The 444,993-nt window shown below is 41.2% G+C and overlaps 1 protein-coding gene and 2 non-coding genes across 3 annotated transcripts; 1 reads left to right on the top strand and 2 right to left on the bottom strand.

The window, feature by feature from the left end:
• Window positions 1–74,128: 74,128 nt before the first annotated feature.
• On the bottom strand, window positions 74,129–74,203 carry Trnas-cga. The gene has a single exon. It is a non-coding gene; the product is annotated as a tRNA-Ser (tRNA).
• A 177-nt stretch (window positions 74,204–74,380) lies between these two features.
• On the top strand, window positions 74,381–74,455 carry Trnas-cga. The gene has a single exon. It is a non-coding gene; the product is annotated as a tRNA-Ser (tRNA).
• A 57,143-nt stretch (window positions 74,456–131,598) lies between these two features.
• Window positions 131,599–444,757, bottom strand: LOC124776581 (E3 SUMO-protein ligase RanBP2). The gene is made up of 33 exons (XM_047251632.1): window positions 444,584–444,757; window positions 399,063–399,288; window positions 371,466–371,639; window positions 370,637–370,806; window positions 352,156–352,304; window positions 350,485–350,623; window positions 339,844–340,012; window positions 331,644–331,741; window positions 295,451–295,574; window positions 295,063–295,275; window positions 294,232–294,352; window positions 265,297–265,456; window positions 253,541–253,698; window positions 252,916–253,310; window positions 252,593–252,813; window positions 252,215–252,445; window positions 250,085–250,162; window positions 248,567–249,657; window positions 241,318–243,953; window positions 241,020–241,201; window positions 240,771–240,937; window positions 240,485–240,692; window positions 225,469–225,574; window positions 222,293–222,412; window positions 191,081–191,137; window positions 177,534–177,682; window positions 176,085–176,994; window positions 169,605–169,856; window positions 158,066–158,199; window positions 157,757–157,976; window positions 156,223–156,653; window positions 156,014–156,139; window positions 131,599–136,354 (listed from the first exon to the last, which is right to left on the bottom strand). The coding sequence occupies exons 1-33, from the start codon at window positions 444,653–444,655 to the stop codon at window positions 136,322–136,324; spliced, it is 9,720 nt and encodes a 3,239-aa protein (XP_047107588.1). The 5' UTR covers window positions 444,656–444,757; the 3' UTR covers window positions 131,599–136,321.
• Window positions 444,758–444,993: the final 236 nt, after the last annotated feature.

Here is a 444,993-nt window from a genome sequence, read left to right as displayed (position 1 = left end):
GAAACAGCACCATTTTCACACCTCTGCCTTAATGTGTTTCTCGGCATGATTTTTCCTTTCCCACCCAATTCAATGATTGGAAAATCTGCAGAATATTTGTTTCAACCTTTCGTGGACATTCATAGCCATGCGACCCATTACGGGAAGAGTTTTGGCATGATCAGAATATGATAAGTTCCCCCCTTCCCAGTCTCAGTGCAGGAACTAAAAACTAGCAGTTGGCCATGACTGTAAACAAACTAGAATTATGTCAGAGGGGAGAGGAGCAATCGTAGGCCAGCCAGCCTACAACTTGTGTTCTGTGTTTCTATGACAACAGATACCCAATCCTTTCTGGTATTTTGATTGTTGTACTCAGTCTCTACGATGGGTTATGGTTAGTTTCTTCATTCATTTCGAAATGAAAGTACAAACAGTGAGGCAGGCACGAAGCAAAGTATTTGATAACAGCTACCTGCAATTGCTTGCTGATGTTAGCCGTGTCATAAACGAGGTACTTCAGGCCCAATCTCTACCTCTATTTGATGCAACCACAGTTCAAAACACCTGCCACCTAAAACTGCCATATTAAAGCATCCACAATATACAAACTTTTGAACTTCAGCTAGCAGACAAACATACTCATAGCTTTGTTCTAAGATGCTAGGCCCCACAGTTGAGTCCTACATTGCATTACAAGACATGTTTTTTATACAGACCACACAGTTGACCTAACAACAGAGCATTGAGCAAACTGATACTTGTGTTCTTGCATTTTTTATTTTGCAAACACATTATTAAGCACAATATCTTTAGAAATTTGGCATCAATAGATGATTTGCAATACCAATAACTGAAAACTGAGTACATTTTTGGTATTTACATGCAGAAAATGAAGTTTTAGCAAACTATCTGTGATGAAATAGTTCATCCGGAAACAATTCTCTATGAAGCGGCATTGTTATTGCACTTTGAGATGGAACTCACATCTATATTTGCATTTATTGCAAATTGTAAATTTTTCAGGTCCCTCTCTATCCTGCGCAAGCTTCTTCATCTCCAAGTAACTATTGCAACCTACATCCTTCTGAATCTGCTTAGTGTATTCATCTTTTGGTCTCCCTCTACAATTTTTACCCTCCACGCTGCCCTCGACTACTAAATTGGTGACCGCTTGATGCCTCAGAACATGTCCTACCAACTCATCTCTTCTTCTAGTCAAGTGGTGCCACAAATTCCTCTCCTCCCCAATTCTATTCAGTACCTCCTCATTAGTTATATGATCTACCCATCTAATCTTCAGCCTTCTTCTGTATCTCATCATACATTTCTTCAATCTCTTCGTCGTCTGCGTAGCTAGTTGGCATATAAACTACTGCAGTAGACGTGGGCTTCGTGTTTATCTTGGCTACAATAATGCGTTCACTATGTTGTTTGTAGTAGCTTACCGGCGCTCCTGTTTTTTTATTCATTACTAAACCTACTCCTGCATTACCCCTATTTGATTTTGTATTTGTAACATCCCCCCCCCCCCATGAACCATGGACCTTGCCGTTGGTGGGGAGGCTTCCGTGCCTCAGCGATACAGATGGCCGTACCGTAGGTGCAACCATAACGGAGGGGTATCTGTTGAGAGGCCAGACAAACGTGTGGTTCCTGAAGAGGGGCAGCAGCCTTTTCAGTAGTTGCAGGGGCAACAGTCTGGATGATTGACTGATCTGGCCTTGTAACATTAACCAAAACGGCCTTGCTGTTCTGGTACTGCGAACGGCTGAAAGCAAGGGTAAACTACAGCCGTAATTTTTCCCGAGGACATGCAGCTTTACTGTATGATTAAATGATGATGGCGTCCTCTGGGTAAAATATTCTGGAGGTAAAATAGTCCCCCATTCGGATCTCCGGGCGGGGACTACTCAAGAGGACGTCGTTATCAGGAGAAAGAAAACTGGCATTCTACGGATCGGAGCGTGGAATGTCAGATCCCTTAATCGGGCAGGTAGATTAGAAAATTTAAAAAGTGAAATGGATAGGTTAAAGTTAGATATATTGGGAATTAGTGAAGTTCGGTGACAGGAGGAACAAGACTTTTGGTCAGGTGATTACAGGGTTATAAATACAAAATCAAATACGGGTAATGCAGGAGTAGGTTTAATAATGAATAAAAAAATAGGATGCGGGTTAGCTACTACAAACAGCATAGTGAATGCATTATTGTGGCCAAGATAGACACAAAGCCCATGCCTACTACAGTAGTACAAGTTTCTATGCCAACTAGCCCCGCAGATGATGAAGAAATTGATGAAATATATGACGAGATAAAAGAAATTATTCAGGTAGTGAAGGGAGACGAAAATTTAATAGTCATGGGTGACTGGAATTCGTCAGTAGGAAAAGGGAGAGAAGGAAACGTAGTAGGTGAATATGGATTGGGGGGAAGAAATGAAAGAGGAAGCCGCCTTGTAGAATTTTGCACAGAGCATAACTTAATCATAGCTAACACTTGGTTCAAGAATCATAAAAGAAGGTTGTATACCTGGAAGAATCCTGGAGATACTAAAAGGTATCAGATAGATTATATAATGGTAAGACAGAGATTTAGGAACCAGGTTTTAAATTGTAAGACATTTCCAGGGGCAGATATGGATTCTGACCACAATCTATTGGTTATGAACTGCAGATTGAAACTGAAGAAACTGCAAAAAGGTGGGAATTTAAGGAGATGGGACCTGGATAAACTGAAAGAACCGGAGGTTGTAGAGAGTTTGAGGGAGAGCATAAGGGAACAATTGACAGGAATGGGAGAAAGAAATACAGTAGAAGAAGAATGGGTAGCTCTGAGGGATGAAGTAGTGAAGGCAGCAGATGATCAAGTAGGTAAAAAGACGAGGGCTAATAGAAATCCTTGGGTAACAGAAGAAATATTGAATTTAATTAATGAAAGGAGAAAATATAAAAATGCAGTAAGTGAAGCAGGCAAAAAGGAATACAAATGTCTCAAAAATGAGATCGACAGGAAGTGCAAAATGGCTAAGCAGGGATGGCTAGAGGACAAATGTAAGGATGTAGAGGCTTATCTCACTAGGGGTAAGATAGATACTGCCTACAGGAAAATTAAAGAGACCTTTGGAGAGAAGAGAATCACTTGTACGAATATGAAGAGCTCAGATGGCAACCCAGTTGTAAGCAAAGAAGGGAAGGCAGAAAGGTGGAAGGAGTATATAGAGGGTTTATACAAGGGCGATGTACTTGAGGACAATATTATGGAAATGGAAGAGGAAGTAGATGAAGACGAAATGGGAGATAAGATACTGCGTGAAGAGTTTGACAGAGCACTGAAAGACCTGAGTCGAAACAAGGCCCCGGGAGTAGACAACATTCCATTAGAACTACTGATGGCCTTGGGAGAGCCAGTCATGACAAAACTCTACCATCTGGTGAGCAAGATGTATGAGACAGGTGAAATACCCTCAGACTTCAAGAAGAATATAATAATTCCAATCCCAAAGAAAGCAGGTGTTGACAGATGTGAAAATTACCGAACTATCAGTTTAATAAGTCACAGCTGCAAAATACTAACGCGAATTCTTCACAGACGAATGGAAAAACTGGTAGAAGTGGACCTTGGGGAAGATCAGTTTGGATTCCGTAGAAATGTTGGGACACGTGAGGCAATACTAACCTTACGACTTATCTTAGAAGAAAGATTAAGAAAAGGCAAACCTACGTTTCTAGCATTTGTAGACTTAGAGAAAGCTTTTGACAATGTTGACTGGAATACTCTCTTTCAAATTCTGAAGGTGGCAGGGGTAAAATACAGGGAGCGAAAGGCTATTTACAATTTGTACAGAAACCAGAGGGCAGTTATAAGAGTCGAGGGGCATGAAAGGGAAGCAGTGGTTGGGAAAGGAGTGAGACAGAGTTGTAGCCTCTCCCCGATGTTATTCAATCTGTATATTGAGCAAGCAGTAAAGGAAACAAAAGGAAAATTCAGAGTAGGTATTAAAATTCATGGAGAAGAAGTAAAAACTTTGAGGTTCGCCGATGACATTGTAATTCTGTCAGGGACAGCAAAGGACTTGGAAGAGCAATTGAACGGAATGAACAGTGTCTTGAAAGGAGGATATAAGATGAACACCAACAAAAGCAAAACAAGGATAATGGAAAGTAGTCAAATTGAATCGGGTGATGCTGAGGGAATTAGATTGGGAAATGAGACACTTAAAGTAGTAAAGGAGTTTTGCTATTTAGGGAGCAAAATAACTGATGATGGTCGAAGTAGAGAGGATATAAAATGTAGACTGGCAATGGCAAGGAAATCGTTTCTGAAGAAGAGAAATTTGTTAACATCGAGTATAGATTTAAGTGTCAGGAAGTCTTTTCTGAAAGTATTTATATGGAGTGTAGCCATGTATGGAAGTGAAACATGGACGATAACTAGTTTGGACAAGAAGAGAATAGAAGCTTTCGAAATGTGGTGCTACAGAAGAATGCTGAAGATGAGGTGGGTAGATCACGTAACTAATGAGGATTGGTGAGGAGAGAAGTTTGTGGCACAACTTGACTAGAAGAAGGGATCGGTTGGTAGGACTTGTTTTGAGGCATCAAGGGATCACAAATTTAGCATTGGAGGGCAGCGTGGAGTTTAAAAATCGTAGAGGGAGACCAGGAGACGAATACACTAAGCAGATTCAGAAGGATGTAGGTTGCAGTAGGTACTGGGAGATGAAGAAGCTTGCACAGGATAGAGTAGCATGGAGAGCTGCATCAAACCAATCTCAGGACTGAAGACCACAACAACAACAGGTTCAGATCATGAACATTATGGGCAGTACATCTGTCCATTGTAAGAAGAACATGTCTATTTTGAGCAACCATTCGACCGTTGAAATGAAGAAGCCACTTGCGAAATGATGTGCCATCGATCCAAGCTTTCTTGTGGTGAGAGTAGATGCAAGGTAAAGTGTCCATATTTATGTTTTCAAAACAGTGTGGTTTCTCGAATTTACCGATAAGCCAGGGACAAAACATCTCACTGCCATCTCCACTGTGACACACATCACCTTTTATCCCCAGGGTGTGATTTGGAAAAAGATTGTAGAAAAATCAAGTTTCATCCATGTTGAACACATCACATGAGGCGTGCTTTTCCCTCACTCAGTTGAATTCATGTAACCAGCTGTTCTTCATCAACTTTATTTGCTTCACCACAAGTTTGTGCAGATGAAATTGAATGTCTCTTTTGTAACCAATACAACCAACCAGCAGAACAACAGAATTCTTTGATGCCCATATCTTTAGCAATATCATTAGCTTTTGACTGAATCACAGGGCCAGTTAAAGGTATGTTAGATGCACGCATATGATTGAACCATTCTAGCAGCAGTAACGTCTAGATGTCTTCATACTTGGTGGTACGAAGTCATTTAGATTTGTTTCCAGAACCTGATGCCACAGCATTAATAATTTTTTCTCTATTTCGACGATTATTAAATCGTAGATAAAATAGATTTAGGTATTCCAAACTGCTCTGAAATTGCTTTTTTGTTGGTACCACGGTCCACTTCATCTCGAACTTAAGCTTTACAGCTGTCTGTTTCCTCTTTGCCATTTTCGCGTGCTACAGTACCGGTTGTAACTGTAGTTTTTATTCAGTATTCCAACTCAGTATGGCTACGACTAAGAGAAAACCTGTCAAATCTGGCACTGAGTACATTCCTAAATGCTGCTGCACACATTATTGAATGTCTTACAATGTACAGCATACGCTGATTGTTGAGGTGATAATCGCGGCTACCGACCTACAATACGTTAAAAAGAGTCAACAATAAGTATAATTAGCTTTGTAGCTACATTTCCTACATTCATTTCAGAAAAAAAATTACACTTTAGAATACTCTAAGGTCGGAAGTTTGTTACATTGAAATTTAATTATGGTAGGAACTGAAACAGAGTTCGTAATTCGCCTTAACCGATAAAACATACCATAAGAACTAATGTATTTCTGGCGGGACCAATATTTTTTTCTTAACCACAAGTTCATGCTAATGAGATTATACTGTATAAAAATTTTGCTAAGTACTATACATAAAACAGTGATGAAGATTTCCTAGCTTTGCAGGAATATTGAAATTTAACAAAAAATTGTATTTAAAAAACCCTTTTTTTTTAAAAATCATTGATGCATAACATTGCCCTCTATGCAGGTTAAATGCTGATGTAATTAATATATAAAACATTTCAAGGTATTATATACAAACATAAATATTTCATAGCTTTACAACCACATTTATAATATAAGGAAAACTTAAATAACTGTTGTGAAACATTAAAAATATGTCTTCTCTTCTTTCTATTGGGAGATCATGGAGGGAGCTACACAAGTGCTAGGCCAATAGCAAAACCATGTTAAAGTTTCCATCATCTTGTTAAATATGCCACAGTCAGTGTGTTAGGGGCCAATACTGCTGAGGTTTGGTAGAGCATCTTATCCCATATTAACCATAGGAAGGCTAAAACATGACAAGTATAGGAATTATTATGACATTTTAAAAGATACATTGTCACACACACCACTTACAAAACTATATTTTTCCAAATTAATGGTTGGTTACTTAATGTCTCCTCCAATGATGACAATATGGTTCAAGTGGCTCTGAGCACTATGGGACTTAACTTCTGAGGTCAACAGTCCCCTAGAACTAAGAACTAATTAAACCTAACCAACCTAAGGACATCACACACATCCATGCCCGAGGCAGGATTCGAATCTGCGACCGTAGCAGTTGCACGGTTCCAGACTGAAGCGCCAAGAACCGCTCGGCCACTCTGGCCGTCGATGACAGTGTGATTGGGGAACTTATATACTAGTGGACATAGATTGTCTGTAAAGTTTTTGGTTACATCTGAAGGTGAGCCTAACGGTCGATAGAAGGATCTGACCATAAGTTTATGCACACTCTTAATACTGAGTCTTTCACAGACAGTCTTGCATATGGTTTAAATTTCTGTCTCAATGGATTTGAGTTTCTTGTCTCCTGTGACAAATAAATCACCTCCATTTAACATTAGCCTTTGCCTTTTGGGTACATGCTTCAAATTATCACCCAATTATCTTACTGTCATCAATTTCAGGTTTAAACCTGTGTAATATCTAAACAACTAGCTCCCAATATCATAGCTTTTTATTTTTTTATCTTTTCTCTCATTATTAATTTATATGAATGTTTTCTTTTCCTTATTAGAAATAAGAAATTTGTAGGTTGCCACAGAAGGTGGCAAAGATAGGCTTTAAAAATTATCCTTGTAACAGAAGAGCAATGTCTGGAGAATATTTTGTTTCATTTTTGCTTGATATCACACAAAAAGGATGTGTAATTTTTACTCGTGCGTCAACAATGTCTGTAGTAGATGCTATGTCGTATAAAAATGCAAGAAAGTATATATATTAAGAGTTATCACAGCAGCATGATTATTTTTATTTATTACCAATATTTGTTCACAAGCATGACTTTTGCTTGCAATCATAAGAAAAGGCAGTAATTTCTTCCATCCTGCAAGACATCTTAAAATATCTATGTGCTAATCATCAAGATTTAGTGGATGGGCTGTATGATTGGCAACCACAGAAAATTAGAGGTAAAATAATGATGTCAGCATAACTAGAGGGAAACATTCCACGTGGGAAAAATATATCTAAAAACAAAGATGATGTGACTTACCAAACGAAAGTGCTGCCAGGTCGATAGACACACAAACAAACACATACATACACACAAAATTCAAGCTTTTGCAACAAACGGTTGCTTCATCAGGAAAGAGGGAAGGAGAGGGAAAGACGAAAGGATGTGGGTTTTAAGGGAGAGGGTAAGGAGTCATTCCAATCCCGGGAGCGGAAAGACTTACCTTAGGGGGAAAAAAGGACGGGTATACACTCGCACACACACACATATCCATCCACACATATACAGACACAAGTAGACATATGGAATGACTCCTTACCCTCTCCCTTAAAACCCACATCCTTTCGTCTTTCCCTCTCCTTCCCTCTTTCCTGATGAAGCAACCATTTGTTGCGAAAGCTTGAATTTTGTGTGTATGTTTGTGTTTGTTTGTGTGTCTATCGACCTGCCAGCACTTTCGTTTGGTAAGTCACGTTATATATATATATATATATATATATATATATATATATATATATATATATATATATATATATATATATAATGGAAGGAAACATTCCACGTAGGATCACCCTGTGGCTAAACATGCCTTGGTGCACGGCCAGCACATCTTGGCACAGTGTTACACCGTCCGGGTTATCTGGATACTTCCCACCAACACCAACCTATCCGAACTCCGGAGATGGGAACTTGCCCTTCAGTATATCCTCTCTTCTCGTCATCCGCCAGGCCTCAATCTCCGCTAATTTCAAGTTGCCGCCACTCATACCTCACCTGTCTTTCAACAACTTCTTTGCCTCTACACTTCTGCCTCGACTGACATCTCTGCCCAAACTCTTTGTCTTTAAATATGTCTGCTTGTGTCTGTATGTGTGGATGGATATGTGCGTGTGTGCGAGTGTATACCTGTCCTTTTTTCCCCCTAAGGTAAGTCTTTCCGCTCCCGGGATTGGAATGACTCCTTACCCTCTCCTTTAAAACCCACTTCCTTTCGTCTTCCCCTCTCCTTCCCTCTTTCCTGATGAGGCAACAATTTGTTGCGAAAGCTTGAATTTTGTGTGTATGTTTGTGTTTGTTTGTGTGTCTATCGACCTGCCAGCGTTTTTGTTCGGTAAGTCACCTCATCTTTGTATTATATATATATATATATATATATATATATATATGTGTGTGTGTGTCTGCTTGTGTCTGTATGTGTGGATGGATATGTGCATGTGTGCGAGTGTATACCTGTCCTTTTTTCCCCCTAAGGTAAGTCTTTCCGCTCCCGGGATTGGAATGACTCCTTACCCTCTCCCTTAAAACCCACTTCCTTTCGTCTTCCCCTCTCCTTCCCTCTTTCCTGATGAGGCAACAGTTTGTTGCGAAAGCTTGAATTTTGTGTGTATGTTTGTGTTTGTTTGTGTGTCTATCGACCTGCCAGCGCTTTTGTTCGGTAAGTCACCTCATCTTTGTTTATATATATATATATATATATATATATATATATATATATATACGAAAGCGCTGGCAGGTCGATAGACACACAAACATACACACATTGTTGTATAGCATTCCGAAAACACAGCATTCTTTAGGCACCCTATACGAGACGAGTGGGCAGGACCCCACAGACTCGAAGATCATACCAAACTTTGACTCATCAGTATAGTGTAAATTATTACGAAAATTTCAATCATTTATGTCAGAATACTTTTCGGCAAACTCGCAGGAATTTATCGAAACGCAATTTCACAGGAAACTGCAAGTTTCAGGTGCAAGATTTGTTTACATAAAATTTTTTCTACTGATTTTTATTAATTTTTTGGCAATAGCTAGAATGATCAAGATGGCTGACCAAAAATTACCCATTGTTGATCGTAATACATAAGGTACAATTAGCCAAGATGGCAGAGATACGTATGAAGAGAAAAATGAAAACGAAGTGCCAACCACGCAGGTAGCAGAAAGCCAACATAAATGAGAGATAGGTATCACAGATGTAACAAATGACACCACAGATACACAGACAAACTATGACGATACCATGATGACTATCGATGAGACTGTTTCACACATCTCCCAAAGCGATATATCGCATCTGAATGAAAGAGAGGAACAGTAACGTGAAACGGCAATGTATTTTGACAACATAGGACATACACCAATTATTGGTAATCTGAATATTGACATAAGAAGTACAGCTGACAGCAACAGTAACAGTACCACAAATATGCTGTTACAGCGATTACTGACAACTGTGAATTCTAAATTCCATGATATGAACATGAAATTCAATACAGTTACACAAAAGCTTAGTAACTTGAACACAAAGTGTAAAGATTTGTGAAAAGGTTTTAGATTTCAAAACAAAACAAAAACAGGTGTTGGAAGATTTCCAAAACAGTGTCACGCAAAAATTCAGTGATCTGACAAAAAAGCTACACACAGAGAGAGATATATATATAAAAAAACAAAAAAGAGAGAGAGAGAGAGAGAGTTAAAACAAGAGGTTATTTCTAACGTAAAGAAATTATTCGATGTTTTGAACGAAAAAGTACGTTCATTTATTGACAATCAAGAACATGTAGAAAGTGGATTAAAGAAAATCACGGACACAAGTGATAGTATAAGAGCAAATCAAAACCAAATGTGTAATACTATAAAGTGACCACTACTGTCAACAACCGACACAAGGACTATGTAGGTTTACCATTGGCAGTATAGGAGCTAACTTTGAGTAGAAAGCTTCGAATTAGGGTTGAAATGTGCAAAAAGGAAAGAACTCAGATAAGCAGATCAGAGTAGTACATTACCTCAGAAGGTAGTATCGAAATGCAAAGTATATGTAGACGTGGTAGAAGGGGCCATGAAGGAAAGGGAAACTGAATCATCAAATGAAGTAGATCAGGTTGCTAATATTCAACTACCTTTGCTTGTAATAGTTACCCAGATCTTGTCACAAGCCCAATAGCAAGCGTTAATGAAGATTGCAAAATTTGTAATTTACCCACAGCAGTACCTACAATGCATGCACAGTTGCCACACAGTGCTGTGCACACTTGCAACAACACACTGATGTCGGATAATGCTGCATGTTTAACATCCATCTTCGCTGATGAAGTGTTGCTTAGACATAAGTAGTTTCCCACATATTAGACAGATGGAAAACGGATGGACCTGGTAGTTCTTATCAGTGCTTTCTGCAATGTACTTCCATGTAAATGGACAGAGGCTCAGAAGATAAGATTTGTTGTTGGTTACACCCAAGGCGGCATCCTTTTGTGGGCCACTGAAATAGCAGAATGTTGTCACAGTTACGAGCAATTTGAATGTGCTTTCTTAGACAAGTACTGGTTGGAAGCAGTTCAGTAGAGATTTACATGAAGTCTTTAACTGGGCTCTATTTATTAGCAAGCATGGAAGCTTGTGGGGTTATTCCAAAAAGTATTTAAATAAGAGTAGATATTGGACCAATCCCATATCACAGGTATTAAAGATCCGACCTCTGCCACACTTAAGGGAAAAATTAGTAACCACACCAGAACATGACACTGAGTACTGTTCGTCAGTTTTGGGTTCCACTGACCTGATTTATGAAGCGGTACTGTGACAACATAAAGCAGCCTATAAACAAACACCTCAACCTGTCATTGGAAACCAACCTGTAAATAATAATTTTATTACACAACAAGCATGGCAACCATACGACACAGTAAATACAAAAAGGGAATGGATATGGTAATGGAAAGAGGAAAAACAAAAAATGTAAATGAGGTTATCAGAACAACAGGAACAATTATAACAGAAAAGTGAACTATAGTTTGCCAGCACAAGGCTATCCGCTACCTGTAAGTGGTAACAGCCAGCCGATGCAGTGGCAAGCGGTCAACAACAATCAGATGCCGCAGCCAACCTTTGGAAAACATAATAGCGCCAACTATAATTTCGTAACTGCCAACACAAATTCATGCGACAATGGGTCATGCGTAACCAATGACACGAATTGGCATAACACAAAACACACTGTACAGCTCATTGAAATTACTCTGGTCACAGAGGTCAATGCTTCTGCACCGCCGGAAAACTCCAACTAGTCACAGTGAGGCTCCACACTGCTGACCAGGTAGGGAGTGGGGGCAATACACTTATAAACACATGTTTTGTGAGATACGACGAAGAAGAAGACGTGAAAGATGATTTATACTGACATGAGGATGAAGTTTAGGAAATCTTGTATGGAGAGCAGGTTCAGGCAGTTATAAAGACAATGATATTTGACATGGAAGTACACTTAGTTCTAGACATAGGTCAACTGAATTTTTCCTACAGTTAAAGAAAAAAGGTATAATTCCCATGTTCCCAGTGCAGAATTGTAGAATACAGATGGCAACTGGAAACAAATCAAAAGTAGTGAAGTTACCAGCACTTACTCCATTGAAAATAGGACATTTTACTGTCAAATGTAATTTCGTCATCATTGACAAAGTGCTGGTAATAGTTTGATTGGGATGGACATGTTTACAGCTTACAAGATGCAGATTAACATAGAAAGTGGCAAATGCTACTTCAGTGTAAGCGAACAGGTATTATCTGTTGATTTAATAAAAATGTCAGACAAGAAGAACAAACAGAAAGAGTAGTATTTCCTACTGTATTATTTGTAAACACTCACTATAATAAACACGTGTCAGAATGAGGTATATACTATGAAATGGTAGAGCAAAAGGTGAGTGAGTCCAGCACCTTAAATGAACAGGTGCAACAGGAACTTACAGACCTGTTATTTAAGTATGCACATGTATCTGGAAAACAACCTGGAGTTATCAAGGATTACCAGTTCAAAACAGATGTTTACCCATATGAAACTGTTTGTGTACCATATGCCATTCCTTGGATGAAAAGAGAGGCAGTATGAGAAGAAATCAATCGAATGATTAAATGCGGGATCATTCAACCTTCCTTTTCACCTTGTTGTAGCCCCATGTTTCCTGGAAGTAAACAAGATGGGTCGGTAAGATTGGCTCTGGATGCTCAAGGTATCAATGAGATCCTAGTACCAGTTCGAAAGAGGCCAACCTGGATGAACAACTGTTGAAGTCCCATAGTAGCCGGTATTTTACCATATTGGACCTCCGAGGATCCTACTGCCAAATCAAACTCCATACAGAAAGTAGAAAGTACACAGCGTTTGTTGTGGTGGTAGAAGCTTTGAATTCTGCATCCTGCCATTTGGCCTGAATATAAGTGCAGGTGTGTTCATCGCAATGTTAGATAAAGTATTGTGACCAGTGCTACTTAGCAAGGTTACGGTCTATGTTGACAACTTGTTAATCGCCACCCCCACTTGGTCAGAACACACTCAGCTGATTAAGAAAGTTTTACAACGTTTTTCAGAACACAGGGTAACAACCAATGTAAAAAAGTCTGACTTTGGCAGGGAGAATGTAATATTTCTTGGTCACATTATCCCCAAACAAGGTATCCTCCCTAATCCTAAGAAACTCGATGTCATATGCAATTGTCCTGTACCTAGGAACAAGAAACAACTTAAAGCTTGTTTAGGACTAGCGTCATTCTTCTGTAAGTTCATACCCAAACAACTGATGAACATTGACGCCCTGCTTAATTTATTATGCAAAAACAAACCATGGCTGTGGGATGACAAGTGCCAAGAAGATTTCAATAATATTAAAGAGGCATTAGTGAATGCAAATATACTTAGTAACCCCGATATAGAGAAGAATTTCTCTATGTGCACAGATGCCTCCTTACAGGGTGTCGGGGTGTGTGTGTTCCAGATGAGAGAAGAAGAAGACAGTAAGATATTGCCAAAGGTAATAAGCTTTGCTAGCCGCACATTTACCGAGGCAGAAAGATCATACTCCATATCAGAAGTAGAAAGTTTGGCAGTAGTCTGGCCATTCAAAAAATTTGTATGCTTTTTATGGGGTAAGGGTATAAAAGTATATTGTGATCACCAACACCCTTTTCTTTTTTTTTTACATGAAGATTACGACACAGGAGACTGGCAAGGTAGTGTCTTTATCTGCAAAATTATTTATATCAAGGGCAGTCAGAACATCATTGCCGATGCTCTGCCAAGGTTACCTCAAGGTCTATATGAATTTAGTGGATTTTTGAAACAGTATTCTAAGATAAGAACTTAGCTTATGCGAAGAAAAATACACCAATCTGACTACAGTAAGTTTTGTAAACAAATGAAAACCATGCAACAATATGACCTAAGATGAGCAAGGTCAAACGAAAACTATCACAGGAAGTCAACAAACAGGTAAACATGTGATACAGGGAATGTAAAGGTATTTTGTTCCATTGCAAACATGCTGACTAAGAACAGTGGTGCATTTGTCTTCCTGAGAAGTACATTGAGGAATTCATAGAGTACACCCATGATGTGTGGGGACACTAGGAGGTAAGTAAATGTACCGAGAAGATAGGTAAACATTGCACCTTTCCAACTTTAAGATGACAAATTCTTCAAGTACTACAAAAATGTATAGTGTGTCAGAAGGCAAAACATCCTAACTCTTCTAAACATATCGAGTGTCACCTGATTTTAACTAAGAATCCTCTAGATTTAGTGTCTCTGGATGTAGCTGGCCCCTATCCAAGAGGTAAGGTTGGAGTAAGATATGTAGTAGCACTATATGGTGTTTTTACAAAGCATATTAACATGTACACTGTACATACATCAGGAAAGGAATTGAAGAAGATTACTTGAGGAGGGTAGGAAAGCCACAAGTAATACTTACTGGAAATACCTCACATTTTATAGGACAGAAATCAAAGCAATTTGACATCACAGGGTATGAAACACATCTTAGTATCAAGATTCCTCCCTGAAGCATTGCCCATAGAAAGAGTATTCAAGGAATTTAATTGATTCGTAAGAACGAAAACACACACACACAAAATGAATAGAATGTCACACATTTCATGCAGGACATTAACAATCTTACAAATTCTTCCACTGGTTTCACACCAACTGAATTAATGTTTTACACCAGACAAAGGACGAATGGGAGTCACACCTACCAAAAATACCATCAGTGGAAATGACATTAGGGGAGAAAATTAAACAAGCAGTAATCACACTGGAAAACAGTGCTGAATACTGGAAGAAAATCTACAATCTGAAACTGAAGTGTTTTACACAGTTTAGTGAAGGCCAACGAGTTCTGTTATGAACCCATCCTAAGTCAACAAAAATAGGGAAGTTAAACAAGAAGTGGCAATTACTTTATACAGAACCGTATATAATTTCCAAAATCCCATATCATGGAGCTTACAGATTGATTTACGAGAGGACTGGTTGAGATAAATGTCTCTACCCCCACAAGAACTTAAAGCAATTAGTGGAATACACATTTTTGACACAAGTATTTTTACTGAAAATGGCTGTACATATTGTACATAATAGTAATTTAATTTGTTTTTGTTTGAATACTAGTGTTAAGGAAACATGTTTAGTTATAAGTGATTTTACTTGTATTATGATATATAAAGTGACAGGTAAGTGAAATTGAGAGACATTAAATGATACAGCGCTTTGCTTGCTGCAAAGTCCAGCAAAGCAGAGCAGAACTTGCGACAAACACTGGTGTAGTCGCAACGATGAGCTACATCAGCAGACAAGGTGAAAGCAACGACCTGCGCGGATGCGCATGAAAACACGACTTCAGGAGGCGCATCTCGCCCCCACACATATTTATAAGAGTGATTTACAAATAGGAAGAAAGAAGGAATAATTATAAGTATAAACTTAAGGTGGAATATATACGCAATGTTGAACTAATGAAATGTACAAGAGACTACGACTAATATCTATCTACATAAAATAATACTCTTAACCTACTATATAAAAAATATGTACAGATGTTTACAGAAAGTGAACTACAGGACATGTAAGATATGTTTAAGGCTATGAACAATGACAGCTAAGATGAAAGCAGGGTACAGAGATGAGGAACATAGGTATCTCACATTTCATAGAATGTTGTAGATACTTCTCTTTACAGGGTAAAGGTAAGTGAGGCTGGTGATGTTCTGGGCAGAACAGGCAAATAAAATGGATGCATACTGACATAAAAGAATGTCAATCACTGGCCACTGAGCTACTACACATTTAGTTTTAAGTTTTTTTTTCTTTTCAGCATCAACAAGGCGTGAAAGAAGACATGATAAGCTACGAGAGTGGCGTGGTTCCACACTCCCTGCGGCTGACGCTTATAAGCGTCACAAGAAGCCACGAGCCAGTGCGGCTGACGCTTATAAGCGTCCAAGAGATTGTCATTTAGAGGCTGCATAAGAATTGCAGAGTGATGATAGCGTGGAAGCACAACTTTCGAATCTGTTTCGTGACAGTTCTGAATATGCCGATACGGATCATGAAGATTGCGTGAAAATCGACGACGAATAGGAGCCCGACCTTTCACACAGAGAGAATCCAGGTGAGTCCTGGCATAAAGAACCACATAATTTGCAGTATCACCCATTTATGAAGGAAGAAGTTTTGCAAATTCATCCTGCTGGCAATTCTCTTATGGATTTCTTCAGATTATTGGTAACAGACGAATTGTTGCAACTTGTAGTTGACGAAACGAATGAAAACGCATCAACATATTGCTGAGCGAAAATTCAAAAGAGGGATCTAGGATCTGTAAATGGAAGCCTAGTATAGGGGAATTACCAGCTTTCCTGGGTGTTTCGTTACATATGGGTAACGTTAAATATCCGCGATTACAAGACTACTGGAAGAAAGAACCGCTGTTTGGGAATAGAGGAAATGAGTATAAGCAGACACCGGTATTTGATCATATTACACTCTCCGCATTTTGCAAAAAATCCACTTCCAGGAAACCTGAAACCAGACTTTCGTTTATATAAGATACGACCTGTATTGGATTATTTTAACACGAGAATGTCTCAAGTGTATTACCCCGGATTTATCAGTAGACGAATGAATGAGTCTTTGGAGAAGATTGTCACTTAGACAATACGTAAAAAGCAAAAGTACCGTAATAAATATGGCATTAAGATGTACGTGCTCAATAATCCAGACGGTTTCATAAATAAGTGCGCTGTGTACACGAGAAGTAGCGGAGATATGGGGGGGAAGGTCACGCTGAAAACGTCGTTTTGCATTTGATGGCGGAAAAGCTTCATGTTGGTCATCACATTTACTTGGACAATTATTATAACAGTTTTCATTTACCTACAATTCTCTTGAACCTAAAAACACTTTCCATACGTACTCTGAAATTAAATAGTAAATATACCCCCGAAGACATTGTATCGGCGAAATTTGGGCGAGGAGAGACAATTGAGCAGTATTCTAGTGGAGTTATGATTGTAAAATGGAAGGATCGACGAGAGGCTTCCTTCATTTCCACAGAACATCTAAATGTTATGGAGCAAGTGACGAATGCGCGCCAGAAAATAGTCACGAAACCTTTGCCTATTGTTAGGTACAATGCGTGTATGCCTGGGACTGATAAACAAGATCAGATGTTTTCGTATTATTTATGTGAACGAAAGACTATCCGCTGGCCGAAAACACTTTTCTTTCATGTCACTGACATGCTAGTTTTCAATTCTCTATATCTGTACAACAAATACTCAGGAAATAAAATGACGTTGTACGATTACAGAATGAACATTATAAAGGGCTTCCTTCCACCAATGGACGTTCCACGAAATGAGAGCAAGAAACATCACAAACACACACACATTGTGCAAAAACGGGAAGCTACTGCAGTTAGGAAGAAAGTTATGAGGAATCGGTGTAAGAAGTGCGCGGAACAAGGCAAGCGCACTGATACACCATACGAGTGTACAACCCGCCCATACAAACCTGGATAAGGTGTGCAAACTTTTAGATGGCAGACCTCTCCAGTGTTGCCAACTCTAAAAACCCCGAGTCGCCAGATTCAATATCAAAAGTCGTTAGAAAGTCGCTAAAACTGATTTTACTAGGAGTGTTCTGAAAATTTCGTGCTGTGAATGGAGCAAGAAGCCAGTGGGTGGGGGGAATAAAATATTAATAAAAACTGTCTCATACGTAATTGCTATATTGTCTTAATTAAATGACGCATCGCTTGCAACAACAGACATATAAAATACGCTAACGTTTAATTAAACATGTTATCATAATTGACGCAACACCTAAATTGTTGGTTCAATCACAGTAGTCAAATATACTAGAAATATACAACTATATTTGTAACAAAAGAAAGCAAGAACTCAAATTAGGTTACGAAACATATACGTACCGGTATGTGAGTTATTCGTCGTCGTCACTCAGAACATCGAACAACTCTTCTGTTTCATGCTCTGATAGAACTGTAGTTGATGTAGAGGGTTGAACGTCGCTCAAAAGATGATGTTGCAGCTCGACTGGTTTTGTCGCAAAAGAATAACTTTTGTTCGTTCCAATAAGCTCCAATACGTCTGATGGCATTGTTTCTTCAGCTGGTCTCTCAGTATGATCAAAGCATTAATTGTCTTTAACGATAATCTGTTACGTTGTTTAGTTTTTATAATGTTCATAGAACTGAATATTCTTTCCACTTCTGCATTTGAATGCGGTAGGCATAGAACAGTCATTGCTAGCTTTGAAATCAAAGAAAAAGGATTCTCCCCTGTGGCATTTTTATACTGCAAAACCTCACTCCAAAATCGAACAGTGTTAGTACTGTTATTCCACCTAATGAAGTTTATATTACGCGATTCTTGCAGCATACCGTCTATGAAATCGCCGCTAAAACCCAATTCTTTGGCTACATCTGCTACAGCATTATTTTTATTAACTTATAGTGTTTCTTCAACATTCAGCATTGACATTTTTTTCAGGATCGTAACGTTACTTGGCAGTCTTTGTTGACTTTCTTTTATGAGTTTCAGACTAAACTGAATGCATCTCTTCTTCAAATAAACTTTATTTTCTTCAGACAAACTTGACTCAGACAATTTCTGTTCAAACATAAAGCCAAGGTACGGATTTGCGTACATACATTCGCTAGGAACTGGTGTTGTCAACAAATCAACAGTTGGAAACACTATGTTTTGTTGAGTGACTGCATGAGAAATAAAAGTGTATCTAGTAATTTAGTGGGGTCATTGTCTTCTCCTTCAAATGCTTTTATTGCTATTTGTACGTCTTTTAAAGCATGTTTCAGGTAAAACATGTAAATATGATTTGAGTCGTCACAATACATCTTGTACAAAAGATCGGCAGTGTAACAATTGTCTTGAACCATGGCAAGTGAAAAATGTAGCTTTAGTTCTTCCCACTGCTCCAGAATTCCTCGTATTGCTGATTCAATTCAAAGCCAACGTGTTGCACAGACCTTCAAAAATTTTAGTGGCTGTTTTCCACAATTTATTGTCTCATAAACCTTTTTATATTCCTCTTGTCTTTTGGGTGAAATGGAGAACCAATTGTAGGTTTCCCGTACAAGAAACACTATGTTTCTAGCTATGGTACTCACTGAGGCGTGCGAAATTGCAAGCTGAATAGAGTGACAAATGTTTCAAAACAAATTCTCTCTTGAGTTGTTCGAAAAGCCCATTGTTTATTCCAACCATTGCATAAGCATTATCTTTGCCAATTCCTACCATATTAGCTATTGGAAGTTTGAAATTTTTCAAAGAATTCACAAGAACAGCAGCCAGATTTCTTGCATCTGCATTTTCAACTACAGCGAGTTTGAGAAATACTGATTTAATGGTTTGGTTGTTTGCACTATAGTACCGTATAACGATACCCAGCTTTTTAGATATTGATACATCTGTGGATTCATCTATTAGTACACTGTATTTTTGGTTACTTACATCTTCAACCAATGATCGTGTAAAATATGGAGCCAAAACTTCAGTTATAATGTTAGTGCACTTTGTACGATGTAATTGCATGTTTTAGCGCCCTCATCACTGGAAAACACCATTCCGCAATAAATAAAGAAAGGGCGCCTTCCGCTCTGCTTGCTGTTCTAACTGTAGTTTTCAGAACAATTTTCACAGGTAAGGTGGTTTGTGTTTTTTTTTTTTTAAATCAATTTTTTGTTTATGCTTAATAGTTTTCGAATGCTTTCTAATATCACACATTCAGCATAAAACTCTGTTGCACGTACTTGACATCTTGCCTTGGATAAGTCTCCAACGACTGGTTTCGGACACCCATTGAACTCAGGTTCTGCTTCCCACGCATCCCGATATTTTTGAGCGTACTGCTTCTTCTTCTGGGGAAATCCATTATGTAAGCCACCAAAAGATAAGTTTCACCAGTTTATAATCACTGAAAATACATTAAAACTCAGTTGAACTAGGGGTCGTGAAACAATCTACTCACTCGGTAACTCGATATCAGTCCTATTGTTCATTGTTTAAAACGTAATAATGTCTTAGATAGCCCCACAGAATTGTTCTTGCGTAACCACTGTGCATGAGGTAATAATTTGACTGCGAGTTAACATTTCGAAAAATTAGAGGTTGCTGGACAGAAGTGTATTTTATTATACTTAATATTACATATGGTTTTCGTCAATTCGAAAAATAAAGAGAGTTCAAAAGTTGAAGAATTATAGATCGATATGCTATCGACGATAACAGGCTAGTGGGTAATGAATAATGAATTGTTGCATAGTCGATGTTTTCTTACTCTGTAGGCAATTCCCACATTCAGGTTTACTAAATGCTGAACAATGCTACATGATCTGCTAAGAACTTAATTTAACTTAGTAAATCTAGAATAAAGTCAGTTAAAATCTTAGTTTTGTTATTGAAAATACTGGCCCAAAATAGTTTTGATTTGCACTTCAAAAGTCGTCAGTACTACAAAAGTCGCCAGATAAGTCGCTAAATAATTTTTGTCGCTAAAACGTTTTTATTGTCGCTAAGACGAAGGCAGAAGTCGCCATTTCTAGCGACAAAGTCGCGAAATTGGCAACACTGGACCTCTCCCTAGTCCTGAATCGGTAGAAGTCGGTAAACGTCGGGAGGCTTCGGTAGGTACGCAGTATCGACTGCTGCCAACATTACGTAGCTGACTGTGTTGTACAAGGTAATCATTGTTGTCTGCTTCGTTATTGTTTTGCGCTGTACTCTTCTGCATGTTTTTATTGTACAGTGTGCTAAACATTATCAAAATGAGTGAAGAGGCAGTTGCTGGCCTATCTCGGGAGTCACCAACAACCCCTACCGGTAGGCCTACGGTTAGAAGGAAATTAGTATTACGTAGCGATGCTCGCAAAATTATATTGCGTGTGATTGAATGCTGCAAATGGGAATATTTTAATGTACATGACGATTTCAGTTTCGTTTACGAACAACATTTAAAGCGAGTTTTACTTCCAAGCCTTTTGTCTGCTTTCGTGTAAGCATGACGCGCAATTTGTAGTGCCGGCACTGCAACTGGTAGGCATGCCTTGTCTCCCCCCACCCCCAACGACTCCTCGTCTCTCGCCAGCCTCCTCTCCCCGCACTCCCCTCACAACTCTGCCGTCTTACAGTTGACACACTGTACTGCTTGAACTGCTGTATAATTTCCCATAAGTAGTAAAAACGCGATAATATCGGGGAAATTCCGATTATCAAAGACAACTTCTTTTATTTCTTTTGACACTGCATGGTTTCTTTTTATGACGTGAAAAATTACAACTATTTTCACGTGAAAGGTTAGAACTATTTTCGCGAGTACTCAGAAAATGTGGTTTTCTGTTAAGTCGACTTATTTCTTATTGCGTTGTAAAGCGATCACTTCAGTTTTTTGCAAAAGAATTTGTTGTGCTAAATTTGTTTTAATAGCACCGAAACTGAAGTGATGGGGGACGAGCAAACATGCTACTAAATTGACGAACTCTATCAGAGTCAATCTTAAAAATGCGCATTTAAAGTAAATATAATTCCAAATGAATCCAGTTTCCTTTTTTTCGTTCATAAGTATTTGGTTTTGGAATCCAAATTTTTCCTGAATGCAGTGGATTTGTTGCTTGTTTGAAATGTATTTTTTGTTACATTATCAACAAATCACGAACATTTGAATAACGCCTGTAACCCCTATAGGTGTCAGACAGCAAACGGACTTTAAAACATGACCACAACACAGTCGAAGCTTATTTGATGTAATGCATTTAAGGTGTCATTAAGTCAGTATAGAACATATTCCTACAGATCTTTCAAGGTCTTGACATGAGCCTGTAGCTCAGGTGTGCTTAGGAGCATCTGCTCTGAGCCATTTCAGAGTGTTAACGGACCGCACCTCAAGCGAATAAAATTTAGTTGTAAGAAATATTATATATACAAGTGATACGAATGAACAAGTCCAAGTATATGCGGTAGCAGTCTGGTAAGTGATGTCGTAATGACATATGTTCGATGCTACCGAACAAGTACGGGGCAAACCTGCAGACAGGGTAGTCACTGCTTCACAAACTCCCATGGCCCATTTTTTCTCTTTAAAATATGTATACAAAAATATTTATGGCAATTAAACACATCAAGGGTACTTAAGTTACACATCATCTGAAGTAAACAATGTCTATTTGATGTAGTAGCAACATGAACCATGGACCTTGGCGTTGGTAGGGAGGCTTGCGTGCCTCAGCGATACAGATAGCCATACTGTAGGTGCAATCACAACAGAGGGGTATCTATTGAGAGGCCTGACAAACGTGTGGTTCCTGAAGAGGGGCAGCAGCCTTTTCAGTAGTTGCAGGGGGCAACAATCTGGATGATTGACTGATCTGGCCTTGTAACATTAACCAAAATGGCCTTGCTGTGCTGCTACTGCGAACGGCTGAAAGTAAGGGGAAACTACAGCCGCAATTTTTCCCAGGGGCGTGCAGCTTTTCTGTGCAGTTAAATGATGATTGTGTCCTCGTAGGTAAAATATTCCAGAGGTAAAATAGTCCCCCATTCGGATCTCCAAGCAGCGACTACTCAGGAGGATGCTGTTATCAGGAGAAACAAAATGTATTCTACAGATTGGAGCGTGGAATTTCATTGCCATAAGGTTTGAGTTCCTCTACAACTTTATATCCCTTAGAATCACCATCTCCTAGATAGTGTATCGTACATTACATCACTCCTGTGATCTGGAAAAAATTGCTTCACAACTTTCACTATGTTCGTCCTTGGTATTGCCCTTACATCTTCAATGTTTGGAGAGAATATCAACATCAATTACTTTGCAACTGTCTCCACTGGTAGCTGTCACAACTCCATTTAGAGATTCACGACCTCTACATTGCCATGATCCATCTAAAGCAACAGTTAAATCTCTATAATTCCCATTATCTGTCACAGTTTCTTCAACTACTTTCTTCATTTTTGCTTGAGCAATATCTTCAGCAGAATATCCCACCAATTCATTATAAAAATCCAAACTTGGTTGGTGTTTTGGCAAGTTCATAATTCCACATAACATTGTCCCTGCAGCACTGCCCTTGCCAGTGCAACGCAAACCCATACACTAGTCTAACATTCATATCATACATCTTTTTTCCACTATTACCATATCGAGGAATACTGTGAGAATTAGAAAACAAAACTTCTGCAGCACATTTGTTACACTTCAACAACATTTTACATGGCAAACCAATGTGTGAAGTTATTTTCAATTCCAGTCCTCTTTCTTTGCAAACTTGGCATAATACGTTATGTTTCAAAATATTAGAGGGCAAGGAAATGTTAATTATTTCATTCACATCATTACTGTCACTTTCATAGTTTTCAAATTTTTCTTTGCTGTCACAAAGTTTCTTGCTGGAAGAAGTTCTACCACATTCATTTGGAGTAGTCGGTGAAGCAGTCTGAGCAGCATCTCCCTTCGAAACAACAAAAGATTTCTCCTTCCATTCGTTGTGCCTTTTCTTAAACACTCGATTGCTGAAATGGGGCATACTGAGATCCACAAACCAAATATGTAAAACAAGTATGAGCAAAATTCGTCAAATACGCAAAATTGAACAGCTGAACAACACAAAGCAAACTCCACAAGTCAACACATACGGTACAGCGTTTATGTTTACCGATATGAACAGTCACTTCACACTTGTCACAGAGATAGAAGCCATACAACGTTGGAAAACAAAACACTGTCTAATTCCGCAAAGATACCCTCAGGGGGGTGTAACTCATTAGTCAAAACATTAGGAAAGCGTTACTGTTGTTTGTGTTGGAAGTGTGTCAGCTGTTGTGATATTACTGCAATATTTAACTTTTCTAGTTGACTTTTTTGTTACAAAATATAAAGTCAACATGCCTGCAGCGTGTTCAGCGTTCAACTGCACAAATCGCAGCGATAAAACAACAAATATTTCATGTTATAAGTAAGTATATTAGTACCGAAATACGACACACGTTTTTTAATGTTTAGTAAAGAGTCATTTGCATTGGAACTGTAATTATGCTTAAGACAAATGCAGGAAGTAATTTATTTACCGTTGATTGCAGATTTCCTTTAACAGATAAAGAAATTACAAAAAGATGGGTTATAAATATGAAGCAAGGAAACTGGTTTCCTACTACAGCCAGTTACCTCTGTTCAGCTCATTTTGAAGAGAAATATATGTACCACACAAATGTCCAGAGGCGCCTTTTGTCAAAACCAGTACTTTCCACCACATTTACAAAAGCAAGATAAAGTATTACGACCACAACCCAGAAAGCGATCTTTCGACAATTTGCAAGATAGTGCTATTACAGTGACATCATTAGCACAAAGTAAGTCAATAATTTAATTTTACTCCGTGTTCTCATTACTTTGAATTACATACTTTCTATTATAATCTTATGGTGTAGCTCAGTTATAAACTTATGATGTAACTACATTCTTTCAGTGCCTGTCGGACCCACATCTGTTTCTGCTGACCACAATTACTGTCTACCAAGCCCTAAGAAGTAGTTCAGTTTCTGATACGTTAAACAGCGAACATGTAGTTGGTTTGTTGGAGGAGCTATTGGAACTTCAGTGCAGTGCTAAAGTATGCCATTATTCTCAGCAAATAAGCAAATTTGCCCTGACCCTACACTTTTATTCTGCCAAGGCATATAGCTACTTACGAAAATTTGTGAAATTACCCCACCCAAGAACGCTTCGACTTTGTTATTGAATTACTATGCTTGTGTTAACTACTTGTAACACATATTTCAAATAAATTCTCGTTCACAGTGTACTGGTTTTTGAGGCTTTGACTGTTTACTTTGTAATAGCGACAAAAATATCGCATTTCTGCGCCCGTTAGTGTTTCTAATAGTTAACCACAGCATGTTTAGAAGTTTCGCCGTAATATTCTGGTGGTACCTGCTCTAATTGCATTAATTTATGGGTAACAAGTAACGTTATAGTGGATGGACAGACTTATTTGAGTTGTCTTGTAGTGTTATCTACACCGAAAAGTTTAGCCATATTTCGACAAAAACATCCCTTTTTGCTGTCAGTGTACACTGAAATCACTGCTGTCTATTGCTTGTTTTAGAAAAAATAAAGCTAGTATGGGCTATTTCAAGTAAGTCAAACGCAGTTACAAGGGGGCGGGACACAGCAGACGAATGCCTTGACTAAAGAAAACATGGCGGCCAGAACTTCAATTTGCTTCAAACATGGCGGACCTATAACCACTCTATGAAATTTTAACTCGTTGGGATTTCCCAACGAGTTAAAATTTCATAGAGTGGCTGAGATACTAGTTACAGCGCTCCTAGCGGCAACCAACGCTACCTCGGCCGCCATGTTCTCCTTAGTAGAGGTGGGCAACACGATTCTTTTTCCCGATTCGATTCCTACGATTCAATCTCACATTGCGAATCGATTCCTACGATTCGTTCACGATTCTTTCACGATTCATTCTAGTCTGCGATGGCACGATTCTTACGGAATGCAAAAAGTTCTAGATCTTACTCACAGATGGCAGGACAGGTCTAAAATTGTCAATGGGGCTAGAATCGAACTGATAAGATAGTTTATTTATGAGTAAACATGCATATGACGTTACAAGTGTGATTCTCGATTTATACGTGTAATGCCTTAATTGTTGAAAGGTCACGTTTGATTTGATTGCATCTATTGTTTTATTTCAGTACACCTAACTACAGACGTCTGTTTTATAATAACAAAATCTAGCAGTGAGGCAGGCGTGGTTTGGCTCATATCATTCTAAGTTTTTCTGTGCTAAGATGTCTTTCCAAGTCCACATCACCCTTGTAAATCATAACGCAGCTGAAAGCCCTCCCACACAGCAAATTTAGCTTAACTTTCATTTCTTCTAAATACAAAGCATAGGTATTTGGCTTTTAATTTGTCTGAGAACTTGCCGCTGTGACTACTATTTACGTGAGAAGACGACATACTTCTAAACAATAGGATTCAGTCGTATACGTCGACATTACTTCACTTAAATTTAATATGAATCTGAACAGGATAACATTCGAAAACTCGAACTGGAAATTATTAATTAAAAAGCTTTTGTTTAAAGACGGTATTAAACAGCGATCCGCCTAGAAAGGTATTGGCTAAAGTGCCTACATTCTCTCTATATAGGCTCTGTAATATTGGTCTAGTGCGACAGCCATTTAGTGGCGGGACTGGTGGAACTAACAGAATTAGCAAATTAGCAGTGTAGTAATGTCGCTGTATACGATTGTATCCTACACTTTAGAAGTATATCGTCTTCTCACATAAATAGTAGTGGCAGAAACAAGTTCTCAGACAAATTAAAAGCAAAATACCTATGCTTTGTATTTCGACGAAACAAAAGTTAAGCTAAATTTGCAGTGTGTGAGGGCTGACAGTTGCTTTAAAGTGAAATATAAGGCGCTGTGGAATTGGAAAGAGCACAGAAAAACGTAGGATGATACGAATCCGCGCATGTGCACTATATAGGGATAGTAAATGGGAAATGCCTTTACGCTCGTTCCCGTCAGCCACCGCCAAGTGTCAGCTTGGTTTTCACGAGTAATATTACGACCCACGAACTTCGTTTGTTCGTTCCGAGCTTCCTTTGTTCACACGCATCCTCCACTTGACTGCCATCTGGCGGTCGTAATCATTCGGCACGACTCGGCAAGATTCGGGAAGTTGCCTTCGAAGCATAGCGTACTAAGAATCGATGAATCGTTGGAACTTGGAATCGTCACGACTCGTAAACACACAATCGTTCTTACGATTCTTTTGAACGACAATTCGTCCGTATCACGATTCGATTCTTACGATTCTTTATTTAGAGTCGTTCAAATGAACGACTCATTCACGAATCGCCACAACTCTACTCCTTAGTCAAAACATTAGGAAAGCGTTACTGTTGTTTATGTTGGAAGTGTGTCAGCTGTTGTGATATTACTGCAATATTTAACTTTTCTAGTTGACTTTTTTGTTACAAAATATAAAGTCAACATGCCTGCAGTGTGTTCAGCGTTCAACTGCACAAATCGCAGCGATAAAACAACAAATATTTCGTATTATAAGTAAGTATATTAGTACCGAAATACGACACACGTTTTTTAATGTTTATTAAAGAGTCATTTGCATTGGAACTGTAATTATGCTTAAGACAAATGCAGGAAATAATTTATTTATCGTTGATTACAGATTTCCTTTAAAAGATAAGGAAATTACAAAAAGATGGGTTATAAATATGAAGCGAGAAAACTGGTTTCCTACTACAGCCAGTTACCTCTGCTCACCTCATTTTGAAGAGAAATATATGTACCACACAAATGTCCAGAGGCGCCTTTTGTCAAAACCAGTACCTGCTATCTTTAACTTTCCACCACATTTACAAAAGCAAGATAAAGTATTACGACCACAAACCAGAAAGCGATCTTTCGACAATTTGCAAGATAGTGCTATTACAGTGACATCATTAGCACAAAGTAAGTCAATAATTTAATTTTACTCCGTGTTCTTATTACTTTGAATTACATACTTTCTATTATAATCTTATGGTGTAGCTCAGTTATAAACTTATGATGTAACTACATTCTTTCAGTGCCTGTCGGACCCACATCTGTTTCTGCTGACCACAACTACTGTCTACCCAGCCCTAAGAAGTTGAAAACACAATATAACAGAGTACAAGCAGAGAATATGCGACTAAAGAAGCGGATAAAGCAAATGAAGCAACTTAGTGTACGACACAAAAGAAGAATAGTGCAGTTACAGACTTTAGTTGCTGGTTTGAAAAGAAGGCTATGTAGTTCAGTTTCTGATATGTTAAACAGTGAACATGTAGTTGGTTTGTTGAAGGAGCTATTGGAACTTCAGTGCAGTGCTAAAGTATGCCATTATTCTCAGCAAATAAGCAAATTTGCCCTGACCCTACACTTTTATTCTGCCAAGGCATACAGCTACTTACGAAAATTTGTGAAATTACCCCACCCAAGAACGCTTCGACTTTGTTATTGAATTACTATGCTTGTGTTAACTACTTGTAACACATATTTCAAATAAATTCTCGTTCACAGTGTATTGGTTTTTGAGGCTTTGACTGTTTACTTTGAAATAGCGACAAAAATATCGCATTTCTGCGCCCGTTAGTGTTTCTAATAGTTAACCACAGCATGTTTAGAAGTTTCACCGTAATATTCTGGTGGTACCCGCTCTAATTGCATTAATTTATGGGCAACAAGTAACGTTATAGTGGATGGACAGACTTATTTGAGTTGTCTTGTAGTGTTATCTACATCGAAAAGTTTAGCCATATTTCGACAAAAACATCCCTTTTTGCTGTCAGTGTACACTGAAATCACTGCTGTCTATTGCTTGTTTTAGAAAAAATAAAGCTAGTATGGGCTATTTCAAGTAAGTCAAACGCAGTTACAAGGGGGCGGGACACAGCAGACGAATGCCTTGACTAAAGAAAACATGGCGGCCAGAACTTCAATTTGCTTCAAACATGGCGGACCTATAGCCACTCTATCTTCGACCATAGATACTAATAGACTGGGTAAGCAGTGCAGCGGCTATACATCTGGCGTGGCTGCAACATAGAATCACGTGACTGTTGGCAGAACGTCGGCGGGAGTTCAAGGCAGCATTCTGATTCCTGATTTCACTTCCAGTATTTCTCAGTGGATTTCCTGCTAACTTCACCACATTAAATGTGGCTTATGTAAACACAGCTAGAAGTGATAAATTATTGCGTAACCACTGTACAAATTTAGTTTTACAGCCATTACTTCACAATGAACTTTGTGAACTGCTGAAACACTTTCGATGTTCGGCAATATATTCGCCGCGAATATTTCAGTGTTACCAATTATGAGATGCATTCTCTACTAACAATACGCGTTATGCACTGCATAAAATGTAAATATTGCGTGTGTGTGTTTTAGTGCCTTGCTTGAAGAAAGTGTTATAGACTTCATAAATCGGCATAAACAACGAAACCTGTAACGTAAACATACGTGTTCACATCGAATGTAACGAACTCAATTGTGTCGTTCACCCACAAAACGTAAAGCTCATTTGAAAGCTCTTTTTTTGGTTTAAACAGTTTGTTTCGTAGATGTATCAAATAAGATATCTACAAAATCAGTACCTACTTACATGAATACTTGTTCCACAGATCATGAATACGATACTTCACAATGATGTGTCAGTTTAATGAAAGGTAGACCTATCACTACATGACAATTCTTCCAATCACTTATTTATACCTAAAAAATCGTCTACTGAGTAGGAGCTGTCATTCATAGATTCTTTTAGTTTGATTTTAAATGCTGGTTGGCTATCTGTCAGGCTTTTAATGCTTTTTGGTAAATGACCAAAGATTTTTGTAGCAGCATATTATTTATCCCATACATTACAGCTCATTATCTGGAAACTAACATAGGCCATATAACTACCTTTTTGCAAATGGTATTCAGTATTTGTTTCTGATATTCGTATGTTTTGTAACTGGGAAGTATAAAATAAAACTAAACCCTGATGAGAAATCAAACCCCTAACTTGTTTTTGCAAATTGTTCTTTAAAATAATACCAGCATAATTCACCCCTTTTTGTACCAAAGTCAGATTTAATCCAGGATAGTAAAAATCATCCTTTCTTCTTGTGTAGTAGCAATGCACATTGCCATTGCTTTTGGAGTGGGAAGGGTTATTGGTAATAAATATCTCTCTCTCTCTCTCTCACACAAAATATATATATATATATATATATATATATATATATATATATATACATATATATATACATATATAGGTGTGTATGTGCGGATGGATGTGTGTGTGTGTGTGTGTGTGTGTGTGTGTGTGTGTGTGTGTATACCTGTCCTTTTTTCCCCCCTAAGGTAAGTCTTTCCGCTCCCGGGATTGGAATGACTCCTTACCCTCTCCCTTAAAACCCACATCCTTTCGTCTTTTCCTCTCTTTCCCTCTTTCGTGACGAAGCAACCGTTGGTTGCGAAAGCTTGAATTTTGTGTGTATGTTTGTGTTTGTTTGTGTGTCTATCGACATGCCAGCGCTTTCTTTTGGTAAGTCACATCATCTTTCTTTATATATATATATATATATATATATATATATATATATATATATATATATATATATATATATTCTTCAAAGTGCTTCGAACAGATGCGTGTGTGCGCAGTAGGCTTGAAATCTTTTCGTTTCACTGCCTGTATCCACATCTGCCTGCGCCCTTCATCCTTTGGAAACCTATACGAAAGGGAAAAAGCAGCTTTGTAGCTTACCATTTCAAGAAATATATACGATTGCAATGTGCGCCTGGAAACACACACAACACTTCAAACCGCCAATTTACGTAACTGTGGCGTTCTGGGTAAGGATATGATACACACAATAGTTTATCAGTATTCAAGAAATGCCGCTAAATTATACTAATAACACTTACACGTGAAATTTAATGTTACTTCCCTTCACAAAACGCTCGGTACAACCATAAGCACAACAGGATACCACCATTGTTTTGCCAATAGTCACGTGGTATAGCAGTAGAGATGTTGGTGCCACGAAATATACGTCATGACCAGTCTACCAATATCTATGGTCGAAGCACTCTATGAAATTTTAACTCGTTGGGATTTCCGGTAACACGACGTTGGTTTGGTCCCAGGCCACTTGGAGCGCTGCAAGTTTATTGGAGCGCTGCAAGTTTAGCAATTTATAGTCTCGTGTTCCTATTGGATACGTAGTCTTCCATAATTGTTTTAGTATCGTAGCAACGTGATCGTGATTTTTCGTTTAAATTGCAGTGTAAGTATGTTGCTATTATTCTGCTTAATTTTTGGATGCATTCGTAATATTTGATCTTGCGATGATTCAGTATTTACTTTTTTACTTTTGTTTCATATAAAACACGAGGTTGTATCATCACACTACGTTCTGTGGACTCTTGCATATTTGTTCCTGCAAAGAAATACAATTTCCGTTGCTCAGTTTACTTAAAGGGTAAGTATATTTCTTATTTCTGTTCATATTTCCTTGTATTTCATAGAGAATTCCATGCTAGCAGCTTTTGAAATAGTTTGTATTCAACTTTCCGAATCCTGTAATGGAATATAATTCTGGCTTTGATTCATCTTCCTTTTTGCCACGAAGTACTCTTAGTGACATAATAAGTATCATTTATTGTGCCGTTTACTACATACCAAATATTGGACGTGTTACAATTGATTCGTAATGCTTTGAGTGTGTTCTATTTCCCGTTTTCGAAAGTAAATATTCTGTACAGTACATAATACTCTATCCAGGTAAACAGTGTTTCTTGCTGTTGTATCGACAAAGGTTGTGTTCTCACATAATAAGACATTTGTTTCGAAGTCACACAAAGCAGGTCCTTCAAGCAGTTGAACATTTACACGTATTATTGTGGCAATATCCAATGCAGTAGAAATCTTCTCGCACTTTAATGCTCAACACAATGTAATACAGACTTACAGCTGTAACTGTTACTGATAATGTACAGCTGAATTTGGTATCTACCATGGTATCTAGATGCTGAAATATACTGAAATGGTACAATAAGCAGTGTTTCTACCGCCTGATAGCACTGTTTAACGAAATAGTGTTGAATATAGAATATAGTGCAACTGCGTTCACGCAGTTATATATAGAGTGATGTGCATATTCGTAGTAGAAATGACAATTTTAGTTTTTTCACTATTTTGTAGCAATAACACATCAGATTACAAGCCATGATAGCAGTTATCAATACTTCAGTACAGGATAGCTGCATTTAGACATAAGCTGATATGATTTTTGATAGTGAAATTAATTTCACATTGAGTTTTCTTTGACATTAATCAATGTAAACCATACCTGATCTTTTTTCTCGTTCCTAATTTTTGGTTTGAATAACATTTCAGACACATGAGGATGGATCACACAGGAAGAGAAGAATCCAGTTTGAGATTCAAATTCAAATACTTGGCAAGTTTCCTGGATGCAGGAGTAGTTATTATGTAAAAATAAATTCCAAGCACAAGAATAAACATTTCTATAAATTTCCAGCTGCATCAAAAAGTGAGACTTTAAAGAAGTGGAAATTGATCTGTAATATAGATGAAGGTGTCAACTGTAGTTATTATTATGTGTGTGAGGATCATTTTTATGAAGCAGATTTTGTGAACTTTACTAGACACAGGCTAAATCCTGGTGTTATACCAAAGCACATGGAATTGGTGTTGTATTATTCTCCCCCCACGCATCTGTGTTACACTGATGGTGGTGGTGGCGGTTTCACCACATCGGGTGCAAATATACGTGTGCGCGAGACAGGTCACAGTGCAAAATCTACAGTAATACAACGAAGCAGTCCCCCTTTACAGAGCACAGATGATGGTGAGTACAGCTTTTTATCCTCACCTGTTTATGATATTGAAAGTAGTCCAGGTGTAATGGGATCTGGCGTTTCTAAACGTGATTTAACTCCAAGAAAACACAAAATGTATAAATTGCATAGAATTACAGTTTCCAGAGTGTGTAAATTGAAAAAACAGCTACAGAATGAGAGGAATAATTTGAAAATTCTAAAAGAGTTGTATGATGACAGGAAATTTCAGTTAATTGAAGAAGAGTTGAATGATGTGACTAAAACTTTTATTAATAGTCAGTTAAGAAATGCCAATATGCAGCCCACAGCAGTACGGTGGTCTATACAAGATAAGGCATTTGCTTTATCTATTTATAAGCGTAGTCCCCGGTTGTACAGATATTTGGCCACATACTTCTCCCTTCCATTTGTCAGGCTGCTCAAGGGAGTGCTTTCCCACATACCATTTGACACATGACTTAATCCAGCTTCATTAAACTTTTTAGCAAGGGAAGTAAGTAATATGCATGAAACTGACAAGTATTGTGCACTACTTTTTGATGAAATTTCTCTGGATGATGGTATGTACTATGATGCACACAAACAGCTAATCTATGGGTTTCAGGACTTGGGTCATTTAGGACGTTCACCTGTAGCTGCTAGTCAAGCATTGGCTTTTATGCTGAAAGGCAGTCACAGAACTTGGAAACAAGTTCTAGCATATTACTTTACCGCAACCACTTTCCACTACACCCATTTGAAATTACTCATTGTTCACATCATAAGTGAACTACAGAATATTGGGTTCAAAGTGGTTTGTACTGTATGTGACCAGACTGCAACAAACCAAAAGGCCCTTAAGCAACTGTGTGAAGCAAATTTGTTGAAGCCCAGTATATTTCATTTTGTCGTCAATAATCAGCCAATTGTTACCATTTATGATGTACCACATCTGCTCAGAAACACTAGAAATGCTTTGATAGATAGTAAAATTCAATTTGAACCTCACAAAGCAGCAAAGTTTGAGTACATCAGTACAGTGTTGTTTTTGGATTAAAAAAAAAAGGTTCAAAACTCTACCCAAATTAAAAGCACAACACTTTAACTTTCCTGATTCCCATGTCAAAATGAAGGTAAAAGTTGCTGCTGCACAAATGAGCCATACTGTTGCAGCTGCAATTGAAACATACGTTTCTAGTCACACATTACCATCTGAAGCTATACACACAGCTGAGTTTGTGGAAAAGGTAGATAATCTTTTTGATTCACTCAACAGTAATGAGCAATATCCCCGGGATGGAAAACGATTTAGGTGTGCTTTTATCAGAAAATTCGCCACATTTAGAAATGTGGTATAGCATATTGAGGGAAATAGGCAGCTGGCAAATAATAGATTTAAATACGGGAAGAGACAAGACTAATATATTTAGCTTCATAAAAGGTTGGCAGATTACATTACAGTCTATTATTTTCTTGTGGAAGACCTTGAAAGTGGTTGGCTTTAAGTACTTAAATTTAAAGGCATTAAATCAGGATGCTTTAGAAAATTTCTTTTTTTGTATTAGACAACATGGTATTGCTAATACAAACCCAACTTGTTTTCAGTTTGTACAAGCTCTGAAGACTTGTGTTGTCAATCATATGACTTTGCCTTTCAAAGCCATGAGTGTAAGTAACTGTGAAAATGATGATTACACTCCCTTGAGCAGTTTGTGTCACTTTGTGGCAGCTAGTGGGAGGAGTGAACATTTAAGTGAATGTGAGATGAATGACACTGATACACCTGAACAAATTTATTCTTACTCAGATGGTATCATCGAGTCTGTAGAAGATCAACAATCCTTAGCCTATGTAGCAGGCTATGTACTAAAAGCCATAGATGTACCAGATGATTGTGAAACATGTAATACCAGTCTTTACTCCTCTGTTGTGACTGAAAATCATTTGTCTACCTCATTTAAAGAGAATAGTGAGGAGCATTCTCATTTGAAATATGCAAGTGAAAGAGTCATGATTTTCCTAAGGGCACTCCATGATCACCGTATGAGTATCTAAATAGTCATGGTCACACAATAAGACTACATGAAAATTTAAAAACAAAAAAAAAATTTGTCTGTCTCATACAACAATTTGTAATAAACATGACATTGAAGAGAGGCTTCTGAAGACAAGTATTGCATTTATAATATACAAATATGTGAAAGAAAAGAAATTTACAAACAAGACGAAATTGTGTGCGCAACAACGTAAAAAGAAGTTCAAATCATATTAAAAGACTTTGTATTTTGTTTATTATGTGTACAATGAGAGTAAGCTCCCTATACATATACAAATGTTGTGTTAAAAGCAGAGAATTACATGTTCTTGTATCAAAATCATGCCTTTGATTTGTTATGACAAAATCTGGTAATTCAGCAGGAATATAACTTAACACTTTCTAGATGTGATGATTGGATTCTAGAAGTATAATGAATAAAGTGCTGTCAAGGGGAATTTGTGTTAATTTTCAGTAGTGTACCAAACAAAGTTTTCAAAGAGGAAGTAAATAAATAAAAATGTTAAAAATAAATGTTGTACCAACGTCTTCTTTCATTATTTAAACATAATGGGTGTTGCCAAAATAACAGCGAAGTTGGGGAAAAAGAAAAAAAAATATTATGTGTTGCAGTTCATTTTCTTTGTATGTCTCATTGGCAAAAACATTTTGGCTACATTCATGGAGTGTCTACGGTACCTGCTCTGCTCTCAATTTGTTTTTCAGTTGATGTAAAGTAGTATTTTGTGTGTTTCATAAATTTATTTGAACTGTGCAGAAGTTCAATTTGAGATGACTGAATATCCATAAATAACAATCAACAGAAAAAATAATAAATCGGGTTTTGTTGACTTTACAGTACATCCTTGGTTTGTAGCACAGATTTTTTTGTAAATGACCTCTTGGTTATCCATTAGCTGTGTAGTTATTTATTTGTGTAACCTACTATTCCACTTTCAATCATGCGAGTGGACATAATGTGCTTTAGGATATGTGGAAACGTAAAAAATCATTTATATATGCATACAATGTCAGATGATTTTTTGGTCTGACATGTGCTAAAGCTCGTTTATTTTCACATGATAATGGCCACACGGCCAAAATCGCAATATTGAGTTTTACAAAATAATTTCACAGTCAAAAGGTGACGACGTAATTTACGAAAATTTTCACAATGTAAACTGCAGCTACGAGTAGTTAATGTTTGTTTTTGATTGAGATTTCTTTTATATATTACTTTGCAAGATCTCAAAAACCATTATTACTGCACTATGCGGCCCACATTCAAAGATTAAATGAAAAATATTGTCATCTAATTCGCGTATTTAGAAATAAACATAAGAGATTTTCGCGCCATATTTTTTCGTATTGAAGTTCACAGCCAGGCCACAAGTAGCGCCGGTGTCGTTCTGTGTTTCCGTATAATAACGTGGTCTTTGCACTTCTACTATATTGGTGTTCTGTGATTTTTCTGCCAAACTGCGGGCGAGACTTTTGAATGGCCAGTAGTGGAGTACACACTCACCGAATCAAAAGCACAAGACAATATACCGAAATCATTCGTTAAGTACCTTTGTTTATAAGAATAATGTGTTATAATAATTTTCACACAGCCAATTTACAGGTCTTATTTCAAATTTAACTGTGTATATTGCAAGTTGTTTCATATGTAGTAAAAAGCAAAAACCACTTACTTTGCATAGAGTACTTGGTTGGTTTCCACAAGGCTCCTGCTTGATTTATGTCACCCCTGTTGACTGTGACTGCCCACTGCTTTCGTCTTTCTTCATTGCGTGGAAATGCTAACATGCGAAATCCACCTTCGCCTCTAATGGAACAACCAAATGCAGCACAACCTGGCATCGTTTACGAACGTCTGCAGAACGAATTACAGATGTCAAAAACAATACTGTGCGATTACTGACGTGTTTACTTCAAACATGTAGGCCTACCGACTTCATCACAAAACGCTTCATTATTTCAACTCGTATTTAAGATCGCAAACGCTAATTACGTACTAAAAACGATATACAACTAAATCGAACATGCATGCACAACGCCTAACAAGTCTCTCTATAATTCAAATACCTTTTCATCGCTTCCAAAAGTCCTCTGAACTTCAATTCAACTCAAACGCACGGCGAACATAGGAAGTGCGAGAGACGTTTGGCGCCATTTTTCTGCCAAAGCTAATCAACCAATCACGGGCAACTTCATCTATGGCCACTCTCTCTGTATACAGGCTCTCTACTTGCAGCCAACGAGCAGCGCTGTCAGAGGTGACACACCAAGTCGCTACAACCGTTTACGCGGTGCGTCAATTTTGCAGCGATAAAAAACACACTTAGAAGGGTGAAACTTGATTTGTTTTATTCAGAACACTCCAAATAATTTTATAACGAAAAAAAACAAAAAATGTTAATTTTGTCATTTTCATCGTTCAGACTCCCCTTAAAACCATTTATGTAAATTGCTGATTTGATCTATGTATCTTTTTGTTATCATGAAATGAAACTTTCTGACAGATTAAAACTGTGTGCTGGACCGAGACTTGAACTGTGCCCACGAAAGGCAAGTGAGCAATATCTTCAGCAGAAGATCCCACCAATTCATTATAAAATCCAAACTTGGTTGGTGGTTTTGACAAGTTCATAATTCCATATAACATTGTCCCTGCAGCTTCAGTTCCACCAGTACCTCGTCTCCTACCTTCCAATCCTTCACAGAAGCTCACCCCCAGACCTTGCAGGACTAACACTGCCACCGAGTAAGGTGGCGCAGTGGTTAGCATACTGGGCTCGCATTCAGGAGGACGATGGTTCAGTCCTGCGTCCAGCTGCCTTGATTTAGGTTTTCCGTGATTTCCCAAAATTGCTTCAGACAAATTCCAGGATTGTACCTTTGAAAGGGCATGGCCAACTTCCTGCCCTAATCCAATGAGACTGATGACCTCGCTGTTTGGTCTCTTCCCAAAACAACCCAACCCAACTAGCACTCCTGGAAGAAAGGATATTGTGGAGACATGGCTTAGCCACAGCCTGGGGGATGTTTCCAGAATAAAATTTTCACTATGCAGCGGAGTGTGTGCCGATATAAAACTTTTTGGCAGATCAAAACTGTGCGCCAGACTGAGATTCAAACTCGAGAACTTTGGATTTTGTTGGCATGTGCTCTACAAACTGAGTTACCTGAGTTAGGTTCGTGACCCATCCTCACAGTTTCAGTTCCGCCAGTACATCTCCCACTACCTTCCAAACTTCACAGAAGCTCTCCTGCAGACCGTGCAGAACTAACACTCCTGGAAGAAATGATATTGTAGAAACATGACTTAGCCACAGCCTGGGGGATGTTTCCAGATTGAAATTTTCACTCTGCAGTGGAGTGTGCACCGCTATGAAACTTCCTGGCAGATTAAACCTGTGTGCCGGACCAAGACCAACTTGGGACCTTTGCCTTTTACAGTCAACTGCTCTACCAAGTGAACTACCCGAGCACAACTCGTGACCCTTCCTCACAGCTTCAATTCTGCCAGTACCACGTCTCCTACCTTCTAAACTCCACAGAAGCTCTCACGCAGAACTAACACCCTTGGAAGAAATGATACTGTGGAGACATGGCTCAGCCACAGCCTGGGGGATGTTTCCAGAATGAAATTTTCATTCTGCAGGGGAGTGTGCTCTGATGTGAAACTTCTTGGCCAATTGAGGTTTGTGCCAGACTGTGACATGAAATTAGGACCTTCACTTTCACGAGAATGTACTCTACCAACTGAGCTACCCAAGCGCAACCCATCCTCACAGTTTTAATTCTACCAGTACCTCTTCTCCTTCCTTCCAACATCACAGAAGCTTTCCCGTAGACCTTTCAGAACTAGCACTCCTGCAAGAAAGGATACTGCAGAGACATGGCTTAGCACAGCCTGGGGGATGTTCCCGAATGAAATTTTCACTCTGCATCAGAGTGGGTGCTGATATGCAACTTCCTGGCAGATTGAAACTGTATGCTGGACTGAGACTCCAACTCAGGAACTTTGCTTTTTGCAGGCAAGTGCTCTACAATCTGACCCACCTAGGCATGACTCACAATCCATCCTCACAGCTTCAATTCCTCCAGCAGGTTGCCTCCTACCTCCTGAACTTCACAGTAGCTCTCATGCAGACCTTGCAGAGCTAAATCTCCTGGAAGAAAGGGTACTGCAATGACACGGCTTGGCCACAGCCTGGGAGATGATTCCAGAATGAAGAATTCACTCTACAGTGGAGTGTGCACTGATGTGAAACTTCCTGGCAGATTAAAACTGTGTGCCGTACCAAGTTCGAACTCAGGAACTTTGCCATTCACTGTCCTGTACACTACCAACTGAGTCATTGAAGCGCAACTTGTGACCCATCCGCACAGCTCCAATTCCGCCAGTACCTTGTCACCTACCTTCCAAACTTCACAGAAACTCTCCTGCCAAACTTGCAGAACTAGCACTCGTGGAAAAATAGATATTGCGGAGACATGGTTTACTGACAACTTGGGGAATGTTTTCAGGATGAAGTATTTCACTCTGCAGTGTAGTGGGTGCAGCTATGAAACTCCGTGGCAGAATAAAACTGTATCCCAGACTGAGACTCAAACCTCTGACCTATGCCTTCGTGCCCACCAACTGAGCTACCCAAGTGTTACTCGTGACCTATCCTCACAGCTTCAGTTCCACCAGTGCTTCGTCACCTACCTTCAAAACTTCACAGAAGCTCTCACGCTGATTTTGCAGAACTAGCACTCCTGGAAGAAATGATATTGTGGAGACATGGCTTCGCCACAGCCTGGGGGATATTTCCAGAATGAAATTTTCACTCTGCAGTTGAGTATGTGCTTATATGAAATGTCCTGGCAGATTAAAACTGTCTGCCATATGGGGCTCAAACTTGAGACCTTTGCCATTCATGGACAAGTGCTCTACCAAATGACCTACTGAAGCACACCGCGCCCTCCCCCCCCCCCCCCCCCCCCCCCCCCCCCCCCCCCCCCCAGGGGGCTCGGGTTCGTGTTTGGCTACCGAGGGCCTTTCTTTGACCATCATTTCCCTTTCATGCTATTCTCTTTCCCTTCCCTTGGGGAACTTGTCTCTGGTATTATTGGGAGAGTTGTGCATTCTGTCGCTGACGTGCAAACAGTCTCACCTTTGTTTTTCTTTCTTTCTTTCTTTGCCTTCTCCTCTCATTCCTCCACTTTGGCATTTGAGGTTCCTCTGTTTTCTTCTTCCTCTCTGTGCACTTCTGTAGGCTGGCCCATGCGTCTGACACGCAACAAGTGACTGGGTAACGTGTAATTCCCAGCCCCAGGTCAACAGGTAGGGTTCTCATGTACCCCTGGTGCAGGCCAGGCCCAAGGAGAGGTGATTGCCTGACCTGTAAGCTTCCCAAATTGTCAGGTGTTTGGAAAGTGTGACCTGAGGTGTGAATAATCACCTAAGGCGGGTTGCCTCCTTGTGAAGGGAACCCCCAGTTGGAAGGAGCGTGCCATCAGAGGCACTGGCAATCATGGGGTATTTCCTCAAGATGAGTCAGTCATCTTCCCACTCCAGGTCTACAAAACGTAAATGTGCTAATGATTCAAAGACCTGTCCTGCTTCACCACAATTCCTTGTGGTCTCACATACTGAAGATGGTCAATCCTTCGCCATGATAAATCCGTTTATTATTCAGAAAGGTGTAGATGCAATTGATGCAATTGCTGGCCCTGTGAAATCCTGCTGTCATTTATAGAATGGCACTTTGCTTTTGGAGACCACTTCTGATTCTCAAGAGCAACTGCTTGCTGCCTCACTTCTCCACGGTTACCCTGTTCGTGTCAAAGCCCATAGAACTTTGAATTTTTCCCTTAGTGTAATTTACACCAGGCTACTCGACAGTCTAATCGAGGCCGAAATACAATTTTACCTCTTTGATCAGGGTATCACTGCCATCCTTCGTGTAACAAAAAAGATGCATTCCTCTTTAGTGCCCACCCGCAATCTCTTTCTCACCTTTGGTAGAGTGGTGCTTCTGTCCAAGCTCAAGGCAGGCTATGAAATTATCACCGTCTAGCCATATATTCCTAACCCAGTGTGCTGCTACCAGTGTCATCATTTCAACCACACTTGAACGTCTTGTCTACACCCTGCTACCTGTGGTACAGATGCGCACGAGGGCGATTATCCACCTCCTTCTCCCCTGTGTATCAACTGCAATGGCGGCCATGCCGCCGCCTCTCGGGAGTGTCCAATGTATCTTGATGAGTGGGCTGTTCAAGAGATCCAGGTAAAGGAAAAGGTGCCTTATCCAACCACTCGCAAGTTACTGGCTAGTTGCAAACCCTGCTTTCTCCTGTCTGGTAGCTATAGTTCTGTTCTTGTTACCCCTCGCTGCATGAAGGACGTGGCCATGCTGACATGCAACCTCCAATTCAGCTCTGAGGTTGTGAAATCGCCCAGAATCAAGGTAACATCACCATCCTCCCGTCCAGCTGTGCAACAAGCCATCAAACTCTCGCCTCAAGAGGCGAAACCACCAGCTACACAGCTGGTAGGCTGGAAAGGACAGCAGGAGTACTCCTGTGAAGACTTCCTCCATCCCTTCAGCCAAACAACACCCGAGACTTCATCTAACCATAAAGGCTCAAAGAAGTCCACCAAAGGCAAATGGTCTTCTCCTTCACCACCTCGAACATCCTCTTCAGTTGTGTCAGCACATGATACCTTAGCCTGGCCAGTATTTGTGTCGTCAGTGCACAGCAACAACCATTTTTCAGTGTTGGATTCCACAGACTGACTGCACAAGCAAGCTGATGCTTCTGTGGACCCCAAGGAGTAGGATCCTCCTGCTTCTGTGCCCTGTAGTAGCGCTTCTTCCCCAGCTGTCACTCGACAGCCACCGAGGTGACACCCCTACATCTCTTCCTCATTGTGACTCTCCTACAATGGAACGTTCGCGACCTTCAGTCCCACAAAGAGGACTTACGGCTGCTTTTAGCGTCAATGCGTCCTCTTGTACTCTGCCTTCGGGAAACAACATTGTGCCCTCACAACCGCTTTAAGCTTTCACGTTACTTACCATTTCGTTTTGTCCTTCCCACTGTGGTTGGCACTCCCTCTCTTGGGGGCTTCATGCTGCTCATACAGGATGACATTCATAGTCAACCAGTCTCCCTGACTACCAATCTTCAAGCTGTTGCAGCTCACCTTGTCCTTCCCCACCTGACTTTTTCCTTCTGTACCGTATATGTCCCTCCGTCATTTGCTGTCACCAGGGCAGACTTCCATCAACTTATTGGACAGCTACCTTCTCCATTATTGCTACTCGGTGACTTTAATGCACATCATCCCCTTTGGGAATCTCCCATGACCTGTCAGAGAGGTGCCCTTCTGCCTAACCTTCTTAACCAACTTAATCTCCTCTGCCTTAACACTGGAGCACCCACTTTCCTTTCTGATTCCTCGCACGCCTATTCCCATTTGGACCTATCCTTCTGCACTGCCCAGCTTGCCCATCATCTTGAGTGGTCCATTCTTTCTGACACCTACACAAGCGACCATTTCATGTGTGCTATCCGTTTGCTGACTCCTACCCCATCCGCCTGCATGCCTAAATGCCAGCTTTCTAAGGCTGACTGGCAGATTTACTCCTCCCTGGCGATCTTCGAAGAACAATATTTCCTCAGTTGTGATGACCAGTTCAAATATCTCACAAATGCTATCCTTACTGCTGCAGAATGTTCCATCCCCCGCATTTCCTCTCTACCATGTCGTGTCTTAGTCCCTTGGTGGACTGAGGCATGCTGTGACGCAGTTCGCATATGTCGACATGCTCTCCGTGTTTTTAAACACCACCCTTCACTGGAAAACTGCATTCATTAGAAACAGGTGCATGCGAAGTGTCCATCATGTTCTTCGGAATAGCAAAAGAACTAGCTGGATTTCATTCAATAGTTCTTTTAACAGTTTCATACCTTCCTGTGTCGTGTGGGCAAACCTCCGACGGCTCTCTGGAACCAAGATCCATTCCCCAACTTCCAGGCTGACAGTCCCTGACGATGTCATCATGGACCCTATTCTTATCTCCAACACGTTGGGCCGTCATTTTGCGGAAGTTTCGAGCTCTTCCCACTATCACCCTGCCTTCCTCCATCAGAAACGAGAGGAAGAGGCTCAAGCGATACCCTTCTCTTCTCCGAATCGTGAGTGCTACAATGCCGCCTTCACTATGAGGGAGCTAGATCATGCTCTCAGTTCATTCTGATCCTCTGCACCAGGGCCAGACGCCATGTTGATGTACCTTTCTCTTGCGCGCAAGCACTTTCTGCTTAACATGTACAACAATCTGGATGGAGAGCACATTTCCTGGAGGCTGGCGTGAAGCCACCGTCATACCCATACCTAAGCCCGGTAAGGACAAAAACCTTCCATCTAGTTACTGCCCCAGTTCTCTTATCAGCTGCGTTTGCAAAGTGATGGAACATATAATTCATGCACAGGGTAGATTTCGAGCGTGGCATTCTGCAGTTGACCATCTCGTTACTTTGCCCACCCAAGTCATGAATGGCTTTCTGCGGAAATCCCTGACTGTGGCCATGTTTTTCGATTTGGAGAAGGACTATGACACCTGCTGGAGTACTGATATCCTCCGCACTCTTTACACACGGAGTTTTCTTCGAGCATTTTTGTAAGACCAATTTTTCAAGGTGCATGTGGGTTCTGTCTTGTTGGACACCTTTATCCAGGAAAATGGTGTGCCTCAGGGTTTCGTCCTGAGCGTTGTCCTCTTTGCCATTGCCATTAAGCATATAATGGTCTGTCTCTGGCCGGGCATCTCCAGCTCTCTTTTTGTTGACGATTTTGCCATCTATTACAGTTCTCCACGGACCTGTCTCACTGAGCAGCGTCTTCAATGCTGTCTTGATAGTCTTCACTCCTGGAGCATCAACGGTGGCTTCCGCTTTTCCACTAACAAAACTGTTTGTATGAATTTCTGGTGGCGCCAATGGTTTCTCCCACATTTCTACATCTTGGGCCTGTTGCCCTTCCGTTTGTTGAAACTATGAAATTTCTGGGGCTCATTCTGGAGAGGAAACTCTCTTGGTCCTCCCATGTGTCTTATCTGGCAGCCCACTGTATGTGGTCCCTCACTCTCCTACGTGTCCTCAATGTTACTTCCTGGGGTGCCAATCGAACCACCCTCCTCCGTTTGTACTGGTCCCTTGTCCGTTTGAAACTCGACTATGAGTGCTTTGTTTTTGTGTCTGCACATCCATCCCTCTTATGCCGTCTCAACACTATCATTCATCATGGCATCCATTTGGCCATAGGCACCTTTTACACCAGCGCGGTTGAGAGTCTGTATGCTGAAGCTGCTAAAGTACCCCTGTCCTACCGCCGTGACTTTCTCCTCACCAGGTATGCATGTCGTTTGTATGCATTTCGAGGCCACCCATCCTATACCTCCTTCTTTGATGATTCCTTTGATCGTCAGTATGGGGCTCGTCCTTCTTCTCTGTTCGCTTTTGGCACTTGCTACAGCGGCTTAACTTCACACTCTCTGCGCCTTTCCTGGTGGGGGTGAACCCTTCACCACCTTGGCTTCATGAAGTGGCCAATGTTGACCTTGGCCTTCATTTGCTTCCTAAGGACATTACTCCAGCCTCGGTCTATTGCCTTCAGTTTCACAACCTTTGCATGGAGCTCCACAATAGTACATTTGCATACACTGATGGCTCTCGGACTGACCGTGGGGTCGGGTGTGCCTTTGTCATTGGCACCTGCATCTTTCGATATTGGCTGTGGCACACTCCTCAGTATTTACAGCCAAGCTTTTAGCCTTGTATCTGGCCATGAAATACATCCGGTGACACAGTCTTTTCATTTGTGCCCTCTGCTCAGACTCACTCAGTGCCCTCCAAAGTCTATGTGCACTGTACACCACCCATCCCTTAGTGCAGCGGGTCCAGGAGAACTGTCAACTACTCACTCTTGGTGGAGCCAGTGTGATGTTTCTGTGAGTACCTGGTCATGTTGCTTTGCCAGGAAATGAGGCTGCTGCTGATGCTGCCAAAGCTATAGTACTCATACCTCAGCCCGCAAGTACCTATATCCCCTCCGATTGATCTCTGTGTTGCTGTCTATCAGGAAGTGGTGCCCCTTTGGCATTGCCAATGGTCCTCCTACTTTCCAAACTTTGCAGAAGCTCTCCTGGAAGATGGGAGATAGCAGAGAAATCATTGCAAACAGAGAGAGAGCGAACAGAAAAATTCCATGTACCGGTATGGGACCAGTCTCAGCAAAAGAAAAAGAAGCATCCTCAAAAGCAGCAGAATCGTCAGTGGCGGAACCAACAGCTAAAACAACATATTAAGCGGTAACTATTGCCCATCCTACACGCAACAGAAAACAAACTCAGCGTTTTTTATGGTGAGTAACACGAGAGATGAGGATTCAAAGTTGCGTGAAGCATCTCTCTCGTGTGTTCAATATGAGTTTTCCACACCCCAAGCAATACTATCAACTGATGTACTGAAAAAAGCCACTCCTAGCAAACATCACGCAAATGCAGAGGTGAGAAAAAATCAAATTTTGTCTTTATTCCACCAAAATATATGTAGCCTCAAGAATAAAATAGACCTGTTGCTAATAAATTTAAAAGACGAGTGTGAAAGTGAGCCTGATATACTGTGTTTCTCAGAACATCACGTTATGAATGGGATCCACATGATACAGATTGAGAACTTTAGTTTAGCTACTCATTACTGTAGATCTGTTATGGAAAAAGGTGGTGTTGCAATATTTGTAAAAAATAATATAGTGTATAAATCCCTAGATTTAAGCAAATACTGTGATGAACAACATTTTGAGGTGTGTGGCATAGAGTTAACAGCAGATAGTGCAACTGTTATTGTTCTGGCTGTTTACAGGGCACCTGCTGGAAATCTAAATGTATTTCTAAGACAAACTGAATCACTTCTGGCCCACCTATGTAGGAAAACTAAATCTATCATTGTTATGGGTGACTTCAATGTGGACCTGTTAACAGAAAATAGAAACAAGACAGATTTTGAACATTTAATGTACTGTTACAATTTAGTACCAGTGGTGGACACTCCAACTAGAGTAACTGCCAGCTCTAGCACTTTAATAGATAATGTATTTGTAGATAAGGATATGTGCAATAATTTAACCATGAAAAATATTATAAATGGGCTCTCTGATCATGGTGGGCAATTCCTCACTCTAAACCAAATGAATGTACAAAGAAAAGAAAATTTCATTTGGAAAACATTTAGGATTATAAACAGACACACCATTGAAACCTTTAATCAGCAATTACGGCTTGTGGACTGGTCTCCTGTATATGCTACAGTTGATGTTAATTCAAAATTTAATATATTTATCAATGAAGTTACAAGCCTTCCTAAAAAATCAGTGAGAGAAAACCTGTTCAAATCTGGAAACAAGCCTTGGATTACTAAAGGCATCAAAATCTCTTGTAAAACAAGAAGAGAACTATATGCTGCAGCCAGGAGTTCAAATGATAACAGTAGGATTACACACTATAAAATCTACAATAAAGTTCTGAATAAGACAATTCAGGCAGCAAAGAACATGTGCCTGAAGGCAGAAATTGACAACTCGAGCAATAAAGTAAAAACTATCTGGAAATTTGTAAAGAAGGAAATGGGGAAAAATGCAGTTTGTAGTGAAAATATCCAAATCAAAAGTGAGGGTAATCTTGTTAGCGATCCAAAAACAGTTGCAGACACATTCAACTATAATTTTTAACAGTAACAGAAAAAATAGGTTTACAAGGGTCCGTGAAGCAAGCCATAAATCTTTTGAAAGCTAGAGTACCTGGTTTAGTGCAACACATGAAGGTAAAAACAGTCACTGTCCAAGAAATTGAAAGAGCTATTAAATCCCTGAAAAGTAAAAACTCTGCTGGAATTGACAACATTTCTAACAAATTATTAAAATACTGCTCCAGCCATGTAAGTAAAGTCCTTTGCCACATTTTTGATGCGTCACTTAAGCAAGGAATAGTTCCTGAGAGGCTTAAGTATGCAGTTGTAAAACCGCTGTATAAGAAGGGGGATCAGACGGATACTGCTAACTATAGGCCAATATCACTACTGACAAGCTTTTCAAAAGTTTTAGAGAAACTAATGCATGCCAGGATAGTTAAGCATCTCAGTGAACACAATAGCTTCAGCAAAAGTCAGTTTGGATTTCAGAAAGGTTTGTCAACAGAAGATGCAATATTTGCATTTACTGGCAAACTCTTGGAATCTATCAACAAAATACTGATAGTGATCGGCATATTTTGTGACCTAACAAAAGCATTTGACTGTGTAAATCACCAAATTCTTTTACAAAAAGCTGCACATCTCGGTATAAGTGGTGCCGCAGGGAAATGGCTCGACTCATATCTGTCAAACAGAAAACAAAAAGTTGTAGTAGATAGTCAAGATGGTGTCCCAATATCATCAGAATGGGGTACCATTACATGTGGAGTGCCGCAGGGCTCAGTTCTGGGCCCCCTACTTTTTATTATATTTATAAATGATCTTCCTCTCTCTACGGAATATTGTAGATTCACCATTTTTGCGGATGACACTACACTACTTATTTATAACTCGGAAGATAAGCTTGAGGTAACGGCAAATAAGGTTTTAAATGAAATGGTGAACTGGTTCAACATTAATGGTCTTATTTTAAATTATTGTAAAACAAACTACATTCAGTTCCACAAAACATCCAAAGATGAGGAAATATTTGTAAAGGTAGGTGAGCAGACAATAACCAGGGTAGATTCCTCAAAATACCTAGGCTTGCATATTGATAGCAAACTGAATTGGTCCAACCACATCGTGGATCTGTGCAAAAGACTAAGTTCAGCAACATATGCATTGCGCATTGTTTCTTCTTATAGAAATATGGAAACCATGAAGTCAGCGTATTATGGTTACTTTCATGCAATTATGGCATTTGGAATTATATTTTGGGGAAATCGGCCACTGGCTAAAAAAGTACTGTGTGTACAAAAAAGAGCCATAAGGATCATGTGTGGAGTCCATCCTAGAGCCACTTGCAGGAATCTTTTTAAGAAGCTTGAAATACTTACATCCACTGCACAATATATATTCTCATTGATGTGCTTCATAAGGAAAGAAAAATCCATCTTTAAGCTGAATAGCGCATATCAGTCACAATACTAGAAGGAAACATGATATCCACCATGAACAGCCAAATCTAAGTATGGTGCAGAAAGGAGTCCATTTCAGTGGCTGTAAGATTTTTAATGCCCTCCCTTCAAGAATTAAGTGTTTGGTAGATGATAATCTCCTGTTTAAAAAAAAACCTTAAGGCAGTTCCTATTGCAAGGATCATTTTATACATTAGAAGAGTTCCTGAACTACAGTGTTTAACATCTCTTGTATTGTAAATTGCAAATGTATGCCCAAATTTGTATTTGTAATACCGAATATTTTTATTGTAAACATATATTTTGCAATATTTATTTCTCTGTAACACTTATTATTTTGTAATCTTTATCACTCTCTAAAATGTATTTTTGTAGTGGGACCTAAGTTACTGTTTACTGTTTTTTGTTTTGTAATCTCTATCTATTTCTAAAATGTATTTTTTTGTAGTGGGACCTAAGTTACTGTTTACTGTTTTTGTTTTGTTTCATGTATTACCATAAATTCTGGTCAAAAGCTTGTAAAATTGACACGTTCCATATCCTGTGATACTGTCACAACATGGATCACCGGAACAAGAGATAAATAAATAAATAAATAAAAAATAAATAAAAAGCATTTGCACAGTATTCACCCATAGAATAATGTGTAAGTGCAGCTCATACAATGGTCTGAAGCTGTACAGTGACAGTTAGTCATACTGTTGAAGTGTTCTCCTAATATAAGTATAATAATGTATAATTATAAGTATAATAGACTAACCTTGCCACTTGTATTCACATTTCCTCACATGTTGACTTGCCACAAATCTGAGATTTGAAGCTGCAAAGAGGGTTCTAGTTTAAAATGTCAGCATGTAGCTCCTTATGGTAAAGGTGAAATTAATCTTGTTCTTCTTCTTCTGTCCCTCAATAAATTTGAGAAACCTTGCTCTTGTGGGTAATGATATAAAGGCACAAAAAGGAGTGTTGCATCTGAGTAACCAGGATATAGTCTGGATTGGGTGGACCTTCTCTGTCTCTCTCTCTCTCTCTTCTTCACTACAAAAAGCTAACTAATGTAAAAGGAGGCAAAAACATCTAAAAGAGAGAAATTATTCGCTAGAATATAGGATGTGATTAACAAAGAAATGGCGGTGGAACATGCTGGAGTATTTCCAACAAAGCATATTAGTTATGACTTGATCCTTTGTCAGATCAAATTGGATTAACCGATGGGGGTTCAGTTTCAAAAATAAAAAATGAACTTTGCTTTAAATGACTTTAAGCATTGTGAAAATAGAAACAAAAAACTATGATTATTTAAAGAATATTTTATTGTTATATTGTATTGTAATTAGTTAAGTATGTTCAGTTGCAACTCATCTTTTGTCTAAGTGGGAGGATCTGTAGTGCAACGTGGGATTTTTGGGAGTAACATATTTCACTCCTATCCTCTTAGGCCAACAAAAGATATTCATTAGAGCTGAAAACATAGTTTCATTAGTTGTTAAGCGTAAAATGTCCCATTCTGTGTGCTCTCATTGTATGACTTTGCAAATAAAGTGCAAGGCACATGAGCTTTGGACATTAGCAAGCTATGACAGCAAATAAAACCTCTCTACCTACTGTGAATGTCCCATTCTGTGTGCTCTCATTTTATGTCTTTGTAAATAAAGTGAAAGACACATGAGCTTTGGACATCAGCAAGCCACGACAGCAAATAAACCTCTCCACCTACTGTGACAGAGTGCTTCTTCTTTGGACATAGTGGCTTGGCAGATCCTTGGACATCAAAAAACAAGGAGACATGCTCAATAATGTAAAAATGTGCAGTAACAAATGAATTATCTTTTTAAGAACAGTCACTTACTTTCCACCACTAATGTCATAGTGAGACACATGTCTGTTTTAAATATTCTGTCATGAGTTATGGGATCTGTTCAGCCATCATTGTAATTGAAGCTGTGTATCAAGACCAGTATGTATAAAATACAGAAGAATTACCACTAAGCTGTTTGCATCATTTAGTAGCTTGGACAGATTACAGCACTCTTCCAGCACCAATACATCTTCATGAAGTCAGAGGTGTGGCACTTCATAGTAGGACCAAGCAGCTAGTTAACTTCCAGAATGGTGACTGAAATTACTTAAGAGGTATATTGATAAGCGTGTATTCTCATAAGTTTGTGTGTGTGCATTTTAATCATTCTCGTCATCTTTTTAATTTGTCTGCCTTGAATATGGGGGACACCATCCTACATTTTAGAGACACAGTGTGGTTTCTGGGCCTCATTTTTGACTCCCAATTTTGTCATTACCACACCTGTGAGACCTGAAAGCCAGAATCCTGAAGGCACTGAACATCATCAAATGTCTTAGCCACAGGTCTCACCGCAGTGGACAGGTCATGTCTCCTTCAGTTTTATCGGGATTTTGTGCTTTCACGGCTGGACAATGGTTGCTCGGTGTATGGGTCAGCGAGGCCCTCTTACTCACAGATCATTGACGCTGTCCATCATGAGAGGATTTGGCTGGTCATGGATGCTTATTGGATCACTCCCATACCTATAATCTGTGCTGAGGTGGGGGAACCACCACTTACCGTCTGCTGGCAGCTCCTCATGGTGCGTGAGGCGTGTAAGTTCCTTGCAGCTCCAACTTCATCCGCACAACATACTGTTGCTCGTCCACCTCTGGAACCCCTTTTTTCCAACTGTCCACAGGCCATGATGCCATTTGGGATCTGCATGCAGAGTGTGCTGGAGTCACTTGGTGTGGAGCCAGTACAACCCTAAATCCAGTGTTTTAACTGTCTGCCACCCTGGTTACTGGAGAGACCCAGAGTGATTTTAGATTTGGTGTGGTACAGGAGAGATAGCACTCCTGCTTCCTTTTTTAATGCAATATTCTCTGATATTTTATCTGAGTACCACGACCACATAGTTGTTTTTATGGATGGATCTAAATGGGGGGACTCTGTTGGTTGCTCTGACATTTTCCTGGATGATGTCCTCAAGGTCAGACTGCCTCCAGAATTTACCGTCTTCAACACAGACCTACATGCAATCTTGCAAGCACTGGAGCAGATGAGATGTTCTCCCAGTGTTAGATTTCTCTTCTGCACAGATTCTCTGAGTGCCCTTTAATCTCTCCAATGTTTTTACCCAGCAGGTGTAGTAATTCATAATATCCAGGATGCCCTCCTATAACTACAACAAATGGGGCAGGAGGTGTCTTTCTGCTGGGTAACTGAGCACATTGGAATTTCGGGGAATGAAAGGGCAGATTGAGCAGCCAGGGAGGCGCATTGTGATCCTCTGGTGTTTTGGTGTGCTATCCCCTTGCATGCTATCACCTCACTGTTGAGATACAAAGTCTTGTTTCGATGGGAAGATCAGTGGCTGACAGTGATCGATAACAAGCTCCGTGTCATCGAGCCCACAACTCAGCTGTGGAGCACTTCCTTCCAGCGATGTCGGCAGGACGAGGTCCTTCTTACTTGTCTTTGCATACACCGGAGCCCTATGACACACGGATTCTTACTCTGGCAAGAGGACCCTCCAACGTGTGGTGCTTGTGGCATGCAGATCATGGTGCACCACATTTTACTGAACTGCAGTTTATTTGCCGACCTGCGGAGTGCGATGGATTTGCTAGTAGATCTGCTGTCTACTTTATGCAATGGTCAAACGAATGCAGTTAGGGTTTTCAAGTTTTGTGAATTGTCCAATGTTTTTAAGAATATTTTAGGTGAGGTGTTCTTAATGTGTCAAAGGGTGGCTGGCTCACTCTAGCTTTTTGTAAGTGGTCAGCCAGTCACATTTCCCTTTGCTTTTCTTTTAGTTCTTCTGTGTTTTGTTTTCTCTGCATTTTAATTTATGATTAGCTCCCTTTCCTCCGTATTGGTTTTAGTGCATATGAGAATGCATGTGATACAGAGTGACTGTGTGGTGATTTCGAGTGCATGCATGTACAACACGCATAAATGTAAGTGCACTGATGACCTCGCTGTTGGGCGCCCATCAGATCCAAACATATGCAACGTAATTCAAACAAACGTGGTATACATGTACTTCACTGTCAGGTGGCAATCGTTGTGGGATTAAGTAATGTCTATTTGTCAAAGGGTATAACAATTCCTTACTTTAAACTACGTACAATGAGAATTTAACATTAATTATTTTGATTGCATAGGTAAGACCATTATAAGCTGAATAATTTGTAGGAGGCCAAATAAATGTTTGATTTCATTTTAGATGAGTGCCAGGCTCCCTACAAGTTTACAATTCCATGAAATAAAGTCCAGGTCAGAATATACATATCTGCCCCAAATGGTATTGCTGAAAATATCTGACCTCTCGCAAATTTAAATTACTGAAATACCCAGACTCAAATTAAATAAGGATTTGAAATGATTTCATAGCCTCTGCTATGAATGAAAATTGAAAAATAACTTAATATTTAATTCTGCCACATAATGACGGCCAATTGTTGCCAGCCAGCGATAACAGCTTTTGGGCGTCTTAGCAGCTGAAAAATACTAATTAATCTCTCTCTTCAAGTGAAACATTAAGATGAGGTGCTTGCATTGTCTTGAAATAATAACATGAGCTATAAGTGAAACATTAAGATGAGGTGCTTGCATTATCTTGAAATAATAACATGAGATATTTTTATACATGTATTTTAAGCAATAATTCACATACATGCCTTAACATCATCTAGAAGAGAAAACAATAATAACATCTGCAAGTGTTAAGCGCTACACACAATCTCCGTGTAACAAAGGAAGCAGAAGAAGATCAATTTGTTTTCTCTATCTTATATATAGTTACACAAAGATATAAATATTTTATTTAAATACATTTTTTACTGAGATATTAATTATCATCAATAAGGATCTTTTTCTCATCAGAATATTTACATTACAGTTCTTTGTAAATATTAATTGCACTGTTCTTCACAAATGCCTTCAAGGTTTTGTTTGTTTTATTTTATTCATGTTCTTTTTATCTGCTTTGCACATGCACTGTCTGTAAAAATTGCCTAAGGGACACTACACTGCCCCCTGGGCTACGAGGAACATACTTTTCAAATGTTTGAGCCTTGTAAACCACAAATGTCACTTTAAGAAAGTTCGATTAGAACTCCTATTCATTTGATTTACAGTTTATGTATTTATTTCAGAGAGGTTGGTATAGTGAGTTTCTAACAGCTGGGGACTAAAACTGATATTAAGCTCCTCCATTCAGACGCGGGCCACAGGGAAACCCCAGAAAACCTCGCTGGAGCTAACAAATTATACCATATACATTAATTGATACAGATTGATTATACCCACGATATTATGACATAGACATAGATAAAAGACAAATAATATTTCACTGAAACAGATATCACATAATAGCGTCAATTTCCTTTATTGTGTTGTGTTAGTTCGTGACCCTGTCACGATATTAAATTAATCTTGTTGATGACCAATTCTTCGTTGCGCTGCTGTGTCGATGGTTTCATCTTGCGCCATCTCAACATCTCATGGCCACAGCAGTGGAGCATCGGCTGGAAACCAATGTCTTCCTTGTTGAATGCCCAGCTGGAACCTGGAGTCAGCAATCGAAGTCGAGACTGTCATAGTTCTGCTAGCCTGGTGCGTCAGCATTGTTGTGGAGACACACACCGTCTGCTCACGTTCTCAGCATGGCACAGAATGTAGTCTCAAATAGTTCATGCAATAAATGTACATAGGTTATAGTTGAGTATTTGCTATCAGACGTTAAAGCTGTGGGTAGGAGCCGATTAGTACATAATATTGCTTTGTCAAGGCACAGGTTGTGTCACTTGTCATTTTCTTCTTACCTGCATGAAACTTGGTGCTGAAAGTTGCAGTAGATTGAAGGTTTGATCCTGAAATCACATATCTGATTAAATCAGTTCACAGCAAATACCAATGTTTTATATTTGATTTAGGTGACGCAGTCCCACCATAGGTATTGTTATTTGAACATCGCACTACGCTGTTCGTAGCATCGGATTGTTGGCATGACGAAAGTAGCGTCCAAACCAAAAATATCTTGTTTACACATTCAAACACACACTTATTACAGGTTTTGTGTTTCACCGCATTGCGTGTACAAACATTTTGCCATTGTTTGTACATTGTATGGCTAACGCTGCACTACACATGAAGGTTCACTATCCAAATTCCTCACAAATACAGTTTACACAAATTCACACATCACTTGCTAATACCAAAACACTTTTCACAGTTCTTGTCTGTTTAGCTTGTAGTATGACTTTGATAACAGTTCACATAGCAACACAATTGTCCGTGCACATATATAAACATAATACAATGAAGTTAATGTGTATTATGCACCTCCTGCCGAGGCTTTTCCAAACATTGGATACACCTGACTTGGAACTGACTCTGGCCTGACTTTGCAATATTCTCATATTTATAGCCAATGAATTCTTTCACAATACTCATTTATACTTTGATCAGGATCACTACGCATGTTCTTGCTCCACAAACCAGTAGTGAAACTCATAGATGCCATATGGTGTTTGCTTATAAGAAGACAAAACACACATCCTTGTAATTTCATATATTCTCACTTGACACACTGAAATACGTAGAATAATCATCAATTAAATATGTACAATAAATCCCACAAAATCTTACACATACTAAATCTATACTCAACTGGAATAACTAAGGTAATCAAAGATCATGATCAAATTAAAAATTTATAAGTGGACTTAAGGTATGTTATCCTTTTAACATTATCTTAATACTGACTTTTTCAAATGTCCAAGACCTTTAAGTATTCACTTCAAAATGAATAAACACATTATTTAATCACCAAAAAAAGTTAAACAATTACTCTTAACTACAATAAAATACCTTTTAAAATCTCATATTAACTTATATACTAGATATGTGACACATGAAATTCGTTATTCTACAATACAATGTTTCTTTCATTGAATAAATCTCTTTAAATCTTAGTAGGGACATAGTCCTTTTATTTTTCCTGTTTTTATGTCTGCTACAAGGTAGCTGCAATTGTGCGGTATCTGCATAATTTTGTATGTTGTTGTTGTTGTTGTGGTCTTCAGTCCTGAGACTGGTTTGATGCAGCTCTCCATGCTACTCTATCCTGTGCAAGCTTTTTCATCTCCCAGTACCTACTGCAACCTACATCCTTCTGAATCTGCTTAGTGTATTCATCTCTTGGTCTCCCTCTACGATTTTTACCCTCCACGCTGCCCTCCAATACTAAATTGGTGATCCCTTGATGCCTCAGAACATGTCCTACCAACCGATCCCTTCTTCTGGTCAAGTTGTGCCACAAACTTCTCTTCTCCCCAATCCTATTCAATACTTCCTCATTAGTTATGTGATCTACCCATCTAATCTTCAGCATTCTTCTGTAGCACTACATTTCGAAAGCTTCTATTCTCTTCTTGTCCAAACTATTTATCGTCCATGTTTCACTTCCATACATGGCTACACTCCATACGAATACTTTCAGAAATGACTTCCTGACACTTAAATCAATACTGGATGTTAACAAATTTCTCTTCTTCAGAAACGCTTTCCTTGCCATTGCCAGCCTACATTTTATATCCTCTCTACTTCGACCATCATCAGTTATTTTGCTCCCCAAATAGCAAAACTCCTTTACTACTTTAAGTGCCTCATTTCCTAATCTAATTCCCTCAGCATCACCCGACTTAATTAGACTACATTCCATTATCCTTGTTTTGCTTTTGTTGATGTTCATCTTATATCCTCCTTTCAAGACACTGTCCATTCCATTCAACTGCTCTTCCAAGTCCTTTGCTGTCTCTGACAGAATTACAATGTCATCGGCGAACCTCAAAGTTTTTATTTCTTCTCCATGAATTTTAATACCTACTCCGAATATTTCTTTTGTTTCCTTTACTGCTTGCTCAATATACAGATTGAACAACATCGGGGAGAGGCTACAACCCTGTCTCACTCCCTTCCCAACCACTGCTTCCCTTTCATGTCCCTCGACTCTTATAACTGCCATCTGGTTTCTGTACAAATTGTAAATAGCTTTTCGCTCCCTGTATTTTACCCCTGCCACCTTTAGAATTTGAAAGAGAGTATTCCAGTCAACATTGTCAAAAGCTTTCTCTAAGTCTACAAATGCTAGAAACGTAGGTTTGCCTTTCCTTAATCTTTCTTCTAAGATAAGTCGTAAGGTCAGTATTGCCTCACGTGTTCCAGTGTTTCTACGGAATCCAAACTGATCTTCCCCGAGGTTGGCTTCTACTAGTTTTTCCATTCGTCTGTAAAGAATTCGTGTTAGTATTTTGCAGCTGTGACTTATCAAGCTGATAGTTTGGTAATTTTCACATCTGTCAACACCTGCTTTCTTTGGGATTGGAATTATTATATTCTTCTTGAAGTCTGAGGGTATTTCGCCTGTTTCATACATCTTGCTCACCAGATGGTAGAGTTTTGTCAGGACTGGCTCTCCCACGGCCGTCAGTAGTTCCAATGGAATATTGTCTACTCCGGGGGCCTTGTTTCGACTCAGGTCTTTCAGTGCTCTGTCAAACTCTTCACGCAGTATCATATCTCCCATTTCATCTTCATCTACATCCTCTTCCATTTCCATAATATTGTCCTGAAGTACATCGCCCTTGTATAGACCCTCTATATACTCCTTCCACCTTTCTGCTTTCCCTTCTTTGCTTAGAACTGGGTTTCCATCTGAGCTCTTGATATTCATACAAGTCGTTCTCTTATCTCCAAAGGTCTCTTTAATTTTCCTGTAGGCGGTATCTATCTTACCCCTAGTGAGATAGGCCTCTACATCCTTACATTTGTCCTCTAGCCATCCCTGCTTAGCCATTTTGCACTTCCTGACGATCTCATTTTTGAGACGTTTGTATTCCTTTTTGCCTGTTTCACTTACTGCATGTTTATATTTTCTCCTTTCATCAATTAAATTCAATATTTCTTCTGTTGCCCAAGGATTTCTACTAGCCCTCGTCTTTTTACCTACTTGATCCTCTGCTGCCTTCACTACTTCATCCCTCAAAGCTACCCATTCTTCTTCTACTGTATTTATTTCCCCCATTCCTGTCAATTGCTCCCTTATGCTCTCCCTGAATCTCTGTACAACCTCTGGTTCTTTTAGTTTATCCAGGTCCCATCTCCTTAAATTCCCACCTTTTTGCAGTTTCTTCAGTTTTAATCTACAGGTCATGACCAATAGATTGTGGTCAGAGTCCACATCTGCCCCTGGAAATGTCTTACAATTTAAAACCTGGTTCCTAAATCTCTGTCTTACCATTATATAATCTATCTGATACCTTTTAGTATCTCCAGGGTTCTTCCATGTATACAACCTTCTTTCATGATTCTTAAACCAAGTGTTAGTTATGATTATGTTGTGCTCTGTGCAAAATTCGACCAGGCGGCTTCCTCTTTCATTTCTGTCCCCCAATCCATATTCACCTACTATGTTTCCTTCTCTCCCTTTTCCTACACTCGAATTCCAGTCACCCATGACTATTAAATTTTCGTCTCCCTTCACAATCTGAATAATTTCTTTTATTTCATCATACATTTCTTCAATTTCTTCGTCATCTGCAGAGCTAGTTGGCATATAAACTTGTACTACTGTAGTAGGCGTGGGCTTCGTATCTATCTTGGCCACAATAATGCGTTCACTATGCTGTTTGTAGTAGCTTACCCGCATTCCTATTTTCCTATTCATTATTAAACCTACTCCTGCATTACCCCTATTTGATTTTGTGTTTATAACCCTGTAGTCACCTGACCAGAAGTCTTGTTCCTCCTGCCACCGAACTTCACTAATTCCCACTATATCTAACTTCAACCTATCCATTTCCCTTTTTAAATTTTCTAGCCTACCTGCCCGATTAAGGGATCTGACATTCCACGCTCCGATCCGTAGAATGCCAGTTTTCTTTCTCCTGATAACGACATCCTCTTGAGTAGTCCCCGCCCGGAGATCCGAATGGGGGACTATTTTACCTCCGGAATATTTTACCCAAGAGGACGCCATCATCATGTAATCATACAGTAAAGCTTTACTGAATTTTGTATGGGCCTGTATATAACATTTGCCACTTTTTATTTTTCTTAGCAATAAGCAAAGATGTTGGGTGGCTCCTTACTAAGACTAATTCATCTACTTGATATTCGATGGTTTTCTGTATATCCTTATCATACTGTAATTTTCTCTGGTGAGCATGCTTTGTTATGTTACTTGCTGCTTCCTTTATTTTCTCTTCCTGAGTTTTATCTGGACGTGGCTGTTTTGTCAACAGTTCGATTATTCCCCATTGCAAAATCTTCTGCATTTCTTTATTTACTGCTTCTTTCTTGATTCACGTGACAGAGTATGATGCATGACAGTAAGTTTTGTGGGAGGCCACCTCTATGTTGTACACATAGCATCTCATAATTCCCGGTTTTCTGAGAATACTTCTCGGTAATGGGTTAACAGCTGAGTGAGGTGATGTTGCCGAGATATTTTTAGATAATCTGATTCTCACACTTTGCTGTCAATAATTTTTGTCCAGCTCTGTGTCTCATCTTGAACCGTCTGAGTAATATTCCTCTTGTCCCTTTCTGTGTATTTGTAATATCTGTAGCTCCCCCCCCCCCCCTCCCCGCATTTAATTTGTATACTTCGGCAATATTTACCGTGTATCTTTTCTGTGCGTACTAAATCCAGTACAACCCTTCTATTTTCATTCAACATGCTAACCTTTCTGCTTGAGATGTCAATTTGCGCCTTTCTCTCGCTAAGAAAGTCGCACCCCAGGATGCAAGCCACACTTAATCCTTTTACCACTAGAAAAGCACACTTTAAGGTTTCTTTCCCAAGGCATAATTCCACCCACACCTGGTATTGAATGTTCTGTGTCTTTGTACTAATGGCTCTAGTAAGATGACAGTTTTGCACTGGGTAAGTAGGCAATTTGCAGATATGACTTAAAGTTTTGAAAAGATCATAGCTCAGTACATTAGTTGTAGCTCCTGTGTCTACATATACTTCTATTGGGATGTTATTTATTCGTGCCTTTAACATGGTTTGCACTATTTTGATCTCCTTGTTATCGCATTTATTTGGTTCCGTTAATAAATCCTGTTGCATGGTGTTGCCTTCTTGGTATCTCAGCATGCGGATATTGTTTAGGAAATTGTCCTGAGATGTGCCCCCACTCCTTCTGTCGACCAACAAGGGGGAGCTTATTGCGGTTGATTCTCATTTGACAGTCGCGAAATGTTATTGCTTCCTTCACCTGTCATTTCAATGCTCCTCACACTGCTATTACTATTCATCCAAGACTGTGGTATCACATTTGTGTTTGGCATCATATTCCAGTTGTCACCTTGATAATTATTACTGCTTACTGTAGGTGGTGGCTGCATTGAACTGTGCATTCACTGCACCAGATAGTTGTGATTATTCAGACTGCTATTTTAATTAGGCCATTGCCCTTCATTCGTCCTACGTTTTTGATTCTGATTCCTGTTATTGTTGTTCTTATGTCCTGGGTGGTATCGTTCTTCACATCTATGTTTATTGCTATACGGCGTCTGACCATTTCCATTTCTCCTATTATGTTTGTTATGATATTCTCCTTTGGTGTTGTTGTTGTTTCCGAAGTTTGGATTTGAATTTTGATTTTCATGTTTCCTCGGGGAAAAGTCCCCGTTTTCTTGGTCACGGTTCATTGATTAATTTATCACAAATGTGACCTGGTAAGTGAAGTTTAAAAAAATGTATCATATCTTGTGCAGATATGGGCTCATCCCACTATCTCATCTTCTTAATATACTTTTCAAAATATTTCCGCAGGGTACCTTGTTTTGTATTATACATCTGAGGGCTATAGACTTCCATCCTAAGGCATTCTTGTAATGCCTTTGACCAATATCAGTCTAAGAATGCCTTTTCAAATTGTGCAATGCTCTGACAATTACCAATAATTCCATTCGCCCACAGAGCAGCGTCACCTTGGATATGCGCTATTATAAACTGAATCTTTTGTTGATCGTTCTGCACACTGGGTAAAATATTCTTTTCTGCATTGTAAACTTGAAACTGACTGTGTTTTATTAGACTCTCGTCAATAGGGGTAGTTACTGTAGAAGAAGTTGCCCCCATGTGATTATGCTTGGCATACTCCTCTGTACATTTACATCTAATCTATCAGAATTCAATACAGGCTGATATGACCCATATGTGCAGTTTGCGTTGCCATAAGTATTTCGGCTTAGTGTATCTCTTTTATCATATTTCTGCGCCTGTGAATGCGCACGTTATAGTTTGGATATACAATGTGTGATCTCTTGTTGCCACAGTGGCATTGGAGATTTGTAGCTCGCTTCAGTTTTTTCGCCTGTGAGTTGATGCGCTTCGGTTGCACTCTGTTTACAAACAGCTCATGTTGAAACTGTAAAATCTTCTATCAAAAGCAGGAAAGGCATTGTAAGCAATCTTAACAGTGAAAACTCATGAAGTGACGATACTCATTTTTCTGAACCTTTAATATCCACTGTTTGTGAAGAAGTGCAAAGTGAAAACATATATTCAAGAAACAAATATCACTGGAACAACGTCACATACAGAAAAAAACCAATTAGTCGTCACAGTATGGAAAAGGAAAATCAAGAAGACTTTCTCATTATAGGTGACTCACTACTAAAAAATGTTGATTGCCAAAAACGAGACTCGACATTCACCCGGGTATCAGGACCCATCAATTAAATAATCACTTAATCAATATTTGAAATTCAAATCAGGGATCTTCAGGTGAAGCCACAAGAATCTCCAAAGGTGTTTACATTCATGTAGGAACAAATTCACTAAGCAGCACCACCGAGGAAGAAATTGTCAGTAAAACTAGAAACTTAATCCAATCAGCAAGAAACTTATACAGGTCTTCAAGAATTGTAATCAGCAGAATAATCTACAGAAGGTCTGTGAGTGATACTTATATAGAGAGGATAAATTGTAATATTCATGAGATCTGTAATAATCTAGGAGCAATATTTATCGATCGAAATAAGTTTTTAAGCAACAAATGTCTGGGGAAAGAGGGTACTCACGTAAACAGGTTAGGCTCCAAGACCTTCACTAAGATTATTACAGATATTTGCAACATTATAAATAATAAGGAAAACTAAAAAGCAGAAGAGGGGATGATCATGCACAAAATGTGCCTGAAGACAGCAATATTTCTTTCCTTCATTATAATGTAGAGGGATTAGGTAATAAGATTGATGTTTTTGACCACTATCTTTCAGATATTACTCCCCACATACTAGTTGTCAGTTAACGCCACAAATCTGTAGATAACATACACCTGTTTAAAATCCAAAATTATTCATTGACTGATTTTTACTGTCATTCTAACCATAAAGGCGGAGGAGTGGCTATCTACCTGAGAACAAATAGCTTAGTAGAATATTATGAAAATATTGCTTGGGTAAAAGAGTATTCCACTGATTTGCACTGTGAAATTGTAGCAATTAAGTTAAAATTCTTGTCTGTTATATACTTTATCTTAGCATTGTATAGATCACCAAATGGAAATTTTGAATTATTTCTTAATTCCCATGATGCAGTATTATGTAAATAATGTCCAAGCAAGAGCATATAAATGTTATATTATTAGGGGATATTAATGTCAACACATTACAAGATTCCCAAGGAAGCAAACGCTTCAAAGACTGTATCTATTCTTATGGCGCAAAAGATCTGTTGGGAGACATACCCACTAGAATCACTCCAACTAGAATAAGCTCTATAGACCATGATATTACTAATTGTGAAAATATTGCCAGAGCTGCTGTTGTAAATAGTCACATCTCTGACCATCTAGGCCAACTATTAGTGCTAAATGGAGATCCTTCCATAAAATCAAAGAAAAATTATGAATACAAAAGAAATCTCTCTGTTATCGACATTGCCAAACTGAGAGAGAGCCTTGGTCATGAATCTTGGCATCTAGCATTTCAAGCCTAAGGAGTGAATAATAAATGGGATGCCTTTCTAGATACATTATCTTATCATCTAAATAATACTATTCCCATCAGAAAGATAAATATTAATAAGAATAAGGCATGACAGTCAAGGCCCATGGAATTTGATAGTTCACCATAGAACTGAATGAAAAAGTGGAAGAAATGTATATGATACAAAGAGAGACCAAAAACAATGAGCACAGGGATAAACACAAACAATACCAGTTTTGCAAGCAAGTCAAAAGATTGAAGGCTGAAAAGATTAACTCGAAAATACAAAATTCAGATTGTATCTCCAAGACCTGTTGGTCAATAGCAAATGAAATATGAGACAGTAAAACAAAACTAAAAGGTAATATCAGCATACAGATATCTAATAACAATATTGATGTCACCAATCCTCAAGAGATCAGCAGCATTTTTAATGACTATTTCATAGATATTATAGAATCTGACTTTTGTACCACAGTTAAAGTACCTGTTAGAAGTCTTGCTGAGGACAATTCTGAAGCTAATCAACTCCATGAACTTGAAATCAAGGATATTTTGCAGCTCATCAGAGAATGTAAAAACAAAAAAATCCGCTGGCTGGAATGAAATTTCTCCAATTTTACTTAAACAGTGCAAAAGCAAACTACTGTATCCTTTGGTGCATTTAATAAATAGCGTCTTAAAAGAAGGAGTGTTCCCTGACATACTAAAATTAGCCATTGTTAAACCTCTCTATAAAAAGGTTATAAACAACTAGTAGAAAATTACAGATCACTCACTTTAACTTCCGTTTTTAGCAAGTTAATTGAAAAAATAATTCTGAAGTATATGTTAGAGCATTATAATAAGCATAACATCCTGGTAGATTTTCAGCACGGTTTTCAGAAGTGGTTGTAGCACCATGACTGCAACACTTCAATTTATGCTGAAAGCTCTTGACAAAATTGATGAAGGCATGCAAGTAGCTGGAGTTTTCCTACACCTATCAAAGGCTTTTGATAGGGTTGATGATAAGGTACTTCTGTCAAAACTGGCCAGAGATGGCATAAGTGGAAAACTATTGCACCTCATCACATCATATTTAAAAAACAGAAGACAGTCTACCTCAATCTCTCACAATAATGAAGAAACATTAAAAAGTTATACATCAAGAGTCAGGAATATTAAATTTGGCATGCCTCACGGATCCCTTCCTTTTTATATGTTATGTCAATGACTTCCCAAAGATATTAAAAAATGATACCTTCATTGCAATGTATGCAGATGACACTTCAGGCCTTTGTTGGGGAAATGATATTCTTACTCTCGGCATAGAGGTAAAAAAATTTATAGATATTGCAAAGGAAAAGTTTGAAAATGACAATCTAAAAGTCAGCATACAAAAAACAAATATAATCCCCTTCAATGTTGGTGATTTGCAAACTTGTATTGATTCTCAAGATAGTAATATTGTAGGGAAAATCTGCAGTGAATGTAAATTCCACGGTATATGCATAGATAGCAAACTACTATGGACACAACAACTTGACAACGTATGTGCAAGGCTTCATCTAGCCTATATGTTTTAAGAAGAATAGCTTCATATGTCAATACCCAAACAATGAGGATGATGTATTTTGGTTTAATAGATACATTTCTAGCATATGGTCTTGCATTGTGGGGCGGGGCTTCCAAAACTCTTGTAGACTGAGTATTTAAACTCCAGAAAAGAGCCTTGAGAATATTAGGCAAAAAAGATGTTGGAACATCATTTAAGGGATTGTTTATAGAATTTAAAATTCTGAATATCTATTCAATGTATATGTTTGAAACAATAGTATTAACTGTAGAAGATAAGAAATATACCTGTCGTAATGCAGCAATTCATGTTCATAATACTAGACAAGTACAAAATTACCATATGATACCCAGAAGACTGAAAAAAACTGCAGACAGTCCATATATTATTGGAGCAAAATACTTCAATGCACTGCCAAATGAACTGAAGGTAATAACTGGAGAGACATTGAAAAAACATCTAAAATCGTGGCTCATTGGGCAATGCTTCTATAGCCTACTGTAGAAACTAAATTCTCAAGTATTATTATGTCACATAATTTGGACTACATTCTGAAGTTCCTATTATATAGTAAAATTAGATTGTATACTGTTGTATTGTACTACCAATTGCTATGCATGTAATTACATGTTTCATGCAAATAAATTACAAAAAAAATTACATATTAGCTATGGTGTTGGTTACTTGCTGCATAGCAGCCTTTACTTTATTCTCTATTTGTTCCGAGGTCTGACTGTCGTCCTCAATTGGCCAATCTTGGAATTCCTGTTCTACTTTCTTAGCTTGTTCGGCTAAATGTTGGTCTATAGTTTCCTTTCTCGTCTTTTATAATGGTATGTGCCGTTTGCAATGTTTGCACATCTTGTGCCATGTTGCTGACTATGTTCAGCAGTTTGATGTATGCCTTCTTCATTTCATTTATCTCTGACTGTACTTTTTCGAACTGTTCATTCATGTGCTCTATTAATGCTTTGTCTCTTTCTCTGACTTGTTACCTGATATGTTTAACTAGCCAGTTATTTTGTTCCCCCATGATCTTCTCTCTTTCTTTCGTTTCTTCTTCCCATAACCTGTCCCTTTCTTCTAACTTCCTGAGGAATTCCACGAACGGGTCGGGTATCGGTGAACATACAGGATTCATCGTTAATCTATTCATTGTGATACTGCTACTTGCCCTAGTAGTGGCTATCTGTTCTGGTACTTCTATGTACTGACTAGATCTTGGCGATTCACCCGATAATAGCTTATCACCTTTATTATTCCTATGGTTACTAGTAATGTCTACCATCTCTGTATCAAAATCAATATCACTTAACAACAGAACATTATCCTGCATATTTGTATCCTGATTCTGTTGTGGCTCCATAACTCGGCCAACTTTACCCTAACAAAAAATTCACACAAATTGCTTCACGCACTTTAACAGTATACACTTTCATTGGCTACTGCCTTACAGTATACCTACTTACTACAAATACTGGTACTGATCTAAAGTAGCATATTATGCTTTCTAAAAAATGGTTAATATCTCCAAACTTGCAGTGCTATCACTTGCTTAACTATTGTTTTCACAAATACAAACTATTCCCTATTCCACTACACACCATGTACCATCTACTCTCCTGTACTTTGATGATACCAAGCCTATGCTGCAAGAATTGATGCCTAGTGGGCCTTACCTTTTCACTTTTCTGTTTGGATATGTTTCTCCATCCTCTCAGGGTCTGTCAAGGTTCTTCACTGGTACACACATTCATAACATTTATACATGAAATAAAAATTTATCTTCTATTAGTATACATGCACAATTAAGTAATATACATATGTATACATCACTACTATTATTTTCTCATACCCCAACGTTAGTGGGAGACATTTATAACAATTCCTTAGCTTAAACTACGTACAATGAGAATTTAACATTAATTATTTTCATTGTGTAGGTAAGACCATTAAAAGCTGAATACTTTGTAGGAGGCCAAATAAATGTTTGATTTCATTTTAGATGAGCACCAGGATCCATAAAAATCACCTAAGGGCCACTACAAGGGGTGGAAATGAAAGTGAGAGCTTGAATTCCCAGACTTTATTCATCCAGTATTTGAGAATGAGACTTGCAACAAAACTTTACACATAATTTCAAATCTTCATGAATTTTTTTCCTTGCTGACAATCCCTACCAAATGATGAACGGAAAAATGTTTATCTCTTACTTCTTTTCTGCTGTTCATGCAGTAAAAGTACCAGATAAGGCTTGACATTATAATTTATTACTTCTTTACTACTAACTGTATTTGTGACACATTTTGCAGAGAGTATACAGATAGACCACTGAATATAACTTCAAAATTATATCATTGAATGACATACAGTTCTGTAGATTTGATGTTATAAACAATGAGATGCATGAAAAACTGCAGCACCATGCATGACATTTAATTTTTTTACTTCTTTGCTACAAACTCTATTTGCAATAAATTTCACAGATTCTATCCACATATGGTACAGAAAGTGACTGCAATATTATATCATTGTACAATACATAGTCCAGGATGGAGCCAATGAGTTATATGGGTCCTGCTTCATTGGTCACAGCACGTAACACTACAGGCCATACAAATGCCATCTTCAGCAAGGAGCGCATTACTATTTCAGATGAGTTTGATGATTCTTAACTCCTCATTTAAATGCACATAAGCTCTCAATAACACAACTGATTTTAGATCTTCAGTGGGTACCTTTTCATGGGCATGTTGATTTCCCGTGAGACCTGTATGGAACTGGGTGTTCACAATGTATATCTGACTAGTGTGACAGAAGTTTGTTGTGTGGGCTGTGTATTTCTCATGGGCCTTGGTTCAGGACATACAACATCATAAACAGTGAAATTCATGAAAAATTGCATTTAAATTTATTACTTGACTGATGCAACTCCATTTGCAACATATTTTGCAGACAGTATCCACATATGTAGCTGAATGCACCTACAAAATTATATCACTGTATAACACACAGTTCAGGAGACACCCCAACAACATCGAGTACAAGGCCAGACATTGCATGGTACAAATGTGGACACACAGCCATAAAGAAATACCTGGGTAATGTTGGGTTACTCTGCTAGTTAATCTATAAATTAATGACTGTCCCAGTTACAAATTATAATTAGTATCATTTCATTAAACTGTAGTGGTTGTAATCAATTTCAGGTATTTATCCAAATTCTATGGCTCCTAGAATATCTATTTACATATAATATGTTGTATCATTTAGTTTCACAGTCACTGAGTATTTAACAAATATTTCATCAATTAATGTGTGTAACTGTGCCTTTTTTAATCTGTTGAGTATGTGGTAGCTGTAAGGATGTTTCGTTTCCTCATGAACACAGCTGGTTGGGTGCGGTAGTTGTCAGACTGGCGTGTGTCAGCTGCAAGTTGGTTCCGCACTGTAAACTACATTACTGACTCATAACACTGGTGGCAGCTGGACATCTCCTGTGCTCGCCCAATCACATTTGAATCACCACTTGTACAAAGAAATTTCCCTTTCCACTCCCAAGGGGCTCTTCTTCTATTACTTTGCCTTCATGTTTAACTTGATCTTCTCCTTGCTTGCCTCTTGATTCTTCCAGTCACATCTTCTCCCTTCCAGAACTGTCTTCTTGTTCCAAATAATTTTTTTATTGTTTCATAATTTGTATCCACAATTAAAACTCTTTTAAATGGTCACAACACTGCAGTGGTGGTGATGTGTTTTTACATTTGGAGCCACGTTGCAGTGAGGAGACCTCCTCCAACGTGAACAAAATAGTGTAATCAGTATGCATCGTGTATGTGTTCTATGTGTAGCTGTTTCTCAATAGGTCTTGTTACTCATCTGAAGATTACACTTCACTGTTATCCAAAGAATTGTAATACAGAAACAACAGATTTGTGTCACTTTTGCAGTGATTGTGAGCACTAAATCTTTTCTTTACACGTTAAATGAGTATCAAGTGATCAATTTCAAATTGCAGCATATCTGAAGTGTAGTTGATTTTTTTACTATGTTAACCAGCAGTAGTAGGTAACTGCAGAATCAGCAAGTGTCATAATCTCTTACTCACAAAATAAGTAATTTCAACTGAATGCAAATAGTTTCTTCAAATCTGTGCTCACTAATGACTTTCTGAATGAGACATTTAAATCACTTTTACGTTCATGCCATAGACACATTTTATGCTTGTTTCATCATAAAACCTAAAAGTGCAAGGTAAATTCAGAAAAAATTATTAGATAATGGACAAACAAAACACATGTCTTCCTCCATGAACCAAGTAAACTTATGTTTACTACTGTAATACTCTCTACAGTTTGTAAAAGTCAGCTGCTGAAGTATTCAAGAACAAATTACATACCATCTCATGGCAATAGTGAGAAATACATCAACTGGGGTGTGTGGAACCCCAACACTGTAGCAAGGAGTTAATGAAATAATGATGAAAAAAATAATACTTAACGACATCTAGGATCTCATTTGGACAGCACTGACGAAAAATTCAAGTGAAACTCCTGAAGAGAAACTTACTGGCCTTGAAATGCAATGTGCTTTAAAAAGCAAATGCAAATTGTGAATGTTGGCAATGTTAGTAAAATTTTCTCAGGCTTCCAGCCGTGTCAGGTGGTTAAAATCCCACAAGCTTTCGATCGAGCTCTCCCCGGTCATTGTGAAGTGGTAAGACTGACTGCTGTGTCACCGTGGCTGCGACGTTATATAGCCACACTGCTGGCTGTGACGTCACTGCTCTCTTCCTCGCCATATACGATAATGTTTTCATCCTGCGTCCATCATGCCCGTTTTAACATTGTGATAGCCGGGTCCCAGGCTGTACTAAGTTGCAAACCATCGTCCTTGTTGATGGTGGTTTCAGAGGTTTTTATTTCAATAGCTTCTTTTATGATGCCATCCCAAAATCCCTTTGTCTTCATAACGACAGATGTTTCATTGAATAGAATTCGGTGTCTATTTTCTAAGGCGTGTTCTGCCACAGCTGATTTTTCTGGATAGTGTAGGCATAAACACCTCTCGTGTTAAAACGGGCATGATGGATGCGGGATGAAAACATTACCGTACATGGCAAGGAAGAGAGCACCAGTGATGTCACAGCCAGCAGTGTGGCTATATAATGACGCGGCCACGGTGACACAGCAGTCTTACCACTTGATAATGACTGGGGAGAGCTCGGTCGAAAGCTTGTGGGATTTTAACCACCTGACGTGGCTGGAAGCCTGAGGCAAAATTTTATTAATTCGTATTGTCACGAAACAATGCATTCATAGATGGCAGTGTTATTTAATACCTGAAATGGTATAGTCTCTGAAAAAATATATGAAATGAACAAGCTAAAGATGTTTCTTTTGGAAATGGTATACAAGCATGGAATTTTTCCTGCTGATATGTTGAGGCAAATGTACCATAAGAATAACAGTGCAGCCTTTGGAAAAATTCATAAATGGTACTACAGGTTGTTGTAAGCTCTTACAGACTTTACAAAACCAGTTTTCAGAGATCTGTCTGACAGACTTTTTAGACAGGTGCCTCTACTGCTGTACACAGAATCAAATATGTAATACACCATTAAAATAAAGCTAAAAATAATGAATAAAGTGTAAATGTTTTAGGCAATAATTTTATTTTAATTTTTGCTCATCATCTTGTATTGTATAAGCCACTGTAAAGTGAGAGACAGGAAACATTGCAATTGGAAATTGATCATTTATTTATCAGTCTGCTCCAATAACATAACAATAAATGTCTGAGATAGTGTTTCATTGCTACACGTGTGATACTAAGGTAAATACAAAAAAACAGTTTCACGTATTAAGTTCTGTTAATGGTAAGCAGAAAAATTAATTGGAAAGAGTTCACAGTTTTTACTGGCTATTCTTTGAAAATTGTATTCCCATTAATTTTTTAACAATACTTACTCAAACTATGTTGACACCAACCCAAACATCACTTTTCAGTATTGTGTGAGATGAATGTCCGCTGGAGCAAATCTCATCAAATAAAATGATGTCAGTTTCTTTGATAGCAACATGGGATATTTCACATACAGTAGCACATTGATTGTTGCAGGGAAGAAAATCTCATTCATGATCTGTAAGTAATTTACTTATAACAACATAAGTATGAAATAGTGTCTGATGGATATCTGAATGCTCCATGGTCAAGTCACTGTATTAAACTAAAATGTTCATTTACAGGAAACACTTCATCAATAACAATCTCACTAAGGCAAATCCCACATTTCAACTTTTTTATTACTGTGAGAGAGCAATAGCCTACAATGAAAGTTAAAGAAGGCATAATGTCTGTCAATGATAAAATGTCTTCCACATTTGACTTCTATGTCTACGGAGTCTGACTCCTCATCTTCTGAAAACACAAAATTTTTGATGGCCCCTACTTTGGCATTAAAAGCAGAGGCATTACACTTTGGATGTGAAGCTTCTTTTCTGCTTCATAAACCTGTGTCAGTGAAACATTATATTGTGATCCTGCCAGCTGTCTGTATTTTCCAAAACGCCACCCAAGCATATCTATTATAAACTTTGCTATTGATAAATACTTAATACCTAGATCTTCAGTGCAGTAATGATGAATTTCTATTATGGCATATGTTGTGTGTCAAAGGGCAAAAAATATCTCTCTTGGAAGAAATTTTCTTGACGGATCATTAGCTTTCCACACATAAAGCCAGTCTACAAGATCTTGAAAAAAAAAAAAATCATTGAAACACTGTTAGATGTCAGAGGAGCCATATATGGATTCTGCATGTGTTTCTCTTTAAACACTGGTTTGACATTTATTACCTCAAACCATTTTGTTATTATTCTAATGTACTCAGCTGTTGATGACCCATGTTGCAAATTGAATTTACAGCTAGCTACCTTAAGGCCCTCAGAAATCTGTTGATTAAATATTTGCTACACTAGCTTCATACTCTGTTTCTCTAATGATGTATGGTGAAGTGATTTCAGAGTGAGTGTATGGTCATATTTAGCAACACAACTAGAACCTGTGTCCTAAAGCTTATTCTGTATTTTAAAAGAAGGTGCAGAAAACTTATTTTGTCCCAGTTCCTCTCGGACTGGAAACTGATGATACACAATATCTCTGTCTTCATCTTTCTGACTCAACCACACATTTCTTATAGATTTCAAGACGTCAGTTACAAAGGAAAGTGGACGATCGAGGTCACATGTATGTTTAAAAACAATATTAACATCCTCGTCTGCAGAAAACATTGGTATTGTCTTGCTACTAATCTTGGTGTTGTCAGTTGCAACACAAAAGCCAATAAATTCAATGCCACTTATTATGGCTAATAACACATCCTGTAACAACTGAGCAAAAAATGGTTTGTACTGGTAGGATGTGAATATCATCTCTGTGATCAGTCTTTACACTCTGCAGCATAAACACAAATGCTGAATTTGCAGCATGTTCTAAATTAGATGACATGCCCAATATGCTGCCTCCTTTGTAATTCAGTCTGCCCCGATAGCTGAGTGGTCAGCACAGCTGTCTGTCACACCAAGGGGCTCAGGTTCGATTCCCGGCTGGGTTGGAGATTTTCTCCGCTCAGGGACTGGGTGTTTTGTTGTCCTCATTATTTCATCATCATCAGTGGACGGCAATGGGAAACCACCACTGGAATCACTTCCCTAAACGCTCATGCAGTGAACCTCTCTGACAAACCTTCTCCCATGAGAAGACCTGCTGTAAGGCAGAACACAACGTAAGTAAGTTTTGTAATTCATATAAGAGTTTGGATGAATTCCATCAATGTTCAAAACAACATTAACATAATTGATATGATTTACATTAAACTGCTGTAGATTCTATGTAGAGTACTTGGATGTGGCATTTTAATTAATGAACTGCTTAATATAAACTTATAGGTGTGAGAAGGAATAGAAAATAGTAAACAACAAAATATCATGGATGTGGAGCTAAAACTATGATTAAATTTTTTGACATTTATAAGCCTAATTTGTTCAGATACAAATTCCAACATCCACTTTTCACACTCCTATACTTTATTTTCCAACACTCCTAAACCTTCTGTCACTTCCTCTATCATATTATCTATACAGTTTTCTGAGAACCCAGAACCTATGTCTGAAAACTCTTGCAACAGACACAATTTTTTGTATATTATTTACTGCCTGAGAACAAGACCTATTTCCTAAAACCCTAAGTTGAAATATATTATATATCTGTATCTACAACAACAGGACAAGTAATCAGTGATGCTAGGTTTCTTTTAATCATCAAAAAATACACCAACTCACGATGTAATTCCACTTCCTTGGCATGTAACAGTAACTCTTCTAAAGAACTGAAGCAGAAAAATTAATCTTAGTCTCTTTTAGTACACAGACTACATTGTAGTGCTGCTGCGAGTTGTTTTGTAGCCTCAGCTTTTTCTCATCTGGCCCTTCACAGCTGCTGTCTTCTTTTGATAAGTAGTGAGGACAGTCTGGGAATATCAATGCAACTGCACATGGCTTCCAATGTGGCCTCTGGAGAGGAACCACATAATAACTGTCCTGTGCTTTCATCCCAAATTTGTGTTTCCCACAGAACATTGCCTTTCTAAAAGTGTTAATGGCGCACCTGTAACAAAAAATGGATAAATTACGGGAATTTCACAACTAGGTATTTATATTTCTCAACAGACTTATCAAAACTGCTTTATCTATATAAAGTTACTGTCCTGCTGTAAAAACACAACAATCCTCTCATCTCAAAGACAGAGACATACTCACGAACGTGTGGAACACCTACTCCACACACCAATGTAACACGGCAATAAATTCAACAGGATAACTAAAAACAGTTGGAAGAGGAAAGAAGTTAACTTGTTCCATAACATATTAAAGGTATTTGGTCTTGTAAAAAAACATAATATTATAAATTAATGATGGCAATAATAGAAACATTTATCGTTTTATAATGTGAATCTCAGTAGTCTGGTGGGGTTTACATCTTCATGAATTCACCAGGAAGATAAAAATACACACACACACACACACACACACACACACACACACACACACACTCACACACACAGAGAGAGAGAGAGAGAGAGAGAGAGAGAGAGAGTGAGGGAGGGGAGCGGGGGATGCTAGTCACTAGTCTCTATAGAACCAATCATGTAAGAAAGTGGCATAATTACTAAAAGTTATGGATTTATGTAACTACCAAAACCTTTGTGTAACCTGTGTGACTATGTACTGTTTTAGAGGGCAGTGCTTTTGTGGAATATCTGTGAGGCTCATTTGTAACTACTAATGCACAGTCAATAGATAATTCGTACAGAAAAACTGACAGTGTTAAGAAAGCTATAATATTGTCACTTACGTGCTGCATCTTAGCAGAAACATACACACACAATTACTTTCAGACAATTTAATTGCATACTTAATGATGGAAGTGTAGGGCATTTATGCGTGTCTATAATTCAGGCCCAGAAATTAAGACAATTCACAGAAAGAACTAATACACTTGTAACTTTTTTTTAAACATTATGTACTCAAACTTTTTTGCATTTGTATCTGCTGAGACTATAGATCCTTGAAAATAAAAATAGTTCCTATCTTTCCATTTGCTATAATCTACACATTCATTTTTCCCTTTTGTGGCATTCGTATCTACATTTCTAAAGAAAAATAGTTATATGTGCATTGTAAGATCAGTAGCATTTTTCACTCAGCGTTGTGCCCAAAATTACTGACAGGGATTTTGGCTGTCAAACTACTAGAGATGTGCTACTATGATAGTAGGTACTATGAACTCAGTTTTGATTTACTGAGTTGACCCATATGAAATTTCTGGTTTTCAACAGGCAGCTTACTGAAAGTTTTTATAGCAGGAAACAGAACTGAATACTACTGTCAGCCCATCTAGAAGTTATGGTACCTATATTCTGTATATATCACACTTCATGACAAACCAATTTGTTTTACTAGCAACATTTACTAAAGAGTAAATGTAGTGTCTTGCAAATGCAGTATAAGAAATCTTATGTTCCTGAAGAAGCCTCTATTACCAGATTTATAACAATTGCTACTGCTTGCACTTACAGAATAAAGTATTTACGTAATGTAAAGAAAGTAATATTGAGTGGGGCTATCAGTTCAAGAAAATGAATCGTGATAAACTGTACTCTTCTTCATTAAAATTAAACTATTTTAAAAACTTAAACAAAACAAATACTTAATCTTGAACTTGTAGAAGGAGTAAAGCTATTCCCATGAAATCTTGATAACCATTTCTTCCTCATTGTGTCATCCTCCAGGAATTTAAATAACAGAAACTTTTTGGTGTCCATCGTGGTTGCCTCTACAATTCAGCACACAACAACAAAACAACATTATATCAACAGTAACAGCAGTAGGCAACCATCAACAAAATTATCATATAACAATAGAGCTATGATGAGTGGACTTGGGCAAGGTTAACTGTGAAAATGATTGCAAAAGGACTGCATGTTAATCATGAAACTCTTTGCCTGAGTTTATCATAAATTAACACTATTTTCGAATTTGATAGCAACTATAACCTCAAAAGAAGTTTTAGGAAATTACAACTTTCATCCCAGATTTTTTTTCTGTTGCCTTAATAGAAATTGTGTTTTGCATATTAATTGTACCAGTTCTTAAAGAAATATAGTAATAATTTTAGCTTAACTGATATAGAAATTGAAAAGAGAATTGGCATCCTTATTTTAAAACTATTTGTTTACTGTTCTGTAACACATAGCACTTTATCAAACACAGTAGGAGTTGAAACTTCCTGGCAGATTAAAACTGTGTGCCCGACCGAGACTCGAACTCGGGACCTTTGCCTTTCGCGGGCAAGTGCTCTACCAACTGAGCCACCGAAGCACGACTCACGCCCGGTACTCACAGCTTTAGTTCTGCCAGTACCTCGTCTCCTACCTTCCAAACTTTACAGAAGCTCTCCTGCGAGAGGAGAGCAGGAGCAGGAGAGCTTCTGTAAAGTTTGGAAGGTAGGAGACGAGGTACTGGCACAACTAAAGCTGTGAGTACCGGGCGTGAGTCGTGCTTCGGTGGCTCAGTTGGTAGAGCACTTGCCCGCGAAAGGCAAAGGTCCCGAGTTCGAGTCTCGGTCGGGCACACAGTTTTAATCTGCCAGGAAGTTTCATATCAGCGCACACTCCGCTGCAGAGTGAAAATCTCATTCTGGAAACAGTAGGAGTTGGTTGACATTCATAAGCAGCCAGATATTGTTCGGATTACTGTCAGACAATTGGAAGCTGCAGAGAATGGCATCCTGTCTCCTCTACAGGGAATACGGCATCTAGCACTACTCATCCACTCATCTGTGAGTGATGTGTCAGTGGTACACTTAGGTGCCCTGTACCAGTGCCTCCTGAAGAAAAAACGCCTGCGTATGTTATGTGTAACATCACGAGATGGTGACATTCATAGTCTGTGGAAGCTTTTTATATGCTGCGCTGTGTATTATTGTATCATAATTTAGCTTATTTGTTAAACTACTGTATGAAAATGGTCTTACACAAACGTTTTAACAAAATTTATGATACAGGTCACTAACTTGCCCAATTGCTATTATCAGCTTTCATCCCATTACCAAAAAAGAATGTGTGAAGACATTAAGATCATAACTTATCAGTCTTATGAGCCATTTCCTGAAAATATAAGTCAGAGTTATCCATAAAAAATTATAGAAAAATATGAGATATTCATTAGCGAGGCACAGTTTGGGTTAAGGAAAGGTTTCAGTACAAGAGAAGCAACAGCTGCACTATAAGTTCTAGTGCGAATATCCTATGATCATGATAAAAATGAAGACCTTATTTTACTGATTAAGAAAAAGCCTTTAACAGATTAAACAATAATAAACTTATTGATATTCTCAAAGAATGGATATAGATCAGAAAGATATCTGCTGTAGAGAGGCTTTATATTTTACCATCCGACAGCACAGCTTAAGTTTGATAATTAGGTCCCAGACTTTGTTAATACCTGTAGAGGACACTGGTAAGGATGCATTCTGTGACCTCTGTTATTAAATTCATATTAGGAAGTTATTTTTCAGGAAGCACCTGGTGACACAGAAAGAGGCACAAAGGTTAATGGTGTCTCCATCATCAACATTAGCTATGCCGGTAATACAGTATTGATTGCTGATAATTTAGATGATGTTCAACAGCTTGCCAACATAGGAAATTACAACAGTAATCTAGGTCTGAATATCAACACCAAAGAGATACATTTTATGACAGTCCTTTACAAATGCAAATCTGCAATTCAGTGACTCCTTAATACAAAGGGTAGACACATTTAAGTATCTCGGAACATGGCCCTGTGAAGACTGCAGATCAGACACGAAGATAAAATGTCACACAGAGAAAACTCTTAGCGCTTTCATAAAATTCTCAAAGGTTCAGACCTAGCCCTAAATCTTAAGAGTTCGATTGGTAAGATGCTACATCCATTCTTTACTTCTATATGGTTCTGAAGGATGGATACTAAATATAACAATAACAAATAAGATAAAGGACTTTGAAATGTGGATTTACTGCAGAATGTGTGAAGTGCTGTGGACAGCAAGACTAACAAACACTGAAGTGATAGAAGCTGAAGAAATGAATTAAAATTTGTGCCACACCTGGGACCTGATTACCCGGTCCACTGCCCTCCCTAACACAAACTTCAATTCATGCGCTCAGCCCATTTCCACTTCTTAACTCATCAGTATTGCCGATGCTCTGTGGTATTGAAGTAGCACCCCAGGTTTATGTGTAGTGGGAAAATCCTGTCTATACATCAGGCATAGATGAGCTTTTTATCTGATGGAATTACATTTTCGTTGAGACATATGAGTCTCAACTTTATCTTTGATTGTGATAGAAGCAATACTGATGATTTAAGAAGTGGAAAATGGGCTGGAGGCATGAATTGCAGTTTGTCTTAGAGAAGGCATTGGACTATGGAAATTTGTGCAGCGATGGTAGCCACACTGCTACGCTGGTGTAGTGGTCAGCATATCTGCCGAGTAAGCAGGAGACCTGGGTTCTAGGCCTTGCTATGGTAAAAACTCTGATTCACTTCTCCAGCTTCTATCATTACCAAAGATAAAGTTGAGACTCATATGTCTCAAGGAAAATGTAATTCCATCAGATCACTAAAACCGAACTATTGTGATGGATACACAAACAGTGAGAAATATTAAGAAAATTTGTAAGAAGAAAAACTGAATATCTAGGACACGTCGTATGGAACACGAAATATATACTACTACTATTGATACTGGAAGGGAAGATCAAGGATGAAAGAAGAACATGGTGAGGAAGCATATCTTGGTTAGATAACTTAAAGCAATGGACAGGATTACCAAGCACAGATAAACCACTACATACTGTGGGTAATAGAATAAAGGTGTATTGTGTGGTTGCCACATGCATTAATGAATAGGCAAAAGAAGACCTAAATCTCAAATGCCAATTTACTATAAAGGAGGTTATGCACAACACATACAGCTTCTGAAAATGGACAAAAAGGAATTTATGATATTAGTTGTGGGCTTTAAATGTGTCAACTGTTGTAGTCAGCACAGTTGCAAAACTCATCATTTAAATCCACAGTTTGACTATGGGCTACTGCATCTCTGTAAAATGATGACTATGTACATTTTGTTATCTCTGGTACTTGTAGACATTTTCTGACTAATTTGTTAGCAGACTAACTACTGAATTACTAAATCCACGTGGCAAGTTTTGTTTTAACCATTTATTACATTAGAACATATACAGATTCTGTTCCAGCATTGACAACAACTGAACTAAGACTGTGTAGAGACTAAGCAACAACAGAGCTAAGACTGGCTCATGCGGCTTCAACCACAATGATGAAACACGTAAAAATACATTGTTAATTTTCTATATTTTCAGTTTTACAATTAATGTTCTACATTTCTAGATAAATAGAACATAGATTAAATTTGGACTGTAGACAGATGTGAACGTTCAGTAATTAATGATGACAATTTAGAAAAGGAACTGTAGTAAGTACTTGATTTGAGTTGGGTTAACAATATATAATGATAACATTTCTTTAATAACTTTTGAATTAAGTAGTATATTTCTAACATGTTCTCTATATTATTAACTCATGTGCTTTAAATACAGTTACTGTGGGTCCATCTAAATGATGTGCAAGTTCAAATAGTTGCATTTGTTTGTATTCTGAATTTGGTTACATGAAAAACAAGTAATTGTATTTCAAAGAGGTCGTCAGCTGTCAAAATCATACACCAACCTTTATTTAAAGAATTAGAGGCAGCACCACCACCAAGTGTATTCACAACTGAGTCCATAGCCCAACTGACTTAGTTCATATCGATGCCACTAGAGGACACTGTAGTGATGTCAGGTGACAACACAAGTACTGTATACTAAGGTGGCGCCACCTAGTGGATTCGCCACGTGCTCCAGACCCCAACTGGCTTAGTACATTTCGTCACCACCAGAGGACACCACTGTGACACCAACTAGTGACGCAAGTACAGTTATCCATGATGGTGGCAAACAGTATGTCCTCCACGAGGTCTAGTACTCAGTACCACCAGCAGAGGATGCAGTCGTCCATTTCCTGACGTAAACCAAGATGGTTAGGGAAAATGGTGGCAAAACGACTCAGCCTGCTCTGGGCTGCTGGGCAGAGTAAGGATTGACATCACACTATTTATTTTGAAACAACTTATTTAACAATAGAGTATATTTATCACACAGATACAAAACACCCACCCAGATGTGCCTGAGACCATATTGCACAGTCCACAGACATGCGACCAACTCGTAATTTCAGTACTCAGCAATGCAGTACACATATCTGCAAACACGGTCAGTACTCGTAAACTGTCCCAAAATAATGCAACAGACTTGCGCAAGCACCCTCCACCACACCATGTCCCCATGTAGTAACATGCCCGTCAGCTGTCCCTGCTCGGCTTCCGCAAACATGAGGTGGCGACAGCCGCATTCATACTCCACACCTGTGAAATTCCTATCCAAAGATGGAAGGAGAGGGAAAGACGAAAGGATGTGGGTTTTAAGGGAGAGGGTAAGGAGTCATTCCAATCCCAGGAGTGGAAAGACTTACCTTGGGGGGTAAAAGGGACAGGTATACACTCGCACACACACACATATCCATCCGCATATAACAGACACAAGCAGACATATGTAAAGGCAAAGAGTTTGGGTAGAGATGTCAGTCAGGCGGAAGTACAGAGGCGAAGATGTTATTGAATGACAGGTGAGGTATGAGTGGCGGCAACTTGAAATTAGGGGAGGTTGAGGCCTGGTGGGTAACGGGAAGAGAGGATATATTGAAGGGCAAGTTCCCATCTCCGGAGTTCTGATAGGTTGGTGTCAGTGGGAAGTATCCAGATAACCCGGACGGTGTAACACTGTGCCAAGATGTGCTGGCCGTGCACCAAGGCATGTTTAGCCACAGGGTGATCCTCATTACCAACAAACACTGTCTGCCTGTGTCTGTTCATCCGAATGGACAGTTTGTTGCTGGTCATTCCCACATAGAAAGCTTCACAGTGTTGGCAGGTCAGTTGGTAAATCACATGGGTGCTGTCACACGTGGCTCTGTCTTCGATAGTGTACACCTTCCGGGTTACAGGACTGGAGTAGGTGGTGGTGGGAGGGTGCATGGGACAGGTTTTACACCGGGGGCAGTTACAAGGGTAGGAGCCAGAGGGTAGGGAAGGTGGTTTGGGGATTTCATAGGGATGAACCAAGATGTTACAAAGGTTAGGTGGGCAGCGGAAAGCCACTCTTGGTGGAGTGAGGAGGATTTTGTGAAGGATGGATCTCATTTCAGGGCAGGATTTGAGGAAGTCGTATCCCTGCTGGAGAGCCACATTCAGAGTCTGATCCAGTCCCGGAAAGAATCCTGTCACAAGTGGGGCACTTTTGGGGTTCTTCTATGGGAGGTTCTGGGTTTGAGGGGGATGAGGAAATGGCTCTGGTTATTTGCTTCTGTACCAGGTCGGGAGGGTAGTTGCGGGATGCGAAAGCTGTTTTCAGGTTGTTGGTATAATGGTTCAGGGATTCAGGACTGGAGCAGATTCGTTTGTCACTCAGTAACAGTGCTGCAGGGCGGGTGGTCAATGACATTGCGAGTGGGGGGAGGAGAGGGGGGTCTTTCAGTGTCTAATTTTACCCTAAGACTGTGAGAATGCTCTGTGACTACCATCAGCATAGAGATAGTTCATAAATGAAGTACTATGCTCGAGGTGTTACAAATATGTGGAGCGTTGTCTGATGTACTTTGATCATGTATGTGTTCAAGAATTAACAATGAATGGGCATACTGCACAGTAATCTATCCACATTCGCAATCATACTTGCAAAGTGATGTAAAAGGGGTGGTTTAGCTGAGATACTGAAATTGGGGGCCATGCTGTCACATCATTGGTCGGTGTTGAAATTAGTGTAAAAGTTTTGTAGTCCTGTCTTCCTCAGTTGCGTGTAATATTACGGTATATTGATAATTTTTACTTATGGACCGTCTGACAGCAACTGAATAAAACACAATTTTAGTGCCATACGCGTTTCGCCTTTATTTTCTGCAAGGCATCATCAGTGGCAGGTTGTGTAGACAATTTCTTACATATTACGCTCCTGTTGCATTTTTGGTGTTGTTCTTCTTCTTATGAACGCCAATTTGCGGTTTTTTCCACATTCCACAGCACTATGCACTGAACGCTTGTTTTAATGCAATGTAGTAAAGGAGTTTTGCTATTTGGGGAGCAAAATAACTGATGATGGTCGAAGTAGAGAAGATATAAAATGTAGACTGGCAATGGCAAGGAAAGCGTTTCTGAATATGAAAAATTTGTTAACATCAGTATAGATTTAAATGTCAGCAAGTCGTTTCTGAAAGTATTTGAATGGAGTAACATTGCATTAAAACAAGCGTTCAGTGCATAGTGCTGTGGAATGTGGAAAAAACCGCAAATTGGCGTTCATAAGAAGAAGAACAACACCACAAATGCAACAGGAGCGTAATATGTAAGAAATTGTCCACGCAACCTGCCACTGATGATGCCTTGCAGAAAATAAAGGCGAAACGCGTATGGCACTAAAATTGTGTTTTATTCAGTTGCTGTCAGACGATCCATAAGTAAAATTTATCAATATACCGTAATAGTGTAAAAGTGTTAAAACTGTTCACACTATCAACTATGATGCTTATTATTAGACTATATCAGTGCTGTCTTTTCCATCCCAACCGTCCGCTGACACGCTGTTGGTTACGAAATAATAATTGAGTTACAATGGTTGTTTGAGTTGTAGGGAGAGTTTTGGCGGCTGGGCTATACCTTCTAGGATGGATACCATTGAAATAGTGATCACATTTATGAATGCAGTGTGATGAATGAGTCGAAACGGAACGTAGAGTTATCAGCTATTGCGTCAGTGCGAGAGATGAATCTAAATGTAGAGCTCGTGAATCATCTTCGGACTGTAATTTGGAGACTCTACACAACGCGAGCAAACTCTTCTGCTTTCCTTATGTTGTAGCTGTCTTTTATTTAAAATGATCTGATGTGTGGCATATTATGGTATGAACCCTAAGAACATGATTTACACCGTGCAACGTCTAGTTTCCTGCGAAAGCCCATGGATCAGAACTTCTTAGTGTCAGTTTAGAACCTGGCACAGGCCTCGAAGTCATGGCAAGAAAACGAAATGTTTGGCAGTGTACAAAGCGCGTCAGAAAACAGTGTTTCAAACAACTAAACGAGGCCACAGGGGACGTTTCTTGCGACTTACAGTATAGTACGTGCGATACGATCATTCTCCTAGAGTAGAGGTGATGAAACTTTAAACTTCCCTCTGTAGTGTATCAGTGTGTGTGTATTTAATAGGTTCGTTCCACACAGGGAGCAGTAGCAGCAGCAGTTTGACAGGTAAATTCAGTGAGGGACGAAGTATGCCGTTAGGGATGAGGGACGAAGTATGCCGTTAGGGATGCCTCAAGGGCTGCACGCTGTGCAATTCTGGGAAGCATTGCAAAATCTCTCTCTCTCTCTCGCTGCGTGCTGAACCCCCCAAAACAGCTTTGCATCATCGCGCGAGAAATGGCGTCTATGTGAGCTCTATATCGGATGAAGTTATTCGAGCTTCTATAGTTGTTAATTTTTCTCTGCTGAGGGGGGGGGGGTAGAGAATAACGATGATAGCATGTTGGGCTGATAGATTTGAATGGAAGTGGATCTGTGGTACTTATATGTAGTTTGGGAACGCACGACAATGCGTACATTTCCGCTGAATGGTCAAAACACTAACTCAATGCGCTCTGTTTCTAGACAGGTTGCAGAAGGGGGTGGATATGGCTTTGTCTGAGTTCTGCTGAGTTCCGACTTAAAATGGCATGATCACATGCGCAAAGCTGTAGAAATGGAAGCAGTTGCAAGATGTGTAAGGACTGACTAAGACCATGTTGGATTTTTCCTGTAGCAGATAGGTTCGAGAAAGGTGACTCATTTCGAGATATGAGAGCGCCAGAAATATGAGCCACTTGTGGCTGTGATCCAGCGCAGGTATGTGGCTGAATGGGAGGATCTGATTCCAAATCGTGGACATCATTTCTAGTGGGTAGCATAACACTAGAGGTGTAAAAGGTAGTGTACATTTCTTACGTCCTCAACAAGCATACGACTTACTAGTGTTTGTGATCCTTGTCGTTCAGTCATCGGCTTTAACTCAGTGGATATATAATGGAACCTCTGACATGGTATTGAGACAGAATACGTTTACACATACTGGATAAATATCTAGCAGCATGAGGGAGTTGCAAATACCGGTCACATACCGTGTTCCTTAGCCAAATGACTTTCAAAATTCACCGATTTTATCACGAGGTTGCATCATCTGTTTGTTTCTAGTTATTGAGCTGTCTAGAGCAGGCTCCACTTAGCTAAAGTTTCGGGTTTGTAAAGAAATAATTCCCAGTCTATATGTTTGGAATAATGTTGCGTGAGTGATCGTTAGGATGCTGCCTGGTGCTTGATATCGAGAAGTACAACTAAAATGGTATAATATTATAGAGAATATATGGGTGCTCTTGTAATCAACGAGTCTGGAGATGTCTGTAGAAATGCGAGCAAGAAAGCGGAAGCAGTAACGTGTCTCCCCTTGCACATCAGTTCTGAGAGTGACTTCGGTTCGCTGATGTAAAAGGAGGGATATGAATTGCACGTTTAGTAGATTGAGATGGTACTCGGTGATATATTCCCTGGTTGGAGATCAGTTGGACGCTCCAGTATTCCTGTGAGTTGCGAGTCTTGTATGTATTTGATGACCTGTAGACAACATTGCGAAGTTTAGTTGTCGGTGCAAAATGGTGATCAGTGTAAAATAGTTAATTACCATTGAGTGCAGCGTCTGTAGAAAGAAAGAACAGGATGACATTGCTTCCCTAGAACTGGGGGAGCATCGTGACTTATAGGCAGTGTGAGTGTGGGCATACCATAATTTTTTCGGGTGCTGTACAGATATAAAAGATGACTGCGCTGTTTGTGTAAAATGTGCATATATTGTATTTTAAAGTTAGTGTGGCTTACACTGTGTAAACATTGCATTGTAAAGTTACTGTTGTTTATGTTATGGGATGACTAGAGAGGATGACTGTGTGTCCTATCACGAGGGACATATAGATTCAGTACATGGATAACGGTGAGCGATTTTTTACGTGGAAAATTATATGCATTATAGATACTGAGGTGCAGTCATCAAGAGGGGACGTTAACTGTACATCGTCTGGCGTCAGAATGTAGCAGCAATGGTAATACTTAATTTTAGTTACACTGGTAAATATCTTCCTCTCTTCCAACATTCTTGTGAATCCCGTATGTATTTGATAATGTGTAGCCAACTTTGTGTGTTTAACTGTCAGTGCAATTTAGCAATCTGTGCAAAATAACCACAGAAACTTCTCATTTGATCATTGAATATTGAAACTGTAAATTCAGTTATTGAATACGATTAAAATTGAATTGTAATTAAGTTGTTAGGTAATTAATAGGTTAGATGCATGATGCAGGTATTACTTTAGTTAGCATACTTACAGAAAACTATGTCCGGCGTGTGTATGGAGGTGGCGAGGGTGTGTGATGTAAGCGGTCGGACGCTCGCGGGCTGGTGGTACGGCATGTGTCCGGTTTTAATGCATGCGTGTAAGAGGCAGCAGGCGATCTTGCATCATCACCCGACTTCACGATAGTGCCCTTTGGTGGGTATAATATGAACTAAGTCAGTTGCAGTCCAGACTCAGTGGCAGACACATCTGCTTGAAATTGGTTAAATGATAAAGACAAACCTTTTTTCCCGCCATTTTCTTTGCTTAGTAGAGATAACTGGAGTGTGACGCATTTATCATGTTGGAATTTGAACTTCGCGCCATTTTTCGGGGGAGGGGGCGTGGCACTTTCCCACCAAAATCTGCAATCTTGAATAGCGTCATCGCCGCCATCTTGGATAATGGACTTTGGGCCACAAACGGTGATGTTCCAATACTATGGTTAATGTATTCTTGCGATTGTGTGTACCAGCTTTGCTGTGTGTTTATGTCTGGCTTTTTGTATTGACCATTCAAGTTATGTTGTTGTGGTGTTTATCTGTCACCCTATTTGTTACTTCATATGTTAAGTCGATTGAATCTAAAATGGATAGAAAATATTCTGTGTCGTGCTCAGGTGTAGTAATTAATTTTTCATGAATGTGTGATGGCAAACGACTTTTTAAAATTTTTAAAACATCAACATGAAAAATAGGGTTAGTCCACTAACGTGTTTTATTGAGATACTTCCCAAAATAACCTCGCAAGCTACCGTATTTGCTATTAAAAGGGGCGGGGTTAAAAACCTCTCGCCTAAGTATCTCCTGTACGGCTTCTGATCAGTATTTGTCATGAAATGCCCATTCAGATTGTAAATACATGGCACGACGCTCAGCTACCTCGGTCGTACGCAAAAGGTCATCGCCTTGTGTGTACCCAACAACAAACCTGATCTTATGTGCTTGTGTTCAGTTTCTAGGAAACACATATCAAAAAGCACTAATAAATACAACGGGATTCATCTTCTTACCTTCGTTCGTAAATGTTGGAAATTGACAGTGTCTTAATAGACCTTCGTCAGCAGATATAGTGGACAAGCTGTTTGCACTTTGTGCTGTGTTTACATAGTTGTCATAATTGTTTACATTTCTCATAGTTACTGGTTCTGGCGTCATGCCACGTAAACTTTCACTTTGTGGTCTGTCATAACTATTGGCATTGTTTGTAGGGTTTGCAATGATCAGTGTGCATACTTTACTTTGGTTTGCTGTGGCTGGCATTTCATTTATGTATGCAACTTGTGTCTCTGTATCAGTTTCACCTAAGCAGTTGCGTATCCTGTGCTCTGTAGCCTGCAAATTGGTGTTCACTTTGTCGTTAATGTCATTTTCCTTTCGTCGAATAACCCTTTTGACTACATCATCATTGATTAACTTACATTCCTTCACTACCTCTTCCACTGCGGCACTGGTTTTGTCTAAAGTACCTGCTTCAGCTTGTGAAATTACGTCAGATAAATTTTCATTAATTTTGTCTCTTTCCTTTTTGGCACAGACTGATTCGATTTCAAGTGATGCTACTTTTAAAGTGCGTTCATCTATTGCTGCTGGCATATTTTCGTAATCCTTGTGCCGTTTGTTTACTACAGTAGAGATGTTCTTTACGGTGGAAGTTAATTGTGTTTGTGTAGTTTCCAGGTTTGTGTGTGTGTGTCTTACATCGCTTTTATTTGCTGCTCTACTGTATCGTTGTGTTCGTTAGGAGTGTGTAATTTCTGTTTCATTTCCATAATGTCATTGTTTACTTCGCAAAGTACATCTTGTCTTAGCTGTTTTTCCATGTCTTTAAAATTTACGTTCATTTCCTCATGAAAATTCTTTGCCAAATCACTGATCTGATGTGTGACTGTATCCAGAAAATCTTTTAAAACTTGTTTCTGCACTTTCTTGATTTTGTTTATGTCTTGTGTTGCTAAGGTAAGGTTTTGCGACAAACTGTCAAATTTTGTATTTATGTATTAGTGTTTACACTTTTTATTTCTGCACGCAAACTGGTGATTGTATTTTGTATTTCTGCACGCAAAATGGTGTAATTGGTGTTCATACTATCCAGTTTTTGAAGTATTACGGCAAGTGCGTCAGTTTTGTTGCTATTTAATGTACTTTGGTTGTTGACAACTGTACTCTGCAAATCAATATTTGAACTTAATGTGATGGGTGACGCTAAAATGTCGTCAAAAACTCATGTTATCTGCGCTTTCTATGTTTTCCTGTGCTCGCGGAGATACGTGATGTAGTCTCATCTATTGTTATCAACGTGTCCTCAAATTTAGAACTCTATGAAAGCTCACTAGCACTTGTCATTTCGGCCATGTTCATCTCTGAACTATTTAATACGCCTAATTGTGGAAGACATGGCGCTGATACTCCACATATTCTTTCCTCCAATTGTACGCCATCTTGGCTCATTGCGATTTCGTCATCGTTAACAATAACGGAAACTGATTTTTCCACCTTATTTGATTGAATATTAAAATTAAAATTTTTGGAAAGCTGAAAATTGAAATATATTATTTTGTGAATTTAAATATACGATTTATGTGTCGTCAAGCGTTATTTATCTATTTTTATGGCGCACAAAATGTTGTAACACAAAAAACTTCAAACTTTTCTCTCGTTACTCATTACGAAAAATTTCTGAAAAAATTCACTACAATACATTTAGGAAAGGAAATTAAGAAAAGGTCCAACTAATTATTGCGCAGGAGACGCTACCAAGCATAGCTAAGCAAGCGGTTGCGTAAAGGTCCTACCTTTACTGCGATGAAATGAACAGCATATTTTTCGTAAATTCCATAAGATAGTATTGAAGGATTTCACCATACAGTTAAATTTTGAAGCCACTGAAGGTGTTACTTACAGTCAGTCGTCTGGTAATCTCCTAGCTCTTTCCTTTTCCGAATCCGAGAAATATATTTCAGTTCTGGAAGTGTCACCTGTTACGTTGATAACGAGCCTATCAACAACAGAATCCACGAAACCAACCAGGAGCAGCATTTTCTCTTCTTCTTTTATGACGAGCCGTTCTATATCCCGCCAGCGTTCGGAAGTGACTTGTGAAAAAGCTGCGTGCGTTGGTTCCAGTTCGTCTGGCAGCTTAACAGTCTTGTTACTTCTCAGGCCAAATCCTGCAGCTTGGCTCCGGATCAGTTCTGTTCGGTTCATGTTGTAATGTTACAGCAGCAAATGTAAAAAACGCGGCATTTGTATGATGTGCTAGATGCTGTGAAAATGATTGTTTTTCATGTTTCTACGACACTTATCTACCTCTGTGATATAAAACGATGGACATCTTCCAAATAAAGAAGATTTGGGTTTTCAGTTTTGCCATAAAAAATTAAATTGTTATGTTTTCCTAATTTAAACAACTTTTATGAACAATGCTTCATAAAACATCTATAATTAAGAATTTGCATTTGAAATGGAAACAGGAACTTTGCATCCAATATGTAATTAGAAACACTGAGACGTGCACTATTCATAAAAAATGATGATGAGTTTTTTAATTACGAGATGCAGGTATTTCAAATTGAACAAGAAAAAAAATGAAACTGGAGAGAACTGAACCAACACACGAATAACCGTAGGTTCCCATTCCATTACGCCACCGACTTTTTTTTCTCTATATTATTCGTTGAATTTGTTCGTGGTGGACGTCCAATGACACCCGTTCAGGTTGTTAGTTCACCCATTCACTCAGTTCTTTTATTACAGAGGGCAGCTAAACCCTCTGACTGAACATGCTGACCTACCGTGCCTGCATGACTAAGCCACACGTTCAACGTTGTATGTGTTATCAATGCATAATATTCAAGGCTGGAAAACCTTCAAAGCCGATTATCTCCGTAAATTTATGAAAAACATTAAGAACAGCCTGTTTCTCGCCACTTCTTGACCGTGTTCCACGCGCGTATTGCACTACGGAACAGAAAGCAGCCTCAGCCATTTTCATACTGCACATTAACAGCACGACAATCAGAGCACAACGCTACAGAGGTTGTGACTGTACACGATTCTTGAAATAAAAACTACATAGCTAAAGCGTGATTAAGAAAAACATTGATGGCTGTTAATACACTTGAATATCTTACAGTTTCATTTAATGTAACTTAGTAATAAGATATCTAATGCATAAGTAGGACCTACATCCAAGAGCGTAACAACACCAGTGTAGTGTGCTACGGCTTTTGACCAATCATCGCGTTTGTGTTTGTTTACATCAGCTTTATTCTTATGATGAACGGATTATAGCACTGGCAGTATATGACTGTCATCTGTTCTGCATTTTCCTCCCTCCCTCTCTCTCTATCTCTCTCTATTCTTTTTTTGGGGGGGGGGGAGGGGGGGTTAGAGAAGGGACGACAACGGTGAAGTCGTGGGGGAAAGGAAACAGAATTTACATCTTTGGGAAGTAACAAGAAACGTGACATTTTATACAATTCATTGCTGTTGTTCTGAAGATTCAGCTTCCAAGTAGTCATGTGAAGCTATGACAATGCTTTCAGCGGACGTCTCTTGGATGCCTACGTTCAGAAAGTAGCTTTCTTGTAGATTTTCAACGTGGCATACACACTTAATCCAGCCTTCCACTGTGAAACTAATAATTACTTCATCAACTGTGTACACATTTCATTTCGAAAATGCAATATCGGGACGCCAATTTTCCTTTCACCAAGGCCCACACATTTCCTATCAGGTAGTAACAGGACTGCTAAGCAGACAACCTCACAACCTCATGGCCCATTTCTGTGGCTAAGCTGTGACGTTCAAATTGAGAGTAAAGCTGATTGTGGTGCCTGACTTCCTTCAAGATCTGTTTTCATATAGCAGCACGAAATTGAAATAGTTTTCTCTTCTAGCCACTGTGCAATTTCGTCCTCCTTTGTATTTGAATTAGAAATTTTCTCCTTTCTTGAATGATAATTAGCCTTTTACATGTCGATCTTGTTGAACGGCGACCGGAACAGTCGTGGGGTTCAAGTGACGGAAACGCGGCGGGACCCGCGGAGCGGCCCGTGAACAACAACACAACACGAGAGGACGGACACGACCAATGAAGGACCTAATGACAACAACGAGAACAGTGAACCGAGTCAAGAAAACCAAAAGGACAACAACGTCTACACGTAAAGAAAATACGAAAGTAAATACGCTGTCAACTGCAAGGCAATATGTCCTGAGACGTACCCAAGACTAGACTGGCAGGCTGAGTAATAATAATAAGGATGGGGCCCCTCCACGCCCACACCAACGTGGTGACCGAACCAAAAGTTCTACTGTCACCTCCGTATAACACGTTAGTTTTTGAATCAGGAGTCACAGGATGCGGGCTGTGATGTTATCCATGCGTCTGGGTAAGATTACTCATTAACATGGTCCATCAGGAGATATAAAGTGGACGAAAGCGATCGAAGGGTAGCAGTTGTAAGGGCAGAGGAAAAAAAGTGCCAAGTCAAGCGCCAAGGGAAAAAAAACCTCTGAGACAGTAGGACGGGTAGTAAGGGCAGTAGCGGCTTGCTATCTGCGACAGTGCATGCAAGGTGTGGTTATGTTAGTGCGAGGTATCGTGCATCGTCACCTTTGTCGTTGCGGAAGCTCGTTGCGAGGCTTGCCGCAGTTGCTGCGTCCCTGCAACAGTTCAAGGTCGTTATACATTAGTGGGCGATAGGTCATAGATCGGCTCACAGACAGTGTAGGGGGTGTGTGTGGCTGGTTTGCGTGCTGTGTACAGTACGGTTTCCCTGTGGTTGCCTGTTTTTCGGCGGGTCGAGCATCTGGGGTTACCAGTAGCAGCTGTGTTGCAGGGGCTCGCCAGTACTGTCGTGTTAGCGTGCTATGGACCATAGATGTTTAGTTCCTTGCCAATAGTGTCTTTGGTCTGTTATGCTTCCATCTATGGTTGTGGTCGTAGTTACCCAGAGAAAGGATAAACTGGTTGCGCGAGTGACTCGTGTTATTGTACAGTCGTGTGGAGAGTTTTTGGAATACCTGCAAGATGGTATCTAGCCGATATTCCCGGTGAAGGTCCACGATGCGTGTGTAGCGAGGAGTGTTGCTTATGATTTTGAGTACTTTGTTCTGCATCAGCTGCAGACGGCGCAGGCGTGTGGGCGCATGGTATCCCCAGACAGGGGCTGCATACGTCATCAGGGGTCGAATAAGTGTCACGTATATGGACCTAGACACCCTCCTATTCAGTGTGCTACGCCTGTTAAGCAAAGGGTAGAGTTGTTTGAGCCTCGCGTTTCCTTTATTGGTCACGTGCTGAATGTGGTCCCCCCAGAGTAGTTTCCAGTCCAGCCAGACACCGAGGTATTTGACCTTCTCGTGGAAACGTATTGGGCGTGCATGTAGTGTTATTGGGTTGCAGTGCTGATGTTTGAGCAGTAGCTTCGGTCTTCTAGTGAACAGAACGGCTTCACACTTGTCGATGTTTACTCTAACACGCCATTTCACCAGCCAAGGTTCAAATGGCTCTGAGCACTATGGGACTCAACTGCTGAGGTCATTAGTCCCCTAGAACTTAGAACTAGTTAAACCTAACTAACCTAAGGACATCACAAACATCCATGCCCGAGGTAGGATTCGAACCTGCGACCGTAGCGGTCTTGCGGTTCCAGACTGCAGCGCCTTTAACCGTCACCAGCCAAGGCTCTGCCGTTCTGAGTGCAGTCTGTAGTTGTGAGTTAATGTTAGACGGCTTCCCATCTTGCACAAGGATGGCAGTATCATCTGCGTAGATTGCCACCGTCTTGTTGTGTGTAGCTGGGAGGTCGTTAATGTTGAGGTTAAACAGTAAGGCTCAAAAATGGTTCAAATGGCTCTGAGCACTATGGGACTAAACATCTGTGGTCACCAGTCCCCTAGAACTTAGAACTAATTAAACCTAACTAACCTAAGAACATCACACACATCCATGCCCGAGGCAGGATTCGAACCAGCGACCGTAGCAGTCGCGCGGTAAACAGTAAGGGCCCTAGGATGCTTGCTTTGGTACTCCTAGCTGGATACCATGTCGTGTCGATTGTTTGCCCTGCACGTCGGTGTTGAAACTCCTGTCCATGAGATATGAGTGTATGAGACGTATGAGCCCGTCGGGGAACCCTGCGTCGCTGAGTTTGCGTATTAGGCCATTGTGCCACAGACAATCGAAAGCCTTTTCGATGTCGAGGAACACCGCTCCAGTTGCTTTGTTTGTGTTGTAGTCGTGTGTTATGTGTTCAATGACATGGAGGAATTGTTGTGTTGTTGAGTGGTGATTCCTGAAACCGAACTGCTCCAGTCTCAGGGTGTCGTTTGTGATACAGTGCCTGGTGAGTCGTTTTAGTATTACCTTCTCAACGATCTTGCTGAGCGCGCTCAGCAGACTGATGGGTCAATATTTTTGTGGGAGGGAGTGGTCTTCCCCCGGCTTCCTGAACATCAGGACCTTGCCCGTCTTCCAAAAGGTGGGGAAGTGTTGGTGTTTGAGTATGGCATTCGTGATGTGTGTTAGGGTGTTAGGTAGTCTACTGCTTTGTCTGTGAACTTCTGGAGGACATGGTTTTGAATGCCATCGTGACCAGGGGCCTTCCTAGTGGTGGTACGCATGATGGCCCATTTGACTTCAGCTGTACTAGCTTGTCGGATGATGTTGCACGCTGGTTGCGCCAGGATGCGTGTGACCTCCTTGTCGGTAGCAAGTGTGAACGCTAGGTCTGGGGGATCCAGGTTCGGTTTGAATGACGCTGCGATTGTGAGGGCCATCAGTTCCGCTTTTTCTTCTGCAGAATATGCTGGTCCTTTGGGCCCTTGTTGCGTGGGGGTGCACAGTTTCTCCTTGGAGAAGTGTCGGGCCATCTGCCACACGCCAGCTCGCGTGGTGTCCAGCCCTTCGAGTTTCTGGTCCCACTGTTGTGTCTTAAATGTTTGTATTTTGTCCTGGATTAATCCCTGGAGCCTGTTCATCTGCTGTTTGAAGTGCTGGCGCCTGGTACGCTGCCAATGTCTCCTGAGGTGGTTCCTCATTGAAATAAGGCCCTGGATCTCATGAGGGATGCTATTGGCCGCTGCAACCACGTGTTCCACTGTGGCGCCATCACTCTCAATGCGGGCCAGGAGGCGCGCGCCGCCACAGCTTACGGCGTGATGGTGCAGAACCTCTATGGGTCTTCGACGTCCATGACGTCTGGCGGGGATTCGAATTCCGCTGCGCGCGGTACCAGAGATCTCTCAACCCTCTTCTAAATCTAAAAACCACTGTTTAAATGCGTCACTTTTTATCTCTTTGTTGTAATCACTTGATGTGCAGGATAAATATAAGATTTGCAAATTTGGTAAAGCCATATTCAGATGATCCTGCATGACATAAAATAAGTCTGTTTTCTTTACCGGCCGATACTTTAAACCTATTGCCTTTCGAGTCCCACCAGATGAGCTTTCTGGCATGATTTTGATTGAGCCACCTCGCATCAGGATAAATAACGGGGCGACGATATTTTTCGGACCTGAAGTGCATTTTTCTCAAAAAAAATTATTATACACACACACACACACACACACACACACACACATATATATATATATATATATATATATATATATATATATATATATATATACAGGGTGTTACAAAAAGGTACGGCCATACTTTCAGGAAACATTTCTCACACACAAAGAAAGAAAATATGTTATGTGGACATGTGTCCGAAAGCGCTTAATTCCCATGTTAGAGCTCATTTTATTACTTCTCTTCAAATCACATTAATCATGGAATGGAAACACACAGCAACAGAACTTACCAGCGTGACTTCAAGCACTTTGTTACAGGAAATGCTCAAAATGTCCTCTGTTAGCGAGGATATATGCATCCACCCTCCATCGCATGGAATCCCTGATGCGGTGATGCAGCCCTGGAGAATGGCGTATTGTATCACAGCTGTACACAATACGAGCACGAAGAGTCTCTACATTTGGTACCGGGATTGCGTAGACAAGAGCTTTCAAATGCCCCCATAAATGAAAGTCAAGAGGGTTGAGGTCAGGAGAGCGTAGATGCCATGGAATTGGTCCGCCTCTACCAATCCATGGGTCACCGAATCTGTTGTTGAGAAGCGTACGAACACTTCGACTGAAATGTGCAGGAGCTCCATCGTGCATGAACCACATGTTGAGTCGTACTTGTAAAGGCACATGTTCTAGCAGCACAGGTAGAGTATCCCGTATAAAATCATGATAACGTGCTCCATTGAGCGTAGGTGGAAGAACATGGGCCCCAATCAAGACATCACTAACAATGCCTGCCCAAACGTTCACAAAAAATCTGTGTTGATGACGTGATTGCACAATTGCGTGCGGATTCTCGTCGGCCCACACATGTTGATAGTGAAAATTTACAATTTAATCACGTTGGAATGAAGCCTCATCCGTAAAGAGAACATTTGCACTGAAATGAGGATTGACACATTGTTGGATGAACCATTCGCAGAAGTGTACCCGTGGAGGCCAATCAGCTGCTGATAGTGCCTGCACGCGCTGTACATGGTACGGAAACAACTGGTTCTCCCGTAGCACTCTCCATACAGTCACGTGGTCAACGTTACCTTGTACAGCAGCAACTTCTCTGACGTTGACATTAGGGTTATCGTCAACTGCACTAAGAATTGCCTCGTCCATTGCAGGTGTCCTCGTCGTTCTAGGTCTTCCTCAGTCGCGAGTCATAGGCTGGAATGTTCCGTGCTCCCTAAGACACCGATCAATTGCTTCGAACGTCTTCCTGCGGGACACCTTCGTTGTGGAAATCTGTCTCGATACAAACGTACCACGCCACGGCTATTGCCCCGTGCTAATCCATACATCAAATGGGCATCTGCCAACTCCGCATTTGTAAACATTGCACTGACGGCAAAACCACGTTCGTGATGAACACTAACCTGTTGATGCTATGTACTGCTGCACATGATGCTAGTACTGTAGAGCAATGAGTCACATGTCAACACAAGCACCGAAGTCAACATTACCTTCCTTCAATTGGGCCAACTGGCGGTGAATCGAGGAAGTACAGTACATACTGACGAAACTAAAATGAGCTCTAACATGGAAATTAAGCGTTTCCGGACACATGTCCACATAACATATTTTCTTTATTTGTGTGTGAGGAATGTTTCCTGAAAATTTGGCCGTACCCTGTATACTATCGCGTCTCGCCATCAGACTTCGTCTTCCGTTTTCTGTACTGGAATCTCGAAGATTTTAGAATTCTTAAACACTAAAGGCGGCCTCCTGTGGAAGCAACTTTCTCATGTAAAAGATCTACCATTGTACATTGCTGGATACTCGTCGGGGTCACAAAATTCCAATACACGATGAACAATGCCTTTCTGAAAATCACCCAAATCAGTGGCAACTTTTTTCCACTAATATTTCTCTGAGACTCATTTTCTTATCACAAGTTTTGACTGCACATTCTTCTGCAAATAATCTCTGCATATATTCTTACAGTGAAACACCACATGTCTTTACTGGGACGGTATAATGTACTGACAATATTTCGCATACGACTCCCATTGTATGAATCTAAACCAAGGTTGCCAACCATAGAACGTTCTTCCTCCTACATAAACAACTAAAAATCTCGTACTTTGGCTTTCACACCTCGTGCATTTATCAAGCATTTAAAATGTTATAAAACCAAAATTAAGACATATTAAATGAGTGAGAATTGTCCAAATTCTGGACACTACAACACTCGTCACGGCTGTTTGTACAGGGAGAGGTGGGGGGTGGGAGAGGCAGTGAGATGAGACGCACTGGAATGGGTGAATGCTTTTTATCGATTAACAACTATGATATAATTTAATTTTATTCCACTCTCGTAAGTAAGAACGATTAATAAAAGTGCATTATACATTGAGGTTAAATGAGAATGCACATTAATAAATAATTTCACCATGAGGAATAAAAATTGGGTGATAATTCATTAGTTTATGAAATTACATAGATACATGATATACTATTATTATTTGGACGATATTTAAGGCACTTCAGTTAACTGTGTTGTTAGCTGACTGGAATATATTCCGCTCTCAATGGCGGGAAAAGCCTCTTCGTTACTTTGGCAAATGTTTGGTGACGTTGAAGCGTTTCTCGTTCCTGGTCAGCCATTAGAGGTGCGATTCAGGCCACGACACCGCCACAGATCATTCAACTGTGGTGCCATTTAACCTACATTTGCGTATAACTATGACATTTTTTTTGTATTTTCTAGCCTTAGTTTGTCTCCAGAGATAGTACCAGGTACATCCTCAGCCTCATTGACATAGTTCTTATTTATGGTGCTGTATAATTTCACCCTAGCCAGGATATACATGTCTTGTCGGTTCAAAATTGACGAAATTTCAGTACGTGTTGTTCCTTTTACGCTCTCTGCAGCAAGAAGTGTCCCATTTACACTTTTCACGGTTAGCCAGTTTCTTATGTTTGTTTTTATCAAATTAACTTTGCTGAAAACTCACTCGCACTCAGAATTTGTATGAGGTAGGGACAGTGCAGTTAGAGCAAAAAGAGTCAAATCAGCAAAATCTTCAGTTTTAAGCAAAAGATCACAAAACCAATCTGGCTCACTAATTTCTTTCAATCCTTCAGGATACCAAGGTTGCACGTTTGGCAGCCGTCTCCATTAATCGTCTATTATTATTATTATTATTGTTTCTTTTCTCAGACGTTATGTCTGGTCAAAAATAGAAAGTGACGCGGACCTTGATCAAGTGTGACTTCCTTTTAACTGTATGGTATATGTTACATTGCATTTAGGAACTTTCGGAATAATTACAGATTTCTGTAGTTGCATATATATGTTTGGATGTAGCTCTATTGCGTTGATGTACTGGTGGATATTGTGTGGTATGACTCCTGTAGTTGATAGTATAATTGGTATAATGTCAACTTTATCCTGATGCCACATGTCCTTGACTTCCTCAGCCAGTTGGATGTATTTTTCAATTTTTTCTCCTGTTTTCTTTTGTATATTTGTTGTATTGGGTATGGATATTTCGATTAGTTGTGTTAATATCTTCTTTTTATTGGTGAGTATGATGTCAGGTTTGTTATGTGGTGTTATTTTATCTGTTATAATGGTTCTGTTCCAGTATAATTTGTATTCACCATTCTCCAGTACATTTTGTGGTGCATACTTGTATGTGGGAATGTGTTGTTTTATAAGTTTATGTTGTAAGGCAAGCTGTTGATGTATTATTTTTGCTACATTGTCATGTCTTCTGGGGTATTCTGTATTTGCTAGTATTGTACATCCGCTTGTGATGTGATCTACTGTTTCTATTGGTTGTTTGCAAAGTCTGCATTTATCTGTTGTGGTATTGGGATCTTTAATAATGTGCTTGCTGTAATATCTGGTGTTTATTGTTTGATCCTGTATTGCAACCATGAATCCTTCCGTCTCACTGTATATATTGCCTTTCTTAGCCATGTGTTGGATGCGTCTTGATCGATGTGTGGCTGTGTTAGATGATACGGGTGCTTGCCATGTAGTGTTTTCTTTTTCCAATTTACTTTCTTCGTATCTGTTGATGTTATGTGATCTAAAGGGTTGTAGAAGTGGTTATGAAATTGCAGTGATGTAGCCGATGTATTTATATGAGTGACTGCTTTGTGTATTCTGCTAGTTTCTGCTCGTTCTAGAAAGAATTTTCTTAAATTGTCTACCTGTCCATAATGTAGGTTTTTTATATCGATAAATCCCCTTCCTCCTTCCTTTCAGCTTAATGTGAATCTTTCTGTTGCTGAATGTATGTGATGTATTCTATATTTGTGGCATTGTGATCGTGTAGGTGTATTGAGTGCTTCTAGGTCTGTGTTACTCCATTTCACTACTCCGAATGAGTAGGTCAATATTGGTATAGCATAAGTATTTATAGCTTTTGTCTTGTTTCTTGCTGTCAATTCTGTTTTCAGTATTTTTGTTGGTCTTTGTCTATATTTTTCTTTTAGTTCTTCTTTAATATTTGTATTATCTATTCCTGTTTTTTGTCTGTATCCTAGATATTTATAGGTATCTGTTTTCTCCATCGCTTCTATGCAGTCGCTGTGGTTATCCAGTATGTAATCTTCTTGTTTAGTGTGTTTTCCATTGATTATGCTATTTTTCTTACATTTGTCTGTTCCAAAAGCCATATTTATATCATTGCTGAATACTTCTGTTATCTTTAGTAATTGGTTGAGTTGTTGATTTGTTGCTGCCAGTAGTTCTAGATCATCCATGTATAGCAAATGTGTGATTTTGTGTGGGTATGTTGCAGCAATATTATATCCATAATTTGTATTATTTAGCATGTTGGATAGTGGGTTCAGAGCAAGGCAGAACCAGAAAGGACTTAATGAGTCTCCTTGGTATATTCCACACTTAATCTGTATTGGCTGTGATGTGATATTATTTGAATTTGTTTGGATATTAAGTGTGGTTTTCCAATTTTTCATTACTATGTTTAGGAGCTGTATCAATTTAGGATCTACTTTGTATATTTCCAATATTTGTAGTAACCATGAGTGGGGTGCAATATCAAAAGCTTTTTGGTAATCAATGTATGCATAGTGTAGCGACCTTTGTTTAGTTTTAGCTTGATATGTCACCTCTGCATCTATTATCAGTTGCTCTTTACATCCTCGTGCTCCTTTGCAGCAGTCTTTTTGTTCTTCATTTATAATTTTGTTCTGTGTTGTATGTGTCATTAACTTCTGAGTAATGACTGAAGTTAATATATTGTATATTGTAGGTAGGCATGTTATGGGGCGATGTTTAGCTGGGTTTGCTGTGTCTGCTTGATCTTTAGGTTTCAGATAAGTGATTCCATGTGTAAGCTTATCAGGGAATGTGCATGGGTCTGCAATGTAACTGTTAAATAATTTAGTTGGATGTTAATGTGTTGAGGTGAACTTCTTTAGCCAGAAATTTGCTATTTTATCTTTTCCAGGGGCTTTCCAATTGTGAGTAGAATTAATTGCTTGGGTGACTTCATGTTGCAAAATTATCACTTCAGGCATTTGTGGCATCACCTTGTATGTGTCTGTTTCTGCTTGTATCCACCGTGCATGCCTGTTATGTTGTACCGGGTTTGACCATATGTTGCTCCAGAAGTGTTCCATGTCTGTTATGTTTGGTGGATTGTCTATTTTAATGTGTGTGTTATCTATTGTCTGGTAAAATTTCTTTTGGTTTGTGTTGAATGTTTGGTTTTGTTTCCTTCTATTTTCACTTTTTTGTATCTTCTACGTTGTTTGGCCAATGCTTGTAATTTCTGCTTCTTTTCATCTAATTGCTCTATCGCTTCTTGTTGTGAGATTTTACCTAACCTTTTTCGTTTTTTTCTGACATTTCATTTCTTATAAATTGTGTCAGCTGTCCGATGTCTTTTCTCAGTTTTTCTATTCTGATCTGTAGCCTGTGTTGCCATGCTGATTTTGTGGGTTTCTTCTGTGTGTTGGTTGGTTCTGATCTCTGCCTAGTGTGTATATTTAGTGTAGTGAGTGCTCCTATATAAACCAGTAGTTGTAACTCTTCCATAGTTGTGTTTTCATTTATTTTATTGTGTATGATTGTGTTGATAGTTTTTATTGTTGTTTCGACTTGTGGGTTATTTGGCGGTCTATGCAAGAATGGTCTAATGTCTGTATTTGTGTCTTTGTATTCTATATATGTCAGCTGAAATTTTTCTTCTATATCTAACATGTGTGTCACTTCGTGTTCTATTTGTGCTTGTTCTGGTGGCTGTCTTAAGATTTCGTTTTCCTCTGATTGTTTAATTGATGCATGTTGTCCTTTGTTTGTCTGCTCTGGGATGTTTGAGTCCATTACTGTATTTTCTTCTTCTTCTGATTGCACATTATTTTGTTCCAGTATTTATTGTACTTGTTGTTTGATGTTTTCTAATTCTGACTGGGGTATCCTGTTATTTTTTATTATTACGCGGATCTGATCAGCTAGTCGTTGTTCTGTTAAAAATTTTACTTCTGGGTATCTGGTAATAAATGTTGTGTATACTTGTGATCTGTATCCAGTTGTGTTGGTTCCTAGGTTTGTTGGTTGGTAATAACAGAACATGAGGTGTCGATTAACGTCATCTGACCATCTCATCCTCTGTCTTTGTTTTCCTTCTAGGGTGGTTGCAGGAAGCATATCCTGCAAAACACCTCTATTTGGATTTAAATCATTTTCCAGTTGGCTAGCAGTGTCGTTACCATTGTGGGCGGGCATAGGGTTCAAGCGTCGTCCCCGACCATGACGGCGCTTGTCCAAGGCTTCATTAGTTCTGTCCTGAACCAACTAATCACACTAAAAGGGGGGTTAGCCCTATTAGTGGTTTGTTCTTTTCGTCGCCTTTTACGACTGGCAGAACATACCAGAGGGCTATTCTTTTCCCAGGCCTCCACGGGATTTATTATTATTATTATTATCATTATTATTATTATTATTATTATTATTAGTTGAAACAACAATAAAAACTATCAACACAATCATCTGATGCAATTATGAGTGGAACTTCTTCAATAATAGGCATTAGTGTTGGGAAACGGCTCCTGAAATTGTGAGAAAGTGGTGATTCTGGTTTGAAAACTTGCTAACTTTCACAAGACAGGGTCCTCCATATTGAATCGTTTTTTTATTTCTGTGGCAGCAACTTTGTAGAAATTATTGCAACATGAGAAGAATTGTTCAATATCTGCAGGCTGTGTGACCACATCTGGATGTTTTAAGAGCTCGTACAATGTGCCACCAAGGTACAGTTCAGTGTTATGGAGTTGATGTCGCTGACTTTCAGGGTCTGTTTCACCCGTTTGGCCTCGTAACATATTCACGTTGTAAATAACGCAATAGAAGTTCCTGGTAGAGTTCACGTATTTTCTCATGTAGGTTGTGAATACTACTTTCGCGCTTTGAAATTACAGATTGAATTTATTACCAGGAGTGTCCGTAAAATAAGGTTCCCAATTTTTTTTTTCACTGTGTAAGATACGTTTAGTTCATGAATGCGTACATTTTTGGAAAGTTCAGGCTTTAACCTATTTTTCTACATAGTCGCCACTGAGGTCAATACATTTTTGCATGCAGTGTACGAGCTTTTGAATGCCTGAGTCAAAAAGATGTGCCACCAGGCCGCGCAGATACCTGACAACTGCTTCTTCCAGCTCCTCCCTATCGCCGAAATGCGTTCCACCCACATGTTCCTTCATGTAGGGGAAGAGATGGTAGTGACTTGGGGCTAAGTCCAGGCTGTAGGGTGGGTGTTTGAAAATACCCCATCCAAATTTTGCAATGAGTTCATTGGTAGCTTTAGCCATGTGAGGTCGAGCGTTAACCTGATGCAAACGCACCTCCTTGGACAGCATACCCCTCCTCTTGTTTTGAATTGCATGGCGCAATGTTTGCAGTGTCTCGCAGTACCCGACAGCGTTGATTGATGTACCGGTGGGCAAGAACTCGCACAACAATACCCCCTTCCTGTCCCAAAACACTGTTACCATCACTTTGCCAACACTTTGCGTTTGTCTGAATTTTCGCGATCTCAGCGACTCTGGGTGCCTCCATTCTTTGGACTGTTCTTTGGTTTTGGGTGCTCGGTAGTACACCCAAGTCTCGGCTCCAGTGGCGGGAGTCGAGGTATTCCTTGGCATGAGTTCCGTGATCTTGAAGAAGTTCTTGGGCCACTTCAATGCGTTGACGTTTGTGGTCTTCGGTCAACATTCTTGGCACCCACCTCGCGCAAACCTTAGCATACCCTAGATGCTCCATCAAAATCTTCTCAATAGAGGTTTTGCTGACATCAGGTATCATTTTGGAGAGCTCACGAACTATCACTCTTCGATTTTGGAGCACCGCTGCCTCCACTTTTGTGATTGTTTTGTCAGAAACAGAACGCTCCTCATCATGGACGTCAGTACGCCCGTTCTTGAACTCTCTGCACCATTTGCGCACGTGTTGTACACTCATACACTTCTCTCCATAGATTTCGCATAGCTGGGAATGGATTTCTGCCTGCGCAATGCTTTTTGCAGACAGGGAACAGATCACCGAGCGCAGCTCACACCTGGCGGGCGAAGCGAGGTGGAGATCCATCACTAGGGCTGCCAAGCCAAGACTCAGCTCCACAGGCAGCTCGACAGGAAGGGGATTTGGAATGGGGGAACCAAGGTACACTACAGAATCGCGGGATCCACCGTAACAGCGCTTTTCAGGACTGTAGTGCCATGGGAACCTTACTTTACGGACAACCCTCGTAAATAAAGGGAGCGACCATACAAGGAAACAAAAATAATGTTTATAGAATGGGTTGCTGAGTTTTTCAGAAATGGATTAAGAATTTTGTGGGGCTCCACTTCAACAAATGACAGGAAGTTAGGAAAATCAAACTGTGTCTAAGAAAGTTATAGACATTATGAGCTAGTTGATCTACACTTTCAGGTAACTTTACATGCTTCACTGGCACACAAATGGGCAAACACATTTCACTATTGTGATTTCTTTAAAATCACGTAGTAATCTAGTCTTTACAGAGTCGTTTTCACCCATCATGACATTACACCCATCTGAGCCAAAGCCTATAACATTTTTCATTGGGACATTATAGCTGGTGAATTAATCCAAAAGAGATCTGTATAAAATCTCGGTACTGGCTGTGGGAATATCATCGGCATCGGTTCTTCCCTTAAAAACATTTGTGCAACTCCCAAAATGTGCTATATATTTTTTGAGCTTCTTGATCAAAATAGCGCAAGCAGTTTTGACCGTTGAAATGTCGGTTGTCTCGTCTGTCATGACCGAAAATCTATTTTTTTTTTTTTAGTTTTTGGGCCAATTCTGCTTCATGACTTTCTCCTAACGTTCTTTACCACTGCTGTTGCTTTGTTTGAGCTCTATTTCCTTAATTTAGAATCCGTCACAACTTCTTATAATAAAGGTATCAAATAGTCAGCAACTGATAATGCAGTTATGCTCTGCAAAAACAGCAGCAAGTATAATTTCTGCACGTGCTTTTTCTTTACTTTGTTGAGTTACTTTTATGGAATCCAAGCGGTGTTAATGTTTGTGTTTTTACGCTAGAACCAGGTTCGTTATTTATGTTTTTTGGTAGTGGCATGAGTTTTTAGATATTTCAGCTGTTCACGGGCAAAATGCACACTTTGCTTATTTAGTTGAATCATTGGTGTCTGCCAAAAGCCAGTCCTTAAAAGTCGGATCCTTTAAACACTGTCTAAAATTTTGTGAGCGATGTGTTACCCTCCTTTTTTCTTGTACAGCCGCCTTTTTTTGGTGTGTTTCTTGGTGAAGTAAGAGTACTCGAACGGTCACTGTCTTCCTCACGATCACTCATAATTGTAGTTAAATAGGTAGCACAAGCAACTGCACAAAACACAATGCTATACGTATGGAACAGAGAAAAGTAGATACTACATACGGCGAGGCGGGCTATTGTCACTTTCGGAAACACACCTGCATTGAACTATTGATGCGCTGTGAGCTTAGAGCCCCGTAACGATCGCCTGATTTCGTTAAAGAGCGTTGCATACACTACGTGATCAAAAGTATCCGGACACCTGGCTGAAAATGACTTACAAGTTCGTGGCGCCTTATATCAGTAATACTGGAATTCAATATGGTGTTGGCCCACCCTTATCCTTGATGACAGCTTCCATTTTCGCAGGCATACGTTCAAACAGGTGCTGGAAGGTTTCTTGGGGAATGGCAGCCAATTCCTTACAGAGTGCTGCACTGAGGAGAGGTATCTATGTTGGTCTACATCATCTACATCTACATCTACGTGATTACTTTGTTATCCCTCAGATTTGTGTGACTAATCGCGTAATCGAAATTTATCTGATTTCTTTTGGTACTCATGGGGATAACTTCGCACTTTTCTTTATTCGGGGTCAATTGCCACTTTTCGCACCATACTGATATCTTATCTAAATCGTTTTGCAAGTCGTTTTGATCATCTGATGACTTTACAAGACGGTAAATGACAGCATCATCTGCTAACAATCTAAGACGGCTACTCAGATTGTCTCCTATGTCGTTAATATAGATCAGGAACAATAGACGGCTTACAACCTTTCCTTTGGGAACGCCGGATATTACTTCAGTTTTACTCGATGACTTTCCACTACTAATTGTGACGTTTCTGACAGGAAATCACGAATCCATCGCACGACTGAGGCGATACTCCGTAGACATGCAGTTTGGTTAGAAGACGCTTGTGAGGAACGGTGTTGAAAGCCTTCTGGAAATCTAAAAATATGGAATGAATTTGACATCCCCTGTCGACAGCACTTATTACTTCATGAGTATAAAGAACTAGTTGTGTTTCACAAGAACGATATTTTCTGAATCCGTGCTGACTGTATGTCTATAAATCGTTTGCTTCGAGGTACTTCATAATCTTCGAATACAGTATATGTTCTAAAACCCTACTGCAAATCGACGCTAGTGATATAGGCCTGTAATTCAGCCCATTACTCCAACTTCCCTTTTTGGGTATAGGTGTGACTTGAGCAATTTTCCAGTCTTTAGGTACGTATCTTTCTGTGAGCGAGTGGTAGTATATAATTGCCAAATATGGAGCTATTTTATCAGCATACTCTTGAGAGGAACCTGACTGGTATACAATCTGGACCGGAGGCCTTGCCTTTATTAAGTAATTTAAGCTGCTTTGTTACACCGTGGATATCTACTTCTATGTTTCTCATGTTGGCAGTTGCTCTTCATTGGAATTCAGGAATATTTACTTCGTCTTCTTTGGTGAAGGAGTTTCGGAAAACCGTGTTTAATAACACTGCTTTAGTGACACTGTCATCAGTGACTTCACCGTTGTAATAGCGCAGTGAAGGTATTGATTGTGTCTTGCCACTGGTGTGCTTTATGTATGACCAGAATCTCTTTGGGTTTTCTGCCAGATTTCGAGACAGAATTTCGTTATGGAAATTATTAAAAGCATCTCGCGTTGAAGTACGCGCCATATTTCGAACTTCTGTAAAACTTCGCCAATCCTTGGGATTTTGCGTTCTTTTAAATTTGGCATGCTTTTTTCGTTTCTTCTGCAACAACGATCTGACCCGTTTTGTGTACCATGGGGGATCAGTACCTTCACTTATTAGTTTATGTGGTACATATCTCTCAATTGCTGTTGATACTATCTCTTTGAAAACATTCCACAACTTTTCTACACTTACATGACCAGATCGGAAGGAGTGAAGACTGTCTCTTAAAAAGGCGTTAAGCGCATTTTTATCAGCTTTTTTAAATAGATATACTTTGCGTTTCTTTTTGATGGTTGTAGGTGTTACGGTATTCAGCCTAGGAGTAACTTCCTTGTGGCCGCTAATCCCTCTATTCGTCACAACACTCACTATTAGTCCATGATTATTTGTTGCTAAAAGGTCAAGTACGCTTTCGCAACCATTTACGCATCGAGTGGGCTCATGAACTAATTGTTCAAAATAATGTTCTGAGAAAGCATTCAGAACAATTTCGGATGATGTTTTATGCCTGCCACCGGTTTTAAACGTATAATTTTTCCAGCATATCGAGGGTACATTGAAGTCACCACCGATTATAATTGTATGAGCGGGGTACTTATTTGAAATGAGATTCATTTTTTCTTTGAACTGTTCTGCAACTACATTCCTGGAAATTGAAATAAGAACACCGTGAATTCATTGTCCCAGGAAGGGGAAACTTTATTGACACATTCCTGGGGTCAGATACATCACATGATCACACTGACAGAACCACAGGCACATAGACACAGGCAACAGAGCATGCACAATGTCGGCACTAGTACAGTGTATATCCACCTTTCGCAGCAATGCATGCTGCTATTCTCCCATGGAGACGATCGTAGAGATGCTGGACGTAGTCCTGTGGAACGGCTTGCCATGCCATTTCCATCTGGCGCCTCAGTTGGACCAGCGTTCGTGCTGGACGTGCAGACCGCGTGAGACGACGCTTCATCCAGTCCCAAACATGCTCAATGGGGGACAGATCCGAAGATCTTGCTGGCCAGGGTAGTTGACTTACACCTTCTAGAGCACGTTGGGTGGCACGGGATACATGCGGACGTGCATTGTCCTGTTGGAACAGCAAGTTCCCTTGCCGGTCTAGGAATGGTAGAACGATGGGTTCGATGACGGTTTGGATGTACCGTGCACTATTCAGTGTCCCCTCAACGATCACCAGTGGTGTACGGCCAGTGTAGGAGATCGCTCCCCACACCATGATGCCGGGTGTTGGCCCTGTGTGCCTCGGTCGTATGCAGTCCTGATTGTGGCGCTCACCTGCACGGCGCCAAACACGAATACGACCATCATTGGCACCAAGGCAGAAGCGACTCTCATCGCTGAAGACGACACGTCTCCATTCGTCCCTCCATTCACGCCTGTCGCGACACCACTGGAGGCGGGCTGCACGATGTTGGGGCGTGAGCGGAAGATGGCCTAACGGTGTGCGGGACCGTAGCCCAGCTTCATGGAGACGGTTGCGAATGGTCCTCGCCGATACCCCAGGAGCTACAGTGTCCCTAATTTGCTGGGAAATAGCGGTGCGGTCCCCTACGGCACTGCGTAGGATCCTACAGTCTTGGCGTGCATCCGTGCGTCGCTGCGGTCCGGTCCCAGGTCGACGGGCACGTGCACCTTCCGCCGACCACTGGCGACAACTTCGATGTACTGTGGAGACCTCACGCCCCACGTGTTGAGCAATTCGGCGGTACGTCCACCCGGCCTCCCGCATGCCCACTATACGCCCTCGCTCAAAGTCCGTCAACTGCACATACGGTTCACGTCCACGCTGTCGCGGCATGCTACCAGTGTTAAAGACTGCGATGGAGCTCCGTATGCCACGGCAAACTGGCTGACACTGACGGTGGCGGTGCACAAATGCTGCGCAGCTAGCGCCATTCGACGGCCAACACCGCGGTTCCTGGTGTGTCCGCTGTGCCGTGCGTGTGATCATTGCTTGTACAACCCTCTCGCAGTGTCCGGAGCAAGTATGGTGGGTCTGACACACCGGTGTCAATGTGTTCTTTTTTCCATTTCCAGGAGTGTATTTCTGGGAGGATATCCGTCCATCTGTATGAGATGGGACGGTTAAAACACATCCACATTCGACCTTTTAGTGTTCTGTTCAGACGCACCACGATACTTGCCTTCAGGTCAGTGCATGTTGAGTAGTGATGTTATCCGTACCACTGCATCATGAAATACCTATTGTAGAACTCTCCACTGTGGTCAGATTGGAGGTTGTCTGGGCATTGATTCATCCCTGTGTGCAGCAAACGCTCAAAAACATCTGCGACATTTCTATCAGTTTTCGTTTTGACAGGCAGATTTGGAGTATGTACCAATAACAATTAAAATATATTTGAATCCATTATTGTGACGTGAATATTCCCTCCTACCAGCTTGCCACAAGTCATCCAAACCTTTAAGCATAACATGCCTATGAGTATATGTTTTGCAATCTGGTTTGTGCAATTCTCGAACTACTGTCTCCATACTTATTTGATGATACCTCTCTATCCAAGCTCAGAGATTATTGAAACAACCTCATTCCACTGAGCTGTATTACCTGCAGCAGCTGATGCCATGAGCAGCCGTAGTTCATCTATTGTTCGCTGGGATCGTCATAATATATACAGACTGAGGGATTCGATTGTTCACTGCTTTATGCTCAATGTCAATACCATCACTGCTGTTGTTTTCACCTTCAAGTATTGGTTTAATAATGGTTTTATATTTCTTGTTGCTCAGGTTCTTCGTGATCTTACATACACCAGTCATGAGCAGTATTTCTCAGTACATCTCCCAATCATTAACTCCAATAATTTAATTTTTTTGATAGGCCTTGCGGAAATAAGATACATTAAGCCAAGTGTTCTCTGAAACCACCTATCACCAATGTGAATTGTGTCCTCAATTACAGTTATAGGATGCATACCCAACATGTACGGTCTTCCCTAATGAATTCATCAATGGCAACAGACTCGTTATTGTGTGTTTTGTATTTTCTGAGAGCTGTCGGAGATTCAGTAACCAGCTTAAAAGGTCTCTCTTAGTGTTTGCCGTCGATCCATATGCCCTAACCTCAGCAACTGTAATTTCTCACGAACTGCTTTCTTTGCTTTAATCACTTCCTGCTTCATCGACAACTCGGTGTATACTAATCGAACATCACCGCAGTGTGAGGTTTTATATATCCGGTTTTTTTCCTTCTTCCTCGTACTATGTACCTGCTCCCCCTTCTCAACAAGGAACTCTTATATCTATTTTCCCCCCAATAGTCTCAACCTTTTCAATTAAGTCTGCTACTTTCTTACCAACTTCATTAACTAGCTCATTTAACGCATTTACCATTCTCAAAAGAGTCTGGTAATGCATCTCTAGTTCCCTGTGTATACCTCCAACTTCATGCACAATAGCCTGAATTTTCGCATCCATGCACAGGCGAATGTTCTGTCTGGGTACACCCATTCTCTCAGGCTGAGAGCTAGACATACAAGCGAATTTGACCATGGTGCAGCGTATACTGATGTACTAACCTTTCTTACCATGCTAGATGTGTGCAGAAATCTAGAAAGTTTCGCATGTACCTACAATGACTCAGTTTTCTACCCATACTGTGCATGATCCCAGCGATCAGCACCTATTTTTAACATCATCGAATATGAAGACAGTGTTTGGCTTTGCTTTTTCAGGTGGAGGGATAACACCGCTTTCACTGAATGTCGTCTATGTAACACCATCTACACCACGCAATATCTCTTGCAATAGCTGATACTTGGGTTGAAACAGTGTTTTTGAGAATACACAATCATGTTCAAATCGGACTCCATCTACATGTCTTCCCACAATTGGATGGACCTACAATAATTGCTTGTGTGTTATCAGGAAGGAGAATTCCGTTTTTGTCAGCTCTTCTTTTACATCTTCACAGGACCAGTCACCGACGACAAAGTCCTTGTGATGAGGGTGTTTCACCCACCGTCATAATACTAACTACGCCAGGTACCAACAAGTAGTTGGAAAGGATAATAATAGTATGTGCAGCCACTATAGTTCCATCACTTAACCAAGTGAGCTATATTGACTACACAAAGGAAATATCTATATATTTTACCCATGAAGAGTAACTTGATCAATCATCTCAGTAACTTTTATAGCATTGAAATAAAACTAATACTTGTAATACTTTGACTATAATGAGAGATATGAAATAAAACACAAACACTGTTTGAGATTATATATACATGAATTACTTATTTATTTAAATATCATACATGGGGTGTAGTATTTCAGGAATATCATTACAATCTATATGTATCTTCTTCTTTGCACCTGTACAGTATTTACCAAATAAAGCTTTTTGACATGCAATAAATTCAATGCGTATCTCCCTCCAGCCAACAGATGCCTCACAGTACTCAGGTTTTCCACACACACATTTAACCTGTTTCTCTTTAATTTCAGCATTCATGCGCGAACAAAGGTGCTGCTTACGATCATCAACATGTGCCCTATGCACACATAGGGAGTTTACATCATCGTTGTATGCAGTCTATGCCAGGCAACCATCGGTTCACTCTGTCCAATGCAAGACATATGGCACTGTCCAGATCATGTAACTTCATAACTGAGGCTGGTCTTAGATAAACATAGTTGTCACCCGATTTCACACATAATGCCCAGTAATCATACACTGTTGTAATAGAAAGTGTCACACCAGTAAGACTAATGTCTGTGGGAGAATGAGTCGGATAATATTCTGTAGTCATCTGCTGATTGATGTAGTTCTATGTACCACATATTTCATCCCAGTTGAACTCGGAAATTGCAACTAACACATTTGGATCCATTTTCAATCTCCATTCTAGCAAGCAATCCCCAGACATGATGCACCTCTATAGCAATGTTCACACGCTTCGATCCAGTGGGAGTTAAACTGTATGTGGAGGTGAAAAGCATAGGTGCACTCGATGCCTTCTCATCCACAGTGTCTGCATTCTGTGGTTGCACTACCACAGGGATGTTCTGCTGGGATGGGTCATATGTTGGTGACCAGTACTGACCTCCATCTTTTTGTCTAACACCACCAGTGACAGCATTTGATATGTTGGGGCAGATCGCGTGTCATCACACAAATTGATGCGTGTGACGGACAATAGCAACTCCTTGTCCTGCTCCATCAAGTGGGCTATGTGCACTACCGTATTCCACAAGGCCGCTACTGGTTCACACACACTGGAGGCTGTTGCTGCAGGTCTCAACAAGATGGCATCCGAGGTTGCTACAGGTCACAGGTCTGGAGGTAACAGCAGAGCTTGGCATGTTGGAACTCGACCCTGTTGAACAAAGATGAGGAAGCATTAGACATGGACCAAGATGTGAAAACATTGAATAATAATAGTAATAATAATACTAAGGCTAACCAGGGAGAAAGATGTGATATGGGATACTTACTTTTCCATTTAATCCTGTTCTGCATCACTGTGTTGGAGTGCAACTGCTGTTGACAATTCATGCTTCTTCTTCTTCTGCTGCCTAGCTGGACAAGACTGAGGTCCCATAGTTGCTGAGCCTCACCTATAATGTCACCGGATACCACCATCCTACTGGCTGAAGTTGAGCACATGACTTGATTAAGGGTTCCTGCCATTTCCTCCACTCCAGAATGTCATCTTGGATTATGTCACAGAACCGACAACAGTGTGCTCTTGTGGTGGTACTTTGTACTAGACCCGGACCTTGTGGTGAACACACTGTTTGCCACTGTCTTGGATAATGGTACTTGCGTCATCAGCTGACTTCATGGCCGCCATCTTGGATTACATCATGGAACGGACGACAGTGCCCTCTGGTGGCGGTACTGTGTACTAGGTCAGTTGGGCTCTGGACCTCATGGCAAATACACTGGATAGTGGCAGTGGCTCAAATAGTTTAAATGAAAACTGGTGTATGATTTTTGACAGTTGACGATTAGAAAGCATGTTTGCAGAGTCTTTTAGTTGTTTGCATGTCTGTAGGATGTGTGGCGTGACCGCCAAGCATGTGTTTTGTATCAGTGTAATAAATATACTCCATCCCTAAATAAATTGTTCCAAACTAAATGAAGTACACTCCTTCGTCTCTTCAGGAGCCCAGCACAGACTGAGTCCATTTCCCGGCAATTCCTAGGAAGAGGTGGTGGTCGGATGGCTTAGGTTAGTGGAGGTAGCCAAAGAGACTTTTTCCTGCCATTTTGTTGCATTAGTAGAGGTGTGTTGCATTGTCATGTTGAAATTTTGAAATTCCCGTCATTTTCTGGGGAAGGAGGTAGCCTAATTGACCTCCTTCCCACTAAAACCCACCATCTTAAATGACGTCATGGCCGCTATCCTGGATAGATCTGGCAACAATGGAATGTGGGGTGGCACGGCCTAGCCCCACTACTGAGAGAATGCAGCGCCTGGGTGGCTTCACGGATTGTTTTACTGCTTGACTCTTAATCAACATAGCAGATGACAGTTACAGTACTGAAATGTATTTCTCGGATTCGGGTCAGCAAGGAGCTGAGATTACCAGATGACTGACTGTAAAATGAACATACCAGTTTTAAGGCATTGTAGCATTTACTGTGTTCAACTTACAATTGTAAATAATACATCAAATGAAAGAACAACTCAGTTTTGTTTGTATACCTGTGCGCAATGGGAAGAGTATAAAGTGAGACTGAAAAACCTGTTGGACGAATGTGAGTCTTTCACACTTAGCCCCAAGAAATATCCCCGCGGAAAGTTTATGGGCCTTTCTTTTTTCGGTGAATCAACTGTAACTGATGTTTCTTATCTTGATGTGTTACGGCTACGGCTGGTGCCACAAAGGCAAGTAGCAACAACAACACATCTTTATTTGGGAGCAAAATGGTGCACCGACTTACTGGCATAAATTGGTACACGACTGGTTACACGACATTGTATCCGACCGGTGGATTGGGCGCAAGGGACTGGTTGACATGGGATTTTATGCATGAGCTACACATTCACACGCAATCATGTGTATGTGCCTCCAATATCAGCTGAGCAATCCAACTTTAGAAACAGTGTTATTGCAACCGTTACTCCTGACACATTGATCAAGGTTTCGGAACTTGCCTATTTAGTCTGTGTGTGTTCACACTGAATAATTGTAATAAAAACTTTGTGAAGTTCAGTTTATACTACAATATTCTAAAAAAAAGGGTGGGGGGGGGGGAGTTTTCAGTGCTGATCTTAAGATCAAGTAATGTTTTAAGTCTGTGTGATTGATGAGTCTTATCATGTATACTATGTGATCAAAAGTATCCAGACACCTGGCTGAGAATAACTTAAGAGTTCGTGGTGCCCTCCATCGGTAATCTTGAATTCAATAATAACCTTGATAATAGCTTCCACTCTCGCAGGCATACATTCAGTCAGGTTCTGGAAGGTTTCTTGGGAAATGACAGCCCATTCTTCATGGAATGCTGCACTGAGGAGAGGTATCGATATCGCACGAAGTTGGCATTCCAAAACATCCGAAAGATGTTCTATAGGATTCCGGTCAGGACTCCATGCAGGCCAGTCCATTACAGGGATGTTATTGTTGTGTAACCACTCTGCCACATGTCGTTCATTATGAACAGGTGCTCGATCGTGTTGATAGATGCAATTGCCATCCCCAAATTGCAGTGGGAAGCAAGAAGGGGGTTAAAACATCAATGTAGGCCAGTACTGCCATAGTCCCACGCAAAACAACAACGGGCGCAAGCCCCCTTCATGAAAAACACGACCATGCCTTCGAATTTTGTTGTTGGTACTACAAACGTCATACCCACACCCTTCCATTGGATCACCACATTATGCTCCGTGATTCGTCACTCCACACAACGTTTTTCCACTGTTCAATGTTTACGCTCGTTACCCCAAGCGAGGTGTCGTTTGGCATTTACCAGCGTGATGCGTGGCTTCGGAGCTGCCGCTTGACCTTGAAATCCAAGTTTTCTCACCTCCTGCCTGTCACAGCACTTACAGTGGAACCAGATGAAGTTTGGAATTTTTGTGAGATTGTCTGGATATATGTCTGCCTATTACACATTACGACTGTCTTCAACTGTGACACCCAATCACCTGACCACATTCAAAGTCCGTGAGATCAGCAGAGCACCCATTTCTCCTCTCTCATGATGTCTATTGACTACTGAGGTCGCCGATAATGAGTACCTGGCAGTAGGTGGCAGCACAATGCACCTAATATGAAAAAAATATGTTTTGGGGGTGTCCAGATACTTTTGATCACATAGTGTAGCTGTTCCTAAATTATGTACATTTGTCCTAGAGAAACTGAAGACAAAGCTATGGTGGTTGACGAGGTTAATTGTATCTGTAATTGCCCTACACAAGGGATGAGAGCTTTTATTAAAAAAGAATGGTCATATGTCACATTTCTTTGGGATTTATGAATAAAGGGTTCTCTTAATATCCATGAACCTATGTATCATTTTTAAACCATCATTAATGGATGAAGAGGTACTTTTATCAAATGATTAAATTGTAAACAATTTTGCTCAATGTTACGTAGCTTCACTTGAATGCTGCATGTTTCACACAAAGGAGTAGCAGACCCATGGGTGAAGCTTTATAGCCATATTCAATTAGAGGTAGGTCAACTATGCACATAACACAGCACAGTTAAGTTAGTATGCTGCTTTCTTAGTGAATTTTGGCATGTTGCCTACATACTGAGTATAGCACAATTATTATCTTACTAAGGGCACTTATCTGAAATAAAATGCCTGCTGGCACTGTCACAGAAAAGAACCCTAAAAGTTTTCACCAAGAATTTAATATTTATTTGCTTTTACACTGACTAACAAGAGGGAATATTTACTTTGGTCACCAAAATTATATAAGGATTACTTCTAATGAATTCTGTGGGCAAAGGCTCGATTAATTTTAACTTCATTGTTGGTTTTAAACTTTATGGTCTACTCCTCTTACATATGTGGTATGATCCTCCTTTTTTGCATAACCCACAGCAATAAGAAACTTAATTTTAAAATTACTTGTACTTGTTTAACTTGTGGCACTCACAATCTGGCCTTCTAAAATAATCCTTTTTATCCATGAATACATCTCCATGACCCCCCCCCCTCCCACACCAGTGCTCACTGGATGGTGTTACAGTTTCGGAAGACAACCACCTCACTACTGCATTCACTGTGCTGCTTTACTACCTGTTTCCGAGGCCCGACATTTACTGGCAAAAGCGAATGTAACAAACACCCATTATCTCACTCTGCACACAAAATTATTAAATCTTAATAGTGTGCGTCGGTGCACTTGAAACACTGTATCTCCACTCCTACAGAAGGGGGAAGGACTGTGCAGGTGGCCTTTGTAATGGTACTTTGACTACCGCGCCTCCGCCAATACAAAGATATAATTTACGATCATGCAGGCAGAAGAGCGCTGCGCCAGCGACCGATTTTATAAATAATTTTGTTCGGTTTGCTTTTGCGTAGGTTTTTGTTTTTAACAACTAATTGATGACACTCTCGCTCTTGTCTTCATACGAAAGACGTGTATTTTTTGGCGATGTGTTGAATGTGCCTTTGGGTGGAAATTAAAATTACATTACAAAGTGAGGTTGTTTCAATAGTGATTCGAGGTGGTTATCATCAAATTTGTAAATTGATCATGACAGTGACAACTTGAAGAAGTCTTCAACAGACGGAGAAAAGTGAAAGACGGGTCGTCCTACAAGAGAAATTAAGAGGACAGCCATGAAGACTACATTGTAAGTAATACTGCATATCTAACAAGATTATAAGGTAAATTTCAATTAGTTTCTGATGCTATTTCCGTACAATCGCTTTTTGTAGTGTTGCCGACCCGGTCTGCCATGCACGGTCAAATTACAGCACGATCTCAATCAATAATACGAAGTCCGCCTTATCCGTAACTGAAACCACCAAAATTCCAAACCCAATCAGATTTTCTATTTTATATTTTTCACGGCAGAACCCCGAGGAGAAGGGTACACTACAATTGGCGTCCTGGTGACAGGACTTGCAATCTTCGGATTTGATACAAGTGCAGTTATTATAAATTTTGGACATTTTATCTAATTTTAACCACTTAATAGCATCAGAAAATGAATTTGGACTAAGTCTCATTCATTTCAATTGTAATGTTACGTGCATGAAATTTACAACAATATTGTTTTCCCTGTTATTAATTCTTGTTGATTTTCATTTTCATGCTGAGGAAATTAATTTGGTAAAAAAAAAGGGAAAAGAATAACGTTCCATAAAATAATTTGCACGGATGAGAAAGAAAAATTTTGGATTGAAAACTGTACATTTGCAACGTAAGACTGGAAAAAAAAAAAAAAAAAAATTTGGTGAGCACAGAAATTTACATTTTTTCCAGTTTCAAGCAGCCATCTGCACTTCCTTTATTCCGATCAATTTATTTCGAAATTATTTTTTCAAATTGTAGTTAAAATTGATTTACTACTATTATTGCAAATGATAAGTGAAGAGCATATTCACAGTCATTTATTTGTGAGAGGGAAATTTCAGTACCAGTTTAATAATTCAATTTCTAATTAGAAATCATATAGAAATATCCATTTCCATAAGAGAAATTTCAGATTTCAACATATCATATTTTAAATTTTTTTTTTTGCCGTTGGAAAATTTTATTTGCAATTAATTACAAAAACCGCAAGATGGACGCTAGATGCATAGAAATTGTTTCCGCGGACGAGCTTAGTGAAAGTGACACATTGCAGAACATGTCCGACAGTCAAATGAATATTGAACTTAATTGTGAGGATGTTCAAGACATAATTTTACCGGATCGATTAAGACAACAACCCCTATATTTAAACAGATATACAGGCGAATGGAGAGTGAGTACTACGCGACAAAATGCGACATTGACAACGTAAACTTCAGAACCAGACATCAATCAGACACGAAAAAATGACGAAACTAAGACACAGGACTCTAACGTGCTCAACCAGATTCTGAAGTTACTTGGTGACCAAAACAGAAAATTTGACACTTTAGACAAAAGATTTGACGCTTTACACGACAATTTAAAACGTGACATTGGGAAATATGACACTAAATTCGATGAACTGACACGGGACATAAAACAAAATTTTGAAAAACAATCGAGACAAATTGCCGACTTGACAGAAACCACCAGTAGTCTTGGAAGGAAATTTACTGACTTATCAGACAAGGTTATGAGACAAGAAAAGGTATTTGTGGAATTCAGTGACGAGACAAAAACTGACTTACAACGATGAAATGAGAAATTGTTAACAGTAGTTTTTGAACAACAGAAAACCAGTACCCAAGTTGACGAATTACGACAGTCACACAATTCCGTAAAAACAGACCAAGAACACTTAGACCTGACGATTACAGACCTTTCAGACAGATTAAATGATGTAACATTGGAGCAGAAATCCTTACAGGGAAAGATAGAAAGGCTTGAAGACAGAGCAGATGTAGCATCATTAAAGAATGACACAACTCTAGCAGAGAAACTTGTACATGAATGCAAATTATGTGGTGATTATTTAGATGAGAAGTTTGAGACAATGACACAGATCATTTTAGATAAGACAAAGGAACAAGTAAAGGGAGAAACAGATAATATTCAGAAAGAGGTACGTAAACTTAAAGAAAATGTAATACCAAGTTCGTCAGTGATACCAAAACCCATAACAGGCAACCAAAACATAAATGAGAATCATAATAATGCTAGACCCAGCACACAGCCGAAAATAGAATTACCAATGAGTGATACAAATCCTAATGAACCATTTTCAATGCTACCACAAGATCAAAATTACTATCAGACATCACCACATACTATGCACAGTTTGACACAAAATGCAGGATCCATAATACCATCGGGAGTAGCTGATGAAACATTAGTACGACATGGATACTTTCAGACATTTTCATGTGATGAGAAAGACAAAGTGCATCCGATTGTTTTCATCCGCTTTTTTGATGGTATTTTCCAGAGACATTGGTTAGAAGCCGATAAAATTCGATATGTTACAAATTTGTTACGCGGAAGAGCAGCTAAGTGGGGAGCAGCAATGAAAAGACGATGTTTAACATTTGAACAGTTTGAACAAGCATTTCTTGAGGAATTCTGGTCGATCACAGAACAGCAAAGTTTAAAACGAGAAGTATACAATCCAGAAATTTACAACCCGAAGAAAGAGACTTTACGTCAATACTTTGAACGCTACCTAGACAAAACATTATATTGGACAAAACCAGCAGATTTACCATACGTAATTAGAACACTTAAAAGCCACTTACCATTTCCTTACCGTGATAAATTAGTAGGAGTGTCCTAGGACAACATAAAGAATTTTTTTAGTTATGTTGATGAGATAGATGATGTTTACAGAGATGAGATCAGGAATTTCAATCAATTGTATCCAATCCATCCAAGCAATTCGCGAACGCACAACAGAAATGACAGAGGCTATTGGAATCCGCCTCCGACACCACAACAAAACACTCAAAGAAACAATTCGCACTACACTGGGGCAAATCCAATCAATATTAGGAGAAACAACTCGCAGCATTGGCAAGGAAACAGTAATTACTACGATAATGGTTATCCGAACAGTAATTACAATCAGAACAATAACAGTTATATTTAAAATAACAACAACAGAAGAAGAGAGGATAACAGGTACCATCCAGGATATTTTCAGAGAAACAACATCCAACAACATCCAAACATGTATTGCAGGAATAACAGTAATGACAATACCAGTTACAGTCATGGGCGAAATAATGTATGGGGAAATCACAATGGACCACCGCCACGACACATGCAATACAGCAACCCTCAATTCCTACCTAACGGAACTCCCAATGCGACGCGAGGTAATGTCAACAACCAAACAGCTGATACTTGGGTGATGCGTGACAGAAATGTAAATATTATTGAGTTGGGCAATGAACCCAACCCGCAGCAACAACCGAATTTGCCGGAAAACGAACGACGACCGAGCTAAGCGCTCGAGTTACGGTCGATAGGGAGCAGAGCGCAACGGAACCGACGATTTGTTTTCTCCGATATGATGACAGTAAGAAAATAGAAAAAGAATTATATCAGGATGTAGATTTCAATAGTACCAGTAAAACAAAGAAGATTATTCAGACTATAACACGAGTTATGATTGGTAGTTATGAAGTGGAAGTAATGTTAGATACAGGAGCAGCAGCAAGTGTCATTTCAAAGTCCTTATATAATGAACTCAAACAAATAATGAACATACAAACATTGCCAGTACAGAATTGTCACATTATAAGTGCCACCGGTAACAAATCAAAGAATGTGAAATTTCAAGTGCTAATTAACTTCACATTTTCAAATATACCACTCAATTACAGTTTTCTGGTAGTAGACAAATTAGTTATGCATTGCAATCTAGGAATTGATTTTTTGAATGAATATCAAGCAATCAAAGATTTAGGAAAAGGGAAATGTCATTTAACCATAAACCAACAACAACTGACAATAGAGTTAACACAGGGTAAAAACTTAAACAGTAAACAAGGTAAACTTGAACAGTTACATTTTGTGTATCCACCAGCAGCAAACATATGTGATTTAACTTTTAATGAAGCTGTATCTCAGGGAATTAAACCTAATGATTTATATGAGAAATGCACAGAATCTGAATATCTGACAAAGGAACAACAACTTGAATTACTTGAAGTTTTGCAGCAATTTGCTGAGGTATTTGTGGAGAAACCTGGAATTATTAGAGGCTATACTTATGAGATGGATGTTAAACCACACAAAACATACTGTAGAACATATTATAATATTCCTTGGTCAAAGAAACCAGCAGTTTTGAAAGAGATTGAAAAAATGCAAGCTTGGGGTATCATTGAAAGGTCACATTCACCATATTGCAGTCCGATCCTAGCAGTTAATAAAGACGATGGTAGTGTAAGGTTTGTGCTGGACGCACGAGAAATTAACAAAGTTATAATCCCAATCAACACACGACTATAAATTTAGAAGAACAACTTTTAAAATTTCATAATGTACAGTATTTAACCAATATCGACCTCCGCTCATCATTTTGGCAGGTGAACCTCCATAAAAACAGTCGTAAATACACTGCATTTCTATGTGAGGGACGTAGTTATCAATTTTGTGTTCTACCCTTTGGTCTACGAGTGAGTGCTGGAGTATTTACTGAAGCCTTAGATGCTGTTCTTGGCCCACAATTGTTATCGCAAATCACAGTTTATGTTGACAACATTGTCATTGCCACCACTACTTGGGAAGAACATGTAAATCTTTTGAAGCAACTTCTGACTAAGTTTTCTGACGCAGGTGTCACTATCAATTTATCAAAGACGAAATTAGGGAGGAGAGAAATCAAATTCCTTGGTCACATCATATCAACTGAAGGCATTTATCCAGACTCAAGAAAAATTGATGCAATAAAGAATTTTCCATCCCCACAGAATCGTAAACAACTCGAAGCCTTTCTTGGTCTATCTTCATTCTTCAGGAAATTTGTACCCTACCACCTTCTTAACAGTCCACATCTTCTATCTTTACTCAAAAGAAATAATATTTGGAAATGGACAGAGTTCTGTCAAACAGATTTTGAAGCGATTAAGAATGCTTTAGTTAATGCACCGTTGTTACGTCATCCTGACATGACGTCAGACTTTTGCCTAGTAACAGATGCAAGTTCCTATGGGCTCGGAGCATTTTTATTCCAAATTCATGTAGAAGATGAACAAACAACCATCGAACCTATAAGTTTTGCTAGCCGCACGCTCACAGAATGGGAAAAGTCATATTCAGTGACCGAGCGCGAAACACTTGCCATAGTATGGGCATTTCGCAAGTTTCGCTACTTTCTATGAGGAAAACGTACTAAGCTTTATACTGATCATCAAGCTCTTTCTTTCCTGCTATCATGCAAGTTATTACATTCACGTCTTGCACGCTGGTGTGCATCACTACAAGAATATGATTTTGATATTATATATATAAAAGGAGAATCCAACATCATAGCCGATGCTCTATCTCATTTGCCACAAGGCCTACAAGAATTTTCAGATGTGACAGAACAAACATCAGATTTCAAAATTTTACTCATGTATGACGGTACATTTGCACCTTACTACAAAAACATGTGCAGGAAGTTAGCCATATTGCAGGACAATGATCCCAGGTGGATCCAGATAAAGAATAAATTACGTGCAGGAACAGACCCACATCTTGAAAAATATTACAGATTACACAAAGAAGTATTATTTCACCGATGAAACCCTGAATCACAGCATTGGTGTGTTTGCTTATCTGAAGCTCATGTCGATGATTTTATTTTATTTACACACAGAACTTGGGGACACTATTGTGTAACCAAATGTAGAGATAAGATTATACAATATTGCTATTTTCCAAATTTAAGGCGAAGAGTATTGAGTAATATTAGGAAATGCATCATATGTCAGAAAGCCAAATATTCTAATCGCACAAGCATGAATGAATTGCACCCAATCATACCTAAAAGGCCATTACAGCTAATTTCTTTAGATATTGCAGGACCCTATCCACAAGCACGTGGAGGAATGAAATACATCCTTGCTGTGTTAGATGTTTTCACAAAGTATTTAAAATTATATGCTTTACGTTCAGTTTCTACCACTGCTATTACCAGACGTCTATTAACAGATTATTTTGTAAGAATAGGAAAACCTGAAGTTATGATCACGGATAATGCAGCATATTTTACCAGTTTAAAATGGAAGACTTTTATTGAAGAACAGAATGTTAAACATATTTTAATTTCAAGATTTCACGCAGCAGGAAACCCAGTAGAAAGAACATTTCGAGAATTTGGACAGTTTATGAGAACACACACACCAGAGAAGCACACAAAATGGGTAGAATACCTAGCACCATTTGAACAAATAGTGAACAATTTAACTCACATTTCTAATGGATACACACCAACTGAATTAATTATGGATAAAACAGAAAGAAATGAATGGACAGACCCTCTACCTAAATTTACAGCAACAACAAATCATGTTAGTTTAGAAGAAAAGGTAAGACAAGCTTACACAACATTATGGGACAAAGCTAAGGAAAGAAAGCAGAAATATGACAGAGGTGTCAGGAAAGAAAGCAGAAATATGACAGAGGTGTCAGGAAAGCACAAACATTTCAAGTTGATGAGTTAGTTTTACTAATTACACATCCTAAACTCACAAAACTGAAACATTTAAACAGGAAATGGCAGATCTTATACTCTGGACCATACCGAATTGCAAATATTCCACACCCTGGCTGTTATTCATTAGAATATCCATTAACACATAAACCCAGAGGTCTACATCCAACAGACATTTGAAAAAATACATACAGTAAAATGTTAGCTAATGAGGAGAAGATAATTAATATGATATACAGTTATGATGAGCCTACATTTAAGTTATACAGATACTTACAATCTAATGAATGCAGGTAAGTCTAGAAAGCAATGTGAACCATCCAATAGCTAATAAGATATTTGGTTATAAGAGGAGTTGCTATTGAGGCATATACACATTAGAGGAGGAATATACACATTAGAGGAGGCAGAGAACTGAACAGAATTATTTTAGGAGGCATGTAATAATAGTAATGTTGATATGAGTGATGTGAGTGACTGAATGAGATGAGTGAATGTAATTTTAGTTTAATAAGAGGACAAATAGTAATACGGAGAGAGGTAAGTGGAATATAAGATGAGAAAAGGGTATTATTATTATTATTATTATTATTGTTATTGTTGTTGTTGTTGAAGTAAAAGGTAAATGGTGATGAATAAGAGGAAAATATATATATATGATGCTGAGGAATAAGTATATGTTATTTTGTGAAGAATGAATAATGGATAGGTGAGAATGTTATGAGTAATTTAGAATATGTTGAGAGGGGAGAAACTAGATTTGAACGCTGTATCACATGTCCTCATGGAATACAGAATGAAAGTAGTGGAAAGAATATTATTTACTGAAAGATTGGTATGCCTGAGATAATAACTTATGTGATCTCTCATATATTCTTATAACTAAAAGTGAAAGTATAGATTTACATGGAAAGAATTATTTACAGCAGCTACTGTTGGAAATGTGCCAGAAGATTTAAATCTATAACACTTTAACACTAATCTAATGGGAACTTGTAATGAAATTTTTGGAGTTATGTAGGCTTGACACTTCAGATTGGAAGAGTTATTTAAGAGAACATATTTAGCAGTCATCTAATGACATAATTAAAGCTCATCTACTGAACTGAACTGATGCACCATTAAATAGAAAGGAGAAAACAAAACGTCAGTCCTCTGTTGCGGCTCATACTCTCATCCCTCCCTTAGAAAAATTTATACATGTTGATGAAATATTTGACATTATATAATTCATGATTATCTGACAGTATGGAGAGACATACACACATATTTATTTATGAATAGAATTTTACAGGTACCACAAGGTAAATACAGAATGGATATACAGCATGGAACGCAGCAGCAATTATCTAAGATGATTTATTTATTAAGTAAAACATTTATTTATATTGCTCGATAATCATGAAAGGAAGGAGATGAACTACACAAACTCTATAGGAACTTGATTGACTTGATAATATATATATATATATACACACACACACACACACACACACACACACACACACACACACACTCAGAATCCGATACTACGTTTAAAGACATTGGAGCAATATAATGGAAACATTTATTGTTCGAATTAATTCCATTGTAAACACGAATCATGTGAAGGTGAACTGAATTCAAACCAACGAGTTGATTCAAACGCTGTGCTAAGCAACGATAATACGCTGCAATTCAAAGACATTAATGTTACGACTCCTAAAGAAGATACACACCAAAAAGACTTTATACGAAGACTGATATGCAAAGAGCGTTGTGCTCAGAAATATTTTTTGTAATATATATATATATATATATATATATATATATATATAATAGAGGGAAACATTCCACGTGGGAAAAATATATCTAAAAAGAAAGATGATGAAACTTACCAAACAAAAGCGCTGGCAGGTCGATAGACACACAAACAAACACAAACATACACACAAAATTCTAGCTTTCGCAACCAATGGTTGCCTCGTCAGGAAAGAGGGAAGGAGAAGGAAAGACAAAAGGATATGGGTTTTAAGGGAGAGGGTAAGGAGTCATTCCAATCCCGGGAGCGGAAAGACTTACCTTAGGGGGAAAAAAGGACAGGTATACACTCGCACACACACACATATCCATCCACACATACACAGACACAAGCAGACATTTGTAAAGGCCTTTACAAATGTCTGCTTGTGTCTGTGTATGTGTGGATGGATATGTGTGTGTGTGCGAGTGTATACCTGTCCTTTTTTCCCCCTAAGGTAAGTCTTTCCGCTCCCGGGATTGGAATGACTCCTTACCCTCTCCCTTAAAACCCATATCCTTTTGTCTTTCCTTCTCCTTCCCTCTTTCCTGACGAGGCAACCATTGGTTGCGAAAGCTAGAATTTTGTGTGTATGTTTGTGTTTGTTTGTGTGTCTATCGACCTGCCAGCGCTTTTGTTTGGTAAGTTTCATATATATATATATATATATATATATATATATATATATATATATATATATATATATATATATTTTTTTTTTTTCTATACTGCCACGCTCGCTTGCGGAGCGTGTCAGTAGAGGAGGCATTGTAATGGTACTTTGACTACTGCGCCTCCGCCAATACAAAGATATAATTTACGATCACGCACGCAGAAGAGCGCTGCGCCAGCGACCGATTTTATAAATAATTTTGTTCGTTTTGCTTTTGCCTAGGTTTTTGTTTTTAACAACTAATTGATGACACTCTCACTCGTCTTCTTACGAAAGACGTGTATTTTTCAACGATGTGTTGAATGTGCTTTTGGGTGGAAATTAAAATTACATTACAAAGCGAGGTTGCTTCAATAGTGATTCGAGGTGGTTATCATCAAATTTGTGAATTGATCATGACAGTGACAACTTGAAGTTTTCAACAGACGGAGAAAAGTGAAAGATGGGTCGTCCTACAAGAGAAATTAAGAGGACAGCCATGAAGACTACATTGTAATTAATACTGCGTATCTAACAAGATTATAAGGTAAATTTCAATTAGTTTCTGATGCTATTTCCGTACAGTCGCTTTTATAGTGTTGCCGACCCGGTCTGCCATGCACTGTCAAATTACAGCACGATCTCAATCAATAATACGAAGTCCGCCTTATCCGTAACTGAAACCACCAAAATTCCAAACCCAATCAGATTTTCTATTTTATATTTTTCACGGCAGAACCCCGAGGAGAAGGGTACACTACACCTTCTGCTTTAAGAGGTCCGGGAATATTTTATTGTGAACTTTGGGATGGTCATTTTTCTCAGCTGCCGTCTTAGCCGAGGGACTTCTCTGACAACTTATGTTCCATAACTGACATTTACAGTTTTTTAATGACTACCTCCACTCAAGAATACCTATGTGGCACAGGAAGAGTTGTTACACACGAAGCTCTCTATTCTATATTTGAAAACATTTCTACTATCCGTCAGATTGTCAAAGAGTTTGTACCTGTCAATACAATTAAAAAATTTTGCTCTCATATAAAATACAACCTTCCACACTCAGAAAATGATTATTGGCAGAGGTTTCATCGAACTACTTTCACAATTCCACATTATTCCAACCCTGTATAGCATGCGGAAAAAATGAACACCTATTATACCTTTCCGTACAAGCTCTGATTTCCCTTATTTTATCATGTTGATCGTTCTCCCTATGTAGGCTGACAACAAAATATTTTGGCATTTGGAGGAGAAAGTTGGTGATTGGAATTTCGAGAGAAGATCCCTCTGCAATGAGAAACACCATTGTTTTAATGATGTCCAGCCCAAATCCTGTATCATTTCTGTGACACACACTCCCCTATTTTGTGATAATACAAAATGAGATGCCATTCTTTGAACTTTTTCGATGAACACTGTCAATCCTGTCTGGTAAGGATTCCACACCACACAGCAGTATTCTAAAACAGGATGGACAATTGTAGTGTAGGCAATCTTCTTAGTAGATCTATTACATTTTCTAAGTGTCCTGCCAATAATATGCAGGCTTCGGTTGGCCTTCAGAGCAACATTTTTTGTGTGTTCCTTCCAATTTATGCTGTTCGTAATTGTAATTCCTAGATGTTTAGTTGAATATACGGTCTTTAGATCTGACTGATTTATTGTGTAACCGAAGTTTCACGGATTCCTTTTAGCACTCACGTGGATAACATCACACTTTTTGTTACTTAAGGTCAATTGCCACTTTTCACAGCATACAGATATCTTTTCTAAATCGTTTCGCAATTTGTTTTGTTCTTCTGATGACTTTACTAGTTGATAAACTACAGTGTCACCTGCAAACAATCTAAGACAGCTGTTCAGATTGTCTCTCAAATCGTTTATATACATAAGGACAAGCAAAGGGCCTGTGACACTACTTTGGGAACGTCAGAAATCAATTCTGTTTTACTCAATGACTTTCCGTCAGTTGCCATGAACTGTGACCTCTCTGACAGAAAATCACGAATCCTGTTACATAGCTGCATTGATGCTCCATAAGCATGCAATTTCACTACAAGCCGCTTGTGTGGTATAGTGTCAAAAGCCTTCCGGAAATACAGAAATACGGAATCAATCTGAAATCCCTTGTCAATACCACTCAACATTTCATGCAAGTAAAGAGCTAGTTGTGTTTCACAAGAACAATGTTTTCGAGATCCATGTTGACTGTGTGTCCGTAGACTTTTCTTTGAGGCAATTCATAATGTTCGAACACAATGTGAGTTCCAAACTCCTGCTGCATATTGCCGTCAATGGTATGGGCATGTAATTTAGTGGATTCCTCCTAGTACCTTTCTTGAATATTGGTGTGAGCTGTACAACTTTTCAGTCTTTGGGTATATCTTTCATTGAGCGAACAGCTGTAAAAGATTGTTAAATATGGAGCTATTCCATTAGCATACTCTGAAAGGAACCTAACTGGTATACAGTCTGAACCGGAAGACTTGTTTCTATCAAGTGATTAAGTTCACTACTCCAAGCATATTTTACTTCTACGTTACTCATGTTGGCAGCTGTTCTCGATTCAAATTCTGGATAATTTACATCGTTGTCTTTTGTGACGGCATTTTGGAAGGCTGTGTTTAGTAACTCTGCTTGGCAGCACTGTCTTCGATAACACCTCCATTGCAATCGTGCAGAGAACGCATTGATTGTGTCTTGCCACTAGCATACTTCACACAAAACCAGAACCTCTTTGGATTCTCTGCCAGGTTTCGAGACAGAGTTTTGTTGTGGAAACTATTATAAGCATCTTGCATTTAACTGCATGCTAAATTTCGAGCTCCTGTAAATGAACGCCAATCTTTTGAGATCTTGCGTCTGTAAAATAATTTGGAGGTAAAGCCGAATTTAAACAAAGAGGTCCATCCCATGAAGAAGAAAAACTTAGAAGAATATGGAATCAAGGGTAACAAGAAGAAAACAAAAAGCATGGTAATTGGGGGGAAGGGGAGAACACACCGTATGAAAATATGGTGAGGGGAAATAGAGCAAGTGAATAACTTGCGTTACTTGGGATGTGTGATAATGTATGATATGCGTCGCTAAACAGAAATTAGGGAAAGAATTGCAATGGCAAAAGGATTCAAAAGGAATCAAATTACTTTGCAGACCACTAAACAAAGATCTGAGGAAAAGACTTGCCAAGTGTTACGTCTGGAGTGTTGCAGTGTATGGTGCGGAGACCTGGACGCTGAGGAAGGAAGATGAAAGAATATTGGAGGCACTGGAAATTTGGATATGAGAAGAATGGAAAAAGTGAAATGGGAAGACCAAGTAAGAAACGAAGAAGTATTAAGAAGAATTGGAGAAGAAAGAAACATGCTGAAATCATTAGAAAGTGAAAACATAACTGGATTGGACATTGTTTGAGGAGGGACTGTTTATTGAAGGAAGGAATGGTGGAGAGAAAAAGGGGAAGAGGAAAAAGAAGATATCAAATGCTGGACAATATACAAAGAGACAAATAGTCAGAAATGAAAAGACTGGCTATGGGCAGACAAAAGTGGAAGAGGCTTAACCCATGACAAGACCTGCCTTTAGGCAAAATAGCTATTACCACCACCACCAAATTTGTAAATTTTCTTTTGTTGTTCCCGCAACAGTGATCTGACCCATTTTGTGTACCAAAGAGGCTCACCTCCATCGTTCGTTAATTTATTTGGTATAAATCTCTCAATTGCCACTGATACTATTTCTTTGAATTCAACCCAAATCTTATATTGTTAATTTGGAAGAAGTGGAGATTGCCTCTCAGGAAGGTGTTAAGTGAATTTTTATCTGGTTTTCTGAATAGGTATATTTTTCACTTATTTTTGTAGGATTCGGGGGTTGCGATATTCAATCTCACTATAAGACAACCCTGTGTTAACTAATCCCTGGCTCCATTTAGATGCTTGTTATTAACTCAGGATTACTTCTTGCTAAGAAGTCAACCGTGTTTTCACAACCGTTTACTATTCTCCTTGGCTCATGAACTAACTGCGCGAAATAATTTTCAGCGAATGCATTTAGCACAATGTTGGGTGATGTTTTATGCGTACCTCCAGAATTAAACACATATTTTTGCCAACGTATCAAGAGTAAATTAAAGGCACCACCAAATGTGACTGCACGAGTCAGGTACGTGTTTGAAATCAAACTCAAGTTTCCTTTGAACCTTTCAGCAATTATATCATCTGAAATGGGTGGTCGGTAAAAGGATCCAATTATTATTTTATTCCAGCTGCCAACAATGACCTCTGCCAATATTAACTCACAAGGACTATCTACTTCAATTTCACGACAAGATGAACTACTACTACTAACAACAAACAAGTCACCCTCAACTTTGTCAGCCTATTGTTTCGGAACAAAAATTGCAAAAATTCTGGCTGAGCTTATCTCCGGCTTTAGCCAGCTTTCAGTGCCTTTAAAGATTTGGGCATCAGTGTTTCCTATTAGCACTTGCAGCTCTGGTACTTTCTCAACACAGTTGCGACAATTTATAAGTGTTATACTGATGGTTCCTGTAACGTTCTTACTTTGTTTCTGCACCCTTGTGACTGAAGCCCTTTTTGTATTTTCCCCAAGACTCTCTAACCCAAAAAACCATCCAGTCCATGCTACACAGCCGCTGCTACCAGCGTAGCAGCCTCCTGATCTATTCAGTGGAATCTGAAACCCAACCACCCTATTTCGCAAGTCGAGGAATCTGCAGCCTACATGGTCGAACTGTCTGACCCTCTGATTCAGACCCTCCACTCGGCTCTGTACCAGAGGTCCACAATCAGTCCTGTTGACTATGCTGCAAATGGTCAACTCTGATTTCATCTCGCAAGCATAACTGGCAACCTTTACCAGTTCTGTTAGCTGCTTGAAACCTAAGATAATCTCTTCCATTGCAAAGTGACACACATCATTGGTACCAACGTGAGCCACCACCTGCACTTGGCTGCACCCTGTGCTCATTGTGGCATCCAGAAAAACCCGTTCCATTTCTGGAATGACTCTACCTGTATTTCTTTCCCTTCGTGGCAGCCATGTCGCTAAGGGGCCCCATAACATGCCAAACGTTGGAGCTCCCAAGTATCAAGAATACCACCCTCTGTGATTGCCCAAATCTTGCTGGCTGAGAGGTTTCCTCTGAAACAGGACAGGTGACAGCACTGGCTGAGTGACAGTGTCAGCCGCAAACAACACCTGGAACCTGTTTGTCAGACTAATTGGGGCGGTCTTACATGCAGCCCCCTGGGAAGTCTCAACAGCAGGTGAGTGGTCAACCTCAGTGCGAGCAGTAAATGGCTGGCCACCGGTAAGGACCAACTGGAGGACTCTGATGTGCTGGATGTCTGTTGGATCCCCACAGCCGGCCCACAACAGTGGCACGCATCCACTGCAGCTTGAAGCTGTGTAACCAAAGCCATCACAGCCTGGAGCTGAGAGTGAAATGTCACCAACTCAGCTCGCATCCACACACAACAATCACAGTCCCTATCCATACTAAAGACTGTGGAAAACCGTACTTCCCAGATAAATGGACTATTGACTCGCGCTGCCAGACTCTACTGTAGATGCTGATGAAAATGCAGAAAATGTGTCTAATAATTTACATTAATATTCAGAGATTGAAAAACTTAACTACCGAAGCACTCGGGTGAAACTAAATAATTCACCCGATTAGGAATTGGTAATACGTAATATTTCAAGATACTTCAAAATGACTGATCATGCCCATTGCATATTGGTTTTGGGTCAATACTCCAAGGCAAATATGAGGTTGTACTTTATTTTTTGGACATCCAATATCCCCCACCAGACGATTTCCTCTTCACTATGAGGAATGATAATTAAGCATAAACTCTCTTCTCATTACACCAATCAAATAGTCCTAGTGAGTTTGGTGTTGCAAATTACTATAATGCATGAATGCTATTCACAAAGATGCCACAGCCCGTTTATGCCTCAGTCTATTGGCCCATTAAGCAAGAGTGAGTCTGTTGCCCTCTGAATACAACCAACTGTGACATCAGAATTGCGTTCACATTCGTGAGTGTAACAAGGCATGCTTTATGACATTTACTGATAAGTTGCTGAGAATCTCGAGATTTGTACTCTCATTACCTCCTAGCAGCCTAGTCAGTATGTTGTAAATACTGTGATCCATCTCACACAGCAAGTATGTTTCCTAAAGGTAGTGGCAGTAATTTCTATAGCTAATAAATGAAATTTGTCAGAAGACTGACAATTTTGAAAGTTCTGAAACATGATGTCCGACTCGTGCAACACTATATTACAAGAATCTGAAGTGGCAACAGTTACACACAACCTCTTTTGTAACAGAAACTTGCATAATTTAGCCAGACAGCAGTGTCTATGCCCTAAGTGTGTGTGATGTAGTCACAGTTCCACAGATCAACTGGATTTAAACACAGGGAGTGATGAGCCAGGACAAAATTACAGCTTAACAACACATTTATTCATATGAGTGACGTGTTTATTGTGTGCACTATGCTGTTGCGTCTTTTGCAGGGTACATATGACACCTACTCTTGGCATCTTTCCTTCCTTCGTAATTTACATATCAACTTTCAAGGGTTTGCTTGCACATTTGCCATCTTTTTCAACAGCACTAATTCCTTTTCCTTTCTCACTGTTAGCGGTGTTTAACAGCAAGCCATTGCAGCTTATCCACAACGGCATTTGGTGCAATCACTTTCCACACTTGCACTGCCAGGTAAAAAGTGCACTGCTTTCAACTGGAACATAGCTGTACTTGCTCACATGACCAAGTTAGTTCTATCTATAATGTGCTTTGTGAAGTTATACACTAATGAGCCAAAACATTATGAACACTGCTCACCATGGTGTTATGGGCACACAATGCATTACGCAATGCACAGATGAATGGGAAATCACTCTAGTGACAGCACAAGCTGAAAATGGGGAACCTAGTGACATACGCAACTTTGTCAGAAAATTGTTATGGCCCAGCAACTGAAATGGAAATGATGAAGCTGTGCATGTGCCGCTGTCTTTAGTATCTATGGAAAGTAGTTTAAGGATGGTGAAACCACAAATAGCCAAGATGTTTAACATCCACACTTTCACAGAACATGGAGCTTTAGGGCTTGCCAACTATGTGAAAAGGGGCAGGTGGCGATTTGTGGCAGATCTGATGACAGAATATAATGATAGAGCATGCGCAAGTGTTTCAGAGCACACCATTCAGCTAACATTGTTGAACATGGGGCTCCACAGCAGATATGTAAATGTTCAAATGTTTATCAGATATGTAAATGCTCAAATGTTGACAAAGTGACATCAATTACAAATGCAGTGGACGTGCGATCACTGAGATTGGTCTGCAGATCAATCTAAACGTGTTGCCCTGATAGATGAATCACGTTTTATATAGTCATTTATGGAAGTGCCTTACTCCCAATTTTGACAAATGAGTTCAGAACTGTACCAGATTCTATACACATAGGTAGATCTTTTTACATGAAAACGGCTTTATTCCAGTCATTCTAAATGTATTTTTGAGACTTCATTATAGCAATGTCATTTCTGAAAGAACTAATGCCCTTTCAATGGTGATCAACTGGGTGTGCCTTCAGCCAATTTCTCAACATGTGTTGGAAGATGTAAAATGACATCAAGCACTGAGTTGGAATGTAAAGAAAGTGTGAAGAACAGAAAAAAGAAGAAGAAGAAGAAGAAGAAGAAGAAGAAGAAGAAGAAGAAGAAGAAAAAAAAGAACAGAATGCTACAAAAACAGCAAGAGGGCAATGCCATGAGCATACTGCCTGGTTCAACCACATCCGTTTACGCATTTTGAACACATTAAGTTACAGTCAGGTGTTGCGACTTCTAAACACATTGGAGGATTAGAACACACATTTGAAGTTTAATTTCTGTAAGTGTGTGTTTTTTTTAATTTTGAAAATACACTGGACTAGCAGCTATTAACAGAGAGGGAAAATGCAAGACATTCAACATTTACTTGATTATATATTCGGCATGACAATAAGTATTGTACAATAATTTTATGAAATGGCTTGTATGTAACACTGCCACTGCTGCTGCTGATCATAATGATCAACGAAATCATCTTATGTACTTTGATTAGAGTTATTATACTGTGAAAGAATATGAGTAAAAAAAAAAAAAAAAAAAAAAAAAAAAAAAAAAAAAAAAAAAAAAAAAAAAGAGAGAGAGAGAAAGACAGCAAAAAGGACTTAAAACACTATCAAAACATAACTGTACCGTGCATATGAATTACTTCCTCAAGAAAAGGACCATATTTCACGGTTTGTGGACTACTTATTTTTTTCAAAGAGATTTCAAAGCATAGCAACTTCAGTAAACTCAAACTATTTGTCTCATTCTGTTCTTAACACAATGGAAAGCCAGTCCTGTTACATTCCACACACTCACTAGAAGAATGTTTTCTTTTGTTCCTGAAACTTAAGATTTTGGAGTATGGGCAAAATGACTATCATTTTTTCATACACCAGGCTAAATCAGTTTGTGTAGCATGATGATAAACTCTTGTTAATGTCTTGGTCACGAAATTCCCATTATTTGAACCCAATCGAACATTTCTGAAATGCTACTGGGTGCCAGTCCCATGCCCATAAACAACTGGTCCTTAATTTGTGGGAACTACATGACCTGTGCATGGACACCTGGTGCCACATCCCTTCAGAAACCTACTAAGGACTTGTTGAATCTGCACAACTCAGCATTGTTACTTTATTGCATTCAAAAGGTAGGCCAACATGCTATTAAGCTGGTTGTCATGTTGTGGCTCGCCAGAGTACATTAATTTACATTATGTCCTTTCTTCCTCCTAAGGTAAGTCTTTCCGCTCCCGGGATTGGAATAACTCCTTACCCTCTCCCTTAAAACCCACATCCTATCGTCTTTCCCTCTCCTTCCCTCTTTCCTGATGAGGCAACAGTTTGTTGCGAAAGCTTGAATTTTGTGTGTATATTTGTGTTTGTGTGTCTATCGACCTGCCAGCGCTTTCATTTGGTAAGTCACATCATCTGTGTTTTTAGATATATTTTTCCCATGTGGAATGTTTCCCTCTATTATATTATTATGTAATGGTTTAGACAGTGGGGGGACTTATTAAATGCTTGCCATAAATATCTAATATTTTATGAATTAAGTTTTTGCATTCAGAATGTCCCATCTCCTCAGAAGAAAACATTTCACATTTTTTTCTCAAAATTGTAAATCAGTGTCAAATAAAAGGTTAATGATAATTATTGACAACTGAACTTTGCCATTGTTTTTGTGAGAGTATCTGGGGACTAAATAAATAGTTTTATATCTATAGGCCTACCAGCATATCTCTTTTTTATTTTTCTGCTAAACTTAACACAAACATTATCAGTGAACATACAGAAATATGTACAAATACAATGACACACATCAACACACAGATATTTAATAAAAACATGCTTAAGTAGCAAATTGTAGATAATAACATCAAATAGCACGAGCATATGACAAAGACACCTTTAGTATCACACAATAATGAACTTCAACGTGAGGTGTGCTTCAGTATTTAAATGGAATAGCAGAAAGGAAATCCACTGACCTCTGATGACTTCAGTTACTTGGTGGCAAGTATAGCAGGAAAACTTAACATACAGCACCCTGGTATCTAATGTATACTAAGTTATTCAAATGAAAATGCATTGTAATACAAATGTTAAGTAACATACACAAGAAACAGGATTTCAATTTCATACAGTAATTTTGAAGTGAGTGATTTTGTACATGGAGAGGTGAACACATTTTTGTCATGAAACTTTGAAAACTAGAGTCCCTTTAGAAGCTTTGCCACAATCACAGAATAGTGCATCAATTTGTAAAGGTTCAGGAGTGACCATCACTTTTTACTTTTATCACCCAACTATGGTAACGTACATACACTGCACATGAAGTATGACAACATTTCTAAAATATCAATAGTGTTGCCAAATTGATTCAGTCTCACACGAAGAAAAATAACAGCTACATTTGTATTCATCAACTTATGCACAAAGTACTCCTAACTGAAATATTGAATGTGCTAAAATTGGGAACTCCCACTGAGAGCCACGGTGGTGTTTTGAAATGTAAGAGAAACAGTGACAGCTTGACTGCTTTGAATTTACCTATATTACATGACAGGGTATTCTGAATGAAGGTGGACTGTCTTAAAAAAGACAGGAACCCACATCCGATTGCAAACCTGGCATGAAAATATTACTTGACAAAGTGAACCATAGACTCGACCTCAGTAGGAACAAACTTGTTCATGTGACTGGGTACAGTTGCATTAAAGTTCAAAGTACCTCATAGTTCAAGCATGGAGAGTGATAACGGAAAATGTCATATCAATGGTCTGCTGTCAATGTCAGTAATTTTACTAACAATAAGTAAGAGAAAGGTGCAGTAGTGATGACACATGCGTGCAATGTTCGACATGTAATGGTTATATAAGTCAATTGTGCACAAATAGCAGATGGAGGCACACAATGCCAAGTGGAACTAGACACAGGTATCTGTCCCAAAGCAGAAGCAGCAAAATCCACGAAATAAATATTTCACCGATATAGATAAATGAGTTACTAGCCAGCAGTTGCTATGATATTATTAACACAGGGAAAAAAAACAACATTTGCAAAAATATCACAGCTTTAATCGCATGGAACTAGATGCCAGGCAACAAGAAATTGTGAGAAAAACTAATCTGTCACATATTTGGTTTCAAGAGGTGTCGGAATAAAAGAGTTGTGTGTGAAAGAGGACGCACTTGCGAAAATGGCATACAACATTAGGTTCAAACAAAAAATGAAGCTACAGTTTTACAGCAGTCAGTGGTTTATTTACACAAAATATAGATTCATACGCATTACACTGTGAATAAAAGTTGGCAAACAGACTGTGTGTCTGATAGCACACTGCATCTGTGAAGTGAACTAGCATGAGCAGCATTTGTTCCCCATCAATTGCTTTGCATGCGGTACAGAAGCATGTGTCCGACAGTTTCCTCACTCGTCAACACGCAGGAGCACACATGCAAAGTGTGGGGGCAACACTCAAAGTGACACTGCCAGGCACAAAAGAAAATGTGGAGTATATACAGCTACATCATGACATAGTGGCGCAAATGGTCCTGGTGTGTGTTGAAATGGATTTAGAATTAATAATTTTTATGTTTTCTAGGGAGAATGTGTATGCTGTATATCTGATATTCACAAGTTACTACCACAGTGACTTGATTACAATTATGCATAATGTAAACTGAAGAGATACTCTAATATTAAATGTTATTGATTTAGCCATGGAACTGCAAATTTGCACGAGCGAACAGCTGATGAAATAACATTCGCGTTCAGTCTGCAGGTAAATATCACATTGGATGAGGAATGTGATACTTGATAATAATTGTCAACTTTGTTTATAATTTAAGTTTTTTTGTTAATCTAGCTACAAGGAAGGCTCTTGTGCATAAAGTGAGCAAATTAACTATTAGGATGTTTTACAGTTGATAATGTTAATTGTACTGATTGAACTGAGGCAGCAAAGCAAGGTTAGCGGCAAGGAAAGTTCATTGTGCATGCACACACTGCAAATTCACAGCTTATACGCAAGTGAGTGCCAGCATATGACATCTGTGTAACTGTGGACATTGGGTGAGGCAACACTAATCACTTTCAGCAACTTCCAACATGGTACAAGAAGTGCATTCGCGCTCTCTCACACTGCAGTTATATTCAGACCACTCAGAAGGACCACATACCTGTAGGGCTCCAATGTGGAAGGAGTATTGTCATATGTAAATGGAAGTCAATGTTTCACTGTTGTGCATGCAGGCAAATGATTCAAGTCTTGTTCTGTCTTTATTTACCAACATAACTAATAGCAAAGATTCAGATTGTATTATGGAAATTGAAAGAATTAATAATAAAAAAGTAAAGACTACACAAGCCTAACTTTTTGGCATTAAGAAGTGCCACTTCTGTTTATTATATTGACAAACTATTGTAAGAAAGTGGTTCCCCCTTTAGTGCTGTCACACCATCTGTCCTAAATCCTATAGAACAGGTCTGGAATTTTGAAAGATGAAGATTCATAATCATAATTGTTAAGCACAACAACAACAACAACAACAACAATAACAATAATACTGATGAAGATGATTGTGGTGTTGATAAATAAATGTACTGTCACCCAGCCTGGTGCTAGCCACTTAATGCTATGCAATGAACCTGGGACCTCCACATCACTAGCCAAACATTGCTAACCACTAGACCTCGCGATCAGGCTGCATTTGCTTCTGTGACATTAGCTTTTCTCGACATTAGAAGACTAGAAAAGCCTACTTGAGGAGAGAGACTTATCAGTCAGTCAACATTACAGTCAGCAACTGATACAGCAGACAGCATATCAACAGACACAGCTGAGAAAAGCAATCATGTCACTGGGGAAGGTAGTTTTACACATAAGGCCAGTAAAGAGCTGCTTGCAACAAAATGTAATATATATCATACATCATGTTCATGTTCATGTTCTTGTTCTGAATCTGCTTGTGATTTAGTGATGCATATAGAGATGTAGTATGACAGCACTCAATTAGTAAGAGTACCAAAGTGTACACTATTGTTGCCTTCCCTCCCTGTCTTGTATGATAACATAAACGTCCTGCCAAGCTGGTAAGGCCTTCCGTTTTCTTTGCCACATAATATGTATTTCTATCTGCTAGCAAATATTCTAACTAGGCTAACAATCTCACTGACATACATTTAACATGTTAAAACATTTCCAACTGGAATGTCAGGATAACAATATGCCTCTCAATAGTTTTCCAACTTATAACTCAGACACAGTTCCTAAAAATTTGCGTAGTCTAATGTATTTTTTAATGCAAACATGTCTAAACAGATAGACATAACTTTTTATTTATAGTAGTAGGCAGCAGCTCACTGACAAGTTATGTAAATTAATTTAACCGTGAATTGACAAATAAATATCTGATGCAGTTGAATAAATTACATCCTGGTTTTCAATCTCATTTACAGTGAAATTATACTCCAAGACATTTTTTACTAGAATCTCACAACTATTTCCACGGAACTCCAGAGAAACTGAAATTTATTTTTTGTGGCTGACAAGCAGCAACTTACTGTCTATCACTCACAGTGTCACTTCAGCAATTTTTTAATATCGACTGAAAGTGTTAAGGCAAAAATTGCACAAATATTTTAAATAGAACCACCACCACCACCACCACCACCACCACGTCACTTTTACTTGAATAAAATGAGACTGAAAACAACTACACTGGAAAACTACACAAATTTACACAAGTAGGTTTTGAAGTATAAATTATAATTACAAATATAAACTGTACTGTACACATTTTAATTTTTTTTTTTTTTTTTTTTTACAGCAATGGTGACAATAATGGAACAATTTTTTTTCCAAGTCTTACCTAAACCTTGTATTTCCTTTCCACACAAGGCAATATACTGCAACGCAGTTTATTGCAATGTTGTTTCCAGTGAATATTAAGTTGTTATGTAATATAAAGCATTGAAAATGCAATAAATAAATATAAATGCGTTATAGTCTTAGTGATTACAATTGTTATGCTTTATACACAAATTAACAGCTGTCACAAACACGGTGTGGAAGCTTAGTTCATTTTCACTGTATATATGAGCACATTTGGTATTTATGATTCACACCAATTCAAGAAACTTGAGTTTGAAGTGGTCATGTACATAAGTAAAATCAAGTTCTTTTCTACCTTCAACATACCCCTGCATCGTTTACATTTCCCCTTATCATGGCATTTTCACATAATTATAGCTATAAACACTTTTCAAAACATTCCTATACAAAGTAACATACAACTATAATACACATGATGGCACTTCCTTTGTTTGGAAGCCTCTGTCTTTCAATAATAGTGTTACATAATTTCCAGTCTTCTTTCATATGACAGTGCAAAAAAAAAAAAAGAAATCAGTCTTCAAGTCTTTCGGGAACAGCAGTGTCTCATTCATGTTCAGACTTCTCCACTTCTCTATACTGAAAATATAAACAGAATCTCTACTGTAAACAAAACATCTACATTTCAACTGATACAGTAAACAGAACAGCCAAGTGAGCAGTGGAAATTAATTACAACTATTGTCTATTAGCAACAGAAATCAAGGAGTTCACTTATATCTACTGACTACAAAGTTAATTTTTTATTTTGCATTACACAAGGGGTTTATAAATGTGTCCCATAATCCTAAAGGAGATAGTACTGGTCAAAAATAGTAAAAAAATTAAAATTGTTTGAACATACATCCAGAACAAATACTTTGAGAGATATGGACCATTTTACTTGTATTGACAACGATCAGCAATCAGTTGTGTAGGCTGCCTTTCTGTTGATGTGCATTGCTCATTTCTTATTAGTTGTGTTATGCCTTCACACTTACAAGGGGAGGCCGCCAATTGCGAAAATCAGATTCGATTCATACTGCGCATAATAAAAGCTCATGGCCAGAGGTGTAATGTGGCAAACCACCAAGATGCACTTCTCAGCCGTTGTCGAGAAAATCGACAGTTAAAAGAAACCGTTGTAGTGAAATACTTTCTACGATTAATAATTCTCTACAGCGTCGTGGCCCAGCGGTAAGCGCTCTGGTTTGTTATGTTTTCCGCAAACAAAGTTGTGTTTCACAAATGTTATTGTCTTCACAATGTTAACCACGCATAGTTAACGGAAGACGTAGAAACAATATTCCGAAACGAATACGTATAGCGTAAGTCAAACGTTCGAATTAGAATAGAGACCCCACGAACACAAATTTGCTGTGGCAGGTATGAAATATAAACTCTGTTACTCGCTCGTTACACTTGAATGACAGATGTTGAATGGGCTGAAACGAGTAGCCGCATAACAGCGTAGTTGCCTGCTAACTTCGAAAGAAGGTAGATGTGGTCCCTAGCGCAACTTATAACATTGTCGAAAATCAGTGCGGACGGGAGATCTTTGGTACACCCTGTTTTAAAAAAAAAAAAAAAAAAAAAAAAAAAAAAAAAAAAAAAAAAAAAAAAAAAAAAAAAATGGAGGCGGTACAATTGGAGAGCGATCCGCCTTCACCAACATGCATAAGCAATTCATTAATACTTTATATATATATATATATATTTGAATTACAAAAAACTAATAATAAAAAAAAATTGCATGGTGTGAGATTCGATCCGGCGACCTTCGGTTTACGAACCCGAGCGCTTACCGCTGCGCCACGACGCTGTAGAAAATTACTAATCGCCGAGAGTATTTCACCGGAACGGTTTCTTTTAACTGTCGATTTTCTCGACAACGGCTGAGAAGTGCATCTTGGTGCTTTGCCACATTACACCTCTGGCCATGAGCTTTTATTATGCGCAGTATGGATCGAATCTGAATTTCACAATTGGCGGCCTCCCCTTGTTAGTCCTCCAGACTACACTGTTGTCAGACATAGGACTCGCAACTGCCCCTTACATCACCCGTCTCACATGTATCGTTTTGAGGTTCCTGACAGTACAAAAATAGTTAGTCCATTGAGAGCAGTCAACATAAACAATGAACTGAGTCCTATTACCAGAGAATGTTCATCTTGCAGAAAGGCAAGGATACGGTTTACTCACGAGAGGGTACAACACATCTCTACATGTCTTAAAATAGTAACCAATACAAAGGTGTCATGAATTAGGGCTTGGTCAATGTGATCTAGTAGCACGTTTTCCGTGTTACTTGACCTTAATCTCTTACATTTTTGGATATGGTGATATTTAAATACATTGGTATATTCCATAAACACTAACAGTGTGCACATGTCAGGTCATGTGTCTCATGCATTTTACCTAACATGAGGGCAGCCAGGTTTGCTTGCGTGACTTTGTGATTCATTGAGGCAGGAGCTGAATAACATGCAAGAATGAGTGGCAACCACATTGAGAATCTCTTGTAGCGTGAACAGACAAGATATCTATCTAAGGAAAGCCTGGATCTTATTTCAATAAGTATTTGTTTCGAGCTAATTGGTTATAGGATAGTTTTTCCTAGTTTCTTCTCCTGCAAGAAACGTTTTGTACATGTACTCTTAGGCAAGACATTTACAGCAAACTCTTGATGTACCACAGATGTAATACAAACCATTTGGCTCTGATTGAACATTACTACTTGCATTAAAAACATTTTTTGAATCAAACAATCAACACATTTGTAACATTGAAGAAACAGTAAGCTAGCTGAAGCAGTATTTTTAGAACAACAAACCTGACAAATGTATGAACCAAGTCAGAAATTTAAGTCTAAGCTTCTGCAGACAGAAACTGTTTCTGTGAAATTGTTTCGGCATGTGACTTGTCACAACATAATGGGAAAGCACTATTTGGCTACTGCTGGAGGCAGTTTACATCAGGCCAGTTCTGTTACATATATACTAAAAATGATCAACATTTCCAATTATTAAACGGCAGTTTAATAGAAGATTTGCGGAGACTGGGCGACAGGACAGGGGAATATGCAACTTAGATTATACCTAGAAATATCTGGTTTTTTAGAGCATGTCTTATATAGCTCAACTACAAAACAAAATACAACTGTGGCTGAATACTAAGACAGTATGGCAGAGCCAATAAATTTGGAAATGAAAACTGCTCACTATGAAAAGGTAGATTTATGATGTGAACAACAAGACCTGTCGATGATACCTAGCCAAGGGGCAGATAACAGTCCCAGAGCTGCTGTGGGAAAATATTTTCCAGAAATAATAGGAAGCATTGTCGGCTTAGAAACTGCAAAGAAATTTCTATTTCATACAACCTTATGGAAACAGCATCCATATGATGGGCTTTTGTGGCGCAGAAAATAAGTTTAAAGTAATTTTATGGGAGTGTGTGAAATTTTTTTATCTTCAACATCCCAGATTAAAATGGACAATTTTATGACGTGCATCCAATCTGTGAAATGGAGCAATAGTGATCTGTTAGAACATACTATCTCTGCACACAGTTTCTTTGCTCCTGGCTCACCAGGGGCAGAAGTTAAGGATCAGGGTTAAATAGTGTATCTGTAAGAACTGCAAGCCTCTGTGATGAAACAGCACTTGTGTACCACAGCAGCTACAGGATGATTCTGTAACTTCCCCCTTTTTAATGCCTTCTTAGTGGCAGAAATAGAACTTATGATAGGGAAAAAAAGCAAATTTGCAACAGCTATGTTAAGCACACTGCTGGCCATTAAAACTGCAAAGCCAGTTTACTTATCGTGCATACACAGTATAGCAGGAAGAATAAAATATTAAATTTGTAGGTGTATACAGGGTGCAAAATATAATACACACAACTGCCACCTCTGTTGGCAACAACAGCTCTAACTTGGTTGGGAATTGTGTTGAACTAAGCTTGGATGGCAGATAAATATGTTCAATTCATGCTGCTTCACCTCTATGTCAGATAAAAATCATAATGGCTAGCAGGATGCTAGTATCTTGGCAACCCTTGCCCACATGCTTTCAATGTGGGTGAGAGATCTGGAGAATGTGGTTACCCGGGCAACAGTCCGATACCCTCCATATCGAGGTAGGTCAGGACAGCATGAACAAGTGCAGTCCTGCATTACCTTGTTGAAACATAACATCAGGGAGAGTTTGAAAATATGGCAACGCCCCAGGCCTGAACACATCAATACCTGCTACCTAAATTACTGGCTACACAAACCACAGTTTACCGTGTTGGATATCCACTGGCATCCCATATGATCATGCCATGTGTTGGGCCTGTATGACAATGAATATTCCATCAGGATATGATCTTTCCCCTCACAGCTTCCACAAACAGATACATCCATCTTTAAGCTCTACACACAGTGTTAATATCAAACGATGATGTGGTGTCATTCTTTTTATAAAATGTTGTCACTGGATCCACCACAGTCACTGTGCCCCCCCCCCCCCCCCCCCTCTCTCTCTCTCTCTCTCTCTCTCTCTCTCTCTCTCTCTCTCTCTCTCTCTCTCTCACGCTATGCCAAGGGTAGTTGAAATAACAATGGTCACCACAAATTTGCACACTGTGTGTGTGTTTTTTTCTTTCTTTCTTATAACAACCCTGCCCGCCCCCCCCTCGAAATAATATCTAAATGTGTAGGTACTAGCCAGCTGCAATGGTATATTGCAAACCACTCTACACACAAAAGAACAACCGTATTTTACGGATTACACGATGCTATGCACTACAAGATGCACCTTAATTTTTAAAAATAACATTTTTACCATTTTATTATATTTATTATTAGGTTGCAAAAAAAATTCTCAGTTTATAAAATCGAACTGACCATTAAAATCCCTGAAAATCGTTATCTGTACTTCCTTCTTATTCTTCTTCTCCATCCTCCTGTCATCACCCACCTTCGTCCTCTTCACATACAAGATGGCCTTCACTGCCATTGACAGTTTGTTTTGGTTTTAGGGCGCAAAACTGCTATGGTCATTAGCGCCCGGTCCGTGACTTAGGAAACAGTAAAAAACCGAAAATGGAAACCAGCAGCAATGGGAACGAAACTCAAAAAATTGGAGAAACTAAAAGCAGAAGGAAGGCTTAAAAATCCACTACAGAAAGGGGTTGGTTGTCCCCAAAAAAAGCTTCAAATGACTGATGTCATTTCACTGGCACTAATAAACTCGAGAACGCGATCGGCCGAGCGCGTGTCATCTGCTAAAATGGAAGAAATATCAGGCGACAGCTGTAGATGGGCGCGTAACGGAGTAAAATAGGGGCACTCAATTAAAAAGTGTCTTACCGTCCACAGCTGAGAGCAGTGAGAACAGAGTGGGGGAGGAGCACCGCTTAAAAGATGTCAATGGCTAAAAAGACAGTGCCCTATCAGGAGTTTCGTTAAAATTACCTCCTCCCGACGACGCGTTCGGGAGGAAGAGGTCCAAGCACAAGGAAGAGCTTTCACGTCCCGCAATTTATTATGGGGAAGTGTCGACCAATGTGCGTGCCATAAAAGAACAACACAACGACATAAAACGCTCTGTAGATCGGCGAAGGGAATCGATTGAATAGCTGGCCTAAGAAGAGAGGCTGCAGCCTTGGCCGCTATATCGGCCGCCTCATTTCCACAGATACCAACGTGTCCCGGGAGCCAGAGGAATGCCACCGAGACGCCCCCCAGGTGGAGCAAGCGCAGACAGTCCTGAATCCGGTGGACCAGAGGGTGGACATGGTAAAGAGCTTGGAGACTGAGGAGAGAGCTGAGAGAATCTGAACAGATAACATACTGTATCCGCTGATGGCGGCGGATGTAGTAGACAGCCTGGAGAACAGCGTAAAGCTCCGCAGTATAAACCAAACACTGGTGGGGAAGCCGAAATTGATTTGGGGTGTCGCCAACAACAATATAGGCACTCCCTACAGCAAACGATGTTTTTGAGCCATCAGTGTAAATAAATGTGGCTTCCTTCATTTGTGCACATAGAGCAGAAAATGTCCGACGATAAACAAGTGAAGAGGTACCATCCTTGGGAAACTGACAAAGGTCACGGAGCAGGCAGATCCGGGGACGGAGCCAAGGCGGTGATGTATCCCAAGTTGTCGAGAAGGTTTTAGGGAAGCGGAAGGAAAGAGAATGGAGCAGTTTATGGAAGCGGACTCCCGGTGGTGGTAGTAGGGAGGAGGGGCGGCCTGCATACCCTACATCAAAGGAGCCGTCGAAAAAAATGTCATGGGCTGGATTAGCAGGCACCGGAATGCAGATGGCTAGCATAACGGCTCAGAAGGACTGCTCGCCGATTGGACAGTGGAGGTTCAGCAGTCTCAGCATAAAGGCTTTCCACAGGGCTGGTGTAAAAGGCTCCAGACTCTAAACGTAATCCACGGTGGTGGATAGAGTCGAGACGACGAAGAATAGACGGCCGAGCAGAGGAGTAAACTATGCTTCCATAGTCCAATTTCGAGCGCACTAAGGCGCGATAGAGGCGGAGAAGGACCACTCCGTCCGCTACCCAGGAGGTACCGTTCAGGACACGGAGGGTGTTGAGCAATCGCGGACAGTGAGCCGAAAGATAGGAAACATGGGAGGACCAGCACAGTTTTCTGTCAAACATAAGACCCAAGAATTTAGCGACGTCCGAAAATGGATGGTTGACAGGTCCTACATGTAAGGAGGGCGGAAGAAACTCCTTACGTCACCAAAAGTTAACACAAAGGGTCTTACTGGGAGAAAAACGGAAGCCGGTTTCGGTGCTCCAAGAGTAGAGGCGATCGAGACATCCTTGAAGACGTCGTTCAAGAAGGCTGGTTCGTTGAGAGCTGTAGTAGATCGCAAAATCGTCCACAAAGAGGGAGCCCGAGACATCAGGAAGGAGACAATTCATAATTGGATTTGTGGCAATAGCAAACAGTACAACACTTAGCACGGAGCCCTGGGGTACCCCGTTTTCTTGGGAGGAAGTACGGGAGAGTGTAGTGTTCACCCGCACTCTAAATGTGCGCTCTGCCATAAATTCGCAAAGAAAAAGGGGCAGCCGACCTCGAAAGCCCCAAGAGAACAGTGTGCGGAGGATGCCTGTCCTCCAGCAGGTATCGTATGCTCTCTCCAGATCAAAAAATATTGCTACTGTTTGGCGTTTCCGGAGAAAATTGTTCATGATATAAGTGGAGAGAGCAACAAGATGGTCAAATGCAGAACGATGCTTTCGGAAACCGCATTGGGCAGGTGTTAAAAGACTGCGGGACTCCAGCCACCAAGCTAAACGGCAATTCACGATACGCTCCAAAACCTTACAGACACTACTCGTGAGAGAAATGGGGCGATAGCTAGAGGGGAGATGTTTGTCCTTTCCAGGTTTCGGAACAGGAATGACGATAGCTTCCCGCCATCGTCTGGGAAAAGTACTGTCGGTCCAAATTCGATTATAAATGCGAAGGAGGTAATGCAGACTATGGGTTGATAAATGCAGCAACATTTGGATGTGGATACCATCCGGTCCTGGGGCGGAGGAGCGAGAAGAATAGAGTGCATGTTGGAGTTCCCGCATGGAGAAAACAGTATTATAGCTTTCGCGATTTTGAGAGAAGAAAGCAAGAGGTTGCACTTCCACTGCACGTTTCTTCGGGAGAAACGCTGGCGGGTAATTTGAAGAGCTCGAAATCTCAGCAAAGTGTTTACCCAAGGAGTTAGAAATTGCAACGGGGTCCACTAACGTATCACGCGGGACAGTGAGCCCAGAGACCGGGGAGAAACTAGGCGCGCCTGATAACTGTCGAAGCCGACTCCAAACTTCCGAGGAGGGAGTGAAGGTGTTAAATGAGCTAATAAAGAATTTCCAGCTTGCCTTCTTGCTATCACAGACAGCATCGCGCATGGAACTGCTTATAGCGGATACAGTTGGCCGAACTAGGATGGTGGCGGAAAACGCGAAGAGCACGTCGCCGCTCACGTATTGCGTCACAGCATGCCTCGTTCCACCAAGGAACTGGAGGGGGGGGGGGGCAATTCGGAGGTGCGTGGTATTGAACGTTCCGCAGCTGTAAGAATAACGTCGGTAATATGTGTGACCACATCGTCAACACTAGGAAAGTGACGGTCATTGAATGTCGCTAGAGACGAAAAAAGTGTCCAATCGGCTTGGGCAAACTTCCGGCGTCGCGGGCGCATATAGGGCAGTTGAGGCTGTAGTCTAAGGACACATGGAAAGTGGTCACTCGATTGTGTATCATCAAGGGCGAACCATTCGAAGCGCCGAGCTAGCGGAACAGTACCGACCAAAAGGTCCAAATGAGAGAAATTTGTTGTGGAGGCAGACAAAAATGTAGGGACCCCAGTGTTGAGGCAAATTAGATCCGCTTGGTGGAAGACGTCTAGCAATAGTGAGCCACGTGGACAAGGATGTGGAGATCCCCAAAGCGGGTGGTGGGCATTGAAGTCCCCAACCAGCAAATAGGAGGGTGGAAGCTGACCAAGAAGATGAAGGAGATCAGTTCGTGCCATTGGTGTGGACGATGGAATGTATACAGTACAAAGAGAAAAGGTATATCCAGAAAGGGAAAGAAGGACAGCGACAGTTTGGAAGGAAGTGTTTAAGGGGATTGGGTGATAATGGAGAGGATCATGGAGAAGAATCATGAGTCCTCCATGGGCTGGAGTGCCTTCAACAGAGGGGAGATCAAATCGGATGGACTGAAAATGGGGGAGAACAAAGCGGTCATGGGGACGCAGCTTTGTTTCCTGAAGACAGAAGATGACCGGCGAGTAGGATCGTAAGAAGATCGACAATTCATCCCGATTGGCTCGAATGCCGCGGATATTCCAGTGGATAATGGACATAGGGTGAACAGAAAATGGAGGAATGTGACCAAGGTTGCCGTCAACGACTGCTCAGAGCTTGCGACCGACAGCATGGAATGGCATTCAGCAGAAGGCAGAAGATCCTGATCCTTAGGTTGTTCGGGGGCAGCTCCTGCCACCAGCGATCGGCCGGTTGATCGGGCGCCAGCAGTGCGCCTCGGCGACACAGAAGACGGCCGAGGGCGATTTCCGCCAGGTGGTGCTGTAGATGAGACACGCCTTAGCAGAGAAGGAGATGAACTGGGTTTCTTATTAGCCTTCATGGAAATATGATGTTTAGATGAAGGAGGAACCAGTGGTTGTGAAGGTGGGGTACGTAAAATATCTTTAATAGTATGCTCTTTTTTCGAAGTCTTGGTGTCTGACTTTTGAGCTCGAGATTTAGCAGAACCCGATGAAGGGTGAGCCGTAGAGTGGGCAGGCGAAAGTGGTGAGGTTGAACGGGCGATCTTTGCGCTGGCCGATCTGACGACCGTGGCACTAAAGGTGAGGTCGCAAGTCTGCGTGGCCGCCTACTTTGTTGGCCGAGGAGAAGCAAGGACAGTGCTGTATTTTCCTGTCTGAGACACGGTGGGCTGTCGACTGGCAAATAATTTTCGAGCAGCAAAGGTCGACACCTTATCCTTTACTCTGATTTCCTGGATGAGCTTTTAGTCTTTAAAAATGGGGCAATCTCGAGAGGAAGCAGCGTGGCCACCCATACAGTTGATGCAGCGAGGGGATGGAGGTGGACAAGCACCCTCATGGGCATCCTTGCCACACGTAACACATTTGGCCGGATTGGAACAGGACTGGCTGGTGTGATTGAACCGCTGACACCGATAGCAACGCGTAGGGTTTGAGACGTAAGGGCAAACGGAAATTATCTCATTGCCTGCTTTGATTTTCGATGGGAGTTGAACTTTGTCAAATGTCAAGAAGACAGTGCGGGTTGGAATGATGTTCGTGTCAACCCTTTTCATAACTCTATGAACAGCCGTTACGCCCTGGTCAGACAGGTAGTGCTGAATTTCGTCGTCAGACAATCCATCGAGGGAGTGTGTATAAACGACTCCACGCAAGGAATTTAAAGTGCGGTGCGGTTCCACCCGGACAGGGAAGGTGTGGAGAAGTGAAGAACGCAGCAATTTTTGTGCCTGGAGGGCACCGACTGTTTCTAACAACAAGGTGCCATTCCGTAATCTGGAACAAGACTTTACAGGACCTGCAATTGCGTCGAAACCTTTCTGAATAATGACAGGTTTGACCGTGGAGAAGTCGTGACCTTCATCAGACCGAGAAACAACAAGGAACTGTGGCAACGATGGAAGAACTGTCTGTGGCTGAGACTCAGTGAACTTACGCTTGTGAGCAGACATAGTGGAAGGTGAGGAAACCATTGCGGAAGAATCCCCCACGATTACCGGCGTCTCCGATGGCGCGATCCTCCCTTGTGGGGCCCATCTCTGAGGGCACTCCCGCCTTAGGTGATCGTTCACACCTCAGGTCACACCTCCCGACAAACGGACGGAGGGACCAATTGTCACTTTCGGAAGGTATCAGCTCGGGTAATCACCCCTCCCTGGGCCTGGCCGTTACCAGGGGGTACGTACGTGTCCTACCTGTCTGTCTACCTGGGGCGGGGAATTACGCGTTACCCCGTCACCGGCTATGCACGAAAATGCGTGGGTCGGCCTTCAGACACGCACAGGTAGGAAGAAAGAGAAAGGGAAAAACAAAGAAAGGGAAAGGAAAGAAGAGAGGTCTCAAACGCCACAGCGGAGAAAAGGGTAAAGAGAAGAGGTAAGGAAAAGAGAAGAGGTAAGGAAAAGAGAAGACAAAGGAAGGATGAAGACATACAAGCAGAGAAGGCGAAGAATGCGTTACATTTAAGAGCGTCCGTCTCCGGACGTAGGCACAAACCATACTCCCAGAAGGGGAGAAAGGGAAGGAAAGAGCCAGAGGTGAGGGGAGGGAGGGGGGGGGGGCGAAGATGGGGGATAGGGAAGGATGCGGAAATGGAAGGTATGCAGCCCGGAAAGGAAGGAGGGCCACATTAGCTCGGGGTCCCGTGCTCGCTACGCACATATCCACAAAAGAGTTGTGGACCCCCTGGGGGAGCCATCGACAGTGTTACTTATGCTGTATTTCTCAAAAGAACCAACAATAATGCTTTGCTCACTCTAGACTGTGATTGTTTTATCCACTGATACACTTGTTTGATTGTAGGTAGTTTTAAAGCTCCCTTTGACATGAATTCATGTTGGGTTTCACCCAACATTCATTTGTTTCACTCTCTCATATACACTTTAGATGGTTTGTTTATCATGACATCAAGATTTTGCAATTGTGAAGCAAGTCCTCCCAGAACAACAGTAAGCTCTGTATTTTCCTGTCTCAATTACTCTTTCACAGAATTTTTCAAATGACTACAAAAACCGAACTAGCACAAGAAGGGAACTCTTCTTCAATAAGCACCTTTCCTTCTCTCCCACACTCTCTTAATATATTTCATACCAGCCTCGTCCATGCAACCTTTGTCATGTACGTGAACAACACCTGGCGGTATCTCAGAAGGTTTTGGCACTGTTTTGTGCTTGAAAATGGTCACTGGATTACATTTAGTACTATCAGCACAACATAACAGGACAACAGTGTAGTGCATTTTTTCCATGTTCATTTGTTTTTATAGTTACAGTTTTAGCACCTTTCATGGCAACAGTTCTGTTACTCGGAACATCAAATGTCACGAGTTTCACTCACATTCGCTATCTGACTTAGTTACACACTGGTTTTCTTTCAATGTTGAATAATAAAGCAATGGAAAGGTAATATTCTCTCTTCATACACTTGTGGCGTTTTCTGAGATATTTTGGTTTAGGTTCACATGACACTTCATAAACTTGTAGCATCAACCAACTCCACCTTTAAATTCTGTTATATTCCATAGTAGTGCTCGCTTATGACTGTGCATTTGAGTAATTTTTGTATTAACTCCGATGCTTTTTCGATGGTGTACTCGAGTCCATTTCAATACGCTATCATCTAGTGTTGACCATTTTGCATTCAGCTCTCTATTTGCACATTTAGTCTTCCTCTTTTTTTTAGTTCTTCTTTACTAGCCTGCCAATGGTGAATCATTTATTATTATTTTTTGTTGGTGGATACCTGAAATGCTGCTCTATTTCCACGATGTTCTGCACATGCTTTTACTTTCAAGTTATAGCCTGCATCATATGAATACCTTTTACTTTATTTCCATATTGAAACTAATACAGATCAGTTTCAATTCAAGTTCACTGGCACTGTAGACTGCATAGGCTAGACAGTGTTTTTTTGAGTGGAGGGGGGGGGGGGGGCAGGAGGGAGAGAGTGTGAGCAAGTTTGTTAATCCCCCAAATCGTGTTCACTTCATCAGTCCATTGCTGCTGCCAGTTGAATCCAGTGTTGCGAGATAGAGAAAGGCTTCCCGCGACATCAAATATATGGCCATTTTTAACTAGGGTGAGAATTTTAGATCAAGCACTGGGCATTTTTATATTATTTTTAAGATGCACCTGAATTTTGGAGGCAATTTTCCAAAAAAAAATAAAAATTTGCGGCTCGTAGTCCATAAAATATGGTCCAGTGATGACACAGTACATGATGATTAGGAAAAAATTTCAGCAAATGAACAGAATATTGAGTTTTAATGCAACAAGCACGTGTACTTTTGAGTTAGTCTCACAAGGGAACCTCCCCATCGCACCCCCCTCACATTTAGTTATAAGATGGCACAGTGGATAGGCCTTGAAAAACTGAACACAGATCAATCGAGAAAACAGGAAGAAGTTGTGTGGAACTACACTCCTGGAAATTGAAATAAGAACACCGTGAATTCATTGTCCCAGGAAGGGGAAACTTCATTGACACATTCCTGGGGTCAGATACATCACATGATCACACTGACAGAACCACAGGCACATAGACACAGGCAACAGAGCATGCACAATGTCGGCACTAGTACAGTGTATATCCACCTTTCGCAGCAATGCAGGCTGCTATTCTCCCGTGGAGACGATCGTAGAGATGCTGGATGTAGTCCTGTGGAACGGCTTGCCATGCCATTTCCACCTGGCGCCTCAGTTGGACCAGCGTTCGTGCTGGACGTGCAGACCGCGTGAGACGACGCTTCATCCAGTCCCAAACATGCTCAATGGGGGACAGATCCGGAGATCTTGCTGGCCAGGGTAGTTGACTTACACCTTCTAGAGTACGTTGGGTGGCACGGGATACATGCGGACGTGCATTGTCCTGTTGGAACAGCAAGTTCCCTTGCCGGTCTAGGAATGGTAGAGCGATGGGTTCGATGACGGTTTGGATGTACCGTGCACTATTCAGTGTCCCCTCGACGATCACCAGTGGTGTACGGCCAGTGTAGGAGATCGCTCCCCACGCCATGATGCCGGGTGTTGGCCCTGTGTGCCTCGGTCGTATGCAGTCCTGATTGTGGCGCTCACCTGCACGGCGCCAAACACGAATACGACCATCATTGGCACCAAGGCAGAAGCGACTCTCATCGCTGAAGACGACACGTCTCCATTCGTCCCTCCATTCACACCTGTCGCGACACCACTGGAGGCAGGCTGCACGATGTTGGGGCGTGAGCGGAAGACGGCCTAACGGTGTGCGGGACCGTAGCCCAGCTTCATGGAGACGGTTGCGAATGGTCCTCGCCGATACCCCAGGAGCAACAGTGTCCCTAATTTGCTGGGAAGTGGCGGTGCAGTCCCCTACGGCACTGCGTAGGATCCTACGGTCTTGGCGTGCATCCGTGCGTCGCTGCGGTCCGGCCCCAGGTCGACGGGCACGTGCACCTTCCGCCGACCACTGGCGACAACATCGATGTACTGTGGAGACCTCACGCCCCACGTGTTGAGCAATTCGGCGGTACATCCACCCGGCCTCCCGCACGCGCACTATACGCCCTCGCTCAAAGTCCGTCAACTGCACATACGGTTCACGTCCATGCTGTCGCGGCATGCTACCAGTGTTAAAGACTGCGATGGAGCTCCGTATGCCACGGCAAACTGGCTGACACTGACGGCGGCGGTGCACAAATGCTGCGCAGCCAGCGCCATTCGACGGCCAACACCGCGGTTCCTGGTGTGTCCGCTGTGCCGTGCATGTGATCATTGCTTGTACAGCCCTCTCGCAGTGTCCGGAGCAAGTATGGTGGGTCTGACACACCGGTGTCAATGTGTTCTTTTTTCCATTTCCAGGAGTGTATGAAAAAATAAGCAAAATATACAAACTGAATAGCCCATGTGCAAGATAGGCAACATCAAGGATAGAGTGAACTCAGGAGCGCCGTGGTCCCGTGAGCAGCTGCGAAACGAAAGGTCCTGGGTTCAAGTCTCCTCTCGAGTGAAAATTTTACTTTCTTTATTTTCGCAAAGTTATGATCTGTCCGTTCGTTCATTGACGTCTCTGTTCACTGTAATAAGTTTAGTGTCTGTGTTTTGCGACCGCACCGCAGTACTGTGCGATTAGTAGACGAAAGGACGTGCCTCTCCAATGGGAACCGAAAACATTTGATCACAAGGTCATAGGTCAACCGATTCCTCCACAGGAAAACACGTCTGATATATTCTATACGACACTGGTGACGGCATGTGCATCACATGACAGGAATATGTTGTAGACCCACCTAACTTTACACTTCGAGATTCTTCTACCTTGCCCGATTTAGGTTTTCTTGTGGGTGTGATAGTCACTCCCAAAAAAGTGATGAAAACATAAGAGTGTCATGTAAACCGAAAATAAAAAATTAAAATTTTCACTCGAGAGAAGACTTGAACCAAGGACCTTTCGTTCCGCAGCTGCTCACGCAAACCATGGGACCACGGCGCTCCTCTGTTCACATTTGCCTAAATATTGCTTATCTTGCGCATGGACTACTCGGTTTGTATATTTTGCTTATTTTTTCATAGTTCCATACAACTTCTTCCTGTTTTCTCGATCGATCTGTGTTCAGTTTTTCAAGGCCTATCCACTGTGCCAACTTATAACTAAATCTGAGGGGGGTGCGATGGGGAGGTTCCCTTGTCAGTAACAATCAGCCTGAGTGCAAATACAATGCTTATCATTCAACATTTCATGGTATTTACTAAGACAGATAATTACACAAGCACCATGAGAATGAATAGTCACTTTTGATTATGTCCATCATTCAGCTGTTTGGTGGGTTTTAATACCATTTCATTAAAATGTTTGTTAGAAGATGAGATTTTGTATCTACTTTGTTATAAGACTGCAGAAATATCTTTTATGAAGGAAAAATTTCCACAACATTAAGTGTCTATGAATGAAGGAAAGTTATTAATTTTAATTTAGCACACTTCAGTGATTCTCTGAAAAGGGTAACAGAAATAGACTAAGCTAGAGCTACTCAAACAACCAATGAAAGTGAAACAGAAGTTAGAGATTACAATTGAAGAGGAGAATGTGGAAACAAAAACAGAGTAGCAACAAAGTAATGAAATCTTGAAGAAGCCTACCAAACAGAAACCACATTATTTTCACACTTTTTTACTTGCAAGAAGACATATAAGCAAGTGTTTATGATGTGTGTTAAACTGTGTTTGGAGTATTGTCTTTCTTCTTTTCTCCAAAGGTCAAAGATCCAAACATTTATAGTGGCACGACACACACACTAACAAAAAACTCTTGAAAACAACACTATTTTACTGAGGTCAAGCAGTACACGTTTTGTAGAATTGTGAGTGCTACACAGGATGTCCAGCTGTCAAGGACGACAAACATGTTTTACTGTATCTACATCCTTGCACCCCTCAGGTGAAGTGCCTGCTCTTGACAACAAAAAGTGGGTGGGCAGGTTAACTACTCTATTTACTGTCAGCAGGTGTTTGATCCATTAGTTCTATGGCTTTCAACAGGGAGGTTATTAGTGCACTAATGAATACATACACACGAGTGAATGTCGTGATTGTGCCTGTCTGCAACTTGACTGGAAGTAACTTACAATGCAAACATTAATACTATTAAATATAACTCAATTTGCACTTTCTTTCAATGTAACTCACAACGAAAAACATAAGTAACAATGAATTCCTGAAATGGTACTTGCTTTAAAATTAACTGCTACAATACAAATATAAAATAACTGGAAAACAGTTGGTCTTATCTCTTAATGATGGAAAAACTAAGCCAGCCATCCCAGGAACATATCAAAATCTATATTAGGTGTCAAGTTATACAGTGCACTGATGTATACAAAGTACAGGGTGTTTATAAAAAATGTCGGGGTTTTAATGCTTTATAATATTTATTACATTAAACTTACAGTTATAAATGATATGTCAAATGAAAGAGCAACTCAAACAGTTTGTTTTACCAAGAACCTTACAAATGTTCAATGTGAGCACCATTTGTCACACAGCACACATCAAGTCTACAGCCCAGTTCTTCCCAAACGTTGATAAGTGTGTCTTCAGTGATTGTAGCAACAGCTGCTTCAATCTAGTTTCTTAATTCAGGGAGGTCTGCTAGAAGCAGAGACATGTACACACCATCCTTGATGAAGCCCAGAAGGAAAAAAAATCACATGGCGTTAGGTCGGGTGAACGTGGAGGCCACGCAAAGCAAGCCCTGTTATTGCGCTTTGGAAGAAGTAGCCTATAGATTTGATGTATGCTATGTGACAAATGGTGCTCACGTTGAACATTTATAAGGTTCTTGGTAAAACTGTGAGTTGCTCTTTCATTTGACATATCATTTAAAACTGTAAGTTTACTATAATAAATATTACAAAGTGTTAAAACCCCGATATTCATTTATAAACAACCTTTACACAAAAATCTGTATGTTATGAACAGGTGGGTTCTGAAGTCAGAGGAGAAAGCTATAGGTAATAAGAGTGTGCATTATTCAAAGACATGTCAGTATGATTAGACCCCACCGTAAGTGGCTAGAAAGACGTGTGCCAGTCTCTCATAGCTGGTTTTACTGTACACAAATTCTTTTCCCTCACTAACTGCTAATGTTTGACAGATTTCCCCAATAAGCACCTTACAGCAATTTGAGAAGAATATGTTGGGTATTTTGGACTTTTTTCTTTGTATAAAAATAGGGGAAAGAATGTAGAGCAGTCATAGGATCTGAAACGCTGACCAACTCCAACCCCTAATCACATTCCTCAGAATCTCATGGAAGTTAGCCTCAGATACACCAGACTCTTAGGCCGTGTAGTACGTGAGCGACAGAAGCTAGCGACAGCTTCAGGCGACAGAGCACAACCGCAGGGCAGTTACGGAAGTGTCCTATGTGAGCGACATCTGTGTCGCTGCCTGTCTCCCTCTGCACCTGGCGACGTTTGAATTCAAATGTGTTTGAATCTTGTAACTGCAGCGCGTGTGACACAGAGCGATAGCCACGTGTTTTCTTGGCAAAGCAGTGGGGTGGACACAATGGCAGGTATGAATTATTTAACATCCGATTTTAAGAAAACTATTCGGTAAAAAAATTTGATTCTTCCGCAACATATAACTTGACATCCTTAAATGATAAAGGTCAGAATTTATTTTTGTTATTCATCATAGTTACTGTGCTATACAAAATTGAATACATGGCTGCATGAAATTTTTAAGAATTTGCAGAGGTAAAATCACACTGTGTAGACTTCCCGTATAGTTCATTTAAGGCCATACATTGTTGCTTATGAAATGTAACCAATATATCTAAATTCTATTTAAAGTTGAGACCGGAATGATATCTCTTTTCATTCTTGAGATATCGGTTGTTATATCCGCGATCGGGTTGCTCGCAGTACGTCCGAACCTTTCCTGCACTTCAGGAATCAAGTGGTCATAAAAATAGTCATCTCTCATAACAATTTCAATATATCGAAATGACGAATTTTGGAAATGACAGCATACAGAAAGGACTATTTTATCATATGATTAACACTCGATACATTTTTGTAAATGTGTGAGCAGAGCAAAAACAAGACTTACATCATGAGGTTTTGTCCAAATTTTTAAAGCCAAACAAAGGGAGAGAAACAGGTAAAAGGGGTATCAAAATGACCAGTATGAGGTCTAGTTTGGCATGAAAATATTTAACTGTTTGAAAGTAATCAGGATAAGGAACAAAAATTTAATTAACAAACTGAGGAAAAACTGAAAAATTTCACGAAAAGCTGCTGTAAGTGAAGTGTCAAAAATGTCATTTGTTCAAGACCTAGCTATTTTGCACATAAAAAGATTCATTGGTGAGGTATTTATATGTCAAAAAGGATTCCTTAGAATCAAGTATGTTAGGAAGGCAAACGAGGAGTCAGTAAGATCACGCTTTCTGAGTAAAACTTGAAATTCAAAAACAGAAGAAATCAGTCAAAATATTTTACGAAATGACTTGTGTAAAAGAAATAAGTAGATCAGATAAACATTCTACGTGCCTTTGAATGCTGCCCGAATTCGTGAACAGAAACTGAGGTGCGCCAAACGTTTCCCTAATATTATTTATTTCATACTTTTAGACAAATCATTACACAAAACATCTGACTTGAGGAATTGAAACGCTTGACTTAACACTGACTGTTCGCAACATCAAATATCTGTAAAATTTCATGGTTCATTGAAATTTATTAGGAATTAAATGTTGTGACATACTGGGGTAGGTGTGAAGATCGAGTTCTTTGGAACGACCTTAAAAATATACTTGGCAATGCAGTGTAAACAGTATACATAAAACTTGGTATACAGAATCATAACTGAGTCAGTAAAAATGTAAGAACGGCCCAGAACAAACCCAGTTTCTTTCCCTGAAACGTAATTGCAAATGGAATACGCTACCCCTACACCACAGATCACTGTGACTCAATAGCATCAATGTGTGTACTTATGTTTGTATATAGCGTAGTCAGTCATTTAATAGTCATACTTCCGCATTTATTGGCTGTTAAAAGTTCTTGATCATGTATAAAAACATTCGTATTTAATTTATTGATGGGATAGTTGAATGCTCCTCTGCTCATTCAAGTGTATTCGAAGAATTTGGCTTGTGAGCTTCTTAGTTGGCGAAACTTATTAAATTCTCCATGGAGATTCCTCCCTTTGCGAATTTCATGCACAGCATTCCTTTTCGCTTTATTTTCTAAAGTAAACCTAACTCTGTAGCCTTACTCTCCAGCTACAGTATTCTACAGGTTAAGGACACTGTTTTATAGAAACAGCCGGTTGGCTCTAAGCAGCCATCTTTTAGCACGACATGGTCGCTCGCATGCAGAACACAAGTTCCCGCCCAATGTTGATGCTTGTCGCTGGAGTGTTGCATATACAGAAGTTGCTCGCTATCGCTCGCTTCTGTCGCTCACGTAGGACAAGGCCTTAGAGGAAGATGCCGTGGAGAAAATGATGGAATGGACAATATTGTTTTGTGTTGAACATCATACATGCCACATTTTTGTTAAGTTAACCATGTAGAAGTAGTGATTGAAAGAAATTTAAATGCCAGTTAGTTCATGAGTAGTGCAATTCAGTTATGCTAGCTAACAAATAATACATCCTCTGAAAATAATTGGAATCGCACTCTAGTGTCAGTAGAAACAAACTAGAACTTCTGCTACAATAGATTATTACACAAAAGGTTTTAAGATAAGAGAGAAAATTAAAGCACACTTCTCCACTGTTCTGGCACATTATGTACTTTGATGATAAAGCTTTCCTCAGAAAAGATGGATCACATGACATCATTACAAGGAATATTTTTTGTTTCCAAATCCAATACCACACATATACAGGGAGAAGTTTGGTGGGTGAAATTTCAGACACCCAGTATGAATTCAGTCAATGTCTTGTGCTGAGCATACATCAGCACAATTTCAACACAGTCACTTTTTCTCATTACTGATAGGTTTTTCCTAAAGTAACAGCATAGACTGAGGAATCACCAGTCTCGTAATATGAGCTGCTACCTTCCATTCTGTGACCATGTCTGCACCTGCATTACTAAGAAATTCCTACTGAATTATCCACTGCCTTCTATTGGCCTCTCTCCATTCAAATAGTATGGAGAAATTTTGTCCCAACCACCCAATGTATCCCTCCCATGAAACTACATTCCTTCACCTTTCAGTTTTCTTTTCTTCCACTGTGACAATGTCCTAAATGCTAGAGTATAATTTCATCTTTATTTATTAACATGATCTCTGCTGTAGAAACCTGATCCAGAAGTACCAGTCGTTTGGTTTTAGTCATTATTGAATGTTCCAATTAGATGATTATCGTGTTCAGTTTCAACTATCTTAATGTAAGACCTAACACAAAAGGAGGCTGCAGTCACAAACAGACAGTAACCCACATTTTAATTACCTGGGAAACTTTGTTTGCAAATTCATGGGCTGCAGTATCTGAACTGAACTTAGCACACAATGTTTTACATATGCCAGGTTCTATACAACTGTCGATGCCAGTCCATTCACAATCCCTTTTCTTCACCTGAAATTCACATAAAAAATTTAATATTTTCAACATCTGTAAAATACTGAAGAATGTTATGTGAAATAACAAATAGTGATTACCTCTACATTAATTTGTTTGCTAATTATCATGTTACACAATGTTTCAGTACTTCCATCTTTTAACATAATAATCTGTGCAATCTGCTTTGCTTTATTGTACTGTATCTTCAGATCACCAAGGCCTAAAGTTTTCCACTGATTACCATCCTTTATTGTAAGTGTTGCTCTCTTGTCAAATACAGTACTTTCTTCTGCATTAGCATCCTTAATACTGTAATTATGGACACTGTCATCATCATCATCATCTGCATCATCCTCTCCCTCATCATCATCATCATCATCATCATCATCACCGTCATCACCATCGTCGTCACCATCATCATCATCATCATCATCATCATCCTCCTCATCATCATCATCATCATCGTCATCGTCTATAGATTCTTCACTATCCTCATACTGTCTATCTGTTGTGGAGCTGCTGGTAATTTCTGATTGTAATGGATGAATATGAAACACTGATTAGAACAGAGTAACTTTTTTTTTTTAACTGAAGAAGAGGAGGAAAAGGAAAAAGAAACAGCAGCATAGTTCATTACCAACTGTAATTAACAGCATGCAAAATCTACTTTAATAGTTTATCATACTTACACATTAATATAGTCTTAATAAAAATTTCTTGTTAAACATGGGAGTTTACATTAGACACTGATCAATCATTTACAAATTTTGTAAGTCTACTATAGCTCTGAATACTGAAGTAAATGTAATACTAGAGGAAGAAGACATACAACACAAGGAAATGGATTAACGTGTAGAAAATTGTGAACACCATTCTTTACAATGCATAATGAAGAGCATAACTGTTACAGTAATAAGCTTTGAAATATTTTTTTATAAATTTCTTCCATGGGACTTTTTGGGCCTAAGTCCCTCTACAACATTATTTTATATATTAACAGCTCCACTGTTAGAAGATAATGATTTATCTCTTATTTCTCAACAAAATTATTTCCTAATTATTGATCAGTTCATTTCCACCCAATATTAACACTTTCCTCCTGTCTCAAATTTAGATTGAATAACAGTCTTTTCTCAATTCAACATCTGAGTCATAACAGGTGAAATAGAGACAATTTTCTTGTCTGAGTGATTTCTAGATAGTAACAGACGTTACTACCTAATATTACCCCAGAGCTTGATCAGGTGACTGGGAAACGTTAATAACAGCTACAGCACCTTTAATATGAATTTCTGGAAGTAGGATTGTGCGCTCACTGCTCTCATATACAAAAGTTTATCCATCAACCAAGATGACTTTTTAAATATTGCATCACATCAAACTAATGAACTGAAGAGAAGGTTTTGTGTGTGTGTGTGCGTGTGTGTGTGTGTGTGTGTGTGTGTGTGTGTGTGTGTGTGTGTAGTACTCTGAATCAAAAGTACTTAACTTGAAGAAAGAATAAATATATAATATAAATACATACCCAACTGCACATCTGGTGAATTTATAAATATTTATACAGACTAAAAAAAACATTCGAGTACAGTTTTTAGACTATGAAATAAGTTCACAAACATTAGGAAATTATACCTCTTCTGATAAATGTTTTTACATCCTCTACACATTCAGTGACTTTGTCATAGAATTCTTTGGCAGTTTCCTCTTTCTTGAAAGACACAGCAAGTTTTTCCAGTTCTCCTTCATTATCTGCAAAATTGTGGGCAGCCCATAACCATGCTCTCTCAGACTTTGAGAAAGGCTTCAATGAAAAATCTGCTGTTATTAGATGATTGCACACAACTTTGTGGATCTAAGGAGTGGCAAAAAGTCACAAATTAACATGTTTACTACTGATGAAGGAATGAAACCATTATTTACTTCATGATATCCAAAATTTACCTTTTCTCTTCTTAAAAGTAGTCTGTATGTATGGTTAATGGGATGATACAGTATTTTCATATCACCAACTCCACGTTCCTTCCACTGTTTAAGTGCTTCATCAAATCTAAACAATGTTGCCCGAGATGCAAACTCTAGATGAGAAAAATATTTAATTACACATCTTCACATACTCATTTTGAATGAAACTACATCAACAAATAGAATAAAAACAAAACAAGAATGAAATTTTAAGTTACCATAACGTACAGTAACAATTTAGAAGAACAAGATAACTGTTCAAAACAAATTGATCAAAAATTTAACACAATAGTTGCTGCCTCAGCTTTGTCAGGCAAACAGCTGTTTAACGCAGTAAATTGGGGAGTTGGTAGTTACTACATGAATACAATAAAGAGTGTCATGGTGAATGAACTACAGAATGCATAAATACAGGTTGTGTATGGTTTTCAAGGGAATCTTATACCATTCTTCCTACAAAATACTGGCAAGTTTACGTAACAATGATGGAGATGGATGGTGATGACATGCCTTTCTCTCCAAAGTGGGCAACAAAGTCTCAATAATACTGAGATTAGCTGAAGAGATGCCACAATTCAACTCTGTACTCGCACAACCAGACCTGCACTATGTAAGCTATGTGAACAGAGATCCTGTCACCTTGGAACACAGCATCACACCACTGGGAACAAACACTGTACCATAGTATGGACCTGATTAGCCAAAACCATCACATAAGCCTTGGCAGTAATGTGACTTCGCAGAGAAATCATGGCTTCATGGGATACTACGATACGGCTGCCCAAATCACCACCAAAACCCTGCCAAGTCATTTGATTTCCAGCTGCTTCCATTAGCCACATCACAAAGAGCCTGCTTGGACTGAGTGTATAATATACACTACCAGGTAAGCAAGAACTATCATTATGGACCGTACAGCTTTTGCACAAACCATGCTTATTATCGTCTGATGATAATTTATGTGCTCATTTACAGTCTACAGGGTATGTATGGGGAGGCTGGCTAATTCTTCCCATGTCTTTAGATGTTATTTAGGTACCATGTGCACCACAAATGGAGGTCCAAAAGGGGGAGAGACTGAAGTATGTATAACACTGATCAGGAAAAAAGAAAGAAAAATAAAATAAAAAAGTATTTCCAGTTACAAGAATAGTATGTTTCTGGAAGGTAATTTGCCCCTGAATCCAGACATAATTTCAGAATTTCTGTACTGGCTTCAGTCTTCATGTAATAATGGTTTTTATAAATGTATCCCTAGCAGTATATGTATCTAGAAGAATGACGAACTGTTGCAACAGGACTTTCATACTAAAAATATTTCTGTACCAATATCCTGAGATATTTTGCCTCAGAAAAGCCACTTCATAAAGACCAGCAGTATTCAGCAACATTGCACTACTCCACTGGTCACGATAACTTATTTCCATTTGAGAAATGTCCTGGTGGAAACATGCAACAGCATCAATAACAGTGACAAGGTAATTCGGGAAGAGATCAAAATGATCATTCAGAAATGTAGTTTAACTGTCATGTTACCTCCAATAAGGTAATATGATGTCAGCCACTTATGTGCAATATTGCAATAGTTCTCTGACTTATAGTTGCCAAAAATTTCTTGCAGACATTTGTGAAAATAGCCAAGTCATTTTTCAAACATAACCCAACAAATCAGGGAAATGTCCATCAGAAATTGATCCCCTAATTTGCGATCACACAAATATGCTTTTCTTTATTTTCGCTTTAATGATTCTTAGAAACCTTGCTTGCAAGTACATGATCTATGTAAAGTTTTGTCCATTGCTTTGAATCAACAAAAGGAATGTTCTCCACATACATCTGACCAAGCAGAAGTTCATTCCAAAAATGCCATTTTTTTCTCTTAACAGTGCCCTTCCCCCTTTTTCTAATGTCCATTCACATAAAAAGCTGCAACACTTTGTACCCCAGGAACATGCTGAGAAGAATTGCAATTACCTTGTGATATCCATGTATATACCATTTGTATCTCCATACTGGTTAAATGTGAGTAGTAGTTTGAAGTTCGCATGTGTCTCTTAAATTAAGTGCATGAGCAATCTGAACAAACAAGGAACTTTATTTTTTTTTCTTTTTTCGTGGAAATCAAGGCTAAGATTCTCCAAACAGATTCAATATCATTTATATAACAACAACAACAACAACAACAATAAACAAGTGCAGGTGGGACTCAAGTTTTGTACAAACTTAATCATGTATATAGATAGTTCATCAACAGGTTCTGATGAGTGAGTCTATGAGTATCAAAATACGTATCATGAATGGCTTTATCTTTTGACTGCGATGACTTAAAACCTTAAGTTTTTTACATCACCAAAGGATCATCAACCTCAGTAATTGCTTTTAATTTCAACTTTGTAACTTTACTTGTTCTTGAGAAGAAGGGGTCTTAAGAGAAGGACCAAACCTATAAAGGTTCCATTTTTACTGATACTGCTACAGAGCCCTAAAAACTATGTTATCTTTATTTGAGAAACGTTCAGCGAAAGCAGCATAGTGTTCATGATAAACATTCAGTTTTGAATTCCCAAGAACAAGATTCTGTTCTTTTAATCGTAAAGCTAGAAGTGCAGCCTGTTGCTTCTACAATCTGAAATTGTGAACATGACCACTGAGATCACCTTGAGAGAGGAAAAAAAAAACCATGTGACTAATTTGATTCACAGTGAGCTTGAAATGCTGGGTTGGCATGCATATCTCCTTTGCTATCTTGTGTTTGTCACTTAATTTGTCTTCACTCCCTGTCATGTTCTCAGGAGGCACTGGTATTGGCAATTCTTCACTACACCACACAGCCCTTATAGCAGACAGTAAATTAAGTTACTGCACAGCTTTCCTTGTCAAGGTGATTATATTGATTTTTGTACGCATAAGTGTTGTGCCACATTGTGGTCTGCTGATTCCTTCCACACTGTCAAAACAGCTAAGGATATATACCATTATCCTTTCAACCAGGTGTGTAGTGCATATTTAAGAGCACACATATGTGGTGGTGGTGGTGGTGAGAGAGTGTGTGTGTGTGTGTGTGTGTGTGTGTGTGTGTGTGTGTGTGTGTGTGTGTGTGTGTGTGTGTGTGTGTGGGTGGAGGGGGGGGGCAGGGGGGGGGGGGAATTCTTGTCCCAGTTGCCAAACTTACACCTTAAAAAGAACACGCCCACAAAAGAACAGACCAATACCCTTAACATCACTTTGCTGCAGAATTCTTGAGTATATTTTAATTTTAAATACAATAAATTACCTTCAGACATTAAGAACATCTGTCCACAAATCAGCACACATTTAGTAAACATCACTCATGCACAGATTCCCCTTCACTCACACGATATACTGCAAATCATTGATGAAGGGTAACTAGCAGATTCTTTTTATTTCTGGATGACTGGAATGTGTCTGAAACAATGCTCACTGCAGACATAACGAAGGTCAGAATATACAGAAAAGGTTCTTATGTATGTGAGTAGCTCAAAGATTTTTTTTATGTATTAAACACAAAACAATGTCCTAGATGGCAAGTGGTCATTGAGAAAGTTATCACCAGAAGTGCTCCATGGAAGTGCAATAGGATTGATCTTGCTCTCTATGTACATAAATGGTATGAGGGATCGGGTGAGCAGCCACCTGATATCGTCTGATGATGACGCTGTAGTGCACAGGAAAGCTTCCCCACTGAGAGAATGTAGGACGATATAGGATGACTAAAGTAATTTCTATTTCGAGTGATGAACAACAGCTTGCTCTAAATATGGAATAATGTAAGTTAATGCAGAAGAGTAGACTACAATATTAATGGTAAGCTGTTTGACACAGTCATTATGATTAAATACATAGGTATAATGTTGTAAAGCGATAAGAAATGGAACAAGAATGCAAGACTGGTTCTACGGAAAGCAAACAGTCAATTTCAGTTTACTGGGAAAATTTTAGGGAAGTGTAGCTCATCTGTATAGGAGACTGTGTACACAACATGTGTGCAATCCATTCCCGAGTCCTGCTCGAGTGTTTGGGATCCATATCACGTCAGTTTAAATGAAGGCATCTATGTAATTAAGAGGTGGGCTCCTAGATTTGTTACCAGCAGGTTTGATCCACATGCGAGTACCACAGAAATGTTCTCTGAACGCAAATGGGAATCCATGGAGGGAAGATCATCTATTTGCAAAAAACAATTTATAAAGTTTAGATAACCAGCACTTGTGTGACACACTGGAGAACAATTCTACTGCCAGCAACATACATCTCAGCACATGACAGTAAACAAACTATAAGAGAAAGCAGGGCTCATATGGAAGCATATATGGTAGTTCCTATATTGTTCCATTTACAAGTGCAATATGGTAGCTCCTACTTTGTTCCATTTACAAGTGGATTACGAAACATGTGACTAGCTGTTGTAGAAGGTCCCTCTATGGTGCATTATATTGTGGCTTAAGGTGCATGCATAGGGGTTGGAAAAAATATGAAAATACCATGAGAAATGCATGTTTGAATATACAGGCAGATGCTAGCCAAGCCTGCAGATTGTGCCGTTGAATTTAACCACAAGCAATTGCTTGTGCAACATACTTAATACATTGCAAGTGTCAGTTGTGGCCAGAACAGTGTTTTGCATAGTTGTGGATGCATTATGTTGGAGCTAAGTGAATTTGAATGTGGGCAAATTGTTGATGCTCGTATGGTGGGTGCTTCCGTAACCAAGGTAGCCAAACTGTTTGGCACATCAAGTGGCACCATTCGAATATTTATACCACACACTACTAAAGCAGGAAACATCGTCTACTATGTACCATGTGAACAAAAATAAGTGCTGAAAGATGGCTGCTAAAGAAAGTTGTGATGAAAAATGAAAAGATGACAGCTGCAAAAGTCACTGCAGGCCTGAACATCGAACTTGTGAATCCTGTCAGCACCAAAACAACATCTGCCCATAGCAAGAAAACATGGTGCTGAAGCCATAAAACCCGGACATTGGAGCAATGAAAGGAAGTCATTTGGTTGGATATCATCTTGCTGCACACTGTTTCCCACTTCTGGTCAAGTTTACATCCCAAAGGTGAAAAATGGGGGTGTTTGGCAATGACCTGTGATCATTTTGGCTGATCAGGTCCATTTCATGGTACAATGTTCCAAACAGTTATATTGTGTTTCAATACAAGTAGGTACCTGTTTACACAGCTCGCATCATCCCGGACTAGTTTTGTGAGCACAAGGGTGAATTGTCTTATTTCCTTTTGCCCCCTAATCTCAATGTTATTGAGTGTTTGTGGTCTATTTTGAAGAGAAGGGTGCGTCATCGGTATCTACCTTCATCATTACTGAAGTGCCATTATTTTGCAGGAAGAATGGTGTAAGATTTCCTTAAAAACTCACACAGGACCTGTATTGCCAGGTGACTGGGACCTATTTTAAATGCGAACAATTTTCCTACATTGTATTAGGCTTGGTAACATGTTGTGTTTTTAAGGTTTCCCCATTTTTGTCCATTCTCCTGTGAAGATAGCAATAAAGTTTGTACCACTCTTTTACAAAGGAATTCAGCTTCCATTTTTACAAATTTGTCTCTCCACATATAAAACAAAAAGAGTTTGCACTATTTACACATTGCGTGAGACATTTCTTTTCTGAATTAACACTAAACAAACCTTTAAATGCTTAGATTCAAGTGACAACAAACAATGTGATTCATCATGTTCACAGACAACTGACTGCTAGTGCTGAAAATCACCTTTATTTTCTGGAGGTATATTTCTGAACTGAGGATCAAGGGTGGCAATTCTTTGCACGTCTAATTTACTTTTCTACAATTAAGTCTGCCGAATAACTCTTGAAATTTTAAAAATAAAGGTCACTCTTGATGCACGACACTCCTCTTTCAGTCCTTGACATGTTGATCTGACGGGCATTTTCACAACGCTGCAGCAACTACTAAACAACTATATGATGAATAAGGCCACTCTAATACGAATATAAAAATGCAGTAAATGAAGCAGGCAAAAAGGAATACAAACGTCTCAAAAATGAGATCGACAGGAAGTGCAAAATGGCTAAGCAGGCATGGCTAGAGGACAAATGTAAGGACGTAGAGGCTTATCTCACTAGGGGTAAGATAGATACTGCCTACAGGAAAATTAAAGAGACCTTTGGAGAAAAGAGAACCACTTGTACCAATATCAAGAGCTCAGATGGAAACCCAGTTCTAAGCAAAGAAGAGAAAGCAGAAAGGTGGAAGGAGTATATGGAGGGCAATGTGTTTGAGGACAATATTATGGAAATGAAAAAGAATGTAGATGGAGATGAAATGGGAGATATGATACTGCGTGAAGAGTTTGACAGAGCACTGAAAGACCTGAGTTGACACAAAGCCCCGAGAGTAGACAACATTCCATTAGAACTACTGATAGCCTTGGGAGAGCCAGTCCTGACAAAACTCTACCATCTGGTGAGTAAGATGTACGAGACAGGTGAAATACCCTCAGACTTTAAGAAGAATATAATAATTCCAATCGCCAAGAAAGCAGGTGTTGACAGATGTGAAAATTACCGAACTATCAGATTAATAAGTCACACCTGCAAAATACTAACACAAATTCTTTACAGACGAATGGAAAAGCTGGTAGAAGCCGACCTCGGGGAAGATCAGTTTGGGTTCCGTAGAAATATTTGAACACGTGAGGCAATACTGACCTTAGGACTTATCTTAGAAGAAAGATTAAGGAAAGGCAAACCTACGTTTTTAGCATTTGTAGACTTAGAGAAAGCTTCTGACAATGTTGACTGGAATACTCTCTTTCAAATTCTAAAGGTGGCAGGGATAAAATACAGGGAGCGAAAGGCTATTTACAATTTGTACAGAAAGCAGATGGCAGTTATAAGAGTCGAGGAGCATGAAAGGGAAGCAATGGTTTGGAAGGGAGTGAGAGGGGGTTGTAGCCTCTCCTCCGAAGCTATTCAATCTGTATATTGAGCAAGCAGTAAAGGAAACTAAAGAAAAATTCGGAGTAGGTATTAAAATCCGTGGAGAAGCAATAAAATCTTTAAAGTTTGCCAATGACATTGTAAATCTGTCAGAGACAGTGGAGGACTTGGAAGATCAGTTGAACGGGATGGACAGTGTCTGTAACTACCTTCTTTGGAGTTGGCATTAAGTCTTTCTTTCTGAAGTCCGAGTATTTCAACTTTTCACATAACTCACACAACAGGTGGGAAAGTTTCATCACGACTGGCTCTCCCAAGGACATTAACACTTCAGAGGAATGTCATCTACTCCAGGGAACTTTGGTCAGCTTAGTTCTTTCAGAGGTTAGTCAAACTCTTCTCAGAGTATCTCCCACATAATCTTTCCCCATTTCGCTTTGTATAATATTTTCTTTAAGTATGTTCCTCTTATACAAATCCTATACATATTCCTTTCAACTTTCCCTTCTTTGCTTAGCAATGGCTTGCCACCTGAGCCCTTTATATTCTTACAGGGCTTGAAATCCTGTTTTTGTTAACTAATTAGCAGTTCTGCTTCTGGCTTCCAAACTTCAGCTTCAAAAATTTGTTTGCTGTTCTGGAAAATTAATTTGGTTGGGTTGTCAGACTGCTAAATGCTATGCAAAATGTTTGTTAATGAGGATGAAGTAATTTTGTGTGTAGTGACTGAAAAGAAATTAACTGGATTAATCAGTATGTTTTAACTTCCTTTAATGAATTGGTAAGCATCATTTTTTTTTCTTTAAGAGAAAGAGTGTGTTAGCCCAATATGAGTGCTTATATGTTTAAGCACTCAATAAAATCCAACTGCTTGGCAACAATGCTATATCCTGTTCACATGATATCTTGCGAACCATGGATGAAGGGTATCAGACGGATGCCATATTCCCTGACTTCCGGAAAGCGTTTGACTCGGTGCCCCACTGCAGACTCCTAACTAAGGTATGAGCATATGGGATTGGTTCCCAAATATGTGAGTGGCTCGAAGACTTCTTAAGTAATAGAAACCAGTACGTTGTCCTCGATGGTGAGTGTTCATTGGAGGTGAGGGTATCATCTGAAGTGCACCAGGGAAGTGTGGTAGGTCTGCTGTTGTTTTCTATCTACATAAATGATCTTTTGAATAGGGTGGATAGCAATGTGTGGCTGTTTGCTGATGATGCTGTGGTGTACGGGAAGGTGTCATCGTTGAGTGACTGTAGGAGGATACAAGATGATTTGGACAGGATTTGTGATTGGTGTAAAGAATGGCAGCTAACTCTAAATATAGATAAATATAAATTAATGCAGATGAATAGGAAAAAGAATCCCGTAATGTTTGAATACTCCATTAGTAGTGTAGAGCTTGACACAGTCATGTTGATTAAATATCTGGGCTTAACATTGCAGAGCGATATGAACTGGGACAAGCATGTAATGGCAGTTGTGGAGAAGGCAGATAGTCGTCTTCGGTTCATTAGTAGAATTTTGGGAAGATGTGGTTCATCTGTAAAGGAGATCGCTTATAAAACACTAATATGACCTATTCTTGAGTACTGCTCGAGCGTTTGGGATCCCTATCAGGTCGGATTGAGGGAGGACACAGAAGCAATTGAGAGGCGGGCTGCTAGATTTGTTACTGGTAGGTTTGATCATCACGCAAGTGTTACGGAAATGCTTCAGGAACTCGGGTGGGAGTCTCTGGAGGAAAGGAGGCGTTCTTTTTGTGAATCGCTACTGAGGAAATTTACAGAACCACCATCTGAGGCTAACTGCAGTACAATTTTACTGCCATCAACTTATATTTCACGGAAAGACCACAAAGATAAGAGAGATTAGGGCTCGTACAGAGGCATATAAGCAGTCATTTTTTCCTCGTTCTGTTTGGGAGTGGAACAGGGAGAAAAGGTGCTAGTTGTGGTACGAGGTACCCTCCGCCATGCACTTTATGGTGGATTGCGGAGTATGTATGTAGATGTAGATGTATATCAGACTAATTTGAAAATTGTTATGCTTACCCACTTTCAGTGGTAAGGGCTTCGCTAATTAAACCTGGTGAACTTTTTTTTGTCATTTTTATGTTGAGTATTAAGAATGTGTCTTTACTCATTAGCAAGTATTCTAGCTATAAAGTCCCCAAAACATTAGCGAAATAACATTTAACTAGTTATTGCTCTGAACATTTTCCACAATGAGCATGACTTAGGTGGGTGTAACAACACAGTTTCACGTACATAGTAATTGGTGTGCGTTAAGATTTTTTAACTTCGTTTCTTGGACAATCTTTCCCTTCTCCTCTTAACATTTACTGATGTCAAAAAAAAAAAAAAAAAAAAAAAAAAAAAAAAAAAAAAAAAAAAAAAAAAAAAAAAAAAAAAAGAATCATACTCTCATTTTAATAAAAATATTTTGAGGATACTGTTAACTTTACTTCATTGTGCTCACAAAATCTAAACAGCTCATTTAGAGGAACAATTAATGTAGACTGCAGAACAATTGATGGTGTGGCAACTGATACTTTTCCGGACTATCAAAATCAGTTCTGGCCTTACAAACAAACAGTAAAACTTCTTTTTCATGTTTCTCAAGTTGTGTTCCTTGTAAATTTTGTGAATGTAGAAATGGAAAACAGCCCTAGCAGCGCAAGAATGCTAGTGTGGTAACAGACTAACAGTTACGCAGTGCCTTAGTGTTGTAATGAGCGCTGAACACTAAAATACTCAATGCACCACTTTGTCTTCCCCGATACAATGACTTCACAACCTATTTTTCTCCAAAGCAGAATCTCTGATATAGTTTTTTAAAAAATATTCAACACGTGTTTCAGGCAATGAACAGTTGACATTTAAATCTAGGCTTTCATAATTTCCTGCCTTTTTCTAAGTAGACTCAATTTCCCACATGAATTTCAGATGTTGCATAGAAACCAACATTCTGTCTACCTTAATGTCACTATTTTTTGTCTGTAAAATGAGAGATATCTTCTTGTTTTTATTATGCCAGTGTGAGCTTGGTGATACTTTACAACGTTTTTCCGTTTCTTTCTGGTGAACCTAAAAACTGAATGCATCTTCATTTTTCTGAGGATGTATCTGAACATTTATGAAAAGAGAGAGAAATACCTTATTTAGTGCCAGAGATAAGTAGAGTTTGTTAACTTTTATTTGCTTAACTACATAGGTAATTATTAATCATATGCACTGGCTACACTCCACAGTTCTGAACAGCTGTTTCTATCTAGGCTAAACATTGCTCTTAGGTGTGTATTTCCTCTTAATTTCAATTATTAAAATAAAGTGTAGTTGTTTCTATTTAAATCTGTCATAATATCCCCTACGTTTCTAGCAATTGTACACAGAGAAAGCTTTTGACAATGTTGACTGGAATACTCTTTCAAATTCTGAAGGTGGCAGGGGTAAAATACAGGGAGCGAAAGGCTGTTCTCAATTTGTACAGAAACCAGATGGCAGTTATAAGAGTCGAGGGACATGAAAGGGAAGCAGTGGTTGGGAAGGGAGTGAGACAGGGTTGTAGCCTATCCCCGATGTCATTCAATCTGTATATTGAGCAAAGGAAACAAAAGAAAAATTTGGAGTGGGTATTCAAATCCATGGAGAAGAAATAAAAACTTTGAGGTTCACCGATGACACTGTAATTCTGTCAGAGACAGCAAAGGACCTGGAAGAGCAGTTGAATGGAATGGACAGTGTCTTGAAAGGAGGATATAAGATGAACATCAACAAAAGCAAAATGAGGATAATGAAATGTAGTCGAATTAAATCAGATGATGCTGAGGGAATTAGATTAGGAAATGAGACACTTAAAGTAGTAAAGGAGTTCTGCTATATGGGGAGCAAAATAACTGATGATGGTCAAAGTAGAGAGGATATAAAATGTAGACTGGCAATGGCAAAGAAAGAGTTTCTGAAGAAGAGAAATTTGTTAACATCGAGTATAGATTGAAGTGTCAGGAAGTCTTTTCTGAAAATATTTTAATGGAGTGTAGCCATGTATGGAAGTGAAACATGGACGATAAATAGTTTAGTCAAGAAGAGAATAGAAGCTTTTGAAATGTGGTGCTACAGAAGAATGCTGAAGATAGATGGGGAGATCACATAACTAATGAGGAGATTCTGAATAGAATTGGGGAGAAGAGAAATCTGTGGCACAACTTGACTAGACGAAGGAATCGGTTGGTAGGGCATATTCTGAGGCATCAAGGGGTCACCAATTTAGTATTGGAGGGCAGCGTGGAGGGTAAAAATCGTAGAGGGAGACCAAGAGATGAATACACTAAACAGTTTCAGAAGGATGTAGGTTGCAGTAGGCACTGGGAGATGATGTTTGCACAGGATAGAGTAGCATGGAGAGCTACATCAAACCAGTTTCTGGACTGAAGACCACAACAACAACATCCCGCACCATCATGACATGCTGGTGGCAATTTTAATTTCAAGAACTTACCAATCTAGATGCCAAAAACACTCTCACCAATACATAACCACAATTTTTCTTAGTTTACAATACTCACTGACAACTTCTTCTTCTTCGCCTGTATGTACTATTATAGCATCAGGCAAGGGGATAACTGGTTCAAAGTGAGGATCATGGACACTACTACTAGCTGCTGCTGTTTCCTCATCACTCGCTTCTTCCTCCGCAGCGGAATCAGGTGAGACCGATTTCTGTTGATATGAAGCTTCCAACCTCTGAGGTGTCTGTTTCTTCAAGCCACCAAAAACAGTAGAACCAGCACCCTCCCATCTGAAAGTTGACTCAGTACCTAGAAGATGGATAGATATTTATTACTTAACATGCACAGGTAATGACTGAGTTGTTAAAGCAACCCCACGAGTGATAGGTATTCTACAAAACTACTGATTTAGAACAAAATACTCCCTACATAATAACTAATCAAATTAAAAAACCACACACTATTGAATAAAACAATTTTAAAATGTCGTGAAGCTGTCATTTTCACTATCAAGAGTTTAAACTTAACTCCCAGTGTTTTGAAGATTAATAAAGTAAGATATAACTAAACAATGGAAATTCCAGGTCAGAATAGCAACAATATTATGAGAAGGACAGATTGCTACTCATGACAGAGACGGCATGTTGAGTTGCAGACAGGTACAAGAAAGATTCTTACATAGTGAGCTTCCAGCCAAAGCCTTCCTCTGAAAGGAAACACATCCACAAAAGTCAGCACACCTTACACATGCATGACCACTATCCCCCCCCCCCTCCCACACACACACACACACACACACACACACACACACACACACACACGTGTGTCTCCTTCTGAAGAAAGGAAAAGTAATATAAATTATTTTATACTTAACAAAACCAAACATTAGGGCCCCTGTTTCAGTTTAAAATTGGAAGGCCACCCAACTGGTGATCATTATTGATGCCTCATGTAGGACTGCCTGCAGAAGTTTATGACTTTGAGGCTCATTCTGAGAGGAATGCAAAAAATTTATTTAATCGCTTCCTTTTTTTGATCAGTGGTTTCTGGGAAATGTGGGTACACATTTTCAGAGAGGGCGACGGAGGGAGGGGGCGACGGAGGGAGGGGGCGACGGAGGGAGGGGGCGACGGAGGGAGGGGGCGACGGAGGGAGGGGGCGACGGAGGGAGGGGGCGACGGAGGGAGGGGGCGACGGAGGGAGGGGGTCGTCTCAGCTATTTGAGATGATCTGTAAATGTTATGTCACTGTGGACTGTCCTGCTACAGCCATACACATTGATTCTATTTAACTTCAATAAATAAATAAAAATAAAATATTAAATTCCATATAATGTGTGTCCAATTTTTATTAGTCACACAGATGCAAAGGGTTGCAGAGAAGTTTTCATTTTGCATGTCGGTACTCCATCTGCTATGGGTTTATTTACCAACTGTCATTTTTGTTTTGAAGTTAAAGTTGTGAAGTTTTGCCACGTTTATGAAACTGAATTTTTCCAAGTGCAATTGATTGTTAGCCCATTCTACCATATCATTTCAGCATGTCTCTTACTTTTGAACACAGAAAATGCTGATATGTTGTTTGTGTATGGGTTTTGTAATAGAAACGCAGCTGCTACTTTTAGAAAACACGGTAGACAATTTCCTAATGCCCACTACCACAAACAGGAATGTTTACTCACATTCTTGCTAAACTGCATGACACTGTTGAAGTGCTCAGCAGTCATATTTCTTCTGCAAATCAATGGAGTGTGGATGAAGAAGAAGAAGAAGAAGAAGAAGAAGAAGACATTGTTCAGTTGACAGAATGTAGTCCCTAAAACAAACACAAGCAGAATTTCTAAATGTAACCATGATCCACAAACAAGAACATGGTTTACATGCATGATCCCCGTCATCATCATTTGAAACGGATTCATCATCTTCAAGGAGGAGATGAAGGTATAGCATTGGGATTTTGTTGTTGGCCAATTGCAAATCACTGAGTACTCCTATTAATATTGTTTGCTGATGAAACCACTTTCACTTCTGACAATACCAGTAACACACTTAACTCACATTGGTGGCCCCACAAAACCCAATACGCATTTATCGAGACATTTTCAAGAATGTGTGTCTGTAAATATGCTGTGTAGACGACTGATATGAAAACGAACTTCCAGAATTACTTGAGTTCCTTAGGCTAAAGGCAGGGTTATGTTTTAGCAGCATGATGGAGCCCTTGTACATTCTAGTCGTCAGGTGACATAATCTGGATCTAACATTCTCTGGAAGATGGCTTAGCAGAAATGGTCACTTCCTGGCCAACAATGCCTTCAGACTGAAGTTTAACGTATCACTTTGGTGAAGTGATGTGTTGCACGAGCATTCTTCAAACTGATGAATGATGATCACCATTAAAAATATATATATATTTATAACATACTGGACATTCTATTGTATGGATGTATGTTTTGTTTATGCAAATGTATCATGAGATGAATGGACACAGCGTACTTGCAAGCCAGGATGATAAACATTGTACCCCATTTGCGGTACCTGCTGGCCGAGAATGTTATTCCATATCTTAGGTTTCTGCCTTGGAGATACAGCTTAATTTTTGGACTTTGTCCTCATCAATGTTTCTGTGATGCTCTGAATAATGTACTAACTTTGAAACATAGTTATTGTGAACAAGAGTACAATATAGAAATGATGTAAATGAGAAGCATTGCATTTATTTCAAGAGTTCGATGTTGGAATTTTAACTTCCAGCAGTAACTGCAGCACTTTGAGGAAAGAAGTTTAATCGTAAGAGGTTGATGAGTGTGCTGAAATAATATGATGAGCAAAATTACCATTTTGGAGACTGGCCAAAAGGAAGTATATTGGGTCTAGGAAACTGGCCACTTATCTCTTTATTTAAAGCATTACTGGAACATGTGTAATTGATGTACCATCTAGATTAATATACACTAAAAAAGGGCCATGCTTCAAGGTTTATTTTTCATAATTAGTAAGTTCTTTGACAGATAACAAACTTTAAAAAAAATTGACAAGAAATCTAGCTAGCCTCCCAAGAGTGAGGTGAGTACTGAGCAATTTCTTGCTCTTGGGCTTCGAAAATTTCTTGCCCCACTCAACAAATTAGACATATTTGTAGCAGAATTACAGCAAACTGCAAAATCTAACGAGTACAAGCATTAAGTTATGTCAATATGACCTTATTGTTTCAGCCATTCACAATAGCAGCTGTTATGTCTGCTAATGTTTCTTTCGAAATAATTCTAGAAATTGACAACAGGAAACACCACCAGTCAAGGGGCAGGTTGCCCCTTGACTGGTTCTCGTACTACCAGAGTCCAGTTTTTGAGTGATAGTTGGCTTGCATGTCGAGAAAATCACGACACTAACTATAACCAGGTGCAGTCTTTTCCAAAAAGTTATGGTATGACGTATGTTTGAGCTGGGTCTCTAAAGTGTTAATAACAGAATGCCTTAGCTCCCAATAAGACTTTACTTCGCTACACAGTATCATGGTACAGAACCAGTGGAACATGCCCTGGTTTCTGCCTGTCAGGGGTGGTTGAAAGGTGAAGTCAACAATGAGAAAGTAAACACACTACATGTACTGGTGTTCTGGATTATGAATAGAAAAGTTTTCCTAAGAGAATGTCAAGACAAACTTAGAACAGCTATACGTGGTGTTGTTGAAAGAATTTTAAAGTGTGCTGAAGTCCAAGGTGAAATGTATGATACTAAACTTAGCTTACTTGCCTTTGCTTAAACACCTTCAGCGAATATTTGGGCTACATTGTAAGAGATGTATCTCTGTAACTAATAAAAGCTGGACACACATTATAAGGAATGTTTTAACTGAATATATCTATACTAACCCCTCCTAAAACATTTAATGTTTCACTGAAACACCTTGTATATGCTGCTTCAGCCTGACAACATCTTCAAGCCACGAGGCAGCTTATGACCACAACACAGCCTTATATGGGACACTGTGCAGCTGTTGGCAGTCATATTCTACACACACTTCAGCTAGGTGTAGACACACACACACACACACACACACACACACACACACACACACACTTCATCCTCTACTACAATAAATATAAACTGTAATTGTGGATAATATGTGGTTATAAATATCACAAATTTATTTATTTATCCCTCACAAGAAACTGGGATTTTATTTTTTGAGATATCAAAACGGACTTTTTCTAATAATGAATAAAAAGTTAGGAATGTGTAACTTACTATGAACAGCATAGTGAAAAATAGTAGGAGAACACGGACTTGGGCAAAGGAGTGAAAGAGGAAGCTACCTAGTAGAGTTTTACAAAGGGCATTATTTAATCATCACTAAAATATGTTTTAAGAAGCATGAAAGAAGGCTGTATATGTGGAACAGACCTGGGGACACTAGAAGGTTTCAGATTGATTATATAATGGTACAACATATTTCAAAATCAGATTTCAAACTTTAAGACATTTCTAGTGGCAGAAGTGGCCTAAACATAATTTATTGCTTATAAATTATAGATCAGATCTGAAGCATTTGCAAAAAGGTAGGAAATGAAGGAGATGCGACCTGGATAAGTTGAAAGAACTAGAGGCTGCTGAGAGTTTCAGGACTAACATTAGGCAACAATTAACTGAAAAAGAGGAAATGAATAGAACGGAAGATAAATGGATAGCTTTGAGATATGAAATTGTGAAGACAGCAGACGATCAAATAAGTAAAAAGACAAGACCTGATAGATATCCTGAGATAACATGAGATATTGAATTTTGACAAGAGAAGATAATAATAAATGCAACAAACTAAGCAGACAAAGAGGCATACATCTAGAAGCAAGACTTGACAGAAAATGCAAAACAGCCATACAGGAATGGCTAGAGGGCGAAAATAGGGCTGCAGAAATAACATGCACGATTAGGGGAAAGATGGCTGCTGCCTACAGGAAAATTAGAGAGACCTTTGGAGAAAATAGAAGCAGCTGTATGAATATCAAGCTCTCAGATGCGAATCGAATATTGAGCAAAGAAGGGAATGCTGGCAGACAAAAGAAGTATACCTGAGAGCTATGCAGGGAAACACACTTTAAGGCAATATTATAGAAATACAAGAGGACATAAATGAGGAGAGGAGAGGAGATATGATACTGCTACAAGAATTTAACAGACCACTAAAAGACATAAGTCAAAACAAGTGCCCCAAAGATGATGGACATTCCCTAAGAACAACTGATATTCTTAGGAGTGCCAGCCGCCACAACAAAACTATTACACCTCATATTCAAGAAGTATGACACAGATGAAACACTCTCAGAATTCAAGAACACTTTAATAATTCCAATTCCAAAGAAAGCAGGTAGTGATAGGTGTGGATATTACCTAACTATTAGTTTAATAAACAACAATTGCAAAATATTTCTATAAAGTATTTACAGAAGAATGGAAAAACTTTTACAAGCTGACCTCAGGGGAGATCAGTTGGGTTCAAGAGAAATTTAGGAATACGTGGGGGAATAACGATTTTTAGGAATACGTGGGGGAATAACGATTCTACGTGTTGACTGAGTAGGTAAGTTGAAGAACGGCAAACCTACGTTTATAGCATTTGTAAATTGAGAAGCTTTCAAGAATGTTGACTAGACTACAATCTGTAAGTCTGAAGTTAGCAGTGACAAAATCCAGGGAGCAGAAGGTAATTTATAATTTGTACAAAAACCATACTGCAGTTCCACAAGTCTAAGGACACGAAAAAAGAAGCAGTAATTGAGAAGGTTGCAAGACAGGGTAGTAACCTACCCCCATGTTATTCAATCTGCACATTGAGTTAACAGAAGAGGAAACCAAGGAAAGAATTGGAAAGGGCATTTAAGTTCATGCAGCAGAAGTAAAAACTTAGAGGTTTACTGTTGACAATGTAATTCTGTCAGAAATGGGAGGGGATTTGGAAGAGCAGTCGAATGGAATGGATATTGTAAGATGAACAACAATAAAAGTAAAACAAGCATTATTGAATGTCATCTAAGTAAGGCACTGCTGAGGGTATTAGATCAGGAAGGGAGACACAAAATGTGGTAGGCGAGTTTTGCTATTAGGGTTAGCAAAGGTAACTGTCAATGGCTGAAGTAGAAAGGATATAAAATGCAGTCTGGCAATAGCAAGCAATGTGTTTTTGGCAAACAGAAACTTCCCAACACTGTGTTTAAATTTAAATGTTAGGTGTATTTTCTGGAGGTAAAGGAAGGATCAATTGGTAGGACACATACCAAGACATCAGAGAATAATCAGTCTGGTAACAGAAGGAAGTAGGAGGGATAAAAATTGTTAAGTAAGACCTAGGAATGAATGTAATAAGCAGGATCAAATGGATATAGGTTGTGGTTATTATAAAGAGATGAAGGTTGCACAGGATATGCAAAAGTGGAGAGTTTCAGCAAATTAGTCTTCAGACTGAAGACGAAAACACCACCAACCACCACCACCACCTCCCCCAATTAATACATGCAACTCAAATAAGAATATTTATTACCTGGTTGCTGTTCCTGTGGCTTTATTTTTGAAGCAAGGTCTGCAAACGTGATGGTCAACTGCACTGAAGAGAATAGACCTTCAGGCTTCAAATTCTCCTCCAATTGCTTTCCTACTGTTCTGTGTTTTTCATCTGGTTGAAGAATACTGTGTGAAGGTTCCATCATGGTTTTCAAATCTGTGCTTTCAGTGGCTGATGATCTCAATATACTTTCAGTTTGAAAGGGTGCAGTAAATCCAAATCCTGGTGTCTTTGAAACTTTGGGCTCACAACCAAATTTACTTGTTGGGCCAAAATTGAACATAAGGGGCTGGTCCTGCACAGATTTTGCCTGACTAGATGGAGGAAAAAGAGTAAAGAGTGGGGCATTGGAACAACTTTCTACCTTTTGCCCCTGTGAACCAAACAGTGAAGTTCCAGTAGCTAAATTACTGATCTGTTTTTCACTTTCAGATGAACGTCCTGGAGTTTTTCCAAACTCTGGTGTGGATATAGCAGCTTTCTCTGCAACAGTGTTTGTTGCAACAAGTGACGCCACCCCAAATTTGTTCTCGGCATCCAATGAACCTGTCTGATCAATTGTTATATTTTTTGCATCACCTGCAGCCATTGCAGGACTTGTGAAAACTGCTGCTGTGTTCCGGGAGAACCATGATGGATTGGTTGTTGTAGTAGACTGACCGAAAGTAGGATTGAAAGAAAATGTCGGAGGCTGCAAAATACCACTGCCCATCTTGGGTTTGATCGGTGTGGCATTAGAAGTAATTTGCTTATTCTTATCCTCTGTATTATCGTCAACTGTACCAGCTGTTTTCTGTCCAAGGGCAGCCAATGAAAAGTCACCTGAACAATTAGGTTTATGCGCAGACGTGTCCACATTTGATGATTCTGCCCCTCTTTCTCCATCTGACTGTAAAAGAAAACAGATGTCAGAAATAGCAAATACAAGAAAACTAATTAACATTAATCGTTTCAAAATGACGTTAGTCGTCGTGCCATTTGCCTACTTGTCATTTACAATGAATAATATTAGACTAACAGATAAGTAACAAGGAACCTTGAGAAACTTTAGACAGGAGATAAATGAAATAGAGCAACACAACAATTTCCTACTTTTATAATGCTGTCTATTGAAACGTGAAGTTCAAAAATGCACACAGTTTTTGGTAGTCAAATGTAGCCTTGTATACCAAGTATAGATAATTTTATTTATCTGACACGATGAAAATACATAATGTTCAGAGATTTAAACATTTGCTTCACACACAAAAGGCAGCATTAATGTTTGGTTTCTAGTTATTAGTCTACCACTACTTTCCGATCATTTATCAACTAAGCAGATATTTTATGAGAAACTACTGAATTTTACTAACATCAAAGAGTCAGTATGATATTTGCAAGAAGTGTAAGCCTTGCTTGTGTCGTATTTTGATTAAATTATTCACATACCTCTGAAGCTTCATCATCTTTACAGCCTGGACATCCTGGACAGCCTGGTTTTCTTCGATATGCATAAAAATTTGAAGGCAACATCAACCTTTCTGCCTCTGCTTTCTCTTGCTCAGTAACTGCTAATTCGTATATCACCTCTGGTGAATCTGAAATGGAAGTATATTATCTCTGTAACATTATACTTCTCACTTGTATCCAAGCAGTGAATGGATTCTTTGCACAAACAATGAAAGAATTATGGGATTTCTAGAAAAGGATGCTTACACATTAACTTACACCTGATATGCTCCATAAAACCAATCACATTCTTATAATATCTTTAATATTACATAACAATGTATTTATATCAAACCAATGGATACTCTAACAACATTCCAAGAAGCAGGAAACATATCTGTACTAATAGTAATGTAGTGATGGTAATAGCCGTCAATAATACTAAGATTCCATTGTAAACAAAGTTTAGATGGATGTACACTGAAAAGCCAAAGAAACCAGTAGACCTGCCTAATATTGTGTAGGGCCAAGCAAGCACGCAGAAGTATCGTAACATGACGTGGCATGCACTCGATTAACATGTGAAATAGTGGTCCAGCATTGAAATCTACAGCAATTTGCAGAAGCGTTGCACTTCTGTCACATTGAACTATTGGTCTCATTCTTGCAGGACCTTTTCCCGGCCGGCAGCGACGTCAGATTTGATGTTTTCTTGATATTCACAGTACATTCATGAAATGGTTGTATGGGAAAAATCCCCACTTCATTGCTACCTTGGAGATGCTGTGTCCCACCGCTCGTGTGCCGATTACAACACTACGTTCAAACTCACTTAAATCTTCATAACATGTCACTGTAGCAGCAATAACCGATGTAACAACTGTGCCAAACACTTGGGGTCTTATATAGGTGTTGCTGACCTCAGCACCATATTCTGCCTGTTTACATCTCTCTGCATTTGAATACGTATGCGTACATCACTTTCCCAGTGTAGGTAGTCAAAATAGTGGACAGAGTATCTTTAGTCAAATGCCTAGCTCTGTCTAACACTACTCATTTCTTACACTCCTGACCACCTACATACCAAGCCGTAACGGGAGGTCTGAGTGAGTAAAAGAAATGCTGTCTTCATTCCCAAGTCTTATTTGTATCCGCAAATATTAAAGTCTTGTAAACCACTGTCGTCCTTTCAGTATACCGAAGCGCTGATGGATGGATTGCACTTGTACTGTATTTTTATCTGTTATAATTTATGTTCCACTAACTACAAATGTAGAACCTAGTCATTAACACATTTAAATAAAACAAATTTTGCATGTTACTGACCCATTCTGTAAGTTACAGATTTTTGACACGCACTGCGTAACATTGGGAAGTCAAATGAAGTTGTCACAAGTCGCCACATACTGCATACTGTGAAATTTTTCTGACAGTTATGTTTATTTAATACACATTAACTCAAAACAACAACAATACTAAATTACTGTAACACGCTACATTTCTCAATGTAATGTATGTTGCATTGTGTATTTGTTAATACATTTGAGAAATGTTTGGGATTAGCTAAGCAGTTCCAAACTTTTGAGAGACCATTACCGATGAATAAGAACACACAGAAACCAATACCTTTAACAAGGTTTAGCATCTAACTAAAGTTTAGATTAGAATTATTTTTAACTTTTCTATTTTTAAAATTACAGAAAAATATATAATATTTCAATAACATTCAACATATAAAATTCACCATTTTTGTAAGGGATATCAAAACAAAACACAATGAAAGTTAATGAGAGGGTTGTTATTGCTTATTTTCACCAATCTATTTTATGAAACTTTCTGGCAGATTAAAACTGTGTGCCCGACCAAGACTAACAATGGGAGGCCGCCAATTGTGAAATTCAGATTCGATTCATACTGCGCATAATAAAAGCTCATGGCCAAAGGTGTAATGTGGCAAAGCACCAAGATGCACTTCTTAGCCGTTGTCGAGAAAATCGACAGTTAAAAGAAACTGTTGCCGTGAAATACTCTCTACGATTAGTAATTTTCTACAGCGTCGCAGTGGTACGCGCTCGGGTTCGTAATCCGAAGGTCACCGGATCGAATCTCGCGCCATGCAACATTTTTTATTATTAGTTTATTGTAATTCAAATTTATATATATATATATATATATATATAGTTATAATAGAGGGAAACATTCCACGTAGAAAATATATATCTAAAAACAAAGCTGATGTGACTTACCAAATGAAAGTGCTGGCAGGTCGACAGACACACAAACAAACACAAACATACACACAAAATTCAAGCTTTCGCAACAAACTGTTGCCTCATCAGGAAAGAGGGAAGGAGAGGGAAAAGACGAAAGGATGTGGGTTTTAAGGGAGAGGGTAAGGAGTCATTCCAATCCCGGGAGCGGAAAGACTTACCTTAGGGGGAAAAAAGGATGGGTATACACTCGCGCACACACAACACACAACACACAACACACAACACACAACACACAACACACAACACACACACACACACACACACACACACACACACACATATCCATCCACACATATACAGACACAAGCAGACATATTTAAAGACAAAGAGTTTGGGCAGAGATATCAGTCGAGGCAGAAGTGCAGAGGCAAAGATGTTGTTGAATGACAGGTGAGGTATGAGTGGCGGCAACTTGAAATTAGCGGAGATTGAGGCCTGGTGGATAACGGGAAGAGAGGATATATTGAAGAGCAAGTTCCCATCTCCGGAGTTCGGATAGGCTGGTGTTAGTGGGAAGTATCCAGATAACCCGGACGGTGTAACACTGTGCCAAGATGTGCTGGCCGTGCACCAAGGCATGTTTAGCCACAGGGTGATCCTCATTACCAACAAACACTGTCTGCCTGTGTCCATTCATGCGAATGGACAGTTTGTTGCTGGTCATTCCCACATAGAATGCGTCACAGTGTAGGCAGGTCAGTTGGTAGATCACGTGGGTGCTTTCACACGTGGCTCTGTCTTTGATCGTGTACTCTTTCCGGGTTACAGGACTGGAGTAGGTGGTGGTGGGAGGGTGCATGGGACAGGTTTTACAACGGGGGCGGTTACAAGGGTAGGAGCCAGAGGGTAGGGAAGGTGGTTTGGGGATTTCATAGGGATGAACTAACAGGTTACGAAGGTTAGGTGGACGGCGGAAAGACACTCTTGGTGGAGTGGGGAGGATTTCATGAAGGATGTATCTCATTTCAGGGCAGGATTTGAGGAAGTCGTATCCCTGCTGGAGAGCCACATTCAGAATCTGATCCAGTCCCGGAAAGTATCCTGTCACAAGTGGGGCACTTTTGTGGTTCTTCTGTGGGAGGTTCTGGGTTTGAGAGGATGAGGAAGTGGCTCTGGTTATTTGCTTCTGTACCAGGTTGGGAGGGTAGTTGCGGGATGCGAAAGCTGTTGTCAGGTTGTTGGTGTAATGCTTCAGGGATTCTGGACTGGAGCAGATTCGTTTGCCACGAAGACCTAGGCTGTAGGGAAGGGACCGTTTGATGTGGAATGGGTGGCAGCTGTCGTAATGGAGGTACTGTTGCTTGTTGGTGGGTTTGATGTGGACGGACGTGTGAAGCTGGCCATTGGACAGGTGGAGGTCAACATCAAGGAAAGTGGCATGGGATTTGGAGTAGGACCAGGTGAATCTGATGGAACCAAAGGAGTTGAGGTTGGAGAGGAAATTCTGGAGTTGTTCTTCACTGTGAGTCCAGATCATGAAGATGTCATCAATAAATCTGTACCAAACTTTGGGTTGGCAGGTCTGGGTAACCAAGAAGGCTTCCTCTAAGCGACCCATGAATAGGTTGGCGTACGAAGGGGTCATCCTGCTACCCATGGCTGTTCCCTTTAATCGTGTGTGTGTGTGTGTGTGTGTATAAACTATTAATGAATTGCTTATGCATGTTGGTGAAGACGGATTGCTCTCCAATTGTACCGCCTCCATTTTTTCGTTTGCTTAACAGGGTGTACCAAAGCTCTCTCACGTCCGCACTGATTTTCGAAGATGTTATAAGTTGCGCTAGGGACCGCACCTACAAGTTAGCAGGCAACTACGCTGTTATGCGGCGGCTCGTTTCGGTCCATTCAACATCTGTCCTTCAAGTGTAACGAGCGAGTAACGGAGTTTATATTTCATACCTGCCACAGCAAATTTGTGTTCATGGGGTTTCTATTCTAATTCGAAGGTTTGACTTACGCTATACGTATTCGTTTCGGAATATCGTTTCTACTTCTTCCGTTAACTATACGTGGTTAACGTTATAAAGCCAATTAACAACATTTGTGAAATCCAACTTTGTGTGCAGAAAACATAATGATGTTCGAAGTCGCCAGTTTTTCCAAGACAAACAACTTTCAACAAGTTATTATATGCATAATTGTTGCAACGGATCTTCATTATATATAATAGAGGGAAACATTTCACGTGGGAAAAATTATATATAAAAACAAAAATGAGGTGCCTTACCGAACGAAAGCGTTGGCAGGTCGATAGACACACAAACAAACACAAACATACACACAAAATTCAAGCTTTCGCAACAAACTGTTGCCTCATCAGGAAAGAGGGAAGGAGAGGGAAAGACTGAAGGAAGTGGGTTTTAAGGGTGAGGGTAAGGAGTCATTCCAATCCCGGGAGCGGAAAGACTTACCTTAGGGGGAAAAAAGGACAGGTACACACACACACACACACACACACACACACACACACACACACACACACACATCCATCCACACATACAGACACAAGCAGACATATTTAAAGACAAAGAGTTTGGGTAGAGATGTCAGTCGAGGCAGAAGTGTAGAGGCAAAGAAGTTGTTGAAAGACAGGCGAGGTATGAGTGGCGGCAACTTCTCGTTATCCTCCAGGCCTCAATCTCCGCTAATTTCAAGTTGCCGCCACTTGTGTGTGTGTGTGTGTGTGTGTGTGTGTGTGTGTGTGTGTGTGTGTACACACATTTGGAAAAAAAAAGGGTTGCATGGCGCGAGATACGATCTGGCGACCTTCGGATTACGAACCCGAGCCCTTGCCGCTGCGCCACGACGCTATAGAAAATTATTAATCGTAGAGGGTATTTCACAGCAACAGTTTATTTTAACTGTCGATTTTCTCGACAACAGCTGAGAAGTGCATCATGGTGCTTTGCCACATTACACCTTTGGCCATGAGCTTTTATTATGCGCAGTATGAATCGAATCTGAATTTCACAATTGGCGGCCTCCCCTTGTAAAACTCGGGACCTTTGCCCTTTGTAGGCAAGTGCTAGACCGACAGAGCTACCCAAGCACGACACACAACCTATCCTCACAGCTTTACTTCCGCCAGTACCTCGTCTCCTACTTTTCGAACTCCACATTCTGAAGTATTTCTTATGTTTCATCTCAGCCAATGCACATTATAAACTGTGTTCAAGTTAAACTGGTTCTTTGCATTTGTTTTTGTCGTCACCATAGCAGTAAATTCACTTTCCCTATAAGAAGAGTCAAACTGATGAACTTTTTCTTTGATGGATATTTATCACAAATCTTCCTAAAAATTGTTCCTAGTTCTGTTTTAGAGGAATCTACTTTCAGTGTGTATCTTCATTTACTCCACGAAATTCTGGTCCGACTTTAATGTCACATGTGAAAATATTCAGATTTCATTCATAGAAAATTGTTTTAAAATCCAGTTACTTGGCAAGTCTCCAGTTCAGGAAAATAACTGACGGAATTTACTAGCAATCGTAAGTGCTGACTTATTTAACGTGTGATGAACAATTTTCACTATTTGTGTTAAGTACCACTGTCAGTTCTGGGAATTTCAGCTGTGTGCTGGGAAAGCTCCTATCTGTGAAGAGAATGAACTTTATTACTATCTTCGTTACCTGAGTGAGCACATTCAGAAAATCAAGTGGAAGTGTTTCTGCTGCTAAAGTGAAAAGAAGCATAAACCAATGGCTGAATGTTGCATTTGGAGCAACTTCTTTCATGAATGTGTGGAATGCAGAGTGAACACCCAACATGGAAGGTGTTATCTGTATGTATACCTACCAACTTCAACAAGTGCATCTCACATTCCTCAACAAAATTTTTCAGTAATCGGAAAACTCCTATTCTTCTTTAACACTTGTTATCTTTTACATACTGAACATAAGAAAACAGAAGGGAACAAGATACAACAACCGTTGCAGTGCACAGAAATGAATTCTTACTTCATTGGGTGCCATGGCCAAAATACAAAAAGTAATGTCCCCAATAAGACTTCTGATTGTGTTGTTTGAAAGAGAGATCTTGTTTATCTTTTTCTTCTGTCACTGTCTAGAAACAGCATCACTGCATCTAGTAAGCAAGGCTTGATGGCAGCCTTCCTATTGTAGGATGTTCCTGGTTTTCAACAATTTGAAGAGTGATTTGGTACGGAGTTCAAATTATATCTTCAGTTGACTTCTTTTTGAAAAAGAAGTACTGTGAAAATTTAAGGCCATTAGTCAAGAATGTAACAACTGAATTAATAGCATTTACATTTTGTTACCTATGTTGTTTATGAATTTACTATGAAGCACCTTCATTAGCCTGAAGTCTCTTCATGTTTACTTGCTGCTTGTGCCATTTATTTAGCTACACATTGAAATAATCTCATGATGATCAATATAGTATTGCCATACTTTGTCCACTGCATTTTACCTCATAAACCTGAGGTATGTATTACCTGAGGAAGGAAAGATATGAACTGGTCAGGGTAGTAGCACCATATTTACATCCGAAAAAGACAGGCAGATATTATAAAAGCATATGATGCAGTGTTTTGAAGACTAGAGTGCACTGTGACACACAGCTGTGAATCACTGTCATACAGCTGCATCTGCATTACCACTTAAAGTCAACAACACTGACTCGAGTCTGTGATATTGCATCTTCAATCTGGTGCTTGCGGCACAGTATTTTACAGCTGTTTTAAATCCTACCCAAAATTGGTTTTCAAACTCAGTGTTGTGGGACATTGCAAGTGCGGATGCGTGTCACTGGCGAACGAATATCGCACTACACTGCCACGCAGAATACAGTGTACCACATAACTACATCCCAAATCTGTCAAATGACGACCCAGTGAATGCCAGTATTCACAGTGCAGCAGTCGATTCTCGTTAAGTATGATGTGAACCACACACAAACTGAACAACTCCAGATATTTAGAGAGAAAAATGGGAAGTATGGGACCCTATGAACAAAAATCATCACATAAAATAAAGGATGCTTGGCATTGGATCACAAATGGTGTCAGATACGAACTGCTGAAGTAAGAAACAATATGCAAACTTCAATAACAATCACTGAAATTCTGAATATCTCGAATAGATACAACAACTCACAAAGATATTTCCAGTGGCCAAAAAGCACAAAATTATGCCGCATTCTCTTCATGAGATACTGCAGATGTACAATTTGTGTCCATTACTGGTGGTTCAGAGACAACAGATAACCTGTCTTCGAATGACATTCGCCAAAAATTTACAAACTGTCCATTCTTGCAATCTAGCAGTTCACTGCCAAGATTATTTCTGCTGTACATTTCCCAATTTAACATTTGCATTTCTTGATTTGCTCCAGCTGCAACCCTGCAAGAACTCCGACTGGAACCAATATGCGTTAAGTGCAAAAATCTGTCAGGTGCGGAGCAGTCCTCACCATAAGTGAGAGCGCGTATGTTCTCCGTTTCCTCTGAAGTACCAAGAACTGGCAGATAGGTGCAAAGCGCTCAGTGTGACCATGCCTTAATGTGTTCAGATATTACCTGTGTAACTTAAAAGTGCACCAACAAAAAGCAGCAGCATTGTTCATAAGCACTAAGGAATTCATGAGCTGCTTAAAGAATGAAACAGACATGGACAAGACCTGTTAACATGAAACTGAAGGATGGAATGGAATCCATAAATTCTTTGCCAATGAGTACAGAATCTATTTTGGATGACTTCAACAATTGGTTTGGGGGGGGGGGGGGGGGGGGGGGGGGAGGAAGGGGGGGGGGGCTTTGGAAAAAATGACAATGATTCCAGAGTGACAATTTCTGCTTACTTCAGATTAGCAGTGCCATTTTTCATCTTCAATCAACAGGCAGTGTGGTACCTAATTTCATGGTAATGTAATAAATATGACCAATAACAAGACAACAGCAACTTCTTTATCAAGCTGTGATATCAGTGCGTAACATGCAAAAGAATCAAATACCTTTACTGAATAGTTTCCCAGCAATCGTTTGAGAATGACTGCATAGTGCAAAAAGATGTGAACCAAACTCTGGGGTTGTTAATTTTTCATGCAAAAACTGAAACTTTTTAAAAAACAAATTCAGCAAGGGCTGCAGCTTTGCTTCATTCACATTAAGATTTTTTTCAGGAACATAGCAGACCTTTGTATTTTCAGATTTGTGCTTTCCCTGAATCCAACACAGATGCAAGAGCAATTCTTTGTGTGGTAAAAGAAAAATTTGGCAAGTCTGTGACAAAGAATTGCAGGAATGAGTCCGAAAATAATCGGCGCATATCAAAGCCACCATCAACATTGAGCAAGTCAAGTTATTAACATCATAGCGCAGTACAATTTTTCTGAAAGTGTAAAACAGTATCAAGCAAATCAGGCATTCTGAAATGGTATTTGAACACAGACTAATGTGACAGAAGAACACAACCTACATCACAGGGAGTTCATCCCTCTGTTTTCACTACCAAACTAGATTTTAATTGAGGCCCATATATGGTGTGTTTTATATTATAACCTACTTCCTATGTATATATGTCACTTCAATGTATTTCAAAGCTCATTGTAGATCTCTCAAAAATGCATTGTTATTGGTACGATTTGTTATAAAATAATGGGAAACATTACATTGGTAGTTTGCTATATAATTTGTGTGTCACCAAAGTATTTCATTTCAAGGCAACGGAACATTGAAAATTCATCAGAAATGATGTGTTGTTGGTATAACTGTTGTAATTAAGTATCTGTTAATAACCTATCACTGATTAAAGTCTTCGGAAGATGGTAAAATACAAAACATGGTCTTACGTCATGGGAAGTTCAGGGCATCATAGTGGGTTGAGGCATCGAAATGAAGAATTACAAATTGATGTATCACCAATTCCAAATATTTTTTATGCACCTTCACATTTTCCAAAAGATTGTGCAACTTATATATTTATTTAATAGAAGTATGTTCTGTAATATTCAATGTTATGTAAAAGTAAGTGTGGTCTCTCTGAAGAAAGAGTCTGATTGGTTTTATCTGCAAGAGAGCTTGCAGTATTTGCAAGGAGTCTGCTCCTCAATAGAAACAGTGATCAAGAAAGAATGACTCCATGGCTTTACTGAAAGTAAGAATGATGAAACACTGTGAAAGACTATTGTAAATTTGTATGGCACTATTTGTAATGGAGCTTTCCTAAATTGGTGCCCTTATTGACTGGAAACAGAACATCTCTTTTGCATTATGTTCGGGGATATTGAGGTTTTTATTTGCAATAATAGGAAAAGTAGATCTTCTGATCACTATACACAGAAGAGGTGCTGAGTTGCAGACAGGCACAATGAAAATATTGCTAAATGTGAAGGCCTTCTTTGGAAATAGAAAACACACACACACACACACACACACACACACACACACACACACACACGGCCATTATTTGCGGATGCTGTGGCCCGAGACAGTGGCATATGAAGCGTTCATGTGCAGAGTGGGAGGAACAGAGACAGGCAGGAGAGAGAGAGTGTGTGTGTGTGTGTGTGTGTGTGTGTGTGTGTGTGTGTGTGTGTGTGTGTGTGTGTGTGTCTCATATGCTGAAGCTCACACTGCAGGAAGATGACAAGGAGCTTGGGTGCACCCTTGTGAAAAGAATTTGCTGGCCTTTGTCTCCAGATAGCTGTATTAAGGATTATAACCACTGTCTTCCCAAATGTGAGTCCAATATGTTAATCACTGCTCTACTTTGGTTGATGATTGTGTTTGAATCACCTGACATTTCAGAAATAAAGGCATGGTGATCTAGCAGCTGCCATGCACATTTAGCCTTCACAAGTATAATAACTTCATCAACTGACATTTAACCTTATTAGAACACAAAATTAACACTGTGGAAGTAACACTAAGTGGTAAAATGTTTGTAGAGGTTTTTAATGTAGTTTTAAGTCTTGCACTAGACAGGATAGCTGAGCAGTAGGCATAGCTGTAGCACTCTGAACTGTTGTCAAGGAAAGAATCTCACAGAGAAATAGTTGTGGTGCCACTTCAGTTAGCTATCTCACCATCTTTGCGTTATCACTTTCAACCATTTTGAAATTTTTATATTCTTTACTATTGTTTATAAAACTGACAACAAATGCTTGCAGTAAGTATAAAGGGTTTCCTGTTTACTATCTTAGTGCTTGAAACTCAACATCGATGGTTTCTGGCAAGACTTCAGTGTTACAATTCTTGTGTCTTGTGTTTGACATCAATAGCTTCTTCACACACTTCTGTTTGTTGTTAGGTGCTGAAAGAATGCAATTATCTGTCTTCCAAGCCACTTGTGGACACACTCTTACAAAAGACCAAGTCTCAATATACAATGTCACATGCAATGTAGGCTGACAGATCTTTTAAAAAAATGATGTTGCTTGGACTAGATCAAGACAAGAAGTACTCTCTACACAGATCAGTTTGGCAGTCACTTTTTACAGTGTCCACTGTAGCTAATACTTTTTTTTTTTTGCTTTCTCTCCTCGTCTTCTATACACCTTCAAACTATATGCCAAGGAACAAGTGGTCCCAAGCACATGGATACACTTACTTGCTGTCTCACCTTGTAGATGTGACGAGTTCAAGATGCAGGTCTCCGTGCTGCTCTACCCTATACAAGCCTCTTCACCTCCGAGTAACTACTGCAACCTACACCCTTCTGAATTTGCTTACTGTATTCATCTCTTGGTCTCCCTCTGTGATTCCTCCCCCCCCCCCCCCCCCCCCCCCCCCCCACCACCACCAAATGCTTCTCTCCAGTATTAAATTAGTGACCCCTTTATGTTTCAAAATTGTCCTATCAATCGATCCCCTCTTCTAGTCAGATTGTGTCACAAATTTCTTTTCTCCCCAGTTCAACTCAGTACCTCCTCACTAATTACGTGAACTATCCATCTAATCTTCAGCATTCTTCTGTAGCCCTACAATTCAAAAGCTTTTATTCTCTTTAGACTAAACTGTTTATTGCCCATATTCCACATCCACACATGGCTACACTTTGTAAAAGTACTTTGAGAAAAGACTTGCAGACACTTACATCTATAAATCTATACTCTTTTTCAGAAACACTTTTCTTGCCATCGTCAGTCTCTATTTCAGCCATGATTAGTTATTTTTCTGCCCAAACAGCAAAACTCATCTACTACTTTCAGTGTCGCATTTCCTAATCTAATTCCCTCAGCAGCACCTGACTTAATTTGACTACATTCCATTATTCTCATTTTGCATTCGTTGATGTTCATCTTATATCATCCTTTCAAGACACTGTCCATTTTGTTCAACTGCTCTTCCAAGCCCTTTGCTGTATTTGACACAATTACAATGTCATTGGCAAACCTCAAAGTTTTTATTTCTTCTCCCTGGACTTCAATTCCTACTCCAAATTTTTCTTTTCTTTTTGCTCAATATACAGATTGAATAACATTGGAGACAGCCTACAACCCTGTCTTGCTCCCTTCTCAATCGCAGCTTGCCTTTCATGCCTCTCTCTTCTTACAACTGCCATCTGGTTTCTGTACAAATTGTAAATAGTCTTTTGCTACCCGTATTTTACCACTGCCACTTTATGAATTTGAAAGAGAGAATTGTAGTCAACACTGTCAAAAGTTTTCTCCAAGTCTACAAATGGTATAAATATAGGTTTGCCTTTTCTTAACCTATCTTCTATGAGAAGTCATGTGGACAGTATTGCCTTGCATTTTCCTACATTTCTCCGAAATCAAAAATGGTCTCTCCAATTCGGCTTCCACCAGCTTTTCCATTCTTCTGCGAAGAATGCGTGTTAGTATTTTGCAACTGTCACTTATTAAACTGACAGTTCGGTAATTTTAACACCTGTCAGCCATTTCTTTGGAATTGGAATTACTACATTATTCTTGGAGTCAGAGTATTTCACCTGTCTCAGACATGTTTCACAACAGATGGAAGAGTTATCATGGCTGGCTCTCCCAAGGCTGTCAGTAGTTCTGATGAAATGTCATCTGCTCCCGGGACTTTGTTTCGACTTAGGTCTTACAGCGTTCTGTCAAATTCTACTTGTTGTATTGTATCTCCCATCTCACCTTCATCTATGTCCACTTCCATTTCTACAATATTGCCCGCAAGCACATCTCCTTTGTATAGATCCTCCATATACTGCTGCTTCTTTTCAGGTTTCCCTTTTTTGCTTAGGACTGATTTTCCATCTGAGCTCTTTGTATTCATACAGCTGCTTCTCTTTTCTCCAAAGGCCTCTTTAATTTCCCTGTACGCAGTCTACCTTTTTTCTGGCGACACACGCTTCTAAATCCTTACATTTGTCCTCTAGCTATTCCTGCTTAGCCATTTTGCATTTCCCGTCAATCTCATTTTTTAAATATTTGTATTTCCTTTCGACTGCTCCATTCATAGCATTTTTATATTTTCTACTGTCATCAATTAAACGCAATATCTTGTGTGTTAACCAAGGGTTCCTATTAGCCCTTGTCTTTTTACGTATTTGATCTGCTGGTGCCTTCAAAGCTACCCATTTGTCTTCTACTGCATTCCTTTCTTCTGTTCTTGCCAATCGTTTCCTAATGCTCCCTCTGAAACTCTCAATAACCTCTGTTTCTCCAGGTCCCATCTCCAGAATTTCCTAGCTTTTTGCAATTTCTTCAGTTTTAATCTACAGTTCATAACCAATAAATTGTGGTTAGAGTCCAACCTGCCCCTCGATATGTCTTACAATGTAAAATCTAGTTCCGTAATCTCTTATCGTTACATAATCAATCTGAAACCTTTTGGTGTCTCCACACTTCTCCCACATTATAGTCTTCTTTCATGATTCTTAAAGCAAGTGCTAGCTATGATTAAATTATGTTCTGTGCAAAATTCTACCAGCTGGCTTCCTCTCTCACTCCCCTAGCCTATTTGTAACACTAATGTATGGAACACGATACCTACTATCTCCAACAAATAGCCTCTTGATCCTCTGCTATCTATTTAGTGCCTATTGTGTTAAATCACCATGAGCAACACTGAATTTTATGAAGCCTGTACACTATATTTTATATAATACATTTAGATTTTTCATAGTATGCCATTTGCATTAAAGGCAGTCAATTTAATGGTTTAGTACATTACTTTTAGCAGATAAATTAATACTGGGTGTACTGTAAGTTTATCATGCATTGATCAGTAACAGATCATCATTAAAATTATTTGAATAAAGTTTTTCACTGAAGCTGTAAGATTATGTGAAAAAACTAAAAATCTAAAAAATAATTCTCTTCACTTACCATCAACTTTTTCATGTGATGCTTTTGACACTCCACCAAAAAGTGGTTGAACAGCACCTGCAAAAAGTATTTCTAATAGCTCAAAATAGGCTTCTCTCTTAATAGAAATAGGAGGGCTTTTATGAACTGCACCGAGACAGAAACAGCCTGACTTACAAAATACAACAAATCAGTAAATTCTGGAAACTTGTGATGTCAAAAATATTTGCTGGGAGCTACTGCAACTTCCATTCAAAATCTCATTCTTAATACTCAGTGTATGGACTATCATTTAATCTGTAAATTTTAATACATTTATCACCTAAACTTCTAAGGACGAATAACTAGATACTGCACCATAAAGAAGAAATAAAGTAAGTTATTAGTACCAGATAATGGTACTTACGGAAGATACAGACATCCAGTTGTGTGTAGAATTGTAGAGGATCGCTAGCACATTCAACACATCACTGTGACTTCCAACAACTTTCAAAAATTTAGTAACTAATGCAAAATTCAAGGAAGCATCTGACTTAACCGAGTGATGTTCTCATGTTTGGGTTTTTTCCTATTCATTTAGAGAGAAGAAGATTCCATGATCAGAGCTAAGCACAACCAGACTGTGGGTGAGGAGAGGAATGGAATGCAATGGAGTGCTTTTGGAATCACGGTTTAAATCTGTCACATAACAGGCAATAAGATGCAGCCTTGCTGTTTTGTGTCTAGAAGAAAACCAGCTATTCATGAATAGCTAAACTTTTTTGTGACACAGGAGTTGGAGGGTTCCTTTAATTGGGAATTTATTGCTCAACACACTTGACCACAAGAAATCACTGCATGCATCCACCTGTGAAGTGGACGTGGAAGTGGACATATGCTCTCAGTGCAGTTCACTAGAGCACATTGTATTTCTAATGGGACAATACAGCTTGTGTCACATAAATCTTACAGTACACTTTAAACACCCATTTCAAACCAAGGCCATGAGTGAGCTTTCAGTTTAAAGGCAGGAAGGATTATCAGTACGGGAATTTTCCACTTAATTGGGACATCCAATAGCAATTGCTATCTTGAGACCTATCACTGATGATCGACTTTGGTTAAGAACATCAGCTCATGGCCACTGCCAATGAACAGTAGCTCCTACAAACAATAATTTATACAATGTAACTGTGCACTGCCTTTTTTTTTAAAGACAACTAAGAGGGTTTTGTTGACTCAGATATGCACAACTATTGCAATATGATCAATTTTCCCACTGTTTCCATTACAAGCAACAGGAAAAACCTGGCACCATGATGTGGAAGGAGGCAAGAAAGGAACACCTGAAGTGGAATGGTATCGCATTACGTTCTCTTCACTGCGTATGCAGAATTTGTCCAATTTCTGATGATGGATTGTATAGGAGGCAGAAGCCCAGGTGCTGAACAATATTGCAGGCACACAGTATCACAGGTTCCGCAAGAAGGTGGGTAAAGTTTGGCCAGTACCACGTAGAGGTAATGGATACCTCACATTTTTAGCCAAGGTTATTTGAGGGCTGCGCATTATCAGGACAGGATTCTTTATTTTATTAGCTTCACATGACTTATTCTTTCATTTCTTGCTCACCTTGAATCTAAGCCTATAGACAGTTTCAGGTTACCAATTAGTGTAGATGTTTTTTGAACTGTGTACATTTGAATTCCATTTCTAGTACATCCACGGAGGTGAATCATATGTTCTTGCTATTTGTTCATGCTGCTTGTTGTATCAATGAAACCAACATAATGAAGTGAACAAAAATTCTGAGTACTGCTAGTTATTACACTACCAAAAAGGATGACACTGAAGAATTAAGTACAACAAATGACCAATCCACATACTAGATAAACAATGAAGAAAGTTGCCTATCTGCCAGACAGAAAAAAGCTAAATCCAGCTTTTAAGTGTTGTTGATATTTATGTTATAATTAACTTATTTGAAAAATGTAGTACAATTACAACTACTATATTGAAATGACTTTTCAATTTTAAACTGTGGTCACAAATTTTGGCAACAATATTATGTTAAGAACATGAAGTAAAACACACACAGGCCTTTTCACCCAGGTTTCAATATGTGCCATTTACATGTACAGAGCCTCTCCATAATATAGGGTGTATCAAAAAGTATCATCCGATTTGTCACATCTATATTACTGAAACTAATAAACATATACACTGAATATTTTTTTTTCAATGAACAGGAAACTCAAAAGGTTTTTTTTATTTTTTTGTTATACCTTTTCATAGGTGTTCAATATGGACCTATCCTACAATATTTCTGATGTGTGGGTACTCATACCGAATAGAAGTAAATGGGGAAATTTAACTTATGCAAATAAGGACAGCATAAATTATCATAGATTTGTCTGACCCACAAGAATGTCGTGGAGATGGTTAAAGAACCAAACTGACTAATGCTTTAAGACAGATGTGAACTGTTCCTTGATTTGGTTGATTGGGGGTAAGGGACAAATCAGCAAGATCATCAGTCCCTCGATCAAGGGTTCTTTCGTATGGAGGTATTAACGTCTACCAGGAATGTGCTTGGATGAGGAAAGTACATAGAAGTTTTAAAAGTGAGGCACTAAAGACAGTACTGATGCCAGAGCTGCAAAAAAAACTATTTACGGGCCTGTTTGGTACACAGGTTGGAGTAGATAGGTGTTCTCCCAGGACTCAGCAATGGTGAGAACACCCCCCTCCCCCTGGGGTTCTGCATGCACATGCAAAGGTGGCAGGCTCTCACACAACTCTCTCACCCAAAACCCACAGACAAAGTGTTAAAAGAGGAAGATCGGACCCACTTAACAGAGTGCTACTCCTAAAACAGAAAATGGAGCAGCAGGAAAAGAGAAAAATCTCTTAAAAACAGAGGAAATTAGCGGGAACAATTTCAAAGCTGAAGACGCTATTGAGGCACAATCCCGGCAACCATAGATCAAGTGGGACATATGAAAAAGAAAATCGCAGTCGGCACTTGATGAGCTGTGGCCAAGGAAGCAAAGCGAGTTAAGATTCTGAATGCAGCTAGTCTTTCAATGACGAATATGGGGCAGCCGAGTTGGCATCTTGTCACAGATGTGTCCCAAAAATCGAGACTGTGCAACAATGTACCAGCTCTGTTTACCCAAGTAGAGGGCTGAATCAGAACGTACCGTGGTACAACGATAAAAATGTACGGCCCATGTTTTTGCAGAAGAAAACTGGAAATCATGGGTAAGGTTAAAAGTAGAGGCTCATCGAATGATGTCTTGAAGCTGGCATTCAGTGAAAGCTATAGTGGAAGCTGTACCAAACGCAAAAGTTGTCGATATACAGAATGGTAGTAAGAAGTGGCTTGACAGAGGTGGGAGAGGGATACCCACCACAGAGCCCTGTGGGACACCACTCTTGGACCTGTGGACTCAGATGAATAAAAATTGGTAGGGAGCATCGGAAGACCCAGCCATGGAGAGTAAGGAAATGTGATGAAGCCAAGCAGTGTAAGATGTATGCAGGTCAAAAAAGGTTGCAATCATAAAGTGTTGGCACTGAGAAAAATCATGTCAGACTGCTGTTTTCAACCTAAACAGATGGTCAGTTGCAGAACGTCCCTCCTGAAAACCACATTGATATGGGGAGATAAGGCTGGTCAGTTGCAGAACATGGTTGAAGACCCTGAGGAGATGGAGCCATGGACTAACAGTCAGGCGATTTATTTTCTGAGTGTGAATGCTATCAGGACCTGAGTCTATACCGTGAGATGATGCAAGCACCTGAAGTAATTCCCAGTCAGTGGATGGTTCATTATATAATTTGCAATGCCAAGGGGCTAAGGAGAGGGGGATGTCTTCAGCTTGTGCTAACGCAATTGGAAGGTAGTTGCACAAGAATAGGGTGTCGATGCTGTCATAAAGTCCGTTGCAAGGTGTTCAGCACAGTTGTCGATCTTTGGTGGCCCAGAAAACTATGGCGCTTGCCCCACACCTGGTATGAAGAGGCATACTTTCCCAGAAAGGAAAGCACTTCAGCATTCCTTCTTATTGTGTCCAATTAGACAGGGACCCTTAGCATGAAGTCACTTAAAAGTTGTATGGTTGGTCTGTGAAGGTTGTCACTTGAAATGTTGTAAGGCTCTTCAGCAACCCTGAACAGCTGTTGCAATGTCTTTTGTCCACCATGGCACCGACCAGCGATGTCGAGGACTTGTAGAATATGGAAAGCAGTTCCAGTGGCAAGAAGGTATACAATTGTCAGTTGGTTCTTTGAAGTACCCAATGTGATAACTGATCTGTCTGGCTGTGGCAAGGAAGTGACAGGATCACCGGAAAGTGGTCACTATCGCAAAGATCGTAATATAGTAACCAATGTAATCAAACAATGAGACTGGGTGAAGAGAGTGTCATGTTGAAAAGGTGCCGTTTGGCAATGAAATGGGTAGGAGCACCATCAGTGAGGATATACACATCACCGGCAGTAAGAAGCTGGTCAATTAGAAGGCCTCTACCAGATGAAGTGGTACTCCTCCACAGGGCCTAGTGCGCACTGATCTCCCAAAGCGGAAAAACAGGGGTGCAGAGAATAGGGATAAACAGCAAAGGTACTATGGACAGTCTGCATCCAAATTCACATAAAATGTGAAGTCTATAGCCATCCGGATATTCTAATTTCCATTCTGCGCTCTTTTTCCTTCATAAATTCGACAATAGTGGGCTTTACATTGAAAACTCATCCCAGGCATGCCTCCATTGACTAATTCCATCAACAACTGTTGGTGGTATACAGCAGAATTAATGCGTTTGATTTCAAAAATTCAATTCAGTTTCTTCATGCCCTCCACACTTGCAAATTTACCATAAAATGCTTCTTGATATTCAGAATAATGAAACCCATCTGACGATCACTGATTTTTTTCTCTTTCACTGTCAAATAAGTTTTAACTCTTTCTGCATGGTGTTGTAATGAGATTTCGTAGCAAATTTGCGTTAAATGTTGATCAAGCTATTGCAGAACAGATACTGAGAATTCTCTACACTCCCCCTGTCATTCACATTAATCTTTAAGGATTTATGATGATAGATCACTGCACTACCTCTTTTTGTGCCAACAGCCACCTGACCTGTCAACATCTGTCATTACAAGAACGTACGGTGAAAGGTAAACAGCACTGACATCACAATTTTGCCCAACTGAAGAGTGATGCCAGTCAAAAAATGCCACACCATAATGCTACATGAAATGTTGTGCTGTACCAAGTACTTCTGGAGAGAAATGAGTAAAGCTGAGATATACCGAGCCTTGGCCTGCACACCAAGCCTGCGTGCCATATGGCACCCAATGGCTGGCCCTGTTGTAGAGGGATGCAAACTGCAGATGAGGAGGAAATAAGGTGTTGCAGTAGTGGCAGGTGACAATAATATCCATAATAATTCCAACAAACAATCAACCACATTAGGAGTGTCCACATTATGCGTGAAGGTGACAATCTCTCTCTCTCTCTCTCTCTCTCTCTCTCTCTCTCTCTCCCTCTCTCTCCACCCCCCCTTCCTCATCCTCCTCCACAGACCATGCTCCCTTCAGCCACTGTCTGGAATCAGTTTCAAGGAAGAGGGGTCCCAAGAGGGAGCTCTGTCAACCAGCAGATGTAGCTGTTCAAGGAGGACACTGGGTGTAGGAACTTATTCCCTACGATGGAGCCACAAGAACCATAAGGGAGAAGAGTGTTGGGAGAAATGATTTCAAAGTTGAGGTTGTGGGAGTGATGGCTGTGACTTTTGCATAACTGGTCATCACAGCAACAGGATGTAGGCATTCATAGTTTTTTATGCCTCAGAATACAACAGGCAGTCAAAGAGATTTACATGCCTGTATTTTCTTTTTTCTTTAAGACTGGGGAAACCAGTGAATATGGAAGATGGAGTTCTGTGCAACTGTCACACAAAGGTGGTTGTGCACTAGGACTACTTTCATGCAGTGAAAATCTGCCATATTTGCCATATTTTGGATCTACCAGGCAGCAGGTTGACATATGACCAAAGAGTGAGCATCAGAAGACATCATTGGTGGCGAGATGTCACAGGTACTCCTCATACCTATACACCATATGACCAAAGAGTGAGCTTCAGAAGACATCATTGGTGGTGGGATGTCACAGTTACTCTTCATAACTATACACGACACTTTTTCTGGCATTACATACTCTTCAAGGGCTAACAAAAAGGCACCTGTATCTGTTCAGTTATCCTTGGGATTTTTTTCCTGACAAAAATTACACTTCGCTGCTCATGATCAGCCTGTAGTTCCTCGTTTGGAGAATTAAGGTATCTGAATTTAGTCCAAGGAATCATCTTCCAAAATCTTGCATGGGGCAATGGTCACCAGTAAGTCTTCCAGATGATCACTTGCCCCACTTGCCCAAATAGCAGTAGACTGTCCACCAGAGCAATTCATTGCATGTGTTTCACAATGACTCAACTTCTCCAAATTTATTTTCAATCTGTTACAAATTAGAGAGAGAGAGAGAGAGAGAGAGAGAGAGAGAGAGAGAGAGAGAAGGTGTTGTCATAGTTAAATTACCCCTTTCAGTTCAAGTACATACCAAGTACTGAATAAATTGTTTACTTCCCAGACATCTGGCTTGTCCCTCTTCCTGTGAGGCAGCCATGGTAGGGAAAGCAGCAGCACTGTAAGTGTCTACATTGAGATGTCTAGACCTGTCTAGTGAGACAGCCACATTGGAACAATTGTATGAAATGTCCACCCTAAATGACACTACTCTGATAAAGGCTCTCACAACAGGTGCCACCCACCCACAGCAAAGATAATCTGGCAAAACTGCGACTGCCGTGAGTCCTGATACCATGGAAAAATGGGCATCTACTCCTTGGCACGCATGGTAGTGCTAGCATCTTTAGTATCTGCTGCGTGATCCCCCTGTTATCAGGGAGCTCAATCAAAAGGGTACACAGTGAACCCACAATGTCCGATCGGCTACCGTGTTGGCTTTCAAGCGTAAATAAGAGGCTACACAGGTACTGTGTGCACGGGACCTTGAGCACTGCATGCCTTAGGCCCTATTTATGAAGTGTTCTTCCCCAGTCGGTCACACACACACACACACACACACACACACACACACACACACACACACACACACACACACACATTCTACGTGGGAAAAATATATCTAAAAACAAAGATGATGTGACTTACCAAACGAAAGTGCTGGCAGGTCGATACACACACAAACAAACAAACACAAACATACACACAAAATTAAAGCTTTCGCAACAAACGGTTGCTTCATCAGGAAAGAGGGATGGAGAGGGAAAGACGAAAGGATGTGGGTTTTAAGGGTGAGGGTAATGAGTCATTCAAATCCCGCGAGCGGAAAGCACGTCCAGGGCCTCGCTGCGATGGAGCACTTCCTTTCACGCCGATCACCTACCACCCTACCTAAAACCTCTTTCCTCATTACCTTAGCCAGCTTCATCCTGACCCACAACTACTTCACTTTCGAAGGCCAGACATACCAACAATTAAAGGGAACAGCCTTGGGTACCAGGATGGCCCACTCGTACGCCAACCTATTCATGGGTCGCTTAGAGGAAGCCTTCTTGGTTACCCAGGCCTGCCAACCCAAAGTTTGTTACAGATTTATTGATGACATTTTCATGATCTGGACTCACAGTGAAGAAGAACTCCAGAATTTCCTCTCCAACCTCAACTCCTTTGGTTCCATCAGTTCACCTGGTCCTACTCCAAATCCCATGCCACTTTCCTTGACACTGACCTCCACCTGTCCAATGGCCAGCTTCACACATCCGTCCACATCAAACCCACCAACAAGCAACAGTACCTCCATTATGACAGCTGCCACTCATTCCACATCAAACGGTCCCTTCCTTACAGCCTAGGTCTTCATGGCAAACGAATCTGCTCCAGTCCGGAATCCCTGAACCATTACACCAACAACCTGACAACAGCTTTCGCATCCCGCAACTACCCTCTTGGCCTGGTACAGAAGCAAATAACCAGAGCCACTTCCTCATCTCCTCAAACCCAGAACCTCCCACAGAAGAACCCCAAAAGTGCCCCACTTGTGGCAGGATACTTTGCGGGACTGTATCAGACTCAATGTGGCTCTCCAGCAGGAATATGACTTCCTCAAATCCTGCCCTGAAATGAGATCCATCCTTCATGAAATCCTCCCCACTCCACCAAGAGTGTCTTTCCGCCATCCACCTAACCTTCGTAACCTCTTAGTTCATTCCTATGAAATCCCCAAACCACGTTCCCTACCCGTTGGCTCCTACCCTTGTAACTGCCCCCAGTGTAAAACCTGTCCCATGCACCTTCCCACCACCACCTACTCCAGTCCTGCAACCCAGGAGGTGTACACGATCAACGACAGAGCCACGTGTGAAAGCAGCCACGTGATTTACCAACTGACCTGCCTACACTGTGAAGCCTTCTATGTGGGAATGACCAGCAACAAACTGTCCATTCGCATGAATGGACATAGGTAGACAGTGTTTGTTGGTAACGAGGATCACCCTGTGGCTAAACATGCCTTGGTGCATGGCCAGCACATCTTGGCACAGTGTTACACCGTCCGGGTTATCTGGATATTTCCCACTAACACCAACCTGTCAGAACTCCGGAGATGGGAACTTGCCCTTCAGTATATCCTCTCTTCTCGTTACCCGCCAGGCCTCTTTCAACAACATCTTTGCCTCTGTACTTCCGCCTCGACTGACATCTCTGCCCAAACTCTTTGCCTTTACAAATGTCTGCTTGTGTCTGTGTATGTGTATGTGCAGGTGCAGGTGTGTGTGTGTGTGTGTGTGTGTGTGTGTGTGTGTGTGTGTGTGTGTGTCTCCTATCTTTCCTGATGAAGCAACCGTTTGTTGCGAAAGCTTGAATTTTGTGTGTATGTTTGTTTGTGTGTGTGTCTATCGACCTGCCAGCGCTTTCGTTTGGTAAGTCACATCATCTTTGTTTATATGTGTGCAAGGAAATAATAATAATAATAATAATAATAATTGGAAAATGAAGGTCCAACCCAGAAGTGTACTAAATATTACTTCAGCCAAAAGGTGATGTCTACTAATGGAAATGAGTAAGAAAACTACTGTTAGAAATGAGAGCTTGCAGCACAGCTTCATTGTGCACATACCAATGAAAGAGTCTTGAGCCCCCTGATGGGACTATCCCTTTAATGCCTTCTAACGAAGTTTCGTAAACCAGATTAAGTGATGAATCTAGGAGTATTTATTTATTTATTGTTCCGTGGGACCAAATTAAGGAGAAGTCTCCATGGTCATAGAACGAGTCAATACATGAAATTATAACACGATATTAGAAGCAGATAAAATGAAATATAAAAAACATATTCAGGTGACAAGTCGTAAGTTTAAATAAAGAAAATCAACAATGTAACACTGGAATTTGCTTAATTTTTTAGCTCTTCCAGGAGTTCTCGACAGAATAGAAGGAGTGAGCCATGAGGAAACTCTTCTTTTCAGACTTAAAAGCGTTTGGGCTACTGCTAAGATTTTTGAGTTCTTGTGGTAGCTTATTGAAAATGGATGCACAGAATACTGCACTCCTTTCTGCACAAGAGTCAAGGAAGTGCATTCCACAAGCAGATTGGATTTCTGCCTAGTATTAACTGAGTGAAAGCTGCTAACTCTTGGGAATAGGCTAATATTGCTAACAACAAGCGACATTGAAGAAAATATATACTGTGAGGGCAATGTCAGAATTCCCAGACTATTGAATAGGGGTCGACAAGAGGTTCTCGAACTTACACCACATATAGCTTGAACAGCCCGTTTTTGAGCCAAAAATACCCTTTTTGAATCAGAAGAATTACCCCAAAAAATAATACCATACGACATAAGCGTATGAAAATATGCGAAGTAGACTACTTTTCGTGTTGAAGTGTCACTTATTTCAGATACTGTTCTAATGGTAAATAAAGCAGCATTTAGCTTCTGAACAAGATCCTGGACATGGGCTTTCCACAACAGCTTACTATCTATCCAAACGCCTAGGAACTTGAACTGTTTCATCTCTCTTATAATATGCCTATTCTGTCTGATCAAAATGTCGGTTCTTGTTGAATTGCGAGTTAGAAACTGTAAAAACTGAGTCTTACTGTGATTTAGCATCAAATTATTTTCCACAAGCCACGAACTTATTTCATGAACTACATTATTTGTTACTGTTTCAATATTACACACAAGATCCTTCACTATCAAGTTGGTGTCATCAGCAAACAGAAATATTTTTGAATCACCTGTAATACTAGAAGGCACATCATTTATATAAATAAGAAACAGCAGTGGCCCCAGCACCAACTCTTGGGGAACGCCCCAGTTAACAGTGCCCCATTGAGACTGAACATCACTACCACTCTCAATATTACGGAGAATTACCCTCTGCTTTCTGTTCTTAAAGTAAGAGGCGAACCAATTGTAAGCTACTCCCCTTACTCCATAATGGTCCAACTTCTGCAGTAATATTTTGTGGTCAACACAGTCAAAAGCCTTCGTTAAATCAAAGAAAACACCTAGCGTTACAGATATGGCTAAGTATTGGGCTAACATACATAGAACAATATTTCAGTATTCCGGTAGATACCCCGTCATATCCATGAGAGTTCTTGGTCTTTAGTGATTTAATTATTAACTCAATCTCCCTCTTGTTAGTATCATGGAGAAGCATTTCAGGTAAGTCTCGGAACACTTTTTTCTAAGAGCGCTGTATGATTCCTTGTTGGGACTAGGTTTCTATTTAGTTCACCTGCTATATTCAGAAAGTGATTATTTAATACTGTACATATATGTGACTTATCAGTAACACGGACATTCCCACTACGCACTGATTCTATATCCTCGATCTGTCTCTGCAGACCAGCCACTACTATGATCCTCCACACAAAACTACCTTAGGGACCCTTTAATACAAGATAAAATGAATTACAGTGCACACAGGAGGGTTCAAACAATTGTTCTTCACACACTCCATCCATCCATGAATGGAAGGGGGAAAAGCCCTAGTAAGAAGTGCAACAGCAATGCACCTCAACTGTTTAAGAGCGCAGATATAGATAAACTGCTATAGTTAACTGGACTGAACATCAGTCTTCAGTCATCTAATAGAGCAACACATTACAAAATTAAAAGGAGACAGAATGGCTGGTCAACACTACTTTCAGAAGACGAAATCCTACTAAGGAGACATAATGACTGGTCAACATTTAACTTTCAGAAGGCGAAATCCTAGAATTGCCAATCAGCACTTTGAACATTTAGTTCCTTCTTCAGACAGGAACGAGATAAGTGGGGAAATATTAGGAAGGATGGGAGTGTCACCCAGACCCCAGAATGAGAGGAACCGATCTCTTATGTGTAATAGGTTGAATTTACTTAGGCTTTCTGTCAACTGATCGTCCCTGTACTAAATGACATTTCTCTGCATATTTTATTTCATTCTGCTATGGTCTACTGGTGTTACATTGTTACTATAGATAACACTATCCAGTAGATCATTGTTAATGTAGCTTCAAGATGACACCAAGTGAGTGTTGCAGTCCCACTACTGTTTACAGCTGTCAATTTTGTTCTGAGACTATGATTTAAGAAACTTGGAGAAATGAATTCCGTGTATTGGTCCCCTCGGATACCAATACGATCCAGATCCCTGCAATGTAAATACTTCTTTGCTACCAATCCCCCAACCAAAGCCCACCTAATCCCAACACTGAACCTTCACTATCCCAGTTCACACCACCAGCCAACTGTGATCCTCTAGAACCTCCCACTTAGCCATCCTGTGATCAAACGGCAACACTTGGCAAATGTATTCAATGATGGTGGATTGTGTTAAGACGGTGTAAGATGGACGGGCATGAAGAGGAACAAATGAAACACTCAGTCTAATTTCGAACGAACAAGGGATCGGTACAAATGGAAGAGGTTGGTCCAATCAAACACGAGCCCTGGAAACTTTGCAGTCTCAGCGAACGGAAGAGCAACAAGCCCAAGATATAAAGATGGTGCAAGAAACGCATTACGCAGCCAGAAATTCACACAGTTTTGTCAGTGGAAATGTGAAAGCCATTGTCAGTGCTCCACGAGTAAAGATGATTGAGACATCACTGATGATGCCACCAAGCAGACAAGTCCGTGAAGAACTGCAGTAGATCATAAAATCGTCAACGAAAAGGGTGGCTGAGATGCCCAGTGGGAGACAGACCATAATAGGGTTAATTAATATAGAACATTGAAGCACTCCACTCTGCTGGATAAAGGTATCCAACTAGGTCAAACCCACATGTTCCTTGAAAACTCAGTCTTTTTAAAATTCCTTAAGGAAACAGTGCAGGCAGCCTTGGAAGCCCCATGTATAGAGTACGCAGAATACCGGTCCTCCACCAGGTGTCTTTAGTTTTCTCCAAATGAAGAAAGACTGCCACAGTCTGGTATTTCCACAGGAAACCATTCATGATGTGGATTGACACTGTGACAAGATGGTCAACTGCAGAATGGCTTGTACGAAATCCACACTGTGCAGTGGTTGGTAGAATGCAAGACTTGAGCCACCATAATACCAGCCAGGCAAGAATCATTCATTCCATCATCTTGCGAACACTGCTGGTGAGAGAAATGGAACAGTAGCAAGAATAAAGGTGTTTGTCTTTACCGAGCTTAGGTATGGGTATAACAGTGCCTTCACGCCAACGTCTGGGAACGTGCCATCTGCCCAAGTGTCATAGTACGTATGAAGGAGAAACTGCTTGCATGTAAGAGAAAGGTGCTGCAACATCTGAATGTGAACATGTCCAGCCCTGGGGCGGAAGATCAGGATGAGGTAAGAGCATGGTCAAGCTCCCTCACAATGCCACCTGGCATTGTAGCATTTGTGATTCTGAGAGGAGAAGAATATCACCCAAGCCTCCTCCACTTGTTTCTGAGGGAGGAAGCCGAGGTGGTAGTGGGTGGAGCTCAAAATCTCCGCGAAATAGTGGCCCAAGGTGTTGAAGGCAGCAACAGATGCCACAATATCATCATCTGCTATGCTCAGGCTCGAAACGGGGGAATGAATCCTAAGCCAAGAGAGTCAATGGAGGTTGACCTCACATGACGAAAGAGGAAGTGAAACTGTTACAAGAACAAGTAAATGAAATCCAGTTCGTGTTTTTGCTATTCTGAAGAATGAGGCAACACCGCACATGCAATTGATTATAACAAATACAGTTTGGCGTTGTAGGATGACAGTTAAAAATTCGGAGAGCATGTATTCGTGTGTGAATTGCATCGCAGCAGGCCTCAGTCCACCAGGGGACCAGAGCATAGCATACAGAAGAAGTACGAGATATAGAACATTCAGCAATGGTAAGGATAACATTCGTAAGGTACTTTACTTGGTCATCACAACTCGGGAAATGTGCGTTGAAGGTAACCCGGGACAAGTGAAGCCTCCAGTAAACCTTGGAAAGCTGCCAATTGGGTTCACACATGGGTGCTGTGGGAGTCAGCACTTTAGTATTTGTCAGAGAGAACAGGCCACTAGAGATGACGGGCAAGGTGGACAGTGCAGAATGAGAGGTCCAAATGGACCACTCTTGGGATGAGGCTGCACTGCCATTGCAACTGATACAGCAGTGAGGAGGTGGGCAACCACCCTCATGAGCACCTCTACCACAAGATAGCGCATGGGAAACTGTCACTTTAGTATTTGTCAGAGAGAACAGGCCACTAGAGATGACGGGCAAGGTGGACAGTGCAGAATGAGAGGTCCAAATGGACCACTCTTGGGATGAGGCTGCACTGCCATTGCAACTGATACAGCAGTGAGGAGGTGGGCAACCACCCTCATGAGCACCTCTACCACAAGTAACACATTTCACTGTGTTTTGCATGTGAGTATGGTTACAACACTGCCACTGCTAACAATGCATTGGGTTTTGAATGTACGGTCGGATCTTGATGACTTCACAGCCTGCCTTAATCTTCAATGGAAGCACTACTTGATCAAATGTGAGAAAATGAGTGCGTGCAGGCACTAAGTTTGCATCAACCTTTGTTATCACCTGATGGACCGCAGTGTCCCACTGAACATAGATACATTGGGATTTCTCCCTCGGTCGGATCATCATGCAGCTAAGTGTAAATAACACCACGCAAAGAATTCAGCATATGATGGGCCTCGGCACAAACAGGATACCTGTACAGGAGTGAATCTGGAAGCAGTTGTTTGGCATGATAATCACAACTGGTCTCCAGAAGCAATGTCCCATTACATAAGCAAGGGCACATCATCACACGGCCTGCAATTGCATCGACACCTTTCTGAATAACAAATGGATTAAGTGTAGGAAAAGACTGACCTCTTTCGGTTCGTGACACCATGAGGAACACAGGTGTAGCTGGGAGAGTTGTTGAATCTTTAGTATCAAGTCATTTACGTTTATGAGAAAGACTGAGAGAAAGATGACTGGCTCACTGCAAAAATATCATTGCCAGGATCTCCGATGATGCACTCCTTCTGACTAGGGGCCACTCAAAGAGACGGGCTCACCCTAAGGTCACACCTACCAAATGCCAAAGAGAGGGACCAATTGGCAATTGAGAAGGTAACAGCTCTGGCAATCATCCCTCCCTGGGCCTAGCCTGTACCAAGGGGAACATGTGAACCCTAGCAGTTGACCCGGGGCTGGTAATTACGTATTACCCAGTCATCTGTTACACGACAAACGTATGGGCCAGCCTACAAGAGCACACAGGGAGGAAGAAGAGAGACCTCAAATGTCAAAGTGCAGAAGGGAAAGTAGATGGAGAACAAAGAAAGAAGGAAAATCAGATGAGAGACTGTTCAGATGCACGGCTACTGAAACTGCAGATTGTATTCCCGAAAATACCTAAGACATGTGCCACAAGCGAGGGGGAAAAACAATAGCAGGAGGATCGACATGCAGCACGGAAAGGAAGGAGGTGCTGCACAGGCTGGGGGACCGTGGCAGCCAAACACAAACCCACAGAAGAGTGAAGAGCCCCCTGGGGGAATTGTTGAGACTGACGAAAGTGGTAGGAAAAGGAGTGAAGGAGACAGTTCCACTGGGAACGGAATAAAGAGAAGAAGAAAATGAAAGAGGATGAGAACCAATAACGATCAGTGAAGGGGTCTATAACAATGACATAGATCTGTGTGTGTGTGTGTGTGTGTGTGTGTGTGTGTGTGTGTGTGTGTGTGTGTGTAAGGAACATATGTGACAGTAACAGTACGAGATAGCAAGATGGAGTCAGTGACAGTGGTTGTGAGATAGGAGATAGTGACATTTAGAGAGACTCAAAAAAGAGTTAATGACAACGAGTTGTGCAGAATCAGTGAGAGAGAATGGGCAAGTGTAATGGATGGGCATGAATGACTTACAGCAATGGGCTAGTAGGTGCACGTGAGTTACTGATACGAGAGATGTGAAATGCTTATTAAAAAGAGGATGAATATATTCGCATGCCAAATTTTTGGTAATATTTTTATAATGGTGCTGAAGAAGGTACAATGAGGCAATCATTACCCCACTTTTCAGTCATAGTCTTAAAAAAGGAGAATATTAGGCATACTTGCACTCCAATAGGAGCATTTTTCAGCTGGTTCCAACGAATACTGTCCATCACATCTCAGCAAAATTTTGTTTACAAATTGCTTGCCAGGAAATTTAAGGCACCAACTGACAATTTTTTAGATTTGGTCAATTATAATTATTTTCACACACACACACATGAGAGCGAGGTATGGGGGGAGAGAGAGGGGGGAGAAGGGAGGGTGGTAGGGAGGAGGGTGGTAGGAGGGGTGGAGCGGGGGAGGGAGAGGGGGAGGGGGAGGGCGAGCGGGGGAGGGGGAGGGCGAGCGGGGGAGGGCGAGCGGGGGAGGGCGAGGGAGAGGGGGATGGGGAGGGAGAGGGGGAGGGAGAGGGGGATGGGGAGGGAGAGGGGGAGGGGGAGGGAGAGGGGGAGGGAGAGGGGGAGGGAGAGGGGGAGGGAGAGGGGGAGGGAGAGGGGGAGGGAGAGGGGGAGGGAGAGGGGGAGGGAGAGGGGGAGGGAGAGGGGGAGGGGGAGGGAGAGGGGGAGGGAGAGGGGGAGGGAGAGGGGGAGGGAGAGGGGGAGGGGGAGGGAGAGGGGGAGGGAGAGGGGGAGGGAGAGGGAGAGGGGGAGGGGGAGGGGGAGGGGGAGGGGGAGGGGGAGGGAGAGGGGGAGGGGGAGGGAGAGGGGGAGGGGGAGGGGGAGGGGGAGGGGGAGGGAGAGGGGGAGGGGGAGGGGGAGGGGGAGGGGGAGGGGGAGGGGGAGGGGGAGGGGGAGGGAGAGGGGGAGGGAGAGGGGGAGGGAGAGGGGGAGGGAGAGGGGGAGGGAGAGGGGGAGGGAGAGGGGGAGGGAGAGGGGGAGGGGGAGGGAGAGGGGGAGGGAGAGGGGGAGGGAGAGGGGGAGGGAGAGGGGGAGGGAGAGGGGGAGGGAGAGGGGGAGGGAGAGGGGGAGGGAGAGGGGGAGGGAGAGGGGGAGGGAGAGGGGGAGGGAGAGGGGGAGGGAGAGGGGGAGGGAGAGGGGGAGGGAGAGGGGGAGGGAGAGGGAGAGGGGGAGGGAGAGGGGGAGGGAGAGGGGGAGGGAGAGGGGGAGGGAGAGGGGGAGGGAGAGGGGGAGGGAGAGGGGGAGGGAGAGGGGGAGGGAGAGGGGGAGGGAGAGGGGGAGGGAGAGGGGGAGGGAGAGGGGGAGGGAGAGGGGGAGGGAGAAACTGGCTATTTGTTGCTCCAGTTGTCTACCAGCTTGTCCAGCACATTCAGCAGCAGCAAACCGCATCTGTGATACCATTTCTGCGTGTAAATGCCGTGAGAGTGGAACAGCATTCACGAAGCTTCTCTACTGTTTGACTGACCACCAGATCAGGGTCACCTTTCTTTTCCCCCTCACACGTTTCTCTGTGACACAAATGTGGCCTCTTCCACTATGTCAGCACTGAGAAGCTGGTTATCCCCTCGGATATCCCCAACTGATGTACTTGTAGTGACAGCTGTATTTACCAAGCCAGACACAATGTGGGCTAGGTATTAATGTGAGAGTTCTCCAACACACCAGCAACTGCAACAGTAGAGCATGCTGAGCATAAGAGGCCACACCGAGGGACGGTGCACTGGAAGATGCCACGAAAACATTCACTTTGCTCGCCAATGATGCCAGCAGCATCAAAGTCTAACAAATGTAAACCAATGGCAATAAAGATGTTCTTTTACATACGAAACTATCTTCTGCTCCACTTGCATCCACCTATGGGCACCACCCACTCCCGCCTACCCCAGTGGATTGCATCCAGTTACATTGTTGTGCAGCAGGGGCATCCTAACCAACAATATGAGCGAGTGCTGATTTTAGGTTCTTTTTGAAGCTGTATGTTTGTTTCCCTGTCCTTTCTTCTTTGTTTTTATTTTATTTCGAGTACATTGATAATTGTAATGGCAGTAATTGTAGTGCATTTAAAATTAGTTGTGACATTTGACTGACCTGAGGGGGACTTGACGCCGTTGCCCAGGTAACACCAAGGGTGAGCCGGCTTTCCCTACTACGCCACCAGTGGTTCGGGTGCTAAAGCATCCCTGTTGCCACACCACGAGTAAACAGTACCTAGTAGTGTCACACATTAGATGCATCAACGTTCTTCAGCTCTTGTAAAATTGTATTTCCTGGCATTGAAGTGTTCTGTAGTCATCAAGTATTGTGAGCAAGTGTTTTTCTTAGCACTGCAGTAACAACAACAACAGTGCAGTGCATCTGAATACAAGATCTGCAATAAAAGTGTCACCCAAGAACATTTTCACCAGCTGGGAAGATAAAATTCTGCTGCGAAATATTCATCAGAATTAGACAATAGTAACGGACAAAACGCTACACCAATCTGTTGTTACGCTAAAGCTCTAACAATGCAGTGGAGGCAAGTGGATATTTTGTTCTGGGTACAAAGAAATGTTCCATGAAATGAACATTAATCTAGCATGTATAAGGTGAAGTTAATGGGACTTTTAGTGCTGCACAAACCAAAACTTCACACTACCAGGTCGACGAACTGGCTAATGGTGAAAGGCATAGTTTCATCAGGTTGCCTTCGTATCATGCTCATTTAAATCTGACAGAGTAATGTGGCAAATATACAGCAAGAATTTTACATTCAGTAATTCTGAAATGCTGACAAAAGAAGCCACTGCAAATGTTACACGGCAGAACTAGTCTCAAGTTGTCAGTCATAGCAAGAGGATAGTTGAGGAGCCATTGATTCATGAAGAACTGTGACAAGTTTTAAGGAATACGTAAATTCTCTTGCTGCCATGTTAAAATCTGTTTCTTTTGTCAAAACACAGCTGAGTTTAAAAACATTCATCTCACTAATTTTCTAATTCAGTTGAAATTGCAATAGAATCCTGAAATGCAGTATTATTAAAGTACCAACTGAGTGCATGTCGGGTCAGTAGTTCACGAAACAGTCCATTCTCAGGATAAAAATAAACATGTAGCTTCTTCTCTTATATTGTTACAGAGCCCAAAAGGAATTCTCGTTTCACCAGCTATCAATGGTCCTGAATAATTACACTATTTCACAGTAAAAATCTATAGTAACTTGAATATCATGGTAGATATGGAAGTTTGGCATATTAATCACACAGCAAAATACCAGGTGTACCGGTATGAAAGAGTGTTAAGATACAAATGTGTCGATAGGAAACATTTGTTGTGAACAAGCCTTAATTTTTGTTTGTTTGTTTGTTTGTTTGGTATGACATCTGTCAAAGATATTTAGCATACATCAAGTCATGTAACAAACAACATCACATGTTTACCATCGTGTTAACAATGTCGAATTTTGTACCAGAAAGTGATGATTTGCGGAAAGCATTAATTTTTTGTTTTCATTTGAAAATAAGTTCTGTAGAGTCGCATCGAATGCTTGTCGAGGCATATGGTGATCATGCTCTATCAGAAGCAACATGCAAAAGATGGTTTCAATGGTTCAGAAATAATAATTTTGATGTAAGAAATGAAGAATGTGGAAGACCACCAAAAAAGTTCGAAGATGCCGAAGTGCAAGCAATATTGGATGAAGATGATACTTTTGAGTCAGAAGCAAATGGCAGCAATGCTAAATGTTGCACAAAAAACAATTTCTGACCGTTTGAAAGCTATGGGAAAGATCCAAAAGTGTCAAAAACGGGTGCCACATGAACTGAATGAAAGACAGATGTAAAACCGAAAAACCATTTGTCAAATTTTGCTTCAAAGATATGAAAGAAAATCAATTTTGCGTCGAAATGTTACTGGCGATGAAAAATGGATTTATTTTAAGAATCCTAAACGGGAAAAATCATGGGTTAATCCGGAACAACCATCAACATTGACTGCAAAACCAGATCGATTCGGCAAGAAGACAATGCTCTGTGTTTGGTGGGATCAGAAAGGTGTGGTGTATCATGAGCTTCTAAAACCCGGTGAAACTGTGAATACTAATCACTACAGACAACGAATGATCAATTTGAACAATGCACTGGTCGGAAAAAAGACAAGAATGGGCCAGAAGACATGCCAAAATAATTTTTTTTACATGACAATGCACCTGCACGCATAGCAAAACTGGTTCAGGATACAATGAAAACACTTGGCTCGGAGCTGCTACCCCACCCGCCGTACTCATCTGACTTGGCCCCTTCCGACTACCATTTGTTTTCATCAATGGGACACGCATTGGCTGAGGAACACTTCGATTCCTAAGAAGAAGTCGAAAATTGGGTGTGATTGGTTTGCTTCAAAAGACGAACATTTTGATTGGCGTGCTGTCCACAAATTGCCAGAAAGGTGGTCAAAATATATAGAAAGCAATGGTCAGTGCTTTGAATAAAATGTTTTTACTTTTCAATTCAAAATTAGTGTTTCATTTTCACAAAAAAACGCTCATTTCATACTGGTAACCTAGTACTCTCGTCTTTGCGCACTATCATTTGCCAAAATCTTGTTTCAATATCGCAAACCAATTGTGACATACGAGAAATTTAGGAATATTTCTTTCTAGTTTTTTCACTGATGCAAGAGTTTGTGACTGAGCGCTTTACATACAATCTATACGCAGCAACATGTAACCTAACACACATCAAGCACAATTTTTTTCCTGCATTTCTTGCAATAGTATACCTACTATTGAAATGACCGTTAACGAAATAATAGGTGGTTCATCAGGATGCTAACGAATTGTACGGAATTCCCAAAGAGCCTCAAATCAAGGAGTAGAAACTGTGACAAGACTAGCTGATATTTATGAGGTCACCAAATAAAGGAAAAAGAAGGTAATATTTAAAACAGATATAAAATGCTATAGATGTGGTTGTACAGGTCACATGCACTTCAATTGCACGGAGTAACAGTGTCAGCCCTGTTAATGTTTTGCATGTTCTGAACAGAATTTTACATACAGATGTTTGCAAAGGCAGAGAAGATGGTCACAGGATGGAACTCATACCCGGTCTTTAAATTGCGGATTCCATGAGGGGGGGCAGTGTGTCCACTAAACAATGCTTCCAGCTAGGGTAAGCACAGGTCACCTCTGCAGTGGACATTTCTTTGCCCAGTTATGTGAAAGGGTAGTTGTGTAAATTCTTATTAGATACTGGATCTCTAGTATATGTGGCAAATAGGAATATACTGGATAAAATCAAACAATGGGAGATTCAGGATGGAATAACAACAATATTATGAAAAGGAAAGATTGCTAGTTATCATACAATAGAAGAGGCACAGTCAAAGACAGGCACAACAAAAGGAGTGCTATATATTTAAGCTTTCAGCCAAAAGAGCTCCTTCCAAAGCAGGAAACACACACACACACACACACACACACACACACCAGGCAAACTGCCTGGTCATCGAGTGAGTTGTGCTTGTGTGAATGCATGTGTTTTCTACTTTAGAAGAAGTCTTTTTGTTGTGCCTCTCTGTAACAACTCAATGTCTCCTTGATATGGTTAGTAACAATATACTGGCACAGTACACCTGAACCTGCCAAGATTATGTGGCACAGGTGGAGGTTATGCTGATTCACTCAGTTCAACAGTGGTAACTTACGAAGTGGGGGAAGTAACTTCTGGGTTAGTGTGGAAGTTCTCGCTATGGTTGATAGTGGCTACAAAGTCTTATTCAGTTTAGATTTCTTGGCTGTGTAACATGCTAAAAGTTGACTAAGAATGGCACATAACAGAACTGAACGGAACACCAATTCTTATCAGTTTTGTAGCCAGGAAACCAGTACTGACACAACGATCACCTCTACACCAGGGGTTGCTACCTAAACTACACACAAGGTCACTTAAACTCAACTCGTGGTTATTATACCAAAAGGTATTGGAAATTTTATCTGATCTGCCAATTAACTCTTTCTGGATACTTTAACATTTGACTGAGAATGAAGAATTAAGTAATGCACAATGTTTTACAAGACAGTCTGTCCTATGTGTAAGAAATTTATGGACGTACAATAGTGCCCTTCAGAACTGATAACTTTGGTCGCAAAGAAGTAAAGCTATTATGTGATACTGTCACGTAGAAGAAGGTGTAATCAGATGAATGACTAACACTAACTTCACTGGACGTTTTTATTCAGTTCTTGCACATACAAGAGCACAGAGCAAACTGCCTCCAGCCAGAACACATAAGGTACATATACAGTTACAGAACATCCCAGTACAATGATTCTGACATTTGTGGTAGTTCTACAATGTACTTGAACTAAATATAGAAATTAAAATTTTGCAGTTCAGGTGAGTTTTGATCTCATGACCCTCTACGCAACAGTGCAGTATCATAATCACTACACCACAGTTTCTTCTGTGACATTGCTCCCTCCTTAAGAGAACACCACCTCAGTGTTACATCCTCCTAGTCCAGGAATGAGTCATCGGTCCTGCATACTCCCGATATTCACCCTGGCGGTGATCTTCTTAGAACTTCCTTTACCACTACACTCTTCGTCACCTTTCCGCTTGTTGCCTGTCTCTGGAGCTTCAAATTTACCCTGGGTTTCCGGATCCTTATACGGCTTCATTCGAAGGGCATGGACTGTGCCTCTGATCTTTCGTTGTCTTGTGTCAGGGTCAAAATCTTCAACCTCATAAGTAACATCAGACAACTGTCTTACAACCTTATAAGGACCAAAGTAGGGCCTGAGGAGCTTCTCAGAGAGACCAACCTTCTGAACAGGAGTGAAGATCCAGACGAGGTCATCAGGCTGGTAGACAACAGGGCAGTGGCTCCTGTCATACCTTCGGCAATTGTTTACTTGAGCCTGCAGAGTGCAGAGTCGAGCTAACTGCCGAGCTTCCTCAGGTCTGGTTAACATCTGGCCGATGTAGTCATCGTTCATGTCATCACGATGTAAGGCGTTACCTCATGCCCATGCACCAGGAAAAATGGCGTAAATCCTGTGCCGTCTTGCTTGGTGGTGTTGTAGGCAAATGTCACGAAAGGTAGCACCTCATCCCAGTTGCTCTACTCAACACTCACGAACATTGACAGCATGTGGGCCAAGGTCTTAGTAAGAAGTTCAGTAAGCCCTTTAGTTTGCAGATGGCAGGCAGTCGTCCTATGATGAGTAATGTTGCACCAACAGTTTCTCTGCGTCACAAGATTCGACTGAAAAACTTTCCCTCGATCCATAATTAACGACCTTGGGGCACCGTGTTTTAATACAAGGTCTTCCACAGCGAATTTGGCAACCTTGAATGCTTCGGCTGTTTTCACGGCTTTTGTAATTGCGTAACGTGTCAGATAATCAGCACAAACAATAATCCATCAAGCGCCACTAGCAGACGTTGGAAATCATCCGACGAGGTCAATCCCAACATGCTGGAAAGGCATTTCAGCTGGTGGAATTGGTACGAGTCGGCCAGGTGGTTTCTGAGGAACCGCCTTTCTCCTCTGGCACTCTCGACAGTGCGACACATAGTGACAGACTCTCCTAAATAAACCTGGCCACAAAAATCTCTTGAGGATTTTAATGTATGTCTTAATAAATCCTAAATGTCCGGCTTCAGGTGTGTCATGGAATTGCTGTAGTACATCTAAGTGCACGTGGTTAGGAATCACTGGTAGCCACCTATTTCCAAACGGATCAAAGTTTTTCTTGCAAAGTAATCCATTAACTATCTTAAATTGTCCTTTCACATCCTCTGACCGATTTAAGGCAAGCATAATTTGAGATATCTTGGTGTCATCCTGCTCAGCAGAGAGATCCTGGAGTGCAGCAAGACAGTGACTATCTACATTAAAGTCTTGATGGTCTTGCACAGGGTTTCTTGAGAGACGGTCGGCATCTTGGTGTTTTCTTCCACTTTTGTACACTATGGTAATGTCAGACTCTTGAAGGAGTAGTGCACATCTGGTGAGTCATCCAGTTGGATCCTTAAGACCAGTCAAGCAACAAAGTGAATGATGGTCTGTGACAACAGTGAATGGCCTTCCATAGAGATAGTCAAAATTTGCACATGGCCCAGATCACGGCAAAACATTCTCTTTCTGTAGTCGAGTTGTTTCTCTTGGTTTCAGCAAGTTCCTATAAGCATATGCTGCAACCTTCTCTTTTCCATCCGAAATTTGCACCAGAACAGCACCGATCCCATACCCACTGTCATCTGTGTGTAGTTCTGTACGTGCTCTATCACCATACAGGCAAAGTACAGGGTCAGTCATCAAGAGCTTTACGCAGCACACCGAAAGAATCTAGTTGAGCACCACACCAGATGAATTTAGCATTGGCTTTAACAACTCTTGGAGTGGCCTGGCTTTGGTAAAATGATAGTAATAAGAACATACTCTCAGGAAGCTTCTCAAATCTGTAATACTTTTAGGACTAGTAAATTCCGTTATAGATCTCACCTTTCCTGGGTCTTGCCGAACACCTTCGTTTGACACAAGGTGTCAAAGTATTTTGATTTCTTTTGCTCCAAAGAGACACTTTCTTGGATTGAGTTTCAGTCAGCCTTGTTGGAGACACTTAAGAACGGCTCTCAGCCTTTTTGTGTGTTCATCGAATATCTCTGAGAACCCTATAATGTCATCTAAATAACAACGATACATCGTCCACTTCAGGTGACTTAAGATTATCAGTCGTCCGTTCAACGGTTGCTGGTGCATTACACAAACCAAACGGCATCACTTTAAACTCATACAGGCCATCAGGGGTAATGAATGCAGTTTTCTCAGCATCAGCCTCACCTATTTCGATTTGCAAGTATCCCGAGTACATGCCCATGGATGAGAAAAACTTAGCCCCCTTTAGACAATCTAGGGTATCATTAATTCATGGAAGAGGGTAAACGTCCATTTTAGTTATCTTATTCAGCTTCTTTATAATCAACACAAAAGCGCCAACTGCCATCCTTCTTCCTGATAAGAACCACTGGTGACAACCATGGGCTCTGCAAAGGCTGAATGATATCATTCTTCATCTTTTCTCTACCTTGTCACGAATTATTCGATGTTCTGTTGCTGACACTCTGACTTATTGGTTGATGGTCTCCAGTGCTTCACCGTTGATTTTTTCTAATTTGCTCTCTACCTGTGGATTGAAGCATTCAGAGAACTCTGCTTCATGAGTACGGCTTGATACCTGTCCTCAGCAACACCCTTCATGAGATGTACAACCTTATCTTCCTCCTTCATTCTAGAATCCACTATTTTACACAGCTCCAAGATGTCTTGAATGTAGGATGCTGTGCTGTGCACTGCACTTTAATTTATCTTCAGCCTTGCACTTCTGTCATTGTGTCGCCGAAATACTTGCGCAGTTCCACCTGGAATACTTCCCAGCTTGCGAACTTCTCCTCGTTGTTCTCATACCATTGCTTGGCAGTGCCTTCCAAGTAGAAAAATACATTAAACAAACACACGGTCTCATCCCATTTGTTAAATTTGGCAATACACTCATACACCTTCAGCCACTTGTTTGGATACTGGCCATCATTACCAGAGAAACTGGAAGGATGACTCTTGTGGTTGCACTCAGTTGCTGTCATTGTAACGTCGTCTTCTCTGTTGAATATGGCTCGAACTTGGGTTTCTCGCCATGTAAACGGCAGCTCTGATGTGGCCTAATGTGAGCCACTATGTCGTCAATAATGTACGCTATCACAAGTTCCAATACCCATCGTCTCCACCAGAATCATGTCATGTAGAAGAAGGTGTAATTAGATGAATGGCGAACACTAACTTCACTGAACGAAGGCTTATTCAGCACTTGCACATCAAGAGCACAGAGCGAACTGCCTCGGGCCAGAACACATACGGTATATATACAGTAACAGAACATTCCAGTATAATGATTCTTGACATTTGTGGATACTTCTAGAATGTACTTGAACCGAATATAGAAATTAAAATTTTACAGTTCAGGTGGGTATTGAACTCGCGACCATCCATGCTCAACCACTACACCACGGCTTTTTCTGTGACAACATTCTAATAGTCACACTGGCAGTACTGGATGAAGATGAGTCAGAAAGGAATTCCACATCCAAGTTATCCAGCTCTGGGACAGTCATCAGTTTAATTGCACTAAGAAAGAAAGTAGCACATCTGGAGCACAGAACAAAGACAGGGAGATATTGTCGAAGAATATGGTAAGTTATTTGGTCCTCCTGGATCATTGCCTGCCACACACTAACTCAATATTATATTCCCATTGTGAATGAGTCACTTGTGTATAAGCAACCGTATTTGGTCCCAAAACAATTGCAAACTGTCATTGAGGAGTTTATAGCTCCACAACTTCAGTATGGGATAGCAGAAGAGTAATGGCCCCTGGTCAACACCTGTTGTCACTGTCTCAAAGAACTGATCAGATGGCAGCAGAGCATATACTTTTTGTTAGGACCACCACCATTTAAATTAGAAAATAGTTACAGATGCCTACCCTTTGCCCAATATAACAGACTCCAAACATAATCTAAGCCAGTGTCATTACATTACAACCTTGGATCTAAGAAATGGGTAGCATCAATTAAAGATAATGCCTGAAAATCTTCTGAAAATGGTGTTCTCAACTCTGGTTTGTCATTATCAATATTATCACAATTTGGACTGTAAATGCACCAGCAACTTACTAATGCTTGGCGAATGGTGTATTTTGAGGAGTAATACTAAAGCAATCCAAGGTCTATTTCGATGATATCATAGAATGTGTCAATGCAAAGTCTTTGAAAATTAACAATCAGCATGGCTAACAGTTGGGACAAGAAATTCCAGTTCGTACAAGAAGTCTGTTACTTGGTCTCATTATCTGCCACAACAGTGGAAGTGCCAAAACGCAACTTGATGCAATCAAAAATTTCCGGACACCCACTATAGGCAAAGAATAGCAGTCATATATCTGCCCAGGTGATTTTTATAGAAAATTTACTCTAAAAATGCAAGACCACTTACACAACATTTGAAGAAAGGAGTGAAGTTTCAGTGGTCTCCAAACAGTGAAACAGTTTTGTAAAACTGTAATATATAGTGACCTCCTGCCTAGTGCATGCTTTTCCAGATTACTTAAAGCAATTTATACTGTTGTGTGACAGCATCTATTTTGCCTTAGGTTGCGTTTTAGGCAAGGAGGTAAACAGACACAAATGTCCAATAGCATACGCATTGAGCTAACTTTAAATAAAAAGGGGGGGGGGGGGGAGAGAGAGAGAGAGAGAGAGAGAGAGAGAGAGAGAGAGAGAGAGAGAGAGAGGGGGGGGGGGGGGAATAATAATAATAATAATAATCTGCAATTCAAAAAGAAATGAAAGCACTAATACATTGAATAACTTTTTTAATGTGTTATTTGTACAGACAATGCTTTGATCAACTTTGAAGAAGCAGAATGGGTCGTTCAGAAAGTAATGCAACACATTTCTCTGAAAGCAGGTTCATTTTATGCAGGATTCCAATACACCATATTAGTCTCAATTCTTCTGGCTACAAACCATATTTTTCAACATAATCTAAATTCAATTCCAGAGCCTAATGTCAACTTAACGGGAGGGCCTGGTACCACTATATTTGTCTAAGCCTGAGTCAGTGTCTTGCTGCATCAATAACCTCTTCTTCATACACACACTGCTCCCTGCAGAATGCCACTGCAAGGAAAGTGTAGATAGTGTAATGGACCAAATGTCAGTGTTAGTCAAGCGGAGGAAACAAATTGTAAATTAATCGTTTTCCATGTTAGAGTCAATTTTTAACAGAAATCCCAAAAGGTCAGATTTTTCTTAAGAGGAGGAATTTTAACAGAAAAAACTACAGCACTGATTAGAGCTGAAGACAGGGCACCAGAACCCAGGCATTGGCGGCACCGGTCATCAACCTGCTTATCAGCATCCACAGCAGTGCCACGCTGCATCCATGACAGCATTTTGGCATGTCAATGCCCTGGGAGTGGACTAGCCTTTAGGAAGCTTCTATGGTTTGAATAACTATCATGTGACAACAGCCAGACCTTGGTGATCGGCCTTTATTCCAGACATTTTCGCATCACACAAAAACACAGCCTATTTTGCAAAGTAAACCCTGAGCAGCTGCATGTAACCTCCCAACACCAGGACATCATTGTTGAAGAGCTGGACAGTAGTATGATGTCCAGTCTGTCCTAGCCAATGCTGTACCAATGGCGCTGCTGCCACTACTGTCGCCAGTTCTCTAACCTGTTTCTGCCACCTAAGCATCCAGGTATTCAGGTCACACAGCACTGCCAGGCGGGAATCCAGCCATTGCTGCCTCCACAGAGGTATGAATGGAGGACTATTTCATCTGTACCACTGGGGGAAAAGTTGCAACCTCATGTATTCACAGCTATAAATGTATTTGCTGTGCTGATCACACTGCATGCTGATTGGTAAAATATTACCTCTCCGACACAGCAATAGCCACAATGGTAGCACACATTCAGCACTATCACATATGAGTCTGAGCCAGAGATGCTGCACTGGGAGATACTGTGACACCTTATTTACCTCACTTGCTACTCACACCCAGCCGTCCCAGATACATTGCTATAAAGGATTTACACAAATTATTACAACTGGGCCCATTACCTGTTTTGAAATCTCTAGCGATTCATAATCAGATGGTACATATTTATTGCATGTTTTCAGCAATATGAGATTTGTGTAGAATTCACTTGCAAAATTCGGAAAAGCTTGTGCTGGTAGGAAGGATCCAAATGGAGACGTCTGTGATGGAGTCATTGAAGTGAAGCACATTGTGTTCGGCAGCATGTTCAGCAGTTGGGTGTTTCATAACCAGTTTGTCAGTGGCCACCCATGAAGATATGCAGCATCTTTTTTGTTATGCTCACGTAGAAGGCAGCACAGTAGTTGCAGCTTAGTTCGTGGATCACACGACTTCTTTCGCAGGTAGCCCAGCCTTTGGTGGGAAATGTGATGCCTGTGACCGGATTGGAGTAGGTAGTAGTGGGAGAATGTATTGGACAGTTCCTGTATCTAGGATTATTGCAGGGATGCGAGCCATGAAGCAAACAGTTGGGAGCAGAGGTGGAATTAGGATGAACAAGGGTATTGCACAGGTTCAGTGGGCAGCAGAATATTGGTGTGGGAGGGGTGGAAAGGTTATTGGAAAGTATATTCCTTACTTCAGGGCATGACGATTAGTAGTTAAAATCCCGGCAGAAAATGTGATATAGTAGCTCCAGTGGTACTGAATCATGAAGGGAGTGTTCCTTTGTGGGCAGACAGTGGGAATGTGGGAGGTTGTAAGTGACTGGAGAGAGAAAGCAAGTGAGATCGGTTTCTGTACAAGATTGAGGGGGCAATTACGGCCTGTCAAGGCATCAGTGAGGCACTTGATATATTTTGAGATGGACTGCTTGTCACTAAATATGCGATAGCCATGTTTGGCTAGGTTGTATGGAAGGTACTTCTTGGTATGGAATGGAGGTGTTGCTGGTGGTTGGTAAGTTTGATATGGACGGAGGGACTGATGTAGCCACCTTTGAGGTGGAAGTCAACATTGAGGAAGGTGGCTTGTTGGGTTGAGGAGAACCAGGTGAAGCAAATGGGGGAGAAGGTGTTTACGCTCTGGAAGAATGTGGATAGGGTGTCCTCACCATCAGTCCAGATCATCAAAATGTCACTGATGAATCTAAACCACGTGGGGAGTTTTGGATTTTCGGTGGTTAAGGAAGGATTCCTGTACATGGCCCAAGAATAGGTTGGCACAGGTTAGTGCCATGCAGGTGCCCATTGTTCCATCATGTATTAGTTTGTAGGTGATGCTTTTGAAGGATAAGCAATTAAGGGAGGGAAATTAGACTTTAGTGTCCCACTGACAGCGAGGTCATAAGAAACGGAGCAGAGGCTTGGATTTCCAAAGGGACCATTCCAGCATTTACCTGTAGTGATTTAGGGAAATCATGGAATCTTAAATTTGGTTAACTGGATGGCGATTTCAACTGTTTTTCTACTGAATGCGAATCCAATGTGCTAACCACTGCACCACTTTGCTTGATGAAAAATTATTGTGGGTGGTGATATAGTTGGTCATGGTGACCAAGGAGGAGGTTGCAGGTTTGGAGTTGGTCACAGGTTGGGAAAGGTAGTGTTCAATAGTGTTAAGGACATGGATATTAAGGATGTTAGTGTAGGGGGAGGTGGCATCAATAGTGATGAGCAGGGTGCTGTGTGGTACAGGAACAGCAACTGTAGAGAGTTCGTAGAGGAAGAAGTTGGTCTTCCTTATATAGGAGGGTAGATTACAGTTAATAGGCTGAAGGTGCTGGTCCAGGGCTGCAGATTCTCTCAATGGGGGCAACATAAATGGCCAGAATCGGGCATGCAGGTTGGTTGGAAGCATGTTGAAGATAGGAGTGTGTGGAGTGGTAGGGGTGAGGAGAGAGGGACTCAGGGGAGAGGTTGTGGGCAAGACAAACGAATTTGAGGTGATGATCATGACGCATTTCTGGGATGGGTACACTGTGGCACGGTTTGTATGTGGACGAATCTGACAGTTGGTGGAATCTCTCTGCCAGGTAATCCTTGTGGTTCAAAATCACAGTGGTGGAGCGTAAGTCGGTAAGCAGGATTATAAGGTCAGGACCAGTTTCTAGGTGATGGACTGCTGCTCTTTCTCTGGGGGAACCCCTGGGGGATGACGATGAGGCAAGGTTTGTGGTTACGAAATTCCAGAATGTAAACAGTGTGTGATTTGGGAGCAATGTGAGTGGACCATGGTTAGATGGAGAAGTAAACTGAGTCAGACAGGGTTCAACATTGACTTTGGGTTGAGTCTAATTAGTTGGGTTGGTAGCCAGAAAGTGTTTAAGCTGTTACTTTTTCTGAAATCAAAATGACCTCTGTCCAATATTTTGTAAAGGTTTCTTTTGATTCTTCTGTACTTTAGTTTGGTCATCAATTTACAAACATGATTTGTCAAATTCATCATTCAATAGTTTCCATACTTTTCCACTCTTGCCCTCTTTGGTAATATGACAATGCTTTTCTGTAAAACTGACAGTCACTGTTTAATAGACTTTTTGGCACACTCTCCCACATGTAACCCCAATTTCAGTAACTCCAAAGCTATGTCATCCACTTCCACTGACTTCTGCAAGTTCAGATCATTCGCTATTCTCTCAAACTATGACTGCATTACTGAACTGTGTATCTCACCCTTATGAACTACCACCTCTTATTAGGCTTCTGGGCAGTTGCTCTCAATTTTACAGGCCTCTGATGTATTCCTAGCTTTTTGTCTGCTGCTTGAGCTAGTTTCTAAACTGTACCTTTCAGCTTTCACATTAACACTTCCTGGATCTTACTAATCTGTGGGACAGACTAAGATTAAATATAACTTCAACAATTTTGGCTATAATCACCACTTTCTCTAAATCTTCTACAGGTATGTGTTTTATTCCAAGTTTTCAGTATTTACTTTACTATGTACACTTTTTTTTACTATCTTGTTTTAGGCTCCCATAACTAGTATATTATGATCTGAATTTATGTTTAATCTAGGCATTATCACCTGATGTTGCTAACTTAAAGAAATGAGTATCTTCACAGTGTGTACATTTCACTTAAATTATGTACTGATTATAATTACTTAACTTTTATATAAAATCTAATTGTTTAAAAGTTTTAAGTGTCCACTATTATCTCACCTTTCATTTCTGGCAATCCAAAGCGACTTGACAAGGAGAACTTTGGTGTTCCACTAGATTCTGGCTTATTATCTGTGACAGCAAATGAGAAGGTCTTAAAAGCAGGAGAAGTAGCATCACCTACACAAAAATAAATAAGCTCCTTCAGATTCATTGTATTAACATAAATCTATGCATGTGCAAAAGCAGACAGTGTGTGGAACTATATTCATTTAGTTACAATCAGTAAGTCACACGTTAATAATTAGATAGATTATTTGGTAAAAATACCATTGCTCACTTTTTGAAGAAGGGTAGGGGAGGGGGGAGATAAACAGGGTGCATAAACTGAGGTGACAGTAGTGTTGCGATAAAGATATGTACATATACAGATGGTGGTAGTGCAGTGTACATACCGTATAAAATGGAAGTACTTAGGCAGAGATGTCATTTGTACTCAGGTGATTCATGTGAAAAGGTTCCTGACGTGATTATGGCTGCGTGATTCCCTTTCGGAAATCATTAGGGAATTCAATATTCTGAGATCCACAGTGTCAAGTATGTGCTAAGAATACCAAATTTCAGGCATTTTCTTTCACCACATACAATGCAGTGACTGACGGCCTTCACTTAATCCCCAAGAGTGGGAGCATTTGCTTAGAGTTGTCTGTGCTAACAACATGCAACACTGCTTGAAATAACTGCAGAAATCAATGTGGGACTTACAACACTGCAGTGAAATATGGCATTAATGGTCTATAGCAGCTGATGACTGACATGAGTGCATTTGCTAACAGCTTGACGTTGCTTGCAGCCCCTCTCCTGGTTTTGTGATCACGTAAGTTGGACCCTTGATCACTGGAAAACTATGGCCTTTATGGATGAGTCCCAATTTCATTTGATAAGAGCTGATGAGACGGTTTGACTGTGGCATAGGCTCTATGAAACCAGGGACCCAAGGTGTCAACAATGAACTGTGCAAGCTGGTTGTGGCTACATAATTGTGTGGAATTTGTTTAGGTGAAATGGACTGGGACCTCTACTCCAACTGAACCAATCATTGACTGGAAATGGTTATGCCCGGCTACTTGGGGGCCATTTGCAGCCGTTCATGGACTTAATCTGTATGGATGACACTGCACAATGTCACAAGATTCCTTTGAAGAAAATTCTGAGTGAATGATTCGCCCCCCCGCCCCCCTCCAAACTTTTAAGCACAGCAATAGCGTGTTGTAGTTGGTAGTTCATAGTTTCTCGCATTTTCCCTGCACTAATACCACACAAATAAAATTTTACGGACTGTTCGAGCAACGTCAATACTCTATCAAGTGTTTCGGCGTATTGGCAAATCTTGAGCCTGTTGAACACCAGTATCATTTGCGCAACCCTGCCCTACCAGATCCTTCAAAATAAATCTCCAAGTAACTTCAAAAGCCACAGCTTCATATGTGAATGTAAGGCGACCCCTACATACTCTACCAAACATTACAAAAATGTTAAACTCAGCAGCAATAGTTCAATCTGCATATATAAGACAATCTTGCATTTTCTCGAATGGCGAATTTGGGAAAATACCTCTTTTATAATTGGGTAAATACAGTACATTGCCTAAATACAGGCACATCTCATAAAATATTTTACTATGATTACCCACCTCAGAAATTTGACTAGTTAAAAAAAAGTGTGTGGATTTCAAACTGTTGCACTACTATTCACGAAATACATGGGGTCTTATTTCTGTTCCTATTCCACGTTACCCGAATATTTTACTCATCTTCATCACTAAAATTATTTCATATTTATTCTCGACATGGTTCGCTATATAGCTCCTTCATCTCTGTGATACAAGAATTGACTTAAGAATGGACAGAAACAGACTTTTACAGTAACAAGATATAGCACAAGTCTTAGAGGTGTATTACGTTTAATTACGTAGCTTAATGGAGATACAGTATCTAGCCAACATGAACTTCCTTACTTAAGATCAGTGGCCTAACTGGCTCACGCAGCAGTGTGTTAGAAAGTAAACACATTAATCCACAAGGTGGGGTTACAGACAAATGTCGTCTCAAATTATATCTCATGCATACCTTTAATTATGAACAATTTATGAAGCTTCCTTACACACATTGCAATTTATAAAACTTCCTTACACACATTGCAATTTATAAAACTTCTTAAAAAATTATATTAAAAATCTAAATCATAATAACATAGAAAGAAAAAAGGGAAAGGGGAGGGGGCAGCTTCCATGGCCGGCCTGCAATACCCCGGGCAGGCAGTCATTAGATAAATGGAACACCCTGTACTTCAAAGACACGCAACCTGGAAACATGTTGCCGATACAATTGATCTCCGAGCCTGTGCAGAATTTTGTCATCTTTATTTTAACAAGAGGTAGCTTTGATGCCGTATTATTTTATGGAAACAGTGTTCATTTTTCACCGTAAGAAAATGCAGGTAGCCTAAAAAGGAGAAACAGAAGAACATTTTCTTTACTAAAACACGACTTTTGGGATTAATATTGTAACTTTGGCTGTCAATGTATTAGCTTTCTCAAAAGCAGCAACTCTCATGTGATACACTATTTCTTAACATGTCATTAGGTTACACTGATGTAACATACTTAATGGCTGGTGTGTTATGGAGTGACATTTCAACTGTAAATAATAGGCATAGTGGAGTGTCATTTTCAAACAATGGAAAATCCAGGCTGGAACATAACAATACGAGAGAAGGAAAGTTGCTACTTACCATATAGCGGAGATGCTAAGTCGCGATAGGCACAATAAAAGATTCACACAATCATAGCTTTCGGCCATTAAGGCCTTTGTCAGCAGCGCGCGCGCGCACACACACACACACACACACACACACACACACACACACACACACACAAGCGCATGTGTCAATTTCAACAGTTATAAAAGTTCCATTAAAGAAGTTTAGCATACATTACATGGTTGCTACTCAATACGACAAAGATGTGAGCTAGTCTCCTCACAGCAATGTCAACAAACATATCTAAAAACACTTTCTGCATATTTAGAGAAATTTCCACTAAGAGGTGAGGGGGTGGGAAGTGGATTGCAGATTTACCTTTGGCAACTAAAAGCATTAGGCCTATTACCCCTTTATTAAATGGGGCTGTTGTTAATAGTATCTTCATAAGCAGCATAAGGCACACATGGAATTACCTGATCCATCACCTTTCGTCTCAAGAGACAATTGTTTGTCTGCCATTCCTGGACTCCTATTGCTTCCCTTTTCAGACGAAAATATTTTACCCTCAGCCACACCAGCCTGAAGAATAAAAAGATGTAATTGCATTTATCAACATAATGGCAACACTAAACGAAATGTGTTATGAGGGAAGACAAAGCTCTTGCTAAGAATATTGATATATTAAAAGCAAATATCGTGGCTTGTTCAAGTTAACATGTTGGGTTAGTTACAACCCAGATTAAAATATTGCAAAAAAGGCAAAATTTTTTGTACAGTTGTTGGCAGTGTTATATTCCAATACGTTGTTGAAAATAATAACAATAACAATAATAATACACAGAACAGCCCTAAGGAAATTTCTTATTTTAATATTCACATAAGGTAAATGTGACATGACAGACTGTTTTCAATAAGAAAAACTTTTCTGAAAGCATTATGTTAGTTTTCTTATTTCTTGTTGCTTTACTGATTACAGTTTGGACACACAGTTACATAAATATCAACAAAATCATAAATGTGAAACAACAGTTGTCTAGATTGGCAATTGTTTTTTAAAACATTAATATTTTCCAGCTTTTGTTCTTATTTAATGCAATTTGGACACAAGTAGGGGAAGTTTTTTACATTACCCACACAATTTTATGTTCGTTTTATAGCCATTGCTATCTAAACAAAACTCGCAATGTGCAGGTTTTCTCCTTGTTGCTGATTCTGACAGGCTTGGCACACATTCGGGGTTTTCAATGCTTCTGATTATTTACAGAGAATCTTTTGTTCTTAGGAAATTTATCCTCAATGGAATGTGTCTCGCTACCAGCAACTTTACAAGTTCCTCCAAGAATATTCTCCTCCTAGTCAATTTTCTTGCATTCCAATTAGGGTCAAAAATCTCCACAAATTTTAGGAAGTCAGCGAAAAGAGTAAAATAGCTACTTCCAGACAGTCCAGCTAAGAAATGTGCTGTAGTGAAGAAATAATTATAGTGGCAGGGTCTCCTGAAAGAAATTTAATCCCAAAGGCCTGTGATGAACAGCAAACAGTTGAAACTTTTACGAACAGAAACAACACAAGCTGTCAAACTCCTGCTAGAAGGGATACAAAATCAGTTAAAAGATCCCAACTCTAAGAAGTGTACAATTTTGCAGATACATTACATAGTTATCTCCATGAAGAATGCTTAACAGTAGTTTAGAGTGAACAATAAGTGGACACCACAAAAAAAAAGGGCTACTCGTTATGTGCTGCAACTAAAACAAATTGTTCGTTTCTGACATACTGCAGGACACATGTATGTTGATATTATATTAGCTCTGATTATGTGGTGAATGCACTGAAAAATGACACTTAAAAAGAAATTGGAGAATATGTAGTCTGTAATGTGAAGAGCAAATCCTGCATGTTGAATTCATGTACAAAACTGAAAAACGGTAGACCTAGACTTCAATCCAGGTTGCATGATGAAGTTTACTATGATTCAGAAGTTAAATGGAAACAATGGAATGAAGTTGATAAACAACCAGAACTTGACATTAATTGTGCTGTTGCTGATTCAGTGACAGGAACTGAAGAGGAAATTATTAGATACAAATTTCATTGTTTTATTAAAGACAACACCATCTGCTGAGTGAGATGACAAAGCAAAATGGATCAAGAAACTGGTTGCTATAGATTGACTTTGCAGAAAATTCCACTTACTATGCAAGATGAAATTCAGAGTGCTCATTGGCTGCATGAGCAAGTAATAGTTTGTGTTGCAAGATAACTCAATTTTCTATTAAAAAATGTAAAACAACAAAAATTTTTAAAACCAAGGAACTGAGCATTCAAATTGCTTAATTTGTGTATAGATTCAGTTTTGTAGAGTACCGAACTTTGCTTTAAAGACAACAGAATTTGCACGAGTCCTGTGTGGAATGAAGAGTGCCACATTCGGAAATATCAGTGTTTTTAATTCTTGTCTAGACAAGATTTCACATTTTAGGTTCAATTGTTGCAGGTCTCAATGACTTCACTCTTCATGTATTTGTATTTAAAAATGCAGATTTGTAGTGTAAATACATTCATAGAATTTCTGGAATCTGTACATTCAGATCTGGCAGGAGGTACTTTTCATGCCCCCGTATGAAACCGTCAATTTTCTGATTTAGATACAATTTTATAAAAGAAAATCTTTTATGAGTTACATTTAATTCTACAGAAGTAACTGTCTGAATGCATTATTTATCATTTAGAAGAAGAAATATTAAGTGTACTGAGTAATGAATCCCATAATAAAGAAGGTTAATTGTCTTGTATGGCATTCTGAATGGATCACTGGTAATACTGCAATAAGTTAATGTCAACTAAATGGTGTGAGGGGAAGATGTATTTTCACATAATTAGATTGTTCCTAAACTACAGAGCTGAAAGCCATTCACCTTGTAATGTGTGTTTGAAATATTTTTCTGGACACATTCACAGTAATCATTTGTAGGGAAAAGCCACTAGTTTCTAGCCAAAAAGGAACACTGGAGACAAATGACTTACCTTTATTACTTTGTCATATTTTCAGCAAGACTTACACTGCACCTGAACACAAGCTTGTACACTCGACAACAAAAAAAGTGGGTCATGCCTGAATTCCAACGTGTAGGCTGCACCTGAATGTATGCAACCAACATAGCATATCTAGGTTGCACATCGTCGTAACACTCCACAGTACAGTCGTAATATACACAATGGGTACCGCTAGAGACTACTGTAGAACACCGGTCTTTATGACACCCCGTCCAGATGTAATGTAACACCACGATAGTATAGAAGAGATCAGACAGTCCTTAACGTTTGTAAACTAAACTTAATTACAATAAGTGACATTTCAAACATTATGGGACAACTAATTTTGTCACATAAATTGTTCAGTAATCCTTAGGCACAATTAAATATTTGAGACAGTATATGGATTTATAAAGTTGTATGGAAATTGGAAACAAGTTCTTTGCCTTCTAAAAGGTTTACCCAACAAATGCTGAACGTTGTTCAACGTTGAGTGGTTTTGCATCAACTTTATGTAATACTAAGCAGTTAAAAGAAAACGTGATTAACGGCGGTAAACACTCTACGGAAATCCCAACATTAACAGCGAACCACAAGTAATACCATTGTTTACATGACCCATCAACAGATACTTGTACACAAAGTTGTACTTTAAATGACATGACCAACGTCTTCGTTCTGGATACAAATGCAAACCCAGAACGTAAAGCCAGTGTTAACCAAGCGAAGCTTTATGCCTTATTGAGACTCGATCCCTAGGCAGGAAGAGACGTCAAATATTGACGTTTGCACCAGTATCAGTTATCAATTCTCAACTGGAACGTAAATGACAATGTTTGTACGAAACCAGGAACCCTAACATTACAATTACCTTCTTGGTAATTAACCTTGAAAGATGTTGTATATTGTTGCATTGTCAAGGAACAAAGGATGCACATGTTTAAAACTGAAATGCCATCATGTAATGCTGGTGACAAGGATGCGAACCCAGCACCTAATTGGATTGTTGAATAAGTAAGTTTGTCACCAGTAGTGAGGTTGGAACCTTAAATGATGACTAAAGTTGTATTGCCTGACCGGGATTCGAACCCGGTGCCTACTGCCATCGTCGTCGTCTAAAGAGGAACAGACGAGAAATGTCCAATGTTGGTCCTCCATTAGCCAGATATGTGCATGTTTAACTAGAAATAAGGCGACGAAAATGTTTATGCTGACAGAGTCAAACGCCGCACACATGGTTATGAAGACACGTTAATAATCAAATTCTCATTCAGTACTAGCTAGGAGTAGCATGTTTAGTTGTAAACCTTAAGGTACTTCTCATCCCTAGTAATGTGTTGCCTAATATCTGCGATATCATGGTGTTAATTTACAAGTGGACTGACTGCCGTAAAGAGCAATGTTCTCTAGTAGTCATGTATCATTGAGATGTAAATGAAGTGCCTCAGCAGAAAGTAATTTCTGTCATGCAGTACGTATTGTTTCAGAGACACTGAGTACATGTTATAAGTGCACAAAACGTGTAGTATATACTACGCATATACTATTATTTGGAGAAGCTGCCACCGAACCTGTTTACTTTTACATTCCGCTTAGTTGTCGTGGTTGAATACATGTTTTCTTAAGGTTACATCTAATGTAGAGCACTTACAAGAAAGAACAGTGTCCTGTGTTATGCTATTGCTAGCTAGGTGAAATATTTTGTGGTAGCTATGTTTAAAATGAATGTATTTCTGAATGTATTGTTCGTCAAATATTTGAATGAATCGTCAACCGTAGGTGTGCCTACACATGTTATAGCATAATAGCTGTAGCTGCGTTAGTTTATACTACAGACTTGGGTAGGTTAGGTGTAACTTTTGATCCTTCAAGGTGTGATCGTGGCCTTGCGGCCCGGGTCTCTACTAGCCGCGGCTCGCAAGCTACGGGCCAGCCAGGCTGGCCAAGGCGAGACGGAAGTGAGCGAGCTGGCGGTGGCGTTGGTGGGCCAACAGCCCTCGACAAGCCAGCACGGCTGAGCCGCATGCCTCTGCCACTCCGTTTGATGTAAATATGTTTACCTCCTATCCTGGCATCAGTATAAGAGCGGCAAGTAGAAATACACAACAGGCTATCTGCCGTAATGGCTCACTGGGAGAGGTCTATTCGAGAGAGTCGTCGCTCTCATTGAAGGAGGAGGATGTTCCATCAGAGAAGCTGGCAGACGGTATGGCGTACCACATACCACTGCAATGAGATGGTGGAGGATCTGCCTTGAAAGAGGCACCACCAACAAGGCTCCTGGCTCAGGCAGGAAGAGAGTGAGCTCACAGTACGAAGACAGGGACCTAGTGTCTAGGAGCAGAGAAAATCCCTTTCTGAATGCGAAGCAGTTGCGGCGGGAGACCAACTTCCCAGGCTCCAGTGACACAATTCGCCGAAGGCTGAGGGACGCTGGTCTGCATACACGACGATCCACCGCAAAACAAGAGCTCAACGAAGACAACGTTTTATACCAGCTAGCATTTGCAGAGCTCCATCTGAGGGCGTTGTGGAACAACGTCATTTTCACTGATGAGAACGGTGTTTTCCACCAGTAATGATGGTCCACGAATCATTTACAGGCTGCAAGGGACTCGCCATCAACGCGAATATGTAACCACGATGAGAAGAAGTGGCCGGATATCTGTTACCTGCTGGGGTTGGATTTCTGTGAGAGGGGCGCAAATTCTTCACAGGATAGAAGGAACTCTGGACAGCATGCAGTATGTTCACATATTGGAAAATGTGATGCTTCCGTCAGTGCGAATGCTGTACGCAGAAGGGCACGTCACCTTGCAAGAGGACCATTCTCCCATTCATAATTCTGCATTTGTTCAGCAGCGGCTCTCCACGATTGGTGTCAACGTCATGGACTGGCCGCCACGGGCGGCTGATATGAACCCCATGGAAAACATGTGGGCTGAGGTCACAAGAACATTAACAGAGAACTGGCCACGAAACCAACCAACTACTGTGGACGCTCTTTGGTACTGCGTCCTGGAAGCCTGGGAGAAAGTTGCTTCTTCAGGCTGTTACGTCCGACAGCTTATACATTCTATGCCAAGACGCATGATAGAAGTACAAAATAATGAAGGATTCTGGATAAAATATTAGAGTCCTTAAAATGTTTTGTTATGTCTTCTTTATCGTCATTTTTCCTCATTGGGCGCTAGTGGAAGATCACGTGGCAACAGAAAAGATACAATATGGGTTAGTTTTCCTTCGAGTTGCCTTTTTAATTCAAGTGGGTTTCTTATGAATATACAGTTTGTTAAATATTCTATTTTGATTTCATTTATACCCTGTCTAGATACTTACAAACTAATCAGCGTAGACGGATTCTGCCACAGTAGTTTTTGTTATTTCGGATACATCTCTCTCTTCCCCTCCATCCATGAATACACCCTCCGTCCTCCACACAATACATAAACAATTTCATATTGTGTTTATTCATTGTTAATATCCTCTCTCTCTCTCTCTCTCTCTCTCTCTCTCTCTCTCTCTCTCTCTCTCTCTCTCTCTCTCTCTGACATTATCGCCGCAAGTGCCCTTCTATTCCATTCCCCCAGAACAAACAACAAATCTAGCGGTTTTCATTGTCGCTGCATTTTCTCTTTTAATTGCTGCTGTCTTTACTCTCTATCATTCCTCTCAACACCTATGAAACCGTATTCTTTGATCTTCCCTTCCCAATAACCAATTCTTCATTCTGAAAACAGTCCTTCCTCATCTCTCGGTCCTAAGATAAAACGAACTGTGGCACACACCTAAGTAAGCAATACTTTGCACGCATTTCACGCTTATATTTTGCACTTTTGCACTTCTATCCATTCCCAGATCCCGCCCTCCTTCCTGTTACCTGTCCCTTGACATCTGCATCTACATCTAAATGAATACTCTGCAATTCATAATTATAGATCTCATGTCAGGCGTAGAATTATAACACACACAAGTAACTCTTCTGCAGCCCTAGTAATGCCAAGTGCAGAACACCATTAAGCTCCGTAGTTCAATATCCGGAGTAAAGATAACATCCCTTCGCTGCCGACTGGGGTAGAGCGGCATTCATTTGAGCTGTGACAGATGGAGAAATCCTGGAAGGCAGAGACTCTGTCACCAGCATGCTGTCGTAAACTAGAAAACGTATTTCATTTAATGAACCAATGGCCATGTAAGTTCACAAGGCACTTACTTTATTTGGAACTGAGATGTTGAAAATTGTGGTGCTGGACTGGGATCCGAATTCGATTTCACTGTGTTCCCAAGACTGCAAACTCTTCTAGGCCTCCTCGAAAGGCACCTATCTGGTTTCGACTCCTGATCAGCACAAAATATTCATTATTTCATTTCAGGCCCTAGCATGAGCGCTCCGAACTGCTAGTGAAAAATAGTTGCATTTGCAACGTCTCTTCTTGCGTTGTCAGCTGTAAAGTGTTCGTTTCAACTCAGCCACATGATGAGCTTTTTATCACACCATTATAAGATCAAACGTTTCCTTACATCTTTTCAAGTTCAAACATTCCTCTCCATCCTACTGGCGAAAACGGATTTGGGTTTAACGTTGTGATCACCAACGACGGTATGTTGTGTATTCAACTTCTAGCCAGCAGAGTATTTTCCATCACATCATTGAAAGAACAAACATGCCACTCCTAGCTAGAACTTGATAGATAAAGTGTCTTCATGACCACGTGTGCGGGGTTTGAATTCCATTCAGCACAGAACTTTTCATCACCTGATGTCTAGCTAAACATGCGCACATCTCGCTACTGGTGAACCAACAATAGCTATTTATCGTCTCTTCCTGGCTAGGAAACGACAGCACTAGATTCTGGGTTCGAATCCCAGTCAGGCAAAAACCATTCTATCATCATTTAAGGTTCCAACATCTTGCTATTGGTGAAAACATTTGATATTTAACTTCTGTTTTTACGTACTTTGTTAACAATCTGATTAGGTGCTGGGTTCACATCCCTGTCACAAGCTTTACATGATGGCATTTCAATTTTAAACATGAGCATACCTTGTTCCTTGTGAATGACACCATATTAAACGTCGTTGGGGTTAGTTCCCAGGAAGGTAGCTGTTATGACAGGATTCCCAGTTCAGTACAAACATTTTCGTCATTTATTCTCAGGATCTGAATTGATAACTGATACTGGTGCAAACGTCTATACTTCAAGACTTTATGCCTAGTGATCGGGTCTCAATAAGGCACAAACAAAGCTTAGCTTAGTTAGCAATGGCTATAGGTGCTGGGTTTGAATCCAGGTCCAGAACGACGATGTTGGTCATGTCATTCAAAGTTCAAATTTGTGTACAGGTAGCTGTCGATGTGTTACGAGAACAATGATATTACTGGTGATTCGCTGTTAATGTTGAGATTTCCGTAGAGTGCTTGTAGCCGTTAATCGCGTTTTTTTTACTGGTTCGTCCAATATCCAGTTTCCAGAGCCACTCGTCGTTGAGTGACTTTCAGCACATGGATGGAAAACCTTTTCGAGAGCAAAAAATTTTTTTCCAGTTGCCGTACAGCTTTGTAACTCCATATATTGTCTCATGTATTTAATTTTGACTAAGGATTACTGTACAATATATGTAAAATAATCCGTTTTCTCAGAACATTTTTGAATGTCACTTGTTGTAATTAAGGTTAGGTTATGAGTGCTATGGGGTGTCTCATCGTGAAGAACGTGTTTTCTAATACGTTTTGTATGATGGTATTAGTTGACGCTTAGACTGACTGCCATAAAGACCTTTAGTCTCTAGTAGTCTCTTGCAGTACCCATTGTGTGTAGTCAATCGACTGTACCCCACAGGGTTTTGGTGTTTAGAGGACCTGCAACACAACTACGTTATGTTGGTTGTATTCGGCAGTGACCCACTTTCTTTGCTGTCAAGTTTACATAAATTCTCATTTTCATCCACTCTGAACAAATTTCAAACTACTCATGAAAAATGAATCCCAGATATTTCAAATAAATGACCAGAAATTTAATTTTCAATTTTGATACAGTATTCACTGCCATTCAATAAAACACACTCCTATCAATATTTTTACATGTCTTTTTCTTGCACAGCAACAGTTATTGGGCAGCATCTACTCCCACCTCGGACATACAGTATTTCTACTCTGGGAAGCATACATGACTTTAGATTCATATAACATGTACACATTCCTTTAATCATGCAGTCATTGAATACTTTTATTGTGCAATATGGCAACTAAACTATCATCCTGAGTGTCCTTATTAAACCACTCTTCTCCCCTTTATGAAGCTAAGTGTACCCTTAATGTAAACCAACATTAATCTGCAGTTGTCTGTGGTTCTTGTCACTACCACCTCCCTACCAAATCCTTGCACACATCTTGCCAGAATACAACAGCTATAAAAATTTGCGGGTTGTAAAATAAAGCATTGGTTGTGCAAGTTTTTCATTCAGACATCTTTACAACAACAGTGGAAGATATGCTTCCTACTTCTATCCCAATTAGTTTGAAACCAGCAACAGTTAACTGTCAGCAAAAGCTGAGGCACCAGTGAAGCAGCCATGTCACATACCAACTCTGCAGCAAACACTGCACAGCTTTTTGTCAGTGTGGCTATCAACCAGCTGTACATCAGTATGAATGGCCACCGCCAAACTGTTACCAAGATCAAAGCTGATCACCTGGTGGCACAACATGCAGTTGAGCATATTTTCCCACACAGATAAGAGTTCCCCTTGCAACACATACATCAATGATGTAACCATCCTGGTTTCAATCTGCAGTAACCCACTATCTCCATACTGTCCACCCCATGGTTTCCCCCGTACTAATTCATGACCCCACATCACCATCACTGTCCAGCTCTGACAATCATGCGTCACATGCCTAGTCCATGTACCTGCCCACCCTCCCTGCCACATTCCAAACTGGCTGCCTCCCTCCAAGTAGGAAATCAACCAACCCAAATCCCTCACCCTGCCTGCCACCTCTTCCCCCCCCCCCCCCCAACTCTACCCACCCCCCCTCCAACACAATCCTCACCACACCCAATCCACCTGTCGAAACTTAATACAGGCACTATCTATCCATACAGCACTATTCAGAGGCACAAGAGTGTGTGTGCACTTGTGTCACTGTAGCTCAAAAAAGTATTACTCCAAAAGCTATCAGTTTTCTTTCTTTTTGTGTGTGCCAATCAAAGACTCAATGCACATGCTTTCCAGTGGCTTGTCTCCTTTAGTCCAGAAGTGTTTTCTAACAGCTTCTGTAATTCAGTGCAACACAGTGTAACAATCAAAGACTGCATCATGCTCTAATCTTACAGTGTTCAGTAAGACCTCACCCACTACAGACAGTAGATGGCAAAGTGTCACTACCTTCAGCAGCAGAGCTTTCAGCAACATGTTTCTTGCGGCACCACAATTTAAGTCCTGCACACGCTAATGTACTCTTGTACAGCAATGAAAAGATACATCACAGCAACCGTTTCATATACAGGTTGCCACCTGCTATGAAACTACATCTACAGCTACTTGGATACAATGCAAATCACATTTAAGTGCCTGGCAGAGTGTTCATCGAACCACCTTCACAATTCTCTATTATTCCAATCTCATACAGCACGCGGAAGGAATGAAGACCTATATCTTTCCGTACGAGCTCCGATTTCCCTCATTTTATCGTGGTGAGGATTCATCCCTATGTAGGTCAGTGACAACAAAATTTTTTTGCAATCTGAGGAGAAAGTTGGCGATTGGAATTTCGCCAAAGGATTCTGTCGCAACAAAAAATGCCTTTCTTTTAATGATTCCCAGAACAAATCCTTTATCATTTCTGTGACACTCTCTCCCATATTTCGCGATAATACAAAACATGTTGCCTTTCTTTGAACTTTTTTGATGCACTCCATCAGTCCTATCTGGTAAGGATCCCACTCCGCGCAGCAGTATTCTAAAAGAGGACGGACAAGCGTAGTGTAGGTAGTCTCCTTAGTAGGTCTATTACATTTTCTAAATGTCCTGCCAATAAAACGCAATCTTTGATTAGCCTTCACCACAACATTTTCTATGTGCTCCTTCCAATTTAAGTTGCGCGTAATCATAATACCTAGGTATTTAGTTGAATTTACAGCTTTTAGATTAGGCCGATTTATCATGTAACCGAAGTTTAAAAAGTTCCTTTTAGCACCCATGTGGTTGACTTTACACTTTTCGTTATTTAGGGTCAACTGCCACTTTTCACACCATTACGATATTTCTTCTAAATCGTTTTGCAGTTTGTTTTGACCTTCTGATGAGTTTATTAGTTGATAAACAACAGCGTCATCTGAAACAACCGAAGACAGCTGCTCAGATTGTCTCCCAAATCGTTTATATAGATAAGGAACAGCAAAGGGCCTATAACACTACCTTGGGGAACACAAGAAATCACTTATGTTTTACACGATGACTTTCCATCAATTATAACAAACTGTGACCTCTCTGACAGCAAATCACAAATCCAGCCACATAACTGAGACGATATTCCATAAGCACGCAATTTCACTACGAGCCACTTGTGTGGTACAGTGTCAAAAGCCTTGCGGAAATCCAGAAATACGGAATCGATCCGAAATCCCTTGTCAATAGCACTCAACACTTCATGTGAATAAAGAGCTAGTTGTGTTTCACAGGAACGATGTTTTCTAAACCCATGTTGATTGTGTGTCAATAGACCGTTTTCTTCGAGTAAATTCATAATGTTCGAACACAATATATGTCCTAAAAGCCTGCTGCATATCGACGTTAACGATATGGGATTACTCCTACTATCTTTCTTGAATAATGGTGTGACCTGTGCAACTTTTCAGTCTTCGGGTACGGATCTTCCGTCGAGCGAACGGTTCTATATGATTGTTAAATATGGAGCTAATGGATCAGCATACTCTGAAAGCAACGTAATTGGTAAACAGTCTGGATCAGAAGACTTGCTTTTATTAAGTGATTTAAGTTGCTTCACTATTCCAAGGATATTTACTTCTACGTTATTCATGTTGGCAGCTAATCATCCCATTTACTAATCATTTACCTCCTATGGGAGGTAACAGAGATTAAGAAAATTTCTAGGCAACTGGAAAATTGCAGTTGAACTCCCAACTGGAACTCTTCTATTTCACTACATTATGATTCATACAGCACATGTGAAGCATTTCAAGATGCTCGAGTATCAACTACCACTTGAGAATAAGTCAGATGCTTATTATTTGAGAATTATGCCAGCAGATGCATTCCAGATTGTTATTCAAGTAACATGCTTTCAAGCAGTTAAGAGAGAAATGTAGGTATTCTGCAATAGCCTGTAAGGGTAAATGGATTGCAGTACCACTTCAAGAAAGCAATGGACATGTAAGCAGACAATTCATCACAAAGCATCAAATTAATTATGAAATTAAGGCAGTTCATATTCATGCCTGGGACTGCAGACAGATACATTCACTCATTCACGTAGGGCATGGCGAAAGCTCAACATTCAAAGAAATGTCGCAGTAAAATGCAATCACATCAAACATGAATCATTAAGTTGCAAGCAACATTCCATGAAAACGAGCTGTCAAATGAGTTAGTGATAAGGCTGTGTGTCTTGTGAATTCTGTTAACTGCAGCCTGCATCCAGATATGGAAATCCACAAGCAGGAACCCAGATGGATACTAGTATAAAGTGGGAGACAAACTAGTTCGTGCTGCAAAAGGTCTACGAGAGAGACAAGATGATCACAGGAATGAAGTTATTAGGGTACAAGGCAATTTGGAACCAAGTTAAATAACTACTACTGGAAGCATTTACATTCATTGAGTATCTGGTAATATGCTTACTGAACAATTTAAAGTGGAACCATAACATCAAACTCATACCAGGTAATATAAATGTCATTCGGATTAATTAGATGAGGCCTCGGGAAGTGTACTCCATCCAACAAAGAAAGCGAGCTAACAAAATCCTTGTTTGGCCAATATCTGAATATTGCTTATCAGTCTGGAATCCATACCAGATAGGATTGTAGAGGAAATAGAGAAGATCCAATGAAGAGCAGCAGTTTCGGGTTCGCTTAGTAAGCACGAATGGGTCTTGGAGATGATCACCCAATACAGTGGTAGATACTACAATAGAGGCACTCTGCGTTACTGTGTAGTTTACTGTTAAAATTCTGAGAGTACATTCTTATAAGCACCAACCAATAAATTAGTCCATCCTACATGTCTCTCACACAAAAACCGTGAAAGTAAGAGAGATTTGAGCTCACATGCAGGCTTACCAATGATCTTCCTTCCCACTGACCTTTCGTAACTAAGGCCGTGTCCTACGTGAGTGACAGAAGCAAGCGACAGCTTCAAGCGATAAAACACAACCTCTGGTGTAGTTACTGAAGCGTACTATGTGAGCGACACCTGTGTCGCTCCTGTCTCCCACTGCAACTGGCGATGTTTGAATTCAAACGAGTTTGAATCTTGTCGCTGCAGCACGTGTGACACAGACCGACAGCTATGAATTTCTTAACATCGGATTTTTAAGAAAACTATTCGGTGAAAAAATTTTATTCTTCCGCAACCTATAGCTTGATATCCTTAAATGATAAATGTCAGAATTTATTTTCGTTATTCATCACAGTTACTGTGCTGCATGAAATTGAGTACACGGCTACACAAAATTTTTAAGAATTTGCAGAGGTAAAAATCACATTGTGTAGACTTTCCATATAGTTCATTTAAGGCCATACACGACTGCGTATGAAATGTAACCAATATATCTAAATTATATTTAAAGTTGAGACCGGAATGGTATCTCTCTTCATTCTTGAGATATTGGTTGTTACACCCGTGGACAGGTCGCTCGCGGCGCGTCCGAACCTTTCCTGCGCTTGGGGAATCAAGTGGTTGTAAAAATCGTCATATCACGTAAAAGGTTCAAGATATCGAAACAACGCAGAAAGGACTATTTCATCATATGATTAACACTCAATACGTTCTTGTAAACGTGTGAGCAGAGCAAAAACAGGACTACCTATAACTTACACTGTGAAGTTTTGTCCCAATTTTCATATCCAAACAAAGGGAGAAAAACAGGTAAACGAGGTATCAAAGTGACCAGCATGAGGTCTAGTTTGGCATGAAAATATTTAACTGCTTGAAAGTAAACCGGGTAATGAACGAAAACTATAATAAGCTGAGGAAAAACTGAAATATTTCACGAAAAGCTGCTGTAAATGAAGTGTCACCTAGACCTAGCTATTTTGCCCATAAAAAGATACATTGGCATGGTATTCAAATGTCAAAAAGGCTTCCTTCGAATCAAGTATGTTAGGAAGGCAAACAAGGAGTCAATAAGATCATGCTTTGTGAATAAAACTTGAAATTCAAAAATGGAAGACTAAAATATCTTATGAAATGATTTGTGTAAAAGAAATAAGTAGATCAGAGAAACGTTCGACGTGCCTTTGAATGATGCTCGAAATCGTGAACAGAAAATGAGGTGCACCAAACGTTTCCCTGATATTTTTTATTTCATACTTTTAGACAAATCATTACACACAACATTTGACTTTCTTCTCAAGAATTTTGTAAGCTTTACTTTTACAGACTATTTAAAGTAATTGAAACACTTGGCCTTAACACTGCCTGCTGAGGTATTACATTCGCAACATCAAATATCTGTAAAATTTCATGGTTCATTGTAATTTATAAGGAATTAAATGTGTGTGATATACTGGGATAGGTATGAAGATCAAGTTCTTTGGCAAGACCTTATATTTTTAAGGTTTTGCCAAAGAACTTAGTGATGCAGTGTAGACAGTATACATAAAACTTAGTATACAAAATTGTAACTGAGTCAGTAAAAATAAAAGAATAGGCTTGTTCAGAGAAGCTGTAGAAATACAAAAACACGGGAACAGTTTCAACAAGAAAGAGGAAAGCCTTAAGATAAACGGATCCTGGCTTCCCGTACTGCAGCGAACGACCGTCGCAAGTAGCAAGAGGAGAACCGCACCGGAAATGACCGCCCTCGGACGTTGGCGCGCCAGGTACATATAGTCTGCGGCCACGAGCTCGCCTCCAGTTCACCACCGGCAATGGAGGGTGAAGCTTTGACAATGCCAGCCACTCGTGCTGGCGAAACGTCAGAAAAATCATTAGATGAACGTCGGCCGAAGAACCCGAGACAGAACCCAATAGGCAGTTTGTCAACAAGTGGCCACGAAAGCCTTAACAATTTTGTTTAACATGAAAGTTGTTATATTACTTTAACTCCTTCTTTCACATGATAGTTCATTGCTTATGCTGTAAAACAATTATATGTCCCAACAAAAACAATGCTACTTAAAATATTTACCTTCCTGATTATACTGAGGTAGTGATGACTGTTATTACACCTATCATACTAACTTGTGTGACAGCATGGATATTTACCTGGGACTGGTCTATTGCTTTTTTGAATTCTGCTGCTATATCTGGTGTTTTAAAACGAATTGCAAACCGTTCATTCTCTATGTGACCATCTGAAAAATCTGGTGCACTCCACAACCAACTTTTTGCATCCTTTTCAATGAAGGTTATCTCAGGGGTCAGAAAATGATTCAAACAAACTTTCAGCACTTGATCACGACGCATCAGCAACCTGAAAAATATGTTTTTATGAACAATTTTTTACTCTTATCACACTTCACATGATGAACAAGAACAAAAATATCTTTACCTTATCTTTTTTGTGACTCTGTGTCTCAGAATTTTAATGTCACCCAGACCTCGCTCTTTCCACTCACCAGAAACAAATCTATACAACTTTGCATGCTGGCTATATAGGAGGTCTTCCTCCTCTTCCCCTGTATGCACTGGTACTTTGTCTGGAAGTGGTATCACAGGCTGCAAATATTGAACACACAATGGAAATGTTATAAATGAAGTTACAGATTGGGTGAGGGAAAAAACAGAGAGAATGAAAAACCTGAAAGTAAATGTTATCTCCCTCATATTCTTCTTCTTCTTCTTCACTTCCACTTTCTTCTTCTCCAACAGAAACAGAGTGTTTCGTGCCTGGTGATTTGGGCGATTTTATGGGAGATTTTGGTCTGACACCACTGAATGAAAATTCAAATTTTCCTGGGCTGCCAAATGTGAAGCTATGTTCTAAAAATCACAAAAACAGTCCACATTAATGCAAATCTATTATGCGGTACATTAAAGATATCATAATATACACTTTGAAAATTAAAATGCAATAATATATATGATGCATTTATTACCTGAACGAACTTGCACCAGATTATTTTCTTTTATGGGTGTCTTGTCTGCTCCAAATGTCACAGCAGCTCCTGTAGGTTTAGTAGCAGGCAATGAGTTTCCAAATATAAAGGTTGGTGTGTTCTTAGTTTCAGGCAACTGCTTGACCTGTGGTGTGTCAACAGAGCTTGTTGGGACTTGGAAGCCAAATGAGAGACTTTGTTTTGGTAGTGTGTCACGTTCCACAGCCAAGTCGTATTTCAATGATGTTCCAACAGGATCTAATGTGTTCTGTGACTCGGTTGAACTCCCAAAAGAGAATGATGCTGCACCATCTTTGTTTTGTGTGTTAAGCTTGGGAAATCCAAATGAGAAAACACAGGATGATGCATTAGTAGTTGTACTCATACCAGTAGTAGTTGTAGTTGTGACAGATGTCATAACATCACACGTAGGCAAAAAGCGAGACAAATTGAAACCTGATGAACTTTCAGTGTTTGAACTTTGAATTCCAAATTTAAATGCAGTCTTATCTTCTGCTGTGCTTTCATTAATGGGTTTTCCATCACTTCCAAGCCTAAGTTTATCACAAGCAACACATCTGTTGTTTCTCTCTTCATTGGTAAGATAACAGTCACTGCATGTCCAAGAACCAGGCTTTGGTTTGAAAGCTTCTGAAAGAGGAACGATATTTTGTGAAATTAGTTTAGAGACCTGGTCAGAAGTGGTGCTGCTTGTAGACACTGTAGTAGTAGGTATCCTCACTGCTTCACAGGCAACACAAGTGCGGCATGTTCCCTCATTTCTTGTATAACAAGATTTGCACTCCCATGAACCTGCTTTTGGTTTGAATTCAGATAATGACTTCGGAGATGAATCCTCAGCAGATGTTTTTTGTATTTTGTTGCTGTTGCATGAATGACAAGATGATGAATCTGATGGGTTGTTCTTGTGACAAGAAGGGCACTCCCAAAGATTTGATGCAGTATTAGTGCCCTCTCCTGTTCTTAATTTTTCTTTCAACTGTTTCTCATCATTACCCTCTGCAGATAGTTCCTCTTTATTGCTACCATCTAAAGGTATTCTGTCGTTTATCATCTTTGCTTGAGTATCTTCCACTGCCTTCTTAAACTTTTCTGCTAAATCTGTTGTCTTAAATTTTATTGCTAACAATTCTCGGCGCATTTCTCCTTCAGAATAATCTTGAGCTGCCCAGTACCACGCTCTGTCTGAAGTCGACAGTGGCTTAAACTTTATAGCTGTAGTAATGGCATGATTACAGCAGACTTTCAAAACTTGCTCACGCCGCATCAGCAAGCGTACCCTGCCCGATTTTGGATCGTGCAACAGCTTCATTTTCCCTATGCCTCTTTCTTTCCACTCCTTATTTTCTCCATCAAATCTTAAAAGCTTGCATCTTTCCTCAAAGATAATTTCCTCATCTTCTTCTCCTGTTCTCACTTCAACTAATTCTGGCAAAGGGATCACAGGTTTGAACTCAGCAGTTGGAACAAAATCTTCAGGTGGCCGCTCTGACAGACTGTCTGGTGAACTTTGAGTAATTTGAGGTTTGGACTTCTGAGATACCTGAGTACTTCCAAACACAACACTACCTGCACCTTCAAATCCTTTGAAATTTGAATCTGCTGCAAATGCAGGTTTTCCTGCAGGTGATTTAGCTGCAAGATCTGCAAATGTTAATGAATTAGATGAAAACATCAGTGGTTCATTTCCAGCTTTTTCAGTTTCCACTGCAGTCATATTTCTCTGAGAACCAAACTGTGTGACTTCTTGTGATGTTCCTATTTGGTGAGACTGTGTTGGATAATTAGAAACTTCAGGTTTTGAAACAGCTATTCTTGAACTTTCTGAAACTGTGGTACCTGGCTTCGAAGCCTGGCTCTGAGTCGCCACTGTAATGCATGTTGAAGTATCTGGTGTGGAAGTTGTCTTAAATGGGTCCATGACCACTGCCACTGGCTTTGAAACTTCAGGGAACGATACAGGTTTTGACGGCATTGCAAAACTGAAGGTAGCAAACGGACTCACTTTTGAAGCATCATCCTGTGGAACCTTTGTTTTTGAGGAATCATTATCAACAGTTTTGCCTTCAGGTGTTGTATTATCCTTGAAAGTTGGAGTACTTGCAAATGTAAAACCACCCACAGTAATTTTGTTGCTTGTAACACATACTGATACAGGAGCTGTAGATGAAGGTGTTACAGATGTTTGACTAGAAATTTCTTTTCTGAGAACTGAGGAGGAACTGTCCTGTGATGAAGCAACTGAGTCAACAGTTTTGGTTGAACTACCACTTCTTGATGACACTGTAGATTCATCTTCTATTGATGTTTGTGCCAATCTAATAATGCTCTTGGCTTTCTCAAATGCATCCTTAAAACTTGTTGCTTCTTCTGGAGTTTTAAAACGAACACACAATTTCTCTAACTTCACCTGTTCATCAGCAAAATCATTTGCAACCCATATCCAAGCTATGTCTTTCATTGGGACTAGTTCTGTATCAGCAGTTATGAAATGGTTAGCACAGACTTTCAGGACTTGTTCTCTACGCATAAGTATTCTTATTTTCCCCGTCTTTTGATTATGCAGTAGTTTTATATTTCCAATTCCTCGTTCTTTCCACTCCTTTTCAACAAACCTGGAGAAAAAAAAAAGTGTGAGAGTGGCTGCAAATGCTTTCCAGAAACCATATTACAGTGAAAATCTGTCATTTTGTGTGTGTGTGTGTGTGTGTGTGTGTGTGTGTGTGTGTGTGTGTGTGTGTGTGCGCGCGCTGATGTTATTTACAGGCGAGATACAGGAGTAGTATTTAATATTACATATCTGCAGAAAAAGTTACATATTTCTTAAGTCTAACTGTGTATGGTCCTAACTTAAAAACTCAATGAGAAATAGTAGCAATAGGGTATATAAATGCAATGAAACTTTAACACACGTAAAAACTACAATTAATGTTTCGATAATTTTGAAGTCCTGCAGTATGCAATTTTATGTGATCATGGAAAAACCTTTCACATTAGCATCCCTTATAATTACAGCTAATTTAAAATGGAACTGATGTTTCATTTGTTTCCAGCAAAAGTCACTCACACTCCCATCTGTTTCAAAAGATCTCACACTTACTTTGTGATTGTTTTATTAATTTGTAAACAGAATTTTCAACAATGTTTATTCGCTTGGAAAAATCACAATTGTAGTGTATTCCTGGTTTCAACTATCACAGCAACCACCTCCTGATTACTGTTGTATGTTGAAGTACATGCTGTGTCAAAATATTCTGACACCACTTGTATTTAAACTAGAAATAATCGGTTACTATAGTGCCATAGCACCAGTGTGATCTGAAAATGGGTGTCACAACATCCCAAGAAAGTAATACACAATTGTAAATATGTCATCAAAGGGAGGGAAGGCAGCTGACTTTTCTGGTTCCAATATGTCAACATGAACCTTCTTTAAGTGCAAACACTTTTGGATCATTGGGGCTGGCTTTAGTCACACAACATCTCCTGAAAAATCTGCAGAGACTTCCGATAACCTGCCGTTCCACTGTGTTGCAATGTTTTGAACGAGAAGATAATTTTGGGTGGTGGGGGGGAGCATACTTCAAAGTGGAAGAGAGACTTCAAGTACCATTAACAGCACATTATCTCTCAAAGTGAGTTTCTTCTGACTGAAGACAAGGAATGCTCCAATTTTACAATAATTGTGTCTATGGCCATGTCTTCAAAATCATAACTGTCAGTATCATTTAGAAATACCAAAGAGAATGTACAGTTCTGTTTAGGCCTTTACTATGACAAAAATGAAGGACAGAAAGAGCTGAATGAGGACCGATAGATATATCCTTTACCAAATATGATCATTTGGCAATTAGTAAATTTACCTGTGCAGTGCTGCAAAATAGTAGCTACTATTTTGCAGCACTGCACTGAAACTGTAGCACCACAATTATTTTAAAAGCTGAGAACAGTTCAAAACTGCATCCACAGGATACTGTTGCAATGTGTGAGAAGACACTGTCAATGTTAAAAATTAGTGGTAGCACTGTTTTGTAATAGATGGGCTGTAAAATGCATGCGGGCTGCGGGAACTGTTCCGACATGATGTACAAATCAAAAGAGCACTATATACAATAAATAATTATAATACTGAACTGTTAGGATGCAGAAAAAACTTTCAAATTAAAATTAGAAAGGAAGAACTATTTTATGTGGAATTTGAGAATTTATCAGATGGATAATCTAGACAATTTAAGACAAACTTATAACTACAAAAATCTTACATTTTGTTGCAACACACCAAAAGAACGAATATTAATTTGGCATTAGAAATCTTTTGGATAGGATATTCACACAATAGAGCAGCAATTTTAGTTGAATAGATGTACAAAATTGAGTGGTACTGAAATCTGTGCAAACTGCCATGCTTCCCAGAACACACTCGCTTACCGACACCCAGGAACGGACTGAGTAAAAATACTTCTTAGATAACATGAAAGCAAAAGCATGCTCTCAGTACTACTGAAGGTTGTAAGATGCATTCACTTTATGTCTTCTGTTCAACTTTGGGCATTCACTTGACAGTTTCTGGAGCACTGGGAAGGCCTACATTTTTCATGTGTGTGTTCCGTCAAGAACATATTTCTCATACCAGGTGCACAGCTATCCATCCTTGGTGAGACTCAAGCATTGTTTGATGACAAAAGACAACTACAATCAGTCTGTTCACAATGTGTACAGGTATCTAGCAGTACTTTGAATGTTTCTGACCACATGAACTAGCAAATTTAATAATGCACACTTAGTGCTACTTCTAGAAGTCCATCCAGAGGACCATCTTAACAAAACTATTAAAGCAGATGACTGAGTAACTCACACATTAATACCTAAAATTAGGTAGTTTCTTACTTGAATTTTTAAATAAACTCTCTGAAATGGAAATTTGTGGCAAACACCACACATTTCATGGTTGGTTTGTGTGGGGCCAGCTGTTACAGCATCAGCTTTCTTACAGTTTTAGAATAATCTCTGACATATATCCAATATTCTATTATTTTTGTCCATCTGCTGCCGTAAAACACTTATTAAATGACAAACATAATAAAATTGAAGTACAATTTATAAACTGTCAGAACCTACATTATGTACTTTAATTTTCAGGATGCATCACAGTAACATTTTGTATCATACAAGAAATTAGTTACTGACACTTATGTATGAATAATTTGTTTCCAAAAACCAACCACTATTGCCAATTTTCTCACCTGTAAATTTTATTACATCTAACATTATTTTGCCCAGAGAGATGCATCATCAGTTCCATAATTGCCCTGAACCTGAAACAAGAGTCCTAACACTGGAATGCACTTCCACTCGCCCAGGCAAGGCACACTTCCACCAATTTCTGAAGAAAGGAAATCAATCCATGTGGGAAATAAAATGTATCTAAAAACAAAGATTGTTTAACTTACCAAACGAAAGCGTTGGTACGTTGATAGAGACAATAACAAACACAAACACACACACAAATTTCAAGCTTTCGCAACCCAAGGTTGCTTCATCAGGAAATAGGGAAGGAGAGGGAAAGACGATAGGATGTGGGTTTTAAGGGAGAGGGTAAGGAGTCATTCCAATCCCGGGAGCGGAAAGACTTACCTTAGGGGAAAAAAGGACAGGTACACACACACACAAGATACAGACACAATCAAACACACACAGGACAAATCTTCAAGCTGAAAACAATTCTAAAATCAAAGCAATCAGGAATAGTCCAAAATTTGCACTTTCACAGATTTCAAGAAAGCACACGATTCCATTGACAGAACATCTTAGACGAACAAGGACTCAACATAAAAACACTACGATGTATGAAACAGCCAATGGCTCGCACCAGATCGAAAGTTAAATTCATGGTGAAATCTCTGACCCCTTCACGATAAAAACTGGAATACACCAAGGCAACAGATTATCACTAATATCGTTCAACCTAGTCCTGGACAAAGTAATGGGGAATGGGAAAAGGAAAAACGCAACTAGGGCAATCCCATGACAAGATAGAAATCTCAAACCTAGCTGTCACAGACAACCTGGCTACACTTTCACATAACAAAGCAACAGCAACCAAACAAATAAAAATACTAAAAGAACATGGAGAAAAAGTTGGTCCAAAAATCTCTTTCAGTAGTCTAAATTGTTCTGCTGAAAATTAAACACACGAAAATGAGACAATATATTGGAAGATAAACAAGAGTTACACATTTCAAATGTTTGGATGAAATCCTCAAACTTACAGGAGTAGTAAAGATTTCACAGAAGACTCTACTACAAAAAATGAAGAGAGCCTGCAGCAAAACGCATATACATTCAGACAAAGATGAGACATTACAACACAGTAATCAAGCCTGAAATACTGTATGCAGGTGGGACTCTAATCTCCATATGAAAAGGGATATGGAAAGCATACCAAAGGAAGAACGAAAATTTTAAAAAAAAATCTGCCCAAATCTGACAGAAGAGATATACGGATTATATTCAAGGAAAATCAAACAGATGTCAAACCCAGCAGCAAATGTCAGAAAAAGAAGATTAAAGTTCTACAGGCAGATCAACAGGCTACCACCTACAAGACTCACCAACAGAATTTTGACACAAGTACAAGTGGTCAAGTCAACAGTACCATGGACCGCACACGTCAAACTCGATCTAGCAAAAACACAAATCAATTCTATAGAAACTGATGACAAATAAATATAGTGAGACAAGATCTATAAGTACAATGTCAGGTCAAGGAATGAAGTCCCAAAGAAAACAGGGACGAAGTGGACTGAGGATGGATAGATACTCTAAGGAGAAACAATGAGAGACTTTTGGAAGATCAGCAGGAATGTTCAATGAGGCAGAATGCTTTGCATTATACTACAGGGTCTTGATGCAAATAATAATAATAATAATAATAATAATAATAATAATAATAATAATAATAAATCAGAGTTGCTGCTTAATTATGCTATGTTGACCACAATGTTTCCTTTGCTTATACGGCACATTTAGATACTGTGTAGCAAAATTCTCAACTTGTTTGCAGATACACATACTGAAATTTGGAATTTCTCTGTACACCCCCCCCCCCCCCCCCCCTCCCCAAGCCCCTCTCAAACACTAGACCAGCCAATAGTAATTAACAGCAATTACTCTTTTACAGTACTGCAGGGTAGAAAACTGGAGAAAAAATGTTTTTTTTTTTTTTTACCTGTACAATTTAGCCCGGCTTTCAAAAAGTACTGTCTCCTCTTCTTCACCAGTCATGACCTGAACTTCAGCAGGCAATGGAATCACAGGTTCAAAGTCAGGACATGGGTCATGATCTGTTTCAGCAACATTCTCTTCTTCAGCATTAGAACCCATTGAAGCTTGACGTGATTTGGGACTTATCTCCTTTGGCACCAAATTTTTCTCAGTGACAACTGCAGAATACACTGGAGAAGGAACAGATGAAAGTAAAGAGTTGGTTGCTATTGGAAGAACTGGGCTAAGGGATGCAGCACCTTTCTCAAGCGATGATACTTGAGGTAAATGAGCTTGAGGAGGCATTGTTATCTGAAAAGCATGAGGAACAGTATGTCGTCCTATATTTGATACTGCCCCCTGGGACGGTGGTAGCTGCTGCTGAAGATGGGATGTTGAACTAAATGAAGTTTGTGTGGTTGTCAGAGGTAAAGGTTTTGAAGCTGAGTATGTAGTGGACACCATTGCCTGAGGCATGGAAGTTCCAAGATCACTCTGAACAAGAGGCATCCCTCCCAATCTATGCTGTGGTGGTATAGTTACACTCAGAATTGGCTGTGTAACAGGAACTGTTGTAGGTAAGGTATCAGAAGATGTAATAACAACATTGACAGGAGCAGATGTAAGGGATACTTTTACTTCAGGTTGAGTGTTTTGTGGATCAGGATGTGTTCCTAAGCGAGAAAATGCAGGAGCCTGGTGACCACGGAAATCTGGCAACTGCTGGCCTTCAGAGAATGGAAGGGCACCTTGGCCGCTATAATAACCAACAGTTCCTGGGGGATATATCAGCGCAGGCTCAACACCACGGAAAAATCCACCCATTGCTTGTGTGGGTGGTATTAACTGAGGATGAGCTTCTCGTGGTGGCGGCGGCGGTGGTGGTGCGTAAGGCACACTTGGAGTCCCCATTATGCCAGACACAGGTCTATAATCTGGGTAACCAGGGAAGGGCTGAAAAGGTGGGTATGTTCCCATATGACTGGCTGCTATTGTCACATCTTCTGCATAGTCTTCTTCATCAAATACATAAAGATCATCTTCAGTATCACACACCTGCAAAAATAAAATATACCTGCATAACACATGCACTTTTTCAAAATTATCTCATCAGATGCATTTACATAAACTTTAATATTTTCATATTGTGTTCAATGTGATTAATTTCCGGTATCTGTGCACAGTCATGCAAAGAATATGCCCCAAGTCCACATACATTTGAAGCTTTCTGATAATATGGATGCTACTTGTAATAAAAGAAAAAATTCACTTGAGAAAACAATAAAATTAGGGAGAGAGAATGCCTGCCTGACCAGTATTTACTCTCAAGAGACAAAATTCAATACTGCCGATACGAAGTAACACAAATGTTATCAGCATTCTTCAAATGTCATCCAGTTATGAATGCAGATGTTTTATAGTATTGCAGAGTAATATAAATCATTTAACTTAAACAGCAAAAATACGTTCACTGCAAACAAACCTGTGAAAGTTCTGAGTTTACATGAGATTGTCCTTTCTTTAGTTTCAGGGTTTCTTTCCTCAGTTCCTGTACTTGAGCCTGAAAAATAAATAAATAGAAAATTTTAATTTTCACGCCGATTTTAAATTATGAAAGAATTAATGATAATTTCATCTTCACTAAGTGGAACTATTACATTATGACTAAAGCTTACAGTTTGTGTATTACAAATTTCATCCTATTTCCACAAATTATATAGTTTCCAATTCTCATGTCCTTGTAAATCAATTCTGATATTCATGTTACTTTATTCTGGTATAAAGGCTGTTTAAAAAGTTTTGCACAGTTGTCTCGAATTTTTTTATTTTTTGCAAGAGGAGAATGAATTTTTGTGAACATAGTTGGAACATTTAGCTAAAGTTGGTATATGAAAGAATTTTCTTTTATTTACAGGTGAGCCATAATGGACCGTGAAGCAGATGTCAGGTTGTGACAATGTTCGGTGATGGAGTTCCTCTTCCAGACTGGGGATGACTGCCACATCGATTCACAGAAAGTTGCTCCCTGTTTATGTGGAGGACACAGTGGATCACAGCAGTATCCAATGGTGGTTGAAGAGGTTTACAGAAGGTGATTTCTGAAACTTCCTGGCAGATTATAACTGTGTGTCGGACCGAGACTCGAACTTGGTCCGGCACACAGTTTCAATCTGCCAGGAAGTTTCATATCAGCGCACACTCCGCAGCAGAGTGAAAATCTCATTCTGGAAGGTGATTTCTCTCTACTTGACAATCCATGATGCGGTAGACCATCGATGGTAGTGAGTGATGTGAATAAGGACACCACTGATCAAATCATCCAAAATGACAGGTGTGTGATGACAATAGCTTGCTGAAATAACTCGTTTGTCATTGGGTAGTGTGGAATTACTAGTACAGTTACTAGGGTACAAAAAAAATCTGTGCAAATTGGGTGCCTAGATTATCGACAAGAGAAATGAAAATGATGATGAAGAATGTGTGCGAGGATCTCATGAAGACCTTTACTGAAGAGCGGAAACAGTGTTTTGATGGCACCCTTACCCAGTGTGAAACATGGTTGTTTTTGTCTGAACCTGAGAGCAAAACCCAATTCACGGAGAGACATCATCTGGGTTCCCCTCGGAAGAAGAAACCAAGACTTCCATGAACAGCAGGCCGAAAGGTGAAGGCCTCCTCCTTCTGGGATCAGTGTGGTGTCATTTTCATTTACTTTTTGGAACCTGGCTCTACAATTAACCGGGACCGTTACTGTTTATCATTGGACAAGCTGTGACGTGCCCTCAAGAATCACAGCCCACAGCTTCAGGGTCAGCTCAACAGATTACACCATGACAATGCCAAACTCCATACAGCCTTTATGACGCCGGAAAAAAATCAGGAAAATGGGTTGGAAAATTGTTCCTCATCCTCCTACAGTCCAGACTTGGCTCGATCTGATTTTTACCTCTTTGGTCTTCTGAAGGCTCACCTGCATGGTAAAACATGTGATAGTGAGAAATACCTTATTTCCTGCATCCAGTGATGGTCTAAAAGTCAATCCCCAGAATTTTACCAAAGTGCATTTACATCATGGAAAGAACGTTGGGCCAGATGCGTCACAGCTAATGGAGGCTACATATTTGTAGGCTCAATGTATAGAAAATGTTCCAAGCACGTTCACAAAAAATTCCATTTTCCTACTTTGTGTGTGTGTGTGTGTGTGGGTGGGGGGGGGGGGGGGGCACAACTGTGCAAAGCTTTTTGAAAGCCCTTTGTAAATAGGAGATCTATATTAACAGGAGCCCAAAGTAAACCAATAGTGCCAGATATATCTTATTGAACCCAAGAACACAACTATTATACCAATAATTGAAGCACGGTTACTGATTTCGGCAAGAATAATGACGACCAGTTGTTTTCATGTACAACAGCAAAATGTTTGACATCCATAAGATTTTCCTATCCACATCAAATGCAGCATTCTACTAGTAAATGCTTCATTAATTGTTCACAATATAAGTGTACAGTTTAATTTATAAAATAAAATATGGCACTGTATTGTTCTTCCTACAGCTGACACCAATAAAATATATGCAACTGTATGAAGTTATCAATATTAATGCAATTTTACCTTTAATTCCTCTATCATTTGTTTATTGTGCCTTAGTTCCTGGTTGTATCCTCTTAATTCTTCCTTGCTCTCCTTCATCTCTTTCTTGCAGTCCTTTAATTCCTCCATAATAACTTTAACACTTTCCATTACTGCTTTCGAATGTTGTGTTACTGTTTGCAGAACTGAATCTCTGTTGTGGAGCAGCTGCCGAATTTGTGCATCTAAACGCTCTGGGCTCGGACGAGCTTCCTAGAGAGAGAGAGAGAGAGAGAGAGAGAGAGAGAGAGAGAGAGAGAGAGAGAGAGAGAGATAAATATTTACTTCCACACAAAATCACATCCTAACAACAATTGACTATTTGTGACTGATTTAATTTGCTATAGATCAGTATATTACCGCTCTCCTAATCTCTTGAACATCAGATGTATCACATTTGTTATTGCTCCTGTATGGAGTGCTACTAAGACGATTTGCACTCCTGTTACGACTGGAAATGTGTGCAAATGAATTCTGCACTGTCCCATTATAGCCAATGAACATATGTCCATTATCAACTGGCGAGTGTTCTGAAGACGCGGTTTCTAAAGAAAGACCATCCAGCACGTCATTCCGATTTACTGCCAAATGAAATGCGTCGTTAGAAGTTTCAAGACTTAAGAACTATTTATTTATACAAGTACAAAACACACATCAAATGAAGACACACATATGAAACTCACCATCACTCCTGGACACATCCGTATCAATGTGATGTAGCTGACTTTCTATCTCCTCTATATGACCACCAAGCTCTGCATTTAAAGGATGTTTGCTATCAACACCTGGACTTTTGAGCCGATCTAATGTAAGATAAAAGCATTCCCTAGCCTTGGTAAGCAGAATAATATGTTGTGATCTCATTTCACTTGTAATCATTTCCCTGTGCTGACCCTGAAACTGCTCTTCAGCTAATTTCTTGTATATTAATGCACGGTAAAAAGCAGCATAAGGAGATTTTAATTGTTCAAATGCTTCTAATGCTCTTTCGTGTTTGTCTTCCTTCATAAGCTGACATGCAAGGAAAAATCTGCCTTCTTCAATCAAGGTGTTGATTTCAGCACTAGACAGTTCCTTCCTGCACATATGAAAATAAATATATAAATATTAAGTTACTGGAATTTACACAACTTCAATATACTTCTTTAGGTAGCAAATTGAATAACGTTAGAACCATGACTGTTTTGAACTAGAACTTTAAAAAAACCATAAATTTTTTTGTTATTCATTTCTTTACAGAGTGCCAAGAGAGGATGAACACTGATGGGGCAAAAATCTATTTTACAAGCTGCAACTTAAAATACTCACCCGTGATACTCAAAAAGTTTGGTATGTGGTGCACGAATTGTCTGATTTCGCTGGAGTCTTTCCAGGAGAGGTAGAGCTGATGTCCAATACAATGCAGCTCGTTGTTCTATTGCAGTAACATCTGCTGCACACTCACCGCGAGCTGCCATACTTGTTGCCTTAAAAAATGTAATTTTAATAATAATAACCACATAATGATGACAAAAGGCAATACACACACACACACACACACACACACACACACACACACACACACACACACACACACACACACACACAGAGAGAGAGAGAGAGAGAGAGAGAGAGAGAGAGAGAGAGAGAGAGAGAGAGAGAGAGAGAGAGAGAGAGAGAGAGAGAGAGAGAGAGAGAGAGAGAGAGAGAGAGAGAGAGTAATGTGCTGTATCTGCAAACAAGAGTGTCACATATAAAATTTGGTATTTAATATTAGTAGCCTATAAGACAGTCCAAGAATCACTAAGTTGTAATGTAGTCGTAGTATATAATAAGATTGATGGTGCACCAGACTCGATAATTAATTGACTAAAGAGTCAATAAGTCAAGCATCGTTTTCGTTTTGTAAATAAAAACAGTCTTTTCTCACAGCAAGAAAAGGCATTTTTTATTTACAAAACGAATATTTCTATGCTTGCTGTGGATGATGGCCATGTAAACAAACTAGTATTGTTTGTTTACATCCTCAACAACTTGACACCGCAAAGTCACAGCCATCATACAAACACAGGTATTTATCCAGAGCAAAGTAATGTAGAATAATTATCCAACTCTAATTATGGGGGAAAACAGTTTCTAATACTTATTAGGAGAATAGAAAAGGTATATGGTTCAGCAATGAAGGAAGTCAATTCCAATCTACTTCTCCAAACAGTTCTTAATTATTGTTCATTAGTGTTGTATCCTTACCGAGCTAGATTTATGTTGTATTATTTACATAATCTGACCAGAGTTGTATGCTTTATCATGCACTTGTTTAACCAGCACAATACCATCATATCATATTGCATTCTTAAAGAGTTTTTCTGACTACTGAACTGCACTTTTTATTTCTCTGAACACATAGAAAGGAGGGGCAAAAACAAAGAAGAATCAAAGTCAGTGAGAGTCTTTGCATAAAAAGAACACCAAAAGTGTTCTTACAGTATACATTCTCAGAACAGCAAATAACTTTGTCTTACTGAATACAATGAACTCTTTCACAGGTTCAAAACGAAGGAACCATGTGACATAGATTTTGTACAACTGGAGTTAGAGGTATCAACATTAGAAACCTCATGTGACACAGAACAAAATATTAACAGGCTTCCAAGCACAAAATTTTGAATTACATGTGAGGCGGTCGAAAAGTTTCTAGGCCAAGATAGTTACCATAATGTCTCGCACAAACACCACCACCTAGTTTTATACTGACCCTTTGTCAGTATGCAGGTCACATTTCGCAGCTCAAGCTTCATTAGTTTGCCAGTAGGATGCATTGTATACCATAGTGTAAGCAAAATGGCAAATACTGAGAGAATCAACAACCTTGCTGTGACTGAGTATCTCCATTTGAAAGGAATGAAGCCTGAGGAAATTGCAGAGGACATGCGAAACACACTTAAGGATGGTGCTCCATCTTACGCAACAGTGAAAAACTTGGTGTTCAACTTTAAACGAGGAAAAACGAGTGTGGATGATGCTCGAAGAAGTGGAAGGCCTCTCACCGTTGCCACTGAGGAAACAGTGACTGCAATTCACAATACGATTTTGCAGAAACATTGAACAACGTTGCAGCACACTGAAACCACATTTGGAATTTCCCATGGGTGTGCTCGTGACATTGTTGTGGATATTTTGGGAATGTGAAAAGCTTTTGCTCGGTGGGTCCCGAAAGACTTCAATACAGATCAGATAAGAGTGTGTTCAGAGCTGTGAAGAAATCGTCTGCCAATTTGAAGCGGATGAAGATGGATTTCTTGCAAGGTATGTGACAATGGACAAAACGTAGGTTCACCACTTTGATCCCGAGACAAAACAACAGTCACAAAAATGGAAACATCCGTCATCCCCTACCCAAAAAAATGCCAGGTGCAGAAATCAGCCAGTAAGGTGATGGCATCTGCCTTCTGGCATGCAGAAGGGGTAATTATGGTGGATTACTTGCAAAAGGGCGTAACTATCAATGTGTAGTACTACTGCACGCTCCTGCACCATCTGAGAGAAGAGATAAAGAAAAAAAGGTGTGGAAAATTGGCACACACAGTTCTCTTGCACCAGGACAGCGCACTGGTGCACAAAGACCTCACAACACTGGAAACTCTGCACGATTGCAAGTTTGAATTGTTAAGTCATCTGCCATATTCTCCAGATTTGGCCCCATCAGACTTTTTTCTTTTTGCAAACCTGAAAAAAGAACTCAAAGGATGAGATTTGACAACGATGATGCAGTGAACGCTTGGCTAAACTCTAAATCAAAGACCTTTTGTTTGAATGGTTTGCAGAAGTTCTCAGTATGCCCAGAAGTGTATTAGTGTACATGGGTATTATATTGAAAAATTAATTGGTATTATGGAATTTCTGTCATTATTTGTGAGGCTAGAAAATTTTCGACTCTCACTCATATGGTAGTTCTAAGTATAGTAAAATCCTCTTGCTACACCTATCAGCAGACTGACCCTAGAAAGTCAGAAATGTAGGCAGGCGTAAGAAACACAAGAAGCTATCGATTTCGTGCCTCTCTCTTTCTCTGTTTACGAAAACTGCCAACTTTAGTGTTTTAAGCATCATTGTGTCACATTTTATTTACCATAATTTCATTATGGTTGTCTCTCATTAGAACAAGGATAACTTTTTAATGTTGTTTCATTAAAGACTTTTGCTTCCACGTTTTATTTACACCATCGGACATGATCGGAATGAAGAAGCAAACGTGCATTTCATTTGTGCACGTTAGCACTCAGCCACTGCCTTCATGATCTATATATATATATATTTCCAATAATGTCCAATGGTGTAAATAAAACATGGAAGCAAAACCTTTCAAGAAACCACACAAAAAATATATCCTTGTTCTAATGTGAGACTTATTATTGATAATCCATTCAGTTCAGAGGCGAGAAAGAGTGGAATTTACTGCCATGTTACTTTAAGCAGGACTGTTTACATCTGACATCAGGTCTTACCCACCCAAGACTGTGCACCTAGTACAGATTACTGTATTTCATGCTGAAGTAACAACAATTTGTTTAAGCCTGTTCTAGAGATGCCCATCTTCAAAAGCCGTGCTTATTTGTATACATGCCTGTGAAATTAAGTTAAAGCTTTTGTAATGTAACACAATCAGCAAGTTGCTACTGGAGACACTATCGTCAGATTGTGATTATTAATGCAGTGACTCAGTATACTTTCCCACCATCCCAAACACTGCGAATCTATAACGTAGGCAGCCATGACCCAACAAGGCGACAATGAAAATGTTGTTTACCATGCTAATGCTACGTTACATAATCGATAACTTTGTGTATAGTCTGCATTTTCTGCTTTGTTCCAAGGCCAACTTAGAACAGGAATTCAATGCACTTTTTGCATGAATCAGTAAGGATACCACTAAAGAAAACTTGAAATATGGGAAATGTTGTAACACACAATCATTAATGGCGGGTAATCATTAATGGCGGGTAATCATTGCATTGAGAGAATACGACTTCTGCTGGGACCAACAAGAATGAAAGTAAAAAGCAGAAAAAGGTAAAATGCCAGAATGTAAAAATGGGGTTTTACCACAGTTTCAAATCCTGTAATCAGGGAACATTTGTAACCACTGCAATATTATCATTTTACAAAAATTGAGAAGGCCAGTACAAAATTAACAAATAAGAAAAGTGTCTAAAGTGGACTACCTAGTATCCCCCTACTCCTGTGATGCTGAGATAATACAATGTGGTGACAATACTGCTGCAAGCAGTGCTGCATGCACTGTGGCAGAGCAATGACATTACTGGATGGCAAGCTGTCGGTTGCCAGTTCAGAACTGATCACTCACAGTTATTATTTAGTATTTAACATCTTTGAAATGTTCGTGAGATTTCCTATGTTCGTATATTATGCAATATTCAATGTTTGTTTATTCAGGTGTGTGTGTGTGTGTGTGTGTGTGTGTGTGTGTGTGTGTGTGTGTGTGTGTGTGTGTGTGTGTGTGTCCTTTGAAACACCTGCATCATCACGGCTTCAATTAGGCATTGTAACAGCTGTCACCTACATGGGCAGGAACAGAAATACTAGCAATACATAGTTTGCACAGTCCATACTTTCAGGAGACAAGTGGATTCTACTGTACATTGGGCGTTCGCCCCCCTACGTTACATTTCCAGCACAATGACTTTGCCCTGAGGGTTTGCCTATCCTTGGTCTGCACACTTTTCTCCTCCAGAGACTATTTACAAATATGAAAAGGGCATCACATGGTGTGGACACTGTAACGATTACAAACAATCTGTTAACACACTGGTCACTCAGGTGTCACCTGCAGGTACCACTCTCCCTCAAGTAACATGCGCTTACAGCAATGGTGGTGCTGCTGAGGACAAGTTTTCATCTGGAATCAAGTGTTCGTCAAACTCAACAGGCATCCTTGTACCTGCTGGTTATTTCAGTTGCGGCTCATACTTCAGCACGGAGCACTCCAGAACTTGCTCAGCTCCATTCAGGCATTAGCTGCACCTCACAGTTCATCAATCAGTGTTTCGCCAAGGCCAGTCTGAACACTCAGCTGTACACTGCCACACCACACCATACTGTGCCATATCTGTGATGCGACATCTTAACACATTGCACTTCTTCTCAAAGAACCACACTGCACTGCACTACAGATGTTGCTCCAACAGCCACCCAGGATAAGACTCCAGTATTACCACTGCGTACTTTGTTTCAGTTATTCTTATGTGATCATGGACTATCCTTTCCAGTTGTTACAGAGAACCGTACTTTATGAGAACTCCATTTGTATTTATGGTGCTGTTAATAAAAGTGTACCAATTGAAGCCTGGGAACCATCACACTAATCAGCTATCAAGTGCAGTCTTACCATGCAAGGAACTAAAAATTAGAGAACAGTGTTAATTTAGCTGCACATTAGGCATTTATCAATGTTTTCTGGAGACAGTCCAAATCCGACAAAACAGTTGAAATGATTTGACCAAGTTGCCAACTACAACAGATGGAATGAAATTATGTGTGCAGCAAATGCGTACTTTTACTTGGATGGCATAGCCCAGCAGTGGTTGGAGAACAATAAAGATATGCCCAATAGCTGGAATAAATGCCAGGTCGACCCGAGAAAAACCTTTGGTGGCAATCAGCAAGCCTGTGTCGAGGAAGAAGAGTTAAAAAACAGGGCCCAAAATCATGGGAAAATGATAATCTTACAAACAGAATATTTTGGCCCTATGCCACATTGTGAATCCAAATATGACATGAGCTGACAAAATCTCACTCTTGATGACAGGATTTGCAGAAGACATGTACCAATCACTTCTCATAAAGGATGTCTCTACAAAAGAGGAATTCATGAAGTGGTGCCAGTGTACTGACGAAATGTAACAGACAAATGTCTTGTGGAAGAAGTACGACTCTCTCAAACATTATCCCTACGGCAGTTGTGGGACCCCAGTATGATCTCACTTCTCATACATCGGGTTGTGTGAGAAGAGATACAGCATTTTATTGCAGACTGAGTAAGCAAGAGACAGTGACCACAAATGCTGATACCACACATCACGAGGTAATAGAGAATGTTTAAGAAGCAGCAGCTGCCAAGTGACAACACCCAACCAATGCAATTACAACGAAGTCTTTCGTCAAGCACATCATCTTGCAGAACACACATTTGAAAGAAAGAGGACAGACACCATGCTAGTACGTTTCCATGGCGGACACACTGTACACTCCTGCAGAGAAAGATGAGTTTTTGAATACTACTATTTTGCCTGTCATCATCAAACCATCACTACCGTTTTCTTTCATGACAGTTAACTGCAAACTGTTAAGTCTACCAATGAGATGAATCCCATCATTTCATCCTGGATGAGGTCGCTCCCAAACACACTGTAGCCATTTCCCGTTGCTTTACTGAAGTACCATCCATTCACCTTGGTGTCAAATTCAGAAAAACTAAGTGAAATGACCATCTATGAAGATTAGGTTGCCGCAGATAAAATTCCTCCGTGGACAACAGTTAGGAAGGTGTCAGGAAATCTAACTGACACCATTGACAGCTAACCTACGCAGGCACTAGTCAACTCGGGGGCTTGTTTGTCGAATACTCATCGTCTTCAGCTAACGAAGCCACCCGAGAAATAATCTGGGGGCACCTATTTAATGTTCTTGAAGTCAGTCTTGGCCCAGAAAATGTAAGAGCAGTCCCAGATTTTCTGATTTCTTGGCACATTCTTGACGTTATAAGTTCACAGAATGTGGTTGTACTGCCAACATTTCACAAAGAACTTTCCTATCAAGTCACACCAGTGGGCATATGGCGTTCAACATGTTTAGTACTATCATCCAGCAGCTGGTATCCTTTGTTGCATTGCAACATATGGGTTTAACTGTCTCCGGTATGACAAGCCGTATATTTTGTCTACCCACAATTCTAACATTCTTTTAATCCTCACTTCCCCAAATCACAACCCTTAAATACAAATTTTCAATAAAGCTACTATATTTGTTTGAACAATGCTTCACTAAGAGTGGTCATATTCCCTTGAATTACACAATTCCCTTGAATTACACAATTCCCTTTAATAACTCATATTCAAAGCTATGAATACCACTGTGGAAGTTTAGTAAGTCAACAGGCCCTTCAAACCCACATTTTATCAGCAGTGCTATGGAATTTTATCACAAGAAAGCCTCAGGGATATATGAAGGGTCAAACTATAGGCCTATGTACACAAAGATGCAGTTACAGGGTGTATACGTGGACAAGAAAAAAAAATTCTCGGATTTCCCGGTTAAAAATACACTTTCTCCCAGATGAAAATATACTTTTTCCGTGTTAAGTGACAGTGTACTTTTCCTCGGAACTGTTAAACTTATCAATCCTTTGAATGGTTATGGTTTTATACACTGGCGTAGAATTTCCTGGCCCTAAAAAAACGAAACTCAATAAAAATAATAAAACACGTTTTGGAAACATCTTTGATGAGCAGCAACATGTACACTGCATACTTTCGTGATATAGTCAGCTAATAGCAATATCGCTGTTAAGTAGCGTGTACACACAAATAGGGAAAGTTAATCGTTTAATTTAATATACATAGTTTTGCTACAAGAAAAACAAAGCTTTCACATATAATATTGGTCTCTAAGATTAATAAGCTGCAAGAGAAGCTAAGCTTTCACATATAATGTTAATCTTTTATGGATACATTACACTTTAAGATACATCACACAAATGTGCCAGTAAAATTTTTAAAAACGACATAAATGTCTGATCTTCTGAACTCAAAATTTTTCAAAATGATTGTCCTCAAAGAGTTGATTTTTAAATGACAGTCAAACGCTCTGTGATTTAAGAAACTCATCGTACATTCTCGCACACAGTTCATCTTGCGTTAAAGGAAATTTACTTTGAAACTAACGCTTTTCAAACAACCGTTCGCAATATTTTCCCGTGGCCTATTAGAAATACGTTCGTTTCAGAAGCTGCCAGAGAGCGCCAGATATCAGGATTCACCGCGCTTGCGCAGTTACAATGACGCAGGAAGCCCGCATGTTCGTACATGTAAAACATTAAAAGATCTCACATTAAGTCATAAAAGAAACAAGACATACCATAAGAGGATACTCCAAAAGCATCGGAATCTCGTGAACCATACTAAAATGCTTAATTCGGCTTAAAGTGCAGATTCGTATGTTCAGAATCGGATGCAATTTTGTTGGAGGAGCAGTATTGTTTTCTCATGTTTGGTTCTTTATAATGTTATAATGCCATATGTGCTAGAAGATGAAAACATGCACTTTTGAAATGCAGCGAACAGTTGAAACTAGCCAGTAGTGTGGAATTAAAAACATCAGTTCAAATAAATTGACTGCCTCAATGGAAAAAATTAATAAAAGCCAAATTTCTTTAGAAAACCAACAAAAAGAGCTTCATTGTTCTGCAAGGCGCTTAATGCTTCACTGTCAGAAAAGTGGAAATAAAATTAAATCTGAACCTAATAACATATTTCAGCCTACCGGAATTATGTGAATGTATTTTATTTCACTTGATAGCTCGCGGCACAGAAATCCATTTTGTTTTCATTTGACGTGAGAGCAAACTAAGAGGAAACAGCAAAATCACTAAACGTAAACACAGGGCACGTGGAGGTTGTCCACCTCCCCACTAGAACTCAGGCTGTACATAACCCCTGGATCAACGATATTCCCGAATCGCGGCAATACTAGATAGTATTCCACGAGCGTTTGAGGTAGGACACCAAAAATTTAAAAACAAATCGATTTTTCAAAAATATATTCATTTTGTAGCACACATCTTCTAAAGAGCCAGATATATGAAACATATATGTTGAGGAAATGTAAGACATGTTATTTGGTCTTACAGGTGCCAAAGTGCAGTGCCATGCCTCTTCATGCAGCATTCTTTTATCACACATCACTGTATTTCGCTCTGAGGAAGTCAAATGTGCATATTTTGTAATCAATGCCATTAAACTATATTCAGGACAGCAGAAATTGAAATGTCTTGTTGTGCCTCTCCTGCATCCAGTCGGCCAATTTGACATCCAGCCCGTCTTTCCTTTCGGGGTTTTTCCCGGATCTCCCGGGTCGTATACAGCCCGAGTTACAATGGACTGCTTCTGCAGATTCTATTGATAAGTATAAAAAATCGTCAGTGGATATTCTGTGAAACAGAGTTGCCAAAACTGCTTTTCTCTTATCACTGACATATTTGCACTGTCTCCTGATGTCTAGAGCATAATATTCTGAAAGGTTTTTCTGGATTTAGGAGTGTCTCTTGTGCACCAGTTGAGTGCCATCAGAGTGTTCTTTTCCTGTCGTGTCCTCACAGTGTTTCGTAAGACTTGTCCCATTCTCTTCTGCCCATGTCCTAGACAACAATTTTTTAATTTGAATTTCACCACATAGCTTAACAGCCACAACACTACGGAAGCATTTAGGCTCACCTTCACCAATTTAGTGAGTGTATCACACACCACATCAAGAAACTGACCAGCTAAAAATAGAGACTGGCCCTTTGCTTTCCATACCACCATTGAAACCTTCAAAGTTTTGGTCACATTTCTACATCTACAGCCATACTCTGTCAACCACCATGAAGTGCATGGCAGACAGTACATCCCATTCCATTCACGTATGGAGCATGAGAAGAATGACTGACTGCCTTTGTGCATGCAGTAATTATTCTAATCTTATCCTCACAATACCTATATGAGCAATACTTTAGTGATTGTAATATCTTCCAAGAGTTGTCATTTAGAATCTGCTAGTTCAGTTTCTTCAGTATTTCTTTGACACCTTCCCATGGATTACACACACCTGTGACCACCCGTGCTGCCCTTTGCTGAATACGTTCAACATCCCCTGTTAGTCCTACTTGGTACAGGTCCACACATATGAGCAACATTCCAGAATAGATCACTTGAGTGATTTCTAAACAATCTTCTTTACAGACAGATTGCACTTCCCCAGATTGCCCTATTTCATATACCTACGAAATGTTACACCCAGGTATTTGTATGAGTTGGTCAATTCCAATTGTGCCACTGATATATTATAGTCATAAGAAATTATATTGTTTTTCATTTTGTGGAGTACACAATTTTACATTTCTGATCATTTAAAGCAAGGTGTCAATCTTAGCACTACTTGGAAATCTCATCAAGATCTGACTGAATATTTATGCAGCTTCCTTCAGACAGTACTTCATTATAGATCATTGCATCATCTGCAAAAAGCCTGATTTAACTATTAATACTGTCTCCAAGGTCATTAATATACAATGTGAACATCAAGAGTGCCTGGCGATGACTCTCCAGCCAAGAAAACATGCTGCCTACCAAAAAGTCCTCAATCTAGTCACAAATTTCACTTGATACCCCACATGGCCCTACTTTTGTTAATAAGCATAGGTGTGGTACCGAGTCAAACGCTTTCTAGAAATCAAGAAATACAGCATCTACCTGACTACCTTGATCCAAAGCTTTCAGTACGCCATCTGGGTAAAGTGCGAGTTGTGTTTCACATGATCAACACTTTCGGAATCCATGCTAATCGGCCTGTAGGATGTCATTCTGTTCGAGATACTCCATTGTGTTTGAGCTCAGAATATGTACTAAGTTTCCACAACAAATTGACGACAAGGATGTTAAAAGTAGTTTTGTAGATCACTTTTACTACCCTTATTGTAGACAGGTGTAACCTGTGAATTTTTCCAATAACTGGGCATCTTTTTGTTCGCGGGATCTACGACAGATTATACTTCTAAGAGGGGCCAACTCAGCTGCAAATTCAGTGTAGAAAATGAGAGATTCCATCGGGTCCTGGATATTTGTTCGATTGTAACAATTTCTCCTAGGTTTTTCCATTGTAAAGGAACATTTGAAAACTGAGTTAAGCATTTTAGCTTTTGCTCTGCTACCCTCAATCTCAGTTCTTGTGTCATTCACTAACTGGTGCAAACAGCCTTTGCATACAACCAGAATTTCTTTGGGTTTTGTGAAAGAACATTTCACAACATTCTGCTACAGCACTATGTTTTGTTTCACCCCTATCATACAGTACTCTGTTCCTTTAGAAGTATCTTTACATTGACTGTATACCATGGAGGGTTCCTCCCATTATGAACTGTTCTCCTGCATACATATCTATGTCAAAAAACCTGCACTACTCTTCATAACTTTTAATACAATGATCCACTAACCAATTTACCTCAGGTCTTCAATAGAATAAGTCTGTACTTTCTTTACTAGAAAACAGTAACCATTCACCTATAGCACACTGATGTATGAAACACAGAAACACGTAGCAGGAAACGTATTCACACTAGCTTTCCAGCTCTTGCTCTTGATATATGTACATATTGAGCTAGCAAAATTTTTTAATCAAAAGCTCAATCCCTCAACACAGAACTCAACCCAAAATTAATGATTTGCTTTTCTAATGGTGCCTCACAATCCAGAAAGGAAGCAAGATTCTCCCACCTCTTGACACAAAACATGTTGCATTTTCATATCTTATACGGTAGTCTGGTATGAGTTGGTCCTACTGTGTTAATAAAACTGGTGACACACTGTTCCAGCTTTGGATGCGAAAGTTTAGCAGGGAAGTTCTGTCTGACCTCCACTTAAAAGGATTTGGGGGGAGGGGAGGGAGGGGGGGGGGGGTTGGTAACAGTGAAAGAGGATGAAATGTAACAATACCTAAGGCATTTGGCATTATCTCATTTTATTTTTACGTAAGAATGTGGAATCACAAAATGGGCAACTAATCAACCCCTGGGAGAAACTATATAAATTTAAAGGGAGTAAGAAAGTTACTTGGTTTGATTACTGAAGCGGAATTTAGCAATCTTACTGGTATGAAGTCCACTGCTATGTATAAAATGTGTGTAAACTATGTGTGTATTAACAAATGGTGAGAAATTTCAAACAAGAAGAAAAAATAGTTCCTGTTTTAACACATTTTGTAATTACTGACAGTTAACGAAAAAAAAGAAAAAAAAATCTGCAATGTATGCTTACCCTTTCAGCAAATGCACGAGCAAGCTGTACTATCAGTCTGACATCAAGTCCATGGTTACCCAAAATTCTTACAACTTCAATTCCATGTTGCAAAACTTGGCGCAATTCTCCTAAATTCCCTTCAACTTGTTTCTGAATGACAGTATATGCAGCTATCCACCTGGATCATTAAAACAATGTAATGAAACAAGCTGTGAATGACAAATACAAAAACATTAAATGCAAAATTACAATATAGAGATTTAAATTATAACATAGATTATCTTAAACGTGATAAGACAACAGGTAGAGACCAACGAAAAAAAAAAAAAAAAAAAAAAATACTTGGCCCATTTCAATGTCACATCTATTAGTGAACCTATATCTCATGCTTTTTGGTGGGGGGGGGGGGGGAAGAGAGCGAGAGCGAGAGCGAGCGCGGAGGACGGGGGGGGGGAGAGCGAGAGCGAGCGCGGGGGACGGGGGGGGGGGAGAGCGAGAGCGAGCGCGGGGGCGGGGGGGGGGAGGGGGAGAGCGAGAGCGAGCGCGGGGACGGGAGGGGGGGAGGGGGAGAGCGAGAGCGAGCGCGGGGACGGGGGGGGGGAGGGGGAGAGCGAGAGCGAGCGCGGGGACGGGGGGGGGGAGGGGGAGAGCGAGAGCCAGCGCGGGGACGGGGGGGGGAGGGGGAGAGCGAGAGCGAGCGCGGGGACGGGGGGGGGAGGGGGAGAGCGAGAGCGAGCGCGGGGACGGGGGGGGGGGAGTGCGAGAGCGAGCGCGGGGACGGGGGGGGGGAGTGCGAGAGCGAGCGCGGGGACGGGGGGGGGGGAGAGCGAGAGCGAGAGCGAGCGCGGGGACGGGGGGGGGGGGAGAGCGAGAGCGAGAGCGAGCGCGGGGACGGGGGGAGCGAGTGCGAGAGCGAGCGCGGGGACGGGGGGAGCGAGTGCGAGAGCGAGCGCGGGGACGGGGGGAGCGAGTGCGAGAGCGAGCGCGGGGACGGGGGGAGCGAGTGCGAGAGCGAGCGCGGGGACGGGGAGAGCGAGTGCGAGAGCGAGCGCGGGGACGGGGAGAGCGAGTGCGAGAGCGAGCGCGGGGACGGGGAGAGCGAGAGCGAGAGCGAGCGCGGGGACGGGGAGAGCGAGAGCGAGCGCGGGGACGGGGAGAGCGAGAGCGAGCGCGGGGACGGGGAGAGCGAGAGCGAGCGCGGGGACGGGGAGAGCGAGAGCGAGCGCGGGGACGGGGAGAGCGAGAGCGAGCGCGGGGACGGGGAGAGCGAGAGCGAGCGCGGGGACGGGGAGAGCGAGAGCGAGCGCGGGGACGGGGAGAGCGAGAGCGAGCGCGGGGACGGGGAGAGCGAGAGCGAGCGCGGGGACGGGGAGAGCGAGAGCGAGCGCGGGGACGGGGAGAGCGAGAGCGAGCGCGGGGACGGGGAGAGCGAGAGCGAGCGCGGGGACGGGGAGAGCGAGAGCGAGCGCGGGGACGGGGAGAGCGAGAGCGAGCGCGGGGACGGGGAGAGCGAGAGCGAGCGCGGGGACGGGGAGAGCGAGAGCGAGCGCGGGGACGGGGAGAGCGAGAGCGAGCGCGGGGACGGGGAGAGCGAGAGCGAGCGCGGGGACGGGGAGAGCGAGAGCGAGCGCGGGGACGGGGAGAGCGAGAGCGAGCGCGGGGACGGGGAGAGCGAGAGCGAGCGCGGGGACGGGGAGAGCGAGAGCGAGCGCGGGGACGGGGAGAGCGAGAGCGAGCGCGGGGACGGGGACGGGGGGGAGAGAGCGAGAGGGAGCGCGGGGACGGGGGGGGAGGGGAGAGCGAGAGCGAGCGCGGGGACGGGGACGGGGGGGAGAGCGAGAGCGAGCGCGGGGACGGGGACGGGGGGGAGAGCGAGAGCGAGCGCGGGGACGGGGACGGGGGGAGAGCGAGAGCGAGCGCGGGGACGGGGACGGGGGGAGAGCGAGAGCGAGAGCGAGCGCGGGGACGGGGACGGGGACGGGGACGGGGGGGGGGAGAGAGAGAGCGAGCGCGGGGACGGGGACGGGGGGGAGAGCGAGAGCGAGCGCGGGGACGGGGACGGGGGGGAGAGCGAGAGCGAGCGCGGGGACGGAGACGGGGACGGGGACGGAGACGGGGACGGAGACGGAGACGGAGACGGGGACGGAGACGGGGACGGAGACGGAGACGGGGACGGAGACGGAGACGGAGACGGGGACGGAGACGGAGACGGAGACGGGGACGGAGACGGGGACGGAGACGGGGACGGAGACGGAGACGGGGACGGAGACGGGGACGGAGACGGGGACGGAGACGGGGACGGAGACGGGGACGGAGACGGGGACGGGGACGGGGACGGAGACGGGGACGGAGACGGGGACGGGGGGGAGAGCGAGAGCGAGCGCGGGGACGGGGACGGGGACGGGGACGGGGACGGAGACGGAGACGGGGGGGGAGAGCGAGAGCGAGCGCGGGGACGGGGACGGAGACGGAGACGGGGGGGAGAGCGAGAGCGAGCGCGGGGACGGGGACGGAGACGGAGACGGGGGGGAGAGCGAGAGCGAGCGCGGGGACGGGGACGGAGACGGAGACGGGGGGGAGAGCGAGAGCGAGCGCGGGGACGGGGACGGAGACGGAGACGGGGGGGAGAGCGAGAGCGAGCGCGGGGACGGGGACGGAGACGGAGACGGGGGGGAGAGCGAGAGCGAGCGCGGGGACGGGGACGGAGACGGAGACGGGGGGGAGAGCGAGAGCGAGCGCGGGGACGGGGACGGAGACGGAGACGGGGGGGGAGAGCGAGAGCGAGCGCGGGGACGGGGGGGGGGAGAGCGAGAGCGAGAGCGAGCGCGGGGACGGGGGGGGGGAGAGCGAGAGCGAGCGCGGGGACGGGGGGGGGGGGAGCGAGAGCGAGCGCGGGGACGGGGGGGGGGGGAGCGAGAGCGAGCGCGGGGACGGGGGGGGGAGCGAGAGCGAGCGCGGGGACGGGGGGGGGGAGAGCGGGGGGGAGAGCGAGAGCGAGCGCGGGGACGGGGGGGGGAGAGCGAGAGCGAGCGCGGGGACGGGGGGGGGGAGAGCGAGAGCGAGCGCGGGGACGGGGGGGGGAGAGCGAGAGCGAGCGCGGGGACGGGGGGGGGGAGAGCGAGAGCGAGCGCGGGGACGGGGGGGGGGGAGCGAGAGCGAGCGCGGGGACGGGGGGGGGGAGCGAGAGCGAGCGCGGGGACGGGGGGGGGGAGAGCGAGAGCGAGCGCGGGGACGGGGGGGGGGAGAGCGAGAGCGAGCGCGGGGACGGGGGGGGGGGGAGAGCGAGAGCGAGCGCGGGGACGGGGGGGGGGAGAGCGAGAGCGAGCGCGGGGACGGGGGGGGGAGGGCGAGCGCGGGGACGGAGGGAGGGAGGGCGAGCGCGGGGACGGAGGGAGGGAGGGCGAGCGCGGGGACGGAGGGAGGGAGGGCGAGCGCGGGGACGGAGGGAGGGAGGGCGAGAGCGGGGACGGAGGGAGGGAGGGCGAGAGCGGGGCGGAGGGAGGGAGGGCGAGAGCGGGGACGGAGGGAGGGAGGGCGAGAGCGGGGACGGAGGGAGGGAGGGCGAGAGCGGGGACGGAGGGAGGGAGGGCGAGAGCGGGGACGGAGGGAGGGAGGGCGAGAGCGGGGACGGAGGGAGGGAGGGCGAGAGCGGGGACGGAGGGAGGGAGGGCGAGAGCGGGGACGGAGGGAGGGAGGGCGAGAGCGGGGACGGAGGGAGGGAGGGCGAGAGCGGGGACGGAGGGAGGGAGGGCGAGAGCGGGGACGGAGGGAGGGAGGGCGAGAGCGGGGACGGAGGGAGGGAGGGCGAGAGCGGGGACGGACGGAGGGAGGGCGAGAGCGGGGACGGACGGAGGGAGGGCGAGAGCGGGGACGGACGGAGGGAGGGCGAGAGCGGGGACGGACGGAGGGAGGGCGAGAGCGGGGACGGACGGAGGGAGGGCGAGAGCGGGGACGGACGGAGGGAGGGCGAGAGCGGGGACGGACGGAGGGAGGGCGAGAGCGGGGACGGACGGAGGGAGGGCGAGAGCGGGGACGGACGGAGGGAGGGCGAGAGCGGGGACGGACGGAGGGAGGGCGAGAGCGGGGACGGACGGAGGGAGGGCGAGAGCGGGGACGGACGGAGGGAGGGCGAGAGCGGGGACGGACGGAGGGAGGGCGAGAGCGGGGACGGACGGAGGGAGGGCGAGAGCGGGGACGGACGGAGGGAGGGCGAGAGCGGGGACGGACGGAGGGAGGGCGAGAGCGGGGACGGACGGAGGGAGGGCGAGAGCGGGGACGGAGGGAGGGCAAGGGAAAGAAGGGAGGGAACGCATGGAGGGAGAGAGTGGGAAAGTAGGGAGGGAAAGCATGGAGGGAGAGAGTGGGATAGTAGGGATGAGAGGGGGGCAGAGTGGGAGGTAGGGATGGGAGAGGGGCGGCAGAGTGGGAAAGTAGGGATGAGAGGGGGGCAGAGTGGCAAGTAGGGATGGGAGAGGGGGGCAGAGTGGCAAGTAGGGATGGGAGAGGGGCGGCAGAGTGGCAAGTAGGGATGGGAGAGGGGCGGCAGAGTGGCAAGTAGGGATGGGAGAGGGGCGGCAGAGTGGCAAGTAGGGATGGGAGAGGGGCGGCAGAGTGGCAAGTAGGGATGGGAGAGGGGCGGCAGAGTGGCAAGTAGGGATGGGAGAGGGGCGGCAGAGTGGCAAGTAGGGATGGGAGAGGGGCGGCAGAGTGGCAAGTAGGGATGGGAGAGGGGCGGCAGAGTGGCAAGTAGGGATGGGAGAGGGGCGGCAGAGTGGCAAGTAGGGATGGGAGAGGGGCGGCAGAGTGGCAAGTAGGGATGGGAGAGGGGCGGCAGAGTGGCAAGTAGGGATGGGAGAGGGGCGGCAGAGTGGCAAGTAGGGATGGGAGAGGGGCGGCAGAGTGGCAAGTAGGGATGGGAGAGGGGCGGCAGAGTGGCAAGTAGGGATGGGAGAGGGGCGGCAGAGTGGCAAGTAGGGATGGGAGAGGGGCGGCAGAGTGGCAAGTAGGGATGGGAGAGGGGCGGCAGAGTGGCAAGTAGGGATGGGAGAGGGGCGGCAGAGTGGCAAGTAGGGATGGGAGAGGGGCGGCAGAGTGGCAAGTAGGGATGGGAGAGGGGCGGCAGAGTGGCAAGTAGGGATGGGAGAGGGGCGGCAGAGTGGCAAGTAGGGATGGGAGAGGGGCGGCAGAGTGGCAAGTAGGGATGGGAGAGGGGCGGCAGAGTGGCAAGTAGGGATGGGAGAGGGGCGGCAGAGTGGCAAGTAGGGATGGGAGAGGGGCGGCAGAGTGGCAAGTAGGGATGGGAGAGGGGCGGCAGAGTGGCAAGTAGGGATGGGAGAGGGGCGGCAGAGTGGCAAGTAGGGATGGGAGAGGGGCGGCAGAGTGGCAAGTAGGGATGGGAGAGGGGCGGCAGAGTGGCAAGTAGGGATGGGAGAGGGGCGGCAGAGTGGCAAGTAGGGATGGGAGAGGGGCGGCAGAGTGGCAAGTAGGGATGGGAGAGGGGCGGCAGAGTGGCAAGTAGGGATGGGAGAGGGGCGGCAGAGTGGCAAGTAGGGATGGGAGAGGGGCGGCAGAGTGGCAAGTAGGGATGGGAGAGGGGCGGCAGAGTGGCAAGTAGGGATGGGAGAGGGGCGGCAGAGTGGCAAGTAGGGATGGGAGAGGGGCGGCAGAGTGGCAAGTAGGGATGGGAGAGGGGCGGCAGAGTGGCAAGTAGGGATGGGAGAGGGGCGGCAGAGTGGCAAGTAGGGATGGGAGAGGGGCGGCAGAGTGGCAAGTAGGGATGGGAGAGGGGCGGCAGAGTGGCAAGTAGGGATGGGAGAGGGGCGGCAGAGTGGCAAGTAGGGATGGGAGAGGGGCGGCAGAGTGGCAAGTAGGGATGGGAGAGGGGCGGCAGAGTGGCAAGTAGGGATGGGAGAGGGGCGGCAGAGTGGCAAGTAGGGATGGGAGAGGGGCGGCAGAGTGGCAAGTAGGGATGGGAGAGGGGCGGCAGAGTGGCAAGTAGGGATGGGAGAGGGGCGGCAGAGTGGCAAGTAGGGATGGGAGAGGGGCGGCAGAGTGGCAAGTAGGGATGGGAGAGGGGCGGCAGAGTGGCAAGTAGGGATGGGAGAGGGGCGGCAGAGTGGCAAGTAGGGATGGGAGAGGGGCGGCAGAGTGGCAAGTAGGGATGGGAGAGGGGCGGCAGAGTGGCAAGTAGGGATGGGAGAGGGGCGGCAGAGTGGCAAGTAGGGATGGGAGAGGGGCGGCAGAGTGGCAAGTAGGGATGGGAGAGGGGCGGCAGAGTGGCAAGTAGGGATGGGAGAGGCGCGGCAGAGTGGGAAGTAGGGATGGGAGGGAGGGGAGAGAGAGAGGGACAGTAGGGGAGGGGGGAGGGGAGAGAGAGAGGGAGAGTAGGGAGGGAGGGGGGGAGAGAGAGGGACAGTAGGGAGGGAGGGGGGGAGAGAGAGGGACAGTAGGGGGGGAGGGGGGGAGAGAGAGGGACAGTAGGGGGGGAGGGGGGGAGAGAGAGGGAGAGTAGGGAGGGAGGGGGGGAGAGAGAGGGACAGTAGGGAGGGAGGGGGGGGAGAGAGAGGGACAGTAGGGAGGGAGGGGGGGGAGAGAGAGGGACAGTGGGGAGGGAGGGGGGGAGAGAGAGGGACAGTGGGGAGGGAGGGGGGAGAGAGAGGGACAGTGGGGAGGGAGGGGGGGGAGAGAGAGGGACAGTGGGGAGGGAGGGGGGGAGAGAGAGGGACAGTGGGGAGGGAGGGGGGAGAGAGAGAGGGACAGTGGGGAGGGAGGGGGGAGAGAGAGAGGGACAGTGGGGAGGGAGGGGGGAGAGAGAGTGACAGTGGGGAGGGAGGGGGGAGAGAGAGTGACAGTGGGGAGGGAGGGGGGAGAGAGAGGGACAGTGGGGAGGGAGGGGGGAGAGAGAGGGACAGTGGGGAGGGAGGGGGGAGAGAGAGGGACAGTGGGGAGGGAGGGGGGAGAGAGAGGGACAGTGGGGAGGGAGGGGGGAGAGAGAGGGACAGTGGGGAGGGAGGGGGGAGAGAGAGGGACAGTGGGGAGGGAGGGGGGAGAGAGAGGGACAGTGGGGAGGGAGGGGGGAGAGAGAGGGACAGTGGGGAGGGAGGGGGGAGAGAGAGGGACAGTGGGGAGGGAGGGGGGAGAGAGAGGGACAGTGGGGAGGGAGGGGGGGGAGAGAGGGACAGTGGGGAGGGAGGGGGGAGAGAGAGGGACAGTGGGGAGGGAGGGGGGAGAGAGAGGGACAGTGGGGAGGGAGGGGGGAGAGAGAGGGACAGTGGGGAGGGAGGGGGGAGAGAGAGGGACAGTGGGGAGGGAGGGGGGAGAGAGAGGGACAGTGGGGAGGGAGGGGGGAGAGAGAGGGACAGTGGGGAGGGAGGGGGGAGAGAGAGGGACAGTGGGGAGGGAGGGGGGAGAGAGAGGGACAGTGGGGAGGGAGGGGGGAAGAGAGAGGGGGACAGTGGGGAGGGAGGGGGGAAGAGAGAGGGGGACAGTGGGGAGGGAGGGGGGAAGAGAGAGGGGGACAGTGGGGAGGGAGGGGGGAAGAGAGAGAGGGACAGTGGGGAGGGAGGGGGGGAGAGAGAGGGACAGTAGGGAGGGAGGGGGGGAGAGAGAGGGACAGTAGGGAGGGAGGGGGGGAGAGAGAGGGACAGTAGGGAGGGAGGGGGGGAGAGAGAGGGACAGTAGGGAGGGAGGGGGGGAGAGAGAGGGACAGTAGGGAGGGAGGGGGGGAGAGAGAGGGACAGTAGGGAGGGAGGGGGGGAGAGAGAGGGACAGTAGGGAGGGAGGGGGGGAGAGAGAGGGAGAGTAGGGAGGGAGGGGGGGAGAGAGAGGGACAGTAGGGAGGGAGGGGGGGAGAGAGAGGGACAGTAGGGAGGGAGGGGGGGAGAGAGAGGGACAGTAGGGAGGGAGGGGGGGGAGAGAGAGGGACAGTAGGGAGGGAGGGGGGGAGAGAGAGGGACAGTGGGGAGGGAGGGGGGGAGAGAGAGGGACAGTGGGGAGGGAGGGGGGGGAGAGAGAGGGACAGTGGGGAGGGAGGGGGGGGAGAGAGAGGGACAGTGGGGAGGGAGGGGGGGGAGAGAGAGGGACAGTGGGGAGGGAGGGGGGGGAGAGAGAGGGACAGTGGGGAGGGAGGGGGGGGAGAGAGAGGGACAGTGGGGAGGGAGGGGGGGGGAGAGAGAGCGACAGTGGGGAGGGAGGGGGGGGAGAGAGAGCGACAGTGGGGTGGGAGGGGGGGGGGAGAGAGAGGGACAGTGGGGAGGGAGGGGGGGGAGAGAGAGGGACAGTGGGGAGGGAGGGGGGGAGAGAGAGGGACAGTGGGGAGGGAGGGGGGAGAGAGGGACAGTGGGGAGGGAGGGGGGAGAGAGGGACAGTGGGGAGGGAGGGGGGAGAGAGGGACAGTGGGGAGGGAGGGGGGGAGAGAGGGACAGTGGGGAGGGAGGGGGGGAGAGAGGGACAGTAGGGCGGGAGGGGGGGAGAGAGGGACAGTAGGGCGGGTGGGGGGGAGAGAGGGACAGTAGGGCGGGAGGGGGGGAGAGAGGGACAGTAGGGCGGGAGGGGGGGAGAGAGGGACAGTAGGGCGGGAGGGGGGGAGAGAGGGACAGTAGGGCGGGAGGGGGGGAGAGAGGGACAGTAGGGCGGGAGGGGGGGAGAGAGGGACAGTAGGGCGGGAGGGGGGGAGAGAGGGACAGTAGGGCGGGAGGGGGGGAGAGAGGGACAGTAGGGCGGGAGGGGGGAGAGGGACAGTAGGGCGGGAGGGGGGGAGAGGGACAGTAGGGCGGGAGGGGGGAGAGAGGGACAGTAGGGAGGGAGGGGGGAGAGAGGGACAGTAGGGAGGGAGGGGGGAGAGAGGGACAGTAGGGAGGGAGGGGGGAGAGAGGGACAGTAGGGCGGGAGGGGGGGAGAGAGGGACAGTAGGGCGGGAGGGGGGGAGGGAGGGACAGTAGGGCGGGAGGGGGGGAGGGAGGGACAGTAGGGCGGGAGGGGGGGAGGGAGGGACAGTAGGGCGGGAGGGGGGGAGGGAGGGACAGTAGGGCGGGAGGGGGGGAGGGAGGGACAGTAGGGCGGGAGGGGGGGAGGGAGGGACAGTAGGGCGGGAGGGGGGAGGGAGGGACAGTAGGGCGGGAGGGGGGAGGGAGGGACAGTAGGGCGGGAGGGGGGAGGGAGGGACAGTAGGGCGGGAGGGGGGAGGGAGGGACAGTAGGGCGGGAGGGGGGAGGGAGGGACAGTAGGGCGGGAGGGGGGGAGGGAGGGACAGTAGGGCGGGAGGGGGGGAGGGAGGGACAGTAGGGCGGGAGGGGGGGAGGGAGGGACAGTAGGGCGGGAGGGGGGGAGGGGGTGACAGTAGGGCGGGAGGGGGGGAGGGAGGGACAGTAGGGCGGGAGGGGGGGGAGGGAGGGACAGTAAGGCGGGAGGGGGGGAGGGAGGGACAGTAGGGCGGGAGGGGGGAGGGAGGGACAGTAGGGCGGGAGGGGGGAGGGAGGGACAGTAGGGCGGGAGGGGGGAGGGAGGGACAGTAGGGCGGGAGGGGGGGAGGGAGGGACAGTAGGGCGGGAGGGGGGGAGGGAGGGACAGTAGGGCGGGAGGGGGGGAGGGAGGGACAGTAGGGCGGGAGGGGGGGACAGTAGGGCGGGAGGGGGAGGGGGGTAGAGGGACAGTAGGGTTGGGAGGGGGGAGAGGGACAGTAGGGAGGGAGGGGTGAGAGAGGGACAGTAGGGAGGGAGGGGTGAGAGAGGGACAGTAGGGAGGGAGGGGTGAGAGAGGGACAGTAGGGAGGGAGGGGTGAGAGAGGGACAGTAGGTAGGGATGGGTGAGAGAGGGACAGTAGGGAGGGGCAGGGAGGGAGAGGTGGTTTCTAATCCAGAGCCACAAAACAAATCTAATTAACTATAGTCTACTTAAAGAATGGAAATCTGGAACTAAGTACATAAAGTAATACAAAAGTATTCATTTAAGATACAGGATGCCAAATCAAACACCTTTCAGCCGGACAGTTTCCAAACATTTTATTTGGTTGCCAGTTCCAATGATTTATTATGCCATCTTCATGCCCCTGACCGAAGTGTACGATAATTCCACCTCGGTTCTGGTCAAAACAGGGACCACCAGCTAATACTGGTATTAGTAGATTTCTGCTTGCTATAGCAATCACTTCAACCATCCTCTGGTCGATTCAGCACGCTTTTTTCTAGGTGAGTTTGTCACATGATGTGTGCTTGCCAACTATCCTGGAGTTTTCATTACCATAAATATAGAGCTAAGTTAACCTTACCAATGGATGCAGCACATTTAAGAGTTTACTATGTGAGCACTCAAAAGTTTATCTTTGGGTCATTAGTCTTCACTGATTTGAAGTGGCCCATCATTAATTCATCTGTCCCAACCATTCCATTTCAAAGTAGCACTTGCGCCTAATGTCGTCAACTATTTGTTTGATGCAGTAGAATCTCCAGTTTTTACCCTATACAACTTCCTTTAGTACCATGGAAATCATTTGTTGATGTCTTAACACATACCCTATCACACTGTCCCCTCCTCGTCAGAGTTCACCAGATGTTGCTCTGCTTGCCAATTCCGTGGACAACCTATTTATTTAGTACTTTATCAGCCCACTCAATTTTCAACATCATTTTATAGCATCGTATCTCTAGTGCTTCAATTCTTTCCAACTTCCCCACAGCCCATAAATCAATTTTGTAACACACAGTTCTGAGCTCATATTAAAATTACTTGACAGTTGATGTCTTATCACTTGCCACTACAGTGTTACCATATCGGCTGACGGCTACCACTCAGTTATAGGTGACACACAAACACAGTGGGTTACTTCACAAATGCTACTGATTTGTTAAAGAGCAATGTTGGAAGGAGCCACCGCAAGATTCAAGATGCTCTGTCGGTAACTGATTCAAAGTGACCAATGAACAGTGGCAGATGACTTGTTTTGTAACCCTGAATTTAAACTCTTGCAATCTATGCTTACCCCTTCAGCAGATGCATGAGCAAGTTGTACTATCAGTCTGACATCAAGTCCATGGTAACCCAAAACTCTTGCAGCTTCAATTCCATGTTGCAAAACTTGGCGCAATTCTCCAAAATTCCCTTCAACTTGTTTCTGAATGGCAGTATATGCAGCTATCCACCTGCAGCCCTGTGATGTGCAATGTATTCGAGAAATGAGGGTCAACAGTCTATGGCAGAACTGAAATCAGAATCACTTTGTTCATGGCAGTTAAAGCCAACCTCTACCAGCATCTGATGCGAGTCTAACCTATGACCTTCTACATGCCAGGTTTACACGCTAACCACTGCACTACGCTGCTACATTACTTTAGATTGCTGTATTCATGACTGATGACCCAGTTCAAATGATGAATTCTAGTCTTCAAAAATTTAGCTCATGCAATGTCATGTGAAGCTTATCTAATGTAACCCAATCTCTGCAATTGTAATAACTGTATATGTGACACTGTATCACATCTTGGTAGGAAAGATCCAGTTATGTTCGCTTAGTGTCGTATATGAAACATGTATTTTGTTAACACGTGTGTGTGTGTGTGTGTGTGTGTGTGTGTGTGTGTGTGTGTGTGTGTGTGTGTGTATAAATGCATAATAATAGGGCCACATCCAGGATTTGGGATGCAAACACGTGAAGGAAGAAAACCAGAACTGGAAGTGAAATGACTGACTGTTGTGGCAGTTTGGCAATGGCAAACAGTTGGGCATGGCAGTGAGCATTAATTGGAGAAAACCACTCCAATGTGTGTCCAGTAATTATAACAACTATAGGAAACTACTTTTTGTCAATGTCCTAATCTGCGTTTCATGTCTTCCTTACTTTATCCATCATATTTTCCCTCCAACAGGATTCCTTCTGTCTGTCTACTTTTAGTGGTGCTCAATTTTGATGTTAAGTTTATCATTGGTCTCATTTCTACCATTCCTCACTACTTCCATGTTTCTTCAATTTGTTCTCAATCCACAGTGTGCATGTATTCAACTGCTTATGCCATACATGAGGTCATGCAATTCTCCCTATTTTCACAGAGGTGAGTAATCTCATGAAATAATCTTATCATTGATAGACTTCCACTGTGAATTTTTATGCCAATCCTGGAACTTTCTTTTTTTCAATCATTTCTTCATGGATGTATAGATTAAACCAGTTGTCGTCAAACTGTGGCCTGCAGCCCAAATTAAGTATCTGTGTGGCCCACAGCCATATTTAATATAATATGCATCTAGCAAGTAAGAGTCAAATAGAAAAATGTCAACTAATGCTAAAGACTTCTTGGCACACAACCCGTGCATTTGGACAACATTGAAAGTGCTAAGTTTCTGTTGTCATAGCATGGCATAAGCTCACTTGGAGAGTCTTTCCAAATGTGTACAGCAATATAAAGCATGACACACATGCTGAACCAATGTCTGAAGGCAGTCCAATGAGATGTAATAATGCCATCTGTCACATGCATGCCATTTCTTTTCAGTGCAGATTAGGGAGACGCTATACGGGCTTTCAGTTAAAGGCCATATGTGGTTTGTTTTGTATTGGAACTTACATCCCATGAATATATGCTGTTTACTGGTAAAATTTGTTGTGATAAAAGGACAGGGAATGTTACATTGGTGATCAAAAAATTTTCAAATAGTAACTACCTTATTATGAAAGTATGCTGTTTCAAGGAAAAGACATACAATATCCATAAAAACCTATTTCTCTTGCTGTTATGATTGAATGACACTTAATAACATACCTGCAATTCAACCCTTCAGGATATGGCAATACACAACTTAAGACAGTACCACAGAAGTTTAGTTTAGTGTAATGTAGTGAAGTGGATGCAGATGCGGAGTTACAAAGCGTCTTGTTGCAGGCTCGCATCTCACTACAACTGTACTTTTTTACTCACATTCGCATCTAATGATGTTGATTCAGTGTTTAGAGAGACCAAACAGAGAAGGTCATCAGTCTCCTATTCTCAGTTGTCTGAGACTGCAGTCATGTGCGAGATTTGCATTTGCGTGAGTGTGTGTGTGTGCTGTCTAATTCTGACATAGGTCTTACTGGCCAAAAGCTATTATTCGCAACAATCTTTTTGTTATGCCTATCTGCGACTCAGCATCTCCGCTATATGGTGAGTAGCAACTTTCCTTTTCATAATATTGAACTGTTCTTTTTGCCATTTTAACATGCTTATGGGTATTGGAGTTTTTATTTATGTACACTACAGACAGAGAAACATGACTAGCATATGGGCAAGGGAGGAAATGTGAATTTTAATAGAGCTAGCATAGGAATTTTACACCACCCATTTCATAAACAAACTGTGTGACCTGTGAGCCAGATACAACCAAAAACTGCCACTGGCACGCAATGCAATTGTGTATAACACGTAGAAACCAAGTTTACCTAGGAGCAAAAATTCTGCGCTCTTCGAACGAGACAGGGAGGTTTTTGTTGGCAGGGACTTCACTAAGATGTGTTTAAAGTTTATCAGTGGTGGACCTTGGGAACAGTACTGACGAGTGCTGCAAGGACAAATATTTTTCATTATAATCCACGGTTGGTGAACTATAATCTTATTGATGCTGTTAATTTCACACTTCCATGTTCCAACTCTTATGATGACACGGAGAATTCCAAACTTGGCATGTGTAATTGGATCCACCCAAATATTTTACACTGTCATAGCCATGGTTTTGAAGAACATATGTTTCATCATCTTGTGGTGGTGTTCCCGACAGTTCTTCCATACAGTTTTTAAAGTGGTGGCTGTCTGCTCTCATTCAATTACTTAAGAAGGTTATCACTTTTGTACCTCTTTTTCGTCAGAGGACATTGACATATGATTAAAAGAGGTGGTCTCGATGTTGGGGAAAAGAGCTTCACATTCATTTGTTTCTGGACAGTTATTGCCAGCATTGCTGCAGAGACCATTAATGGTTTCTGCTTGCACATTAGAGCAGTTTTCCATATTTTCATCCTATGCTACAACACTTGAAAAAGGGTTCATTTCGTCTTCCACATATTGTAGAAATCTCAGCAGTCTCAGTAGCTGGTTCTCTTTCCTTTTGCAGCAAACCCTGTAATACCTGTTTCTTATTTTCTCTGTGTTCTATAGTGATCACAAACACTCTTCCACCACCTTTGTCACTTATTCATGCAGTGTACCATGTATCAGACTCCTCCAGAACCAGCTGGCCTGTCATGGCTGATGAAAAACGTTGGCACACTATGCATTGCCCTGTGTCAGAAAACACCATCACACTCTTTTGTCACTGCTGAATGGATGATGCAGCATATCAGGTGCATTACGTACTACACAACAAAAAATTTCCTTTCTAGGAAAATCCAGCTCGAAACATGCAAACCATATGCCCAAGCTGAATCATTTCTGACAGTTCAGCAAGACGGTGCTTCTGGCGTAAACAAAGCTGACATTAGACGGCACAGAGGGTCATTCCATGTCAGTTCAACCAATTTGAGAAAATGTTCCAGCTGATACTCTCAGATTTGGCTGAAATTTAGAACACCAATGCTACCAAGTGTGGAACACTCGTATACAAAATTTTAAGATCACCCACCAATTAGTTCCAGAATTATGGCTTGTGAAAGAAGGTGGCATGACCCGGAAATTGCAACCTGCACCTGGAAATCTATCTTTAGACCCAACTCAAGTCTGAATAACTTTGAAACTATTCCGCACAGTCCCGTGAAATTTTTACAACCCAGTAACATCCACTTAGAGAACACACACTATGAATTAAAACACCAACAACATATTTCTGAGGGAAAATAAAAAATTCCAAAATGTGATTTAAAAAATGTAATACATTAAAAGGTACATATTGTAGGTGCCCTCTATGCCGAATATAATTCACTCAAAAAGGGTAAAAATTTTTTTGTGGTAAGCTTAATGTGGCCTAAGCACACACAGAACTCATCTTGCCCATATCAGTCACACAATCAGAGTTACATGCACACAAAAATTTGAAAAATTACCTGTAAAACATGGATTTTCTAAGTGTGGTGGCACAAAAGGGACAAATGGTATCCAAGCCAAATTTCACACACTGCATAAGTAGACCATAATGATATATATATCTCAAAATTTCAGCATGTTATTGCAAGACATTTGTGTACAATGGAAGTTGAAAGATGTATTTGGTGATGTGGACATTGCTCCCCAACACAATTTTGTAAAAACATATCGTTAACTGTTCTGCCTCTTCTTATCCTCTCCCACAACTGTTCAATCACTAAGCAACCTATCATTAATGTTTACTGCACCGTAACTACTAAAAACCAGTCGATTGTGCTTCGAACAGAACTTCTCCCACACTCAATGTACTCTGTACATTGAGTGGCAAATTGTACTGTCTTCCTGACACTGTGGTAGGAACTGGAACAGTCATAAGAATACGTTCAAAAGGAATCCAACACCTATCTGCCAAACGTGGCCAGGTAATTTTTCAAATTTTTGTACTTTCGTGTGCATGTAACTCAGTTTTTGGGACTGATATGGGCATGATGAGTTCTGCGTGTGTTTAGGCCACATTAAGCTTACCACAAAAAAAATTTATACCCTTTTTGAGTGAATTATTTTTGGCATAGAGAGCATCTACAATATGTACCTTTTACCGTATTATTTTTTTTAATCACATTTTGGAATTTTTTATTTTCCCTCAAAAATATGTTGTTGGTGTCTTGATTCACAGAGTGTGTTCTCTAAATGGATGTTACTGGGTTGTAAAAGTTACACCGGACTGTGTGGAATAGTTCCAAAGTTATTAAGACCTGAAGTTGGGTCTGAAGATAGATTGCCAGATGTGGGTTGCAATTTCCGGGTCACGCTACCTTCTTTCACAAGTCATAATTCTGGAACAAATTTGCAGGGGAAACTAATACTTTGTACACCAGTGTTCCACACATGGTAGAAGTAGTGTACTGAATTTCAGTCATATCTGTGACTATGAGCTGGAGCCCCTGGTTGAACTGACATGGAATGACCCAGTCCATTTGAAGATGGCTTAAGGGTGTATTCTTCCTGCTCACTAACAAACAAAAATACATGAAGAGACAACAATATTTTAAGATGTGCTCAATTTTAAACGACTTTCCTGAATTCAACTGTGAGGTAAGAAAAGTTGGCCACTTAATGCAGGGGCAGAGGGGTAAGTAGCACAGCCACTGAGGGGTTAGAAGATGGGAGAGGGGGAATGTTTTATTGTTTGTCTTCCAATACCGACAACCCACAGGTGTGCGCGAAACATAACGATCAGGTGCTGCGGTATAAATTTTGACACAGAAGTAACTCTGATTTTTTAATGTGCTTTACACAGCAAAGTCAATGCTCATCTGTAGCAAAGAACATCAAATTAATCAAGACTGTTGCAATACAACTCAATGAGTAGAAGAATGTGTATAAGAAAAAAGGTCATTCGGAAAATGTTTGTAATCATGTTTCACATTGTATTATGCATTTAAATATAAGTACAATTACTATTATTATTCAATTATCCACTCACTCAAACAACAACAACAACAACAACAACATTTTATCAAGCAATTACAATGTCCTAACTTTGGGGTCGTCGACAATGACAGCAGTCTGAAACAGACCAGTCAACACTAAAGTATTCCAAATAGTGCCGAATTTTAACAATCAGCACCTGGGGACAGGTGGCTACCTTACTGCACCGTTACTGAAGCTAATTTCTTGAGGTATGATAATATACTAATTTATGTAGGTTACTGAATAGTAATAATAATAATAATAATAATAATAATAATAATAATAATAATAATAATAATACCATACATGCGGCCCAAGGTACCACTGCACAATGTCAGTCTCATTATCCCCTTGATTCTTGCACATATTATACAGGCTGGACAAAATAAAAGTAGCCTGAAAAATATTTGTAACATGGAACTGACCTTTGTTAATGTACAGGAGTAATGCACAACACAGAAAATGGCTCAAAACTGATTGCAATGCACCAATTGGCTGCTGTCACATGTCTGTGCATGTGCATCTCCCACATGCTCTGTCCCAAGTACATCACTGTGTCATTACATTTGACTGAGAGGAGCAGACGCGTTTAGTGACAAGTTGAATGCTCACAATAAAACAGTGCATGTTCATTACTGAGTGTGTGAAACACAATTTGTGAAAAATTGTGTGTGGAACTGTTTGCAGAAGTGTTTAAGACTGAAAACATTTTGGCAAAACCTGCAGCAAAGTCTGCAATGCAAACCTTGGGGGTAAAATGATGCAGAAAAAGATCTGTAGTGAATAAAAACTGCAATTATTTGATTAGACTTTGAACACCAGAAAACAGGTCAGATGCAGAAGCATGCCAAATTTAAAAGAACGCAAAACCCTCAAGATTGGAGAAGTTTACAGAAGCTCAAAATGTAGTGCAAACTTCAATGTGAGATGCTTTTTATACTTACCACAATGAGACTGTCTTGAAATTGGCAGAAAAAACCAAAGAGATTCTAGACATACGGAAATTACTCCCCCAGAAAGACATAATCAATACCTTCACTATGTGTAACAATGGTGATGTTGCTGATGACAGTGCCACTAAAGCAGAATTACTAAATACAGTTTTCCAAAACTTCTTCACACAAGATGGTGAAGTAAATATTCAAACAAAGAACAGCTGCCAACATGAGTAACTTAGAAGTAGATATCCTCGGCGTAACAAAGCAGCTTAAATCACTTAATAAAGGTAAGGGCTCTGGTCCAGATTGTATACGGGTCAGATTCCTTTCGGAGTATGTCTGTATAATAGCTCTATATTTAGCAATCATATACAACTGATTGCTCGCTGAAAAGATTTGACCAAAAGACTGAACAGTTGCACACGTCGCATCAATACCCCAATATCCAAGAAAGCAAATACTAGTAATCCGCTGAATTGTTTCAATTTGCAGCAGGATTTTGGAACATGTATTGCATACCAACATTACGAGTTACCTCGAAGAAACTGCTTTCTTGACAAAGAACCACACAGATTCAGAAATTATCGTTCTTGTGAAACACAACTAGCTCTTTATTCTCACCAAGTAATGATTGCTATTGACATGGATGCCAAATTGATTTCATATTTTTATATTTCCAGAAGTCTTTCACACTTTACCTCCCAAGCGACTTCTAATCAAAGTGCATGCCTACAGGTTTCTTTCTTCCTAACAGCCACACCGTACTATATTACACTTGTAACAAATGCATCAAATGTATTATATTCAGACACACACTAACTACACAGTGCTCAGTATCACCACACACTAACATCATCCTGACAATTTTTCAGCTTCCCACAAATCACTGAGGACAACCGAAGCACCTTATAATGCAATGTACATTATAGCAATATCAAATCTCCACTGTTCCCCGTCTCTGGCTGTCCTCTCTGCCCTCTGGTAAAGGATACCATCTACACTCTGGGTAGGCAATTTCCATGATGGCTCAGCCACACCCCCCATTGACTGCTATGACTGTACAGGCTACTCATCTCTTCAGCACACCACATTTTCAGATTAGAACTTCCATCTCAGTCGTGTCACACTGCACCCAAAACAAATCTCTGCAGCACCACATACCAGTCCTGGTGCCTCCCCATGACTTGTCTCCTGCTAGCTATCATGACTTCAAGCAGTGACTGAAGTTCTCATAGCCACGTCTCCCACTCTTACTGACGCGCTGCCCAGCTCGCTAGTATGGAAACCTGAGCCATTGCACTGATCTTTAACTCGGCACAGCTGACTCATCACTTGTGTGTCATGCCACCCCACCTAAGCTTGAAGCCATGCCACTGTGGCTCAAACATCACCAACCAAACAAACCCTCTTTCCAAACTAAGAGTGCCAGAGGAGCTCTGACACAGCTAGATGAACAGGAAGGCAGGCAACTATGCTGCAAAATTAATTCCACAGCACATTTGCTGCTACTGCGAACGGCTGAAAGCAAGGGGAAACTACAGCCGTAATTTTTCCCGAGGGCATGCAGCTTTACTGTATGATTACATGATGATGGCGTCCTCTTGGGTAAAATATTCCGGAGGTAAATTAGTCCCCCATTCGGATCTCCGGGCGGGGACTTCTCAAGAGGATGTCGTTATCAGGAGAAAGAAAACTGGCGTTCTACGGATCGGAGCGTGGAATCTCAGATCCCTTAATCGGGCAGGTAGGTTAGAAAATTTAAAAAGGGAAATGGATAGGTTGAAGTTAGATATAGTGGGAATTAGTGAAGTTCGGTGGCAGGAGGAACAAGACTTCTGGTCAGGTGACTACAGGGTTATAAATACAAAATCAAATAGGGGTAATGCAGGAGTAGGTTTAATAATGAATAGGAAAATAGGTATGCGGGTAAGCTACTACAAACAGCATAGTGAACGCATTATTGTGGCCAAGATAGATACGAAGCCCACACCTACTACAGTAATACAAGTTTATATGCCAACTAGCTCTGCAGATGACGAAGAAATTGAAGAAATGTATGATGAAATAAAAGAAATTATTCAGATTGTGAAGGGAGACGAAAATTTAATAGTCATGGGTGACTGGAATTCGAGTGTAGGAAAAGGGAGAGAAGGAAACATAGTAGGTGAATATGGATTGGGGGACAGAAATGAAAGAGGAAGCCGCCTCGTCGAATTTTGCACAGAGCACAACATAATCATAACTAACACTTGGTTTAAGAATCATGAAAGAAGGTTGTATACATGGAAGAACCCTGGAGATACTAAAAGGTATCAGATAGATTATATAATGGTAAGACAGAGATTTAGGAACCAGGTTTTAAATTGTAAGACATTTCCAGGGGCAGATGTGGACTCTGACCACAATCTATTGGTTATGACCTGTAGATGAAAACTGAAGAAACTGCAAAAAGGTGGGAATTTAAGGAGATGGGACCTGGATAAACTAAAAGAACCAGAGGTTGTACAGAGATTCAGGGAGAGCATAAGGGAGCAATTGACAGGAATGGGGGAAATAAATACAGTAGAAGAAGAATGGGTAGCTTTGAGGGATGAAGTAGTGAAGGCAGCACAGGATCAAGTAGGTAAAAAGACGAGGGCTAATAGAAATCCTTGGGTAACAGAAGAAATATTGAATTTAATTGATGAAAGGAGAAAATATAAAAATGCAGTAAGTGAAACAGGCAAAAAGGAATACAAACGTCTCAAAAATGAGATCGACAGGAAGTGCAAAATGGCTAAACAGGGATGGCTAGAGGACAAATGTAAGGACGTAGAGGCCTATCTCATTAGGGGTAAGATAGATACCGCCTACAGGAAAATTAAAGAGACCTTTGGAGATAAGAGAACGACTTGTATGAATATCAAGAGCTCAGATGGAAACCCAGTTCTAAGCAAAGAAGGGAAAGCAGAAAGATGGAAAGAGTATATAGAGGGTCTATACAAGGGCGATGTACTTGAGGACAATATTATGGAAATGGAAGAGGATGTAGATGAAGATGAAATGGGAGATACGATACTGCGTGAAGAGTTTGACAGAGCACTGAAAGACCTGAGTCGAAACAAGGCCCCCGGAGTAGACAATATTCCATTGGAACTACTGACGGCCGTGGGAGAGCCAGTCCTGACAAATCTCTACCATCTGGTGAGCAAGATGTATGAAACAGGCGAAATACCCTCCGACTTCAAGAAGAATATAATAATTCCAATCCCAAAGAAAGCAGGTGTTGACAGATGTGAAAATTACCGAACTATCAGCTTAATAAGTCACAGCTGCAAAATACTAACACGAATTCTTTACAGACGAATGGAAAAACTAGTAGAAGCCAACCTCGGGGAAGATCAGTTTGGATTCCGTAGAAACACTGGAACACTTGAGGCAATACTGACCTTATGACTTATCTTAGAAGAAAGATTAAGTAAGGGAAACCTACGTTTCTAGCATTTGTAGACTTAGAGAAAGCTTTTGACAATGTTGACTGGAATACTCTCTTTCAAATTCTAAAGGTGGCAGGGGTAAAATACAGGGAGCGAAAGGCTATTTACAATTTGTACAGAAACCAGATGGCAGTTATATGAGTCGAGGGACATGAAAGGGAAACAGTGGTTGGGAATGGAGTAAGACAGGGTTGTAGCCTCTCCCCGATGTTGTTCAATCTGTATATTGAGCAAGCAGTAAAGGAAACAAAAGAAAAATTCGGAGTAGATATTAAAATTCATGGAGAAGAAACAAAAACTTTGAGGTTCGCCGATGACATTGTAATTCTGTCAGAGACAGCAAAGGACTTGGAAGAGCAGTTGAATGGAATGGACAGTGTCTTGAAAGGAGGATATAAGATGAACATCAACAAAAGCAAAACAAGGATAATGGAATGTAGTCTAATTAAGTCGGGTGATGCTGAGGGAATTAGATTAGGAAATGAGGCACTTAAAGTAGTAAAGGAGTTTTGCTATTTGGGGAGCAAAATAACTGATGATGGTCGAAGTAGAGAGGATATAAAATGTAGGCTGGTAATGGCAAGGAAAGCGTTTCTGAAGAAGAGAAATTTGTTAACATCCAGTATTGATTTAAGTGTCAGGAAGTCATTTCTGAAAGTATTTGTATGGAGTGTAGCCATGTATGGAAGTGAAACATGGACGATAAATAGTTTGGACAAGAAGAGAATAGAAGCTAACGAAATGTGGTGCTACAGAAGAATGCTGAAGATTAGATGGGTAGATCACATAACTAATGAGGAACTATTGAATAGGATCGGGGAGAAGAGAAGTTTGTGGCACAACTTGACCAGAAGAAGGGATCGGTTGGTAGGATACGTTCTGAGGCATCAAGGGATCACCAATTTAGTATTGGAGGGCAGCGTGGAGGGTAAAAATCGTAGGGGGAGACCAAGAGATGAATACACTAAGCAGATTCAGAAGGATGTAGGTTGCAGTAGGTACTGGGAGATGAAGAAGCTTGCACAGGATAGAGTAGCATGGAGAGCTGCATCAAACCAGTCTCAGGACTGAAGACCACAACAACAACAACAACATATCTGGCATTCCTAAGGAACTGTTATAAAGCCTTCTACTGTTCCTGATCTGCATGAATGACTTAGGAGACAATCTCGGCAGCACTTTTATATTGTTTGCAAAAACGCTGTCATTTATGATCTTATAAAGTCATCAAATGATCAAATCAAACTGAATAACGATTTAGACAAGATATCTGTATGATGCAAAAAGTGATAGTTGACTCCAAACGAAAAATGTGAAGCGACCCATCTGAAGACCAAAAGCAATCCACTACCTTTTGGTTACACAACAAATCACACAACAAATCACAACAAACAAACAAAAGGCTGTAAATTTAAATACATTCTAAGGAATTACAATTGTGAATAACTTAAGCTGGAATGATCAAACCGATAATGTTGTGGGTAAAGCAAAACAGAGACTAGAATTTATTGGCAGAACACAGAGAAAATGCAACAGGTCTACTAAAGAGACTGACTACACTACAGTTTTATGTTCTCTTCTGAGTATTACTGTGCAGAGTGTGTGTGTGTGTGTGTGTGTGTGTGTGTGTGTGTGTGTGTGTGTGTGTGTGTTCTGCGTCAGAAACCATTAATGGTGGACAAAGAAAAATTTCAAAGGGCAACTCATTTTATACTATCATCGAAAAGGGGAGAGAGCACCACAGATACGATATGGGAATTGGGGTGGCAATAATCCTAACCAGTATGTCCAGTAACTGTTTATCCCTATATAGATCAACTCACAGCAGATGAACAATTATATGCATATTTTCCACAGGAGAGCGCAACAAGGCATCACACTGACAACCTTGTCATGGCTGCTTTAAGTGTTTGGTGAGGAGAGAATTATCAGCAGGGGGAGTGCAATCTCCTGGCTACCTGAATTACCTGATCTCTCTTCCTGTGATTTTTACTTATGGGGCAAACTGGAGAGTCAGATGTACTCAAACATGCTGGAAGAACTGCAACAGAATGTTGAAAATGTTATTGCTCCTATCCCTTAGGCAGAGCTACTATTTGTGTGTCACAGTGCTGCACTGACATCAAGAGTGTCCATTTTCAAGATCTTTTGACATTTTTATTAACAAGGGTCCATCCCACAATGGTCTTCCTGTAACATTTTCTGGGCCAGTTTTATTTTGTCCACCCTATATGTTAGCTATTGTTTCACATAGCTTAACCCTATCTGCATGAGAATTTCCCCAGCATCTTTCATCATTTTACACTGTCTAATCTTTTTTCTATGCCAAAAAATTCTAAGACAAATCTTACTTCCATTATCAAACACAACATCAGAATTGCCTCTCTGGTTCCTTTACCTTTCCTAAAGATAAACTTATCAGCCTCTAAAAGATTCTCAGTTTTTTTCGATTCTTTGTGTATTATTCTTGTTAAAACAGCTTGGATGCATGAACTGTTAAACTGATTGTACGATAGTTCTCACACTTCTCTGCCCTTGCTATTTTCGGAATTGTATGGATTACATTATTCCAAAGTCTGGTGGTCTGTCTCCAGTCGCAGATTCTACACATTAAATTTAATAGTCATTTGGTTGTCATTTACTGAATTATTGCAGAAATTTATTGAAATGTTGCCTATGTGTTGTGCCTTATTTGGTTTCATGTCATGCAAAGCCCTGACTAATACTGGATCTACTATTTCGTCAATACTGAATCCTGTTCTTCTTCTTCTTCTTCTTCTTCTTCTTCCAGACAGACAGTTCCTCTCTCTTGTACAAGCCTTGAAAGTACATTTTCCACCTATCTGTTCTTTCCTCTGTGTTTAAAAGTGGAATTCCTCTTGCATCCTTGCACCTTGGCTATTAATTTCACTGAAGGTTGCTCTGACTTTCCTATATGCTGGATCAGTCCTTCCAATGACTGTTTCTGTTTCAAAATATTTTCATTTTCCCTGCATCCATTTCATCTTGCCTTCCCTGGATTTTTTATTTATTTATTTCATTTCCAGTTAGCCTACATTACTGTATTCCCGTCTTTCCAGAAACAGTTTTATACTTCCTTCTTTTGTCTTGATCAAATGCTCTTCACTGTTGCCTTGCTGGTGTTCCTACTTTTGTCCATACAATTTTTGCAACTATCCTTTTCAGAACTGTCTACTTCTCTTCAACGGGAGTGTCTACTGTGGTTTTCATTATCGTAATGTCTACAACCTTACAGAACTTCGAAAACCATCTTGTGACTCTGGAGTACTTCAGTGGTCCACTTCAGGAATTTCTATCTTACGACAATGTAATCCAGCTGGAGCCTTCCTCTGTCTATAGGCTTTTTCAAAGCCTATCTTCTCCTCCGGCAACAAATTTTCCCTGATGGTTAACTTTCTAGAATTTTACATCTAAGTATATCTAAATAATTATTTCACTAATTTGTACCATTTTTACTGTCTGCTATAAAATTAACAGTTAAAATTTGATTTTATTTAAAGATTTTGAGAGTTATTTCTGAAAAAGATTATATTGGGATATTCACATCCAAAGCTCTTGTGAACAGGCAATTTCCTCTTAGAAAAGAAAGCTAACTATCTGTAGGGAGCATGTTACAAAACATGCTCCCCCTGCATTACTCCTTTCCATTGCGGCACTTGGTTTACCTGCACATTGCAGCCTCACTTAAAATCAACCAAGTTCTGATGTGTGCACTATACCTACTGTTCATACATCACTTCATTGCTCTACTGCTTACTTCTGAACTGCCAGAAATTTGATGACTTCAGGCCTTAATGCTTTGTGTCTAATCACTCTACTCATACAGTAATAAAAACTGTGTACAGTGCAACAGTAGCCCTTACACAGTTACTGCTGTATCATACTGTCAATTCATTTATCTGTTTCAAAGTGAGTAATTAAGCAATTTCTGGATTACTGCAGGAGCTATCTACAACTGGGAGAAGACATTTTCATTATATATTTCCCATTTGTTAAGTATATGTCTCAGTTTTATAATCAGCAATGTTGGGAGCAAAGCACAACATATATGTGTGTATTGGGTAGACTATGTGTGGAACTCTTAACCTCCACCGCATTAAGCTACTAATTGACAAAAGTAAGTATTGATAACTTATATAATTAATATTAGAGTCTTACAAAATTGTGATAATAGTAATAATCTTTTGAAAATAATAATAATAATAATAAATAATAATTGTTACATCACATTCTGGATTTTCCATTGTTTGTCTTTTGAAAATAATTTAGTTATGTGACAAACATTTTACTGCCCAGAAAATTTCATTTTACCCCTCAGGGGTAATTACTTCCAGGTTGGGGACCAATGAACTACATGGTGCAGATTTTCTTCCAAGCAAAGGTTTTAATCTACCACAAGCCAGTTTTGTTGCTTACGAGAACGGGTTTTGCCTACTTGTGTCAACACGCAGAAATAATTTTTTAAAACTTCTCATACTTGTTACTATTCCAGGTTCAGCTAGGATTGAAAACAAGATGAACATGAAACTGCTGTTTTAATTGTTCAAGAAATATCCAGTTTTAAAAAGTAGTGCGTAAATTTGTTTTATTGTTCCCCTGAAAAACTCATGACCTACAGTCTGCATTATTTTATTTTTTACTCCACAGTAAACTTTGGAAAACGTTAACAGAAGTATGTAGAATTACACAGTTTTATAAAAGGAATATGAAGATGATATTATAAATCTAGATAATTTTGAAACAAATCACAAGGTCATTAATTATCTTTTCCATCCAATACAGCTTGACCATAAAAGCATTTCTGCACCATCCCGACATGATTAATCAAGCTTCGTTCACAATTAAGCTGAAGCTGTGACCAATGCACTCACTCACAATCAGTGGTGGTGTACATGTACTAATTATGATTTAGGTCTGGTGACCTACATACGCACCTTCACATTCATTTTGACATTTCGGCTATGATACCATGATGCATTAACTTGGTAGAGGAATAGATTGTTTGCATAGTGATGCAAGTAACTGAGCAGTTTGGCCCTGAACAGTTCATTAGTGATAACAGCAGACATACCAAGGTTCACATTTCATATGATGTAAGCATCCTTGGCCCGTATTACACAATCATATTTCTTTGACAAAAAAATATGATCAAATATTTGTGAAATTTCTTCGACTTTGGCGTGGCACTAAAGGGGTATCACACTGTCATCATATTTTTTGTCAAATTTCAAGATGGACAACAACTACTAGTTATGTGCTGCATTTGCATATACCACAATTGCATTGTGTGCTCATCTGGAAGAAATGCAGTAGGAAAAAAGGAAACAAACTTGAGTGATGCCATGGGTATTACATTGTGATGATAAAAGCATTCAACAAAATTTGTTATGAGAGCTGCACGTGGAGGACGTCAAGTCTTATATAAATTTCTTATGAATGGATGAGAGTGTCTTTCAGTATTTGCTCAGTAAAATGGCTTCTCATTTTACAAGACTGAAGACTCACTTGAGAAATGCTATATGTGCAGAAGACAGGTTCACTGACACATGATTTCTTGATACAGGAGAGAGCTACTCTAGCAACACTAACACCACATTGCAAATTAACCAAAATAATTCCAGAAACATATGAAGCAATTTATAAAGCACTCAAGGAGGAATATCTGACGCTAAATAAATGTTACACTATATGGGCAATAAGACTTTTTATTTTTGAATAACTTAATATAATTAGTATTCCAACAACTACAAAATTAATAAAAAGTACAAAACAGATGAAGCACTTTTTAACTTGTGGCATCCAGGGTTCAAAAGTAGAGAAAGTAAAATGAGAGCTAAGAATTTTTAGCAACTATCTCGTCTATTATAGCTTGCTGAAAAGCTGCCTGGATGTTTCCAGATGTAGAGGTAGATGACTGTAGCTGTGGTGGTGGTTGTGGACGTGAAGTTGCCTGCAGCATATTCCACATGACCATAAGCACACATTAACAGCATGGACTGTGCCCCTTCCTCAACCCCTCCACTCAAGTCAAAGCAAGGTTATTAAAGAGTCCAAACCACCACTGGTCCCAACTCCAAAGCCTTGTTTACACACACACACACACACACACACACACACACACACACACACACACACACACTCACTCACTCACTCACTCACTCACTCACTCTACAGTGATGTCAAACAGCACTGCAGTGAACAGAAGACGAATGGCTTGATCAAATATACTGTGAGGCTCTAGATTTGATCATATTTCTTTGCTGAAAGGTAAGATTTGACAAAGTTCCCTATTACATTGTCAAATTTTTTTGACATAAATATTTGACACACAAACTTTTGACAAAGAAATACAATAGTGTAATACCGGCCTAACATGAGAATACCTACACCACCTGCATAAACAGTGGACTGTTAATAAGCAACCTTTCCCCATTTTTTGGCTGTGTTATTGTTCCTGTACTAATATTCTCTGTGAATGTGTCGAGCAAAAGCACACATGTGGTGCTTTGGCTTCTCTACCACACAGAAAGGACGTGCTACCGGAAGGTATGGCAGCTCACCAGTATTTGTCCAGCACTGAATTGCTGGTGACTTATTCGGTATACATGGGCTCATCTATTTGCTGTTTCAACCCACACCAGTCAATGGCAATCACTGTCAACAACTAATATTAACATCACAGGGAGGCAGCATGGAAAGTGCAGGGGGGAGGAACAAGTAACATGTTATAACAGAATAAATATTTCATTCTGGAGAAGCAAATTGTGCACTGTTTAGGAACTCCCAGACACTGTAAAACTGTGTTCCTGATCAGGGTTCAAACCTGAGACACTGAATTTCACGGGCAATGCTCTTACTGACTAAGCTAAACAGGCAAGACTCCTTATCCACCCTCAAAGCTTGAATTCTGTCGTTATCTCTGTCCAACTCTTATGACCTTCAAGCAATTTGTCCTGTAATTAGGCAGGAGAGCTTCTGCGCCCTTTGTAAATTAAATAAAAGGTACTGGCAGAATTGAAGTTATTACCAACAATCAATGTTTGTAACAAACTGATAATGAGAAGACAAGGGAAAGTCCTTTTAATGATTAGTATTTAATACTTTTTATGGTTTTTCATACTTAGATAAAATAATACAGCACATTTAAGTGATTTACAAATAAGCCTGATCGTGGTCAAAGTTACATGATGTGGAGTAATAGTAAGAAATTAAAAAGTAACTATCAGAGATCACCTAGCCATCAGAACAGTTACACTTTCTATGGTATAACGACTAGAGTTCGTAATAAGATATTACAGATATTTCCTGTGAAGTATTAGCAGAATGTTGTGGGCATATTTTGAAGACACCGCAGCTGTAGCAAATATATTTTAGCTACATTCTTAACCAAAATAATTAAGGATGCAAATGCTGCCATGATTTACATCCGCATCATGTAACCCACTAACGAGAAATTTTCAAATATGGACTATCCACTTTACGCAGATATTAAAGGATGATGACCAGAAAGAAGGCTAGACTGAGGTAGGGACTAATTCGGGTTGATACTATATACTGAAAATTTATTTCAGTATGATTTCCCCATAGTACAAATGTTCACCAACAACTGTCATGTGCTGGAAACAAGTTTAAGAGATATAGCAACAATAAATGAACTATAGTATTTATCTGCAGAATAGGGACGTTGAAATATGGTGCACTGAACTATGCTATTCACTGTGGCAACAGTGGCTCACTAATGCAACAGCCCTTTTTAATTAATATGCTCATTAAGTGTACGTCAGACTTTACTATCGTCTTCAGGATTTTTCCAGTATTTGTACACTATACAAAACTCATGATGTGTGTATACAAAATAAAATCTTTAAAACACACATGCAGAGAGAGAGAGAGAGAGAGAGAGAGAGAGAGAGAGAGAGAGAGGTGTATCTTCACAGGGATGCCAAGAAAAGGTATTTGCTTTTGCAACTCTATTATTGGATATTTCAAAATAGAAGTTTTGCTAACCATTTGTCTTGGGCAACTGTGCATAACTGGTCTGTAATACACGCAGGAAGTGTTGCAGGACGATCACTGTTTGAATAGCCAACTGCCAACAGTTCCTCCTGAGCTGCTGCCACACACAGTACTGAAATTGTAAAAGATTTTTTGATTACAAAAAATTAATTTCCTATGACAAAACACCTTTATCAAAATTTTAAATTTAGTTACGAGTTGGCTGCCTTTTGAGCCAATTTGTATTTTAAGCTCTTAGTGTATAACAGCAGAAAATATAGATAAAATCTTGTCACTATTACGAGAAAGCAACCTGCAGTTAAACTAGAGTTTAAAAAATCTTTCAATTCATTCAAATGATAGACTGAATAAGAGACACAATAAAAACAACCATGACAAATTACGTAAGAAGGAATGATGGCCACAAGAGCTAATACGTCAACAAAAATAATCGTTTTTACAATATCTGAAAATATAATCTAAATGTATAGATAAAAAAAATCTACTCACCAAGAGAACACACACATATGAAGGTTAAGGAAATCTGCAAGCTTTCGGCACCAGTGGTTCCTTCTTCTGGCAGAAAGGTTGAAGGGGAAGGAAGGGGCATAAAGAGAAATGACTAGCGAGGTTTAGCAAATGAGGAGAGTTAGGAAAAATTGCCCAGAACTCGAGTGTTAGGGGAAACTTACCAAAGGAGATGAGAATGAAAGATTACAGGCTGAGTTTTATTGGAAGAATGGAAGGGAAATTTAATTCAACCAAAAAAGAAAAGGCTTAGAAAATCTTTGATAAATTCTTACGTATTAATCCTCAGTTTAAACATGATATCAAAGAACTCACCTGTAGCATACAAGAAGGCATCAATATCAAGCCTGCACAGTGTTTCAATGCCTGCAGAATTTAAATTTTTTGTAGTTAACTGCAGACCATCAAATACAAGACAGTAAAAATCCTTGCACAATTTTGACGAAGTGCTACTTTTACTTGCACTCATCTTCTGTAGACCCAACCATACCAAGTGATGAAGAGAGTTTGGATATAGCTGCTGTGATACTGCAATATGATAGAAAAAAATATATATCTTTAGCAGTGGCAACAGATTGCTGCCATAAATGTTGTGTAACTAATAACGTAACAACACACTTGCAAGAAAAATGGCATAGCAATCATATTCCATAGTATCCCCTACTTTACCTGGAAGAATTGAAAGAGGCACATTTATACTTACATTCATCATGAGGGCTTAGCTCACTCGCTGTTGGAATTTCCAAAGGTGGATCTGCAAATGCACTGAAGTTCACGAAGTGGGAAGTTCCTATTTGCTGATGGTGGTCTCTAGTATTGAAGATCCTCTGTAATTTAAGAAATAATAAGTATCACTGCAAATTGTAGATTCATACAGTAAGTGAAAATCATCATTCCTTTAAACAACTGGCCTAAAACAAAAGAGCTCAAGGAGGCAGTATTAAAGTACTATAGCAGACCGATTTGTTTGGCTGTTTGCTAAACAAAACATGGATGTGTCAGACATTCTACAACGCAGTACCATCTCTAACCTATAACTTTAGGTTGGCACCTGGATAGGATGTGGGCAAACGCCCAGTGGGCAGGGCATTTATAAATAGGCATTTGCCCAGGAATATGTCTAAAGCAATTTTAAATGCATAAAATCTGGAAATGTATAAAAAACTTTTTAATTTTTTACTGCTAGAATATGTAATTTACCAATTAACATAAGGGTTGGAATGGTACTCCTGATATTAGAAGTTAGTACATGTTCACATTTAAACATACGTTGCCTTAATTACTAAGAAGAAAACGAACGAAGATAGAAGCAAGGCCGCCCCCCCTATCTAGCATTCCAATTTGCTGCACCAAGGAAGTACGCATGTTACTGGCACCTGCTTGTCATTTACAAACACTCACTCTCTCTCTCTCTCTCTCTCTCTCTCTCTCTCTCTCTCTCTCTCTCTCTGTGTGTGTGTGTGTGTGTGGTGTTTTTTTTTTTTTTTTTTTTTTTTTTTACACGCCCCCCCCCCCCCCCACACACACACACACACACACACACACACACACACACACACACACACACACACACAAGCGCGCGCGCGTACGCAAAATGTTGAATAGCTGTGTAGTTATAAGCCATTCGTAATGTAACACACTTCACGATCCGTGTCAAATTTGTGACTATTACTGAAGAATGATAATTCATAATAAAATTAAAGGGATGTCACTAGTTTCCTGAAGTGAAATTCCGCGATATTTCTGTGATTTCCAGATAACTTTTAGCATTTTTCCCCGACAAATTTTGAGATCTCAAGGGTAAGTAAAAATTTAAGTTCAAGGGAAAAAAGTTAAGGACTTCAATATTTTTAAGTGCGTGAGTAAAAAATCTGAAGTACTGACATCAATGTCTTTTGTAATGACCTGCTTTTAGGTGGAGAAAGCAAGCCAAATGGTGTGTGTGTTTCATTAAGACCACTGATGTTATTTTATTTTGATAAAACAAAACCCATTTGGTAACAAAAACAAGCATTTCATTGGGGTCACAAGACAGATTTTAAAATACACTCACCAATTTCAGAAATAATCTCAGAAAAAATTGGTTGGTTTAAAGGCGGGAGAAGGGATCAAACTACGAGGTCATCGGTCCCTTGTTCCTAATTAAACAATGCCACAAGTGTGAAAATAAAACGGAAGAAACATATAACAAGAAACGGAAAGAAAGGAAAAGCGACAAGAACGAAGGGAAGGCAACGAACACTAAAAGTAATAAAAGAGGACAAGAAAACAACAGACGCTAGAAACAGAAGAGAGTAAAACATGAAAGCAGATTACAGTGGTTGGCCAACCACGAGAATAAAACGGAAAAGCCAGCCCCCCTCTGCAACACATTAAAACCTCCACCCTAAAAGCACTAGTGTGGAGGACACAGAGGGACAAAGAACGTGAGCTAAAACCTACATAGAAGTATAAAACCCACTCTCACGGATAAAATGTAAAACTAAAGCTGCTGTGGAGGCACTGTCGTCCAACACCAAAAGGCAGAGTGCTGGGAAAAGTTAAAAGTCTGCCGCAGAGCGGCTAAAAGTGGGCAGTCTAGTAAGAGGTGGACGACTGTCATGTGGGAGCTATAGCGACACTGAGGTGGGTCCTCATGACGGAGGAGGTAACCATGCGTTAGCCACATTGGCCAATGCGGAGCCGGCAGAGGGCAACTGACTCCCTGTGAGCGGCCTGCATGGGAGATTTCCACACATTCATAGTCTCCTAAATGACACACAGTTTGTTGTGTGTGCTGTTATGCCATTCCGTCTCCCAAAGCCGGAAAATCCTGCGGTGCAAGACAGAACACAGGTCAGCTTCGGAGATGCCTATCTCCAGAAGCAGTTTCTGTGTCGCCTGTTTGGCCAGCCTGTCGGCAAGTTCGTAGCCAGGGATTCCGACGTGTCCTGGGGCGCACACAAACACCACGGAATGGCGGAACTGTTCCAGGGCTCAGATGGACTCCTGAATGGAAGCTACCAGAGGGTGGCGAGAGTAGCACTAGTGTATAGCTTGTAGGCTGCTCAATGAGTCAGTACACAGGAAAAATGACTACCCAAGGTATGAGCGGATATACTCAAGAGCACGAGATATGGCCGCTAGCTTGGTTGCGCCATTGGTGTAAAATGCTTCAGAGCCCCAGAACGCGTCAAGAATCGAGAGGAAGTGACAGCGGAGAGTGGCGGGGTTAACGGAGTCCTTAGGGCCATGCAGAAGGTCCAGATGAAGCTGCGGCTGAGGCGTACACCCTGGAGGCGTACGTGAATGGACCGCAAGTAGAGGTGGTGAAGGGAAGGATTCCAGTTCGGAGAGAAAGGACCGCATGCAAACTGTAATCGTTAGCCCAGATGCGGGAGATGGACTGCCGCAGGCAGGAAAAGGAGACGGTAATTCGGATGCTCATGGGAACTATGAATGTGTGCTGCGTAACTGGCGAGCAGTTGGGCATGTCTGATCTGCAGTGGAGGGACACCAGTCTCCACCAGTTCACTGGTCACCGGACTGATCCTAAAAGCTGCTGTCACTAATCAAACCCCACAGTGGTGCACAGGGTCAAGTAAATGCAATGCTGAAGGCACTGCCGAACCATAAACCACACTCCCATAGTCAATTTGGGATTGGAGAAAGGCTCTGTAGAGCTGCTGCAGCGTACAATGATCTGCACCCCAATTGATATTGCTCAGGCAACGGAGAGCACTGAGGTGATGCCAGAACTTCTACTTAAGCTGAGGGAAGATGAGGGAGCCAAATCAATCGAGTGTCGAAAACCAGTCCTAGTAACTGATATGCCTCCACTACAGTGAGTGGATCGTCATTAAGGTAAATTTCTGGTTTTGGATGAACGGTATGATGCCAACAGAAGTGCATAACACACGACTTTGTGGCTGAAAACTGAAAGCCGTGGGCTAGAGCCCATGACTGCGTCTTATGGCTGGCTCCCTGGAGGCGCCGCTCAGCAAAAACAGAACTTGAGCAGCAGTACAAAATGCAGAAGTCGTCTGCATACAAAAGAAGGTGAGACGGAGGGCCTGACAGCTGCTGCTAGACCATTAATGGCCACTAAAAATAGAGAGACAGAGCCACTCAATACAGAGCCCTGCAGGACTCCATTCTCCTGGATGTGGATGGGACTTACCAACTTTGACACGGAAAGTACAGAGCGACGGGAAATTTTGGATAAAGTATCGGGAGTGGTGCCCACTCATACAATGTGGCAAGGATATAATACCGCCAAGTCGTGTCGTATGCTTTACGTAGGTAAAAAAAGACGGCAATCAGGTGTTGCCGTCTGGTAAAGGCTGTTCGGATGGCAGACTCTATGGACATTAGAATGGACAGGGACTGTGATTGCTGTGTTTGGATGAGGGCTGAGTTGGCATCCCTTCACTAACAGCTGCAAGCGGTCGTGCAGCTTGAGGCTGTTGCCAATAGGCACCACTGTGGGGAGCCGGGGATGTCAACCTTGTCCCGTCTGTCCCCAGATCGGTCTGCCGCTGTGGTTGCCCCGGTTGCTGCCCACAGTGGGACTGAGCCCTCGCCTGTGGTTGATTGGGAGGTCGTTCCAAGGCGTGGCAGGCAGCGAAAGACGTCCCCAGAGGCTGATCAGAAAGCCTTCCCGGTGCGTCTGACAAACAGGTTTCAGGCACTGTCTCTGGCTGAACCAGATGCAGCTGCCTGCCCTGTTTCAGAGGATAATTCTCAACCTTCAAGGTCCGGGAAATCGCAGAGGGTGGGTTTATTGGTAGTTGGGAACTCCAATGTTAGGCGCATAATGGGGCCCCTTAGGGATATGGCGGCTAAGGAGGGGAAGAAATCCAGTGTGCACGCCCTGTGCATTCCGGGTGGAGTTATTCCTGATGTGGAAAGGGTCCTTCCGGATGCCATGAAGAGCACAGGGTGCAGCCAGCTGCAGGTGGTGGCACATGTCGGCACTAATGACGTGTGTCGCTTTGGATCTGAGGAAATTCTCTCTGGATTCCAGCGGCTATCTTATTTGGTGAAGGCTGCCGGTCTTGCTTACGAGATGAAGGCAGAGCTCACCATCTGCAGCATCGTTGACAGAACCGACTGCAGAGCCGACTGCAGAGCCGGGTGGAGGGTCTGAATCAGAGGCTCAAACGGTTTTGCGACCATGTTGGCTGCAGATTCCTTGACTTGCGCCATAGGGTGGTGGGGTTTCGGGTTCCGCTGAATAGGTCAGGACTTCACTACACTCAGCTGGCGGCTACACGGGTAGCGGAGGCTGTGTGGTGTAGACTGGGCGGTTTTTTAGGTTAGAATGCCTCGGGAAAGTACGGGGTGGGCTGCAATCTCAAAGGGTGCATGGCAAATACAGGATGTGCTTGGATCAAGGAACAGTCGGAATTGTAGTTGTAAATTATTGTAGTTGTGCTGGGAAAGTCCCCGAGCTTCAAGCGCTAATAGATAGCACAGAAGCTGAAATTGTTATAGGTACAGAAAGCTGGCTAAAGCCTGAAATAAGTTCTGCAGAAATTTTTACAAAGTCTCAGACGGTGTTCAGGAAAGATAGATTAGGCAGAATTGGTGGTGGAGTGTTTGTGTCTGTCAGTAGTGGTTTATCTTGTAGTGACGTCGAAGTAGATACTCCGTGCGAATTGGTATGGGTGGAGGTTATACTTAACAGCTGAACTAAGTTAATAATTGGCTCCTTCTACTGACCCCCAGACTCTGATGATATAGTTGCTGAACAGTTCAGAGAAAATTTGAGTCTCATAAGAAATAAATACCCCACTCATATGGTTATAGTTGGTGGGGACTTCAACCTTCCCTCGATATGTTGGCAAAAATACTTGTTCAAAACCGGTGGTATGCAGAAAACATCTTCCGAGATTGTCCTAAATGCTTTCTCCGAAAATTATTTCGAGCAGTTAGTCCACAAAGCCACGCGAATTGCAAATGGTTGTGAAAACACACTTGACCTCTTAGCCACAAACAATCCAGAGCTAATAGAGAGCATCATGACTGATACAGGGATTAGAGATCACAAGGTCGTTGTAGCTTGGCTCAATACCATTTCTTCCAAATCCACCAGAAACAAACACAAAATAATTTTATTTAAAATAGCGGATGAAGTGTCACTAGAAGCCTTCCTACGAGACAATCTCCATTCCTTCCAAACTGACTATGTAAATGTAGACGAGATGTGGCTCAAATTCAAAGATATAGTAGCAACAGCAATTGAGAGATTCATACCTCATAAATTGGTTAAGAGATGGAACTGATCCCCATGGTACGAACGCTGTTGCAGAGGCAACGGAAAAAGCATGCGAAGTTCAGAAGAACGCGAAATCCCGAAGATTGGCTAAAATTTACAGACACGCAAAATTTGGCATGGACTTCAATGCGAGATGCCTTTAATAGGTTCCACAATGAAACATTGTCTCGAAATTTGGTAGAAAATCTTTAGAAATTCTGGTCGTATGTGAAGTACACAAGCGGCAAGACGCAGTTAGTACCTTCGCTGTGCAATGCCGATGGTACTGTTACCGATGACTGTGCCGCTAAAGCGGAGTTATTGAACGCAGTTTCTCGAAATTCCTTCACCAGGGTAGATGAATGGAATATTCCAGAATTTGAAACACGAACAGCTGCTAGCATGAGTTTCTTAGAAGTAGATACCTTAGGGGCTGCGAAGCAACTCAAATCGCTTGATACGGCAAGTCTTCAGTTCCAGATTGTATACCGATTAGGTTCCTTTCAGATTACGCTGATACAATAGCTCCATACTTAGCGATCATATACAACCACTCGCTCACCAATATATCTGTACCTACAGATTGGAAAATTGTGCAGGTCGCACCAGTGTTTAAGAAGGGCAATAGGAGTAATCCATCGAACTACAGACCTATATCATTGACGTCGGTTTGCAGTAGGGTTTTGGAGCATATGCTGTATTCAAACATTATGAATCACCTCAAAGGGAACGATCTATTGATACATAATCACCACGGTTTCAGAAAACATCGTCCTTGTGCAACGCAGCTAGCTCTTTATTTGCACGAAGTAATGGCCGCTATCGACAGGGGATCTCAAGTTGATTCCCTATTTCTAGATTTCCGGAAAGCTTTTGACACCGTTCCTCACAAGCGACTTCTAATCAAGATGCGGGCCTATGGGGTATCGTCTCAGTTGTGCGACTGGATTTGTGATTTCCTGTCAGGAAGGTCGCAGTTCGTAGTAATAGACGGCAAATCATCAAGTAAAACTGAAGTGATATCAGGTGTTCCCCAGGGAAGCGTCCTGGGACCTCAGCTGTTCCTGATCTATATAAATGACCTGGGTAACAATCTGAGCCGTTCACTTAGGTTGTTCGCAGATGATGCAGTAATTTACCGTCTAGTAAGGTCATCCGAAGACCAGTATCAGTTGCAAAGCGATTTAGAAAAGATTGCTGTATGGTGTGGCAGGTGGCAGTTGACGCTAAATAACAAAAAGTGTGAGGTGATCCACATGAGTTCCAAAAGAAATCCGTTGGAATTCGATTACTTGATGAATAGTACAATTCTCAAGGCTGTCAATTCAACTAAGTATCTGGGTGTTAAAATTACGAACAACTTCAGTTGGAATGACCATATAGATAATATTGTGGGGAAGGCGAGCCAAAGGTTGCGTTTCATTGGCAGGACACTTAGAAGATGCAACAAGTCCACTAAAGAGACAGCTTACACTACACCTGTTCGTCCTCTGTTAGAATATTGCTGTGCGGTGTGGGATCCTTACCAGGTGGGATTGACGGAGGACATCGAAGGAGTGCAAAAAAGGGCAGCTCGTTTTGTATTATCATGTACTAGGGGAGAGAGTGTGGCAGATATATATATGCGAGTTGGGATGGAAGTCATTAAAGCAAAGACGTTTTTCGTCGCGGCGAGATCTATTCACGAAATTTCAGTCACCAACTTTCTCTTCCAAATGCGAAAATATTTTGTTGAGCCCAACCTACATAGGCAGGAATGATCATCAAACTAAAATAAGAGAAATCAGAGCTCGAACAGAAAGGTTTAGGTGTTCGTTTTTCCCACACGCTGTTCGGGAGCGGAATGGTAGAGAGAGAGTATGATTGTGGTTCGATGAACCCTCTGCCAAGCACTTAAATCTGAATTGCAGAGTAGTCATGTAGATGTAGATCAGTAGTAGAGTGACCCTGGCGGAAGCTGCCCTGACACGGAACCAGCTGCCCTGACACGGAACCAGCAAGCCACATGACTCCAGGACCCAACCCAACCACCGACATGCCATACATTCCAGCAGCTTACAAAGAATGTTGGTGAGGCTGATGGGCCGATAGCTATCCACATAAAGCGGGTTTCTACCGGGTTTGAGCACCGGAATGATGGTGCTCTCCCGCCATTGCACGGAAAAACGCCATCACACCAGATCTGGTTGAAGATGACGAGACGATTCGCTTGTAGTCAGATGAGGCTGTGGATGCGATCAGGCCCAGGAGCTGCGTCGGGGCAAAGTGCAAGGGCAATGAGGAGCTCCCACTCTGTAAATGGGGTGTTATAGGATGCACTGCAGCATGTAGTGAATGAGAGGAAGTTCCCTTCCAGCCACCATTTGAGTGTGCGAAAGGCGGGGCGGGGGGTAATTCTCCGACACAGAGACTCGAGCAAAGTGCTCGGCAATCGCATTTTCGTCGGTACATAGCTCGCTATTTACGGCAACACTGGGGACAGCTGTTGGGGACTGGTGCTCGAAAAGACGTTTGATCTTTGCCCAGACTTGGGAAGGTGATGTGTGGCACCCAATGGTGGAGACGTATCTCTCCCAACACTCCTCCTTCCATTGTCTGATAAGGCAGGGAACACGGGCACTTAGCCGTTTGAAGGCTATGAGGTGCTCCAGTGAAGGGTGCAGCTTGTGCCGCTGTGGAGCTCGCTGACGCTCCTTAATTGCTTCAGCAACTTTCGGCTTCCACCAATGGACTGCCTTACGCCTTGGGCACCCTAACGAGAGAGGGGTCACGTTTTCTGCGGCAGAAACAATTGTGCTAGTCACCTGCTCAACCATCACATCAATGTTACCGTGTGGGGGAGACTCAGCGGTGATAGCAGAGGTGAAAGTTCCCCAGGCCGCCTTGTTCAAAGCCCATGTGGGCAGGCGTCTGTGTGCCAGACGCTGGGACAGTGACAGGAAGATGGGGAAGTGGTCACTATCACACAGGTCGTCATGTGTTCTCCAGTGGACAGATGGGAGAAGTCCTGGGCTGCAAATTGATAAATCAATGGCCAAGTAACTACCATGAGCCACACTGAAATGTGGGTTTGGCTACAGTATTTAAGAGGCAGAGGTCGAACTGCGACAGTAAAGTTTCGACATCTCTGCCTCAGCTAGTAAGCATGGTATCATCCCACAAGGGGTTATGGGCATTAAAATCTCCCAAAAGTAGGAAAAGATTAGGGAGTTGATCAGTCGGCTAATACATTCAGGGGTACTACACTATCTGGAGGAAGATATACATTGCAGACAGTTATTTCCTGCATCGTCCTTATTCTGACAGCCACGGCTTCAAGAGGGGTTTGAATGGCACATATTCACTACAGACCAAGTTTAGGACATAAAAACAAACTCCACCTGACGCTCGATTATAGTCGCTACGGTTCCTGTAATATCCATTATATCCGCAGAGGGCAGGGGTCCGCACTGCTGGGAACCAGGTTTCCTGGAGGGCAATGCAGATTGCAGGTGTAAAGCTTAACAGTTGCCGTAGCTCAGCCAGGCGGTGGAAAAAACCGCAGCAATTCCACTAGAGGATGACATCGTGAGACTGGGAAGGCATGGAACATTCAATGAGGCAGTTTACACCTCAGTCACCTGCTGCCACCGATTTATTGCCTGAGCAGTCTATATCCATTGTGTCTGAGGGCCTGGCGAGATCTAAGTCCTCAGCAGACGCTAAACTCTCCACCCCATCCTCAGCCGCAGAGCTTGTAGGTAGTGGTGGTGTGGGTGCCACCACAATTTTCTTGGTCTTAGGGGTTTTCTTTGGATTTCTCTCGCTGCTGCTTGGTTTTCCTTGGCTGGGAGGACTTCACTGGCTCAGTCTCCGGGACTGAGGATGAGCCCTACAACCAGCTTTTGAGCTCTTCAGCCACTGACGGGTGTCATCTTTCCCACTAGAAGAAACCTGGGAAGGGAGTGACCAAAGGGACCTCTTCCTAGCGAGAGAAACCAAAGAAGACTTACGCCTCTCTGGCTTAGAAGTGGGGACGGGTGTCCCAGATGGTTGGAGGGGTGTTGCTCCCGAAGTAGGTGGTGCAGGAGCAACAGGGAGGAAAATGCCCCAACCATCAAGGGGGCAGATGTAGTCTTCTGGCTCCGAGAGGTGACCTGGGCTGGCGGAGCTGATGGTGGCAGAACAGTTGTGGTGGCGGCTCAAGACGATGTCATACGCACAGCATGAAGGCGTTCAAATTTTCTCTTAGCCTCAGTGTAGGTCAGTCTATCCAGGGTCTTTTACTCCACGATTTTCCTTTCTTTCTGAAGAATCCTGCAATCAGGTGAGCAAAACGAATGGTGCTCTCCACAGTGGACACAGATGGGAGGCGGGGCACACTTCCGAGTATTGGGATGTGATGAGCGTCCACAATCTTGGCACGTGACGCTCTAAGTACAGCGGGAAGACATATGGCCGAACTTCCAGCACTTAAAGCACCGCAATGGGTGAGGGATATAGGGCTTCACATCACACCGGCAGACCATCACCTTGATCTTCTCGGGCAATGTATCACCTTCAAAGGCCAAGATGAAGGCACCGGTGGCAACCTGATTATCCTTCGGACCCCGGTGGCCACGCCGGACGAAAAGTACACCTCGCCGCTCTAAACTGGTGCGCAGCTCATCACAGGACTGCAAAAAAAAGGTCTCTGTGAAATATGATACGCTGGACCATATTTAAGCTCTTATGGGGCATGATGGTTACAGAAACATCCCCCAGCTTGTCACAAGCGAGTAACTCCAATGACTGGGCAGAGGATGCTGTTTTGGTGAAGACTGACCCAGATCTCATTTTGGACAAGCCGTCCACCTCCTCGAACTTGTCCTCTAAATACTCAACAAAAACTGAGGCTTCATTGTCATGAAAGATTCCCCATCAACTCTCGAACATGCAAGGTACTGGGGCAAATAAGATCCGCTGCCATTTTTAGCCTGACGTTCCTCCCATAGTGTGGCCAGGGAGGGGAATGATTTGGGGTCGTACTTGTGGTTTTGGCCTGTCATGGAAGTTCCCTGATGTGGCCAGCTATTTCACTTATCACAGACAACATGTTGATGAAATGAGACCATGTTGATCAATCCATGCAACAGAACTTGTACAAGTATTCCGAGAATCAATACTAATGAGGATAGGTAGCAACACACCGTAAAGATGATCACTGAGCTGCAAACAGGCACATAGAAAAGACAATAACACTCTCACAACTAAATTTTTAGCCATAGCCTTTGTCAGAAAGTGACAGTGCACACACATTCACATGATCACTCAGACAACTCGTGCATATGACTGCTGCTGTCTCCCACTTCTGCATCACCAGTCTCTAAGAATCAGATCCAAACAAAGCACTTCTCACACCTCTTTGCCTCTCATCGGCAGCTGCTAGGATTGCAGCAAGAAGAGGGGGCAGCACTGACTGCAAGCTGAGGAGAAGCAATAAGAATGAGGGAGTAGGGAAGTGGTGCATGTACTCACCTGTGCCAAGCCAGCAACAATACATGAAATCTCGTCTACTGACACAAAAATGAGATTTTTCCAGTGTTTTTTCCCCTCCAAATTTCCCTGTCGTTTTAAATTCCCTGATTTTCAGAACTTGTGGTAACACTGAATTATTACTGAATACATTAAACAGCTGGCACATGTTTCTTGACAATAAATGTATTCTTAAACATTAATCCGTTTTCAGTGGTGGTGGGTGAGGTAGGGAGGTATGGAGCGATGGATGGATGGAGGGAGGTAGGTAGGGAGGTATGGAGCGATGGATGGATGGAGGGAGGTAGGTAGGGAGGTATGGAGCGATGGATGGATGGAGGGAGGTAGGTAGGGAGGTATGGAGCGATGGATGGATGGAGGGAGGTAGGTAGGGAGGTATGGAGCGATGGATGGATGGAGGGAGGTAGGTAGGGAGGTATGGAGCGATGGATGGATGGAGGGAGGTAGGTAGGGAGGTATGGAGCGATGGATGGATGGAGGGAGGTAGGTAGGGAGGTATGGAGCGATGGATGGATGGAGGGAGGTAGGTAGGGAGGTATGGAGCGATGGATGGATGGAGGGAGGTAGGTAGGGGAGGTATGGAGCGATGGATGGATGGAGGGAGGTAGGGAGGTATGGATGGAGGGAGGTAGGGAGGTATGGATGGAGGGAGGTAGGGAGGTATGGATGGAGGGAGGTAGGGAGGTATGGATGGAGGGAGGGAGGGAGGTATGGAGCGATGGAGGGAGGGAGGTATGGAGCGATGGAGGGAGGGAGGTATGGAGCGATGGAGGGAGGGAGGGGAGGTATGGAGCGATGGAGGGAGCTTTATAGACAGATGTAGTGACACTTGAGACAGGCTATAGTTTTCTATTCTGCTGCTTTATCTACTTTGAAATGAGTGCACTGCTGTGAAGATAAAATGAGAACACTAACATAAAAGAAGATTTAATAACAAAGAATTGATGCTGAGGATGCTGCAATCGTTTGATTCTGATACTGGTCAATTCCTAGAGAATCAGCAATTTTTTAGATAAGCTTTTTTGCTCTAACATTTTTGCAGTAGCGTAGCTACCTGTTTAAGATATCCTATACTTCATTTCAAGAATTAATTTTAAACTTGAATTTTGTTTTCTTTTTTATTATGTACTACCCTGGCAATTGACCTCATTAAAATGTGTAGTTACATTTACAGTCCAATGTATTTCCACGAATAACTACTCCATAACTCTCAAGCAAGTTTTTCCAACTTATACAACCACTACACAACAGTGTTGCATAAAAAAAATAAATAAATAAAAATAAATGCCGAGGCATTTATGAATTTTTGGTTTTTGCCCAAACTTTTAAACGCCCATGCATTTTACATCACTGAACCTGGACAGTTCACAAAATTTCAGAATTGCATACCACATTCGTCTCACCATCAACTAACAGATTTGCTGCTGCCCTCAGAGTATTCATACACTGTGTTAAAAAATATTGTATTGAAACACACACTCCATAAACATCCCATCTCTATGACTGCTCGGAGCACAACCAAAGAGACAGCTTTATAGACTGCATCTTATTTTCCAACAATTCCTGTTACTCTGCCTCACAATAACTTACACTACTTCCTGGTTAACAACAAGGTAACAGTGTGTCCTTAACAAGCTTCCTTTATTGCAATGTCAGTGTCTTTATTTCCCTGGATTCTGATATTGATACCTAGTATAACACTGATTCCATTCCCTAGTTAAGGAGATACATCAGGAAGTCCTGAATCAACTAGAAGATTTTTCTCCTGGGCACACCCGTGAAGTTGCCTGTATGGCACCTGAGAAACTGCTTCCCTCTCTCACATTCATCAGTTCCAGTGTCCTCAGTATCACATACTAGATACCTGCAAATTTAGGGGTTTTGCCAACTTGGCCGTGCTGTGTTCAGCCATTTGCAATAACGGTTGATCGCTGAATGAAACATCACATTGCTCTTTCATATAGCATGCTTGACTTTACTAATTATAAACAAAATCTTGTCAGCATTAACGTGCATGGTACAACCTAAGAACTGAAAATCCAACAGCAACAAAATTGTCTCCAGGTTATTCTCTATTATGATGGTAATAACAAAGAATTGTCAGGTTACCATTGACTAGTTACACATTAAGTATGTTTCACCTGTTTGAAATATGGTTCCCTGCTGTATCGAAATTTATTTTGTTAGTTGCATTAGAGGCTGCAACACAAAATGATCTTTTCCCTAAAACATATACTCTGTGAAACAGATGACTGTGCTGCTTCCATCATTCAAGCATATCATCATCAACATGTATTCTGATTAAATAAAAATCAACCTCATCAGTAGATTAAGCATCACTTGCACACACACACTAGCCACTCCAAAAACAGAGCTTCATTTTTTGGCAGGTGAGTGCATCTTACGTTTCCTAGGCAGCCCTAAATACATATACACATATATATCACAAAAACAGAGTCAGATTTTACTGATGTAATACAATTTCATTATAGCTTATCTAAACAAATGTATGACCACAAATGTAACCCACAGCATTTATAATCCATGTTCAAGAACCAGCAGGAGAGCAGATATTTTGTCTGCATCAGCCAGAGTGGAGTGAACTAGAGTCAGTGACAATCTCAGTGTGTGTGTGTGTGTGTGTGTGTGTGTGTGTGTGTGTGTGTAGTACCCTGCATCTGTTTTCTTATTGAGTGTGATAATGCAAATTATTGTCTAAAAGACAGCAAGGCTCTTCTTGATCGTTCTTATTTACCTACTGTTTTCAAAATAAATTTCAGTAGTTGGACTGATAGGTAGTGTACATGCTGTGTGTTGATGCAGGAGGAGCTGAACACAGTTCACGAACAGCTGAAGATGCAACTGGCTGTAGGCAGCCATCTGCAGGGGGCTGCATCAGGTGTACTGGTGACAGGAGAACTGGCACATCACATTAGGCACCTGAAGTCTTGCTTGTTTCATCCATGGGCTCTGCTACCAAGGTACCTACCACTGTATACGACATGGGGCAAACGCGCTCACAACATAGTGCGTAGCAGGTTTTAGTGTGTTCACGTTGCTTGAGCCAGACACAATGTGAGATCTGGCTGTATGCCAAATCCTTTCATCCGAACAGAACAAGTGTCCACTCCTTCAGCACAGAGAGACCATGCACATGAGAGGAAGGGGTTTGCTAGTTATTGGGATCTCCAATATCAGGTGCGCTATGGAGCCCCTTAGGGAAATGGCGTCAGGGGCTGGGAATAAGTCCAAAGTGCACTCAGTATGTTTGCCGAAAGACCTTAACTGACATGCGGAGAACACCCTGCCTGGGGCTAGTGAGAGAACATGGTGCAGTCATCTTCAAGTTGTGACTAATGTCAGCATCAATTACACCTGTTACTTAGGTTCTGAGCCCATCCTCAGTTTGTACAGGTGGGTGGAGCAAGTGGTGAAGATGGCTGGACTTGCTCGCAAGGTACAATAACTTTTTCAGTATTATACCCAGAATCAGGTGGGGTCCTTTGCTTTGAGAGTCTCCAATTCGTTGACAGTCTTGCCTGCAGTTTTCTGGACCTGTACTTTAGGATGGAGAATTGTAGCACTTGCCTTCATATGTCAGGGGTGTACTACACAGAGGAAGCAGCTACTCAAATGGCAATGTACTTGTGGAGTAAATTTTTCTTTAAATCAGGAAGTGCTACAATTTGACCCTCTTGGATTTACTTGAAATTTATTATGCATGTAGCATAAAGAGTAAAACAAAATAATTTTTCACATTGTTTTGGAAATTTTATATACTATAAAAACTTAAAAAGAAACAAATTTTTGACTTAGGTAACACCTGTTCACAATTTCTGTTCAAATCAAGTTAGAACAACGAGAAGCTGGGTTCATTTGAAGGCTCTTGTAAAGGGCTTTGATATGACATAAAACGTAATTAGCTTGACAACGTATATACACATTTTTTTAGTAAAAAATGTCATTGATAATTTTGAAAAACTATTATAAAGTATTTTATTTTGACGTCCAAATTTAGCTATACGATAACACAACTGATATTAAGAAAGCCTAATATTTAAAACAAATTAATTTTCTGGAGGTTTTTTACAATAGCATCTTAAACATACAATTACTTTTGATAGTGATTCCATAATCATCTCAAGAAGAAATTTTAAGAATATGTAGCTCAAAACAGTATCTTTCACATATTTTTTGACGATTTTAAAAATACAGTTTTTCAAAATTCATTAAATTCAATAATGATGTGTTGTATCATATGAATACCCTTCAAAAGAGCTTTCAAATTAACTCAGTTTCATTGTTCTAGATTAATTAGAACAGAAATTGTGAGTAAACCAAATCAGTAATGTTCCAGAAGTCAAAATTTTCTTCTTTTAACATTTGAGTACCCATTATTCACAACCCTTTTGTTAGATAAATCGAAAAAAAAATATTTTTTCACTCTTTATGAACTCTACAAACCTACTTAATTTCAAATACATCCAAGAGGGTAAGGTTGAAAATCTTACTTTCATTTGCTGATTTGACGTGGAATGGCCCCAGGTGGTAATTTAAGATCCTCTGATGAACGCTCACCAGTTGATATGCAGAGAATAAAATCCTAATGCATACTAGGTAAAGATACTTCGTACTTCAAAATTTCAACAATAAAATGCTTAAGCATTCATTAAGTTTTTGAATTTACCACCTTCCAAATCAGCTCTGAAATATTTAGCAAGGAGCGTAATGTATACTGGAAATACAAGTAGACAACATAGGACAGGGCATGGTCACTGCAGCAAAGAGGGAGGAACAGGGGGTGTGGAGGGGGGGGGGGGGGGGGGGGGGGGATTGTGCCTACTGCAGTGTAAATCACATCCGACAAATTATCTGGATGCAATTAACTGGTGTAGGTGGACTCAAGTTAATCCTCCAGAGTTTGTACTAGATACCTGGCTCCGTCATAACTGTTGTATATTCATTCAATGAAAGTCTATGCTTGGTAGTGCAGGAATGCTCTGATCATGCAGTATTAGTTGGATTACACTTTAACCTACTTAGTATAGACTGGGATGTCTTTGGATTCATTACAGGTTGTACGGACAGTATTGTGAAGTAGTTCTGAACATATTCTTAAAAAAATGTCTTAAGTAGTTAGTTTGACATCCCACCCACAGTGGAAATCAGTGTACAGGTTGAAAGCTACCCAGTCATTGACATGTCTGGTGTGGTTACAGAAGATAGCAAAAGGGAACACTTAGTTTCGAACTTTGTGTTAAAAAAATTATTCACGCAGGAGGATTTTATGGGTATAGTATCTGAACACACTGCAGAGTCTCATCTGGAGGACATTTGAAACCAGTACCCTTGGCACTGAGAAACAACAGAAAGAGTCAAAAACAACTAAGTTGCCAGATTTGCATGAAATCTTAATTTGGTTTTACAGGTAGAACTCCTCAGCTTTGGTACACTACTGAGCTAGCATTTATAGTGAATCTCACCCAATGCAAAGCCCGAAGCTACTGGGTAAAATGAGTCCGGAACATATATACATTAGCGTCAGCTGTCATTCTCTTACGAATAACAATTTGACAGATGCCACCCATTTCATATCAAGAAGTCCTTTCCATACAGCCTAGCCATTTGTGGCCATTTCATATGTAGTGACGAGCAGTCCCTCTCGAAATATACCGAGGGTCTCACTGAGGCTTTCACAGACCGTAATTAACCTCTCAACCTTGTACAAAAACAGATCTCCCGTGCTTTATCTTTCCAGTCACCCACCACCTCCCAAAGTCCCTCCGTCCAGCCACAGAGGAGTATTCTCAGTACTGCCCACAAGGCTGGTGAAACTCAAGCACATTCTCCACCAGAGTTTCAACTACCTCTCACTGTGCCCTGAAATGAGGGATGTCCAACTCACTATCCTTCCCACCCCTCCCACAGTGGTAATTCTGCTGCCCACCGAACATACAGAATAACCTCGCCCATCCCTACACAACCCCTGCTCCTGACCCATTGCCTCATAGCTCCTATCCCTGTAACAGACCTAGATGCAAGACCTGTCCCATACATCCCCCCCCCCCCCCTACTCCAGTACAGTCACAAACACCACCACCTATCCCATCAAAGGCAGGGCAGGGATACCTGTAAAACCAGTCATGTGATATACAAGCTAAGTGGCAACCACTGTGCTGCATTCTACATGAGCATGACAGCCAACAAGCTGTCTGTCCGCATAAATGGCCACCGACAAACTGTGGTCATGAAACAGCTGGATCACCCCATTGCTAGGCAAGCCGCCCAACATGATGTACTTCATTTCAATGACTGCTTCACAGCCTATTCCATCTAGATCCTTCCCACAAACAACAGCTTTTCTGAATTTTGCAGGTGGGAAACACTTCCCGCAATATAGCCAACATTCCAGTAACCCTCCTAGCCTTAACCTTCGTTAGTGTTTGTCCTTATCAATCAGCTCCTTCCCTGTTTCAATTTCAGTACTACACAACCATCTATTCCACCAAAGCACTCAGTCCATTTACTTCTCGCCTCCCCCCCCCCCCCCCCCACCCCCCACCCTCTGTCTAACCTTGTGATTCCACCTACCTGCCCTACTCTCACTCCATCTTGGCCCTGCACACTCCCACAAGCAGTACTTGGCTGTTCCCTCCCCTCCCCTGCTATTGCTCCCCCTCCCTGCCCCAGCCTCCTTATCCCCACAACCCGGTTGCCTTTCTCATCATGTGTTCCGCACTGCTGCTCGCAGTATGGCTCCAGCTGCCAGAGACTGCAGTTTGTGTGTGTGTGTGTGTGTGTGTGTGTGTGTGTGTGTGTGTGTGTGTGTGTGTGTGTGTGTGTCAAAACCTCACCTTTTGATAGTCTTTTGTATGCCTATGTGTGACTCAGTATCTCTGCTACATGGTATCAACTATCCTTTTCATAATATAATTACAAATATGTCATGTTTGTTGGATGGGCAAAAAACTTTGAAAGCTTACGAGGAAGAATTCGATGATTCTGGATCAGAGGGAGAAATATCTGAGTGGAAACAGTCTGTATTCAGGTAAGCTGCACTCTGCTACAATCTTTCATTGTTACAGATACTACTGCTCTAATTACAATACTGAGAATAATAGATGAGTGAGAAAGTGCAAACAAAATTGTAATAGTGTATTATTTGTCAACAAACAGCATCCTGTTGTCATTAAGTTTTTTCAGCTTCACGACTATAATAGGAAGATGTGCTACAAAATAGACGACAGAGGCTATATAAATCAGGTTGGTGAATTTATAATCTCAAACATTCTTTGCAAGGATAATTATACTTTCTGCCATCATTATCGTTAAATTTGTACTCTTTCAAAGAACTAAAATATGAAAAATAAAACTTGAAGCTTAGTCTTTTTTTACAAGTATCAGCCTTTAAATGTATCAAACCAGTGGGCCAGAAAAATTTTAAATAATGGCATGAATGACCTGTTTTCTGGGTCCGAAATTTTTCTAAATGGTTAGACCTGAAAGTGTCAAGTAATAGTGCCCAAAATTCCCTAGGGAATTCCCACCTGCTTTTTATTCCGTACAGGGTGCCGCAAGAGGGATGGTAAATACAAAGGGACATGACGAGAATTGTTATTTGAATCAAGGAAAATCTGATGAACATAGGCTGATAAGTATAGGCTCAAAAATGCTTACCTTACGAACTCTAAGCACTTGTTCTGTAGAAATGTGTTTCACATAAGTGAATATGAACATTTGCTCATAGCTCTTAAGGTGTGTATTTTAGAACCCATGTTAACTACATTTTATTGCTTTGAACGACTGTTCCTGAACATCCCTGAAAAGTTATTATTTATCTTTGAACACCTGTGTGTGCTGCTCGACAGTCACGTCAATTTATATCTGAGCGTCACGTTACAAAAGCAATATGAAATGGAACGAGCATGCAAGGTCAGTAGTAGGGACAGTGAATAGTCCAATTCGGTTTATTGGGAGAATTCTAGGAAAATTTAGTTCACCTGTAAGGGAGACTACATATAGAACACTACTAGAGTGTGTGGATCCCTGCCACGTCAGATTAAACCGACACAAGCAATTCAAAGGCATGATACTAGATTTGTTACCAGCAGGTTCAATCAACACATGATTATTACTGAAACAGGTATTCCTGGAGGGAAGGTGAAATCTCTTCATGAAATACTATTCAGAAAATTTAGACAACTGGCATTTGCAGCTGACTGCAGAATGGTTCTACTGCCACCAACATAATATTTTCCCCCTTGTTCTACTTTTGAGTGGGAGAGGGAAGAGTGACTAATAAAATAATACTTTAAAAGACAGCCATAGAAGTCTCCCTATTCCGTGGAACATCAAGATTTTCACATTTTCCTCAATGAGAAAGTGGATGTTCCTTCTGCATCCATATCTAGAGTAAAAGAGTAGTATTAGGAAAGTAATGCAACAATCGTGAATGCCAATAACACAAACTGGTGCTGTGAAACTATGTAGAATTTGCATTTACTGAAATGCAACATATATTAAACAAGAAAACTTAATCTACTTTACTCATAATTTGAAGAAGCACACATCTGCATCCTCATACCCTGCAATGAAGGAGTTTTCAGTTGATGTATCCACAACGAAACTGATTTGTTGAACATTTCTCACCTCCAAGCACTTCTGCTTAAACTTTAAAGAAATCAAGAATTTTAACAAATTCTTTTGGAGTGTTGCTGCCGTTACTACTAACTTTTACAGAGACTCCATTATCAACAAGTATGTCTGGAACTTTATCGCACTACCTAATTACAGACTGTAGCATTCTAAACAGGATGTTCCATGTGGTCTTCATTCCCTGCTTCAGATGAGTCACATCAGTACACAAAGGTACAGTAAAGCACCTGTCTCTGTACACTTAGAAAAAACAATTTTCATCATCGTCTGTCAGATATAGTTAAAATCTCTCCCAGACATAATTAACATGAAAGGACTGTCCTCCACACTTGGTATGTATTTCGTGGAATCTAGTTACCCATTCATATTTTCTTTACACTCATGGTCCTGTTGTAGGTGGCAATAGTTTTAGTGTTAGGCAGTCCTACCATTCGAGCATGGGCTGCCTGACTGAGCACGAGTCAAGTTGCTCCCCCAGTCCAAAGCATCTGCATTGAAATCTGCTGGACTTTCACAGAACTCCCAGCGCCAAGCAGTGGGAGTAAACATATATGCTAAATTCACATCTCTATCAATACAGCTTTGCGCTAGACTATAAATGTGTTTGGTAGGCAGATCTCTAGGAAAGCAATCAGTAAAAATGATTGAGCAGCAAAGAAAATCCACCTACAAAGATCCATCAGTGTAAAATGGAATCTAATTGTGGTGCTAGTGTAAAATGCTGTTAAAAAGGAATATGAACATTAGATACACACTCTTTTAAAAAATCTGTTGTATCTAATATAACTTTGGGCCTCTTAAGAAGCCAAGGTGTTGGTTTGCTCCAACCTTGCGAAAAAATGAAAATTTGCCACACAAATTTCTAGAAGGTAGCTCTACACACGAATCTTAACTATCTCATTGCTCTGAAATAATTGTTAAAATGTTGCTCTATCAGTGGGAGAGCAATGTTACTGTGTGTGTGTGTGTGTGTGTGTGTGTATATATATATATATATATATATATATATATATGTTGGAACACGTGAGGCAACACTGACCCTACGACTTATCTTAGAAGAAAGATTAAGAAAACGGAAACCTACGTTTCTAGCATTTGTAGACTTACAGAAAGCTTTTGACAATGTTGACTGGAATACTCTCTTTCAAATTCTGAAGGAGGCAGGGGTAAAATACAGGGAGCGAAAGGCTATTTAATATTTGTACAGAAAGCAGATGGCAATTATAAGAGTCGAGGGACATGAAAGGGAAGCAGTGGTTAGGAAGGGAGTGAGACAGGTTTGTAGCCTCTCCCTGTTGCTATTAAATCTGTATATTGAGCAATCAGTAAAGGAAACGAAAGAAAAGTTCAGAGTAGGTATTAAAATCCATGGAGAAGAAATAAAAATTTTGAGGTTTGCCGATGACAATGTAATTCTGTCAGAGACAGCAAAGGACTTGGAAAAGCAGTTGAACGGAATGGACAGTGTCTTGGAAAGGAGGGTATAAGGTGAACAACAACAAAAGCAAAACGTGGATAATGGAATTTAGTCGAATTAAGTCGGGTGATAATGCAGGAATTAGATTAGGAAATGAGACACAAAGTAGTAAAGGAGTTTTGCTATTTGGTGAGGCTTGAACAGGATAGAGTAGCATGGAGAGCTGCATCAAACCAGTTTCAGGACTGAAGACCACAACAACAGCTACATATACAGGGTGTTACAATAAGGTACAGCCGAACTTTCAGGAAACATTCCTCACACACAAAGAAAGAAAATATGTTATGTGGACATGTGTCCGGAAACGCTCACTTTCCGTATTAGAGCTCATTTTATTACTTCTCTTCAAATCACATTAATCATGGAATGGAAACACAGCAACAGAACGTACCAGCGTGACTTCAAACACTTTGTTACAGGAAATGTTCAAAATGTCCTCCGTTAGCGAGGATACATACATCCACCCACAGTCGCATGGAATCCCTGATGCGCTGATGCAGCCCTGGAGAATGGCGTATTGTATCACAGTCGTCCACAATACGAGCACGAAGAGTCTCTACATTTGGTACCGGGGTTACGTAGACAAGAGCTTTCAAATGCCCCCATAAATGAAAGTCAAGAGGGTTGAGGTCAGGAGAGCGTGAAGGCCATGGGATTGGTCCGCCTCTACCAATCCATCGGTCACCAAATCTGTTGTTGAGAAGCGTACGAACACTTCAACTGGAATGTACAGGAACTCCATCGTGCATGAACCACATGTTGTGCCGTACTTGTAAAGGCACATGATCTAGCAGCACAGGTAGAGTATCCCGTATGAAATCATGATAACGTGCTCCATTGAACGTAGGTGGAAGAACATAGGGCCCAATCAAGACATCACCAACAATGCCTGCCCAAACGTTCACAAAAAATCTGTGTTGATGACGTGATTGCACAATTGCGTGCGGATTCTCGTCAGCACTCACATGTTGACTGTGAAAATTTACAATTTGATCATGTTGGAATGAAGCCTCATCCGTAAAGAGAACATTTGCACTGAAATGAGGATTGAAACATTGTTGGATGAACCATTCGCAGAAGTGTACCCATGGAGGCCAATCAGCTGCTGATAGTGCCTGCACACGCTGTACATGGTACGGAAACAACTGGTTCTCCCGTAGAACTCTCCATACAGTGACGTGGTCAAGATTCCTTGTACAGCAGCAACGTCTCTGACACTGACATTAGGGTTATGATCAACTGCACGAAGAATTGCCTCGTCCATTGCAGGTGTCCTCATCGTTCTAGGTCTTCCCCAGTCGCGAGTCCTTGGCTGGAATGTTCCGTGCTCCCTAAGACGCCAATCAATTGCTTCGAACGTCTTCCTGTCAGGACACCTTCGTTCTGGAAATCTGTCTCGATACAAACGTACCGCGCCACGGCTATTGCCCCGTGCTAATCCATATATCAAACAGGCATCTGCCAACTCCGCATTTGTAAACATTGCACTGACTGCTAAACCACGTTCGTGATGAACACTAACCTGTTGATGCTACGTACTGATGTGCTTGATGCTAGTACTGTAGAGCAATGAGTCGCATGTCAACACAAGCACCGAAGTCAACATTACCTTCCTTCAATTGGGCCAACTGGCGGTGAATCGAGGAAGTACAGTACATACTGACAAAACTAAAATGAGCTCTAACATGGAAATTAAGCATTTCCGGACACATGTCCACATAACATCTTTTCTTTATTTGAGTGTGAGGAATGTTTCCTGAAAGTTTGGCCGTACCTTTTTGTAATACCCTGTATGTAAGAACAAAGATGATGTAACTTACCAAACGAAAGCAGTGGTATGTTGATAGAATGTCTGCTTGTGTGTGTATACGTACGTGTGTGTGTGTGTGTGTGTGTGTGTGTGTGTGTGTGTGTGTGTGCTTGTCCTTTTTTTCTCCCTAAGGTAAGTCTTCCCACTCCCGGGATTGGAATGACTCCTTACCCTCTCCCTTAAAACCCACATCCTTTCGTCTTTCCCTCTCCTTCCCTCTTTCCAGATGAAGCAACCGTGGGTTGCGAAAGCTTGAATTTTGTGTGTTTGTGTGTCTATCAAACTACCAACGCTTTCGTTTGGTAAGTTACATCATCTTTGTTTTTAGATACATTTTTCCCACGTGGAATGTTTCCCTCTATTATATATATGCAGCAGGAAGTATGTCTTACACTCTCAATGCACAATAAGCAGATGTCACCTAATAGTTAAGTGTTTGTTCCCCAGCCTCAGCAAAAATGCTGGGAACAGGGCTGGTTCTAAATGCACCTGTAGCCAGCCCGACTCCTTGATGGTTAACCAAGTCAAGGATCTTCAACTCATGTGCTGACCAAGCAGATACATAAACTGTATAGCCATAATTTGGCACTATCATGTTGAAACTAAATTAGACCAGATGTGTCCAGTCCACAGCTCATGTGGTTTATACATTTTAAGATACCGAGTGCTTGAGAAACTGGTTACAAATCTCTCACCAGTGCCAACCAACTAAAGTTTGTCCATAAATTTTGGGCTCAGGAATCTCATCACATCTTTAAAAGTTAAAATCGTAAGCCTAATTTTATTTTCTAGAAGAACAAAACACACTTCTGGATTGGTTAAAACTTTTACAACAGAACATTTGAAACCAGTATTGTTCAACCACTTCTCTAACCTCATAAGAATGAATCTTAACTACTGTGTGGTTGCTGGAAGGCCAGAAAAAGAGCAAAAAATTAAACTCATTTATGAATATCAAGTACATTACAGGGTTCATTGTTATGAACACAACACTATTAATAGCAATTAAAAAGGGGCCACAGTTAAAAGACTATACTATTCTCTTGCATAAAATAATGAGGAAAGACATTACCAAAGCTGTATGTAAACTGAAGTGGAGACTAGAAAAACCGCAATAACACTGAAACATGTCTCCGAACGCTCCATACGTGGAGCCGAGTACGTAGCATCTGCGCAGGAAAGCATGTTGCACATCCACCTTCAGCATAGTCATGTTATCAATGGTGTTCTTATGTGAGTGTTCTTTTCCGCCATAGTACGACCAGTGTCTCCTTCGCAGGTCTGGAGAATACCATTCTTCACTGCAGCACCATTTATGCACTTTGCACCTTCATTTGAAATCCTCCTGATGGTCAAGCCCTTTCACGGCTATGGGTGTACTTGTATGCCTGGTAGATTGAGAGCCCAGACGGCTGCAAGAGTACATGTGCGCCTGGCAGGTAGAACTGCCAGATGACTAAAGGCATTTGTTTATGCCTTGCAGGCAGGAAGGTCTGATTGCTGTCCGCAGGAGCAAGTAAATGTACACAATAGAATGGTGACTTTCTGTTGTCCACATTCGAAATTCCTGCCAATACCATCGTTAACTGCTTTTCTTTGTAATGCCAAAAAGCGCTACAGCTTTCATTTTGCTCCTGTTGCCTTTCTGCTTATGAGTTGATTGAATAGGTGCAATTTGATTTCCTAATGTACAGAAGATAAATCACACACACACACACACACACACACACACACACCATCTTAAGAGCCTGAATTATCCTACAACTTACATACCAGATGTTTCTAAAGACTAACAATGTAGCAAATTACGTGCAGTTTCTCAGCAACCCATGCTGCTGCTGCGCGGAAGAGAAGACTGTCCAAGTTTTGAGTCACTTTAGAACCTTACATCTTGAAACACACTGGTCCAATATTAATGAAGTTTTTTTTTATAGGTACAGGCAAGCATATCACTTACGTAAATCTCACATTACAGAATTCTCCAATCATAAGTAAAAAGTTTTTATGTTTCTATACTAACTTCTTAGTAGCCCAGTATAAACTTAAACAGAAAGCTTAGATTAAATTTGTAGTTCTCTTTCGAGTTTATCGAAAACTGCAACCACTGTGACCATACAGTATCATACTGATTTTGTAAATAATAATACTGAAGAGTGGTTATATACACGCTGGAATGTGTGATTCACCAACAGTGACTACAGCCTGCAGCAATCATAGGGCTGTCAGCCATCTGCAGGTGAGGTGCCCAATACCTTTGCCCCTTTAGCCGGTAGGGCAGGCTGGTCACTCAGCCCTAGCAGGTGCAGAAGGGTTAAGCTGAATAATTTGAAGGGGTTAGGAACGCTTGCCATGATCTTTTCTTACTATCTTTTCTAATATGGTGGCATTTCACTCCGAAGGGCTATGAGGTTTTCAACAGACCGCAAACTGACCACTCAATTATGTTCCATAAATATTTGATCAAATTCACGTCAGGCAATCTGGATGGCCAAATCATTTGCTCGAACTGTCCAGAAGGTTCATCAAAACAATCGCAAACAATTGTGGTCCAGTGACATGCACTGTGATCAGTAAAATTTCCATTATTGTTTGGGAAAATGAAGTCCATGATTGGCTGCAATTTGTCTCTGAAGTAGCCAAACGTAAACATTTCTACTCAATGATCAGTTCACTGGACCCAAGTACCCAGTCCATTCCATGAAAACACAGCCCATATCACTATGGAACCACTAACAGGATGCACAGCCCCTTGTCAACCTGAGTCCATGGTTTTGTGGGGTCTTCATGCACACTAATCCCACTATCAGATCTTACCAACTGAAATCTGGAGTTATCTTATGAGGCCATCGTTTTCCAGTCATCTAGATTCAAAATGATATGGTTACAAGCCCAGGAGAGGCACTGCAGGTGACACCATGCTTTTAGCCAACGCACTCGCATTAGTCATCTGCTGCCATAGGCCACACTGTCCTAATGGATAGGTTCATCGTGCATCCAGCATTAGAAATTGAAATGTCGTGTGGCTAGGGCCTCCTGTCGGGTAGACCTGTCATCCTGCCACAAGTCTTGAGTTGACGCTGCTTCAGTGACTTGCATGTTGTTGTTGTTGTTGATGATGATGATGATGATGATGATGATGATGATGACGATAGAGACAACACAAACCCAGTCCCTGAGTGGAGATAATCTCTGACCGAGCCAGGAATCAAACCCAGGCCCCATGGCATGACAGTCCATTGCACTGACCACTCAGCTATCGAAGTGGACATCCCACATTGATTTCTGGAGTTCTCGGGCAGTTTCGCTTACCTGTTAGCACTAACAACCGTCCAGAAACGCTGCAGCTCTATGTCAGTAAGTGAAGGTCGTTTTGTTGTCTGTGGTGAGGGGTAATGCCTGAAATCTGGTATTCTCGGCACACTCTTGACACTATGGACCTCTGAAGACAGAAGTTCCTAACTATTTCTGAAATGGAATGTTCCACGCATCAATTACCACTATGCGTTCAAAGTTTTAATTCCCATTGTGTGGCCATAACCACATCAAAAATCTTTTGATCTGAATCACACTGACTATGAATGACAGCTCCACTGATGCACTGCCCTTTTATACCTTGTGTACACGGTATTACTGCCATATGTATATGTGCATATCACTATACCAGAACAAGAAAACATCAACTTAGCATCATATATTGAGAAGGAGAAGTACACCTGCAAAATATCAGCCCCAGCAATCAATATACAAAAATTTGGGCCATAATTCTGATAGAACACAGTTATGAACTTCTGAAAGTACAACTTTTAAAATTAGTGTACACCAGTCATTTTCACTCTCTCCACCCCGCTACAGTCCCCTAATGCCTGAGCATGAGGTACTGTACAGTAGAGTAACAACCAGAGCCCTACTATTCATTTGAAGTTGAAGGCGAGGACACATCTGCCAAACATGTTATGAAATCTTGTTTGAGAACACACTTTTCTACGTGGAAAATAGGTAAGTGATGTGTGTTTGGTACATAAAATGTCAATTTCACAAAAATATACATTCGATATTATTCAACCATATTTCTGTATTGATATTCTGCAGCTACATATAAGCCTTAAAAGCAAAATGAGTAAACTTAAGCAACTGAAGAGTTATTATGAAATAAAGTTAATTACTTTCTATTTACAATTTAATGATGCCAATAACAGTGAAGGAGAGTGCATATCCTCCTTATGTACCACTACTCTTTAACAGTCAAGTTTACAATCCAGAGGAAATAACGTTCAACAGTGGTTTTAATAATGAAATGACACTCATTTGTTTCATTCAGTTACACTGCATTTGTGAACTGCAACATAAAAATGTTCAAAAGATCTCTTGCATAAGCTACAGGGAAGAAACTGTGCACTTTGACGTAATTAACAACACATGTTGTCAATGTCACAGCTGTATTTCAAAAACCTCTTACTCTACTGTACAGTACTTCGTTATCTGACATTACATGGCTGCAGTGGAGTGGAGCATATGACAAACAACCACTGCACATGAAATTTAAAAGGTACATTTCAGAAGGTTATAAATGCATTCTATCAGAATATAGCCCAAATTTTCACATGGAATAAATTGCTGTGGCTGATACCTTGCAAGTGCACTTTTTCCCCTTAAAATAGAAGGTTGAGTTGGCAATATTTCCTGTAAGATCTGTAGAAGGTGATACTATGATGATAGAAACTTTTAGGAATGCTGGAGGAGTATAAATACATCAATTTCAAATAAGGCACCCTGGTCCAGAAATGACCGAGTTGTAAGTGAAAATCATTCCAATACCTCTGACAGTGGAATACATGTACCAGTACTATTGGTGCTAATATTGTAGGTTACACAACTTTCATAGGTGGTAGTATGGGCCAAAACAAGAACAAAAGCCCAGCAAATATTGGCTCTAATAATCATACCTTACAAGCTATGAGCACATTTTTATCTTCATTATGGTGAAACATCTTTTCTAATGAACAAGTGCTCATAGATCTAAAGGGATGCATTTTAGAGTTCACATTTACTGGACATTTATTTCTTGTTTTGTACATATGAGACCTCTCAAAGTTGCCTGCCTTGCAATCTTAGCAACAACAGTACATGTATTGCACTGTCATGGTGTCACTTAACTTCTGATTCTGTCGTTTCCGGACCAGGGTCCCTTACCTGAAATCGATACGTTTACCCTCTGACATATCTCCAAGTTTGTATCATCATGGAATCTCCCTGTATACAACATGACATGTAGATTGGAGAAGGATTCACTATGGCACAAGATTACCTGTTGAAGAAGTACTGTCAGTAGCATGTTTACTGTGTTCATATCAGCAGATGAAGATGACATGCATTATATCCTATGCAAATCAAAAGAAGTGTAGGAATTGGAGTAATAAATGCACAAAAGGTAGAATATGTCTTAGTAGGAGACAATATGACTGGCTTATGGGTCAAGATATAATTTGAAAAGCAGTAAATTATACAAATACTTGAAGAGTATCATTGACAAAGGAGACAGAGAGCAGGAACTGTGAACAGAGCTGGTTGAACTAGAGCAGCAACAAATTAAAAAAAAGGATTGAATAAAGAGATGACTAACAAGGTGAAGCCACGACGTTGGGGTTATGAATTTACTTAGAACACCTTTTGCAGACCATTGAAACATAATAATGTTTAAGCAGTAATGTGCACTACTCTGCCAATTCCAAGAAAATTGCAAGGGAAGTTTTATGCTTGTATTGTGTAACTGATGTATCCGTGGGTAAGTGCCAAATGTTAGAGCTCACGGTGGTCAAGTGAGTGGTGTTCGAGCTTTTTAAGATGTATGTGTACAAGATGACAGTTCGCCTCCGGCTCAAACTTTCATTTTTGTAGTACAAGTGTAAATTCTGTGATATTCAAAACATTTGCACCTACACTCTTCATTCTTGCTACATTATCAATGTCTCACCACTAAGCAGGTTAACTGCCAAATGGGGCCTGCAGCTCAAAGTGTCGAGGTGCAAAGTAGTTCCGACTACTTTAACAGATTGCATGTACAGTAAAACTTGCTCAAATCAGCATGTATACAATTTGGAAATCTGCCCAAACCATATAAGTACTTCAGTCCTGAAGCATTCAGAGCACTTTTATATATGTGACTTTTGTTGTATAAAGCGGAACGTGCCTAACATGGAAACGGAATACAAATTTTAGAACATACTTGATAATTCCTTGTAAAATACGGGAAAGTGCCTATACAGTACTACCGTATTACAGTTCATTAGTTATCACAAGGATGTTACTTTTAATGCCTGGTTAAGTGGAGCAAAACATTGAAGAGACATCCAGCACAGTGCAGTGCGGCTGGTGTGGATCTAAAAATGCGCCACTCTGTGCAGCAACGATTAAGTTACGCTCAGTGTAGGTACAGTACATCAAAGGACACGGTTCATTCGTCAGCGCTCTGTCTGTCGGGTTTCTTGCTTTCCTCATTGACACACGCCGATACATACAAGAACACTGTTGCGCATCTACCAACACACTGCTGCAATGCGCACAGTGAAAGCAGTGGGTATTGTTCTGTTAAACAATGCTTTTACCTAGAGGGGTCATTATTTATTGCCAATTTCAGTTGACTAGTAGCACTTTCATAGATACGATAACATGATATTCAACAAATGGTATGTGTCGTTAACACTTAATGAAAAGATTAATGTAATCAAGGCGAGTGAGAAAGAAAAACTCTCTGTGCACGAAATCATGCTGCGTTTCAAATGCTGTAAAACACAAATTTATGAGACTTGAAGAAACAAGGATAAGAACAGGCAGATGAAAAGAAAGGCGAAAAAGATTGGAAATGAAAAAAATTAATGAAATAGTGTGGGAATGGTTTGTAAGTGCACAGGCAAAAAGCTTACCTCTATCTGAGGCTCTGAAAATCACCAAAGAACTAAAATTACGGAGTTTAAGACATCCACAGTATGGCTGGAGGGCTTCAAAGCTAAGCACAAAATCGTGTGGAATGAAGTGTGTGGTGAAGCTAAGGATGGGTAGGAAAGTGTAGCAACAGAATGGAAGACAATACTGTCCAACTTATTTCTCAGGAGTCGCCTTCAAAAACACTAGTAATTTGGGGTGAAAAGTGCACCGGCGGAAAAATGTCCAAGGAAAGATTCATTGTACTGCTGTATGGAAACATGTTAGGTGAAATGGAGAAGCCACTGGTGATTGGAAAGGCTTGGAAGGCTTGGGGGCGGGGGGGGGGGGGGGGGGGGGGGGGGGGGGGGGGACACGTTAGTAAGCTTCCAGTCACATGTTGAAGCAATAGAAAGGTGTGGATGGTGAGTGTTCTTATGCAAGAATGGCTGGGCTCTTTCAATGCCAAAACAAAGAAAGGAAATCAGCAAGTTGTTCTTTTCCTAGACAATGCAACCTACCATCCGAAAGTAATGTTATCAACTGTGAAATTGGCTTGGCTCACACAACCCAAGGACCAGGGGTTATTTACACATTCAAGTGTAATTTTAGGTGATTACTGATGCACACACTAATTAGCAAGTGTTGAAGCCAAAAGTGCATTTGCTCTTGCACAGTCCGTTTCTGTCCTGGATGCAGTAAATTAGACTGGCTTGGCCATAAAGGAAATAAAACCTGAAACTGTAACCAAGTGCTTCAACAAAGCGGGGTTGGGGGAGGGGGGGGAGGGGGTCAAGAACAAGATGCTTCTATGGTCATTGAAGTTCAAGAAAATGCGGTAGCAATTGCTGAATTAATTAAAATTCTAAACATTTCAGGTAGTGCAGATGATTACATTCGAGGTGATAACTTTCTTCAACTCATTGCACTTTCACTTCAGCAACAGATTTAATAGATATCCACAACACAGAGAATGAAGAAGAAGAAGAAACAAAGGAAGAAGAAGAGCAAAATGACATCCCTAGAAAAATGACTATGCCTGATAAAGCCTTTGCAGGCATGAACAATGTTATGCAATTTGCAGCACACACAAATTGTCCTAACTTGTTGGAACTATTGTATGGTGCAAAAAATTGCCTAGACCAAGTAATTTTGAACAGGAAATTAAAACAAGTTTCCCTCCTCGAAATGTGGCAAAAAAGTTTAATGTAAAGCAAATAAACACGGGACTAATATGTATGTACATACAATAATAAATAACTTTGAAGTTCAAGTAAAAATATAGAAATGCCATGTTATTTATCAATTAGTGTAATAGTCCAGTGTTTTATTGTCCAATATACAGTAAATGAACATCTACTGTGCTGAAGTGAAGGTACGTAAACACAGTATACGCATAAATAAAAAATAAAACATTACTGTGCTTTTGTGCATGTTACTTGACAAATTTTACATAGTCCAGTGGCTTTTGTGTAATCCGGAAACTTGTCCAATTTGGAAAACTATTTTAAGTCCCAAGCAGTTCTGTTTTGAGCAAGTATTACTGTATAAGGGATTTTGCAAATCACAACAGGCACACATTTTCAGGAATACTCTGTGCGTTTCTTCATTTACTTGTTAATAGTTATAAATATGTTTGTTCTAATAATTAAATTTAATTAAAACTATAGTCAAATGACATCAAATTCATTATAACTTCATGCAAATGCACGTGGTTTTTTAAAACATTTATTATCTCTTAAATGTCATACAAATTAAATAATATGATCTGTGACGAAAAAATATAGATTAAAAATTAAGTTTGAGCATGAGTAGAACTGTCACCTCATGCACATTTGTCTTACATAGTTCGAACAATAATCACTTCACCACCATGAACTCTTGCATCTGGTTCCTACACACAGATAAATCAGTTACATAATAGATGCGTAAAACTTCTCTTGCGATTTTCTCAGAACTGCCTGAGTATTGCACCTTACTACTTGCACACTATGTTGTTTTAATGGCCTACTATAGTTGAAGTCACCGATGACAGTGGCCAAGTTTGGGCACACCCCACGTATATACGTCACACATTCTCCAACAGCCAATAAGCATTCTGTAGTGGTTCCGTGCTCTCCTGTGAATGTCTTAGCCAGTGCAAAATTTAATGTGATCATAGTGAGTTATTTAGCGAATTTTTATTAAATTTGCTGCGAGTTGTTACAGCTGATTGTGGTGGTGACAAATTCTGCAAAATCAAATGAGAGACATAATATGCGGTATACACGCTTTCTTGAAGCACAGAGCATGTGTATGCACTTACCGCAGTTGTCGCTTTGGACTAGCAACAATGCAATTCCCATGTGTGTCTCGAGCTGTGCTAACTGTCATCATTCGTGGATTAAACTATAAAGGAGTACAAAGTCTGAAGTAAATCTGTGATCTCAACATCGCAGCCTCCCCTTGTAAGAATACCAAGAGAGTAATATATGAGACCAACATATATGGTATTTGAAGTGCAAGAATATGGCGAATTACAAGTAAGAATAAAAAAAGGAAAAGAAATGCTGAAAATGCTGTTGTGAGTTAACAAGCAGAATGGACAAGGAATCACGAAGTAATTGAGACAATGGGAAGTGAAACAGATAGCCCATGTGGTTTGGTAATGTGTGAGAGCACGATGGACCCATTCTACTTGTTCTTGTTCTTTTCATGATGGTCAACATCACAGCTGAACAGGCATGCTGTTTTGCTTACTATTATTTTCTCTCTTCTGATTCTGCTCCCTTTCACTATGGTTACTTTCATAATCTGATTTTGTTTTAATAATAGCATGCATACAACAAGAACAAAAAAATAGCTACATTACTATTTGAGCAGAAATTAATAAATTCATGATGTAATTTCCCAATTACTGATGATAATAGTCTAAATAGTTTACCAGGAAATAATTTTTATATTCTCGTAACTGAAGTCAGGTAAGGGCACATGGGAGTTGAAATTCTGAATGAGCAATTGCTGCTTATAAATTTATACAGTTCATCTGAAACCCTTCACTCTTTTCTGTAAACATTTAACTTTTCTGAAAAATGTTCCATTTCAAAAATTATCTATAATCAATGTTCTTGTGCTTCAAAACATTCCAATCTTAAATAACAGTTTCTAAAATCTAATAACACAGTTTTGTAGCTCGAATTTTTCAGATTCCACGTATGTCTGATTTCACTGGACAACCTTGTTACTTCGCCAATTGTTTGAACTGTAAAATTTCTATTTTGCATGTCTATTCAGCAATACACGTCACTAAAGCCATCATTCACCTCTGTCATCTATGGTTCGTGGTGCACCGCAGTTGCCTCGCACAGGTTTCGGTAGCGCCATTTTGCCACTGTATATTTTAACCACAGTAGTGCCCAAACAAATTACAAACTCAACCATTTAAGAAATACTTCCACCCTTGGCCCAAAATACAAGGATCATGACCTTCTGGACAACAGATAAATCATTCCGTTTCTGCGTTATGACAATGGCTGCACTATTTTCCTTGTAACTATTCCAGTGGCTGCGGTAAGGTCCTGAGCAAGTCTAACTGCAGTACTCCGTCGCCATCTGCGGGCACTGATGGTGAGATATCAGTGTTCTTGTGGTGTTTTACACTGCAGACGTCTCGTATTGCAATGCCTGGACATGTTTCCTGTCTGCTGGAATTGTTATCATAATCCTGAGATCACACTTTGTGGCACACGCAGGGCCCATGCTACGACCTGCTGCGTTTGACCAGCCTCCAGTCGCCCTAGTATTCTATCCCTCATAATGTCATGAATGTGTGTTCTTTGAGTCATTTTCAACACACAGTACCATTAGCACGTCTGGAAACGTCTGCACACTTACTCCTTGCACCGTACTCTGACATGCACCAACACACCTCTGCATATGTGGACTGCTGCCAGCGCCACTGTGTGATGACCGCATAGTCATACCCCGAGGTGATTTAAACTCGCAAACCGCACACCAGAGTGTTGTTTCACCATGTATCAGCATTATCCTTAATTTATGAGTGTGAGTGTATAAGATTGTTAAGTATAGAGCTATTGCATCAGCATCCTCTGAAAGGAACCTAATCGGTACACAGTCTGGACCAGAAGACTTGCATTTATTAAGTGATTTTAAGTTGCTTCACTACTCCGAGGATATCTACCCCAGTGTTACTAATGTTGTCAGATGTCCTTGATTCAAATTCTGGAATATTTACTTTGTCTTCTTCTGTGAAGGCATTTCAGAAGGGTGTGTTAAGTAACTCTGCTTTGGCAACACTGTCTTCAATAGTATCTCAATTGCCATCTCGCAGAGAAGGCTTTGACTATGTCTTGCTGCTAGCATACCTCACATACAACCAGAATCTCTCTGGATTTTCTGCCAGGTTTCGAGATAAAGTTTCATTGTGGAAACTATTTAAGCATCTCGCATGAAGTTGGCACTAAATTTCGAACTTCTGTAAAAGATCGCCAATCTTTGAGATTTTGCATCTGTTTAAATTTGGTAATGTTTCTGGTGACAATATTCGTAACAATATTTCAAGTTAACTATTACAGTGTTGTGTTTATCATTTAAGAAAATTGTCACAAAACCAAATGATTGCAGGAAAAGTGAAGCCAAGAAAAGCAGTTACAAAACTGAAAAAACAGATCAGTAACAGTACACACGAGTTCACATGCTTTTACGTCCACTTCAAAAAACCAATTTTCTTGTTTTTGTTCTTAAATCGAAGCTTGAAGGGTTCCAAAAAAATTAATAGTTAAAAGAACTGGACACTGGGCAGTTGTTTGGAAACCTACTTTAGGATCCCTCAATGTGTGGCTACTCCCATTTTTCGGCTACTTTCACACGTCCTATGTCTTCCTTAGAGTCTCATTGGAGACAGATATGGTGTACAACTGTTTTTTGAGTTGGCAGCTCTGCTCGAAGATACTCTTGTCAGTGCTCATAAGTATTCCGTTGTATATCTTTGGATTTCAATTATTATTTGCTTAGAAACTTTTCTATTTGCTGCAGCATTATGATTTAGCCATAAGAAGGAATCGAGGTGATATAAAGGCGATGAGAAACAGTTTGGGCTACCCTCTTCTGTAGAGCTTCTACAGATGACACTCCACAGCATGGGTTTTGTGATGATTATGTAAACTCAGTCTGGATACAGGAAAGCACATGAAACTGGTGCAGTTTGTGTTCATCATCAATCCCTGGGATTTGCAGTTTCAGAAGCAATTAAGCCCATCTCCAGGGACTTTAATAACAGTAAACTATTATCATGGTGCTTACATGGGATGACAAAGTAAGAGTGAATGTTTCGAACATTCGATATGAGAAAACCTGCCAAAAATAGTTCTTATTGGATTCAAAACTAGGATATTACGTGTGTTGCATGGTGCAATTTGTTTTAATAGTGGGGCAAGTAGCAGGTATGAAGTTCTAGAGTGACTTGCAATTTATTCAGATTTCAATATGAGACACTCTGATGGCAACTGATTTCTTGACAGCGGCCTAAGTCAGTCCTTGTGAGAACTAAAGAGGCCAGAATAACAACTAAAAAAATGAAAAGGGAGAGTGAAAATTATGCACAAGTAAACCAAAAAGATTATATAACTGGAATTAGGAACAACAAAGGTGAGGCACAGATCAAATATAAATTGAATTTCCTAATAATTAAATTTTCTGACATGTTTAAGCACAAAATCTATCTGAGCCAGAGTTAAGTCTTTTGGGATGTTTCAGGATACTATTTGGAGGAAACTAAGACAGCAGACACTAATGCACTATCAACAGGAAGAAACATACATACTGATTAAGTATTAAAAATTAGCCTGAATTTTGATTTCAGTTGTAAATATTTCTACAATAAAAACTTGTGACAAAAGACATGACTACAGCCTACTTTTTAGACAGACATGTTGTTAATATGTACATAAAGTTTCACACATCTGATTAAGGAAGTCAATGCATGTATTTCAAGTAAAGACTGGCAAATAAAACTAATAATTTCCTGATAGTTACTATGTGAACTAATGTAATTAACTGCATTACAAAATGCTGGATGAGAAACACTCCTATTGTCCTACAGTTTTTATTCTGCTAAGACTTTTTAGAAATTTTTTAGTCTGAGGCGTGTGAACTTTATGAAAATTGCAAGCATTTTTCCTATCTGATTAATATTTGTCTAACAATTAAAGTGGAGATTTCTGTTTACTGGATGAATATTTTGAAATAAGCCATTAGTGCTAAAAAGAAACATTTTAGTAACTGACCTGAAAAACCCTTTCACGCCAATTTCCAGAGCAATACTGTGTTATTCTGTCCAAGAACTGAGAACGACGTTCATGAAGCATAGCCAGGAGAACATGTCCTGAAATAAAATTAACAAAATTGTAAATCAGTTACTATATTGATGGAACAGACAGAAAATTATTCATCGTTTAACCCCTTAACAATGATTTTTTACCGAACTATGTTCCAAAAAAACATTATCTTTGCTGAATGAGGATCATCATTTAATGACTGACATTACATATGAACAAACAAAGATAGCTCTTAAACCTCAAAATAAGGAGTTACAAATATTTGAAGACTGGTCAATCAGATGCCTGCGCCTGGTGCTTTAACACGGATGACCTGCTACTTTTGAAGACAGAACCCTAAAGGATTTGTTTTTACCACCTCTTTTTTTAACAGGGCGTATACAATCCAACAAAGCAAATCCTGTGAGATGGAAAAACCTCCTCCCTCTTTCACGAGTCACTGAGTTGTTAGCCACGTGCTGATCTACCTTGCCTACTCCGTCCTTTGTGTCATTGTATGCCACAGCAGCCACTGGTTTCAATACTTCATTGTGTCATTTCTCTACAGCTTTCATTTCAGCATTGTGAACTGTTGTCAAAATAGAAACATCTCTTTTGTCCTTCCAGTGAATGCTGTCACTCTTCCCCTCTGAAAAGCAATGATTTCCCCTTCTTTAGTTTTTATGAGGAAATGATGGAGGCATGTTTCTTCCTGATGGCTGCACAGCTCCATACATATCAGTTCTCTGAGCAGCAAGTAAATCATCAAGTTGAGGAGATATGCAAGGATTATCAATGGTAAGGCAACAGCCTTTATTCGGAAGTGGTTCTATCAGCATCCTTACAATTTAAGGTGACTGTGGCATATTATAACATAGTTCGTCGAATTTCGTTCTTTTTCCTGTATAGATAATGAGAGACCCCACACACCCAGTTTGGGACTTCCACAACATGAATGTCTTAATGCCAAACCTTGCCCTTTTCATTGGTAGATATACTAACCACCCTGTCTCCCTGCATATAATACTGAACTTTTGTTGATTATTACATCTCTACCTGGTGTGCACAAACTTTTGAATATGTTGTTGAGATGTTGATGTACAAATGAAATTTTATTTGGCTTTGAAGGTGGGTGCTTCACAGGATTGTACGCCGAATTGTCCAAAAAATGGAGGCCCTTTTTGAGAATCATAAATCAAGAAACCCAACACCTGTTGAAATATCAGTGTAATGAGCATTGATGTTTTGTCCATTACATTTGATAGTTTGGTTTCATCACAAGACTTTGTAGCAGATAACAGTGAAACACATTTCGACACTGGTAGTCTCTTTCCAATGGGAAATATGTTGACTTTAAATATACTTGTTTGCCTCTGTGACAACGATGTTTACTGGGTCATCATCAGTGACCTGATCCACGTAACACAACATTATCAGCACAGTTGTTCACTAGATGAATTACACTCTTTCTGTGAATGGAAATAGTGGTGGCACTTGCTGGAGCACAATAGACAGATTTGTCTTATACAACTGGCGAGCACATGTCAAACAGTCATCTGATGAACTTTCTCCTATGAAGTAATAATCCTTTTTCAGACGCTCTACTTATACAATAAAGGACAGAGGCTGAAAACAAGCATTTTGTTCTGAAGTATCTAAAGCTGCAGACAGTGAAGACAGTATCTAGTGGCAACCATCTCAAGCAAAATACAACAGACAGACTACAAATGTAAGACTGGATGCTCTCTAGTGGCCGAACCATTAACTGCCAGTACTGAAACTGATATAAATGAGGTTTTATTTTTTCAAAGGTTTGTTGTCATGTTGTTCAGGTAAAGGCGGGATTTTAGTTTCTGAAAAGGAAAAAAAAGAGAGAGAGAATGAACTCTGGACTTTTTGTTAAGTGATCAAAGCCCAGTATGTCCCAACTTTTCTTGGGAGGTACACACTGACTGTCGTCATGTTTTCACTTCACAGTAGTTTATATCACACACAAAATGCCATGGCCGCTAGAGGCACAGTTGGCTGGGGAAGCATGGGGAGAGCAACAGTGGTGGGGGACCACTCAAAGCACTATAAGGGAAATGCAGAGTGCTGGAGGGGAAGTCTATGTTAACATTTTTTTTTTAAATATAAAGCGGGATTCCTTCATGCCCACATGCATGGTGACCATTCAAAATAATCTACTGTCACCTCTTCTTTCATTAGCATTTAAAAAGTATTCTGTTGAAAATGCAGAGATTTATTTTTGCCTGGCTTGTTAACCATTTGCAACTTCCACAGAAATGTAGTTAACCATTTGCAACTTTCACAGAAGCATCACGAATGTCGAATTTTGAGTAAAACCTACACATTTCTCTGGTTGTCATGTCAAAATTTGCTTCTTTGCCAAAACACAGTGAGTTTACACTGTCTCACCTCACTAACATGTTGTGCAGACAAAATTGCTATAGATCGCTGAAACAGTGTTTTGTTCAGTTTACTGCGCGAGGAACTGAGGAAAAGTAAAGTCAGTAGCTTATGAAAATGCACATTCTTGGTTTCCAAGAAAGTTTAATGTCTTCACGTATTTTGCTCCAAAATCCATAGCATTTCTCATTTCACCAGCTATCCGTGGCCCTTCAAAATTACATTCTTTCAGCGAAAAGGTCTGTAGTTATTGGAATAACACAGTAGACAATGAAGTTTTACATAATAATGATATGGTAAAATACTCTCCTTTTTGTGTGCTATCATTTTCCAAAATCTCATTTCAATATCTGAAACTGGTTATGAAATATGAGGAATGTTGTGGATATTTTACTCCGGTTTTATTGCCGGCGTGGTGTGATCACAAATGAGTGCGCTACACAAGATCAATTTTCTCAAGATTGGTGGCAAATAGAGACCTCCACCCAAGCCTAAAGAAAAATTCACTATGTTGGCTAAATTTCATATGCAACAATATATTATGTAATATGCACCCAATGCAAAATCACAGCAACCTCTAGTTTTCATTGCACACTTTTCCGAACCTCGCACAATATCATACTTTCACGTAAATATCACAATAACTATGACGCTTAACGAGATGATGGTCACATCATGAAGTTGACATAGAGAGCTGTAAGTGTAGCAAAAATTAAACTTTTTTATTGAAGAATTTCTTTAGAGTCATTTGAGAAAGATTGCAGGGTGCGTACCTCAAACTCTGTTAATCACTGACCAGCCCAAAGGTGAGAAACACTTATCAGCCTCTCCTTCCAAACAAACGAACTAATTCAGTGCTTTGGACGAAAACTTGTCACTGCCTATCTGGCATTGTATCCTGTGCAAGCTGTAACTGAAAGTCTCTTACTTTTCTATCTTGTTGCTACAAAAAGAATATGTTGTTTATAAACAAAATTAGAGCAAAAATTTAGCAGCAACCTTACTTTTCACACAGTATATCCATGTATGTAATGAATTTATACTTTTTGCTTTCTAAGCACACACATCTTTGTTTCAAAAAGGTTGTAGAATTGTTGAACATAACTTAGCAATAAGATCAGTTCATTCATTTTGAAAAAATAACTTCAAATAATTATGAGTAACAACAAAAAATGTAGCTATGAAGTTTCACTTATGGAGAGTTATTTTTTTTACACCTTTCTGTTTGTAGTTATCTGTATTTATTCAACTTGTCTGCATAAAGGAGGAAAATCTTCACATGTTAATCGACCACATGGGGTGGGAGCAGTAATCTGGAGAGTGTGGGGAAGGGGAAGGTTGCTTGATTTGGGAGAGGGGACCCACCAGTGGGGTCAGCAGTCCCATTGGATTAGGGAAGGAAGTTGGCCATGCTTTTTCAAAGGAACCCTCCAGGCACCTGCCTGAAGCCATTTAGGGAAATCATGAAAAGCCTAAATCATGATGGCCGGACACGGGTTTGAACAGTCATCCTCCTGAATACGAGTCCAGTGTGCTAACCACACCTTGCTCGGTGAAGGGGAAGGGACAGTAGTGTACGGTTGGGGGGGATTGGAGGACCACCACCTGGCGGATTGTGTAGTGACTAGAATGCCAACAGGTGAAGCGTCAGGAGGTTGGGAGGGCAGGGAGGTGGGGGAAAAGGATCGAAAAGGAGAGGAGTGGGGAAAAATTGGCAGGTATGTTGCCCAAGGGCAGCAAACAAAGTGGCTGGGAGACAAGATTATGGAGTAGATGACAGGAAAGAGGGGGTGGAAACTGTTGGGTGGAGGTGTGGGGACAATATGTTACTGTAGGCTCAGGCCAGGATAATTAACAGAAACAGAGAACGCATTTTAAGGATAACTCCCATCTGTGCAATTCAGAAAAGCTGGTGGTGGAAGGGAGAATCCAGATGGCTCGGGCAGTGACGAAGCCACCGAAATCAAGCATTTTAGGCTCAGCCGCATATTGTGCCATCTGGTGATCAAGTTTGCCCTTGGCCACAGTTCGGCAGTGGCCATTCCTCCTGGTGGACAGCTGTTTGGTAGTCATAACAATATAAAAAGCTGTGCAATGGTTGCAGCAGAGCTGGTAAATGATATGGCTGCTTTCACACGTGGCCCAGACCCTGATAAACCGATGGAATAGGAAGTGCTAGCTGGGTGGATCGAGCAGGTCTTTCACATCAGTCGTACACAGGTATATGATCCTTGTGGCAAGGGGTTGGTATTGGGAGTGGCACAGGCCTGGACTAGGATGTTGTGGATGTCGGGCAGGCAACGGAACACCACTTTAAGAGGGGTCTGAAGGATCTCTGATAGTATGTCCCTTATTTCAGAGCATGATGATATTGGTAATTGAAGCCCTGGCAAAGAATGTAGTTTGGTTGTTTCAGTTCGTGGCGGTATTGGCTGACGAGGGGGCACCCTTTTGTGGCCAGTTCTTTGAGCTGATGGGAGGATTCGGGGTGCGAGGAGAAACGGCATGGGAGATCAGTCTGCGGACTAGGTCTGGGGGATAATGCCTACCTGTTGATCCTGATCAACAGTAACAAGAACTCCCTTGTTCAGCATGCACTGTTCACATTGACAAATAGTTCCAAAATAAGCAATAAGTGACAGAAAAAAACAGGAGGGACCACAGATTGTGGTCTGTCAGTTACCCACTGAATGTGAACCACACTACTTGCCTTTACATGAACATAATATGTTTTCACAATTACAAACAATAGCATTGTCAGAGAAAATACTGTTGCACCTGACATGTAAAGTGTACTACAACACATAGTTTAAGTTCATTCACACTCTTGATCAAATGAGCACAATCTCTTCGAGCTCCCCCCTCCCCTCCTTTTTTTTTTAAAGCTAGTGATATCCATTTTGAGTGCACTAGCCAGAACGCTTGCATCTGCTGGCAGTTCCTGTTCCAGTCAAATCACCAATGGCTCCATTTGCTCCAGGTGGCCTACTACAGGAGGTCTAGTACCAGAGAGATCTTGAGGGAGCACAATAACTTTCTCGCCAGTCACCCTGCTCAGCTGAGCAGCTCTACTACAGAGTCATTCTTTTCTGCAACAATGCCATTCATCCAGTTTATTCTGTAAGAACTATTCTATGATAACTGCTCTAGCATTTCCCACTCTACGATCTCAAATTTTGTTCAAATTTGGTGTGCCAGTTTGCTGAACGGGCAAAAGATGTGCTGGACCGAGACTAACTTGGGACCTTTGCCTTTCGCGAGCAAGTGCTCTACCAACTGAGCTACCCAAGCACGACTCACGCCCCGTCCTCACAGCTTTACTTCCGCCAGCACCTCACCTCCTACCTTACAAACTTAACAGAAGCACTCCTGAAAGAAAGGATATTGCGCAGACATGGCTTAGCCACAGCCTGGGGGATGTTTCCAGAATTCTGGAAAGAAAGGATATTGTGCAGACATGGCTTAGCCACAGCCTGGGGGATGTTTCCAGAATTCAGGAAACATCCCCAGGCTGTGGCTAAGCCATGTCTGCGCAATATCCTTACTTTCAGGAGTGCTAGTTCTGCAAGGTTCGCAGGAGAGCTTCTGTAAAGTAATCTTTAAACCACTTGAGACAATCACCCATCATGTAAAAAGTACCTGCAGACACACTGAGGTTTTATTACACCAGAGGCTTCTGTTGTCCAACATTTAGAGGATTTTAATATAAAATGGGGACAACTTGTCAAAGGATCATTCTCTTCTATTGATAAAACCACTTTCTTGTTAATCACACACTAGGTTTTCACCAGTACAGGCACCCACATACGCATATGTCACATATGATGAATCTCTGCTGTTTTAAACCGTATGACTCCAGAGAGGATGCTAAATTTATCTGTGATATTCAGTCATGGGGCTTGATCTTTCGTCCCAAACCACACTGACAATGTTACTGGCTCGCTGCAGTGCTCAATTCTTACAACCCAGTTGACTCACTAAACAGAACAATTAACAGACAAATTGCACTTAATACTTTAAAAGTGTTCCATCTTTGTTAAACCCATGGTGGTAGATGTTAGCTGTGATTTCACCAGAACACTCTCGAAAAATTTAAATCTCTTCCTTGATGTGCCTTTTCCCCTCTGCTTCTCCTCCTCTATCTTCCGCCTGCTCCCCACACCCCTTCCACTTACACTCGCCTCACCGCACCCTCTTCACCTGCATTGTACACCTCACTCCCCCTCCAACCCCTGCAATTCCATCTCCCTCTCTGTCAATCTCTTCATCCGTCTTCTCTTTCGGTGCATCTCTTCATACCCACTTTTCTCTATACATCTCCCTCTCCCCCGTCTCAGTCCAACCCCGACATTCCCTATTTCAATGCCAAACCTACCACTCCAATGTGGTGTAGGTGGTTCTTACCTCCACAGTGTTCATTTCAGACAATAAGTGATGCAAGTTTGGTTGACATTGATCCAGTTGTTAGGAGGACATGTGACACACAATTTTTAATAAGTCTACAAACTGAACTATTTTATATGAACTGTGATCAATGATTATCCTTTTTAGTTTGTTTTTGAATAACTTTTGTTTATTGGTGTTCTGCCTTATTTAAGCTTATCAACATATTCAATGATATGACTGCATTGGTAATGTTAGTGAAGACAGCAACACTGAAGCAGAGTTACGAAACACTAATTTCCGAAATTCTTTTGCGGAAGATGCAATAAATATTCTAGAGTTCAAATTGATTACAGCTGCCAACATGTTTAACTTAAGTAGATACCCTCTGCATAGCGTAGCAAATTAAGCCACCCAAAGGGAATTCTTGTAATCCAGATTGTATATCAAGTATGTTCCTTTCAGAACATGCTAATGAAATAGCTCCATTTTTGCCAATCCTTTACAACTACTCGCTTGACGATAAACCTCTACTTACATATTGGAAAGCGCAAATGTTCCATCACTACAAAAGAAAGGAAATAGAAACAATCTGCTGACGTATAGAACCATATCACTGACACCGATTTTCAGCAGGATCTTTGAACATTTACTGTGTTCAAACATTATGAAATACCTCTAACAATACAATCTGGTGATACATAGCCAGCAGTAAGACAAGACAATATCCTTCTTGTGAAATGCAACTGGTTCTTTATTCACATGAAGTAATGTGTGTTATCAACAGGGAATCTCAAGTTAATACCATCACTACCCAAGTTCTATTGGTTGGTTGTTACTGCTGATCAGTGGAGCACCTGTGTTACTGGCAGGTTTTGAATAATGCCACTTTGGGCCCAAAAAGAGCCAAGAAAAAGACAGTTAGCCCAAGAACTGCATTTGTGCCTTAGCAATATTAAAGAATGAGTATACAAGGCACCACAGTTTCCATATTGTTTTGCTTGAACACTTTTTCCTCAGTTTGTTGCTGATCTTCACACTGATTATTTTCTTAGCATCAACATGACACACTCAGTTAACCTAATCTAGCAATTCTCACACACAAATTAAATTGTTACAGTTAACAATGGTTACAGAAAACTTCCAGGTTGCCAAATCTGAATACAGCCAAGAATAAAGCTCGTGTTTAGCTATGTGTCAGTACGAACTATGATTCCTGCTAAATTTTTGAAGATACAACATTACAAACACCTTTAACAACAAAATCATTGTCAGGAAAAACTTAACATTGCAACTTGCAACTTAGGTATATCATTTATTTAATTCACTACAGTGTGGATTACAGATCTTAATAACCTTTTAAATGGATAACGCTCACCTGCCTGACTGATGCGGAATGCAGCTTCCTTGCTCCACTGATGAACAATCTTTCGACGAGATTCAGATGCCTTAACTGTGCCAATATTAGAAACATCAGGAGGTGGGCCCAAAGCGTGCAGCAGAAGAGGAATTGCCATGCGGCACATTTCACGCCAATTAGTTTGATCCTGCTAGATATGAGACAATCAAGTTACATTGCTGCTCTTCCTTGAACTAATTATCAAACAATATTTACCAGCGAATGCATCATAAATTAAAAAGTGCGACCTTTAGAGAGCAAGTTAACATACTCAACAATTCATCTATGTTTAAATGTGGGTGGAATTGACAACATAAAGACAAATATTACATAATGGGCAAGCTCCTCAGAATGCAATCATATTGGAATGTGCACAGCACTACTCTCAAAAATTATTATATTAAATTTGAAGTTCACACACATTATTCACACAAACCATAAAAGAGGCACAATATCTGCACTGTTTCTTCCTAATATTATCAGTGTGGGACAAATAGCATTATGTGGTGAAGTACAATGAAAAGGCAGAAAAATGGGAAGTAACAACGACTGTAGCAGTCATCACAATTTCTATGGATTTCAACTGTGCTTGTCAACATACTGAGACATGCTAAGTCGTAGCAATTTATTTCATCCATGAATAACACAGAATTCTTATAAGACTGGGCCCTCAACATGATACACAATGTGTCGTCTCCACTTTTCCATCATCAGTCTTCAAGACAGGTTTGATGAAGATCAACACAACTTCCTCTCCTGTGCCAATTTCTTCATCTCTGAGTAGCAAATACACCCAAAATCCTCAATTATTGGTTGGATATAATCCAATCTCTGTCTTCACCTACAGTTTTTACCATCTAGTATATAGAAGTTATTTCTTAATGCCTTTACATGTCCTGTCAACCTCTTCCTTCTTTTTGTCACTGTTTTCCACATATTCCTTTCCTTATCAATTCTGCACAGTACCACTTCATTTCTTTTCAGTCCACCCAGTTTCCAAAGTCCTATCACAAGACATCACAAATACCTCTATTCTCTTGATTTTCCCAACATGTCAGAATTCATGTTATTACATTCCTGTGCTTCACATCCACATTAACTTCCTCTTCAAATTAAAGCTGAACTGAAAGCAGTTACTGCCATAAAATATCTAAGAGTATGCATATGGAGTGATCTAAAGTGGAACAACCACTTAAAACTATTGCAGGAAAGGCAGATGCCAGACAGATTCATTGGACGACTCCTAAAGAATTTAGTCCATCAACAAAGGAAGTAGCTTACAAAACCCACATTCAAGCAATACTTAAATGCTGTTCATCAGTATGGGACCCATACCAGATAGAATCGATAGAGAAAATAGAGAAGAATCGATAGAGAAAATAGAGAAGATCAGCAAGTTTTGTTACTGGCTCATTTAGTAAGCATAAAAGCAACAAGGCTATTATCAATAAACTTCAGTGGCAGATGCCACAAGAGGCATTCTGCATCATGGTGTGGTTTACTGTTAATGTTCCGAGAGCGTACAATCTTACAAGAGTTAACAAAAATATACTGCTTCCTCCTATGTGTATATCGTGAAAAATATTGACAATGAAATTAGACTGATTCAGACCCACACGAAGGCTTACCAGCAATTTTTCTTCCCACAAAGTATCCTCTGTCACACACCACAAGGTGGTTTGCCTAGTATCGACATAGGTCCAGATATTTGATATTAGCAGATCTTTTGGCCAGGAATACACTGTTTGCTTGTGTTGTTCTGCCTTTTATATTCTTTTTTACATCATTTGTTATTTTGCTTCCAAGGTAAGAATTATTCTATTCTGTCTGCTTCATGGTACCAAATTCTGATAATGATTTTATCACTAATCTCACTTCTGCGACTTCTCATTGCTCTCATTTACTCTCAATCCATATTCTAGATTGTTCATTCCATTCAACAGGTACTTGAATTCATCATTAACTGATGATGGCATATTATCAGGTAATCTTATCACTGACACTTTCAACCGGAATTTTAATTCCTTTCTTCCATCATTGCTTCTTTGATTAACAGCCGCAAGAATGACTGCATCCCTGTCTCAGCCCTTTGTAATACAATTCTTTCTTGATCTTTCATTCTCATAGACCCCTCTTGATTCTTGTACATATTGTATATTGCCTGCCTTCCCCCATAGCTCACACATTTTTTCTTAGGATTCTGAGCATCTTTCATCATTTCGTATTGTCAAATTCTTTTCATCGGTTGACAAATATTATGAACCTTTCTTGCTTCCATTCTCAAAATGTCAGAACTGCCTCTTGTTATCCTTCTTAAAGCCAAACTGATCATCATCCAACAAATCAATTTTCTTTTCCTTTGCCCTGTACATGATTCTCATCGGCAACTTGATTTCATAAGCTCTACACTGGCTGTGGGATAGTTCTTGCGCATATCTGCCCTTGCTTCCTCAGCCATTGTGAGAGTGATATTTTTACAAGTCTAATGGAATGACATTAGTCTCTTAGATTTTACATGTCATTTTTAACAGATATTTGGTTACAATTTTCCATAAAACTCTTCAAAATTCTGAAGGAATATTTTCCATCCCTTCTGCCTCATTTGATCGAAAGTCTTCCAAAGCTCAGTTACAATGACTGTAATACTGAATCCATTATGCCTTCAAACCTTACTTTTTGAATGTGGTTGGCGTCACCCACCACCACCACCACCACCACCACCACCACCACCACCGTGGTCAACAATCCAAACCTTATATTATGCAAATATTTTGCATTCCTTCGATATTCTGTCTTCTGACTAAGAATCTTTTCAAGGTCTTTGTAAAATTTCCCATAAACAATGTGTTTTTGTAGTTATCAAACTATAGCACAAAAATCACAAAATATGCTTTGTAAGGTTTATTCCAGTTTGGTGCCTGCTTCGCTTAGCTTGTAATGTAAAAAGCAATCTTGCATTTTATTGTTTACACTGCTGAAATTCCAGAAGATACTGGGGTCACTAGTAAGCGATTCTGCTGCTGCTGCTGCTGCTGCTGTCCAATGTGTGGTTTGATTCAGCTTCCTATGCTGGCCTATTCTGTGCATACCTCCCCACCTCTGAGTAACAATTGCAACCTATGTCCATTTGAAGCTGCTTGCTGTATTAAAGCCTTTGTCACCTTTTACAATTTTTAGTCCTCACACTTATTTCCAATATCAAATGGAGAAATCCTTTATGTCTCGGGATAATGTATCAACTGGTTCCATCTTTTAGTCATGTTGTTCCATAAATTTCTGTTTTCCCCAACTCAATTCAGTACCTTCTCATTTTTTATTGCTCTACCTACCACTTCAGCATTCTTCTGTAGTACCACACTTCAAAAGCATTTATTCTCTTCTTACTGGCTTATTTCACTCTAAACAAATACCTCCAGAAAAGACTTCCTAACACATAAATAGATATTACATGTTGACAAACTATTCTTTCTCAGAAATAGTTTTCTTGCTATTGTCTGTCTATTTTATATTCTCTCTAATTCGGCCATCCTCATTTATTTTCCTGCCCCAATAGCAAAACTCTATTACTTTTAGTTTCTCATTTTACAATTAATTCACTCGGCATCACCTAATTCAATTCAGTTCAATTACATTTCATAATGCTTGCTTCACTTTTTGTGTTTAACTCATAATCTCTTTTCAAAACATTATCCATTCTGTTCAATTGTTCTTGTAGTCCTCTCGGCATTTCTGACAATTATAATGCCATCAGCAAACTTTGAAGTTTTTATTTTGTTCATGTACATCCTTTTCAAACTTTTGCTCAAGGTACAGACTGAACAACATTGTGGACAGGCAACAACACTGTCTATCTCCCTTCTCAACTATAACTTCCCTTCACATCCTTTTACTCTTGACAAGAGGCTATTTTCTGTGGAAATTTTAAATATGTTTCTCCATTTTTCTTTATCCACTTTTGCCTTTCTAAAAGGCAAGCTCACAACATTTTAATGTGTTTATTTGCTGTGTTTTATGTACAAGTACGGACTAAATGCCGCGTAAAAAATTTCTAAGAGTTGATAAATGCACAACAAAGCCAACTAACATTAAATGTTTATGTGTTGTCTTCCTGTACAGATGCTCTCATACAGAAATGAATTTCCACAAACTCCTTCCAATGAATCTGTGCTTTCCAAAATTTAAATCCTTCAGTGTCATCTGTAAAGTGGCAGCAGCTCAGCCTCAGGCCTACAAACTTCAGAACATTTTTAGGGACACAAGTCACCCATTTTTATAAGGAGTGTCAAGACTTGGTGCTGTGCAAAATCAATTTTCATTTCTTTCACTTTCAGTACAGATCCGTTTCAGCAATGACAGCAGATGTTTACATGGCATTGTAGCTCCAAAACTGTCAAATTACTGTCATAACAAAGTAACTACAGAACTTAATTCAACAAATATAGAAAAACAAGTCAAAATACTGTTGCCAACAAGATAATATAAATGTCACTCAATAATTGCTATGTTAGCTGAAACAGATCTGTATTTTGTGTTTTGTTTTGTTTTAGGGCACAAAAACAACTAAAGTAACACATGCCCATGTCAGAACCATTGAACACTAATACGAAAAAGGAGTTAAAAGCTACTACGTGTTAAGCCCAATCAACGGAAGGAAAAAGAGCTAAGAACAAAGACCTCCTTTTTTTTTTTTTAAGGACGATCCTGAACTAAAGATTAAATGTTCTTCACCATATTGCTACAATGGATAAATAGTAAAATGCAGTAGACAGCCTGCGCATCGTTTACAAAAATGGCCAATATCTCAGACAGCAAACATACATCACAATGCAAGTGGTTAAAAAAGCGTATTCAGTCAGGAATTGTGAACTATCAAATGTTGATGACAATGAGCTCAAAGTGGTGGTGGATCATCATCTAAGAAATGATGGCTGACAATGCCCAATATGCAACCTAGCTAAAAGGATCTCCTCGCAGCAAGAAGGCCGGGATGGGGTTGGCCAAGCAGCTGGGAAAGAGGCTCAATGTGTGAAGACAGTGGAAGAAACCCACTGCGGCACCAGAAACTCGTACAAATTTTTTCAGTGGAGAAACAAAAGCCATTGTCAATACACCACAAGTAAAGATGAAAGAGACGTCACTGAAGACGCCACTGAAGGGGACAAGCCCATGGAGGACTACGATAGATACCAAAATCATCGATGAAATGGGAGCCAAAGGTGCCCAGAGGGAGACAGGCCATAACAGGGTTAATGGGGATAGCAAAGACAACAATGCTCAAAACGGTGGCCTGAGGCACTCCGTTTTCCTAGATAAAGGTGTTCGGCAAGGCAGAACCCACATGTACCTTGAAAACTCTGTCTTTTTAAAAATTACTGAAGGAAACTGGACAGGCAGCCTCTGAAGCATCATGTGTAGAGAGTGTGGACAATACCAGTCCTCCAGCAGGAGTCTTAGGCATTCTTCAAATCAAAAAACATGGCAACTGCCTGGTATTTTTGCAGAAAACTGTTCCTGACATGAGTTGACAAACTGACAAGATAGTCAACTGCAAAACAGCATGCTCAAAACCCACATTGTGCAGTGGATAGTAGATTGCAAGACTTGTGCCACCATACCAGCTAGGCACGAATCATATGTTCCATCACCTTGCTAACACAGCTGGTGAGAGAAATGGGGCAGTAGCTAGAAGGAAGGTGTTTGTCCTTATCACACTTAGGTAAGGGTATGATGGTGGCTTCATGCTAATGTCTGGGAAACATGCCATCCACCCTTATGTCATTGTATGTATGACGGACAAAGTGCTTGCCCAAGAGAGAAAGCTGCTGCAACATCTGAATGTTAACATTGTCTGGCCCTGGAACAGAAGACTGGAATGAAATGAGAGCAAAGTCTAGCACCCACACAATTAAGTCAGTGGCGTAGCATTCACGATTCTGAGAGGAGAAGGACCCGAGTATACTCTACTCGTTTCTAATGGTGGAAAGCAGGGTGATAGTGAGCAGAGCTCGAAATCTCCACAAAATAGTGGCCCAAAGTGTTTTGAGATAGTAATGGGGTCTACAATGACATCATTTGCTACAGTCAGGCCAGAAATTGGGATGTGGGCCTTGGTCCCAGAGAGGGGTTGGAGGTTGGCCCACATGACAGAAGAGGGAGTGGAACTGTTAAAAAGCAAATGAATCCAGCTGGCTTTTTCTTTGCTATCCCAAAGAATGCAACAACACTTCGCATGAAACTGTTCACAACGAATACAGTTCACCATCGTAGGATGATGGTTAAAAATCGGAGAGCATGTCTCCGCATGCAAATTGTGCTGCAGCATACCTCAAGTCCTCCAAGCGACAGGGAAACAGCACGGTGAAGAGGAAATGCGAAGAATGGAAAATTCTGCAGCGGTAAGGATACGTCTGTAAGGTACTCTAGCTGGTCAACATAACTGGGAAAATGGTGTTCGGCGAAGGTTGTCGGGGAGGAGTAAAGCCTCCAGTTGGCCTTACAAAACTGCCGACTAGGTTTACGTATAGGAATAGGGAGGGGGGAAGGAAAATGAGCACTCCAACAGCTTGCGGCCAGGTGTTCAGTGAGATTGCCTAACTATGAACATCCCAAATGAGCAGCACGACTCCACCATGAGATGGAATGCTGTCCTCGAGGAAGGAGGTCAAAGTGGGTCAGACAGAAACACAAGAGGTCAAAGCAGTTGCACAGACGCAATTTTGTTTCCTGGAGGAGACACTGTGGCTCCAACAGCAGCCGTAATTCCTCTTTATTGGACCAAATGCTGCAAAGAGTCCATTAAGGGAATGCCATGACAGGGAAAGGAAAGAATGAAGAGTTGTCACCTCAGCATCTGCCGAGTGCCAGCCTTTGAAGACACACTGCTACAGGGCACAGAGGCTGGAGAATTCTGCTCCATGAGATCTACAGAGGCGTCGGCAATCTCACTGTGTCGGCGTGTGGATTCCAGAGCAGAAAAATGGATGGCGGTGCGCACCAGCGAAACAGAGGTCGGCCGGATGAGGGTGTCATGTGGTGACACTGTTGTAGAGGATCTCCAAGTTGGGGAAGGAAAAGACCATTTGCCTTCTTTTGATTTCTTGGAGACTTTGCAATTGGCAGATGAAGACTTAGACTTTTTTGGCTGGAGAGACATAAGAAGTCTTTGTGGGAGTATTCCTTCTGTCCTTTCTGGCCTGCTGGCTGTGTAGCAGTTCAATTTGCTGCCAGAGGCAAAAATGGTGGGGCTTTGCACAGCTGGAGGAGATGGGGATGCTGTCTCGACACAGGGTGATTTTACAACTGCAGTGCTGAATTTGAGGTCACAAGTCTGCGTGGCTGTGTCCTTTGTGGAGCAATGTAAAGCCAGAACGGTACTAAAAGTGCCAGATGGTAAACCACATGGCTTTCGACCAGCCAACAACTTGTGAGTGACTTTACATGGATCTCCTGGACAGCCCGCTCATTGAGATACAATTGACGTTCTCAGGATAAGGCTGCACGGTTGTCATTGCAATTGACACAGCAGGGAGGAGGAGGTGGGCAATCACCCACATGAACATCCCTACCAAAAGTAACACATCTGTACATGTTTTGACAGGACATTCGAGTGTGGTTGTAATGTTGACAATGGTGGCAGTGCATCAGGATGGAATGTATGGTAGGACTGTTATGACTTCATAGCCTGCTTTGATCTTTGATGGGTGTATTACTATATCAAATATGAGAGAGTGTTTGTGTAGGCACTAAGGACGCCCTGATCAGAGAGGTAAGTTTGGATTTTCCCATCAGTCACACCATTGAGCAGCATATTGTAAATAACACCATGCAAAGAATTCAGCATTTGACGGGCCCTGACAGGAACAGGATAGCCGTGGAGGAGCAAAGTTGCGAGCAGTTGTGGTTGAGAATCACAATTATTCTTCAAAAGCATAGTTCCAGTACATAAATGAGAGTAGGATATCAAAGGCTAGCAGTTGCATCAACATCTTTCTGAATAATAAACGGATTATCGGTAGCAAAGGATTCACCTTCAATATAGGATACCATCAGGAACCAAGATGCAGCTGGGAGAGTCTTAGAATATTTAGCCTCATTCCGTTTACATTTAGCAGACAAGACTGAGATGGTGATTGGCTCATTGTGAGAAAATCCCCCGTGACTGCCTGCATCTCCGATAGTGTGCTCCTTCCAACTGCCCCTGACTCTCCTACCCCTAAGATGGGGGCTCACCCACCTTAAGTGATTGTTCACACCTCAGGTCACACCTCTCACACTCCTGACGGAGGAGTCAAGTGGCAATTTGGGAATGTAACAGCTCAGGCAGTCACCCTCCCTGGGCGTGGCCTGTGCCTTTATCATGGGGTACATTCGAATCCTGTCCGTTGACCTGTGGCTGTGAATTACGCTTTCCCCACTCACCTGTTATGCAGCAGACATGTGGGACATCCTTCTGGAGTGCATAGGGGCGTGAAGGGGAAAAAAAACACCCACTGAAGTGGAGGAAGGACTGGAGATGGAGACTGTTGTCAGGCTATTGAAAATACAGAATACATTACCAAAATAACCATGACATGTTCCCAAGGAAGGGGAAAATGAATAACAGAAAGAGAGACAAGCAGCATGAACCAAGCACAAATGCACCGACAAGTGGTGAGCCCCCCTGGGGGACAGATCTGTGGTGAAAGTGAAAGAAATAACATTAATTAATACCATACAGCAGCGAGTCTGGACACTCCTTATAAATATGTTGCTCGCTGACTCACACTATACTGCAGACGCCAGGATCACAAACTTTCATCCCTTTTTATTTTCTTTATCTTAACTCATCCTAATGGGAACTACAGAATCACACAATCGTTCTGCATATGTTAGGTATTAGTAGGATAGTTTCTTATTGCAGCTGCTTTGTAACAACAATTATGGATCAGAAAAAAGAAGAAATTAAGATCATGCATAAATCTTACCCGGAGATTAACAATGGGCAAAATATGTACATGTAACATGGATTCTTCCAAGCTATTATATTTATGTGACCCTTTACTTATAAATACATGGTAATATTATCTAAAAAATAGCCCTTTCTTACAGTGTCTCTTAATGTTTATTAAAAATATAAAGTACCTATTCCTGGTACCATAAACTCAGACCTCTGTGCTTCTTTCCTACAGCAACAAACTATTCCTCCTTTCACATATCTCTCTCTCTCTCTCTCTCTCTCTCTCTCTCTGTATCCACAGTAATAACAGTTATTCACCACTGAAGTCATAAACTGACAAATGCAACCAACACGTAAGTTTTGTTCTTTGCGTAAATCAAACAATGCTGTACAAGTCATGATAATTTCAGCAGGATGTTAACAAACTGCCCAGAAGGCTATTCTCACTTCAAAGAAAGTTCTATTCTAACAGTATACCAAGGCAGATGGCTTTTATTGGCCAAGATTTGTGTACAAAGAAAACTTTGATATGAACAGCAGGTAGTCACTTGAAGTGATACTCCCAAGTAAAGCAGCTATTGCATAATTACAATTTTCCACACAACAGTTCTGAAAAAGAAACCACCCCTCTTAGTATGGAAACAGAAAGAAAGCTGGTAATCACTGTGCTGACTTGCCACATTGTCCAGTGCACTTTTAAGTGTGAGTAGGTGTGCACAGAGAACATGAGGTAGCCTGGTAGTCAAGATGCAGCAGTGCTACTATAAGCAGAACACACAGCAACATGAAAATAGTTCACAATGAAAAGTAAAACATCTTTTTGTTCCCATCCCCATTCAAAGTGAATTCCTGAACTCTCATCTTAAATATTAAATGTTAAAGATACGCTCAATTTTCTGGAGTAGTTGCAAATGGTTCATGAAAGGAATTAGCTGTGTTTTAGCGAATAGAACTGTTCTCTTTTTTGGCTCCAGTATCTACTTGTTGAGACAATATACTTCATGGCTCTAAAGCTGTGATCACCGACACCTTGTAGAGTCCAATCAACTACTTGTCAAGGGGGCAATAGATTACAAAGAAATTTTAGTTGGTGAGTCACTCACAGGACTGAAGAGATTGTACGCTACTGGGTGTGAATTTTTTTCATATTTCTTGGATCATTGAGGTGTAGAAAGAAAGAACCTGGTTAAGTTTCAGTACAAGCTTTCTCTCTCTCTCTCTCTCTCTCTCTCTCTCTCTCTCTCTCTCTCTCTCTCTCTGTGTGTGTGTGTGTGTGTGTGTGTGTGTGTGTGTGTGTGTGTGTGTGTGTGTGAGAGAGAGAGAGAGAGAGAGAGAGAGAGAGAGAGAGAGAGAGAGAATAAGCACTTCTGATCCCCGACATTAGAAAGCTGCTTTATCCATTTCGATAATTCCATCTTAAGATCCAACCATATGAATTAGTTACTATGTAGGTTCTTTTATAGTTAAGAACACAGGAAATTTAAGATTATTTGTCAAAACTATCACACACACTGTTTAGAATATGAAAATCTTTACGGAGTTTGAAAGCACTTCGTGAAATGGTCCTCCACTGCTATTCAGATGACACCTTCCATTTACCCCTGCCATTCACAGACAACAGATTTGAGTAATTTTAAAATTCTCACAAAAAATATTTTTTTTAGTTTTTATATTAAAAAGTATACCTTCTTTGCTCTTTTCAGAAGCAGAGTGGCAAGATGGAGGCAGAGTTGACCACGCATGTGCCTTAAGAATTCATGATAGTAGTCCCGTTCACTGGGTGGAGGGGACTGCTGTGATGCCTTTGTTAGCAACTGGTCAAAACTGAAAACAAACAATTCAAACAATGGAATATCACTCTTCACAGTTCTATGTTGTTATAACAACATAGGAAACTCCTGGACAGAATAATACACACACTCATACACACACTATGCCCATGGCAAAACTGGCTTTACTATTAATTACTGAGAGCAGTTCCCCGTATAGATGGAGACGGAGTGAACAGAGAGACGCATGAGGTAAGGAGAGGGTAGTGCGATCACGTGAGACGTATCTTTTGACAGATGACTCAGCTGCATATGATGAAAGAAGTTCGCAGGTTAAAAACGACAGGAGGGGGATGCGGGGGGGGGGGGGGGGGGGGGGGGGGGGTGGTGCAGGGAAGGAGGGAGGAAAAGGTGTAAATGAAGGGGAAAGACAGGGAGGTAAAAGAGAATGTGCGTGCGCACAGCCTCAGGTAGTGAAGCAGCTGTTGTCATTTGTGTTGTGCGCAGCACTTTCTGCAACTGGATGGTCAAGTTTTCTATTTGTCACAGTTTGGCAGTGGATATTTATGTGATTACAAAAATGGTTATGCTCTATCTTCTGAGCTCCTTTTGTCTTCTTGTACAGTCACTGAGTGATCCATTGAAAGACCTACCTCACACTATCCCACTACTACTCCTCACCTTGTGCATCCTTCCCTAACCCCATCCCACCTCATCCACCCAGGCAACTGCTCTGAGTATTCAGTATACATCATATGTAGTATTCTGGCACATTTAACATTTTAAAAATAAAATTTTCCATTGATTGAACATTATTAGCATTTTGTTTTATTTTGATTTCAATTAAAATATGTAATAATTTTTTTCTTTCAATTCTTCTCAGAGTCTATTTCAACTGCTGGTAAAACATGTGCCTTTAACACTGTAATACAATAGATGTAAGTAAACATCAGATTAATCTTTGGAAGTTTCTTTGAAACAACTTTTCATAAAAATAATAGTTTACTTAAAATAAGGGAAAGGCAGCTGCTCACCTAAAGCAGATTGTGGAGAATATAGCAGACACATTATCTTGAGTGCTAGCTCTTTTCCAGCAATAGTACACACATTCACAAACACAATCACTCACACGAACATGTCGCGGCCACAGAAGTGTACGTATGGAGTTGAGTGTGTGAATGTGTGAACTATTGCTCGAAAAAATGCTAGTGGTTGTAAGCTAGTGTGAATGGTGGTGTTAGTTATTAGTTACTATGCTCCTCACATCAATCCACTGTAGGTGATTGGTTGCCTTTTCTGTATTTTACACAAGTCTCCATTAAGGAATTTGCATTATTGTTATACATCAATTAACTTGGGATATAGCTCCTTTAAATTGAACTTTTACCAAATTTAGGGTGTTAGTGACCTGAATCACAACACCAAGCTCTATAAGAAACCAAGTACAGACATCAGGAAGTAAGCAAGATTCAGTATTTCAGAACTTTTGCTATTGTATGGTCTGTTAATATACACCATAAACAAGATTGTATTCTCATAGGTACAGCACACTCCTAACTGCAGGCTAATATTAAGAAATTTAATTACCTGAAGAGAACTTGCACACAATCTGCAACAGTTTTGTGGAGCATAGCATGGTTTTCACCTAAGCTTAAATATGCCTTTTTCTCTTGAACAGATGTATAATACAGGTAAAATTCCCATCCACAAATATCAGAGTATTTCTCTGCATATGCCTGTAAAACAAAAATGAAACTGCTGTTAACTGAAGTAATGCAAAATTAATAAAATAAAATAATATACTATAAAAATAAAAAATAAATTTTAGTATATACAGCTATGTCAGAAATTTTCAAGATAACTTTTACTTCACTCTGCTCCAAACTGCAAGCTGAAAAACAATATAAATGTAGCAAAAAAACTTACACATACTTACTTCTCATGAGGTGTGAACATCTTTGTTCCTTTGTTTACTGAAGCAGATTAGTCCTGTCTTAATTATGTATTTCACAAGTTCGACTCAAATGTAAGTGGTTGTGGGTGATTGATGGGTGGAGTGAGGATTGGCACTCAGCAACAGTGGAAAAAGTGTAAATCCAGTAAAACACACAATAGAGGGTGGAGGTCAAAACAGCATAGCGTGAGAAGTTGATGAGTGTGGCAAGCACCTGGGAAGAATGGAAAATGGACAAAGAAACCTGTTTACTGGATTACAACAGATAGGGAAAGATTGAGGAAATGCCATGATGAAAGATAAGTGAATAACAGAAAATGTACAGAATAAAACGTAGATGCATGGAACTCGAGACTGTGAAACACAGCAAAATCTCTAGAGAACCTTCACTGAGCACATGTTGTCATTTTCTTGACCATCCCTTGCTAACTCTGGACACACTGCATCTACAACATTACTCTGCAAATCACAATTACGTGCCTGTTAGAGGATTCATCCAACGACATTCAAGATATTTCTCTATCACTCCACTCCTGGATATCATGTGGGAAAAATGAACGTATAAATCTTCCCATGCTAGCCCCGATTTATTTTAATATGATGCTCATTCCTCACTATATAGGTGGGCGGCAACAACATATTTTTGCGCACTCCGAGGAGAAAGTTGGTGATTAAATTTAATGAGATAATCCTATTGCAACAAAATGCGCCTGTTTTAACGAGTGCCACCCCAATTTGTGAATCATGTCCATGACACCCTCTCCCATATATCGCAATTATACAAAATGAGCTGCACTTTTTTGAGCTTTTTCAACATCTTCCATTAATCCTATCTGATGCATATCCCACACTGTAAAACAATACTCCAGAAAAGGGTGAAAATGCGTAGTGTAAGTTGTCTCTTTAGTAGACCTGTTGGATTTTTTAAAGTGTTCTGCCAATAAAACACATTCCTTGGTTTGCTTTCCCCACAATGTTATCTACGAGATCATTCCAATTTATTTGTATTTCTAATTGATAAGTTTTAGTTGAATTTATAGCCTTTAGAATTGTGTGAATTATTGTGTAATAGAACTTTAGTGGATTCCTTGTAATACTCATGTGGACGAGTTCACACTTTTCATTATTTAGTGTCAACTGCCACTTTTCACACCACACAGATATCTTCCTAAATCATTTTGCAATTTGTTTTGATCATCCGATGACTTTATAAGATGATAAGTGTCAGCATGCTCCGCCATAAAAGCTAACAGGGCTGCTCAGATCATCTCCTTAACTGTTTATATATATACCAGGAACAGCAAAGTGCCTACAACACTTCCTTGGTGAACACCAGGCATTACTTCTGTTTTACTCTATGACTTTGTCAATTATTATGAACTGTTATCTTGCCAACAGGAAATCAGAAATCCAGTCACAGAACTGAGATGATAGTCCATAAGCACGCAATTTGACTAAGTAACTTGGAAGGAATGGCGTCAAAGGCTGTCTGGAAACCAAACTATGAAATCAACTTCACATCCCCCTTCAATATCACTAATTACTTCGTGAGAATAAAGAGCTAGATGTGTTTCACAAGAAAATATTTTCTAAATCTATGTTGGCTATTTGTCAATAAATCTGTTTCTTCAAGGTAATTCATAATGCTTGAACACAGTAAATGTTCCAAAATCATACTGTAAATAAACATTAGCACTATGGGCCTGTAATTCAGCACATTACTTATATTTCCATTCTTATGTATTGGTGTGACTGTGCAACTTTCCAGTTTTTGGGTATGGATCCTTCGACAAGAGAGCTATTGTATATGACTGCTAAGTGTGGAGCTACTATTATCAGCAGCTCTGAAAGGAACCTGACTGGTATACAATCTGAACCAGAGGTTTTGCTGATATTAAAGTAATTTAAGCTGCTCTGCTACACCAAGGATACCTACATAAGTTGCTCATGTTAGCAGTTGTTCTTGATTCGAAATCTGGAATATTTATTTTGTCTTCTCCTGTAGAGGAATTTCGGAAAACCGTGTTTAGTAATAATGCCTTAATGGCAACGTCATCAGTAACATTTTTACTGTGCAGTGAAGGTATTGTGTTTTGCCACTGGTGTACTTTATATACAATGAGCAACACTTCGTGTTTTCTGCCAGATTTTGGGAGAGAATTTCACTGTGGAAACTATTAAAAGCATGTCACACTGAAGTTTGCTTTCAAGCTTATGTTAAGATTTGCCAATCTGGGATGGGGAAGGTGGGGTTGTGTGCTTTTAAGTTTAGCATGCTCTTTTTGTTGCTTCTGCAATATTGTTCTGAACTGTTTTGTGCACCATGGGCAGGGGGAGAGGAGGGCCATCAGTATGCCCTCTCATTAATTTATTTGGTATAAATCTATCAATTCCCTTTGATACTATTTCTGCGAGTTCAAACCACATCCGGTCCACGATTACATCCCAAATTGGAAGAAGTGAAGATCGTCTCTTAGGAAAGTGCAAAGTGGGATGTTACAATATTTAGTCTAGCTACAACAACCTTGTGGTCACTAATCCCTCTATACGTCAGGATGTCATCTATCTGCTTAGGATTATTTATCACAAAGAGGTCCAGTATGTTTCTGCAGCCATTTACGCTCTGAGTGAGCTCCTGAACTAACTGTACAAAACAATTTTCTGAGAAAGCATTCAGTAAGATTATAGACGAAATTTTATGCCTACCATTGATTGTAAACACGTCTTTTCGGCACCATATCAAGTGTATACTGTAGTCCCCATCAACTATAATTGTACGAGTGTGGTCACCTACATATCCCCAAATCACTACTGGAGTCTATACCACTTAAGCTACCCTCCCAAAAATAGTGAAAATCTCTTTAGGTCCAAAGAGAGACAAATCATTAATACTGACATAAGCCACCATCTGCAGTTGGCTGCATCCTGTGCTGTTCACAACACCCAGAAGCACCAGTTACACGTCTGGAATGACTCCTTCCAGTGTGCACACTGAGTGCACACTTGATTCCTTGGCCTTCGTGGCAGTCATATCCCTAATGGTCCCCATTACATGCCTAACATTGTAACTCCCAAGTAATTCTGGAAAAAAGAAGAAGTGGATGTGATAGTGTAGGCATTTGTGATACTAAGTGCTCAGGTGATGTCAGCAGCTGGTACATTGTGGCACTACGATTTACATCTACTATTTTACATATTTGTGCTGGCCAGACTATAAAAACACAATACTGAGGCAAATGCAGAAATGAGGAAAATGTTAAAACCCCCAAACCAAAAACGCAAGCAAAAACACACGTAACTAGCATATATTATTAAAAATTGCAATTCTCTCCAATAGTTTGTATCAGATCTGTTGACATAAAGGAAATGAAATGTACACTACAATGTTTATACAACCATTTGTGGTAATGAATTTCATCAGTTCTTCAAAAATCACACCTGTGTAACAGCAGTAAAAACTCAGCAAAAAACTTGAATTGGTATCTGGGTACAATGAATTTGGGCTATTTTGCAACAAGCTACAACCACAAATTATACGTTCAAAACACGCGTTTGAGAGATTATCCTTTGTGCTCACCAAGAGAAAAGCAAAAATTGATGAACATGTTGAATTAAACCAAAATCATCAAAGCAGCTAAGTGGTTAAACCGTAAGCATAAATGCAGACATCCGCAGAACAACAAACTGTCACCAATGCTGTTTTTGTTTACGCTTTCCTTACGAGCTGCACTTCATATGCCCACCACCATTAAAGTGTTATTTTAGACTTAGTGAGAGAAAGAGTCATGAAAAAATGAGTTTACTTCCCCAATTGATGTTACAGGCTTATTAAAAGTTGGCTCAGTGAAATTCTGTACACTGCGTGACACGTAAATTTGAAGGACAGCTTGGGTGCTATAGTTCCGCTTTGTGCCCTCTATCACTGCTATCAGTCTTTACGATCTACAGTGTGTGGTATGAGTATGAACAAAGAATATACAAGAGTAGTGTATGTAGTTGTTGCAACTGTATCGTATCAGATTTGAACAAGAAGGTCTTTAAAATGTGCTATCACATAACCCTTGTTCTATTTCTGTGTGACATCTCTGTTCACAGCACATCATCTGCATGAAAATTATATTTCAAGCACTTCACAAAAAGCTTTCACCCATACCTGCGCACTCCCGTCATTGAAGGGCCACTCACCCTCCCCATGCACCCGGTAGGTGAGCTCATTTTACACATGTTAGTGTAGTGTGAAGTGAAACATGGACGGTAAATAGTTTGGACAAGAAGAGAATAGAAGCTTTTGAAATGTGGTGCTACAGAAGAATGCTGAAGATTAGGTGGGTAGATCACATAACTAATGATGAAGTATTGAATAGGATTGGGGAGAAGAGAAGTTTGTGGCACAACTTGACCAGAAGAAGGGATCGGTTGGTAGGACATGTTCTGAGGCATCAAGGGATCACCAATTTAGTATTGGAGGGCAGCGTAGAGGGTAAAAATCATAGGGGGAGACCAAGAGATGAATACACTAAGCAGATTCAGAAGGATGTAGGTTGCAGTAGGTACTGGGAGATGAAGAAGCTTGCACAGGATAGAGTAGCATGGAGAGCTGCATCAAACCAGTCTCAGGACTGAAGACCACAACAACACAACAACAACAGTTTAGTGTGGTGGCTGTGCAGGCTATTTAAGTTACTTAACAAGTCGCCAGTCAATAACAATTTACTGCATCTACATCCATGCTCTGCAACCTACCTGACGGTGTGTGGCGGAGGGTACCTTGAGTACCTCTATCGGTTCTCCCTTCTATTCCAGTCTCGTATTGTTCGTGGAAAGAAGGATTGTCGGTATGCCTCTGTGTGGGCTCTAACTTCTCTGATTTTATCCTCATGGTCTCTTCGCGAGATACACATAGGAGGGAGCAATATACTGCTGGACTCCTCGGTGAAGGTATGTTCTCGAAACTTTAACAAAAGCCCGTACCGAGCTACTGAGCGTATCTCCTGCAGAGTCTTCCACTGGAGTTTATCTATCATCTCTATAACGCTTTCGCTATTACTAACTGATCCTGTAACAAAGCGCGCTGCTCTCCGTTGGATCTTCTCTATCTCTTCTATCAACCCTATCTGATACGGATCCCACGCTGCTGAGCAGTATTCAAGCAGTGGGCAAACAAGTGTACTGTAACCCACTTCCTTTGTTTTCGGATTGCATTTCCTTAGGATTCTTCCAATGACTCTCAGTCTGGCATCTGCTTTACCGACGATCAACTTTATATGATCATTCTATTTTAAATCACTCCTAATGCGTACTCCAAGATAATTTATGGAATTAACTGAATACTGTAGATAAATGATATGGGATCTTTCTTTCTATGTGTTTGCAGCACCTTACACTTGTCTACATTGAGATTCAATTGCCATTCCCTGCACCATGCGTCATACCGCTGCAGATCCTCCTGCATTTCAGTATAACTTTCCATTGTTACAACCTCTCGATATACCACAGCATCATCCGCAAAAAGCCTCAGTGAACTTCCGATGTCATCCACAAGGTCATTTATGTACATTGTGAATAGCAATGGTCCTACGACACTCCCCTGCGGCACACCTTAAATCACTCTTACTTCGGAAGACTTCTCTCCATTGAGAATGACATGCTGCGTTCTGTTATCTAGGAACTCTTCAATCCAATCACACAATTGGTCTGCTAGTCCATATGCTCTTACTATGTTCATTAAATGACTGTGGGGAACTGTATGAAACACCTTGCGGAAGCCAAGAAACACGGCATCTAACTGGGAACCCGTGTCTATGGCCCTCTGAGTCTCGTGAACGAATAGCGCGAGCTGGGTTTCACATGATCGTCTTCTTCGAAAACCACGCTGATTCCCACAGAGTAGATTTCTAGTTTCCAGAAAAGTCATTATACCCTAACATAATACGTGTTCCAAAATTCTACAACTGATCGACATTAGAGATATAGGTCTATAGTTCTGCACATCTGTTCGACATCCCTTCTTGAAAACGGGGATGACCTGTGCCCTTTTCCAATCCTTTGGAACACTACACTCTACTAGAGACCTACGGTACACCGCTGCAAGAAGGGGGGAAAAGTTCCTTCGCGTACTCTATGTAAAATCAAACTGGTATCCCATCAGATCCAGCGGCCTTTCCTCTTTTGAGCGATTTTAATTGTTTCTCTATCTCTCTGTCGCCTATTTCGATATCTACCATTTTGTCATCTGTGCGACAATCTAGAGAAGGAACTACAGTGCAGTCTTCCTCTGTGAAACAGCTTTGGAAAAAGACATTTAGTATTTCGGCCTTTAGTCTGTCATCCTCTGTTTCAGTACCATTTTGGTCACGGAGTGTCTGGACATTTTGTTTTGATCCACATACCGCTTTGAGGTAAGACCAACATTTCTTAGGATTTTCTGCCAAGTCAGTACATATAACTTTACTTTCGAATTCATTGAACGCCTCTCGCATGGCCCTCCTCACATTACATTTAGCTTCCCGTAATTTTTTTTTGTCTGCAAGGCGTTGGCTATATTTATGTTTGCTGTGAAGTTCCCTTTGCTTCCACAGCAGTTTTCTAACTCGGTTGTTGTACCACAGTAGCTCTTTTCCATCTCTTACGATCTTGCTTGGCACATACTCATCTAACGCATATTGTACCATGGTTTTCAACTTTGTCCACTGATCCTCAACACTATCTGTACTTAAAACAAAACTTTTGTGTTGAGCCATCAGGTATCCTGAAATCTGAGTTTTGTTACTTTTGCTAAACAAAAAAAAATCTTCTTACCTTTTTTAATATTTCTATTTACAGCTGAAATCATCGATACAGTAACCGCTTTATGATCACTGATTCCCTGTTCTGCGTTAACTGTTCCAAATAGTTTGGGTCTGTCTATCACCAGAAGGTCTAATATGTCATCACCATGAGTCGGTTATCTGTTTAACTGCTCAATGTAGTTTTCAGATAAAGCACTTTAAAAAATTTCACTGGATTCTTTGTCCCTGCCACCCATTATGAACGTTTTAGTCTCCCAGTCTATATCCGCCAAATTAAAATCTCCACCCAGAACTATAACATGGTGGGGAAATCTACTCGAAATATTTTTCCAAATTATCCTTCAGGTGCTCAGCCACAACAGCTGCTGAGCCAGGGGGCCTACAGACATCCAATTACCATGTCTGAGCCTGCTTTAACAGTGACCTTCACCCAAATTATTTCACATTTCGGATCTCCGTCAATTTCCTTCGATACTATTGCACGTCTTATCGCTATAAACACGCCTCCCCCTTCACTGTCCAGCCTGTCTCTGTGGTATACATTCCAATCTGAGTTTAGAATTTCATCGGTGTTTACATCTGGTTTCAGCCAACTTTCTGTCCCCAGTACTATGTGGGCATTGTGACCGTTTATTAATGAATGCAGTTATGGGACCTTTCTATAGACCCTCCTGCAGTTTATTATTAGCACATTAATATTGTTATTCCCTGTTGCATTCTGCCTACCCCTACCTTGCCGCGTCTCAGGAGGCGTCTTGTCGGGCCTAGGGAGGGAATTCCCTAACCTAAAAAACCCACATGTGCACTCCACACGTACTCCGCTACCCTTGTAGCCGCTTCCTGCGTGTAGTGCACGCCTGACCTATTCAGGGGGACCCTACATTTCTCCACCCAATAGTGGAGGTTGAGAAATGGGCGATGTTTCCTCAATTATGACCGAGCATGTTCTTCGAGACTCAGTGCTTGAACTTAAAAAGGTTGTCGATAGATATTGTGGCTAAATACAGAACATCGAAAATACATGCAAAGAGATTAGGCTGAGTTATAAGTGGCACAAGAAAAAATGGTGGTTGGGCACCTTCGTCACATGCTGGCTCGGTCTGGAACACATTGCTTCGACTGTCTTGTTTTTCCATTAGCACTTCAACCAAGTGGTAGTTGTATCATAATTGCGTGATGAAGATAAATGTTGCAAGATTTGTTGACAACACCGATCGCGTATTAGGTCAGTATTTCTTCTCTCATGTTTCCCCTCTCCATAGCAGCCTAAAATATTCCCTTAACTCCACCGTCACCTGTCGTGCAAACGATCTGCCTTTTGTGCCACTTTTAACTCATTTGAATAAGAACTTAAAATCGAGGTAAACCTTACTTGGTAGAAATGTAAAATCGGGGAAGTTTTAGCATTGATCTTATGGACTTTTCACAGGGGCTACGAATTTATGGCGTAGAATCACGAAAAATGTAAAATTGAAGTTCCACTGTACGTCTACATTCTGCAAAACACCATGAAATGCATGGTAGAGAGTGTGTCCCATAATAACAGTTATTAGGATTTCTTCCTGTTCCATTCATGTGTGGATCAGGGCAAAAATTGCTGACTGCCTCTGCTCATGCAGGGATTATTTTAATCTTATCCTCATGATCCCTACACGAGTGAAATGTAGGAAGTTGTGTACTCTTAGAGTCATCATTTAAAGTGATTTGTACGCTATCTCCTTTGCAGACTGATTATGTTTCCCCAGTATTATACCACAAACCAAAGACTACCACCTGCTGTACCCACGACTGCAACTATGTGATCATTCGTACCCTTATGAATTGTTATACCCAGGTATTTGTACAAGTTACTGTGTTTTTGTTTTGTGAAGTGCACAATTTTATATTTCTCAACATTTAAAGCAAGTTGCCAATCCCTGCAACACTGACTACTTGTACAGCTACTTTCAGACAGTACTTCATTACAGATAATTGCATCCTCTACAAAAAGTTTGATTTTACTATTAATATTGTCTTTTAATATCATTAATACACAACATGAACAGCAATGGTCCCAACACACTTCTATGGGCCACTTCTGAAGTTACTTCTACATCCAAGATAACATGCTGCATGCTCCCCAACACAAGGTACTCAATAGTCACAAATTTCACTTGATATCCTATACGATCATACTTTTGGTAGTAAGTACAGGTGTGGTACCGAGCCAAATGCTTTCCCGAAATCAAGAAAAACAGGACCTACCTGACTGCCTTGATCCAAAGTTTTCAGTATGTAATGTGAGAGAAGTGCAATTTGGGTTCACATGTAGGATGCTGCCTGGCACTGAGGTCATTCTTTTTCAATATACCTAATTTTGTTTGAACTCAGAGTATGTTCTAAGATTCTACAACAAATCTATGTCGAGGATATTGGAATGCAGTTTTGTAGATCACTTCTTGTCATAGACTGGTGTGATCTGTGCCTTTTTCCAAGAACTGGGCACGGTTTTTTTGTTTGAGGGATCTACGATAGTTGTTGTTGTTGTGGTCTTCAGTCCTGAGACTCGTTTGATGCAGCTCTCCATGCTACTCTATCCTGTGCAAGCTTTTTCATCTCCCAGTACCTACTGCAACCTACATCCTTCTGAATCTGCTTAGTGTATTCATCTCTTGGTCTCCCTCTACGATTTTTACCCTCCACGCTGCCCTCCAATACTAAATTGGTGATCCCTTGATGCCTCAGAACATGTCCTACCAACCGATCCCTTCTTCTGGTCAAGTTGTGCCACAAACTTCTCTCCTCCCCAATCCTATTCAATACCTCCTCATTAGTTATGTGATCTACCCATCTAATCTTCAGCATTCTTCTGTAGCACCACATTTCGAAAGCTTCTATTCTCTTCTGGTCCAAACTATTTATCGTCCATGTTTCACTTCCATACATGGCTACACTCCATACGAATACTTTCGGAAATAACTTCCTGACACTTAAATCAATACTGGATGTTAACAAATTTCTCATCTTCAGAAACGCTTTCCTTGCCATTGCCAGCCTACATTTTATATCCTCTCTACTTCGACCATCATCAGTTATTTTGCTCCCCAAATAGCAAACTCCTTTACTACTTTAAGTGCCTCATTTCCTAATCTAATTCCCTCAGCATCACCCGACTTAATTAGACTACATTCCATTATCCTTGTTTTGCTTTTGTTGATGTTCATCTTATATCCTCCTTTCAAGACACTGTCCATTCCATTCAACTGCTCTTCCAAGTCCTTGGCTGTCTCTGACATAATTACAATGTCATCGGCGAACCTCAAAGTTTTTATTTCTTCTCCATGAATTTTAATATCTACTCCGAATTTTTCTTTTGTTTCCTTTACTGCTTGCTCAATATACAGATTGAATAACATCGGGGAGAGGCTACAACCCTGTCTCACTCCCTTCCCAACCACTGCTTCCCTTTCATGTCCCTCGACTCATATAACTGCCATCTGGTTTCTGTACAAATTGTAAATAGCCTTTCGCTCCCTGTATTTTACCCCTGCCACCTTTAGAATTTGAAAGAGAGTATTCCAGTCAACATTGTCAAAAGCTTTCTCTAAGTCTACAAATGCTAGAAACGTAGGTTTGCCTTTCCTTAATCTTTCTTCTAAGATAAGTCGTAAGGTCAGTATTGCCTCACGTGTTCCAGTGTTTCTACGGAATCCAAACTGATCTTCCCCGAGGTTGGCTTCTACTAGTTTTTCCATTCGTCTGTAAAGAATTCGTGTTAGTATTTTGCAGCTGTGACTTATTAAGCTGATAGTTCGGTAATTTTCACATCTGTCAACACCTGCTTTCTTTGGGATTGGAATTATTATATTCTTCTTGAAGTCTGAGGGTATTTCGCCTGTTTCATACATCTTGCTCACCAGATGGTAGAGTTTTGTCATGACTGGCTCTCCCACGGCCGTCAGTAGTTCCAATGCAATATTGTCTACTCCGGGGGCCTTGTTTCGACTCAGGTCTTTCAGTGCTCTGTCAAACTCTTCACGCAGTATCTTATCTCCCATTTCATGTTCATCTACATCCTCTTCCATTTCCATGATATTGTCCTCAAGTACATCGCCCTTGTATAGACCCTCTATATACTCCTTCCACCTTTCTGCTTTCCCTTCTTTGCTTAGAACTGGGTTTCCATCTGAGCTCTTGATATTCATACAAGTCCTCTTATCTCCAAAGGTCTCTTTAATTTTCCTGTAGGCGGTATCTATCTTACCCCTAGTGAGATAGGCCTCTACATCCTTACATTTGTCCTCTAGCCATCCCTGCTTAGCCATTTTGCACTTCCTGTCGATCTCATTTTTGAGACGTTTGTATTCCTTTTTGCCTGTTTCACTTACTGCATTTTTATATTGTCTCCTTTCATCAATTAAATTCAATATTTCTTCTGTTACCCAAGGATTTCTATTAGCCCTCGTCTTTTTACCTACTTGATCCTCTGCTGCCTTCACTACTTCATCCCTCAAAGCTACCCATTCTTCTTCTACTGTATTTATTTCCCCCATTCCTGTCAATTGCTCCCTTATGCTCTCCCTGAATCTCTGTACAACCTCTGGTTCTTTTAGTTTATCCAGGTCCCATCTCCTTAAATTCCCACCTTTTTGCAGTTTCTTCAGTTTTAATCTACAGGTCATAACCAATAGATTGTGGTCAGAGTCCACATCTGCCCCTGGAAATGTCTTACAATTTAAAACCTGGTTCCTAAATCTCTGTCTTACCATTATATAATCTATCTGATACCTTTTAGTATCTCCAGGGTTCTTCCATGTATACAACCTTCTTTCATGATTCTTAAACCAAGTGTTAGTTATGATTATGTTGTGCTCTGTGCAAAATTCTACCAGGCGGCTTCCTCTTTCATTTCTGTCCCCCAATCCATATTCACCTACTATGTTTCCCTCTCTCCCTTTTCCTACACTCGAATTCCAGTCACCCATGACTATTAAATTTTCGTCTCCCTTCACAATCTGAATAATTTCTTTTATTTCATCATACATTTCTTCAATTTATTCGTCATCTGCAGAGCTAGTTGGCATATAAACTTGTACTACTGTAGTAGGCGTGGGCTTCGTATCTATCTTGGCCACAATAATGCGTTCACTATGCTGTTTGTAGTAGCTTACCCGCATTCCTATTTTCCTATTCATTATTAAACCTACTCCTGCATTACCCCTATTTGATTTTGTGTTTATAACCCTGTAGTCACCTGACCAGAAGTCTTGTTCCTCCTGCCACCGAACTTCACTAATTCCCACTATATCTAACTTCAACCTATCCATTTCCCTTTTTAAGTTTTCTAACCTACCTGCCCGATTAAGGGATCTGACATTCCACGCTCCGATCCGTTGAACGCCAGTTTTCTTTCTCCTGATAACGACATCCTCTTGAGTAGTCCCCGCCCGGAGATCCGAATGGGGGACTATTTTACCTCCGGAATATTTTACCCAAGAGGACGCCATCATCATGTAATCATACAGTAAAGGATAGAATGTAGTTAAAAGAGGGCTAACTCGGCCACAAATTTGGTATAGATTTGTTGGTGGAGGAAATATGTTCTTGAAGCAGCTATATATTTTATCTCCAAAGGCTCAACTACGGACAGCATTTGCCAACTCCTGCTTCCCACAAATGCTAAGATTCTTGAGCACAGAATTTTTGATATAGAACAAGTGACATCTGACAAATCAATGTATCCTAAACCATAAAGCAATTTAGAGAGCAAAACTTAGTTTTAAGTTATTTTTCTGTGATGTATTTGATGATAATATAACTGGACAGATAAAACATATTCACCAAGTGGCAGCAGGAGAAAACACACGTGTAAAGATCAAAGAAATTGCAAGCTTTCTGAGCCAGTAACTCTTTCTGATTGGAGGGTTGAAGGGAAAGGAAGAGGGATGAAGGAGGAGGACTAGCGATTTTTAGGAAATGGGAAGAGTTTGGAAAAGTCACCCAGTACCTTGAGTCATTGGAGACTTACCAGATGGAATGAGAATCAAATGAAGGCGCCACTCGCCATGGAAACCAACCTAACAGACCATAATCCACCACCTTAGAACTGATCCCAACATTATAATCCTAACAGCCAACAAACTCTCCACCTCTGTGTCTAACAATACAGATCACAGGGTGGAGAGCCTCCATCAGCTATCGAAGTCATCCATCTATAAACCATGCCACAGCGACCCCATTCCAAAAAACCAGCAAGATTTCCAGTGCCTCCACAGAATCCTTGGGTCCATCCCAGAACCTTTCCCCTGAGTGCACCTCTCCCCTCATCCCTGCACTCCTATCGTCTACATGCTTCCTCATGTCCATAAACCCAATTCACTATGACCAACTATAGCCTCTCCCATAATTGCCTCTCCTTTGAAGGCAACATCTACAAACAAATTCATTGTACAGCAATGGGCACTCACATGGCCCCATGTTACACTGATCTATTCATGCACCCTCTACAAGAATCCTCCCTTACCACCCACAATCCCAAACCACTGACCTGTTTCACATTCATTGTTGACATCTTCATGACCTGGGCTGACGGTGAGTGCACCCTATCCACATTCCTCCAGAACCTCCACACTATCTCCCTATTTGCTGCACCTGATCCTCCTCAACCCACCAAGCCACCTTCCTTGATGTGGAGCTCCACTGCAAGTATGGATACACCAGTACCTCCATTCATATTATACCTACCGACCACAAGCAGTACCTCCACTTCAACAGCTACTGCCATCTTATACCATGAAGTCCCACACAGCCCAGCCACATGTGGTCATTGCATATGCAGTGACAAGCAGTCCTCTGCCGAATAGAACCAGGGTCTCACTGACGCCTTTACAGACCAAAATTATCAACCCAACCTTAGACAGAAACAGATCTCCCATTTGTCTCTGCAGTCACCTACCACCTCCCCCCCCCCCCCCCCCTCTCTCTCTCTCTCTCTCTCTCTCTCTCTCTCTCTCTCTCTCTCTCTCTCTCTCTCTCTCTCTCTCGCGCGCGCGCTCCCTACCTCCCCTCCCTCCCTCACTCCATGAAGCATATTCTAGCTGCTATCCTTCCCACCCCTCTCACAGTATTCCACCACCTCGCCAATCTATACAATACTGTCATTCTTCCTTTCTCTATCCCTGCCTCCAACCCCTTGCCTCGTGGCTCAGGCTCATATCCTCATATCCTTGAAATAAAGGAAGATGCAAGACCTATCCCATACACTGTCCCAACACCATCTACTTCAGTCCTCCTCACAGGCATCTCTCTTCCCACCAAAGGCAAAGCTGCTTGTGGAAGCAGTCCTGTAATCAACAAATCAAGCTGCAAACCCTGTGCTGCTTTCTGCGTGGGCACGGCGATTAAGAAGCTGTACATTTGCATGAATGGTCACCGATACATTGTGGACAAGAGGCAGCTGGATATCCAGTGGCTGAACATGCCGTGCAACACAAAGCGCTTCACTCCAACAACTGATTCACAGCCTGCACCATTAGGATCCCACCTACAAACACCAGCTTTTCTGAAATGCAAAGGAGGGAATCCTCCCTGCAATATATCCCACATTCCCGTAAGCCCCCTTGGTCTCGGCGTTTGCTAGTACTGGTCCTCCACTTACTTATCCCATTCTCTGCTTCCACTCCAGCACAACACAGACTTCCATTCCACCAATGCACCCAGTAGTCATTTTCCCCTTCAATATATTTTTCTTCCTGCCGCCCCCCCTTTCCCCCAAACTGCGTCTCAAGCCCTATCTCATCTCCACCCCCACACTGCCTCTTCACCAACCCACCAGCTCGCTGCTCCCACCACGTGCAGCTACAATTCAGTCTGACTGCAGCGGCCAGAGACAGTGGTCATGTGTGTGCGAGTTACGCTTATGTGAACTTGTGTGCTTTTTACTTCGGAAGGCCTTTTGGCAAAAAGCATATAATTAGTTTTTTTTTTTTTTAATTGTGCCTGTCTGTGATTCTACGTTTCTTCTACATTTACTTAACAAACTGTGACTGGCACTATTTAATACTGTATTTGGAAGTAATACTAACAGAGGTTTACAACTGACATACCACCACCACCACCACCACCACCACCACCACCACCACCACCAACTATTACAGTAGCAAGATAACAGTGCCATATATCGAGTATGTGTAAAAACTATCACTTACTATCTTGTCACTACACAATTCAGAATTTGAAGTTATGAACACCGAAAGAACAGATATTTTATTATGTTTTGAGTAGATTCATAAGTGGATTAAATGGGGTATTGTAAACAATGAAAAGTTCTGTTCGTAATCTAATTCTGCAGTTGTATTCAAAACAAGTGTTATTAAGTATTGCACTGTAATTATTCTGCTTCATTCTCAAGTCAGATCGAAATCTGGGGAAGTGTTCCATGTTCAGGACAGATTCCATCCATAACTTGATGGCAATATGAATTTCAACAATATTGTTTAATTTGTTGGTCATTTTAATGGAAACCAAATTTCTAAGATACCTTAAAACACAACTTACAGTAATGTTTGAATTATTTACTACGTAGTTTACAACATATGAGGTATGTTCAAAAAATTCCAGAACTTTGTACACAATATTTTTCTGTGCTTACCTTTTACTTATTGTGCATGGTCTCCTTTGAAATACTCTCCTCCACAATTGATACACTGCTTCCAATGCAGTTTCCACTGCCGGAAGGAGTCTTGGTACGTCTCTTGCTGGATCGCGCTAAGTGTCATCTGCGTATTTGATCTTGTCTATCGTTGCAAATTTTCATCCTTTCAATGGTTTTCAACTTCGGAAATAAAAGTCTGCAGGGTCCAGATCTGGAGGATGAGGCAGCACAGTGATTTGGTTTCCTGTGCAATAGTCACGCACCAATGGGATAAATGTGCAGGTGAATTATCGCATTATCGTGATGCAAGAGCCATGAATTGTCTCACATTTCAGGCCATTTCCTGCTCACATTTTCTCCCAGGCATCATGACAAGTGCCGATAATATCATCAATTAACAGTTTGTTTCTGTGGTACAAATTCATCATGAACTTATCCTTCAGAGCCAAAGAAAACTATCAGCATGGCTTTCACATTTGACCTGACCTAATGAGCTTTTTGGCCATGGAGAACTTTTCCTGACCCACTGTGAAGACTGAACCTTGGTCTCAGCATCTTCATCACTGACCCACGTCTCATCACCAGTTACGATTCTCTTAAGGAACATCTAATTCTCATTTGGGCGATCCAAAAGCTCTTCACAGATTGCGAGAGGAAGGTCTTTCTGGTGTTAACTCATTAGCCGTGGGGCGAACTTTGCATCCACACGATGCATTTCAAGATGCTGTGTCAGGATTTCATGACATGATCGAACTGAAAGGTTACGTTCTTTTGCAATCTCTGACAGTCAGTTTTCAGTTGACATTACTGACAGAGCATCATCAGTAGAGACTGAAGGGTGTCCTGAATGAGGGTCACCTCTACTTCCGTCCTGCCATTTTTAAACCGTGTTAACCATTTGTAACATGGAGTATAGCTTAAGCACTCATCACTGTTGACTTCCTGCACCATCTGGTCTCTCTTTGTATTGGTTTTCTTGAGTTGCACGCAAAATTTAATGCTGACACATTCCTCCTCTAACTGTGCCATCTTAAAATTCCCAAACTGTGCAACACAATGTTCTCCTTAATGCAGCACTGAATAATGCCTAACAGACTTACAGCAATGAAACTTCCAACAGTTACACATTAAACACAGACGTGTGCACGGATGACAAATAGATTTCCCTCTAAACACACATTGGCACAAAATTACAAATGTTCCGGAATTTTTTGAACAGACCATGTATTCATGTCAACTGAGTTATTTGTAAAAAATGTCATGCTGCTGCACAAAGTATGTAATAGGTATATTAACAATAACAATGGCCTCTAATGTTTCGAAAGTACTGCAATGCCATATATTCTTTAGCTCTTTCCAACTGGTGATGCATTATGTATACAGGTGCGAACATTAATTTATGACTTATTTATTAGTCATTTTCTCAATGGGCTTCGTTTTAATATATTTAAAACTGTTCTAATTATGAAATAAAATCAATGTTGGTAAGGCTTTACAGTGAGGTGAAAAATCATACGGTACCTCATAATATTGTGCCACACCTCCTTTTGCCAGGCACAGTGCAAAAACTTTATGTGGCATGCACACACCATCAAAAGTTCCCTGCAGAAAGACTGGGCCGTGCTGCCTCTATAGCGGTCCATAACTGTGAATGTGTTGCCAATGTATAATTTTGAGCATGCACTAACCTCTCAATTATGTCTCAAATTTTTGATGCGATTCATGTTTGCCAATCCGGGAGGCCAAATCATTTGCCTGAATTGTCCAGAATGTTCTTCAAACCAATTGTGAACAATTCTGGCCTGCTGACATGGCTCATTCTCGGCCATAAAAATTCTGTCTTAGTTTAGGAACATGAAGTCCACGAAGGGCTTCAAATGGTCTCTGCAAATGGTTTACAAGTAGCCAAACATAACCATTTCCATTCAATGATCAGTTCAGTTGGACCAGAGGACTTGGTCGATTCCATGTAAACACAACAAACATTACGGAGCCACCACCAGCTTGCAACGTACCTTTTTCTTAACTTAGGTCTACGGCTTCATGTGGTCTGTGCCACATTGATGCTACCACCAGCTATTACCAACTGAAATCAGGACCTGTCTGATTGCCAGTGGTGAGAGGTAATGCCTGAAATTTCTGGTACCCTCCACACAATGTCGACACTGTAGATGTCTAAACATTGAATTCCCCACAATTTCTGAAACTGAACGTCCCATGCATCTAGCTCCAACTACCATTCAGCATTCAAAGTCTGTTAATTACCAATGTGCAGCCATAATTACTTCAGTAACTTCTTAATATTAATCACCGAGTACAAGTGAGAGCTCCTACAACCAACAATCCACTATCCTTTTATAACTCGTGTAGGCTATACTACATCATCTGTACATGTGCGTATCACCATCCCATGGCTCATCACCTCCATGTGTATCTATGATGTTCAATTCCAGAATTTAGAATTTGACAAGAACTTATCTTAAGAAAAGTAACACTGATACACAAATATTGAAAAATCACTGTAAAAAATGTATAGGTAGCAGACTTTCATAATCTTATTATAAGCAAACACAGTATCACTATTCGAGATAATTATATTTTATACAGTATCAAGGCGTTTGCTTCAAAATAGGTTTAATATGTCACTACAACTTGCCCTAACATTTAAATCAGGAAAATAAAATACTTTCTCACCTTCAAAACAACACTGATGCATTCATACCATTCCAAGTTCTCTCTAAACAATGATCTTCGCTCAACTTCGACAATATGATCATAAGCATCCTTAAGTCTGTCTGCTTCTCGATACAGCTTGATAAGACGGATTCTCAGAGAAACATCTGATGGTCTTGCTGACATTTCCGCTGCAAATAATTATAGTGAGATGTTATTAAGAAAAAAATTGCTGATCAGATTGTGCAGACAAAACTGCTGTCATAAGAGACCAAAAAACAAATGCGAATCACACATCCTTTGCCACTGTTAATGTTTACTAGCTTCTCTATCTGTCAGGAAAAATTAATATATTTATTCAAAGTGAAAGTATAAGGTGACCACGAAGAACACCTATGAGAGCAATGAATGTCTACTAATTAAATCATACTAGATAATGAAACAGAAATAAAAGACTTTAAAAATACCACTGAAACTAGTATTGGTTAATCAAAACCTTTGCATCACAGCAATGACGGGAATATCGAAAGTTGTTAAGTCGAGTGTTTAAGGAAGGTGTTGCACCAAACCTGGGAGACAGATGTGTTACAAGGAATAAATAGAAAGTAATAATGGATGGCTTGCACTACGTGCCTCTGGAGATCCAGTACTGGAAGTCTTTTTTCATTCTCTTTGTAACCTCCATGTGTTCTTATTCTGTTCCACACATTTGTCCCAATGAATCAAACTAAAGGCTTAACCATATTTTTCAACTGTGTTTCTCTGAACCACATCCTCGTTATTACATTCCTCGTAACTGGTAAAAGGGCTCTTGGTATCTGTAGCACATTAAATATCATTTGAAACTTACATGATATCAGTGCTTCTAACTCGTGAAGACTCTCCTCTCCTTTTGTAGACAGAAGCCGTTCCTTCAGCCTAAATACGGCAGGATGATGAGGATATAGCTGTGAAGCACGTTCACACCAGTATCGGACACGGCCCAAGTCAATAGAAAGATCACTCTCTCCCAGAAGATCACAAACTACACAGACAACATTAATTTCAACAAAACTTTAGCCAATCAAATATAGGTACATACAGGTACTTACAAAAACAAAAAGCTGAAAAGAACTGTCATTTTAATCATTTAAGCATCTGAAGTAAAATCAGACTACAATTAATATTCTCACAGTAAGAGTTTTAGTTGGGTAGAGTAACTCTGAACGCTGTATCAAGTTGATTGTTGCAAATTGTGACATCTATGACAAGTGCTTAAAAATTAATGGTGACGCTGTTTTGGAGATACAAATTAGAAATAGCTTATTTTGCTAACAATTGTCTGTTGGGATAACAATACACAATCACAGTTAATTTCTATCTGTAAATCTACAGGCACTTTTTAGGTAAATTACACACAAGGCAGCAATAGTAATGTGTCTGATCTGGATCAGAAGAAACAAAAGATTTATGATTGGCCTGCTCAGAGAAAGCAGAATCATCTCTCTCACATTGTAGTGATAACATTTAGAGGCCAGCAGTTGCTCACAAGCTTTTCAGTGTCTTGATGCCGGATACCATCAAAATGGCTAATTATAGCAGTTTTTTTTTCTCTGTCTATCACTGGTATGATGACTTGCCTAATTGGTAAATTTGCTTATGAGGTTCCAGACAAAGCTTTTCGGTTACTTTCACACACACACACACACACACACACACACACACACACACACACACAGAGAGAGAGTTACAAATGAGGACATTGGTGCATCCTCTAAGCAGAAATGGAAACTGTGCATCAAAGATCAATAAAATCTGGGTAACGATAAAAAGTATTACGCAGAACAAATTGTAAAAAAATGTCTCTCTCAACGACAGTTTTGAATAAAGAGTGACGATGACTTAGTGTGACATCACCAGCCGTTTGTGCCCACCGGGGCAATATTCAACAAAATGAACTCTTTCATTGTCGACAGTGGCATATGAACAATGTCTTTAGGACATACTGCAGCCCGTTTTAGCACTCTTTCTGCTATCGTCTTGGTGAAGCTAGTGATTACCCGTTTTTACAGACTTGTGTTCACACTTTTTTGTGTGCAAGCTTTAACAACATTTGTAGAAATGTCCCCAAAGATAGAACTGTGAGAGGACGACCATTGAGAGAATGAGAATGAACTTAGAAACAAAACGTACACTCACTGAAAAACGCACACGTGATGTGACTGTTGCTGATTTAGCATGCACATACTATTGGTCTACATCAACTATTGGTCTACATCAACTATTTGCACTATCCTCAAGAACAAGGACAAGATTAAGGAGATAGATGCTTCAAAGGGAAAGACAAGAGTATCCAAACAACGGTTTTGTAGTCTGGACGATGTCAAATGATTGCTCCTTATATGGATTAATGAGAAACAATTGCAAGGCGACACTATTAGCAAGAAAATCATTTGTTAAAAGGTGAGAATGATTTTCACTGGCCTCGTTAAGCCAACTCTAGGATCATCTGTGGCCGAAGAAGTGTTTAAGGGATGTCATGGGTGGTTCGAGGAGTTTAAGAAAAGAACTGGCATCCACAGCATTGTGAGGTATGGCGAAGCAGCCAGCTCCGATACAAGGGCACCAGAGAACTTCATCAGTAACTTCAAGATGCTCTGCCATAAGAGGTTTTTAATTGTGATGAGACAGGTCTATACGGGAAAAAGATACTAAAGTGTAACTTTATAACAGCAGAGGAGAATGTACTGCGCGGTCACAAGCCAATGAAGACCATCTCACACTGCTATTCTGTGCCAATACAAGCTGCAATTTGAAAATTAAACCGATGCTTTTTATCATTAAAGAAGAGTAAAGTCCAGAGGAGAACTGGGGCAATTGTCCTCTGCTTTCCTCTATAAAGAAGCATTTGAAAACTCAGTTAAGCATTTCAGCACCCTCAGATGCAGTTCCTGTCTTATTTTCTAGGGACTGGACACTAACTTTGGAGCTACTAACAGCCTTTACATGTTGTTGTTGTTGTGGTCTTCAGTCCTGAGACTGGTTTGATGCAGCTCTCCATGCTACTCTATCCTGTGCAAGCTTTTTCATCTCCCAGTACCTACTGCAACCTACATCCTTCTGAATCTGCTTAGTGTATTCATCTCTTGGTCTCCCTCTACGATTTTTACCCTCCACGCTGCCCTCCAATACTAAATTGGTGATCCCTTGATGCCTCAGAACATGTCCTACCAACCGATCCCTTCTTCTGGTCAAGTTGTGCCACAAACTTCTCTTCTCCCCAATCCTATTCAATAGTTCCTCATTAGTTATGTGATCTACCCATCTAATCTTCAGCATTCTTCTGTAGCACCACATTTCGAAAGCTTCTATTCTCTTCTTGTCCAAACTATTTATCGTCCATGTTTCACTTCCATACATGGCTACACTCCATACGAATACTTTCAGAAATGACTTCCTGACACTTAAATCTTTACTCGATGTTAACAAATTTCTCTTCTTCAGAAACGCTTTCCTTGCCATTGCCAGCCTACATTTTATATCCTCTCTACTTCGACCATCATCAGTTATTTTGCTCCCCAAATAGCAAAACTCCTTTACTACTTTAAGTGCCTCATTTCCTAATCTAATTCCCTCAGCATCACCCGACTTAATTAGACTACATTCCATTATCCTTGTTTTGCTTTTGTTGATGTTCATCTTATATCCTCCTTTCAAGACACTGTCCATTCCATTCAACTGCTCTTCCAAGTCCTTTGCTGTCTCTGACAGAATTACAATGTCATCGGCGAACCTCAAAGTTTTTATTTCTTCTCCATGAATTTTAATACCTACTCCGAATTTTTCTTTTGTTTCCTTTACTGCTTGCTCAATATACAGATTGAACAACATCGGGGAGAGGCTACAACCCTGTCTTACTCCCTTCCCAACCACTGCTTCCCTTTCATGTCCCTCGACTCATATAACTGCCATCTGGTTTCTGTACAAATTGTAAATAGCCTTTCGCTCCCTGTATTTTACCCCTGCCATCTTTAGAATTTGAAATAGAGTATTCCAGTCAACATTGTCAAAAGCTTTCTCTAAGTCTACAAATGCTAGAAACGTAGGTTTGCCTTTCCTTAATCTTTCTTCTAAGATAAGGCGTAAGGTCAGTATTGCCTCACGTGTTCCAGTGTTTCTACGGAATCCAAACTGATCTTCCCCGAGGTTGGCTTCTACTAGTTTTTCCATTCGTCTGTAAAGAATTCGTGTTAGTATTTTGCAGCTGTGACTTATTAAGCTGATAGTTCGGTAATTTTCACATCTGTCAACACCTGCTTTCTTTGGGATTGGAATTATTATATTCTTCTTGAAGTCTGTGGGTATTTCGCCTGTTTCATACATCTTGCTCACCAGATGGTAGAGTTTTGTCAGGACTGGCTCTCCCACGGCCGTCAGTAGTTCCAATGGAATATTGTCTACTCCGGGGGCCTTGTTTCGACTCAGGTCTTTCAGTGCTCTGTCAAACTCTTCACGCAGTATCATATCTCCCATTTCATCTTCATCTACATCCTCTTCCATTTCCATAATATTGTCCTCAAGTACATCGCCCTTGTATAGACCCTCTATATACTCCTTCCACCTTTCTGCTTTCCCTTCTTTGCTTAGAACTGGGTTTCCATCTGAGGTCTTGATATTCATACAAGCCGTTCTCTTATCTCCAAAGGTCTCTTTAATTTTCCTGTAGGCGGTATCTATCTTACCCCTAGTGAGATAGGCCTCTACATCCTTACATTTGTCCTCTAGCCATCCCTGCTTAGCCATTTTGCACTTCCTGTCGATCTCATTTTTGAGACGTTTGTATTCCTTTTTGCCTGTTTCACTTACTGCATTTTTATATTGTCTCCTTTCATCAATTAAATTCAATATTTCTTCTGTTACCCAAGGATTTCTACTAGCCCTCGTCTTTTTACCTACTTGATCCTCTGCTGCCTTCACTACTTCATCCCTCAAAGCTACCCATTCTTCTTCTACTGCATTTATTTCCCCCATTCCTGTCAATTGCTCCCTTATGCTCTCCCTGAATCTCTGTACAACCTCTGGTTCTTTTAGTTTATCCAGGTCCCATCTCCTTAAATTCCCACCTTTTTGCAGTTTCTTCAGTTTTAATCTACAGGTCATAACCAATAGATTGTGGTCAGAGTCCACATCTGCCCCTGGAAATGCCTTACAATTTAAAACCTGGTTCCTAAATCTCTGTCTTACCATTATATAATCTATCTGATACCTTTTAGTATCGCCAGGGTTCTTCCATGTATACAACCTTCTTTCATGATTCTTAAACCAAGTGTTAGTTATGATTATGTTGTGCTCTGTGCAAAATTCGACCAGGCGGCTTCCTCTTTCATTTCTGTCCCCCAATCCATATTCACCTACTATGTTTCCTTCTCTCCCTTTTCCTACACTCGAATTCCAGTCACCCATGACTATTAAATTTTCGTCTCCCTTCACAATCTGAATAATTTCTTTTATTTCATCATACATTTCTTCAATTTCTTCGTCATCTGCAGAGCTAGTTGGCATATAAAGTTGTACTACTGTAGTAGGCGTGGGCTTCGTATCTATCTTGGCCACAATAATGCGTCCACTATGCTGTTTGTAGTAGCTTACCCGCATTCCTATTTTCCTATTCATTATTAAACCTACTCCTGCATTACCCCTATTTGATTTTGTGTTTATAACCCTGTAGTCACCTGACCAGAAGTCTTGTTCCTCCTGCCACCGAACTTCACTAATTCCCACTATATCTAACTTCAACCTATCCATTTCCCTTTTTAAATTTTCTAACCTACCTGCCCGATTAAGGGATCTGACATTCCACGCTCCGATCCGTAGAACGCCAGTTTTCTTTCTCCTGATAACGACATCCTCTTGAGTAGTCCCCGCCCGGAGATCCGAATGGGGGACTATTTTACCTCCGGAATATTTTACCCAAGAGGACGCCATCATCATGTAATCATACAGTAAAGCTGCATGCCCTCGGGAAGAATTACGGCTGTAGTTTCCCCTTGCTTTCAGCCGTTCGCAGTACCAGCACAGCAAGGCCGTTTTGGTTATTGTTACAAGGCCAGATCAGTCAATCATCCAGACTGTTGCCCTTGCAACTACTGAAAAGGCTGCTGCCCCTCTTCAGGAACCACACGTTTGTCTGGCCTCTCAACAGATACCCCTCTGTTGTGGTTGCACCTACGGTACGGCTATCTGTATCGCTGAGGCACGCAGGCCTCCCCACCAACGGCAAGGTCCATGGTTCATATAACCAGAATTTCTTTGGGTTTGTGAAATATCATTCGACAATAACTGCTATGGTAGTCATTAAAGTCTTGTGTTGCTCTCTTGACAGCCAAACACATTTAATTCAGAAACTCCATCTATAGCCCTATGCTTTGTTTTAAACCTATTAAGCAGTAATCTCTGTATCTTTAGAAGTTTCTTTACAGTGACTCTATACTATGGGGGTTCCCTCCCATTATTGACTGTTCTACTGGGTACATACCTATCCAGTGCACGTTCAACTATTGTTTTAGACTTGAGCCAGAGCTCCTCTACATGCTCCTGCCCTGTGCTGGAAATTCAATTTCCTATTGAGATACAACACTACTGATCTTTTGTCTAGTTTACTAAACATATGTATCTTTTTGCTTGTTTTTGTTCTTTGTACTTCAATAATCATTGTTGCACAATCACATCGTGGTCACTGACACCAATTTTAATGAGGACATCCTCAAAGAGGTCAGGTCTATCTGTTGCCATTAGATCCAACATACTTCGATCATGTTCGATCATGAATGGGGTCCCTAACTATCTGTTCTACACAGTTTTCAGAGAAGGCATTTAGTAATGTTTCACAGTGTGTTTTATAATGCCCAACATAAAAAAAGCTGAGATTTGTTCAATTAATTGATGGATGATTTAAGTCTCCACCAATGAAGTTTTCGGATACATCAAGAGATGAGTCTGGTGGGCGATAGATTCAATCATCATTTTATGCCCAACCCCGATAATGAGTCTTGCCCAAACAATCTCACATGCAGCTTCAATTTCTACCTCAGCAGATTGGAGTTTCTTGTCTACTGCACAAATACACCACCTCCATTTTCCATTTGCCTATTGTTTCGATATACACTTAAATTTTCCCAAAAATCTTACTTACCAATTTCAGGTTTCAACCAGCTTTCTGTACCTGGTATTATGTGATCTACATTCCTTTTCATGAGCACTTCAAACTCTTTTGTTGCAAATGCTTTGGCAGTTTACCCTTAGAAACTTAAATACCCTCGCCTGTGGGAGCCATTTCTTTCACTCTTACACTGATACTTGCATGTTTCCTACAGCTCTCATTAACTAGATTGGTCAGAGACTCACCTAATTTAAAAACAACACAGTCGGCTAACTGAGTAGCAGCCTCTGATATGTAGTTCACACCTGACCCATTTAGGAGACCTAACAGTTCTCAACCCTATGGCGCAAGTCCAGGAAGTCTCAGCCTAGCTTGACACAGAAGCTTCAAAGTCTCTAGTCCAATCCTTCCACTTGACTGAACAAATGGCCATGATCAGTTCTGGAGACAATGTTGCAAACTGTGAGATTCATTAAAGCTCAATGCACAAAGCTGGACTTCTCAACTGGCTCTGTCAGTTGCTGGAATGACCCAAGTATGACCTCAGAGACCAAATGAGGGACATCATTTTTTCGTGCACCCCAATCTGGAGTTTCTTGCACCATGTTCCCTAAATGGTTGCTGGAATAGCCTCTTCAACATGATGGGTAAGGCCCTCAGGCAAACACACTGAGTGCACCTTGTATCCTGTCCTGTCCTGCCCCTTGCTGCCATTTCCCTAAGAGGTGCCATCATTAGCTGTATGTTTGAACTGCCAACGATTAGTACACCTCTACCCTTGCATGTTTCTCTCTTATTGACACCGGACAAAACAGGCGAAATGAGCCCCATTGGCTCAGTTTCAATTTCAGTGAAAGACAGAACCTCAAACTTGCAGGTTAGGGAAATCACTATAACACCTCGAGTCCTCCCTGGTACCCGACACCCCGTGCAGGACGCAGAGCTCTATCATTGACATACCACTCACTGTCAAGTTGAAGAGTAATGACAGATCCTGTACTTTCTGCAGAGAAGACAAGATCCACTGGAGAGTGTAGTACTTGAGGTACCTCTCGTACAGGTATCACAAGTACACAACTCTTGGGAGCTCTTCCAACACACTGATTCACAGCAACTGCCAATCATTTGACAGTAGTCGAGGCAATTTCCAGTTGCTTATGAATGTCGACCAACTCATCCCATGCAAACTGCAAGTGAAGTGAAGATGTTTACACTGCCACCGCCAGCTGACTTCTGCTGTGATGAAGGTCAAGCGAGGCGCACGTCATAACAGTAGCATCAATGCAAGCATGCATTTGCAGAACATACTACTACTACTACTACTACTACTACTACTACTCCTGCTGCTGATGATGATGATGATGATGCTGCAAGAGTAGTTTTTTAAGGAAGTTCAATAATTTTTGACCTACCCTCATAATTTAAAACGTATTCTGAGTCTCCTGGGTGTGCAAGGTGATTAGTTCTACAAATAAAGCAAGTGACCCTTAGTAACTAATATGTGGTTATTGATTATGAGCCATTTCGCCTCTATCCATAACAGTTTTGCAACTTATTAACAGTTCAGCAGGCTTTTTTTTTTGGTGTTGGACTTGCACTAAGCCAGCTGAACATCTCAGAAGTGGTCTCCCAGTCATACCTACATTTAATTTCATTTGCTATATGGTAACTAATGATGGTGGGCACCAAAATTAATTGCCCAACTACACTTTAACGACCAAGCCAGAGCATAGCTCAGAATGCAACATTAATGGGGAAAAAAAGGGTGGGGGGGGGAAATCACATGGGAGTATAAGTCAGGCTACAATTTTTTCGACACGAGCCATCTATCAACCGAAAACTGAACTCATTTCATTTGAGAACAATGTGCAGATGCCAACAAGGAATTTCTTATTGTAGCAGCCATACATCTACAGCAGTTCACCATCTGATGGAATAGTCTTTCATAGGCAGCCTGCAAGCAACATTATTTTAACTTCTTTGAGAGGTATTATGCCTCCCTGGGTTTAGGACAGATAGGCCTCCTCCATATAATCTGGCTGTAGTGTCTAACCATTTGCTGTCGAGAAACTAAATGAGCATTTCTATCAATTCTCTATGCAACTGACATATCATGTTGCTCATAATACGAGGGTGTGTAGAAAAGAAATGCTTTTAAATTTTATTATGAGTACAACTTTTTAAATAAAACCATCATTATTAACATTCTACATCTGTATTGTTCATATCTACATATTTAATTCTCAATATTGTCACCCTGGCAACAAACACATTTCTCTGAACGAGTGACCAGTTTGTTTATAGCGTCACTATAGTTGGATTTTGTTGAAGGACCTAAACCTCACCTCTGCTTGCTCCGCTTCATCACTATTAAAGTGAAGTCCACAGAGTTGTTCTTTATGTTTTGGAAACAGAAGAAAATCGGATGGGACCAATCCAGGGCTGTACAGAGGATGAGAAATTATGTCTAATTGTTGCAGATGTCTCAGCAATCTTGTGTGGTCTGACATTGTTATGTTGAAGGAGATGGTGCTCCATGTGAGGATGCAATTTTCTGCAGTTAAAAATTCGATTACAGCACAATGTTTCCCATCCACTGACAGTTATGTTACACACTGCCACATTAGAAGTTAACAATTTGGATCCTTACAACAGCAATTGGTACCAACTTCCTCAACGGTGAAGCAGGAAATTCTACTAAGTAATATGCATGACAAGTAATACCTCAACTGATATTGGTAACAGAATTAATAATTTGGAGGCCTTACTTTTCAGCATGCCCTCATAGCATCCAGTCCTTTGGCTGCATCCATAGCAACAGGCAAGGCAGTTTTTGTAACTCTTCAGGCTTTCCCGGCGATCTAATGATATCTTGGGTTGTCGGGTGTTCTGCCGGATATCAGCGTCGTACTTGCACGATATTTCGGTCACGTAGCTACAGACCTTCATCAGGTGCGACCTGAGACTCAGGTCGCACCTGATGAAGGTCTCGAGCTACGTGACCGAAATATCGTGCAAGTACGACGCTGATATCCGGCAGAACACCCGACAACCCAAGATGTCAAGGCAGTTTTTAATTACACGAGTAAATATGTCGGTTACATTTTTCTTGGTTCCTTTAAATGGACCCAACTACTTCCCACCCTCAGTTTTTTTCATCCCGGTGATGATATTGGATATGAGGCACTGAACATCATGGTCATCAGCACCCCCAGCGAAAAGTCGGCATGCCACCATTGTGTGTGTGTGTGTGTGTGTGTGTGTGTGTGTGTGTGTGTGTGTGTGTGTGTCCACATGCTGAGATTTCAGAACCTATGCAACACTGGTGTCGGTATTGGCGAGGATGTTGGCATGTCTCCAGCCAACCCAAGGGCTGTCCCAATATCAGTATATAAGACACACATATCCGAAACATGCTGAACAAAGTGGCACAACACAAACGCCTCAGAGTGATGAAAACATTTTGGTGGAGGAGCAAACCACGTGTTAAAGTGGTATGTGCTATGCGCAGTCTGATAAGCAGCACTTCCTTCCCTTGGTGCGGTGGGCATGGAGACTGCCCATGCCTGTGTGGTCAATTTGAGCAACTGCAGTTTGTTCTCCACCACCCTCCAACCATTCAGTTTCCCACTGACACAATTTGACTGTCAGATAATAAGATGACAGCATCTAAGGGGATGGTACATCCAACATACAAATCATCCTGACATGCTGCTTTATTGGGTGTATCATTTCCCTGTATCTTTATGAGCAGAGGTACCCAGCAAAAGATCAACTCCTTGCCACGGTATTGAAGCCACTGATACGGAGTCATGGATCAGCTGAATCAATTAGTCTACCAGATAGATTTGACAGGCCACTTTTGTGCACTTAGAAAGTCAAAACAGATGATGCCTGTGAATCCGCTGCAGTGTCATCACAATGCTATACAAATTCCATATGATAAGTTGTAAGTTGTTTCAGAAGGTGCGCTTTGTTGTTCCATCCCTAGCTGTGTATTCACTATATCTCCACATTCTTTAGACAGTCAGTGGCATGTATCCCAGATGGCTTGATCACATGGGGCAAATTCCTGAACAGCTGCTCGAAGTCAGGGTCAACCACTGCTCTAAATGTCGGCAACTGAAGCAATGCTGAGATTTTCAGGTCGTATGAAACCAGAAGATTATGCTGCTGAATTGAGAGTGGTGGTTCACCAGCCTCTGCACACTGACTGAACTACGCTGGTCGAAGAGGCTCCGAAGGATACCTGAGCGCCACTGTGGTGGACAGTGCCTAACATCTTAAGGTAAGAAATACGGGCTAATCCAAAAACCACACCATCATAATCTAGCTGTGACCTGACAAATGCCCTATGAAACAGCAGAAGGCGTGACCTGTCAGCTCCCAATGTCTTTCTGCTGAGACATTTCAAAATATTCTATGATTTGAAGTCTCACAGTGGTTGCAAACAATGTGACACTGAGTACACAGCCTTGTGGGGATGGGGTTTGACCCATTCTTCTGAACTTAGCAATCAGACAGACATGGCATTATCAACGTGATATCAAAAGGCAACAGTTGTTGTTGTTGTTGTTGTTGTTGTTGCTGTTGTTGCTGTTGAGGGATTAGACAAGAAGTGGTAGACATTCATGAAGCTCCTGGTCATGAAATTGGTTAAGGATGTTGCACCTCCCAAGCAGTGTCGTACACTTATTTGAGGTCACCACCAACCAAATGGTTTCGGCTTAAGAAGTAATTTTAAGTAGCTGTTCCAGTAGAGTTCAACTGTCAAGGACAGAATAGTAAAACAGAGTGGGATAGGTGACCTTGGGATTCAAGGAGCCACACAAGGTGGCAGTTGACCATGCATTTGAGTGTCTTCCCAATACAACTGGTAAGGGCTATACACCAGTAACTGTTAGGGTTAGTAAAATCCTTGCCTGGTTTCCACAATGGAATTAATATTGCCTCCTTCCCAATCTTGGGGTACTGTCCATCAAATCAAATCTGACAAACATGACAGGAGCTTGCCTTGGGTTTCATAGCATAGAGGATGATGCATTGCATAATAAATCTGATGAAGTTCTGGAGCAGTGTCTCTGGTTTCAGACAGAGTTGCAAGTTATAAATTCCTTCCAGTAATTCCTCTTCCGTTCTTTTATCAGTCAGATCATTTGTGCTCTCACTGATCTGAAGGCATGAATGTTTTCTGTAAGTGAATGGTGTTTGACTTTCCACAAAGCTGGACGCCTGGCTCCACCACGAGACAGGCCATCTGAAGCGGTTGCTAGAGAGGGGAATGGAATCTGCGGCAACTGGCAGGGTCCCTCCGGTAGTACAGTCCACCTTCTCCTGGGCACAATCCTGTTGTTCGAACAGCAATCAATTTGTCCTTTGAACCATTCATCTTTGCAGTCTCCTCTTGACCTTCCACTGAGTCGCCAGATGAATCCATACCAGATAGTAGTAATCTGGACTGTAAATTGGTGGAACTGAGTCCACAACAGCTTGGGAGCAGAAACAAAGGTCAATGGCTGATGATGACCCTGCAGTTGTGGAAAACTGTGTGATCTGACCAGAGTTAAAAAGGCCGATATTCTCCGAATGGATATTTCGACCTCTGGAGCACATGGTAGCCGAACCCCACAGCACACTTTGTACGCTGAAGTCTACTACGAGGAAGAACGGGTGAGAAGTAACCAGGAGAGATCTGCAAGTGTATCTGCATCCAACAGACCAAGATGTGGAAGATATAAAGAACACACTGCAATTTTAACAGGTGACAGAACTCCCGGTGTCATTACTTGTATGCCTGTGGTATTATGAACGGGAGAGGAATGGCATCCGTCATCACCAAAAATAGCTGCTCTCCACTCTTAGCCCCGTCTATTAAGATTATCCTTCCTTTAGGGGTGGTTGTTCCGTAACACTTTGGAGCCTAAAGCTGCACAAACATCTACTGATCCTAAAGGCCACAGGTATAGCTTTCAATGTTAGAAAAAACTTTGTGAGAAGACACTCAGATCTAGTCCTGTTGAATGATTATGATGTCAATCTCTACTTGAGAAACAATACAATCAAGCTACAGTAAATAGCACATAATCAATTCCCTTCACCAAGGTTTAGCAATGTACTGATAAATGCACAGTTCAAGTCAGGATATTTGAGAAGATCACACGTGACAATTTGAAATACCGTTAAATTTTGTTTCACTTTTGCTTCTGCATTGTGCATATTACATTAAGAAATTTCGCCATTTTATGTGCATGGTGTAAAAAATGTTAGGTTTTAAGCAATTTGTTACAGATTATCATTACTGTAATTCTTTTCTATCATAATAATGGCTTCCTTGTTTTTCAATTAACAAAATACACATATGTGAACCAGTAAAAAAGTCATGAAAGAAACTTGGAACAACAATTTAAAACATAAAACAAATAAGTTAAATAAATAATTAGAACAGTAATGAATGTTCAGATATTTTAATACGGTATGTTGAAAATCTTCCGAGTACACTGTGTATAGTTTATTTTCCAAAATTTATATTTCAGAAACAAGCTTTATTACACAGGGATGTATGCGACTTGAAAGCTTCTTTAATTTATGTTATAATAAAAGTTTCCTTTTTGAAAATTAATTAATGGTGGTAGCGTATTTTCAAAAATTTCAAATTATTACAAAATATGATCATACAGAACATTGATTACATATCAACTGTTATATGGAACACATTTCATGGTTTCGCACCTATTCCCTCTAAACCTAAAATGCAAAATTACCTTTCCGAGTGTGTTAAAAGCGAAACTGGACACAAACGAAAAAACATTTATTGTACAATTCTGTCACTCTACCTACCTATCATGTTACATCATGATCGTTTACTGACACTTTGGAACATTCCTTTGTTAGTAGCCTTCTGATGGTGTGCAGCAGTATGCAGCTGGGGTTCCAAGCTTGCCATTGATGGCTTCCGAACAAGTTTGGGTTTAAATGTCTGTGGCTCCCACTCCTCCCCCTTTACAGGTATGCTGACAAGTGCATGTACTCTTACTTGAATCTGTGGTCCGAGTTTGTGTGGCAGCTCTCACTTTGTAACTGGCTTCTTAAGGGTCAATGCAAAAGAAGTAGCAAACAGATGTTGCACAGCTTTGGGAGCTTCTTTAGCCTCACCCTATATAGTATGCATCTTTTAACTTTCAACTCCTAAATTCTCCTTTCCTCACTATAAACCCCACACTCACTGCTCCATAGTGGGTAATCCCTGGAGAAGTTTGTACATTTCAGAGGAAGTCTACATGAATCACCTTATTTGTGAGCTGATCCTCCACAACTTTGACATGGAGCCCTCCCGTTGCATGCCATGGTGGTATGACCAAAACTTTGACATTTTAAGCATCGCATTGGGTTTGGGAACAAACAGTCGGACCTTAAGATGGATAGAGCCTGCAATAATTATGTTCAGGGAATTCCAGACCGTTGAACAATAGAATAAACATTGCAAATTTTTTCCAGTGTGCCACTGACACTCCTCACATAGCTCTGAACTTCCACGACACTCATATTTTTCCATTCATCACATAACTCCTCAGAGTCCATCTCCATTATGTTGGAGCATGTAACGAAGCTTTACAGAAGTGAAAGGTGTTACGAACTCTACCACAACAGGCTAACCACCTAATGCCTTGCATCCCAGAAGTTAAGATACTTTGACAGGCCACTTTCAGCTAGAAGTGTTCAATTACCAAGTCATTTAACACTTTTTAAGGATCCAGCAAATACTTCTCCAACCAACTGTTTTTTTTTTCTCTTTTTCTTCTTCTTTTTTTTGGCGCAAAAAAATTGGACTCATACGCACCCAAGTCAAAACCATAGAACATGGAGACAGAGATTAGTTAAAAAACGATTATATGTCAATCCCACCTGACATGAGGAGAGACAGCTAATAACAGGGACATGGAGAAACGACTACAAAAGACATCAAACAGGAACGGAGATCCAAAACTAAAAGTTAAATTGCCTTCGCCATATTACTTTGAAGGATAAAAAATAAAACGCGCTCGACAGCCCAAGTGTCATTTGCTAAAACGGCCCATAGCTCAGACGGCAAACCCTGGCGGGAACATAAACGATTAAAAAATGGTCATTCCGTTAGGAACTGGTGGACAGTTACAACTTGGGTGCAAAATGTACAAAGTGGTGGGGGAGCGCTAGCTATCAAATGAAGATAGCTAAAACGGCAGTGGCCAACATGCAGCCTAATTAAAATGACCTCCTCCTGGTGGGAGAGCCGAGAGGAGGTCATTCAAGCCACTGGGAGAGGCTTAGTAATCCAGAGATTATTCTCATGAAGGGAGGACCAATGGCAATGCCAAAGGGATACCATCTCCTGACAGATGAGTGGCCATGCATGGCAGACAAATGGCACGTATACCTGCTGAGGAGAAAGTCACACTGACAGGACAGTGGTAGTTCAGCAGCTTCAGCATACGGACTCTCAGACTACCTATTGCAAAAGGCACCAGTGGCCAAACACATGCCACGATGGTTGACAATGTTGAGACAGCATAAGAGGGACGGACGAGCAGACACACAAACAAAGCACCCATAGTCTAGTTTCGAATAGACAAGGGACCAGTACAAACTGAGGAGGGTGGTTCAATTTACACCCCAGGAAGTACTATTGAGGACATGTCAGACATTGAGGGACCGCATACAGCAGGCTGCCAGGTAAGACACATAGGAGCGTCAAAAGTGTTTCCCATCGAGCATGAGCCCCAGGAATTTTGTAGTTTTAACGAATGGAAGAGCAGCAGGCCCAAGATGTAAAGATGGTGGGAGCAACCAACTGCACTGCCAGAAATTCATACAGATGGTTTTGTCAGTGGAAAAACCAAAAGCCATTGTTGATGCTCAAGGAGTAAGACGACCAAGACATCTCCGTCCAGGAGTAGACTATCAAGACATCGCTGAAAAAACCGCTAAGTGAGACAAGTCTGTGGAGAGCTGCAATAGATGGCAAAATCGTCAACAAACAGGGAGTCAAAGATGCCTGGTGGCAGACAGGCCATTATAGGGCTAACAGCTATAGCAAAGAGGACGACACTCAGGACAGAACTCTGAGGTAACCCAGTTTCCTGGGTAAAATTGTCTGACAAGGCAGAACCCACATGCACCTTGAAAACACAGCCTTTTAAAAACTCCTGAAGAAAACAGGGCACACGACCACGGAAGCCCCACGTGTAAAGATTATGAAGGATACCAATTCTCCAACAGGTGTCATAGGCCTTCTTCAAATCTTAAAACATGGCCACAGTCTGGGATTTCCGCAGAAAACCATTCATGACCTGGGTGGACAAAGAGATGGTCAACTGCAGAATGGCGCACTCAAAATCCACACAGTGCAGTTGTTAGCAAATTGTGAGACTCGTGCCACCATACAAGCGAGGCACGAATCATACATTTCATCACCTTGCAAACACAGCTGGTGAGATAGATGTGGCGATAGCTAGAAGGAAGGTTTTCGTCCGTACCAGGCTTAGATATGGGTATGAAACTGGCTTCATACCAACGTCCGGGAAATGTTCCCGCTGCCCACATGCGGTTGTATGTATTAAGCGGAAGGTGCTTGCTTGCAAGGGAGAGGTGCTGAAACATCTGAATGTTGACAGCGCCTGGCTCTGGGGCGGAGGATCGGGAAGAATGGAGAGCATGCTCTAGCTACTTTATAGTAAAGGCAGCATTGCAGCACTCACAATTCTGAGAAGAGAAGGGTATCACTAGTCTCCTCTGCTTGTTTCCAATGGAGGAAGGCAGGGTGATAGTGGCAAGAGCCCGAAATTTCTGCAAAATAGCGGCCCAAGGCGTTTGAGATAGCAATAGTGTCCACGATGACATCTGCTACTGTCAGGCCAGAAATTGGCAAATGGATATTGGTCGCAGAGAGCTGCCGGGGTTTGGCCCACACAACATAGGAAGAGGTGGAACTTTTAAAAGAACTAGTGAATGTGATCCATCTAGCTTTTTTGCTATCCTGAAAAGCATGACGACACTTTGCACTCACCTGTTTATAATGAACGCAGTTTGCCATTGTAGAATGGCAGTTAAAAATGTGGAGAGCACGTGTCCACATGCAAATTGCGTTGCAGCGTGCCTCAGTCCAACAAGGGACTGGGACACGGTGTCATAAAAAGGAAGTGCAAGGAATGGAACGTTTGGCAGCAGTAAGGATAACATTTATGAGATACTCCACCTAGTCATCACAACTGGTGACATCTTGTTTTTCGAATGTCACTGGGGAGGAGTAAAACAGACAGCCAGCCTTGGTAAGATGCCATTTCGATGTGCATGCAGTTGGGGTAGGAGTCAGCAAACAGTTAGCACACTGAAAATGTTCAGTCAAGTAGATGTCCAAACGAACCACTCACGATTGTGGACAAGCTGGACAGTGCAGAGGGATAGGTCCAAATGGGAAAAATTGTGCAAGAGGCATAAGAGGTTACGTTGATTAAGAAGGTCCGCCAAGAGGGCACCTCTCTAACATCCCAAGGGGATGATGAGCATTAAAGTCACCGAGTAGCAGAAATGGGGGAGGTAGCTGCCCAATAACCTGAAGGAGGTATGCCGTGACATCGAAAGATAGAGGAATATAAATTGTACAGAAGGAAAAAGTCAGGTGAGGAAGGAAAAGGCAAACTGCAACAGCTTGAAGACGGGTAGTCAGGGAGATGGGTTAACTATGAATGTCATCCTGTATGAGCAGCGTGATGCCCTCAGGGGATGGAATGCCGACCTCAGGGGGAAGGTCAAATTGAACAGGAAGAAATGTGAAAGCTTAATGTGGTCGTCTCCTGAAGGCAGGGTATAAGGGGATGCTGCAATGCCAAAAGCAGCCATAAATCCTCTTTGTGGCCGTAAACTTTCCATTGGAGGAGAGTCATGATGAGGAAGAGATGAAGGGGCTCTCACTTCAGGACCTGTAGAGTGACAGTCTGCGGAAACTTGCTGCTACACAGCACAAAAGCAGGATGATCCTGCTCAATGAGATCCACAGAAGCATCAGCTTGCTTGTGCTGTCAATCTACTGAGTCCAACGCAGAAAAATAGTTGGTGGTGCGCACCAGTGACACAGAGGTGGGCCGGGCTAAGGTGTCACGTGGTAACAATGTAGAAGAGGGCCTTCGAGTCAGTGAAGGAGAAGACCATCAGCCTTTGTTGGACTACTTCGAGCTTTTCCGGTTAGTAGAGGAAGACTCGCATGTTGTTTGCCTGGAGTGACTTAGGAAGTCTTCACAGGAGTACTACACCTGTCTTTTACGGGTGTGTAGCTGGAGGCTTCGCCCCTTGAGACGAGAGTGTGATGGCTTGTTGCACAGCTGGACAGGGGGATGGCAAGGGTACCTTGACACTGGGTGATTTCACAACCTCAGAGCTGAGTTTGAGGTCACACGTCTGCGTGGCCATGTCCTTCATGGAGCGAGGGGTAATAAGAACAGAACTATAAGTGCCAGACAGGAGAACACAGGGTTTGCAACCAGCCAAAAGCTTGCGAGCGACTGGGTAAGGCAGCCTCCATTTGGACTTATCAAAGTTCTTTTAATACAGTGTTCTGAACTTTTTTTATATATAATTTATGGATTTTTTTTCCAAAATGCCAATCCATAACATTTTGATTTATTTTCTGTTGATTAGTACCATGTAGTTCTACATTCCCTAAAAAAAGGGGAGATTCCAATTTTAGGTTGATCAGGTTTTATAAACAATTGAAATTTTTGCCATACATAAAACCTGTTTTATTACCACATTATCACATAACAGGCTCACAAAAATCAAAACCTAGCCTTATTTAACATAATTTTAGCTTTGAAAGATGAGCAAGACTCATTTTTCAAGCATTTTAAATGGTTCCAAAATGTTTGCGAAAGGTCCAAAGACTTCAGTGCACTCTGTTTTGTACTGAAATTAGCCAGTTGGCTGGTTGGTTGGTTTAAAGGAGAGGGGGGGGGGGGGGGGGGGGGAGACAGGCAAACTGCGAGGTCATCAGTCCCTTGTTTCCAGTAGAACAACTACCCAAGGGAAAGAAGAAAACAAAGAAGACGTATGGCACAATAACAGGAGAAAGGAAGAACCAGAAGGACAACAAACACTACAATGGACAAAACATGACAAGAAAACCACAGGGATATGCAAGAAACATGGAGATGAGATTAAAAACAAGGAAGCAGATTACTAAAACCCACTCTCACGAATAAAACGTAAAACTAAAGCTGGTAGGGTAATGGGAAAGTTGAAAGTCCACCGCAAAGTGGCTAAAAGTAGTCAGTCCACCAAGAGGTGGACGACTGTCATTTGGGAGCCACAGTGACACTGAGGTGGGTCCTCGCAACGGAGGGTGTAACCATGTGTGAGCCACGTATGGCCAATGCGGAACCAACAAAGGACAAATGATTCCCTGCAAGAAGCCCGCAGGGACGACTTCCACACATTTTCAGTCTCCTTAATGACCTGCAGTTTGTTGTGCACACTGTTATGCCACTCCGTCTCCCAAAGCCAAAAAACCTAGCAGTGTAAGACAGAACACCAAGTCAGTTTCAGAGATGCCCATCTCCAGGGGCGGTTTCCATATAGCCCGTTTGGCCAGCCTGTTGACAAGTTCGTTGCCTGGGATTCTAAAGTTTCCTGGGATCCACACAAACACCACTGAGCGACTGGACTGTTCCAGGGCAGAGATGGACTCCTGGATGTTCGCTACCAAAGGATGGCGAGGGTAGCGCTGGTGGATAGCTTGTATGCTGCTCAGGGAGTCAGAACAGAGAAGATACAACTCACCAGAACAAGAACAGATTTACTGAAGTGCACGAGATATGGCCACAAGCTCTGCAATGAATACACTACAGCCAGCGGGCAAGGACTGCTGTTCAATATAATCTCTGTGGACACAGGCAAAGCCAACATTACCATCAGCCACTGAGCCGTCAGTGTAAACAACTTCAAAGCCTCGAACACATCAAGAATCTAGAGGAAGTGGCATCTCGGCCGAAGCTTTGTCTGGACTTTTTACACCATAAAGGTGTACGTGAATGGACTTCAAGTGGAGGTGGTAAAGGCAAGGACTCCAGTTCGGAGAGAAGGGATCGCAAGCAAACCGCAATCTTGAGCCCTTACCTGGGCTGCCGATGCAGGAGATGAACTGCCATTGGCGGGAAAAGGAGATGGTGATTCAGATGCGCAGTAGAACTATGAACGTGTGCAATGTAACTGCCGAGCAGTTGTGCACGTCACATCCGCAATGGAGGGACTCTGGCCTCCACCAAGACACTGGTCACTGGACTAGTTCTAAACGCTCACGTCGCTAGGTGACCACCACAATGATGCACTGGGTCAAGTAAACAACACTGAGGGCACCGCCAAACCGTAAACCAGACTCCCGTAGCCAAGGCGGGATTGAACAAGGGCTCTGTAGAGCTGCAGCAGCACAGAGCAATCTGCACCCCAGTTGGTGTTGATCAGGCAGTGGAGGACATTGAGGTGCTGCCAGAACTTCTGCTTAAGCTAACAAAGGTGATGTAGCCAAGTAAATCGGGCGTCGAAAACCAGTCCTAAAAATCGATATGTCTCCACTACAGTGAGTGTATCGTCATGAAGTTCTCATTCTGGATGAATGGTACAATGCCAACAGAAGTGCATGACACACGACTTCGTGGCTGAAACTGGAAGCCACGGGCTAGAGCCCATGACTGCGCCTTGTGAATGGCTCAGCAACACCAGTACTGGAGAGCAATACAAAATGCAGAAGTTATCCGCATACAGAGAAGGAGACCGACGGCCCTACAGCTGCTTCTAGGCCATTAATGGCTACTAAAAATAGAGATACACTCAATACGGAGCCCTGCAGAACACCATTCTCCTGAATACGTGGGGAACTATGGGAGGCACCAACTAGGACATGGAAAGTACAGAGTGACAGGAAGTTCTGGATAAAAATCAGGAGCAGACCCCAGAGACCCCATTCATACAATGTGGCAAGGGTATGATGTCGCCAGGACATGTCGTATGCTTTACGTAAATCAAAAAGACGGCAACAAGGTGCTGGCATCTGGTAAAGGCTGTTCGGACGGCAGACTCGAGGGACAACAGTATCAGTTGTAGAGCGACCCTGGCGGAAGTCACCCTGACATGGAGCCAGTAGGTTGGTCGATTGGGGTTTAAGGTTCAAACAGCAAGGTAGTCCATTCAGATGGATTTACATCCCACAAAAGTCATAACAATAGAAGGTAAAAGTTAAAAAAATGTGAAAGTGCAGTCGTGGTGTCAATGGTGAAAAAAAAAGGAGGGAAGACAGCAAGTGGGCAACCCCAAGGCTATGCTAGGGGCAAGAAATATCCCTCCTCTGATGCAGTACAGGCACAACCACCTGCTATTCAAAAGCGTTCAACCGGTAGAATGTAAAAGTGCATGTTGTAAAAGGAAAATAACCAGATCTAAAAAGCGATAAAAACAGAGCAAAAGGGAGAGAAAAGAGGACCTTAGCCAGGGAGGGGAGTCAGAAATCTCTAAACACAGCTTACAGTGGGAGACACCTCAACCCTCACCGCCCTGCCACTACTCCAGAGGGAAATTAGAAACCTTAGAAGTAAAAATAAAAACCACTTTCACGAAGGAAACTGAGAATCAGTTCAACCATCCGGGAATCGTCTGTCAATATTAAAGGTAAAGTGCGGGGAAGTCTGTACTTAGTACGCAGAGCCAAAAGAAGGGGGCATTCCACCAAAATGTGGGCTACTAACTGGAAGGCTCCACAACCACAAAGTGGGGGTGGCTCATTACGTAAAAGAAAACCATGAGTCAGCCTGGTATGGTGGATGTGGAGATGACAAAGGGTGGTTGTGTCCTTTTGGGAAAGACAGAAGGAAGAACGCCATGGGCAGGTGTCACCTTAATCGCACGAACTTTATTTGACAGGGAGGTAGCCTCCCAAGAGTTGGCCAATGATCGCGCGAAGTGGGATTTGATATGAAACCGTCAATCTACTGCAGGAGGGGTGACAAGAGGGGGAGGGGGGGGAGTGACTGCTCCCACAGCCAAACGATCAGCAAGCTCATTACCTGGGATACCCACATGGCCAGGGACCCAAAGGAATTCAAGAGAACAAGCAGTATGATGAAGATCAGCGAGACAGCCATGGATGGCTGAGACCACGCGACGGCGGGAGAAACACTGGTCAATAGCCTGAAGGCCACTCATTGAGTCTGTACATAACAAAACATGGTTGAGTGGGGACTGTTTACTGCGGAATTGTTGGGAATTTCCCAGGTCCCCACATGCAGCTGGCAGGAGATGATTTTCCATGCCAACAGAGGAAGTGAAGGCATATCCCACACGATCAGCAGGTTTAGAGCCATCCGTGTGAAGAACAACAGCATCTCCCATAAAATTTGTCGGAAAAAAACAACACCATTGGGGAAACTGAATCTTTCAGACCTCAGCAGAGATCCATTCCAATCCAGGGCCGAAGAAATAACCAAAGGGGGGGGGGGGGGGGGACGACAGGACAAAGAAGAAGGAAGCTGAAAATCACAGTGAAGAGACGCAAGGTGGAGCCCAACCAGTAAACCCGCCCGAGGGCGGGAATCAGGAGGGCGCCGTCCTTGGTCTGGGAACAGGATAGAATAGGAAAGATGAGTGGGAGAGGAACAGGCGGCGACTATAAGAAACCAGAAGCTGGGACCACCGAACAGAAAGGGAGGAGGGGAAGGGGGGGGGGGGGCGATCCCAGCTTCAACCAGGAGGGAGCCAGTAGGCCACATGACTCCAGGACACAACCCAACCGCCGACACACCATACTTTCCAGCAGCTTACAGCAAATGTTGGTGAGGCTGATGGACCAATAGCTATCCCCATCAAGCGGATTTTTACCGGCTTTTAGCATCGGAATGATGGTGCTCTTCCGACACTGCAATGGAAGGATGCTATCACACCAGATCCGGTTGAGATGATGACAAGATGTCGCTTGTAGTCAAATGAGAGACGTTTAATCCTCTTACTGTGGATCCGATCCGGCCCAGGAGCAGTCTCGGGGCAACGTGCAAGGGTGTTGAGGAGCTACCACACCGTAAATGGGGCTTTATAGGGTTCACTGAGGTGTGTACTGATTGAGAGGACTTTCCTTTCCATCCACCATTTGAGGGTGCACAAGGCTGGGGGTTAGTTCTCCGACACAGAGGCTCGAGCAGAGTGCTCGGCAGTCTGCATTTGCGTTAGTAGACAACATGCCACTGATGTTAATGCCAGAGACACCTACTGGGGTCTGATACCCAAAAAGAGACATCCAATTCTCATCTAGACTTGGGAAGGTCACATATGGAACCCAATCGTAGACACTTACCTTTCCAAACACTCCTGTTTCAGGCGTTTTATAAGCAGATGAACGTGAGCACGGAGCTGTTTAAAGTCTATTGGGTACTCTAGGGAAGGGTGCCGCTTATGTCGCTGTAAAGCTCACCGATGCTCTAATTGCCTCAGCGACTTCCAGTGACCACCAAGGGACTGTCTTTTGCCATGGGGCACCCTAGAGAACGAAGGATCAAATTTTATGCCACTGAACCGATCATTGTAGTGACCTGCTCAATCACAACATGGATGGCACCATGTGGCAGAGAGGTGACAGCAGAGGTGAAGGCTACCCAGTCTGCCTTGTTTAAGGCCCATCTGGGTAGACGTCTGTGGGCACGGTGCCGGGGAAGTAACAGGAAGATGGAGAATTGGTTACTACCACACAGGTCATCATGTGCTCACTCGTGGACATGTGAGAGAAGCCCTGCACTGCAAATTGAAAAATCTATGGCCGAGTAACTACTATGACCCTCACTGAAATATGTGGCAGCCCCATTATTTAAGGGGCAGAGCTAGAGTTGGGACAGTAAATTTTTAACGTCTCTGCCAAGGCCAGTAAGCATGGTGCAACCCCAGTAGGGGTTATGGGTATTAGAAGTTCCCAAAAGTAGGGGAGGTTTAGGGAATTGATCAATCAGTGTCACCAATACGTTCAGGGGTACCACACCATCTAGAGGGAGTTATATGTTGCAGTTGCTCATATCCTGTGTCGCCCGTATCCTGACAGCCACAGCTTCAAGAGAAGTTTGAAGGGGCACAGGTTCACTACATAGTGAGTTCAGAACATAAATGCAAACTCCACCAGACAATCTATTACATTCGCTACGGTTCTTGTAATATCCCCTGTAGCCACAAAGGGCAGGGGTTGGCATTGTGGGGAACCAGGTTTCCTGGAGGGCAATGCAGAAAGCAGATGTAAAGCTTAACAGTGGCCATAGCCCAGTAATGTGGTGGAAAAAACCACCGCAATTCAACTGGAGGATGACATTATTGTGAGGCTGGGAAGGCATAAAGAGTGCAAGGAAGTAGGTTATGTCTCAGGGTCACCTACTGCCACCGACTTATTTCCTGAACAGGCTATATCCATTCTATCTGAGGGTCTGACGAGATGTAGGTCCTCAGTGCACATCAGAATCTTCACATCATCAGACTCTGAGTTGGGTTGATTTCGGGGGAAGACCAAACTGCGAGGTCATCAGTCTCATCAGATTAGGGAAGAATGGGGAAGGAAGTCGATCATGCTCTTTCAAAGGAACCATCCCGGTATTTGCCTGAAGCGATATTGCAAAATCATGGAAAACCTTAATCAGGACGGCCGGACGCGGGATTTAACTGCCGTCCTCCCAAATGCGAGTCCAGTGTGCTAACCACTGCGCCACCTTGCTCGGTCCAGGCTCAAGAGCTTGTAGGCACCAGTGGTGTGGGTGCCACTGCAATTCCCTTGGTCTTGAGGGGCCTTCTTTCTGGATTTCTCTCACTGATCCTTGGGTTTCTCTGACTGGGAGGGCTTCACTGATTCAGTCTCCGGGACTTAGGATGATCTTTAAGCCCAACAACCAGCTGCTTTTGCGCACTTCAGCCACTGGCAGGTGTCATCTTTTCCACTAGCAGAAACCTGGGAAGGTAGTGACCCAAGGGCCCCCTTCCTAGCGAGAAGAGCCGAAGAAGACCCATGCTTCTCTGGCTAAGTAGTGGGGACTGGTATCCCCGATGGTTGGGGGACAGTGCTCCAGAGGTAGTGAGAGAAGTGCCCCCCCCACCATCACGGGGGCAGGAACTTGCAGAACTGTTCTCATAGTAGCGGCATAAGAGGAATTCATAGCCACAGTATGTAGGCACTCAAATTTCCTCTTAGCCTCAGTGTAGGTCGGTCGGTCCAGGGTCTTGTATTTCATAATTTTCCTTTCTTGCTGTAAAATACTGCAGTCTGGTGAGCAAGGGGAATGATTCTCTCCACAGATGGGAGGCAGGGCACATGGAGTATTGGGATGGGATGGACGTCCACAATGTCAACATGCGATGCTGGAAGTACAGTGGGAAGACATATGGCCAAACTTCCAGCACTTAATGCACCGCATTGGGGGAGGGATATATGGCTTGACATCACAGTGATAGACCATCGCCTTGACCTTCTTGGGTAATGTATTGCCCTCAGAGGCCAAGATGAAGGCACCGGTGGCAACCTGATTATCCCTCGGACGCCAATGTTTGCGCAGGACGAAATGAACTCCTCGTCGCTTTAAGTTGGTGCGCAGCTCTTCGTCTGACTGCAGAACGAGGTCCCTGTGGAATATAATACCCTGGACCATATTTAAGCGCTTATGAGGGGTTATTGTAACGGAAACATCCCCCAGCTTGTCACAAGAGAGTAATGCCCGTGACCTGGCAGAGGAAGCCATTTTTATCAAGACTGACCCTGACCGCATTTTGGGCAAGCCCTCCACCTCCCCCAAACTTGTCCTCTAAATGATCTACAAGAAACTGAGGCTTCATTGAGACAAAGGAGTCCCTATCAGCTCTCATACATGAGGTACCGGAGCGAATAAGGTCCGCTGCCATACTTCCTTGCACTGTACTGAGACTTGGAATGCTTAGAGACTGCTGGCATTCGAGCACCAGCAGGCCGCCTACACCATCACAAGGCCCCTTCCCGTGACCAGTAGCATTGTATAGCCCGTCAGTTGACACAAGAAGCTTACTCAATTGAAACAGCTGGCAATGATTTTTAAAATGACTTTGAAAACCATCAGAAATAATGATGATCTTCGAAACCCCTGTTTGCAGTTGAAGAATTTTGAGCATTGCTGTGTCATCACTTATAACTCCTAACACTTGTGGTCTTGTTTTGAAAATATGTCACTCCTGCAACAATTGCAACCTGGTCATTACTCTGATGAGAGCCTTGTACTTCTTGAGAGAGAGTTACAGACCAGTTCTCAGTAAAATCACAGTGAAGTACCAAAGCCTGTACACACTCACTTCTGCAGTGTTGTTGCAATTTCTTCAGATGCTGGTGTGTTACTGTTTTCACTGATCATTTGCCCAGTGCATTAATGAAACTCTGTCAAAGGCAACAGTTTTCATAATTAGTTTAGTCATCACACAAAGTTCAAAATTTGCGCAATACACATATAAACAGACATCTCTAGGTGGGTGTGGAACTACCCACTTAGGTCGTAGTGCATAAAATGTTGATCTTCCATTATGTGAAGTTGTATAGTTACTTTTGTAATTTCAAAAGTTTCTTTAACACTGCGTATTATGTACCTCTTCACTTCCCAACTTTTTTACCTGTAACTGTTACCAGTTATAGTGTCTTTTTTGTTGGCACTCGGGTGAGAAGTCTCATTTATCTTCCAGATAAAATGACTTCACTATTTGAACTTTAGCTGCTTCTACAGGATGACCATAATAGGGATCTGGTCTTCCAAAGACTCCTTTTACAGACCTCACATTTCTTGATTTGTGTACCATGTACTTTGATACTGATGGAACATGGTTCAAAATTGTATTCTTTCAAAATGTCTCTGGAATAAAAGTTCAAACTTGTACTTTTTCACTGTAGGATGCACAATATTCAACAACTGAATTGATATTTGTGAAAAATTCCTGGCATGAGGTGCAAGTGTTTTGGTTTATTTTTTCTTAAGATGGAATTTCTACTTTGAAGAGTGTGGTCAGTTTTTCTGTGTTTTATTCATCCACAGCTTTAGTAATTTCTCTGCACTTTCTTGATGCATAGAGATTATGACTCAACTTCACTGACCACAGTTCCGTAACAGGACTAACACCTACCTCTGCAGTTGACTGATTCAGGGTATTTAATTCTTCCTCTACTGATGCAAAATCTACATCACCTGCACCATGGGAGGCTTCACCTATTTCAGAAGTTATCATTGTTACTCTGTCCAGACATTTAGAACACAAAAAGTCGTCACTGGAAACATCTTCACTTTGAAACATTCTTCAAATGAGAACCCTTATTTCTAACCTGAACAAAGTATGTTTATTTGTCTTATATATCACTCTTTTATGGATATGCAAATAGTCAGCACACTTCACTTTCCTGTGGCACCAGTCAGAACACATTTCAAACAGTCCTTTTCACAAAACACACTGCAACTGCGTCAACTGGTAAATTTCTCACAAAAACACAGAACTCACTGGATGGTCTCAAATTTCTTAGAAGCCTCCTTCAGTGAACAAATTAGCACTGAACAACTACAATAGAGAAACATGCAATGAACAACCACAACAAAGAAACTACAACAAAGCCTAAGAAATATCTGCAACAAAGAAAGTGATGATAAATAACTTCAACAAAGACAATACAAATAAACATTGTAACAAAGAAATCAGTAAGAAACAACTTCAGTGAAGACATACATTACCCTTGAAAATAAAAAAAATACTGATTTTTTACAATAAAACCTATCCAACTTAAAAAGTGGAAGCTCTCTTTTACAAAGAACCTAGTACTACATGGTACTAATCAACAGGAAAAAATTAACTTTTCTAGATTGGGCATTTTTGAAAAAAATAAGTTTTTCTGTAAATTATAAAAAAAATTCAAAAGGTGACATTAAAAGAACAACAGATATGTCCAAACAGAAGATACCATTGTAGTCATAAAGCAATTATCTTTCAAATAAAAAAACTAACAACATATCCAAAACTGTTACAGAGATATAGCATTTTAAAAAAATTTTCTGAAATCACATCTTCAGAAAGGTGTTTGCAGTGTCACCTTTGAAGTGATACGGATTATGCCACTAATATGTCTAATCAACATTTTAGAAAGGTTGTTTTTTTTTTAATTCTAAATAATTACAGGGCAAAAGATTCACTAATATACTAACAAATAACACTTTGGAATACAAATCTTAATGTACAATTAATATTAGCAATACAGCAGAAGCTTTATTTCACGCTACCAACCTTTGAGGATTATATCAGGCTGAGAATGTTCCAGTTCTAATGAGCATTTGTACTCTGTTACTGCTTTCTCCTTCTGGCCAAGAGCTTCCAGTATTTGGGCAAAAAGTTTATGACCTGAGGCTGAATCTTCACGCACAGTCAGGTAACTGGAAATGTAACGCCTTGCAGATTCATAGTCTCCAACCTGATAATAGAGCTTGGCAATATTGTAGCACCGTAAGTTCCTCTGCAACAACAAATGGGAAAAAAAGAGTTAATGGTTGAATATCTACAAAAGCAATGTAAGGGCCTAAAACATAGGACATGGGTTACAACTTTTCTATCCCTTTGCATATTTACGACTTTGCATAAACTTGCTTCTGATACACACACATTTCTGGTTACTAGACATGGTAAGTTTATTTACTTATTCTGTCTTGTATGGTCAACACTTATGGACTTACATGCTAAGCTGAAGCTGTTGTAAGCCAGCTAAAGTATTCCAAGACAGGAAACCAGAAACACAACGCAAGTGGCTCCCACAGACAGTAGTGTTTAGGTTACAAGCATGAACAGTAACATAATAAGAAACTTCCTGGCAGATTAAAACTGTGTGCCGGACCGAGACTCGAACTTGGGACCTTTGCCTTTCACAGGCAAGTGCTCTACCAACTGAGCTACCTAAGCACGACTCACGCACAATCCTCACAGCTATACTTCCGCCAGTACCTCATCTCTTACTTTCTTCCAGGAGTGCTAGTTCTGCAAGGTTTGCAGGAGAGCTTCTGTGAAGTTTGGAAAATAGGAGATGACGTTTAGCTTTCAGCTGAAAGCTGTTGCTACCAAGCATGGAGTTAGTTTGTGTAAAGGCCAGGGATATCCCTGCCAACAGAGTAGGAGAAGGGATAGGTCCTGAACACTGTGTCACAGGCATCAACATGGTTGGCCAGAGGAACAGGGAGGTGCAGAGCCACATATCAATTGGCCAGTTCTTAAAATGTGCCTGTGGACTGGTGCACCAACTATGGATAGGGAAGAACCAAGTGGCACCAGAATCCTTTAAAAATCCCGAATTTTCATATTCAAAAGAGTTCTCCGTCAGAAAATTTAGACGCCGACTTCATGTCCCTCGACGCCATCCTTGGGCAACTTCAGATTTAAGTATGTTTTCTCACTTTGAGTGGTGCTCTCAAATATCTGCTTTAGTGATTGCTATCTCGTTTAGTTCTCACCCCACAGAGTAACACAGGCTTTTGTTGTGCCAACAAATTAATGCTTTGTTTTTACTAATGCATAGAAGTAGCCCTCTTTGTAGTAGTTAGTCCGAATGCAATAAACAAGTGTTATTCAGACCCAGAGTTCCTTGAGCCTCCTACAAGTATCCTTATTGACTCCTAATCTCTGCACTTATAGGTGCCACATGACAGTGTTTGGCACTGAACCGAGCAATCACCTGCCATCACTGGAAGTATCTCTTTTTTGCATTTGCTGCTAACTGCTCAGAAATTGTGGACTGACCTGGACCACCCTTTAAATTCTCATATGCTTCCTCTACACCGACTTCTATGCCAGGACACAATTAATTTGTATTTTATTTGCAGGGTGCCATCACAATTACGGCTTTTGCAGATGTTAGCGTTCCAAAAACAAGCAGTCAAACTTCAATATTTTACACACAATGAAAATAATAAAACATGTTCATGATATCTACATATCACTTAATGTGCACTGCAAGAGCAGAGTTAGTTATTATCTGAAATGTACTGGGAGCATATGGCTAGCTTATTGTATGCTATGAATGTGGTTGTGAGTAGGTACGACAATGTCACTACTTACAAGGGAACCTCCCCATCGCACCCCCCCTCAGATTTAGTTATAAGTTGGCACAGTGGATAGGCCTTGATAAACTGAACACAGATCAATTGAGAAAACAGGAGGAAGTTGTGTGGAACTGTGAAAAAAAAAGCAAAATATACAAACTGAGTAGTCCATGGGCCACATAAGCAACATCATGGACGAAGTGTGCTTAGAAGCGCCGTGGTCCAGCGGTAGCGTGAGCAGCTGCTGAACGAAAGATCCTTGGTTCAAGCCTTCCCTCGACTGAAAATTTTACTTTCTTTATTTTTGCATAGTTATTATCTGTCCGTTCGTTCATTGACATCTCTGTTCACTGTAATACGTTTAGTGTGTGTGTTTTGCGACCACACTGCAAAACCGTGCGATTAGTAGACGAAAGGACGTGCCTCTCCAATGGGAACAGAAAACATTTGATCGTAAGGTCATAGGTCAACCGATTCCTCCACAGGAAAACACATCTGATATATTCTATACGACACTGGTGACGGCATGTGCGTCACGTGACAGGAATATGTTGTCGACCCACCTAACTTGTACACTTGGCGAATGGGTAAAAAGATTCTTCTACCTTGCCCGATTTAGGTTTTCTTGTGGATGTGATAATCACTCCCAAAAAAGTGATGAAAACAGAGTTTGTCACATAAACTGAAAATAAAAAATTAAAATTTACACTTGTTGGAAGATTTGAACCTAGGACCTTTCGTTCCACAGCTGCTCACGTTATCACGAGACCACGGCGCTCCTGCGTTCCTATCGTCTTTATTGTTGCTTATCTTCCCTTGAACTACTCAGTTTGTATATTTTGTTTATTTTTTCACAGTTCTACACAACTTCTTCCTGTTTTCTCAATTGATCTGTGTTCAGTTTTTCAAGGCCTATCCACTGTGCCAACTTATAACTAAATCTGAGGGGGGTGCGATGGGGAGGTTCCCTTGTTAGTCACCTGCAGGAGGTCAAAATGTTTTGCTACTGGCAAAGGGCCAATTAACAATGAATGTATCTGTCCACATGGATAACATTTCCTGCCATAGCTTTTTCTGTCTGCACCACAGTTATTTTATACCAGTCAATATTTTGAGGTATTTCCTGTACTGGGGAAAAAAAGGAAGCAGAAAGAAAGCTACTATTGTCCACTGTGAGTGTACAGCAATAATACTGCCATTTCAAAAATTAATAGATACTACAATTTATAATTATTAGGTGATATCATATGGCTCTAATTACACTATAAATGGAAATTAACATGATCTTACAATCACCTTACAAGGAAAGGTACACAGGGGTAGGATTGTCTTCTTGAGATCACCTATATGGCTGTGCAGGTTACGGTCCCTGGTACTATACTCAGCAGTCATTCATGCTAGTGACAAAATCTCTGAATTTCTTACGATTTACTAGAGACTTGATAATAGCATTTGTTTCAAAACAGCACCACAGCCTATTAGTTACGTTATTTGGCTGGCATGCTGAAATCTGAGGGTTTGAATTCCATTGGATGCAATATTTTCCTCATCCTTAGAGTAATGATGTAACTTTATTCAAGGAATTGGTCTAAATGTAATTTTTTTTCAATTTCTAATCCTTTGCCACATGATTTTAACTATCATATTACATTTCTTACTTGCTCCCATATTTTTACTTATCTTTTGTACATGTTTCATTTGGAATTTTTGCCATGCAATTTTTTGGAGCTAACATATTCCATAAAGCCAAAGAAGGTTCCTCGGAGTTGTGGTGGACTTCATATAGCTGCTTTGCGTGCATACAATGACCAATCATGTATTGTTATTTTGTTTGTCTCATGCCAATATCTCCACATTGCCGCATTTCAAGGTAACTGTGCCTTTACCATCAGTGCCAATGGCACAATTTGTGGTTGAAAGCTGGCAACAGCATTATCAGAGACTTACAATGTTTTCTGAAGATCATGAAAACATTATTAGCTTACTGCAAGAAGGGTTCTTGGCTCAGAACTTTGCTTGCCAAATCTGCATACACAACAGCAACATTATCTGAACATTCAACTGCAATATTGAGAGACAACACATTGAAGTTTTGCCTCGCAGTGGTCAACTGCAGTCAGCACCACAGTATGACGACAGTTAACAGCAGAATGCAACAGGGTTTCACACTGCCGTTTTGAAAGCAAATTAAGAGTTTTATTGGCCTAGACAGTTTAAACTGTCTCCAGAAAATCTTTCGCCTTTAGAAATTCATTATGAATAACAATATAAACCCACAAAAACTGCGAAGCACTACATTAGATCAATACAATACATCATTTTCTCTTTGCTGAAGAGTGAAAGATTTGACTAACACCTGATGATCATTACAGAAAATGTTGGCGGCAGCTAAATACCAATGGATGTCCCAAGCATGCAGTCCCATAGGTTCAGCATTGCAGATGTGCCATTCATGTTTAGGGTCAGTAATACATATATGCTTCATTATTTGTGATATGGAAGCAAAAGGGACCTCTTGCTGAAAATTTTGGGTTTTGAGTTATTGTAACTTTTACATCCAACATTAAATTCTGAACAACTTGTAAAAATCTATCTCTAAATTTTGGTGAGTTATGTCATGATGAATGTGTGTGATGGAAGAGGGCTGTTTTAAGATAATGTGTTTTAAAGTTTCATTTTATTACGACTATTCAACTGGACATATTTAAGAAACAAATTCTGTATAAATATTACGCTAAAAATGTCCATTGTGAAAGAGTACAGAGTTTTTTAAAGTTAACATTAAACATGTGATTAATCCCTTCAGACTTATAGGACATTACAATGCACATAAATTTAAAACTAAGTAATTTGGCGCCAAATTGAGAGAATTAGTGAACCCTATGCTACATTTTTGGCAGAATATTGATATTTTCGTTCTACACTATGGTCAACTGCAAATTGACAACCTCTGTAGACATTTATGTATCTCATATGAAAAGGAACCACTTGTCTGGCATTTTTGTGATCACAAATTGTTCTTTTATGCAAATCTACTGAATGCTCCTTAAAATGCTTCTAAAACTTAGAAGATGCTATTACATATTTTAGAAAGGGCCTCTCGTTGGGTCAATGTTATTTCTGCATAACAAGAGGTATGTTTTCAGAAGACTGACATTGATTGCTTTTGATGCCATTATTGACTCCCGTTGGATTGAAACAACTTCCAAATCGATACGAGAATGTACAAAATGAAATAATTATTACAATATACATAAGAAAAAGGAACTGGATATATCAGACATTATCGAAAGTTTTTGCTTGTACTGAAAATTTTACTTTTCCAACAAGAGGTCCCTTTTCGCTTTTTGTCTCACATTTTGAGTAGTTTGAGGTCCATGTAGTATCAGGACAAGACCTTCTTACATTTCATCCAGCCCTACAGTCATATTTTAGGTGACTACGTTTTGTTTCAAAGACAATAATGCACAAGTACCCCATTCCCGAATTGTGGACACTTTTCTCCAGAAGGCAGTAATCAACCAAATGTTACAGACTGCAGTGTCTGCTGATATTTATTAAGCCAACCAAGCATGCTGGGCCGAATTGATACTTCAAGTTCATTGTTGGAAGAGCACTTCACACACTGGATGGTCTTATCCTGTGGACAACATGCCCAAGGAGGATTCAAAAAAGTTAAAAAGCATGGGGCAGAGCACTGAATATTACTCAGCACCAGATTGTGACTTCAACATTGTACTTTAGAAGAGAATTTCTTTATTTTGCTAAGAATTTTGTTCTTATTTCATAGCAAGTTTTTTTCCTGTTAGTCTCATTCTTTCAGTTCCTGCTCCCCATGAAGCTAAGCTCATGCAGATATGCAAGTGATACAAAGTTAAGTTCAATAATGTAGAATATCTAAGCTCTAATTCAACAATATTATCTGCAACAAATAGAAAATTTGGTGAGCAAATAATGTTAAACTACATAATTCAGCTCTCAAAATTCCACATCACCACCAACACACTACATCAGCATTCTAATACAAAGAATGGAAATTATTCAGTCTTTTGTCTTTTTCCATTTCAGGGAACATCAGACATAAAAAAATTGTCTCAAAAGTTTATTTACTTTCCTTCCACACAATGAGTTGAAACTAACCCACAAAAGCATTTTGACAGTCATTGCTCTGTGTCATTTAAAGACAATTCCTAAAAGTTGCCAAATTATAGGCCTAATTCTTATACAAAAAATATTGCTCTATGTCAAATTTTCAAAAATGTCTAACCTGGCAGTTTTTTTTTTTTTTTAATTTTGCGTGGATATGGTAACGAGACTACTCAACCTTTAATCTTGCAATTTGTACACTGGTTACAACAACAAGCAGAAAGCTGATGGAGTGCATTTCATGGGTAGACCACTTTACTGTAAAGCTCACTGTATTTTGTTCACCTTCAGTTTCATGGTTACAATGTATCAGGTGTTGCGTATTAGCAGCTAAAAATTTGTGGAATTCTGTTTGGTAAGTATTGGAATCGACTAAAACAGCTTCAACAAAATCTGAGATGCTGCAGTGGGGAGGCTGGACCAGTTGGCATGGAGTAACCCACAAAACTTCTGAAAGTTTCTCTGTACATCACTACACCAAGTCATTCAACACCCAAGTATTTGGGCTCCTTCACAAAGGTCACTAAGCACAAAAGGCAATATCATAAAATATATTTCAAGTCATCCAACCACATCCCTGAAATGTCCTGATCACCTTCACAGAATATGTCTTACGACTGTCCCCAACTAGTAAGTTATATGTTCTATGGGCAATATGCACAATTTCCATTGAAATGACATGCTACGAGTTAGTTTAACGGGTATGTATAAGCGATTGGTTTGTTTTATGGCTATATGCTGTTAACTTTCAGAGTGCTACATAACTTAATGGCTTAAATCAGTCCACATTACGAGTGAAAAACATACTGACCAACATGTATCTACCATAGGAATAGTGGTTTTTCCAGAAGAAACTACCTGACATTAGATTTAATATTTGCTTATCACATGTTAGAAACCTTATGCAATTTGGGAATGAGATTTGTGTGCTGCATACTGAAGTCCTTTCTGCACAGCTGATAGCTTTAGTAACATTTTTTTTTTTTAGTTCCTTGTGTTGTAGCTGTGAACAATGGTATTATTTTTAATTTCAATAGGTTATATGTTTCAGTTTTGTACAAGAAATACTAAATTCCAGCATTAATGTAGAACATAATGCTCCGAAACTCTGGGTGTAAAGAAAATAATAAATGAAAATTTTTAGAATTTTTAGTTGGTGTCACAAAGGTAATTTATTGTAACTTCTTGTATCAGCATCTGGGTTAGTTCACAGAGGCAAGTTGGAGAAATTGAAAGTATAGTAGTATAAACTCTTGGGTAAAATATTCTGGAGGTTAAATAGTCCCCCATTCACATCTCCGGGCGGGAACTACTCAGGAGGACGTTGTTATCAGGAGAAAGAAAACTGGCGATCTACACATCGGAGCATGGAATGTCAGAATCCTTAATCGGGCATGTAGGTTAGAAAATTTAAAAAGGGAAATGGATAGGTTAAAGTTAGATATAGAGGGAATTAGCGAAGTTCGGTGGCAGGAGGAACAAGACTTCTGGTCAGGTAAATACAGGGTTATACATACAAAATCAAATAGGGGTAAAGCAGGAGTAGGTTTAATAATGAATAGGAAAATAGGAAAGCGGGTAAGCTAATACAAACAGCATAGTGAACGCATTATTGTGGCCAAGATAGATACCAAGGCCACGCCTACCACAATAGTACAAGTTTATATGCCAACTAGCTCTGCAGATGACGAAGAAATTGATGAAATGTATGATGAGATAAAAGAAATTATTCAGATAGTGATGGGAGACGAGAAATTAATAGTCATGGGTGACTGGAAATTGATAGTAGGAAAAGGAAGAGAAGCAAACATAGTAGGTGCATTTGGAATGGGAGTAAGGAATGAAAGAGGAAGCCGCCTGGTAGAATTCGCACAGAGCATAACTTAATCATAGCTAACACTTGGTTCAAGAATCATGAAAGAAGGTTGTATACATGGAAGAACCCTGGAGATACTGAAAGATCTCAGGTTATATAATGGTAAGACAGAGATTTAGGAACCAGAGTTTAAATTGTAAGACATTTCCAGGGGCAGATGCGGACTCTGACCACAATCTATTGGTTATGAACGGTAGATGAAAACTGAATAAACTGCAAAATGGTGGAAATTTAAGGAAATGGGACCTGGATAAACTGACTAAACAAGAGGTTTTATGGAGTTTCAGGGAGAGTGTAAGGGAGCAATTGACAAGAATGGGGGAAAGAAGTACACTAGAAGAAGAATGGGTAGCTTTGAGAGATGAAATAGTGAAGGCAGCAGAGGATCAAGCAGGTAAAAAGACAAGGGCTAATAGAAATCCTTGGGTAACAGAAGAGACATTGAAATTAATTGACAAAAGGAGAAAATACAAAAATGCAGTAAATGAAGCAGGCAAAAAGGAATACAAACGTCTCAAAAATGAGATCGACAGGAAGCGCAAAATGGCTAAGCAGGGATGGCTGGAGGACAAATGTAAGGATGTAGACACGTATATCACTAGGGGTAAGATAGATACTGCCTACAGGAAAATTGAAGAGAACTTCGGAGAAAAAAGAACCACTTGCATGAGTATCAAGAGCTCAGATGGAAACCCAGTTCTAAGCAAAGGAGGGAAAGCAGTAAGGTGGAAGGAGTATATAGAGGGTCTATACAAGGGTAATGCTCTTGAGGACAATATTATGGAAATGGAAGAGAATGTATGAAGATGAAATGGGAGATACGATACTGCGTGAAGAGTTTGACAGAGCACTGAAAGACCTAAGTCGAAACAAGGCCCCGGGAGCAGACAACATTCCATTAGAACTACTGACGGCCTTGGGAGAGCCAGGCCTAACAAAACTCTACCATCTAGTGAGCAAGATGTATGAGACACGCAAAATACCCTCAGACTTCAAGAAGAATATAATAATTCCAATCCCAAAGAAAGCAGATGTTGACAGATGTGAAAATTACCGAACTATCAGTACTGGACCTTGAGCTACTCAGTTTAATACCAATCTTTGTAGAGGTCATTGGAGTAACAGTAGAGAAGACTACACGGTGAGCTGTCGTACTAATAGTCACATTTTCAGCTGCTCAATTGGTCTATACAGAGGCATAGTTTCTGAATAACAGTAAGGTGGTATTTGGAGGCTTTTGTATGTCTAAGGTTAATACCGACTTCCAATGGTTGTTATACTGTTCACTGAATTCTCATCATTGTTATTACGTCACAATCAACGGAAAATCTCTGGAAGCGATTTTAGGTTCCACAGGCTTTAAAAATTGCTTGATAGTTTACTACCATGTGTAGTAAATGCTGTACCTAGATCAGATATCGATAATTGGTGCTTACGAGGAGAACACAAGTGCTACAACCGATTTTCCAAAGGCTGTGCCCCGTGGAAGGGTGGTCAAAATAAGTAAACCTGTGTCTTTGTTTATACACAGATACGCTACCATTTATGTCAAAATGACACTCGAGGTTTCAAATGTAATTTAGACACCTTTTAGGGCATCATCAGATCAACTGAAGGGTGGGCACTGTGACTAGCTCTCGCAGCTTCACACTTTTGAGCCCCGTGTTTTAAACTTTATTATTTCTTTCATTTTATTTATTCATTTATCTACCCGTATCAGTACAAGGATGGTACAAAAATGTTTCTTATAAAGTTAGGGGATACAAGAGTGTTACATTAACTGTAAAATTACAATTTCATTTCTGAATAAGTGTTATACATTTGTTATATAATTGTGTGTGTGTGTGTGTGTGTGTGTGTGTGTGTGTGTGTGTGTGAAACACACACAGTAGAAGGCATAAAAGGTTAGATCAAATCTAAAAACTGGAAGAAAAGAGTGATCTTTCCATGGGGGAGTGGTCGTGGGGTCCCAGACTGAGAAAACGTGAAGAGAGGCCCCAACCACAACCACCCTGCCTCTGCTCCACGAGTGAAGCAAAACCTTATATCTGTAAGTAATCACTTTCACAGAGGAAACTGAGGACCATTTCAATCATCCATGAATTGTCTGCTAATATTAAAATCAAGGAGAACTATACTTAGCATGAAGAGACACACTAACAATATGTGGGATATCGTCAGTCTGGCTCCACAAACATATTGTGGCAGTGGTTTGTTACACAGGAGGACACAATGGGTGAGCCTGGTATGACCAGTGTGTAGACGGCATAAAGCAGTTGGCTCCTTCCAAGATGAGTGGAAGGAAGAGCACCTAAGCGTAGCAGTCTCCTTGGTTGTGTGGAGTTTATTACTGATAGCAGTAGCGCCCCAGATGTCATTCCACTTTCAGGTACAGAAAGATTTGACATAGATCTCCATATCCGCAGCTGGAGATATGAAAGAGAATGGAGCACGAGTATCAGCTTATCTAGCAGAACAGTCAGCCTGTTCATTCGCTGGGATACCCATGTGACTCGAGACTCAGAAAGACAACTGAGCAGGTGGCACACCAAAGGAAGGAGAAAAGGTCATGGACAGAGAGATCAAAGGAAGACTAGAGTAGTAGGCTGCTCAATGAGCCTGTACATATTAAAACACTGCGGAGGGAGACCTGAGTAACAAAATGGGGGGCTCTTGTAAAGACTAGTGCCTCCGTTTTGAACACACACTATGATTCCTGCAATAAATGGTGTTTTAAGACAGTAGGAGGTTCTGGATTCACAACAAATATTTTTGAGTAACAATTTGGACACAGGGAATTTCCAGGAATCATTACGTTTCACTTGGAAAGCTGTTTCACCCTCATATAAGGCAAAATGTTCAAGTTTTATTTTCCCTCAAATCCTTACTAATAGACTTTTTATGAACTTTAAGGGATCACAGCACTTTCTTCCAAAAAATGTGGGTGTACTTCAGAATATATTTCTTCTCATCATACTCTTACACTGATGTTACAGAACAACTTACTTTAAATTTAAACAAAGTTTGTCTAACTTCAAAGTAATTGGCAGTTTTCAAGTTTTTTTTTAAACTGAACCATAACCTGTTTAGTGCCACACCTCACTTGCATTTTGTCCAACAGAGCACTGTTCATCCATGTTATTGCATTCCAGTTAATCTCTCAAAACTAATTACATATTACATACAGAACAAAGCACATAATACATGCTACACTCTTGATGAAGTAGGTACATCCACTCTAACAGAGGTTTCAGAACAGACTGACTACGACACTGCCACACCCTGCAATAATGTACTTCTTTATTGACAATAAAACTAAATGAAAATGGGCATTTTTATTACCATAAAACAAAAACAAAAGATCCTATTGTTTAATATTGCATTATTAAAAATAAAGTAAATGAATATTGGGTGAGAGTTAACTAAAAATATGTCACAATTAAATTTTATTACAATGAAACAATAAACCATTTAAATAGGCAACAGCTATAATGTAGGTTGTAGAGTAATGTGAATTTTCAAAAATTCATATCTTTGTTCAATCAGATACCAATGTTGAAATTTTTACGGTACGTTGCTATCATATAGGTGTACAAACTGCACAAAAATCATTTTTATATTCAGTCCCACCCGAGATAACGAACCCCAAACTTTAAATAAAAAATAAAAATAAAAAAAATTAAAAATTCATTAAAAATTTTTTGGAAACATTTGTAAGTGTTCTTGCTCTATATGAAGCTAGTAGTGTATGATATCTAACTATAGTAAAAAATACACACACATAAATCACTCATTGTTTGTTATTTTTGGGCCGACAAAGTGGATTTTTGAAAATTTGGATACCAAGCTTTGGAGGTCATTTTGACAGGTTATTTATGAATTTAGGGTACTTTGTGTAATAGACAATGTTGTAGAGGAGACTTTTCTAAAAATAATCATGTCAATTGCAATGTTGTAAGTTAACCCAGTGCAGAGATATTTGAATTTTTGCTAATGTCTCCAGACAGAAAACTCATCGCAGGTCTACAAATAAAAATGGCCTCCATCCAGTACAGGTGCAAGATAAATTATTTTAAAAAACGGTTTTGAACTTCTCAAATATAGGGCAACCACATATAAAAAAATTCAAATATTTAGAAATGGTCAAGCAACCAACCATCACTGGACCATTTCATATGGAGTGACCCAGGCAAGTTTTATTATCAACAAAATTTAATTTTTTCTGATATTGTCTTTGTGCCATTATCGCATCTCTCTAAACACGAAATAAAAGGTGCAACTGCAAAGTTCTGAATCCAGATATAATGAAAACTGGCTAAGGTATCATTCCATGTCAAGTGACATCCCTCTACAATTTTGATGAAATTTTTTTTACAGGGTGTACATATAAGTCTTATATGAAACCAGGTCAAATTACAGCTAGATAAGTTGTATGGTGAACCCACAAGCCATGCTTTTGGAAATGCTAGTTTTTCCATGTCGCAACAAATATGAATAAATCACACAGTTTGCTTCACTGTTATTCTTGATCTGCAGGGTCTCTCGTCCTAAAACTGTGCAATTCTACTGAATATTCCTGGTACAACAGTCTAGATGCTGAACTTATGCTTTGTGTAAAGCAGAGCTATCATAATTTGCAGTCAATGTAGCTCGTTAATCTTGAGACAAATTTCGATCATTTTTTGGCAGCTTCTACCTTATGATAGAATGGCTTCCTGACGCTGATTTTCTTTTCCTCATTTGCAGCCAACCAACATGTCATTAGCAGTGGAAGTGGCATTTTGATTTCTCAAATAATTATTGAATTATATAATACTGAAGAAGACCTAAAAATTTTAGTCATCAATTTTGCACGATGTTCAGAAGGCTGTATCTCAAAAGGCCATTTTGGATTTGATTTTTCTTCATACCATCGACAAGATCTTATTTTGTTTGGCCAGTAAATGTTTGTTTCATTTTTGGGAGAAACCAGCTCTAAGACAAGAAAGAATTTCAAGAATATGCATTGTCTGCTATTATGGACAAATAATGACGTAAAATCTAAAAAGTGTTATTAGTTATCTTTTTTTAATGAAAATTACTTTCCTCAACCTTTGCCTTTAAAGAAATGTTTCTCTGATCATTTAGGTTGTTTCTGTGCCATCTTGAAAACGACAACACTTTTCTCCGTTTATGGACGTGCAATTTTTTCATGTGAAAACGAAGTCTTTAGATTCAAAATCTCATACTGTTTTAGCAATTGGACTTTTGTAATCTTCTTTAATTGGCCTGATTGCAAGCCTCAGTTTTACAGTTTGGTGAATAGTACAGACAAAGACTGAATGTGTTTCCACACCATTCTGGTCTAAATTCACAGTGTGGAGAATCAAATTTCCTATCCATTCTTAAGTCCGTAAACAACAAAAATTTCCTTCGAACTTTTTATCACTGAACACATTTGTATTTAAAATTTCTTCCCACCTGTTAGTCTTTTTTTCTGGATGAATTCAACCAAATTCTTCACTCTGATAAAATCCCTGTACTCTTTCCTTCACAGTCTCTGAAACCATCTTGTGACATTTGGTCTTTGGCAGTGTCTGTCCGACATTTCCTGCCTTTAACTTACTAGCTGCTTTCACCACTCTTTCAGAGACTCTGAATTGGTGAATAGTCCAACTTTCAGGTGATATTCTCCAATTCTGTAGTTCTTCCGACTGCTTTGACAATTTCAACTTTTCTTTCAGTTCTTTAATAAGCAGTCTATGATCTAAGCATTCAGGACTTGCCTTACTTGTACTAGATGCTTGAAAATCTTTTTGATCTAAGTTCCAAGCACCAGCAATGTTAAATGCCGTGCTTCTTGATCTTCACTATCTTTCTTTTTGAGTAACCTCTGACAGCTATCTTTGACACCTGCAGCAGTTATTTGGTGTCGAATAATTCCAATGGATGTACTTCATCTTATGACTATGACGAAGGTGACTTCTGTCAATGGTTTTTTGCTGCAAATTGTTTTTAACATGGTGGACACTATTTCTGGTCTGGTTTATCACTGCTCTTTGTCATAGTTTTTAACTAATTGTTTCTACACTAACAACCCATAACTTCTATCTGATAGAATGATTCTTTTGATCAAAATGATTACGACAGAATATTCCTTTCATTTTATTTTTAATGAAAACAAAAATATCTACCACCACCTTTAATAAATTTTATGTCATTTTCAAATGGGAATATCTGGAAAGTCAACATTCCTGACCAAACAAAATGAATTTTTGTCAATTGAGCAAGGAAAATCAAATCCAAGATGATCCTTTTGAAATACGGCTTTTTGTAGATCATTCTAAAAAAATTATTAATCAATTTTGATCTACTTCTATACTGGATAACTCGGAATTATTTGTGAAATCATTATTCCATAATTACATCCTAATGACATGTTGGTTATCTGGACATGAAAAACCTGCATCAGAAAGTCATTCTATCATAAGATGCAAGCTGCCATGATATAATCCAAATTTGTCACAACATGATTTATGAACTACTTTGAGAGCAAATTGTAACAACTCTGATGCACTGAGCATATGTTCAGCAACTACACTGTTGTACCAAGAATATTCAGCAGAATTACACAGTTTCAGAGTGACAGCCCCCTTAGATCATGAGTAACAGTGAAGCAAACTTTGTGATTTATTCATATCTGTCATGATACAGAAAAATTGGTATTACAAATGCACAACTAATGGCCCCACCATTCTACTTATCAAGCTTCAATTTGGCATGGCTTCATGCAAGGCCCCACAGACATCCTGAATAATTTCATGGATTTCAGGGCCAGTCATGTGGTGCTTGTTTAAATTTAGGCCACTTGAAACGGAAAAAGGATGATCACATCTCATTATGTGAAATTTGTGGGATATTTTGAAAAGGAGTAGCAATTGAGGGACCATCTTCTTTGTGTAACAGTATACAGTACTGGCCACAAGGCCACTGTTAGGCTAGGCCACTAGTTTAACTTCACAGCACACACTGTCAAGATTGTGGGAAACATGTCAGAAATAACACATTTGAAGTTATTTGTTACACCTGTGTAACACACTGCAGCTGACAGATAATGCGGCAATGCTGTTGCACTGTATGACAAAGGTTGCATTTTAATTAGAGTATAGAATTCATCATAGGCCACACCATCAATATCGTTCATTCTGTGCACACGTGTCCTTGAACTCAAAAGTTAATTTTCGCTGCTGATAAAAAAGCGGTGAACAAGGGAAAGAAGTATTCTTGTATTTACTGATAGCCAACATTACTTTAAAAATGCAGAGAACTGACAGAATTCAAGTATATTCAACATTAAAAAAAAAATTGTCATCAAGAGTTAGCAATAATTACTCACCCCATCACTTAAATATTGCACTGCTCTCTTAGTGCCTTTGAATAACTGGAATTTTGCTCAAACAAGTAGTTTTCTGTTCAAAGTTATTCTGTTGATAAATCTAATTTAGATAATTATCCTACCATTTGTTTGTCACAACTGTAAGAAAGTTAATGCTCATGTTTATAAAACACCAAGCATATGTTTGGTACATTATAAACATGGGCATATACACTGAAGTACCAAAGAAACTGGTATAGGCATGTGGATTCAAATACAGAGAGATGTAAACAGCCAGAATACGGCACTGCAGTTGGTAACGCCTATGTAAGACAAGAAGTGTCTGGTGCAGCTGCTAGATCTGTTACTGATGCTACAATGGCAGGTTATCACGATTTAAGTGAATTGGAATGAGTGATGGGACACAGCATCTCCTAGATAGTGATGAGTGGGGATTTTCCCGTGTAACCAGATCAGAAGTGCACCGTGAACATTAGGAATCTGGTAAAACATCAAATCTCCGACATCGCTGTGGCTGGAAAAAGATGCTGCAAGAACGGGACCAACACCAACTGAAGAGAATCATTCAATGTGACAGAAGTACAACCCTTCCGCAAATTGATGCCGATTTCAATGCTGTGCCGTCAGCCAGTGCCAGCATTCGAACCATTCAATATGGGCTTTTGGAGCCAAAGGCCCGCTCGTGTATCCTTGATGACTGCAAGACACAAAGCTTTACACCTTGCCTGGATCCATCAATACCGACATTGGACTGTTGATGACTGAAAACATGTTGCCTAGTCGGACAAGTCTCGTTTCAAATTGTATTGAGCAGATGGATGGGTATGGAGACAACCTCATGAATCCATGGACCCTGCATGTCAGCAGAAGACTGTTCAAACTGGTAGGAGGCTCTGTAATGGTGTGCGGTGTGTGCAGTTTGAGTGATATGGGACACCTGATACGTCTAGATATGACTGATAGGTGACACATACTTGCATCCATTCATGTTCACTGTGCATCCCGACAGACTTGGGCAGGTCCAGCATGACAATCCAACACCCCACGCATCCCGAACTGCTAGTACAGTGTGGCTCTAGGAACACTCTTCTGAGTTTGAACACTTCCGCTGATCACCAAACTCCCCAGACATGAACATTATTGAGCATATTTGGGATACCTTACAACGAGCTGTTCAGACGAGATCTCCACCCCCGTACTATTATGGATTTATGTCAATTCTCTCCAGCGGAGTGTGTCATTTTCACATTAACATCACAGACTAACTTGTAAATGTGGCTACAGAACAGGTATACTTAAAATTAGTGAGTAAGGAGAAATTTCTGCAGTTTGTTTTCTAATTTTTATATAACTGGGTAAATGATCAGAAAGTTTTGTTGCAGCATTGTGCACCCATTTTTGTGCTATAGAGAATGTTAATGTGGTGTACTGATAGTCATTTGCTCTTCTAGCATTGTAATTATGTACATAACTGTTCCCTTTAACTGAGCATATTACTTACAACAAAACTCATGAAGGAATAGATATACTCTAAAGCAGTAGCCAAAATGCTGAACTTCTTAAACAAATGCGTACTGATCACATCTCTGAGCAACTGACAGCTTTAATGATAGCTAATAAAGGTCATTTTTTCCTCTAGAGTTGTAGGTGTGAATACCACTATTGTCAAATTGCGACTATTTATGGTTGGTTGGCTGGTTGGTTTAAAAGAGGGGGGAAGGGACCAAACTGCTAGATCATCAGTCCCTTGTTCCAAATAAAACAACACCACAAGGGTGAGAATACAACAAACAATGCTGACAACACAAAATGGAGAGAAAGCAAAAACCACAAGAACGACGGAAGGGCAACAAACACTTGAAATGGATAAAAGGGGAGAAGATAATCACAGAACTGCAAAAAACAGGTAGAAGAGATTAAAACCACAAATCAGATTACCATGGCTGGCAGACCATGAGAATAAAAACGAGAAGCCAGCCACTCTACAACACATTAAAATCTCCACCCTAAAAGCACTAAGGTAGAGAATACAGAGGGACAAAGGACATGCCCAAAAATTTAGATCAAATGATAAAACCCACCCTCACGAATAAAATGTAAAATTAAATCAGGAGATGAGGAGTTGTCAGATAAAATTAATGGCAACGAGTCCAGTAACCGAAGATTTAGTCAACGGGCAGTCAAAGTGGGCCAGTGCACCAGAATACGGGCCACAGTCAGCCGTGCGCCACATCGATACCGAGGTGGGTCTTCATGTTGCAGGAGGCAGCCGTGTGTGGCCCAAACGTGGCCAATGCGGAGCCGGCAGAGAACCACAGTGTCCCTGCGAGAGGCCCGCATGGAGGATTGCCACACATTCGTGGTCTCCTTAATGGCATGCAGTTTGTTGAGCGTACTGAGACTATGCCATTCCATCTCCCAAAGCTGAAAAACCTGGCAGCGTAAAAATGAACGCAGGTCAGTAACTGCAATGCCGATCTCCATAAGCAGTTTCTGTGTAGCCTGTTTGGCCAGCCTGTCGGCAAGTTCATTGCCTGGGATGCCGACGTGTCCTGGGGTTCACACAAGCACCACTGAATGACCGGACCATTCCAGGATATAGATGGACTCCTGGATGGTCGCTATCAAAGGATGACGAGGGTCGATAGCTTGTAGGCTGATCAAGGAGTTATTACACAGAAGAAACAACTCCCCAAGGCACGAACGGATGTGCTCAAGAGCACAAGATATAGCCACCAGCTCTGCAGTGAAAATACGGCAGCCATCGGGCAAAGAATGCTGCTCAGTATGTCCTCCATGGATATATGCGAAGCTGACGTGACCATTAGCCATCGAGCCATCGGTGTAAGCCACTTCATGGCCTCAGTACATGTCAAGAATCAAGAGGAAGTGACAGCGGAGAGCCACAGGGTGAACTGAATCCTTTGGGCCATGTGAAAGGTCCAGGCGAAGCTGCGGCCTAGGTGTTAACCATCGAGGTGCAAGCGAATGGACCCTGAGTATAGGTGGTAAAGGCAAGGGCTCCAGTTCAGATAGAAGGGATCGGACACGAACTGCATTTGTAAGCCCTGACTTGGGCTGCCGATGTGGGAGATGAATCACCTTGAGTGGGAAAAGGAGACAGTAATTCGGAAGCACAGGAGAACTATGAACGTGTGCGACGTAGCTGGCGAGCAGTTGCGTATGCCTGACACGCAATGGAGGGACTCCAGCCTCCGCCAGCATGCTGGTCACCAGAGTCGTCCTAAAAGCTCCCGTCACTAGTCGAATGCCATGGTGGTGCACTGGGTCAAGTACACGCAATGCTGAGAACGCAGCCTAACCATAATCTACGCTCCCATAGTCAAGGCGGGATTGAAAAATGGCTCTGTAGAGTTGCAGCAGCGTAGAGCGATCTGCACTCCAGTTGGTGTTGCTCAGGCAGTGAAGGACATTGAGGTGCTGCCAGAACTTCCGCTTAAGTTGACGAAGGTGAGGAAGCCAAGTCAATCGGGCGTCGAAAACCAGTCCTAAGACTTGATGTGCCTCCACTACAGTGAGTGGATTGTCATTAAGATAAAGTTCTGGTTTTGGATGAATGGTACAATGCTGACAAGTGCGTAACACATGACTCTGTGGCTGAAAAATAGAAGCCGTGGGCTAGAGCCCATGACTGCACCTTGTGGATGGCTCCCAGTATGTGCTGCTCAACAACACCAATACAGATGGAACAGCACGAAATGCAGAAGTCTGTCTGCATACAGAGAGGGTGATACAGTCGGCCCTACAGCTGCTGCTAGACCGTTAATGGCTGCTAAATATAGATACACTCATTACAGAGCACTGTGGGATCCCATTCTCCTGGATATGGGGGGGGGGGGACTATGGGAGGCACCAACTTGGGACATGGAAAGTACGAAGCAACAGGAAATTCTGGATAAAAATCGGGAGCGGGACTCTGAAACCCCACTCATAATGAGGCACGGATACAATGTCGCCAGGTGGTGTCATACGCTTTTTGTACATAAAAAAAGACGAGAGGACTTTTCCTGCCATCTGCCGTTTGAGAGTGCACAAGGCTGGGGGTGGGGGGTGGGGGGGGTGGGGGGGTAATTCTCCGACACAGAGGCGTGAGCATAGTACTCAGCAATAATTTTTGCGCCAGTAGATAACACACCATTTATGTTAACACTGGGAACACTTGTTGGGATCTGGTACCCAAAATTTCATTTGATCTTGGGAAGGTGACATATGGCACCCAATGGTAGAGACATATCTCTCCCAACACTCCTGTTTCCGTCTTTTGGTAAGCTTGCGAACGATGGAGTGGAGCCGTTTAAAGGCTATGAGGTGCTCCAGGGAAGGGGGCCGCTATAGAGGTCGCCGACTCTCCTTAATTGCCTCAGCGACTTCCGGCAACCACCAAGGGACTGTGTTTCGCTGGAGCACCCAAAAAATGAGGGATTGCGTTTTCCGCCACAGAAACGATCATTGTAGTTACCTGCTCAACCACCACATCGATGTTACCATGTGTGGGAGAGTCCATGGTGACAGTGACAGTTGATATGTGGGAGAAGATGAAGACTGCAAACCAAGAGATCAACAGCCAAATATGTGCGTGTGCCACACTGAAATGTGTGGGGGTACCTGCATTTAAGAGACAGACTGAACTGAGAAAGTAAGGTTTCGACATTTCTGCCTCAGCCAGTAAGCACGGTGTCACCCCACAAGGGGATACGAGCGTTAAAATCTTCCAAATGTAGGAAAGGTTTAGAGAGTTGATCAATCACTGCAGCCAATGCGTTCAGGAGTACTGCACCATTTGGAGGAAGATATATGTTGCAGGAGTTATTTCCAGTGTCGTCCTTATCCTGACAGCCACAGCTCCAAGAGGTGTTTGAAGGGGCACAGGTTCACGGCATACTGAGTTTAGGACGCACACACAAACTCCACATGACACACTATTATAATCACTAGGGTTCTTGTAATATCCCCTATAGCTGCGGAGTACAGGGGTCGAAATTTCCGGGAACCAGGTTTCCTGAAGGGCACCGTGTAAAGCTTAGGAGTTGCCATAGCACCGCAATTCCACTGCAGGATGATATTGTCATGAGGCTGGGAAAACATTAAGTGTGCAAGGGGGCAGGTTATGCCTCAAGGTAACCTACTGCCACTGACTTACTTCCTGAACAGGCTATATCCATTGTGTCTGAGGGTCAGGCAAGATCTAGGTCCTCAGCGGAAGCCAGAATCATCACATCATCAGACACAGAGCTGGTAAGCAGCTGTGATGTGTGTGCCACTGTAATTCCCATGGTCCTGGGGGGTCTTCTTTCTGGATTTCTCTCATTGATCCTTGGGTTTCTCTGACTGGGAGGGCTTCACTGATTCAGTCTCTGGGATTGAGGATGATCTTTAAGCACTACGACCAGCTGCTTTTGAGCACTTCAGCCACTAGTGGGTGTCATCTTCCCCACTAGCAGAAACCTAGGAAGGTAGTGACCCACATGACCCCTTCCTAGCAAGAGCCGAAGAAGACCAATTCTTCTCTGGCTAAGTAGTGGGGATGGTATCCCTGATGGTTGGTGGGGACAGTGCTCCCAAGGTAGGTGGTGCGGGAGCAACAGGGAGAGAAGTGAAGGGGGCAGGTATAGTCATCCAGATCTGAGAGCCGACTGGAACTCGCGGAATTGATGGGGCTACAACTGTTCTCATAGCGGCGGCAAGAGGACTTCATAGCCACAATAAGTAGGCTCTCAAATTTCCTCTTAGCCTCAGTGTAGGTCAGTCGGTCCAGGGTCTTGTATTTCATAATTTTCCTTTCTCACTGTAAAATACTGCAGCCTGGTGAGCAAGGGGAACGATTCTCTCCACAGATGGGAGGCAGGGCACATGGAGTATTGGGATGGGATGGACATCCACAATGTCAACATGCGATGCTGGAAGTACAGCGGGAAGACATACGGCCAAACTTCCAGCAGTTAATGCACCGCATTGGGGGAGGGATATACGGCTTGACATCACAGTAGTAGACCATCGCCTTGACCTCCTTGGGTAATGTATCGCCCTCAAAGGCCAAGATGAAGGCACTGGTGGCAACCTGATTATCCCTCGGACCCCAATGTTTGCGCAGGACGAAATGAACTCCTCGTCGCTTTAAGTTGGTGCGCAGCTCTTCGTCTGACTGCAAAACGAGGTCCCTGTGGAATATAATACCCTGGACCATATTTAAGTGCTTATGAGGGGTTATTGTATTGGAAACATCCCCCAGCTTGTCACAAGAGAGTAATGCCCGTGGCCGGGCAGAGGATGCCATTTTTATCAAGACTGACCCTGACCGCATTTTGGGCAAGCCCTCCACCTCCCCCAAACTTGTCATCTAAATGATCTACAAAAAACTGAGGCTTCATTGAGACAAAGAAGTCCCCACTAGCTCTCGTACATACAAGGTACCAGGGAGAAAAAGGTTTGCTGCCATCCTTAGCCTGGCGTTCCTACCATGGTGTGGCCATGGAGGGGAATGATTTAGGATCATACTTCCTTTCATTGTACGGAGACTTGGAACGCTTAGAGACTGCTGGCATTTGATCACCAGCAAGTGATGATGTGGTACGCTTCATCCCGTGTCATCCGCCCTGATGCCACCCACTCCAACCAGGGGCCTTCCCCACGGACACCACCCAGCTGCAGCAAAGGCCACCTGGCAAGATAGTCATTGCTGGGAGTCCTGATGCCCCAGGGTGATGGGCAGCTACTTCTTGGCATATGTGGGGAATTAATGGTGCAGACATCAGCAGAGGTTTAGTCAGGGGGCTACAACCTACAGGGTACATGGCGGCCCCACCACAACGGACTGGCTACCATGCTGGATATGAGGTGCACAGAACTATGTTCATCAGCGGCGCAGAAAACGACACTGCATAGTGGGTGGAGGAAAATGCACCCAGGAAGGTGTCCTTGCTCAAGAGATGGAGGATGAGCAGGACTGCAATGCCACAATGAGAAACTGGGCTAATGATATCAATGCACAATCGACACAATGCACCATGTAAGGTGCCCTTCCCCAATTGGCTCGGTCTTGGGGGGAAAATTTTGAAAAATGGAGGTCAAACCCTACAGGAGACCATCACATAAAGGCCGAAAGGTGCAGGACTCCCTTTAGTCGCCTCTTACAACAGGCAGGAATACCTCGAGCCTTTTCTAACCCCTGGGCCCACAGGGGGAGAATATTTATGACAAATTTTATCAGCGAATGTATATATTGTTATGGTACAGCTAAGATGCCCAATTCCTTGAAGAGGTGCCTACAGGATGACTACAGGTACACGCCACATAATATTCTTACAGCACATTTTCTAGCAATGAAGATTTACTTTCGTAACAATCAGTTACACCAAAACATTATTCCCTATCTCACCTTATTTAGTTACTGTCTCTCTCTCTCTCTCTCTCTCTCTCTCTCTCTCTCTCCCCCCCCCCCCCCCCCCCCCAAGATTTGCAATGTTTCAAAGCACAAATGTAGCCGAACTATGGTGGTTTTCCCTGTTTAAATTCCCATAGGCACCTATATTTTTTAAGTTATCACCCTATTTATTATTTCCTTGCCACATTACATGTCATTGGCGTGGCACCTCCAGATGTGCAGAACTGAATATATTATGCATTTTCAAAATAGAGATTAGGACTGAAAAAACAACCAGATGTAAAGATAAAACTCAAATAAACTAGGACATTTTACCCTAAATACAGTATTGGCCATTAAAATTGCTACACCACGAAGATGACATGCTGCAGACGCGAAATTTAACCGACACGAAGATGATGCTGTGATATGCAAATGATTAGCTTTTCAGAGCATTCACACAAGGTTGGTGCCGGTGGTGACACCTACAACGTGCTGACATGAGGAAAGTTTCCATCCCATTTCTCATACACAAACAGCAATTGACCAGTGTTGCCTGGTGAAACGTTGTTGCAAGGCCTAGTGAATGGAGGAGAAATGCGTACCATCACGTTTCCGACTTTGATAAAGGTCGGATTGTAGCCTACCGAGATTGTGGTTTATCGTATCGCAACATTGCTGCTCGCATCAGTCGAGATCCAGTGACTGTTTGCAGAATATGGAATCGCTGAGTTCAGGAGGGTAATACGGAATGCCGTGCTGGATCCCAATGGCCTCGTCTCACTAGCAGTCGAGATGAGAGGCATCTTATCCGCATGGCTGTAACGCATCGTGCAGCCACGTCCCGATCCCCGAGACGACAGACGGGGACGTTTGCAAGACAACAACCATCTGCACAAACAGTTCGACGACCTTTGCAGCAGCTTGGACTATCAGCTCAGAGACCATGGCTGCGGTTACCCTTGATGCTGCATTGCAGACAGGAGCACCTGTGATGGTGTACTCAACGACAAACCTGGATGCACAAATGGCAAAACTTCATTTTTTCGGATGAATCCAGGTTCTGTTTACAGCACCATGATGATCGCATCTGTGTTTGGCGACATCGCGGTGAATGCACATTGAAAGCGTGTATTCGTCATCGCCATGAACCATGGACCTTGCCGTTGGTGGGGAGGCTTGCGTGCCTCAGCGATAGAGATGGCCGTACCGTAGGTGCAACCAGAACGGAGGGGTATCTGTTGAGAGGCCAGACAAACATGTGGCTCCTGAAGAGGGGCAGCAGCCTTTTCAGTAGTTGCAGGGGCAACAGTCTGGATTATGGACTTGGTTGGTTCGTCGCTAACGGGACATCTCAGAAAAGTCAGAACAATAAAACGGAAAAAGGGGAAACGTAAAAGGGCAGTCACGTTGTCAATAGTAAAAACAAATGAGGGAAGTTGGCAAGAGAACGAACCCAACACTATGCTGAAGCAGCATAGGCAAGACCACCTGTGACTTAAAAGGTACAACTGCTATAATGCAGAAAGTACGTATGGGAATAGAAAAACTAACCAAGCCTTAAAAAGAAGAGGTAAAAACAGAGTAAAAGGGAAAGAAAAGAGGATTCCGGTCAGGGAGGTGAATCGGGAATCTCTGAACACTGCCTACAGTGGGAGACACCCCAACACTCACCGCCCTGCCCCAACACCAGAGGGAGATTAAAAACTTTAAAACTGAGAATAAAAACCACTCTCCCGGAGGAAACCTAGAACCAGAGAGACCATCCGGTAATCGTCAGCCAACATCAAAGGTAAAGTGTGGGGGAGTCTGTACTTAGCACGCAGAGCCAAAAGAAGGGGGCATTCAACCAAAATGTGGGCCACTGACTGGAAGGCTCCACAACCACATAGCGGGGGTGGCTCATCACGCAAAAGGAAACCATGGGTCAGCCTGGTATGGCCAATGCGGAGACGACACAGGGTGGTCGAGTCCTTGCGGGAGAGGCGAAAGGAAGAACGCCATGGGCCTGGATTCACCTTAATGGCACGAAGTTTATTAGACAGTGGAGTAGCCTCCCAAGAATTGGCCCATGACTGTGCAAAGTGGGATTTGATGTGAAGCCGTAAATCCGCTGCAGGAGGGGTTACAGAAAACGGGGGTAAGTAACTGCTCCCCCAGCCAAACGATCAGCGAGCTCATTACCCGGGATACCCACATGGCCCGGGACCCATAGGAAGTCAATGGAACAAGCAGCACGGTGAAGATCAGCGAGATGGTCATGGATGGCAGAGACCAAGGGATGGCGCGAAAAACACCGGTCAATAGCAAGAAGGCCACTCATCGAGTCCGTACATAACAAAACGCGGTTTTGTTGGGATTGTTTAATAAATGTAAGGGCCCGGGAAATTGCCATCAATTCCGCAGTAAACACCCCACATGAGGGTGGCAGTAGATGATTTTCCGTTCCAACAAAGGACGTGAAGGCATACCCAACATGATCAGCAGATTTAGAGCCATCAGTGTAAAAAACAACAGCATCCCGAAACTCCCATAAAATTTGGCGGAAAAAGGAACGGAACACCACCGGGGGGATGGAATCTTTCGGACCGCGGCGGAGATCCATCCGAATTCGAGGCCGAGGAACTAACCAAGGAGGGGTGAAGGGGAGGGAGCGAGGAAGACAGGACAAAGAAGGAAGCCGAAAATCACGGTTAAGAGACGCAAGGCGCAGTCCAACCAGTAAACCCGCCCGAGGGCGGGAGTCAGGCGGGCGACGTCCATGGTCTGGGAATAGGATAGAATAGGAAGGATGAGCGGGAGAAGAACGGATAGTAAGGGCATAAGACACCAGAAGCTGGGACCGCCGAACAGAAAGGGGGGGGGGGGATCCCAGCTTCAACCAGGAGACTATCAACAGCGCTAGTAGGGAAGGCACCGGTTGCCAAACGGATACCACGATGGTGGACCAGATCCAGCACGTGCAGCGTGGAAGGAGCAGCTGAACCATAAACTTGACAACCATAGTCCAAACGTGACAGAACTAGAGCACGATAAAGACGGAGGAGGAGGGAACGGTCCGCACCCCAAGAGGAGTGGGCAAGGAAGCGAAGGACATTGAGTTTACGGAAACATCCTACCTTCAGGAGTCTGATATGGGGCAGCCAAGTGAGCTTGTTGTCGAAAAGAAGACCTAGGAAACGAAACTGTGGAACCACAGGCAATCTTTGTGCAGCGAGATAGAGCTCTGGATCAGGGTGGACCGTAGTACGGCGACAGAAGTGGACCACCCGCGATTTTAAAGGAGAGAATTGAAACCCGTGTGAGAGGGTCCATGCAGAGGCACGCCGTATAGCCACCTGGAGCTGCCGTTCTGCAGATGGCATCGAGGAGGAACTAACCCAAATGCAGAAATCATCCACATACAGGGCAGGGGCGACCAAGGGACCGACAGAGGCCACAAGTCCATCGATAGCAATGAGGAAAAGAAGGACACTCAAGACAGAACCCTGTGGGATGCCCGTCTCCTGGGTCCGTGGAGAACTAAAAGCAGTACCAACTCGAACTCTGAATGACCGATGGATCAGGAACTGGCGGATAAAAATCGGGAGTGGGCCCCGAAGACCCCACTGATGAAGGGTTAGTAAGATGTGATGGCGCCAGGCCGTGTCATAGGCCTTGCGAAGGTCAAAAAACACTGCAACCAAATAGCGGCGCTGGGAAAAAGCCTGCCGAACTGCGGATTCCAAGCGAAGTAAATGATCGATTGAAGATCGTCCCTCTCGAAAGCCACACTGGTAAGGGGACAATAGATCCCGAGATTCGAGGACCCAAGTGAGCCGACGGGCTACCAGCCGTTCAAGTAACTTACAACCAACATTGGTCAAACTAATTGGCCGATAGCTGTCAACAGATAGGGGGTTCTGACCAGGCTTAAGGACAGGAACCACAATGCTATCCCTCCACTGAGAAGGGAAGTCACCCTGGAGCCAGATACGGTTAAACACCCGAAGAAGATGGTGCCGTTGTGGAGCACTGAGATGTTGAAGCAGCTGGTTATGAATGGAATCTGGGCCAGGGGCCGTATCGTGAGAAGAAGATAGAGCAGAAAGAAATTCCCATTCAGTGAAAGGTTCGTTGTAAGATTCTGACTCACAAGTGGTGAAACATAAGGTGACAGCTTCAGCCTGCTGTTTTTGATAAAGGAAAGCAGCTGGATAGGAGGCCGACGCTGATGCCACTGCAAAATGGGTCGCAAGATGTTCTGCGAGAACTAATGGGTCCGTACAAATGCCATCTGGGAGGTGAAGGCCTGGGAGGGTGGACTGCCGATGGCAACCTTGGAGAGAGCGAAGTGTAGCCCATACCCGTGACAGAGGGACAGTGGAACCAAGGGAAGAAACGAATCGTTCCCAACATATCCGCTTGCTCTGTTTGATTAAATAACGGGCTTTAGCGCGAAGGCGCTTAAAGGTAGAAAGGCTGGCTACAGATGGGTGCCTCTTAAAGTGTTGCAAAGCTCGACGGCGATCACGGATGGCAATGGCAATGGCCGTACTCCACCACGGGACTTGCCGACGACGAAATTGTCCAGATGAGCGCGGGACAGCAAGGTTAGCAGCGCGAACAATCGCGTCAGACACGTCACGTAGGACGTCATCAATACAACCCGACAAAGAGGGAGAAAACTCGACCTGTGCAGTATATAGAGGCCAATCGGCGCGGTGGAAAGACCAACGAGGTAACCTCTCCATCGGGGAGCGGGAAGGGAGCGTGATAATCAACGGGAAATGGTCACTATCACAAAGGTCGTCATGTGGCGACCAGTGTAATGAAGGGAGGAGAGAGGGAGAAGAAAGAGAAAGATCAATGGCAGAAAAGGTACCATGACCAGCACTGAAATGAGTAGGGGAGCCATCATTACGAAGGCACAGGTCGTGGTCTGCAATAAATTGGTCTATAAGAAGACCTCGTCTAGATGGAAAGGCGCTGCCCCACAAAGGATGATGAGCATTAAAATCCCCAAGGAGGAGGAAGTTGCTGAAGAAGGGTGGTTAAGGCAGCAGGTGTAAGAGTCCTGTCAGGAGGGAGATAAAGATTGCATACTGTGACTGCAGAGTCTAGGTGGACCCTAACAGCAACCGCTTCCAATGTAGTTTGGAGAGGAATCCACGTGCTAGCAATGTCTGTACGGACCAACGTACAAACGCCACCAGAAGCCCGCAAGGGTCCGACCCGATTTCGACAGAAAACACGGAACCCATGGAGGGTCGGTGAGTGAGCATCAGTAAAATGAGATTCCTGGAGAACCACACAAGCTGCTGAGTAGGACGAAAGAAGGGATTTCAATTCCGGAAGGTGACGATAGTAGCCATTACAATTCCATTGGAGAACCACAGAACGATGGTTTAAATGAGGGCTGAACACGCTAAATCCAGTCATACTGCCGGGTCCCCACCCGTCACCGACAAGGAGGGGGCGACATCCATAAACGACAGGTCAGAATCCGGTTGTGAAGTCGGGGAAGGGACCTCCGGTGACACCAGAGGCTCTTTGTCCCGGGACTTATGTTTCTTCTTCTTTTCAGGCTGAGATCGAGGAGGGCTGTGTGGCATAATGGAGCCAGCTGCAGCAAGATCAGGAACAGAAAGAGACCGGGCGACCTGGGGGCCGATAGACCGCGGCTCTCGCGGTCGCCGCGCTGCAGCAGACCTTTGACCTGGAAGGTGCCGGGAAGGGGCATCCCGGGAGAGGCGCCCTTGACCGGCAGACGCCGAAGGAGTGGGACACTTCTCCGGCTGGGGAGGGGGAGCAGCGCCCAGAGGAGAAGGTGTGGGAGCCGCAGGGGAGGGGGGAAGGAGAGGGGTCCGGGATGGGGGTAAGGAAGGGGGAGGAAGGGATGAAGATGTAACCAAGGCGTAACTAGATGTCATGGACACAGGGTGCAATCGTGCATATTTCTTACGGGCCTCTGTGTAGCTTAAACGATCAAGGGACTTATACTCCTGTATCTTTTTTTCTTTCTTATAGACTGGGCAATCTGCTGAACGTGGAGAATGACTACCATGACAATTTACACATACAGGAGGGGGAACACAGGGACTCCCCTCATGGAGTGGACGTCCACAGTCACCACAGAGAGGGTCCTGGGAACAGCGAGAAGACATGTGGCCAAAACGCAAGCACTTAAAACACCGCATAGGAGGTGGGAGGTACGGCTTCACATCACAGCGATAGACCATAATCTTAACTTTCTCAGGAAGGGTATCCCCTTCAAAGGCCAGGATAAAGGCACCAGTATCAATACGATTATCTTTAGGACCCTTCTGAACGCGCCGAACAAAGTGAACACCCCGCCGTCCGAGATTGTCCCGAAGTTCCTCATCAGTTTGAAGGATGAGGTCTCTGTGAAAAATCACACCTTGTACCATATTTAGAGACTGGTGAGGGGTAATGGACACGGGTATTGTGCCAAGATGGGTACAGGCACGAAGGGCCGCAGATTGGGCAGCCGAAGCAGTTTTTATCAGCAACGAACCTGACCGCATCTTGCTCAGGGAGTCCACTTCGCCGAACTTGTCTTCAATGTGTTCCACAAAGAATAAACGTTTGACACTGGTGAAAGTATCTCCATCAGTCCTGGTGCAAATTAGATAACGGGGGAAAGGTTTTGCCCCTAGACGACGGGCCTGACCCTCCTCCCAGGGGGTAGCCACGGAAGGGAAGGCCGAAGAGGCAAGAGAAGCAGCACTTGAGGAATCAGTACCACGCAGAGAGACGGCCGCAGAAGAGCGGCCAGAGTTTTGGACCCGTATGCGTTTCATCTGCATAGCGTCCGCCCTGATACCACCCACTCCGATCAGGGGCTCTCCTCACGGGTGCCACCCAGCCCAGCAAGGGCCGTCTGGCACGGCGGCCATTGCCGGGAGTTCCGATGCTCCAGGATGACGAGCAACCACTCCAAGGCATGCATGAGGAGGTCACAGCTCAGGTATCAGAAGTGTGATCCCTGTGTGTTCAGGGGGCTCAACCAAAAGGGTACATAGCGACCCCACCACACGGGCTGGCTACCGTGCTGGCTATGCACCCTAGCATCAGACAACGACGTAAAAGAAAAGGTGGAATGTACTAGGAGGGCACACGTCGGAGACACTAGGTAAGGTGCTCTTCCCCAAATGGCTCACACTACGGAAGAGAAATTTTGGAATGGAGGTCAAACCCCAGAGGGGACCAAGGAATGCCAAAAGGAGGAGATGATTACGCAACAAAGCCGGAGTGTAAAACCAACAGAACCAGGAGGATAGCGGGGGCCAACATAAGCAAGGACACCAATAGAGGGAGAGGAGAGGGCGAGGGGAAAGGGGTATGGAGGGGAAAGGAGGGGAAGGGAAAGGAAATGCAGCCCGGGAGAGAAAGAAGGCTGCAATGGCTCGGGGCCCCGTGCTCGCCACGCACGTATCCACAAAAGAGTTGTGGACCCCCTGGGGGGGATTATGGACTGATCTGGCCTTGTAACATTAACCAAAACGGCCTTGCTGTGCTGGTACTGCGAACGGCTGAAAGCAAGGGGAAACTACAGCCGTAATTTATCCCGAGGACATGCAGCTTTACTGTATGATTAAATGATGATGGCGTCCTCTTGGGTAAAATATTCCGGAGGTAAAATAGTCCCCCATTTGGATCTCCGGGCGGGGACTACTCAAGAGGACGTCGTTATCAGGAGAAAGAAAACTGGCATTCTACGGATCGGAGCGTGGAATGTCAGATCCCTTAATCGGGCAGGTAGGTTAGAAAATTTAAAAAGGGAAATGAATAGGTTAAAGTTAGATATAGTGGGAATTAGTGAAGTTCGGTGGCAGGAGGAACAAGACTTTTGGTCGGGTGATTACAGGGTTATAAATACAAAATCAAATAGGGGTAATGCAGGAGTAGGTTTAATAATGAATAAAAAAATAGGAGTGCGGGTTAGCTACTACAAACAGCATAGTGAACGCATTATTGTGGCCAAGATAGACACAAAGCCCATGCCTACTACAGTAGTACAAGTTTATATGCCAACTAGCTCTGCAGATGATGAAGAAATTGATGAAATGTATGACGAGATAAAAGAAATTATTCAGGTAGTGAAGGGAGAGGAAAATTTAATAGTCATGGGTGACTGGAATTCGTCAGTAGGAAAAGGGAGAGAAAGAAACATAGTAGGTGAATATGGATTGGGGGGAAGAAATGAAAGAGGAAGCCGCCTTGTAGAATTTTGCACAGAGCATAACTTAATCATAGCTAGCACTTGGTTCAAGAATCATAAAAGAAGGTTGTATACCTGGCAGAATCCTGGAGATACTAAAAGGTATCAGATAGATTACATAATGGTAAGACAGAGATTTAGGAACCAGGTTTTAAATTGTAAGACATTTCCAGGGGCAGATGTGGATTCTGACCACAATCTATTGGTTATGAACTGCAGATTGAAACTGAAGAAACTGCAAAAAGGCGGGAATTTAAGGAGATGGGACCTGGATAAACTGAAAGAACCAGAGGTTGTACAGAGTTTCAGGGAGAGCATAAGGGAGCAATTGACAGGAATGGGGGAAAGAAATACAGTAGAAGAAGAATGGGTAGCTCTGAGGGATGAAGTAGTGAAGGCAGCAGAGGATCAAGTAGGTAAAAAGACGAGGGCTAGTAGAACTCCTTGGGTAACAGAAGAAATATTGAATTTAATTGATGAAAGGAGAAAATATAAAAATGCAGTAAATGAAGCAGGCAAAAAGGAATACAAACGTCTCAAAAATGAGATCAACAGGAAGTGCAAAATGGCTAAGCAGGGATGGCTAGAGGACAAATGTAAGGATGTAGAGGCTTGTCTCACTAGGGGTAAGATAGATACTGCCTACAGGAAAATTAAAGAGACGTTTGGAGAAAAGAGAACCACTTGTATGAATATCAAGAGCTCAGATGGGTCATTCCATGCCAAGTGGTCTAAACCTTCCCACCATCATGTCTCCAATTTTCTTCAAATTTTATCTGTAGCACTAGTCAAGTGCTAAATTAAGTTTCTCAAGATTTCAAGCCTCTAGCTGCAATACTTGCTGATCTACACCCCCTTGTCTGAAGGGTAGTAAGTTCGCATGCGCGCGACATCAGACAAAATGCCATTTTTGGGGTCTCATAAAATTGAAACCAATTCATAAGAATGGTTAGTAAGATGAGACCCTGTACAGTTTTTTGTGCTGATTCAAACGAAATTAATTATAAGATTACTGATGCAAAATCCGGTCAAACAAGTCGACTCAAAGTGTACCCCTAATTCTGTCGTGACTTAATGCGACAAATTTTGACCAATATTCAGACTGCAATAATTTCCTTGCAGATAAAGATATGGACTTGAACTTTTTACCAAGTCTTATCTTTGTGCTGGACATAATACAGCTGGATTTCCAACTACCCAGGCTTTATAGTCGCCTTGCAAAATCTCTTCAAATTTGGCAGTGTCAGCGCAAATGGCTTTATTTACCAAAGTTCAAAGCCCATTACTACAAAATAGTCAGCCTGGATTTAATTGTGAATAGTATCATCTGAAAGAGAAACTCTTGCTCTACGAGATGGATATATTTTTCTTTTGCAACGCTTCCATTAAGTGCTTATTTACTCAGGTCAAAGTATCTTATATTTTGTGTGCGCAGTGCCCTGCGTTGGTCCATGATGGCTGAGCCATTACTGGTTATCACAATAAAACCAGCATCCCCATCGCCATAGGGGCCACGCCCGATAGCCATGCAGTAACAGCCACGGGTGGGTATCTTTACTGCAGGTTCCCAAGCCTGATTACAGGGTGTCTTTACCACAGGATCCCAAGCCTGATTGTGGGTTTCTTTATGCAGGTTCCCAAGCCTGTCTTCCTCAGTTACTTCATCATTCTGGAAGCATCGTTGATTTGCAAGAGAATGCTTTCAGGAAAACTGTATTGCCGACCAGATGATGTCACTGATGGAGCTGGAATAACACCAATGATAAGTTGTTCTGGAATCCAGCAAGTATCACGTCTTAAGGGCCAATAAAATGAACTTGCAGGACCATGAGGATGCATAAAGCTTATGAAAGCATCTTTCTGTTCGACTGAGATTTCAACGATGTTTCCAATCCACCATTTCTTTTCATAAATGCAAGCAACATACTGCCCAGGCTGAAGATCCATGACTTGAACTACTACTTCAGCAGCACTAATTTTGGCCAAAAAAGATGTCGCATCATTAGAAACTCTACTGACCTTAATTGTCGTCATATCAATGGGCAAAAAACGGTGGTTTTCTCTTGTGCCAGCTAGAGTGTGCCCTTGCAGGAATCTTTCTTCTTGAGAAGCTTTTTCTTCTTCAACTTCCTCTTTGCTGATGAAAAAGAATTTGATTCCATTGATATTATCATTGCAGAAGTTGAAAAGATCTTTGGGTGTTAGAATCTGGTTTTCATATGGACGTTGCAAACTTGCTCTTGCTGCCAACCGTTTTGTTGTGCCTCCAATGCCATCACAAGGCGACTTTCCATGGCTTGTTCCAAAGAAATTCCATTCTGCTGTTATTTCAAAATCTTCTTTGTGATAGCATAAGTTGAGAAAATTCTTGAAATTCTTATATTGTGCAGCTGAACCATCACTGAAGTAGTGGATGTGGCTTATTTTGGAAAATTGCATCTTCAGGTAATTGATTACTTTTCCAATGTAAACATGGACAGTAATCGTATCGTGTCGAAGGCAGTCACTAATAACACAAAGATTCACACATTGCACCTCTTCGTTTTCACAGTAGTAGACTACAAATGGATGAACTGTTGCTTGACTGTTTTCCCAGTGAAAGCCTTGCACTGCATCTTGAACAATAAATGAATAGTTTTCAGCAAAATCCATTAGTATTATGAATTCGCCTTCTTTCAAATCAGTTTTGAGAGCTTTCAGGTGCTGGCTTTGATGCTTGGCAATGTAGTGATGACAAGACAGGTTCCAAATTTTTGCTGCAATATCTTCAACATACTCTTCTGTTGAAAGCTGCTTTGTTTCTAAAGTATCCCTGTCGGTATGAATCCATTGTTTGTACTCAATCAGTTCTTCAGGGTCATTATCTTCAAAATATGTTGCAATAACTGCTTCTACACCTTCTGGACCAGGGCAGTTTTCACAACGATGAAGCATACAATCCTTGTTTTCCAAGCTGCAAACAGCTTTGCTAAGAATTTCCTTGTAGTCTTCATTGATTGATGCACCAGTGAGCATAAGCTTGACATTTTGGTGTATTGTACAGACACAAACTGAGTGCATTCCAGCAGAGCCAACTGTAACACACCATTTTGGTCTAAGCTCGCAAAACTTTGAGAAGCCAATTTCTGGTCCATTTTGCTTCTGATAAGACACGTACATTTCCTTCAAATTGCAAAGCAACAACCGCTTTTGCTTGTACACCTTTGTTCCTGAAATTCTCACAGGCACACAGTCTTTCTTCCCTGGACAAAGTCTGCTGAATTCGTCATCTTGAAAAAAGTCATGTACTTTCTGAACAACTTCATCTGAAAGCTTCCTTCCTTGCCGATTTGCTGGAAAAGCTAGAACACCTTGCTCATTCTTCAGTTTTCTCGCTTGCTTTACCATTCTTTCTGATACATTAAATGCTGTTGTCGTATCTTTAATTGTCCAGCTTCTTGGAACCAAGGTCAATATTTGAACTTTTGTCCTACGATTTGACACTTTACATTTTTCTTTCAACTCTTCTATAAGATTATCAAGATCTGCACAATTATTGCATGGGCGACTTTTACTTGAACTTGGCTGTTCATCGTAATTGATTCCTACAGCAGCAGCAATTTGATTCCCAATTAAACTTTGTGCATCCAAGATCTTTCTTTTTGCATAGCTTTGCTTATCTCTTTTACTTAGTTGTCTTCTTTTCAATGGTGAAGCACCAATAAATGATAAACTTTTGTTGATGGCTGGTTCAGTTTCATCCGTTGTGAAATCTTGTTCAGATTGGGTTGATAGTGATGATGAATCTTCTAGCTTTTGGTTCAGTGCCGACATGCAGCGAGGGCAAAGCTTCTGACCAGGTTTTATATCAATCACTTCTTTTTTCTTTAACAGGCAAAGTTTGGCAGCTGTTTCATTATCAAGCAGTCTAAGTCCAGCTTTTACATTGTGATTCCTCTTCTTGAATGGATTGCAACATTTCTTTTGCATCGCTTGATATTCATGTAGGAAGAGGGCTTCATGGTGGAAGCAAATGATGGAATTTTCGTCAAGTTTGGCTTCTGAACGCGAAACAAGCAATTTCTGGTCACATTCTGTGAAATCACTAAACGCTTTGAATCCAGTCTTCTTAGCATAGAAGATAACATGGCACTTCGATGCAGCAGCATCTTTTCCAATTGAACAGGGGGCCAACGATTCTTCTTCTTCATTAACTTCTGACATCTCTCACTGGCCAATCACTGAATAAAACACGAATGAAATATCCAATTATATCAGTAATTCTAAGCGACTATTAAGATTCAAATTCCTAGAAATGAAGAAAAATTAGTGCATCGCGCATACAAAATATAACAACTTTGATGTGAGTTAATGAGTACTTAATGGTCGCGTTGCAAAAAAAACAAATGTCAGTCTTGTAGAGCAAGAGTTTCTCTTTTAGGTGATACTATTCACAAGCAGATTCAGGCCAACTATTTTTTAGTAATTGGCTTGAAACTTTGGTAAATTTTACCGTTTGTGCTGACACTGCCTAATTTGAAGAGATACTGCAGGGCGACCATATGGCCTGGATCATTGCAAATCCGGCTGCATTATGTCTAGCACAAGCATGAAGCTTGGCCAAAAGTTCAAGTCCATATCTTCAACTGCAAGGAAATCATTGCAGTCTTAATATTGGTCAAAATTTGTCGCGTTGTGTCACGACAAATTTTGAAGTATACTTTGAGTCGAGTTATTTGACCGGGGTTTGCATGAGTAATGTTATACATAATTTCGTTGGAATCAGCAAAAAAAACTGTACAGGGTCGCATCTTACTAACCATTCTTATGAATTAGTTTCGATTTTATTAGACTCCAAATATGACATTTTTTTTATGTTGCATGCACACGGACTAAGTACACTTCAGACAAGGGGGTCTAGATCAGCAGCTATTGCAGCTAGAGGCCTGAAATCTTGGGAAACTTACTTCAACACTTGACTAAAGCTACAGTTAAAATTTGACGAAAATTGGAGACCATGATGGTGGGAACTTTTTTCAGTTTTAGACCACTTGGTGTGGAATGACCCAGATGGCAACCCAGTTCTAAGCAAAGAAGGGAAGGCAGAAAGGTGGAAGGAGTATATAGAGGGTTTATACAAGGGCGATGTACTTGAGGACAATATTATGGAAATGGAAGAGGATGTAGATGAAGATGAAATGGGAGATAAGATACTGCGTGAAGAGTTTGACAGAGCACTGAAAGACCTGAGTCGAAACAAGGCCCCGGGAGTAGACAACATTCCATTAGAACTACTGATGTCCTTGGGAGAGTCAGTCATGACAAAACTATACTATCTGGTGAGCAAGATGTATGAGACAGGCAAAATACCCACAGACTTCAAGAAGAACATAATAATTCCAATCCCAAAGAAAGCAGGGGTTGACAGATGTGAAAATTACCGAACTATCAGTTTAATAAGTCACAGCTGCAAAATACTAACGCGAATTCTTTACAGACGAATGGAAAACTGGTAGAAGCGGACCTCGGGGAAGATCAGTTTGGATTCCGTAGAAATGTTGGAACACGTGAGGCAATACTAACCTTACGACTTATCTTAGAAGAAAGATTAAGAAAAGGCAAACCTACGTTTCTAGCATTTGTAGACTTAGAGAAAGCTTTTGACAACGTTAACTGGAATACTCTCTTTCAAATTCTGAAGGTGACAGGGGTAAAATACAGGGAGCGAAAGGCTATTTACAATTTGTACAGAAACCAGATGGCAGTTATAAGAGTCGAGGGGCATGAAAGGGAAGCAGTGGTTGGGAAAGGAGTGAGACAGGGTTGTAGCCTCTCCCCGATGTTATTCAATCGGTATATTGAGCAAGCAGTAAAGGAAACAAAAGGAAAATTCCGAGTAGGTATTAAAATCCATGGAGAAGAAATAAAAACGTTGAGGTTCGCCGATGACATTGTAATTCTGTCAGAGACAGCAAAGGACTTGGAAGAGCAGTTGAACGGAATGGACAGTATCTTGAAAGGAGGATATAAGATGAACATCAACAAAAGCAAAACGAGGATAATGGAATGTAGTCAAATTAAATCGGGTGATGCTGAGGGGATTAGATTAGGAAATGAGACACTTAAAGTAGTAAAGGAGTTTTGCTATTTAGGGAGTAAAATAACTGATGATGGTCGAAGTAGAGAGGATATAAAATGTAGACTGGCAATGGCAAGGAAAGCGTTTCTGAAGAAGAGTAATTTGTTAACATCGAGTATAGATTTAAGTGTCAGGAAGTCGTTTCTGAAAGTATTTGTATGGAGTGTAGCCATGTATGGAAGTGAAACATGGACGATAAATAGTTTGGACAAGAAGAGAATAGAAGCTTTCGAAATGTGGTGCTACAGAAGAATGCTGAAGATAAGGTGGGTAGATCACATAACTAATGCGGAGGTATTGAATAGGATTGGGGAGAAGAGAAGTTTGTGGCACAACTTGACTAGAAGAAGGGATCGGTTGGTAGGACATGTTTTGAGGCATCAAGGGATCACAAATTTAGCATTGGAGGGCAGCGTGGAGGGTAAAAATCGTAGAGGGAGACCAAGAGATGAATACACTAAGCAGATTCAGAAGGATGTAGGTTGCAATAGGTACTGGGAGATGAAGAAGCTTGCACAGGATAGAGTAGCATGGAGAGCTGCATCAAACCAGTCTCAGGACTGAAGACCGCAACAACAACATACGGGTGTATCACCTGGCACGATGGTATGGGGTGCCATTGGTTACACGTCTCTGTCACCTCTTGTTCGTATTGACGGCACTTTGAACAGTGGACATTTCATTTCAGATGTGTTATGACTCGTGACTCTACCCTTCATTTGATTCCAGCGAAACCCTACATTTCAGCAGGATAATGTACGACCGCACGTTGCAGGTCCTGTACGGACCTTCCTCGATTCAGAAAATGTTCGACCGCTGCCCTGGCCAGCACATTCTCCAGATCTCTCACCAATTGAAAACGTCTGGTCAATGGTGGCCGAGCAACTGGCTCGTCACAATACGCCAGTCACTACTCTTGATGAACTGTGGCATCGTGTTGAAGCTGCATGGGCAGCTATACCTGTACACGACATCCAAGCTCTGTTTGACTCAACGCCCAGGCGTATCAAGGCCGTTACTACGGCCAGAGGTGGTTGTTCTGGATACTGATTTCTCACGATCTATGCACCCAAATTGCATGAAAATTTAATCACAAGCCAGTTCTAGTGTAATATATTTGTCCAATGAATACCCATTTATCATCTGCATTTCTTCTTTGTGTAGCAATTTTAATGGCCAATAGTGTACTTTACAATAATATCTTCAAACATCTCAAAGTAGCTGAAGTTCGCTGGATGGGTAACTGACAAACACCAAGTTTGCATATTAAATCTTACATACCGGTACTTGTCAACTGAGTCTCAAAATCATGCAATTTTTTTTTTTTATGTGGTGGTCTACCACAACAAATCTAGGAAAAAAGACAAAAAGAGGAAGCTATCTCTCATTTTAAAGATTATATATAAAATGATTCCTTGGTGTTACTATCTGCAATCTATTCAGTATTTCATTTGTGGTTAATATTGTCAACAATTTTCACCTATTGTTGATAGTGACCCACACATTCTTTTGTTGTGAAGCAGCTGTAGTGAAATTATGTGATTAACTCTGAAATGTGTTTTGAATCTAGTTTAAAGGTACTTTTGTACAAACCTCACAAGAGTTTATGTTTGCAGCCAGTTAATGTTTGCATACTATTAACATAATGAAATATTTTTTTTACAGGAAGTGAAAGGATAGAGAAGTAATATTGTGTAGTACTGAATATAGAAAGCTGGGGCATTCAACTTCAAAGCCATTTTTTTTTAATTAGTTTGTTCACTTGAGAAATATAAAGTGCCTAAAATATCAGCTTTGTGCTGTAATCCATTTAATAAAAATGCCCACAATAACCACAAGAAAAACTTACGGCCTGTTTCACAATGGATGATACCAAGAAAACCTCTCTTAACTTTAAATCAAAAAATATGTGACAAGTGCCGTAAAATAATTTAACGAGTAGAAATTTGTGATACGTCTAGCACAGAAAATGATTACCTACTTTATTCTGTGGTGAAACAAGAAAAATTGCAGCAAGTGAGGCCTTAGAAAGGTTGAATGCTTCTTTGCAGTCCGTTGGTGAATCGCCAATTAAGAAGAAACGACTGTATGAAGCAAAATATCCTAAGGAAAAACTAATTAAATTAACTTCAACAATTCCAACAAAGGTATTATTGCTTCCTTCCACAAAAAGAAGAGGTATATGATCATGCAGAATCTGAGATGATCAATCAGCTAAAAGATAAATTTCGTACATGTACATCTCGAAGTAAACAGATGGAAATTCTTACCATTTTACCTAAAAGCTGGAATGTTAAGAAGCTCCATAACAAATTACATGGCTCGAAGAGCAAAAGATTTGGTGAAGGCCAAGGAAATTTTGTCTTCACCAAACCCAAAACCTGGCAAGACTCTTGATCAAACAACTGCTGATTTTGTTAGAAACTTTTCTTGTTCTGATGAGATATGCAGGGCAATGCCCGGGAAAAAAGATTTTGTGCTTGTGAGAGGTAACGGAGAAAAACTGGAAGTACAAAAACAGATAGTTTTAAGTAAATTGAAAGAAATTTATGCGAACTTTAAAGACAACCATCGAGAGCTCCACATTGGATTTTCAAAGTTTGCAGACCTACATCCCAAAAATTGTGTTTTAGCTGGAAGTAGTGGTACACACAGTGTCTGTGTGTGTGTACTACCCATCAAAACTTCAAACTCATGCTGACTGGATGTAACATTCCTCAGCTGACAAAGGATGAAGGTAATCCAATAAAAACTTACAAAGACTGCATTTCAAGAGTTGTATGTAATCTGTCATTACCTGCTTGTCATTTTGGCGAATGTAAATTCTGCCCTGGCCCAGAAACATTTAAGACATATTTACAAGATTCGTTGAATACTAATGATACTGATAATATAACTTATCAGCAATGGGTTTCCGTTGATCACACATCTCTAGAAACAATCATAAAATCTGACAACTTTATTGATTGTTCATTTTGATAAATTAAAATCGCTTACACGATATTCATTTGTTGCTAGTCAACAATCAACCTTCCAAAATGGACTGAGAAATGAACTTAAAGAAGGCGAGGTCTTAGCGATCTGTGACTTTTCTGATAATTACTCCTTTGTCATCCAGTACGAAGTTCAAGGCTATCACTGGACAAACATGCAAGCAACGAGTCATCCCATTGTTGCTTATTAACAAGGATGGGAACAAACTCGAGCACACAATTCTTGTAATCATATCAGAATGCCTAACACATGACACTGTTGCTGTGCATTTGTTCCAATCGTACTTGATGGACTTCCTGACTGTTAAATTCGGTAGAAAACCAAGAAAAATATATTATTTTTCTGATGGAGCAGCAGCTCATTATAAAAATTGGAAGAACTTTATCAACCTGTGCCATCATGAAGAAGATTTCCAAACTGAAGTTGAATGGCATTTTTCAGCCACCTCACATGGGAAGGGAGCTAATGATGGTGTTGGTGGAACAGTTAAACGACTTGCAGCTCGAGCAAGTCTACAATGGCCATACAGTGATCAAATAATGACACCAAAACAACTTTATGTTTGCTAAGGATAGCATAGAAGGAATGAACTTCAAGTATGCTACTAAAGAAGATCACAAAAATGAAGAAATGAAACTTATGGAGAGATTTGAGAAATGCTGCAAAATTGTAGGGACGCAAAAACTTCACACTTATTCCTTTTAGCAAGGACAAAATAATAACAAAAGTGTATTCAAACTCTGATGATATTAAAATTGAACTGGTGACAGTTTCTGACAGTGATACAATACCGTTCAGAGACATAAAAGGATATTTTGTTTGTGATTATAATGGACACTGGTGGTTAACCTGTGTACTTGAAAAAAAATCAGAAGGATGAAATCACAGTTTCTTACATCCACATGGAACGTCATCATCTTTCACATTTCCGAGTCATCCAGACATTCTTTCCATAAGCAGTAAGAAAGTGGTGGTAATCGTGAACCCTCAAACTGCTACAGGGCGAACATATAAGGTATCCAGTGCAGAAATGTTTATGTGCAACAGATTGATTAGTTCGAAGTATGAAGAAGTGCACTAACATGACGCCTGTTTGTAAATAATAGTAATTACGGAATTACGGAAATGTCCGATTCCACCCGTCTGCTTTGAACCATGACGTCATCAATATGGCGCCAATGATGTCACTACATACACACTGCAACAAACACAAAAATACGTATAAATAAGACTGTAACATCCCCTAAAATACAATCACACTAATGGGACAACCGTGGGAAACTGGGGGTTTTAGGGAGGGGACAAGCTAAATATAACAGTAAAAAAACACACGATCCCAAAACACAAAAAATGACGAACAAAAAAATTACAAAATCTACAGGAATCTGACACTTCCCTTGCCCAGATCAATCGCAGCTGACAACACGGAAATTGGAATCAGACATTTCCCTTGACCACAGCTGACGATACCAAAACACCAATACCTACACATGAAACTACGAAAATTAGAATCGGTCATTTCCCTTGATATATATAAGTCAACCATAGCTATTGACACGTGAAAATCAACAACTACAACTACGAAAACAAAACCAAACACACACACACACACACACACACACACACACACACACACACAGGGTGCCATCAAACACAATAAGACGACATCTACAAAGACAACCAACTCAAACTCCGCTCCTTAATGACTTCACAAATCATAACACACTTACGCCATGGCTCAAAGTAGACAGGTGGAATCGGACGCTTCCGTTGACCCGTAATTACTAACTGAATTTAGGTCTGATCTCAGGTATTCATCTTTCTGTGATTTTTTTTTTAAGTTTTCATTTTGTATTTATTAATTACAGAAGCATGAAACATATGTGCTTTTGTCAATTATAAGTTATTTTTAATTTCCACATTTTACAACAACATACAGCTGGTGAGAAGTAGGCCTAATATCTAAAATAAATTAGTTTTTACGAATTTTTAAAGCACCACCCTTAATGTAAAATTGCTTTTGATAGTGAACCCATGCTCATCCCAAGTTGAAACTTTCAGAATATGTAGATGTAAAGTGTATCTTTCACATATTTTTTTTGAGAATTTTAAAAATACAGTTTTTCAAAATTCAGTAAATTCAATAATGTTTTTTTTATAAACAATGTATGCATATATATTAAATTCATGATGTTTGGTGTCATATAAAAGCTCTTAAAGAGTTTTCCAATGAAATATATTTTATCGTTCTAGCTTAATTAGAACATGAGTTGTAAAGGAAACAACATTGTTTCGCGAGTCAAAAATTTGTCATCTGTTCAACTCTTGAAGGTCTATTACTCGGTAACTTTTCGTCAGAAAAATGTGAAAAAATTAATGTGTGTCCTGATTTATGAGTAATATATGCATACTTAATTTTTTTAAATCTGAGAGGGTCAGGTTGTAGCACTTGTTGATTTGACATGGAATTGCCCATTATTGAACCCCAAGTGTTGGCTGTGATACAACTAACTGTATAAGAATGGACCATAGGATGCTACAGCAACATTCGGCAGACTACACTGCCACAGGAGATTGTGTAGACGCTGTTATCAGTAACATTAGAAGCCTGGGTTGTTTACGACCAAACTTCCAGCTGCCACCACGGCATCATCACATGGTCCCAGCCTCACTGCTGGTGGTAAGTCTGACGCAGTATACAGTGCTGTGATTCTAGGCACCTCCTAACACGCACGAGATCACATGCTTGCAGTATACATACCCGTATATTCTTTGCCAGGCGGGTAATTAGGACACCACCCAAACATTCCATGGCACTACACTTGGTTTGCACTCACTATGTATCTCAGCAAGTTGATCAAGAATCAATCACACAACTTTCATTTCGTCAGGTGTCGCCTCCACACTGCCTTGATCAACTTCCTCTGCTCACTCTCCAACTTGTCGCAGGCCATCACGTGGTCCCACTTCAAGATATTGTCTCCAATTATCCAGGGAGCCTGCCTCGCTGGACACCCCCTCAAAACTACCCAGGACTGACTGCTGTTAGCCTTTGAGCGGTTTACTGCCAACCAATGCTTTGTAAGACTGCAAGTGTGTTGTCATATTTCACCTCAACAGGAGTACAGTACTATGATAACTGTGCACCTACTAAGCAACATCTTTCTCCCTCCAGTCACAAACACGCAATGCTGGAAGAAGAAGCTACACCTCCATGAGCAGCAACAGAAGCTGCAGCAGGCACTGCTTCCACAGATGACAAAAAAATCCCTTTTTATGCCGAACTGGTGTTAGGTCTGGCACCTGCCAAGACATCTTCTCTGCTGCCACTCCTGGAGCGGTCACAACTACGGCCAGTAGCTTTGTTTCTCCACTAGCCAGCGGTGGTACAGCTCGTCTCCCATTGGCCGCAGATGCCCTGCCAGTACATCTTTGGCTGCCATTGTTGGCCGATTTCTTCCTATCATAAGCTAAAGATGGCCCGTCAGTTCAGCTACTTCTTCAGCAGACGTGAACTCAGTCTCCCACTGCCAGCCATCAGTGGGTGAGCCCGGGCTCTTAGTGGCTGCCAACACCCTGTTGCCACAGTCCACTGCTTCGTGCCTGCAACAGTCTAACAGCTGGCTACTTCATCTCTTTTTAAGGGGGGAGGAGTGGGGAGAGGAGGAGGAAGGGTTATTTTATCCCCTGGCAGCTGCCTGTGATTCAACCAACCATAAATGTGTGGACATAGGGTTGCTGCAGCAACAATGCATACATAACACTACCACGGGAAGTCACATACAAACGTGTCTGTGAATAATAAATAGCCTGGGTTGTTTTCAAGCAATGTTCCAGATACCACCACACCATCGGGTGGTTTACACATATCTTACATGAGAAATCAGTTTATTTTATCATTTTAACGATCAGTTTATTTTATCATTTTAACGATAGTAATTGCGAATGTCTAATCCACACTAAATTATGTTCAGTAGACATTCACAAAAATTGATGAGGGCGGCAGGCGTAGTTCTTGAACGTGTGGGCCTACGACTCAACTTCTTAACCAATATACGTGCCATACATTTTCCACTGGGTGGTATTTTAACAATGGATATGTCTTTAATCATTCACTTCTACTTGGAGGAATAAAATTAGTGGACTTGTAACAGGCTATGATTAAAGTAAGATGTCACCACACAATGCTTGCACACTCGTTCAACGTGTGTCTACAGACAAACGGTAATGTCACACTAATGAAAAAAGACAATCAAATCGTCACGCTACCTCACCAATCCATAAATCTGTCACGCAAACTTCTTTATCAAATTGCAGGAAGAGAGAATATTGTTCCTTGATAAAGCCCGCCATTAAGAACTGCTCACAACCTAAACATATTGTTCTGGTGTAAACATCATTATAAAAATTGATTACTCTACCCGCAAAACAAATTACAGATGCTAGAGTCACAATTTAAGAACCAGCAATTCTTTCTAAAGAGCTTTTAATGATCTTACTCGTGCAACGTACTTAAGATCTACTTAGTACACCGTTTCAGCATGTAATTTAATATGAGTTATTTTCAGGGCATCATTTATTTATTCATCAAAGTATCAACTATCTAACGAACCCGTACATTTTTCAAATGTGCCAGTCACTTCATTAAAAAATCATTTTACTGTTGTGGATATTGAACGAGAAAAATAATTACTTAACATGTATTTCACTTAAAGTTTATACTGGGACACAAGTACGAAGAACTGTGACATGACGTAGGATTCGGCTGTGGCATTTCATTACGGTAGTGAACATATTAAAGTGAAGCTGTGTCACCCCCAATGCTGATTTGAACAATACAGCACTTTTCTACAATAGTTACAGTGGAGGGCTACATATTGATATGAATCGAAACAGTGGACTTGGGCATTTTTCACACAAATTCTTCCTCTGTGATTACAAGCGAAGGAAAAATAATCTTGGAATCTGAAGCTTAAACCCCAGATCACATGATTTTTAGGCTTCCCAATTAGGCACCACACCATGACAACTTTAATACAGGGATAACCATAAAATGAGTTAATCAGGCCTAATGCTTGTACTAATACTAGTCCAATAAATAATGTATTAACTGGAAATCTGCTTCTCGGCTATTATTCATGCACACCTCTGTTTATATAAAGGAACTCATTCCGACATCGACTACATTGCGTCATATTATACAACTGGCTATTCCACATTATCCATCAAATCAAGTACACGACTTCCACTATAAATTAGTTACACCTTGATAACTAACCACTAAATCAATTTTAAGCCAAAAATTAACAAAACGAGGGAATAATGAAATCAGCGAAAGAAATGAAACTACATTATTTGCCTTGTCAGGATTATAATCAACACCAGAAACTACATTGCAAGAAAGTTACAGAGCAGCTATGAAAGAGCAATTAAATGAAGTTGATAGCCACTAAAATGCAAAAAGAAAAAAACAATATAACATGACAACCAAAGAACTCTGATTAAAACGAAATGGTCTGCGGGCAAGCAACTTCATATTTTGCGGGCAAGCAACTTCATATTTATTTAACGTCACTCACAAAGGCAGAAAACATTGTGCCGCACTTACCTCTTTCTCACTAGTTATCTTCCGAAGAATCTCTTGCACATGACGATCCACATCCCTCTTGGAACGGAACATGGTTAGTTTTTTAAAAAAAAAAACTCTTAGCAGTTCAAATATATTTAAAATAAAAGCGTACAAAAACAACACACTACAAATTCAGCATAACTGCGTATATATCCGTTACACTAGTGGTGGGCAGGAAATCGCGTATCTGTTAGAAATCGCAGTGACTGAGAAGTCACAGATATCACAGTAGCAACTTTGCAGAATTTAACTGCGATTTCAGTCACAGTTAGCAGTCGCAAGTAGTATTTCACATTCAAAGACGTGAGCCATCTATTGGTCGAATTTAGCACTGCTTTCTGCGATTTCAGTGACAAGTCGCAACTAAGAGTCGCAAGTAGCAACTAAAA

This window comes from Schistocerca piceifrons, chromosome 2 (genome assembly GCF_021461385.2).
Source record: "Schistocerca piceifrons isolate TAMUIC-IGC-003096 chromosome 2, iqSchPice1.1, whole genome shotgun sequence".
Lineage (NCBI taxonomy): Eukaryota > Metazoa > Arthropoda > Insecta > Orthoptera > Acrididae > Schistocerca > Schistocerca piceifrons.
Note: the sequence above shows the minus strand (reverse complement) of the source record. Positions and strands in the feature narration are given on the sequence as shown.

Excerpts from the sequence above, each read along its gene's own strand:
- LOC124776581 (XM_047251632.1), bottom strand. The coding sequence starts at position 444,655 with ATGTTCCGTTCCAAGAGGGATGTGGATCGTCATGTGCAAGAGATTCTT. Across the intron at positions 156,654-157,756 it reads AAAAACATTTATCAGAAGAG|AAATTACCAGCAGCTCCACA; the intron begins GTATAATTTCCT and ends CATTACAATCAG. Across the intron at positions 136,355-156,013 it reads TTGCAAACAAAGTTTCCCAG|TATAGAGAAGTGGAGAAGTC; the intron begins GTAATTAAAATG and ends TTATATTTTCAG.